Source organism: Heptranchias perlo, chromosome 17 (assembly GCF_035084215.1).
Source record: "Heptranchias perlo isolate sHepPer1 chromosome 17, sHepPer1.hap1, whole genome shotgun sequence".
In the NCBI taxonomy this organism is placed as follows: Eukaryota; Metazoa; Chordata; class Chondrichthyes; order Hexanchiformes; family Hexanchidae; genus Heptranchias; species Heptranchias perlo.
In genome coordinates this window covers 57,427,070-58,003,785 of record NC_090341.1, presented here as the reverse complement: position 1 = coordinate 58,003,785, position 576,716 = coordinate 57,427,070, and the positions used below count along the sequence as shown (strand labels likewise).

General features: G+C 45.1%; 2 protein-coding genes across 2 annotated transcripts in view; both read left to right on the top strand.

Annotated features, from left to right (window-relative positions):
* The window catches only part of LOC137334329 (NCK-interacting protein with SH3 domain-like), a 222,808-nt gene extending 79,953 nt beyond the window's left edge, over nt 1-142,855 (top strand). Inside the window, exons 2-13 of the mRNA XM_067999025.1 lie at nt 35,318-35,430; nt 42,174-42,369; nt 47,405-47,495; nt 61,650-62,200; nt 67,477-67,647; nt 78,506-78,592; nt 88,511-88,649; nt 91,833-91,913; nt 105,504-105,632; nt 130,648-130,740; nt 134,428-134,600; nt 140,758-142,855. Of these exons, the coding sequence (XP_067855126.1) occupies nt 35,318-35,430; nt 42,174-42,369; nt 47,405-47,495; nt 61,650-62,200; nt 67,477-67,647; nt 78,506-78,592; nt 88,511-88,649; nt 91,833-91,913; nt 105,504-105,632; nt 130,648-130,740; nt 134,428-134,600; nt 140,758-140,958 (2,025 nt within the window). The 3' untranslated portion in view covers nt 140,959-142,855. The remainder of the gene's footprint in view (nt 1-35,317; nt 35,431-42,173; nt 42,370-47,404; nt 47,496-61,649; nt 62,201-67,476; nt 67,648-78,505; nt 78,593-88,510; nt 88,650-91,832; nt 91,914-105,503; nt 105,633-130,647; nt 130,741-134,427; nt 134,601-140,757) is intronic.
* Nucleotides 142,856-219,659: 76,804 nt separating this feature from the next.
* LOC137333943 (FYVE, RhoGEF and PH domain-containing protein 5-like) lies at nt 219,660-549,193 on the top strand. The gene is given in 22 exon segments (XM_067998296.1): nt 219,660-221,448; nt 229,121-232,664; nt 405,902-406,016; nt 425,041-425,099; nt 425,204-425,234; nt 428,165-428,316; nt 452,290-452,449; nt 465,522-465,609; nt 469,747-469,797; nt 478,769-478,827; nt 481,090-481,161; nt 485,495-485,563; nt 503,717-503,800; nt 506,333-506,412; nt 515,294-515,387; nt 521,662-521,802; nt 521,917-521,965; nt 521,968-522,018; nt 523,318-523,451; nt 525,066-525,194; nt 534,886-535,040; nt 547,770-549,193. Coding segments are annotated over 22 exon segments (5,364 nt in total). The 5' UTR covers nt 219,660-221,438; the 3' UTR covers nt 547,807-549,193.
* Nucleotides 549,194-576,716: the final 27,523 nt, after the last annotated feature.

Genomic DNA, 576,716 nt, shown 5'->3' with positions numbered 1-576,716 from the left:
AGAACATATCTCAAGGCATTGATTTAGGATTAGATTCTTGTTCACTTGTTCATCATTGTGATAAAAGTACCCATGAATAGAAATATATTGGGTCAAGAAAATACAAGTGATTTTATTTGAAGCTAATATTAGACTTGCAGCCCACCAGTTGTATTATTATCCTTAAGTGTGTAGAACAGGGATGTTTTCTGTTTTTTATTAATTTCATGGTATTTTGAGGTTTGTCAAGTACAGCAGTGGCACTGAGTACATCCATATTGAATAGAACCAGAAAACAGAATCAAACATAAACCATAATGTAGTCAGCTTCCTTAGGTAGTTCTAAGATTTTTATACTTCATTGGGGAGGGCTGGAATATTTATTTCTGGTATTGTGACATTTCAATTTCTTTTGAACCCAAGTAATTTTATAGCAATATAAAACTTTCAGCACACCAGCTTTCCATGCCTTGGCAACCTCGTCACTGTACTTTGTTCAGCTTTTCTTACCCTTTTGAATAATGCACAACGTTTATTGATCAATTCTGATTGCTCAATGAGGGAAACATATAACTTATAATGCTAAAGCCCTAATGAATTGCCCCTGTTCGAGCTCTCGCCTGTACTTTATTGACATGGCAATGATTACATTTCACTAATAAGCCTTGAGGTTTTCGAGTCTTATGACTAGCAGAACTTGCTACCCTTACAAGTACATGAGCGTTGAACAAAATACACCCATAAAAGCATTGCAGTGTTGAAGGCAAGTGAATGAGTGGTTTTATTCTGGGCCATGTCTTGCATATAGAGTCTGACAAAAATGAAGCATTTTTGTTTTAAGATTTAGCATAGTACATTAGTCGTTCAAAAATCAGCTTCATGAGCAGGGGAAACACGTACTAGTTTATTTTAATGTAGATGTTAACGGAGAATCATAGAATGATTGCAGCACAGAAGGAGGCCATTCGGCCCATCAAGCTCGTGCCGACTCTTTGTAAGAGCAATCCAGTTAGTCCCATTTCCCCGCAGCCCTGCAGATTGATTCCCTTCAAGTATTTATCCAATTCCTTTTTGAAAGCCATGATTGAATCTGCTTCCATCACCCTTTCAGGCAGCGCATTCCAGATCATAACTTTTTTTTTCATTCATGAAATGTGGGCGTCACTGGCAAGGCCAGCATTTATTGCCCATCCCTAATTGCCCTAACTATTCGCAGCGTAAAAAAGATTTTCCTCATGTCGCCTTTGGTTCTTTTGCCAATCACCTTAAATCTATGTCTTCTCGTTCTCGACCCTTCCGCCAATGGGAACAGTTTCTCTTAATTTACTTTATCTAAACCCTTCATGATTTTGAACACTTCTATCAAATCTCCTCTCAACCTTCTCTGCTCTAAGGAGAACAATCCTGACTTCTCCAGTTCTATCCACGTACCTGAAGTCCTTCATCCCTGGAACCATTCTAGTAAACCTCTTCTGCACCCTCTCTAAGGCCTTCACATCCTTCCTTAAGTGCAGTGCCCAGAATTGGACACAGTACTCAAGTTATGGCCGAACCAGTATTTTATAAAGGTTCAACATAACTTCCTTGCTTTTGTACTCTAGGCCTCTATTTATAAAGCCTAGGATCCTGTATGCTTTTTTAACCGCTTTCTCAACCTGCCCTGCTACCTTCAAAGATTTATGCGCACATACCCCCAGGTGTCTCTGTTCCTGCACCCCCTTTAGAATTGTACCGTTTAGTTTATATTGCCTCTCCTCGTTCTTCCTGCCAAAAGGTATCACTTCGCACTTCTCTGCGTTAAAATTCATCTGCCACATGTCCACCCATTCCACCAGCCTATCTATATGTCCTCTTTAAGTCTATCACTATACTCCTCACTGTTTACTACCCATCCAAGTTTTGTGTCATCTGCACATTTTGAAATTGTGCCCTGTACACCCAAGTCCTTAATATATCAAAAAAAGCAGTGGTCCTAGTACCTTCCTCCAGTCCGAAAAACAACCGTTCACCTCTACTCTCTGTTTCCCATCCCTTAGCCAATTTCGTATCCATGCTGCCACTGCCCCTTTTATTCCACGGGCTTCAATTATGCTGACAAGCCTATTAAGCGGCACTTTATCAAAGGCCTTTTGAAAGTCCATATACACCAGACCAACTGCATTGCCCTCATCAACCCTCTCTGTTACCTCATCAAAAAACTCTATCAGGTTAGTTAAACATGATTTGCCTTTAACAAATCCGTGCTGGCTTTCCTTTATTAATTCATACTTGTCCAAGTGACTGTTAATTCTGTCCCAGATTATCGTTTCTAAAAGCTCCCCCACAACCGAGGTTAAACTGACTGGCCTGTAGTTGCTGGGTTTATCCTTACACCCTTTTTTGAACAAGGGTGTAACATTTGTAATTCCCCGGTCCTCTGGCACCATCCCCGTATTTAAGGATATTTGGAAGATTATGGCCAGTACCTCCGCAATTTCCATGCGTACTTCCCTCAGCAACCTAGGATGCATCCCATCCGGACCGGGTGATTTATCTACTTTAAGTACAGCCAGCCTTTCTAGTACCTCCTTTCTCAATTTTTAGCCCATCCAGTATCTCAACTACTTTTTTACTGTGACTTTGGCAGCATCTTCCTTGGTAAAGACAGATGCAAAGTACTCATTTAGTACCTCAGCTATGCCCTCTGCCTCCATGAGTAGATCTCCTTTTTGGTCCCCAATCAGCCCCATCGCTCCTCTTACTACCCGTTTACTATTTATACGCCTATAAGAGACTTTTGGATTCCCTTTTATGTTAGCCGCCAGTCTATTCTTATACTCTATCCTTGCCCCTCTTATTTCCTTTTTCACTTCTCCTCTGCACTTTTATGCAGCCTGGTTCTCATTTGTATTATCAACCTGACACCTGTCATACGCCCCCTTTCTCTGCTTCTTCTTACTCTCTCTCCTTCCTCATCCAGGGAGCTCCGGATTTGGTGGCCATACCTTCCCACCTCATGGGAATATACCTCGACTATACCTGAACCATCTCCTCTTTAAAGGCTGCCCGTTGTTTGATTACAGTTTTGCCTGCCAATCTTTGATTCTGATTTACCCGGGCCAGATCCGTTCTCAACCACTGAAATTGGCCCTCCTCCAATTAAGTATTTTTGCTCTAGATTGCTCCTTGTCCTTTTCCATAACTAATCTAAACTTTATGATACTATGATCACTTCCCTAAATGTTCCCCCAGTGACACTTGCTCCACTTCATTCCCCAGAACCAGATCCAGCAATGCCTCCTTCCTCATTGGACTGGAAACATACTGATCAAGAAAGTTCTCCTGAACACACTTAAGAAATTCTTCCCCCCTCAGCCCTTTGCACTATTGCTATCCCAGTCTATATTAGTATAGTTGAAATCCCCCATTATCTCTACTCTATGGCTTTTGCACCTCTCTGTAATTTCCCTGCAAATTTGCTCCTCTATATCCTTTCCACTAGTTGGTGGCCGACAGAATACACCCAGTAGTGTAATGGCACCTCTATTGTTTCTTAACTCTACTAATACTGTACAATTTCTTACTCTAGTGCTATCTGTCTCTCCCGATCCTTTGTGCACCTTGTTTCTCCTTTCTAATGCTACATCCTGGTGCCCATCCCCCTGCCAAATTAGTTTATCTCCCCCAACAACACTAGTGATCTATCCTGCGAGGATATCGGTCCCAGCTCCGTTGAAGTGCAACCCGTCTGTCTTGAACAGGTCCCTCCTGCCCCAGAACTGGTCCCAATGCCCCAAGAATCTGAAGCCCTCCCTTTTGCCCTGTGTCTCTAACCCGACATTAGCCTGCCTTATCTTCTGTACTCACTAGGACGTGGCACTGGGAATGATCCAGAGATTACTACCTATGAGGTCCTGCTTTTTAACTTCCTCCCTAGCTCCTGAAACTCTAACCGCAGGACCTCATCCCTTTCCTATGTGGTTGGTACCCACATGGACCAGACTTCTGGCTGTTCCTCTTCCCCCTTGAATGTTCTGCGCCCTCTCCGTAGTATCCTTTACCCTGGCTCCAGGGAGGTAACACACTATGCAGGACTTATGTCGACAGTCACAAACGCCTGACTATCGAACCCCCTATGACTACTGCATTTCTCCACTTCACTGTGCCCCCCTGTGCAGTCCTTTGCCCCATGGTGCCATGCTCAGGACTGCCTTCCTTTGAGGTATCGTCACCCTCACTGGTATTCAGTGCTGAATACCGGTTTGAGAGTGCCACACACCCAGAAGATTCCTGCACTGCCAACCTCTTCCTACCCTTTTGGATGGCCACCCACTTGCTATCCTGAACTCTGTGGCTGCAGGGTGACCACCTCCTGGAACTTACGATCCAGGAAACCTTCAGCCTCCTTTAAGCTCTGCAGTGATTCCAGCCACCCCTCAAGCTCAGAAACGCTGAGTTTGAGCTCGAGCAACATGATGGTATTTCCTTCACATGTGCTCTCCGGAACACATGAAGTATCCTGAAGTTCCCACGTGGCGCAAGAATTGCAGGTCTCAGCTGCCATTATATTTAGAAACTTTTTTTCAAAACTTTCTTTAGATACTCTATTATTAATTTACTTACTGTTTACTTACCCCGATTAACCAACCCTTTTATTCCTGGTCTCTGAGATCCCTCCTCTCTGTTCACTGTGATGTCACTCCCTCTGTTCACAGTGAATGGAGAAAGGGCTCCTTCCCTGGTGCTCCGCACCACTCCCCTCCTGTACTGATACCTGGGGCTCCTCCCCTGGTGCTCAGCACCCCTCCCCTCCTGTACTGATACCTGGGGCTCCTTCCCTGGTGCTCCGCACCACTCCCCTCCTGTACTGATACCTGGGGCTCCTCCCCTGGTGCTCAGCACCACTCCCCTCCTGTACTGATACCTGGGGCTCCTCCCCTGGTGCTCAGCTCCACTCCCCTCCTGTACTGATACCTGGGGCTCCTCCCCTGGTGCTCAGCTCCACTCCCCTCCTGTACTGATACCTGGGGCTCCTCCCCTGGTGCTCAGCTCCACTCCCCTCCTGTACTGATACCTGGGGCTCCTCCCCTGGTGCTCAGCTCCACTCCCCTCCTGTACTGATACCTGGGGCTCCTCCCCTGGTGCTCAGCTCCACTCCCCTCTTGTACTGATACCTGGGGCTCCTCCCCTGGTGCTCAGCTCCACTCCCCTCCTGTACTGATACCTGGGGCTCCTCCCCTGGTGCTCAGCTCCACTCCCCTCCCCTCCTATACTGATACCTGGGGCTCCTCCCCTGGTGCTCAGCTCCACTCCCCTCCTGTACAGATACCTGGGGCTCCTCCCCTGGTGCTCAGCTCCACTCCCCTCCTGTACTGATACCTGGGGCTCCTCCCCTGGTGCTCAGCTCCACTCCCCTCCTGTACTGATACCTGGGGCTCCTCCCCTGGTGCTCAGCTCCACTCCCCTCCTGTACAGATACCTGGGGCTCCTCCCCTGGTGCTCAGCTCCACTCCCCTCCTGTACTGATACCTGGGGCTCCTCCCCTGGTGCTCAGCTCCACTCCCCTCCTGTACTGATACCTGGGGCTCCTCCCCTGGTGCTCAGCTCCACTCCTCTCACTAAATAATCTATTTATTCATAGATTATGACTTCTTAGTCTATTTTGGGTTTTTTTTTGCTTTTAATTTAGCACCTACTTCCCACTCTCAACAATTTCTCAAGTTCCTAATCCATTCATGAACCACTCTGTTCACGATACCCTCTGTGCTTCAGCAGATAACCGCCTACTTTATACACCTTTTGAGAACAGCAGTTACAACTGCTCAATCAGCTTCCAGCTCACAGTAATTACCCTCTATTCATGCAATCACTTACAGCTGATTGACTATTGACTGTTAACCGTTAACTAACTTGCAGTTTCTTTTAAAGTGCTATGTTAAATGTTAAACTAAGTTTTAATTTCAATTCATCCGCTACTTCAACAGAGTTCCAGTCACCCAAATTCTCAAGTTCCCCTTGGTTCATGATCCACTCTCTTTGCAATGTGCCCTGTGCTTCAGCTCTCTTGTTATGCCAATGCTACCATTCACTCATTCTTTTACTGTTTACTAAATTTGTTTCAGTTAAATCCAAAAACATAACACGGAATGGGTTACAGCCTTCAGCACACTGTGTTTTAGTTTAGTTTGCTTATATTTGTACAGCATTCCCATTGGCGTTTCAACATCTGAGTTTCTCTTCACTCTTTGCTATTTCAGGGCTGTTGAATTTTTTTTGTGTGGCCACATGACAGATGAAGAAATGGTAGTTTATACCTTTACTGTGGGAACGAGGGCCCAACGGGGTTACTGTGGGAACGAGGGCCCAACGGGGTTACTGTGGGAACGAGGGCCACCCAGAATAATCCAACACTGGTCCTTAGCCTTGTAGGTCACGGCAGTTCAGGTGCACATCCGGGTACTTTTTAAATGAGTTGAGGGTTTCTGCCTCTACCCCCTTTCAGGCAGTGAGTTCCAGACCCCCACCACCCTCTGGGTGAAAACATTTTTCCTCAGCTCCCCTCTAATCCTTCTATCAATCACTTTAACTCTATACTTTCCTGTAATGTGGTGTCCAGAACTGTACACAGTACTCAAGCTGTGGCCTAACCAGAGTTTTATACAATTCCTGCATAACATCCCTGCTCTTACATTCTGTGCCTCGGCTAATAAAGGAAAGTATCCTGTTTGCCTTAACCACTTTATCTATCTATCCTGCTACCTTCAGGGATTTGTGAACATGCACTCCAAGGCCCCTCACTTCCTCTACACTTTTCAGTATCCTCCCATTTATTGTGTATTCCATTGCCTTGTTTGCCCTCCCCAAATACATTATCTCTCACTTCTCCAGATTGAATCCCATTTGCCACTTTTCTGCCCACCTGACCAGTCCATTGATATCTTCCTGCAGTCTGCAGCTTTCCTCCTCACTATCAACCACACAGCCAATTTTTGTATCATCTGCAAACTTCTTAATCATGGGTATAATGGGGTTAATGAGGGAACAAAAGTATAATGGGGTTAATGTGGGAACAACGGTATAATGGGGTTAATGTGGGAACAATGGTATAATGGGGTTAATGGGAGAACAATGGTATAATGGGGTTAATGGGAGAACAATGGTATAATGGGGTTAATGTGAGAATAATGGGGTTAATGTGAGAATAATGGGGTTAATGTGAGAATAATGGGGTTAATGTGAGAATAATGGGGTTAATGTGGGAACGAGGGTATAATGGGGTTCATGTGGGAACGAGGGTATAATGGGGTTCATGTCGGAACGAGGGTGTAATGGGGTTAATGTGGGAACGAGGGTATAATGGGGTTAATGTGGGAACGAGGGTATAATGGTAATGTGGGAACGAGGCTGTAATGGGGTTAATGTGGGAACGAGGGTATAATGGGGGTAATGTGGGAACGAGGGTATAATGGGGTTAATGTGAGAATGAGGCTGTAATGGGGTTAATGTGGGAACGAGGGTATAATGGGTTAGTTCACCAAAGGGATTCAAAGAAATAAACTCCACTTCAGAAAGAGTTAACATTCCTGTTTACTAAAGTGGCACCGTTGTCCTCATGGAGAAGGTAAATAGCGCAGTGAGGAGGATTTAAATTGATGTCGTGGGGGTTCCAGGAAGTCTAGGTTTGTAGAGATGGACAACAAGATTAACAAAGCTGTTACAACAGAAGCAGGCTGCTTAGCTGAAATAAAGTGAGGAAATATTAGCAGAGAGGAAAAGGGAAAATAAGCTTTGCAGTATTGAAATAGCACTAGAAGGGGCAAGAAATACCAGAAAATTCAAAGAGAAAACCAGGGTGAAAAAAAATTCCGGAAATTGGAATCAGCATTTAGCCATATATTTGTGAATGTACAAAGCATTCAAAAAATCCTGAAACGTTAGAAGCATGATCTATGGAGGGATATGATATAGTAACTATAACAGAGATGTGATTAGGCTTGGACAGGATTGGGACCTTCATATTCTTGAGTGTGAAATTTTCAGGAGAGAAAGGAGGGAAACGTGGTTGGGTGACACTATTAATAAAGGCTTCTATCACTGCGCTACAATGTGTGGATGTTCTGGAGGTTGCGTCCCAAACCTAGATTTTTCCCAATATTCTGAGCCCTTCCCTCCTGCTGCAGCCCTGTAGCCTCATGTTGACTTTCCTAATCTTCCTCTCCTTCACCTATCCAGCACCTGGCACAGGAAGCAACCTGGGTAGCAGGCCAGATGGCTAGAGTTGAGGAATGGAAATGGTACAATTGCTATTGTGCATTTCAAGCCATCAAACAGTGGAAATGAGATAGAGGGGGACATTTGCAGATGGTTCAGAGATATGCAAGAACTACAGGATAATATCGGGGTTTTTTAAAACTATCGCAAGGTAGACTGGGATAAATGTATATGGCAAACTTTTTTAATGAAATCAGAACTGTTGGGCAGAAAAGTGAGCAAACTGGTCAATGGATCAACGGTGGAAAATCTTCAAATATGAGATGAATAGAGAATGAAATAGATTTATTCCCATGTGAGAAGGGGATGAATTTAAAAGAGAGATTTCTATGAATAGACAGATAAAAACTAAACACACTAAAAAGGAAGCATAGAATCAAATGAAGGCCAGCAATACTAGAGATAATCATGAGGAATATAGAAAGTGTATGGGGAGGTGGAAAGGAAATATGTAAAAAGGCTCGCAGATAATATAAATGGAAATAGTGAGAGCTTTTATAGCCATATACAAAGTAAAGGTATAGTTAGAGTAGGAATACTCAGGGAGGGTGGATGGAGGTTAAAGATATGATGGAGATGTGTGTCGGCTTTTACAGGTGGTGGAAGTGAGAATGTTGGCGTACTAGAGAAAGATATGAAGCAATTGTCAGAGATAACTGCAGAAAAGCAATTGGTTCTGAAGAAATTAGCAGTGGATAAGTCTCCTCACCCTGATGGCATGCAGTGTATGCTGCTGAAAGAAGTCAGAGAGGTGATAGAGGCTCCAAGTACAATTTCTCAATCCTCAAGAATGCAAATTGTGCCATGGGACACTGAGTTAGAGTAGCCGATGTAATGTTCAAGAAGCGAGAGAAGGATAAACTGCTCACCAGTAGTCTAACATTAGTTGTGACTAAACTTTTCGAACCCATAATTTAAGATAAAATTACAACAACAGCAACAGCTTCCGGTTTTAACATACTAAAACGTCCCAAAGCGCTTCATAGGAGCGTTATCGAACAAAATTGGACACTGAGCCAAATAAGGAGATACTAGGACAGTTGACCAAAAGCTGGGTTAAAGAGATAGCTTTTAGGGAATGTCTTAAAGGAGGTAGAGGGGTTTAGGGACAGAATTCTAGAGCTTAGGGCCTAGGCAACTGAAGGCATGGCCACCAATAGTGGAGAGATTAAAACCGGGGATGCACGAGGCCAGAAATGGACGAGTGCAGAGATCTGGGAGGGTTTTAGGGCTGGAGGAAGTTACAGAGATAGGGAGGAGTGAGGCCACGGAGGGATTTGAAAACAAGGATGAGAAAATTAGTAAGCATTTAGAAGTGAATGTGATATTCAAAGGCAGGAAGCACAGATTTGTTAAAGGTAAATCATGTTTGACAAATTTGAGTTTTTTTGTAAGTGATTGGATAGATTAAGACAATGCAGTAGATGTTGTAGTTCATATTGATGATGTACCTTACAAGAGATTTGTTTTTAAAATTCCAGTGTATGGTACGATGATATGTAGCAGCATGCATAGGAAACTGCTCAACAGACAGGAAACAAAAGGTTAGGGTTAATGGGTGTTGCTTGGATTAAAGAAGGGTTGTAGGTGGTGTACTCCAGAGATCAGTGCTGGGTCCACTTTTGTATTAGTTTCCTCTTCCAGCTGATTGTAAAAGAGTTCGGAACGGCATGGGTTAGCAGAATGGGCAGACAGGTGGCAGATACAATTTGAAGTGGATAAGTTTGAGACAATGCATTTTGGGAAGGAAAACAAGGAATGGAATTATAAACTCAATGGAAAGACACTGAAGGTTGTGGATGACCAGAGACCTTGGGGTTCAAATACCTAATTCCCCGTGAGTGAGAGTACAGGTAGATAAAGCTAGGAAAAAGGGTCAATTCCAGGCTCATAAATAGGGGCATGGAATACAAGAGCTAAGAGTTGACGATAAATTTGTTCAAGGCCACAATTAGAATACTGTGTGCAGTCTTGGATGTTCCCATTAGAGACATAGTGTGTAGATTCACCAGAATGAGGCCAGAAATGAGGATCTACAGTTATGAAAAGACTTCAATTATGAAATAATGAGACAGGGTAGATAAAAGCAGACTCTTTCCAGTAGTTGAGGGGTCTAGAACAAGGGACCATAGATACAAGAATAAATGCAAGACATTGCTGCCCTTACTGTTGTAATGTAGGAAACACAACAGGCAATTTGTGCACAGCAAGCTCCCACAAGCAGCAGTGAGATTAATGACGAATTAAATTGTTGGTTATGAGATGAGTATTGACCAGGACACCGGGGAGAACTCCCCTGCTCTTCTTTGAGTAGTGCCATGGGATCTTTTATGTCACCTGATAAGTCAGAAGGGGCCTTGGTTTAACATCTCATCTGAAAGGCAGCACCTCCGACAGTGCAGCACTCCCATCTTTAATTAAAGATACCACCGATGGTCTGTAATTACCCCGATTAGCTCTGTCTCCCTTTTTGAACTGGGTATTACAATGGCCACTCTTCAGTCCTCCCTCACACATCCAATCTCAACGGAAGCCTGAAATATAATTTCTAGGACCTCTGCTATTTCTTCCCTAATTTCATCATGTACCAGTACTTTGTCCTCCTTTAGCTCTAATACTTTCCTTTTATTTATTTTAATGTCCCTCATCTTGCTTTTAACCAATTCAGGATTTACCACATCCCCAATAACTCTTGCAACACTGAAGCAAAGCACTGGTTAAATATCACTGCAATTTCCATTTATTCGCTACTAATTCACTATTCTCTTCACTTTACATTTAACAATTCTCTTTTCACAACCACTTGCGTGGAGAAATGTAAATTGCATACTGGTGCTACAAGGATTGTTCTGTCATTGCATTTAGTGAGTTCTTAGAATCACTGCAGGTCTACAGAGTGCATGATGTGGTGAGTGGATGTGAAGCTGGGAGATAATGGTGCAGAATGATCACCGTGGTGCATGTAGTAAATTCATTCTAGAGTCGGCTCATATTTTGAACTGTTAATTATTCCCAGTGAGGGCTGCATTGTAAATTTAGTATTGAGGAAATTGTACTATTTGAAGATAGGCATTTTGTAATTGGAGAAACCAATGGATACGAATGGTACACGGTGGAGGAAAGCACCTTTTGAAGAAGGTGCACGTTCCCCTCCAAGTCATACACCATCCCAACTTGGAAATATATCGCCGTCCTTTCATCGTCGCTGGGTCAAAATCCTGGAACTCCCTACCTAACAGCACTGTGGGAGAACCTTCACCACACGGAATGCAGCAGTTCAATAAGGCAGCTCACCACCACCTTCTCAAGGGCAATTAGGGATGGGCAATAAATGCCAGCCTCGCCAGCAATGCCCACATCCCATGAATGAATAAAAAAAAGTACTGCTTGTGTTGGTGTTTTGTATGGGACTGTGTACTAGTACTGCCTGTGTTGGTGTTTTGTATGGGACTGTGTACCAGTACTGCCTGTGTTGGTGTTCTGTGTAGGACTGTGTACCAGTACTGCTTGTGTTGGTGTTCTGTGTACTAGTACTGCCTGTGATGGTGTTCTGTGTAGGACTGTGTACCAGTACTGCTTGTGTTGGTGTTCTTTGTAGGACTGTGTACTAGTACTGCCTGTGTTGGTGTTCTGTGTAGAACTGTGTACCAGTACTGCTTGTGTTGGTGTTCTGTGTAGAACTGTGTACCAGTACTGCCTGTGTTGGTGTTCTGTGTAGAACTGTGTACCAGTACTGCTTGTGTTGGTGTTCTGTGTACTAGTACTGCCTGTGTTGGTGTTCTGTGTAGAACTGTGTACCAGTACTGCCTGTGTTGGTTTCTGTGTAGAACTGTGTACCAGTACTGCTTGTGTTGGTGTTCTGTGTAGAACTGTGTACCAGTACTGCCTGTGTTGGTTTCTGTGTAGAACTGTGTACCAGTACTGCTTGTGTTGGTGTTCTGTGTAGGACTGTGCACAAAAACTCTAGGTATTCACACATTGCAGCAATTGTGTATAAGTCGTCACCTCAGACTCTGAATTTATCTTCGGTATTTTCACTAGTTTAAATTCTGAAGAAGAAACCGTAATGGGTTTCAAGAAGGAACTAGTCAGACTCGTGCCAATGAAGGGGATTCAGGGTTATTAGAAATGCATCATGGGAATACCGTGGATAGGTGGGCTCAATGGACTGAAGGCCTTCTCCTACCTGGAACTTATTACTATGTTAATGACAAACATTCCAAATTAGTATCTTGCAATCTTGCATCCACTATATGTGTCCTGTCTTAACATGCAGTGAATTACCGTGTGACAGAGGAAGTATTACTGAGAATATTTTATCAGATATTCTGCTATATTGTGTTTCATTTAAGAGCGTTCCTATGTTTGGGAAATTCCATGGGAGAACTGGAAAAAGCTATTCTTTTACTGTTTTATTTGTACATTCACATCCCTTCCTCACCCCTTTTGACAAAGGCCCCTGTGATGAGAAATGGCTGATTAATGTTGTGTGGCCTCAAGCACTGGGCTAGATGACTTCTGGGGGATTACTGGAGCCTGCTAGATCAAGGCAGGCAATTATTTTCCCTGTTAGTATTGGTTGCTATTGCAAATTCCATTCTCCTACTTCAATCTATGCAAAATATACAGGAAGAAATCTCTCAATTTACTGGTGTGCGCTTCGATAAATTAGTTTAATCTTCAGAAATTCAATACTCGTAAAAGTGTTTGTGAACCAACAAATACATTGTATATTCTTTTAAAATCATAGACTATTTTAATGATCTGTTGCTCTAAATCTTCTGTAATAAGCAGACGTCAGCCTGCAGAGGCCACTTGTCTCAGTGCCTTTACAGCCATTTAAAAGACAAGTCAGTGTTTTTAAATTTTAGAGGAATGAGACAATCTCTTGTGTTTAACAATAGTACACACACAGCGAACATAACAGTATCCTTTTATTTTATGATCTTTTCAGAATGTTTTCAGGATACAGTATTATAATTACAGCATATTGCAGTTAGTGTGCCCCATGATTAACTCCTAAGAATTAGCTTGGTATTGGCTTCTTTAATCTGCCAGGTTACATAAGACGTTAAAAATCCTGCTTGACTTACAGAAATTGAATCCCAACTGAACTTGATGTAAAAGTTACGGATTTTAGTCGGTTTGTTTGTGCTGATGTCCAAGGGAAAAGCCAAGCCATTCAATTCAAATACAAATCTCCTTTAGGTGGCAGGTTTTTAAAATTTAAGTTACTTAACTCTGCTTGGTCCTAATCATAGAATGCTTACAGCATGGAAGGAGGCAGTTTGGCCCGTCGAGTCCATGCCGGCTCGCTGCAAGATCAATCCAGCTAGTCCCACTCCCCCGCACCTTCCCCGTAGCCCTGCAGATTTTTTCCTTTCAGGTACTTACCCAGTTGCCTTTTGAAGGCCATGATTGAATCTGCCTCCACCACCCCCTCGGGCAGTGCATTCCAGATCATAACCACTCGCTGTGTTTTTAAAAAAAAAGTTTTTTCTCATGTTGCCTTTGGTTCTTTCCAATCACCTTAAATCTGGTTGTTGACCCTACCACCAATGGGAACAGTTTCTCTCTATCTCCTCTGTCTAGACCCTTCATGATTTTGAATACCTCTATCAAATCTCCTCTCAACCTTCTCTGTTCCAAGGAGAACAACCCCAGCTTCTCCAGTCTATCCACATAACAAGTCCCTCATCCCTGGAATCATTCTAGTAAATCTCTTCTGCACTCTCTCTAAGGCCTTCACATCCTTTCTAAAGTGCGGTGCCCAGAACTGGACACAATACTCCAGTTGTGGCCGAACCAGTGTTTTACAAAGGTTCATCATAACCTCCTAGCTTTTGTACTCTATGCTTCCATTTATAAAGCCCAGGATTCCGTATGATTTTTTGACTGCTTTCTCAACCTGCCCTGCCACTTTCAAAGATTTGTGCACATATACCCCCAGATTTCTCTGTTCCTGCACCCCTTTTAGAATTGTACCCTTTAGTTTATATTGCCTCTCCTTGTTCTTCCGACCAAAATGTATCAATTCACATTTTTCTGTGTTAAATTTCATCTGCCACGTGTCCGCCCATTCCACCAGCCTGTCTATGACCTCTTGAACTCTATCACTATCCTCTTCACTGTTTACTACACTTCCAAGTTTTGTTTCATCTGCAAATTTTGAAAATGTACCCAGTGCACCCAAGTCCAAGTCATTAATATATATCAAAAAAGCAATGGTCCTAGTACCGACCCTTGGGGAACACCACTGTACACCTCCCGCCACGCCGAAAAACAACCGTTCACCACCACTTTCAGTTTCCTGTCAATTAGCCAATTCTGTATCCATGCTGCCACTGCCCCTTTTATTCCGTGGGCTTCAACTTTGATGACAAGCCTATTATGCAACACTTTATTGAACGCATTTTGGAAGTCCATGTACACCACATCAACCGCATTGCCCTCATCAACCCCCTCTGTTACCTCATCAAAAAATTGGTTAAACATGATTTGCCTTTAGCAAATCCGTGCTGGCTTTCCTTTATTAATCCACACTTGTCCAAGTGAGTATTAATTTTGTCCCGGATTAACGTTTCTAAAAGTTTCCCCACCACCGAGGTTAAACTGACTGGCCTGTAGTTGCTGGGTTTATCCTTGCACCCTTTTTTGAACTAGGGTGTAACATTTGCAATTCTCCAGTCCTCTGGCACCACTCCCATATCTACGAATGTTTGGAAGATTATGGCCAGTACCTCCTCAATTTCCACCCTTACTTCTTGCAGCAATCTAGGATGCATCCCATCCAGACCGGGTGACTTATCTACTTTAAGTACAGCAAGCCTTTCTAGTACATCCTCTTTATCAATTTTTAGCAGATCCAGTATTCAAGTACCTCTTCATTTACTGAGACTCTGGCAGCATCTTCTTCCTTGGTAAAGATAGATGCAAAGTACTCATTTAGTACCTGGGCAATGCCCACTGTCTCCTTTTTGGTCCCTAATCAGTCCCACCCCTCCTCTTACTACCCGTTTACTGTTTACATGCCTATAGAAGACTTTTGGATTCCCTTTTATGTTGGCCGCCAGTCTATTCTCAGACTCTCTCTTTGCCCCTCTTATTTCCTTTTTCGCTTCCCCTCTGAACTTTCTATATTCAGCCTGGTTCTCACTTGAATTATCAACCTGACATCTGTCATACGCCCCTTTTTTCTGCATCATCTTACTTTCTATCTCTTTTGTCGTCCAGGGAGCTCTGGCTTTAGTTACCCAACTTTCTCCCTCATGGGACTGTACCCGAACCATCTCCTCTTTAAAGACCACCCACTGTTCGATTACAGTTTTCCCTGCCAATCTTTGATTTCCAATTTACCCAGGCCAGATCCGTTCCTATCCCATTGAAATTGGTCCTCCTCCAGTTAAGTATTTTTAGAGTGGTCCATGTCCTTTTCCATCGCTAATCTAAACTATGACCGCTGTTCCGCCACTGACACTTGCTCCACTTGGCCCACCTCATTCCCCAGAACCAGATCCAGCAATGCCTCCTTCCTCATTGAGCTGGAAATGTACTAGTCAAGAAAGTTCTCCTGAACACATTTCAGAAATTCCTCCCCCTCTTTGCCCCTTCCACTATTACTATCCCAGTCTATATTAGGATAGTTGAAGTCCTCCATTATCACTACACCTAGTTCTTGCACCTCTTTGTAATTTCCCTGCAAATTTGCTCCTCTATATCCTTCCCACTAGTTGGTGGCCTGTAGAATACCCCCAGTAGTTAATGGCACCTCTATTGTTTCTTAACTCTAACCAAATAGATTCTGTCCTTGACCCCTCCAGAACATCCTCTCTCTCCAGCACTGCAATATTCTCCTTAATCAATACCGCCACCACCCCACCCCCCCCCCCCCCCCCCTCCTTTCTTTCCTTCCCTATCTCTCCTGAACACCTTATATCCAGGAATATTTAGTACCCAATCCTGCCCTTTTTTGAGCCAGGTCACTGTTATTGCAACTACATCATATTCCCATGTGGCTATTTTTGCCTTCAGCTCACCAACCTTATTTGCCATGCTTCATGCATTTACACACGTGCACCGTAAACCTATCTTAGACCTTCTCGTATTCTCTCTTAGTCTGATTTCACCTAATACCCTACTATTTCTTACTCTGGTGCTATCTGTCGCTCCTAATCCTTTGCGCACCTTGTTTCTTCTTTCCAATGCTACATCCTGGTGTGCAATCTTTTCAAAGTATTTATCAACCTGTCTTTTTCAAATCAGTAAATTTGTAGCCTTTGAAGAGAGTCAGTCAGGTAACTACTGTAGATGGTGAGACAAGAAAAAGACCTGTAAGAATATTATTAATATCATAGTTTAGCATTAGCAGTTGTGAACTACTTATTATTTTCTACTACACGAGGAGCCAGCTAAGCTCACCTGCTGTAAAAATAATAATCTTGTTGCTACTATTGATTCTGTTCCATTACTGTTCAGTAAATTTGTTTCACTGTTAAAGTCAGTATTATTCTGCCAGCATCTGAAGACCAGGAGGATCACGTGATAAACTAACAGAAATAAGCTCTGTTCAATGCCTGGGTGCAGTACAAATTTACCTGGATATCTGGGTGAGTGAAAGCACACTTTCTGAAACATATGGAGCTAGAATTCACCTACAAGAATAACCTGAAACACAAAAGGCAAAAATACAACAGTAACATCTGTCCTATCCTAATATTTAAAAACAATTGTCATAATGTAGAGAATCTAATAAGGCCATAAATAAACCTCATTTATTGGGAGGAAGAAGGAATTTTCAGAATTGGTTTGACAAATTTCACAGTACTGTGATTGATTCATTTCAGTGATTGCCAAATTTTATGCTGTGACAAACTTACTGGATTTTGTCATTATTTTCTCAAAACATTTTGATTACTTGGGAGAGTATTTCTTCAGAAATGCAGTCAGAGAGGGCCATGTGTATTAGAGATAATTAGCAGTGAATCTTCAGCATAACTCAGTGCTCATTGAGCTTCTCATCTTTTGCACCAAGTCTGACAATTTGAGTGGCAATGGTTTGTGTGATGTCGTCTTGCCTAAAATGCTGATTTTAATTTTGGCAGAGGGGTTAATGCCAAGTGTTTTGATACAGTGGAATCTTAGTCCAAGCTTCCTATTACCTAAAACAAACACATGCTGCTCTTCTCTCAAACTCTGTTTGGTCTAAAGAGGGCATTGAAACAAGATACTCCCTCCAAGAAATGTCTGAATTGATTTCATCCTTCTGTGCTATCTCCGAGCTCATCTTGTCCATGAGACCCACTTCCTGCCACCTCGACCCTATTCCCACTAAACTGCTGACCACCCAACATAGGTCCTTCCTGACCCCTATGTTAGCTGATGATATTAACGGTTCCCTCTCCATTTCAAATCTGCCATCATCACCCCCTCCTCAAAAAACTCACCCTTGATCCCTTTGTCCTTGCAAACTACCACCCCCATCTCCAATCTCCCTTTCCTCTCCAATGTCCTTGAACGTGTTGTCGGCTCCCAAATCCCTGTTCATCTTTCCCACAACTCCATGTTCGAATCCCTCCAATCAAGTTTCTGCCCCTACCACAGTACTTAAATGGCCCTAATTAAAGTCACATGACAGTCAATGTGACTGACTGACCGTGGTAAACTATCCCTCCTCATCCTTCCCTACCTGTCTGCAGCCTTTGCTACGGTTGACCTCACCACCTTCCTCCAAAGCCTCTTCTCTGTTGTCGTCCAGCTGGGAGGGACTGCCCTCGTCTGGTTCCAGTCTTACCTATCCAGTCGTAGTCAGAAAATCTCCTGCAATGGCTTCTCTTCCAGCTCCCGCACCGTTACCTCTGTAGTCCCCCAAGGACCTATCCTTGGCCCCCTCCTATTTTTCGTCTACATGCTGCCCTTGGTCACATCATCCAAAGTCATGACTCAAGGTTCCACATGTTCGTTGATGACATCCAGTTCTACCTCACAGTCACCTCTCTTGACTCCTCTACTGCTTCCGTGTTATCAGATTGCTTGTCTGACATACATTCCTAGATGAGCCGAAATTTCCTCCAATTAATCATTGGGGAGACTGAAGCATTGTCTTCGGCCCCCACCACAAACTCCATTCCCTGACCACCGACTCCATCCCTTTCCCTGGCCACTGCCTGAGGCTGAATCAGACTTTTCGCATCCTCAGCGTCCTATTTGACCCCGAGGTGATCTTCCGACCACATATCCGCTCCATCACCAAGACCGCCTACTTCTACCTCCTGTAACATCACCCATCTCCGCCCCTGCCTCAGCTCATCTGCTGTTGAAACCCTCATCGATACTTTTTCACCTCCAGACTGGACTATTCCAATACTCTCCTGGCCAACCTCCCATCTTCAACCCTCCGTAAACCTGAGCTCATCCATAACCCTGCTGCCCCGTGTCCTAACTCGCACCAAGTCCTGTTCTCCCATCACCCCCTGTGCTCGCTGACCTACATTGGCTCCCGGTCCGGCAACACCTCGATTTTAAAATTCTCATCCTTGTTTTCAAAGGGGGAGGGAAAAAAAGATTGGATTAAGAGAAAGCAAAAAAAAGATAAGGAAAAAGTTTTTAAAAATTAATTACATTTTTAAGAAAAATCACCAACAATTAAAAGCTGAAGGAATGAGACTCCACACTTGTAATAATTCATTTTCAGTACCAGAGAGGTTGTTTTGGCAGTAATTAACACATCACGCAGTTATAAAGGGTACATGGACTGAAATGGACAAGCTTTAACTTTCTGTGGTGAGTTTAGTTTGTATCTACCATGCAAGTACAGGAACTTCACACTGTTCACTGCATTTCAATACAACGCACAGCGAGATGCTGTTTGCGCGAAGCTAAAGGTGGTGCAGCACATCTCGGACAGCAACTTCTGGATTTTCACATTCAACCTCTCATCTGCCCTTGCCTGAAGTTGCTGTGCAATTTGCGCATAAATAATGGTGAGCGCCGTTAGCCTCACCGTTATTTGGACAGGAGCACATAGGCTAAGATAAGGCAGGAAAGGAAAGCAGATGTCAGACACTGAGAACTCAACACGACAGAAAGTTTCGGAGTATAAAAAGTGCAGGAGTGAAATTAAAAAGGAAATTAGGAAAGCAAAGAGAGGGCATGAAAATAAAATATTGGCAAGTAAAATCAAGGAAAACCCAAAGATGCTTTATAAATACATTAAGAGCAAGAGGATAACTAAGGAAAGAGTAGGGCCTATTAGAGACCAAAAAGGTAAACTATGTGTGGAGGCGGAAGAGGTGGGTATGGTTCTTAATGAATACTTTGCGTCTGTCCTCACAAAAGAGGGGGACGTTGCAGCGATTGTAATTCATAGAATCATATAGAATCATAGAAGTTACAACATGGAAACAGGCCCTTCGGCCCAACATGTCCATGTCGCCCAGTTTATACCACTAAGCTAGTCCCAATTTCCTGCACTTGGCCCATATCCCTCTATACCCATCTTACCCATGTAACTGTCCAAATGCTTTTTAAAAGACAAAATTGTACCTGCCTCTACTACTGCCTCTGGCAGCTCGTTCCAGACACTCACCACCCTTTGAGTGAAAAAATTGCCCCTCTGGACCCTTTTGTATCTCTCCCCTCTCACCTTAAATCTATGCCCCCTCATTATAGACTCCCCTACCTTTGGGAAAAGATTTTGAATATCTACCTTATCTATGTCCCTCATTATTTTATAGACTTCCATAAGATCACCCCTTAACCTCCTACTCTCCAGGGAAAAAAGTCCCAGTCTGTCTAACCTCTCCCTATAAGTCAAACCATCAAGTCCCGGTAGCATCCGAGTAAATCTTTTCTGCACTCTTTCTAGTTTAATAATATCCTTTCCATAATAGGGTGACCAGAACTGTACACAGTATTCCAAGTGTGGCCTTACTAATGTCTTGTACAACTTCAACAAGACATCCCAACTCCTGCATTCAATGTTCTGACCAATGAAACCAAGCATGCCGAATGCCTTCTTCACCACCCTATCCACCTGTGACTCCACTTTCAAGGAGCTATGAACCTGTACTCCTAGATCTCTTTGTTCTATAACTCTCACCAACGCCCTACCATTAACGGAGTAGGTCCTGGCCCGATTCGATCTACCAAAATGCATCACCTCACATTTATCTAAATTAAACTCCATCTGCCATTCATCGGCCCACTGGCCCAATTTATCAAGATCCCGTTGCAATCCTAGATAACCTTCTTCACTGTCCACAATGCCACCAATCTTGGTGTCATCTGCAAACTTACTAACCATGCCTCCTAAATTCTCATCCAAATCATTAATATAAATAACAAATAACAGCGGACCCAGCACCGATCCCTGAGGCACACCGCTGGACACAGGCATCCAGTTTGAAAAACAACCCTCCACAACCACCCTCTGTCTTCTGTCGTCAAGCCAATTTTGTATCCAATTGGCTACCTCACCTTGGATCCCATGAGATTTAACCTCATGTAACAACCTACCATGCGGTACCTTGTCAAAGGCTTTGCTGAAGTCCATGTAGACCACGTCTACTGCACAGCCCTCATCTATCTTCTTGGTTACCCCTTCAAAAAACTCAATCAAATTCGTGAGACATGATTTTCCTCTCACAAAACCATGCTGACTGTTCCTAATTAGTCCCTGCCTCTCCAAATGCCTGTAGATCCTGTCCCTCAGAATACCCTCTAACAACTTACCCACTACAGATGTCAGGCTCACCGGTCTGTAGTTCCAAGGCTTTTCCCTGCCGCCCTTCTTAAAGGCACAACATTTGCTACCCTCCAATCTTCAGGCACCTCACCTGTAGCGGTGGATGATTCAAATATCTCTGCTAGGGGACCTGCAATTTCCTCCCTAACCTCCCATAACGTCCTGGGATACATTTCATCAGGTCCCGGAGATTTATCTACCTTGATGCGCGTTAAGACTTCCAGCACCTCCCTCTCTGTAATATGTGCACTCCTCAAGACATCACTATTTATTTCCCCAAGTTCCCTAACATCCATGCCTTTCTCAACCGTAAATACCGATGTGAAATATTCATTCAGGATCTCACTCATCTCTTGTGGTTCCGCACATAGATGACCTTGTTGATCCTTAAGAGGCCCTACTCTCTCCCAAGTTACTCTTTTGCCCTTTATGTATTTGTAGAAGCTCTTTGGATTCTCCTTTGCTTTATCTGCCAAAGCAATCTCATGTCCCCTTTTTGCCCTCCTGATTTCTCTCTTAACTCTACTCCGGCAATCTCTATACTCTTCAAGGGATCCACTTGATCCCAGCTGCCTATGCATGTCATATGCCTCCTTTTTTTTGACTAGGGCCTCAATCTCCCGAGTCATCCAAGGTTCCCTACTTCTACCAGCCTTGCCCTTCACTTTATAAGGAATGTGCTTACCCTGAACCCTGGTTAACACACTTTTGAAAGCCTCCCACTTACCAGACGTCCCTTTGCCTGCCAACAGACTCTCCCAATCAACTTCTGAAAGTTCCTGTCTAATACCATCAAAATTGGCCTTTCCCCAATTTAGAATTTTAGGAGGAGGAGTGTGAAATATTGGATGGGATAAACTTAGTGAGAGAGGAAGTATTAAGGGGCTTTAGCATCTTTGAAAGTAGATAAATCGCCAGGCCCAGATGAAATGTATCCCAGGCTGTTAAAAGAAGCAAGGAAGGAAATAGGGGAGACTCTGACCACCATTTTCCAATCCTCACTGGATGCAGTCAAGGTGCCAGAGGTTTGGAGGACTGTTAACGTTGTACTGTTGTTTAAAAAGGGAGAAGGAGATAGACCGAGTAATTACAGGCCAGTCAGTCTAACCTCGGTAGTGGGCAAATTATTAGAATCAATTCTGAGGGACAGGATAAACTATCACTTAGAAAGGCACGGAGTAATCAAGGTCAGCATGGATTTGTTAAGGGAAGGTCGTGTCTGACTAACTTGATTGATTTTTTTTTTGAGGAGGTAACAAGAAGGGTCGATGAGGGTAACGCATTTGATGTAGTCTACATGGATTTTAGCAAGGCTTTTGATAAGGTCCCACATGGCAGACTGGTCAGAAAAGTAAAAGCCCATGGGATCCAAGGGAATGTGGCAAGTTCGATCCAAAATTAGCTCAGTGGCAGGAATCAAGGGTAATGGTCGACGGGTGTTTTTGTGACTGGAAGGCTGTTTCCAGTGGGGTTCCGCAGGGCTCAGTACTAGGTCCCTTGCTTTTTGTGATATATATTAATGATTTAGACTTAAATGTAGGGGGCATGATTAAGAAGTTTGCAGATGATACAAAAATTGTCCGTGTGGTTGGTAGTGAGGAGGAAAGCTGTAGACTGCAGGAAGGTATCAGTGGACTGGTCAGGTGGACAGAAAAGTGGCAAATGGAATTTAGTCCGTAGAAGAGTGAGACAATGCATTTGGGGAGGGAAAACAAAGACAAGGGAATACACAATAAATGGGAGGATACTGAGAGGTGTAGAGGAAGCGAGGAACCTTGGAGTGCATGTCCACACATTCCTGAAGGTAGCAGTACAGGCAGATAAGGTGGTTAAAAAGGCTTAGGGAATACTTTCCTTTATTTGCTGAGGCATAGAATATAAGAGCAGGGAGGTTATGCTGGAACTGTATAAAACACTGGTTAGGCCACAGCTCGAGTACAGTATACAGTTCTGGTCACCGCATTACAGGAATGATGTGATTGCACTAGAGAGGGTGCCGAGGTGATTTCCGAGGATGTTGCCAGGACTGGAGAATTTTAGCTATGAGGAAAGATTGGATAGGCTGGGGTTGTTTTCTTTGGAACAGAGGAGGCTGAGGGGTGATTTAATTGAGGTGTACAAAATTATGAGGGGCCTAGATAGAGTGGATAGGAAGGACCTGTTTCCCTTAACAGAGAGATCAATAATCAGGGGGCATAGATTTAAAGTGATTGGTAGAAGGATTAGAGGGGAGCTGAGGAAAACATTTTTCACTCAGAGGGTTGTGGGGGTCTGGAACTCACTGCCTGAAAGGGTGTAGAGACAGAAACCCTCAACTCATTTAAAAAAGTACCTGGATGTGGACTTTGTCGTGCCACAACGTACAAGGCTATGGACCAAGTGCTGGAAAGTGGGATTAGGCTGGGTGCCTCATTTTCGGCCGGCGCAGACAGAGGGCCAAATGGCCTCCTTCTGTGCTGTAAATTTTCTATGATTCTGAATTCTGGGCCATTAATGACCTGGACTTGAGTATAGGGGGCATAATTTCAAAGTTTGCAGATGACACGAAACTCGGAAATGTAGTAAACAATGTGGAGGATAGTAACAGACGTCAGGAGGACATAGACTGGTGAAATGGACAAAGAGATCCGGGGTGGGATTGTAGGGCTAGAGGAGGTTACTAAGATAGGGAGTGGATTTAAGCATGAGGATCAGAATTGTAAATTTGAGGCATTGGTAGACCAGTCAATGGGAACAGGAGTGATAGGAGAGCGGGATTTGGTGCAGGATAGGATACGAGTTTTAGATTAGCTTAAGTTTATGGAAAGTGGAGGATGGGATGTCTGCTGGGAGAGCATTGGAATATTTTTCAGCTGAAGTAGGGGTGGAGCCAGGCAATGTTACTTCAACATCTTGAACTGGGAAAATACTTGAGTGTGTACTTCTGGTGTCTTCCAGGAATCTATCTTTGGCCCCCTCCTATTTCTCATCTACATGCTGCCCTTCGACAGCGACATCTGAAAATACAATGTTGGGTTCCACATGTACGCTGACGACACCCAGCTCTCCCTCACAACCACCTCCCTCAACCCCTCCACTGTCTCTCATTTGTCGCACTGCTCATCTGATGAGCAAAAATTTCCTTCAACTAAATATTGGGAAGACCGAAGCCATTGTCTTCGGTCCCCACCACAAACTCCATTCCATAGCCACCGACTCCATCCCCCTCCCTGGGCACTGCCTGAGGCTGAACCAGACCATTCGCAACCTTGGCGTCCTATTTAACCCTGAGATGAGCTTCCGACCGCATATCCTCTCCATCACTAAGACTGCCTACTTCCACCTTGGTAACATTGCCCGTCTCTGCCCCTGCCTCAGCTCATCAGCTGCTGAAACCCTCATCCATGCCTTTGTTACCTCCAGACTCGACGATTCCAATGCTCCCATGGCTGGCCTCCCATCTTCCACCCTCCATAAACTTCAGCTCATCCAAAACTCTGCTGCCCGTATCCTAACTCGCACCAAGTTCCATTCACTCATCACCCCTGTGCTCGCTGACCTGCATTGGCTCCTGACCTGGAAATGCCTCGATTTTAAAATGCTCTTGTTTACAAATACCTCACCCCACCCTAGCTCTCTAACCTCCACCAGCCCTACAACCCTCAGATCTCTGCGCTCCTCCATTTCTGGCCTCTTGCACATCTTCAATTTTAATCGCTCCACTATTGGTGGCTGTGCCCTCATCTGCCTAGGCCCTAAGCTCTGGAATTCCCTCCCCAAACCTGTCCGCCTTTCTCTCCTCCTTTAAGACGCTGCTTAAAATCTACCTCTGACCAAGCTTTTGGTCACCTGATCTAATATAACCTTGTGTGGCTCGGTGTCAAATTTTGTTTGGTAATCACTCCTGTGAAGGTACTTGGGACATTTAATACGTTAAAGATGCGATATAAATGCAAATTGTTACGCTGATTTAAAGAGAAATTAGCATGGATTTAGAAACAATAGTTCCTGGTTCAGTAATTTGGAATCCTTTGAGAAGGTAACAAATTAATGGATGAGGGGTATTCTGACAAATATATGCAAAGGAACAGGCGAATACTTAACATCCTTGCCTTTCTCCTCACTAAGCAACCATCTGGGGTTTTACTGCCCAGTTTTAGGTCAAGGACAGAGTGATGCCTGAGTTAGTTTGCTGAACTGTCCTTATATTAACCTTTGGATTAAATTTAAGTTTTAGTTTTCAACCCTCGATGAGGATACCCACGAGCCACTGAGTGCATGAATTAACTCTTTGTTGCCAGATCATCAAAGACAAAGGGCATGATTTTATCTCAGAGCCAGGAATTTTTTTTTATTTTTTATATTAGTTCACGGGATGTGGGCGTCGCTGGCAAGGCCGGCATTTATTGCCCATCCCTAATTGCCCTCGAGAAGGTGGTGGTGAGCCGCCTTCTTGAACCGCTGCAGTCCGTGTGGTGACGGTTCTCCCACAGTGCTGTTAGGAAGGGAGTTCCAGGATTTTGACCCAGCGACAATGAAGGAACGGCGATATATTTCCAAGTCGGGATGGTGTGTGACTTGGAGGGGAACGTGCAGGTGGTGTTGTTCCCATGCGCCTGCTGCCCTTGTCCTTCTAGGTGGTAGAGGTCGCGGGTTTGGGAGGTGCTGTCGAAGAAGCCTTGGCGAGTTGCTGCAGTGCATCCTGTGTTTTCCCCCTGATTCCCATTGACTTCAATTTTACTAGGGCTCCTTGGTGCCACACTCGGTCAAATGCTGCCTTGATGTCAAGGGCAGTCACTCTCACCTCACCTCTGGAATTCAGCTCTTTTGTCCATGTTTGGACCAAGGCTGTAATGAGGTCTGGAGCCGAGTGGTCCTGGCGGAACCCAAACTGAGCATCGGTGAGCAGGTTATTGGTGAGTAAGTGCCGCTTGATAGCACTGTCGACGACACCTTCCATCACTTTGCTGATGATTGAGAGTAGACTGATGGGGCGGTAATTGGCCGGATTGGATTTGTCCTGCTTTTTGTGGACAGGACATACCTGGGCAATTTTCCACATTGTCGGGTGGATGCCAGTGTTGCAGCTGTACTGGAACAGCTTGGCTAGAGGCGCAGCTAGTTCTGGAGCACAAGTCTTCAGCACTACAGCTGGGATGTTGTCGGGGCCCATCGCCTTTGCTGTATCCAGTGCACTCAGCCGTTTCTTGATATCACGTGGAGTGAATCGAATTGGCCGAAGACTGGCTTCCGTGATGGTGGGGGTATCGGGAGGATGCTGAGATGGATTATCCACTCGGCACTTCTGGCTGAAGATGGTTGCAAACGCTTCAGCCTTGTCTTTTGCACTCACGTGCTGGACTCCGCCATCATTGAGAATGGGGATGTTTGCAGAGCCTCCTCCTCCCGTTAGTTGTTTAATTGTCCACCACCATTCACGACTGGATGTGGCAGGACTGCAGAGCTTTGATCTGATCCGTTGGTTGTGGAATCGCTTAGCTCTGTCTATAGCATGTTGCTTCCGCTGTTTAGCATGCATGTAGTCCTGAGTTGTAGCTTCACCAGGTTGGCACCTCATTTTTAGGTACGCCTGGTGCTGCTCCTGGCATGCTCTTCTACACTCCTCATTGAACCAGGGTTGATCCCCTGGCTTGTTGGTAATGGTAGAGTGAGGAATATGCCGGGCCATGAGGTTACAGATTGTGCTGGAATACAATTCTGCTGCTGCTGATGGCCCACAGCGCCTCATGGATGCCCAGTTTTGAGCTGCTAGATCTGTTCTGAATCTATCCCATTTAGCACGGTGGTAGTGCCACACAACACGTTGGATGGTGTCCTCAGTGCGAAGACGGGATTTCATCTCCACGAGGACTGTGCGGTGGTCACTCCTACCAATACTGTCATGGACAGATGCATTTGCGACAGGTAGATTGGTGAGGACGAGGTCAAGTAAGTTTTTCCCTCGTGTTGGTTCGCTCACCACCTGCCGCAGGCCCAGTCTAGCAGCTATGTCCTTCAGGACTCGGCCAGCTCGGTCAGTAGTGGTGCTACCGAGCCACTCTTGGTGATGGATATTGAAGTCCCCCACCCAGAGTACATTTTGTGCCCTTGCTACCCTCAGTGCTTCCTCCAAGTGGTGTTCAACATGGAGGAGGACTGATTCATCAGCTGAGGGAGGACGGTAGGTGGTAATCAGCAGGAGGTTTCCTTGCCCATGTTTGACCTGATGCCATGAGATTTCATGGGGTCCAGAGTCAATGTTGAGGACTCCCAGGGCAACTCCCTCCTGACTATCACTGTACCGCCACCTCTGGTGGGTCTGTCCTGCCGGTGGGACAGGACATACCCAGGGATGGTGATGGAAGAGTCTGGGACGTTGGCTGAAAGGTATGATTCTGTGAGTATGGCTATGTCAGGCTGTTGCTTGACTAGTCTGTGGGACAGCTCTCCCAATTTTGGCACAAGTCCCCAGATGTTAGTAAGGAGGACCTTGCAGGGTCGACTGGGCTTGGTTTGCCGTTGTCGTGTCCGGTGCCTAGTGGTCCGATGCCGGGTGGTCCGTCCGGTTTTATTCTTATTATGACTTTTCGTAGCGAGATTTTACAACTGAGTGCCTTGCTTGGCCATTTCAGAGGGCAATTAAGAATCAACCACACTGCTGTGGGTCTGGAGTCACATATAGGCCAGACCGGGTAAGGGCGGCAGGTTTCCTTCCCTGAAGGACATTAGTGAACCAGATGGGTTTTTACGACAATCCGGTAGTTTCATGGCCATCATTACTGATACTAGTATTTTAATTCCAGATTTTTATTTAATTAATTGAATTTAATTAATTAATTGAATTTAAATTCGTCAGCTGCCGTGGCGGGATTTGAATTCATGACTCTGGATTTTAGTCCAGGCCTCTGGATTACTAGCCCAGTAACATAACCACTATGCTACCGTACCCGAGCACTTCCGCAGATATTCGCGTGGGGAATCCGGAAGCGAATTGAGTGCGTCGCAATCTGCGATCGCAACTCAATCGAAGGTAAGTATTTGTGTTTCCGGGTTTCCCACATGCCAGGTTGACAAGCTGGTGGCCTGTCGGCAGTGAAAGGAGTCGCAAATCAGAGAGGGGACGCGGGAGGGAGAGAGAGATCATGGGCCGTGGAAGAAATTGGAGGGATGACATTGGGTGGGCCTTGAAGATCGGGGGGGTCCAGCATCGGGTGGGGGGGGGTGGGGGGAGGGTGTCGGCCAATCGCGGGGTCCTGTCAGCCTGGTGAGCTTATTGAGCCTGGATGAAGCACTCCTGCTCCTCCGGCCTCACGAGCAGTGCAATAAAGGGCCTCACCTCATGGATCCGGCCCTTCCCGCCTCCTTTCACCTGACGTGAATCGGAAGTGATAGGAAAACCGAACAAGTAAGGTTAAATTTGTTTTACATTTGTAATACACAAAAGATTAAGTGCATCAATTAATCGCAGTGAGGTACATTGCCCCTTTAAGTATCGACCCACCAGCTTTAAGTGGGGGCGGGGCTTCTGGGTTTCTGGTGTGTGTGCGCACCTTAACGTGCCTGGGTCAAACCCAGAAGTGGGCGCGTTGTAGCCGGGATGCAGTCCTGCTCCAAAAATCTACTATTTTTACTGCCTATCCACCCCCAACCCACCCGTTCCTGGGGGTTAAAATTACCCCCAAAGAGTCAGATAACCAGTCATGTACTACCATGGTGTATTGGTTACTAAATCACAACTTAAGGTTAAAGTTGGGTACACAAACATTTAGATGTAGTCAGACTTATCTTGGAGTTTGAATTGCGCATTATTAATGGGCAGAGTTACTTAACAAAGTGCATAGCCGAGGCTACAGAAGCAATTCAGTATATCACTGTAAATCAGCATCAACGATACTGAGTATTGATTTATAGCATTGATCAGAGTCTGATTACTAATTGGTGAGATTACTCTAAGAGTAACTCCTTGGTTAGCTGACAAGTTAACAGCTTAGATAGTCAGTCTATTGGACAGGCAATCGTCTAGATACTGGTGACTAGCAATGTTTTAGAGCTTATTCAGCCTTGAGCGGAATGGTTGAGTCGATCTCTTTTCTTCCCTGGGACACAGACATTTGCTGCTGGAGCATCCAGTCAATAAGCCCCTTTCGGCAGCGGGTTATTTGTTTCACTTGGATCTTCGGTTCTGGCTGAACCCACCTTATGCACAAACAACGATATCTGAGCTGGTTTCACTCACCTTTCTCTATCTCAGACTAGGTTTCAATTAAACTACACTCTTATCTCTGCCTGTAACGGGTTGGTATAGCCATTTAATTTAACTAATAACTCGCTATCTGTCCTGAATATAACTTGTAAAAGTGCCCTTTTTAAATCTGCTAGGTAAAAGTTGCTTAAAGGAGATGAGAGAACACAAAAGATTTTCCTAACTAACAAAGTAAACTACAAAAGATTGGCTCCAACAGTGACAAAGAGCTTTTGCTGTTGCTACTCTGCTGAGTGCAGGGACACAAACCCTTTCCCACATTCCCTGGACCAATCTGAGTGACGTATGCCGGAAGGCTCCCTGTGCCTGCTTCTGCCTGATGGCAGGAACCCCTGATGCCTCTCTGGTTGCAGGCGCTGTCAAGTTTGCTTTTTCTCCTTGATTGTGTTTTCCCCCCACTTGTGCGAGGATCAGCTGTTTTTCATAAGAGCTCGTGAGTTCGGGTACAGGCTTTTAATAGTTTGTGACCAACAGGGTGGTCACAATGCTTGAGCATTTCACATGGCAAGTGAAGGTAACCATACCTCCTTTTCAAGGGTATGACTTACCCGAGAGGTGTTAGGCTTTCGGTTACCAAGACATGGACAGCAGAAGCAAGTGAATTACATGTCTTTCATTAGCACCAGCTGGTTGTGAAAGCAGCAGGCTCTGTTGATGCACAATGAGCCTGACCTTGTGCGCATGTGGCTTGGCTTGTGTTCGCTTATTGAGATATGGACAGCAACAGTGACCGGATGGCACAGGTCTTCCATCAGCACCAGCTGGGTCTGAAAGTGGCAGTAATCGAACTTTACAGTAGTTAGTGGGATCAATGGCTTAAGCTTTGTTTAGACAGAAGAAATGGTTGTAATTTGTTTTAATTTGAAATCATTTTCAGCAATAAACCCCTGATTGCCGGACCCACCGGACTAATCAATTTATAATCACTCGGAGAAAGTGAACACCAGTTCACTGCATTTAAAGGATGAACTGGGGCACCGTCGATGCAAAAGCATTTGCTGGTCTTTGTTTATTTGCTAACCACACATGATTTTTCTTCTCGCTATGCCAACAGTCCTACTTCAAAATCTTCAAAACAACTTGCATTTATATAGCGCCTTTAACACAGTGAAACATCCCAAGGCGCTTCACAGGAGCGTAATCAGACAAAATTTGACACGAGCCGTATAGAGATATTAGGACAGGTGACCAAAAGCTTAGTCAAAGAGGAAGGTTTTAAGGAGCGTCTTAAACGAGGAGAGGTAGAGAGGCGGAGAAGTTTAGGGAGGGAATTCCAGCGCTTAGGGCCAAGACAGCTGAAGGCACGGCCGCCAATGGTGGAGCAAAGGAAATCTGGATGTAAGAGGCCAGAATTGGAGGAATGCTGGGGGCTCAGAGGGCTGGAGGAGGTTATGGAGATAGGAAGCAGTGAGGCCATGAAGGGTGAGAAGCATGAGAATTTTAAATTCAAGGTGTTGGTGGACCGGAAGCCAAGGATATAGGGTATGTGATAAATCATGTAGAATTGTTTTTCCCCATCATGATAATGGCAAACCACAACCCAGTACTGTTGCTGGGCTTATTTAGTGTGTTGGGTTTTTGACGTCTCTGTCCCAACTCATCATCATCTTGTATATATTAGCAAAACATATTCATCAGCTATCTTTTTAAATGAGTGGCTAACTTATGTTTGCATGCATTTTTTATCTCTCAAACCTTACTTCCTGTTACCTTTTCCCATTGTAAATTGTTATATCCACATTTATAATGGAAAAGCCCTGAGTAAACAGGCTTCTGTCACTATAATTATAATGTGGAGATGCCGGTGATGGACTGGGGTTGACAATTGTAAACAATTTTACAACACCAGGTTATAGTCCAACAATTTTATTTGAAATTCACAAGCTTTCGGAGGTTTCCTCCTTCCTCAGGTGAATGTTGTGGAAATGAAATCCTCGAACACTTCGCATTTATAAATCACAGAACAATACCTGGTGATTACAGATAGTCTTTCCAACTGCCCGTTGCCACGGCAATCACAGTGTGCAGACAGAGAGGTGTTACCTAAAAGGCCACCGAATATACAAACCACCAAAAAAAAAGAGAGAGAGAGAGAGAGAGGCAGAAACATAGAAAAGACAGCAAATGACCCGTTATATTAAAAACAGATAACATTTGTTCGCTGGTGGGGTTACGTGTAGCGTGACATCAACCCAAGATCCCGGTTGAGGCCGTCCTCATGGGTGCGGAACGTGGCTATCAATTTCTGCTCGACGATTTTGCGTTGTCGTGTATCTCGAAGGCCGCCTTGGAGTATGCTTACCCGAAGGTCGGTGGCTGAATGTCCCTGACTGCTGAAGTGTTCCCCGACTGGGTGGGAACCCTCCTGTCTGGCGATTGTTGCGCGGTGTCCGTTCATCCGTTGTCGCAGCGTCTGCATGGTCTCGCCAATGTACCATGCTCTGGGGCATCCTTTCCTGCAACGTATGAGGTAGACAACGTTGGCCGAGTCACAGGAGTATGAACCATGCACCTGGTGGGTGGTGTCCTCTCGTGTGATGGTGGTATCTGTGTCGATGATCTGGCATGTCTTGCAGAGGTTGCCGCGGCAGGGTTGTGTGGTGTCATGGACGCTGTTCTCCTGAATGCTGGGTAATTTGCTGCGAACGATGGTCTGTTTGAGGTTGGGTGGCTGTTTGTAGGCGAGTAGTGGAGGTGTGGGGATGGCCATAGCGAGGTGTTCGTCGTCATTGATGACATGTTGAAGGCTGCGGAGAATATGGCGTAGTTTCTCCGCTCCGGGGAAGTACTGGACGACGAAGGGTACTCTGTTGGTTGCGTCCCGTGTTAGTCTTCTGAGGAGGTCTATGCGATTTTTCTCTGTGGCCCGTCGGAACTGTCGATCGACGAGTCGAGCGTCATATCCCATTCTTACTGGGGCATCTTTCAGCGTCTGTAGGTGTCCATCGCGTTCCTCCTCGTCTGAGCAGACCCTGTGTATTCGCAGGGCCTGTCCATAGGGGATGGCCTCTTTGACGTGGTTAGGGTGGAAGCTGGAAAAGAGGAGCATCGTGAGGTTGTCCGTGGGCTTGCGGTAGAGTGAGGTGCTGAGATGCCCGTCTTTGATGGAGATTCGTGTGTCCAAGAAAGAAACTGATTCTGAGGAGTAGTCCATGGTGAGCTTGATGGTGGGATGGAACTTGATGGTGGGATGCCGTTGAATGTCAAGGGGAGGTGGTTAGACTCTCTCCTGTTGGAGATGGTCATTTCCTGGCGCTTGTCTGACGCGAATGTTACTTGCCACTTATCAGCCCAAGCCTGGATGTTATCCAGGTCTTGCTGCATGCGGGCTCGGACTGCTTCATTATCTGAGGGGTTGCGAATGGAACTGAACACTGTGCAGTCATCAGCGAACATTCCAATTTCTGACCTTATGATGGAGGGAAGGTCATTGATGAAGCAGCTGAAGATGGTTGGGCCTCGGACACTGCCCTGAGGAACTCCTGCAGCAGTGCCATGGAGCTGATTGGCCTCCAACAACCACTACCATCTTCCTTTGTGCTCGGTATGACTCCAGCCACTGGAGAGTTTTCCCCCTGATTCCCATTGACTTTAATTTTACTAGGGCTCCTTGGTGCCACACTCGGTCAAATGCTGCCTTACTTGGAGGATAGTGCAGAGTAGAGCGGAGACACTGGGTCTGAGGGCGGGGAATTGGTGGTGTAGGCTTTATTTGGAGGATGGTGTGGAGTGGAGCAGAGGCATTGCTTATTTTAACTGTGTACAGGATGCAATGTAATTTTTCTAAATGAGATGCAGTATGTTTTCTTCGACTGGGGCGCCTAAGTAGCAAATTATTTGTTAATTGGTAAGATTTGGACTGCTAATTGATGTTGACTGAGGTATAATTTGAGTAGGGGCTAGTTTTAACTGCCACCTTTCTAAAGCAGGACATAAAATTGAAATGTTCATTTTCTTTATTCATCTATGGAATGTGGGCGTCGCTGGCAAGGCCAGCACTTACTGCCCATCCCTAGTTTGCCCTTGAGAAGGTGGTGATGGACTGCCTTGAAGCGCTGCAGTCCGTATGGGGAAGGTACTTCCACACTGCTGTTAGGTAGGGAGCTCCAGGATTTTGACCCAGTGATGATGAAGGAACAGTAATATAATTCCATGTCAGAATGGTGTGTGGCTTGGAGGGGAAGGTGCAGGTGATGGTGTTCCCATGCACCTGATGCCCTTGTCCTTCTAGATGTGGAGGCCGCGGGTTTGGGAGTTGCTGTCGAAGAAGCCTTGGCAGTGCATCAGGTGGATGGTACACACTGCAGCCACAGTGTGTCAATGGTGAAGGGAGTGAATGTTTAGGGTGGTGGATGGGCTGCTGATCATGCGGGCTGCTTTGTCCTGGATGGTGTCGAGCTTGAATGTTGTTGGAGCTGCACTCATCTAAGTGGTGGATGTAGGTGGTGGAGAGGCTTTGGGGAGTCAGGAGGTGAGTCACTCGCCGCAGAATACCCAGCCTCTGACCTGCTCTTGCAGCCACAGTATTTATGTGGCTGGTCCAGTTAAGTTTCTGGTCAATGGTGACCCCCAGGATGTTGATGGTGGGGGATTCGGTGATGGTAATGCCGTTGAATGTCAAGGGGAGGTGGTTAGACTCTCTCTTGTTGGAGATGGTCATTGCCTGGCACTTGTCTGGCGCGAATGTTACTTGCCACTTATCAGCCCAAGCCTGGATGTTGTCCAGATCTTGCTGCATGCGGGCATGGACTGCTTTATTATCTGAGGAATTGCAAATGGAGCTGAACACTGTGTAATCGTCAGCGAACATCCCCATTTCTGACCTTATGATGGAGGGAAGGTCATTGATGAAGCAGCTGAAGATGGTTGGCCCTAGGACACTGCCCTGAGGAACTCCTGCAGCAATGAACTGGGGCTGAGATGATTGGCCTTCAACAACCACTACAATCTTCCTTTGTGCAAGGTATGACTCCAGCCACTGGAGAGTTTTCCCCCGATTCCCATTGACTTCAAATTTACCGGGGCTCCTTGGTGCCACACTCGGTCAAATGCTGCCTTAATGTCAAGGGCAGTCACTCTCTTCTCGCCTCTGGAATTCAGCTGTTTTGTCCATGTTTGGACCAAGGTTATAATGAGGTCTGGAGCCGAGTGGTACTGGCGGAACCCAAACTGAGCGACAGTGAGCAGGTTATTGGTGAGTAAGTGCCGCTTGACAGCGCTGTCCAGAACACCTTCCATCACCCAACTGATGATTGGGAATAGGCTGATGGGGGGTAATTGGCCGGGTTGGATTTGGCCTGCTTTTTTGTGAACAGGACATACCTGGCCAATTTGCCATGTTGTCGGGTAGATGCCAGTGCTGTGGCTGTACTGGAGTGGCTTAGCCAGGGGACAGCTGGTTCTGAAGCACAGGTGTTCAGCACTTTTGCCGGGACATTGTCGGGACCCGTCGCCTTTGCTGTGTCTGGTGCACTCAGCCGTTTCTTAATATCATGTGGAGTGAGTCGAATTGGCTGAAGACTGGAATCTGTGATGGTGGGAGCCTCAAGGAGGCTGAGAAGGATCATCCACTCGGCACTTCTGACTAAAGATAGTTGTCAATGCTTCAGACTTGTCTTTTGCACTCACGTGCTGGGCTCCACTAATTTTGAGGATGGGGATGTTCACGGAGCCTCCTTCTTTCATTAGTTGCTTAATTGTCAATCACCGTTCCCGACTGGATGTGGCAGGTCTAAAGTCCTGCCTTGCAAATGAGATGGTCATTTCCTAGATTTCCGTAGTTTGATTAAAGTATCTATCATTTATCACGATCTGACTACAGGCCAGGCCCCTCAGGCGAAGATTCATATTTAGCAGGTGTCAGTATCTATGTGGTGTGAGGAAGGTGCATGTTTTCTCACCATGTCCCTCTAACATTAGCCTTCATTCTTATAACTGGTCCTGGTTTAGTACTGCGCTGAATTCAGAGGCTAGTTACCTTTGCTGGAATCTATAGATTTAATTTCAGTCATGGTCCATCCATTAACCTTATGTCTAACTCCGTTGTAATGTGTATTTGGACTCGATCACCGCATTGACTTGCTACTCTTTCTGTTGTCTCCAAGTCAAATCATCAGGACCTGGTTCTGCAGTCGATCGACCGAGCAATCGAAGCTATTCATAACGCGGCAATGAAAACTGGTGGCAAGTACAACCTGGAGCAGCGCGAAGTTCTACAGTAAGTCTCTGAAAGAGGGGTGTGTGTATGTGTGTGTCACTAACAGCCTGGTCTTTGTGAGCGAGTCACTAACGGCAGAGTGTGGCCGATTTGCTTTTTATGACTGCCTTTTTTACCCTTAAAGATCTCTGTATTTGCCCCCTTGATCTCTATATTCTTTTACTCTCTTAATGACCTCACCATGTAGGGTATGCTTCCTTTCACTATTTTCCCCAAAATTATACGACTTCACATTTCTCCATTGACCTGCATCAACCACCTAGCTGCCCACTCTGCAAATCTGTCTATGTCCTCTTACATTCACCCTCACGGTTTGTCTGTATGTCCAAATCATTAATATAAATTGAAACAAAAGATCCCTGGGCACACCAATATCTACATTCAAAAAAACATCCATTTAACCTGACTGTTACTCTTTCCACTTGGCTACTGCATTCCCTTTAATACCATGTGCCTTCATTTTCGTAACAAGTTCCTTATCAAAATCTGTATGTATAATATCCATTGCATTTCCTTCATTTATACATCCAGTTTTCACAAAAAAATTCTGTTTAGTCAAGCAAGCCTTGCTCTTTACAAACCCATGCCAATTATCCTCCATTAGCCCATGCCTTTGAGTGTTGTCAAGTTCCTTTGGACTGTAGATTTTTACTCACAGCTGAAATAAAACTAATTGGCCTATAACTTCCCAGCTTATCTCATCTCCCATTTCTTGAACACGACTATAAAATTTTCTACCCTCCTGTCCTTTGACACAATTTCCCTTTCCAAACAATGTTGGAAAGTTCTGGTTGTTGCCTCCGTTATCTCCTCCCTGGCTCCCTTCAGTATTCTAGGTTGCATGCAACCTGGGCCTGGGGACTTTTGCACTTTTAGTTCCCATTGAAGTTTTTAATACAGTTTCCGTTCAGTATTTCTCTCCAGTAGTGGCTCTTCCACAGGCTCCTCAGGTAGTCCTGCAGAACCCACTGTCGCCTTTTTCTGTTTAAAAAAATATATTGACAGCGAGGGAACTGAAACATAACTTTCAACAAAGTACTTCTAATTTACGGCAAGTGAGAGAGAAACAAGAAGGGGGTTAAGAGGGAGCTTTATACATGGAAGCTCAATTGTTTGGAATGAGACCCCTATCTCTGATAGGGGATTTAATCTAACGTTCATCCTTGCTCCTCAATTCTCCATATATAGAGTGTAGCAAAGTAGTGAAGGTATTAGTGGCGGGATTCTGAGGCCTTAGTCAGTGATGGTTCACAGGACAGGGAGCCTATCTTTGGTTTTGGGCCTGAGTGCAGGAAATGTGAAGTTGTCTCTGTGGCTCTTGGCACATAAACTAACTGGAACTGGGAGTAGTTTGCCTGAATACTTGGGCGCGTCATCACAGTGAAGGTATTGACTGACCATACTCATTGGATGGGGTACAGTTGCTGCAATGCTGATGTGATACTGTTGCAGACAGGACTCAGTGAACCTGCTAACCTAGCATTTAGCGGGAGTACAGAATGCCTAATGCAGCTATCTAAAGGGGCAGCCCATGAGGGGCCAGGCTGTCCATGTTTGAGGTAGAGAATAACCCGAGAAATGATTAATTGTGGTCCTGACCACTGTAGCTCCCCCATTGTGAAGACCTCCTGGTCCGATTACACTTGGCACAATGACCCATTGGGCACCTCTACATTTGGACAGACTTTGTTTTGAACAGCTGGCCACAAGCTGGTGCTTGGGTAAAGAACTTCACAGAGGGTGCAGAACATTTTGAGGGGGGAAGGGGAACAGACAGAAGTCTGATCCATGTGGGAACCAACGACATAGGAAAGGAAAAGGATTGCAGTCCTACAGTCAGAGTTTCAGGAGCTAGGGAGGAAGTTAAAAAGCAGGACCTCAAAGGTAGTAATCTCTGGGTCACTCCCAGTGCCACACGCTAGTGAGTATGGGAATAGTAGCGTACGACAGGTTAATGCATGGCTGGAGAAATGGTGCAGGAGGAAGGGCCTCAGATTCTTGGGGCATTGGGACCAGTTCTGGAGCAGGAGGGATCTGTTCAAAACGGATGGGTTGCAACGGAGCTGGGACCATTGTCCTCGCAGGGAGGTTAACTAGTGCTGTGTGGGGCGGGTTAAACTAATTTGGCAGGAGGATGGGCACCAGGATGTAGCATTCGAGAGGAGAAACAAGGTGCACAGAGGACTGGGATAGCACTAGAGTCGAGAATAGTTCTGAAATAGGTGGGATCAAACGGGGCAAACGCGAGGCAGACTAAGATGAGTTTGGAATGCGTGTGTGTAAATGCACCAAGCATGGTAAATAGGGCTGGTGAGCTGCAGGCTCAAGTCACCACATGGGACTGTGATACAGTGGCAATAACAGAGACCCCGCTCAAAGAAGGGGAGGATTGGGTACTTAATATTCTGGGCTACAAGGCATTCAGGGAAGGTAGGGAAAGGAGAGAGGAGTGGCAGTATTGATCATATTAATTATTGTAGCACTGGAAAGGGATGATGTAGTTCAGGGGTCAAAGACGGAATCTATTTTGTTTGAATTAAGGAACAGTAGAGCAGCTGTTATGTTACTGGGTGTATACTATAGGCCACCAAATAGCGGGAAGGAGATAGAGGCGCAAATTTGCAAGCAAATTACAGAAAGATGCAAGAACTATAGAGTTGTGAAAATGGGGGACTTCAATTATCCCAATATAGACTGGAACAGTAACAGTGTAAAGGGGAAAGAGGGGGAGGAATTCCTGAAATGTGTGCAAAAGAACTTACTGGAACAGTGTTTCTAGCTAAACCAGGAAGGAAGCAGTGCCGGATCTAGTTCTGGGGAATGAAGTGGGGCAGGTGGAGCACGTTTCAGTGGGGGAGCATTTGGGGAACAGTGATCATAATATCATTATGTTTAGAATAGTTATGGAAAAGGACAAGGAACAATCAAGCCTAAAAATACTTAATTGGCGGAGGGTACATTTCAGTGAGTTAAAAAGGGATCTTGCTTGGGTGGATTGGAATCAAAAATTGGTAGGCAAAACAGAAATTGAACAATAGGAGGCCTTCAAGGAGGAGATGGTTTGGGTAAAGAGTAGACATATCCCTACGATCGGGAATGGAAGGGCATCCAAAGCTAGAGCTCCCTGGATGACTAAAGATATAGAGATAAAAATGAAACGGAAAAAGGAGGCTTATGACAAAGGAAATGTTCATTATAAAGTCGAGAACCAAGCTGAATACAAAAAGTACAGAGGAGATCTAAAATTATAGAGTACAGAGAATAAAAGTACAGAGGTACATAAAATTATGACTCGACTAGATAGAGTTGCTAGGAAGGACCTATTTCCCTTAGCAGAGGGGTTAGTGACCAGGGGGCATAGATTTAAAGTAATTGGTAGATGGATTAGAGGGGAGCTGAGGAGAAATTTTTTTCACCCAGAGGGTGGTGGGGGTCTGGAACTCACTGCCTGAAAGGGTGGTAGAGGCAGAAACGCTCAACTAATTTTAAAAAGTACTTGGATGTGCACCTGAAGTGCCGTAACCTACAGGGCTCCAGACCAAGGGCTGGAAAGTGGGATTAAGCTGGATAGCTCTTTTTTGGCTGGCATGGACACAATGAGCCAAATTGCCTCTTCTGTGCCATAACTTTCTATGATTCTATAAGATTTAAAAAAGGAAATAAATAAGAGGGGCAAAGAGAGAGTATGAGAACAGATTAGCGGGTAGCATAAAAGGGAACCCATAAGTCTTTTATAAACATATAAACAGTAAAAGGGTAGTCAAAGGAAGGGTGGGACCGATTAGGGACAATAAAGATAATCATATGGAGGCAGAGGACATGGGTGAGGTACTAAATGAATACTTTGCATTGGTCTTCACTAGAGAAGAGGATGCTACCAATATAGCAGTAAAGGAGGAGGTAGTAGCGATATTGGATAGGATAAAAATAAATAAAGAGGAGATACTTAAAAGATTGGCAGTACTCAAAGTAGAAAAGTCACCCAGTCCAGATGGGATACATCCTCGGTTACTGAGGGAAGTAAGGGTGGAAATTGTGGAGGCTCTGGCCACAATCTTCCAATCCTCCTTAGATATGGGGACGGTGCCAGAGGACTGAAGGATTGCAAATGTTACACCCCTGTTCAGAAAAGGGGAGGGGGATAAACCTGGCAATTACAGGCCAGTCAGCCTAACGTTAGTGGTGGAGAAACTCTTAGAGTCAATAATAAATGAAAGTCAGCAGTCGGATTTATTAAAGAAAAATCATGTTTGAGTAACTTGATTGAGTTCTTTGATGAAGTAACGGAGAGGGTTGATGAGGGTAGTGAGGTTGATGTGTATATGAACTTTCAAAAGGCATTTGATAAAGTACCACATAATAGACTTGTTCGAAAAATTAAAGGGACAGTGGCAACGTGGATACAAAATTGGCTAAGGGACAGAAAGCAGAGAGCAGTGATGGGTTGTTTTTCAGACTGGAGGGAAGTATACAGCGATGTTCCCCAGGGATCAGTGTTAAGAGCACTGCTCTGGACTTTTTGATATATATTAATGACCTGGACTTGGGTATACAGGGTATAATTTCAATGCTTGCAGATGACATGAAACTCTGATATGTATTAAACAATGTTGAGGATAGTAACAGACGTCAGGAGGACATAGAGAGACTGGTGAAATGGGCAGACACATGGTAGATAAAATTTAATTCAGAAGTGTGAAGTGATGCATTTTGGTAGAAAGAATGAGGAGAGGCAATATAAACTAAATGGTACAATTTTAAATGAGGTGCAGGAACAGAGAGACCTGGGGGTGTATGTCCACAAATCTTTGAAGGTGGCAGGACAAGTTGAGAAGGCTAATAAAGGATATGGGATCCTGGGCTTTATTAATAGAGGCATAGAGTAAAAAAGTAAGGAAGTTATGCCAAACCTTTATAAAATACTAGTTAGGCCTCAGCTGGAGTATTGTGTCCAATTCTGGGCACCACACTTTTGGAAGGATGTTAAGGCCTTAGAGAGGGTGCAGAAGCAATTTACTGGAATGGTACCAGGGATGAGGGACTGCAGTTATGTGGTGATACTGGAGAAGCTGGGGTTGTTCTCCTTGGATCAGAGAAGGTTACGAGGAGATTTGATAGAGGTGTTCAAGATCATGAACGGTTTAGATAGAGTAAAAAAGGAAAAATTGTTTCCAGTGGCAGAAGGGTCAGTAACCAGAGGAGACAGATTTAAGGTGATTGGTAAAAGAACCAGAGGCGACATGAGGAAACATTTTTTTAGGCAGCGAGTTATTATAATCTGGAATGCACTGCCTGAAAGAGTGGTGGAAGCAGAATCAATAGTAACTTTCAAAAGGGAATTGGATAAATACTTGAAAGGAAAAAAATTACAGGGCTGCGGGGAAAGAGCAGGGGAATGGATAGCTCTTTCAAAGAGCCGACACAGGCAGGATGAGCCGAATGGCCTCCTTCTGTGGTCTATCATTCTATGATACTAATAGGCTGTGTTGCAGTAAACGTCTGTATAGATCACAGTCCATGTCATTGTCACCAACCAGTCTTGTTATCGAACCTCATATTCCCCACGAAATGGAGTGATATCTAGCTAAACAATAGGCAGACTCAGGCATTGAGAAGGGAACAGTTTGCTAAGGTGTGCTGGCTTGCTGGAATGTGCCAGGTGCTGCCATATGTCTTTTTATCTTGGGTAGGCAGAATAAATATACTCTCAGACCAAGGCTCAGGCTATAAACCAATTGACAGTTTATTGAACAAAGAACTGGTAAGTGAACAGTACTCTGTAGTTCCAGTAATTACAAACTTTGCTATCCTTCACAATATATCAAAATACTAAATATGGATGTGGATCTTGGGCACGGTAGTGTTGTGATTAGCAACCCAGAGGGTGTGAGTTCAAATCCCACCATGGCAGGTTGTGAAATTCAATTCAATAAATCTGAAAAATGACCATGAAAGCTGTTGGATTGTCGCAAAAACCTAAATAGTTCCTCCTTGCCCTCCAGGGAAGGGAACCTGCCACCTCTACCTCACTTGTAAAAGAAACAATTGTCAGAAGGCAGCCCGACAACTTCTCAGGGCAGTAACGGATGGACAATAAATGCAGCCTTGATTGGGTCTGATCCTGTGAAGATATCAACAAACTAGCTTCTTTAATTGCTCTGAGCAAATAAAAAATAAAGAAACTTTCTCTGAGCTGTCTTTCAACATAACTGGCTCCCTGAAATAGCTGCTCACTTCTACATGATAAACACTACCAACCGGGTCCAACTAGCCCAGACCCTTTGCTGGCTATAAATTGGCCGCCTGGGCTGAAGCAACCACAGATAAGCCTTCAATCAGAGGTCGCTATAATTACAAGTTTACATCTGCAGTTTTTATTAGAAATGGGCATGTAGTGATTTATAATAAAAAGTTAACTGCAATTAAATGTATATATATATTATAAATATTCATCAATGCACTTGAAGGAGAGAAGATATTTTTGCTAAACTTTGAGGTGTTGCTTAGAAATTATAACCATGTTCTATTTTTAAAAAGTGTATGGATTTATGTAACAGGATGAGAAGATCCTAGAGTCAATTTGTTCAGGGGCTGTATATAATCGGTTTAGACATTTGAGGTAAATTTATTGAGTGTTACATCATTTGGGAGGTTAAGTTATTCGGGTACATTATACAGCAGGTTGAGAAGGTTCTGAGGCCTGGTCATTTCCCAAGTTGAGTTTCCGTTCTCTTCATCTCAAGGAAGCTGATCCACCATCGGAAGGACACGGTGGCTCGAAAAGGCCAGATTCCGAGCCAACAGAAAATGATTCTCGCATCTGGCTTCACTGAGCACCACCTGGAGGCAGAACACAAGCCAGACAGAATGAGCAAGATCCCACCTGATCCATCACCGAGTCTGGAAGATGCAATCCCTCCAGAGGGCGATGTTTACCAGGTACCACAGATGTCGAGAAGATAGACTAAGAGGAACATTTCCTAAGAATTTTTTTTCCACTTTCTATTTATATTTGAGACGTTGCAAATTTTGTTTGTGTTTAAGGTTCATTTTGTTACGTTGCATATAAAAGTACAAGTTAACAATAAGACAATGATTGGCCATCCAAAAGGGTAGGAAGGGGCAGGCAGTGCAGGAATCTGATGGGTGTGTGGCACTCTCAAACCAGTATCAGCATTGCATACCAGTGAGGGTGACAACAACTTGAAGGAGTTCAGTCCTGAGCATGGAACCATGGGGCAAAGGACTGCACAGGGGGGCAGAATGAAGTGTAGAAATGCAGTAGTCATAGGGAATTCGATAGTCAGGGGGACAGACAGACAGACAGGCATGGTGTGTTGCCTCCCTGGTGCCAGGGTAAACGTCATCACGGAGAGGGTGTAGAATATTCTGCGGGGGAAAGAGGAACAGCCAGAGGTCGTGGTCCATGTGGGTACCAACGACATAGGAAAGGAAAGGGATGAGGTCCTGCGGTTAGAGTTTCAGGAGCTAGGGAGGAAGTTAAAAAGCAGGACCTCAAAGGTAGTAATCTCTGGATTATCCCAGTGCCACGTCCTAGTGAGTACAGAAATAGGAAGATAAGGCAGGCTAATGCCGGGCTAGAGACACAGGGCAAGAGGGAGGGCTTCAGATTCTTGGGGCATTGGACCAGTTCTGGGGCAGGAGGGACCTGTTCAAGACGGACGGGTTGCACCTCAACAGAGCTTGGGACCAATGTCCTCGCGGGGAGGTTCACTAGTGCTGTTGGGTGGGGGGGGGGGGGGGGGTGGTGGGGAGAGATTTAAACTAATTTGGCAGGGGGCTGGGCACCGGGATGTAGCATTAGACAGGAGAAACAAGGTGCACGAAGGATTGGGAGAGACAGCACTAGAGTAAGAAATAGTGCAATATTAGGTGGGATCAGACTAAGAGGGAATACGAGAAGGTCTAAGATAGATTTACAGTGCATGTGTGTAAACTCATGAAGCATGGCAAATAAGGTTGGTGAGCTGCAGGCACAAGTAGCCACATGGGAATATGATATTGCAGCGATAACGGAGACCTGGCTCAAAAAAGGGCAGGATTGGGTACTAAATATTCCTGGATACAAGGTGTTCAGGAAAGATAGGGAAGGAAAGAAAGGAGGGGGGTAGTTGGCAGTATTGATTAAGGAGAATATTGCAGTGCTGGAGAGAGAGGATGATCTGGAGGGATCAAGGACACAATCTATTTGGTTAGAGTTAAGAAACAATACACTACTGGGTGTATTTTTTGGGCACCAACTGTGGGAAGGATATAGAGGAGCAAATTTTCAGGGAATTTAAAGAGAGGTGCAAGAACTATAGAGTAGTGATAATGGACTTCAACTATCCTAATATAGACTGGGATAGTAATGGTGTAAAGGGCAGAGAGGAATTTCTGAAGTGTGTTCAGGAGAACTTTCTTGATCAGTAAGTTTCTGGCCCAATGAGGAAGGAGGCATTGCTTGATCTGGTTCTGGGGAATGAGGTGGACCAAGTGGAGCAAGTGTCAGTGGGGGAACATTTAGGGAACAGCGATCATAGTATTATAAGGTTTAAATTAGTTATGGAAAAAGACTAGGAGCAATCTAGAATAAAAATACTTAATTGGAGGAGGGCCAATTTCAGTAGGTTGAGAACGGAACTGGCCTGGGTAAATTGGAATCAAAGATTGACAGGCAAAACTGTAATTGAACATGGGCAGCCTTTAAAGAGGAGATGGTTCGGGTACAGTCTAGGCACATTCCCACGAGGGTGAAAGGTAGGGCAACTAGAGCCAGAGCTCCCTGGATGACAAAAGAGATAGAGAGTAAGATGAGGCAGGAAAAAGGGGCGTATGACAGATGTCAGGTTGATAATACAAGTGAGAACCAGGCTGAATATAGAAAGTTCAGAGGGGAAGTGAAAAAGGAAATAAGAGGGGCAAAGAGAGAGTCTGAGAATGGACTGACAGCCAACATAAAAGGGAATCCAAACGTCTTCTATAGGCATGTAAACAGTAAACGGGTAGTAAGAGGAGGGGTGGGGCCGATTGGGGACCATAAAGGAGATCTACTCATGGAGGCAGAGGGGATGGCCGAGGTACTAAATGAGTACTTTGCATCTGTCTTTACCAAAGAAGAGAATGCTGCCAAAGTCACAGTAAAAGAGGAGGTATTGAGATATTGGATGGGCTAAAAATTGATGAAGAGGAGGTAATGGAAAGGCTGGCTGTACTTAAAGTAGATAAGTCACCCGGTCTGGATGGGATGCATCCTAGGTTGTTGAGGGAAGTAAGGGTGGAAATTGCGGAGGTCCTGGCCATAATCTTCCAATCATCCTTAGATATGAGGATGGTGCCAGAGGACTGGAGAATTGCAAATATTACACCCTTGTTCAAAAAAGGGTGTAAGGATAAACCCAGCAACTACAGGCCAGTCAGTTTAACCTCAGTGGTGGGGAAGCTTTTAGAAAAGATAATCTGGGACAGAATTAGCAGTCTCTTGGACAAGTGTGGATTGATCAGGGAAAGCCAGCATGGATTTGTTAAAGGCAAATAGTGTTTAACTAACTTGATTGAGTTTTTTGATGAGGGCAATGCGGTTGATGTAGTGTATATGGACTTCCAAAAGGCCTTTGATAATGTGCCACATAGCAGCTTGTCAGCAAATTGAAGCCCATGGGATAAAAGGGGCAATTGCAGCATGGATACAGAATTGGCTAAGTGACAGGAAACAGAGAGTAGTGGTGAACGGTTGTTTTTCGGACTGGAGGGAGGTGTACAGTGGTGTTCCCCAGGGGTCAGTGCTGGGACCACTGTTTTTCTTGATATATATTAATGACTTGGACTTGGGTGTACAGGGCACAATTTCAAAATTTGCAAATGACACAAAACTTGGAAGAGTAGTGAACAGTGAGGAGGATAGTGATAGACTTCACGAGGATGTAGACAGGCTGGTGGATTAGGCGGACACGTGGCAGGTGAAATATAACGCGCAGAAGTGCGAAATGATACATTTTGGTAGGAAGAATGAGGAGAGGCAATATAAACTAAAGGATACAATTCAAAAGGGGTACAGGAACAGACAGACCTGGGGGTATGTGCACAAATCTTTAAAGGTGGCAGGACAGGTTGAGAAAGCGGTTAAAAAAATCATACCGGATCCTGGGCTTTATAAATAGAGGCATAGAGTACAAAAGCAAGGAAGTTATGATGAACCTTTATAAAACACTGGGTCGGCCGCAACTGGAGTATTGTGTCCAGTTCTGGGCACCGCATTTTAGGAAGGACGTGAAGGCGTTAGAGAGGGAGCAGTTAAGATTTACTAGAATTATTCCAGGGATGAGGGACTTCAGTTACGTGGAAAGACTGGAGAAGCTGGGATTGTTCTCCTTGGAACAGAGACGGTTGAGAGGAGATTTGATAGAGGTATTCAAAATCATGATTGGTTTAGATAAAGTAAATAAAGAGAAACTGTTCCCATTGGCGGAAGGGTCGAGAACCAGAGGACGTAAATTTAAGATGATTGGCAAAAGAACCAAAGGCGACATGAGGAGAAACTTTTTTACACAGTGAGTAGTTAGGGTCTGGAATGTGCTGCCTGAGGGGGTGGTGGAGGCAGATTCAATCATGGCTTTCAAAAAGTAATTGGATAAATACTTGAAGGGAAAAAATTTGCAGGGCTACGGGGAAAGAGCAGGGGAATGGGACTAGCTGGATTGCTCTTACAAAGAGCCGGCACAGGCTCGATGGGCCGAATGGCCTCCAACTGTGCTGTGACGATTCTATGATTTCATTGTCAATATCAGGCAGTGTGTATTAACATCGGTTCAACCTTTGCAAAAAGGCAGGAAAATAAACACCACTTGCTCCATCCAGACAGAAGACAACAGTTGCTAACGGTGGCTGATGGCTGGAGAATGTTCATGTACCACTTGGACTGTCTTAACAGCACTACGCAGGAGTGCATCAAAGCTCAAAACTTCAGATGGAACGTTTCTAACAGTGACACAATATTGAAAGCTCCGATTTTAACTCGGGGCGGGGTATGGGAACAGTCCTGATCTCTGCAGTGTGGGGCCCTGGAAATTTTAACTGCATAGCCTCACTCAGCCTCCTGCCCAAAACTGGAAAATGTTAGCTGGGTGGTGGGCGGGAGCAGAATATCGGGCGGCAGGAGGTCACCGCTAGGAAAATTGCTGGGAGAGGGTCTGAAGGGGTCTTGTGGTCGGGGAGGCCTAAACTTTCTTCCTGCTCTTCTGGCCCTGATTCCTTTTTCTACTCTGTTGGCCTGGTGAGAAAACCACAACAGCATCCCCACACAGGCCTCTGGTTAAAATAGCAGTCTGTATATTTAAAGAAGGACCCCGCCAGTTTCCAGTGGGTCTCTCCTGCCTGCCTGGTGAACAGGTTAATATCACCCCAATAGCTTTAGTTTACAGAAGCAGGAATCTGCATCTTCAAGAACCAAACATGCCCATGGATTAATTTTTTTAGCGGCTATCTCAGTATTTAATGACCTGCCAACTGGGTTTTAAATGAATACCCCATGTGGAACAGACCTGAAAGGTCTAACATCTAAAATCTGATGGTTTTGACTCCTGTCTGCTGAGTTTGCTAATCTCAGGCAGGACACTACAACTGGCCTCATTGCCATTGGTTCGGGGGGTGGGGGAGAGGAGGAGAGATCAGTTACCTTCTGGCTCTCCAGTGACCTGTGTTGGAGAGTGCTGCCTGGATGGGTGAGGACAGACATTGGGCTGACGATGATGCTCCTGCATGTTTAAAAGCTGCAGACACTCACTGTATAGGCTCACGTGTGAATAACGATTGGCTGGGCAGACTATCAGGTGTACGTTCAGCAATAGTTAGTTCCTTCAGAAGGTGAGCAAATGGTTTTATTTTCCTATGTTGTCACCGACCAGTTCAATAAAGGATGAAAGGAAGCGACTCGAGCGTTCGGTGTGTGATATGCGGTGCCCACTTTGTGTTGCAGGTCCCCCCTCAGCCTCGGCGCGCTGCCCCTGTGGCTCCTCCACCACCTGAGAAACTTCGGGACTTACACTCCGGATCCTTGAGCAAGCAAGGTAAGGCTTCAGCAGGCATTGAGTGTGGTGTTTGGCATGTTAATTGGGCACGGTTAGTTTTATGCTGAAAAGCCAACTGTCCTCCATTGTTTCACTTGGGGCCAGTAACTCTTGTAGATAGAGCAGCTTCTGTTTGGGCCAGAGTTTACAAGATAAACCCAGTGCTGATTTTCCTTTTCCAAAAAGATTTTTTTCTCCTTTCCCATTTTCCCTCTGCCCCAGTGATCACTGCACCATTCTCCTGCCCACCTCATGCCATTGACTTTTCTGCCTTCCCAGCACTGGGTTGTAAGTTGAGCACTGAGCTACCCGAATCCCAGAAATGTGGGGGTAGAACTTGGACCTCACTGTAAAACGGATTCAGAATTGGGTCCAATTTCACAGTGCTGTTTCTAACACCCAGAGGACGCCTGAAATATGTCTGACCCCAGTTTGGGGCGTATAATTTTTCAGGCATCCCTGGTGGCCACATAAAGCAGGTATTGGACCCCTTGCGTATGTTAATGAGGGGCCTGTTTTAGGGTCCTCTCAGAACTGGGATACCCTGAATAGAGCCAGCGCCTAGGCCTGCTCCATTCAGGTTTTCCAGCTGTGGAATCAGCCCAGCAAGCAGCCGTCACCAAAAAATGTAACTGCATTTTTTTTAAGGTTAATGTGGAGCCAGGGGGAACATGAGTGTTCCTCCCAGCTCTACAGCAATCCCGAGGGCCACTGCTGGCCCGCCATTGGTAGCCCCTACTCCTGTTGTCCTTTTTCCCCCCCTCGGGACTTAACTGAGGGCTGCTGCTAGCAATGGAAGCGGCCCAAATTCAAATGCTTCAAATAAGCTCATCTAAATTATTGATATGTGACCTAATTTTGGGCCAGCTTCGGACATCCTAGTTGGGGTGAGCACCCTGTCAGTTGCAGAGTGGAAAATGGGCCAGAACCAATTTCCACCCCGTGAACAGCACCATCCACTCAAGGCAAGGATTTCATACAGAAATAGCACTTTTTTTTTTCATTTTAGGGACGTGGGCATCACTGGCAAGGCCAGCTTTTATTGCTGAAAATAAATGACTTGCTAGGCCCCTTCAGAGAGCAGTTAAGAATCAACCATGTTGGTGTGGGATTGGAGTCACAAATAGGCCGGACCGGGTTTCCGTCCCTAAAGGACATTAGTGAACCAGTTGGGTTTTTACGACAATCCCACAGCTTCATGATAACTTTTACTGAGACCAGCTTTTCATTTCCAAATTTTTAAAACTGAATTCAAATTCTCAAACTGCCATGGTGGGATTTGAACTCCTGTTCACTGGATTATTAGCCCAATCCTCTGGATTACTGGTGCAATAACATAATCACTACCCTTGCGCCTGGGCTCTGTTTCCTGTTTTCAGTCATCCATTATCGTCACTCGTCATTCAGTTCTCCATTTCAATTATTATCTAAATGTTCCCTTTCCCACACAATGTTCACCAGAGTTATAAAATCAAAGTATGTTACAGCACGAAGGAGGCCATTCAGCCCATCGTGCCTGTGCCGGCTCTTTGAAAGAGCTATCCAATTAGTCCCACTCCCCTGCTCTTTCGCCATAGCCCTGCAAATTTTTCCCCTTCAACTATTTATCCAATTCCTTTTTGAAAGTTACTGTTGAATCTGCTTCCACCGCCCTTTCAGGCAGTGAATTCCAGATCATTACAACTTGTGCGTAAAAAATGTTTCCTCATGTCGCCTCTGGCTCTTTTGCCAATCACCTTAAATCTGTGTCCTCTGGTTACCGACCCTTCTGCCACTGGAAACAGTTTCTCCTTATTTACTGTCAAAACTGTTCATGATTTTGAACACCTCTATCAAATCTCCCCATAACCTCTGCTGCTGTAAAGAGAACAACCCCAGCTTCTCCAGTCTCTCCACATAACTGAAGTCCCCCATCCCTGGAATCATTCTAGTAAATCATTCTAGTAAATCTCTTCTGCACCCTCTCTAAGGCCTTCACATCCTTCCTAAAGTGTGGAGCCCAGAATTGGACACAATACTCCAGCTGAGGCCTGACGAATGTTTTATAAAGGTTTAGAATAACTTCCTTGCTTTTGTACTGTATGCCTCTATTAATAAAGCCCAGGATCCCGTACGTTTTTTTAACAGCCTTCTCAACTTGACCTGCTACCTTCAAAGATTTGTGTACGTACACCCCAGGTGTTCTTGCACCCCCTTCAAAATTGTACTCTTCAGTTTATATTGCCTCTCCTCATTCTTCCTACCAAAATGTATCACTTCACACTTCTCTGCATTAAGTTTAACCTGCCATGTATGTGTCTCCCCATTTTACCAGTCTGTCTTCTGAAGTCTGTTACTATCCTCGTCGTTTACTACATTCCCGAGTTACATTCCATCTGCAAACTTTGAAAATATACCCAAGACAAGGTCATTGCTATATAAGAGAAAGAGCAGTGGACCTAATAACGACCTCTAGGGAACACCACTGTATACCAGTGAGCTGACCACAATCAAGTTAGTCAAACACATTGTTTCTTATTCCGTATGCCTGACTCACCGGTGCTGGACCTCCCCCCCCCCCCCCCCCCCCCCACTGCTCTCTACAGCCCGCTCTCCATGGACCTCACCGACCCCCACCCCCCACTGCTCTCCCCGTCCCCCCCCCCCACTGCTCTCTACACATCGCTGTCCATGGACCTCCCCACCCCCCCCCCTCCTCCCCCCACCCCCCACCGCTCTCTCCACCCTGCTCTCCATGGACCTCACCCTCCCCCCCCCCCCCCCCCCCCACCTCTCCTCCTCCCCCCTCCACTGCTCTCCATGGACTTCACCCCGCCTCCCCCCCCCCCCCCCCCCCCCCCCACTGCTTTCTACAGCCCGGTCTCCATGGACTTCACCCCCCCCACCCGCCTCCTCCCCCACACTGCTCTCTACACCCCACTCTCCATGGACCTCGGCCCCCCTCCTCCCACTGCTCTCCACACCCCGCTCTCCATGGACTCGCCCCACCTCCCGCCATCCCCTCCACCCGCCATCCCCTCCACTACTCTTTACACCCCACTCTCCATGGACTTCACCCCCCCCCCCCCCAACCCTGCCTCTTCCCCCAACCCTGCCTCCTCCCCCACCCTGCCTCCTCCCCCACCCTGCCTCCTCCCCCACCCTGCCTCCTCCCCCCCACTGCCTCCTCCCCCCCACTGCCTCCTCCCCCCCACTGCCTCCTCCCCCCCACTACTCTCTACACCCCACTCTCCATGGACTTCAACCCCCCCCCCCCCCCCACTGCTTTCTACAGCCCGGTCTCCATGGACTTCACCCCCCCCCCCCCCAACCCTGCCTCCTCCCCCACCCTGCCTCCTCCCCCACCCTGCCTCCTCCCCCACCCTGCCTCCTCCCCCACCCTGCCTCCTCCCCCCCACTGCCTCCTCCCCCCCACTGCCTCCTCCCCCCCACTGCCTCCTCCCCCCCACTGCCTCCTCCCCCCCACTGCCTCCTCCCCCCCACTGCTCTCTACACCCCACTCTCCATGGACCTCAGCCCCCCTCCTCCCACTGCTCTCTACACCCCACTCTCCATGGACCTCAGCCCCCCTCCTCCCACTACTCTTTACACCCCACTCTCCATGGACTTCACCCCCCCCCCCCCAACCCTGCCTCCTCCCCCAACCCTGCCTCCTCCCCCAACCCTGCCTCCTCCCCCAACCCTGCCTCCTCCCCCACCCTGCCTCCTCCCCCACCCTGCCTCCTCCCCCACCCTGCCTCCTCCCCCACCCTGCCTCCTCCCCCACCCTGCCTCCTCCCCCACCCTGCCTCCTCCCCCACCCTGCCTCCTCCCCCCCACTGCCTCCTCCCCCCCACTGCCTCCTCCCCCCCACTGCTCTCTACACCCCACTCTCCATGGACCTCAGCCCCCCTCCTCCCACTGCTCTCTACACCCCTCTCTCCATGGACTCGCCCCACCACCCGCCATCCCCTCCACTACTCTCTACACCCCACTCTCCAAGGACTTCAACCCCCCCCCCCCCCCCACTGCTTTCTACACCCTGCTCTGCATGAACCATTTTCCCTGCTGTGTCTGGGTTGATGTTCCTCACTGGATGTAGATTCTTGCTTCAGAATACTGTCCTCTTGAAGTCACTTCTTCCCACTTTTCACTGCCACTGCCTGGAGAGTCTAGAACTAGGAGTCATAGTCTCCAGATAAGGGGTCGGCCATTTGGGGCTGAGATGAGGAGGAATTTCTTCACTCGAGGGTTGTGAATCTTTGGAATTCCCTACCCAAGAGGGCTGTGGGTGCTCAGTCGTTGAGTATATTCAAGACTCAGATCGATAGATTTTTGGACACTAGGGGAATCTAGAGATATGGGGATAGGGCAGGAAAGTGGAGTTGAGGTAGAAGATCAGCCATGATCTTATTGAATGGCGGAGCAGGCTCGAGGGGTTGTATGGCTTGCTCCTGCTCCTAATTCTTATGTTCTTATGTAATGCCAAAGAATTAGAAGCACACATCCGTCTGGGGAAAAGGGGAATGTGGCAGTAATTGGCTGCACTGGACTGGACTGGGTGCTAAATATACCAGGATATCGAATTTTTAGAAAGGAGGGAAGATGGAAAAGGAGTTAGGTAGCAGTATTAATAAGAGACAAAACTAGTAAAGAGAAGGGATATAAATCAGGAGGCAGAATGACTGTGCATGTAGTTAAAGAACAGAAAAATGCTCCTGGGATTATTTGAGTTCCTGACTGTAATAACTTAACCGAGAAATGGATCTGTATGCAGGTCAGGGAGGCCTGACAGAAGAAAAATGTGATACTAATGGAAGATTTTAAACTGCATATGAATTAGAAGAGAAATAGCAGCACAAGTAGGAGAGGGAATCAATTTATTGAATGTACTTAGGGTAATTTTCTCAAGCTGCAGATATTCAACCCAAGAAGGGATGGCAAACCAGAAATAGCAAGGAAGAGAGCATCTTAGGAATGTGACCATAGTACAGTTAAATTCATTATCAGGCTTGAAGGGAAGAAGTGATGGTTTGGATTTAAAGATTAACCTTTGAAGGGGTGAGGAGGAGATGAGCGTGGGTAATGATGTTGGTGGTAAATCTGTGGATTAACAGTGGAATTTATTCATTGGGTTTTTCTCTGGTTTTTTACCTCTCCCAGGAGATTACATGGTTGGAATGTGCCTGTACACAACTGTGTGGCACAGGCTGGTTGGACCAGTAGCTCTTTTCCTGTACACCATTTTTGAATGTTTGAAAGTAATTGAATTGCAAAACAATTTTTGGCCTAAGAAGCAAAAGGGATTCTTGTGGAGTGATGAGAAGGTGATGAAACTAGAGCTGTGAGGATGGGCATTAAACTAAAGGACAGAGGATAGTGAAAAGAACAAGGAGAGGGAAGAGTACAGAAAACAACAAAAGGAGACCAAGAAAATAACAAGGAAGAGAAAAGGGGGAATGAAAAATACTTGCAGGTGGTTTTAATGGGAATAAGGTTTTAAGGGATCTAGATCCAGGCCCACAGCAATGTGCCCTCTGAAATGGTCTAGCAAGCCACTCAGTTCTACAACCTCGCTTTAAAAAAAAAAGTCATAATAAGATTAAAACCGGACGGACCACCCGGCATCAGATCACGAGGCACCGGACACGGCAAAGGCAAACCAAGCCCAGTCGACACTGCAAAGTCCTCCTCACTAACATCTGGGGACTTGTGCCAAAATTGGGAGAGCTGTCCCACAGACTAGTCAAGCAACAGCCTGACATAGCCATACTCACAGAATCATACCTTTCAGCCAACGTCCCAGACTCTTCCATCACCATCCCTGGGTATGTCCTGTTCCAACGACAGGACAGACAGGCCAGAGATGGCGGTACAGTGATATACAGTCAGGAGGGAGTGGCCCTGGGATCCTCAACATTGACTCTGGACTCCATGAAATCTCATGGCATCAGGTCAAACGTGGGCAAGGAAACCTCCTGCTGATTACCACCTACCATCCTCCCTCAGCTGAAGAATCAGTCCTCCTTCATGTTGAACACCACTTGGAGGAAGCACTGAGGGTAGCAAGGGCACAGAATGTACTCTGGGTGGGGGACTTCAATGTCCATCACCAAGAGTGGCTCGGTAGCACCACTACTGACCATGCTGGCCGAGTCCTCAAGGACATAGCTGCCAAACTGGGCCTGTGGCAGGTGGTATGCAAACCAACACGAGGGAAAAACTTACTTGACCTCGTCCTCACCAATCTACCTGTCGCAAATGCATCTGTCCATGACAGTATTGGTAGGAGTGACCGCTGCACAGTCCTCGTGAAGACGAAGTCCTGTCTTTGCACTGAGGATACCATCAAACGTGTTGTGTGGCACTACCACCGTGCTAAATGGGATAGATACAGAACAGATCTAGCAGCTCAAAACTGGGCATCCATGAGGCGCTGTGGGCCATCAGCAGCAGCAGAATTGTATTCCAGCACAATCTGTAACCTCATGGCCCGGCATATTCCTCACTCTACCATTACCAACAAGCCAGGGGATCAACCCTGGTTCAATGAGGAGTGCAGAAGAGCATGCCAGGAGCAGCACCAGGCATACCTAAAAATGAGGTGCCAACCTGGTGAAGCTACAACTCAGGACCACATGCAAGCTAAACAGTGGAAGCAACATGCTATTGACAGAGCTAAGTGATTCCACAACAAACGGACCAGATCAAAGTTCTGCCACATCCAGTCGTGAATGGTGGTGGACAATTAAACAACTAACGGGAGGAGGAGGCTCTGTAAACATCCCCATCCTCAATGATGGCAGAGACCAGCAGTGAGTGCAAAAGACAAGGCTGAAGCATTTGCAACCATCTTCAGCCAGAAGTGCCGAGTGGATGATCCATCTCAGTCTCCTCCCGATATCCCCACCATCACAGAAGCCAGTCTTCAGCCAATTTGATTCACTCCACGTGATATCAAGAAACGACTGAGTGCATTGGATACAGCAAAGGCTATGGGCCCCGACAACATCCCGGCTGTAGTGCTGAAGAAATGGGGATATTCGCTGATTGCACGGTGTTCAGTTCCATTCACAACCCCTCAGATAATGAAGCAGTCTGAGCCCGCATGCAGCAAGGCCTGGGCTGATGAGTGGTAAGTAACATTCGTGCCAGACAAGTGCCAAGCAATGACCATCTCCAACAGGAAAGAGTCTAACCACCTCCCCTTGACATTCAACGACATTACCATCGCTGAATCCCCCACCATCAACATCCTGGGGGGGTCACCATTGACCAGAAACTTAACTGGACCAACCATATAAATACTGTGGCTACAAGAGCAGGTCAGAGGCTTGGTATTCTGCGGCGACTGACTCACCTCCTGACTCCCCAAAGTCTTTCCACCATCTACAAGGCACAAGTCAGGAGTGTGATGGAATACTCTCCACTTGCCTGGATGAGTGCAGCTCCAACAACACTAAAGAAGCACGACACCATCCAGGACAAAGCAGCCCGCTTGATTGGCACCCCATCCACCACCCTAAACATTTACTCCCTTCACCACTGGCGCACAGTGGCTGCAGTGTGTACCATCCACAGGATGCACTGCAGCAACTCGCCAAGGCTTCTTCAACAGCACCTCCCAAACCTGTGACCTCTACCTCCTAGAAGGACAAGGGCAGCAGGCACATGGGAACAACACCACCTGCACGTTTCCCTCCAAGTCACACACCATCCCGACTTGGAAATATATCCCCGTTCCTTCATCGACTCTGGGTCAAAATCCTGGAACTCCCTTCCTAACAGCACTGTGGGAGAACCTTCACCACATGGACTGCAGCGGTTCAAGAAGGCGGCTCACCACCACCTTCTCTAGGGCAATTAGGGATGGGCAATAAATGCCGGCCTCGCCAGCGACGCCCACATCCCATGAGCGAATAATAAAAGAAAATAAAAGTTTTTATAAATACATCAAGGAATAGATAGTGGGGTAGGAGAAAGCCTAATAAAAGTAGGTTTAACTATGGCAACAGTAAGGAATAATGACATGGTGGAAATGTTCCATGAGTGTTTTGCTACAGTCTTCACAGTTGGGAAGGAGAATTTGGTGTCAGAGGTACAGAAAGACTGGAGATTAGTGAAGGTGAGACATTTACAAGGGTTAATAGAAAGATAGAATAATGGGAGCAAAGCCAGACACATCTTCAGCACCAGACAGTTCCCATCTGAGAGTATAAAAAACGGGCATGGAAGTTGGGGGTGCATTCGTTAGAATCTTCGAGACTTGGTGCTATTATGGGAGGATTAAAGTTAGCAACCTATACTATTATTAAACAACGAGGAAGGAACAAAGCAAGTATCTTCAAACTAGTGAGTTTAACAGCAGTAGTGTGGAAATTGTTAGAAGGGACAGAGTAAGGACGTCCTTAATAAGTTATAAGAAAATTCGGGAGTGCTACCGCGGCTTTCTGAAAGATGGTTTGTATCTAACCAAGCTAATAGCCACTGAGGAGTTGGATAGGTGGGGATCAGTGGGCATTGTTTGGGTTTTCAGAAGGCAGGTGGTGGATGATAGATGGGGATCAGTGGGCGTTGTTTGGGTTTTCAGAAGGCAGGTGGTGGATGATAGATGGGGATCAGTGGGCATTGTTTGGGTTTTCAGAAGGCAGGTGGTGGATGATAGATGGGGATCAGTGGGCATTGTTTGGGTTTTCAGAAGGCAGCTGACTCGGTTCTGTACAAGAAATTGAAGCTAAAACTGAAGCATACGGAATTGGAGATAACCACGTGGCACAGGTAGGAAACTGAAAGCGGGCAGAGACTTAGGATAAATAGGACATTGTCGATTTAGCAGGCAGTGTGAAGTGGTGTCAGATGGATGCAGAATCAGTTAGTGGGCAGAGCGATGGCAGATGCAGTTTAATGTAACAAAGGGCATATAATCAAATGGGGCAGTTTAAGGGAATGGGTAGATGAACAGAGCAATTTATGGGCTCAGGTACCTAAGCCATTAAAAGCTAAGTTGGAGGTGCAAAAAATGACCAAAAAGATTAATGAGATGCAGGGAATCATGACGAGAGGTATAGATTATAAAAGCAAAGAAATAATTCAGTTATACAGAGCACTGGATTGACTGCACTCGGTGTTCAGTTTTGGTTGCCTGGTCATGGAGAAAGTCCTGCAGGTGATTCCTGCGATGGAGGATCTGAGTTATGAAACTGGATCAACTGAGGTTATATTGCCTGTTGATGAGGATGTTAAGGGTGATCTGATTGAGGGGTTTAGAATAATGAAGTTAATGGCCAGAGTAGAACACGGCATGAGGCCTTCCTATAGAAGGGGAATCCAGAACATGGGGCCTAATCTGAGACTTTGATCTAAATTAGTCAAAAGCAAGTCCATAAAAACATCTTCACATGAAGGGCTGTGAGAATGTGGAACGCACTGCCCCACAAGGCCATGGGTACAGAGTCAATTGAGATGTTTGAAAAGAAAATAGGTACTTATTAGGGAGCTATGGGTATGAAGGGATATCGCAAAAGTGCGAGTAATTGGCATTAAAAAGATGGAGCTACCATGGCTGGTGCAGCAAGCTCGGTGGCCTGAATGGCCCAGTCCTCTTCTTGTGTTCCTAGCAACTTGAGTTGGGCGAATGGCTAAAATACACTGTTCTCACCAACACAGCCCATGATTGAGAGCGAGTATTCAGATTATCAAGATTACTGATACCTCCTTTAAGATGCTCCTTAAATCCTACTTCTTTGATCAAGCTTTCAGTCACCCATCCTAATGTCTACTTCTTGGGCACCATGACACCACACTCGCTCTCAATCATGGGCTGTGCTGGTGAGACTGTAGGAGTATCTGAGGGGGGTGTGGAAGTGTCATGACTGGAAATAAATGTTTACGGGAGACAGCATTTAACAGCGAATTAAAGTCACCAGACGCGGATGGGTTGTATCCCAGATTACTGAGGGAGGTTGGGAATACCTAGGAAATCGGGCCAGTTCGTCTCACCTCAATCAATGGCTATTTCTTCGGGACCATAACATGGGATTAAATTAGTGGATAGCTGAAGAGAGGTGGCTGATTTGGGAATAGTCGGGCTGAACCATGGCTGTCATCTATGTTTAATTCAATGCAGTAATATTGAACAAATCTTTCTCAATCCCTGCATTACAACTTCCCCCTCTCATTTTGAAGTGGGTGGTATTTTCTTTCACCTTTGTTTATTCTGGATATGTTCCATCCATCTTGCATTGTATTTCTCTTGGCTTCCCATTACTTTTTCACCTGTCTCGCTTACCTTTAGAATTAACCCAGTCCACCTACCAGCCAGATTCCTTGCATCTTCTGAAACTGTTCTTGTCTGACGCCAAATGCCGACCTGATACTGGTTTGGTTCAAGTTATCTGCAAATCTTGTATTGCTGGGAAGCAAAAGCTAGTACGCGGCTGTACGAAGTTTGTGTAATAACTTGCCGCCTAGATGTTACCTTGTGTTAAAGGATCCCCAATACTGCCCTCTACATCCCTGTTTATATAGTGCCTTTAACGGAGAAAAATGTCCCAAAGCGCTTCACAGGAGTGTAATCAGACAAAAATGGGCACCAAACCAAAGGAGGAGATATTAGGACAGGTGACCAAAAGCTTGGTCAGAGCTGGGTTTTAAGGAGGATTTTGAAGACGGAGAGAGGGCATTCCAGAGCATGGGGCCTAGATGGCTAAAGACACGGCAACCCCTAGTGAGGTGAAGGAAGCGTGGGGTGCACAAAAAGCCAGAGTCAGAGAAATGGAGCATTCTCGGAGGGCTGTAGGGCTGGAGGAGGTTACAGAGATAGGGAGGGGCAAGGCCATGGAGGGATTTGAACACTAAGTTGAGACTTTAATATTTGAAGTGTTGCTGGACCGGGAGCCAATGTAGGTTAGCGCGATCAGGGGTGATGGATGGACGGGACTTGATGCGAGATAGGATACGGGCAGCAGAATTTTGGATGCCGAAGTTTACGGAAGGTGGTATAGTCAAGTTTGATAGCAAAAGATAACTTAGCAGAGGTCAATAACCAGGGGGCATAGATCTAAAGTAATTGGTGGAAGGATTAGACTGGAGCTGAAGAGAAAATTTTTCACCCAGAGGGTGGTGGGGGTCTGGAACTCACTGCCTGAAAGGGTGCTAGAGGCAGAAACCCTCAACTCATTTTTAAAAAATACTTGGATGAGCACTTGAAGTGCCTTAACCTACAGGGCTACGGACAAAGTGCTGGAAAGTGGGATTAGGCTGGGTAGCTATTTTTCGACTGGCACAGACGCGATGGGCTGCATAGCCTCCTTCTGTGCCATAAATTTTCCATGTTTCTGTAACAAAAGCATGATTGAGGATTTCAGCAGCAGATAGGCAGAGGCACAGGGATGGAGGTGGAAGTAGGCGGTCTTGGTGATGGAGCGGGTATGTGATCAGAAGCTCAGCGTCAAATAGGACACCAAGGTTGTGAACAATCTGGTTCAGCCTCAGACAGAGGCCAGGGAAACGATGGAGTCGGTTGCTGGGCACGGAGTTTGTGGCGGGGACCGAAGACAATGGCTTCGGTCTTGCCAATATTTAATTGGAGGGAATTTTGGCTCATCCGGGACTGGATGCCATTCAAGTCGTTTGACAACAGAGGCAGTGGAGGGGTAGAGAGAGGTGGAGGTGAGGTAGAGTTGGGTGTCATCAGCATACGTGTGGAACCTGTCCCCTCGTCTTTGGTTGATGTCACCAGCAGGCAGCATGTAGATATGGAGGAGAAGGGGAGGGCCAAGGATAGATCCTTGGGAGATGCCAGAGGCAACAGTGCAGAGGTGGGAAGAGAAACCATTGCAGGAAATTCTCTGGCTATGATTGGATATGTAAGAGTGGAACCAGGCAAGAGCAGTCCTATGGAGCTTGGACAATGAAGGTGTTGTGTTGGAGAAGGGTGATGTGATCGACCTTGTCCATGGCTGCAGACAGGTTGGTTACTCCTGCACTTGTTAATCTGATTTGATCTGGCTGAAAAATTTCTCTCATTTTCACTTTTCTGCTGTAGATTTCTTGATCATCACTGTATTCCTTTTTGTGATGTTTGTTCTTCTTTTGCATTCCCTCGAGATCCAATACTTTGTTGACCTGTGCTTCTTGCATAGCCTCGTGAGCATCTTGGTTCCAATGATGGTTATCGTTCGGTGCTTTGCAGTTAGTTACTCCCACCCACTGCGAAGAAAGAAAAAAGAAAGCCTTGCATTTCTATAGCACCTTTCACAGCCTCAGGACGTCCCAAAGCGCTTTACAGCCATTGGAGTACTTTTTGAAGTGTGGTCACTGTTATGTTGTAATGTGGAAGGACCACTTCCTATGAATGGAAACGTAGTCTGAGTGTAATCTGGGAACAAACCTACCCAGAGTGAATTCATAAACTGCTTTAATAGCTGATCAGCTCACCGAAAGTAACACAATCTGCCTTGCTCTCCTGATTCTTTTTGATAGATGGATAAATAACTGACAGGCTGTATATCTCAGATTTATTAAGATATGTAAAATTATCAGAAGCAGTAGTCAAATAAGATAAATCATAATGGTTTATGTATCTTACAATTTTTTTTTTTAAAAGTAAAACTTCTCAAAACTTTGGTAATTTCTTGTGACTTGGAATGTGGGACTAAGTAAAAGTTTGTAAATAGTCAGCTGTTCAACCAGTTATTGCCAAAGTCTGGCCAGGATTGAACTGGGAGAGGCTTTGGAAGAGGCTTAGAACAGCAGATTCTGGCCACAAAGCTCTCTTTCAAAAATAGAGTTCAAAGTGGTTGCTAACCCTGCTCAGAAACCTGACTCAAGCTTTTCATCCATTTCCAAGACAATACAGAGCTTTGAGAGCATTGCGTTCATGATCCATGATGTGACAACCAGTCACAGCTAATCAGCTCTGCCTCCTGCAATCAGATAACCAATATTAAGTGAAGGTCAATAAACACATGTTAAAGGGTGATTCAGCTGCAGGTAGTGAGGTGTACCTTCTCCAACATGGAGAAAACAAGTCAGTACAGAGACACACACAGGCTTCTCAGCCTGCTTGCATCATCAAACTTAAGTGACCGCAATGACTATTAGAAATAGTATTTATAAAATATAACAGCATGGAATCCTGTACTGTCACAAGCATCTCCATTCAACTCATCATAGCTTAGTGACATTTGTGACCTCAAACTTGTGTAAATGAAGCCATTTTCTGTGATCAGGTATAGTTCTCTAGTTCAGGTACAGTTTGTGTTCATTTGTTGATGTGTTTTGTGGACTGTGCAGGGCTAGTTTTAAAGGTGCACATTTAAAAACTGATGCGAAATGCAGTGCCTCTGTGGGTACAGGTCCTGGTGGCGTAACCCAATATCTGCTCGAAGAGCAGCACCAGCTACACTGCCTCACTGTGCTATCGGAGGGCAAAGCCTAGCTCTGCACACTGACACTGGTGCTCACACAGACCGCTGCTCAGCCTCACTGACTGCCAGTGAGATTTTTCATGTTACAAGATGGCCAGCTCCACCCTCGGGGTAAATTAAAAGCAGAACACATGGGCTCCTGAATTTTAACCAGTTGATGGTGCTCCAGTTGTGGTTATTAAAAGTGTCGTTTGCCCAGTGCAAAATGTTGAGCTATTGCTTGTTGAGTTACAGTTACCTGTACTACCTGCATCACTGGGAAGCACATACCCCTCACAGCTACACGAGATGTGTGGAGTGACTGGCCTCATCTGTGTCGCTGGCTTCCAGCAGAATCCGAGCCATCGGGAGATTTAATTTTAAACGTTCAGATTAATAACTGTTCCTGTCCATGTGTGATTGATTGTTTTTTACACAAACAGGAGAGCAAGATAGCCTTTGGAACTGTAAAACATTGCTTCATGATAGAGAGGGGTGTATCCAGAGGACAGATTTGTTGCCTGTGTACATTGTATAACAATTTTGAGGAATGTTTGGTCCATATAAAATATTTAACATTGGACTTTTGAAGAGAGCTACAACTTTGATTTGGTTTTATGTAGATGGATTTATTTTCCCAGGGCTGTCACTGACTGGCTTTTAAGGCCCTACTGTATGTAATAACTATTGCAGATGTAATTTTAATTTACTAACAGCCTCTTTCTCTCAGGCTTGTGCCTCATTCATTTCTTACAATTGTTTTCAGAGACTGCAGAAATCTCTCCGAGGACTGTATCAACTGTTTCATCCGTGAGTACAGCCTCTATCGACACTCTGTACACTGGCTCCTCCAACTCACCTGAGCCACAACAGTCCACAGCCACTTCCAGTCCTTCAGAAACCCCTCCACCCCTCCCGACTCGAAGCACTTTTACTGCCCCTAGGTATCCAACCAGCATACCTCTCCACGCTGACACAAGCCCAGCACTTTCGGCTGATGTCCTCAGTCCCAGCTTCCTTCAGCAACCATCTCCCCTCATCGACTTGGATGCTGAAAGTGCGCTCAGTCAAACCCAGAACAAAGAGTCTGCATCATCAGTGTCGCCCTCAGCATCTGCAGTGGATCCAAGCCTGCCCACAGTCTCAGTGCCCAAGACCATTGGAGCTGAGCTCATCGAACTGGTGCGGAAGAATACAAATCTCAGCTATGAGCTGTCGAGGGTGGCGATTGGTGTGATGGTCGGACACATTCAGAGTTCAGTGCCAGCTGTAGTGGACGTCATGGAGCAGATCCTGCTTTCCCTGGTGGAGAGTAAGGTAAGTAACTGGGCACAATCCGCTGTGATGGTTTTCTGTTTCTGTCTGAGCGAATGAGACAAGTCGTTTATTTCGGTACTGGTGTTTAAAAATCTGCCATTCTTTGAAATATGCCTCACGCACTATTCTGTAACACTGCTGCTTTTAACTGGTACTGATACTTTCGCAATATCGTCCCTGATAAAATATTACCTGTATTTTTTATTTCTTACCGATTTCATTGAATTAAAAAAAATACTCTGGTGTCCTGAAGGTTTCACAGCATTAGCGCTCTGCCAGGAGCTGCCTTAAACACACCTTCCGTACTTGTGGACAGTGCTTGTTGGGGATCTGTTACAACCGAGCCCACACGTGGCCGAGCTGTTACAACCGAGCCCACACGTGGCCGAGCTGTTACAACCGAGCCCACACGTGGCCGAGCTGTTACAACCGAGCCCACACGTGGCCGAGCTGTTACAACCGAGCCCACACGTGGCCGAGCTGTTACAACCGAGCCCACACGTGGCCGAGCTGTTACAACCGAGCCCACACGTGGCCGAGCTGTTACAACCGAGCCCACACGTGGCCGAGCTGTTACAACCGAGCCCACACGTGGCCGAGCTGTTACAACCGAGCCCACACGTGGCCGAGCTGTTACAACCGAGCCCACACATTGGAAAGTGGATGCTCAGTCATTGAATATTTTCAAGGCTGAGATCGATTGATTTTTGGACTCTAAGGGAATCAAGGGAAATGGGGATCGGGCGGGAAAGTGGAGTTGAGGTCGAAGATCAGCCATGATCTTATTGAATGGCGGAGCCGTGTGGCCTACTCCTGCTCCTATTTCTTATGTTCTTACATGACCGAGCTGTTACAACCGAGCCTATACATGACCCTACCTGACATCCGCTTTCAGTGACAAGGAACCAGAACCCTAGCTTATTTCTCCACCTCACACATTGTTCATGAAGTTATAGAATCATAGAATGGTTATAGCACGGAAGGAGGCCATCCAGTCCGTTGAGTCCATGCCGGCTGTCTGCAAGAGTAATCCAGCTAGTCATAGAATCATAGAAGTTTATAACATGGAAACAGGCCCTTCGGCCCAACATGTCCATGTCGCCCAGTTTATACCACTAAGCTAGTCCCAATTGCCTGCACTTGGCCCATATCCCTCTATACCCATCTTACCCATGTAACTGTCCAAATTCTTTTTAAAAGACAAAATTGTACCCACCTCTACTACTGCCTCTGCAGCTCGTTCCAGACACTCACCACCCTTTGAGTGAAAAAATTGCCCCTCTGGACCCTTTTGTATCTCTCCCCTCTCACCTTAAATCTATGCCCCCTCGTTATAGACTCCCCTACCTTTGGGAAAAGATTTTGACTATCTACCTTATCTATGCCCCTCATTATTTTATAGACTACTATAAGATCACCCCGAAACCACCTACTCTCCAGGGAAAAAAGTCTCAGTCTATCCAACCTCTCCCTATAAGTCAAACCATCAAGTCCCGGCAGCATCCTAGTAAATCTTTTCTGCACTCTTTCTAGTTTAATAATATCCTTTCTATAATAGGGTGACCAGAACTGTACACAGTATTCCAAGTGTGGCCTTACTAATGTCTTGTACAACTTCAACAAGACATCCCAACTCCTGCATTCAATGTTCTGACCAATGAAACCAAGCATGCTGAATGCCTTCTTCACCACCCTATCCACCTGTGACTCCACTTTCAAGGAGTCCCACTCCCTAAAGCCAATAAATAGGCTGACATTTTCCTGGACAGGGTTGCCCAGTACACAAGCACATACTGACCTCCTGGAGCATCCCCTGCGTAATCTCCAGCTATGCTGTTTATGTACCATGGGCAGATAGAAACACGTGCCCCAGCACGTCAGTCAGCTGGATTGGATGTTGATTGTAGCATTAGCTGCCAGCTGACTCTACCTGCTACACATCCCACTGCCACCACAGCACAGCAACTAAAATCTGCACAACACCCTGACTCGGACCCAGTCTGTTCTACCTGACTGCAACCCCACCCCTGAATGAACACTCTTCTATTCTGTCCTGTGGTGTAGAGGGTACATATGGATTCCTGTGACTGCCCTCTCTTTAGGAAGCTCTCCCTGTGAGGGGGTGCCCCTGTTGATGAGCTCTCCCTGTGAGGGGGTGCCCCTGTTGATGCGCTCTCCCTGTGAGGGGGTGCCCCTGTTGACGAGCTCTCCCTGTGAGGGGGTGCCCCTGTTGATGAGCTCTCCCTGTGAGGGGGTGCCCCTGTTGATGAGCTCTCCCTGTGAGCGGGTGCCCCTGTTCATGTGCTCTCCCTGTGAGGGGGTGCCCCTGTTGATGAGCTCTCCCTGTGAGGGGGTGCCCCTGTTGACGAGCTCTCCCTGTGAGGGGGTGCCCCTGTTGATGTGCTCTCCCTGTGAGGGGGTGCCCCTGTTGATGCGCTCTCCCTGTGAGGGGGTGCCCCTGTTGATGCGCTCTCCCTGTGAGGGGGTGCCCCTGTTGATGCGCTCTCCCTGTGAGGGGGTGCCCCTGTTGATGCGCTCTCCCTGTGAGGGGGTGCCCCTGTTGATGCGCTCTCCCTGTGAGGGGGTGCCCCTGTTGATGCGCTCTCCCTGTGAGGGGGTGCCCCTGTTGATGAGCTCTCCTTGTGAGGAGGTGCCCCTGTTGATGAGCTCTCCCTGTGAGTGGGTGCCCCTGTTGATGTGCTCTCCCTGTGAGGGGGTGCCCCTGTTGATGAGCTCTCCCTGTGAGGGGGTGCCCCTGTTGATGAGCTCTCCCTGTGAGTGGGTGCCCCTGTTGATGTGCTCTCCCTGTGAGGGGGTGCCCCTGTTGATGAGCTCTCCCTGTGAGGGGGTGCCCCTGTTGATGAGCTCTCCCTGTGAGGGGGTGCCCCTGTTGATGAGCTCTCCCTGTGAGGGGGTGCCCCTGTTGATGAGCTCTCCCTGTGAGGGGGTGCCCCTGTTGATGAGCTCTCCCTGTGAGGGGGTGCCCCTGTTGATGAGCTCTCCCTGTGAGGGGGCGCCCCTGTTGATGTGCTCTCCCTGTGAGGGGGTGCCCCTGTTGATGTGCTCTCCCTGTGAGGGGATGCCCCTGTTGACGAGCTCTCCCTGTGAGGGGGTGCCCCTGTTGACGCGCTATCCCTGTGAGGGGGTGCCCCTGTTGATGCGCTCTCCCTATGAGGGGGTGCCCCTGTTGATGAGCTCTCCCTGTGAGGGGGTGCCCCTGTTGATGAGCTCTCCCTGTGAGGGGGTGCCCCTGTTGATGTGCTCTCCCTGTGAGCGGGTGCCCCTGTTGATGAGCTCTCCCTGTGAGCGGGTGCCCCTGTTGATGAGCTCTCCCTGTGAGGGGGTGCCCCTGTTGATGAGCTCTCCCTATGAGGGGGTGCCCCTGTTGATGAGCTCTCCCTGTGAGGGGGTGCCCCTGTTGATGCGCTCTCCCTGTGAGGGGGTGCCCCTGTTGATGTGCTCTCCCTGTGAGGGGGTGCCCCTGTTGACGAGCTCTCCCTGTGAGGGGGTGCCCCTGTTGACGAGCTCTCCCTGTGAGGGGGTGCCCCTGTTGACGAGCTCTCCCTGTGAGGGGGTGCCCCTGCTGATGAGCTCTCCCTGTGAGGGGGTGCCCCTGTTGACGAGCTCTCCCTGTGAGGGGGTGCCCCTGTTGACGAGCTCTCCCTGTGAGGGGGTGCCCCTGTTGACGAGCTCTCCCTGTGAGGGGGTGCCCCTGTTGACGAGCTCTCCCTGTGAGGGGGTGCCCCTGTTGACGAGCTCTCCCTGTGAGGGGGTGCCCCTGTTGACGAGCTCTCCCTGTGAGGGGGTGCCCCTGTTGACGAGCTCTCCCTGTGAGGGGGTGCCCCTGTTGACGAGCTCTCCCTGCGAGGGGGTGCCCCTGTTGACGAGCTCTCCCTGTGAGGGGGTGCCCCTGTTGACGAGCTCTCCCTGTGAGGGGGTGCCCCTGCTGATGAGCTCTCCCTGTGAGGGGGTGCCCCTGTTGACGAGCTCTCCCTGTGAGGGGGTGCCCCTGTTAACGAGCTCTCCCTGTGAGGGGGTGCCCCTGTTGACGAGCTCTCCCTGTGAGGGGGTGCCCCTGTTGACGAGCTCTCCCTGTGAGGGGGTGCCCCTGTTGACGAGCTCTCCCTGTGAGGGGGTTCCCCTGTTGACGAGCTCTCCCTGTGAGGGGGTGCCCCTGTTGACGAGCTCTCCCTGTGAGGGGGTGCCCCTGTTGACGAGCTCTCCCTGTGAGGGGGTGCCCCTGTTGACGAGCTCTCCCTGTGAGGGGGTGCCCCTGTTGACGAGCTCTCCCTGTGAGGGGGTGCCCCTGTTGACGAGCTCTCCCTGTGAGGGGGTGCCCCTGCTGATGAGCTCTCCCTGTGAGGGGGTGCCCCTGTTGACTAGCTCTCCCTGTGAGGGGGTGCCCCTGTTGACGAGCTCTCCCTGTGAGGGGGTGCCCCTGTTGACGAGCTCTCCCTGTGAGGGGGTGCCCCTGTTGACGAGCTCTCCCTGTGAGGGGGTGCCCCTGTTGACGAGCTCTCCCTGTGAGGGGGTGCCCCTGTTGACGAGCTCTCCCTGTGAGGGGGTGCCCCTGTTGACGAGCTCTCCCTGTGAGGGGGTGCCCCTGTTGACGAGCTCTCCCTGTGAGGGGGTGCCCCTGTTGACGAGCTCTCCCTGTGAGGGGGTGCCCCTGTTGACGAGCTCTCCCTGTGAGGGGGTGCCCCTGTTGACGAGCTCTCCCTGTGAGGGGGTGCCCCTGTTGACGAGCTCTCCCTGTGAGGGGGTGCCCCTGTTGACGAGCTCTCCCTGTGAGGGGGTGCCCCTGTTGACGAGCTCTCCCTGTGAGGGGGTGCCCCTGTTGACGAGCTCTCCCTGTGAGGGGGTGCCCCTGTTGACGAGCTCTCCCTGTGAGGGGGTGCCCCTGTTGACGAGCTCTCCCTGTGAGGGGGTGCCCCTGTTGACGAGCTCTCCCTGTGAGGGGGTGCCCCTGTTGACGAGCTCTCCCTGTGAGGGGGTGCCCCTGTTGATGTGCACTCTGATGTACTTTTATAATGTACTTGTCCCCTTGAAGTCACTGAGCTATCATTTCACAGGCTGCCAGTCCTCCATTGCCTGACCGAAATGTCTGGTAAATGTTAACCAGATATTTGAGTATCACAGCTATGCTGACCTGATGTCCACACACTGTAAATGCCTCATCGTCTTATCCTGCTGAGAGGTCACCTTCCCACCCCAGCCCCCATTAATGAACCTGAGCGTAAACAGCCATCATAGTCTGCCCTGTTTCTATTTCCCAGGACCTCAGTTCAGCATTACCCAGGGGACAGGTGTGTCAGGACGAGCAGCGACTTGAAGTAATCTTTGCTGATCTGGCAAGACACAAAAATGATGCACAACAGAGGAGCTGGGCACTGCATGAGGACGAGAGCATCATTTCCTGCTACTTAGAGGAACTACTGGGTATTCTGGTGAGCACAGGATAAGAAAGGTTGCAGGTTATAAACTCTCACTGTTACTGTTTAAATCCCGTGTGTTTGTGTGGGACAGATACCCTGGGAAACAAAACCTTTCTTCTTGCAATCTACACCCCTCAGGATGGTGCCCCTTCTGATGTAATGTCATGTGTCACCCATGTCACCCTTCATCCTCCTGCACAGTATAGAAGGTTTGACTCTTAGTTTGCTGTTCAAGCACTATTTGTCTTGTTTATAAAACAATGTTCATCGACTTCAAGTGCTATCTTGTGTGCAGCAATGCCTTGGGTGCATGTTATCCAAATGCAGCATGAGTACCTTTGAGATCTGTCTCAGTTCCTCAAACTGCATCTCTTGGAAGTACCTTCAGCAGCTTGAAGCAATAATTCACAACAGCATAAGGGTTGGCATGCTGGTCTGAAGCTTCTGCCACTCTCTGGAACATTCTGTTTGGCACTGACTGAGCGATGCGAAGAACTGTTCTCTGGGATACCCGGTGTTTGGGAAAGATGGGGAGTTCAGTTGGAAGGAGGTGTTAATGAGTGGCTGGCATTATGGTGTGAAAGCAACGAAGCTTCCTTCATAAATAACTGGGAACGTTTTCAGAACAAAAAAGACTGGTACAGGAAGGACTGTACTGAGTCGGAACAGGGAAGCTTGAGAAGAACATCGAGGCAGCTGTCGAGAATCATTTAAACTAGACAGGTGGAGGGAGGGTAGCGAGACATTATTGGGGAGAAGGTTGTCAACTGGCGGGTGTGGACACACAAAACCTGAGATGCATATGTGGACTGGAGACCAGGGACAAGCAGGCACCACAGCACTTAAAAGGTGGTCGACCCATATTAAGATATATGAACATGAATGAATGCGAGAGCATTTAAGGGAGAAGAATTTGCAATTATGTAACAACTTTCACAAGCTTAGGACATCCCAAATCGCTTCACAACCAATTAATTAATTTTGAAGTGTAGTCACTGTTGTAATGTAGGAAACGCTGCAGCTAATTTATGCACAGCATGGTCCCACAATCTATTTTAGTGGTATCTGAGGGATAAATGTTGGCCAGGATACCGGGGAGAACAACCTTACTCTTCGAATAGTTCCATGGGATCTTTTACACCCACCTGAGACGGCAGACGGGGCCTCGGTTTAACGTCTCATCTGAAGGATGACACCTCTGACAGTGCAGCACTCCTTCAGTACTGTACTGGAGTGTCAGCTGAGATTTTGTGCTCAAGTCTCTGGAGTGGGAATTGAACCCACAACCTTCTGACTCAGAGGCGAGAGAGTGCTACCACTGAGCCACAGCTGATGCAGTAGTACAAGGAAACATAAATATAAGTCAAGAGGAGAAACTTAATGGATTGAATAAAAGTTTTTAAAATGTAAGTTTAAAAATGCATTGTAAATGTAACGACCAAGAGATTGATAAAGAAAGGGAAAATAGAATGAGAGTAAACGAGCAAGAAACATAAAAACGGACTGTAAAAGCTTCTATAAGTATATAACAAGGAAAAGACTGGTGAAGGCAAATGTGGGTCCCTGACAGACAGAGACAGGAGAATTTATAATGGGGAATAAGGAAACGGCAGAGAAATTAAACAAATACTTTGTGTCTGTCTTCACGGAAGAAGACACAAAAACCGCCCAGAAATACTAGAGAACCAAGGGTCTGGCGAGAATGAGGAACTGAAGGAAATTAGTATTAGTAAAAAAAAAGTACTAGAGTAATTAACTGGAAAGAAAGTCGATAAATCCCAAGGACCTGATGATCCACATCCCAGGGTTTTGAAAGAGGTGGCTATAGAGATAGTGGATGCATTGGTTGTCATCTTCCAAAATTCTATAAATTCTGGAATGGTTCCTGCAGATTGGGGGGTAGTAAATGTAACCCCACTATTTTTGTTTTTGTTATTCGTTCATGGGATGTGGGCGTCGCTGGCAAGGCCAGCATTTATTGCCCTTGAGAAGGTGGTGGTGAGCCGCCTTCTTGAACCGCTGCAGTCCGTGTGGTGAAGGTTCTCCCACAGTGCTGTTAGGAAGGGAGTTCCAGGATTTTGACCCAGTGACGAAGGAACGGCGATATATTTCCAAGTTGGGATGATGTGTGACTTGGAGGGGAACGTGCAGATGGTGATGTTCCCATGTGCCTGCTGCCCTTATCCTCCTAGGTGGTAGAGGTCGCGGGTTTGGGAGGTGCTGTCGAAGAAGCCTTGGTGAGTTGCTGCAGTGCATCCTGTGGATGGTACACACTGCAGCCACAGTGCGCCGGTGGTGAAGGGAGTGAATGTTTAGGGTGGTGGATGGGATGCCAATCAAGCGGACTGCTTTGTCCTGGATAGTGTCGAGCTTCTTGAGTGTTGTTGGAGCTGCACTCATCCAGGCAAGTCAAGAGTATTCCATCACACTCCTGACTTGTGCCTTGTAGATGGTGGAAAGGCTTTGGGGAGTCAGGAGGTGAGTCACTCGCCGCAGCAGACACAGTCTCTGACCTGCTCTTGTAGCCACAGTATTTATGTGGCTGGTCTAGTTAGGTTCCTGGTCAATGGTGACCCCCAGGATGTTGATGGTGGGGGATTCGGCGATGGTAATGCCATTGAATGTCAAGGGGAGGTGGTTAGACTCTCTCTTGTTGGAGATGGTCATTGCCTGGCACTTGTCTGCAGTGAATGTTACTTGCCACTTATCAGTCCAAGTGTGGATGTTATCCAGGTCTTGCTGCATGCGGGCATGGACTGCTTCATTATCTGAGGGGTTGGGAATAGAACTGAACACTGTGCAATCATCAGCGAACATCCCCAATTCTGACCTTATGATGGAGGGAAGGTCATTGATGAATCAGCTGAAGATGGTTGGGCCTAGGACACTGCCCTGAGGAACTCCTGCAGCAATGTCCTGGAGCTGAGATGATTGGCCTCCAACAACCACTACCATCTTCCTTTGTGCTAGGTATGACTCCAGCCACTGGAGAGTTTCCCCCTGATTCCCATTGACTTCAATTTTACTAGGGCTCCTTGGTGCCACACTCGGTCAAATGCTGCCTTAATGTCAAGGGCAGTCACTCTCTTCTCACCTCTGGAATTCAGCTCTTTTGTCCATGTTTGGACCAGGATACGGCTGTAATGAGGTCTGGAGCCGAGCAGTCCTGGCGGAACCCAAACTGAGCATCGGTGAGTAACCGTTTGATAGCACTGTCGACGACACCTTCCATCACTTTGCTGATGATTTAGAGTCGACTGATGGGGCGATAATTGGCAGGATTGGATTTGTCCTGCTTTTTGTGGACAGGACATACCTGGGCAATTTTCCACATTGTCGAATAGATGCCAGTGTTGTAGCTGCAGCAGAACAGTTTGGCTAGAGGCGCGGCTAGTTCTGGAGCACAAGCCTTCAGCACTACAGCCGGGATGTTGTCGGGGCCCATAGCCTTTGCTGTATCCAGTGCACTCAGCCGTTTCTTGATATCACGTGGAGTGAATCGAATTGGCTGAAGACTGGCTTCTGTGATGGTGGGGATATCGGGAGGAGGCCGAGATGGATCGTCCACTCTGCACTTCTGGCTGAAGATGGTTGCAAATGCTTCAGCCTTGTCTTTTCATAGAATCATAGAAAATAGGAGCAAGAGTAGGCCATTCGGCCCTTCAGGCCTGCTCCGCCATTCAAAATGATCACTGCTGATCGTCTAACTCAGTACCCTGTTCCAGCTTTTTCCCCATATCCCTTGATCCCTTTAGCATTAAGAAATATATCTATCTCCTTCTTGAATATATTTAATGACTTGGCCTCCAATGCCTTCTGTGGTAGAGAATTCCACAGGTTCACCACCCTCTGAGTGAAGAAATTTCTCTTCATCTCGGTTCTAAATGGCATACCCCGTATCCTGAGACTGTGACCCCTGGTTATGGATTCCCCATTCATGGGAATATCCTCCCTGCATCTAGTCTGTCTAGTCCTGTTAGAATTTTACGTTTCGATGAGATCACCTCTCATTGATTTTGCACTCACATGCTGGACTCTGCCGTCTTGAGGATGGAGATGTTTGCAGAGCCTCCTCCTCCTGTTAGTTGTTTAACGTTCCACCATCATTCACGACTGGATGTGGCAGGACTGCAGAGTTTTGATCTGATCCGTTGGTTGTGGAATCGCTTAGCTCTGTCTATAGCATGTTGCTTCCACTGTTTAGCATGCATGTAGTCCTGGGTTGTAGCTTCACCAGGGTGGCACCTCATTTTTAGGTGTGCCTGGTGCTGCTCCTGGCATGCTCTTCTACACTCCTCATCGAACCAGAGTTGATCCCCTGGCTTGTTGGTAATGGTAGAGTGAGGAATATGCCGGGCCATGAGATTACAGATTGTGGTGGAATACAATTCCGCTGCTGCTGATGGCCCACAGCGCCTCATGGATGCCCAGTTTTGAGCTGTTAGATCTGTTCTGAATCTATCCCATTTCGCAAGGTGATAGTGCCACACAACACTTTGGATGGTGTCCTCAGTGCGAAGACAGGACTTCGTCTCCACGAAGACTGCGGTGGTCGCTCCTACCAATACGGTCATGGACAAATGCATCTGAGACAGGTAGATTGGTGAGGATGAGGTCAAGTAAGTTTTTCCCTCATGTTGGTTCGCTCACCACCTGCCGCAGGCCCAGTCTGGCAGCTATGTCCTCCAGGACTCGGCCAGCAGTGGTGCTACCGAGCCACTCTTGGTGATGGACATTGAAGTCCCCCACCCAGAGTACATTCTGTGCCCTTGCTATCCTCAGTGCTTCCTCCAAGTTGTGCTCAACATGGAGGAGGACTGATTCATCAGCTGAAGGAGGACGGTAGGTGGTCATCAGCAGGAGGTTTCCTTTCCCGCGTTTGACCTGATGCCATGAGATTTCATGGGGTCCGGAGTCAATGTTGAGGACTCCCAGGGCCACTCCCTCCTGACTGTATATCACTGTACCACCACCTCTGGTTGGTCTGTCCTGCCGGTGGGACAGGACATACCCAGGGATGATGTTGGACGAGTCTGGGACGTTGGCTGAAAGGTATGATTCTGTGAGTATGGCTATGTGAGGCTGTTGCTTGACTAGTCTGTGGGACAGCTCTCCCAATTTTGGCACAAGTCCCCAGATGCTCGTGAGGAGGACTTTCCAGGGTCGACTGAGCTTGATTTGCCTTTGTCGTGTCCGGTGCCTCGTGGTCCGTCTGGTTTTATTCTTATGATTTTTTTTAAGTGAGATTTTACAACTGAGTGGCTTGCTAGGCCATTTCAGAGGGCAATTAAGAATCAACCACATTGCTGTGGGTCTGGAGTCACATATAGGCCAGACCGTGTAAGGACGGCAGGTTTCCTTCCCCAAAGGACATTAGTGAACCAGATGGGTTTTTACAACAATCCGGTAGTTTCATGCCACCATTACTGATGCTCGTTTTTTTTAAATTCCAGCTTTTTTATTTTTAATTAATTGAATTTAAATTCCCCAGCTGCCGTGGCGGGATTTGAGCTTATGACTCCGGGTTATTAGTCCAGGCCTCTGGATTACTAGTTCAGTAACATAACCACTATGCTACCGTACAGTATTTAAGAAAGGAGGGAGAGAGAAAACAGGGAACTACAGACCTGTTAGCCTGACATCAGTAGTAGGGAAAATGCTAGAATCTATTATAAAGGATGTGATAACAGAACACTTAGAAAATAATAATTGGATTTGGCAGAGTCAACATGGATTTATGAAAGGGAAATCCTGTTTGACAAACCTATTGGAGTTCTTTGAGGATGTAACTAGTAGAATAGATAAGGGGGAATGAGTGGATATGGTGTATTTAGATTTTCAGAAGGCTTTTGATAAGATCCCACACAGGAGGTTGGTGTACAAAGTTAGAGCACATGGAATTGGGGGTAATATACTGGCATGGATTGAGAATTGGTTAACAGACAGGAAACAGAGAGTAGGAATAAACGGGTCTTTTTCTGGTTGGCTGACTGTGTCTAGTGGGGTACTGCAGGGATCAGTGCGGTACCCCACTAGACATCTATATCAATGATTTGGATGAGGGGACCAAATGTAATATTTCCAAGTTTGCTGATGACACAAAACTGGGTGGGAATGCGAGTTGTGAGGAGGATGCAAAGAGACTTCAAGGGGATATAGACAGGCTAAGTGAGTGGGCAAGAACATGGCAGATGGAATATAATGTGGAAAAATGTGAAGTTATCCACTTTGGTAGGAAAAACAGAAATGCAGAATATTTTTCATGTGGTAAGATATTGGGAAATGTTGATGTTCAAAGGGACCTGGGTGTCCTTGTACATGAGTCACTGAAAGCTAACATGCAGGTGCAGCAAGCAATTAGGAAGGCAGATGGTATGTTGGCCATTATTACAAGAGGATTTGAATACAGGAATAAAGATGTCTTACTGAAATTATAAAGGGCCTTGGTGAGACCGCACCTGGAGTATTGTGTACAATTTTGATCTCCTTACCTAAGAAAGGATATACTTGCCATAGAGGGAGAGCAACAAAGGTTCACCAGACTGATTCCTGGGATGGCGGGATTGTCATATGAGGAGAGATTGTGAACTTGGCCTGTATTCTCTGGAGTTTAGAAGAATGAGAGGTGATCTCATTGAAACATTCTTACAGGGCTCGATAGGGTAGATGCAAGGAGGATGTTTCCCTGGCTGGGGAGTCTAGAACCAGGGGTCACAGTCTCAGAATAAAGGGTGAGCCATTTAGGACTGAGATGGGGAGAAATTGCTTCTCTGAGCGTGGTGAATCTTTGGAATTCTCTACTCCAGAGGGCTGAGGAGGCTCAGTCATTGAGTGCATTCAAAACAGAGATCGATAGATTTCTGGGTATTAAAGGCATCAAGGGATATGGGGATAGTGCAGGAAAATGGCATTGAGGTAGAAGATCAGGCATGATCTTGTTGAGTGGCGGTGCAGCTTGAGGGGTCGGATGGCCTGCTCCTCCTATTTCTTATGTTCTTCGCTCAGAGGGTAATGAATCTTTGGAATTCTCTACCCCAGAGGGCTAGTCAGCAGGATGCTGAATCAGTGAGTATATTCAAGACTGAGATCGATAGATTTTTGGAATCTAAGGGAATCAAGAAATATTAGGATCGGGTGGGAAAGTGGAGTTGAGGTCGAAGATCAGCCATGATCTGATTGAATGGTGGAGCAGGCTCCAGGGGCCATATGGCCTCCTCCTGCTCCCATTTCTTATGTTCTTAAAATGATAATGGAGAATATAATGGGACTTAAAGTAGACAAATCTCCAGGACCTGATGGTTTCCATCCCAGGTTGTTAAAAGAAACAGGTGAGGAAATTGCACATGCATTAGTCATAATTTTTCAAAGCTCTCTAGATTCGCTTTAGATTTGGATTGGAAAGTTACAGATGTCACTCCATTGTTTAAGAAAGGAGGGAGAGAGAACCCAGGTAATAATGGACCTGTCAGTTTAACATCAATTGTGGGGAAGTTTCCAAAATCTATCATCATGGACAGTGTGATAGGTATGAACTGATCAAAAAGAATCAGCATGGATTTGTAAAGGGTAGGTTATATATGACTAATCTAGTTGAATTTTTTGAGAACATCACTTCAAATAGGGAATAGGGGAGTGTCTATGGATGTTATCTATATGGACTTCCAGAAGGCATTCAATAAGGTTCCGCACAAGAGATTAATGGAATAAATAAAAGTCCACGGAAATGGAGGAAGCCTTGTGACACGGGTCAGTAATTCATTAGAAATTAGGAGACAGAGAAGGGATAATGGTAATGTACTCTGCTTGGTAGGATGTGATAAGTAGTGTCCCCCGGGGATCTGTACTGCGGCCTCAGTTTTCCACTATATATATTAATGACAGATGATGGAACAGAACATTGCATATCCAAATTTGCAGATGATACTAAGGAGGCACAGTAAGTTGTGTAGATGGGAACAGGAAGTTACAAAGAGATGGACAGACTAAGTGAATGTGCAAAACCATGGCGGATGGAGCAATGTGGGAAGTGGGAAGTATGAGGTCATTCACTTTGGAGCCGAGAAAGAAAATCGTAATATTTTCTAAACGGTGAGAAACTAGGAGCAAAGCGATTTGGGTGTCCAAATACATCACTAAAAGCTAGAGCATAGATACAAAAAGAAATCATAGAATCATAGGCTACAGCATGGAAGAAGGCCATTCAGCCCATCGAGTTCATGCCAGCTCTATGCAAGAGCAATCCAGCTAGTCCCACATCCCAGCCCTGTTCCCGTAGCCCTGCAAATTTTTTCCTTTCAAGTCCTTATCCAGTTCCCTTTTGAAGGCCATGATTGAATCTGCCTCCACTACCCCCTCGGGCAGTGCATTCCAGATCATAACCACTCGCTGTGTAAAAACATTTTTGCCAATCACCTTAAATTGATGTGCTCTGGTTCTTGACCCTTCCGCCAATAGAAACAGTTTCTCTCTATCTACTCTATCTAGACCTTTCATGATTTTAAATATCTGTATCAAATCTCCTCGCAACCTTCTCTGTTCCAAAGAGAACAATTCCAGCTTCTCCAGTCTATCCACATAACTGAAGTCCCTCATCCCTGGAATCATTCCAGTAAATCTTTTCTGCACCCTCTCTAAGGCCTTCACATCTTTCCTAAAGTGCGGTGCCAGGAACTGGACGCAATACTCCAGTTGTGGTTGAACCAGTGTTTTATAAAGGTTCATCATGACATCCTTGCTTTTGTACTCTATGCTTCTATTTATGAGGCACAGGGTCCCATATGCTTTCTTAACTGCTTTCTCAACCTGCCCTGGCCCCTTCAACGATTTGTATACATATACCCACAGATCCCTCTGTTCCTGTACCCTTTTTAGAATTGTGCCCTCTAGTTTATATTGCCTCTCCTCGTTCTTCCTACCGAAATGTATCACTTCGCGTTTTTGTGCGTTAAATTTCATCTGCCACGTGTCCACCCATGCCACCAGCCTGTCTATGTCCTCTTGAAGTCTATGCTATCCTCCACACTGTTCACTACACTTCCAAGTTTTGTGTCATCTGCAAATTTGGAAATTGTGCCCTGTACACCCAAGTCCAAGTCATTAATATATATCAAGAAAAGCAGTGGTCCTAGTACTGACCCCTGGGAAACACCACTGTACACCTCCCTCCAGTCCAAAAAACAACCGTTCACCACTACTCTCTGTTTCCTGTTACTTAGTCAATTCTATATCCATGCTGCATTTCCCCCTTTATTCCATGGGCTTCAATCTTGATGACAAACCTATTATGTGGCACTTTATCAAATGCTTTTGAAAGTCCATATACACCACATCAACTGCATTGCCCTCATCTACCCTCTTTGTTACCTCATCAAAAAACTCTATCAAGTTAGTTAAACATGATTTGCCTTTAACAAATCCGTGCTGGCTTTCCCTAATCAATCCACACTTGTCCATGTGACTGCTAATTCTGTCCCAGATTATCTTTTCTAAAAGCTTCCCCACCACTGAGGTTAAACTGACTGGCCTGTAGTTGCTGGGTTTATCCTTACACCCTTTTTTGAACAAGGGTGTAACATTTTCAATTCTCCAGTCCTCTGGCACCACCCCCGTATCTAAAGATGATTGGAAGATTATGGCCAGTACCTCCGCAATTTCCACCCTTACTTCCCTCAGCAACCTAGGATGCATCCCATCCAGACCGGGTGACTTATCTACTTTAAGTACAGCCAGCCTTAATTAAGGCTAATGGAATGTTGGCCTTTATCTCAAAGGGGTTGAAATACAAAAGTGAGGAAGTGATGCTTCAGTTGTACAGAGCCTTGGTCAGACCCCATCTGAAGTATTGTGTGTATTTTAGGGCACTGAATCTCAGTAAAGGTATATTGACCTTGGAGAATGTATAGTGCAGATTTACTAGAATGATACTCAGAGTTAAAATCATTAAATTATGAGGACAGGTCGCATAAATTTGGCTTGTTTGTGTTCCCTTGAGTTTAGAAGGTCTTCAAAATGAGAAAGGGATTCAATAGGGTAAATACATAGAAACTATTTTCTCTGGTGAGGGAATCCAGAACAAGAGGACATAATAAATTTAGAGCTAGGCCATTTAGGAGTGAAATCAGGAAGCATTTCTTCACACAAAGGGAAGTGGAAATCACAAAGACATACCCTCCCCCCCCCCCCCCCCCCACAAAAGGCTGTGGATGCTGGGGGTCAATTGAAATTTTCAAGACTGAGATTGATAGATTTTTGTTGGTTAAGGGTATCAGGGGATATGGCGCTAAGGAGAATAAATGGATTTGCGATGCAGTTCAGCCATGGTCTAATTGAATGATGGATCCAGCTCGAGGGGCAGAATGACGTCCTCCTGTTCCTATGTAGTCTCCCGGCTGCTGCCGGGAACTCCTTTACCTATCAATCAGGGAGAGGGAACATAGCACAAATGATACTGGTGAAGTGACCATGGTGAGATACCAGTTAGGATATGACATTCACTAACAGCAAACTCAGCAGGGAGCCAGTGGTTCTCCAAATGTGATTGGGCCCGGGTGGCTACATGTGTGGAGTGGGTGGGAAGAGAACAGCAGAGTGGGGGGAGGCCATCACAGCACCTGGTGTGAGTTGTGTTCTTCTGGAGCCCCCACACAGTACAGTGATTCTCCTTCGATCCAGTTGCTTGCTTATTTTTCTGTTCTAGCAGACTGCTTTTGCTTTACTTAGCCATGTCTCAGCCTTATTTATTACTGACAAATAAAACAAATAACTTCAGGAGTAAGAGAACTGTGTGTTCCAATCAATATAGGGAGATATTGGGACCTGGCGAGACTCCGTACATCACCAACTACTCACTGCTTCTGCCTTCCTTCCTCAGACTGATGCAGATCCAGAAGTTTGTAAGAGGATGACGAAAAAGAATCGCTTTGAACCAATTCTTTCACTTATTGCTTACTATCAGATGGTAAGAATGCTGAATCCTGGATGTTGGAATGTGGAGAATGTGCATGGTGTGTCATAGGGGGATGTCTTTTGCACTTTCCAATATTTTTTGGATTTACTTCGTAAATCATTTTTCTAATTTCTCTCTTTCCCCTCTTTTAAGTCTACTCAAAGCTTGACCAAGAGTAAATGCAGATGGTGCCCTGCCCTGCCTTTGCCAGTGTTGGTGGTGAGAAAGTTCCTGATAGTGCCTGATGTCTTACCTGACAGCGCAACAGGGATTGGGAATTTACTGTGTGGGGAACCGTGGGCACAGAGCCCTCGTCTCTCCTGTGTTTTAACATTGAAATTTTAGCACATTAGGAGGTCATTCAGCCCTCCTTCCTTGCGTTAAATTTACACAGTCCCATTTCCCCGCTTTCTCCCCTCGCTGACCCCGTTTCCCCGCTTTCTCCCCTCGCTGACCCCGTTTCCCCGCTTTCTCCCCTCGCTGACCCCGTTTCCCCGCTTTCTCCCCTCGCTGACCCCGTTTCCCCGCTTCCTCCCACACCTTCTAATGTTCTTCCTGCAGAAATTACTCAGTACCTTTTTAAATGCTTTCATCGATTTAGCATCGATCACCATTTGTGGCAAAGCACTCCACGTTTCCAGGATGTAGCGTGAAAGTTTATTCTCCCTCTTTCTGTATCTGGTGCTTATCTTGAGATTTGTGTCTTCAATTTATGTACAGATGGAAATAATTTGTGTTAACCTTTTATTATTTTGTCCGTCTCTATCAAATCCTCTATCAGACTTTATTCGGCTGTAGCTACTCTTGCCTTTCATCTTAACTGAGGGCCTGCTTATAGTGGGATGGCCAAAGCTGCACACGGTATTATAGATGTGGCCTAACCATCGTTTTCAGTAATCATCACCTCTTTGCTTCCATATTCAATTCCTCTTTGTCAACCCCAAAATCTCATTTGCCTTCTTAGTCCTAATCATTTATTTGATGTGCGTGTGGCGTGCGGGAGATTGAGAGAGTAAAGAGATGGGAGAGTAGAGGGGCGATGAACCTTGATACTCAACAACTGTCCTGGTTTGAACAACCCTCTTCTGCCACTATGCAATTAGTCAGACACTGGCACCATTTTGGTTTAGGTGTGTAAGAACAATGTGGGCCAATAAACCTTGTAGGAAATGTTGATCAAAGGAATCCTTACCCCTTCACCTTAACTCCTCTTCGAAGAACCATAAGAAAATTCACCTTCCCCTGTCAACGGAAGTACTTGATACCTAAATTTGACTCGCCTGAACTGTCTTACTTGAGCTGGTCTGGATTATGTTCATGCTCAGCCTACCAATCCCCTGTAGTGAATGAGTTAACCTCTTGCCAAAGTCAGCAAAAAAGAAGTCAGACCATGAAATCATGAACTTAACCTTTTCTTTCTTAACACACTTAGGATGATCATGTTAAATGGTAAGAGTATGCAAGATACTGAGGTTGATACTATTAACTGATAGAGTTAACATCTAAAGTTACAAAAGCAGATCCATTGTAAGTCAGCTTTAGCTGGGCTCTATTTATTGTAGATTGATATTATGCTCGGTGACCAAATTAGCATAAAGACAGCAAGGTTAGTTAACACCCTTGAATGATGAGTTTTTTGGATATATTTAGAGCTTAGTTCTTTCAGTTTATTTCTGGTAATTTCCGCAGCTTTCACAGAAGTTTGAGGAGCTTATTCGAACTTGTCCTTCTGACTTGGTGCAGTAGAGTTGGTTGCCTCACCTCACTCGGGAATGCCTAGACTGGGTTGCCTCACCTCACTCGGGAATGCCTAGACTGGGTTGGCTCACCTCACTCGGGAATGCCGAGACTGGTTGCCTGACCTCGCTCTGGAATGCCTAGACTGGGTTGGCTCACCTCGCTCTGGAATGCCTAGACTGGTTGGCTTGATCAATCTCACTCTGGTGTTGTAGTCTTCTTTCTCCTCCTGGTGTCCGTTGTCTCTTGGTAGCCCTTATCTTTATCAAGAACTTAACTCTTATATAAACACAATACTGGCTGAAGGAGTTCTGAAGCTTCTCTGAATTCATGTAATATCTCTCTCTGACATCCTTTTTGACATTTTTTCCTCCTTCTACTTGACTTCTACTCATTTCCAACTGTGCTGTCTCTAATTGTTCTTATCATTTTGTCCTTGGCGTCAAAACACCATATTTTATGCCTCTGATTCATAAAGTAAATTCCTTTCAACTCAATGCAACCAATCTCTATGGCCCACCTATTTTCAAATATCCTCACTAGCCAATCAGAGTGACATATTTTCTGGTAGAGGTTCCCTCATACAGTGACAGATATCTCAGACAGGCCTGTCAAGTGCTTATAAACAACGACTGCCAAGTGCTCGGGCCAGGAATAAGATTAATCCATTAGTTGCAAGTTTGCTTAATTTATCGTCCACAAATACCTATAGTAAATCGACCCAGGTAAGGGCAGTCTTCAGGGCCATCTATGAGATTCATAGAATCATAGAATCATAGAATCATAGAAGTTACAACATGGAAACAGGCCCTTCGGCCCAACATGTCCATGTCGCCCAGTTTATACCACTAAGCTAGTCCCAATTGCCTGCACTTGGCCCATATCCCTCGATACCCATCTTCCCCATGTAACTGTCCAAATGCTTTTTAAAAGACAAAATTGTACCCGCCTCTACTACTGCCTCTGGCAGCTCGTTCCAGACACTCACCATCCTTTGAGTGAAAAAATTGCCCCTCTGGATCCTTTTGTATCTCTCCCCTCTCACCTTAAATCTGTGCCCCCTCGTTATAGACTCCCCTACCTTTGGGAAAAGATTTTGACTATCGACCTTATCTATGCCCCTCATTATTTTATAGACTACTATAAGATCACCCCTTAACCTCCTACTCTCCAGGGAATAAAGTCCCAGTCTGTCTAACCTCTCCCTGTAAGTCAAACCATCAAGTCCCGGTAGCATCCTAGTAAATCTTTTCTGCACTCTTTCTAGTTTAATAATATCCTTTCTATAATAGGGTGACCAGAACTGTACACAGTACTCCAAGTGTGGCCTCACCAATGCCCTGTACAACTTCAACAAGACATCCCAACTCCTGCATTCAATGTTCTGACCAATGAAACCAAGCATGCTGAATGCCTTCTTCACCACCCTATCCACCTGTGACTCCACTTTCAAGGAGCTATGAATCTGTACTCCTAGATCTCTTTGTTCTATAACTCTCCCCAACGCCCTACCATTAACGGAGTAGGTCCTGGCCCGATTCGATCTACCAAAATGCATCACCTCACATTTATCTAAATTAAACTCCATCTGCCATTCATCGGCCCACTGGCCCAATTTATCAAGATCCCGTTGCAATCCTAGATAACCTTCTTCACTGTCCACAATGCCACCAATCTTGGTGTCATCTGCAAACTTACTAACCATGCCTCCTAAATTCTCATCCAAATCATTAATATAAATAACAAATAACAGCGGACCCAGCACCGATCCCTGAGGCACACCGCTGGACACAGGCATCCAGTTTGAAAAACAACCCTCGACAACCACCCTCTGTCTTCTGTCGTCAAGCCAATTTTGTATCCAATTGGCTACCTCACCTTGGATCCCATGAGATTTAACCTTATGTAACAACCTACCATGCGGTACCTTGTCAAAGGCTTTGCTGAAGTCCATGTAGACCACGTCTACTGCACAGCCCTCATCTATCTTCTTGGTTACCCCTTCAAAAAACTCAATCAAATTCGTGAGACATGATTTTCCTCTCACAAAACCATGCTGACTGTTCCTAATTAGTCCCTGCCTCTCCAAATGCCTGTAGATCCTGTCCCTCAGAATACCCTCGAACAACTTACCCACTACAGATGTCAGGCTCACTGGTCTGTAGTTCCCAGGCTTTTCCCTGCCGCCCTTCTTAAACAAAGGCACAACATTTGCTACCCTCCAATCTTCAGGCACCTCACCTGTAGCGGTGGATGATTCAAATATCTCTGCTAGGGGACCCGCAATTTCCTCCCTAACCTCCCATAACGTCCTGGGATACATTTCATCAGGTCCCGGAGATTTATCTACCTTGATGCGCGTTAAGACTTCCAGCACCTCCCTCTCTGTAATATGTACACTCCTCAAGACATCACTATTTATTTCCCCAAGTTCCCTAACATCCATGCCTTTCTCAACCGTAAATACCGATGTGAAATATTCATTCAGGATCTCACCCATCTCTTGTGGTTCCGCACATAGATGACCTTGTTGATCCTTAAGAGGCCCTACTCTCTCCCTAGTTACCCTTTTGCCCTTTATGTATTTGTAGAAGCTCTTTGTATTCACCTTTGCCTGATCTGCCAAAGCAATCTCATATCCCCTTTTTGCCCTCCTGATTTCTCTCTTAACTCTCCTCCGGCAATCTCTATACTCTTCAAGGGATCCACTTGATCCCAGCTGCCTATGCATGTCATATGCCTCCTTCTTCTTTTTGACTAGTGCCTCAATCTCCCGAGTCATCCAAGGTTCCCTACTTCTACCAGCCTTGCCCTTCACTTTATAAGGAATGTGCTTACCCTGAACCCTGGTTAACACACTTTTGAAAGCCTCCCACTTACCAGACGTCCCTTTGCTTGCCAACAGACTCTCCCAATCAACTTCTGAAAGTTCCTGTCTAATACCATCAAAATTGGCCTTTCCCCAATTTAGAATTTTAACTTTTGGGCCAGACCTATCCTTCTCCATAGCTATCTTAAAACTAATGGAATTATGATCACTGGTCCCAAAGTGATCCCTCACTAACACTTCTGTCACCTGCCCTTCCTTATTTCCCAAGAGGAGGTCAAGTTTTGCCCCCTCTCTAGTCGGGCCATCCACATACTGAATGAGAAATTCCTCCTGAATACACTCAACAAATTTCTCTCCATCCAAGCTCCTAATGCTATGGCTGTCCCAGTCAATGTTGGGAAAGTTAAAGTCCCCTACTATTACCACCCTATTTTTCTTGCAGCTGTCTGTAATCTCCTTACATATTTCCTTTCATGTTGTTTTGGCCAATGAGGGGTACAGGGGAAGGTAAAGGTTGACCACTCTTGTGATCATCAGAATGTAATTCTTCATTCCCCCTGATGTTTTTGGTTCTGGTCCCCAGTTAGAACCAGATACTGTCTGAGAGGAATGATTTGGTTCTCTAAGTGTTGTCTTATATCCATTATTCTTAGCATTAATCCTTTCTGTTTTCCCAGATTTCAGCAGGATTGCTTAAAACGCCACTTCAATGACACCTCTGGTCATTTTAGGGTATTTTGCCTACAGATGTACAATATCCCTTTTTAACAACTTCCGCCTTTCCCAGAACTTGCCCCAGAAATCTGAAGCTATAGTTTAGCATCATTTCTTAAGCCACACGTTGATGCCTCCAGCCCTCCTTTTAAATAGCTCAGTGTGTGGCACGGGAGGCCCGAACATAAGTCCCGTTACCTCTGGAGGATCTATCCTTGGCCCCCTCCTATCTCTCATCTACATGCTGCCTCTCAGCGACATCTTCCGAAAACACAATGTCAGGTTTCGCAAGCACGCTGACGACACCAAACTCTACCTCACCACCGCCTCCCTTAACCCCTCCACTGTCTCTGATTTGTCACACTGCTTGTCCAACATCCAGTATTGGATGAGTAAAAATGTCCTCAAATTAAATATTGGGAACATAAGAAATAGGAGCAGGCGTAGGCCGTATGGCCCCTCAAGTCTGCTCCACCATTCAATAAGATTATGGCTAAACATCGACCTCAACTCCACTTTCCCACCCAACCCCCATATCCCTTGATTCCTCTAGAGTCCAAAAATCTATCGATCTCAGCCTTGAATATACTCAGTGACTGAGCATCCACAGCCCTCTGGGATAGAGAATTCCAAAGATTCACAACTCTGAGTGAAGAAATTCCTCCTCATCTCAGTCTTAAATGTCCGACCCCTTATCCTGAGACTATGACCCCTAGTTCTAGACTCTCCAGCCAGGGGAAACAACCTCTCAGCATCTACCCTGTCAAGCCCTCTCAGAATCTTATATGTTTCAATGAGATCACCTCTCATTCTTCTAAACTCTAGAGAATATAGGCCCATTTTACTCAATCTCTCCTCGTAGAACAAACCTCTCATCCCAGGAATCAATCTAGTGAATCTTCATTGCACCCTCTCTAAGGCAAGTATATCCTCCCTTAGATAAGGAGACCAAAACTGTACACAGTACTCCAGGTGTAGTCTCACCAAAGTCCTGTACAATTGCAGCAAGACTTCCTTACTTTTGTACTCCAAGCCCCTTGCAATAAAGGCTAACATGCCATTTGCCTTCCTAATTGCTTGCCGTACCTGCATGCTAATTTTTTGGGTTTCTTGTACAAGGACACCCAAATCCCTCTGAACACCAACATTTAATAGTTTCACATCATTTAAAAAAGATTGTTTTTCTATTCTTCCTACCAAAGTGAATAATCTCACATTTTCCTACATTACACTCCATCTGCCACCTTCTTGTCCGTTCACATAATCTGTCTATATCCCTTTGAAGACACTTTGCATCCTTCTCATAGCTTACTTTCCCACCTAGCTTTGCATCATCAGCAAACTTGAATACATTACACTCGGTCCCTTCATCTAAGTCATTAATATAGATTGTAAATAGCTGAGATTCAAGCACTGATCCCTGCGGCTCCCCACTAGTTACAGCCTGCCAACCTGAGAATTACCCGTTTATCCCTACTCTCTTTGCCCGTTAACCAATCCTCTATCCACGTTAATATATTACCCCCAACCCCATGAGCCTTAATCTTGCGTAACAATCCATTGTCTTCGGTCCCCGCCACAAACTCCGTTGCGTGACCACCGACTCCATCCTCCCTGGCCACTAGCTGAGCCTGAACCAGACCATTTGCAACCTTGCCGTTCTGTTTGACCCTGAGATGAACTTCCGATCACATGCCCTCTCCATCACCAAGACAGCCTACTTCCACCTCTGTAACATCGCCCATCTCCGCCCCTTCCTCAGCTCATCTCCGCCCCTGCCTCAGCTCATCTGCTGCTGAAACCCTCATCCACGCCTTTGTTTACCTCTAGACTTGACGATTCCAATGCTTTCCTGGCCAGCATCCCATCTTCCACCCTCCATAAACTTGAGCTCATCCAAAACTCTGCTGCCCTTATCCTAACCCACACCTAGTCCCATTCTCCCATCCCTGTGCTCGCTGACCTATATTGGCTCCCGGTCCGGGAACGCCTCAATTTCAAAATTCTCATCCTTGTTTTCAAATCCGTCCATGGCGTCGCCCCTTCCTACCTCTGTAACCTCCTCCAGCCTTACAACCCTCCGAGATCTCTGCGCTCCTCCAATTCTGGCCTCTTGCACATCCCCTTCGCTCAACCATTGGCGGCTGTGCCTTCAGCTGCCTAGGCCCTAAGTTCTGGAATTCCCTCCCTAAACCTCTCCATCTCTCCACCTCGCCTCATAGAAGTTTACAACATGGAAACAGGCCCTTCGGCCCAACATGTCCATGTCGCCCAGTTTATACCACTAAGCTAGTCCCAATTGCCTGCACTTGGCCCATATCCCTCTATACCCATCTTACCCATGTAACTGTCCAAATGCTTTTTAAAAGACAAAATTGTACCCGCCTCCACTACTGCCTCTGGCAGCTCGTTCCAGACACTCACCACCCTTTGAGTGAAAAAATTGCCCCTCTGGACCCTTTTGTATCTCTCCCCTCTCACCTTAAATCTATGCCCCCTCGTTATAGACTCCCCTACCTTTGGGAAAAGATTTTGACTATCGACCTTATCTATGCCCCTCATTATTTTATAGACTTCTATAAGATCACCCCTAAACCTCCTACTCTCCAGGGAAAAAAGTCTCAGTCTATCCAACCTCTCCCTATAAGTCAAACCATCAAGTCCCGGTAGCATCCGAGTAAATCTTTTCTGCACTCTTTCTAGTTTAATAATATCCTTTCTATAATAGGGTGACCAGAACTGTACACAGTATTCCAAGTGTGGCCTTACTAATGTCTTGTACAACTTCAACAAGACATCCCAACTCCTGTATTCAATGTTCTGACCAATGAAACCAAGCATGCCGAATGCCGCCTTCACCACCCTATCCACCTGTGACTCCACTTTCAAGGAGCTATGAACCTGTACTCCTAGATCTCTTTGTTCTATAACTCTCCCCAACGCCCTACCATTAACGGAGTAGGTCCTGGCCCGATTCGATCTACCAAAATGCATCACCTCACATTTATCTAAATTAAACTCCATCTGCCATTCATCGGCCCACTGGCCCAATTTATCAAGATCCCGTTGCAATCCTAGATAACCTTCTTTACTGTCCACAATGCCACCAATCTTGGTGTCATCTGCAAACTTACTAACCATGCCTCCTAAATTCTCATCCAAATCATTGATATAAATAACAAATAACAGCAGACCCAGCACCAATCGCTGAGGCACACCGCTGGTCACAGGCCTCCAGTCTGAAAAACAACCCTCCACAACCACCCTCTGTCTTCTGTCGTCAATCCAATTTTGTATCCAATTGGCTACCTCACCTTGGATCCCGTGAGATTTAACCTTACGTAACAACCTACCATGCGGTATCTTGTCAAAGGCTTTGCTAAAGTCCATGTAGACCACGTCTACTGCACAGCCCTCATCTATCTTCTTGGTTACCCCTTCAAAAAAACTCAATCAAATTCGTGAGACATGATTTTCCACTCACAAAACCATGCTGACTGTTCCTAATCAGTCCCTGCCTTTCCAAATGCCTGCATATCCTGTCTCTCAGAATACCCTCTAACAACTTACCCACTACAGATGTCAGGCTCACCGGTCTGTAGTTCCCATGCTTTTCCCTGCCTCCCTTCTTAAACAAAGGCACAACATTTGCTACCCTCCAATCTTCAGGCACCTCACCTGTAGCTGTCGATGATTCAAACATCTCTGCTAGGGGACCCGCAATTTCCTCCCTGACCTCCCATAACGTCTCCTTTAAGACGCTCCTTAAAACCTACCTCTTTGACCAAGCTTTTGGTCACCTGTCCTAATATCTCCTTATATGGCTCGGGGTCAAATTTTGTTTGATGATCACTTCTGCGAAGCACCTTGGGACGTTTTACTACATTAAAGGCTGTGTATAAACGTAAGTTCTTGTCCCTGGGTAAAAGGGCGGTGTGACCGGGAGGACTGTGGAGTCCGGGGAAGCACTCCTACTCCTGGCCCCACAGGAACATTTCTTTTCATTTAAATCTTAAGCTACAGCAATCGCTCAAGAATCCTGCCCAACTCCTGCTCCGCTCAATCGAAACCAATTGCTGCAAAGGGGGCCGAGGTGTTCATGCCCTCATTAACATCATAAGGGGCCTAAAGCCTGTTTTAGGCAGCTGCCCGGGACTCCTGCAAAGCTCTCTTTACCAATATGGTGGCATCCTTAACGCAGGCGCAGATCGGGCCATGCAACTCGAAATTGTTCTTTTTGCCCCTATTTGCTGCCCAGAAAATGAGTGCAACCAGAACCAATTTTCTACCCTTTTGTGTCTTCTGACCTGAATAGTTTTGTGTTGCTTATAATTGTGGATAGCGTCACTTCTTAAAATGTGCTGGATTTATAAGAAGTTGCTCAAATATGTTATCAAATTTAATGTAGTCAATTATTCTGAATTTATATTTAGTAAGTGATAATGAGAAAAAAAATCCATCAGTATTATTTCCCGAAGCATGTACTCTGAGAATTTCAAAAGAGATGATTGTAAAATCAGGACTTGAGCACTAGCTGAAGCTCTGGGCGACACTGTGGGGCTGGGGAAAGGTATTAATACCGCACACAGATGACCAGTGCTAGTGTGCTGTGTGCATTGTGATTTAACATTTGTCTCATTCTGTCCCAGGAACACCGGGTCACGTTGCGCCTGTTCTTACTGAAGTGCTTTGGAGCCATGTGTAACCTGGATGCAGCCATCATTTCCACACTGGCAAACTCTGTACTGCCAATGGAACTGGCTCGAGACATGCAAACCGATACCAAAGGTAGGCAAGTGTGCCAGAAAATCAACGGACTTGTGACTAAAAAGAACTAGTATCATAGCAGGTACAGCACAGGAGGAGGCCATTCGGCCAATCATGCCTGTGCTGGCTCTTTGAAAGAGCCAGCCCCAAATCCCCTGCTCTTTCGCATAGCCCTGTAAATTTTTCCCCTTCAGCTATTCATCCAATTCCCTTTTGAAAGTTACTATTGAATCTGCTTCCGCCACCCTTTCAGGCAGTGCATCACTGAGTGTTTGAAGTGATAATTTGGAGGAGTTGGGGTGGATGGTGACTGCTCTTATGATGCAGTAATTGAGTTGATATAACGAGGCATTAAAATATGTAACATTGTGATTCTTAGACCTCCCTCCTTACAGCACACAACTATACTAAACAGCAACTGTTTCAATTTGTAAAACATACACAAATCCATCCAAAACCATCTGTTATTGGATGTCAAACTCTCAGACTGAAAGATCCCCAAAAGTTCTCTCAGCCCCTCAGCTTCCACCAGGACTGCCTCATGTGATGGCCCAGTTTGGCATCAGTTGGTTTAGTGTCGAAGGGGCATTGTCATATTTGGAGAGCCAACTTAGTGACAACCAGCATTGAGATGGGTACCTGTGGGAATGCCAGTGCTACTTACCATGGTAGACTGAGACTTCACTGTACAGTCTGTGCTTATTTATGTAATGACAACAAGAAAAAGTCATCAGGTCCATACATGTCACCTCCATGTACCAACCCCGCCTTTATCTTCAATACCTGAATCCAATCTCCTCCAAGTCTTCATCTCTCCAGTGAGCACGAGCTCGACATCGCGTCTATCTTTATAGTTCAGTGCTCTCTGACCAGGTACAGTCCTTGTTGCTCCTCTCTGCATCTTTTCAAGCGTTGCAGTGTGCTTCTCAGGTGGGAGGACCAAAACTAGACACAGTACTCCAAATGTGGTTTTACCAAAGTCTTGTTATTAGAGTGGGGTTGATATGTCTTGAATAGTCTGGGCAACACATCGCAGTGCCTTGTTTCCCTGTCTGCAGACTCCTCACACTGCTTTGAAACTTGGACGGAGTGGTCAATGATGACTCCCAAGTCTTTCTCCCTTTCCTACTTTACTTTTACCTGACACCCACTTGTGTTGTATTCTATATCCTTATAATGTGCATCTACATGTATAACTTCACACTGGTCAATATCTAGGACACACTTCCCCAATCTAGTAGCAATCTATTACTCTCTCCTAATATGCTTTTCATAGGGCCAGACGTACCTTTGCTCTTTTCCTCTATTCTTGTTGATCCCAAGTCCTCAAGAGTTGAACAGAAAGGTGGAGGTGGTATTGTAACCTTGTGGCAGCCCTGGGACTAGTGATTCTCAATGCACTGGAGTGAAGCAGTTTCTCTCCAATCTCACTTCTTCCCACAGGGTCCTCCTGCCTCAGATGTTGGGCTAGTTCTTCCACCCACACTCAGAGTACTTCCATTTATAGCCTGACTCTGCAATAGCAAAGATCTCTAAACCTGGAGCTCCTCCTGTCAGTAGTGGAGATCCTCAAGACCTCCAGAAAATAGTAGGAAAGCTCAGATCATTGAGTGAAGGAAGTTTGTGTTTGGTGCCGTACATATTTTGAACTATTATCCTGCACTATTTCTTACATTCTGGAATATCTTCAACACTACAAGGTCTGACTCAGCAGCCCATTCATTTAGAATTCACTTTTCTCCCGCAGTTCAGTTTAGTGAAGCTCATTTTATTGTCCCTTATTTTACTCTTTTTATAAGGAAAGCAGGAACAATAGCACCTATTGTCCTCAGGACATCCCAAAGCGCATCGCAACCGATGAATTATTGTTGTAGTGCAGTCACTGCTGTTATGTAGGAAACGCAGCAGCTAATTTGTGCACAGCAAGGTCCCACAAACAACAAATGAATGAACGACCAATTAATCTGTTTTTGGTGACGTTGGGTTGGACAATTGGGAGACCTCATTGCTCTTCGAATAGAACATTGGTGCTATTTATGTCCACCTGAACAGTGAGACGCGACCTCAATCTAATCACTAATGCAGCACTCCTTCAGTACTGCACTGAGTGTTGATGCACCTAGATTGATGAGAGCAGCCTTATTTAATTTGGCACAGTAACTGAGATGCTGTTCTTCCCTCTCTCTGGTTCCAGTCTATGTTGTTTCTCAGTTTCGTGTGCTGAAGGCACAAGTCATTCCCTCCTTCGACCCTTCCTCACCCATCAGCTGGTGAGTGCATTTCCGAAATGTGGTTGCTGATAAATCCGTATCCATTTCTGTGGATTGTATTAACGTTTCTGCAGACTCACTATTTCTGCTTTATAAATACCTTCCGCCAAGACTGGTTGGGGATTTCCACAGACACACCTCATAGAATGCACTTCCTCTAAGTTGGGAGATTTCCTACAACAGCATAACACAGACGATTGTGTATATTATAAATAGATGGGTAAGGCACTGTGTACATAATAGATACAGGACTTGGAAATATATCGCCGTTCCTTCATTGTCGCTGGGTCAAAATCCTGGAACTCCCTTCCTAACAGCACTGTGGGAGAACCGTCACCACACGGACTGCAGCGGTTCAAGAAGGCGGCTCACCACCACCTTCTCAAGGGCAATTAGGGATGGGCAATAAATGCTGGCCCCGCCAGCGACGCCCACATCCCGTGAACGAATAAAAAAAAGGAATAAAGCCCCTGCGTACGTCATACGCACAGGGATAAAGCCCCTGCGTACGTCTTACGCACGGGGATAAAGCCCCGCGTACGTCATACGCACGGGGATAAAGCCCCGCGTACGTCATACGCACAGGGATAAAGCACCGTGTACATTATACATGGATAAAGCACTGCATGTACACAATGCATATGTAGGGGAGATGCTACGAATGTGTTAATAGTTACACGGAGTGAGTTTGGAAGTATGGATTAGTTAAATAGGCTGACGAGGTCCCCACTTTTAATGACCCCAGCCCGTGCTGGAGCTGTAGGGTTGAGTGAAGCAGTAAGGATCAGTGTAAACCCCCTGAGGGCTGGTTGGCTGAGTTGGGTCACTCATGGTTTGGAGCTCTTACAGATTTGGAATCTGATGCTGCCGAGTGTAATAATTGAATTTGTCCAGAACTGGCTGCAGTATTACATTGTCTTTTGTTCTCCCTCAGAACACCAGAAGCTGTGTTACTCTGCACTACTGCTCACCATGGTGTTTTCCATGGGGGAACCATTGCCCTATCATCATTACGGTATGTATAAACCTTCAGAACGTACCAGCACTGTAGTGTACTGACTGATCGGACTCAGACGTGTAATTGTTTTAAAAATGATTTTATTAATTTTTGTCACACTGCTCACTGTAACCAGCTTCCTCCTCAATATTATCAACCAATAAAGGTGTTTCCCTATAGGATGAAGGAAGTGAAACTGTGCAGGTCGCTCAGAACCACGTTGTAATAAACGTTACCTGTACTGTCAGCTGCTTCTGCTCAGTTTTGGGCTGTATTTTTCCCTTCCCCACTCTTCAGGGGCACTGCCTGTTCCCTGCGTTACCGTTTCACAGGTGCCAAGCAGCTGTGGCACTTTGTGCAGGTGGCCAGCCCAGATGATACGTATCGGCAGCTGTTTCAACCAATGGGGCAGCATAGCTCATCTAACTCCCACACTGTCCACTGCAGCAGTGGATAGCTGAGAGCAGCAGTTACCTGGCTGATTTGTTTTCTTCTTGCCTAGCCAGGGTCTCTGTGGCCAGCCTTAACGTCCCTATCACCATCCTTGTTGAGATCAGCTCACTTAGCAGACTCCATATCGAATGTGGTGCTTTCTCAGATTAGCTGCACACTGCTGTGACCAGCTGGGTCCCTCTGCACCTCTGAAACGCGTGTACATATTCTTTCAATGGTGTCCTGATCAAAGGTAACCAGTGCTCCAGCCGATTTTCACCCGGTGCATCCTGAGCCCTTGTAGACTTAAGTGTTCTGGATTAATGTACCAGCATTCTGTTAGCTGTTTAAACGTTCGCCTGCATCGTCTGGACGGTCAAATGCTGCACTGCAAGTTTATTTTCTGTCCTTTCTAATCATTTAATTGTGTGTGCCGATTATTTTACGACTATTAGGGTATTCATTAATGCTCACTGCCACCTTTTCGAGGGCAACTAGGGATGGGAAACAAATGCCAGCCTTATCAGTGACGCCCACATCCCGAGAAAAATAAACATTCCTGTATGGAGTGTTGCCTGGGGAATATTGAAGCCTCGGCTAAAGTTCCAGCTCCAGTAGGGCAGGAACGTAAGAACAGAATTAGGCCATTTAGCCCCTCGAGCCTTATCCGTCATTCAACGAGATCATGACCTAATTCCATATACCCGCCTTAGCCCCATATCCCTTAATACCTTTGGTTAACAAAAATCCATCAATCTCAGATTTAAAATTAACAACTGAATTAGCATCAATTGCCGTTTGCAGAAGAGAGTTCCAAACTTCTACCACCCTTTGTGTGTAGAAGTGTTTCCTAACTTCACTCCTGAAAGTCCTGGCTCTAATTTTTAGGCTATGTCCCCTAGTCCTAGACCCAACCAGCGGAAATAGTTTCTCTCTATCTACCCTATCAGTTCCCCTTAATATCTTGAAAATTCCGATGGTTCTGGGGAATGAGGTGGGTTAAGTGGAGCAAGTATCAGTTGGGGAACATTTAAGGAACAGTGATCAAGGTTTAGAATAGCTATGGAAAAGAACAAGGAGCAATCTAGAGTAAAAATACTTAATTGGAGGAGGGCCAATTTCAGTGGGATGAGAACCGATCTGGCCCAGGTAAATTGGAATCAAAGATTGTTAGGCAAAACTAATTGAACAGTGGGCGGCCTTTAAAGTGGCGATGGTTCGGGTACAGTCTAGGTACAAAGCCAGAGCTCTCTGGATGACAAAAGAGATAGAGAGTAAGATGAAATGGAAAAAAGGGGCTTATGGCAAATGTCAGATTGATAATACAAGTGAGAACCAGGCTGAATATAGAAAGTTCAGAGAAGAAGTGAAAAAGGAAATAAGAGAGGCACAGAGAGAGTCTGAGAATAGACTGGCGGCCAACATAAAACCGATTCCAAAAGTCTCGTATAGGCATATAAATAGTAAACGGGTAGTAAGAGGAGGGGTGGGGCCGATTAGGGACCATAAAGGAGATCTACTCATGGAGGCAGAGGGCATGGCTGAGATACTAAATGAGTACTTTGCATCGTCTTTACCAAGGAAGAAGATGCTGCCAAAGTCACAGTAAAAGAGGAGGTCGTTGAGATACTGGATGGGGTGAAAATTGATAGAGTTACGAGAAAGGCTAGCTGTACTTAAAGTAGATAAGTCACCCGGTCCGGATGGGATTCATCCTAGGTTGCTGAGGGAAGTAAGGGTGGAAATTGCGGAGGTACTGGCCATAACCTTCCAATCATCCTTAGATGCGGGGTGGTGCCAGAGGACCGGAGAATTGCAAATATTACACCCTTGTTCAAAAAAGGGTGTAAGGATAAACCCAGCAACTACAGGCCAGTCATCTTAACCTCAGTAGTTGGGAAGCTTTTATAAACAATAATCCAGGACAGAATTAACAGTCACTTGGACGAGTGTGGATTGATAAATAAGGAAAGCCAGTATGGATTTGTTAAAGGTAAATCGTGTTTAACTAACGTGATAAGAGTTTTTTGAGGAGGTAACAGAGAGGGTTGATGAGGGCAATGCAGTTGATGTTGTGTATCTGGACTTTCAAAAGGCGTTTGATAAAGTGCCACATAATAGGCTTGTCAGCAAAATTGAAGCCCATGGAATAAAAGGGGCAGTGGCAGCATGGATACAGAATTGGCTAAGTGACAGGAAACAGAGAGTAGTGGTGAACAGTTGTTTTTCGGACTGGAGGGAGGTGTACAGTGGTGTTCCCCAGGGGTCGGTGCTGGGACCACTCCTTTTCTTGTTGTATATTAATGACTTGGACTTGGGTGTACAGGGCACAATTTCCAAATTTGCAGATGACACAAAACTTGAGAGTGTAGTAAACACTGAGGAGGATAGTGATAGACTTCAAAAGGACGTAGACAGGCTGGTGGAATAGGCGGACACGTGACAGATGAAATTTAATGCAGAGAAGTGCGAAGTGATACATTTCGGTAGGAAGAATAAGGAGAGGCAATATAAACTAAATGGTACAATTCTAACAGGGGGTACAGGAACAGAGAGATCTGGGGGTATACGTTCACAAATCTTTGAAGGTGGCAGGATAGGCTGAGAAAGCGGTTTAAAAAGCATACAGGGGATCCTGGGCTTTATAAATAGAGGTATAGAGTACAAAAGCAAGGAAGTTAGGTTGAACTTTTATAATACATTGGTCTGGCCACAACTGGAGTATTGTGTCCAATTCTGGGCACTGCACTTTAGGAAAGATGTGAAGGCCTTAGAGAGGGTGCAGAAAAGATTTACTGAAATGGTTCCAGGGATGAGGAACTTCAGTTGGGTGGATAGACTGGAGAAGCTGGGGTTGTTCTCCTTGGAACAGAGAAGGTTGAGAGGAGATTTGATAGAAGTGTTCAAAATCATGACTGGCTTAGATAAAGTAAATAAAGAGAAACTGTTCCCATTGGCGGAAGGGCCGAGAGCCAGAGGACACAGATTTAAGGTGATTGGCAAAAGAACCAAAGGCGACATGAGGAAAAACTTTTTTATGCTGATCTGTGGTGTTATGATTCTATGAAATCACCCCATAATGTTCTAAATTCCAAGGAATACAACCCTAGTTTGTGGAATCTCTCCTCATAATTTAACCCTTGGAGTCCAGGTATCATTCTAGTAAATCTACATTGCACTCCTTCGAAAGCCAGTATATCCTTCCTAAGGTGCAATGCCAGAACTGAACGCAGTACTCCAGGTGTGGTCTAACCAGGGCTTTGTATAGCTGTAGCATAACTTCTACCCCCTTGTATTTTCGTCCTCTACATATAAGGGCCAGCATTCCATTAGCCTTTTTGATTATTTTCTGTACCTGTCCATGACATTTTAATGATCTATGTACATGGACCCCTAAGTCTCTTTGGACCTCCACTGTTTTGAGCTCTTCACCATTTAGAACGTAAGAACATAAGAAATAGGAGCAGGAGTAGGCCATACGGCCCCTCGAGCCTGCTCTGCCATTCAATCAGATCATGGCTGATCTTCAACCTCAACTCCACTTTTCTACTCAACCTCTCCTTATAGGACAACCCTCTCATTCCAGGAATGAATTTAGTGAACATTTGTTGCACCGTCTCTAAGGCAAGTGTATCCTTAGATAAGGAGACCAAAACTGTAAGCAGTAATCCAGGTGAGGCCTCACCAAAGCCCTGTACAATTGTAGTAAGACTTCCTTACTCTTATATTCCAACCCCCTTGAAATAAAGGTCAACATGCCATTTAGCTTACTGATCTATCCTTTTTAGGTCCAAAGTGGATGACCTCATACTTGCCTACATTGAAATCCATTTGCAACAACTTTGCCCATTCACTTAATCTATTAATATCTCTCTGTAATGTTATGCTTCCATCTACACTGTTTACAATGCTGCCTATCTTTGTGTTATCAGCAAACTTGGATATGTGGCTCTTTATCCCCTCAGCCAAGTGGTTAATAAATACAGTGACTAGTTGAGGCCCCAACTGTGGAAACTGTGCTACCTGCTGTCCATTTGAAGAAACCATAAATTGGAATACCTCGGGCATTGCTGGGGACAAAAGGCTGAGCCTTCACCTCATGTTCGAGCAATCCCTTGGTGACAACACAGCAGCCTCCTCTACATTCCTCACCTGTGTAGCAGGTGACGTGGCTGTTGTGTTGCTGCATTTTGGAAGGGAGAGAGCTCTTTGGCGTCATCTGTATCAGAGATTCATAGAAATTACAGCACAGAAAGAGGACATTTGGCCCATCGAGCTGTGCCCATCCTGGCTTTTCAACTGGAGCTATCTACTCTGATGTTATAGTCTCTGCTTCAGTATCCTCTTCCCTGTTCTAATAACCGTGTGTGTCAAAAGATTTCTTCTCACTCCCCTCCCCTTTATTTTTCTAGTGATAATCCTCAGTCCATGATCCTCTGTTACCAATTCTGCAATCAGTGCAAACAATTCATCACTATTTACCTTCTGTAAACCTTGCGTAATTTTGAAAACATCTGTTATATCTTCCAATTGTTCAACCTTTCTTCAATACTATAACCTCTCATTGCTGATGTTATTCTCATGAACATTTATTGAATCCTGTCTCTATAATGGGGTGTCAAGAATTGCACACTATACTCCAGCTCCAGCCTCACCCATGTCTTGAACAAACTCATCACTTCTTTGCCCTGTGTATCAACCCCAAATCCCATTTACCTTTTTTAAATGGCCTTTTCTACCTGCACCCCCACCTTTAAAGTTCACCTGTTCATTAAAAGACAGCTATTGAATAACCAGAAACCATTACTAAAGCAAACAATCAAATCCCTGAACTGTTGCTTCATTCTTTTAAGGTTCATGTGAAGAATGTGGTCACTAAAGGAGGGGAGTAAAAGGATGAAACGCAGTAGGAATACGGGGTTCAGTAGCCTAAGAATAGACCGGCACTTTTGTAGTCGCAGCCAAGAGTCCTGAATGGTGGGCTGCCTCCCAGGTGCCAGGGTAAGGGATATCGTGGAGTGGGTGTAAAGGATTTGGGAGTGGGAAGGGGAACAGCCAGAAGTTGGAACCAATGACACCACAAGAAATAGAATTTGGGACCTGCAGAGAGAGTTTCAGCAATTAGTAGAGAGAATAAAGAGCAGGACGACAACAACTTGCATTTATATAGCACCTTTAACGTAGTAAAGCATCCCAAGGGGCTTCACAGGAGTGATTATCAAACAAAATTTGACACCGAGCCACATAAGAAGAAATTAGGACAGGTGATCAAAAGCTTGATCAAAGAAGTAGGTTTTCAGGAGCGTCTTAAAGGAGGAGAGAGAGGCGGAGAGGTCTAAGGAGGGAATTCCAGAGCTTAGGCCTAGGCAGCTGATGGCACGGCCGTCAATGGTGGAGCAATGAAAATCGGAGATGCGCAAGAGGCCAGAAGTGGAGAAGTGCAGAGATCTCGGAGGAGGTTACAGAGATAGGAAGGGGCGAGGCCATGAAAGATTTGAATGAGAATTTTAAAATCGAGGCTTTCCGGACCGGGAGCCATTGTAGCTCAGTGAGCACAGAGGTGATGGGAGAACGGGACTTGGTCCAAGTTAGGATACGGGCAGCAGAATTTTGGATGAGGTCAAGTTTATGGAGGGTGGAAGACGAGAGGCCGGCCCAGAGAGCATTGGAATAGTCAAGTCTAGAGGTAATGAAGGCACGGATGAGGGTTTCAGCAGCAGATGAGCTGAGGGAGGGACGGAGATGGGTGATGTTACGGAGGTGGTTCTGGGTGGTCTTGGTGATGGAGCGGATATGTGGTTGGAAGCTCATCTCAGGGTCAAATAGGACGCTGAGGATGTGAACAGTCTGGTTCCTCAAGGGTAGGAATCGCAGGATTACTCCTGGTACTGTGTGTGAGTCAGTATAGGAATAGCAAGGTTAAGGAATTAAATGCCTGGAGAGATGGTGTTAGAGGGAAGTGTTCATATTCCTGGGGCATTGGGACCAGTTCTCGGACAGGAGTGGCCTATATGAAGAAAGACTGACAGGGACATAAAGTAACATAAAATAAATGATTTTATAAAGACACGAAAGATAAAGAAAGGGTGAGGCTGATTAGAGATGATAAAGGAAACTTTAAGGAGGATGAGGGGATACTGGAGATACTCACTGAGCACTTGGCCTCAGTTTTCACCTTGGTGTGCAGTGATGGGGATGAAAGTGTACAGGAGGAGGAGAAACAATTAAAACACCTGGGGGTTGTTTCATCTGCAATTGTTTGCTCATTAATTGCTTATCGTCATCTCAGTTGTACAGTGTGTCCAGATCCCAAAAGGTATACCCAGCCTCACCTCTTTGTAAGCCAGCAGCAGCTGAGAATAATGAAGAAATGTCAGAGTGGGGGGAAAAAGCCTAAGTGTGGTAAATAAGGTTGGTGAGCTGCAGGCACAAATAGCCACATGGGAATATGATGTTGTGGTAATAATGGAGACCTGGCTCAAAAAAGGGCAGGATTGGGTACTAAACATTCCTGGATACAAGGTGTTCAGGAAAGATAGGGAAGGAAAGAAAGGAGGGTGGGGGGGGTGGCAGTATTGATTTACGGACAATATTGCAGTGCTGGAGAGAAAGGATGTCCTGGAGGGGTCAAGGACAGAATCTATTTGGTTAGAGTTAAGAAATAAAAGAGGTGCCATTACACTACTGGGTGTATTCTATAGGCCACCAACTAGTGGGAAGGAGATAGAGGAGCAAATTTGCAGGGTAATTACAGAGAGGTGCAAGAACTATAGAGTAGTGATAACTTGGGGCTTCATTTGGACAGTTACATGGGTAAGATGGGTATTGAGGGATATGGGCCAAGTGCAGGCAATTGGGACTAGCTTAGTGGTATAAACTGGGCGACATGGACATGTTGGGCCGAAGGGCCTGTTTCCATGTTGTAAACTTCTATGATTCTAATATCGACTGGGATAGCAATAATGATATAAGGGGCACAGAGGGGGAGAAATTTTTGAAGTGTGTTCAGGAGAACTTTCTTAACCAGGATGTTTCCGGCCCGATGAGGCAGGAGGCATTGCTGGACTTAGTTCTAGGGAATGAGGTAGGCCAAATGGAGCAAGTGTCAGTGGGGGAACATTTAGGGAACGGCAATCATAGTATCATAAGGTTTAGAATAGCTATGGAAAAGGACATGGACCACCTAAAGTAAAAATACTCTATTGGAGGAGGGTCAATTTCAGTGGGTTAAGAACGGATCTAGCCCGGGTAAATTGGAAACAAAGATTGGCAGGCAAAACTGTAATTGAACAATGGGTGGCCTTTAAAGAGAAGATGGTTCGGTACAGTCTAGGTACATTCCCATGGGGGGGAAAGGTAGGGCAACTAAAGCCAGAGCTCCCTGGATGACAAAAGAGATAGAGAGTAAGATGAAGCAGAAAAAAGGGGCATATGACAGATGTCAGGTTGATAACACAAAGTGAGAACCAGGCAGAATATAGAAAGTTCAGAGGGGAAGTGAAAAAGGAAATAAAAGAGGCAAAGAGAGAGTCTGAGAATAGATTGGCGGCCAACATAAAGAGGAATCCAAAAGTCTTCACAGGGTGTAAACAGTAAACGGGTAATAAGAAGAGGGGTGGGGCCGATTAGGGACCATAAAGGAGATCTACTCATGGAGGCAGAGGGGATGGCTGAGGTACTAAATGAGTACTTTGCATCTGTCTTTATCAAGGAAGCAGATGCTGCCAGAGTCTCAGTAAAAGAAGATATAGTTGAGATACTGGATGGGCTAAAAATAGATAAAGAAGAGGTCCGAGAAAGGCTAGCTGTACTTAAAGTAGATAATTCACCTGGTCCGGATGGGATGCATCCGAGGTTGCTGAGGGAAGTAAGGGTGGAAATTGCAGAGGTACTGGCCATAATCTTCCAAATATCCAGAGGACTGGAGAATTGCAAATGTTTACACCCTTGTTCAAAAAGGGTGTAAGGATAAACCCAGCAATTATAGGACAGTCCGTTTACCCTCAGTGGTGGGGAAACTTTTAGAAATGATAATCCAGGACAGAATTAACAGTCACTTGGATGAATGTGGATTGATTAGGGAAAGCCAGCACGGATTTGTTAAAGGCAAATTGTGTTTAACTAACCTGATAGAGTTTTTTGATGAGGTAACAGAGAGGGTAGATGAGGGCAATGCAGTTGATGTGGTGTATATGGACTTTCAAAAGGTGTTTGATAAAGTGCCGCGTGGTAGGCTTACCATCAAGATTGCAGCCCATAGAATAAAAGGGGCAGTGGCAGCATGGATACAGAATTGGCTAAATGACAGGAAACAGAGAGTAGTGGTGAACGGTTGTTTTTCGGACTGGAGGGAGGTGTACAGTGGTGTTCCCCAGGGGTCAGTGCTGGGACCACTGCTTTTCTTGATATATATTAATGACTTGGACTTGGGTGTACAGGGCATAATTTCAAAATTTGCAGAAGGCACAAAACTTGGAAGGGTGGTAAACAGTGAGGAGGATAGTGATAGACTTTAAGAGGATATAGACAGGCTGGTGGCATGGGCAGACACGTGGCAGATGAAATTTAACGCAGAAAAATGCGAAGTGATATATTTTGGTAGGAAGAACGAGGAGAGGCAGTATAAACTAGAGGGCACAACTCTGAAAGGGGTACAGGAACAGAGAGATCTGGGGGTATATGTGCACAAATCGTTGAAGGTGGCAGGATAGGTTGAGAAAGCGGTTTAAAAAAGCATACGGGATCCTGGGCTTTATAAATAGAGGCAGAGTGCAAAAGCAAGGAAGTCATGATGAACCTTTATAAAACACTGGTTCGGCCACAATTGGAGTATTGTGTCCAGTTCTGGGCACCGCACTTTAGGAAAGATGTGATGGCCTGAGAGAGGGTGCAGAAAAGATTTACTAGAATGGTTCCAGGGATGAGGGACTTTAGTTATGTGGATAGACTGGAGAAGCTGGGGTTGTTCTCCTTGGAACAGAGCAGGTTGAGAGGAGATTTGATAGAGGTGTTCAAAATCATGAAGGGTCTAGACAGAATAGTTAGAGAGAAATTGTTCCCACTGGCAGAAGGGTCAAGAACCAGAGGACTTGGATTTAAGATGATTGGCAAAAGAACCAAAGGTGACATGAGGAAAAACTTTTTTACACAGCGAGTGGTTAGGATCTGGAATGCACTGCCCGAGGGGGTGGTGGAGGCAGATTCAATCATGGCCTTCCAAAGGGAACTGGATAAATACTTGAAAGGAAAGAATTTGCAGTGCTATGGGCATAGGACAGGGGAGTGGGACTAGTTGGATTGCTCTTGCATAGAGCCGGCACAGACTCGATGGGCTGAATGGCCTCCTTCCTTGCTGTAACCTTTCATGATTCTATTCTGTGAATTCAAAAATGAAAGTTCCCCAACAAAGCCAAATAACGGAGCAAAATACGGCCTACGTTCAGAAAATGCAAAACAATCAAGGAGCAGCCTGTAAGAAACCTGCTTCAACAGGTGAGCACCGACACTCCTGTCCACCCAGAGTTTATGGGTGAGACTCAGCTTACGGGTGGAGTAGGTGAATTGGATCCTCGTCGTTGGACAGTTAGGCAAGTTATCGGAGCTTTGTCCGGAACATAGTTTGGTTTGTGGTGGTCATTCTAGGATCGCACAGTAGTTTGTACAAAGGGGAGGGAGATTATACATTCAGAGACTGGTAGGTTAGCTGTGTTTTAATTGGAATCTAACGTGGCATCAATGGAGAAAACTCTGGGGGGACTCGGGCTTTACTTGGTAGGTCTCTATGGTATGCTGTAGCTCATCCCACTGCACCAATTTGCACGTAAAGTAGCCTAGTGGTTCTGGTCCTAGACTCGCAACCCAAAGTTTGTGAATTCAAATCTCACCAGGTCAAGTTGTCAAATTGAATTCAGTAAATCTGGTAATTTGTATGCAGGCGTCAGAAAAATAACCATGAAAGCTGCCGGACTGTGGAGAAAACCCAACTGGTTCACCAGTGTCCTTCAGGGAAGGGAACCTGCCACCCCTACCCGATTTGGCCTACAGGTGACTCCAGTCCTACTCTGTGGTTGACTTACGCCCCCTGAAGTAACCTAGTTGTAACCAATCATTACAGAGTTCAGTATTAAGACTGGACTGAACTATTGGCAACTACCTGGACATCATAACAGGGCAAGACTCAGGCTGTTTCAGCCCTGTCCACCTGCACAATCCTCCCCAACATTAGGGGGCTGGTGCCCACGTTGAGAGAACTGTCCCACAGACTAGATGAGCAACAGCTGACTCAGTCATACTCACTGAATCATATCTCTTAGCCAACATCCCAGACTCCTCCATCACCATCACTGGGTAAGTCCTGTCACACCAATGGGATAGACCTTCCAGAGGTGGGGGCACTGTGATATACAGTTGGAGGGGAATGGCCCTAGGAGTCCTCAATATTGGCTCCTCTGGAGCCTCATCACTTCAGGTCAAACAAGGTCAAAGAAACCTCCAGCTGATCGCCACCTGATGCCGCCCCTCGCCCCCACCCTTTCAGCTGATTAATCAGTACTCCTCCATGTTGAACACCACTTGGAGGAAGCACCGAGGGAAGCAAGGGCACAGAGTGTATACTGGGTGGGGATGTGTAATGTCCATCAACAAGAGTAGCTCAGTATGCCACCACTGGCTGAACTGGTCGAGTCCTGAAGGATGTAGTTGCCTGACTGGGGCAGCATCTAATGGTAAGGGAACCAACACAAGGAACTAACCTACTTGACCTTGTCCTCACCAACCTAGCTATCGGAGACACATCTGTCCATAATAGCTTTAGTAAAAGTGACCACAGCACAGCCCTTATGAAGACATAGTCTTGTCTCCAGAGTGAAGACACCCTCCATCGTGTAGTGTGGGACTATCACTGTGCTGAGTGGGACTAAGGATACATCTAACAGCCCATAACTGGGCATCCATGAGGCACTGTGGGCTATCAGCAGAAGCGGAATTGTCTACCACCACAATCTTTAACATCGTGGCCCAGCACATCACTCACCATGACGTCAGGAGACCAACCCTTGTCCAATGCAGGGTGTGTGCCAGGAACGGTATCAGGCATACCTTAGAATGAGATACGAACTTAGTGAAGCTGCTACACACAGCTACCTGTGGGCTAAATAACAAAAGCGGCAGGCTAGACAAAGAGCTAAGCAGTCCTGCAATCAATGGATCAAGCAAAGGTCTAGCCCAGCCACATCCAGTTAAGGACAATTAGGCAACTAATGGGAGGAGGGGGCTCTGTGAACATTCCCATCCTCACGCACAGTGGAGCTCTGCACCTGTGTGTAAGAGACCAGGCTGAAGTGTTTGCCAGTGCCTTCAGCCAGAAGTGTTGAGCGGATAACTCTATTTGGTCTCCTCCTGAGGTCCCCACCATTGTCGATACCAGTGTCCAACCAATTCAGTTCCTCCACACAGCATTAAGAAATGGCCAAGTGCATTGGACATAGCAAAGACTATGGGCCCCGCCAACATCCCAGCTGTAGTGCTGAAGATCTATGCACCAGAACTAACTGCTCCCCTAGCCAAGCTATTCCAAAACAGTTAAGGCACTGGCAGCTACTGACAATGTGGAAAATTGCTCAGGTCCGTCCTATCCACAAAAAGCCAGATAAATCTAACCCCAAGCCACTTATCACCTATCAATCTCTCCACTATCAGGTGTGTGATGACGGAGCAAATAGTCAATTGCAGTGGTGCACTGGATGAATGTGCTTAGACAAGCTAAAAACCAATTCTGAGCAGTGCACAACTTTATCTTATTTGCACCATGGTCCTTTTTCATTTGCATGATCCCTATTTTGTTAACATTTATACTTTGTTGTATTTAATGCAAGGGAAGAGCTTATTGGGCAACAGTGACCCTAGATGGGTGGGGGATGGAGAGGACAAAGTTGCACGGAGATCATATATGAGAACAAGATAATGGAAGTGACCAGAACAGGGCCAAGAATGTAGCACAATGCAATATTACATTACCCAGACAACAAGAGGACAGACATTTTTACTTAAGTCTTGCCATCTTTTTTAACCTATGATCCTCAGGCACTTGGAATATCATTTCAACACTTAGTTGCTGGAATTAATTTTTCACTGTTATTGCCCGCCATCTGGTAAAGCTCCGTCACTAGTGACCCCGTGGCCACATCCCTAATGAATCTTCACGGAAGGCATCTCCACAGAAAGATCAATGGAGTATTTCACACAGTAGAACTGTCTGGGGCTAGCTGCCATGCACAATCTACAGTTTGGTTAGATCAATACTGGAAGTGTTTCCCCCAGTCCAAGAAAGGCTGTCCTTCCTCACAGACCCTCACCATTTTGGTAACCAGCCATATGAAGAAAGATAAACTGGCAGGATTATCTTCAATCTTTGTGTCTTGAGCATCCTCAATATAACAGGAACCCTCCTTATTATCTCCTCAGATCCAACTGATTTTCAGGGAGGCCCTTTCATTGTGTCTTCTGACCTATCCACCAACTGAGGTGAAAAATGAACTTGTGTTCAGGCAGTGTTTTTTGCACCCACTTGTATTGGGTGTGCAAGAGAAAGGGTTGCATGGATGGCATCCTTAATGCAGTGACATCATCATATTACAACATTTTAAAAAGCGTATCTCTGTTACCTTTCCCCCACATCTAACACATGAGCCTTGGAGCCCATTTCAGAGAGATATCGAGAATGAAGGTGACCCTGTGAATAAAGTAATCTCTTTTCTGCTGAAGTTTTACATCAGTGATAAATTGTCCGTCTTGAGTACTTGCAACAGGCTGCCGCTCTCCCTTTTCCTCTCAGCGCACCCTGCCCGCTACACCAGTGTGACATTTGCACTTTAACCGTTGTTAACCTTATAGTGTCTCACCATAACACTGCACAGTTTGAGAGCTCTTATGATCTTTGGTTGACACTTCGCCAGCTCATTCCACTTAGGACCCTGAACTGGTCAAAGATTGTGACATGAGGGCATCAACTCATCTGTCAGCTAGTGTATGAACCCTAGGTAGCTGCATTGGGAGGGCAACAGATGCACTATCTCCCTCAGCTGCTATCCTTTTCAACAGCTGTGCAGTCCCGTTGATATATTTATCTTGTTTTGTCTAATGACAGATAAACTTTAATGTCTGATTTTATGTTTGCAGAACACTTGAACTTAGACTTTGTGCAATTCCTTCTGGATGTGATTGAGGATGGGCTGTTGTCTGATTCCACTGAACAACTTCCAGACTTGTTTACCAACGTGCTGCTCTCTTTCAATCTCCACATGCTCGGTAAGTTACTCTTAGACATTTCACAGGCACACAGGCAGATTTTCCTCTTCAACATCTAGCCCTGTGAGCTTTGCAGGATGTAAGTACTTATCAGAAGTTCCAGCGCAAGCTGCCCACAACTTTCTGTCCAGTAAGAGCTCCTAATCACAGGCACTGCAGAGCAGACTTTGCCCCAGAGATGATGATTGAAGTTTGTGTAGGAGTGATGGGGTGAAGGCTTATGCCCTCAGTGCTCTGTCAGGTGAGGTTCTGAATCAAGATGTATAGGCAAGAGATCCCACTGTGAGAAGAGAATCAGTCGAGGCTATTTTGCAGTTCCCAGAGGCCGGTTTCAGAAAGGCATTGGTACAGTGCAATAATTTAGACTTCCACACAATGTATAGACCATTTTGTACTTAGCCTGCTTGCACATTTTAGCTGCCGCTCCATACTTAAACTCTCCTCCTTTGTCCACCGTCTGCCAGTCTCGCTCCATCCAGCCCCTGTTTCTCAAGTTTACTTAATTTTCCCCCCTCCCCCCACTCTCTGCCGGCTATTCTCCCTCCCCCTCCCTGCCGGCTACTCTCCCTCCCCCTCCCTGCCGGCTACTCTCCCTCCCCCTCCCTGCCGGCTACTCTCCCTCCCCCATCCTCCTCGATACTCTCCCATTCCACCCACCCTCCCAGCTCACATGCTGCTCACTATATAAGTGTAAATGACTAGGGATGCGTGTGAGGCCCGGGTGTGAGGAACTCTTGATTACTACCTGAGCCACACGCAAATTGGCATAGGGACAAACAGATTAGATGGTTGAATGTGTGGCTGAAAGAGTGGTGTGGGAAACAGGGGATTCAATTCATGGGGCACTGGCACCAGTGCTGGGGAAAGAGGGAGCTGTTCTGTTGCGACAGGCTCCACTTAAACCGGTCTGGGACCAGTGTCCTGGTGAATCAAATCACTATGTAGGTAGATAGGGCTTTAAACTAAAAAGAGGGGGTTGGGGAAGGAGGGTTCAGGTAAGGGTAAATTTATAAGTCTGAAGAGAAAAGTCAAGGCTGTAGAGCAGAGTAGCGATTTGGGTAAAAACAAGCAGAGTGTGACAGGAAGGGACAGAGAGTTTAACAAAGGTAATAGAGCATTAGTGACTAAGGTCACTTAAGGGAAAATAATAAAAAGTTAAAATTAAAGGCGCTGTATCTGAATTCACGAAGCATTCGTAACAAGATAGATGAATTAATGGCACAAATAGAGATAAATGGGTTTGATGTAGTAGCATTACTGAGATATTGTAAGGTGGCCAGGGTTGGGAACTAAATATTCCAGAGTACTTGACTTTTAGAAAAGACAAAATGGAAAAGGAGTTGGGGGGTGTGGTGTAGCCCTGATAATAAAGGGTGAGATTAAGGCAGTAATGGGAAAGGATCTTAGCTCAGAAAATCAGGATGTAGAATCAGTATGGGTGGAACCAAGAAATAACAAGGGGCAGGAAACACTGGTGGGAGGAGTTTACAGCCCCCCCCCCCATCAGTGGTTATAGTGTTGGACAGAGTATAAATCAGGAAATTAGAAGAGCATGCAACAAGGGTAATGCAATAATCGTGGGGGACTTTAATCTTCACATAGACCAAATTGCCAAAAGGATGAGTTCATAGAATGCATTTGAGACAGTTTTCTAGAACAATATGTTGAGGAACCAACTAGAGAACAGGCTATTGTAGATCCAGTATTGTGTAATGAGACAGAGTTAATTAGTAATCTTGTAGTTAAGGATCCTCTGGGGCAGGGTGATCATAAAATAGAATTTCATATTGAGTTTGAGAGTGATGTAGTTAAGTCTGAAACTAGGTCTTAAATTTATACAAAGCCAATTACATAGGTATGAGGGGCAAGATGGCTAAGGTAAATTGGGAAATTAGATTAAAAGATATGACGGTAGATAAGCAATGGCGAACATTTAAAAAAATACTTCATAATTCTCAAAGAATATATATTCCCTTGATTAATAAAAACTCTACGGGAAAAATGATCCAGCCGTGGTTAACTAGAGAAGTTAGGGATAGTATTAGATTAAAAGAGGCGGCCTATAATGTTTCGAAGAATGGTAGTAAGCCTGAGGATTGGGAGAGTTTTAGAAACTAGCAAAGGATGACCAAAAAATTGATAAAAAGGGAGGAAATAGAATGAGAGTAAACTAGCAAGAAATATAAATACAGATCATAGAATCATAGAAAGTTAACAGCACAGAAGGAGGCCATTCGGCCCATCGAGTGTGTGCCGGCTCTATTTAAGAGCAATCCAGCTAGTCCCACTCCGCCGCCCCATCCCCATAGCCCTACAAATGTTTTCCTTTCAAGTACTTATCCAGTTCCCTTTTGAAAGCCACAATTAAATCTGCCTCCACCACCCCCTCGGGCAGTCATTCCGGATCATAACCACTCGTTGTGTGAAAAAAGTATTTCCTCATGTCACCTTTGGTTTTTTTGCCAATCACCTTAAATCTATGTCTTCTGGTTTTTGACCCATCCGCCAATGGAAACAGTTTCTCTCTATTTACTCAGTCTAGACCCTTCATGATTTTGAACACTTCTATCAAATCTCCTCTCAACCTTCTCTGTTCCGAGGAGAACAACCCCAGCTTCTCCAGTCTATCCATGTAACTAAAGTCCCTCATTCTTGGAATCATTCTAGTAAATCTTTTCTGCACCCTCTCTAAGGCCATCACATTTTTCCTAAAGTGCACTGCCCAGAACTGGACACAATACTCCAGCTGTGGCCGAACCAGTGTTTATAAAGGTTCATCATGACTTCCTTGCTTTTGTACTCTGTGCCTCTATTTATAAAGCCCAGGATCCCGTATGCTTTTTTAACCACTTTCTCAACCTATCCTGCCACCTTCAACGATTTGTGCGCATGTACCCCCAGATCTCTCTGTTCCTGCACCCTTTTTAGAATGGTGCCCTCTAGTTTATATTGCCCCTCCTCGTTCTCCCTACCGAAATGTATCACTTTGCATTTTTCTGCGTTTTATTTCACCTGCCACGTGTCTGCCCATTCCACCAGCCTGTCTATATCCTCTTGAAGTCTATCACTATCCTCCTCACTGTTTACTACACTTCCAAGTTTTGTGTCATCTGCAAATTTTGAAGTTGTGCCCTGTACACCCAAGTCGAAGTCATTAATATATATCAAGAAAAGCAGTGGTCCCAGCACCAACCCCTGGGGAACACCACAGTACACCTCCCTCCAGTCCGAAAAACAACCGTTCACCACTACTCTCTGTTTCCTATTACTTAGCCAATTCTGTATCCATGCTGCCACTGCCCCTTTTATTCCATGGGCTTCAATCTTGATAAAGTGCCGCATAATAGGCTTGTCATCAAATGCCTTTTGAAAGTCCATATACACCACATCAACTGCATTGCCCTCATCGACCCTCTCTGTTACCTCATCAAAAAACTCAATCAAGTTAGTTAAGCACGATTTGTCTTTAACAAATCCGTGCTGGCTTTCCCTAATCAATCCACCCTTGCCCAAGTGGCTGCTAATTCGGTCCTGGATTATCGCTTTTAAAAGTTTCCCACCACGGAGGCTAAACTGACTAGTCTGTAGTTGCTGGGTTTATCCTTACACCCTTTTTTTGAACAAGGGTGTAACATCCGGTCCTCTGGCATCACCCCCGTATCTACAGATGTTTGGAAGATTATGGCCAGTTCCTCCGCAATTTCCACCCTTACTTCCCTCAGCAACCTAGGATGCATCCCATCCAGACCGGGTGACTTATCTACTTAACGTACAGCCAGCCTTTCCAGTACCACCTCCGTCAATTTTTAGCCCATCCAGCATCTCAACTATATCTTCCTTTACTGAGACTCTGGTAGCATCTTCTTCCTTGGTAAAGACAGATGCAAAGTACTCATTTAGTACCTCGGCCATCCCCTCTGTAGATCTCCTTTCTCGTCCCTGATCGACCCCACCCCTCCTCTTACTACCCATTTACTGTTTATATGCCTATGGAAGACTTTTGGATTCCCCTTTATGTTGGCCACCCAGTCTATTCTCATACTCTCTTTGCCCCTCTTATTTCCTTTTTCACTTCCCCTCTGAACTTTCTATATTCATCCTGGTTCTCACTTGTGTTATCAACCTGATATCTGTCATACACCCCTTTTTTCTGCTTCATCTTATTCTCTATCTCTCTTGACATCCAGGGAGCTCTGGCTTTAGTTGCCCTACCTTTCACCCTTGTGGGAATGTACCGACACTGTAACTAAACCATCTGCTCCTTAAAGGCTGCCCATCGTTCAGTTACAGTTTTACCTGCCAATCTTTGATTCCAATTTACCCGGGCCAGATCCGTTCTCATCCCATTGAAATTGGCCCTCCTCCAATTGAGTATTTTTACTTTAGAGTGATCCGTATCCTTTTCCATAGCTATTCTAAACCTTATGACACCATGATCACTGTTCCCAAAATGTTCCTCCACTGACACTTGCTTCACTTGGCTCACCTCATTCCCCAAAACGAAATCCAGCAATGACTCCTTCCTCGTTGGGCTGGTCGAGGAAGTTCTCCTGAACACACTTCAAAAATTCCTCCTCCTCTCTTCCCTTTACACTATTACAATCCCAGTCTACATTAGGATAGTTGAAGTCCCCTGTTCTCACTATTCCATGGCTTTTGCATCTCTCTGTAATTTCCCTGCAAATTTGCTCCCCGATATCCTTCCCACCAGTTGGTGGTCTATAGAATACACCCAGTAGTGTAATGGCACCTCTATTGATTCTTAACTCTAACCAAATAGATTGTGTCCTTGACCCCTCCAGGACATCGTCTCTCTCCAGCACTGCAATATTCTCCTTAATCAATACTGCCCCCCCCCCCTCCTTTCTTTCCTTCCCTATCTTTCCTGAGCACCTTGTATCCAGGAATATTTAGTACCCATTCCTGCCCTTTTTTGAGCCAGGCCTCCATTATCGCCACAACATCATATTCCCATGTGGCTTTTTGCGCCTGCAGCTCACCAACCTTATTAACTACGATTCATGCATTTACATACATGCACTGTAAACCAATCTTAGACCTTTTGTACTGTCTCTTAGTCTGACCCCACCTAATACTGTACCATTTCTTATTCTAGTGCTATCTTTCTCTCCCAATCCTTTGTGCACCTTGTTTCACCTTTCCATTGCTATATCCTGGTGCCTATCCCCCTGCCAAATTAGTTCAAACCCCCCACCCCCCCCCCCCCAATCTTCTTCAGCACTAGTGAACCTCCCCACGAGGACATTGGTCCCAGCTCTGTTGAGGTGCAACCCGTCCGGCCTGTACAGGTCCCACCTCCCCCAGAACTGGTCCCAATGCCCCAGGAATCTAAAGCCCTCCCTCCTGCACCATCTCTCCAGCCATGCATTCATCTGCTCTATCCTGCTATTTCTATAGGAGTTGTAAGAGCTTCTACTTCTGTGGGAGAACCTTCACCACACGGACTGCAGCGGTTCAAGAAGGCGGCTCACCTCGAGGGCAATTAGGGATGGGCAATAAATGCTGGCCTTGCCAGCGACGCCCACATCCCATGAATGAATAAAAAAAAGATTAGCGAAAATAAACGTGGGTCCCTTTAGAGGCAGAGACGGGAGGAATTATAATGAGGAATAAGGAAATGGCAGAGACATTAAACAAATGTTTTGTATCTGTCTTCACAGTAGAAGACACAAAAAAATACCAGAAATAGTGGGGAAGCAAGGGGCTAATGAGAGTAAGGAACTTAAAGTAATTAAGGTTAGTAAAGAAAAAGTACTGGAGAAATTAATAGGATTAAAAACCGACAAATCCCCTGGACCTGAGGGCCTAGATTCTAGGATTTTAAAAGAGGTGGATGCAGAGATAGTGGATGCATTGGTTTTGATATTCCAGAATTCGCTAGATTCTAGAATTGCCCCTGTGGACGGTTACAGCACAGAAGGAGGGAGAGAGAGGAAACGGAACTATAGGCCAGTTAGCCTGACATCAGTAATAGGGAAAATGCTAGAATATATTATTAAGGACAAAGTAACAGGGCACTTAGAAAATGATAACATGATTAGGCAGAGTCAACACGATTTTATGAAAGGGGAATCATGTTTGACAAATTTATTGGAGCTTTTGAGGGTGTAACTAGCAGGGTAGATATGGGGGAACCAGTGGATGTCGTATATTTGGATTTTCAAAAGGCATTCAATAAGGTGTCACATGAGGTTGTTACACAAGATTAGGGCTCGTGGGATTGGGGGTAATATATTAGCATGGATTGAGGATTGGTTAACGGATAGAAAACAGAGAGTAGGGATAAACGGGTCATTTTCGGGTTGGCAGGCTGTAACGAGTGGGGTGCCGCAAGGATCAGTGCTTGGGCCTCAGCTATTCACAAATACACTCAGTCCCTTCATCTAAGTATAACGTATCCAAGTTTGCTGCGATATAAAGCTAGGTAGGAAAGTAAGCTGTGAGGAGGACGCAAAGGGATATAGACAGGTTAAGTGAGTGGCTGAGAAGATGGCAGATTGAGTATAATGTGGGGAAATGTGAGGTTATTCACTTTGGTAGGAAGAACAGAAAAGCAGAATATTTTTTAAAAGGCGAGAGAGTAAAACATGTTGGTATTCAGAGGGATTTGGATGTCCTTGTACACGAATCACAAAGTTAACATGCAGGTAGAGCAAACAATTAGGAAGGCAAATTGTATGTTAGCCTTTATTGCAAGGGGGTTGGAATATAAGAGTAAAGAAGTCTTACTACAATTGTACAGGGCTTTGGTGAGACCTCACCTGGAGTACACTGTACAATTTTGGTCTTAGCTAAGGAAGGATATACTTGCCTTAGAGGGGGTGCAATGAAGGTTCACTAGATTGATTCCTGGAATGAGAGGGTTTGAGTAGAATGGGCCTATACTCTCTGGAGTTTAGAAGAATGAGGTGTGATCTCATTGAAACGTATAAAATTCTTAGAGGGGTAGATGCTGAGAGGCTGGCGAATCTCGAACTAGTGGTCATAGTCTCAGATAATGAAAAATTTCTTCACTGAGGGTTGCAAATCTTTGAAATAGGCCGGCAAAGTGGAGTTGAGATCAAAGATCAGCCCTGATCTGATTGAATGATGGAGCAGGCTCGAGGGGCAGAATGGCCTACTCCTGTTCCTATTACTTACGTTCATATGACCTGTGCGTGTCATGTGTGGTGACCCGCGCGTGATCCATTCGTGTAATGTGTGAGGATTCACCATTTTCCCCACAAGATGAATCTATTCCTTGTCCCCAAGAAGGCAGCGAGCAGAGAGAAAGCTGGGTGGGAACATGGGCTTTGGAGGGTCATCTACATCCTCGCTCCTAGTAAGAGTAGCACAGTACTAGTACAGGCTGCCTACTGACCCGCCTACCAGAGGGTGAGAGAGAAAGGGAGGAAATTCATTGACGAAATATTGATTTGCCCTGGAGTACGTAGCTGCTTGTTTTCTACCCTGCTGTATCACTCCCAGGGCCATCTGCAGTTTCATAATTAGCGTTTGAAGAGTGGAATTGTCGAGGAAAAGGCAAAGCCATGCCATCCAAGGGTTAAATGGTCTGAGAGTGAGATGGAGATTGGGACGAGGCTGTTATAGAGATTGATTGTTGGCAGTTTGCCTGCGATGGTCCAGGAAATCACCTTCAACCGATTTTTAAAGAATATGTAAATTGGTGATATTTTCATTTTGTTTTGAACGCTGAAAGTCAGATTGAGCTGGTGCAGTGCTGCTGGGAGCCCTCTGAAATAATAAACCCCAAAACGTGACTGGAATAAGGCTGCACAATCTGATCAAGATTAAGAATTGTGACCAGAATGCAGTATTTGGTGTGTCAGTGCAGATTCACAGTGTGCGGCACAGACTTAAATCAGGTTTAAAACAGAAATTAGTAAAAAGCTTACTCGTTTAAGGATGTTTGCTTCTGATATATGATCTGATCAATTAATGAAACCGATTTTTAGCCCATAGCATTTTTACACAGACATTGAGATAACATGAGTTACTGCACAATGTAAAGCCCTGAGCATTTATTCCCATTGTTTTTTATTGGAGTGATAACCTAATATTGTTTCTTAATATAGAATCATAGAAAATTTATGGCACAGAAGGAGGCCATTCGGCCCATCGTGTCCGTGCTGGCCGAAAATGAGCCACCCAGCCTCATCCCACTTTCCAGCACTTGTTCTTTAGCCCTGTAGGTCACGGCACTTCAGGTGCACATCCAGGTACTTTTCAAATGAGAGTTTCTGCCTCGACCACCCTTTCAGGCAGTGAGTTCCAGACCCCCACCACCCTCTGGGTGAAAAAGTTTCTCCTCAGCTCCCCTCTAATCCTTTTACCAATCACTTTAAATCTCTGTCCCCTGCTTATTGACCTCTCTGCTAAGGGAAATAGGTCCTCCCTATCCACTCTATCTAGTCCCGTCATAATTTTACATACCTCAATTAAATCATCCTTCAGCCTCCTGTTCCAAAGAGAACAACCCCAGCCTATCCAATCTTTCCTCATAGCTAAAATTCTCCAGTCCTGGCAACATCCTTGTAAATCTCCCCTATACCCTCTCTAGTGCAATTACATCCTTCCTGTAATGTGGTGACCAGAACATTGAAACGTAGAAAATGGGAGCAAGAGTAGGCCATTCGGCCCTTCGGGCCTGCTCAGCCATTCAAAATGATCATGGCTGATCGTCTAACTCAGTACCCTGTTCCCGCTTTTTCCCCATATCCCTTGATCCCTTTAGCATTAAGAAATATATCTATATCCTTCTTGAATACATCCAATGACTTGGCCTCCACTGCCTTCTGTGATAGAGAATTCCACAGGTTCACCACCCTCTGAGTGAAGAAATTTCTCCTCATCTCGGTTCTAAATGGCATACCCCGTATCCTGAGACTGTGACCCCTGGTTCTGGACTCCCCAGCCATCGGGAACATCCTCCCTGCATCTAGTCTGTCTAGTCCTGTTAGAATTTTATATGTTTCGATGAGATCACCTCTCTTCTTCGAAACTCTAGTGAATATAGGCCTAGTCGACCCAATCTCTCCTCATACATCAGTCCTGCCATCCCAGGAATCAGTCTGGTAAATCTTTGTTGCACTCCCTCCATGGCAAGGACATCCTTCCTCAGATAAGGAAACCAAAACTGCACATAGTACTCCAGATATGGTCTCACCAAGGCCCTGTATAACTGCAATAAGACATCCCTGCTCCTGTACTCAAATCCTCTTGCAATGAAGGCCAACATACCATACGCCTTCCTAACTGCTTGCTGCACCTGAATGCTCGCTTTGAGCGACTGGTGTACAAGGACACCCAGGTCTCGTTGCACCTCCCCTTTTCCCAATCTATCACCATTCAGATAATAATCTGCTTTTCTGTTTTTACAACCAAAGTGAATAACCTCACATTTATCCACCTTATACTGCATCTGCCATGTTCTTGCCCACTCACCCAACTTGTCTAAATCACATTGGAGCCTCGATGCATCCTCCTCACAGCTCACATTCCACCCCAGCTTTGTGTCATCTGCAAATTTGGAAATGTTACATTTAGTTCCCTCATCCAAATCATTGATATATATTGTGAATAGCTGGGGCCCAAGCACTGATCCCTGTGGTACCCCACTAGTCACTGCCTGCCACCCGGAAAAAGACCCGTTTATTCCTATTCTCTGTTTCCTGTCTGTCAACCAATTCTCAATCCATGCCAGTATATTCCCACCAATCCCATGTGCTTTAATTTTGCACACTAACCTCTTGTGTGGGACCTTATCAAAAGCCTTCTGAAAATCCAAATAAACCACATCCACTGGTTCTCCCCTATCTATTCTACCAGTTACATCCTAAAAAAACTCCAGTAGATTTGTTAAGCATGATTTCCCTTTCATAAACCCATGCTGACTTTGTCCAATCCAAATCATGTCTTCCAAGTGATCTGTTATCACATCTTTTATAATAGACTCTAGCATTTTCCCCACTACTGATGTTAGGCTAACTGATCTGTAATTCCCTGTTTTTTCTCTCCCTTTTTTAAATAGTGGGATTACATTTGCCACCCTCCAATCTGTAGGAACTGTTCCAGAGTCTATAGAATTTTGGAAGATGGTCACCAATGCATCCACTATTTCTAGGGCCACTTCCTTTAGTACTCTGGGATGTAGATTATCAGGCCCTGGGGATTTGTCAGCCTTTAGCCCCATTAATTTCCCTAGCACTTTTTTTTTTACTAATTCTGGTTTCCTTCAGTTCCTCCCTCTCACTAGACCCTCGGTTCCCTAATATTTCTGGGAGGTTATTTGTGTCCTCCTTTGTGAAGACAGAACCAGAGTATGTGTTTAATTGTTCTGCCATTTATTTGTTCCTCATTATAATTTCCCCCATTTCTGACTGTAAGGGACCTACATTTGTCTTCACTAATCTTTTTCTCTTGACATATTTATAGAAGCTTTTACGGTCAGTTTTTATGTTCCCTGCTAGTTTACTCTCATACTCTATTTTTCCCCTCTTAATCCATTTCTTTGTCCTCCTTTGCTAAATTCTAAACTGCTTCCAATCCTCAGGCTTGCTGCTTTTTCTGGCAATTTTATATGTCTCCTTTTTGGATCTAATACTATCCCTAATTTCTTTTGTAAGCCACGGTTGAGCCACCTTGCCTGTTTTATATTTGCGCCAGACAGGAATGAATAATTGTTGTAATTCCTGCACACGTTGTTTAAATATTAGCCACTGCCTATCCACCACCATCCCTTTTAGTAAAGTTCCCCAATCTATCATAGCAAACTCGCACCTCATACTTTCGTAATTTCCTTTATTTAGATTCAGGACCCCAGTTTTGGATTCAACTACTTCACTCTCCATCTTAATGAGGAATTCTATCATGTTATGGTCGCTCTTCCCTAAGGGACCCCGCACAACAAGATTGTTAATTAATCCTTTCTCATTGCACAATACCCAGTCTAGGATCGCCAGTTCTCTAGTTGGTTCCTCAACGTATTGGTCTAGAAAACCATCACGTACACACTCCAGGAATTCCTCCCCCACAGTATTATTGCTAATTTGGTTTGGCCAATCTATATGTAGATTAAAGTCACCCATGATTATAGTTGTACCCTTCTTGCATGCGTCTCTAATTTCCTGTTTAATGCCCTCCCCTACATCTCCACTACTGTTTGGGGGCCTATAGACAATACCCACCAACGTTTTCTGCCCCTTGGTGTTTCTTAGCTCCACCCATACAGATTCCACATCGTGATTTTCCGAGCCAATATCCTTCCTCACTATTGCATTGATTTCCTCCTTTACTAACAACGCTACCCCACCTCCTTTCCCTTTTTGCCTGTCCTTCCTAAATATTGAATACCCCTGGATGTTCAGTTCCCATCCTTGGTCACCCTGCAGCCTTGCGTCCGTAATCGCAACTATATCATAACCTTTAATATCTATCTGCGCTGTTAATTCATCTACCTTATTGCGAATGCTCCGCGCATTAAGACACAATGCCTTTAGACTTGTCTTTTTAAGATTGCTAGTCATCTTAGTTTTATTTTTCACTAGGGCCCTATTTGTTTTTCACCCTTGTTTTCTCTGCCTTCCACTATTGCTTCTTCCCTCCGTCTTTTGTTTCTATCCTTGTTTCCCCCTCCTCTGTCTCCCTGCTCAGGTTCCCATCCCCCTGCCATTCTAGTTTAAACCTTCCCCAACAGCACCAGTAAACACCCCCGCGAGGACATCGGCCCCGGTCCTGCTCGGATGTAACCCGTTCCGCTTGTACTGGTCCCAATGTCCCAGGAATCTAAATCCCTCCCTCCTACATCATCCCTGCAGCCACGCATTCATCCGGTCGATTCTCCTGTTCCTATACTCACTAGCACGTGGCACTGGTAGTAATCCTGAGATCACTACCTTTGAGGTCCTGCTTTTTAATTTATCTCTTAACTCCTTAAATTCATCTTGCAGAACTTCAGCCCTTTTTTTTTTAAACTATGTCATTGGTACCAATATGGACCACGACTACTGGCTGTTCCGTGACATCCTTGACCCTAGCACCAGGGAGGCAACATACCATTCTGGAGTCACGTTTGTGGCCGCAGAAATGCCTGTCTGTTCCCCTTACAATTGAATCCCCTATCACTATAGCCCTGCCACTCTTCTTCCTCCCCTCCTGTGCAGCAGAGCCACCCGTGGTGCCACGAACTTGGCTCTTGCTGCTTTCCCCTGATAAGCCATCTCCCCCAACAGTATCCAAAGCGGTATGTCTGTTTAAGAGGGAGATGGCCCCAGGGGACTCCTGCTCTACCTGCCTAGTCCTTTTACTCTGTCTGGTGGTCACCCATTTCCTTTCTGCTTGCGTAATCTTTACCTGCGGTGTGACCGCCTCACTGAACGTGCTATCCACGATCGTCTCAGCATCGCGGATGCTCCACAGTGAATCCACCCGCAGCTCCAGCTCCGAAATGCAGTTAGCCAGTAGCTGCAGCTGGACACACTTCCTGCACACATGGTCGCCGGGGATACCTGTAGTGTCCATGACTTCCCACATAGTGCAGGAGGAGCATATCACGGGTGCGAGCTCTGCTGCCATGACTTGCCTTAGATTTACACTGCGCTGACCTCTCGGACTCTCCTCCCGCTCTCGGGATTCTCCTTTTACACTGCGCTGACCTCTCGGACTCTCCTCCCGCTCTCGGGATTCTCCTTTTACACTGCGCTGACCTCTCGGACTCTCCTCCCGCTCTCGGGATTCTCCTTTTACACTGCACACACCTCTCGGGACTCTCCTCCTGCTCTCGGACTCTCCTCCTGCTCTCGGGATTCTCCTTTTACACTGCACTCACCTCTCGGGACTCTCCTCCTGCTCTCGGGATTCTCCTTTTACACTGCACACACCTCTCGGGACTCTCCTCCTGCTCTCGGGATTCTCCTTTTACACTGCACTCACCTCTCGGGACTCTCCTCCTGCTCTCGGGATTCTCCTTTTACACTGCACACACCTCTCGGGACTCTCCTCCTGCTCTCGGGATTCTCCTTTTACACTGCACACACCTCTCGGGACTCTCCTCCCGCTCTCGGGACTCTCCTTTTACACTGCACTCACCTCTCGGGACTCTCCTCCCGCTCTCGGGATTCTCCTTTTACACTGCACACACCTCTCGGGACTCTCCTCCCGCTCTCGGGATTCTCCTTTTACACTGCACACACCTCTCGGGACTCTCCTCCTGCTCTCGGGATTCTCCTTTTACACTGCGCTCACGTCTCGGACCTTCTTCCCGCTCTCGGACCACCCTCTTCCCGCTCTCTGGACTCTCCTTTTACACTACGCTCACCTCTCGGACTCTCCGCTTGAGAACTGTACGCAGTACTCAAGCTGTGGCCTAACCAGTGTTTTATTCGGTTCCAGCATAAAATCCCTGCTTTTATATTCGATGCCTCGGTTAATAAAGGAGAGTATTCCATATGCCTTCTTAACCACCTTATCTACCTGTCCTGCTACATTCAGGGATCTGTGGACATGCACTCCAAGGTCCCTCTCTTCATCTGCACCTCTCAGTATCCTCCCATTTATTGTGTACTCCTTGCCTTGTTTGCCCTCCCCAAATGTATTACCTCACACTTCTCCAGATTGAATTCCATTCGCCACTTTTCTGTCCATCTGACCAGTCCATTGATATCTTCCTGCAGTCTACAGCTTTCCTCCTCACTGTCAACAACACGGCCTATTTTTGCATCATCTGCAAACTTCTTAATCATGCCACCTACAAATCATTAATATATATCACGAAAGCAAGGATCCTAGTACTGAGCCCTGCGGAACCCCACTGGAAACAGCCTTCCAGTCACAAAAACACCCGTCGACCATTACCCTTCGCTTCCTTTTTTTTAATTCATCCATGGGATGTGGGCATCTATGGCGAGGCTGGCATTTATTGCCCATCCCTAATTGCCCTAGAGAAGGTGGTGGTGAGCCACCTTCTTGAACTGAGTGGCTTGCTAGGCCATTTCAGAGGGCAGTGAAGAATCAAGCACATTGCTGTGGGTCTGGAGTCACATATAGGCCAGACAGGGTAAGGACAACAGGCTTCCTTCCCTAAAGGACATGAATGAACCAGATGAGTTTCTACGACAATCGGTAGTTTTATGGTCACTATTACTGATAGGAGCTTTTTATTCCATTTATTTAATTAACTGAATTTAAATTCCCCAGCTGCCCTTTTTTTTTTATTCGTTCATGGGATGTGGGCGTCACTGGCGAGGCTGGCATTTATTGCCCATCCCTAATTGCCCTTGAGAAGGTGGTGGTGAGCCGCCTTCTTGAACCGCTGCAGTCCGTGTGGTGACGGTTCTCCCACAGTGCTGTTCGGAAGGGAGTTCCAGGATTTTGACCCAGCGACGATGAAGGAGTGGCGATATATTTCCAAGTCGGGATGGTGTGTGACTTGGAGGGGAACGTGCAGGTGGTGTTGTTCCCATGTACCTGCTGCTCTTGTCCTTCTGGGTGGTAGAGGTCGCGGGTTTGGGAGGTGCTGTCAAAGAAGCCTTGGTGAGTTGCTGCAGTGCATCCTGTGGATGGTACTCACTGCAGCCGGTGGTGAAGGGAGTGAATGTTTAGGGTGGTGGATGGGGTGCCAATCAAGCAGGCTGCTTTGTCCTGGATGGTGTCGAGCTTTTTGAGCTGTTGGAGCTGTACTCATCCAGGCAAGTGGAGAATATTCCATCACACTCCTGACTTGTGCCTTGTAGATGGTGGAAAAGCTTTGGGGAGTCAGGAGGTGAGTCACTTGCTGCAGAATACCCAGCCTCTGACCGGCTCTTGTAGCCACAGTATTTATATGGCTGGTCCAGTTAAGTTTCTTGTCAATAGTGACCCCCAGGATGTTGATGGTGGGGGATTCAACGATGGTAATGCCGTTGAATGTCAAGGGGAGGTGGTCATTTCCTGGCACTTATCTGGCGCGAATGTTACTTGCCACTTATGAGCCCAAGCCTGGATGTTGTCCAGGTCTTGCTGCATGCGGGCTCGGACTGCTTCGTTATTTGAGGGGTTGCAAATGGAACTGAACACTGCAATCATCAGCGAACATCCCCATTTCTGACCATATGATGGAAGGAAGGTCATTGATGAGGCAGCTGAAGATGGTTGGGCCGAGGACACTGCCCTGAGGAATTCCTGCAGCAATGTCCTGGGGCTGAGATGATTGGCCTCCAACAACCACTACCATCTTCCTTTGTGCTAAGTATGACTCCAGCCACTGGAGAGTTTTCCCCCTGATTCCCATTGACTTAAATTTTACTAGGGCTGCTTGGTGCCACACTCGGTCAAATGCTGCCTTGACGTCAAGGGCAGTCACTCTCACCTCACCTCACCTCTGGAATTCAGCTCTTTTGTCCATATTTGGACCAAGGCTGTAGTGAGGTCTGGAGCCGAGTGGTCCTGGCGGAACCCAAACTGAGCATCGGTGAGCAGGTTATTGGTGAGTAAGTGCCGCTTGATAGCACTGTCGACGACACCTTCCATCACTTTGCTGATGATTGAGAGTAGACTGATGGGGCGGTAATTGGCCGGATTGGATTTGTCCTGCTTTTTGTGGACAGGACATACCTGGGCAATTTTCCACATTGTCGGGTAGATGCCAGTGTTGTAGCTGTACTGGAACAGCTTGGCTAGAGGTGCAGCTAGTTCTGGAGCACAAGTCTTCAGCACTACAGCCAGGATGTTGTCGGGGCCCATAGCCTTTGCTGTATCCAGTGCACTCAGCCGTTTCTTGATATCACGTGGAGTGAATCGAATTGGCTAAAGACTGGCTTCTGTGATGGTGGCGATATTGGGAGGAGGTCGAGATGGATCATCCACTCAGCACTTCTGGCTGAAGATGGTTGCAAACGCTTCTGCCTTGTCTTTTGCATTCACATGCTGGACTCCGCCATCATTGAGGATGGGGATGTTTGCTTAATTGTTTAATTGTCCACCACCATTCATGACTTTCGGGATTTGAACTCATGTCTCTGGATTATTAGTCTAAGCCTCTGGATTACTAGAACAGTAACATAACCACTATACTGCCTGCCATTGAGACAGTTTTGGATCCAACTTGCCACTCTCTCTTGGATCCCATGGGCTTGTACTTTTTTGACCAGTCTGCCATGTGGGACCTTATCAAAAGCCTTGCTAAAATCCATGTCCACTACATCAAATGCGCTACCCTTATCAACCCTCCTTGTTACCTCCTCAAAAAATTGAATCAAGTTAGTCAGACACGACCTTCTTTTAACAAATCCATGCTGACTGTCATTGATTACTCCATGCCTTTGTAAGTGACGGTTTGTCCTGTCCCTCAGAATTGATTCCAATAATTTGCCCACCACTGAGGTTAGACTGACTGGCCTGTAATTATTCGGTCTCTCTCTTTCTCCCTTTTTAAACAACAGTACAACGTTAGCAGTCTTCCAATCCTCCGGCATTACGCCTGTATCTAGTGAAGATCGGAAAATGATAGTCAGAGTCTCCGCTATTTCCTCCCTTGCTTCTTTTAACAGCCGGGGATACATTTCATCCGGCCCTGGTGATTTATCTACTTTCAAAATTGCTAATCCCCTTAATACTTCCTCTCTCTCTAAGTTTATCCCATCCAATATTTCACACTCCTCCTCCTCAACTACAATCTCTGCATCGTCACCCTCTTTTGTGAAGACAGACGCGAAGTATTCATTAAGAACCATACCCACATCTCCTGCCTCCACACATAGGTTACCTTTAACATTGAGTTGCTATATTTGTATTGCTGCTCTTATAGAAATTTACACATCTGCTTTCCTGCAGCAAACATTGAACAGATCAGAGCCAGCATATTAACCCTTTCAGAACCACAGCAATATTTCCACACTCAAATCAATTCTATTTATTGCACCTCCTTATTGTGGGGCAATACCCATCATTCACGAGGGAAAATCACCTGGGACAGTTCCTTTAAGATGCTTTGCCTCCTCCTACCTTACAGGTCAGCATGCCTTCCTGCCATACCCTGCCCCCCTCCCCCCCCACTGTGTGGATATAGCCTCATTCACAGACCAACCTCCAATTCTTTCCTCTCCTGCCATCAGCAGTGGCTCTTTACTGTTCTGTCCATTATGAAAGTTTATTTCCACTCACTGCTGTTATGCTGCTGCTTGTGACTCTCCTCCCTACTTTGTTCTGTATTTGGAGTCCAGTTATGCAGCTTGTGAGATTTATGTATTTTGATCTGACACCAACTGGTTATAGTGATGATCTTTTATTTGAACAAAAACAAGGATCAAAACATGCAAGTATTTAAGCAGTAGTTATCAGAGAACGAGGAATCATATTACCCCGTTGTCCTCTGGGTAGAGAGTGTAACTTTTGGTTCTGTTCATTTAACTTCTTTCTTCTCTATAACTTCTAACTTTGTCTTTCTTTCTTCTCTACCTCTCTACTGGATTCAAATCTTTCTTCTCTACAACCTGACTCTCGCAATGGGTCTCTCTTTTATGCCACTTTTGGGGGTGGGCACAGGGGCTGTTACTGACATGGGTGTTACCCTATTGGGGTCTTTCCAAAGGGCGAGGTGACCAGTAAGGTGTCATGTTTTTTTCCAGACAAAGGAAGATTTCGCGGGCAAAGGATGATTGAGTGGCCCTCAAAATGTCACACCCCTCGGTTTGACCAATTGTAGGCCCACAACACTAGAGAGGGGCTGCTTCCCCAACTTATCTCGTTATGCTTCTCTTCACGACCGAAGCTGGCGGCTTTGGGGCCTGTTATCTCTCACTCCCTGACTGTTCCCAAGCCACTAACTGAGGCCCCTTTGTTATGTTAATACTGTTGGTCATTTGGCAGTTGGACAACTGTCTCACCCTGTGGCCGCAACTATTTATGTTAGCAATCACTAGTCTGTTAATTACCTTAGATGCAAAGGCCTCATAAAACTTATATTCCATATACTGTTTGATTAATACAGAAGGGTGATCATATAAAGACAGTAAGAGTTACTTATCAAAAATACCTGAGTGACGGTATATGCAAGGTTACAACAATACCTCTCACCTCGAGGGCAATTAGGGATGGGCAATAGATTCTGGCCTTGCCAGCGACGCCCACATCCCATGAACGAATTTTTTAAAAAGTCATCAGAGATAAGTTTAATAAAAGGGTGATTACATAAAATATACGTGATAGGTTTGACACATGGCGGTGTAGAAAATATATTTCCTTACAGGCTGTCTTTTTCTCCCTGGTTCTGAACATGGAACTCAGTCTGAGGTGTTGATAATGATTCCCTTCGAGCACAATTGCATGGGATTTCTTTCTTGTCAAGTTCCCATTATATTTTACAGTCCTGGCTGGCCCTAGCCCCTCAGTGTTATGGTGAGTTATGGGGTTACAAAGTTTTGTTGCTTTTCACCATCTTGTGACCTTTTAAATGGGGCATGCCTCCCAAATTCAGCAGTAAGTGCAGTGTGACCAACTTATACCTGCTACATGATTCCTGTAGAATCATAGAAATATTACAGCACAGAAGGTGGCCATTCAGCCCATCGCGTCCGCACCAGCTCTATGCAAGAGCAATCCAGCTGGTCCCACTTCCACGCCCTTTCCCCGTAGCCCTGCTAATTTTTTCCTTTCAAGTACTTATCCAGTTCCCTTTTGAAGGCCATGATTGAATCTGCCTCCACCAACCCCTCGGGCAGTGCATTCTAGATCATAACCACTCGCTGTGTTTAAAAAAAAAAAGTTTTTCCTCATGTCACCTTTGGTTCTTTTGCCAATCACCGTAAATCTATGTCCTCTCGTTCTTGACCCTTCCGCCAATGGGAACAGTTTCTCTCTATCTACTCTGTCTAGACCCTTCATGATTTTGAATACCTCTATCAAATCTCCTTGCAACCATCTCTGTTCCAAGGAGAACAACCCCAGCTTCTCCAGTCTATCCACGTAACTAAAGCCCCTCATCCCTGGAATCATTCCAGTAAATCTCTTCTGCGCCCTCTCTAAGGCCTTCACATCTTTCCAGTGCTCAGATCTGGACACAATACTCCAGTTGTGGTCGAACCAGTGTTTTATAAAGGTTCATCATGACTTCCATACTTTTTTACTCTATGCCTCTATTTATAATGCCCAGGATCCCGTATGCTTTTTTAAAACGCTTTCTCAACCTGTGCTGCCACCTTCAAAGATTTGTGCACATATACCCCCAGATCTCTCTGATCCTGTACCTCTTTTAGAATTGTGCCCTCTAGTTTATATTGCCTCCCCTCGTTGTTCCTACCAAAATGTATCACTTCACATTTTTGTGCGTTAAATTTCACCTGTCACGTGTCTGCCTATTCCACCAGCCTGTCCATATCCTCTTGAAGTCTATCACTATCCTCCTCACTGTTTACTACCCTTCCAAGTTTTGTGTCTTCTGCAAATTTTGAAATTGTGCCCTGTACACCCAAGTCCAAGTCATTAATCTATATCAAGAAAAGCAATGGTCCCAGCACTAAGCTTTAATCTTCCCATGTAGGAAGACCTTGAGATTTAGTTTGACATAGAATCCTTATTCATCCCTAGTCTGGAAGAGAATGAAAGGGAACAATGATATGGTTGTTCCCTGAAAAAGACACTGACATAACTGTGTTGCTGGAGTGAAGGTATCAGGAACCCTGAGAGAGTCTCTCCACCTCCTCTGTCATAGGCCATCTGCCAGCCCAGCCTGCAGTTTCAGCCACTGCTGTGGTATCAAGAACCATAAGAACTTAAGAATTAGGAGCAGGAGTAGGCCATAGGGCCTCTGGAGCCTGCTCCACCATTCAATCAGATCATGGCTGATCTTCAACCTCAACTCCACTTTCCCGCCCGATCCCCATATCCCTTGATTCCCTTAGAGTCCAAAAATCTATCAATCTCAGCCTTGAATATACTCAAAGGCAGACTATCCACAGCCCTCTGGGGTAGAGAATTTCAAAGATTCACATCCCTCTGAGTGAAGAAATTCCTCCTCATCTCAGTCTTAAATGGCCGACCCCTTATCCTGCGACTTTGCCCCCTAGTTCTAGACTCTCCAGCCAGGGGAAACAACCTCTCAGCCTCTACCTTATCAAGCTCCCTCATAATCTTATTTGTTTCAATGAGATCACCTCTCATTCTTCTAAGTTCCAGAGATTATGGGCCCATTCTACTCAATCTTTCCTCACAGGACAACCCTCTCATCCCAGGAATCAATCTAGTGAACCTTCGTTGCACCACCTCCAAGGCAAGTATATCCTTCCTCAGATAAGGAGACCAAAACTGTTCACAGTACTCCAGGTGTGGTCTCACCAAAGCCCTGTACAATTGCAGCAAGACTTCCTTACTCTTATACTCCAACCCCTTTGCAATAAAGGCCAACATGCCATTTGCCTTCCTAATTGCCTGCTGTACCTGCATACTAACTTTTTGTGTTTCTTGCATGAGGACACCCAAGTCTCTCTGAACACCAACATTTAATAGTTTCTCACCATTTAAAAAATATTCCATTTTTCTATTCTTCCTACCAAAGTGAATAACCTCACATTTCCCCACATTATACTCTATCTGCCACCTTCTTGCCCACTCACTTAACCTGTCTATATCCCTTTGCAGACTTTTTTGTGTCCTCCTCATAGCTTACTTTCCCACCTAGCTTTGTATCGTCAGCAAACTTGGATACATTACACTCGGTCCCTTCATCTAAGTCATTAATATAGATTGTAAATAGCTCAGGCCCAAGCACTGATCCTTGTGACACCCACTAGTTACAGCCTGCCAACCTGAGAATGACCCGTTTATCCCTACTCTCCGTTTTCTGTCCGTTAACCAATCCTCTATCCATGCTAATATATTACCCCCAACCCCATGAGCCCTTATCTTGTGTAACAACCTTTATGTGGCACCTTATCGATTGCCTTTTGGAAATCCAAATATACTACATCCACTGGTTCCCCTTTATTTACGCTGCTAGTTACGTCCTGAAAAAACTCTCATAAATTTGTCAAACATGATTTCCCTTCCATAAAACCATGTTGACTCTGCCTCATCATATTATGATTTTCTAAGTGTCCTGTTAGCACTTCCTTATAATGGATTCCAGCATTTTCCCAACGACCGATGTCAGGCTAACTGGCCTGTAGTTCCCTGTTTTCTCTCTCCCTCCTTTCTTGAATAGCAGGGTTACATTTGCTACCTTCCAATCCGCTGACTCTAGAGAATTTTGGAAGATCATAACCAATGCATCCACTATCTCTGCATCCACCTCTTTTAGAACCCTCGGATGTGGGCCATCAGGTCCAGGGGATTTAGCAGCTTTTAGACCCATTAGTTTCTCAAGTACTTTTTCTCTACTGATAATTTCTTTAAGTTCCTCACTCTCATTACCCCTTGGTTCCCCACTATTTTTGGTGTGCTTTTTGTGCCTTCTACTGTGAAGACAGATACAAAATATTTCTTTAATGCATCTGCCACTTCCTTATTCCCCATTATAATGTCTCCTGTCTCAGCCTCTAAGGGACCAATGTTTACTTTTGCTACTTTATTCCTTTTTACATACCTGTAGAAGCTCTTACAATCTGTTGTTATATTTCTTGCTAGTTTAATTTCATATTCTATTTTCTCCCTCTTTATCAATTTCTTGGTCATCCTTTGCTGATTTCTAAAACTCTCCCAATCCTCAGGCTTACTACTCTTCTTGGCAACATTATAGGCCTCTTCTTTTAATCTAATACTATCCTTAACTTCTTTAGTTAGCCATGGGTGGATCATATTTCCCGTGGCGTTTTTATTTCTCAATGGAATGTATATTTGTTGAGAATATTGAAATATTGCTTTAAGTGTTTGCCATTGGTTTTCAACCGTCAAACCCTTTAATCTACCTTAACCAACTCGTCCCTCATATCTATGTAATTGGCTTTATTTAAATTTAAGACTCTAGTTTAAGACTTATGTACATCACTCTCAAACTCAATGTGAAATTCATCACATTATGATCACTCTTCCCCAGAGGATCCTTTACTGTGAGATTACTAATTAACCCTGCCTCATTGCACAATACAAGATCTAAAATAACCTGTTCCCTGCTTGGTTCCATGGTGTATTGTTCTAGGAAACCGTCTCGAATGCATTCCATGAACTCGTCCTCCAAACTACCTTTGCCAATTTGATTTGCCCGGTCTATATGAAGATTAAAGTCCACCACGATTACTGCATTACCTTTGTTACAAGCTCCTATTATTTCATGATTAATACTCTGTCCAACAGTATAGCTACTATTAGGGGGCCTTTACACTACTCAGACCAGTCTTTTCTCCCCTTGTTATTTCTTATTTTCACCCAGACTGATTCTACTTCCTGATCTTTGAGCCAAGATCCTTTCTCACCACTGTCCTTATGTCATCCTTTATTATCAGGGCCACACCTCCTCATTTTCCATTCTGCCTGTCTTCTCTAAATGTCATGTACCCTGGAATATTTAGTTCCCAAACTTGGTCACTTTGCAACCATGTCTCTGTAATGTCTATTAAATCAAACCCATTTATCTCTTATATTTGTGCAGAAATATCTGTTCTATTTGGACAGTCAGAGAATCTCAGTCCCTGACCGATATACAGGCCTTTCTTTACCACCACTGATTCCATCAGAGATTAGCCAAAGCATCTCTGCTCAGGAATGAAGATTGACTTGTGAACTTTGAAAATATTCTTCTAAAACCTCCAACTCACTGTGAGCAACGCCATCGGCCATTTGCTAGTAATATATTGCAGTGCTGGGTCCGGGTGCACTTCCTGTTAGTCCAGTTTATTTCCTGTGCCATGCTTTGTGTCACCCCAATCCTGTAATGCCAGTTTATAATTCCAGGTTATAAGCTAAACTGTCCATACTTACCATTGTACTGACCTGTTGGTTCTCCCACCACAGAGGGCACTGCTACTTTTGAAAATTGAATTTCCAAAGCTATAGTTTGCTTCCTTGGCTGCCTGTTTTAATTTATATTTGATTTCCCTAACCATGTCTTGTTGCTGGGTTCCACCCAGGGGCCAGACCTCTGCTTTGCAAACTTGATTGAGTCCTTGCCTGATTCCTTCAAAGGCCTGTTTGTCAAGTTCTGGTCCAGGAGATCTCCCATGGCAACTCAGTCAGTTGGTGGATGAACTGCTTTATGACAATAGAGGTGTTTATATAAGAGGATAACATTAGAGCCACTCATATACAGCTAGTCAATAAATCAAATTCCATTTTTATTAAATGTTCTGTCATTTTTATGGAAATTACAGTGTTAAATAACAACACTGACCTGTAACAATTTCCTGCTATGCCACTAGGTGATGCTGTTATACTTTCCCCACAACTCACTCAAAATGCTTTCTGGGGGGATAGAATTATTTCCATTTTATCTCAGCCAAAATTTCAAATATCCAGAATATAATTTTAAATACATTTTAAAACCAATAATTACAAATTGCACAATAACATTATTATATTTAGAACCATAGAAAAGATACAGCTTAGAAGGGAGCCATTCGGCCCATCGTGTCCACGCCGGTTCGAAGAACAACCAGGTGCCCATTCTAATCCCACCATCCAGCACCCGGTCCGTAGCCCTGCAACTTACAGCACTTTAGGTGCAGGTCCAGGTACTTTTTAAAAGAGTTGAGGGTCCCTGCCTCTACCACCAATTCGGGCAGTGAATTCCATACACCCACCACCCTCTGGGTAAAAATGTTTGTCCTCATGTCCCCTCTATTTATCCATTAAATTATTGTTTGTGTATTTTAATATCTTCATTCCAGCTTTTATTTGGGCCTCAGCTTCATCCAGAGGCCTTGACCTATGATTCTGTTAGCTGAAGGCAGTTGGGCACTCTGAGCATATGCAGTAACCTAATTTCCCAGAATGTATCATTACCATTCCATCATCTGAACTGGTGGGATATCTTTCTTCAACTTCTAGCAGGTTCTGCTCTCTTGTTTTTCATATTTAATTGAAGAAAAGCTGGAAGTAGAATAGATTGAGTGATTTTTATAACCAGAGAAGTCAGTGTGTGTGTGAGAAAAGAGACAGACTATTGATGACACACCTGTTGTAGCTTTTCTTTCTGTAAACATGTCAAGCTGATGGAGAGTATCTTTTCACGTCTTAATTTGGATTCCCCCCAAAATGGGAAAAAAAAGTTGAATTTTGAAAGGAGACTGAAAGCCTCTAATCATCTGTGTTTTGTTAAATTAGAAAATGTAAACATTCTAACTGCTAGCATCTGTCAGAAGAGTGCCTATCCTCATCTTAAATTGAGCTTGTTTTTCAAATGAAAAACAAATGAGTTGAACTTTGAAAACAAACAGAAAAGCTCTGATTATCACCTGTTTTGATAATTAATTAGAATGTCTACATTTTCTTACAGCTATAAGACAAAGGGGAAGGGAGAGAGAGAAAGATAATCACAAAACATTGATTTCAATGTTTACAGAGATCCCTCAAATTCATTGTTGTTAGACATGGAATCCTATCCACCCAGTGCTATGAGATCCTTCAGTGCTGCTAAACACCAGGAATCGACCAGTGAGTTAAACCTCCCATTCCCAGTTCTGCCAAATTCCCAATTGGCTGCCCTCAGTGATGTAGGACTTTTCAGCTTTGGTGTTTACAGCCCAGGAATGAATAAAAACAAGACATGATGTTTTGAGTATCCAACCACTGCAGAGCAGTAATCAATAAAGGCAATAAAAGGCTGACCTGCACAGTCAGAAGAACAGTCCCCACACCCAGCGTTGGGTCAGTGAGGATCATAAGAACAGTCCCCACACCCAGCGTTGGGTCAGTGAGGATCATAAGAACAGTCCCCACACCCAGCGTTGGGTCAGTGAGGAGCTCTTAACTGCAAATGGGGCTGAAGTTAATCGGAACTGAGCCAATCCAATCCAATCCTGTACCCTGTTGTAAATCAGGTGATGGAGTGAAGGGAGCTGCACATTATGCTAACTAAATCATTTACTGCTTACAGTGCCATCCAGCAACGTCATCATGAAAACACTGGCCAAGCGGGAGAATGTGAAGGTGTTCACAGAGAAATTATTGCTGCTGTTAAACCGAGCAGGTGAGGATCAAATGGGGAGGTGTTACTTGTTTTCATTTGGTCTGTTACGACCAGCGGTTCACCAAGGCCGATCCACGCAGTGCTGTTTCTGTGGGACTGCTGTTCTGGTGTGAGCAAGTACAAGTTACACAATCATAATTAAAAACAATTTTACAACACCAAGTTATAGTCCAGCAATTTTATTTTAAATTTAATCATAATTAAAGCTGAGCCTGTCAGTGGTGGCAAGAGCTTGTTCTATTGCTGCAGCCCTGTCAACTCCGGGTGCAGCCAGCGGCAGCACCACAACAATTCACAAGGTTCATTGAGTCAGCAAACCCAGCTACGGCATCGAATGCTCTGGGGGTAGGGCCGATGGGGGGGGTCTCTGGGTGAGGGGGTGCAGTAGTGTCGGGATAGGGCCGACGGGGGTCTCTGGGTGAGGGGGCGGAGTAGTGTCGGGATAGGGCCGACGGGGGTCTCTGGGTGAGGGGGCGGAGTAGTGTCGGGATAGGGCCGGTGAGGGGGTGCAGTAGTGTCGGGATAGGGCCGATGGGGGGGTCTCTGGGTGAGGGGGTGCAGTAGTGTCGGGATAGGGCCGACGGGGGTCTCTGGGTGAGGGGGCGGAGTAGTGTCGGGATAGGGCCGACGGGGGTCTCTGGGTGAGGGGGCGGAGTAGTGTCGGGATAGGGCCGATGGGGGGGTCTCTGGGTGAGGGGGTGGAGTAGTGTCGGGATAGGGCCGACGGGGGTCTCTGGGTGAGGGGGTGGAGTAGTGTCGGGATAGGGCCGACGGGGGTCTCTGGGTGAGGGGGCGGAGTAGTGTCGGGATAGGGCCGATGTGGGGGGTCTCTGGGTGAGGGGGCGGAGTAGTGTCAGGATAGGGCCGATGGGGGTCTCTGGGTGAGGGGGTGGAGTAGTGTCGGGATAGGGCCGACGGGGGTCTCTGGGTGAGGGGGCGGAGTAGTGTCAGGATAGGGCCGACGGGGGTCTCTGGGTGAGGGGGTGGAGTAGTGTCGGGATAGGGCCGACGGGGGGTCTCTGGGTGAGGGGGTGGAGTAGTGTCAGGATAGGGCCGACGGGGGGGGGTCTCTGGGTGAGGGGGTGGAGTAGTGTCGTGATAGGGCCGACGGGGGGGGGTCCCTGGGTGTTGGACATCGATTTAATTGCCCTTCACTGCACCCTGTCTCCCATTTCTTCAGCGCCATGTTCCCAATCACTGAAACAGTGGCCTAACCTACAGCCAACTTGGCTACAATTCCTATTGCCTCCCCTGCATCGCAACAAACATGTCATACAGTCATGACCCTGATACAGGTACCAGTGGAGCTAATACACGGACAGTTTTGCCACTTTGCAAAAATAGAGAAAAACAAAGGAAAATTCGGGAAGGAGAAAAGACCATCCAACCTCATGAGCCACTTCACTCTGGTACATTAACCCTCCCATCGAAGCCCCTCCCTCTGGTACATTAACCCTCCCATCGAAGCCCCTCCCTCTGGTACATTAACCCTCCCATCGAAGCCCCTCCCATCGAAGCCCCTCCCTCTGGTACATTAACCCTCCCATCGAAGCCCCTCCCTCTAGCATGTTAACTCTCCATTAGAAGCCACTTCCCCTGGTTGATGGGTCTGTGTCTGTGATTCCCCCACAGTGATGGGATGTGGGTCTGTGTCTGTGATTCCCCCACAGTGATGGGATGTGGGTCTGTGTCTGTGATTCCCCCACAGTGATGGGATGTGGGTCTGTGTCTGTGATTTCCCTCACAGTGATGGGATGTGGGTCTGTGTCTGTAATTCCCCCCACAGTGATGGGATGTGGGTCTGTGTCTGTGATTCCCCCACAGTGATGAGATGTGGGTCTGTGTCTGTGATTCCCTCACAGTGATGAGATGTGGGTCTGTGTCTGTGATTCCCTCACAGTGATGGGATGTGGGTCTGTGTCTGTGATTTCCCTCACAGTGATGGGATGTGGGTCTGTGTCTGTGATTCCCCCCACAGTGATGGGATGTGGGTCTGTGTCTGTGATTCCCCCACAGTGATGAGATGTGGGTCTGTGTCTGTGATTCCCTCACAGTGATGGGATGTGGGTCTGTGTCTGTGATTCCCCCACAGTGATGAGATGTGGGTCTGTGTCTGTGATTCCCTCACAGTGATGGGATGTGGGTCTGTGTCTGTGATTCCCCCCACAGTGATGGGATGTGGGTCTGTGTCTGTGATTCCCCCACAGTGATGAGATGTGGGTCTGTGTCTGTGATTCCCCCACAGTGATGGGATGTGGGTCTGTGTCTGTGATTCCCCCACAGTGATGGGATGTGGGTCTGTGTCTGTGATTCCCTCACAGTGATGGGATGTGGGTCTGTGTCTGTGATTCCCCCACAGTGATGGGATGTGGGTCTGTGTCTGTGATTCCCTCACAGTGATGGGATGTGGGTCTGTGTCTGTGATTCCCCCACAGTGATGGGATGTGGGTCTGTGTCTGTGATTCCCTCACAGTGATGGGATGTGGGTCTGTGTCTGTGATTCCCCCACAGTGATGGGATGTGGGTCTGTGTCTGTGATTCCCTCACAGTGATGGGATGTGGGTCTGTGTCTGTGATTCCCCCCACAGTGATGAGATGTGGGTCTGTGTCTGTGATTCCCCCCACAGTGATGAGATGTGGGTCTGTGTCTGTGATTCCCCCCACAGTGATGAGATGTGGGTCTGTGTCTGTGATTCCCCCACAGTGATGAGATGTGGGTCTGTGTCTGTGATTCCCCCCACAGTGATGGGATGTGGGTCTGTGTCTGTGATTCCCCCCACAGTGATGGGATGTGGGTCTGTGTCTGTGATTCCCCCCACAGTGATGGGATGTGGGTCTGTGTCTGTGATTCCCCCACAGTGATGAGATGTGGGTCTGTGTCTGTGATTCCCTCACAGTGATGGGATGTGGGTCTGTGTCTGTGATTCCCCCACAGTGATGGGATGTGGGTCTGTGTCTGTGATTCCCCCACAGTGATGAGATGTGGGTCTGTGTCTGTGATTCCCCCCACAGTGATGAGATGTGGGTCTGTGTCTGTGATTCCCCCCACAGTGATGAGATGTGGGTCTGTGTCTGTGATTCCCCCCACAGTGATGAGATGTGGGTCTGTGTCTGTGATTCCCCCCACAGTGATGAGATGTGGGTGTGTCTGTGATTCCCCCACAGTGATGAGATGTGGGTCTGTGTCTGCTTTTTCTTCCCCCAATGCCTCCCTGATTACATTCACTCTGGTGTAGTTGGGAACGGGATCTTCTCAACAGAAAGACAAAAATATGAGTAAATTGGGTGAGGTGGTTGAATTTCTGTGGGGCCCTTTCTCTTCCTGCATTGAGGCTGGGATAAACCTGCCTCCTCATAGCATTCCGTTGTGGTCTTTACTGGAGAAGGAAAAGGAATGCTGCTGAATCCCAGTTCGGTCAGCGTGCTGTAGCTGGGCTGGATGTGAAGAGAGCCCCCGAGAACAGATGAAGGAGGGGGTCTGACAGTCGTGGTTCCTGAGCATTATTATAAATCCCACCCCTATTAATGTTTGGCAGTAAGCTCTGATGAAGGAAACATGACTGTAAAGCAATCACTGTGGACACTCACCTCCTTCTGCAATGCCAGACGAATGTAGGAATGCTTTCCTTTATAAAGCATGTATCATGCACTGAATTAACATTAATCTTTAACCTGTCTTTTCTTCAGATGACCCGGTTAGAATCTTCAAGCACCAACCTCAGCCGCCACACTCGGTGCTCAAGTTCCTGCAGGACGTTTTTGCTGATAAGGACACAGCAAGAATTTTCTACCGCACTGACATGATGGTGATGATCGATATCATTGTGCGTCAGACCTCCGACCTCTCACCAGGAGAAAAGGTCAGGACTCTGCGTTAATAATAATAATGGTTTACTTACCATCGCAATATTAACACTGGCTGGGAATTTCCAGAGCTCTTATACAGTGAAACATGTATGAGGCACTGCTGTCCTGAAGAGTGGGGGGAGAGGATAATGTAAACGAGAGGACCATTTTGTAAACGTAGCACAGCAATAGACCAGAGGGAAATCTCACTGTTAGAATATGGCGAATGGAGGGTCCTATATTTTTTAAATGGTGGGAAACTATTAAATGTTGGTGTTCAGAGAGACTTGGGTGTCCTGGTACAAGAAACACAAAAAGTTAGTGTGCAGGTACAGCAAGCAATTAGGAAAGCAAATGGCATGTTGGCCTTTATTGCAAGGGGGTTGGAGTTCAAGAGTAAGGAAGTCTTGCTACAATTGTTACAGAGCTTTGGTGAGACCTCACCTGGAGTACTGTGTACAGTTTTGGGCTCCTTATCTAAGGAAGAATATACTTGCCTTAGAGACAGTGCAACAAAGGTTCACTAGATTGATTCCTGTGGGTTGTCCAATGGTGGAGCGATTAAAATCGAGGATGCACAGAGGCAAGAATTAGAAGAGCGCAGAGATCTCGGAGGTTTGTAAGGCTGGAGGAGGTTACAGAGATAGGGAGGGGCGAGGCCATGGAGGGATTTGAAAACAAGGATGAGAATTTTAAAATAGAGGCCATCCCGGACCGGGAGCCTCTGGAGGTAACAAAGCCATGGATGATCGTTTCAGCAGCAGATGAGCTGAGGCGGGGCGGAGACGGGTGATGTTACGGAGATAGAAGTAGGCGGTCGCGGTGATGGAGCAGATATGTGGTCGGAAGTTCATCTCGGAGTCGCACAGGACGCCAAGGTTGTGAACGATCTGGTTCGGCCTCAGACGGTAGCCAGGGAGAGGGATGGAATCGGTGGCTAGGGAACGAAGTTTGTGGCGGAGACCAAAGACAATGGCCTCGGTCTTTCCGATATTTAGTTGGAGGAAATATTTGCTCTTCCAATACTGAATGTCAGACAAGCAGCATGACAAATGAGAGAGACGGTGGAGGGGTCAAGAGAGGTGGTGATGAGGTAGAGCTGTGTGTCTTCAGCGTACATGTGGAATCTGACATTGTGTTTTCGGATGATGTTACCGAGGGGTAGCATGTAGATTAGAAATAGGAGAGGGCCAAGGATAGATCCACGGGGGACTCCAGAGGTAACGGTGCGGGAGCAGGAAAAGAAGCCATTGCAGGTGATTCTCAGGCTACGACTGGATAGATAAGAATGGAGCCAGGCGAGGGCAGTCCCTCCCAGCTGGACGACAGAGGAGAGGCGTTGGAGGAGGATGGTGTGGTCAACCGAGTCAAAGGCTGCAGACAGGTCGAGAAGGATGAGGAGGGAGAGTTTACCACGGTCACAGTCACACAGGATGTCATTTGTGACTTTGATAAGGGCCGTTTCAGTACTGTGGCAGGGGTGGAAACCTGATTGGAGAGATTCAAACATGGAGTTGTGGGAAAGATGGGCAGGGATTTGGGAGGTGACAACACGCTCAAGGACTTTGGGGGAAAAGGAGGTTGGAGATGGAGCGGTGGTTTGCAAGGACAGAGGGGTAAGGGTGGGTTTTTGAGGAGGGGGGGGTGATGACAGCAGATTTGAAGAGGAGGAGGCAGTACCTGAGGAGAGAGAACCGTTAAAAAATATCAGCTAACATGGGGGCCAGGAGGGGAAGTTGGGTTGTCAGCAGTCTGGTGGGAATAGGATCGAGGGAGCAGGAGGTGGGTCTCATGGTCAAGGTGAGCTCGGAGAGGGCATCAGGGGAGATAGGACAGAAACTAGAGAAAGATGCGAGTAGAGCTAGGGCAGGGGGGAAATTTGGCTCGGTGGGCTAGAGGAAGGGAGGTTAGCGGCAGAGGCAGCTGAACGGATGGTCTCAATCTTAGTGACAAAGAAGTCCATGAGTCCTCGCACTTTTCGTTGAAGGTGAGGGGTCAAGGGAGAGCGGTTTATGAAGACGGATTGTAGTGGAGAGAAGCCGGGGGTTATCTTTACATCCCAGGGAGAGTCGGAATGTCGAGGAGTGCTGATGGGTTGGGGTAGGGATTTCGGGGAGCAGAGTGGGGAGAGGGGAGAAATGAAAGAAGGGCCTAGGAGGGGTAAAGGGAAAAGAAGAAAAAAGGGGAAATGGAAGTGATGGGTCCGGAGCAGCAGCCAAAACGCGAAATAGCTAGGGGTGTGATTTATAAACCTGTGGTGGTGATGAAGCTGTATCTGGTCTTGGTGAGACTGTACCTGGAGCACTGTGTCTAGTTTTGATCTCCATATTACAGGAAAGATGTTGAGTTATTGGAGGGAGCTGAGTATTGAATGTGGGGGGCTGAGTTAAGAGGACAGATTGTCCACCCTGGGACTATATTCTCTGAAAAGTGGACCTGACGCAGAGATTGAAGATTTTTATGGATAGTGAGTTATTTGGATCCAGGAAAGTTCTGTAACAGAAAACTATGGCATGGTTTAAAAAGGACTGGATGGATTCATAGAAACAAAGAAAATAGGAGCAGGAGTAGGCCATTCGGCCCTTCGAGCCTGCTCCGCCATTCAGTATGATCATGGCTGATCCACGATCTCAATACCATATTCCCGCGCTCTCCCCATACCCCTTGATGCCTTTTGTGTCTAGAAATCTATCTCGCTCCTTCTTAAGTATATTCAGTGACTTGGCCTCCACAGCCTTCTGTGGTAGAGAATTCCACAGGTTCACCACCGTCTGAGTGAAGAAATTTCTCCTCATCTCAGTCCTAAATGTCCTACCCCGTATCCTGAGACTGTGACCCCTCGTTCTGGACCCCCCAGCCAGGGGAAACATCCTCCCTGCATCCAGTCTGTCTAGCCCTGTCAGAATTTTATATGTTTCAATGAGATCCCCTCTCATTCTTCTAAACTCGAGTGAATACAGGCCGAGTCGACCCAACCTCCCATATGACAGTCCTGCCATCCCAGGAATCAGTCTGGTGAATCTTCGCCGCACTCCCTCGATGGCGAGTGTATCCTTTCTTGGGTAAGGAGACCAAAACTGCGCACAATACTCCAGGTGTGGTCTCACCAAGGCCCTGTATAACTGCAGTAAGACATCCTTGCTCCTATACGCAAATCCTCTTGCAATGAAGACCAACATACCATTTGCCTTCCTAACTGCTTGCTGCACCTGTATGTTTACTTTCAATGACTGGTGTACAAGGACACCCAGGTCCCTTTTGTACATCAACATTCCACAATCTATCACCATTTAAATAATACTCTGCCTTTCTGTTTTTCCTCCCGAAGTGGATAACTTCACATTTATCCACATTATACTGCATCTGCCATGTATTTGCCCACTCACTCAACTTGTCTAAATTGCCTTGAAGCCTCTTTGCATCCTCCTCACAACTCACGATCCCTAGTTTTGTGTTGTCTGCAAACTTGGAAATATTACATTTAGTTCCCTCATCCAAATCACTGATATATATTGTGAATAGCTGGGGCCCAAGCACTGATCCCTGCGGTACCCCACTAGTCACTGCCTGCCACCCTGAAAAAGACCCCTTTATTCCTACTCTCTGTTTCCTGTCTGTTAACCAATTTTCAATCCATGCCAGTATATTAACCCCAATCCCATGTGCTTTAATTTTGCACACTAACCTCTTATGTGGGACTTTATCAAATGCCTTCTGAAAATCCAAATACACCACATCCACTGGTTCTCCCTTATCTATTCTACCAGTTACATCCTCAAAAAACTCCAGTAGGTTTTGTCAAACATGATTTCCCTTTCATAAATCCATGTTGACTTTGTCTAATCCCGTTGATATTTTCTAAGTGTCCTGTTATCACATCCTTTATAATAGACTCTAACATTTTCCCCACTACTGATGTTAGGCTAACCGGTCTGTAGTTCCCTGTTTTCTCTCTCCCTCCTTTTTTAAATAGTGGGGTTACATTTGCTATTGGAAAAGCAGATAGAAGGCTATCGATTTCAGAATCAGAGTAAGGGAACTGATGGGATGCTCATTGGACCAATGATCTTCTCCTGTCCCAAACAATATACTGACTGTTCACTGATGGCCAAAAATGTGATAGAATGATAGAAGTTTACAACATGGAAACAGGCCCTTCGGCCCAACATGTCCATGTCGCCCAGTTTATACCACTAAGCTAGTCCCAATTGCCTGCACTTGGCCCATATCCCTCTATACCCATCTTACCCATGTAACTGTCCAAATGCTTTTTAAAAGACAAAATTGTACCCGCCTCTACTACTGCCTCTGGCAGCTCGTTCCAGACACTCACCACCCTTTGAGTGAAAAAATTGCCCCTCTGGACCCTTTTGTATCTCTCCCCTCTCACCTTAAATCTATGCCCCCTCGTTATAGACTCCCCTACCTTTGGGAAAAGATTTTGACTATCGACCTTATCTATGCCCCTCATTATTTTATAGACTTCTATAAGATCACCCCTCAACCTCCTACTCTCCAGGGAAAAAAGTCTCAGTCTATCCAACCTCTCCCTATAAGTCAAACCATCAAGTCCCGGTAGCATCCTAGTAAATCTTTTCTGCACTCTTTCTAGTTTAATAATATCCTTTCTATAATAGGGTGACCAGAACTGTACACAGTATTCCAAGTGTGGCCTTACTAATGCCCTGTACAACTTCAACAAGACATCCCAACTCCTGCATTCAATGTTCTGACCAATGAAACCAAGCATGCCGAATGCCTTCTTCACCACCCTATCCACCTGTGACTCCACTTTCAAGGAGCTATGAATCTGTACTCCTAGATCTCTTTGTTCTATAACTCTCCCCAACGCCCTACCATTAACGGAGTAGGTCCTGGCCCGATTCGATCTACCAAAATGCATCACCTCACATTTATCTAAATTAAACTCCATCTGCCATTCATCGGCCCACTGGCCCAATTTATCAAGATCCCGTTGCAATCCTAGATAACCTTCTTCACTGTCCACAATGCCACCAATCTTGGTGTCATCTGCAAACTTACTAACCATGCCTCCTAAATTCTCATCCAAATCATTAATATAAATAACAAATAACAGCGGACCCAGCACCGATCCCTGAGGCACACCGCTGGTCGCAGGCCTCCAGTCCGAAAAACAACCCTCCACAACCACCCTCTGTCTTCTGTCGTCAATCCAATTTTGTATCCAATTGGCTACCTCACCTTGGACCCCGTGAGATTTAACCTTATGTAACAACCTGCCATGCGGTACCTTGTCAAAGGCTTTGCTAAAGTCCATGTAGACCACGTCTACTGCACAGCCCTCATCTATCTTCTTGGTTACCCCTTCAAAAAACTCAATCAAATTCGTGAAACATGATTTTCCACTCACAAAACCATGCTGACTGTTCCTAATTAGTCCCTGCCTCTCCAAATGCCTGTAGATCCTGTCCCTCAGAATACCCTCTAACAACTTACCCACTACAGATGTAGTTCCCAGACTTTTCCCTGCCGCCCTTCTTAAACAAAGGCACAACATTTGCTACCCTCCAATCTTCAGGCACCTCACCTGCAGCTGACGATGATTCAAATATCTCTGCTAGGGGACCCACAATTTCCTCCCTAACCTCCCATAACGTCCTGGGATACATTTCATCAGGTCTCGGAGATTTATCTACCTTGATGCGCGTTAAGACTTCTAGCACCTCCCTCTCTGTAATATGTACACTCCTCAAGACATCACTATTTATTTCCCCAAGTTCCCTAACATCCATGCCTTTCTCAACCGTAAGAGACTAGTGAGACTTGCCTATTAACAGAGACCCTAGTATAGACATCCAGCGGGCTGTATATAGAGAGTCGTTCCCCACACAGACTCGAGTCTGTATCGTACATTTATTTTCACTTATTGGAAGATCAGTATAGACAAATTGGTCTTAAGATAAGTTCTAGAGTCATCCCAAAGATTGTGATTGTCTGCTTTCATTGTACTCTGCATGAAGCTATGTAAATGCAGTTTTTGAGGTTAGTGCTACAATGCTGCATTAAGCACCGTTCATGGTTCAGTGTAGTTTTGTGTTGAGCAGAGCATTAATCCATGCAGTAATGCTGCATGTGGTGACGATGTTTGGGTTAGACTTCACACACAATCCTTCTCCCTTGTTCCTACAGATTAGAATGGAGTACCTCTCACTGATGCATGCCATCATCCGCTCAACTGATTATATGTGTCACCAACACCGCCTCCCTGACCTGCAGGTAACGTTCCAGCGAATCCTGGTGGAGGAGGAGAATGACCAGCCGTGCCAGATGGACAAGCTGATCATCATTGAGATTTACAAAGAATTTCCAGACTTCACTATTGAGAACTAACTCCAAGGGGAATGTACCAAATGAGTTTAAAGTATGCCATATGCAAATACTTGAAAGATTAGCTGATGTGGTTCTTCTCCTAATCGCTAGTCCCCGTTTGACGATGCGCTTTTATCTGTAACTGAACCCAAAGCCTTTGCAGCCTTACAAAAGTTTCTCTCACTTCTTGTAACACTTTGTATCTTCCACTTGCTACAGAGATGGTGGAGCATTGTGACTGACCATGATTATTCTTGTTGCTACACTGTTGTCTACAGTGGGTTTACGTACATTTTAATCACGTGGTGAAGCTTCAATAACTCTAAAGTAGAAGAGTAGCCTTGCACTAACATGAATACTTAATTGACAGAGCAGAATGTTGGGGAGGGGATTTATTGGGTACGATGTCCTGCTTATTTCAGGGTATTCTCAGTTGATGAGCTGGCCAAGCTAACATGTACCTTTGCTGACTGGTCCGAAACAGACCAGATCTTCTGTGGAACTGTCAGAACGCTATATACAAATAACTATAATCATCGTCTAGACATTTACAGCTGGGTCACAGTGTGTTGTAAAGCTGAAATGAGTTGAGGGGTTTATGTGGTACCTAAACCATGAGGATGAAACTTGAGCAGTTTATGGATGTTATCTGATCCCTGACGTTTGTGACTCCCTCCGCTCCATTTCGTGGATAGGAGTTGGGGGATTGGCAGAGTGTTTAACCATCTGTTAACTTGCTGCGGTTGCAGAACTATCACAAAGACAGCTTTCTGGCAATGGTAGTGGTTGGTAATGAGGGTGCCAGCGCTTGTCAGAGTGCCCAGGTGTCCCACACCGTGACAGGACTGCCAATGTTATAGATGGTTTTTCTTTGTGATATTGATATCGGGAAATGACATAGCCACTATAAATAAATGGATAAATATGGTGGTCAAGGATTTCCGTTAATGTCGTTCTCGTATGTGAGAATGTGTGAAAGATAGTTTTGGATGGAGGTTATACAGCACAAGATGACATTTAACCATCACCTGTAATTGTACAGTTAAAGTCTGATAGGAAATGGATAGGTCACCAACTCCTGTCCCCATCTCACTCGATACATCTCAGATCAGTGTCAGGATGTTTAAAATATTTGCGTGTGTTTAAAAAGCTGCCGCCTATAGTCTGGAGATTGTGTGGCATGAGAGGGCTAAGTGTGCCAATTACTCCATCCCGAGGGAAGCCCATGTCACTAAACTGCCATCTGCTCAGGGGCTGTGACATATTCCTGAGGCAGGAATAACGCTGTCATTCTACCACTTCATGCTGTTAATCTGCTCAATTGGCAAAAACAGAGACTTTGATATGGACAGGCACAAACGTTTGTAGTTTGGGACAGTTGTGCTATTTATTGCAACCAGGGGTCCTGATGCAAGTTGGGTGGTTGAGGTCATCACAACATCCTCCACCAACTCTCTGATAGGGGCCGCTCTAGTATACAGCCACTTTTAATTTCATCGTAACCCCGTGTCTAATCGTTTGGTTCCAGCTGCTGGTATATGTACTGAGGTCAATATTCTCTGCCAGTGTCACTTGCTTCAGACTGCTATTTGCCAGTGTTAATAGAAGTGATTAACATTTGAGTAGCCTTGAGCCAATCTGTTAATAGTGTTAGTTTGGGAGGAGTGGGGGCACAGTATGGTGAGTACTCATTGGCTGCTAACTTTCTCAGGGAAGTAGTATCTTCAGTTGTGGCCTGAAAGAGCAGTGAGAACACAAGCCTATTGTTTGCCCTGTGAGCAACTCGCCAGCATGGCAGTCACTGGGAGAGCACAGGTCCAACAATCGGCTGCTGCAGGCTGTGGTTTCCGGCTCGGAGTATAGCTTGCTCAGTATTTCAGTGCTAATGTTTGTACAATTAAAGCAGCTACAGTATTTATTTTTGTGTTGTGGTCTCTTTCTGATGGCTTGGTGTGCATTGGGACACAGATCACAGGTTTTTTTTGTTGCTTATTTTAATGTGTGGTCGAGCTGTGTAGAACTGCTCTCTGCCCCGTTCTTACACTAGCAGTCCCAGTCCAACGCAAAGCTAACTCTACTTACAACATCGAGTACTTCCCCATCTAACAGTGTACACCCATCCATCGTCGTCTACCTGTATTCCCCATCTAATAAACCTACTGTGCCCACCAATCCCCCATCTAATAAACCAACAAACAGTGTACACCCATTAATCATCTGCTGCCTGTACTCCTTATTTTAAAAAAGTGTACACCAATCCATCATTCAGTGCCTATACTCTATTTAACAAACGTTGTGCAGACATCCATCATTCACTGCCTGTACTCCGCATCTAACAAGTGTACACCCATCCACCATTCGTTGCCAGCACTCCCCATTTAACAGTGTACACACATCCATCATTCACTGCCTGTATTCCCCGAAACAAAAATGTACACCCATTAATCATTTGCTGCCAGTACTTTTTTTAAAAAGTCACTGTCTTTGCCCATCCAGCAAACAGACCAAAAAACAGTGTGCACCCATCCATCGTTCGCTGACGGTACATCCCCATCTAACAAATAAGGTATATACCCATACTTCATTCTCTGCCTGTACTTGCCATCTAAGACAACTACCACAAGACAGTTAGCCTGAGATGCCTAACCCAAGACAAATAACAAGACAGTTAACATGAGACAGCTAACTCAAGACAAATAATCCAAGCTAGTTAGCCTGAGGTAGCTAACCTTAGACAAATAACACAAGACAGTTAATTCAAGACAAATATCAGCTGTCTCAGGCTAGCTGTCATGTGTTATTTGCCTTGAGTTAACTGTCTCAGGCTAACTTTCTTCTAACTGAAGACAAATAACACACGACAGTTAGCCTGAGACAGCTAACTCAAGACAAGACGATATTTAGCCTGAGACAGCTAACCCAAGACAAACAATACAAGACAGTTATCATGAGACAGTTGGCCTGGGACAGTTAACACAAGACAGTTAGCCTGAGACAGATAACTGAAGAAAACTAACACAAGACAGTCAGACTGAGACAAATAACACAACTGACACAGGACAGTTAGCCTGGGCCAGTTAACCCAAGACAAATAACACAAGACAGTTAGACTGAGACCGAAAACTCAAGCGATGGACACAAGTTAGCCTGAGACAACTAACCAAAAACACCTGACAAGACAGTTAGCCTGAGACAGCTAACCCTGGACAAATATCATGGGACAGTTAGCCTTAGACAGCTAATCCAACACAGTTAGGCTGAGACAGCTAACCCAGAACACCTGACAGAAGACAGTTAACACAAGACTAATAACACAAGGCAGCTAACCGAAGACAAATAACACGAGGCAGTTAAGCTGAGACAACTAACACAGGACAAATGAGTCAAGACAGTTAGCCTGATACAGCTAACCCAAGACAAGCACAAGACAGATAGCCTGAGATAGTTAACCCAAAACAAATAACGCTAAACAGTTAGCCTGAGACAGCTAACCCAAAACACCTGAGTTAGCCTGGGTCAGTTAGAATCAAAGAAAGTCGGCCATTCGGCCCATTGAGTCCACGTCGTATTCCTGTAGCCCTGCAAATTTTTTCCTTTCATGTACTTATCCAGTTCCCTTTTGAAGGCCATGATTGAATCTGCCTCCACCACCCCCTCGGGCAGTGCATTCCAGATCCTAACCACTCGCTGTGTAAAAACACATGTCACCTTTGATCCTTTTACCAATCACCTTAAATCTATGTCCTCTGGTTCTTGACCCTTCTTCCAATGGGAACAGTTTCTCTCTATCTACTCTGTCTAGACCCTTCATGATTTTGAATATCTCCACCAAATCTCCCCTCAACCTTCTCTGTTTGAAGAACAACCCCAGTTTCTCCAGTCTATCCACGTAACTAAAGTCCCTCATCCCTGGAATCATTCTAGTAAATCTCTTCTGCACCCTCTCTAAGGCCTTCACATCTTTCCTAAAGTGCAGTGCGCAGAACTGGACACAATACTCCAGTGTTTTATAAAGGTTCTTCATAACTTCCATACTTTTGTACTCTGTGCCTCTATTTATAAAGCCCAGGACCCCGTATGCTTTTTTAACCGCTTTCTCAACCTATCCTGCCACCTTCAACGATTTGTGCACTTATACCCCCAGATCTCTCTGTTCCTGTATCCCTTTTAGAGTTGTGCCCTCTAGTTTATATCGCCTCTCCTCGTTCTTCCTACCGAAATATATCACTCTGCATTTTTCTGCGTTAAATTTCATCTGCCACATGTCTGCCCATTCCACCAGCCTGTCTATATCCTCTTGAAGTCTATCACTATCCTCCTCATTGTTTACTACCCTTTCCAGTTTTGGGTTATCTGCATATTTTGAAATTATGCCCTGTACCCCCAAGTCCAAGTCATTAATATTTAATCAAGAAAAGCAGTGGTCCCAGCACCGGCCCCTGAGGAACACCACTGTACACCTGCCTCTAGTCCGATAAACAACCGTTCACCACTACTCTCTGTTTCCTGTCCCTTAGCCAATTCTGAATCCATGCTGCTACTGCCCCCTTTATTCCATGGGCTTCAATCTTGATGACAAGCCTACCATGCGGCACTTTATCAAACGCCTTTTGAAAGTCCATATTCACCACATCAACTGCATTGCCCTCCTTGTTACCTCATCAAAAAACTCTATCAATTTGGATAAACATGATTTGCCTTTAGGGAAAGCCAGCACGGATTTGTTAATCAATCCACACTCGTCCAAGTGACTGTTAATTCTGTCCCGGATTATCGTTTCTTTAAGTTTCTCCACCACTGAGGTTAAACTGACTGGCCTGTAGTTGCTGGGTTTATCCTTACACCCTTGTTGAAAAAAGGGTGTAACATTTGCAATTCTCCAGTCCTCTGGCTCCACCCCCATATCTACAGATGTTTGGAAGATTATGGCCAGAGCCTCTGCAATTTCCACCCTTACTTCCCTCAGCAACCTAGGATGCATCCCATCCAGACTGGGTGACTTAACTACTTTAAGTACAGCTAGCCTTTCTAGTACCTCCTCTTCATCAATTTTTAGTCCATCCAGTTTCTCAACTATATCTTCCTTTACAGAGACTCTGGCAGTATCTTCTTCCTTGGTAAAGACAGATGCAAAGTACTCATTTAATACCTCGGCCATCCCCTCTGCCTCCATGAGTAGATCTCCTTTATGGTCCCCAATCTGCCCCACCCCTCCTCTTACTACCCGTTTACTATTTATATGCCTGTAGAAGACTTTTGGATTCCCTTTTCTGTTAGCTGTCAGACTATTCTCAGACTCTCTCTTTGCCCCTCATTTCCTTTTTCACTTCCCCTCTGAACTTTCTATACTCTGCCTGGTTCTCACTTGTGTTATCAGCCTGACATCGGTCATATGCCCCTTTTTTCCATTTTATCTTACTCACTATCTGTTTTGTCATCCAGGGAGCTCTGGCTTTAATTGCCCTACCTTTCTCCCCCATGGGAATGTACCTAGACTGTACCCGAACCATCTCCTCTTTAAAGGCTGCCCACTGTTGAGTTGCAGTTTTGCCTGCCAATCTTTGATTCCAATTTACCCGGGCTAGATCTGTTCTCATCCCATTGAAATTGGGCCTCTTCCAATTGAGTATTTTTACTTTAGAGTGGTCCGTGTCCTTTTCCATAGTTATTCCAAACCTTATGATACTATGATCACTGTTCCCTAAATGTTCCTCTGCTGTCACTTGCTCCACTTGGCCCACCTCATTCCATGGAACCAAGTCCAGCAATGCCTCCTTCCTCCTTGAGCCAGAAATGTACTGGTCAAGAAAGTTCTCCTGAACACATTTCAAAAATTCCTCCCCTTCTTTGCCCCTTATTATTATTGTTATCCCAGTCTATATTAGGATAGTTGAAGTCCCCAGTTATCACTACTCTATAGTTCATACCAGATTAATAACACAAGGCAGTTAGCCTGAGACAGCTAACCTAGGACAAATAACACAGGACAATTAGCCTGAGACAGTTAACGCAATACTAATAACACAAGACAGCCTGACACAGCTAACCAAAACACCTGACACAAGACAGTTAGCCTGAGACAGCTATCTTAAGACAAATAACACAAGACACTTAGCCTGAAAGCAAACCTAAAATGCCTGACACAAGACAGTTAGCCTGGGACAATTTATTTCCTAACTCCCTATATTCTCCTTGCAGGACCTCATCCCTTTTTTTTACCAATGTCGTTGGTACCGATATGGACCACGGCCTCTGGCTGTTCACCCTCTCCCTTCAGAATGTCCTGCAGCCGCTCCATGACATCCTTGACCAGGGAGGCAGCATACCATCCTGGAGTCATGTCTGCGGCCGCAGAAACGCCTATCTGTTCCCCTTACGATGGAATCCCCCATCACTATTGCTCTCCCATTCTTTTTCCTCCCCTCCAGTGCAGCTGAGTCACTGGTAGTGCCATGGTCTTGGCTCTTGCTGCATTCCACTGATAAGCCATCTTCCCCAACAATATCCAAAGCGGAATATCTGTTTGGGAGAGAGATGGCCGCAGGGGAATCCTGCTCTAGCTGCCTAGTCCTTTTACTCTGCCTAGCGGTCACCCATTTCCTTTCTGCCTGTGCAGGCTTTACCTGGGGTAAACTGAACGTGCTATCCACGATAATCTCAGCATCGCGGATGCTCCACAGTGAATCCACCCGCAGCTCCAGCTCCAAAATACGGTTAGCCAGTTGCTGCAGCTGGACACACTTCCTGCACACATGGTCGCCAGGGACAGTGTAGTGTCCATGACTTCCCACATAGTGCAGGAGGAGCATATCACGGGTGTGAGCTGTGCTGCCATGACTTGCCTTAGATTAAGCTCGTTAGTTACTCCCTTTAAGGAGTTTACTCCTTTAAATTACTCTTAATTTAGAGAATGTTAACTACACTAGGGACCTTGACTCACTAAAAAATGCTACTTGCTATAACTAAATTAAGTTTAGTTTTTTTTAGCCTCAGACAGCTAACCCAAAACATCTGACACAAGACAGTTAGCCTGGGACAGTTAACACAAGACAAATAACAGAAGACAGTTAGCCAGAGACAGTTTTATCAAGACAGTTAACCTTTGACAGCTAACCCAAGACAGTTTGGCTGAGACAACTAACCCAAAACACCTGACACAAGGCACTTAGACTGGGACAGTTAACACAAGACAAATAACATGAGACAGCCTGAGATTCCGAACCCAATACAACTGATGAAAGACAGTTATCCTGGGACAGTTAACACAAGACTAATTTTTTCTTTTATTCGTTCATGGGATGTGGGCATCGCTGGCGAGGCCGGCATTTATTGCCCATCCCTATTTGCCCTTGAGAAGGTGGTGGTGAGCCGCCTTCTTGAACCGCTGCAGTCCGTGTGGTGAAGGTTCTCCCACAGTGCTGTTAGGAAGGGAGTTCCAGGATTTTGACCCAGCGACGATGAAGGAACGGCGATATATTTCCAAGTCGGGATGGTGTGTGACTTGGAGGGAAACGTGCAGGTGGTGTTGTTCCCATGTGCCTACTGCCCTTGTCTTTCTAGGTGGTAGAGGTCACGGGTTTGGGAGTTGCTGCAGTGCATCCTGTGGATGGTACACACTGCAGCCACAGTGCGCCGGTGATGAAGGGAGTGAATGTTTAGGGTGGTGGATGGGGTACCAATCAAGCGGGCTGCTTTGTCCTGGATGGTGTCGAGTTTCTTGAGTATTGTTGGAGCTGCACTCATCCAGGCAAGTGGAGAATATTCCATCACACTCCTGACTTGTGCCTTGTAGATGGTGGAAAGGCTTTGGGGAGTCAAAAGGTGAGTCACTTGCTGCAGAATACCCAGCCTCTGATCTGCTCTTGTAGCCACAGTATTTATGTGGCTGGTCCAGTTAAGTTTCTGGTCAATGGTGACCCCCAGGATGTTGATGGTGGGGGATTCGGCGATGGTAATGCCGTTGAATGTCAAGGGGAGGTGGTTAGACTCTCTCTTGTTGGAGATGGTCATTGCCTGGCACTTGTCTGGCGCAAATGTTACTTGCCACTTATCAGCCCAAGCCTGGATGTTATCCAGGCCTTGCTGCATGTGGGCTCGGACTGCTTCATTATCTGAGGGGTTGCGAATTACACAAGACAGCTAACCCAACACAAGACAGTAATCCTGGGACAGTTAACACAAGGCTAATAACACAAGACAGTTAGCCTCAGACAGTTAATCCAAAACACCTGTCGCAACACAGTTAGCCTGTGAGAGTTAACTCAAGACAAATAATACAAGATAGTTAGCCTGAGACAGCTAACCCAAGACAAATAAGACAACACAGTTAGCCTGAGACAGCTATGGCAAGTCAAATAACACACGACAGTTAGCCTGAAACAGCTATCCCAAGAAAACTGACAAAGGACAGTTTGCCTGAGACAACTAATCCAACACAGTTACCCTGAGACAGATAACACAACACAGTTTGCTTGAGACAGCTAACTCAAGACAAATAATGCAAGACAGTTAGGCTGAGACAGCTAACTAGGGACAAGGAGCACAAGACAGATGGCCTGAGACAGTTAACCCAAGACAAATAACGCAAGACAGGTAACCTGAGGCAGCCAACCCATAAAACATGGCACAAGACAGTTAGCCTGAGACAGCTAATCGAAAACTCCTGCCACAAGACTTGGGACAGTTAACACAAGACAAATATTACAAGACAGCTAGCTTGATTCAGCTAACCCAAGACAAATAACTCAAGGCAGTTAGCCTGAGACAGCAAACTCAAGACAACTGACACAAGGCAGTTAGCCTGATACAACTAACCCAGGACAAATAACACAGGGCAGTTAGCCTGAGACAGCAAACCCAACACAGCCTGAGACAGTTGAGTCAAGACATAACACAAGACAGTTCGCCTGAGAGAGCTAACCCAAGACATAACACAAGACAGTTAGCCTGAGACATTTAACCCAAGACAAATAACCCAACATAGTTAGCCTGAGACAGCTAACCCGAGACAAATAGCAAAAGACAGTCAGCGTGAGACAGCAAACACAAGACAACTGAGACAAGGCAGTTAACCTGATACAGCTAACCTAGGACAAACAACAGAAGACAGTTAGAAACATAGAAAATAGGAGCAAGAGTAGGCCATTCGGCCCTTCGGGCCTGCTCCGCCATTCAAAATTATCATGGCTGATCATCTAACTCAGTACCCTGTTCCCGCTTTTTCCCCATATCCCTTGATCCCTTTAGCATTAAGAAATATATTGATCTCCTTCTTGAATACATCCAATGACTTGGCCTCCACTGCCTTCTGTGGTAGAGAATTCCACAGGTTCACCACCTTCTGAGTGAAGAAATTTCTCCTCATCTCTGTTCTAAATGGCATACCCCGTATCCTGAGACTGTGACCCCTGGTTCTGGACTCCCCAGCCAGTGGGAACATCCTCCCTGCATCTAGTCTGTCTAGTCCTGTTAGAATTTTATATGTTTCGATGAGATCACCTCTTCTTCTAAACTCTAGTGAATATAGGCCTAGTCAACCCAATCTCTCCTCATATATCAGTCCTGCCATCCCAGGAATCAGTCTGGTAAACCTTTGTTGCACTCCCTCCATGGCAAGGACATCCTTCCTCAGATAAGGAGACCAAAACTGCACACAATACTCCAGATGTAGTGTCAAGGCAGTTAGCCTGAGACAGCAAACTCAAGACAACTGACACAAAATAGTTAGACTGAGACAGCTAACCCAAAACTCCTGACACAATAGTTAGCCTGATACAGTTAATACAAGACTAATAACAGAAGACAGTTCGCCTGATACAGTTAATACAAGACTAATAACAGAAGACAGTTAGCCTGAGGCAGCTAACCCAAGTCAACTAACACGAGACAGTTAGCCTGAGACAGTTAACCCAAAACACCTGACATAAGACAGTTATCCTGGGACAGCTAACCCAAGTCAAATAACACAGGACAGTTAACCTGAGACAGCTAACCCAACACAGTTAGCCTGACACAGCTAACCCAAAACACCTGACACAAGGCAGTTATCCTGAGACGGTTACCACAAGACTAATAACGCAAGACAGTTCATAGAATCATAGAAAGTTACTGCACAGAAGGCGGCCATTCGGCCCATCGTGTCTGTGCCAGCTGAAAAAGAGCTATCCAACTTAATCCCACTTTCCAGCACTTGCTCTGTAGCCCTGTAAGTTACGGCACTCCAAGTGAATATCCAAGTACTTTTTTTGAAATGAGTTGAGAGTTTCTGCCTCTACCATCTTTCTAAGCAGTGAGTTCCAGACCCCCACCACAATCTGGGTGAAAAAATTTCTCCTCAGCTCCCCTCTAATCCTTCTACCAATTACTTTAAATCTATGCCCCCTGGTCACTGGCCCCTCTGCTAAGGGAAATTGGTCCTCCCTATCCACTCTATCCAGGCCTCCCATAATTTTATACACCTCAATTAAATCTCCCCCCAGCCTCCATTGTTCCAAAGAAAACAACCCCAGCCTATCCAATCATTCCTCATAGCTAAAATTCAGGCACAGAGCGGAGCGCGCGGGGCACAGAGCGGAGCGCGCGGGGCACAGAGCGGAGAGGGCGGGGCACAGAGCGGAGCGCGCGGGGCACAGAGCGGAGCGCGCGGGGCACAGAGCGGAGCGCGCGGGGCACAGAGCGGAGCACGCGGGGCGGGGCACAGAGCGGAGCACGCGGGGCGGGGCACAGAGCGGAGCGCGCGGGGCACAGAGCGGAGCGCGCGGGGCACAGAGCGGAGAGGGCGGGGCACAGAGCGGAGAGAGCGGGGCGGGGCACAGAGCGGAGAGGGCGGGGCGGGGCACAGAGCGGAGAGGGCGGGGCGGGGCACAGAGCGGAGAGAGCGGGGCACAGAGCGGAGAGGGCGGGGCGGGGCACAGAGCGGAGAGAGCGGGGCGGGGCACAGAGCGGAGAGAGCGGGGCACAGAGCGGAGCGCGCGGGGCACAGAGCGGAGAGAGCGGGGCGGGGCACAGAGCGGAGAGAGCGGGGCACAGAGCGGAGCGCGCGGGGCACAGAGCGGAGAGGGCGGGGCACAGAGCGGAGCGGGCGGGGCACAGAGCGGAGCGCGCGGGGCGGGGCACAGAGCGGAGAGGGCGGGGCACAGAGCGGAGAGGGCGGGGCGGGGCACAGAGCGGAGCACGCGGGGCGGGGCACAGAGCGGAGCACGCGGGGCGGGGCACAGAGCGGAGCGCGCGGGGCACAGAGCGGAGCGCGCGGGGCGGGGCACAGAGCGGAGAGGGCGGGGCACAGAGCGGAGAGGGCGGGGCACAGAGCGGAGAGAGCGGGGCGGGGCACAGAGCGGAGAGCGCAGGGCGGGGCACAGAGCGGAGAGGGCGGGGCGGGGCACAGAGCGGAGAGGGCGGGGCACAGAGCGGAGAGAGCGGGGCGGGGCACAGAGCGGAGAGCGCAGGGCGGGGCACAGAGCGGAGAGGGCGGGGCACAGAGCGGAGAGGGCGGGGCACAGAGCGGAGAGCGCAGGGCGGGGCACAGAGCGGACGGGGCGGGGCGCAGAGCGGAGAGGGCAGGGCGGGGCACAAAGAAAACAACCCCAGCCTATCCAATCTTTCCTCATAGCTAAAATTCAGTCCTGGCAACATCCTCGTAAATCTCCTCTGTACCCTCTCTAGTGCAATCACATCTTTCCTATAATGTGATGACCAGAACTGTATACTGTACTCAAGCTGTGACCTAACTAGTGTTTTATACAGTTCTAGCATAACCTCCCTGCTCTTATATTCTATGCCTTGGCTAATAAAGGAAAGTATCCTGTATACCTTCTTAACCACCTTATCTTCCTGTCCTGGAAGGAGGAAGCCTCCGAAAGCTTGTGAAGTTAAAATAAAATTGCTGGACTATAACTTGGTGTTGTAAAATTGTTTACAATTGTCAACCCCAGTCCATCACCGGCATCGCCACATCATGTCCTGCTACCTTCAGGGATCTGTGGACATGCACTCCAAGGTCCCTTTGTTCCTCTACACCTCTCAGTATCCTCCCATTTATTGTGTATTCCCTTGCCTTGTTTGCCCTCCCCAAATGTATTACCTCACACTTCTCCAGATTGAATTCCATTTGCCACTTTTCTGCCCACCTGACCAGTCCATTGATATCTTCCTGCAGTCTACAGCTTTCCTCCTCACTATCAATCACACGGACAATTTTTGTATCATCTGCAAACTTCTTAATCATGCCCCCTACATTTAAGTCCAAATCATTAACATATACCACAAAAAGCAAGGATCCTAGTACTGAGCCCTGCGGAACCCCACTGGAAACAGCCTTCCAGTCACAAAAACACCCGTCGACCATTACCCTTTGCTTCCTGCCACTGAGCCAATTTTGGATCCAACTTGCCACTTTCCCTTGGATCCCATGGGCTTGTACTTTTTTGACCAGTCTGCCATGTGGGACCTTGTCAGAAGCCTTGCTAAAATCCATGTAGACTGCATCAAACTCACTACCCCCATCAACCTTCCTTGTTAACTCCTCAAAAAATTCAATCAAGTTAGTCAGACACGAACTTCCCTTTCCAAATCCATGTTGACTGTCCTTGATTAATCCGTGCCTTTCTTAGTGACAATTTATTCTGTCCCTCAGAATTGTTTCCAATAATTTGTCCACCACCGAGGTTAGACTGATTGGCCTGTAATTACTTGGTCTATCTTTTTCTCAGCCTAATCCAAGACAAATAACACAACACAGTTAGCCTGAGACAGCTAACCCAAGACAAATAACACAAGACAGTTAGCCTGAGACAGCTAAACCCAAAACACCTGACACAAGACAGGTAGTCTGAGGCAGCTAACCCAGGACAAATAACACAGGACAGGTAGCCTGAGACAGCTAACCCAGGACAAATAACCCAACACAGTTAGCCTGAGATAGCTAAACCAAGACAGTTAGCCTAAGGCAGCTAACTCAACACAACTGACAAAAGATAATTAGCCTGAGACAGCTAAATCAAACATCTGTCGCAACACTGTTAGCCTGAGAGAGTTAACTCAAGACAACTGGCACAAGGCAGTTAGCCCGAGACAGCTTATCTTTGATTATTAATCTGAGACAATTAACCCTCGGTTATCTAACGATATCAAACCATGGGCAGCTAGTCCAGGACAACAAACCTAGAGGTAGCTGGTCTGACACAGATAGGTCAAGACAACTAATCTGCGTCACCTAGCCTGAGACAACCAACCCAAGACATTTAGCGAGGAACAAACAATTCAGGTCGAGCAAACCTGAGTCAGTTAGCCCGAGGCAGCCAAAGCTGGACAGCAGGAGAAAAGAGTAAAAGCACATTTCAGAATTTCAGGACATCCCAAAATGTTTTACATCCAATCAAGTACTTTAGTCACTGTTATAATGTAACTAGCTATTGATAGTTAAACTTTGACAGCGAGCCCGAGGACAGCTAATCTTGGAGAACTAGCCCAAGAGACTACTACCGCAGTTCAGGTGGGGAGAGCGCAGGGCACAGAGCGGAGAGTGCAGGGCGCAGAGCAGAGAGCGCAGGGCAGGGCACAGAGCGGAGAGCGCAGGGCGGGGCACAGAGCGGAGAGCGCAGGGCGGGGCACAGAGCGGAGAGCGCAGGGCGGGGCACAGAGCAGAGAGCGCAGGGCAGGGCACAGAGCGGAGAGCGCAGGGCGGGGCACAGAGCGGAGAGCGCAGGGCGGGGCACAGAGCGGAGAGTGCAGGGCGCAGAGCAGAGAGCGCAGGGCAGGGCACAGAGCGGAGAGCGCAGGGCGGGGCACAGAGCGGAGAGGGCAGAGCGCAGGGCACAGAGCGCAGGGCGGGGCACAGAGCGGAGAGCGCAGGGTGGGGCACAGAGCGGAGAGGGCAGGGCGGGGCACAGAGCGGAGAGCGCAGGGCACAGAGCGGAGAGGGCAGGGCGGGGCACAGAGCGGAGAGCGCAGGGCACAGATCGGAGAGTGCAGGGCGGGGCACAGAGTGGAGAGCGCAGGGCAGGGCACAGAGTGGAGAGCGCAGGGCAGGGCACAGAGTGGAGAGCGCAGGGCAGGGCTCAGAGCGGAAAGCGCTGGGCACAGATCGGAGAGTGCAGGGCGAGGCACAGAGCGGAGAGCACAGGGCACAGAGCGGAGAGTGCAGGGCAGGGCACAGAGTGGAGAGCGCAGGGCAGGGCACAGAGCAGAAAGCGCTGGGCACAGAGGGGAGAGCGCAGGGCAGGGCTCAGAGCGGAGAGCGCTGGGCAGAGCACAGAGCGGAAAGAGCTGGGCAGAGCACAGAGCGGACAGTGCAGGGCACAGAGCGGAGAGCACAGGGCAGAGCAGAGACCGCAGTGCACAGAGCAGAGAGCAGATCACATAGCGGAGTGTGGAGAGCAGAGCAGAGAGAGGAGAGCACAGATCACAGAGCAGAGGGAACAGAGTGGACAGAGAAAAGCACAGTGTGGAGAGCGCAGGGCAGAGCGGAGAGCACAGTGCAGAGCAGAGAGCGGAGAGCACAGGGCAGAGCAGAGAGCGGAGAGAACAGGGCAGAGCAAAGAGTGGAGAGAGTAGAGCATAGAGCCGAGAGTAGAGCACAGAGAACTGAGCGGAGAGCGCAGGGCACAGAGTGGAGATCAGAGAGAGCTCAGGGCAGAGTGGAGACCGCAGCACACAGTGTGGAGTGCACTGAGTGGAGAGCGCAGAGAGGAGAGAGCAGAGCGCAGAGCAGGGAGGGAAGAGTGAAGTGCGCAGGGCAGAGCAGAGAGCGGTGAGCATAGAGCATAGGGCAGAGTGGAGTGCGCAGGGCAGAGCAGAGAGCGGAGAGCGCAGGGCAGAGCAGAGAGCGCAGGGCAGAGCGGAGAGTGCAGGGCAAGAGCGGAGAGCGCAGGGCAGAGTGGAGAGTGGAGGGCGCAGGGCAGAGCGGAGGGTGGGGAGCAGAGAGCGCAGGGCAGAGCAGAGAGCGGAGAGCGCAGGGCAGAGCAGAGAACGGAGAGCACAGGGCAGAGCGGAGAGCGAAGGGCAGAGCGGAGAACGGAGAGCACAGGGCAGAGCGGAGAGCGCAGGGCAGAGCGGAGAGTGCAGCGGAGAGCGCAGGGCAGAGCACGGAGGGAAGAGTGAAGTGCGCAGGGCAGAGCAGAGAGCGGTGAGCATAGAGAGGAGAGCAGAGGGAACAGAGTGGACAGAGAAGAGCACAGTGTGGAGAGCGTAGGGCAGAGCAGAGAGCACAGGGCAGAGCAGAGAGCGCAGGGCAGAGCGGAGAGCACAGGGCAGAGCAGAGAGCGGAGAACGCAGAGCAGAGAGCGGAGAGCACAGGGCAGAGCGGAGAGCACAGGGCAGAGCAGAGAGCGGAGAGCACAGGGCAGAGCAGAGAGCGGAGAGCACAGGGCACAGATCAGAGAGTAGAGCACAGAGAACTGAGCGGAGAGCGCAGGGCACAGAGCGGAGATCAGAGAGAGCTCAGGGCAGAGTGGAGACCGCAGCGCACAGTGTGGAGTGCACTGAGTGGAGAGCGCAGAGAGGAGAGCGCAGAGCAGGGAGGGAAGAGTGAAGTGCACAGGGCAGAGCAGAGAGCGGTGAGCATAGAGCATAGGGCAGAGTGGAGTGCGCAGGGCAGAGCAGAGAGTGGAGAGCGCAGGGCAGAGCAGAGAGCGGAGAGCACAGAGCAGAGAGTGCAGGGCAGAGCAGAGAGCGGAGAGTGCAGGAGAGAGCAGAGAGCACAGGGCAGAGCAGAGAGCGGAGAGCACAGGGCAGAGCAGAGAGCGGAGAGTGCAGGGCAGAGCAAAGAGCGGAGAGTGCAGGGCAGAGCAAAGAGCGGACAGCGGAGAGCGCAGGGCAGAGCGGAGAGCGCAGGGCAGATCAGAGAGTGGAGTGTGGAGGGCGCAGGGCAGAGCGGAGAGTGGGGAGTGGAGAGGGCAGGGCAGAGCAGAGAATGGAGAGTGCAGGGCAGAGCAGAGAGCGGAGAGCGCAGGGCAGAGCACAGAGTGGAGAGAGGAGAGCACAGAACGAGAGCACAGGGCACAGAACGGAGAGCGCAGGGCACAGAACGGAGCGGAGAGAGGAGAGCACTGAGTGGAGAGAGCAGTGCACAGAACGGAGAGCGCAGGGCACAGAGTGGAGAGCGCAGGGCAGAGCACAGAGCGGAGAGCACAGGGCAGAGCAAAGAGTGGAGAGAGTAGAGCATAGAGCCGAGAGCACAGGGCAGAGCACAGAGCGAAGAGCACGGAGCAGAGACAGTAGAGAGCAGAGTGGGGAGAGCAGATCACAGAGCAGAGGGGACAGAGCTGAGAGAGAAGAGCGCAGAGTGGAGAGCAGAGAGCAGAGAGCGTGGGGCAGAGCAGAGAGCAGAGAGCGGAGAGCCCAGCACCTAGAGCAGAGAGCCCAGCGCATAGAGCAGAGAGCCCAGGGCAGAGCAGAGAGCCCAGCGCATAGAGCGGAGAGCACAGGGCAGAGCAGAGAGCCCAGCGCATAGAGCGGAGAGCACAGGGCAGAGCAGAGAGCCCAGCGCATAGAGCGGAGAGCACAGGGCAGAGCAGAGAGCCCAGCGCATAGAGCAGAGAGCCCAGGGCACAGATCAGCGAGGAGAGCGGAGAGAGCAGATCAGCGAGGAAAGCACAGAGCGGAGAGAGGAGAGCACAGAGCAGAGACCGCAGATCAGAGAGCGGAGAGTCCAGCACATAACAGAGAGTGGAGAGCCCAGGCCACAGAATGGAGGGGCTGTGGTTATTATTGATTATTTACTGGGATGCCCCTGGTTATTTATTATATCGAGTTACAACAAAACTACTGCACAGAAACAGGCCATTCGGGCAACTGCCCTTTGCCAGCGTTTATGTTCCACACGAGCCTCCTCCCTCTACTTCATCTCACCCTATCAGATACCCCTCTATTCCTTTCTCCCTCATGTGTTTATCCAGCTTCCCCTTAAATGTATCTATGTTATTCACCTCAACTACTCCTTGTGGTAGTGAGTTCCACATTCTCACCACTCTCTGGGTAAAGAGGTTTCTCCTGAATTCCCTATTGGATTTATAAGTGACTATCTTATATTTATGGCCCCTAGTTTTGGTCTCCCCCACAAGTGCATCTTCTCTACGTCTTTTTTTTATTCGTTCATGGGATGTGGGCGTCGCTGGCGAGGCCGGCATTTATTGTCCATCCCTAATTGCCCTTGAGAAGGTGGTGGTGAGCCGCCTTCTTGAACCGCTGCAGTCCGTGTGGTGACGGTTCTCCCACAGTGCTGTTAGGAAGGGAGTTCCAGGATTTTGACCCAGCGACGATGAAGGAACGGCGATATATTTCCAAGTCGGGATGGTGTGTGACTTGGAGGGGAACGTGCAGGTGGTGTTGTTCCCATGTACCTGCTGCCCTTGTCCTTCTAGGTGGTAGAGGTCGTGGGTATGGGAGGTGCTGTCGAAGAAGCCTTGGCGAGTTGCTGCAGTGCATCCTGTGGATGGTACACACTGTAGCCACCGTGCACCGGTGATGAAGGGAGTGAATGTTTAGGGTGGTGGATGGGGTGCCAATCAAGCAGGCTGCTTTGTCCTGGATGGTGTCAAGCTTCTTGAGTGTTGTTGGAGCTGCACTCATCCAGGCAAGTGGAGAATATTCCATCACACTCCTGACTTGTGCCTTGTAGATGGTGGAAAGGCTTTGGGGAGTCAGGAGGTGAGTCACTCGCCACAGAATACCCAGCCTCTGACCTGCTCTTGTAGCCACAGTATTTATGTGGCTGGTTCAATTAAGTTTCTGGTCAATGGTGACCCCCAGGACATTGATGGTGGATTCGGTGACGGTAATGCCGTTGAATGTCAAGGGGAGGTGGTTAGACTCTCTCTTGTTGGAGATGGTCATTGCCTGGCACTTGTCTGGCGCGAATGTTACTTGCCACTTATGAGCCCAAGCCTGGATGTTGTCCAGGTCTTGCTGTATGCGGGCACAGACTGCTTCATTATCTGAGGGGTTGCGAATGGGACTGGACACTGTGCAATCATCAGCGAACATCCCCATTTCTGACCTTATGATGGAGGGAAGGTCATTGATGAAGCAGCTGAATATGGTTGGGCCTAAGACGCTGCCCTGAGGAACTCCTGCAGCAATGTCCTGGGGCTGAGATGATTGGCCTCCAACAACCACTACCATCTTCCTTTGTGCCAGGTATGACTCCAGCCACTGGAGAGTTTTCCCCCTGATTCCCATTGACTTCAATTTTACGAGGGCTCCTTGGTGCCACACTCGGTCAAATGCTGCCTTGATGTCAAGGGCAGTTACTCTCACCTCACCTCTGGAATTCAGCTCTTTTGTCCACGTTTGGACCAAGGCTGTAATGAGGTCTGGAGCCGAGTGGCCCTGGCGGAACCCAAACTGAGCATCGGTGAGCAGGTTATTGATGAGTAAGTGCTGCTTGATAGCACTGTCGACGACACCTTCCATCACTTTGCTGATGATTGAGAGTAGACTGATGGGGCGGTAATTGGCCGGATTGGATTTGTCCTGCTTTTTGTGGACAGGACATATCTGGGCAATTTTCCACATTGTCGGGTAGATGCCAGTGTTGTAGCTGTACTGGAACAAGCTACCCTTACTCTCTGTCCTTAAAACCTACTCTCTACCCATTAAATCCATACTCTCTGCACCTTGAACCCCTAATCTCTGCGCCTTAAACTCCTAATCTCTGCGCCTTAAACCCCCACTCTCTGCCCATTTAACCCCTACGCTCTGCCCATTTAACTCTTACTCTCTGTCCTTAGCCACCTACTCTCTATCCTTAACCTTTAATCTCAGCGCAGATACACACACCTCAGTGGGTCCCCATCCTCAGTTAGTTGGATTGGCATCTGGTGAGTCACCACACACGTGAGCATGAGCAGACACTGGTGGCAGGGGCAGCTGTGGAGAGTCCACGTCGGTAGGAGCACTCTTCTCCAGGCTCTGCTCAGCTGGACACAGATGCTGAACCCTGGGGGCCATTCTTTAAAAGGAGAATGATCGAGGGGCAGCAGCACATTTGCGAGGTGCTGGAACAGGTGCCACACGCACTCTCCACAACCACGCAGAGGATGGAGGAGTCCAACTCCTGCATGAGTGGAATGGTGGCACAGGTACAGGAGGGAATCTCTGAGATACTGTTACAGGGACGTGAGAGCATCTCTGAGATAGTGTCGTGGGTAAGTGCGGGAATGTCTGTGATGGAGGGAAGGCTAGCCTCCATCGAGCTTCAAGCACAGCTCACAAATGAGCCCATTCAGGCCCTGACAACAGCCCTTCGGACTCAGGGTGAGCAACATTTCTGCCGCCTTAAACAGGCAGGCAGATACACTAGCACTGGCCTTACAAGGCTTCACACATGTCCTCCAAACTGGCGTCCAGCAGGGTGGTAGGAGTGATGTGGGCCTGGCCCAGGAGAGGGATGATGGCGAAAGGGGACATGGAAGTGGGGACGCCACTCAAAGCGCTCCCACGTCTCACCCGTTGCCCACCTCTCAACAAGTACCCGCAATGCTGCCTCCTCTCCAGGTGGCCGAGTCTGCCCCTGCACAGGTGCAGGTGGATCAGTCTTTGGAGGGGCCCTTACGGGCACCAAAACCCAGAGGGCGTAGGCCCAAAGCATCTAATCATAAGACCATAAGAGATAGGAGCAGGAGTAGGCCATTCGGCCCTTCGAGTCTGCTCCGCCATTTAATGAGATCATGACTGATCTGATTTTTATCTCAACTCCACTTTCCCGCCCTTTCCCATATCCTTTGACTCCCTTACTGATCAAAAATTTGTCCAACTCAGCCTTGAATGTATTCAATGACTCAGCCTCCACAGCTTTTCGGGGTAAAGAATTCCAAAGATTCACGACCCTCTGGGAGAAGAAATTCCTCCTCATTTCCATCTTAAACTGGCGACCCCTTATTCTGAGACTATGTCCCCTAGTTTTAGATTCCCCCATGAGGGGTAACATCCTCTCAGCATCGACCCTATCAAGTCCCCTCAGAATCTTGTATGTTTCAATAAGATCTCCTCTCATTCTTCTAAACTCCAATGAGTATAGACCCAACCTGTTCAATCTTTCCTCATAAGACAACCCTTCCATACCCGGAATCAACCTAGTGAACCTTCTCTGAACTGCCTCCAATCGAAGTATGTCCTTCCTTAAATAAGGGCACCAGAACTGTACGCAGTACTCCAGGTGTGGTCTCACCAGCACCCTGTACAGTTGTAGCATGACTTCTCTGCTTTTATACTCCATCCCCCTGGAAATAAAGACCAATATTCCGTTTGCCTTCCGGATTACCTGCTGCACCTGTATGTTGACTTTTTGTGTTTCATGTACGAGGGCACCCAGATCCCTCTGTACTGCAGCATTTTGAAGTATTTCTCCATTCAAATAATATTTTGCTTTTTTATTTTTCCTCCCAAAGTGGATGACTTCACATTTTCCCACATTATATTCCATCTGCCAAATTTTTGCCCATTCGCTTAACCTGTCAATATCTCTTTGCAGACTCTTTGTGTCCTCATCGCAACTTGCTTTTCCACCTATCTTTGTATCATCAGCAAATTTGGCCACAAGTCGCTCTGTTCCTTCATCCAAGTCACTGATATATATTGTAAGTAGTTGAGGCCCCAGCACTGATCCCTGTGGCACCCCACTAGTTACAGATTGCCATTTTGAAAATGACCCTTTTATCCCGACTCTTTGTTTTCTGTTAGTTAGCCAATCCTCTATCCATGCCAGTATATTACCCCCAACACCATGAGCTCTTATCTTGTGCAGTAATCTTTTATGTGGCACCTTATCGAATGCCTTTTGGAAATCCAAATATACTGCATCCATTGGTTCCCCTTTATCCACCCTGCCTGTTACTTCCTCAAAGAACTCTAATAAATTTGTCAGACATGATTTCCCCTTCATAAAACCATGTTGACTCTCTTTGATTGTATTATGAGTCTCCAAATGTCCTGCTACTACTTCTTTAATAATGGATTCTAGCATTTTCCCAATGACAGATGTTAGGCTAACTGGTCCATAGTTACTTGGTTTCAGTCTCACTCCCTTCTTGAATAGGGGTGTTACGTTTGCGGTTTTCCAATCCGCTGGGACCTTTCCAGAATCTAGTGAATTCTGGAAGATTACAACCAATGAATCCACTATCTCTGTAGCCACTTCCTTTAAGACCCTCGGATGCAAGCCATCAGGTCCAGGGGACTTGTCAGCCTTTAGACCCATTAGTTTACCTGGTACTTTTTCTCCAGTGATAGTGATTGTTTTTAGTTCCTCCCTCCCCTTTGCCCCTTGATTTTCTACTATTATTGGTATATTATTAGTGTCTTCTACTGTGAAGACAGATACAAAATATCTGTTCAATTCCTCTGCCATTTTCTTGTTTTCCATTATTATTTCCTCAGTCTCATCCTCTAAGGGACCAATCCTGGGTCAAAATCCTGGAACTCCCTCCCTAACAGCACTGTGGGAGAACCTTCACCACACGGACTGCAGCGGTTCAAGAAGGCGGCTCACCACCACCTTCTCAAGGGCAATTAGGGATGGGCAATAAATGCCGGCCTCGCCAGCGACGCCCACATCCCATGAACGAATAAAAAAAATGTTTACTTTAGCTACCCTCTTCCTTTTTATGTACTTGTAGAAGCTTTTACTATCAGTTTTTATATTTCTTGCTAGTTTACTCTCATAATTTATTTTCTCCCTCTTTATTATTCTTTTAGTCATCCTTTGCTGGTTTTTAAAGTTTTCCCAATCTTCTGGCTTACCAGTGATCTTTGCCATGTTATATGCTTTTTCTTTTAACCTGATACCATCCTTGACTTCCTTAGTTCGCCATGGTTGGTTCACCCTTTTTGTGGAGTCTTTCCTCCTCACAGGGATATATTTTTGTTGCGAGTAATGAAATATCTTTTTAAATGTTTGTCACTGCTTATCCACCATCATACCATCTAATCTGTTTACCCAGTCCACTTTAGCTAATTCCGCCCTCATTCCTTTATAATTGCCCTTATTTAAGTTTAATACAGTAGTTTCAGACCCAAGATCCTCGCTCTCAAACTGGATGTGAAATTCTATCATGTTATGATCACTGCTTCCCAAGGGATCCTTTACTTTGGATCATTAATTAATCCTGTTTCGTTACCCATTACCAGATCCAAAATGGCCTGTTCCCTGGTTGGTTCCCCGACGTATTGGTCTAAGAAACAGTCCCTAATACACTCTATGAACTCCTCCTCAGCGCTATTTTTGCCAATTTGATTTGTCCAATCTGTGTGAAAGTTAAAATCGCCCATGATTTTGCATTACCTTTTTTACAAGCCCCCCCTTATTTCCTGATTTATATTTTGCCCAACAGTGTAGCTACTGTTAGGGGGCCTATATACTACTCCCACCAGTGATTTCTTTCCCTTGCTATTTCTTACCTCCACCCAAATTGATTCGACATCTTGATTTTCTGAGCCAAGATCATTTCTCACTATTATACCAATTTCATCCTTTATTAACAGAGCTACCCCACCATCTTTACGTTTTTTCCTATCCTTCCGAAATGTTAAATAACCCTGAATATTTAGCTCCCAACCTTGGTCACCTTGCAACCATGTCCCTGTAATGGCCACGAGATCATACCCATTTGTTTCTATTTGTGCTGTCAATTCATCTATCTTATTACGAATGCTGCGCGCATTCAGATAAAGAACCTTTAATTTTGCCTTTTTACCATTCTTTCTACCCTAGCCCCATTTGCTGGTGCACTCTTATGTTTGTACGCTCTGTCCCTTCCTGACACACTCTGATTATCATTACCCCATCACTTTCCTGTACTACTTCCTTGTCTTTTCTCTTTATCAATCTAAACTTCACTTCACCTGAGCCCTCCCCACCTCTATTTAGTTTAAAGCCTTCTCTACCGCCCTAGTTATTCGGTTTGCCAGAACACTGGTCCCAGCATGGTTCAGGTGAAGCCCGACCCAACGGAACAGCTCCCTATTTCCCCCGTACTGGTGCCAGTGTCCCATGAATCGAAACCCACTTCTCCCACACCAATCTTTGAGCCACGCATTCATCTCTCTGATCTGATTTATCCTGTGCCAATTTGCTCGTGGCTCAGGTAATAATCCAGAGATTATCACCTTTGTGGTTCTGCTTTTTAATTTAGTCCCTAGCTGCTCAAACTCCCTCAGCAGAACCTCTTTCGTAGTCCTACCTATGTCGTTGGTACCTACATGGACCACGACAACTGGATCCTCCCCCTCCCACTCCAAGTTTCTCTCCAGCCCTGAGGAGATGTCCTTAACCCTGGCACCGGGTAGGCAACACAGCCTTCGGGACTCTCGCTCCTGGCTGCAGAGAACAGCATCTATCCCTCTAACTATACTGTCGCCTACTACAACCACATTCCTTTTTACTCCCCCCACTTGAATGGCCCCCTGAACCACAGTGCCGTGGCCAGTTTGCTCGTCCTCCCCACAGTCCCCGCACTCGTCCACAAGGGCTGCAAGAACCTCGTATCTGTTGGACAAGTGCAGAGGCTGAGGCTCCTGTAATACTACCTCCTGGATCCCCGTACCTGCCTCACTCGCAGTCACACCCTCCTGTCCCTGACCACATGCCAATTCTACAGTATTTAGTCTAAGGGGTGTGACTGCCTCCTGGATCAAAGTGTCCAGGTAACTTTCTCCCTGATGCCTCGCAATGTTTGCAGCTCGGACTCCAGCTCCTCAACTCGGAGCTGAAGTTCCTCGAGCTGCAGACACTTATCGCAGATGTAGTCGCCCTGGACAAAACTGTCCAGTAGCTCCCACATATTGCAGCTGCAACACATCTCCTGCCCTGTCATAACTATTTTATTTATTGAATTGATTACTACAGTGCCAATCAAATTATTTTTAGGTTGAACCAAGTACTGGCCTTGTTTAATTTATTAAATTAAGTTTAATTTTTTTTTAAATGTCGTTTTATGCTCCAGGTTACTGAGCCCACAGTCCTCAGAAAGAAGAAAACAGAAGAGATTCTCACCACCAACCACCGACCTGCCTTACCCGTGACGTCACACTGCAGTTTGGTTTTGTTGTTGCTGTGACCCAACCTCGGTCCGCCCCCCTCCCCCCTCGGTCCGCCCCTCTCCCCTCTCGGTCCGCCCCTCTCCCCTCTCGGTCCGCCCCTCTCCCCCCTCGGTCCGCTCCTCTCCCCTCTCGGTCCGTCCCTCTCCCCCCTCGGTCCGCCCCTCTCCCCCCTCGGTCCGCCCCTCTCCGCCCTCGGTCCGCCCCTCTCCGCCCTCGGTCCGCCCCTCTCCCCCCTCGGTCCGCCCCTCTCCGCCCTCGGTCCGCCCCTCTCCGCCCTCGGTCCGCCCCTCTCCGCCCTCGGTCCGTCCCTCTCCCCCCTCGGTCCGCCCCTCTCCGCCCTCGGTCCGTCCCTCTCCGCCCTCGGTCCGTCCCTCTCCCCCCTCGGTCCGTCCCTCTCCCCCCTCGGTCCGCCCCTCTCCGCCCTCGGTCCGTCCCTCTCCGCCCTCGGTCCGTCCCTCTCCCCCCTCGGTCCGTCCCTCTCCCCCCTCGGTCCGCCCCTCTCCACCCTCGGTCCGTCCCTCCCCTCTCGGTCCGCCCCTCTCCGCCCTCGGTCCGCCCCTCTCCCCCCTCGGTCCGCCCCTCTCCACCCTCGGTCCGTCCCTCCCCTCTCGGTCCGCCCCTCTCCTCTCTCGGTCCGCCCCTCTCCCCCCTCGGTCCGTCCCTCTCCCCCCTCGGTCCGCCCCTCTCCACCCTCGGTCCGTCCCTCCCCTCTCGGTCCGCCCCTCTCCCCTCTCGGTCCGCCCCTCTCCGCCCTCGGTCCGTCCCTCTCCACCCTCGGTCCGTCCCTCCCCTCTCGGTCCGCCCCTCTCCGCCCTCGGTCCGCCCCTCTCCGCTCTCGGTCCGCCCCTCTCCGCCCTCGGTCCGCCCCTCTCCCCTCTCGGTCCGCCCCTCTCCGCCCTCGGTCCGTCCCTCTCCACCCTCGGTCCGTCCCTCCCCTCTCGGTCCGCCCCTCTCCGCCCTCGGTCCGCCCCTCTCCACCCTCGGTCCGCCCCTCTCCACTCTCGGTCCGTCCCTCTCCACCCTCGGTCCGTCCCTCCCCTCTCGGTCCGCCCCTCTCCGCCCTCGGTCCGCCCCTCTCCGCCCTCGGTCCGCCCCTCTCCGCCCTCGGTCCGCCCCTCTCCCGTCTCCCCTCTCGGTCCGCCCCTCTCCACCCTCGGTCCGCCCCTCTCCCCTCTCGGTCCGCCCCTCTCCGCCCTCGGTCCGCCCCTCTCCGCTCTCGGTCCGCCCCTCTCCCCTCTCGGTCCGCCCCTCTCCGCCCTCGGTCCGCCCCTCTCCGCTCTCGGTCCGCCCCTCTCCCCTCTCGGTCCTCCCCTCTCCCCTCTCGGTCCGCCCCTCTCCACCCTCGGTCCGCCCCTCCCCTCTCGGTCCGCCCCTCTCCCCTCTCGGTCCGCCCCTCTCCGCCCTCGGTCCGCCCCTCTCCGCCCTCGGTCCGCCCCTCTCCCCTCTCGGTCCGCCCCTCTCCGCCCTCGGTCCGCCCCTCTCCCCTCTCGGTCCTCCCCTCTCCCCTCTCGGTCCGCCCCTCTCCACCCTCGGTCCGCCCCTCCCCTCTCGGTCCGCCCCTCTCCCCTCTCGGTCCGCCCCTCTCCGCCCTCGGTCCGCCCCTCCCCTCTCGGTCCGCCCCTCTCCCCTCTCGGTCCGCCCCTCTCCGCTCTCGGTCCGCCCCTCTCCCCTCTCGGTCCTCCCCTCTCCCCTCTCGGTCCGCCCCTCTCCACCCTCGGTCCGCCCCTCCCCTCTCGGTCCGCCCCTCTCCCCTCTCGGTCCGCCCCTCTCCCCTCTCGGTCCGCCCCTCTCCGCTCTCGGTCCGCCCCTCTCCCCTCTCGGTCCGCCCCTCTCCGCCCTCGGTCCGCCCCTCTCCCCTCTCGGTCCGCCCCTCTCCCCTCTCGGTCCGCCCCTCTCCGCCCTCGGTCCGCCCCCCTCCCCCCTCGGTCCGCCCCTCTCCGCCCTCGGTCCGCCCCTCTCCACCCTCGGTCCGCCCCTCTCCGCCCTCGGTCCGCCCCTCTCCGCCCTCGGTCCGCCCCTCTCCGCCCTCGGTCCGCCCCTCTCCCCTCTCGGTCCGCCCCTCTCCCCTCTCGGTCCGCCCCTCTCCGCCCTCGGTCCGTCCCTCTCCCCTCTCGGTCCGCCCCTCTCCGCCCTCGGTCCGTCCCTCTCCTCTCTCGGTCCGTCCCTCTCCCCTCTCGGTCCGCCCCTCTCCGCCCTCGGTCCGGCCCTCTCCCCTCTCGGTCCGTCCCTCTCCCCTCTCGGTCCGCCCCTCTCCGCCCTCGGTCCGGCCCTCTCCGCTCTCGGTCCGCCCCTCTCCCCTCTCGGTCCGCCCCTCTCCCCTCTCGGTCTGTCCCTCTCCGCCCTCGGTCCGCCCCTCTCCCCTCTCGGTCCGCCCCTCTCCCCTCTCGGTCCGCCCCCCTCCGCCCTCGGTCCGCCCCTCTCCGCCCTCGGTCCGCCCCTCTCCCCTCTCGGTCCGCCCCTCTCCGCCCTCGGTCCGCCCCTCTCCGCTCTCGGTCCGCCCCTCTCCGCCCTCGGTCCGCCCCTCTCCGCTCTCGGTCCGCCCCTCTCCCCTCTCGGTCCGTCCCTCTCCCCTCTCGGTCCGCCCCTCTCCCCTCTCGGTCCGCCCCTCTCCCCTCTCGGTCCGCCCCTCTCCGCCCTCGGTCCGCCCCTCTCCGCTCTCGGTCCGCCCCTCTCCGCCCTCGGTCCGCCCCTCTCCACCCTCGGTCCGCCCCTCTCCCCTCTCGGTCCGCCCCTCTCCCCTCTCGGTCCGCCCCTCTCCCGTCTCCCCTCTCGGTCCGCCCCTCTCCCCTCTCGGTCCGCCCCTCTCCCGTCTCCCCTCTCGGTCCGCCCCTCTCCCCTCTCGGTCCGCCCCTCTCCCCTCTCGGTCCGCCCCTCTCCGCCCTCGGTCCGCCCCTCTCCCCTCTCGGTCCGCCCCTCTCCGCCCTCGGTCCGCCCCTCTCCGCTCTCGGTCCGCCCCTCTCCGCCCTCGGTCCGCCCCTCTCCCCTCTCGGTCCGCCCCTCTCCGCCCTCGGTCCGCCCCTCTCCCCTCTCGGTCCGCCCCTCTCCCCTCTCGGTCCGCCCCTCTCCGCCCTCGGTCCGCCCCTCTCCGCCCTCGGTCCGCCCCTCTCCGCTCTCGGTCCGCCCCTCTCCGCCCTCGGTCCGCCCCTCTCCGCCCTCGGTCCGCCCCTCTCCCCTCTCGGTCCGCCCCTCTCCGCCCTCGGTCCGCCCCTCTCCCCTCTCGGTCCGCCCCTCTCCGCCCTCGGTCCGCCCCTCTCCGCCCTCGGTCCGCCCCTCTCCCCCCTCGGTCCGCCCCTCTCCACCCTCGGTCCGCCCCTCTCCCCTCTCGGTCCGCCCCTCTCCCCCCTCGGTCCGCCCCTCTCCCCTCTCGGTCCGCCCCTCTCCCCTCTCGGTCCGCCCCTCTCCCCTCTCGGTCCGCCCCTCTCCACTCTCGGTCCGCCCCTCTCCCCTCTCGGTCCGCTCCTCTCCCCTCTCGGTCCGCCCCTCTCCCCTCTCGGTCCGCCCCTCTCCACCCTCGGTCCGCCCCTCTCCCCTCTCGGTCCTCCCCTCTCCCCTCTCGGTCCGCCCCTCTCCCCTCTCGGTCCGCCCCTCTCCCCTCTCGGTCCGCCCCTCTCCCCTCTCGGTCCGCCCCTCCCCTCTCTCGGTCCGCCCCTCTCCGCCCTCGGTCCGCCCCTCTCCCCCCTCGGTCCGCCCCTCTCCGCCCTCGGTCCGCCCCTCTCCGCCCTCGGTCCGCCCCTCTCCGCCCTCGGTCCGCCCCTCTCCGCCCTCGGTCCGCCCCTCTCCGCCCTCGGTCCGCCCCTCTCCCCTCTCGGTCCGCCCCTCTCCCCTCTCGGTCCGCCCCTCTCCCCTCTCGGTCCGCCCCTCTCCGCCCTCGGTCCGCCCCTCTCCCCTCTCGGTCCGCCCCTCTCCCCCCTCGGTCCGCCCCTCTCCGCCCTCGGTCCGCCCCTCTCCGCCCTCGGTCCGCCCCTCTCCCCTCTCGGTCCGCCCCTCTCCCCTCTCGGTCCGCCCCTCTCCGCCCTCGGTCCGCCCCTCTCCCCTCTCGGTCCGCCCCTCTCCCCTCTCGGTCCGCCCCTCTCCGCCCTCGGTCCGCCCCTCTCCGCCCTCGGTCCGCCCCTCTCCGCCCTCGGTCCGTCCCTCTCCCCTCTCGGTCCGCCCCTCTCCGCCCTCGGTCCGCCCCTCTCCGCCCTCGGTCCGCCCCTCTCCGCCCTCGGTCCGCCCCTCTCCCCTCTCGGTCCGCTCCTCTCCCCTCTCGGTCCGCCCCCCTCCCCTCTCGGTCCGCCCCTCTCCGCCCTCGGTCCGCCCCTCTCCGCTCTCGGTCCGCCCCTCTCCCCTCTCGGTCCGCCCCTCTCCCCCCTCGGTCCGCCCCTCTCCGCTCTCGGTCCGCCCCTCTCCCCTCTCGGTCCGTCCCTCTCCCCTCTCGGTCCGCCCCTCTCCCCTCTCGGTCCGCCCCTCTCCGCCCTCGGTCCGCCCCTCTCCGCCCTCGGTCCGCCCCTCTCCGCCCTCGGTCCGCCCCTCTCCCCTCTCGGTCCGCCCCTCTCCGCCCTCGGTCCGCCCCTCTCCCCTCTCGGTCCGCTCCTCTCCCCTCTCGGTCCGCCCCCCTCCCCTCTCGGTCCGCCCCTCTCCGCCCTCGGTCCGCCCCTCTCCGCTCTCGGTCCGCCCCTCTCCCCTCTCGGTCCGCCCCTCTCCCCCCTCGGTCCGCCCCTCTCCGCTCTCGGTCCGTCCCTCTCCCCTCTCGGTCCGCCCCTCTCCCCTCTCGGTCCGCCCCTCTCCGCCCTCGGTCCGCCCCTCTCCGCTCTCGGTCCGCCCCTCTCCGCCCTCGGTCCGCCCCTCTCCCCTCTCGGTCCGCCCCTCTCCGCCCTCGGTCCGCCCCTCTCCGCCCTCGGTCCGCCCCTCTCCCCTCTCGGTCCGCCCCTCTCCGCCCTCGGTCCGCCCCTCTCCGCCCTCGGTCCGCCCCTCTCCCCCCTCGGTCCGCCCCTCTCGGCTCTCGGTCCGCCCCTCTCCGCCCTCGGGACCCTCCTCTCCGCTCTCGGGACCCTCCTCTCCGCCCTCGGGACCCTCCTCTCTGCCCTCGGTCCGCTCCTCTCCACCCTCGGGACCCTCCTCTCCGCCCTCGGTCTGCTCCTCTCCGCCCTCGGGACCCTCCTCTCCGCCCTCGGTCCGCTCCTCTCCGCCCTCGGGACCCTCCTCTCCGCTCTCGGGACCCTCCTCTCCGCCCTCGGTCCGCTCCTCTCCACCCTCGGGACCCTCCTCTCCGCTCTCGGGACCCTCCTCTCCGCCCTCGGTCCGCTCCTCTCCACCCTCGGGACCCTCCTCTCCGCTCTCGGGACCCTCCTCTCCGCCCTCGGTCCGCTCCTCTCCGCCCTCGGGACCCTCCTCTCCGCCCTCGGTCTGCTCCTCTCCGCCCTCGGTCCGCTCCTCTCCACCCTCGGGACCCTCCTCTCCGCTCTCGGGACCCTCCTCTCCGCCCTCGGGACCCTCCTCTCCACCCTCGGGACCCTCCTCTCCGCTCTCGGTCCGCCCCCCTCCATTCTCGGGACCCACCTCTCCGCCCTCGGGACCCTCCCCTCCGCCCTCGGGACCCTCCCCTCTGCCCTCGGGACCCTCCTCTCCGCTCTCGGTCCGCCCCCCTCCATTCTCGGGACCCACCTCTCCGCCCTCGGGACCCTCCCCTCTGCCCTCGGGACCCTCCCCTCTGCCCTCGGGACCCTCCTCTCCGCTCTCGGTCCGCCCCCCTCTGCCCTCGGGACCCTCCTCTCCGCCCTCGGGACCCTCCTCTCCGCCCTCGGGACCCTCCCCTCTGCCCTCGGGACCCTCCTCTCCGCTCTCGGTCCGCCCCCCTCCGCCCTCGGGACCCTCCTCTCCGCCCTCAGTCCGCCCCCCTCCGCCCTCAGGACCCTCCTCTCCGCCCTCGGTCCGCTCCTCTCCGCCCTCGGGACCCTCCCCTCTGCCCTCGGGACCCTCCCCTCTGCCCTCGGGACCCTCCTCTCCGCCCTCAGTCCGCCCCCCTCCGCCCTCAGGACCCTCCTCTCCGCCCTCAGTCCGCCCCCCTCCGCCCTCGGGACCCTCCTCTCCGCTCTCGGTCCGCCCCCCCTCCGCCCTCGGGACCCTCCTCTCCGCCCTCAGTCCGCCCCCCTCCGCCCTCGGGACTCTCCTCTCCGCCCTTGGGACCCTCCTCTCCGCCCTCAGTCCGCCCCCCTCCGCCCTCGGGACTCTCCTCTCCGCTCTCGGGACCCTCCTCTCCGCCCTCGGTCCGCCCCCCTCCGCTATCGGGACTCTCCTCTCCGCTCTCGGGACCCTCCTCTCCGCTCTCGGGACCCTCCTCTCCGCCCTCGGTCCGCTCCTCTCCGCCCTCGGGACCCTCCTCTCCGCCCTCGGGACCCTCCTCTCCGCTCTCGGTCCGCCCCCCTCCGCCCTCGGGACCCTCCTCTCCGCCCTCAGTCCGCCCCCCTCCGCCCTCGGTCCGCTCCTCTCCGCTCTCGGGACCCTCCTCTCCGCCCTCGGTCCGCCCCCCTCCGCTATCGGGACCCTCCTCTCCGCCCTCGGGACCCTCCTCTCCGTTCTCGGGACCCTCCTCTCCGCTCTCGGGACCCTCCTCTCCGCTCTCGGGACCCTCCTCTCCCCTCTCGGTCCGCCCCCCTCCGCCCTCGGTCCGCCCCCCTCCGCCCTCGGTCCGCCCCCCCTCCTCTCTCGGTCCGCCCCCCTCCGCCCTCGGTCCGCCCCTCTCCCCTCTCGGTCCGCCCCCCTCCCCTCTCGGTCCGTCCCTCTCCCCTCTCGGTCCGCCCCCCTCCCCTCTCGGTCCGCCCCCCTCCTCTCTCGGTCCGCCCCTCTCCCCTCTCGGTCCGCCCCTCTCCCCTCTCGGTCCGCCCCCCTCCCCTCTCGGTCCGCCCCCCTCCTCTCTCGGTCCGCCCCTCTCCCCTCTCGGTCCGCCCCTCTCCCCTCTCGGTCCGCCCCCCTCCCCTCTCGGTCCGCCCCCCTCCTCTCTCGGTCCGCCCCTCTCCACCCTCGGTCCGCCCCTCTCCGCCCTCGGTCCGCCCCTCTCCCCTCTCGGTCCGCCCCTCTCCCCTCTCGGTCCGCCCCTCTCCCCTCTCGGTCCGCCCCTCTCCCCTCTCGGTCCGCCCCTCTCCGCTCTCGGTCCGCCCCTCTCCCCTCTCGGTCTGCCCCCCTCCCCTCTCGGTCCGCCCCCCTCCCCTCTCGGTCCGCCCCTCTCCCCTCTCGGTCCGCCCCTCTCCGCTCTCGGTCCGCCCCCCTCCCCTCTCGGTCCGCCCCTCTCCCCTCTCGGTCCGCCCCTCTCCGCTCTCGGTCCGCCCCTCTCCCCTCTCGGTCTGCCCCCCTCCCCTCTCGGTCCGCCCCCCTCCCCTCTCGGTCCGCCCCTCTCCCCTCTCGGTCCGCCCCCCTCCCCTCTCGGTCCGCCCCCCTCCTCTCTCGGTCCGCCCCTCTCCCCTCTCGGTCTGCCCCCCTCCCCTCTCGGTCCGCCCCTCTCCCCTCTCGGTCTGCCCCCCTCCCCTCTCGGTCCGCCCCCCTCCCCTCTCGGTCCGCCCCCCTCCCCTCTCGGTCCGCCCCTCTCCCCTCTCGGTCCGCCCCTCTCCCCTCTCGGTCCGCCCCTCTCCCCTCTCGGTCCGCTCCTCTCCCCTCTCGGTCCGCCCCCCTCCCCTCTCGGTCCGTCCCTCTCCCCTCTCGGTCTGCCCCCCTCTCCCCTCTCGGTCCGCTCCTCTCCCCTCTCGGTCCGCTCCTCTCCCCTCTCGGTCCGCCCCCCTCCCCTCTCGGTCCGCCCCTCTCCCCTCTCGGTCCGCTCCTCTCCCCTCTCGGTCTGCCCCCCTCTCCCCTCTCGGTCTGCCCCCCTCCTCTCTCGGTCTGCCCCCCTCCCCTCTCGGTCTGCCCCCCTCCCCTCTCGGTACACTCCGCTCTGCTAACTAATCAAATTCACCTCACCCCTGACTGCACCTAATCCCCTCACTCACCAAATTCCCAATTAAAGACTCTGTCAAAACCAGACTCCATTGATAGCTGCTACTTCGTGCTTCCTCACTCTGTCAGGTCAGGATATGAACAGGAGCAACCTGCCACTACCTCTGCTGCAGCCACAGGGGATGCTCCACGTAGGAGTAGTCAGAAGTGAAAGGCAAAGGTTTTGTGATCACGAAGGAGATGCACAAGGGTGTTTGATGGTTGGTCATGTTTTTTATTTATATTTGCCTTTTGTTAAACTCACATTAAATATTATTATTGTCACCACTACTGCCACGTCTTGGCCATTCTTGACTGGCTTCTGTAATAAGACACTTTCATGAGGTTCACCATGAACGCGGACACTTGATGCCACCCATTGGGTCACTCTACAGTGGGTCTAGGTGTAGTTTCAGGACTGTTCTGTGCAGGGCCGGGGGAGGGGGCTGGTGTGGGCGCTGCTCTGTCCAGGTTGTATGGGGACTGGACTCTTCACACTGTCTGATGTTAGGAGAACCGTTCACATATCAGTGACTCCCTGGCCTCATGAGCAGCCAGGTGAGCCGCTGCTCTGCCCATGGGTTGCTCCTCCTCCTCCTCCTCCTCCTCCTCCTCCTCAATGTGAGTGGCAGATGTGGATGGGGCCTCCTCCAGCGGAACCCTCTCTGTTGTGCCATGTTATACAGGGCACAACACTCGACTATAATGCGTCCCACTCTGTCTGGTGCGTATTGAAGCTCTCCCCCAGAACAATCAAAGCACCTGAAGCGAATCTTGAGCAGCCTATGACATGCTCAATTGTAGACCTGGTAGCGATGTGGCTGTCGTTATATCGACTCTGTTGCTTGGTGATCCTCAGCGATATCATGAGCCACGTGTGCAGGGGGTAACCGTTGTCCCCGAGGAGCCAGCCCTTACGAGTTTTCGATGCGTGGAAGAGGGGCGGGATGTTGGACTCCCGGAGGATGAAGGAATCGTGGGAGCTGCCAGGGAATCTGGCGCACCCGTGAAGGAATCTCTTGCGGTGGTCACAGATGAGCTGAGTGTTGATGGAGTGATAGCCCTTCCTGTTGATGAACAGTCCTGGCTCGTGTGGAGGTGCTCGTATTGCTATATGGGTGCAATCGATTACACCCTGCACCCATGGGAAGCCAGCCACAGCATGGATTCCCACTGCCCTCTCCGTCTGGCTGAGGTCGTCCATGGGGAAGTTGACGTAGTGCGAGGCCCTGTGAAACAAGCCGTCAGTGACCTGCCTTATGCACTTGTGTGCAGACGACTGAGACCCCGGTGGCACCCTAGAATGTTCCGGAGGCAAAGAAGTTGAGGGCAGTAATGACTTTGAGAGCGACAGGTAAGGAGATACTGCTCGGCCCAGCCAGGAGCAGCTCGGCATGAAGGAGGCTGCAGGTGTCTGCGACTACCTGGCGACTGACCCTGAGCCTCCGTATGCACTGCTCCTCAGTGTTGCAGCCAAAACGTTGTCTGAAGTGACAGAGTGCCCTGCTGCAATAAATGGGGTTTTCCCCCAACTGTCAAATAATCCTTTGCATCTCCCACTGGCTGCTGACTGAAACACGTCTGCTCCAACAGGGAGTGTTTCCCACAGCACGGGAAACACGCTGAGGATCCTTCAAAATCACACCCCTGCCAAAATGTCGAGACAATCAAGTATTTCAAGTACTTTAACTATCTGTCAAACTATAGAAATGATCATCCCGCCGGCTTTAATTGCCGGTGGGAGTCCCGCATTTGGGAGGCGCGCGTGCACCTGGACACGTCACTGGGGAGCCTTGAAGTCAGTGGGTTGGAGCCGGGCTCTGAACCCGCTCCAGATTTCAGTGATTTTCAGAGCTCCCCTGCCCCCAATGCATCCACTCCGTCACCCGAAAATCGGCCCCCACTAGTCACATCCTGTCAATTTGAGTACCTGCCCATTATCCCTACTCTCTCCCTCCTGTCGCTCAGCCAATTTCCGAACCAGGTCAATAATTTGCCCTCAATTCCATGAGCTTCAACTTTAGCTAACAGTCTCTTATGAGGGACTTTATCGAATGCCTTCTGGAAGTCCATATAAACAACATCCATAGACATTCCCCTGACCACTACTTTAGCCACCTCTTCAAAAAATCAAATTAGTTCCATCAGGCATGACCTCCCCTTTACAAGTCCATGCTGGCTCTCTCTGATCAGCTGAAAATTTTCAAGGTGTTCAGTCACTCTATCCTTAATTATAGACTCTAGTAATTTCCTGACAACAGATGTTAGGCTAACTGGTCTATAATTCCCTGGTTTCCCTCTCTCCCTTTCTTATATAGCAGAGTGACATGTGCAATTTTCCAATCTAAAGGAACGGTTTCTGAATCGAGAGAACTTTGGAAGATTATAGTTAGGGCATCTGCAATGTTCTCACTTACTTCCTTTAAAACCCTGGGCTGGAAACCATCTGGTCCTGGGGGTTTGTCACTCTTTAGTGCCATTATTTTCTTCATTACTGTTAATTTGCTTACGATAATTATGGTGAGACATAAGAAACATAAGAAATAGAGCAGGAGTCGTCCCTGATTCAAAATTAGTTTCCTTGGGCTGTCCGGCAGGCTATCCTCTTCCTCTACTGTAAATACTGACACACAGTAATTATTTAACATGTCCGCCATTTCCTTATTTTCATTTACAATCTCACCATTATCAGTTTTTAAGGGGCCCACATTGCTCTTGACCACCCTCTTTTTCCTAATATAATTGTAAACATTTTTTCTGTTGATTTTGATATCCCTTGCAATTCTTTTCATACTCCCTTTTTGTAGCTCTTACTATCTGTTTTGTCACCCTTTGCTGGTTAGTTATTGGGCTGTGGGTGTTACTGGTTAGTTATTGGGCTATGGGTGTTACTGGTTAGTTACTGGGCTGTGGGTGTTACTGGTTAGTTACTGGTCAGTGGGTGTTACTGGTTAGTTACTGGTCTGTTGGTGTTACTGGTTAGTTACTGGTCTGTGGGTATTACTGGTTGTTACTGGTCTGTAGGTATTACTGGTTATTTAGATATCTTACTGCTGCACCAAGATCACACTCTGCAATGAGAGGAGATGAATGGAGTTGAACAGCAGAGGGAGCTCCCATCACACATCGCATCACCCACACTACATTGGGAAATCTGATTACAGTCACAATATTCACCATACTGGATACCCGGGAGTGAGTTACAGGCTGGAATCTAATCGAGGGGTTCGGGGGGTTTATATATAGAATAACAGATACCCAGGAGTGAGTGACAGGCTGGAATCTAATCGAGGGGTTCGGGGGGTTTATATATAGAATAACAGATACCCGGGAGTGAGTTACAGGCTGGAATCTAATCGAGGGGTTCAGGGGGTTTATATATAGAATAACAGATACCCAGGAGTGAGTGACAGGCTGGAATCTAATCGAGGGGTTCGGGGGGTTTATATATAGAATAACAGATACCCGGGAGTGAGTTACAGGCTGGAATCTAATCGAGGGGTTCAGGGGGTTTATATATAGAATAACAGATACCCGGGAGTGAGTTACAGACTGGAATCTAATCGAGGGGTTTATATATAGAATAACAGATACCCGGGAGTGAGTTACAGACTGGAATCTAATCGAGGGGTTTATATATAGAATAACAGATACCCGGGAGTGAGTTACAGGCTGGAATCTAATCGAGGGGTTCGGGGGGTTTATATATAGAATAACAGATACCCGGGAGTGAGTTACAGACTGGAATCTAATCGAGGGGTTCGGGGGGTTTATATATAGAATAACAGATACCCGGGAGTGAGTTACAGACTGGAATCTAATCGAGAGGTTCGGGGGGGATTATGTTTAGTATTGGACACAGCTTGCATTACTATAGAGCCTTTCACGACTTCAGGACGTCCCAAAGCGCTTTGCAGCCAATTAAGTATATTTTAGCGTGTAGGCACTGTTGTAATGTGGAAAATGCAGCAGCTAATTTGTGCACAGCAAGATCCCACAAACAGCAATGGGATAAATGACCAGATCATCTGGTTTTGTGATGCTGGTTGAGGGAGAAATATTGGCCCAGGACACCGGGAGAAATCCCCTGCTTATCTTCGAATAGTGCCTTGGGATCGTTTATGTCCACCTGAGAGGGCAGACAGGGCCTCTGTTTAACGTCTCATCCAAAAGACGGAGCCTCCGACAGTGCAGCACTCCCTCAGTACTGCACTGCAGTGTCAGCCTGGATTTTGTGCTCAAGTCTCTGGAGTGGGGCTTGAACCCAGAACCACTCTGACTCAGAAGAGAGAGCGAGAGAGAGAGAGCGAGCTACCACTGGGCTACCACTGAGACCTGCCCCTATGATGATCTGAGATGTTTTCACATGATGAGGATACTCTCTCGGATTCCCTGCTGGCTCAGTGTTTGCTCAGTCTCTGGTCTCTCTCGGATTCCCTGCTGGCTCAGTGTTTGCTCAGTCTCTGGCCTCTCTCGGATTCCCTGCTGGCTCAGTGTTTGCTCAATCTCTGACCTCTCTCGGATTCCCTGCTGGCTCAGAGTTTGCTCAATCTCTGACCTCTCTCGGATTCCCTGCTGGCTCAGTGTTTGCTCAATCTCTGGTCTCTCTAGGATTCCCTGCTGGCTCAGTGTTTGCTCAGTCTCTGGTCTCTCTCGGATTCCCTGCTGGCTCAGTGTTTGCTCAGTCTCTGGTCTCTCTCGGATTCCCTGCTGGCTCAGTGTTTGCTCAGCCTCTGGTCTCTCTCGGATTCCCTGCTGGCTCAGTGTTGCTGCTCTTGTTACTTCTTTCCTGGTTTTGGAGTGGATCTTTTGTTTAACCAATTGTGTACTTTCACCACCCTGTGTTGTGCTGTGATCCTGTTACTGCTGTACTGCACTTTAACTAACCCCAAACCGAACCGTCGTTGCCTGTACTGTTACACCGTGTTAGGTAACTTTCAAGCTCTAATTCTGTTACAGTTTAGATTAATAGGCCTCTCCCATCCTGTAATTCTCTGAGCCGGTACATTATATTTCAGATAACCTCCTCACTTTGTAATTCTGTGTTGCTATTACACTGTACTTTGTACCACACTCAGCTACACAAACACGCTCGCACAGACAGTCACACACACACACACAGTTACACACACACAGTTACGCTCGCACAGTTACGCTCGCACAGACAGTCACACACACACACAGTTACACACACACACAGTTACACACACACACACACACGCACAGTTACGCTCGCACAGACAGTCACACACACACACAGTTACACACACACACAGTTACACACACACACACACACACACAGTTACGCTCGCACAGACAGTCACACACACACACACACACACACAGTTACACACACACAAACACGCTCGCACAGACAGTCACACACACACACACACACAGTTACACACACACAAACACGCTCGCACAGACAGTCACACTCGCACACACAGTTACACACACACAAACACGCTCGCACAGACAGTCACACACACACACACACACAGTTACACACACACAAACACGCTCGCACAGACAGTCACACACACACACACAGTTACACACACACAGTTACGCTCGCACAGTTACGCTCGCACAGACAGTCACACACACACACAGTTACACACACACACACAGTTACACACACACACACACACACACAGTTACGCTCGCACAGACAGTCACACACACACACACACACACACAGTTACACACACACAAACACGCTCGCACAGACAGTCACACACACACACACACACAGTTACACACACACAAACACGCTCGCACAGACAGTCACACTCGCACACACAGTTACACACACACAAACACGCTCGCACAGACAGTCACACTCGCACACACAGTTACACACACACAAACACGCTCGCACAGACAGTCACACACACACACACACACAGTTACACACACACAAACACGCTCGCACAGACAGTCACACTCGCACACACAGTTACACACACACAAACACGCTCGCACAGACAGTCACACTCGCACAGTCACACACACACACACAGACACAGACAGTTACACACACACACACAGTTACACACACACAAACACGCTCGCACAGACAGTCACACACACACAGACACAGACAGTTACACACACACAGACTCACACAGACAGTCACACACACAGTTACACACACACACAAACACGCTCACACAGACAGTTACACACACACACAAACACGCTCACACAGACAGTTACACACACAGACAGTTACACACACAGACAAGCTCACACAGACAGTTACACACACAGACACACGCTCACACAGACAGTTACACACACAGACACACGCTCACACAGACAGTTACACACACAGACACACGCTCACACAGACAGTTACACACACAGACACACGCTCACACAGACAGTTACACACACAGACACACGCTCACACAGACAGTTACACACACAGACACACGCTCACACAGACAGTTACACACACAAACAGTTACACACACAAACAAGCACACACAGACAGTTACACACACACACACGCACACACAGACAGTTACACACACAAACAAGCACACACAGACAGTTACACACACAAACAAGCACACACAGACAGTTACACACACAGACAGTTACACACACAGACACGCTCACACAGACACGCTCACACAGACAGTTACACACACAGACATGCTCACACAGACAGTTACACACACAAACAAGCACACACAGACAGTTACACACACAGACAGTTACACACACAGACAGTTACACACACAGACAGTTACACACACAGACAGTTACACACACAGACACGCTCACACAGACACGCTCACACAGACAGTTACACACACAAACACGCTCACACAGACAGTTACACACACACAAACAAGCTCACAGACAGTTACACACACACAAACAAGCTCACACAGACAGTTACACACACAGACACGCTCACACAGACAGTTACACACACAGACACGCTCACACAGACAGTTACACACACACAGACAAGCTCACACAGACAGTTACACACACACAGACACGCTCACACAGACAGTTACACACACACAGACACGCTCACACAGACAGTTACACACACAGACACGCTCACACAGACAGTTACACACACAGACACGCTCACACAGACAGTTACACACACACAAACAAGCTCACACAGACAGTTACACACACAGACACGCTCACACAGACAGTTACACACACACACACGCTCACACAGACAGTTACACACACACACACGCTCACACAGACAGTTACACACACACAAACAAGCTCACAAAGGTAGTTACACACACACAAACACACTCACATAGACAGCTAAACACAACAAACACACTCACAGACAGTTACACACTTTAGGGAAGAGTGACCATAACATGATCAAATTCTTTATTAAGATGGAAAGTGAAGTAGCCCAATCTGAAACTAGGGTCCTAAATGTAAACAAAGGAAACTATGAAGGTATGAGGAGTGAGTTGACTATGATAGATTGGGAAGCTTCATTAAAAGGCATGACGGTGGATAGGCAATGGCTAACATTTAAGGAATGAATGCATGAATTGCAACAATTATACATTCCTTTCTGGCACAAAAACACAAAAGGAAAAGCGGCCCAACCATGGATAACAAAAGAAATGAAGGATAGTGTTAGATCCAAAGAGAAGTCATATAAAGTTGCCAGAAAAAGTAGCAAGCCTGAGGATTGGGAGCAGTTTAGAATTCAGCAAAAAAGGACCAAGAGATTGATTAAGAAAAATAGAGTATGAGAGTAAACTTGCAAAGAACATAAAAGTGGACTGTAAAAGCTTCTACAAGTATGTAAAAAGAAAAAGATTAGTGAAGACAAATGTAGGTCCCTTACAGTCAGAAACGGGAGAATTTATAATGGGGAACAGGGAAATGGCAGAGCAATTAAACAAATACTTTGGATCTGTCTTCACGGAAGAGGACACAAATAACTTCCCAGAAATGCTAGGGAACCAAGGGACTAGTGAGAAGGAGGAATTAAAGGAAATTAGTATTGGTAAAAAAAATAGTGCTGGAGAAATTAATGGGACTGAAAGCTGATAAATCCCCAGGACCTGATAATCTACATCCCAGAATACTAAAAGAGGTAGCCATGGAAATAGTAGATGCGTTAATTGTCATCTTCCAAAATTTTATAGATTATGGAACAGTTCCTGCAGATTGGAGGGTGGCAAATGTAACCCCACTATTTAAAAAAGGAGGGAGAGAGAAAACAGGGAACTACAGACCGGTTAGCCTAACATCAATAGTAGGGAAAATGTTAGAGTCTATTATAAAGGATGTGATAACAGGACACTTAGAAAATATCAACGGGATTAGACAAAGTCAACATGGATTTATGAAAGGGAAATCATGTTTGACAAACCTACTGGAGTTTTTTTGAGGATATAACTGGTAGAATAGATAAGGGAGAACCAGTGGATGTGGTTTATTTGGATTTTCAGAAGGCCTTTAATAAAGTCCCACCTAAGAGGTTAGTGTGCAAAATTAAAGCACATGGGATTGGGGGGAATATACTGGCATGGATTGAGAATTGGTTAACAGACAGGAAACAGAGAGTAGGAATAAATGGGTCTTTTTCGGGGTGGCAGGCAGTGACTAGTGGGGTACCGCAGGGATCAGTGCTTGGGCCCCAGCTATTCACAATATATATCAGTGATTTGGATGAGGGAACCAAATGTAATATTTCCAAGTTTGCTGATGACACAAAACTAGGTGGGATTGTGAGTTGTGAGGAGGATGCAAAGAGGCTTCAAGGCGATTTAGACAAGTTGAGTGAGTGGGCAAATATATGGCAGATGCTGTATAATGTGGATAAATGTGAAGTTATCCATTTCGGAAGGAAAAACAGAAAGGCAGAGTATTATTTAAATGGTGATAGATTGGGGAATGTTGATGTACAAAAGGGACCTGGGTGTCCTTGTACACCAGTCACTGAAAGTAAACATGCAGCAAGCAGTTCTTTTTTTATTCGTTCATCTGATGTGGGCATTTATTGCCCATCCCTAATTGCCCTTGAGAAGGTGGTGGTGAGCCGCCGCCTTGAACCGCTGCAGTCCGTGTGGTGACGGTTCTCCCACAGTGCTGTTAGGAAGGGAGTTCCAGGATTTTGACCCAGCGACGATGAAGGAACGGCGATATATTTCCATGATGGTGTGTGACTTGGAGGGGAACGTGCAGTTGGTCTTGTTCCCATGTGCCTGCTGCTCTTGTCCTTCTAGGTAGTAGAGGTTGCGGGTTTGGGAGGTGCTGTCGAAGAAGATTTGCTGCAGGGCATCCTGTCGATGGTACACACTGCAGCCACAGTGCATCATTACTCTCTTTCACCCCGGTCATTCCCCCTGGTATGGCCATCATCTCCACTCCCTTAAGTCCAAAGGATGCAGACTTGAACGTTTGTGGCAGACAACTGGTTTAGCCATTCATCGCCAGATCTGGCTGGACCACATAAAGCATCATCGGGTCCTGCTCTCCTCTGCCAAAACTGCTCACTATTCTAAGATCATCCTGGAATGCAAAGATAACCCCCGGCTTCTCTTCACCACAAATCGTCTTCTTAATCCCCTCTCCCCTACCTCCTCCACCCTCACCTCCAACAACAAGTGCGAGGAGTTCATGGACTTCTTTATCACTAAGATTGAGACCATCCGTTCAGCTGCCTCTCCGTTTCCCTCCATTCCCCTAGCCCACCAAGTCAAATTTCCCCCCACAATTCCCCTTGCCCTAGCTCCAGTCACATCTTTCTCTAGTTTCTGTCCTATCTCCCCTCATGCCCTCTCTGAGCTCATGTTGACCATGAGACCCACCTCCTGCTCCCTCGATCCTATTCCCACCAAACTGCTGACAACCCAACTTCTCCTCCTGGCCTCCATGTTAGCTGATATAATTAACGGTTCCCTCTCCTCAGGTACTGTCCCCCTCCCCTTCAAGTCTGTCGTCATCACCCCCCCCCCCACCTCAAAAACCCACCCTTGACCCCCCTGTCCTTGCAAACCACCGCTCCATCTCCAACCTCCCTTTTCTCCCTAACTTCCTGGAGGGTGTTGTTGCCTCCAAAATCGCTCCCCATCTTTCCCACAACTCCATGTTTGAATTTCTCCAATCAGGTTTCCACCCCTGCCACAGTACTGAAACGGCCCTTATCAAAGTCACAAATTATATCCTGTGTGACTGTGACCGTGGTAAACTCTCCCTCCTCATCCTTCTCGACCTGTCTGCAGCCTTTGACACGGTTGACCACACCATCCTCCTCCAACGCCTCTTCGCCTCCTTCCAGCTGGGTGAGACTGCGCTCACCTGGTTCCATTCTTATCTATCCAGTCATAGCCAGAGAATCACCTGCAATGGTGATATTAGAATGATTCCAGGGATGAGGGACTTCAGTTACGTGGATAGACTGGAGAAGCTGGGGTTGTTCTCCTTAGAGCAGAGAGGATTTGATCGAGGTATTCAAAATCATGAGGGGACTAAACAGAGTAGATAGAGAGAAACTGTTCCCATTGGCAGAAGGGTTAAGAACCAGAGGACATGGATTTAAGGTGATTGGCAAAAGAACCAAAGGTGACATGAGGAAAAACGTTTTTACACATCGAGTGGTTATGATCTGGAATGCACTGCCCGAGGGGGTGGTGGAGGCAGATTCAATCATGGCCTTCAAAAGGGAACTGGATAACTACTTGAAAGAAAAAAATTTGCTGGGCTACGGGGATAGGAGACATTTTTTTTATTATTCATTCATGGGATGCGAGCATCGCTGCCAAGACCAGCATTTGTTGCCCATACCTAAGAGAAGGTGGTGGTGAGCTGCCTTCTTGAACCACTGCCGTCTGTGTGGTGTCTGTCTTTTTGTAGTGGGATTGTACAACTGAGTGCCTTGCTCGGCCATTTCAGAGGGCAATTGAGAATCAACCACATTGCTGTGGGTCTGGAGTCACATAGAGGCCAGACCTGGTAAGGACGGCAGGTTTCCTTCCCTAAAGGATATTAGTGAACCGGATGGGTTTTTATGACAATCTGGTAGTTTCACGTCACCATTACTGATACTAGCTTTTTATTCCAGATTTTATTAATTAACTGAATTTAAATTCCCTTGCTACTATGATTGGGATTTGAACTCACATCTCCAGATTACTAGTCCAGTAACATAACCACTATGCTACCATACCAGGACTAGCTGGATTGCTCTTGCAGACAGCTGGCACGGGCTCGAAGGGCAGAATGGCCTTCTCTATGCTGTAACCTTTCTATGATTCTATGAATGGCTTCTCTTCCTGCACCGTTACCTCTGGAGTCCCCCGTGGATCTATCCTTGTCCCCTCCTATTTCTCATCTTCATGCTGCCCCTCGGCGACATCATCCAAAAACACAACGTCAGATTCCACATGAACGGTGATGACACCCAGCTCTACCTCACAACCACCTCTCTCAACCCCTCCACTGTCTCTCATTTGTCACACTGCTTGTCCGACATCCAGTATTGGATGAGCAAAAATTTCTTCCAACTAAATATTGGGAAGAACAAAGCCATTCGGTCCCTGCCACAAACTCCGTTCCCCAGTCCCCAACTCCATCCCTCTCCCTGGCCACAGTCTGAGGCTGAACCAGACCACTCGCAACCTTGGAGTCCTGTGTGACCCTGAGATGAGCTTCCGACCCCACATCTCCTCTCCATCACCAAGACCGCCTACTTCTACCTCCATAACATCACCCGTCTCCGCCCCTACTTCAGCTCATCAGCTGCTGAAACCCTCATCCATGCCTTTGTTACCTCCAGACTCGACGATTCCAATGCTCCCATGGCCGGCCTCCCATCTTCCACCCTCCGTAAACTTCAGCTCATCCAAAACTCTGCTGCCCGTATCCTAACTCGCACCAAGTCCCGTTCACCCATCACCCCTGTGCTCACTGACCTACATTGGCTCCCGATCCGGGAAGCCTCGATTTTAAAATTCTCATCCTTGTTTTCAAATCCCTCCATGGCCTCTCCCCTCCCTATCTCTTAACCTCCTCCAGCCCTACAACCCTCCGAGATCTCTGCACTCCTCCAATTCTGGCCTCTTCCACATCCCCGATTTTAATCGCACCACTACCGCCTGGGCCCTAAGCTCTGGAATTCCCTCCCTAGACCTCTCTGTCTCTCTACCTCTCTCCCATCCTTTAAGATGCTCCTTAAAACCTACCTCTTTGACCAAGCTTTTGGTCACCTGTCCTAATATCTCCTTATGTGGTTCGGTGTCAAATTTTGGTAAATAATCGCTCCTGTGAAGCGCCTTGGGACATTTTACTACCAAATAAATGCAAGTTATTGCTGTTGTGACTGATGCCTGCCCAGTTTAAGTGCTGTCAGAGACCCTGTCACCTGAAGCATCCATTAAAAGCAGCATTTAATTTACAGACCTGTGCTTAATCCAAGGAGCCCTGTAGAAACACGCCCATAAATACAAGGGGCCACTAACATTGCCATAATCTGCAACAGTTACACGCACATTGACTGAAACAAAAGGCTGGCTATGAGAAGATGAATGAACAGATGTCTGATCTTCAGTGCTCTCTCAGCATAAAGCTTACCCTTCACCCTAAACATTAACACAAGCTTCTGGTTGTGAACAAAGCTGTTAATGTGGACACTGTAAATGAAATGTCATCGATTCATTTCTTTCAGTAACAACCCATCAGGAAACTGAGGTCCTCTCTGAGGGCCATCACCATGGAAACATTGAGATATCCTGACTCATTAATCCAATCTCCCTCACAGATGGAGGAAAAATCAGATTTATTTTGGCCAACTTTTCTCTGCACATTAGTGTTAGCTGTGACGTGATGGTAGCAATCTCTCTCTCTCGCCTCTGTGTCAGAAGGTCATGGGTTTAAGGCCCACTCCAGAGACTTGAGCACATTATCCAGGCTGACACTCCCAATGCCAGTACTGAGGGAGTGCTGCACCGTCGGAGGTGCCGTCTTTCAGATGAGACGTTAAACCGAGGCCCGTCTGTTCTCTCAGGTTGATGTAAAAGACCCCAAGGCACTATTCGAAAAAGAGCAGGGGAGTTCTCCCTGGTGTCCTGGCTAATATTTATCCCTCAACCAACAATACTAAAACAGATTATCTGGTCATTATCACATTGCTGTTTGTGGGATCTTGCTGTGCACAAATTGGCTGCCATGGTTCCCACATTACAACAATGACTATACTTCAAAAATACTTCATTGGCTGTGACACACTTTGGGACATCCTGAGGTCACACAATCCTGTTCAGTAAAGGGGAGTGTGATAAACCCGGTAATTACAGGCCAGTCAGCCTAACATCAGTGGCAGGGAAACGTTTAGAGACAGTAATCCAGGACAAAATTAATTGGCTCTTGGAAAAGTATGGGCTAATAAATGAAAGTCAGCACGGATTTGTTAAAGGAAAATCGTGTTTGAGTAACTTGATTGAGTTCTTTGATGAAATAATGGAGAGGGTTGATGAGGGTAGTGTGGTTGATGTTGTGTATATGGACTTTCAAAAGGTGTTTGATGAAGTACCACATAATAGATTTGTAAGCAAAATTAAAGCCCATGGGATTAAAGGGACAGTGGCAGCATAGGTACGGAATTGGCTAAGGGGCAGAAAGCAGAGAGTAGTGGTGAACGGTTGTTTTTAGACTGGAGGGAAGTATACAGTGGTGTCCCCCAGGGGTCAGTATTAGGACCACTGCTCTTTTTGATATATATTAATGACCTGGACTTGGGTATAGAGGGTATAATTTCAAAGTGCTGATGACACGAAAAACGGAAATGTAGTAAACAATGTGGAGGATACTAACAGACTTCAGGAGGACATAGACAGACTGGTGAAATGGGCAGACACATGGCAGATACAATTTAATGCAGAGAAGTGTGAAGTGATACATTTTGGTAGGAAGAATGAGGAGAGGCAATATAAACTAAATGGTATAATTTTAAAGGGGGTGCCGGAGCAGAGAGACCTGGGGGTGTTTGTACACAAATCTTTGAAGGTGGCAGGACAAGCTGAGAAAACTGTTAAAAAAGCATATGGGATCCTGGGCTTTATTAATAGAGGCATAGAGTACAAAACCTTTATAAAACTCTGATTAGGCCTCAGCTGGAATACTGTGTTCAATTCTGGGCTCCACACTTTAGGAAGGATGTGAAGGCCTTAGAGAGGGTGCAGAAGAGATTTACTAGAATGGTACCAGGGATGAGGGACTTCAATTATGTGGAGAGACTGGAGAAGCTGGGGTTGTTCTCCTTAGAGCAGAGAAGGTTAAATGGAGATTTGATAGAGGTGTTCAAAATCATGAACAGTTTTGACAGAGTAAATAAGGAGAAACTGTTTCCAGTGGCAGAAGGGTCGGTAACCAGAGGACACAGATTTAAGATGATTGGCAAAAGAACCGGAGGCGACATGAGGAAACATTTTTTTACACAGTGAGTTGTAATGATCTGGAATTCACTGCCTGAAAGGGAGGTGGAAGCAGATTCAATAGTAACTTTCAAAAAGGAATTGGATAAATACTTGAAGGGAAAAAATTTACAGGGTTACGGGGAAAGAGCAGGGGAATGGGACTAATTGGATAGCTCTTTCAAAGAGCCGACACAGGCAGGATGGGCCATGTGGCCTCCTTCTGTGCCGTACCTACTATGATGTTACCATAGAATGATAAAAGGCGCTTTTCACTTCCTGTCCTGATTCAGGCTGTACAAACTGTCCAACCATCATTAATACATTCAGACGGGTAGGTTTGGTGAGCTATTCTCACATAGAATGCTTCACAGTGGTGACTGATTCAGACCTCAAAAACAGATGCCAAAAAAAATGGACTTTCCAGCAGGAGTCACTGATGAGCGAAAAAAGCAGGAACTCAGGCAGAGATAACCAATCCCAGACCAGCGGCATTCCAGTCAATTGTAGCAGGAAAAGGATTGGTCCATTGGAATTGTGTACAGGAGGGGTGAATGGGAAGGGGATTGGTCCATTGGAATTGTGTACAGGAGGGGGGAATGGGAAGGGATTGGTCCATTGGGAATGTGTACATGAGGGGTGAATGGGAGATGATTGGTCCATTGGGAATGTGTACATGAGGGGTGAATGGGAGATGATTGGTCCATTGGGATTTTGTACTGGAGGGGTGAATGGGAGGTGATTGGTCCATTGGGATTTTGTACAAGAGGGGTGACTGTGAAGAGGTTTGGTCCTTTTGGATTATGTACAGGAGAGGTGACTGTGAAGAAATAGGAACAGGAGTAGGCCTTACAGCCCCTTGACCCTACTCCGCCATTCAATCAGATCATGGCCGATCTTCTACCTCAACTCTATTTTCCTGCACCATCCCCATATCCCTTGATTCCCTTAGTGTCCAAAAATCCATCGATCTCAGTCTTGAATATACTCAACAACTGAGCATCCACAGCCCTCTGGGGTAGAGAATTCCAAAGATTCACCACCCTCTGAGTGAAGAATGTTTTCCTCATCTCATGTCCTAAATGACCGACTCCTTATCTTGAGACTATGACCACTAGTACAAGACTTTCCAGATAGGAGAAACAGCATCTCAGTATCTACCCTGTCAAGCCTCTTGGAATCTTATATGTTTCAATGAGATCATAGAACCACAGAATCATAGAAAGTTATGGCACAGAAGGAGGCCATTTGACCCATCTTGTCCGTGCCGGCTGAAAAAGAGCTATCCAGCTTAATCCCCACTTTCCAGCACTTGGTCCATTGCCCTGTAGGTTACGGCACTTCAGGTGCATATCCAAGTACTTTTAAATGAGTTGAGGGTTTCTGCCTCTACCACCCTTTCAGGCAGTGAGTTCCAGACCCCCACCACCCTCTGGGTGAAAAAAAATCTCCACAGCTCCCCTCTAATCCTTCTCCCAATTACTTTAAATCTATGCCCCCTGGTTATTGACCTCTCTGCTAAGGGAAATAGGTCCTTCCTATCCACTCTATCTAGGCCCCTCATAATTTTGTACACCTCAATTAAGTCACCCCTCAGCCTCCTTTATTCCAAAGAAAACAACCCCAGCCTATCCAATCTTTTCTCATAGCTAAAATTCTCCAGTCCTGGCAACATCCTCGTAAATCTCCTCTGTACCCTCTCCAGTGCAATCACATCTTTCCTATAATGTGGTGACCAGAACTGTACACAGTACTGAAGCTGTGGCCTAACCAATGTTTTATACAGTTCGACATAACCTCCCTGCTCTTATATTCTATGCCTCGGCTAATAAAGGAAAATATCCCATCTGCCTTCTTAACCACCTTATCTACCTGTCCTGCTACCTTCAGGGACCTGTGGACATGCACTCCAAGGTCCCTCTCTTCCTCTACACCTCTCAGTATCCTCCCATTTATTGTGTATTCCCTTGCCTTGTTTGCCCTCCCCAAATGCATTACCTCACACTTCTTCAGATTGAATTCTATTTGCCACTTTTCTGCCCACCTGACCAGTCCATTGATCACCTCTCATTGTTTTAAACTCCAGAGAGTATAGGTCCATCCTACTCAATCTCTCCTCATGGGACAACCCTCCCATCCCAGGAATCAAATCTAGTGAACCTTTGTTGCAGTGCCTCTAAGGCAAGTATAGAATCATAGAAGTTTACAACATGGAAACAGGCCCTTCGGCCCAACATGTCCATGTCGCCCAGTTTATACCACTAAGCTAGTCCCAATTGCCTGCACTTGGCCCATATCCCTCTATACCCATCTTACCCATGTAACTGTCCAAATTCTTTTTAAAAGACAAAATTGTACCCACCTCTACTACTGCCTCTGGCAGCTCGTTCCAGACACTCACCACCCTTTGAGTGAAAAAATTGCCCCTCTGGACCCTTTTGTATCTCTCCCCTCTCACCTTAAATCTATGCCCCCTCGTTATAGACTCCCCTACCTTTGGGAAAAGATTTTGACTATCTACCTTATCTATGCCCCTCATTATTTTATAGACTTCTATAAGATCACCCCTAAACCTCCTACTCTCCACGGAAAAAAGTCTCAGTCTATCCAACCTCTCCCTAGAAGTCAAACCATCAAGTCCTGGTAGCATCCTAGTAAATCTTTTCTGCACTCTTTCTAGTTTAATAATATCCTTTCTATAGTAGGGTGACCAGAACTGTACACAGTATTCCAAGTGTGGCCTTACTAATGTCTTGTACAACTTCAACAAGACATCCCAACTCCTGTATTCAATGTTCTGACCAATGAAACCAAGCATCCTTCCTTAGGTAAGGAGACCAAAACTGTACACATTAGTCCAGGTGAGGTCTCACCAGAGCCCTGCAAAATTGTAGTAAGACTTCCTTACTCTTGTACTCCAACCCCCTTGCAATAAAGGCCAACATTCCACTTACCTTCCTAATTGCTGCATGTTAGCTTTCTGTGCTTCTTGTACCAGGACACCCAAATCTCTCTGAATACCAACATTTCTTAGTCTCTCATCATTTAAAAAAAATTCTGCTTTTCTATTCTTCCTACCAAAGTGAATAACCTCACATTTCCCCACATTATACTCTATCTGCCGCCTTCTCACCCACTCACTTAACCTGTCTATATCCCTTTGCAGACTCTTTGTGTCCTCCCCACAGCTTACTTTCCCCCCTAGCTTTGTATCGTCAGCAAACTTGGTTACCTCGTGTAAGTGAATGGGATGGGATTGGTCCATTGGGATTGTGTACAGGAGGGGGGAATGGGAGGAGGTTTGTTCCTTGGGATTGTGTACATGAAAGGTGAATGGGAGAAGTTTGTTCCATTGTGATTGTGTCCTTGAGGGATCAATGGGAAGGGGATTGGTCCATGGGAATTGCAGGAGGAGTGAATGGGAAGGGATTGGACCATTAGGATGGTGCATAGGAGGGGTGTATGGGAAGGGGATTGGTCCATTGGAATTGCAGGAAGGGTGAATGGGAAGGGATTGGTCCATTGTGATTCTGTACAGGAGGGGTGATTGGGAAGGGTTTGGTCCTTTTGATTGTTTGAACAGAAGAAACAAGAGCAGGAGTAGGCCATACGGCCCCTCGGGCCTGCTCCACCATTCAGTAAGATCATGGCTGATCTTCTACCCCAACTGCACTTTCCCGCCCTATCCCCATATCCCTTGATTCCCCGAGAGTCCAAAAATCTATCGATCTCAGCCTTGAATACACAATGACTCAGCATCCTCTGGGGTAGAGAATTCCAAAGATTCACAACCCTCTGAGTGAAGAAAGTTTTCCTCATCTCGGTCCTAAATGGCCGATCCCTTATCTTGAGACTATGACCCCTAGTTCTAGACTCTCCGGGCAGGAAAAACAGCCTCTCCGCATCTACCCTGTCAAGGCCTCTAAGAATATTATACAATTCAGTGAGATCACCTCTCATTCTTTTAAACTCCAGAGAGTATGGGCCCATTCTACTCAATCTCTCCTCATAGGACAACCCTCTCATCCCAGGAATCAATCTAGTGAACCTTCATTACACCGTCTCTAAGGCAAGTATATCCTTCCTTGGATAAGGAAATCAAAACTGTACGCAGTACTCCAGGTGTGGTCTCTAGAGCCCTATATAGTTGCAGCAAGACTTCCTTACTCTTATACTCCAACCCCCTTGCAATAAAAGTTAACATACCATTTACCTTCCTAATTGCTTGCTGTACCTGCATGTTAACTTCCTGTGATTCGTGTACAAGGACACCCAAATCCCTCTGAACACCAACATTTCTTAATCTCTCACCTATTAAAAAATATTCTGCATTTCTGTGTAATGGGAGTGAGGGGGAGGGGTTCACCTATTGGGATTCTGTGTAATGGGAGTGAGGGGGAGGGGTTCACCTATTGGGATTCTGTGTAATGGGAGTGAGGGGGAGGGGTTCACCTATTGGGATTCTGTGTAATGGGAGTGAGGGGGAGGGGTTCACCTATTGGGATTCTGTGTAATGGGAGTGAGGAGGAGGGGTTCACCTATTGGGATTCTGTGTAATGGGAGTGAGGGGGAGGGGTTCACCTATTGGGATTCTGTGTAATGGGACTGAGGGGGAGGGGTTCACCTATTGGGATTCTGTGTAATGGGAGTGAGGGGGAGGGGTTCACCTATTGGGATTCTGTGTAATGGGAGTGAGGGGGAGGGGTTCACCTATTGGGATTCTGTGTAATGGGAGTGAGGGGGAGGGGTTCACCTATTGGGATTCTGTGTAATGGGAGTGAGGGGGAGGGGTTCACCTATTGGGATTCTGCGTTGATCGCGGACATGCCTATGCTGTTTCCTTGGGTGCACAAGACTCAGGTGTTAGACACTGGGGGGGTTCAATTGTGTCACGCATCACCCGTTTTCAGGTGTAATACATCCACCGAAGGTTCCAAAATGGCGTCCAAGATCTGCGCACATACTCCCAACCAGGAGTGCGCAGGACGCCATCTTGGCAAAGTAGTTTGCGGGTCTGTCATCCGCCAGCAACATGCAGAGCAGGGAGATCACGACATGGATCAGTGTCCAACACTGATTTGAAGCCCCTACTGCCATTTTTGGACTCAACAGTCAAACCAATGCCCTGTCCTTCCCTCATTCAGCAGAACATCTCGTTAAAAGGCAGGAGCGACCCCCACCCAGTGCTATTTAAAGGGATCGTGCAATACTTACAGGTTAGTTGCTGGTTTATTATTTGTCGCTGCTGGTTGATTTGCTGGCATTTTTGGAGTATTTATCGAGTTGTTGCAAGTTACAGGGAGTGGTCTGGCTGGTCGTGCAGGCCTGTGGCTCTTACATTCTGCACAAAGAAGTTGTCTCCAGACATGGGGGCCTGGTAGTGCTTCTATCTCAGGATAGAACGTGACTGGGAGAATGAAGGGCAAGCTGCCAGAAGAGGGAGGAAGAGGAGGGCACTCAGCAGGAGGCCATAACCACACAGGGTCTTCAGGGAACACTTCTCCAACCTCAACAACAGTGTATGAGACGCCATCACTTTACCAAGGAGTTTGTCACTGAGATATGTCAACTGCTGCAGCCACAAAGCAGGACTTGGACAACACTGCCTGTGACTGACGAGGTCACCGCTGCTTTAAACTTCAATGCGATGGGCTCATTTCAGGCTGCAACAGGAGATATTGGTGTGCATTGCTATATCAGGGAGTTCACTGATATCTTTATGCCACGAGAAATACCTGTATCTCCTTTCCAATTGCCACAGTGAAGCAGGACGAGAGAACACTAGGTTTCCCCCGCATGGCTTCCCCATAGTGCGAGGTGCCATTGACTACACGCACATTGCCTTGGGTGCTCCGCATGAGTACGCTGCAATCTTCAACAACAGAAAGGGATTCCACTCCCTCAACGTACAGCTGGTTTGTGACCACAGGCAGCTCATCATGCAGTCTGTGCCCACTAACCTGGCAGCAGTCACCACTCCTTCACTCTGTGGCAATCCTCTCTTTCCCCTATATTCTAACTAGCCCTCCAAGTTAAAGGCTGGCAATTGGGCGACAAGGGTTCTCCCGTCCTGACATGGCTCATAACTCCAGTTAGGAACCCATGCACATCTGCACAACCGGACAATGAGAGACATCATCGAGCAAACAATCGGCATCCTCAAACAACGCTTCCACTACCCGGACGGTTCAGGAGGAGCTCTGCAGTACGTCGCTGAGCGGACATCCAGATGTGTGGTGACCTGCTGTATACTACATAACCTGACCATCATGAGGACCAGCCCTTACCACCACCTGCCAGCCGACAAACTGAGGAGGAGGAGCATGAAGCGGAGGAAGTTAGGCAGGAAGCTAGGTTGCCCCTTTCTGCCAGGGCTCTACGAGATCAGTTTATTGAGGAGCGCTTCCATTAATCTCAACTGTACCTCCCCATTCACCAGTAGTCCCACAATCCTTACCTTCCCTCTTTCAATAATCATCACATCGTTCTCTTTCTGTCAACACTATTGGTACCTCCCTCACTCGATTCCAAACAAAAACTAAAACCAAGTGCAAAATCAAATCAAAATTTATCAAAGTAATCATTGCATCAAGCTAACAAAATGGAACAAATCACCTTGTGCATTCCCTTAGTGCCTGTCTTTCATGTTCCTTTACCTATCCTGGTGATCCTACGAGGTGCTGCCCCAATGGTTGGACCTAGGGAGATGGGAGGCTGCTGGCCTTCAATGGAGAGACTGCAGATGGCCTTGGAGGATGACCTTGAGCAGCTCTGGGCCAGAAGGGCTTGGCTTCAGACTGCACCATCTCGGCCTGGGCTGCAGCAGTCTGGGCTGGCTGGCTGACAGGCAACAGCAAGGGCACTGGCGGAGTGGCAGGAATGTTGTCAACCTGAGAGAGGAGAGCAGTGGTCTACCCATGGAGCCACTGCCACTGTCCCAGGGTGGGGCCTCAGCAATCCTGGTGATCTGCTGGAGAACAGATTGCTGGAGTGCTGTGACGCCCTGGAAGCCCCGTTCCACTGTGGTCTCTGGATCCATGATAGCAGCAGTCTGAGCTTCCCTGGAAGCAGTTTGTGTTGTGATGGAAGCCATCAGATTGGTCATCAGACGTTGCACCATGGTGGGTTCCACCAGTGTACTGATGGAGGTGACCATCTGCCCCATATTGGAAGGAATAGGCTCCAAGCTCTGCGCAAAACCATGCACCAAGTTGCAGCTGGACTCCTCCATACCCCTTGACGATTGTGTGCAAGCTAACCGGCAGGCTTCCCAGTGCACCAAGCATTTAGTTTTGTACATCCATCAACTGGCTTCTGTAGCATGGCCCATCAAAATCATCATCTGAGTACTCGGCAGCAGAACTAGTGTGTGACCTCACCCTCCGGCGAGCTGGCACCTTTCCCCACTTGTGCCCGGTGACTCATCACGTGCAGACCCCTCCTCTATCCGAGCCTTGATATTCCACGCAGTGTCAGTCTCTGAGTTGGTGGCTGCGAGAGTGAGATCAAGTATCTTCATCATCCCTCTCTTCCTCCACTGACTGAGGAGCTTCCACTTCTGTTAATTGTATCCATGTGATTTATATCAATTAATGTTAATTGTATTCAGGTGATGGGTATCAATTGGGGACTCTCTTGTATTCATTTATAAGACCGCTGATCTAGGGTGTGGTGTGGGTGAATAAAGGCTTGGAAGCAGCTAAAGATGTGGCCACATGGCTGGCTATTTGTAACATGGTAGCAGAGGCTGGTTTCCTAAAGATGGAGGTTGAAACTTTGGGGTTTTTTTTTTGGACATAAATCAAAACTTGAAAGCTTTGTGGCCTTGTGGAAATTGGAAGAAAGCAAGTTTAAATGGTTGAGGTATGATTTCCCTCCAATGTTCTGAGTTTGAACTGTATGACCAGTGGAAGAATGAGGTTGATATGTGGACATGGGTTACTACCCTAACAGAGGAAACAAGACATGGCCTTGGCACTGTTGCTTGCTGAATGAAGTAAAATCAGAAGTAAGGTATTTTCTGAGATGGATGCAGAACTTTTGGATAATGAAGGTTTTACCTTTCTAATAGAATTTCTGGATTAAATCCATAAGAAAGGTGATCTGTTAAGTGCCTATGAGGCCTGGTCAGCATCTGATAGATTTCAGAAAATGGGCAGTTGTTCAATGGAAGAGTATATCATGGACTTTAACAAATTGTACAAAAGGTTGACAAAGTTCAAATTGGGAATCCCTGGATCAGTACTAGCCTTTAAATTACTAGATTGTGCTAAGGTGTCTCATATGGACAGGCAACTGGTCCTAACTGGCATCCAGTTCTCGGAAAAGGAGACTCTGTTGGATCAAATGTCTGCTGCCTTAAAGAAATTCTGGGGGAAACAATCATTCCCTTCAGCCTTCATGGAACAAATGGAGTCTTCTGCTGTGACACAAAGAATAGAAGATTCGATGGTTACCAGGTTTTGAAATGTTCCAGAAACTAAACGCAGGCAGCAGTCCAGGTTTCAACATTTTCAAGAGTCTGGATGTAGGAGTTGATATGACGGAAGGATTAAAGACACTCAGATTGGTGATGAAACCAGTACAGCAAATCCAGTTATATCCACAGAAGACAAAATTGGGACAGTAATAACAGGTGAATGCATCCCAGGAATGCCTGAGGAAAAATCAGGATGCTTTAGATGTGACTCTAAGTATCATCATGAGGTGAATTGCCCAGAGTGAAGATGCAGGGTCTTTGAAATGACTTGTGAAGAAAATAGTTCTGAGGAAGAGGATGAAGATAATGATGAAATGGAACAGATAATACTGGTCACAAGGAGTTTTAATCCTGTGATGAATGTGTTAGTTGTGGATTTCTTTGTGTGGTGTTAGTGCATGTACTTCAACTGTATGTGGGGTAGATTGATTAAAATGTTATCTTGATTCACTGAATAGTGAGGATCGAAGCAAGGTTAAGGAATATAAAAGTTCTACATGGTTTAGGTTTGGAGATGACAACACCTTGCGGTCAGTCAAGAGAGTGGTAATTCCATGTAAGATAGCTGGAGTAAGCCATTTTATAAGTATGGATGAAGTGTCTCGTGAGATACCAATGCTTTTGGGTAAATCTTCCATGAAAAAGGCAAATGAAACTTGACATGGAACACGATGAGACAATCATTTTTGGGAAATTGGTTAGTTTACAGTTTACCCAGTCAGGATATTATTGTATCCCCTTAATAAAACCTGATGTTTCTCATCAGTATGTTAGACAAGTATTAATGGCATCTGGTGATGAGGATAAGAGGGTAAAAAACAGATTGTCTTAAAGTTACATAGACAATTTACCCAACCTACTTGTCAACATTTAAAGATCCTGCTCAAAGATGCAGGTGTATTTGATGAAGAATATACAAGGCTAATAGAAAAGATTAGTGAGAACTGTGAAATCTGTAAGAAGTATGGATGGATGCTCCAAGGTCCTATTGTAAGTGTTCCATTAGCATGTGACATAATGAGGTAGTTGCCATTGAACTAAAGGTATGGGAGAAAGACAGAAATGTTTTCATCTTACACTTTACACTGGCTACAAGATTCAGTATTTCTACACTAATATCTAGTATGGAGAAGAAGATTATTCTAGATAAAATTCTGGAAAAATGGATAGGGACTGGACTTGGGACTCCAGCAAAGTTTTTGACTGATAATGGAGGTGAATTTGCAAATGTGGAGTTCACAGATGTGAGAATATGAATATAATTGTCATGAATACAGCAGCTGAGAACCCTTTCAGCAATGGTCTCTGTGAAAGGAATCATGCTGTGATTGATAACATGGTGCATAAAATTTTGGCTGATTGAACAGTGTAAATTATCACCTGCCCTAGCATAGGCAGTTCATGCAAAGAATTCTCTTCAGATGGTTGGAGGATATAGTCCTTACTGACTAGTCTATGGGCCCAATCCCAAATTACCTTCTGCTCTTTGTGATCATCCTCCTGCTCTAGAACGCACTATGAATAGTACCATTTTTTCTGTGCATTTAAATGCAATGCATGCAGGGAGACAGGCTTTTATCAAGACTGAGACATCAGAGAAAATTCAAAGAGCACTGAGGCATTGTATTAGATGATCTGAAGACCATTCAGGAGATTTGGTATACTATAAAAGAGGGTCATAGGGAATGGAAAGGCCCAGGTGAGGAAATAGGTCGTGATGGTAAGACAGTAATTGTCCAACATGGCAATCAAACTGTTAAGGTTCATTCCTCACGATTAATTGGAATTAATTATAAAACCTTGGACTCTGAGCAGTTGATAGAAGTAAACGAGGCATCTTGTGCCTCAGATGTTCATGATTTTTTTGATGAGGTTCCTGAGGAACAGACTGAGGTAGATCAAGGGCTGGACAGTGGTAATGTCAGTGATCAAGAAACACATGACCGAGCTAACACATCCACAGAACAATTACCCAAAGTGAGTACATGGGTGATATATGTTCCAGAAGGGACTAATGAATGGAGGGATGGAACAATTTTGGGACTTGCAGGCAAAGCTACTGGTAGGTTTAAATATTGGTTGAATGTTCAGGATGATGGCCATGAAGGTCCGTAGACTGACAGAATGGGGTAAAAGAGTGGAGATTATGAAAGCGGAGTACAAGTAGTAACAGGGAGTCAGGAAGTGAGTCTCACGTCAGAAAACAATCACGAACTAGAGATGAAAGAGGGAGATCTTACAGTAGTGGTCTCTACAGATTTAAAAGTGGAAATAGAGGAGGTAGCTTGACTAGGTCAGACAATGAAACAAAGACCACAGAACAGTCACGTAACAGAACTAGGAGCAGAAGTCCTCATGATCGTGAGGTTTTGGTGGCTGCCAATAAACTTATGGATAAACGAGTAAGAGAGGCAAAACAAAGGGAGTTAGATAGTTGGAAAGAATTTGGAGTTTATTCTGAGGTAACAGATAAGGGTCAACCAGCTTTGTCACATAGACGGGTTTATACTGAAAAAGTCCTTGTAGATGGGACTAATAAGAGTAAAGCAAGGCTGGTAGCCAGGGGTTTTGAAAAGAAACTGGGTGATCCAGATGTTTGAGTGGGTTCTCCCACCGCTGGAAGGGTAATCTTAAAAAATCTTTTTGGCTCTTTTGGCAACATATTGAGTGTTACTCCCATCCCAGTGAATCGGACTCAGTCATCACAGGAAGGTGATCTTATATCTACAGAAGAGACAGAGCAATTACGAAGCTTGATTGGTCAGTTGAACTGGCTGTGCACTCAGATTAGACCAGATGTTAGTTTTGATGTGTTGGAGTGAAATACTTTAATGAAACACCCCGTGATAGAGAATGTTTTAAGGGCAAATAAAACATTACAAAAGTTAAATATAGATAAGTATGTACTTAAGTTCCATCCTTAAGTGACCCAAAGAAAATGAAGCCAGTTATCTTTAGCGATGTGTCACTTGCTAATCTTCCTGATGGGGATTCTAGTGGAGCTGGTTTCAGTGTTTCTTATGGGTGAGAATGGGAATTGTTGTCCTTTAGTTTAGGAAGCTAAGAAAATAAAAAGGGTTGTTAAAAGTTCTCTGGCTGCTGAAACACCGGCTCTTGTAGATGCAGTGGATATGGATTCTATTTGGCAAATATTTTGAGTGGCATCCTGTACAATGGGAGTACTGAAGATAGTATACCCAGTGAATGTTATGTAGACAATCGTTCATTGTAGGATAATATTCACTCTACAAAAAATGTGAGTGAGCAGATTACGGATTGACCTCGCTGCTTGAAAAAAAAATATAGGAGAGAAAGGAAATCTCTAAAATTAAATGGGTGGATTCAAGCCATCAACTGTTGGATTTCTTTTCGTAAAACAATTCATGTACGAAGGAATCATTAGGGGTCCTGGAGGAGGGTCACCTCACAATGTAATGCTCGGAATAGTAAAAGTTGTACACAGAATGGAAGTTTTTGATTTTTTTGACATTTTTTGTCTTTTTTATTCGTTCATGGGATGTGGGCGTCGCTGGCGAGGCCAGCATTTATTACCCATCCCTAATTGCCCTTGAGAAGGTGGTGGTGAGCCGCCGCCTTGAACCGCTGCAGTCCGTGTGGTGAAGGTTCTCCCACAGTGCTGTTAGGAAGGGAGTTCCAGGATTTTGACCCAGCGACGATGAAGGAACGGCGATATATTTCCAAGTCAGGATGGTGTGTGACTTGGAGGGGAACGTGCAGGTGATGGTGTTCCGATGTGCCTGCTGCCCTTGTCCTTCTAGGTGGTAGAGGTCGCGGGTTTGAGAGGTGCTGTCGAAGAAGCCTTGGCGAGTTGCTGCAGTGCATCCTATGGATGGTACACACTGCAGCCACGGTGTGCCGGTGGTGAAGGGTGTGAATGTTTAGGGTGGTGGATGGGGTGCCAATCAAGTGCGCTGCTTTGTCCTGGATGGTGTTGAGCTTCTTGAGTGTTGTTGGAGCTGCACTCATCCAGGCAAGTGGAGAGTATTCCATCACACTCCTGACTTGTGCCTTGTCAGGCACAAGTCAGGAGTGTGCCTGACAAGGCACAAGTCAGGAGTCACTCGCTTTTTGTGGACAGGACATACCTGGGCCATTTTCCACATTGTCGGGTAGGTGCCAGTGTTGTAGCTGTACTGTAACAGCTTGGCTAGAGGCGCGGCTAGTTCTGGAGTACAAGTCTTCAGCACTACAGCCGGGATGTTGTCGGGGCCCATAGCCTTTGCTGTATCCAGGGCACTCAGCCGTTTCTTGATATCACGTGGAGTGAAGAGTTACAGTGAACCTTCTGTGGGGCACAGAATGAAAATCAGTTACTGTGAAACTTCCTTCCCTCCATCTGCTCCCTCCATCCCTTTCCCCGCTCCCCTCCCTCCAAGTCAAGCTGTTAATCTTTCTCTAAGTGGTTTTCAGACTTTTCCAGCCAGTAATTGATGTCACTGAAGCAAAGCAACAGGATGAATAAATTATCATAGATAATGAGGCAACACAGGGATGAAGACAGATTAGTTTCATTGGAGGAACAGTGGAATTTGAAGTACCTCTAATATCTGGACCCTTGGTCTGTTATCTCCAACAATACAATGCAGTCCATTTAGTGTCTGCTAAAACTGCTTCATTATATAACTTCTGGAGGAATCTGACTGCAGCCAGACTCCATGCATTTTCCCCCTCAGACTCTCCGTGTTTAACATTGAATGTACAGCAGAGAAACAGGCCATTCAGCCCAACAGGTCTATGCCGGTGTTTATGCTCCACACGAGCCTCCTCTCTCCCTACTTCATCTCATCCTATCAGCATATCCTTCTATTCCTTCCACCCTCTGAGAATCCCTACGTGGTCAGTTTTCGGTAAAATATTAAGATGCCTACGTGGCAAAGAAGCAGAATGCAAAATGATTAGAAAGGGTTAATTAGTTAGTAACTGAGATTGGTACAGGTGGCCTGGCCTCCTGCTGGGCCATATGTTTGTGTAGTCAGCAGGTTTGCATGGTCTTAGCAATGTAGAGTCTTTGTGATTCAAGGACTGGTCTGAATGTCTCCATGTTTATGGCAGATCAATATAGGTAACGAGCTTAGCCAAAGTTGAAAGACAATCCAGGTTGGGAGATAAGGGACAGGGAAGAACATTCCAAGTTGGAAGGTGAGGAAGTATCCCCTTTGATGTCTAACAGCAACATGATCAGCACATGGACGATTTATGATTGGCCGGAAATAATGTAACCTTGCATGGCAACCTATGCCCGGCTTATGATTGGTGTTGACCCTCGTTAAGTATGTTCCAACCCCTATTGATTTGTATAAAAACGTGTGGATTTCTGTATGTTTTTGTTCTTGCTCTGCCAGCATAGAGGGACTCTATCAGGAGTCCAAATCAATGCTGCAGACTAAGAACCCTGCTATTAAAGATGTGTTGAATTTTAAAATGTATTCGACTTCAGTTTTTACTGAACCAGACTGAGGGGAAAGAATCCGGATCGTCACCTCTTGTTTATCCAGCTTCCCCTTAAATGTATCTTCACCTCAACTGCTCCATGTGGTAGTGAGTTCCACATTCTCACCACCCTCTGGGTAAAGAAGTTTCTCCTGAATTCCCTATTGGATTGATTAGTGACTATCTTATATTTATGGCCCCTAGTTCTGGTCTTCCCCACAAGTGGAAACATCATCTCTACGTCTACCCTTTCAAACCCTTTAATTATCTTAAAGACCTCTATCAGGTCACCCCTCAGCCTTCTCTTTTCTACAGAAAGGAGCCTCAGCCTCTACAGTCTTTCCTGATAAATATATCCTCAGTTCTGGTATCATCCTAGTAAATCTTTTTTGCACTTTCTCCAGTGCTTCTATATCTTTTTATAATTTGGAGACCGGAACTGTTCACAATACTCCAAGTGTGGTCTAACCAAGGTTCTATACAAGTTTAACATAACTTCCCTGCTTTTCAATTCTGTCCCTCTAGAAATGAACCCCAGTGCTTGGTTTGCTTTTTTAAGGCCTCATTCACCTGAGTCGCTACTTTTAGTGATTTGTGTATCTGCACCCCCAGATCCCTCTGCTCCTAGGGGACATAGCCTAAAAATTAGAGCCAGGAATTCAGGAGTGAAGTTAGGAAACACTTCTACACGCAAAGGGTGGTAGAAGTTTGGAACTCTCTTCCACAAACGTTAGCTAGCTCAATTGTTAATTTTAAATCTGAGATTGGTTAACAAAAATCTATCAAAGGTATTAAGGGCTATGGGGCTAAGGCGGGTATATGGAATTAGGTCACAGATTAGCCATGATCTCACTGAATGGCGGAACAGGCTCGAGAGGCTAAATGGCCTAATCCTGATACTATGTTCCTATGTATGGTGTAGCAGTGCCAGGAGTAGTAATTTATGAAGTGGTACTGTAAGGAGTAATAGTGCAAGGAGTAGTAATAATGTAAGGTGTGGTAGTGCAAGGAGCAGTAACTTATGGAGTGGTACTATAAGGAGTAATAATGCAAGGAGTAATAATTTATACAGTGGTGCTGTAAGGTGTAATAATGCAAGGTGTAATTTATTGAGTGCTATTGTAAGGTGTATTAACAGTAGTAATTTATGGAGTGGTACTGTAAGAAGTAGTAGTGCAAGGAGCCAAGCCACAGTAGGAAAGATTAGGAGTGATGACCAAAAGCTTGGTCAAAGAAGTGCGTCTTATCGAGGTTCTTAAAGGACACCAGCGAGATGGAGAGGATTATGGAGGGAACCCCGGGGAGGGATTGAAACACAGCCGGTGGAGAGGCAGAGCTGGGTGCTGTCAGTGTACATGTGGAAGTTGACCCGATGGCTTCAGATGGAAGAGCTGGGGGCTGAGGATGTATCTTTGGGGGTTCCTGAGTTGACAGAGTGGGCACAGGAGGAGAAGCCATTGCTGCAGATACTCTGGTGATGATTGGATAGGTTTGAGTGAACAAAGTGAGCACAGTCCCACTGACCTGGACCATGGAGGAGGGGCATTGGAGGAGGATGTTGTGGTCGACTGTGTCAGAGGCTGCAGATAGATCAAAAGGGACAGTTCACCACGGCCGTGGTCACAGAGAATATCACTCAATACTTTGGTTAGGGCCGTTGGAGAGGCAAAACCCTGATTAAAGGGGTTCAAACAGGTGGTTGCAGGAGAGGTGGAAATAGATTTAAAAGGGAACAACAAGTTCAAGGACTTTGGCGAAGAAAGAAAAGGTTGAGGTGGTGGTTAAGAATGGCAGAGGGCCGAGGGTGGGGTTTGTGAGGGACAGGGCTGGAGGTGATGACTAGTTTTGAACTGGAGGAGGTCGGGGGAGTGAATCATTTATAATATCAACTAACATGGGGGCCAGGATGGGAAGTTGGGTGGTCAGCAGTTTGGTGGGAATAAGGTCCAGGGAGCAGTAAGTGGGTCTCATGGTCAAGTTGAGCTCGGAGAGGGCATGAGGGAAGATAGGAGACAAACTAGAGCAAGACGTGGGCTCTGGGCTAGTTGGGACAAATGTCCTGTTTCTGAGCATGTGAGCAGGCCGGGCTAGACGGAGTTGAGGGGGGTGGGGGGGCTGTTGAGCAGGCCGGGCTAGAGAGTCGGGGTTAAAGGTGGTTACTCAGACTGGTAAAATGTGGGAAGTGGTGCTCCACAGGGATCAGTGCTGGGACCACTGTTGTTCACCATTTATATTAACGATTTGGACTCAGGAATTGGAAATACAATTTCAAAATTTGCAGATCATAACAAATTGGGGGTTTAGTTAATACTGAGGAGGACTGCGATAAAATACAGGAAAACATTAATAAACTTGCAGAATGGGCATTTAATTGGCAAATGAATTTCAATATAGATCAGGTTGGCAGGCTGTAACTAGTGGGTACTGCAAGGATCAGTGCTTGGGCCTCAGCTATTTACAATCTATATTAATGACTTAGATGAAGGGACCGAGTGTAATGTATCCAAGTTTGCTGACGATACAAAGCTAGGTGGGAAAGTAAGTTGTGAGGAGGACACAGAGTCTGCAAAGGGATATAGACAGGTTAAGTGAGTGGGCAAGAAGGTGGCAGATAGAGTATAATGTGGGGAAATGTGAGGTTATTCACTTTGGTAGGAAGAATAGAAAAACAGAATATTTTTTAAATGGTGTGAAACTATTAAATGTTGGTGTTCAGAGAGATTTGTGTGTCCTCGTACAAGAAACACAAAAAGTTAGCATGCAGGTACAGCAAGCAATTAAGAAAGCAAATGGTTTTTATTACAAGGGAGTTGGAGTACAAGAGTAAGGAAGGACTCTGGTGAGACCTCACCTGAAGTACTGCGTATAGTTTTGGTCACCTTATCTAAGGAAGGATATACTTGCCTTGGAGGTGGTGCAAGAAAGGTTCACCAGATTGATTCCTGGGATGAGAGGGTTGTCCTATGAGGAGAGATTGAGTAGAATGGGCCCATACTCTCTGGAGTTTAGAAGAATGAGAGGTGATCTCATTGAAACGTATAAAATTCTTAGAGGGCTTGACAGGGTAGAGGCTGAGAGGTTGTTTCCCCTCACTGGAGAGTCTAGAACTAGGGGATATAGTCTCAGGATAAGGGTTCAGACATTTAGGACTGAGATGAGGAGGAATTTTTTCACTCAGGATTGTGAATCTTTGGAATTCTCTACCCCAGAGGGCTGTGGATGCTCAGTCATTGAGTGTATTCAAAACTGAGATCGATAGATTTTTGGACTCTTGGGGAAATCAAGGGATATGGGGATTGGGGGGGAAAGTGGAGTTGAGGTCAAAGATCAGCCATGATCTGATTGAACGGTGGAGCAGGCTCGAGGGGCCGTATGGCCTACTCCTGCTCCTATTTCTTATGTTCGTGTGGGCGGGCGCGGGTGGGCAGTGTGTGTGCATGCGCGAGGGGGCGGGGACCAGCGCTGCGCGGCGACGTGCTCCTCATGGTCATGGATCCCGTTGATTGCGGAGGATGCGCGAGTGCCAGCGAGTGGACTCTGCCACGTCCTCCACAAGGATCAACCGGGATAAATGTTGCGGACTCCTGGTGGGTCAGTGACGGGCGGACTCCCTGCCGGAGGAGCTACGGCCTTTTGTCTGGAGCACCACGCACCTCCGGTACCTGGGAGTCTACCTCGGGGGGCCGGCAAACTGGCAAGAGCTGGAGGCCAAAGTCATCGCTGGCCTCGGGCGCTGGACAGGACTGCTCCGAGTGTTATCCTACAGGGGTCGAGTGCTGGTCATAAACCAGCTGGTGGCCGCCATGTTGTGGTACCGGTTGGTCACTTTGACCCCCCCCCCCCTCCCGAGTTTGTCGCCAAGATTCAGTAGAAGCTCGTTGACTTCTTCTGGGCCAAAAGGATGCACTGGGTCGCTGCTGCGGTCCTGAGTCTCCCGCTTAGGGAGAGCGGTCAGGGGCTGGTGTGCGTCCGCACTCAGTAGCGACTTTCCACCTTCGGACCCTGTGGCGATACCTGTACGTTGAGGATGCTCCTAGATTGTGTGCGCTGGTGATGGATTTCTTCCGCCAGCTGCATGGCCGGAATTACGACACCCTGCTCCTGTTTATCACGTTGCCAGGCGGCCGGGGTCCTTGGGGGAGCTGCTTGTCTTTAACATGATCTGATCAGGGTCGGGAATATGGTCGCCTCCAGCCGGTGCTCTCCCCTGTCGGGGGTGGCGGCCGTCCCGCAGGAGCAGTTGCTCAGGAATCCGCTCCTCCGCGGTGTTGGCCTCGGCGGCACGTGGCTGACGGGGTGGAGGGCCCTGGCTGATAGGTGACCAGACTCGGGGACGTCCTGGATGGCGGAGGGGCTGAAAGGTGACCAGACTCGGGGACGTCCTGGATGGCGGAGGGGCTGAAAGGTGACCAGACTCGGGGACGTCCTGGATGGCGGAGGGGCTGAAAGGTGACCAGACTCGGGGACGTCCTGGATGGCGGAGGGGCTGAAAGGTGACCAGACTCGGGGACGTCCTGGATGGCGGAGGGGCTGAAAGGTGACCAGACTCGGGGACGTCCTGGATGGCGGAGGGGCTGAAAGGTGACCAGACTCGGGGACGTCCTGGATGGCGGAGGGGCTGAAAGGTGACCAGACTCGGGGACGTCCTGGATGGCGGAGGGGCTGAAAGGTGACCAGACTCGGGGACGTCCTGGATGGCGGAGGGGCTGAAAGGTGACCAGACTCGGGGACGTCCTGGATGGCGGAGGGGCTGAAAGGTGACCAGACTCGGGGACGTCCTGGATGGCGGAGGGGCTGAAAGGTGACCAGACTCGGGGACGTCCTGGATGGCGGAGGGGCTGAAAGGTGACCAGACTCGGGGACGTCCTGGATGGCGGAGGGGCTGAAAGGTGACCAGACTCGGGGACGTCCTGGATGGCGGAGGGGCTGAAAGGTGACCAGACTCGGGGACGTCCTGGATGGCGGAGGGGCTGAAAGGTGACCAGACTCGGGGACGTCCTGGATGGCGGAGGGGCTGAAAGGTGACCAGACTCGGGGACGTCCTGGATGGCGGAGGGGCTGAAAGGTGACCAGACTCGGGGACGTCCTGGATGGCGGAGGGGCTGAAAGGTGACCAGACTCGGGGACGTCCTGGATGGCGGAGGGGCTGAAAGGTGACCAGACTCGGGGACGTCCTGGATGGCGGAGGGGCTGAAAGGTGACCAGACTCGGGGACGTCCTGGATGGCGGAGGGGCTGAAAGGTGACCAGACTCGGGGACGTCCTGGATGGCGGAGGGGCTGAAAGGTGACCAGACTCGGGGACGTCCTGGATGGCGGAGGGGCTGAAAGGTGACCAGACTCGGGGACGTCCTGGATGGCGGAGGGGCTGAAAGGTGACCAGACTCGGGGACGTCCTGGATGGCGGAGGGGCTGAAAGGTGACCAGACTCGGGGACGTCCTGGATGGCGGAGGGGCTGAAAGGTGACCAGACTCGGGGACGTCCTGGATGGCGGAGGGGCTGAAAGGTGACCAGACTCGGGGACGTCCTGGATGGCGGAGGGGCTGAAAGGTGACCAGACTCAGGGACGTCCTGGCGCTACATCTGGACCACAGCAGTCACCATCCGGGCGTTGAAAGTGGCACTCTGCCTTGACTCCACCGGGTGTGTCGAGGAGGCGTGAGCGCGTGGAGCCATTCCATCCGATCTGACCCCCGTTCGGACAGAATTTCTCATCGGCGCCAGGCTTCTAAGACCCCCTGGTGGGGTGGGGAGGGGATGTGGCTCACAATTTGAGCCCTCTCTCAGGAAACCCCTCCATGCCATTTCACTCTGCACGGAGGGGTTTCCTGTACGGGCTGCTTCTGCACACTCTCCATCCTCGCCCTCGTCTCCCCTCTGCTCACGCCCTGGTGCACAATCTCGCCCTCTGCTCACGCCCTGGTGCACAATCTCGCCCTCTGCTCACGCCCTGGTGCACAATCTCGCCCTCTGCTCACGCCCTGGTGCACAATCTCGCCCTCTGCTCACGCCCTGGTGCACAATCTCGCCCTCTGCTCACGCCCTGGTGCACTTCTCTGCACCACTGGGCATCTGGGGTGGAGATTGTTGCACGGAGTGTTTGCGTTTAATGAGTTTCCAAATAGCAGAGAACATTTCAATGGTTTGTCAGTTAGCTGATTCTGGGTACCATTCCACTCTGCCCTACTGTTAGAATATCTGGGTAATCTATTAGTGCTACCAACCCCAGTAAAACTACCAGCTGGTTTATCTATTCTAACCCTTGGCTCAACGAGTTTAAAGGCTACCTCAAAATTCTCGACCAATATCTGTACACCCAGAAAGTTAAGGTGAAACTATCCCTCCTAAAACCTTGCCACTGAATAATTCCCCAGTTGTCAATAAAATAAGTCTCTTCCTCTTACGCAGATCCTCGAGCCACAGGTTGAGTCCGATGACACTGCTGGTCCTTTCTGCAGTAGCCCGCGACCCTCCTTTTCTCCTTGTTCTTTAGTGCATAAATCAACCTCCTGTAGTTGTCCTGCAAGAAAAAGGACTTATTATCCATCACATCATTTGTCCCCACATGCAATGCCTCAATGGTTCCATATTTCTCACCTTTCATGAGATCATTCACACTGTCGTGAATTAACTTTGGCTCCTGGAAAACAGAAAACTGCCCGGGACCTCTGCATGATGTGGCGCGGGGGGGCCAGACAATAGAGCCCTCTGTCTTGCCTGTCTCTTTCTTTGACTACTCCTTGCACTACTACAACTTACAGTATCGCATCATAACTTAGAGCAGAGAAGGTTAAGGGGAAATTTGATAGAGGTTCAAAATCATGAACCGTTTTGACAGAGTAAATAAGGAGAAACTGTTTCCAGTGGCAGAAGGGTCGGTAACCAGAGGACACAGATTTAAGGTGATCGGCAAAGAAACCAGAGGCGACATGAGGAAAATTTTTTTTATGCAACGAGTTGTAATGATCTGGAATGCACTGCCTGAAAGGGCGGTGGAAGCAGATTCAATAATAACTTTCAAAAGGGAATTGGATAAATACTTGAAGGGAAAAAAATTACAGGGCTATGGGGAAAGAGCAGGGGAGTGGAACTAATTGGATAGCTCTTTCAATGAGCCAGCACAGGCACAATGGGCCGAATAGCCTCCTCCTGGGTTGTACCTACTTTATTATATTATTACAGGACAAATCCAATCCGGCCAATTATCGCTGATGATTGCACAGTGGTCAGAGGGCTCTATTGTCTGGCCCCCCCCCCGCCCTGCACCACATCATGCAGAGGTCCCGGGCAGTTTTCTGTTTTCCAGGAGCCAAAGTTAATTCACGACAGTGTGAATGATCTTATGAAAGGTGAGAAATATGGAACCATTACCGCCCCATCAGTCTACTCTCAATCATCAGCAAAGTGATGGAAGGTGTCGTTGACAGTGCTATCAAGCGGCACTTACTCACCAATAACCTGCTCACTGATGCTCAGTTTGGGTTCCGCCAGGACCACTCGGCTCCAGACCTCATTACAGCCTTGGTCCAAACATGGACAAAAGAGCTGAATTCCAGAGGTGAGGTGAGAGTGACTGCCCTTGACATCAAGGCAGCATTTGACCGAGTGTGGCACCAAGGACCCCGAGTAAAATTGAAGTCAATGGGAATCAGGGGGAAAACTCTTCAGTGGCTGGAGTCATACCTAGCACAAAGGAAGATGGTAGTGGTTGTTGGAGGCCAATCATCTCAGCCCCAGGACGTTGCTGCAGGAGTTCCTCAGGGCAGTGTCCTAGGCCCAACCATCTTCAGCTGCTTCATCAATGACCTTTCCTCCATCATAAGGTCAGAAATGGGGATGTTCGCTGATGATTGCACAGTGTTCAGTCCCATTCGCAACCCCTCAGATAATGAAGCAGTCCGAGCCCGCATGCAGCAAGACCTGGACAACATCCAGGCTTGGGCTGATAAGTGGCAAGTAACATTCACGCCAGATAAGTGCCAGACAATGACCATCTCCAACAAGAGAGAGTCTAACCACCTCCCCTTGACATTCAATGGCATTACCATTGCCAAATCCCCCACCATCAACATCCTGGGGGTCACCATTGACCAGAAACTTAACTGGACCAACCATATAAATACTGTGGCTACAAGAGCAGGTCAGAGGCTGGGTATTCTGTGGCGAGTGACTCACCTCCTGACTCCCCAAAGCCTTTTCACCATCTACAAGGCACAAGTCAGGAGTGTGATGGAATATTCTCCACTTGCCTGGATGAGTGCAGCTCCAACAACACTCAAGAAGCTCAACATCATCGAGGACAAAGCAGCCCGCTTGATTGGCACCCCATCCACCACCCTAAACATTCACTCCCTTCACCACCGGCGCACTGTGGCTGCAGTGTGTACCATCCACAGGATGCACTGCAGCAACTCGCCAAGGCTTCTTCGACAGCACCTCCCAAACTCGTGACCTCTACCACCTAGAAGGACAAGGGCAGTAGGCACATGGGAACAACACCACCTGCACGTTCCCCTCCAAGTCACACACTATCCTGACTTGGAAATATATCGCCGTTCCTTCATCGTCACTGGGTCAAAATCCTGGAACTCCCTTCCTAACAGCACTGTGGGAGAACCGTCACCACACGGACTGCAGCGGTTCAAGAAGGCGGCTCACCACCACCTTCTCAAGGACAATTAGGGATGGGCAATAAATGCCGGCCTCGCCAGCGACGCCCACATCCCATGAACAAATTTTAAAAAACTCTACATTGGCTTGGATCAGTGAAATGGCACAGCCAGGGGAAAGATCCCATCTCTGATCTCCTGCCGCACAGACCAGTCCCACGCGCTGAGGTGAGATCACCATCTGGTGATAAATGGGTGAGCCGGTTATTGGACTGTCGAGACCCTTGCCTCTCATTAAGTCAGTTGCCTTGACAACCTTTTCATTTCTGAGAGCAGATTGACTCCACTCAGCATTAGAAACAAGATGATAATCAAATGGAGGGGAAGTTATTTCAGAATCACTGATCATTTCACACATTCTGCCCCAGGTTCGACCTCTTCCTGTGATTCCCCACTCCCTCGATCCCCTTCCTGTGATTCCCCACTCCCCCGATCCCCTTCCTGTGATCCCCACTCCCTCGATCCCCTTCCTGTGATTCCCCACTCCCTCGATCCCCTTCCTGTGATTCCCCACTCCCCCGATCCCCTTCCTGTGATCCCCACTCCCTCGATCCCCTTCCTGCGATTCCCCACTCCCCCGATCCCCTTCCTGCGATTCCCCAATCCCCTTCCTGTAATTCCCCTTCCTGCGATCCCCCTCTTCCCCGATCCCCTTCCTGCGATTCCCTACTCCCCCGATCCCCTTCCTGCGATTCCCTACTCCCCCGATCCCCTTCCTGCGATTCCCTACTCCCCCGCTCCCCTTCCTGCGATCCCCCTCTTCCCCGATCCCCTTCCTGTGATTCCCTACTCCCCCGATCCCCTTCCTGCGATCCCCCAATCCCCTCCCTGCGATACCCCACTCCCCCGATCCCCTCACTCCTGATCCCCACTCCTCCGATCCCCTTCCTGCGATCCCCCTCTTCCCCGATCCCCTTCCTGCGATCCCCCTCTCCCCCGATCCCCTCTCTCCTGATCCCCACTCCCCCGATCCCCTTCCTGTGATCCCCCGATCCCCTCTTTCCTGATCCCCACTCGCCCGATCCCCTTCCTGTGGATCCCCACTCGCCCGATCCCCTTCCTGTGGATCCCCACTCGCCCGATCCCCTTCCTGTGATTCCCCACTCCCCCGATCCCCTTCCTGTGATTCCCCACTCCCCTTCCTGTGATTCCCCACTCCCCCGATCCCCTTCCTGCGATCCCCCAATCCCCTTCCTGTAATTCCCCACTCCCCTGATCCCCTTCCTGCGATCCCCCTCTTCCCCGATCCCCTTCCTGCGATCCCCCTCTTCCCCGATCCCCTTCCTGTGATTCCCTACTCCCCCGATCCCCTTCCTGTGATTCCCTACTCCCCCGATCCCCTTCCTGCGATCCCCTTCCTGCGATCCCCCGATCCCCTCCCTGCGATCCCCCGATCCCCTCCCTGCGATCCCCCGATCCCCTCCCTGCGATCCCCCTCTCTCCTGATCCCCTTCCTGCGATACCCCACTCCCCCGATCCCCTCTCTCCTGATCCCCACTCCTCCGATCCCCTTCCTGCGATCCCCCTCTTCCCCGATCCCCTTCCTGCGATCCCCCTCTTCCCCGATCCCCTTCCTGTGATCCCTTTCCTGCGATCCCCCTCTCCCCCGATCCCCTCTCTCCTGATCCCCACTCCCCTGATCCCCTTCCTGCGATTCCCCACTCCCCCGATCCCCTTCCTGCGATTCCCCACTCCCCCGATCCCCTTCCTGCGATCCCCCTCTCCCCCGATATGTAAATGAGGCCCAGGTTTGCCGATTTCCACTCCCTGAACACTCGGGGTGTCAGACTGAGAGAGTTGTGGCGCAGTTACTGTCAGAATCAGCAGAGACGGGCGGAGGGAGGAGTCTCCGAACCCGGAGAGTTTGAGGAGCCATTTCTGAGCTGGGACCCACGTTGGGGGAAGTTTTATTTTTATATTCGGCTGAGACACTTTGGACTTCCTTCTGGCGGCCTGTGGAAGGGCAAGACCCCCAGGACATTTTCACTCCCCCACCCCTCAGGGAGGGGGGTCCCAGGAACAGGTCTGTCATTCCCTGTGGGGACAATATGTCATTGTCACAGGCTGGAGCAAAGGAGAGTCGGGCAGCATTGAAGGGCGATGGACCCCACTGGGTGTCATCCCCATATACAGGCAGCATGGGTCCTATGAGGATTAGAGAGTGGGCTTCACCAAAGAGGCAACAGGGCAGGCCTGCCGCCTACTGCAAGGGAACCGAGAGCCACAGTCATCTGCCAGCACTGGCCCGTCTATGGCTATGAAGGTGATGACTGCACAGGCTAACTGAGGGAACCGCAGGCGGTGGGGAGGGGATGCGGGTGTCTGTCCCCGCAGCTGGGGGGCGGGGTGGGGGGTGGTGTCTGTCCCTGCAACGGGGGAGGGGTGGGGAGGGGAGGGGGAGGGGCTGGTGTCTGTACTATCGGCACGGGTCCACTCTCATCAGGTGACTGACACCCTTTTCTGGAGAGCTCGGGATTTCATCGACTTTGGCACCGTGATAGCAGGATAGAGGGTTCCCACTCCCTGAATGTGGAGATGGGGACAAGAGGATCCGACACTTTATCACGACACGGGCTGGAAGTTCCCACAATCCCTCAACACTCAGATCCCTGTGACCTCTTCAACAAAGAAAATCAGGTCAACAGAGGTCTTGAGTGACAAAACTGACCCCTGACCCCTGGATAATGGCCCTGACCCCCTGATCCCTGGATAATTTTGTGGTAGATAGCAATGATTTAGACATAAATGTAGGGGGCATGATTAAAAATGTAGATGATACAAAAGCCATGTGGTTGATAGTGAGGAGGAAAGCTGTAGACTGCAGGAAGATATCAGTGGACTGGTCAAGTGGGCAGAAAAGTGGCAAATGGAATTCAATCGGAGAAATGTGAGATAATGCATTTGTCGATGGCAAACAAGGGAAGGGAATACACAATAAATGGGAGGATACTGAGAGATGTAGAGTAAGAAAGGGGCCTTGGAGTTCATGTCCACAGATCCCTGAAGGTAGCAGGACAGATAGATAATGTGGTTAAGAAAGTATACGGGATACTTTCCATTATTAGCCGAGGCATAGAATGTAGGAGCAGGGAGGTTATGCTAGAACTGTATAAAACACTAGTTAGGCCACAGCTTGAGTACAGTTCTGGTCACCACATTACAGGAAAGATGTGATTGCACTGGAGAGGGTACAGAGGAGATTTACGAGGATGTTGCCAGGGCTGGAGAATTTTAGCTATGAGGAATGATTGGATAGGCTGGGGTTGTTTTCTTTGGAATGGAGGCTGAGGGGAAATTTAATTGATATATGTAAAATTATGACGGGAATAGATAGGATGTAGGATGGATAGGAAGGACCTATTTCCCTTAGCAGGGGGGTCAGTGATCAGGGGGCATAGATTTAAAGTAATTGGTAGAAGGATTACAGTGGAGCTGAGGAGAATTTTTTTCACCCAGAGGGTGGTGGGGGTCTGGAACTCACTGCCTGAAAGGGTGGGAGAGGCAGAAACCCTCAACTCATTTAAAAAATACTTGGATGTGCACTTGAAGTGCTGTAACTTACAGGGCAATGGACCAAGTGCTGGAAAGTGGGATTAAGCTGGATGGCTCTTTTTTGGCCGGCACGGACACGATGGGCCGAATGGCCTCCTTCTGTGCCATAGCTTTCTATGATTCTATGAATGACCCCTGACCCCGACTTCCTGATCCAAGGACACTCCGCCCGACTCCCCGGGCCCGGACTCCGCCCGACTCCCCGGGCCCGGACTCCGCCCGACTCCCCGGGCCCGGACTCCGCCCGACTCCCCGGGCCCGGACTCCGCCCGACTCCCCGGGCCCGGACTCCGCCCGACTCCCCGGGCCCGGACTCCGCCATTATGGTCCCACAGCAAAAGCCGTCCCCTTTCTGCAATCAATCGGAGTTGGGTTTGGGGGTTTGGGGGAGTTGGAGTTCTCAGTGAAGGTTGGATATCAGTGATTCGAAATATGAAGGAAGGGGTTCAAAATATTCTCGGGAGCCTGGAATGAGGGAATGGAGTGGGCTGCCTCTTCAGGTCCTCACTCACACTGCCCCGAAGTGCTGGGGGAAGCTGTGAGTCCAGTTTATTTTGGGTGTAAAGTTACACCGATTGCAGGAACGACGTAAACCCAGGAAACTTCCATGTATTTGAACAGTGCAGCAATGCAAATGAGGGGCTTTGACAGTAATAAGATTTGTTTTGTTAAAAAGATCGAGGAAACTTGCTTTTAAAGCGGACCTGCGTGATTGCATCGCGGACGCAAATTTCCTCACTGTTTTCCACTAGATAACGTGTAACAATGGCGGACGTGCTGAAGATAACGAGGAAATTCAGGGCCCTGGTTATTTGAAGGTTACTAGCTGAGGCGATGTGTATCGTCCGTTTCAGTTAGTGTGCGAGAGAGGATTTATTCTCCACAATTTGCCGGAATCTTCTCTTAAAGAACAAAGCCCTGCCTCCCACACTGACTGCAGGATTTAAATATAGAAACTGAGCCTGAGCAGGGAAGTGAGACTGGGAGCTGTTCACTGCCCTCCTCTAAAACAATCAGGAGCAGGAAAAGTGAATCAGGAGGGAGGGTGACTGACTGAGCGGCTATTGTTTGTGGTTCTGAGCAGGGAAGCAGTCCTCCAGCCCTGTCCTGCCTCACCGTCTGACCCAGTTTCACTCTTCAGCAGCAAGATATTTGCTTGAAATATATGAAGAAAGCAGTTCTGGCTGAACACATGGAGAGCAAGGAGCCGAGGGCAGAATAGAGATCAGGACCCTGGTCACCTGCTCCGGACCACGACGAGTGGGCACAGACCCGCCTGGCACTGACCCCACCCCCGGCACTGACCCCCCCACCACCCCAACCCACCCCTGCACTGTCCCACCCCCCCACCCCGGCACTGACCCCACCCCCGGCACTGACCCCACCCCACCACCCCAACCCACCCCTGCACTGACCCCCCCCCCAACCCACCCCTGCACTGTCCCACCCCCCCACCCCAACCCACCCCTGCACTGACCCCCCCCCCAACCCACCCCTGCACTGTCCCACCCCCCCACCCCTGCACTGTCCCACCCCCCCACCCCTGCACTGTCCCACCCCCCCACCCCTGCACTGTCCCACCCCCCCACCCCTGCACTGTCCCACCCCCCCCCCACCCCTGCACTGTCCCACCCCCCCCCCCACCCCTGCACTGTCCCACCCCCCCCCCACCCCTGCACTGTCCCACCCCCCCCCACCCCTGCACTGTCCCACCCCCCCCCACCCCTGCACTGTCCCACCCCCCCCCCCACCCCTGCACTGTCCCACCCCCCCCCCACCCCTGCACTGTCCCACCCCCCCCCCCACCCCTGCACTGTCCCACCCCCCCCCCACCCCTGCACTGTCCCACCCCCCCCCCACCCCGGCACTGTCCCACCCCCCCACCCCAACCCACCCCGGCACTGACCCCCAACACCCCACCCCGGCACTGACCCCCCCACCAACCGGCACTGACACCCCCCCACCCCACATCCCCACCCCCACCCCAGCTGCATCTCCGAGGATCCCCAGGTGTGAATTGCCCACTTGAATCGGAAACTATAAATTAAAAGCTACATTGGGGGGGGGTGGGGGAGGGGGTACAGCTCTAGAGAGATGTTGTTTTACAAGGTGCATGTGAAGCTATTTGGGTTCTGGTGGATTAAACTATTGGCCCAAACCTGATCATTGTCACCTACTGTAGACCTCGAGGACAGGGGCTCATCAAGGTGAGGCACTCTGGGCACAAACGACAAGGGTTGTAACTATTTTGAATCTGGGCCAATCCAGTGACAACAGGCATAGGCCCAACACCAAGAGGACAAATCAGCTCTTGATGAGGCACCACGGGTGCAGAACAAGTGGCCCAGTCAAAATAAAGATGCAATGTGGAGTATTAGATAATGATTCAGTTTTCACCAATGAGTCAGATAATGCCCTGTGGTGCTCACCAATCCCAGAAGTGTGTGATCTCACTGCAAAGTCAGGCTAACAACTGTGGCAAGCAACTGAGTTGGGAAACGTAGTGTACCAGAGGATTTTAATTTCCTAGGTATTCAACGGACTGACTGTGATCCAGTGAATACTGAGGCCAGGACAGCAGAAGAATTTGTAGATTTAAGAAAGACCAAAGGAAGCTGCAAAAGGATATTGATAAGATGACTGAATAGGTTAAAGTGATGGGACAGGTAAAGGCTGATCCCAAGGGTGATCCTGGGAGGAGAGGGTCTCCCAGCAAACAGGAAATCACAGGCTCCCCATTTCCTGAGCTGGGGTCACTGGGAGCCCCTCTTCCCTGGGAGCATCCAGTCATGGAATCAGCCTGGTGGCTCTGGCTTGTACCCAGCTGCCCACTGGTGGGGGGAGACAGAAGTGGGTTGGCATCTCGTATTCTACAGTGAGCAATTGACTGTGATCTGCGATTGTTAAATCAGGTGCATTAATCCATTCATAGCACAGAGCTCAGACACAAGTCTCTGGTCAGAAATAAACCTCATCTTCTTCTGGAAAATGGAGTGGCATGAGAGAGGCTGTGGGAAAGAACCAGAACGCTAACAGTTACAGTGGAATTGAGACTCCCAACTGCCCTGTGGAGTGGCCCATCAAACCGCTGTGTCATATCAAACCACTAGAAAGGAAACCCCACGTGGACTGCAGCGGTTTGACGAGAAAGCCCATCACCACAGTCTCAGGAACTAGGGCTGGCCAATAGATGAATAAAAGAAATAGTGGAAACCCCAGAGATTGGAGGGAGGGGGAGGGGAGATCAATTCAGTGATCCTCTCTTGTGTATCTCCCCTCTCTTTGTCCCATGCTCTGGAATTCCCTCCCTAAGCCCCTCTGCCTCTCCACCTCACCTTGTCCTGCGCAGCAATGCCAGATACTCAGGAAGCTGTCATACTACTTCCATCTTGCAACAATCCACCAAACCAGTCCTTGTGGCTCAGAGTATCAGGGTGGTTGATTGGTGATCAGGGCAATTACTGCAGTCATGGCTGATGATGCCAGTGAGGCTTCCACTGACAGAGGGGGACAACAGATAGAGTGAGGCTTCCACTTACAGGAAGTGCCAAAGAGCAGACAATAGGAATTCTGAAGTTTAGTTTTTGGTACCTGGATAAACCTGGTGAAGCCCTTCAATACAGCCCAGGGATCGTCTCCAGAACTTCCTGCGTCCTACGTAATATCGCAATGAGAAACAGCTTGCTGCTTCCCGAAGCTGAAGGCAATGATGATAAAGATAGGGGCAGGACCTCCGTCTCCAGGAAGGGGAGAACGAGGGACAGGGGCAGGACCGTACAGACAGAGAAAGGAGGACTCAACCGATAGCCCAGTGTTTCCAATCAGTACAGGTTGATTCTCCAAATAAAGTCACTTCCTGTTCTCCCTGCAGCTTCACAAAGTTCCTCACTGTCAAAGTCTTGCCTATTTCCTCATAAAATAGAAGATTGCAGTTCCTCTGCCATCATGCAACTGCCAAAGGTTTACAAGCAGACACATGAACCTAGAACTCTCTGTGGTCAAGTCATGTTTACGTTGCTGAACAACATTGCCTGAAAATCCTTCCATCCCTTTCTACAACTATTTGATAGCACTGTGTCTGTCCATTGTGCCAGCTAATTGCTCAGTACTTGCTCATTCTCCAAGACTGCTCTTCCTACCAGGCGCTCCCTGAGTGAGATGAGGTTAAATGGTGAGTGGCTGAGGTGTTTCCCCAGAGCCTTGGGGCCTCAGGTGACTCCCGTCTCGGGGAGGGAGCTATGTCAGTGGGACCAGCTTCCGGCAGGCTTTCTCTTGTGGGTCAAAGTGGGTCCAGTCCATGTCTGAAGCTCTCATGTGCAGGAATTGGAGAGGGGAGTGTTAGGCTGCGGGCTCACTGCCAGTCTCTGGAGAGACTATCATACTTGCACCCACTCCTGTTGCCCACTGGCACAGGGCAGAGGCTCAGAGCAGCTACTGGTTGGTGTCATCAAAGATCAAATCGTCCCAACCAGGTCTTGGAAACCATGTAAGTGTAGTGTTCAGACTGACCCTCAAGGCATCTATTGAAGCAGTGAGCGCATTCCAGTCTGGACACCACCGATGTCCTCAGTACCTCCTCCAGACGGTCGGTGTGTCCAGGGCGTTCTACAGGTTGTGGGAAACTTCCTGCATGTGTTGCAGGTGAGTGTAGAGGACTCCTCCCATTTCTCCATCATCTCAACCACTTGCGCGGAAACTGCCTGCTCTCCTTGCCCACGAAATCAATGCTCCCTATCAAAGCTCTTTCCAAAACTGAAACCCTCGGCACCTCAGCCAAGGGCAGCCGTTCCTCCGCCTTCACTCTTCTCCCCCCCCCCACTCCAATCTCAGGTCCTCATTTTCCCCTTCACCAACCTCACTATCTCCCACCACCTCTCCTGACTGCCTGGTACCTGCAGAGTCTCCTGTTTGTGCGCTCTCTGGGTTCACAGTAATGATGTCACTCCCCCAGCTGTAGTTCTCTGGGGATCGGGCGGGAAAGTGGAGTTGAGGCCAAAGATCAGCCACGATCTGATTGAACGGCAGAACAGGGTCGAGGGGCCGAATGGCCTACTCCTGCTCCTAATTCTTATGTTCCCCCAGCTGTAGTTTTCTGGTATTGATTGTGCACCACTTTCCCCTTTGTCAATGTTAAGAGCATGTGAGCGGCAATGAGATCTGCCCCATATGTCTGCACACATCCGGTGATAATGAGAGATGCTGTGCATTGTCCCTTTAAATCAAGTTTCCTGAAGGTTAGCCTTGTGGCAGGCTGTGAGTTCAGATGGTGCTTGACTGTTTGCTGAGTTGGTCTTTGTGGAGTGAGTTTCCCTGAGCTTGTCCTTTGTGTCGGGAGTTTCCCTGATACAGAGGTGCTGACAGAGAAGCAGGGAGAGGTAAGGAGATAAGTGAAGGCAGGGTGTGAAACAGTAACAGCAGGTGCATCAGAGAATCTGGGAGCACTTCCTGCAGTTGACCTGAGCGGAGTTTTTTTTTATTCATTCATGGGAGGCCAGCATTTATTACCCATCCCTAATTGCCCTTGAGAAGGTGGTGGTGAGCCGCCTTCTTGAACCGCTGCAGTCCGTGTGGTGACGGTTCTCCCACAATGCTGTTAGGAAGGGAGTTCCAGGATTTTGACCCAGCGACGATGAAGGAACGGTGATATATTTCCAAGTCGGGATGGTGTGTGACTTGGAGGGGAACGTGCAGGTGGTGCTGTTCCCATGTGCCTGCTGCTCTTGTCCTTCTAGGTGGTAGAGGTCGTGGGTTTGGGAGGTGCTGTCGAAGAAGCCTTGGCGAGTTGCTGCAGTGCATCCTGTGGATGGATGGAGTGACCAGGATTCAGTGTCAGACTGGGGGAGGGGGCTGGGCAGAGTGAGAAACTGGGGTCACATGGGGGAGAGGGAGAGGCTGAGGTCAAGGAGGGAGAGGCTGGGTTCACGGGGGAGAGGCTGTGGTCACGGTGGGGGGGGGTTGGGACGAGGTAGAGACACCATCACACACCTCCCACTGACTGTGCTGGGACCCTGGCACTGTGTCTAAGGGCGGTGACACAGCCAGGAACAGTCACATCCTGTTATGAAGGTTTGGAGTCCAGTCTCTTCCAATCACAGAACAGCTGTACGTACAGGAAACTCAGCACCGACTGCCTGACCGAGCTTTCCTACAGTCACACAGACCTCAATAATCCTGTGTGTGTCTCTCTGTGGTCTGTGTGTGTCTCTGTGTGTGTGTGTCTCTGTGTGTGTGTGTCTCTGTGGTGTGTGTGTGTGTCTCTGTGGTGTGTGTGTGTGTCTCTGTGGTGTGTGTGTGTGTCTCTGTGGTGTGTGTGTGTGTGTCTCTGTGGTGTGTGTGTGTGTGTCTCTGTGGTGTGTGTGTGTGTCTCTGTGGTGTGTGTGTGTCTCTCTGTCTCTGTGGTCTGTGTGTGTCTCTCTGTCTCTGTGGTCTGTGTGTGTCTCTCTGTCTCTGTGGTCTGTGTGTGTCTCTCTGTCTCTGTGGTGTGTGTGTGTGTCTCTGTCTCTGTGGTGTGTGTGTGTGTCTCTGTCTCTGTGGTGTGTGTGTGTGTCTCTGTCTCTGTGGTCTGTGTGTGTGTCTCTGTCTCTGTGGTGTGTGTGTGTGTCTCTGTCTCTGTGGTCTGTGTGTGTGTGTCTCTGTCTCTGTGGTCTGTGTGTGTGTCTCTGTCTCTGTGGTCTGTGTGTGTGTCTCTGTCTCTGTGGTCTGTGTGTGTGTCTCTGTCTCTGTGGTCTGTGTGTGTGTCTCTGTCTCTGTGGTCTGTGTGTGTGTCTCTGTCTCTGTGTGTGTGTCTCTGTCTCTGTGGTGTGTGTGTGTGCCTCTGTCTCTGTGGTCTGTGTGTGTGTCTCTGTCTCTGTGGTCTGTGTGTCTCTCTGTCTGTGTGTGTGTCTCTGTGTCAGAATATTTCCCAAATTTCAGACTGACCCCACACACTTGCTGTTCCTGGTACCGTACATTCCCCACCCCCGCACTATTAATGGTGTCAGATTTGTTTGGCTTGTGTTGAGGTACTTCCACAGGCACTGGACCCTAACCCTAACCCTAACCCGATTTAGCCAGGGGAAGCAGCAGAACACAGCCTGGCCGTGCCCTTACCCAACTCCCGCACCCCTAATTCCCACCCTAAGCTCAGTCCCGTACCCCTAACCCCACTCCCGCACTCCGAACACCACTATCGCACCCCATAATCCCTAATTCTAATCCACTCCCGTACCCCTAAACACACTTCCACACCCTTAAACCCTAACCCCACTCCCGCACCCACAAAACCCCTCACCCCACTCCCACACCCCTAAACCCCACTCCCACACCCACAAAACCCCTCACCCCACTCCCACACCCCTCACCCCACTCCCACACCCCACTCCCACACCCACAAAACCCCTCACCCCACTCCCACACCCCTAAACCCACTCCCGCATCCCTAAACCCCTAACCCCACTCCTCTAAACCTCTAACCCCATTCCAGTACCCTTAAACCCTAACCCCACTCCCACACCTACAAAACCCCTAACCCCACTCCTGCACCCCTAACCCTAACCCCACTCCCGCGCCCCTAGCCCCTATCCCCGGGGGGAGGGGGCAGTCTCTCCCTCTCTCTCTCTGCGGTGCGGTCCCCCCGGAGCGGGGGCTTTGGGCGGATGTTTTTGGAGCGGTGCCCGGTGCCGCTGACCTTGGGCTCGGAGCGCTGTGACTTTAAGGGGCGGAGCGGGCCGGATCCGGAGGCGAGTCCGAGAGTCCGAGTCCCCGAGTCCACACCGAGCCCGGCGCTCAACACAAGAGCTTCCTCCGCAGGACCCCCGACCCCCGCCCGGGGGACCGGCCGACCCACCCACCGACCCGTGTCCGCAGTAACAGGAGGAGAGGACGGGGCAGCGGGAGAGCCGAGGGAGGGACATCGACCCGGGGATGAGCTGAGAAGTTGGACCGGGAATCGCAGGATCTTCAGCCCAGGATGGAGCCGGGTGAGTGGGAGAGAGAGTGAGGGGAGGGGAGTGAGGGAGGGGGAGTGGAGAGGGGAGGAGAGGGAGTGAGGGGGGAGCTCCACTTGCAGGTTCCACCTTACATCGGCTCCCTGGACCCCTGACCCCCCCCAGACTCCTCCAACTCCCCGGACCCCTCTCCTCCGACTCCCCGGACCCCTCTCCTCCGCCACCCCGGACCCCTCTCCTCCGACTCCCCGGACCCCTCTCCTCCGACTCCCCGGACCCCTCTCCTCCGCCACCCCGGACCCCTCTCCTCCGCCACCCCGGACCCCTCTCCTCCGCCACCCCGGACCCCTCTCCTCCGCCTCCCCGGACCCCTCTCCTCCGCCTCCCCGGACCCCTCTCCTCCGCCTCCCCGGACCCCTCTCCTCCGCCTCCCCGGACCCCTCTCCTCCGCCACCCCGGACCCCTCTCCTCCGCCACCCCGGACCCCTCTCCTCCGCCACCCCGGACCCCTCTCCTCCGCCACCCCGGACCCCTCTCCTCCGCCTCCCCGGACCCCTCTCCTCCGCCTCCCCGGACCCCTCTCCTCCGCCTCCCCGGACCCCTCTCCTCCGCCTCCCCCGACCCCTCTCCTCCGCCTCCCCCGACCCCTCTCCTCCGCCTCCCCCGACCCCTCTCCTCCGCCTCCCCCGACCCCTCTCCTCCGCCTCCCCCGACCCCTCTCCTCCGCCTCCCCCGACCCCTCTCCTCCGCCTCCCCCGACCCCTCTCCTCCGCCTCCCCCGACCCCTCTCCTCCGCCTCCCCCGACCCCTCTCCTCCGCCTCCCCGGACCCCTCTCCTCCGCCTCCCCGGACCCCTCTCCTCCGCCTCCCCGGACCCCTCTCCTCCGCCTCCCCGGACCCCTCTCCTCCGCCTCCCCGGACCCCTCTCCTCCGCCTCCCCGGACCCCTCTCCTCCGCCTCCCCGGACCCCTCTCCTCCGCCTCCCCGGACCCCTCTCCTCCGCCTCCCCGGACCCCTCTCCTCCGCCTCCCCGGACCCCTCTCCTCCGCCTCCCCGGACCCCTCTCCTCCGCCTCCCCGGACCCCTCTCCTCCGCCTCCCCGGACCCCTCTCCTCCGCCTCCCCGGACCCCTCTCCTCCGCCTCCCCGGACCCCTCTCCTCCGCCTCCCCGGACCCCTCTCCTCCGCCTCCCCCGACCCCTCTCCTCCGCCTCCCCCGACCCCTCTCCTCCGCCTCCCCCGACCCCTCTCCTCCGCCTCCTTGGACCCCTCTCCTCCGACTCCCCCCACCCCTCTCGCCTCCCTGGACCCCTCTCCGACTTTCCCCTTCCTCCCTCCCCCGACCCCTCTCCTCCGACTCCCCCGACCCCTCTCCTCCAACTCCCCGCCTCCCTCCCCAGACCCCTCTCGCCTCCCCGGACCCCTCTCCGACTTCCCCCCTCCCTCTCTGACTCCCCCCCCAGGATCCCTATCCTCTGACCCCTCTCCCAGACCCCCAGACCCCCCTCCTCTGATACCCGCTCCCGCCTCCCCGGACCCCTCTCCTCCGCCTCCCCGGACCCCTCTCCTCCGCCTCCCCGGACCCCTCTCCTCCGCCTCCCCGGACCCCTCTCCTCCGCCTCCCCGGACCCCTGTTGACTCTCTCTGATTGGCCCCGTGCTGATGCTCTCCGATTGGCCACATGCTGATGACCAATAAGGCAATAACATGGCATTGGTTTAATATTGAGCAAAGAACCTCTTTAATATTCAGTGGGGGGAGGAGTGGGGGGGTTGTGTTGACATTCCAGCTCCATTAGGTGAATTGAGATCAGAAACACAATGCTGGTTAGCCAGTACTGGGGAGACGGGGACCTGTGTGGCGTTGAGATTAGTGCTGAAAGCCCCATCTTTTGGTCATTTATAAGGGACTGTAACTATAGAGGTTGCTCCCGTGAACAGCTGATTGGGCTGAAGCTGTGGGTCACTTGCTGTGGGTGTTTGATTCCAGTGTGCAGTAATGGCCTTGTGTGTGGGAGTGCAGGAAAGCAGTATGTTCCTGAAATGCGCAATAGGAAACTGCTCCCAGTGCTGTGTTGGCAGTGGCAGTGTGTTCTGCACTATATCGGACATCGACTATCCAGGGCAGGAGCTAAGCAGAACAGTTTAAATTATTCTTACTTTACCGATGGGCAGTCTGGACAAAGACAAAGCTCAGTGAGGATAAAAGGGGATCTGGCCCGAATTAACTGGGCAGAAACGTTAGCAAACAGGTCAGTGTGACACCCAGGGTTGATCCAGGCTTTGGGTTTGCTTTAGATGGTCCCTCGGGGACAGTGGTTCTGGTCACTCCCATAGATGGGCTGAGGGTTTTGCATCAGGAGTGTGGCCATACTGTTCAATGCCTAACCACATTAAGGCCTCGGCTGTGGCTCAGTGGGAGCACTCTCTCACCTCTGAGTCAGAAGCTTCTGGGTTCAAGCCCCATTCCAGAGACGTGACACGTAATCCAGGCTGAAACGTCAGTGCATTACTGAGGGAGCGCTGCACTGACGGAGCTGCTGTCTTTCTGATGAGACATTAAACCGAGGCCCCATCTGCCCTCTCAGGTGAACTTAAACGATCCCATGGCACTATTCGAAGATGAGGCGGGGAGTTCTCCTGGTGTCCTGGCAAATATTTATCCCTCAACCAACATCACTAAAACAGATTATCTGGTCATTTATCTCATTGCTGTTAATGGGATCTTGCTGTGCACAAATTGGCTGCCGCGTTTCCTACATTAAACAGTGACTGCACTTCAAAAAGTACTTGATTGGCTGAAAAGTGCTTTGGGACATCTTGTGGTTGTGAAAGGTGCTATATAAATGCAAGTCTTTCTTTTACATAATAACACAACCCAGGGATATAACATGAAGTCCCTCTTGCGATCACCTTGTCCCCTTTTGCGGGCTGAATTCCTTGTCTTCGGAATAATCTTTTTTTCTAGACAACGAGCTGCAAAATCTGACCTGTGTTTTTATGTCCAGCTCAGGGTCCAAGACAGTCTCGAAATACTTTGTACCAAACCAATTGACTACATGCCCCCTTTCTCTGTTTGTGAAATGTGATATTGTACAAATTGGCCCATTTGACTCCAGTGCTAACCCCCAAAGCCTGCAGCCTGGGACTGCTGTTCAAGGAAGTCAGAGCGGAGAGAGCAGAGGGTCTGGCCCCAATTTACAATCCTCAAATATGCAAATTGTTCCATGTGACTGGGTAGAAACCAAGAATGGAGAAAAGAACAAACAAAGTAACTTTAGACCAGTTAGTGTAACGTTAGTTGTGAGCAAACTCTTAGAATCCATAAATGAAGATAAAATCGCTCCCCCCCGCGCTCCCCCCCGCGCTCCCCCCCGCGCTCCCCCCCGCGCTCCCCCCCGCGCGCTCGCCCGCGCTCCCCCCCGCGCTCCCCCCCGCGCTCCCCCCCGCGCTCCCCCCCGCGCTCCCCCCCGCGCTCCCCCCCGCGCTCCCCCCCGCGCGCTCGCCCGCGCTCCCCCCCGCGCTCCCCCCCGCGCTCCCCCCCGCGCTCCCCCCCGCGCTCCCCCCCGCGCTCCCCCCCGCGCTCCCCCCCGCGCTCCCCCCCGCGCTCCCCCCCGCGCTCCCCCCCGCGCTCCCCCCCCGCGCTCCCCCCCCGCGCTCCCCCCCCGCGCTCCCCCCCCGCGCTCCCCCCCCGCGCTCCCCCCCGCGCGCTCGCCCGCACTCCCCCCCGCGCTCCCCCCCGCGCTCCCCCCCGCGCTCCCCCCCGCGCTCCCCCCCCGCGCTCCCCCCCCGCGCTCCCCCCCCGCGCTCCCCCCCCGCGCTCCCCCCCCGCGCTCCCCCCCCGCGCTCCCCCCCGCGCTCCCCCCCGCGCGCTCGCCCGCGCTCCCCCCCCGCGCGCTCGCCCGCGCTCCCCCCCGCGCGCTCGCCCGCGCTCCCCCCCGCGCGCTCGCCCGCGCTCCCCCCCGCGCGCTCGCCCGCGCTCCCCCCCGCGCGCTCCCCCCGCGCGCTCGCCCGCGCTCCCCCCCGCGCGCTCGCCCGCGCTCCCCCCCGCGCGCTCGCCCGCGCTCCCCCCCGCGCGCTCGCCCGCGCTCCCCCCCGCCCGCTCGCCCGCGCTCCCCCCCCGCCCGCTCGCCCGCGCTCCCCCCCCGCCCGCTCGCCCGCGCTCCCCCCCCCGCCCGCTCGCCCGCGCTCCCCCCCGCCCGCTCGCCCGCGCTCCCCCCCCGCCCGCTCGCCCTCGCACCCCCCCCGCCCGCTCGCCCTCGCACCCCCCCCGCCCGCTCGCCCCCGCACCCCCCCCGCCCGCTCGCCCCCGCACCCCCCCCGCCCGCTCGCCCCCGCACCCCCCCCGCCCGCTCGCCCTCGCACCCCCCCCGCCCGCTCGCCCTCGCACCCCCCCCGCCCGCTCGCCCTCGCACCCCCCCCGCCCGCTCGCCCTCGCACCCCCCCCGCCCGCTCGCCCTCGCACCCCCCCCGCCCGCTCGCCCTCGCACCCCCCCCGCCCGCTCGCCCGCGCTCCCCCCCCGTTCGCTCGCCCGCTCTCTTTCCCCCCCCCCAAGCCCGCCCGCTCGCTCGCCCGCGCTCTTAGCTTTAAGTTTTTAGAAAGCAAAACAAAAGCTACAACAGCTGTGTAATCAGTAGTTATTTTTTCTCACGCTCTTGCACATCACACCATCTTTATTTTTTTTTAAATTCCATAAACTTTGTGTGAACAAAGCTTTTGACATTTCAAGTAATTTTGATACACAATGAACAGACACTGCTCGAAGTGAAGGGAAGATATTCTGCCAGTACAGCTAACTGGCCCTGATATTCCTCAGACTGCACCATCCCAAATTCAGCTCACAGATTCCGAGCCAAGGCAAAGAAGTTCAACCCCAACCCAGGCTGCCTTCAAGTAAAATCTTAAATGAGGGTATTATAATACAACTTCATGCATGCATCACGTTGTGAAATATGTAATTAAAAAAAAAATTGTTGGACATGATAAATTTCATAATTGAGAAAAAATGTTAGATATAGAAGAATTCAGAAAGCAGTTTGTGTATAATGCTGTTCCATCTGGGTCAAAATCCTGGAATTCCCTTCCTAACAGCACTGTGGGAGAACCGTCACCACACGGACTGCAGCGGTTCAAGAAGGCGGCTCACCACCACCTTCTCAAGGGCAATTAGGGATGGGCAATAAATGCCGGCCTCGCCAGCGACGCCCACATCCCATGAATTAATATTAAAAAAATCTGGTAGCTAGATTGTTCAGTCAAAGGGTGACAAGTTTACATAATGGTTAACATACTCTTTCCCCACCCCGCCATCCCCAGCTAAAAACAAACCAAGCATTGGGGTTCATTTCTAGAGGGTTAGAATTGAAAAGCTACATTATGTTAAACTTGTACAGAACCTTGGTTAGATCACACTTGGAGTGTTGTGTACAGTTCCGGTCTCCATATTAGAGAAAGGATATAGAGGCATTGGAGAGGGTGCGAAAAAGATTCACAAGGATGATACCAGAACTGAGAGGTTATACCCATCAGGAAAGGCTGAACAGGCTGGGACTCTTTTCTCTAGAAAAGAGAAGGCTGAGGGGTGACCTGATAGAGGTCTATAAGATTATGAACGTAGAGAAGACCTTTCCACTTGTGGGAGAGACCAGAACCAGGGGCCATAAATATAAGAGCGTCATTAATCAATCCAATAGGGAATTCAGGAGAAACTTCTTTACCCAGAGAGTGGTGAGAATGTGGAACTCGCTACGACAAGGAGTTGAGTCAACGAGCAAGGGGAAGCTAGATAAACACATGAGGGCGAAAGGAATAGAAGGGTATGCTGATAGGATGAGATGAATAAGGGTGGGAGGCTCATTTGGAGCATAAACGCCAGCATAGAGGCTATGGGCCCCGACAACATCCCGGCTGTAGTGCTGAAGACTTGTGCTCCAGAACTAGCCGTGCCTCTAGCCAAACTGTTCCAGTACAGCTACAACACTGGCATCTACCCGACAATGTGGAAAATTGCCCAGGTATGTCCTGTCCACAAAAAGCAGGACAAATCCAATCTGGCCAATTACCACCCCATCAGTCTACTCTCAATCATCAGCAAAGTGATGGAAGGTGTCGTTGACAGTGCTATCAAGCGGCACTTACTCACCAATAACCTGCTCACCAATGTTCAGTTTGGGTTCCGCCAGGACCACTCGGCTCCAGACCTCATTACAGCCTTGGTCCAAATGTGGACAAAAGAGCTGAATTCCAGAGGTGAGGTGAGAGTGACTGCCCTTGACATCAAGGCAGCATTTGACCAAGTGTGGCACCAAGCAGCCCAAGTAAAATTGAAGTCAATGGGAATCAGGGGGAAAACTCTCCAGTGGCTGGAGTCATACCTAGCACAAAGGAAGATGGTAGTGGTTGTTGGAGGCCAATCATCTCAGCCCTAGGGCATTACTGCAGGAGTTCCTCAGGGCAGTGTCCTAGGCCCAACCATCTTCAGCCGCTTCATCAATGACCTTCCCTCCATCATAAAGTCAGAAATGGGGATGTTCGCTGATGATTGCACAGTGTTCACTTCCATTCGCAACCCCTCAGATAATGAAGCAGTCCGAGCCTGCATGCAGCAAGACCTGGACAACATCCAGGCTTGGGCTCATAAGTGGCAAGTAACATTCGCGCCAGATAAGTGCCAGGCAATGACCATGTCCAACAAGAGAGAATCTAACCACCTCCTCTTGACATTCAACGGCATTACCATCGCCGAATCCCCTACCATCAACATCCTGGGGGTCACCATTGACCAGAAACTTAACTGGACCAGCCATATAAATACTGTGGCTACAAGAGCAGGTCAGAGGCTGGGCGTTCTGCGGCGGGTGACTCACCTCCTGACTCCCCAAAGCCTTTCCACCATCTACAAGGCACAAGTCAGGTGTGTGATGGAATACTCTCCACTTGCCTGGATGAGTGCAGCTCCAACAACACTCAAGAAGCTCAACACCATCCAGGACAAAGCAGCCCGCTTGATTGGCACCCCATCCACCACCCTAAACATTCACTCCCTTCACCACCGGCGCACTGTGGCTGCAGTGTGTACCATCTACAGGATGCACTGCAGCAACTCGCCAAGGCTTCTTCGACAGCACCTCCCAAACCCGCGACCTCTACCACCTAGAAGGACAAGAGCAGCAGGCACATGGGAACACCACCACCTGCACGTTCCCCTCCAAGTCACACACCATCCTGACTTGGAAATATAACGCCGTTCCTTCATCGTCGCTGGGTCAAAATCCTGGAACTCCCTTCCTAACAGCACTGTGGGAGAACCGTCACCACACGGACTGCAGCGGTTCAAGAAGGCAGCTCACCACCATCTTCTCAAGGGCAATTAGGGATGGGCAATAAATGCCGGCCTCGCCAGCGACGCCCACATCCCATGATCGAATTAAAAAAAGAACAGTTGGGCTGAATGGCCTGTTTCTGTGCTGTACATTCCAAGTAATTCTATGTACTTTATCCCCTCGCTAATGCAGACCTGTCTCTTATTTGCTTCTTATTTTAACACTACAGTGAAAGAATTGGAGAGGTTCCAGAGGGTTATGGCAGTTTTTTCTTGCTTTATGTTGTAGGGAGTCATGTATTCACACACTGGGGGGGGGGGGTTAGTGACACTGCATAACCATTACAGCAGTGCTCAATTCTAATTTCTGTTTCTCTTGTTCTAGAATTTAAGAAGCCAGCCTTGGCACCAAAACCCAAGCTCCAAGATCGTCCACTGTCAGTGGCTGTTCCAAAAGTGAGCCCTTTCCAGACGCCAAAGTCAGGTGGTCTTCCTTATCCATCCTCTGTTTCTAAGGGCCGGAAACCACCAATTGCCCCAAAACCAAACTTGTCCCATAAAATGCCAGTGGCTGAGGTCACGCTGACTCTACACAATGATAACTTAAACAGGTGCACAAATGGGCAAGTGTCAGTTGCACATCAGTTGGTAGCTCTGGAAGTTGAAGATCTTGCAATTTCCGAGGCACTGGATGAGACTGAAAATATGGCAGCCAATGCAGAAATAGAGTTTGCCTCAACTGTTGAAGAAGATGAGCGTAAGACTCTGAGAGAAGGTGAAACTGAGGAGTGTGGAGAAAATAGAACTCAAATAATTCCACAGGAAGATGACCGATTTGTGCAGTCAGAAGAACAAACATTTGAAGACAGTGGGTTATCAAATAGAGATACTTATACATTGTGCAGCAATGCAGAAGAGGTGGACTTGCCATCCTTCGAAAGTGAGGCCATTTTGGTGGTTATGGACTGTGATGCAGCTGATAATATTCACCTTACTGGTGGTGCTTGGAATGAATGCATTTTGCAAGAAACATCTCAAACAAAGTTGCATGCAGCACGTAATATTAATGATAAAAACTGCAGTGAAGAAAAGTTAAGTACTATAGAAGAGAGAGAGAGTTTTTATGAAGAAGGTCCTATAGAATCAGCAGACAGGTGTAGATGTGAAGCCGACAGTGAAGTTCATGAGGAGCCAACAAAATCATCATGTGTCCCTAGACCTGAGGAACCAGACGGGCTGGTCGGAGCGCCAGAGGGGGAGGTCGGAGCGCCAGAGGGGGAGGTCGGAGCGCCAGAGGGGGAGGTCGGAGCGCCAGAGGGGGAGGTCGGAGCGCCAGAGGGGGAGGTCGGAGCGCCAGAGGGGGAGGTCGGAGCGCCAGAGGGGGAGGTCGGAGCGCCAGAGGGGGAGGTCGGAGCGCCAGAGGGGGAGGTCGGAGCGCCAGAGGGGGAGGTCGGAGCGCCAGAGGGGGAGGTCGGAGCGCCAGAGGGGGAGGTCGGAGCGCCAGAGGGGGAGGTCGGAGCGCCAGAGGGGGAGGTCGGAGCGCCAGAGGGGGAGGTCGGAGGGCCAGAGGGGGAGGTCGGAGGGCCAGAGGGGGAGGTCGGAGGGCCAGAGGGGGAGGTCGGAGGGCCAGAGGGGGAGGTCGGAGGGCCAGAGGGGGAGGTCGGAGGGCCAGAGGGGGAGGTCGGAGGGCCAGAGGGGCTGGATGGAGGGCCAGTGGGGGAGGCTGGAGGGCCAGTGGGGGAGGCTGGAGCGCCAGACGGGGAGGTTGGAGCGCCAGACGGGCTGGATGGAGGGCCGGACGGGCTGGATGGAGGGCCGGAGGGGGAGGCTGGAGGGCCGGAGGGGGAGGCTGGAGGGCCGGAGGGGGAGGCTGGAGGGCCGGAGGGGGAGGCTGGAGGGCCGGAGGGGGAGGCTGGAGGGCCGGAGGGGGAGGCTGGAGGGCCAGACGGGCTGGATGGAGGGCCAGAGGGGGAGGCTGGAGCGCCAGAGGGGGAGGTTGAAGTGCCAGACGGGCTGGATGGAGCGCCAGAGGGGGAGGCTGAAGTGCCAGACGGGCTGGATGGAGGGCCAGAGGGGGAGGTTGGAGGGCCAGAGGGGGAGGTTGGAGGGCCAGAGGGGGAGGTTGGAGGGCCAGAGGGGGAGGCTGAAGTGCCAGACGGGCTGGATGGAGCGCCAGAGGGGGAGGCTGGAGGGCCGGAGGGGGAGGCTGGAGGGCCGGAGGGGGAGGCTGGAGGGCCGGAGGGGGAGGCTGGAGGGCCGGAGGGGGAGGCTGGAGGGCCGGAGGGGGAGGCTGGAGGGCCGGAGGGGGAGGCTGGAGGGCCGGAGGGGGAGGCTGGAGGGCTGGAGGGGGAGGCTGGAGGGCCGGAGGGGGAGGTTGGAGCGCCACAATCATCGCGTGTCCCTACACCTGAGGAGTTTGTTGAAGAACAGTTAACAGGATCATTAAAGATGTTGATTTTTGAAGGAAACGCCGGGTGTGATGAACAGGACGGGTGTGGAGACTCATCGGACATTGGTGGCCATGAAGTAAAGGAAGAATTTGGTCCAAATGAAGGACTCGTGGATTGGTCATACACCTCTACAATTGAAGAAATAGAGCAGCTTGCTGGAAGGGAAGATCGCACAACTCTCTGTAATGAAAATGGTTCAGGACAGGACCGACTCGCTGTCTCTAACTGTGCTCTGGAGCACCCAGCAGAAGCTGAAGATGGGCTACAATTGGAGCAAGAAACTGGCCACTCGAGTGAAATAGATGGACTGCCAAGTGCGTACTTTGCAAGCGATGGCTTGGGACCAGTGGACGAAACAGGTGATGAGGCAGAAGCTGATGAAGCTGTTACTGCCGACTGGAAAAATACCAGAGGGAGAACATGGTCTCTCAGTGCGAAAGTACCTGAGGCTGTCCCAGAAGAGGCTGTCCCTGAATCTCAACTTCAAGAACCTGGTGGATCAGCTGCAGAAGATCACGTCCAAGAGAAAATGGAAGGTAAAGTATCTGAAAACACAAGGACGTTTCCTGCAAACCACAAGCATTACACTTTCTATCCCCGCTCATATTCTGTCGAAGGCAGGGATCTGCCTGTTTCTGTTTACGGAGAAACTGAGGGGTCACTTTTAGAAGACAGCAGAATGAAGAGAAAGGGAGATAATCTCTCCCTGCCGTGTGTTGTTGCATCATCAGGTAGTTTGTCAAAACAGAATCACCTTCCATTGTCTGGTGCTTCCACTCCCTCGTCAGTGGTGGACATACCCCCTCCATTTGAACTGGCAAGCATCACCAAAAAACCCATCACCAAAAGTTCACCATCACTCTCGGTAGAAAATGAATCTCCTGATAAATACTTAAAGCAGAGCGCAAAGAAAAAGTCATCTTTTAAACGCTTTTTACCAATTAAACTGTCACTCAAGAAGAAGATTGAAAATAAGATTGCGGTCGAGGTGAATGTGGGCAAGACACCCTCGGATAAATCGAGAGCCCTGGATTTTGACCGGAGAAGTTTGGGTAACTCGCCCCAGTTAAAGACTCGATCTGGAAAGATGCGCATATCAGATTCTTCGTCCACCTTCTTATTTTACAAGGACGGCAAGAGAAAAGGAACGACAAAACCCTTCAGCAGAAGTGTGTCCAGGGTAGAGTCCTTCGAGGACAGGTCTCGGCATTCTTACACATCACTTCCTTTAACCAAACCCAGATCCATTTCCTTCCCCAACACAGACTCTTCTGATTATGAGAACATTCCGGCCGTGAGCTCGGACTATGAAAATATACAAATCCCTCCCAGAAGGAGTGGCCGTTCAGGGACCTTCACCGAATTCTTTGAAGATCCCAGCAGAGCTTTCTCTTCAGCCTGTGAAAATGATGGTTACGTGGACATGAGCAGCTTCACTCCATTCGAGAGCAGGCGGAGCACGGAGCAGGAGCTGGAAAGGTGATCGTCCTTTTGTAGTTTGTGGTTTCAGCTTGTTTTCCTCCTGACGCCCAAGCCCTCCAGAGAGCCACCACTCGGGTGCAATGGCGACGACCTGCTAACATGGTCGAGGTGTAGTGAGGACAAACAGCGAAAAAATACCAGTCTGAACTTGGCCACTGTTATTTAGCTTGTTCAAACCTGCTGCTGAGCAGAGAGCCTGCTTGTGACGGGCAGTGTGGTACCATTCTAAGCCGGGGGGCAGAGTGCAGGAGTGCAGAGGGTGCTGGGGAACACAGTGCAGAGGGTGCTGGGGAACACAGTGCGGAGGGTGCTGGGGAACACAGTGCGGAGGGTGCTGGGGAACACAGTGCTGAGGGTGCTGGGGAACACAGTGCGGAGGGTGCTGGGGAACACAGTGCGGAGGGTGCTGGGGATCACAGTGCGGAGGGTGCTGGGGATCACAGTGCGGAGGGTGCTGGGGAACACAGTGCGGAGGGTGCTGGGGAACACAGTGCGGAGGGTGCTGGGGAACACAGTGCGGAGGGTGCTGGGGAACACAGTGCGGAGGGTGCTGGGGAACACAGTGCGGAGGGTGCTGGGGAACACAGTGCGGAGGGTGCTGGGGAACACAGTGCGGAGGGTGCTGGGGAACACAGTGCGGAGGGTGCTGGGGAACACAGTGCGGAGGGTGCTGGGGAACACAGTGCGGAGGGTGCTGGGGAACACAGTGCGGAGGGTGCTGGGGAACACAGTGCGGAGGGTGCTGGGGAACACAGTGCGGAGGGTGCTGGGGAACACAGTGCGGAGGGTGCTGGGGAACACAGTGCGGAGGGTGCTGGGGAACACAGTGCGGAGGGTGCTGGGGAACACAGTGCGGAGGGTGCTGGGGAACACAGTGCGGAGGGTGCTGGGGAACACAGTGCGGAGGGTGCTGGGGAACACAGTGCGGAGGGTGCTGGGGAACACAGTGCGGAGGGTGCTGGGGAACACAGTGCGGAGGGTGCTGGGGAACACAGTGCGGAGGGTGCTGGGGAACACAGTGCGGAGGGTGCTGGGGAACACAGTGCAGAGGGTGCTGGGGAACGGGACACAGTGCAGAGGGTGCTGGGGAACGGGACACAGTGCAGATGGTGCTGGGGAACGGGACACAGTGCAGATGGTGCTGGGGAACGGGACACAGTGCAGAGGGTGCTGGGGAACACAGTGCGGAGGGTGCTGGGGAACACAGTGCAGAGGGTGCTGGGCAATGGGACACAGTGCAGAGGGTGCTGGGGAACACAGTGCAGAGGGTGCTGGGGAACGGGACACAGTGCAGAGGGTGCTGGGGAACACAGTGCAGAGGGTGCTGGGGAACACAGTGCGGAGGGTGCTGGGGAACACAGTGCGGAGGGTGCTGGGGAACACAGTGCGGAGGGTGCTGGGGAACACAGTGCGGAGGGTGCTGGGGAACACAGTGCAGAGGGTGCTGGGGAATGGGACACAGTGCGGAGGGTGCTGGGGAACACAGTGCGGAGGGTGCTGGGGAACACAGTGCGGAGGGTGCTGGGGAACACAGTGCGGAGGGTGCTGGGGAACACAGTGCGGAGGGTGCTGGGGAACACAGTGCGGAGGGTGCTGGGGAACACAGTGCGGAGGGTGCTGGGGAACACAGTGCGGAGGGTGCTGGGGAACACAGTGCGGAGGGTGCTGGGGAACACAGTGCGGAGGGTGCTGGGGAACACAGTGCGGAGGGTGCTGGGGAACACAGTGCAGAGGGTGCTGGGGAACACAGTGCAGAGGGTGCTGGGGAACACAGTGCAGAGGGTGCTGGGGAATGGGACACAGTGCAGAGGGTGCTGGGGAACGGGACACAGTGCAGAGGGTGCTGGGGAACGGGACACAGTGCAGAGAGCAGGTACAGATTTGTAAAATTGATACCACAGGACCTGTTGTTTGGTGATTGGAATGTGACAAACTCATGGCATCGATTCCCAGAAAAGTTTTTGTTCTTGGGTCTGATTTACAATCACTAAGCCATTTGAGCAAGAAAACCGAGGAGGGGTTTCGCAGTCTGTATAAAGAGACCATACTACAGAGGCAGAGGCGGAGGGAGAGGGAGGCGGAGGGGCAGTGACAGAGTCAGACAGACAGAGACAGACGGACACGGGGTGGGGGGGCGGGGAGAGAGAGAGAGAGAGGGATGGGGAGTGGGGGAGGGAGAGAGAGGGATGGGGAGTGGGGGAGGGAGAGGGAGAGAGAGGGATGGGGAGTGGGGGAGGGAGAGAGAGGGATGGGGAGTGGGGGAGGGAGAGAGAGGGATGGGGAGTGGGGGACGGAGAGAGAGAGAGAGAGAGACGGATGGACGGGGGGGAGAAAGAGAGAGAGGGACGGTCGGACGGAGTGGGGGGAGAGAGAGAGAGAGACGGACGGACGGAGGGGGGGAGAGAGAGTGAGGGACTGACGAACGGACGGAGGGGGTGGGGGGAGAGAGAGAGAGAGAGGGACGGACGGATGGTGAGGGGGGGAAGAGAGAGAGAGAGAGAGAGGGACGGACGGACGGAGGTGGGGGGGGGGAGAGGGAGCGAGAGAGAGAGAGACAGACAGACAGCGGGTATTAGTCTCTGATGTCACGTTCATTAGTATCTGAAGATTCGTTCCGAGTGGGTACGGTAGTATAGTGGTTATGTAACTGGACGAGCAAGCCACGGCAGCTGTTGAATTAAAATTCAATGAATTAAATTCAATTAATTAAATAAAACCTGGAATTAAAATACTAGTATCAGTAATGGTGGCCATGAAACTACCGGATTGTCGTAAAAACCCATCTGGTTCACAAATGTCCTTTAGGGAAGGAAACCTGCCGTCCTTACCCGGTCTGGCCTATATGTGACTCCAGACCCACAGCAATGTGGTTGATTCTTAATTGCCCTCTGAAATGGCCAAGCAAGGCACTCAGTTGTAAAATCTCGCTAAAAAAAGTCACAATAAGAATAAAACCGGACGGACCACCCGGCATTGGACCACTAGGCACCGGACACGACAACGGCAAAACACCAAGCCCAGTCGACCCTGCAAGGTCCTCCTTACTAACATCTGGGGACTTGTGCCAAAATTGGGAGAGCTGTCCCACAGACTGGTCAAGCAACAGCCTGACGTAGCCATACTCACAGAATCATACCTTTCAGCCAGCGTCCCAGACTCTTCCATCACCATCTCTGGGTATGTCCTGTCCCACCGGCAGGACAGACCCACCAGAGGTGGCGGTACAGTGATATACAGTCAGGAGGGAGTGGCCCTGGGAGTCCTCAACATTGACTCTGGACCCCATGAAATCTCATGGCATCAGGTCAAACATGGGCAAGGAAACCTCCTGCTGATTACCACCTACCGCCCTCCCTCAGCTGATGAATCAGTCCTCCTCCATGTTGAACACCACTTGGAGGAAGCGCTGAGGGTAGCAAGGGCACAAAATGTACTCTGGATGGGGGACTTCAATGTTCATCACCAAGAGTGGCTCAGTAGCACCACTACTGACCGAGCTGGCCGAGTCCTGAAGGGCATAGCTGCCAGACTGGGCCTGCGGCAGGTGGTGAGCGAACCAACACGAGGGAAAAACTTACTTCACTTCGTCCTCACCAATCTACCTGTCGCAAATGCATCTGTCCATGACAGTATTGGTAGGAGTGACCGCCGCAGTCCTCGTGGAGATGAAGACCTGTCTTCGCACTGAGGACACCATCCAACGTGTTGTGTGGCACTACCACCGTGCTAAATGGGATAGATTCAGAACAGATCTAGCAGCTCAAAACTGGGCATCCATGAGGCGCTGTGGGCCATCAGCAGCAGCAGAATTGTATTCCAGCACAATCTGTAACCTCATGGCCCGGCATATTCCTCACTCTACCGTTACCAACAAGCCAGGGGATCAACCCTGGTTCAATGAGTAGTGTAGAAGAGCATGCCAGGAGCAGCACCAAGCATACCTAAAAATGAGGTGCCAACCTGGTGAAGCTACAACTCAGGACTACATGCATGCTAAACAGTGGAAGCAACATGCTGTAGACAGAGCTAAGCGATTCCACAACCAACGGATCAGATCAAAGCTCTGCAGTCCTGCCACATCCAGTCGTGAATGGTGGTGGACAATTAAACAACTAATGGGAGGAGGAGGCTCTGTAAACATCCCCATCCTCAATGACGGCGGAGTCCAGCACGTGAGTGCAAAAGACAAGGCTGAAGCGTTTGCAACCATCTTCAGCCAAAAGTGCTGTGTGGATGATCCATCTCGGCCTCCTCCCGATATCCCCACCATCACAGAAGCCAGTCTTCAGCCAATTCGATTCACTCCACGTGATATCAAGAAATGGCTGAGTGCACTGGATCCAGCAAAGGCTATGGGCCCCGACAACATCCCGGCTGTAGTGCTGAAGACTTGTGCTCCAGAACTAGCTGCGCCTCTAGCCAAGCTGTTCCAGTACTGCTACAACACTGGCATCTACCTGACAATGTGGAAAATTGCCCAGGTATGTCCTGTTCACAAAAAGCAGGACAAATCCAATCTGGCCAATTACCGCCCCATCAGTCTACTCTCAATCATCAGCAAAGTGATGGAAGGTATCGTCAACAGTGCTATCAAGCGGCACTTACTCACCAATAACCTGCTCACTGATGCTCAGTTTGGGTTCCGCCAGGACCACTCGGCTCCAGACCTCATTTCAGCCTTGGTCCAAACATGGACAAAAGAGCTGAATTCCAGAGGTGAGGTGAGAGTGACTGCCTTTGACATCAAGGCAGCATTTGACCGAGTGTGGCACCAAGGAGCCCGAGTAAAATTGAAGTCAATGTGATTCAGGGGGAAAACTCTCCAGTGGCTGGAGTCATACCCAGCACAAAGGAAGATGGTAGTGGTTGTTGGAGGCCAATCATCTCAGCCCCAGGACATTGCTGCAGGAGTTCCTCAAGGCAGTGTCCTCGGCCCAACCATCTTCAGCTGCTTCATCAATGACCTTCCCTCCATCATAAGGTCAGAAATGGGGATGTTCGCTGATGATTGCACAGTGTTCAGTTCCATTTGCAACCCCTCAGATAATGAAGCAGCCCGTGCCCGCATGCAGCAAGACGTGGACAAGTGGCAAGTAACATTCGCGACAGATAAGTGCCAAGCAATGACCATCTCCAATAAGAGAGAGTCTAACCACTCCCCTTGATATTCAATGGCATTACCATCGCCGAATCCCCCACCATCAACATCCTGGGGCTTACCATTGACCAGAAACTTAATTGGACCAGCCATATAAATACTGTGGCTACAAGAGCAGGTCAGAGGCTGGGTATTCTGCGGCAAATAACTCACCTCCTGACTCCCCAAAGCCTTCCCACCATCTACAAGGCACAAGTCAGGAATGTGATGGAATACTCTCCACTTGCCTGGATGAGTGCAGCTCCAACAACACTCAAAAAGCTCGACACCATCCAAGATAAAGCAGCCCGCTTGATTGGCACCCCATCCACCACCCTAAACATTCACTCCCTCCACCACCGGCGCACAGTGGCTGCAGTGTGTACCATCCACAGGATGCACTGCAGCAACTCGCCAAGGCTTCTTCGACAGCACCTCCCAAACCCGCGACCTCTACCACCTAGAAGGACAAGAGCAGCAGGTACATGGGAACAACACCACCTGCACGTTCCCCTTCAAGTCACACACCATCCCGACTTGGAAATATATCGCAGTTCCTTCATTGTCGCTCACCACCACCTTCTCAAGGGCAATTAGGGATGGGCAATAAATGCTGGCCTCGCCAGCGACGCCCACATCCCATGAACGAATTTTTAAAAAGTATCTGATTTCACGTTCATTGGTCTCTGATGTCACGTTCATTATTATCTGAGGATTCATTCGTTAGTATCTGATTCGTTCATTCCTATCTGATGATTCGTTCATTCCTATCTGATGATTCGTTCATTCCTATCTGATGATTCGTTCATTAGTATCTGATGATTCGTTGATTTGTATCTGATGTCACGTTCATTAGTATCTGATTCGTTCATTAGTGTCTGATGTCACATTCATTCCTATCTGATGATTCGTTCATTCCTATCTGATGTCACGGTGATTAGTATCTGATGTCATGTTCATTCGGATCTGATAATTTGTTCATTAGTATCTGATGATTCATTCATCCACACCTGATGTCATGTTCACTGGTATCTAGTGATCCGTTCATTATTATCTGATGTCACATTCATTCGGATTTGACGTCACATTTATTAGAATCTGATCATTTGTTCATTCGTATCTGATGTCACGTTCACTAGTATCCGATGATTTTCGTTCATTAGTGTCTCATGATTGTTCATTAGTGTCTCATGATTCGTTCATTTGTATCTGATTAGTTCATTTCGTGTCTGATGTCACATTCATTCGGATTTGACGTCACATTTATTATTATCTGATCATTTGTTCATTAGTATCTGATGTCACGTTCATTAGTATCCGATGATTTTCGTTCATTAGTGTCTCATGATCGTTCATTAGTGTCTGATGATTCGTTCATTTCGTGTCTGATGTCACGTTCATTATTCTCTGATTCGTTCATTCGTGTCGGATGATTCATTCCCCGTTCATTAGTATCTGATGATTCGTTCATTAGGATCTGATGTCACGTTCATTCCTATCTGATTATTCATTTCTTAGTATTTGATGATTCATTCATCCATACCTGATGTCATGTTCACTGGTATCTGGTGATTCGTTCATGAGTTTCTGATGTCACATTCATTAGAATCTGATTCGTTAATTGGTATCTGGTGATTCATTCATTAGTGTCTCATGATTCATTCAGTCGTATCTGATGTCACGTTCATTCAGATTTGATGTCACGTTCATTAGTATCTGATGATTCATTCATTTGTGTCTCATGATTCGTTCATTATTATCTGATGAATCATTCATTGGTATCTATTGATTTGTTCATTGGTATCTGATTCCTTCATTGGTATCTATTGATTTGTTCATTGGTATCTGATTCCTTCATTGGTATCTGAGGATTCATTCATTGGTATCTGATGATTCGTTCATTGGTATCTGATTCGTTCATTAGTATCTCATGATTCGTTCATTAGTATCTCATGATTCGTTCGTTGGTATCTGATTCGTTCATTAGTGTCTGATGTCATGTTTATTACTATCTGATGATTTGTTCATTCATATCTGATGTCACATTCATTCGGATTTGACGTCACATTTATTAGTATCTGATGTCACGTTCATTAGTATCTGATGATTCATTCATTTGTGTCTCATGATTCGTTCATTATTATCTGATGAATCATTCATTGGTATCTATTGATTTGTTCATTGGTATCTGATTCCTTCATTGGTATCTATTGATTTGTTCATTGGTATCTGATTCCTTCATTGGTATCTGAGGATTCATTCATTGGTATCTGATGATTCGTTCATTGGTATCTGATTCGTTCATTAGTATCTCATGATTCGTTCATTAGTATCTCATGATTCGTTCGTTGGTATCTGATTCGTTTATTAGCATCTGATGTCACGATCATTGGTGTCTGATGTCACATTCATTCGGATTTGATGATTCATTCAATCGTGTCTCATGATTCGTTCATTGGTATCTGATGAATCGTTCATTGGTATCTGATGATTCATTCATTGGTATCTGATTCATTCATTGGTATCTGATGATTCGTTCATTGGTATCTGATGATTCGTTCATTAGTATCTGATGAATTGTTCATTGGTATCTGATGATTCATTCATTGGTATCTGATGATTCGTTCATTGGTATCTGATGATTCATTCATTGGTATCTGATTCATTCATTGGTATCTGATGATTCGTTCATTAGTATCTGATGAATCGTTCGTTGGTATCTGATGATACATTCATTAGTATCTGATGTCATGTTCATTAGTATCTCATGATTCGTTCATTCGTATCTGATGTCACGTTCATTAGTAGCTGATGTCACATTCATTAGTATCTGATGTCACATTCATTAGTATCTGATGATTCGTTCATTGGTATCTGATTCGTTCATTGGTATCTGATGTCACGTTCATTATTCTCTGATGATGCGTTCATTCGTGTTGCATGATTCATTCCCTGTTCATTAGGATCTGGTGATTCGTTACCTGTTCATTAGATTCAGATGATTCATTCATTAGTAGCTGATGATTCGTTCATTACTATCTGATGATTTGTTCATTCGTACCTGATGTCACGTTCATTCGGATTTGACATCACATTTATTAGAATCTGATCATTCATTCATTAGTATCTGATGATTTGTTCATTGGTATCTAATTCATTCATTAGTATCTGATTCATTCATTGGTATCTGATTTCACGTTCATTGGTATCTGATGATTCGTTCAGTGGTATCTGATAATTCGTTCATTGGTATCTGATTCGTTCATTGGTATCTGATGTCATGTTCATAAGTATCTGATGTCACGTTCATTAGTATCCGATGATTCGTTCATTAGTATCTGAGGATTCATTCATTAGCATCTCAAGATTAGTTCATTAGTATCTGATTCATTCATTCGTGTCTGATGTCACGTTCATTATTCTCTGATGATGCGTTCACTCGTGTCGGATGATTCGTTCCCTGTTCATTAGGATCTGATGATTCATTCATTAATATCTGATGATTCGTTCATTAGTATCTGATTCATTCATTCGTGTCTGATGTCACGTTCATTATTCTCTGATGATGCGTTCATTCGTGTCGGATGATTCGTTCCCTGTTCATTAGGATCTGATGATTCATTCATTAGTATCTGATGATTCGTTCATTCGTGTTTGATGTCACGTTCATTATTATCTGATGATTCGTTCATTAGTATCTGATGATTCGTTCATTAGTATCTGATGATTCGTTCATTGATATCTGATTCGTTCATGGGTATCTGATGTCACGTTCATTAGTATCTAATGATTCGTTCATTGGTATCTGATGTCATGTTCATTAGTATCTCATGATTTGTTCGTTGGTATCTGATTCATTCATTCGTGTCTGATGTCACGTTCATTATTCTCTGATGATGCGTTCATTCGTGTCGGATGATTCGTTCCCTGTTCATTAGGATCTGATGATTCATTCATTAGTATCTGATGATTCGTTCATTCGTGTTTGATGTCACGTTCATTATTATCTGATGATTCGTTCATTAGTATCTGATGATTCATTCATTAGTATCTGATGATTCGTTCATTGATATCTGATTCGTTCATGGGTATCTGATGTCACGTTCATTAGTATCTAATGATTCGTTCATTGGTATCTGATGTCATGTTCATTAGTATCTCATGATTTGTTCGTTGGTATCTGATTCATTCATTCGTGTCTGATGTCACGTTCATTATTCTCTGATGATGCGTTCATTCGTGTCGGATGATTCGTTCCCTGTTCATTAGGATCTGATGATTCATTCATTAGTATCTGATGATTCGTTCATTGGTATCTGATGTCATGTTCATTAGTATCTGATGATTCGTTCATTGGTATCTGATGTCATGTTCATTAGTATCTGATGATTCGTTCGTTGGTATCTGATGATACATTCATTAGTATCTGATGTCATGTTCATTAGTATCTCATGATTCGTTCATTCGTATCTGATGTCACGTTCATTAGTAGCTGATGTCACATTCATTAGTATCTGATGATTCGTTCATTGGTATCTGATTCGTTCATTGGTATCTGATTCGTTCATTGGTATCTGATGATTCGTTCATTCGTATCTGATGTCACGTTCATTATTCTCTGATGATGCGTTCATTCGTGTTGGATGATTCATTCCCTGTTCATTAGGATCTGATGATTCGTTACCTGTTCATTAGATTCAGATGATTCATTCATTAGTAGCTGATGATTCGTTCATTACTATCTGATGATTTGTTCATTCGTACCTGATGTCACGTTCATTCGGATTTGACATCACATTTATTAGAATCTGATCATTCATTCATTAGTATCTGATTCGTTCATTGGTATCTGATGTCATGTTCATAAGTATCTGATGTCACGTTCATTAGTATCCGATGATTCGTTCATTAGTATCTGAGGATTCATTCATTAGCATCTCATGATTCGTTCATTAGTATCTGATTCATTCATTCGTGTCTGATGTCACGTTCATTATTCTCTGATGATGCGTTCATTCGTGTCGGATGATTCGTTCCCTGTTCATTAGGATCTGATGATTCATTCATTAGTTTCTGATGATTCGTTCATTCGTGTTTGATGTCACGTTCATTATTATCTGATGATTCATTCATTAGTATCTGATGATTCGTTCATTAGTATCTGATGATTCGTTCATTGATATCTGATTCGTTCATGGGATCTGATGTCACGTTCATTAGTATCTAATGATTCGTTCATTGTTATCTGATGTCATGTTCATTAGTATCTCATGATTCGTTCCTTGGTATCTGATTTGTTCATTCGTATCTGATGTCATGTTCATTCGGATTTGACGTCACATTCATTAGAATCTGATCATTCGTTCATTTGTATCTGATCATTCGTTAATTGGTAACTGAGGATTCATTCATTCGTGTCTCATGATTCGTTCATTAGTCTCTGATGATTCGTTCATTAGTATCTGATTCGTTCATTGGTATCTGATGATTTGTTCATTATTATCTGATGATTCGTTCATTCTTGTCTGATGTCACGTTCATTATTGTCTGATGACACGTTCACTAGTATCTGATGATTCGTTCATTAGTATCTGATGTCACGTTCATTAGTATCTGATGATTCGTTCATTAGTATCTGATGTCATGCTCATTAGTATCCAATGTCAGCTTCATTAGCATCTAATGATTTGTTCTTTATTATCTGATGTCACCTTCATTAGTATCTGATGATTCGTTCATTAGTATCTGATTTCACGTTTTTTAGTATCGGATGTCACGTTCATTATTATCTGATTTCATGTTCATTATTATCCGATTTCACCTTCATTAGTATCTAATGATTCATTCTTTAGTATCTGATGTCACGTTCATTATTATCTGATGATTCGTTCATTAGTGTCTGATGTCACATTCTTTAGTATCTGATGTCACGTTCATTCATGTCTGATGATTCATTCATTAGTATCTGATGTCACGTTCATTAGTGTTTGATGTCACGTTAATTATTATCCGATGTCACCTTCATTATTATCTGATGATTCATTCATTGGTATCTGATTCCTTCATTGGTATCTGATGATTCGTTCATTCGTGTCTCATGATTCGTTCATTAGTATCTGATGATTCGTTCATTAGTATCTGATGATTCGTTCATTGGTATCTGATGATTCGTTCATTAGTATCTGATTCATTCATTGGTATCTGATGATTCGTTCATTGGTATCTGATTCATTCATTGGTATCTGATGATTCGTTCATTGGTATCTGATTCATTCATTGGTATCTGATGATTCGTTCGTTGGTATCTGATTCATTCATTGGTATCTGATGATTCGTTCATTGGTATCTGATTCATTCATTGGTATCTGATGATTTGTTCATTAGTTTCTGATGATTCGTTCATTCGTGTCTGATGTCACGTTCATTATTCTCTGATTTGTTCATTCGTGTCGGATGATTCGTTCCCCGTTCATTAGTAACTGATGATTCGTTCATTGGTATCTGATATCATGTTCATTAGTATCTGATGATTCGTTCATTGGTATCTGATGATTCGTTCGTTGGTATCTGATGATACATTCATTAGTATCTGATGTCATGTTCATTAGTATCTCATGATTCGTTCATTCGTATCTGATGTCACGTTCATTAGTAGCTGATGTCACATTCATTAGTATCTGATGATTCGTTCATTGGTATCTGATTCGTTCATTGGTATCTGATGTCACATTCATTAGTATCTGATGATTTGTTCATTAGTATCTGATGTTTCGTTCATTAGTATCTGATGATTCGTTCATTCGTGTCTGATGTCACGTGCATTATTGTCTGATGATTCGTTCATTATTTTCTGATGATTCTTTCATTAGTATCTGATGTCACGTTCATTATTCTCTGATGATGCGTTCATTCGTGTTGGATGATTCATTCCCTGTTCATTAGGATCTGATGATTCGTTACCTGTTCATTAGATTCAGATGATTCATTCATTAGTAGCTGATGATTCGTTCATTACTATCTGATGATTTGTTCATTCGTACCTGATGTCACGTTCATTCGGATTTGACATCACATTTATTAGAATCTGATCATTCATTCATTAGTATCTGATGATTCGTTCATTGGTATCTAATTCATTCATTATTATCTGATTCGTTCATTGGTATCTGATTTCACGTTCATTGGTATCTGATGATTCGTTCAGTGGTATCTGATGATTCGTTCAGTGGTATCTGATAGTTCGTTCATTGGTATCTGATTCGTTCATTGGTATCTGATGTCATGTTCATAAGTATCCGATGTCACGTTCATTAGTATCCGATGATTCGTTCATTAGTATCTGAGGATTCATTCATTAGCATCTCATGATTCGTTCATTAGTATCTGATTCATTCATTCGTGTCTGATGTCACGTTCATTATTCTCTGATGATGCGTTCATTCGTGTCGGATGATTCGTTCCCTGTTCATTAGGATCTGATGATTCATTCATTAGTATCTGATGATTCGTTCATTCGTGTTTGATGTCACGTTCATTATTATCTGATGATTCGTTCATTAGTATCTGATGATTCGTTCATTAGTATCTGATGATTCGTTCATTGATATCTGATTCGTTCATGGGTATCTGATGTCACGTTCATTAGTATCTAATGATTCGTTCATTGGTATCTGATGTCATGTTCATTAGTATCTCATGATTTGTTCGTTGGTATCTGATTCGTTTATTAGCATCTGATGTCACGATCATTGGTGTCCGATTCATTCATTGATATCTGATGTCACGTTCATTAGTATCTGATATCATGTTCATTAGTATCTGATGATTCGTTCATTGGTATCTGATGTCATGTTCATTAGTATCTGATGAATCGTTCATTTGTATCTGATGATTCATTCATTGGTATCTGATGATTCGTTCATTGGTATCTGATTCATTCATTGGTATCTGATGATTCGTTCATTCGTGTCTCATGATTCGTTCATTGGTATCTGATGATTCGTTCATTGGTATCTGATTCATTCATTGGTATCTGATGATTCGTTCGTTGGTATCTGATTCATTCATTGGTATCTGATGATTCGTTCATTGGTATCTGATTCATTCATTGGTATCTGATGATTCGTTCATTGGTATCTGATTCATTCATTGGTATCTGATGATTCGTTCGTTGGTATCTGATTCATTCATTGGTATCTGATGATTCATTCATTTGTGTCTCATGATTCGTTCATTATTATCTGATGAATCATTCATTGGTATCTATTGATTTGTTCATTGGTATCTGATTCCTTCATTGGTATCTATTGATTTGTTCATTGGTATCTGATTCCTTCATTGGTATCTATTGATTCGTTCATTGGTATCTGATTTGTTCATTGCTTTCTGATGATTCGTTCATTAGTATCTGATGTCATGTTCATTAGTAGCTCATGACTTGTTCGTTGGTATCTGATTCGTTCATTGGTATCTGAGGATTCATTCATTGTTATCTGATGATTCGTTCATTGGTATCTGATTCGTTCATTAGTATCTCATAATTCGTTCATTAGTATCTCATGATTCGTTCGTTGGTATCTGATTCGTTCATTAGTGTCTGATGTCATGTTTATTACTATCTGATGATTTGTTCATTCATATCTGATGTCCCATTCATTCGGATTTGACGTCACATTTATTAGTATCTGATGTCACGTTCATTAGTATCTGATGATTCATTCATTTGTGTCTCATGATTCGTTCATTATTATCTGATGAATCATTCATTGGTATCTATTGATTTGTTCATTGGTAGCTGATTCGTTCATTGGTATCTATTGATTGGTTCATTGATATCTGATTCGTTCATTAGTATCTGATTCGTTCATTAGTATCTGATTCGTTCATTGGTATCTGATGATTCGTTCATTGGTATCTGATGTCATGTACATTAGTATCTCATGATTTGTTCGTTGGTATCTGATTCGTTTATTAGCATCTGATGTCACGATCATTGGTGTCTGATGTCACATTCATTCGGATTTGATGATTCATTCATTCGTGTCTCATGATTCGTTCATTGGTATCTGATGAATCGTTCATTGGTATCTGATGATTCATTCATTGGTATCTGATTCATTCATTGGTATCTGATGATTCGTTCATTGGTATCTGATGATTCGTTCATTGGTATCTGATTCATTCATTGGTATCTGATGATTCGTTCATTGGTATCTGATGATTCATTCATTGGTATCTGATTCATTCATTGGTATCTGATGAATCGTTCGTTGGTATCTGATGATACATTCATTAGTATCTGATGTCATGTTCATTAGTATCTCATGATTCGTTCATTCGTATCTGATGTCACGTTCATTAGTAGCTGATGTCACATTCATTAGTATCTGATGATTCGTTCATTGGTATCTGATTCGTTCATTGGTATCTGATGTCACGTTCATTAGTATCTGATGATTCGTTCATTGGTATCTGATGTCACGTTCATTATTCTCTGATGATGCGTTCATTCGTGTTGCATGATTCATTCCCTGTTCATTAGGATCTGGTGATTCGTTACCTGTTCATTAGATTCAGATGATTCATTCATTAGTAGCTGATGATTCGTTCATTACTATCTGATGATTTGTTCATTCGTACCTGATGTCACGTTCATTCGGATTTGACATCACATTTATTAGAATCTGATCATTCATTCATTAGTATCTGATGATTTGTTCATTGGTATCTAATTCATTCATTAGTATCTGATTCATTCATTGGTATCTGATTTCACGTTCATTGGTATCTGATGATTCGTTCAGTGGTATCTGATAATTCGTTCATTGGTATCTGATTCGTTCATTGGTATCTGATGTCATGTTCATAAGTATCTGATGTCACGTTCATTAGTATCTGATGATTCGTTCATTAGTATCTGAGGATTCATTCATTAGCATCTCAAGATTCGTTCATTAGTATCTGATTCATTCATTCGTGTCTGATGTCACGTTCATTATTCTCTGATGATGCGTTCATTCGTGTCGGATGATTCGTTCCCTGTTCATTAGGATCTGATGATTCATTCATTAGTATCTGATGATTCGTTCATTAGTATCTGATGATTCGTTCATTGATATCTGATTCGTTCATGGGTATCTGATGTCACGTTCATTAGTATCTAATGATTCGTTCATTGGTATCTGATGTCATGTTCATTAGTATCTCATGATTTGTTCGTTGGTATCTGATTCATTCATTCGTGTCTGATGTCACGTTCATTATTCTCTGATGATGCGTTCATTCGTGTCGGATGATTCGTTCCCTGTTCATTAGGATCTGATGATTCATTCATTAGTATCTGATGATTCGTTCATTCGTGTTTGATGTCACGTTCATTATTATCTGATGATTCATTCATTAGTATCTGATGATTCGTTCATTAGTATCTGATGATTCGTTCATTGATATCTGATTCGTTCATGGGATCTGATGTCACGTTCATTAGTATCTAATGATTCGTTCATTGTTATCTGATGTCATGTTCATTAGTATCTCATGATTCGTTCCTTGGTATCTGATTTGTTCATTCGTATCTGATGTCATGTTCATTCGGATTTGACGTCACATTCATTAGAATCTGATCATTCGTTCATTTGTATCTGATCATTCGTTAATTGGTAACTGAGGATTCATTCATTCGTGTCTCATGATTCGTTCATTAGTCTCTGATGATTCGTTCATTAGTATCTGATTCGTTCATTGGTATCTGATGATTTGTTCATTATTATCTGATGATTCGTTCATTCTTGTCTGATGTCACGTTCATTATTGTCTGATGACACGTTCACTAGTATCTGATGATTCGTTCATTAGTATCTGATGTCACGTTCATTAGTATCTGATGATTCGTTCATTAGTATCTGATGTCACGCTCATTAGTATCCAATGTCAGCTTCATTAGCATCTAATGATTTGTTCTTTATTATCTGATGTCACCTTCATTAGTATCTGATGATTCGTTCATTAGTATCTGATTTCACGTTTTTTAGTATCGGATGTCACGTTCATTCATGTCTGATGATTCATTCATTAGTATCTGATGTCACGTTCATTAGTGTTTGATGTCACGTTAATTATTATCCGATGTCACCTTCATTATTATCTGATGATTCATTCATTGGTATCTGATTCCTTCATTGGTATCTGATGATTCGTTCATTCGTGTCTCATGATTCGTTCATTAGTATCTGATGATTCGTTCATTGGTATCTGATGATTCGTTCATTGGTATCTGATTCATTCATTGGTATCTGATGATTCGTTCATTGGTATCTGATTCATTCATTGGTATCTGATGATTCGTTCATTGGTATCTGATTCATTCATTGGTATCTGATGATTCGTTCGTTGGTATCTGATTCATTCATTGGTATTTGATGATTCGTTCATTGGTATCTGATTCATTCATTGGTATCTGATGATTCGTTCATTAGTTTCTGATGATTCGTTCATTCGTGTCTGATGTCACGTTCATTATTCTCTGATTTGTTCATTCGTGTCGGATGATTCGTTCCCCGTTCATTAGTAACTGATGATTCGTTCATTGGTATCTGATATCATGTTCATTAGTATCTGATGATTCGTTCATTGGTATCTGATGATTCGTTCGTTGGTATCTGATGATACATTCATTAGTATCTGATGTCATGTTCATTAGTATCTCATGATTCGTTCATTCGTATCTGATGTCACGTTCATTAGTAGCTGATGTCACATTCATTAGTATCTGTTGATTCGTTCATTGGTATCTGATTCGTTCATTGGTATCTGATGTCACATTCATTAGTATCTGATGATTTGTTCATTAGTATCTGATGTTTCGTTCATTAGTATCTGATGATTCGTTCATTCGTGTCTGATGTCACGTGCATTATTGTCTGATGATTCGTTCATTATTTTCTGATGATTCTTTCATTAGTATCTGATGTCACGTTCATTATTCTCTGATGATGCGTTCATTCGTGTTGGATGATTCATTCCCTGTTCATTAGGATCTGATGATTCGTTACCTGTTCATTAGATTCAGATGATTCATTCATTAGTAGCTGATGATTCGTTCATTACTATCTGATGATTTGTTCATTCGTACCTGATGTCACGTTCATTCGGATTTGACATCACATTTATTAGAATCTGATCATTTATTCATTAGTATCTGATGATTCGTTCATTGGTATCTAATTCATTCATTAGTATCTGATTCGTTCATTGGTATCTGATTTCACGTTCATTAGTATCTGATGATTCGTTCAGTGGTATCTGATAATTCGTTCATTGGTATCTAATTCGTTCATTGGTATCTGATGTCATGTTCATAAGTATCTGATGTCACGTTCATTAGTATCCGATGATTCGTTCATTAGTATCTGAGGATTCATTCATTAGCATCTCATGATTCGTTCATTAGTATCTGATTCATTCATTCGTGTCTGATGTCACGTTCATTATTCTCTGATGATGCGTTCATTCGTGTCGGATGATTCGTTCCCTGTTCATTAGGATCTGATGATTCGTTCATTCGTGTTTGATGTCACGTTCATTATTATCTGATGATTCGTTCGTTGGTATCTGATTCATTCATTGGTATCTGATGATTCATTCATTTGTGTCTCATGATTCGTTCATTATTATCTGATGAATCATTCATTGGTATCTATTGATTTGTTCATTGGTATCTGATTCCTTCATTGGTATCTATTGATTCGTTCATTGGTATCTGATTCGTTCATTGGTATCTGATGATTCGTTCATTAGTATCTGATGTCATGTTCATTAGTATCTCATGACTTGTTCGTTGGTATCTGATTCGTTCATTGGTATCTGAGGATTCATTCATTGGTATCTGATGATTCGTTCATTGGTATCTGATTCGTTCATTAGTATCTCATGATTCGTTCATTAGTATCTCATGATTCGTTCGTTGGTATCTGATTCGTTCATTAGTGTCTGATGTCATGTTTATTACTATCTGATGATTTGTTCATTCATATCTGATGTCACGTTCATTCGGATTTGACGTCACGTTTATTAGAATCTGATCATTCGTTCATTAGTATCTGATGTCACGTTCATTAGTATCTGATGATTCATTCATTTGTGTCTCATGATTCGTTCATTATTATCTGATGAATCATTCATTGGTATCTATTGATTTGTTCATTGGTAGCTGATTCGTTCATTGGTATCTATTGATTGGTTCATTGATATCTGATTCGTTCATTAGTATCTGATTCGTTCATTGGTATCTGATGATTCGTTCATTGGTATCTGATGTCATGTACATTAGTATCTCATGATTTGTTCGTTGGTATCTGATTCGTTTATTAGCATCTGATGTCACGATCATTGGTGTCTGATGTCACATTCATTCTGATTTGATGATTCATTCAATCGTGTCTCATGATTCGTTCATTGGTATCTGATGAATCGTTCATTGGTATCTGATGATTCATTCATTGGTATCTGATTCATTCATTGGTATCTGATGATTCGTTCATTGGTATCTGATGATTCGTTCATTAGTATCTGATGAATCGTTCATTGGTATCTGATGAATCGTTCATTGGTATCTGATTCATTCATTGGTATCTGATGATTCGTTCATTGGTATCTGATGATTCATTCATTGGTATCTGATTCATTCATTGGTATCTGATGATTCGTTCATTAGTATCTGATGAATCGTTCGTTGGTATCTGATGATACATTCATTAGTATCTGATGTCATGTTCATTAGTATCTCATGATTCGTTCATTCGTATCTGATGTCACATTCATTAGTATCTGATGATTCGTTCATTGGTATCTGATTCGTTCATTGGTATCTGATGTCACGTTCATTAGTATCTGATGATTCGTTCATTGGTATCTGATGTCACGTTCATTATTCTCTGATGATGCGTTCATTCGTGTTGGATGATTCATTCCCTGTTCATTAGGATCTGGTGATTCGTTACCTGTTCATTAGATTCAGATGTTTCATTCATTAGTAGCTGATGATTCGTTCATTACTATCTGATGATTTGTTCATTTGTACCTGATGTCACGTTCATTCGGATTTGACATCACATTTATTAGAATCTGATCATTCATTCATTAGTATCTGATGATTCGTTCATTGGTATCTAATTCATTCATTAGTATCTGATTCGTTCATTGGTATCTGATTTCACGTTCATTAGTATCCGATGATTCGTTCATTAGTATCTGAGGATTCATTCATTAGCATCTCATGATTCGTTCATTAGTATCTGATTCATTCATTCGTGTCTGATGTCACGTTCATTATTCTCTGATGATGCGTTCATTGGTATCTGATGTCATGTTCATTAGTATCTCATGATTTGTTCGTTGGTATCTGATTCATTCATTCGTGTCTGATGTCACGTTCATTATTCTCTGATGATGCGTTCATTCGTGTCGGATGATTCGTTCCCTGTTCATTAGGATCTGATGATTCATTCATTAGTATCTGATGATTCGTTCATTCGTGTTTGATGTCACGTTCATTATTATCTGATGATTCATTCATTAGTATCTGATGATTCGTTCATTAGTATCTGATGATTCGTTCATTGATATCTGATTCGTTCATGGGATCTGATGTCACGTTCATTAGTATCTAATGATTCGTTCATTGTTATCTGATGTCATGTTCATTAGTATCTCATGATTCGTTCCTTGGTATCTGATTTGTTCATTCGTATCTGATGTCATGTTCATTCGGATTTGACGTCACATTCATTAGAATCTGATCATTCGTTCATTTGTATCTGATCATTCGTTAATTGGTAACTGAGGATTCATTCATTCGTGTCTCATGATTCGTTCATTAGTCTCTGATGATTCGTTCATTAGTATCTGATTCGTTCATTGGTATCTGATGATTTGTTCATTATTATCTGATGATTCGTTCATTCTTGTCTGATGTCACGTTCATTATTGTCTGATGACACGTTCACTAGTATCTGATGATTCGTTCATTAGTATCTGATGTCACGTTCATTAGTATCTGATGATTCGTTCATTAGTATCTGATGTCACGCTCATTAGTATCCAATGTCAGCTTCATTAGCATCTAATGATTTGTTCTTTATTATCTGATGTCACCTTCATTAGTATCTGATGATTCGTTCATTAGTATCTGATTTCACGTTTTTTAGTATCGGATGTCACGTTCATTCATGTCTGATGATTCATTCATTAGTATCTGATGTCACGTTCATTAGTGTTTGATGTCACGTTAATTATTATCCGATGTCACCTTCATTATTATCTGATGATTCATTCATTGGTATCTGATTCCTTCATTGGTATCTGATGATTCGTTCATTCGTGTCTCATGATTCGTTCATTAGTATCTGATGATTCGTTCATTGGTATCTGATGATTCGTTCATTGGTATCTGATTCATTCATTGGTATCTGATGATTCGTTCATTGGTATCTGATTCATTCATTGGTATCTGATGATTCGTTCATTGGTATCTGATTCATTCATTGGTATCTGATGATTCGTTCGTTGGTATCTGATTCATTCATTGGTATTTGATGATTCGTTCATTGGTATCTGATTCATTCATTGGTATCTGATGATTCGTTCATTAGTTTCTGATGATTCGTTCATTCGTGTCTGATGTCACGTTCATTATTCTCTGATTTGTTCATTCGTGTCGGATGATTCGTTCCCCGTTCATTAGTAACTGATGATTCGTTCATTGGTATCTGATATCATGTTCATTAGTATCTGATGATTCGTTCATTGGTATCTGATGATTCGTTCGTTGGTATCTGATGATACATTCATTAGTATCTGATGTCATGTTCATTAGTATCTCATGATTCGTTCATTCGTATCTGATGTCACGTTCATTAGTAGCTGATGTCACATTCATTAGTATCTGTTGATTCGTTCATTGGTATCTGATTCGTTCATTGGTATCTGATGTCACATTCATTAGTATCTGATGATTTGTTCATTAGTATCTGATGTTTCGTTCATTAGTATCTGATGATTCGTTCATTCGTGTCTGATGTCACGTGCATTATTGTCTGATGATTCGTTCATTATTTTCTGATGATTCTTTCATTAGTATCTGATGTCACGTTCATTATTCTCTGATGATGCGTTCATTCGTGTTGGATGATTCATTCCCTGTTCATTAGGATCTGATGATTCGTTACCTGTTCATTAGATTCAGATGATTCATTCATTAGTAGCTGATGATTCGTTCATTACTATCTGATGATTTGTTCATTCGTACCTGATGTCACGTTCATTCGGATTTGACATCACATTTATTAGAATCTGATCATTTATTCATTAGTATCTGATGATTCGTTCATTGGTATCTAATTCATTCATTAGTATCTGATTCGTTCATTGGTATCTGATTTCACGTTCATTAGTATCTGATGATTCGTTCAGTGGTATCTGATAATTCGTTCATTGGTATCTAATTCGTTCATTGGTATCTGATGTCATGTTCATAAGTATCTGATGTCACGTTCATTAGTATCCGATGATTCGTTCATTAGTATCTGAGGATTCATTCATTAGCATCTCATGATTCGTTCATTAGTATCTGATTCATTCATTCGTGTCTGATGTCACGTTCATTATTCTCTGATGATGCGTTCATTCGTGTCGGATGATTCGTTCCCTGTTCATTAGGATCTGATGATTCGTTCATTCGTGTTTGATGTCACGTTCATTATTATCTGATGATTCGTTCGTTGGTATCTGATTCATTCATTGGTATCTGATGATTCATTCATTTGTGTCTCATGATTCGTTCATTATTATCTGATGAATCATTCATTGGTATCTATTGATTTGTTCATTGGTATCTGATTCCTTCATTGGTATCTATTGATTCGTTCATTGGTATCTGATTCGTTCATTGGTATCTGATGATTCGTTCATTAGTATCTGATGTCATGTTCATTAGTATCTCATGACTTGTTCGTTGGTATCTGATTCGTTCATTGGTATCTGAGGATTCATTCATTGGTATCTGATGATTCGTTCATTGGTATCTGATTCGTTCATTAGTATCTCATGATTCGTTCATTAGTATCTCATGATTCGTTCGTTGGTATCTGATTCGTTCATTAGTGTCTGATGTCATGTTTATTACTATCTGATGATTTGTTCATTCATATCTGATGTCACGTTCATTCGGATTTGACGTCACGTTTATTAGAATCTGATCATTCGTTCATTAGTATCTGATGTCACGTTCATTAGTATCTGATGATTCATTCATTTGTGTCTCATGATTCGTTCATTATTATCTGATGAATCATTCATTGGTATCTATTGATTTGTTCATTGGTAGCTGATTCGTTCATTGGTATCTATTGATTGGTTCATTGATATCTGATTCGTTCATTAGTATCTGATTCGTTCATTGGTATCTGATGATTCGTTCATTGGTATCTGATGTCATGTACATTAGTATCTCATGATTTGTTCGTTGGTATCTGATTCGTTTATTAGCATCTGATGTCACGATCATTGGTGTCTGATGTCACATTCATTCTGATTTGATGATTCATTCAATCGTGTCTCATGATTCGTTCATTGGTATCTGATGAATCGTTCATTGGTATCTGATGATTCATTCATTGGTATCTGATTCATTCATTGGTATCTGATGATTCGTTCATTGGTATCTGATGATTCGTTCATTAGTATCTGATGAATCGTTCATTGGTATCTGATGAATCGTTCATTGGTATCTGATTCATTCATTGGTATCTGATGATTCGTTCATTGGTATCTGATGATTCATTCATTGGTATCTGATTCATTCATTGGTATCTGATGATTCGTTCATTAGTATCTGATGAATCGTTCGTTGGTATCTGATGATACATTCATTAGTATCTGATGTCATGTTCATTAGTATCTCATGATTCGTTCATTCGTATCTGATGTCACATTCATTAGTATCTGATGATTCGTTCATTGGTATCTGATTCGTTCATTGGTATCTGATGTCACGTTCATTAGTATCTGATGATTCGTTCATTGGTATCTGATGTCACGTTCATTATTCTCTGATGATGCGTTCATTCGTGTTGGATGATTCATTCCCTGTTCATTAGGATCTGGTGATTCGTTACCTGTTCATTAGATTCAGATGTTTCATTCATTAGTAGCTGATGATTTGTTCATTACTATCTGATGATTTGTTCATTTGTACCTGATGTCACGTTCATTCGGATTTGACATCACATTTATTAGAATCTGATCATTCATTCATTAGTATCTGATGATTCGTTCATTGGTATCTAATTCATTCATTAGTATCTGATTCGTTCATTGGTATCTGATTTCACGTTCATTAGTATCCGATGATTCGTTCATTAGTATCTGAGGATTCATTCATTAGCATCTCATGATTCGTTCATTAGTATCTGATTCATTCATTCGTGTCTGATGTCACGTTCATTATTCTCTGATGATGCGTTCATTCGTGTCGGATGATTCGTTCCCTGTTCATTAGGATCTGATGATTCATTCATTAGTATCTGATGATTCGTTCATTCGTGTTTGATGTCACGTTCATTATTATCTGATGATTCGTTCATTAGTATCTGATGATTCGTTCATTAGTATCTGATGATTCGTTCATTGATATCTGATTCGTTCATGGGTATCTGATGTCACGTTCATTAGTATCTAATGATTCGTTCATTGGTATCTGATGTCATGTTCATTAGTATCTCATGATTTGTTCGTTGGTATCTGATTCATTTATTAGCATCAGATGTCACGATCATTGGTGTCTGATGTCACGTTCATTATTATCTGATGAATCGTTCATTAGTATCTGATGATTCATTCATTAGTATCTGATGATTCGTTCATTCGTGTTTGATGTCACGTTCATTATTATCTGATGATTCGTTCATTAGTATCTGATGATTCGTTCATTAGTATCTGATGATTCGTTCATTGATATCTGATTCGTTCATGGGTATCTGATGTCACGTTCATTGGTATCTGATGATTCATTCATTGGTATCTGATTCATTCATTGGTATCTGATGATTCGTTCATTCGTGTCTCATGATTCGTTCATTGGTATCTGATGATTCGTTCATTGGTATCTGATGATTCGTTCATTGGTATCTGATGATTCGTTCATTGGTATCTGATGATTCGTTCATTCGTGTCTGATGTCACGTTCATTATTCTCTGATTTGTCATTCGTGTCGGATGATTCGTTCCCCGTTCATTAGTAACTGATGATTCGTTCATTGGTATCTGATGTCATGTTCATTAGTATCTGATGATTCGTTCATTGGTATCTGATGTCATGTTCATTAGTATCTGATGATTCGTTCATTGGTATCTGATGTCATGTTCATTAGCAACTGATGATTCGTTCATTGATATCTGATATCATGTTCATTGGTATCTGATGATTCGTTCGTTGGTATCTGATGATACATTCATTAGTATCTGATGTCATGTTCATTAGTATCTCATGATTCGTTCATTCGTATCTGATGTCACGTTCATTAGTAGCTGATGTCACATTGATTAGTATCTGATGATTCGTTCATTGGTATCTGATTCGTTCATTGGTATCTGATTCGTTCATTGGTATCTGATGTCACGTTCATTAGTATCTGATGATTCGTTCATTAGTATCTGATGTCACGTTCATTATTCTCTGATGATGCGTTCATTCGTGTTGGATGATTCATTCCCTGTTCATTAGGATCTGATGATTCGTTACCTGTTCATTAGATTCAGATGATTCATTCATTAGTATCTGATGATTCGTTCATTGGTATCTAATTCATTCATTAGTATCTGATTCGTTCATTGGTATCTGATGATTCGTTCATTCGTGTCTGATGTCACGTTCATTATTCTCTGATGATGCGTTCATTAGTATCTGAGGATTCATTCATTAGCATCTCATGATTCGTTCATTTGTATCTGATTCATTCATTCGTGTCTGATGTCACGTTCATTATTCTCTGATGATGCGTTCATTCGTGTCGGATGATTCGTTCCCTGTTCATTATGATCTGATGATTCATTCATTAGTATCTGATGATTCGTTCATTCGTGTTTGATGTCACGTTCATTATTATCTGATGATTCGTTCATTAGTATCTGATGATTCGTTCATTAGTATCTGATGATTCGTTCATTGATATCTGATTCGTTCATGGGTATCTGATGTCACGTTCATTAGTATCTAATGATTCGTTCATTGGTATCTGATGTCATGTTCATTAGTATCTCATGATTTGTTCGTTGGTATCTGATTCATTTATTAGCATCTGATGTCACGATCATTGGTGTCTGATGTCACATTCATTCGGATTTGATGATTCATTCATTCGTGTCTCATGATTCATTCATTGGTATCTGATGATTCGTTCATTAGTATCTGATGAATCGTTCATTGGTATCTGATGATTCATTCATTGGTATCTGATTCATTCATTGGTATCTGATGATTCGTTCATTCGTGTCTCATGATTCGTTCATTGGTATCTGATGATTCGTTCATTAGTATCTGATGATTCGTTCATTGGTATCTGATGATTCGTTCATTGGTATCTGATGATTTGTTCATTGGTATCTGATGATTCGTTCATTCGTGTCTGATGTCACGTTCATTATTCTCTGATTTGTCATTCGTGTCGGATGATTCGTTCCCCGTTCATTAGTAACTGACGATTCGTTCATTGGTATCTGATGTCATGTTCATTAGTATCTGATGATTCGTTCATTGGTATCTTATATCATGTTCATTAGCAACTGATGATTCGTTCATTGGTATCTGATATCATGTTCATTGGTATCTGATGATTCGTTCGTTAGTATCTGATGTCATGTTCATTCGTATCTCATGATTCATTCATTCGTATCTGATGTCACGTTCATTAGTAGCTGATGTCACATTCATTAGTATCTGATGATTCGTTCATTGGTATCTGATTCGTTCATTGGTATCTGATTCGTTCATTGGTATCTGATGTCACGTTCATTAGTATCTGATGATTCGTTCATTAGTATCTGATGTCACGTTCATTATTCTCTGATGATGCGTTCATTCGTGTCGGATGATTCGTTCCCTGTTCATTAGGATCTGATGATTCATTCATTCGTATCTGATGATTCGTTCATTCGTGTTTGATGTCACGTTCATTATTATCTGATGATTCATTCATTAGTATCTGATGATTCGTTCATTCGTGTTTGATGTCACGTTCATTATTATCTGATGATTCATTCATTAGTATCTGATGATTCGTTCATTAGTATCTGATGATTCGTTCATTGATATCTGATTCGTTCATGGGATCTGATGTCACGTTCATTAGTATCTAATGATTCGTTCATTGTTATCTGATGTCATGTACATTAGTATCTCATGATTCGTTCCTTGGTATCTGATTTGTTCATTCGTATCTGATGTCATGTTCATTCGGATTTGACGTCACATTCATTAGAATCTGATCATTCGTTCATATGTATCTGATCATTCGTTAATTGGTAACTGAGGATTCATTCATTCGTGTCTCATGATTCGTTCATTAGTCTCTGATGATTCGTTCATTAGTATCTGATTCGTTCATTGGTATCTGATGATTTGTTCATTATTATCTGATGATTCGTTCATTCTTGTCTGATGTCACGTTCATTATTGTCTGATGACACGTTCACTAGTATCTGATGATTCGTTCATTAGTATCTGATGTCACGTTCATTAGTATCTGATGATTCGTTCATTAGTATCTGATGTCACGTTCATTAGTATCTGATGATTCGTTCATTAGTATCTGATGTCACGCTCATTAGTATCCAATGTCAGCTTCATTAGCATCTAATGATTTGTTCTTTATTATCTGATGTCACCTTCATTAGTATCTGATGATTCGTTCATTAGTATCTGATTTCACGTTTTTTAGTATCGGATGTCACGTTCATTATTATCTGATTTCATGTTCATTATTATCCGATTTCACCTTCATTAGTATCTAATGATTCATTCTTTAGTATCTGATGTCACGTTCATTATTATCTGATGATTCGTTCATTAGTGTCTGATGTCACATTCTTTAGTATCTGATGTCACGTTCATTCATGTCTGATGATTCATTCATTAGTATCTGATGTCACGTTCATTAGTGTTTGATGTCACGTTAATTATTATCCGATGTCACCTTCATTATTATCTGATGATTTGTTCATTAGTATCTGATATCACGTTTTTTAGTATCTGATATCATGTTCTAAAGTATCTGATGATTCGTTCATTAGTATCTGATGTTTCGTTCATTAGGATCTGATGACTCATTCATTAGTATCTGATGTTTCGTTCATTAGGATCTGATGACTCATTGATTTGTATCTGATGTCTCGTTCATTCATATCTGATACCACGTTTTTTAGTTTCTGACGTCACGTTCTTTAGTTTCTGACGTCACGTTCTTTAGTATCGGATGTCACGTTTTTTAGTTTCTGACATCACGTTCTTTAGTATCTGATGTCACGTTCTTTAGTATCGGATGTCACGTTCATTAATAACTGATGATTTTTTCATTAGTACCTGAGGATTCGTTCATTAGTATCTGATGTCACGTTCATTCGTACCTGATGATTCATTCATTAGTATCTGATGATTCGTTCAGTAGTTTCTGATGCCATGTTGATTTGTATATGGTGATTCGTTCATTAGTATCTGATTTGTTCATTATTATCTGATGTGACGTTCATTAGTCTCTGATGATTCATTCATTCATATGTGATGTCACGTTCATTATTATCTGGTGATTCATTCATTAGTATTTGATGTCACGTTAATTGGTTTCTGATGTCATGTTCATTAGTATCTGATGACTCGTTCATTAGTATCTGATGTCACGTTCATTAGTTTCTGATGATTCGTTCATGATTATTTGATGTCACGTTCATTACTATCTGATGATTCGTTCATAAGTATCTGATGATTTGTTCATTAGTATCTGATGATTTGTTCATTCATATCTAATTATGCGTTCATTATTATCTGATGTCACGTTCATTAGTATATGATGATACGTTCATTAGTATCTGATGTTTCATTCATTAGTATCTGATGATTCGTTCATTAGTATCTGATGATTTGTTCATTCATATCTAATTATGCGTTCATTAGTATCTGATATCACCTTCATTAGTATCTGATATTACCTCCATTGGTATCTGATGTCACCTTCATTAGTATCTGATGTCACGTTCATGGGTATCTGATGATTTGTTCATGGGTTTCTGATGAATCGTTCATGGGTATCTGATGACTCGTTCATTGGTATCTGATTCATTCAGTGATGTGCGATGATTTGTTCATTAGTATCTGATGTAACGTTCATTAGTATCTGATGTCACGTTCATTAATATCTGATGATTCCTTCATTAGTATCTGATGATTCGTTAATTGGTATCTGAGGATTCATTCATTAGTGTCTCATGATTCATTCATTATTTGGTGATTCGATCATTCGTTTCTGATGATTCGTTCATTCGTGTCTGATGTCATGTTCATTAGTATCTGATGTCACGTTCATTATTCTCTGATGATTCGTTCATTCGTATCAGATGATTCATTCCCCATTCATTAGGATCTGTTGATTCGTTCATTAGTATCTGATGTAACGTTCATTAGTATCTGATGTCACGTTCATTAATATCTGATGATTCGTTCATTAGTATCTGATGATTCATTAATTAGTATCTGATGTCACATTCATTAGTATCTGATGTCACGTTCATTATTTTCTGATGATTCATTCATTCGTGTCTGATGTCACGTTCATTAGTATCTGATATCACGTTAATTAGTATCTGATGCTTCGTTCATTAGTATCTGATATCACCTTCATTAATACCTGTTGATTCGTTCATTACTATCTGATTCGATCATTAGTATCTCATAAATCGTTCATTAGTATCTGATGATTCGTTGATTGGTGTCTGATGATTCGTTGATTGGTGTCTGATGTCACCTTCATTAATATCTGATGATTCGTTTATTAGTATCTGATGTCACCTTCATTAGTATCTGATGATTTGTTCATTAGTATCTGATATCACGTTTTTTGTATCTGATATCATGTTCTAAAGTATCTGATTATTTGTTCATTAGTATCTGATGTCACGTTCATTAGTATCTAATGATTCATTCTTTAGTATCTGATGTCACGTTTATTATTATCTGATGTCACGTTCATTTGTGTCTGATGATTCATTCATTAGTATCTGATATCACGTTCATTCGTGTATGATGTCACGTTAATTATTATCTGATGTCACGTTCATTATTATCTGATGATTTGTTCATTAGTATCTGATATCACGTTTTTTATTATCTGATGTCACGTTCATTATTATCTGATGTCATGTTCATTAGTATCTAATGATTTGTTCATTAGTATCTGATATCACGTTTTTTATTATCTGATGTCACGTTCATTATTATCTGATGATTTGTTCATTAGTATCTGATGTCACGTTAATTATTATCTGATGTCACGTTCATTAGTATCTGAGGATTCGCTCATTCGAATCTGATGTCATGTTCATTAGTATCTGATGATTCGTTCATTAGTATCTGATGTCACGCTCATTAGTATCGAATGTCAGCTTCATCAGTATCTAATGATTTGTTCATTAGTATCTGATGTCACGTTCTTTATTATCTGCTGTCACGTTCATTAGTATCTAATGATTTGTTCATTAGTATCTGATATCACGTTTTTTAGTATCTGAAGTCACGTTCATTCGTGTCTGATGTCACATTCATTAGTGTATGATGTCACGTTAATTATTATCTGATGTCACGTTAATTATTATCTGATGTCACGTTCATTAGTATCTGAGGATTCGTTCGTTGGTATCTGAGGATTCGCTCATTCGAATCTGATGTCACGTTCATTATTATGTGATGATTCGTTCCTTAGCATCTGATGTCATGTTCATTAGTATCTGATGTCACATTCATTAGTATCTAGTGATTCGTTCATTAGTATCTGATACCACGTTTTTTAGTATCTGATGTCACGTTCTTCAGTATCTGATCATTCGTTCATTAGTATCAGATGATTCGTTCATTAGTATCTGATGATTCGTTCATGGGTATCTGATTCATTCATTGGTGTATGATGATTTGTTCATTAGTATCTGATATCACCTTCATTAGTATCTGATATCACCTTCATTAGTATCTGATGATTTGTTTATTATTATCTGAAGTCACATTCATTGTTATCTGATTATTCATTCATTGTTATCTGATGATTCGTTCATTGGTATCTGATGTCACGTTCATTATTATCTGCTGATTTGTTCATCAGTATCTGATGTCACGTTCTTTATTATCTGATGATTCGTTCATTAGTATCTGATGTCACGTTCTTTATTATCCGATGATTCGTTCATTAGTATCTGGTGACACATTCATTCAAATCTGATAATTTGTTCGTCAGTATCTGATGTTACGTTCATTAGTATCTGATGTCACATTGATTAGTGTCTGATATCACTTTCATTAGTATCTGATGACACGTTCAATAGTATCTGATGTCACGTTCTTTAGTTATCTGATGATTTGTTCGTTAGTATCTGATGATTCATTCATTATTATCATTATTATCTGATGTCACATTCAGTATGATCTGATGTCGGGTTCATTATTATCTGATATGTTCATTAGTGCCTGATGTTTCATTCATTCGTAAATGATGATTCGTTCATTCGTATCTGGTGTCACTTTCTTTATTATCTGATGATTCGTTCATTAGTATCTGATGATTCGTTCATTAGTATCTGATGTCACCTTCATTATTATCTGATGTCATGTTTATTATTGAGTGATGATTCATTCATTAACATCTGATGACACGTTCATTAGTATCGGATGATTTGTTCATTAGTTTCTGATCTCACGTTCATTAGCGTCTGATACTGATACTGATAAATGAAACATGAGTTTCTGATGTCACATTCATTAGTATCTGATGATTCGTTCATTAGTTTCTGACCTCACGCTCATTGGTATCTGATGATTCGTTCATCCGAATCTGATTTCATGTTCATTCGTATCTAATGATTCGTTCATTTGTATCTGATGATTTGTTCATTCGTATTTGATGTCCCGTTTATTAATTTCTAATGTCACCTTCATTATTATCTGATGATTAGTTGATTAGTTTCTGATGTCACGTTCAGTAGTATCTGATGTCACATTCATTAGTATCTGATGATTCGTTCATTTGTATTTGATGTCACATTCATTAGTTTCTAATGTCACCTTCATTATTATCTGATGAATCGTTCATTAGTTTCTGACCTCACGCTCATTTGTATCTGATGATTTGTTCATTCGTATTTGATGTCCCGTTTATTAATTTCTAATGTCACCCTCATTATTATCTGATGAATCGTTCATTAGTATCTGATGTCATGTTCATTATTATCTGATGATTCATTGATTAGTATCTGATGTCACGTTCATTATTATCTGATGATTCATTGATTAGTATCTGATGTCACGTTCATTAGTATCTGATGATTCGTTCATTAGTATCAGATGTCACTTTCATTAGTATCTGATGATTCGTTCATTAGTATCAGATGTCAGGTTAATTAGTATCTGATGTCACGTTCATTAGTATCTGATGTCACGTTCAGTAGTATCTGATGTCACGTTCATTAACATCAGATGTCAGGTTAATTAGTATCTGATGATTCGTTCATTAGTATCAGATGTCACCTTCATTAGTATTTGATGTCACGTTCATTAGTATCTGATGATTCGTTCATTAGTATCTGATGTCACGTTCAGTAGTATCTGATGTCACGTTCATTAACATCTGATGTCAGGTTAATTAGTATCTGATGATTCGTTCATTAGTATCTGATGTCACGTTCATTAGTATTTGATGTCACGTTCATTAGTGTCTGATGATTCGTTCATTGGTATCTGATGTCACGTTATTTATTATCTGATGTCACGTTCATTAGTGTCTGGTGATTCATTCATTAGTATCTGATGTCACGTTCCTTAGTATCTGATGATTTGTTCATTCGTACCTGATGATTCGTTCATTCGTACCTGATGATTCGTTCATTCGTATCTGATGTCACGTTCATGAGTCTCTGGTGTCACCTTCATTAGTATCTGATGATTCGTTCATTAGTTTCTGATGTCACGTTCATTATATCTGATGATTCGTTCATTATATCTGATGATTCGTTCATTAGTATCTGGTGATTCATTTATTAGTATCTGATGATTCGTTCATTATATCTGATGATTCGTTCATTAGTTTCTGATGTCACATTCATTAGTATCTGATGATTCGTTCATTAGTATCAGATGTCACATTCATCAGTATCTGATGATTCGTTTATTTGAATCTGATGTCACGTTATTTATTATCTGATGTCACGTTCATTAGTGTCTGGTGATTCATTCATTAGTATCTGATGTCACGTTCCTTAGTATCTGATGATTTGTTCATTCGTACCTGATGATTCGTTCATTCGTACCTGATGATTCGTTCATTCGTATCTGATGTCACGTTCATGAGTCTCTGGTGTCACCTTCATTAGTATCTGATGATTCGTTCATTAGTTTCTGATGTCACGTTCATTATATCTGATGATTCGTTCATTATATCTGATGATTCGTTCATTAGTATCTTATGTCATGTTCTTTAGTATCTGATGATTCGTTCATTTGTATTTGATGTCACGTTCATTAGTTTCTAATGTCACCTTCAATATTATCTGATGATTCGTTCATTAGTATCAGATGTCACATTCATCAGTATCTGATGATTCGTTTATTTGAATCTGATGTCACGTTCATTATTATCTGATGATTCGTTGATTAGTATCTGAAGATTCGTTCATTTGTATCAGATGATTCGTTCATTAGTCTCTGGTGTCACGTTCATTAGTATCTGATGATTCGTTCATTCGTATCTGATGTCACGTTCATTATATCTGATGATTCGTTCATTATATCTGATGATTCGTTCATTAGTATCTGATGTCACGTTCATTATATCTGGTGATTTGTTCATTAGTATCTGGTGATTCGTTCATTAGTATCTGATGATTCGTTCATTAGTATCTGGTGATTTGTTCATTAGTATCTGGTGATTCGTTCATTAGTATCTGATGTTTCGTTCATTAGTATCTGATGATTCGTTCATTAGTTTCTGATGTCACGTTCATTATATCTGATGATTCGTTCATTATATCTGATGATTTGTTCATTAGTATCTGGTGATTCGTTCATTAGTATCTGATGTTTCGTTCATTAGTATCTGATGTTTCGTTCATTAGTATCTGGTGATTCGTTCATTATATCTGATGTCTCGTTCATTAGTATCTGGTGATTCGTTCATTAGTTTCTGATGTCATGTTCATTAGTTTACGATGTCACATTCATTAGTATCTGGTGATTCGTTCATTAGTTTCTGATGTCTCGTTCATTTGTATCTGGTGATTCGTTCATTAGTTTCCGATGTCATGTTCATTAGTTTCCGATGTCACGTTCATTAGTATCTGATGATTCGTTCATTAGTTTCGGATATCACGTTCATTACTATCTTATGATTCGTTCATTAGTATCTGATGTCACGTTCAATAGTTTCTGATATCATGTTCATTCATATCTGATGTCACGTTCATTCATATCTGATGTCACGTTCATTAGTATCTGATGATTCGTTCATTAGTATCTGACCACTCCATGTCCCATCACCCATGCCCTGTCTGCCCACTGTTTGATCCATGTTCCCTTCCCGCTCAAATGGGAGATAGTGTGATTTTCTGAGCGTGACCCAGTTTGACCATCTCTCCTGGAGGTGTGATATGTCGGGCTCAGATCAGTAATGGGTGACCCAAGTGTGGCTCTAGGAAGGTCACATGGGCATAGTGTTCACGTGGGGGTTTATTTTCATAGTATACATCAAGCAGAGTTGTGATATGTTGCTTTGGGCCTGATTTGAACGTGCGTTGATGCAGGTCTAAGATGGCAATGTGTATTGTTCCCCAATATACATCGTCTGTAGAAAGCAGCCTCCATGCATTTCCCTAACCTCACTGTCCTGCATAGAATACTGCAATCATAGAATCGTACAATGGTTGCAGCATGGAAGGAGGCCATTCGGCCCGCTGAGACCATGCTGGGTCTCTGCAAGAGCAATCCAGTACGTCCCACTCCCCCACCCTATCCCCGTAGCCTTGCAAATTTTTTCTTTTCAAGTACTTATCCAGTTCCCTTTTGAAGGCCATGATTGAATCTGCCTCCACCACCCCCTCGGGCAGTGCATTCCAGATCACAACCACTCGCTGTCTCAAAAAGTATTTCCTCATATCACCTTTGGTTCTTTTGCCAATCACCTGAAATCTATGTTCTTGACCCTTCCACCAATGGGAACAGCTTCTCTCTATCTACTCTGTCTAGACCCTTCATGATTTTGAACACCTCTATCAAATCTCCTCTCAACCTTCTCTGCTCTAAGGAGGAAAACCCCAGCTTCTCCAGTCTCTCCACATAACTGAAGTCCTTCATCCCTGGAATCATTGTCGTAAATCTTTTCTGCACCCTCTCTGAGGCCTTCACATCCTTCCTAAAGTGCGGTGCCCAGAACTGGACACAATATTCCAGTTGTGGCCAAATCAGTGTTTTATAAAGGTTCATCATGACTTCCATACTTTTGTACTCTGTGCCTCTATTTATAAAGCCCAGGATCCCGTATGTTTTTTAACCACTTTCTCAACCTGCCCTGTCACCTTCAACGATTTGTATACATATACCCCCAGATCTCTCTGATCCTGTACCCCTTTTAGAATTGTGCCCTCTAGTTTATATTGCCTCTCCTCGTTCTTCCGACTGAAACGTATCACTTCACGCTTTTCTGTGTTGAATTTCATCTGTCACGTGTCCGCCCATTCCACCAGCCTGTTTATATCCTCTTGAAAACAATTTTACAACACCAAGTTATAGTCCAACAAATTTATTTTTAATTGTTTACAATTGTCAACCCCAGTCCATCACCGGCATCTCCACATCACATATATCCTCTTGAAGTCTATCACTATCCTCCTCACTGTTCAATACACTTACAAGTTTTGTGTCATCTGAAAATTTTGAAGTTGTGCCCTGTACACCTAAATCCAAGTCATCAATAAACATCAAGAAAAGCAGTGGTCCCAGCACTGACCCCTCGGGAACACCACTGTACACCTCCCTCCAGTCCGAAAAACAACAGTTCACACTGTTGCCTGTCGCTTCGGCATTTCTGTATCCATGCTGCCACTGCCCCTTTTATTCCATGGGTTTCAACTTTGATGACAAGCCTATTATGCGGCACTTTATCAAACGCCTTTTGAAAGTCCATATACACCACATCAACCGCACTGCTCTCCTCTCATCGACCCTCTCTGTTACCTCATCAAAAAACTCTATCAAGTTAGTTAAACACGATTTGCCTTTAACAAATCCGTGCTGGCTTTCCCGAATCAATCCACACTCGTCCAAGTGACTGTTAATTCTGTCCCAGATTATCTTTTCTAAAAGTTTTCCCACCACCGAGGTTAAACTGACTGGCCTTTTTTGAACAAGGGTGTAATATTTGCATTTCTCCAGTCCTCTGGCACCACCTCCATATCTACAGATGTTTGGAAGATTATAGCCAGTACCTCTGCAATTTCCACCCTTACTTCCCTCAGCAACCTAGGATGCATCCCATCCAGAGCGGGTGACTTATCTGCTTTAAGTACAGCCAGCCTTTCTAGTACCTCCTCTTCATCAATTTTTAGCCCATCCAGTATCTCAACTATATCTTCCTTTACTGAGACTTTGGCAGCATCTTCTTCCTTGGTAAAGATCGATGCAAAGTACTCATTTAGTACCTCGGCCATCCCCTCTGCCTCCATGAGTAGATCTCCTTTATGGTCCCTAATCGGCCCCACCCCTCCTCTTACTACCCGTTTACTATTTACATGCCTGCAGAAGACTTTTGGATTCCCTTTTATGTTGGCCGCCAGTCTATTCTCAGATTCTCTCTTTGCCCCTCTTATTTCCTTTTTCACTTCTCCTCTGAACTTTCTATATTCTGCCTGGTTCTCACTTGTGTTATCAGCCTGACATCTGTCATACACCCCTTTTTTCCATTTCATCTTACTCTCTATCTCTTTTGGCATCCAGGGAGCTGCGGCTTTAGTTGCCCTACCTTTCCCCCCATGGGAATGTGCCTAGACTGTACCCGAACCATCTCCTCTTTAAAGGCTGCCCACTGTTCAGTTACAGTTTTGCCTGTCAATCTTTGATTCTGATCAAAGTTTACAGGAAATGCTGGACAAGGGCCTTCCTGGAGAGCTGAAACTAACAGAGATTCAGAGAATTACTGAGCAATTTGGGCTCAGGGACTGCGCTCGTTCTTCAAGACATTCCAAAGGTTTGTTATTGGAGGATTTTAGCTGAGAGAGGGGGTATCTCCAGATAGACCACCCTGTTGTAGCTTTGCCATTCCTAGTCTGGTGCTATTGTGTTATCACTGCTTGAAAAAGACTGCTAGCTTCTGTCTCAATGCAGCTCAGTCTCGGTTTTGGTCTCCGTCTCCTTTCCTTCCTCACCCTCCCCCACCCCATTGCCTCCCCCGCTCACCTCCCCCCTCCCCCCTCGGCCTCCTCCTCCCTCTCCCTCTCTTCCCCTCCCCTCCCCATCCCCCTCCTCTCCGCTGCCCTCACCCTTCCCCCTCTCCTCTGTCAATTCTAATGATGCAGAATTTTAATTGTAACGAAGGCTCCTTCTATTTTTTTCCTCCACCCTTTCAAACAACAGACTGTGTCTGATTGCTGCACAACAGGTTGCTGTCCACTGTCAGAGTTTAGACCCCTGGTTTGGGCAGCCTTTAATCTTTGTCTGGCTGGGCTCGGGCTGTATTGGAGCTGTGAGTCTCAGTGCTGTCACTAAGTCAAGAAGAATGTTGCACTCCCAGAACAATGATGATTGTGATAAATCCAGGGTCATAGTTCACAGCCATTCAACAGATGTAAACAGGATTTACACATCCGTACAGGAGGAGTGCATTCATTGGATGGGCCTGGCCCAGCGCAACAGTGCAATGAGTAAACATGTCAGTCACGTTTGGAGGGTTAATGACCTTTGGAAAGTGCAAGATTGTGGCGGGGCCGTTGATCACAAATAAACTCCTGACTTTCCACTATATTTCTGGGGAGTGTGACCGTTCTGATAAATAAGGGCTGCTCCACGTCCTGTGAGCTCATCTACCTGAGAACCTGGCTGCTGTTTGTTTTGGGTGCTCCCAATAACATCCCCAGAAACTTCAGCTCTCCCCCCACCCTACAGGGATTATTGATTCCATTGGAGTCCAAAAACAAGGTTCACCTTCCAGAGAGAGTTCCATCACCAGACTCCCTTTCGAAGATTAAAGCAAAAATGTCCAAATTAAACTGAAATCTCCTTTGGTGTCCTTATGGTGGAATTCCTTCTCGATATCTTGTTTCACATCAGTTTGCTGATTGCAGAAGGCTAAATCTTCTTTACATTATTAACAAAGGATTCATCTCCTTATCCACAGATTCACAAGGTTCCAGAAAAACATTCCCATAATCTGGAATCACCCTGGAGCCTTGTTCATTCTGTTCCCATATTCTCTAATTCTGTGCTCGCCGAGCCTCTTAAATAAATACATTCTACCATTATTTAATGCGAAATGGGCATCACGGTGATTTTGGCTTTTGCGTTGAGACTTACTTGGAATTTGGTATTAATCTTCAATTAAGATATTGATCAATAATTTATATTTGATATTGACCCCCAGTTTATATTTGATATTGACCCCGAGATTAGATTTGATATTGACTCCTTGTTTAGATTTAATATTGACCCTGGTTTCAATTTGATATTGATCCCAAGATTAGATTTGATATTGATCCCAAGTTTAGATTTGATATTGACCCTTGGTTTAGATTTGATATTGATCCCTAGATTAGATTTGATATTGACCCCTGGTTTAGATTTGATATTGATCCCTAGATTAGATTTGATATTGATCCCCGGTTTAGATTTGATATTGATCCCTAGATTAGATTTGATATTGACCCCTGGTTTATATTTGATATTGACCCCTGGTTTATATTTGATATTGACCCCTGGTTTATATTTGATATTGACCCCTGGTTTATATTTGATATTGACCCCTGGTTTATATTTGATATTGACCCCTGGTTTCGATTTGATCTTGACCCTGAGTTTATATTTTTTATTATTTGTTCATGGGATGTGGGCATCGTTGGCAAGGCCGGCATTTATTGCCCATCCCTAATTGCCCCTTGAGAAGGTGGTGGTGAGCCGCCTTCTTGAACCGCTGCAGTCCGTGTGGTGACGGTTCTCCCACAGTGCTGTTAGGAAGGGAGTTCCAGGATTTTGACCCAGCGACGATGAAGGAACGGCGATATATTTCCAAGTCGGGATGGTGTGTGACTTGGAGGGGAACGTGCAGGTGGTGTTGTTCTCATGTGTCTGCTGCTCTTGTCCTTCCAGGTGGTAGAGGTCGTGGGTTTGGGAGGTGCTGTCGAAGAAGCCTTGGCGAGTTGCTGCAGTGCATCCTGTGGATGGTACACACTGCAGCCACGGTGCGCCGCTGGTGAAGGGAGTGAATGTTTAGGGTGGTGGATGGGGTGCCAATCAAGCGGGCTGCTTTGTCCTGGATGGTGTCGAGCTTCTTGAGTGTTGTTGGAGCTGCACTCATCCAGGCAAGTGGAGAGTATTCCATCACACTCCTGACTTGTGCCTTGTAGATGGTGGAAAGGCTTTGGGGAGTAAGGAGGTGAGTTACTCGCCGCAGAATACCCAGCCTCTGACCTGCTCTTGTAGCCACAGTATTTATGTGGCTGTTCCAGTTAAGTTTTTGGTCAATGGTGACCCCCAGGATGATGATGGTGGGGGATTCGGTGATGGTAATGCCGTTGAATGTCAAGGGGAGGTGGTTAGGCTCTCTCTTGTTGGAGATGGTCATTTCCTGGCACTTGTCTGGCGCAAATGTTACTTGCCACTTTTCAGCCCAAACCTGGATGTTGTCCTGGTCTTGCTGCATGCGGGCACGGACTGCTTCATTATTTGAGGGGTTGCGAATGGAACTGAACACTGTGCAATCGTCAGCGAACATCCCCATTTCTGACCTTATGATGGAGGGAAGGTCATTGATGAAGCAGCTGAAGATGGTTGGGCCGAGGACACTGCCCTGAGGAACTCCTGCTTCAATGTCCTGGGACTGAGATGATTGGCATCCAACAACCACTGCCATCTTCCTTTGTGCTAGGTATGACTCCAGCCACTGGAGAGTTTTCCCCCTGATTCCCATTGACTTCAATTTTACTAGGGCTCCTTGGTGCCAGACTCGGTCAAATGCTGCCTTGATGTCAAGGGCAGTCACTCTCACCTAACCTCTGGAATTCAGCTCTTTTGTCCATGTTCGGACCAAGGCTGTAATGAGGTCTGGAGCTGAGTGGTCCTGGCGGAACCCAAACTGAGCATCGGTGAGCAGGTTATTGGTGAGCAAGTGCTGCTTGATAGCACTGTCGACGACACCTTCCATCACTTTGCTGATGATTGAGAGTAGACTGATGGGGCGGTAATTGGCCGGACAGGATTTGTCCTGCTTTTTGTGGACAGGATATACCTGGACAATTTTCCACATTGTCGGGTAGATGCCAGTGTTGTAGCTGCACTGGAACAGTTTGGCTAGAGGTGCTGCTCGTTCTGGAGCACAAGACTTCAGCACTACAGCAGGGATGTTGTCGGGGCCCATAGCCTTTGCTGTATCCAGTGCACTCAGCCGTTTCTTGATGTCACGTGGAGTGAATCAAATTGGCTGAAGACTGGCTTCTGTGATGGTGGGGATATCAGGAGGAGGCCGAGATGGATCATCCACTCGGCACTTCTGGCTGAAGATGGTTGCAAACGCTTCAGCCTTGTCTTTTGCACTCACGTGCTGGACTCTGTATTCATTGATATTGACCCCCTGTTTATATTTGAAATTGCTCCCTAGTTTAGAGTTGATATTGACCTCTAGTTTATATTTGATATTGACCCCAAGATTAGATTTGATATTGACCCCAAGTTTAGATTTGATATTGACCCCAGTTTATATTTGATATTGACCCCTAGTTTAGATTTGATATTGACCCCTGGTTTAGATTTGATATTGACCGAAGTTTAGAGTTGATATTGACCCCGAGTTTAGATTTGATATTGATCCCTAGATTAGATTTGATATTGACCCCCGGTTTATATTTGATATTGACTCCTGCTTTAGATTTGATATTGGCTCCGAGATTAGATTTGATGTTGATCCCCAGATTAGATTTGATATTGATCCCGAGATTAGATTTGATATTGACCCCGAGTTTATATTTGATCTTGACCCCGTTTTAGATTTGATCTTGACCCCTGGTTTAGATTTGATATTGACACCGGTTTAGATTTGCAAACGCTTCAGCCTTGTCTTTTGCACTCATGTGCTGGACTCTGTATTCATTGATATTGACCCCCTGTTTATATTTGAAATTGATCCCGAGTTTAGAGTTGATATTGACCCCTAGTTTATATTTGATATTGACCCCAAGATTAGATTTGATATTGACCCCAAGTTTAGATTTGATATTGACCCCAGTTTATATTTGATATTGACCCCTAGTTTAGATTTGATATTGACCCCTGGTTTAGATTTGATATTGACCGAAGTTTAGAGTTGATATTGACCCCGAGTTTAGATTTGATATTGATCCCGAGATTAGATTTGATATTGACCCCCGGTTTATATTTGATATTGACTCCTGCTTTAGATTTGATATTGGCTCCGAGATTAGATTTGATGTTGATCCCCAGATTAGATTTCATATTGATCCCGAGATTAGATTTGATATTGACCCCGAGTTTATATTTGATCTTGACCCCGGTTTAGATTTGATCTTGACCCCTGGTTTAGATTTGATATTGACACCGGTTTAGATTTGATATTGACCCCGGTTCATATTTGATATTGACCACTAGTTTAGATGTGATTTTGACCCCTATTTTATATTGATATTGACCCCTTGTTTAGATTTGATATTGACCCCTGGTTTAGATTTGATATTGACCCCTTGTTTAGATTTGATATTGACCCCTGGTTTAGATTTGATATTGACCCCTAGATTACATTTGATATTGACCGCAGTTTAGATTTGATATTGACCCCTAGTTTAGATGTGATATTAACCCCAAGGTTAGATTTGATATTGACCCCTGGTTGAGATTTGATATTGACCCCTGGTTTAGATGTGATTTTGACCCCTTTTATATTTGATATTGACCCCTTGTTTAGATTTGATACTGACCCCTCGATTAGATTTGATGTTGATCTCTGGTTTAGATTTGATATTGACCCCTGGTTTAGATTTGATATTGACCCCTGGTTGAGATTTCATATTGACCTCGGTTTAGATTTGATGTTGATCCCCACCTTAGATTTGATATTGATCCCTAGATTAGATTTGATATTGACCCCTGGTTTAGATTTGATATTGACCCCTGTTTCATATTTGATATTGACCACTAGTTCAGATGTGATTTTGACCCCTATTTTATATTTGATATTGACCACTAGTTTAGATTTGATATTGACCCCTGGTTTAGATTTGATATTGACCCCTGGTTTAGATTTGATATTGACCTCTGGTTTAGATTTTTATATTGACCCCTGGTTCACATTTGATATTGACCCCTGGTTTAGTTTTGATACAGACCTCTGGTTGAGATTTGATATTGATCCCTAGTTTAGATTTGATACTGACCCTTCGATTAGATTTGATATTGACCCCTGGTTGAGATTTCATATTGACCCCGGTTTAGATTTCATGTTGATCCCCACCTTAGATTTGATATTGATCCCTAGATTAGATTTGATATTGACCCCTGGTTCAGATTTGATATTGACCCTTGGTTAATATTTGATATTGACCCCTGGTTCACATTTGATATTGACCCCTTGTTTAGATTTGAAATTGACCCCTGGTTTAGATTTGATATTGACCCCTAATTTAGATTTGATATTGACCCCTCGTTTAGATGTGATGTTGACCACTATTTTATATTTGATATTGATCCCAAGTCTATATTTGATATGGATCCCTTGTTTAGATTTGATATCGATCCCTTGTTTAGATTTGATACTGACCACTCGATTAGATTTGATATTAACTTCAGTTTAGATTTGATATTGACCCCAAGATTAGATTTGATATTGACCCCTGGTTTATCTTTGATATTGACCCCTGGTTCACATTTGATATTGACGCCTGGTTTAGATTTGATGTTGACCCTGGTTTAGATTTGATATTGACCTCTGGTTTAGATTTGATATTGACTCCTGGTTCACATTTGATATTGACCCCTGGTTTAGTTTTGATACAGACCTCTGGTTTAGATTTGATATTGACCCCTAATCTAGATTAGATATTGACACCTGGTTTCGATTTGATGTTGACCCTGGTTTAGATTTGATATTGACCCCTGGTTCACATTTGATATTGACCCCTGGTTCACATTTGATATTGACCCCTGGTTCACATTTGGTATTGACCCCTGGTTTACATTTGATATTGACTCCTGGTTTAGATTTGATATTGACCATTGTTTAGATTTGATATTGACCCCTAATCTAGATTCGATATTGACCCCTGGTTCACATTTGATATTGACCGCTGGTTTCGATTTGATATTGACCCCTGGTTTAGATTTGATATTGATCCCGAGTTTAGATTTGATATTGTCCCTGGTTTCTATTTGATATTGACCCCTGGTTCACATTTGATATTGACCCCTGTTTTAGATTTGATATTGACCGCTGGTTTCGATTTGATATTGACCCCTGGTTTAGATTTGATATTGACCCTGGTTTGGATTTGATATTGACCCCTGGTTTAGATTTGATATTGACCCCGGTTTAGATTTGACATTGACCCCTTGTTTTGATCTGATATTGACCCCTGGTTTAGATTTGATATTGACCCCTGGTTTAGATTTGATATTGTCCCTTGTTTGGATTTGATATTGACCCCTGGTTCACATTTGATATTGACCCCTGGTTCACATTTGATATTGACCCCTGGTTTAGATTTGATATTGACCCCGGTTTAGGTTTGATATTGACCCCTGGTTTTGATCTGATATTGACCCCTGGTTTCGATTTGATATTGAACCCGATTTAGATTTGATATTGACCCCCGGTTTAGATTTGATATTGACCGAAGTTTAGAGTTGATATTGACCCCGAGTTTAGATTTGATATTGATCCCTAGATTAGATTTGATATTGACCCCCGGTTTATATTTGATATTGACTCCTGCTTTAGATTTGATATTGGCTCCGAGATTAGATTTGATGTTGATCCCCAGATTAGATTTGATATTGATCCCGAGATTAGATTTGATATTGACCCCGAGTTTATATTTGATCATGACCCCGTTTTAGATTTGATCTTGACCCCTGGTTTAGATTTGATATTGACACCGGTTTAGATTTGATATTGACCCCGGTTCATATTTGATATTGACCACTAGTTTAGATGTGATTTTGACCCCTATTTTATATTGATATTGACCCCTTGTTTAGATTTGATACTGACCCCTCGATTCGATTTGATGTTGATCTCTGGTTTAGATTTGATATTGACCCCTGGTTTAGATTTGATATTGACCCCTGGTTGAGATTTCATATTGACCTCGGTTTAGATTTGATGTTGATCCCCACCTTAGATTTGATATTGATCCCTAGATTAGATTTGATATTGACCCCTGGTTTAGATTTGATATTGACCCCTGTTTCATATTTGATATTGACCACTAGTTCAGATGTGATTTTGACCCCTATTTTATATTGATATTGACCCCTTGTTTAGATTTGATATTGACCCCTGGTTTAGATTTGATATTGACCCCTTGTTTAGATTTGATATTGACCCCTGGTTTAGATTTGATATTGACCCCTAGATTACATTTGATATTGACCGCAGTTTAGATTTGATATTGACCCCTAGTTTAGATGTGATATTAACCCCAAGGTTAGATTTGATATTGACCCCTGGTTGAGATTTGATATTGACCCCTGGTTTAGATGTGATTTTGACCACTTTTATATTTGATATTGACCCCTTGTTTAGATTTGATACTGACCCCTCGATTAGATTTGATGTTGATCTCTGGTTTAGATTTGATATTGACCCCTGGTTTAGATTTGATATTGACCCCTGGTTGAGATTTCATATTGACCTCGGTTTAGATTTGATGTTGATCCCCACCTTAGATTTGATATTGATCCCTAGATTAGATTTGATATTGACCCCTGGTTTAGATTTGATATTGACCCCTGTTTCATATTTGGTATTGACCACTAGTTCAGATGTGATTTTGACCCCTATTTTATATTTGATATTGACCACTAGTTTAGATTTGATATTGACCCCTGGTTTAGATTTGATATTGACCCCTGGTTTAGATTTGATATTGACCCCTGGTTTAGATTTGATATTGAACTCTGGTTGAGATTTGATATTGATCCCTAGTTTAGATTTGATATTGACCCCTGGTTTAGATGTGATTTTGATCCCAAGTTTAGATTTGATATTGACCCCTGGTTTAGATGTGATTTTGACCACTTTTATATTTGATATTGACCCCTTGTTTAGATTTGATACTGACCCTTCGATTAGATTTGATGTTGATCTCTGGTTTAGATTTGATTTTGACCCCTGGTTTAGATTTGATATTGACCCCTGGTTGAGATTTCATATTGACCCCTGTTTCATATTTGATATTGACCACTAGTTCAGATGTGATTTTGACCCCTATTTTATATTGATATTGACCCCTTGTTTAGATTTGATATTGACCCCTGGTTTAGATTTGATATTGACCCCTTGTTTAGATTTGATATTGACCCCTGGTTTAGATTTGATATTGACCCCTAGATTACATTTGATATTGACCGCAGTTTAGATTTGATATTGACCCCTAGTTTAGATGTGATATTAACCCCAAGGTTAGATTTGATATTGACCCCTGGTTGAGATTTGATATTGACCCCTGGTTTAGATGTGATTTTGACCACTTTTATATTTGATATTGACCCCTTGTTTAGATTTGATACTGACCCCTCGATTAGATTTGATGTTGATCTCTGGTTTAGATTTGATATTGACCCCTGGTTTAGATTTGATATTGACCCCTGGTTGAGATTTCATATTGACCTCGGTTTAGATTTGATGTTGATCCCCACCTTAGATTTGATATTGATCCCTAGATTAGATTTGATATTGACCCCTGGTTTAGATTTGATATTGACCCCTGTTTCATATTTGGTATTGACCACTAGTTCAGATGTGATTTTGACCCCGATTTTATATTTGATATTGACCACTAGTTTAGATTTGATATTGACCCCTGGTTTAGATTTGATATTGACCCCTGGTTTAGATTTGATATTGACCCCTGGTTTAGATTTGATATTGAACTCTGGTTGAGATTTGATATTGATCCCTAGTTTAGATTTGATATTGACCCCTGGTTTAGATGTGATTTTGATCCCAAGTTTAGATTTGATATTGACCCCTGGTTTAGATGTGATTTTGACCACTTTTATATTTGATATTGACCCCTTGTTTAGATTTGATACTGACCCTTCGATTAGATTTGATGTTGATCTCTGGTTTAGATTTGATTTTGACCCCTGGTTTAGATTTGATATTGACCCCTGGTTGAGATTTCATATTGACCCCGGTTTAGATTTCATGTTGATCCCCACCTTAGATTTGATATTGATCCCTAGATTAGATTTGATATTGACCCCTGGTTCAGATTTGATATTGACCCTTGGTTAATATTTGATATTGACCCCTGGTTCACATTTGATATTGACCCCTTGTATAGATTTGATATTGACCCCTGGTTTAGATTTGATATTGACCCCTAATTTAGATTTGATATTGACCCCTCGTTTAGATGTGATGTTGACCACTATTTTATATTTGATATTGATCCCAAGTCTATATTTGATATGGATCCCTTGTTTAGATTTGATATCGATCCCTTGTTTAGATTTGATACTGACCACTCAATTAGATTTGATATTAACTTCAGTTTAGATTTGATATTGACCCCAAGATTAGATTTGATATTGACCCCTGGTTTATATTTGATATTGACCCCTGGTTCACATTTGATATTGACGCCTGGTTTAGATTTGATGTTGACCCTGGTTTAGATTTGATATTGACCTCTGGTTTAGATTTGATATTGACTCCTGGTTCACATTTGATATTGACCCCTGGTTTAGTTTTGATACAGACCTCTGGTTTAGATTTGATATTGACCCCTAATCTAGATTTGATATTGACACCTGGTTTCGATTTGATGTTGACCCTGGTTTCGATTTGATATTGACCTCTGGTTTAGATTTGATATTGACCCCTGGTTCACATTTGATATTGACCCCTGGTTCACATTTGATATTGACCCCTGGTTCACATTTGGTATTGACCCCTGGTTTACATTTGATATTGACTCCTGGTTTAGATTTGATATTGACCATTGTTTAGATTTGATATTGACCCCTAATCTAGATTCGATATTGACCCCTAGTTCACATTTGATATTGACCCCTGGTTCACATTTGATATTGACCCCTGTTTTAGATTTGATATTGACCGCTGGTTTCGATTTGATATTGACCCCTGGTTTAGATTTGATATTGATCCCGAGTTTAGATTTGATATTGTCCCTGGTTTCTATTTGATATTGACCCCTGGTTCACATTTGATATTGACCCCTGTTTTAGATTTGATATTGACCGCTGGTTTCGATTTGATATTGACCCCTGGTTTAGATTTGATATTGACCCTGGTTTGGATTTGATATTGACCCCTGGTTTAGATTTGATATTGACCCCGGTTTAGATTTGACATTGACCCCTTGTTTTGATCTGATGTTGACCCCTGGTTTAGATTTGATATTGACCCCTGGTTTAGATTTGATATTGTCCCTTGTTTGGATTTGATATTGACCCCTGGTTCACATTTGATATTGACCCCTGGTTTAGATTTGATATTGACCCCGGTTTAGATTTGATATTGACCCCTGGTTTTGATCTGATATTGACCCCTGGTTTCGATTTGATATTGAACCCGATTTAGATTTGATATTGACCCCCGGTTTAGATTTGATATTGACCGAAGTTTAGAGTTGATATTGACCCCGAGTTTAGATTTGATATTGATCCCTAGATTAGATTTGATATTGACCCCCGGTTTATATTTGATATTGACTCCTGCTTTAGATTTGATATTGGCTCCGAGATTAGATTTGATGTTGATCCCCAGATTAGATTTGATATTGATCCCGAGATTAGATTTGATATTGACCCCGAGTTTATATTTGATCTTGACCCCGGTTTCGATTTGATCTTGACCCCTGGTTTAGATTTGATATTGACACCGGTTTAGATTTGATATTGACCCCGGTTCATATTTGATATTGACCACTAGTTTAGATGTGATTTTGACCCCTATTTTATATTGATATTGACCCCTTGTTTAGATTTGATACTGACCCCTCGATTCGATTTGATGTTGATCTCTGGTTTAGATTTGATATTGACCCCTGGTTTAGATTTGATATTGACCCCTGGTTGAGATTTCATATTGACCTCGGTTTAGATTTGATGTTGATCCCCACCTTAGATTTGATATTGATCCCTAGATTAGATTTGATATTGACCCCTGGTTTAGATTTGATATTGACCCCTGTTTCATATTTGATATTGACCACTAGTTCAGATGTGATTTTGACCCCTATTTTATATTGATATTGACCCCTTGTTTAGATTTGATATTGACCCCTGGTTTAGATTTGATATTGACCCCTTGTTTAGATTTGATATTGACCCCTGGTTTAGATTTGATATTGACCCCTAGATAACAATTGATATTGACCGCAGTTTAGATTTGATATTGACCCCTAGTTTAGATGTGATATTAACCCCAAGGTTAGATTTGATATTGACCCCTGGTTGAGATTTGATATTGACCCCTGGTTTAGATGTGATTTTGACCACTTTTATATTTGATATTGACCCCTTGTTTAGATTTGATACTGACCCCTCGATTAGATTTGATGTTGATCTCTGGTTTAGATTTGATATTGACCCCTGGTTTAGATTTGATATTGACCCCTGGTTGAGATTTCATATTGACCTCGGTTTAGATTTGATGTTGATCCCCACCTTAGATTTGATATTGATCCCTAGATTAGATTTGATATTGACCTCTGGTTTAGATTTGATATTGACCCCTGGTTCACATTTGATATTGACCCCTGGTTTAGTTTTGATACAGACCTCTGGTTGAGATTTGATATTGATCCCTAGTTTAGATTTGATATTGACCCCTGGTTTAGATGTGATTTTGACCACTTTTATATTTGATATTGACCCCTTGTTTAGATTTGATACTGACCCTTCGATTAGATTTGATGTTGATCTCTGGTTTAGATTTGATTTTGACCCCTGGTTTAGATTTGATATTGACCCCTGGTTGAGATTTCATATTGACCCCGGTTTAGATTTCATGTTGATCCCCACCTTAGATTTGATATTGATCCCTAGATTAGATTTGATATTGACCCCTGGTTCAGATTTGATATTGACCCTTGGTTAATATTTGATATTGACCCCTGGTTCACATTTGATATTGACCCCTTGTATAGATTTGATATTGACCCCTGGTTTAGATTTGATATTGACCCCTAATTTAGATTTGATATTGACCCCTCGTTTAGATGTGATGTTGACCACTATTTTATATTTGATATTGATCCCAAGTCTATATTTGATATGGATCCATTGTTTAGATTTGATATCGATCCCTTGTTTAGATTTGATACTGACCACTCAATTAGATTTGATATTAACTTCAGTTTAGATTTGATATTGACCCCAAGATTAGATTTGATATTGACCCCTGGTTTATATTTGATATTGACCCCTGGTTCACATTTGATATTGACCCCTGGTTTAGATTTGATATTGACCTCTGGTTCAGATTTGATATTGACTCCTGGTTCACATTTGATATTGACCCCTGGTTTAGTTTTGATACAGACCTCTGGTTTAGATTTGATATTGACCCCTAATCTAGATTTGATATTGACACCTGGTTTCGATTTGATGTTGACCCTGGTTTAGATTTGATATTGACCCCTGGTTCACATTTGATATTGACCCCTGGTTCACATTTGATATTGACCCCTGGTTCACATTTGGTATTGACCCCTGGTTCACATTTGATATTGACTCCTGGTTTAGATTTGATATTGACCATTGTTTAGATTTGATATTGACCCCTAATCTAGATTCGATATTGACCCCTGGTTCACATTTGATATTGACCCCTGGTTCACATTTGATATTGACCCCTGTTTTAGATTTGACATTGACCGCTGGTTTCGATTTGATATTGACCCCTGGTTTAGATTTGATATTGACCCTGGTTTGGATTTGATATTGACCCCTGGTTCATATTTGATATTGACCCCTGGTTTAGATTTGATATTGACCCCGGTTTAGATTTGATATTGACCCCTGGTTTTGATCTGATATTGACCCCTGGTTTAGATTTGATATTGACCCCGGTTTAGATTTGACATTGACCCCTTGTTTTGATCTGATATTGACCCCTGGTTTAGATTTGATATTGTCCCTTGTTTGGATTTGATATTGACCCCTGGTTCACATTTGATATTGACCCCTGGTTTCGATTTGATATTGAACCCGATTTAGATTTGATATTTAACCCTGGTTTAGATTTGATATTGATCCCTAGTTTAGATGTAAGGAGTCGTACAACACCAGGTTATAGTCCAACAGCTTTATTTGAGATCACAAACTTTCGGAGCTTTGCTCCTTCGTCAGGTGAAGTGAGGTGGAGTTGCATATAGGCACAGCATATATAGTCAGAGAACCAGGCATTGCTCTCTGATTATATATGCTGTGCCGTTATGCAACTCCACCTCACTTCACCTGACGAAGGAGCAAAGCTTTGAAAGTTTGTGATTTCAAATAAAGCTGTTGGACGACAACCTGGTGTTGTACGACTCCTTACATTTGTCCACCCCAGTCCATCACCGGCATCTCCACATCATAGTTTGGATTTGATATTGACTCCAAGTTTATATTTGATATTGACCCAGGTTTAGATTTGATATTGACCCTGGTTTGGATTTTATATTGACCCTAAGATTAGATTTGATATTGACCCCTGGTTTATATTTGATATTGACCCCTCGATTAGATTTGATATTGACACCTGGTTTAGATTTGATATTGACCCCTAGTTTAGAATTGATATTGACCGCAGTTTAGATTTGATATTGACCCCTAGATTAGATTTGATATTGACCCCTGGTATAGATTTGATATTGACCGCAGTTTAGATTTGATATTGACCCCCAGATTAGATTTGATATTGACCCCTGGTATAGATTTGATATTGACCGCTGGTTTAGATTTGATATGGACCCCTCGATTCGATTTGATATTGACCCCTAGTTTAGATTTGATATTGATCCATAGATTAGATTTGATATTGACCCTGGTTTAGATTTGATTTTGACCCCTGGTTTAGATTTGTTATTGACCCCTGGTTTAGATTTGATATTGACCCCTGTTTTAGATTTGATATTTACCCCTTGGTTAGATTTGATATTGACCCATGATTTCGGTTTGATATTGATCCCTAGTTTATATTTGATATTGACCCCTCGTTTAGATTTGATATTGACCCCCTAGTTTCGGTTTGATATCGAACCCTAGTTTCGATTTGATATTGACCCCGAGTTTATATTTGATATTGACTCCGACATTAGATTTGATATCAATCCCTGGTTTTGATTTGATATTGACCCTGGTTTAGATTTGATCTTGATCCCTGTTTCAGATTTCATATTGACCCTGGTTTAGATTTGATATTGAACCCGAGTTTAGATTTGATATTGACCCCTCGATCAGATTTGATATTGAACCCTAGTTTAGATTTGATATTGTCCCTGGTTTAGATTTGATATTGATCCCGACATTCGATTTGATATTGACCCCTGGTTTAGATTTGATATTGACCCCAAGTTTAGATTTGATATTGATCCCTAGATTAGATTTGATATTGACCACTGGTTTAGATTTGATATTGATCCCTTGATTAGATTTGATATTGACCCCTTGTTTAGATTTGATATTGACCTCTGGTTTAGATTTGATATTGACCTCTGGTTTAGATTTGATATTGACCCCTGGTTTAGATTTGATATTGAACCCTGGTTTCGGATTGATATTTATCTCTGGTTTAGATTTGATCTTGACCCCTGGTTTAGATTTGATATTGACCCCAAGTTTAGATTTGATATTGACCCCTAGTTTCGGTTTGATATTGACCCCAAGATTAAATTTGATATTGACCCCTAGTTTAGATTTGATATTGACCCCAAGACTGGATTTGATATTAATCCCTGATTTTGATTTGATATTGACCCCTGGTTTAGATTTGATATTGACCACTGGTTCAGATTTGATATTGACCACTGGTTTAGATTTGATATTGACAGCTTTTTCAGATTTGATATTGACCCTTGTTTAGATTTGATATTGACACCTGGTTTAGATTTGATATTGACCCCTGGTTTAGATTTGATATTGACCCCTGGTTTCGATTTGATCTTGACTCCCAGTTTCGGTTTGATATTGACCCCGAGATTAGATTTGATATTGACCCCGAGTTTATATTTGATATTGACCACAGGTTTCGATTTGATATTGTCCCCTGGTTTAGATTTGATGTTGACCGTGGTTGAGATTTGATATTGAACCCGAGTTTAGATTTGATATTGACCCCTAGTTTGGATTTGGTATTGACCCCTAGTTTAGATTTGATATTGTCCCTGGTTTAGATTTGATATTGACCCCTGGTTCACATTTGATATTGACCCCTGGTTTAGATTTGATATTGAACCTGAGTTTAGATTTGATATTGACCCCTGGTTTAGATTTGATATGGACCCCTAGCTTATATTTGATATTGACCCCTCAATTAGATTTGATATTGACCCCAGGTTTCGATTTGATATTGACCCCTGGTTTATATTTGATATTCACCCCTAGTTTATATTTGATATTGACCCCTCGATTAGATTTGATATTGACCCCTGGTTTAGATTAGATATTGACCCCTAGTTTAGAATTGATATTGACCGCAGTTTAGATTTGATATTGACCCATAGATTAGATTTGATATTGACCCCGAGATTAGATTTGATATTGACCCCTGGTATAGATTTGATATTGACCCCTGATTTAGATTTGATATGGACCCCTCGATTAGATTTGATATTGACCGCTGGTTTAGATTTGATATTGACCCCTAGTTTAGAATTGATATTGACCGCAGTTTAGATTTGATATTGACCCACAGATTAGATTTGATATTGACCCCTAGATTAGATTTGATATTGACCCCTGGTTCACATTTGATATTGACCCCTGGTTCACATTTGATATTGACCCCTGGTTCACATTTGGTATTGACCCCTGGTTCACATTTGATATTGACTCCTGGTTTAGATTTGATATTGACCATTGTTTAGATTTGATATTGACCCCTAATCTAGATTCGATATTGACCCCTGGTTCACATTTGATATTGACCCCTGGTTCACATTTGATATTGACCCCTGTTTTAGATTTGACATTGACCGCTGGTTTCGATTTGATATTGACCCCTGGTTTAGATTTGATATTGACCCTGGTTTGGATTTGATATTGACCCCTGGTTCATATTTGATATTGACCCCTGGTTTAGATTTGATATTGACCCCGGTTTAGATTTGATATTGACCCCTGGTTTTGATCTGATATTGACCCCTGGTTTAGATTTGATATTGACCCCGGTTTAGATTTGACATTGACCCCTTGTTTTGATCTGATATTGACCCCTGGTTTAGATTTGATATTGTCCCTTGTTTGGATTTGATATTGACCCCTGGTTCACATTTGATATTGACCCCTGGTTTCGATTTGATATTGAACCCGATTTAGATTTGATATTTAACCCTGGTTTAGATTTGATATTGATCCCTAGTTTAGATGTAAGGAGTCGTACAACACCAGGTTATAGTCCAACAGCTTTATTTGAGATCACAAACTTTCGGAGCTTTGCTCCTTCGTCAGGTGAAGTGAGGTGGAGTTGCATATAGGCACAGCATATATAGTCAGAGAACCAGGCATTGCTCTCTGATTATATATGCTGTGCCGTTATGCAACTCCACCTCACTTCACCTGACGAAGGAGCAAAGCTTTGAAAGTTTGTGATTTCAAATAAAGCTGTTGGACGACAACCTGGTGTTGTACGACTCCTTACATTTGTCCACCCCAGTCCATCACCGGCATCTCCACATCATAGTTTGGATTTGATATTGACTCCAAGTTTATATTTGATATTGACCCAGGTTTAGATTTGATATTGACCCTGGTTTGGATTTTATATTGACCCTAAGATTAGATTTGATATTGACCCCTGGTTTATATTTGATATTGACCCCTCGATTAGATTTGATATTGACACCTGGTTTAGATTTGATATTGACCCCTAGTTTAGAATTGATATTGACCGCAGTTTAGATTTGATATTGACCCCTAGATTAGATTTGATATTGACCCCTGGTATAGATTTGATATTGACCGCAGTTTAGATTTGATATTGACCCCCAGATTAGATTTGATATTGACCCCTGGTATAGATTTGATATTGACCGCTGGTTTAGATTTGATATGGACCCCTCGATTCGATTTGATATTGACCCCTAGTTTAGTTTTGATATTGATCCATAGATTAGATTTGATATTGACCCTGGTTTAGATTTGATTTTGACCCCTGGTTTAGATTTGTTATTGACCCCTGGTTTAGATTTGATATTGACCCTTGTTTTAGATTTGATATTTACCCCTTGGTTAGATTTGATATTGACCCATGATTTCGGTTTGATATTGATCCCTAGTTTATATTTGATATTGACCCCTCGTTTAGATTTGATATTGACCCCCTAGTTTCGGTTTGATATCGAACCCTAGTTTCGATTTGATATTGACCCCGAGTTTATATTTGATATTGACTCCGACATTAGATTTGATATCAATCCCTGGTTTTGATTTGATATTGACCCTGGTTTAGATTTGATCTTGATCCCTGTTTCAGATTTCATATTGACCCTGGTTTAGATTTGATATTGAACCCGAGTTTAGATTTGATATTGACCCCTCGATCAGATTTGATATTGAACCCTAGTTTAGATTTGATATTGTCCCTGGTTTAGATTTGATATTGATCCCGACATTCGATTTGATATTGACCCCTGGTTTAGATTTGATATTGACCCCAAGTTTAGATTTGATATTGATCCCTAGATTAGATTTGATATTGACCACTGGTTTAGATTTGATATTGATCCCTTGATTAGATTTGATATTGACCCCTTGTTTAGATTTGATATTGACCTCTGGTTTAGATTTGATATTGACCTCTGGTTTAGATTTGATATTGACCCCTGGTTTAGATTTGATATTGAACCCTGGTTTCGGATTGATATTTATCTCTGGTTTAGATTTGATCTTGACCCCTGGTTTAGATTTGATATTGACCCCAAGTTTAGATTTGATATTGACCCCTAGTTTCGGTTTGATATTGACCCCAAGATTAAATTTGATATTGACCCCTAGTTTAGATTTGATATTGACCCCAAGACTGGATTTGATATTAATCCCTGATTTTGATTTGATATTGACCCCTGGTTTAGATTTGATATTGACCACTGGTTCAGATTTGATATTGACCACTGGTTTAGATTTGATATTGACAGCTTTTTCAGATTTGATATTGACCCTTGTTTAGATTTGATATTGACACCTGGTTTAGATTTGATATTGACCCCTGGTTTAGATTTGATATTGACCCCTGGTTTCGATTTGATCTTGACTCCCAGTTTCGGTTTGATATTGACCCCGAGATTAGATTTGATATTGACCCCGAGTTTATATTTGATATTGACCACAGGTTTCGATTTGATATTGTCCCCTGGTTTAGATTTGATGTTGACCGTGGTTGAGATTTGATATTGAACCCGAGTTTAGATTTGATATTGACCCCTAGTTTGGATTTGGTATTGACCCCTAGTTTAGATTTGATATTGTCCCTGGTTTAGATTTGATATTGACCCCTGGTTCACATTTGATATTGACCCCTGGTTTAGATTTGATATTGAACCTGAGTTTAGATTTGATATTGACCCCTGGTTTAGATTTGATATGGACCCCTAGCTTATATTTGATATTGACCCCTCAATTAGATTTGATATTGACCCCTGGTTTCGATTTGATATTGACCCCTGGTTTATATTTGATATTCACCCCTAGTTTATATTTGATATTGACCCCTCGATTAGATTTGATATTGACCCCTGGTTTAGATTAGATATTGACCCCTAGTTTAGAATTGATATTGACCGCAGTTTAGATTTGATATTGACCCATAGATTAGATTTGATATTGACCCCGAGATTAGATTTGATATTGACCCCTGGTATAGATTTGATATTGACCCCTGATTTAGATTTGATATGGACCCCTCGATTAGATTTGATATTGACCGCTGGTTTAGATTTGATATTGACCCCTAGTTTAGAATTGATATTGACCGCAGTTTAGATTTGATATTGACCCACAGATTAGATTTGATATTGACCCCTAGATTAGATTTGATATTGACCCCTGGTTCACATTTGATATTGACCCCTGGTTCACATTTGATATTGACCCCTGGTTCACATTTGGTATTGACCCCTGGTTCACATTTGATATTGACTCCTGGTTTAGATTTGATATTGACCATTGTTTAGATTTGATATTGACCCCTAATCTAGATTCGATATTGACCCCTGGTTCACATTTGATATTGACCCCTGGTTCACATTTGATATTGACCCCTGTTTTAGATTTGATATTGACCGCTGGTTTCGATTTGATATTGACCCCTGGTTTAGATTTGATATTGACCCTGGTTTGGATTTGATATTGACCCCTGGTTCACATTTGATATTGACCCCTTGTTTAGATTTGATATTGACCCCGGTTTAGATTTGACATTGACCCCTTGTTTTGATCTGATATTGACCCCTGGTTTAGATTTGATATTGTCCCTTGTTTGGATTTGATATTGACCCCTGGTTCACATTTGATATTGACCCCTGGTTTAGATTTGATATTGACCCCGGTTTAGATTTGTTATTGACCCCTGGTTTTGATCTGATATTGACCCCTGGTTTAGATTTGATATTGACCCCGGTTTAGATTTGACATTGACCCCTTGTTTTGATCTGATATTGACCCCTGGTTTAGATTTGATATTGTCCCTTGTTTGGATTTGATATTGACCCCTGGTTCACATTTGATATTGACCCCTGGTTTCGATTTGATATTGAACCCGATTTAGATTTGATATTGAACTCTGGTTTAGATTTGATATTGATCCCTAGTTTAGATGTAAGTATTCGTACAACACCAGGTTATAGTCCAACAGCTTTATTTGAGATCACAAACTTTCGGAGCTTTGCTCCTTCGTCAGGTAAAGTGAGGTGGAGTTGCATATAGGCACAGCATATATAATCAGAGAACCAGGCATTGTTCTCTGATTATATATGCTGTGCCGTTATGCAACTCCACCTCACTTCACCTGACGAAGGAGCAAAGCTTTGAAAGTTTGTGATTTCAAATAAAGCTGTTGGACGACAACCTGGTGTTGTACGACTCCTGACATTTGTCCACCCCAGTCCATCACCGGCATCTCCACATCATAGTTTGGATTTGATATTGACTCCAAGTTTATATTTGATATTGACCCAGGTTTAGATTTGATATTGACCCTGGTTTGGATTTTATATTGACCCTAAGATTAGATTTGATATTGACCCCTGGTTTATATTTGATATGGACCCCGAGCTTATATTTGATATTGACCCCTCGATTAGATTTGATATTGACACCTGGTTTAGATTTGATATTGATCGCAGTTTAGATTTGATATTGACCCCTGGTATAGATTTGATATTGACCGCTGGTTTAGATTTGATTTGGACCCCTCGATTAGATTTGATATTGACCCCTAGTTTAGATTTGATATTGATCCATAGATTAGATTTGATATTGACCCTGGTTTAGATTTGATTTTGACCCCTGGTTTTGATCTGATATTGACCCCTGGTTTAGATTTGATATTGACCCATGATTTCGGTTTGATATTGATCCCTAGTTGATATTTGATATTGACCCCTCGTTTAGATTTGATATTGATCCCTGGTTTAGATTTGATATTGACCCCTCGTTCAAATTTGATATTGACCCCAAGATTAGATTTGATATTGACCACTGGTTTAGATTTGATATTGACCACTGGTTTAGATTTGATATTGACCACAAGTTTAGATTTGATCTTGACCCCTAGATTAGATTTGATATTGACACCTAGATTAGATTTGATATTGATCCCTGGTTTTGATTTGATATTGACCCCTCGTTCATATTTGATATTGACCCCAAGATTAGATTTGATATTGACCCCTGGTTTAGATTTGATATTGACCACTGGTTTAGATTTGATATTGACCACTAGTTTAGATTTGATCTTGACCCCTGGTTTAGATTTGATATTGACCCCGGTTTTATATTTGATCTTGACCCCTAGTTTCGGTTTGATATCGAACCCTAGTTTAGATTTGATATTGACCCATTTTTCATATTTGATATTGACCCCAAGATTAGATTTGATATTGACCCCTAGTTTCGATTTGATATTAACCCCTCGATTAGGTTTGATATTGACCCCGGTTTATATATGATATTGATTCCACGTTTATATTTGATATTGACCCCGGTTTATATTTGATTTTGATCCCTGGTTTTGATTTGATATTGACCCCTGGTTTAGATTTGATATTGACCCCTAGTTTCGGTTTGATATTGACCCCTAGATTAAATTTGATATTGACCCCTAGTTTAGATTTGATATTGACCCCAAGACTGGATTTGATATTAATCCCTGATTTTGATTTGATATTGACCCCTGGTTTAGATTTGATATTGACCACTGGTTTAGATTTGATATTGACCCCCGTTTTAGATTTGATATTGACACCTTTTTCAGATTTGATATTGACCCTTGTTTAGATTTGATATTGACCCCTGGTTTAGATTTGATATTGACCCATAGATTAGATTTGATATTGACCCCTAGATTAGATTTGATATTGACCCCTGGTATAGATTTGATATTGACCCCTGATTTAGATATGATATGGACCCCTCGATTAGATTTGATATTGACCCCTAGTTTCGGTTTGATATTGAACCTGGTGTTGTGCGACTCCTTACATTTGTCCACCCCAGTCCATCACCGGCATCTCCACATCATAGTTTGGATTTGATATTGACTCCAAGTTTATATTTGATATTGACCCCTGGTTTATATTTGATATGGACCCCGAGCTTATATTTGATATTGACCCCTCGATTAGATTTGATATTGACCCCTAGTTTAGATTTGATATTGATCCATAGATTAGATTTGATATTGACCCTGGTTTAGATTTGATTTTGACCCCTGGTTTTGATCTGATATTGACCCCTGGTTTAGATTTGATATTGACCCATGATTTCGGTTTGATATTGATCCCTAGTTGATATTTGATATTGACCCCTCGTTTAGATTTGATATTGATCCCTGGTTTTGATTTGATATTGACCCCTCGTTCAAATTTGATATTGACCCCAAGATTAGATTTGATATTGACCACTGGTTTAGATTTGATATTGACCACTGGTTTAGATTTGATATTGACCACAAGTTTAGATTTGATCTTGACCCCTAGATTAGATTTGATATTGACACCTAGATTAGATTTGATATTGATCCCTGGTTTTGATTTGATATTGACCCCTCGTTCATATTTGATATTGACCCCAAGATTAGATTTGATATTGACCCCTGGTTTAGATTTGATATTGACCACTGGTTTAGATTTGATATTGACCACTAGTTTAGATTTGATCTTGACCCCTGGTTTAGATTTGATATTGACCCCGGTTTTATATTTGATCTTGACCCCTAGTTTCGGTTTGATATCGAACCCTAGTTTAGATTTGATATTGACCCATTTTTCATATTTGATATTGACCCCAAGATTAGATTTGATATTGACCCCTAGTTTCGATTTGATATTAACCCCTCGATTAGATTTGATATTGACCCCGGTTTATATATGATATTGATTCCACGTTTATATTTGATATTGACCCCGGTTTATATTTGATATTGACCCCTGGTTCAGATTTGATATTGACCCCGGTTTTATATTTGATCTTGACCCCTAGTTTCGGTTTGATATCGAACCCTAGTTTAGATTTGATATTGACCCCAAGATTAGATTTGATATTGACCCCTAGTTTCGATTTGATATTAACCCCTCGATTGGATTTGATATTGACCCCGGTTTATATATGATATTGATTCCACGTTTATATTTGATATTGACCCCGGTTCACATTTGATATTGACCCCTGGTTTAGATTTGATATTGACCCCGGTTTAGATTTGTTATTGACCCCTGGTTTTGATCTGATATTGACCCCTGGTTTAGATTTGATATTGACCCCGGTTTAGATTTGACATTGACCCCTTGTTTTGATCTGATATTGACCCCTGGTTTAGATTTGATATTGTCCCTTGTTTGGATTTGATATTGACCCCTGGTTCACATTTGATATTGACCCCTGGTTTCGATTTGATATTGAACCCGATTTAGATTTGATATTGAACTCTGGTTTAGATTTGATATTGATCCCTAGTTTAGATGTAAGTATTCGTACAACACCAGGTTATAGTCCAACAGCTTTATTTGAGATCACAAACTTTCGGAGCTTTGCTCCTTCGTCAGGTAAAGTGAGGTGGAGTTGCATATAGGCACAGCATATATAATCAGAGAACCAGGCATTGTTCTCTGATTATATATGCTGTGCCGTTATGCAACTCCACCTCACTTCACCTGACGAAGGAGCAAAGCTTTGAAAGTTTGTGATTTCAAATAAAGCTGTTGGACGACAACCTGGTGTTGTACGACTCCTGACATTTGTCCACCCCAGTCCATCACCGGCATCTCCACATCATAGTTTGGATTTGATATTGACTCCAAGTTTATATTTGATATTGACCCAGGTTTAGATTTGATATTGACCCTGGTTTGGATTTTATATTGACCCTAAGATTAGATTTGATATTGACCCCTGGTTTATATTTGATATGGACCCCGAGCTTATATTTGATATTGACCCCTCGATTAGATTTGATATTGACACCTGGTTTAGATTTGATATTGATCGCAGTTTAGATTTGATATTGACCCCTGGTATAGATTTGATATTGACCGCTGGTTTAGATTTGATTTGGACCCCTCGATTAGATTTGATATTGACCCCTAGTTTAGATTTGATATTGATCCATAGATTAGATTTGATATTGACCCTGGTTTAGATTTGATTTTGACCCCTGGTTTTGATCTGATATTGACCCCTGGTTTAGATTTGATATTGACCCATGATTTCGGTTTGATATTGATCCCTAGTTGATATTTGATATTGACCCCTCGTTTAGATTTGATATTGATCCCTGGTTTAGATTTGATATTGACCCCTCGTTCAAATTTGATATTGACCCCAAGATTAGATTTGATATTGACCACTGGTTTAGATTTGATATTGACCACTGGTTTAGATTTGATATTGACCACAAGTTTAGATTTGATCTTGACCCCTAGATTAGATTTGATATTGACACCTAGATTAGATTTGATATTGATCCCTGGTTTTGATTTGATATTGACCCCTCGTTCATATTTGATATTGACCCCAAGATTAGATTTGATATTGACCCCTGGTTTAGATTTGATATTGACCACTGGTTTAGATTTGATATTGACCACTAGTTTAGATTTGATCTTGACCCCTGGTTTAGATTTGATATTGACCCCGGTTTTATATTTGATCTTGACCCCTAGTTTCGGTTTGATATCGAACCCTAGTTTAGATTTGATATTGACCCATTTTTCATATTTGATATTGACCCCAAGATTAGATTTGATATTGACCCCTAGTTTCGATTTGATATTAACCCCTCGATTAGATTTGATATTGACCCCGGTTTATATATGATATTGATTCCACGTTTATATTTGATATTGACCCCGGTTTATATTTGATTTTGATCCCTGGTTTTGATTTGATATTGACCCCTGGTTTAGATTTGATATTGACCCCTAGTTTCGGTTTGATATTGACCCCTAGATTAAATTTGATATTGACCCCTAGTTTAGATTTGATATTGACCCCAAGACTGGATTTGATATTAATCCCTGATTTTGATTTGATATTGACCCCTGGTTTAGATTTGATATTGACCACTGGTTTAGATTTGATATTGACCCCCGTTTTAGATTTGATATTGACACCTTTTTCAGATTTGATATTGACCCTTGTTTAGATTTGATATTGACCCCTGGTTTAGATTTGATATTGACCCATAGATTAGATTTGATATTGACCCCTAGATTAGATTTGATATTGACCCCTGGTATAGATTTGATATTGACCCCTGATTTAGATATGATATGGACCCCTCGATTAGATTTGATATTGACCCCTAGTTTCGGTTTGATATTGAACCTGGTGTTGTGCGACTCCTTACATTTGTCCACCCCAGTCCATCACCGGCATCTCCACATCATAGTTTGGATTTGATATTGACTCCAAGTTTATATTTGATATTGACCCCTGGTTTATATTTGATATGGACCCCGAGCTTATATTTGATATTGACCCCTCGATTAGATTTGATATTGACCCCTAGTTTAGATTTGATATTGATCCATAGATTAGATTTGATATTGACCCTGGTTTAGATTTGATTTTGACCCCTGGTTTTGATCTGATATTGACCCCTGGTTTAGATTTGATATTGACCCATGATTTCGGTTTGATATTGATCCCTAGTTGATATTTGATATTGACCCCTCGTTTAGATTTGATATTGATCCCTGGTTTTGATTTGATATTGACCCCTCGTTCAAATTTGATATTGACCCCAAGATTAGATTTGATATTGACCACTGGTTTAGATTTGATATTGACCACTGGTTTAGATTTGATATTGACCACAAGTTTAGATTTGATCTTGACCCCTAGATTAGATTTGATATTGACACCTAGATTAGATTTGATATTGATCCCTGGTTTTGATTTGATATTGACCCCTCGTTCATATTTGATATTGACCCCAAGATTAGATTTGATATTGACCCCTGGTTTAGATTTGATATTGACCCCGGTTTTATATTTGATCTTGACCCCTAGTTTCGGTTTGATATCGAACCCTAGTTTAGATTTGATATTGACCCATTTTTCATATTTGATATTGACCCCAAGATTAGATTTGATATTGACCCCTAGTTTCGATTTGATATTAACCCCTCGATTAGATTTGATATTGACCCCGGTTTATATATGATATTGATTCCACGTTTATATTTGATATTGACCCCGGTTTATATTTGATATTGACCCCTGGTTCAGATTTGATATTGACCCCGGTTTTATATTTGATCTTGACCCCTAGTTTCGGTTTGATATCGAACCCTAGTTTAGATTTGATATTGACCCCAAGATTAGATTTGATATTGACCCCTAGTTTCGATTTGATATTAACCCCTCGATTGGATTTGATATTGACCCCGGTTTATATATGATATTGATTCCACGTTTATATTTGATATTGACCCCGGTTTATATTTGATTTTGATCCCTGGTTTTGATTTGATATTGACCCCTGGTTTAGATTTGATATTGACCCCTAGTTTCGGTTTGATATTGACCCCTAGATTAAATTTGATATTGACCCCTAGTTTAGATTTGATATTGACCCCAAGACTGGATTTGATATTAATCCCTGATTTTGATTTGATATTGACCCCTGGTTTAGATTTGATATTGACCACTGGTTTAGATTTGATATTGACCCCCGTTTTAGATTTGATATTGACACCTTTTTCAGATTTGATATTGACCCTTGTTTAGATTTGATATTGACCCCTGGTTTAGATTTGATATTGAACCCTGGTTTAGATTTGATATTGACCCCGGTTTAGATTTGATATTGACCCCGAGTTTATATTTGATATTGACCCCAACATTAGATTTGATATCAATCCCTGGTTTTGATTTGATATTGACCCCTGGTTTAGATTTGATATTGTCCCCTGGTTGAGATTTGATCTTGATCCCTGTTTCAGATTTGATATTGACCGTGGTTTAGATTTGATATTGAACCCGAGTTTAGATTTGATATTGACCCCTAGTTTGGATTTGTTATTGACCCCTGGTTCACATTTGATATTGACCCCTGGTTTAGATTTGATATTGTCCCTGGTTTAGATTCGATATTGACCCCTGGTTCACATTTGATATTGACCCCTGGTTTAGATTTGATATTGAACCCGAGTTTAGATTTGATATTGACCCCTGGTTTAGATTTGATATGGACCCCTAGCTTATATTTGATATTGACCCCTCAATTAGATTTGATATTGACCCCTGGTTTCGATTTGATATTGACCCCTGGTTTATATTTGATATTGACCCCTAGTTTATATTTGATATTGACCCCTCGATTAGATTTGATATTGACCCCTGGTTTAGATTTGATATTGACCCCTAGTTTAGAATTGATATTGACCGCAGTTTAGATTTGATATTGACCCATAGATTAGATTTGATATTGACCCCTAGATTAGATTTGATATTGACCCCTGGTATAGATTTGATATTGACCCCTGATTTAGATATGATATGGACCCCTCGATTAGATTTGATATTGACCCCTAGTTTCGGTTTGATATTGAACCTGGTGTTGTGCGACTCCTTACATTTGTCCACCCCAGTCCATCACCGGCATCTCCACATCATAGTTTGGATTTGATATTGACTCCAAGTTTATATTTGATATTGACCCCTGGTTTATATTTGATATGGACCCCGAGCTTATATTTGATATTGACCCCTCGATTAGATTTGATATTGACACCTGGTTTAGATTTGATATTGACCCCTAGTTTAGAATTGATATTGACCACTGGTTTCGATTTGATATTGACCCCTGGTTTCGATTTGATATTGACCACTCGTTTAGATTTGATATTGACCCCTGTTTTAGATTTGATATTGACCCCTTTTTCAGATTTGATATTGACCCTTGTTTCGATTTGATATTGCCCCCTAGTTTAGATTTGATCTTGAACCCTAGTTTCGGTTTGATATTGACCCCTAGTTTAGATTTGATATTGACCCCTCGTTCATATTTGATATTGACCCCAAGATTAGATTTGATATCGACCCCTGGTTTAGATTTGATATTGATCTCTGGTTTCGATTTGATATTGACCCCTGTTTTAGATTTGATCTTGACCCCGGTTTCGGTTTGATATTGATCCCTCGTTTATATTTGATATTGACCACTGGTTTAGATTTGATATTGACCACTGGTTTAGATTTGATATTGACCCCGAGTTTATATTTGATATTGACCCCTACATTAGATTTGATATCAATCCCTGGTTTTGATTTGATATTGACCCCTGGTTTAGATTTGATATTGACCCTGGCTTAGATTTGATATTGATCTCTGGTTTAGATTTGATACAGATGCTTGGTTTAGATTTGATATTGAAACCTAGTTTAGATTTGATATTGACCCCTGGTTTAGATTTGATATTGACCCTGGCTTAGATTTGATATTGATCTCTGGTTTAGATTTGATACAGACGTTTCGTTTAGATTTGATATTGAACCCTAGTTTAGATTTGATATTGACCCATGGTTTAGATTTCATCTTGACCCCAAGTTTAGATTTGATATTGACCCCTAGATTAGTTTTGATATTGACCCCTAGTTTAGATTTGATATTGACCCCAGGTTCAGATTTGATATTGACCCCTTGTTTAGATTTGATATTGACCCCTGGTTTAGATTTCATCTTGACCCCAAGTTTAGATTTGATATTGACCCCTCGATTAGTTTTGATATTGACCTCTGGTTTAGATTTGATATTGACCCCTGGTTCAGATTTGATATTGACCCCTGGTTTAGATTTGATATTGAACCCTGGTTTAAGATTGATATTTATCTCTGGTTTAGATTTGATCTTGACTCCCAGTTTAGATTTGATATTGACCCCAAGTTTAGATTTGATATTGATCCCAAGATTATATTTGATATTGACCCCTGGTTTAGATTTGATATTGATCCCGAGATTCGATTTGATATTGACCGCTGGTTTCGATTTGATATTGACCCCTGGTTTAGATTTGATATTGACCCTGGTTTAGATTTGATATTGATCCCTGTTTCGGATTTGATATTGACCCTGGTTTAGATTTGATATTGACCCCTGGTTTAGATTTGATATTGACCCCTAGTTTAGATTTGATATTGTCCCTTGTTTGGATTTTATATTGACCCCTGGTTCACATTTGATATTGACCCCTGGTTTAGATTTGATATTGACCCCGGTTTAGATTTGACATTGACCCCTGGTTTTGATCTGATATTGACCCCTAGTTTAGATTTGATATTGTCCCTGGTTTAGATTTGATATTGACCCCTGGTTCACATTTGATATTGACCCCTGGTTTAGATTTGATATTGAACCTGAGTTTAGATTTGATATTGACCCCTGGTTTAGATTTGATATGGACCCCTAGCTTATATTTGATATTGACCCCTCAATTAGATTTGATATTGACCCTGGTTTAGATTTGATATTGACCCCTGGTTCACATTTGATATTGACCCCTGGTTTAGATTTGATATTGAACCCGAGTTTATATTTGATATTGACCCCTCGATTAGATTTGATATTGACCCCTGGTTTAGAATTGATATTGACCGCAGTTTAGATTTGATATTGACCCATAAATTAGATTTGATATTGACCCCGAGATTAGATTTGATATTGACCCCTGGTATAGATTTGATATTAACCCCTGATTTAGATTTGATATGGACCCCTCGATTAGATTTGATTTTGACCGCTGGTTTAGATTTGATATTGACCCCTAGTTTAGAATTGATATTGACCGCAGTTTAGATTTGATATTGACCCACAGATTAGATTTGATATTGACCCCTAGATTAGATTTGATATTGACCCCTGGTTCACATTTGATATTGACCCCTGGTTCACATTTGATATTGACCCCTGGTTCACATTTGGTATTGACCCCTGGTTCACATTTGATATTGACTCCTGGTTTAGATTTGATATTGACCATTGTTTAGATTTGATATTGACCCCTAATCTAGATTCGATATTGACCCCTGGTTCACATTTGATATTGACCCCTGGTTCACATTTGATATTGACCCCTGTTTTAGATTTGATATTGACCGCTGGTTTTGATTTGATATTGACCCCTGGTTTAGATTTGATATTGACCCTGGTTTGGATTTGATATTGACCCCTGGTTCACATTTGATATTGACCCCTTGTTTAGATTTGATATTGACCCCGGTTTAGATTTGACATTGACCCCTTGTTTTGATCTGATATTGACCCCTGGTTTAGATTTGATATTGTCCCTTGTTTGGATTTGATATTGACCCCTGGTTCACATTTGATATTGACCCCTGGTTTAGATTTGATATTGACCCCGGTTTAGATTTTTTATTGACCCCTGGTTTTGATCTGATATTGACCCCTGGTTTAGATTTGATATTGACCCCGGTTTAGATTTGACATTGACCCCTTGTTTTGATCTGATATTGACCCCTGGTTTAGATTTGATATTGTCCCTTGTTTGGATTTGATATTGACCCCTGGTTCACATTTGATATTGACCCCTGGTTTCGATTTGATATTGAACCCGATTTAGATTTGATATTGAACCCTGGTTTAGATTTGATATTGATCCCTAGTTTAGATGTAAGTATTCGTACAACACCAGGTTATAGTCCAACAGCTTTATTTGAGATCACAAACTTTCGGAGCTTTGCTCCTTCGTCAGGTAAAGTGAGGTGGAGTTGCATATAGGCACAGCATATATAATCAGAGAACCAGGCATTGTTCTCTGATTATATATGCTGTGCCGTTATGCAACTCCACCTCACTTCACCTGACGAAGGAGCAAAGCTTTGAAAGTTTGTGATTTCAAATAAAGCTGTTGGACGACAACCTGGTGTTGTACGACTCCTGACATTTGTCCACCCCAGTCCATCACCGGCATCTCCACATCATAGTTTGGATTTGATATTGACTCCAAGTTTATATTTGATATTGACCCAGGTTTAGATTTGATATTGACCCTGGTTTGGATTTTATATTGACCCTAAGATTAGATTTGATATTTACCCCTGGTTTATATTTGATATGGACCCCGAGCTTATATTTGATATTGACCCCTCGATTAGATTTGATATTGACACCTGGTTTAGATTTGATATTGATCGCAGTTTAGATTTGATATTGACCCCTAGATTAGATTTGATATTGACCCCTGGTATAGACTTGATATTGACCGCAGTTTAGATTTGATATTGACCCCCAGATTAGATTTGATATTGACCCCTGGTATAGATTTGATATTGACCGCTGGTTTAGATTTGATTTGGACCCCTCGATTAGATTTGATATTGACCCCTAGTTTAGATTTGATATTGATCCATAGATTAGATTTGATATTGACCCTGGTTTAGATTTGATTTTGACCCCTGGTTTTGATCTGATATTGACCCCTGGTTTAGATTTGATATTGACCCATGATTTCGGTTTGATATTGATCCCTAGTTGATATTTGATATTGACCCCTCGTTTAGATTTGATATTGACCCCTGGTTTAGATTTGATATTGATCCCTAGATGTGATTTGATATTGACCCCTGGTTTAGTTTTGATATTGATCCCTGGTTTAGGTTTGATATTTATCTCTGCTTTAGATTTGATATTGACCCCTGGTTTAGATTTGATATTGAACCCTGGTTTCGATTTGATATTGACCCCTCGATTAGATTTGATATTGACCACTAGTTCAGATTTGATCTTGACCCCCTGGTTTAGATTTGATATTGACCCCTGTTTTAGATTTGATATTGACCCCTGTTTTAGATTTGATCTTGACCCATGGTTTAGATTTGATATTGACCCCTGGTTTGTTTTGATGTTGCCCCCTGGTTTAGTTTTGATATTGACCCCTGGTTTAGGTTTGATATTTATCTCTGGTTTAGATTTGATATTGACCCCTGGTTTAGATTTGATATTGAACCCTGGTTTCGATTTGATATTGACCCCTCGATTAGATTTGATATTGATCCCGGTTTATATTTGATATTGATCCCTGGTTTTGATTTGATATTGATCTCTTGTTTAGATTTGATCTTGACCCCTGGTTTCGATTTGATATTGATCCCTGGTTTCGGATTGATATTTATCTCTGGTTTAGATTTGATATTGACCCCTGGTTTAGATTTGATATTGACCCCTGGTTTAGATTTGATATTGACCCCAAATTTAGATTTGATATTGATCCCTTGATCAGATTTGATATTGACCCCTGGTTTAGATTTGATATTGATCCCGACATTTGATTTGATATTGACCCCTGGTTTAGATTTGATATTGATCCCTAGATTAGATTTGACATTGACCCCTGGTTTAGATTTGATATTGATCTCTGGTTCAGATTTGATATTGACCCCTGGTTTGTTTTGATGTTGACCCTTGGTTTAGATTTGATATTGATCCCTAGATTAGATTTGATATTGACCCCTGGTTTAGATTTGATATTGATCCCTAGATGTGATTTGATATTGACCCCTGGTTTAGATTTGATGTTGACCCCTGGTTGAGATTTGATATTGAACCCTGGTTTCGATTTGATATTGACCCCTCAATTAGATTTGTTATTGATCCCGGTTTATATTTGATGTTGATCCTTGGTTTTGATTTGATATTGACCCCTGGTTTTGATTTGATATGGATCCCTGGTTTTGATTTGATATTGACCCCTGGTTTATATTTGATATTGGTCTCTGGTTTAGATTTGATCTTGACCCTTGGTTTAGATTTGATATTGACCCCAAGTTTAGATTTGATATTGACCCCTAGATTAATTTTGATATTGACCTCTGGTTTAGATTTGATATTGACCCCTGGTTCAGATTTGATAATGACCGCTGGTTTCGATTTGATATTGACCCCTGGTTTCGATTTGATATTGACCCTGGTTTAGATTTGATATTGATCACTGTTTCGGATTTGATATTGACCCTGGTTCAGATTTGATATTGACCCCTGGTTTAGATTTGATATTGACCCCTAGATTAGATTTGATATTAACCCCTAGATTAGATTTGATATTGACCCTTAGTTTAGATTTGATATTGTCCCTTGTTTGGATTTGATATTGACCCCTGGTTTAGATTTGATATTGACCCCGGTTTAGATTTGACATTGACCCCTGGTTTTGATCTGATATTGACCCCTGGTTTCGATTTGATATTGAACCCGATTTAGATTTGATATTTAACCCTGGTTTAGATTTGATATTGATCCCGAGTTTAGATGGAATTATTCGTACAACACCAGGTTATAGTCCAACAGCTTTATTTGAGATCACAAACTTTCGGAGCTTTGCTCCTTCGTCAGGTGAAGTGAGGTGGAGTTGCATATAGGCACAGCATATATAGTCAGAGAACCAGGCATTGTTCTCTGATTATATATGCTGTGCCGTTATGCAACTCCACCTCACTTCACCTGACGAAGGAGCAAAGCTTTGAAAGTTTGTGATTTCAAATAAAGCTGTTGGACGACAACCTGGTGTTGTGCGACTGCTTACATTTGTCCACCCCAGTCCATCACCGGCATCTCCACATCATAGTTTGGATTTGATATTGACTCCAAGTTTATATTTGATATTGACCCAGGTTTAGATTTGATATCGACCCTGGTTTGGATTTTATATTGACCCTAAGATTAGATTTGATATTGACCCCTGGTTTATATTTGAGATGGACCCCAAGCTTATATTTGATATTGACCCCTCGAATAGATTTGATATTGTCACCTGGTTTAGATTTGATATTGACCCCTGTTTTAGATTTGATATTTACCCTTGTTTAGATTTGATATTGACCCATGATTTCGGTTTGATATTGACCCCTAGATTAGATTTGATATTGACCCCTCGATTAGATTTGATATTGATCCCTGGTTTTGATTTGATATTGACCCCTCATTCATATTTGATATTGACTCCAAGATTAGATTTGATATTGACCCCTGGTTTAGATTTGATATTGACCCCTAGTTTAGAATTGATATTGACCGCAGTTTAGATTTGATATTGATCCCTAGATTAGATTTGATATTGACCCCCAGATTAGATTTGATATTGACCCCAAGATTAGATTTGATATTGACCCCTGGTTTAGATTTGATATTGACCACTGGTTTAGATTTGATATTGACCACTAGTTCAGATTTGATCTTGACCCCCTGGTTTAGATTTGATATTGACCCCTGTTTTAGATTTGATCTTGACCCATGGTTTAGATTTGATCTTGACCCATGGTTTAGATTTGATATTGACCCCTGGTTTAGATTTCATCTTGACCCCAAGTTTAGATTTGATATTGACCCCTGGTTTCGATTTGATATTGATCTCTGGTTCAGATTTGATATTGACCCCTGGTTTAGGATTGATATTTATCTCTGGTTTAGATTTGATATTGACCCCTGGTTTAGATTTGATATTGACCCCAAGTTTAGATTTGATATTGATCCCTTGATTAGATTTGATATTGACCCCTGGTTTAGATTTGATATTGACCCCTGGTTTAGATTTGATATTGATCCCGACATTAGATTTGATATTGACCCCTGGTTTAGATTTGATATTGATCCCTCGATTAGATTTGACATTGACCCCTGGTTTAGATTTGATATTGATCTCTGGTTCAGATTTGATATTGACCCCTGGTTTGTTTTGATGTTGACCCTTGGTTTAGATTTGATATTGATCGCGAGTTTCGATTTGATATTGATCCCGAGATGTGATTTGATATTGACCCCTGGTTTAGATTTGATATTGACCCCTGGTTTAGATTTGATATTGAACCCTGGTTTCGATTTGATATTGACCCCTCAATTAGATTTGATATTGATCCCGGTTTATATTTGATATTGATCCTTGGTTTTGATTTGATATTGACCCCTGGTTTTGATTTGATATTGATCCCTGGTTTTGATTTGATATTGACCCCTGGTTTATATTTGATATTGGTCTCTGGTTTGGATTTGATCTTGACCCTTGGTTTAGATTTGATATTGACCCCTGGCTTAGATTTGATATTGATCCCTGGTTTTGATTTGATATTGACCCCTCATTCATATTTGATATTGACTCCAAGATTAGATTTGATATTGACCCCTGGTTTAGATTTGATATTGACCCCTGTTTTAGATTTGATCTTGACCCCAAGTTTAGATTTGATATTGATCCCTTGATTAGATTTGATATTGACCCCTGGTTTAGATTTGATATTGACCCCTGGTTTATATTTGATATTGGTCTCTGGTTTGGATTTGATCTTGACCCTTGGTTTAGATTTGATATTGACCCCTGGCTTAGATTTGATATTGACCCCAAGTTTAGATTTGATATTGACCCCTAGATTAGTTTTGATATTGACCTCTGGTTTAGATTTGATATTGACCCCTGGTTCAGATTTGATATTGAACCCTGGTTGAGGATTGATATTTATCTCTGGTTTAGTTTTGATATTGACCCCTCGATTAGATTTGATCTTGACCCCTGGTTTCGATTTGATTTTGATCCCTGGTTTAGATTTTATATTGACCCCAGGTTTAGATTTGATATTGACCTCTTGTTTAGATTTGATATTGATCCCTGGTTTCGAATTGATATTGACCCCTGGTTTAGATTTGATATTGACCCCTGGTTTAGATTTGATATTGACCCCTGGTTTAGATTTGATAATGATCCCGACATTAGATTTGATATTGACCCCTGGTTTAGATTTGATATTGATCCCTAGATTAGATTTGACATTGACCCCTGGTTTAGATTTGATATTGATCTCTGGTTCAGATTTGATATTGACCCCAGGTTCAGATTTGATATTGAACCCTGGTTTAGGATTGATATTTATCTCTGGTTTAGATTTGATATTGACCCCTGGTTTAGATTTGATATTGACCCCAAGTTTAGATTTGATATTGATCCCTTGATTAGATTTGATATTGACCCCTGGTTTAGATTTGATATTGACCCCTGGTTTAGATTTGATATTGATCCCGACATTAGATTTGATATTGACCCCTGGTTTAGATTTGATATTGATCCCTCGATTAGATTTGACATTGACCCCTGGTTTAGATTTGATATTGATCTCTGGTTCAGATTTGATATTGACCCCTGGTTTGTTTTGATGTTGACCCTTGGTTTAGATTTGATATTGATCCCGAGATTAGATTTGATATTGATCCCGAGATGTGATTTGATATTGACCCCTGGTTTAGATTTGATATTGACCCCTGGTTTAGATTTGATATTGAACCCTGGTTTCGATTTGATATTGACCCCTCAATTAGATTTGATATTGATCCCGGTTTATATTTGATATTGATCCTTGGTTTTGATTTGATATTGACCCCTGGTTTTGATTTGATATTGATCCCTGGTTTTGATTTGATATTGACCCCTGGTTTATATTTGATATTGGTCTCTGGTTTGGATTTGATCTTGACCCTTGGTTTAGATTTGATATTGACCCCTGGCTTAGATTTGATATTGATCCCTGGTTTTGATTTGATATTGACCCCTCATTCATATTTGATATTGACTCCAAGATTAGATTTGATATTGACCCCTGGTTTAGATTTGATATTGACCCCTGTTTTAGATTTGATCTTGACCCCAAGTTTAGATTTGATATTGATCCCTTGATTAGATTTGATATTGACCCCTGGTTTAGATTTGATATTGACCCCTGGTTTAGATTTGATAATGATCCCGACATTAGATTTGATATTGACCCCTGGTTTAGATTTGATATTGATCCCTAGATTAGATTTGACATTGACCCCTGGTTTAGATTTGATATTGATCTCTGGTTCAGATTTGATATTGACCCCAGGTTCAGATTTGATATTGAACCCTGGTTTAGGATTGATATTTATCTCTGGTTTAGATTTGATATTGACCCCTGGTTTAGATTTGATATTGACCCCAAGTTTAGATTTGATATTGATCCCTTGATTAGATTTGATATTGACCCCTGGTTTAGATTTGATATTGACCCCTGGTTTAGATTTGATATTGATCCCGACATTAGATTTGATATTGACCCCTGGTTTAGATTTGATATTGATCCCTCGATTAGATTTGACATTGACCCCTGGTTTAGATTTGATATTGATCTCTGGTTCAGATTTGATATTGACCCCTGGTTTGTTTTGATGTTGACCCTTGGTTTAGATTTGATATTGATCCCGAGATTAGATTTGATATTGATCCCGAGATGTGATTTGATATTGACCCCTGGTTTAGATTTGATATTGACCCCTGGTTTAGATTTGATATTGAACCCTGGTTTCGATTTGATATTGACCCCTCAATTAGATTTGATATTGATCCCGGTTTATATTTGATATTGATCCTTGGTTTTGATTTGATATTGACCCCTGGTTTTGATTTGATATTGATCCCTGGTTTTGATTTGATATTGACCCCTGGTTTATATTTGATATTGGTCTCTGGTTTGGATTTGATCTTGACCCTTGGTTTAGATTTGATATTGACCCCTGGCTTAGATTTGATATTGACCCCAAGTTTAGATTTGATATTGACCCCTAGATTAGTTTTGATATTGACCTCTGGTTTAGATTTGATATTGACCCCTGGTTCAGATTTGATATTGAACCCTGGTTGAGGATTGATATTTATCTCTGGTTTAGTTTTGATATTGACCCCTCGATTAGATTTGATCTTGACCCCTGGTTTCGATTTGATTTTGATCCCTGGTTTAGATTTTATATTGACCCCAGGTTTAGATTTGATATTGACCTCTTGTTTAGATTTGATATTGATCCCTGGTTTCGAATTGATATTGACCCCTGGTTTAGATTTGATGTTGATCCCGAGATTCGATTTGATATTGACCCCTGGTTTAGATTTGATATTGACCCCTTGTTTCGATTTGATCTTGACCCCCAGATTAGATTTGATATTAACCCCTAGATTAGATTTGATATTGACCCCAAGTTTAGATTTGATATTGATCCCTTGATTAGATTTGATATTGACCCCTGGTTTCGATTTGATATTGACCCCTGGTTTTGATTTGATATTGATCCCCCGTTTCGATTTGATATTGACCCTGATTTAGATTTGATATTGATCCCGACATTAGATTTGATATTGACCCCTGGTTTAGATTTGATATTGATCCCTAGATTAGATTTGACATTGACCCCTGGTTTAGATTTGATATTGATCTCTGGTTCAGATTTGATGTTGACCCCTGGTTTGTTTTGATGTTGACCCCTGGTTTAGATTTGATATTGATCTCTGGTTCAGATTTGATATTGACCCCTGGTTTGTTTTGATGTTGACCCTTGGTTTAGATTTGATATTGATCCCTAGATTAGATTTGATATTGACCCCAGGTTTAGATTTGATATTGATCCCTAGATTAGATTTGATATTGACCCCAGGTTTAGATTTGATATTGATCCCGAGATGTGATTTGATATTGACCCCTGGTTTAGATTTGATGTTGACCCCTGGTTTCGATTTGATATTGAACCCTGGTTTCGATTTGATCTTGACCCCTCAATTAGATTTGATATTGATCCCTGGTTTAGATTTGATATTGACCCCTGGTTTAGATTTGATCTTGACCCCTAGTTTCGGTTTGATATCGAACACTAGTTTAGATTTGATATTGACCCATTTTTCATATTTGATATTGACCCCAAGATTAGATTTGATATTGATCCCTCGTTGAGTTTGATATTGACCCCAAGCTTCGATTTGATATTGACCCCTCGATTAGATTTGATATTGACCCCTACATTAGATTTGATATCAATCCCTGGTTTTGATTTGATATTGACCCCTGGTTTAGATTTAATATTGACCACTGGTTTAGATTTGATATTGTCCCCTGGTTTAGATTTGATATTGATCCTGGTTTAGATTTGATCTTGATCCCTGTTTCAGATTTCATATTGACCCTGGTTCAGATTTGATATTGAACCCGAGTTTCGATTTGATGTTGACCCCTAGTTTAGATTTGATATTGACCCCGAGATTAGATTTGATATTGACCCCTAGTTTAGATTTGATATTGTCCCTGGTTTAGATTTGATATTGAACTCCTGGTTTAGATTTGATATTGACCCCTGGTTTAGATTTGACATTGATCCCCCGTTTAGATTTGATGTTGACCCTGGTTTAGATTTGATGTTGACCCCAGGTTTAGATTTGATATTGACCCCAAGTTTAGATTTGATATTGATCCCTAGATTAGATTTGATATTGACCCCTGGTTTAGATTTGATATTGACCCCTGGTTTAGGTTTGTCATTGATACCCCGTTTAGATTTGATGTTGACCCTGGTTGAGATTTGATGTTGACCCCAAGTTTAGATTTGATATTGACCTCTGGTTTAGATTTGATATTGACCCCTGGTTTAGATTTGATATTGAACCCTGGTTTAGGATTGATATTTATCTCTGGTTTAGATTTGATATTGATCCCTGGTTTAGATTTGATATTGACCCCAAGTTTAGATTTGATATTGATCCCTAGATTAGATTTGATATTGACCCTGGTTTATATATGATATTGATTCCACGTTTATATTTGATATTGACCCCTGGTTTAGATTTGATTTTGATCCCTGGTTTTGATTTGATTTTGATCCCTGGTTTTGATTTGATGTTGACCCCTGGTTTAGATTTGATGTTGACCCCTGGTTTAGATTTGATATTGATCCCTAGATTAGATTTGATATTGATCTCATGTTTAGATTTGATATTGACCCCTGGTTTCGATTTGATATTGATCCCTGGATGAGATTTGATATTGACCCCTGGTTTAGATTTGATATTGACCCCTGGTTTAGATTTGATATTGACCCTTGGTTTAGATTTGATATTGATCCCTCGTTTCGATGTGATATTGATCTCTGGTTTAGATTTGATATTGATCCCTCGTTTCAATGTGATATTGATCTCTGGTTTAGATTTGATCTTGACCCTTGGTTTAGATTTGATATTGACCCCTGCCTTAGATTTGATATTGATCTCTGGTTTAGATTTGATACAGACGCTTGGTTTAGATTTGATATTGATCCCTAGATTAGATTTGATGTTGACCCCTGGTTTAGATTTGATGTTGACCCCTGGTTTAGATTTGATATTGATCCCTAGATTAGATTTGATATTGATCTCTTGTTTAGATTTGATATTGACCCCTGGTTACGATTTGATATTGACCCCTGGTTTAGATTTGATATTGAACCCTAGATTAGATTTGATATTGACCCCTGGTTTAGATTTGATATTGACCCCTGGTTTAGATTTGATATTGACCCTTGGTTTAGATTTGATATTGATCCCTCGTTTTGATGTGATATTGATCTCTGGTTTAGATTTGATATTGACCCCAAGTTTAGATTTGATATTGATCCCTAGATTAGATTTGATATTGACCCCTTGTTCAGATTTGATATTGACCTCTGGTTCAGATTTGATATTGACCCCTGGTTTAGATTTGATATTGACCCCTGGTTTAGATTTGAAATTGACTCCAAGTTTAGATTTGATATTGACCCCTGGTTTAGATTTGATATTGATCCCTAGATGAGATTTGATATTGACCCCGGTTTGTATATGATATTGATTCCACGTTTATATTTGATATTGACCCCGCTTTATATTTGATATTGACCCCTGGTTTAGATTTGATGTTGACCCCGGTTTAGATTTGATATTGATCCCTAGATTAGATTTGATATTGATCTCTTGTTTAGATTTGATATTCACCCCTGGTTTCGATTTGATATTGAACCCTGGTTTAGATTTGATATTGATCCCTCGATTAGATTTGATATTGACCCCTGGTTTAGATTTGATATTAACCCCTGGTTTAGATTTGATATTGATCCCTGATTCATATTTGATATTGACCCCTGGTTTAGGTTTGATGTTTATCTCTGGTTTAGATTTGATATTGACCCCTGCTTTAGATTTGATGTTGACCCCTCGATTAGTTTTGATATTGATCCCGGTTTATATTTGTTATTGATCCCTGGTTTTGATTTGATATTGATCTCTTGTTTAGATTTGATGTTGACCCCTGGTTTCGATTTGATATTGACCCCTGGTTTAGACTTTATATTGACCCCTGGTTTAGATTTGATATTGATCCCTGCATTTCGATTTGATATTGACCCCTGGTTTAGATTTGATATTGATCCCTGCATTTCGATTTGATATTGACCCCTGGTTTAGATTTGATATTGATCCCGAGATTCGATTTGATATTGACCCCTGGTTTAGATTTGATATTGACCCCAAATTTAGATTTGATATTGATCCCAAGATTAGATTTGATGTTGACCCCTGGTTTAGATTTGATAATGACCCCTGGTTTAGATTTGACATTGATCCCGAGTTTAGGATTGATATTGATCTCTGGATTAGATTTGATTCTGTTCTCTGGTTTAGATTTGATATTGATCCTGAGTTTAGATTTGATATTTATCTCCGGTTTAGATTTGATATTGACCCCTGGTTTAGATTTGATATTGATCCCGAGATTCGATTTGATATTGACCCCTGGTTTAGATTTGATATTGACCCCAAGTTTAGATATGATATTGATCCCTTGATTAGATTTGATATTGACCCCTGGTTTAGATTTGATATTGACCCCTGGTTTAGATTTGACATTGATCCCGAGTTTAGGATTGATATTGATCTCTGGATTAGATTTCATTCTGTTCTCTGGTTTAGATTTGATATTGATCCTGAGTTTAGATTTGATATTTATCTCTGGTTTAGATTTGATATTGACCCCTGGTCTAGGTTTGATATTGATCCCAAGTTTAGATTTGATAATGACCTCTGGTTCAGATTTCATCTTGACCCCAAGTTTAGATTTAATATTGACCCCTCCTTTAGATTTGATACTGACCCCTGGTTTAAATTTGATATTGATCCCGAGTTTAGATTTGATATTGACCCCTGGTTTAGATTTGATATTGACCCCTTGTTTAGATTTGATATTGATCCCTGGTTTAGATTTGATATTGACCCCTGGTTTAGATTTGATATTGACCCCTGGTTCAGATTTGATATTGACCCCTAGTTTAGATTTGATATTGACCCCTGGTTTATATTTGATATTGACCCCTGGTTTAAATTTGATATTGACCCCTTTTTTAGATTTGATATTGACCCCTGGTTTAGATTTGATATTGACCCCTGGTTTAAATTTGATATTGACCCCTTTTTTAGATTTGATATTGACCCCTGGTTTAAATTTGATATTGACCCCTGGTTCAGATTTGATATTGACCCCTGGTTTAGATTTGATATTGACCCCGGTTCAGATTTGATATTGACCCCTAGTTTAGATTTGATATTGACCCCTGGTTTATATTTGATATTGACCCCTGGTTTAAATTTGATATTGACCCCTTTTTTAGATTTGATATTGACCCCTGGTTTCGATTTGATATTGACCCCTGGTTTAAATTTGATATTTACCCCATTTTTAGATTTGATATTGACCCCTGGTTTAGATTTGATATTGACCCCTGGTTTAAATTTGATATTGACCCCTTTTTTAGATTTGATATTGACCCCTGGTTTAAATTTGATATTGACCCCTAGTTTAGATTTGATAATGACTCCTGGTTTAGATTTGATATTGACCCCTCGTTTAGATTTGATATTTACCCCTGGTTTAGATTTGATATTTACCCCTGGTTTAGATTTGATATTGATCCCTAGTTTAGGTTTGATATTTATCTCTGGTTTAGATTTGATATTGATCCCTAGTTTTGGTTTGATATTTATCTCAGGTTTAGATTTGATATTGACCCCTGGTTTCAATTTGATATTTACCCCTGGTTTCGATTTGATATTGATCCCTCGTTTCGATTTGATATTGATCACTGGTTCAGATATGATATTGATCTCTGGTTTAGATTTGATATTGATCCCTAGTTTAGGTTTGATATTTATCTCTGGTTTAGATTTGATATTGATCCTTGGTTTAGATTTGATATTGAACCCTGGTTTTGGTTTGATATTTATCTCTGGATTATATTTGATATTGATCCCTAGTTTAGGTTTGATATTGATCTCTGGTTTAGATTTGATATTGATCCCAAGATTAGATTTGATATTGACCCCTGGTTTAGATTTGATATTGACCCTCGGTTTAGATTTGATATTGATCCCTCGTTTCGATGTGATACTGATCTCTGGTTTAGATTTGATATTGGTCTCTGGTTTAGATTTGATCTTGACCCTTGGTTTAGATTTCATGTTGACCCCTTGTTTAGGATTGATATTGACCCCTTGATTAGTTTTGATATTGACCCCTCGTTTAGATTTGATATTGACCCCAGGTTCAGATTTGATATTGACCCCTTGTTTCGACTTGATATTGACCTCTGGATTAGATTTGATATTGACCCCTGGTTTAAATTTGATATTGACCCCTGGTTTAGATTTGATATTGAACCTTGGTTTAGGATTGATATTTATCTCTGGTTTAGATTTGATATTGACACCTGGTTTAGATTTGATATTGACCCCAAGTTTAGATTTGATATTGATCCCTAGATCAGATTTCATATTGACCCCTGGTTTAGATTTGATATTGATCCCAGGTTCAGATTTGATATTGACCCCTTGTTTAGATTTGATATTGATCCCTAGATTAGATTTAATATTGACCCCTGGTTTAGATTTGATATTGATCCCCAGATTAGATTTGACATTGACCCCTGGTTTAGATTTGATATTGATCCCCAGATTAGATTTGACATTGACCCCTGGTTTAGATTTGATATTGATCTCTGGTTTAGATTTGACATTGAACCCTGGTTTTGGTTTGATATTTATCTCTGGATTATATTTGAAATTGATCCCTAGTTTAGGTTTGATATTGATCTCTGGTTTAGATTTGATATTGATCCCGAGATTTGATTTGATATTGACCCCTGGTTTAGATTTCATCTTGACCCCAATTTAGATTTGATATTGACCCCTCGTTTAGATTTGATATTGACCCCAGGTTCAGATTTGATATTGACCCCTTGTTTCGATTTGATATTGACCTCTGGTTTAGATTTGATATTGACCCCTGGTTTAGATTTTATATTGAACCCTGGTTTAGGATTGATATTTATCTCTGGTTTAGATTTGATATTGACCCCTGGTTCGTTTTGATGTTGACCCTTGGTTTAGATTTCATATTGATCCCGAGATTAGATTTGATATTGACCCCTGGTTTAGATTTGATATTGATCCCTAGATTCGATTTGATATTGACCACTGGTTTAGATTTGATATTGATCTCTGGTTTAGATTTGATATTGACCCCTGGTTCATATTTGATATTGACACCTGGCTTAGATTTGATATTGATCTCTGGTTTAGATTTGATATTGATCCCTGGTTTAGATTTGATATTGACCCGTGGCTTAGATTTGATATAGACGCCTGGTTTAGATTTGATATTCATCCCTAGTTCAGATTTGATATTGACCCCTGGTTGAGATTTCATCTTGACCCGAAGTTTAGATTTGATCTCGACCCCTAGTTTAGATTTGATATAGACCCCTGGTTTAGATTTGATATTGACCCCTGGTTTAGATTTGATATTGACCCCTGATTTAGATTTGATATTGACCCCTGGTTTAAATTTGATATTGACCCCTGGTTTAGATTTGATGTTGACCCCTGGTTTCGATTTGATCTTGACCCCTAGTTTAGATTTGATATTTACCCCTGGTTTAGATTTGATATTGATCCCTAGTTTAGATTTGATATTGATCTCTGGTTTAGATTTGATATTGATCTCTGGTTTAGATTTGATATTTATCTCAGGTTTAGATTTGATATTGACCCCTGGTTTCAATTTGATATTGACCCCTGGTTTAGATTTGATTTTGATCCCCCGTTTAGATTTGATATTGACCCTGGTTTAGATTTGATATTGATCCCAAGATTAGATTTGGTATTGAACCCTGGTTTAGATTTGATATTGATCCCTAGATTAGATTTGATATTGACCCCTGGTTTAGATTTGATTTTGATCTCTGGTTTAGATTTGATATTGACCCCTGGTTCGTTTTGATGTTGACCCTTGGTTTAGATTTGATATTGATCCCTTGATTAGATTTGATATTGACCCCTCGTTTAGATTTGATATTGATCTCTGGTTTAGATTTGATATTGGTCTCTGGTTCAGATTTGATCTTGACTCCTGGTTTAGATTTGATATTGACCCCTGGTTTAGATTTGATATTGATCCCTGGTTCAGATTTGATATTGACACCTGGCTTAGATTTGATATTGATCTCTGGTTTAGATTTCATATTGATCCCTGGTTTAGATTTGATCTCGACCCCTAGTTTAGATTTGATCTCGACCCCTGGTTTAGATTTGATATTGACCCCTGGTTTAGATTTGATTTTGATCTCTGGTTTAGATTTGATATTGACCCCAGGTTTAGATTTGATGTTGACCCCTGGTTTAAATTTGCTATTGACTCCTGGTTTGGATTTGATATTGACCCCTAGTTTAGATTTGAGATTGACCCCTGGTTTAGATTTGATATTGACCCCTGGTTTAAATTTGATATTGACCCCTGGTTTAGATTTGATATTGACCCCTGGTTTAGATTTGATATTGATCCCTGGTTTAGATTTGATATTGACCCCAGGTTTAGATTTGATGTTGACCACTGGTTTAAATTTGCTATTGACTCCTGGTTTAGATTTGATATTGACCCCGAGTTTAGATTTCAGATTGACCCCTGGTTTAGATTTGATATTGACCCCAGGTTTAAATTTGATATTGACCCCTGCTTTCGATTTGATATTGACCCTTTGTTCAGATTTGATATTGACCCCTGGTTTTGATTTGATATTGACCCCTCGATTAGATTTGATATTGAACCCTAGTTTAGAATTGATATTGATCCTTAGATTCGATTTGATGTTGACCCCTGGTTTAGATTTGATATTGACCTCTGGTTTAGATTTGATATTGATCCCTGGTTTAGATTTGATATTGACCCCTTGTTTAGATTTGAAATTGACCTCTGGTTTAGATTTGATATTGATCCCTGGTTTAGATTTGATATTGAACCCTGGTTTAGAATTGATATTGATCCTTAGATTCGATTTGATATTGACCCCTGGTTTCGATTTGATATTGACCCCAAGTTTAGATTTGATATTGACCCCTGGTTTAGATTTGATATTGACCCCTGGTTTAAATTTGATATTGACCCCTGGTTTAGATTTGATGTTGACCCCTGGTTTCGATTTGATCTTGACCCCGAGTTTAGATTTGATATTGACACCTGGTTTATATTTGATATTGATCCCTAGTTTCGATTTGATATTGATCCCTGGTTGAGATTTGATATTGACCCCTGGTTTAGATTTGATATTGATCCCTGGTTCAGATTTGATATTGATCCCTGGTTCAGATTTGATATTGACCCCTGGTTTAGATTTGATGTTGACCCCTGGTTTAAATTTGCTATTGAACCCTGGTTTAGATTTGATATTGACCCCGAGTTTAGATTTGATATTGACCCCTGGTTTAGATATAATATTGACCGCTGGTTTAAATTTGATATTGACCCCTGGTTTAGATTTGATTTTGACCCCTGGTTTAAATTTGCCATTGACCCCTGATTTAGATTTGATATTGACCCCTGGTTGAGATTTCATCTTGACCCGAAGTTTAGATTTGATCTCGACCCCTAGTTTAGATTTGATATAGACCCCTGGTTTAGATTTGATATTGACCCCTGGTTTAGATTTGATATTGACCCCTGATTTAGATTTGATATTGACCCCTGGTTTAAATTTGATATTGACCCCTGGTTTAGATTTGATGTTGACCCCTGTTTTCGATTTGATCTTGACCCCTAGTTTAGATTTGATATTTACCCATGGTTTAGATTTGATTTTGATCCCCCGTTTAGATTTGATATTGACCCTGGTTTAGATTTGATATTGATCCCAAGATTAGATTTGGTATTGAACCCTGGTTTAGATTTGATATTGATCCCTAGATTAGATTTGATATTGACCCCTGGTTTAGATTTGATTTTGATCTCTGGTTTAGATTTGATATTGACCCCTGGTTCGTTTTGATGTTGACCCTTGGTTTAGATTTGATATTGATCCCTTGATTAGATTTGATATTGACCCCTCGTTTAGATTTGATATTGATCTCTGGTTTAGATTTGATATTGGTCTCTGGTTTAGATTTGATCTTGACTCCTGGTTTAGATTTGATATTGACCCCTGGTTTAGATTTGATATTGATCCCTGGTTCAGATTTGATATTGACACCTGGTTTAGATTTGATATTGACCCCAGGTTTAGATTTGATGTTGACCCCTGGTTTAAATTTGCTATTGACTCCTGGTTTAGATTTGATATTGACCCCTCGTTTAGATTTGAGATTGACCCCTGGTTTAGATTTGATATTGACCCCTGGTTTAAATTTGATATTGACCCCTGGTTTAGATTTGATATTGACCCCTGATTTAGATTTGATATTGATCCCTGGTTTAGATTTGATATTGACCCCAGGTTTAGATTTGATGTTGACCCCTGGTTTAAATTTGCTATTGACTCCTGGTTTAGATTTGATATTGACCCCTAGTTTAGATTTGAGATTGACCCCTGGTTTAGATTTGATATTGACCCCAGGTTTAAATTTGATATTGACCCCTGCTTTCGATTTGATATTGATCCCTGGTTTAGATTTGATATTGACCCCAGGTTTAGATTTGATGTTGACCCCTGGTTTAAATTTGCTGTTGACTCCTGGTTTAGATTTGATATTGACCCCTACTTTAGATTTGTGATTGACCCCTGGTTTAGATTTGATATTGACCCCAGGTTTAAATTTGATATTGACCCCTGCTTTCGATTTGATATTGACCCTTTGTTCAGATTTGATATTGACCCCTGGTTTAGATTTGATATTGACCCCTCGATTAGATTTGATATTGAACCCTGGTTTAGAATTGATATTGATCCTTAGATTCGATTTGATGTTGACCCCTGGTTTAGATTTGATATTGACCCCTCGATTAGATTTGATAGTGATTCCTCGTTTATATTTGAAATGGACCCTGTTTTATATTTGATATTGATCCCTGGTTTCGATTTGATATTGACCCCTTGTTTAGATTTGAAATTGACCTCTGGTTTAGATTTGATATTGATCCCTGGTTTAGATTTGATATTGAACCCTGGTTTAGAATTGATATTGATCCTTCGATTCGATTTGATATTGACCCCTGGTTTCGATTTGATATTGACCCCAAGTTTAGATTTGATATTGACCCCTGGTTTAAATTTGATATTGACCCCTGGTTTAGATTTGATGTTGACCCCTGGTTTCGATTTGATCTTGACCCCGAGTTTAGATTTGATATTGACACCTGGTTTATATTTGATATTGATCCCTAGTTTCGATTTGATATTGATCCCTGGTTGAGATTTGATATTGACTCCTGGTTTAGATTTGATATTGATCCCTGGTTTAGATTTGATATTGATCCCTGGTTCAGATTTGATATTGACCCCTGGTTTAGATTTGATGTTGACCCCTAGTTTAAATTTGCTATTGAACCCTGGTTTAGATTTGATATTGACCCCGAGTTTAGATTTGATATTGACCCCTGGTTTAGATATAATATTGACCGCTGGTTTAAATTTGATTTTGATCCCTGGTTTAGATTTGATGTTGATCCCTGGTTTAGATTTGATATTGATCTCTGGTTTAGATTTGATATTGATCCCTCGTTCAGGTTTGATCTTTATCTCTGGTTTAGATTTAATATTGATCCCGAGTTTAGGTTTGATATTGATCTCTGGTTTAGATTTGATATTGAACCCTGGTTTTGGTTTGATATTTATCTCTGGATTATATTTGATATTGATCCCTAGTTTAGGTTTGATATTGATCTCTGGTTTAGATTTGATATTGATCCCGAGATTTGATTTGATATTGACCCCTGGTTCAGATTTGATATTGACCCTTGGTTTAGATTTGATATTGATCCCTCGTTTCGATGTGATATTGATCTCAGGTTTAGTTTTGATATTGGTCTCTGGTGTAGATCTGATCTTGACCCTTGCTTTCGATTTGATATTGACCCCTGGCCTAGATTTGACATCGACGCCTGGTTTCGATTTGATATTGATCTCTGGTTTAGATTTGATATAGAGGCTTGGTTTAGATTTGATATTGACCCCTAGTTTACATTTGATATTGAGCCCTGGTTTAGATTTCATCTTGACCCCAATTTAGATTTGATATTGACCCCTAGATTAGTTTTGATATTGACCCCTCGTTTAGATTTGAAATTGACCCCAGGTTCAGATTTGATATTGACCCCTTGTTTCGATTTGATATTGACCTCTGGTTTAGATTTGATATTGACCCCTGGTTTAGATTTGATATTGAACCCTGGTTTAGGATTGATATTTATCTCTGGTTTAGATTTGATATTGACCCCTGGTTTAGATTTGATTTTGATCCCCCGTTCAGATTTTATATTGACCCTGGTTTAGATTTGATATTGATCCCGAGATTAGATTTGATATTGAACCCTGGTTTAGATTTGACATTGATCCCTGGATTAGATTTGACATTGACCCCTGGTTTACATTTGATGTTGATCTCTGGTTTTGATTTGATATTGACCCCTGGTTTAGATTTGATATTGAACCCTGGTTTAGGATTGATATTTATCTCTGGTTTAGATTTGATATTGACCCCTGGTTTCGATTTGAAATTGAACCCTGGTTTAGGATTGATATTTATCTCTGGTTTAGATTTGATATTGACCCCTGGTTTAGATTTGATTTTGATCCCCCGTTCATATTTGATATTGACCCTGGTTTAGATTTGATATTGATCCCCCGTTCACATTTGATATTGACCCTGGTTTAGATTTGATATTGATCCCTGGTTTCGATTTGATATTGACCCCTGGTTTAGATTTGATATTGACCCTGGTTTAGATTTGATATTGATCCCTGGTTTCGATTTGATATTGACCCCTAGTTTAGATTTGATATTGACCCCTGGTTTATATTTGATATTGACCCCTGGTTTATATTTGATATTGACCCCTGGTTTAAATTTGATATTGTCCCCTTTTTTAGATTTGATATTGACCCCTGGTTTAAATTTGATATTGACCCCTTTTTTAGATTTGATATTGACCCCTGGTTTAAATTTGATATTGACCCCTGGTTTAGATTTGATGTTGACCCCTTGTTTAAATTTGCTATTGACCCCTGGTTTAGATTTGATATTGACCCCTGGTTTGGATTTGATATTGACCCCTCGTTTAGATTTGATATTGATCCCGAGTTTAGATTTGATATTGATCTATGGTTCAGATTTGATATTGATCTCTGGTTTCGATTTGATATTGATCCCTAGTTTAGGTTTGATATTTATCTCTAGTTTAGATTTGATATTGATCCTTGGTTTAGATTTGATATTGAACCCTGGTTTTGGTTTGATATTTATCTCTGGATTATATTTGATATTGATCCCTAGTTTAGGTTTGATATTGATCCCTTGTTTCGATGTGATACTGATCTCTGGTTTAGATTTGATATTAGTCTCTGGTTTCGATTTGATCTTGACCCTTGGTTTAGATTTCATCTTGACCCCTGGTTTAGGATTGATATTGACCCCTCGTTTCGATTTGATATTGACCCCAGGTTCAGATTTGATATTGAACCCTTGTTTCGATTTGATATTGACCTCTGGTTTAGATTTGATATTGACCCCTGGTTTAGATTTGATATTGAACCTTGGTTTAGGATTGATATTTATCTCTGGTTTAGATTTGATATTGACCCCAAGTTTAGATTTGATATTGATCCCTAGATTAGATTTGATATTGACCCCTGGTTTAGATTTGATATTGATCCCCAGATTAGATTTGACATTGACCCCTGGTTTAGATTTGATATTGATCTCTGGTTTAGATTTGATATTGACCCCTGGTTTGTTTTGATGTTGACCCTTGGTTTAGATTTGATATTGATCCCGAGATTAGATTTGATATTGACCCCAGGTTTAGATTTGATATTGATCCCTGGATTAGATTTGATATTGGTCTCTGGTTGAGATTAGAACTTGACTCCTGGTTTAGATTTGATATTGATCCCTAGATTAGATTTGATATTGACCCCTGGTTTAGATTTGATATTGATCCTTGGTTTAGATTTGATATTGATCTTTGGTTTTGATTTGATATTGATCCCTAGTTCAGGTTTGATATTTATCTCTGGTTTAGATTTAATATTGATCCCGAGTTTAAGTTTGATATTGATCTCTGGTTTAGATTTGATATTGATCCTTGGTTTAGATTTGATGTTGAACCCTGCTTTTGGTTTGATATTTATCTCTGGATTATATTTGATATTGATCCCTAGTTCAGGTTTGATATTGATCTCTGGTTTAGATTTGATATTGATCCCGAGATTTGATTTGATATTGACCCCTGGTTTAGATTTCATCTTGACCCCAATTTAGATTTGATATTGACCCCGAGATTAGTTTTGATATTGACCCCTCGTTTAGATTTGATATTGACCCCAGGTTCAGATTTGATATTGAACCCTTGTTTCGATTTGATATTGACCCCTCGTTTCGATTTGATATTGACCCCAGGTTCAGATTTGATATTGAACCCTAGATTAGATTTGATGTTGATCTCTGGTTTTGATTTGATATTGACCCCTGGTTTAGATTTGATATTGAACCCTGGTTTAGGATTGATATTTATCTCTGGTTTAGATTTGATATTGACCCCTGGTTTCGATTTGATATTGAACCCTGGTTTAGGATTGATATTTATCTCTGGTTTAGATTTGATATTGACCCCTGGTTTAGATTTGATTTTGATCCCCCGTTCATATTTGATATTGACCCTGGTTTAGATTTGATATTGATCCCTGGTTTCCATTTGATATTGACCCCTGGTTTAGATTTGATATTGACCCTGGTTTAGATTTGATATTGATCCCTGGTTTAGATTTGATATTGACCCCTTGTTTAGATTTGATATTGACCCCTGGTTTAAATTTGATATTGTCCCCTTTTTTAGATTTGATATTGACCCCTGGTTTAGATTTGATATTGACCCCTGGTTTAAATTTGACATTGACCCCTTTTTTAGATTTGATATTGACCCCTGGTTTAAATTTGATCTTGACCCCTGGTTTAGATTTGATGTTGACCCCTTGTTTAAATTTGCTATTGACCCCTGGTTTAGATTTGATATTGACCCCTGGTTTAAATTTGATATTGACCCCTGGTTTAGATTTGATGTTGACCCCTGGTTTAAATTTGATATTGATCCCTGGTTTAGATTTGATATTGATCCCTGGTTTAGATTTGATATTGATCCCTGGTTTAGATTTGATCTCGACCCCTAGTTTAGATTTGATCTCGACCCCTGGTTTAGATTTGATATTGATCCCTGGTTTAGATTTGATATTGATCCCTGGTTTAGATTTGATATTGACCCCAGGTTTAGATTTGATGTTGACCCCTGGTTTAAATTTGCTATTGACTCCTGGTTTAGATTTGATATTGACCCCTCGTTTAGATTTGAGATTGACCCCTGGTTTAGATTTGATATTGACCCCTGGTTTAAATTTGATATTGACCCCTGGTTTAGATTTGATATTGACCCCTGATTTAGATTTGATATTGATCCCTGGTTTAGATTTGATATTGACCCCAGGTTTAGATTTGATGTTGACCCCTGGTTTAAATTTGCTATTGACTCCTGGTTTAGATTTGATATTGACCCCTAGTTTAGATTTGAGATTGACCCCTGGTTTAGATTTGATATTGACCCCAGGTTTAAATTTGATATTGACCCCTGCTTTCGATTTGATATTGATCCCTGGTTTAGATTTGATATTGACCCCAGGTTTAGATTTGATGTTGACCCCTGGTTTAAATTTGCTGTTGACTCCTGGTTTAGATTTGATATTGACCCCTACTTTAGATTTGTGATTGACCCCTGGTTTAGATTTGATATTGACCCCAGGTTTAAATTTGATATTGACCCCTGCTTTCGATTTGATATTGACCCTTTGTTCAGATTTGATATTGACCCCTGGTTTAGATTTGATATTGACCCCTCGATTAGATTTGGTATTGAACCCTGGTTTAGAATTGATATTGATCCTTAGATTCGATTTGATGTTGACCCCTGGTTTAGATTTGATATTGACCCCTCGATTAGATTTGATAGTGATTCCTCGTTTATATTTGAAATGGACCCTGTTTTATATTTGATATTGATCCCTGGTTTCGATTTGATATTGACCCCTTGTTTAGATTTGAAATTGACCTCTGGTTTAGATTTGATATTGATCCCTGGTTTAGATTTGATATTGAACCCTGGTTTAGAATTGATATTGATCCTTCGATTCGATTTGATATTGACCCCTGGTTTCGATTTGATATTGACCCCAAGTTTAGATTTGATATTGACCCCTGGTTTAAATTTGATATTGACCCCTGGTTTAGATTTGATGTTGACCCCTGGTTTCGATTTGATCTTGACCCCGAGTTTAGATTTGATATTGACACCTGGTTTATATTTGATATTGATCCCTAGTTTCGATTTGATATTGATCCCTGGTTGAGATTTGATATTGACTCCTGGTTTAGATTTGATATTGATCCCTGGTTTAGATTTGATATTGATCCCTGGTTCAGATTTGATATTGACCCCTGGTTTAGATTTGATGTTGACCCCTAGTTTAAATTTGCTATTGAACCCTGGTTTAGATTTGATATTGACCCCGAGTTTAGATTTGATATTGACCCCTGGTTTAGATATAATATTGACCGCTGGTTTAAATTTGATTTTGATCCCTGGTTTAGATTTGATGTTGATCCCTGGTTTAGATTTGATATTGATCTCTGGTTTAGATTTGATATTGATCCCTCGTTCAGGTTTGATCTTTATCTCTGGTTTAGATTTAATATTGATCCCGAGTTTAGGTTTGATATTGATCTCTGGTTTAGATTTGATATTGAACCCTGGTTTTGGTTTGATATTTATCTCTGGATTATATTTGATATTGATCCCTAGTTTAGGTTTGATATTGATCTCTGGTTTAGATTTGATATTGATCCCGAGATTTGATTTGATATTGACCCCTGGTTCAGATTTGATATTGACCCTTGGTTTAGATTTGATATTGATCCCTCGTTTCGATGTGATATTGATCTCAGGTTTAGTTTTGATATTGGTCTCTGGTGTAGATCTGATCTTGACCCTTGCTTTCGATTTGATATTGACCCCTGGCCTAGATTTGACATCGACGCCTGGTTTCGATTTGATATTGATCTCTGGTTTAGATTTGATATAGAGGCTTGGTTTAGATTTGATATTGACCCCTAGTTTACATTTGATATTGAGCCCTGGTTTAGATTTCATCTTGACCCCAATTTAGATTTGATATTGACCCCTAGATTAGTTTTGATATTGACCCCTCGTTTAGATTTGAAATTGACCCCAGGTTCAGATTTGATATTGACCCCTTGTTTCGATTTGATATTGACCTCTGGTTTAGATTTGATATTGACCCCTGGTTTAGATTTGATATTGAACCCTGGTTTAGGATTGATATTTATCTCTGGTTTAGATTTGATATTGACCCCTGGTTTAGATTTGATTTTGATCCCCCGTTCAGATTTTATATTGACCCTGGTTTAGATTTGATATTGATCCCGAGATTAGATTTGATATTGAACCCTGGTTTAGATTTGACATTGATCCCTGGATTAGATTTGACATTGACCCCTGGTTTACATTTGATGTTGATCTCTGGTTTTGATTTGATATTGACCCCTGGTTTAGATTTGATATTGAACCCTGGTTTAGGATTGATATTTATCTCTGGTTTAGATTTGATATTGACCCCTGGTTTCGATTTGAAATTGAACCCTGGTTTAGGATTGATATTTATCTCTGGTTTAGATTTGATATTGACCCCTGGTTTAGATTTGATTTTGATCCCCCGTTCATATTTGATATTGACCCTGGTTTAGATTTGATATTGATCCCCCGTTCACATTTGATATTGACCCTGGTTTAGATTTGATATTGATCCCTGGTTTCGATTTGATATTGACCCCTGGTTTAGATTTGATATTGACCCTGGTTTAGATTTGATATTGATCCCTGGTTTCGATTTGATATTGACCCCTAGTTTAGATTTGATATTGACCCCTGGTTTATATTTGATATTGACCCCTGGTTTATATTTGATATTGACCCCTGGTTTAAATTTGATATTGTCCCCTTTTTTAGATTTGATATTGACCCCTGGTTTAAATTTGATATTGACCCCTTTTTTAGATTTGATATTGACCCCTGGTTTAAATTTGATATTGACCCCTGGTTTAGATTTGATGTTGACCCCTTGTTTAAATTTGCTATTGACCCCTGGTTTAGATTTGATATTGACCCCTGGTTTGGATTTGATATTGACCCCTCGTTTAGATTTGATATTGATCCCGAGTTTAGATTTGATATTGATCTATGGTTCAGATTTGATATTGATCTCTGGTTTCGATTTGATATTGATCCCTAGTTTAGGTTTGATATTTATCTCTAGTTTAGATTTGATATTGATCCTTGGTTTAGATTTGATATTGAACCCTGGTTTTGGTTTGATATTTATCTCTGGATTATATTTGATATTGATCCCTAGTTTAGGTTTGATATTGATCCCTTGTTTCGATGTGATACTGATCTCTGGTTTAGATTTGATATTAGTCTCTGGTTTAGATTTGATCTTGACCCTTGGTTTAGATTTCATCTTGACCCCTGGTTTAGGATTGATATTGACCCCTCGTTTCGATTTGATATTGACCCCAGGTTCAGATTTGATATTGAACCCTTGTTTCGATTTGATATTGACCTCTGGTTTAGATTTGATATTGACCCCTGGTTTAGATTTGATATTGAACCTTGGTTTAGGATTGATATTTATCTCTGGTTTAGATTTGATATTGACCCCAAGTTTAGATTTGATATTGATCCCTAGATTAGATTTGATATTGACCCCTGGTTTAGATTTGATATTGATCCCCAGATTAGATTTGACATTGACCCCTGGTTTAGATTTGATATTGATCTCTGGTTTAGATTTGATATTGACCCCTGGTTTGTTTTGATGTTGACCCTTGGTTTAGATTTGATATTGATCCCGAGATTAGATTTGATATTGACCCCAGGTTTAGATTTGATATTGATCCCTGGATTAGATTTGATATTGGTCTCTGGTTGAGATTAGAACTTGACTCCTGGTTTAGATTTGATATTGATCCCTAGATTAGATTTGATATTGACCCCTGGTTTAGATTTGATATTGATCCCTGGTTTAGATTTGATATTGATCTTTGGTTTTGATTTGATATTGATCCCTAGTTCAGGTTTGATATTTATCTCTGGTTTAGATTTAATATTGATCCCGAGTTTAAGTTTGATATTGATCTCTGGTTTAGATTTGATATTGATCCTTGGTTTAGATTTGATGTTGAACCCTGCTTTTGGTTTGATATTTATCTCTGGATTATATTTGATATTGATCCCTAGTTCAGGTTTGATATTGATCTCTGGTTTAGATTTGATATTGATCCCGAGATTTGATTTGATATTGACCCCTGGTTTAGATTTCATCTTGACCCCAATTTAGATTTGATATTGACCCCGAGATTAGTTTTGATATTGACCCCTCGTTTAGATTTGATATTGACCCCAGGTTCAGATTTGATATTGAACCCTTGTTTCGATTTGATATTGACCCCTCGTTTCGATTTGATATTGACCCCAGGTTCAGATTTGATATTGAACCCTAGATTAGATTTGATGTTGATCTCTGGTTTTGATTTGATATTGACCCCTGGTTTAGATTTGATATTGAACCCTGGTTTAGGATTGATATTTATCTCTGGTTTAGATTTGATATTGACCCCTGGTTTCGATTTGATATTGAACCCTGGTTTAGGATTGATATTTATCTCTGGTTTAGATTTGATATTGACCCCTGGTTTAGATTTGATTTTGATCCCCCGTTCATATTTGATATTGACCCTGGTTTAGATTTGATATTGATCCCTGGTTTCCATTTGATATTGACCCCTGGTTTAGATTTGATATTGACCCTGGTTTAGATTTGATATTGATCCCTGGTTTAGATTTGATATTGACCCCTTGTTTAGATTTGATATTGACCCCTGGTTTAAATTTGATATTGTCCCCTTTTTTAGATTTGATATTGACCCCTGGTTTAGATTTGATATTGACCCCTGGTTTAAATTTGACATTGACCCCTTTTTTAGATTTGATATTGACCCCTGGTTTAAATTTGATCTTGACCCCTGGTTTAGATTTGATGTTGACCCCTTGTTTAAATTTGCTATTGACCCCTGGTTTAGATTTGATATTGACCCCTGGTTTGGATTTGATATTGACCCCTCGTTTAGATTTGATATTGATCCCGAGTTTAGATTTGATATTGATCTCTGGTTCAGATTTGATATTGATCTCTGGTTTCGATTTGATATTGATCCCTAGTTTAGGTTTGATATTTATCTCTAGTTTAGATTTGATATTGATCCTTGGTTTAGATTTGATATTGAACCCTGGTTTTGGTTTGATATTTATCTCTGGATTATATTTGATATTGATCCCTAGTTTAGGTTTGATATTGATCCCTCGTTTCGATGTGATACTGATCTCTGGTTTAGATTTGATATTAGTCTCTGGTTTAGATTTGATCTTGACCCTTGGTTTAGATTTCATCTTGACCCCTGGTTTAGGATTGATATTGACCCCTTGATTAGTTTTGATATTGACCCCTCGTTTCGATTTGATATTGACCCCAGGTTCAGATTTGATATTGAACCCTTGTTTCGATTTGATATTGACCTCTGGTTTAGATTTGATATTGACCCCTGGTTTAGATTTGATATTGAACCTTGGTTTAGGATTGATATTTATCTCTGGTTTAGATTTGATATTGACACCTGGTTTAGATTTGATATTGACCCCAAGTTTAGATTTGATATTGATCCCTAGATTAGATTTGATATTGACCCCTGGTTTAGATTTGATATTGATCCCCAGATTAGATTTGACATTGACCCCTGGTTTAGATTTGATATTGATCTCTGGTTTAGATTTGATTTTGACCCCTGGTTTGTTTTGATGTTGACCCTTGGTTTAGATTTGATATTGATCCCGAGATTAGATTTGATATTGACCCCAGGTTTAGATTTGATATTGATCCCTGGATTAGATTTGATATTGGTCTCTGGTTGAGATTAGAACTTGACTCCTGGTTTAGATTTGATATTGATCCCTAGATTAGATTTGATATTGACCCCTGGTTTAGATTTGATATTGATCCCTGGTTTAGATTTGATATTGATCTTTGGTTTTGATTTGATATTGATCCCTAGTTCAGGTTTGATATTTATCTCTGGTTTAGATTTAATATTGATCCTGAGTTTAGGTTTGATATTGATCTCTGGTTTAGATTTGATATTGATCCTTGGTTTAGATTTGATGTTGAACCCTGGTTTTGGTTTGATATTTATCTCTGGATTATATTTGATATTGATCCTTAGTTCAGGTTGGATATTGATCTCTGGTTTAGATTTGATATTGATCCCGAGATTTGATTTGATATTGACCCCTGGTTTAGATTTCATCTTGACCCCAATTTAGATTTGATATTGACCCCGAGATTAGTTTTGATATTGACCCCTCGTTTAGATTTGATATTGACCCCAGGTTCAGATTTGATATTGATCCCTTGTTTAGATTTGATATTGACCTCTGGTTTAGATTTGATATTGACCCCTGGTTTCGATTTGATATTGACCCCTGGTTTAGATTTGGTTTTGATCCCCCGTTTAGATTTGATGTTGACCCTGGTTTAGATTTGATATTGATCCCTAGATTATATTTGATATTGAACCCTGGTTTAGATTTGACATTGATCCCTGGTTTAGATTTGATATTGAACCCTGGTTTAGGGTTGATATTTATCTCTGGTTAAGATTTGATATTGACCCCTGGTTTCGATTTGATATTGAACCCTGGTTTCGGATTGATATTTATCTCTGGTTTAGATTTGATATTGACCCCTGGTTTAGATTTGATTTTGATCCCCCGTTCATATTTGATATTGACACCTGGCTTAGATTTGATATTGATCTCTGGTTTCGATTTGATATTGACCCCTGGTTTAGATTTGATATTGACCCCTGGCTTAGATTTGATATTGACCCCTGGCTTAGATTTAATATAGACGCCTGGTTTCGATTTGATATTCACCCCCAGTTCAGATTTGATATTGACCCCTGGTTTAGATTTCATCTTGACCCGAAGTTTAGATTTGATCTCGACCCCTGGTTTAGATTTGATATTGACCCCTGGTTTAGATTTGATATTGACCCCTGGTTTAGATTTGACATTGACCCCTGGTTTAAATTTGATACTGACCCCTGGTTTAGATTTGATATTGACCCCTGGTTTAGATTTGATATTGACCCCTGGTTTAGATTTGATATTGACCCCTGGTTTAAATTTGATATTGACCCCTGGTTTCGATTTGATGTTGACCCCTGGTTTAAATTTTCTATTGACCCCTGGTTTAGATTTGATATTGACCCCTGGTTTCGATTTGATCTTGACCCCTTGTTTAGATTTGATATTTACCCCTGGTTTAGATTTGATATTGATCCCTAGTTTAGATTTGATATTGATCTCTGGTTTAGATTTGATATTGATCTCTGGTTTCGATTTGATATTGATCCCTAGTTTCGGTTTGATATTTATCTCTGGTTTAGATTTGATATTGATCCCTAGTTTAGGTTTGATATTGATCTCTGGTTTAGATTTGATATTGATCCTTGGTTTAGATTTGATATTGAACCCTGGTTTTGGTTTGATATTGATCTTTGGTTTTGATTTGATATTGATCCCTAGTTCAGGTTTGATATTTATCTCTGGTTTAGTTTTAATATTGATCCCGAGTTTAGGTTTGATATTGATCTCTGGTTTAGATTTGATATTGATCCTTGGTTTAGATTTGATGTTGAACCCTGGTTTTGGTTTGATATTTATCTCTGGATTATATTTGATATTGATCCCTAGATTAGATTTGATATTGACCCCTGGTTTCGATTTGATATTGACCCTTTGTTCAGATTTGATATTGACCCCTGGTTTAGATTTGATATTGACCCTCGATTAGATTTGATAGTGATTCCTCGTTTATATTTGAAATGGACCCTGTTTTATATTTGATATTGATCCCTGGTTACGATTTGATATTGACCCCTTGTTTAGATTTGATATTGACCTCTGGTTTAGATTTGATATTGATCCCTGGTTTAGATTTGATATTGAACCCTGGTTTAGAATTGATATTGATCCTTAGATTCGATTTGATATTGACCCCTGGTTTCGATTTGATATTGACCCCAAGTTTAGATTTGATATTGATCCCAGAGTGGATTTAATATTGACCCCTGGTTTCGATTTGATATTGAACCCTGGTTCAGATTTGATATTGATGAACCTGGGTTAGATTTGATATTGATCCCTGGATTAGATTTGATATTGACCCCTGGTTTAGATTTGATATTGATCCCGAGATTTGATTTGATATTGACCCCTGGTTTAGATTTCATCTTGACCCCAATTTAGATTTGATATTGACCCCGAGATTAGTTTTGATATTGACCCCTCGTTTAGATTTGATATTGACCCCAGGTTCAGATTTGATATTGATCCCTTGTTTAGATTTGATATTGACCTCTGGTTTAGATTTGATATTGACCCCTGGTTTCGATTTGATATTGACCCCTGGTTTAGATTTGATATTGATCCCTAGATTAGATTTGATGTTGATCTCTGGTTTTGATTTGATATTGACCCCTGGTTTAGATTTGATATTGAACCCTGGTTTAGGATTGATATTTATCTCTGGTTTAGATTTGATATTGACCCCTGGTTTCGATTTGATATTGAACCCTGGTTTAGGATTGATATTTATCTCTGGTTTAGATTTGATATTGACCCCTGGTTTAGATTTGATTTTGATCCCCCGTTCATATTTGATATTGACCCTGGTTTAGATTTGATATTGATCCCCCGTTCATATTTGATATTGACCCTGGTTTAGATTTGATATTGATCCCTGGTTTCCATTTGATATTGACCCCTGGTTTAGATTTGATATTGACCCTGGTTTAGATTTGATATTGATCCCTGGTTTAGATTTGATATTGACCCCTTGTTTAGATTTGATATTGACCCCTGGTTTAAATTTGATATTGTCCCCTTTTTTAGATTTGATATTGACCCCTGGTTTAGATTTGATATTGATCCCTAGATTAGATTTGATGTTGATCTCTGGTTTTGATTTGATATTGACCCCTGGTTTAGATTTGATATTGAACCCTGGTTTAGGATTGATATTTATCTCTGGTTTAGATTTGATATTGACCCCTGGTTTCGATTTGATATTGAACCCTGGTTTAGGATTGATATTTATCTCTGGTTTAGATTTGATATTGACCCCTGGTTTAGATTTGATTTTGATCCCCCGTTCATATTTGATATTGACCCTGGTTTAGATTTGATATTGATCCCCCGTTCATATTTGATATTGACCCTGGTTTAGATTTGATATTGATCCCTGGTTTCCATTTGATATTGACCCCTGGTTTAGATTTGATATTGACCCTGGTTTAGATTTGATATTGATCCCTGGTTTAGATTTGATATTGACCCCTTGTTTAGATTTGATATTGACCCCTGGTTTAAATTTGATATTGTCCCCTTTTTTAGATTTGATATTGACCCCTGGTTTAGATTTGATATTGACCCCTGGTTTAAATTTGACATTGACCCCTTTTTTAGATTTGATATTGACCCCTGGTTTAAATTTGATCTTGACCCCTGGTTTAGATTTGATGTTGACCCCTTGTTTAAATTTGCTATTGACCCCTGGTTTAGATTTGATATTGACCCCTGGTTTGGATTTGATATTGACCCCCTCGTTTAGATTTGATATTGATCCCGAGTTTAGATTTGATATTGATCTCTGGTTCAGATTTGATATTGATCTCTGGTTTCGATTTGATATTGATCCCTAGTTTAGGTTTGATATTTATCTCTAGTTTAGATTTGATATTGATCCTTGGTTTAGATTTGATATTGAACCCTGGTTTTGGTTTGATATTTATCTCTGGATTATATTTGATATTGATCCCTAGTTTAGGTTTGATATTGATCCCTCGTTTCGATGTGATACTGATCTCTGGTTTAGATTTGATATTAGTCTCTGGTTTAGATTTGATCTTGACCCTTGGTTTAGATTTCATCTTGACCCCTGGTTTAGGATTGATATTGACTCCTTGATTAGTTTTGATATTGACCCCTCGTTTCGATTTGATATTGACCCCAGGTTCAGATTTGATATTGAACCCTTGTTTCGATTTGATATTGACCTCTGGTTTAGATTTGATATTGACCCCTGGTTTAGATTTGATATTGAACCTTGGTTTAGGATTGATATTTATCTCTGGTTTAGATTTGATATTGACACCTGGTTTAGATTTGATATTGACCCCAAGTTTAGATTTGATATTGATCCCTAGATTAGATTTGATATTGACCCCTGGTTTAGATTTGATATTGATCCCCAGATTAGATTTGACATTGACCCCTGGTTTAGATTTGATATTGATCTCTGGTTTAGATTTGATATTGACCCCTGGTTTGTTTTGATGTTGACCCTTGGTTTAGATTTGATATTGATCCCGAGATTAGATTTGATATTGACCCCAGGTTTAGATTTGATATTGATCCCTGGATTAGATTTGATGTTGGTCTCTGGTTGAGATTAGAACTTGACTCCTGGTTTAGATTTGATATTGATCCCTAGATTAGATTTGATATTGACCCCTGGTTTAGATTTGATATTGATCCCTGGTTTAGATTTGATATTGATCTTTGGTTTTGATTTGATATTGATCCCTAGTTCAGGTTTGATATTTCTCTCTGGTTTAGATTTAATATTGATCCTGAGTTTAGGTTTGATATTGATCTCTGGTTTAGATTTGATTTGATCCTTGGTTTAGATTTGATGTTGAACCCTGGTTTTGGTTTGATATTTATCTCTGGATTATATTTGATATTGATCCCTAGTTCAGGTTGGATATTGATCTCTGGTTTAGATTTGATATTGATCCCGAGATTTGATTTGATATTGACCCCTGGTTTAGATTTCATCTTGACCCCAGGTTCAGATTTGATATTGATCCCTTGTTTAGATTTGATATTGACCTCTGGTTTAGATTTGATATTGACCCCTGGTTTCGATTTGATATTGACCCCTGGTTTAGATTTGATTTTGATCCCCCGTTTAGATTTGATGTTGACCCTGGTTTAGATTTGATATTGATCCCTAGATTAGATTTGATATTGAACCCTGGTTTAGATTTGACATTGATCCCTGGTTTAGATTTGATATTGAACCCTGGTTTAGGGTTGATATTTATCTCTGGTTAAGATTTGATATTGACCCCTGGTTTCGATTTGATATTGAACCCTGGTTTCGGATTGATATTTATCTCTGGTTTAGATTTGATATTGACCCCTGGTTTAGATTTGATTTTGATCCCCCGTTCATATTTGATATTGACACCTGGCTTAGATTTGATATTGATCTCTGGTTTCGATTTGATATTGACCCCTGGTTTAGATTTGATATTGACCCCTGGCTTAGATTTGATATTGACCCCTGGCTTAGATTTAATATAGACGCCTGGTTTCGATTTGATATTCACCCCCAGTTCAGATTTGATATTGACCCCTGGTTTAGATTTCATCTTGACCCGAAGTTTAGATTTGATCTCGACCCCTGGTTTAGATTTGATATTGACCCCTGGTTTAGATTTGATATTGACCCCTGGTTTAGATTTGACATTGACCCCTGGTTTAAATTTGATACTGACCCCTGGTTTAGATTTGATATTGACCCCTGGTTTAGATTTGATATTGACCCCTGGTTTAGATTTGATATTGACCCCTGGTTTAAATTTGATATTGACCCCTGGTTTAGATTTGATGTTGACCCCTGGTTTAAATTTTCTATTGACCCCTGGTTTAGATTTGATATTGACCCCTGGTTTCGATTTGATCTTGACCCCTTGTTTCGATTTGATATTTACCCCTGGTTTAGATTTGATATTGATCCCTAGTTTAGATTTGATATTGATCTCTGGTTTAGATTTGATATTGATCTCTGGTTTCGATTTGATATTGATCCCTAGTTTAGGTTTGATATTTATCTCTGGTTTAGATTTGATATTGATCCCTAGTTTAGGTTTGATATTGATCTCTGGTTTAGATTTGATATTGATCCTTGGTTTAGATTTGATATTGAACCCTGGTTTTGGTTTGATATTGATCTTTGGTTTTGATTTGATATTGATCCCTAGTTCAGGTTTGATATTTATCTCTGGTTTAGATTTGATATTGATCCTTGGTTTAGATTTGATGTTGAACCCTGGTTTTGGTTTGATATTTATCTCTGGATTATATTTGATATTGATCCCTAGATTAGATTTGATATTGACCCCTGGTTTCGATTTGATATTGACCCTTTGTTCAGATTTGATATTGACCCCTGGTTTAGATTTGATATTGACCCTCGATTAGATTTGATAGTGATTCCTCGTTTATATTTGAAATGGACCCTGTTTTATATTTGATATTGATCCCTGGTTACGATTTGATATTGACCCCTTGTTTAGATTTGAAATTGACCTCTGGTTTAGATTTGATATTGATCCCTGGTTTAGATTTGATATTGAACCCTGGTTTAGAATTGATATTGATCCTTAGATTCGATTTGATATTGACCCCTGGTTTCGATTTGATATTGACCCCAAGTTTAGATTTGATATTGATCCCAGAGTGGATTTAATATTGACCCCTGGTTTCGATTTGATATTGAACCCTGGTTCAGATTTGATATTGATGAACCTGGGTTAGATTTGATATTGATCCCTGGATTAGATTTGATATTGACCCCTGGTTTAGATTTGATATTGACCCCTGGTTCGTTTTGATGTTGACCCTTGGTTTAGATTTCATATTGATCCCTAGATTAGATTTGATATTGACCCCTGGTTTAGATTTGATATTGATCCCTAGATTAGATTTGATATTGACCCCTCATTTAGATTTGATATTGATCTCTGGTTTAGATTTGATATTGGTCTCTGGTTTAGATTTGATCTTGACTCCTGGTTTAGATTTGATATTGACCCCTGGTTTAGATTTGATATTGACCCCTGGTTTAGATTTCATCTTGACCCCAAGTTTAGATTTCATCTTGACCCCTAGTTTAGATTTGATATTGACCCCTGGTTTATATTTGATGTTGATCCCTAGTTTCGATTTGATATTGACCCCTGGTTTAGATTTGATGTTGACCCCTGGTTTAAATTTGCTATTGAACCCTGGTTTAGATTTGATATTGACCCCGAGTTTAGATTTGATATTGACCCCTGGTTTCGATTTGATATTGACCCCTTGTTTAGATTTGATATTGACCCCTGGTTTAGATTTGATATTGACCCCTGGTTTAAATTTGATATTGATCCCTGGTTTAGATTTGATATTGACCCCTGGTTTAGATTTGATATTGATCCCTGGTTCAGATTTGATATTGACCCCTGGTTTAGATTTGATATTGACCGCTGGTTTAAATTTGATATTGACCCCTGGTTTAGATTTGATTTTGACCCCTGGTTTCAATTTGTCATTGACCCCTGGTTTAGATTTGATATTGAACCCTGATTTCGATTTAATATTGACCCCTCGTTTAGATTTGATATTTACCCCTGGTTTCGATTTGATATTGATACCAAGTTTACATTTGGTATTGATCTCTGGTTTAGATTTTATATAGATCTTTGGTTTAGATTTGATATTGATCTCTGGTTTAGATTTGATATTGATCTCTGGTTTAGATTTGATATTGATCCTTGGTTTAGATTTGATATTGACCCCTGCTTTCGATTTGATATTGACCCTTTGTTTAGATTTGATATTGACCCCTGGTTTAGATTTGATATTGACCCCTCGATTCGATTTGATAGTGATTCCTCGTTTATATTTGAAATTGACCCCGGTTTATATTTGATATTGACCCCCGGTTTAGATTTGATATTGACCCCTGGTTTAGGTTTGATATTGACCCCTGGTTTAGATTTCATCTTGACCCCAAGTTTAGATTTCATCTTGACCCCTAGTTGAGATTTGATATTGACCCCTGGTTAAAATTTGACGTTGATCCCTAGTTTCGATTTGATATTGATCCCTGGTTTAGATTTGATATTGACCCCTGATTTAGATTTGATATTGATCCCAGGTTTAGATTTGATATTGATCCCTGGTTCAGATTTGATATTGACCCCTGGTTTAGATTTGATGTTGACCCCTGGTTTAAATTTGCTATTGAACCCTGGTTTAGATTTGATATTGACCCCGAGTTTAGATTTGATATTGACCCCTGGTTTCGATTTGATATTGACCCCTTGTTTAGATTTGATATTGACCCCTGGTTTAGATTTGATATTGACCCCTGGTTTAAATTTGATATTGATCCCTGGTTTAGATTTGATATTGACCCCTGGTTTAGATTTGATATTGATCCCTGGTTCAGATTTGATATTGACCCCTGGTTTAGATTTGATATTGACCGCTGGTTTAAATTTGATATTGACCCCTGGTTTAGATTTGATTTTGACCCCTGGTTTCAATTTGTCATTGACCCCTGGTTTAGATTTGATATTGAACCCTGATTTAGATTTAATATTGGCCCCTCGTTTAGATTTGATATTGACCCCTGGTTTCGATTTGATATTGATACCAAGTTTACATTTGGTATTGATCTCTGGTTTAGATTTTATATAGATCTTTGGTTTAGATTTGATATTGATCTCTGGTTTAGATTTGATATTGATCTCTGGTTTAGATTTGATATTGATCCTTGGTTTAGATTTGATATTGACCCCTGCTTTCGATTTGATATTGACCCTTTGTTTAGATTTGATATTGACCCCTGGTTTAGATTTGATATTGACCCCTCGATTCGATTTGATAGTGATTCCTCGTTTATATTTGAAATTGACCCCGCTTTATATTTGATTTGATCCCTGGTTTAGATTTGATATTGATCCCTGGTTTCGATTTGATACTGACCCCTGGTTTAGAATTGATATTGATCCCGAGATTCAATTTGATATTGAACCCTGATTTTGATTTGATATTGACCCCAAGTTTAGATTTGATATTGATCCCTTGATTAGATTTGAAATTGACCCCCGGTTTAGATTTGATATTGACCCCTGGTTCAGGTTTGATATTGATCCCCTGTTTAGATTTGATATTGACCCTGGTTTAGATTTGATATTGATCCCTAGATTAGATTTGATATTGACCCCTGGTTTAAATTTGATGTTGACCCCTGGTTTAAAATTGCAATTGACCCCTGGCTTAGATTTGATATTGACCCCTGGTTTAAATTTGATGTTGACCCCTGGTTTAAAATTGCTTTTGACTCCTGGTTTAGATTTGATATTGATCTCTGGTTTAGATTTGATATTGATCTCTGGTTTAGATTTGATATTGATCCCTCGATTAGATTTGAAATTGACCCCCGGTTCAGATTTGATATTGACCCCAGGTTTCGATTTGATATTGACCCCTGGTTTAGATTTGATGTTGACCCCTGGTTTAAATTTGCTCTTCACCCCTGGTTCAGATTTGATATTGACCCCTGGTTTCGATTTGATATTGATCTCTGGTTTCGATTTGATATTGATCCCGAGTTCAGGTTTGATATTGAACCCTGGTTTTGGTTTGATATTTATCTCTGGTTTATATTTGATGTTGACCCCTAGTTTCGATTTGATGTTGACCCCTGGTGTAAATTTGATATTAACCCCTGGTTTAGATTTGATATTGACCCCTGCTGTAAATTTGATATTGGCCCCTGTTTTAGATTTGATATTGACCCCTGGTTTAAATTTGATATTGACCCCTTGTTTCGATTTGATATTGACCCCTGGTTTAAATTTGCTATTGACCCCTGGTTTAAATTCGATATTGACCCCTGGTTTAGATTTGATATTGATCCCTAGATTAGAATTGATATTGACCTCTGGTTGAGATTTGATATTGACCCCTGGTTTAGATTTGATATTGACCCCTGGTTTAAATATGATATTGATACCGAGATTAGAATTGATATTGACCCCTGGTTTAGATTAGATATTGATTCCTGGTTTAGATTTTATATTGATCCTTAGATTCGATTTGATATTGACCCCTGGTTTCGATTTGATATTGACCCCTGGTTTAGCTATGATATTGATCCCGAGATTAGATTTGATATTGACCCCAGGTTTAGATTTGATATTGACCCCTGGTTCAGATTTGATATTGACCCCTGGTTTAGATTTGATGTTGACCCCTGGTTTAAATTTGATATTGACCCCTGGTTTAGATTTGATATTGACCCCTGGTTTAGATTTGATATTGACCCCTGGTTTAGATTGATATTGACCCCTTGTTTCGATTTGATATTGACCCCTGGTTTAGATTTGATATTGATCTCTGGTTTAGATTTGATATTGATCCCTGGTTTAGATTTGATATTGATCCCGAGTTTCGGCTTGATATTGATCTCTGGTTTAGATTTGATATTGATCCCTGGTTTAGATTTGATATTGACCCCAGGTTGAGATTTAATATTGACCCCTGGTTCAGATTTGATATTGACCCCTGGTTTAGATTTGATGTTGACCCCTGGTTTAAATTTGATATTGACCCCTGGTTTAGATTTGATATTGACCCCTGGTTTAGATTTGATATTGACCCCTGGTTTCGATTTGATATTGACCCCTGGTTTAGATTTGATATTGATCCCTGGTTTAGATTTGATATTGATCCCTAGTTTAGGCTTGATATTGATCTCTGGTTTAGATTTGATATTGATCCTTGGATTAGATTTGATATTGACCCCTGCTTTCTATTTGATATTGACCCTTTGTTTAGATTTGATATTGACCCCTGGTTTAGATTTGATATTGACCCCTCGATTGGATTGGATAGTGATTCCTCGTTAATATTTGAAATTGACCCCGGCTTATATTTGATATTGATCCCTGGTTTTGATTTGATATTGACCCCTGGTTTAGATTTGATATTGACCCCTGGTTTAGATTTGATATTGACCCCTGGTTTCGATTTGATATTGACCCCTGGTTTAGATTTGATATTGATCCCTGGTTTAGATTTGATATTGATCCCTAGTTTAGGCTTGATATTGATCTCCGGTTTAGATTTGATATTGATCCTTGGATTAGATTTGATATTGACCCCTGCTTTCTATTTGATATTGACCCTTTGTTTAGATTTGATATTGACCCCTGGTTTAGATTTGATATTGACCCCTCGATTGGATTGGATAGTGATTCCTCGTTAATATTTGAAATTGACCCCGGCTTATATTTGATATTGATCCCTGGTTTTGATTTGATATTGACCCCTGGTTTAGATTTGATATTGATCCCTGGTTTAGATTACATATTGATCCCTGGTTTAGATTTGATATTGACCCCTGGTTTAGAATTGATATTGATCCCTCGATTCAATTTGATATTGACCCCTGGTTTAGATTTCATATTGACCCCAAGTTGGGCTTTGATATTGATCCCTCGATTCGATTTGATATTGACCCCTGGTTTAGATTTGATATTGACCCCTGGTTTAGATTTGATATTGACCCCTGGTTTAGATTTGATATTGATCCACCGTTTAGATTTGATATTGACCCTGGTTTAGAATTGATATTGATCCCTCGATTAGATTTGATATTGACCCCTGGTTTAGATTTCATATTGATCCCTGGTTTAGATTTGATATTGACCCCTGGTTTAGAATTGATATTGATCCCTCGATTCAATTTGATATTGACCCCTGGTTTAGATTTCATATTGACCCCAAGTTGGGATTTGATATTGATCCCTCGATTCGATTTGATATTGACCCCTGGTTCAGATTTGATATTGATCCCTGGTTTAGATTTCATATTGATCCCTGGTTTAGATTTGATATTGACCCCTGGTTTAGAATTGATATTGATCCCTCGATTCAATTTGATATTGACCCCTGGTTTAGATTTCATATTGACCCCAAGTTGGGATTTGATATTGATCCCTCGATTCGATTTGATATTGACCCCTGGTTTAGATTTGATATTGACCCCTGGTTTAGATTTGATATTGACCCCTGGTTTAGATTTGATATTGACCCTGGTTTAGAATTGATATTGATCCCTCGATTAGATTTGATATTGACCCCTGGTTCAGATTTGATGTTGACCCCTGGTTTAAATTTGCTATTGACCCCTGCTTTAGATTTGATATTGACCCCTAGTTTAGATTTGATATTGACCACTGGTTTAGATTTGATATTGACCCCTGGTTTCGATTTGATATTGACCCCTTGTTTAGATTTGATATTGACCCCTGGTTTAGATTTGATATTGACCCCTGGTTTAAATTTGATATTGACCCCTGGTTTAGATTTGATGTTGACCCCTGGTTTAAATTTGCTATTGACCCGTGGTTTAGATTTGATCTTGACCCCTGGTTTAGATTTGATATTGACCCCTAGTTTAGATTTGATATTTGCCCCTGGTTTAGATTTGATATTGACCCCTTGTTTAGATTTGATATTGACCCCTGGTTGAGATTTGATATTGACGCCTGGTTTAGATTTGATATTGACCCCTAGTTTAGATTTGATGTTGAACCCTGGTTTAAATTTGACATTGACCCCTGGTTCAGATTTGATATTGACCCCTGTTTTAGATTTGATATTGACCCCTGGTTTAAATTTGATGTTGACCCCTTGTTTCGATTTGATATTGACCCCTGGTTTAAATTTGATATTGACCCCTGGTTTAGATTTGATGTTGACCCCTGGTTTAAATTTGCTATTGACCCCGAGTTTAGATTTGATATTTACCCCTCGTTTAGATTTTATATTTTCCCCTGGTTTAGATTTGATCTTGATCTCTGGTTTAGATTTGATATTGATCCCTCGATCAGATTTGAATTTGATCACTTGTTTCGATTTGATACTGACCCCTGGTTTCGATTTGATATTGACCCGTGGTTTAGATTTGATATTGACCCCTGGTTCAGATTTGATATTGACCCCTGGTTTAGATTTGATGTTGACCCCTGGTTTAAATTTGATATTGACCCCTGGTTTAGATTTGATATTGACCCCTGGTTTAGATTTGATATTGACCCCTGGTTTTAAATTGATATTGACCCCTTGTTTCGATTTGATATTGACCCCTGGTTTAGATTTGATAATGACCCCTTGTTTCGATTTGATATTGACCCGTGGTTTAGATTTGATATTGATCCCTGGTTTAGATTTGATATTGACCCCTGGTTCAGATTTGATATTGACCCCTGGTTTAGATTTGATGTTGACCCCTGGTTTAAATTTGATATTGACCCCTGGTTAAGATTTGATATTGACCCCTGGTTTAGATTTGATATTGACCCCTGGTTTTAAATTGATATTGACCCCTTGTTTCGATTTGATATTGACCCCTGGTTTAGATTTGATAATGACCCCTAGTTTAGATTTGATATTGATCTCTGGTTTAGATTTGATATTGATCCCTAGTTTAGGTTTGATATTGATCTCTGGTTTAGATTTGATGTTGATCCTTGGTTTCGATTTGATATTGACCCCTGCTTTCGATTTGATATTGACCCCTCGATTGGATTTGATAGTGATTCCTCGTTAATATTTGAAATTGACCCCGGCTTATATTTGATATTGATCCCTGGTTTTGATTTGATATTGACCCCTGGTTTAGATTTGATATTGATCCCTGGTTTAGATTTGATATTGATCCCTGGTTTTGATTTGATATTGACCCCTGGTTTAGAATTGATATTGACCCCAAGTTGAGATTTGATATTGATCCCTCGATTCGATTTGATATTGACCCCTGGTTTAGATTTGATATTGACCCCTGGTTTCGATTTGATATTGACCCCTGGTTTAGATTTGCTATTGACCCCTGGTTGAGATTTGATATTGATCCACCGTTTAGATTTGATGTTGACCCTGGTTTAGATTTGATATTGATCCCTCGATTAGATTTGATATTGACCCCTGGTTCAGATTTGATATTGACCCCTGGGTTAGATTTGATGTTGACCCCTGGTTTAAATTTGCTATTGACCCCTGGTTTATATTTGATATTTACCCCTAGTTTAGATTTGATATTGACCCCTGGTTTCGATTTGATATTGACCCCTTGTTTAGATTTGATATTGACCCCTGGTTTCGATTTGATATTGACCCCTGGTTTAAATTTGATATTGACCCATGGTTTAGATTTGATGTTGACCCCTTGTTTAGATTTGATATTGACCCCTGTTTTCGATTTGATATTGACCCCTGTTTTAAATTTGATATTGACCCCTGGTTTAGATTTGATGTTGACCCCTGGTTTGAATTTGCTATTAACCCGTGGTTTAGATTTGATCTTGACCCCTGGTTTAGATTTGATATTGACCCCTGGTTTAGATTTGATATTGACCCCTGGTTTAGATTTGATGTTGACCCCTGGTTTAAATTTGCTATTGACCCGTGGTTTCGATTTGATATTTACCCCTGGTTTAGATTTGATATTGACCCCTGGTTTAGATTTGATATTGACCCCTAGTTTAGATTTGATGTTGAACCCTGGTTTAAATTTGATATTGACCCCTGGTTCAGATTTGATATTGACCCCTGGTTTAGATTTGATATTGACCCCTAGTTTAGATTTGATGTTGAACCCTGGTTTAAATTTGATATTGACCCCTGGTTCAGATTTGATATTGACCCCTGTTTTAGATTTGATATTGATCCCTGGTTTAAATTTGATGTTGACCCCTTGTTTCGATTTGATGTTGACCCCTGGTTTAAATTTGCTATTGACCCCTGGTTTAGATTTGATATTGACCCCGGGTTTAGATTTGATATTGACCCCGAGTTTGGATTTGATCTTTACCCCTCGTTTAGATTTTATATTTTCCCCTGGTTTAGATTTGATCTTGATCTCTGGTTTAGCTTTGATCTTGATCTCTGGTTTAGATTTGATATTGACCCCTGGTTTAGATTTGATATTGACCCCTGGTTTTAAATTGATATTGACCCCTTGTTTCGATTTGATATTGACCCCTGGTTTAGATTTGATAATGACCCCTAGTTTAGATTTGATATTGATCTCTGGTTTAGATTTGATATTGATCTCTGGTTTAGATTTGATATTGATCCCTAGTTTAGGTTTGATATTGATCTCTGGTTTAGATTTGATGTTGATCCTTGGTTTCGATTTGATATTGACCCCTGCTTTCGATTTGATATTGACCCTTTGTTTGGATTTGATATTGACCCCTGGTTTCGATTTGATATTGACCCCTCGATTGGATTTGATAGTGATTCCTCGTTAATATTTGAAATTGACCCCGGCTTATATTTGATATTGATCCCTGGTTTTGATTTGATATTGACCCCTGGTTTAGATTTGATATTGATCCCTGGTTTAGATTTGATATTGATCCCTGGTTTAGATTTTATATTGACCCCTGATTTAGAATTGATATTGATCCCTCGATTCAATTTGATATTGACCCCTGGTTTAGATTTGATATTGACCCCAAGTTGAGATTTGATATTGATCCCTCGATTCGATTTGATATTGACCCCTGGTTTAGATTTGATATTGACCCCTGGTTTAGATTTTATATTGATCCCCCGTTTAGATTTGATATTGACCCTGGTTTAGATTTGATATTGATCCCTATATTAGATTTGATATTGACCCCTGGTTTCGATTTGATATTGACCCCTGGTTTAGATTTGATATTGATCCCCCGTTTAGATTTGATGTTGACCCTGGTTTAGATTTGATATTGATCCCTCGATTAGATTTGATATTGACCCCTGGTTCAGATTTGATATTGACCCCTGCGTTAGATTTGATGTTGACCCCTGGTTTAAATTTGCCTTTGACCCCTGGTTTAGATTTGATATTGACCCCTAGTTTAGATTTGATATTGACCCCTGGTTTCGATTTGATATTGACCCCTTGTTTAGATTTGATATTGACCCCTGGTTTTAATTTGATGTTGACCCCTGGTTTCGATTTGATATTCACCCCTGGTTTAAATTTGATATTGACCCCTGGTTTAGATTTGATGTTGACCCCTTGTTTAGATTTGATATTGACCCCTGGTTTCGATTTGATATTGACCCCTGGTTTAAATTTGATATTGACCCCTGGTTTAGATTTGATGTTGACCCCTGGTTTGAATTTGCTCTTGACCCGTGGTTTAGATTTGATCTTGACCCCTGGTTTTGATTTGATATTGACCCCTGATTTAGATTTGATGTTGACCCCTGGTTTAAATTTGCTATTGACCCGTGGTTTCGATTTGATATTTACCCCTGGTTTAGATTTGATATTGACCCCTTGTTTCCATTTGATATTGACCCCTGGTTGAGATTTGATATTGACCCCTGGTTTAGGTTTGATATTGACCCCTAGTTTAGATTTGATGTTGAACCCTGGTTTTAATTTGATGTTGACCCCTTGTTTCGATTTGATGTTGACCCCTGGTTTAAATTTGCTATTGACCCCTGGTTTAGATTTGATATTGACCCCGGGTTTAGATTTGATATTGACCCCGAGTTTAGATTTGCTATTGACCCCTGGTTTAGATTTTATATTTTCCCCTGGTTTAGATTTGATCTTGATCTCTGGTTTAGATTTGATCTTGATCTCTGGTTTAGATTTGATATTGATCCCTCGATCAGATTTGAATTTGACCCCTGGTTTAGATTTGATGTTGACCCCTGGTTTAGATTTGATATTGACCCCTGGTTTAGATTTGATATTGACCCCTGGTTTAGATTTGATATTGACCCCTGGTTTTAAATTGATATTGACCCCTTGTTTCGATTTGATATTGACCCCTGGTTTAGATTTGATAATGACCCCTAGTTTAGATTTGATATTGATCTCTGGTTTAGATTTGATATTGATCTCTGGTTTTGATTTGATATTGATCCCTAGTTTAGGTTTGATATTGATCTCTGGTTTAGATTTGATGTTGATCCTTGGTTTCGATTTGATATTGACCCCTGCTTTCGATTTGATATTGACCCTTTGTTTGGATTTGATATTGACCCTTTGTTTGGATTTGATATTGACCCCTGGTTTCGATTTGATATTGAACCCTCGATTGGATTTGATCGTGATTCCTCGTTAATATTTGAAATTGACCCCGGCTTATATTTGATATTGATCCCTGGTTTTGATTTGATATTGACCCCTGGTTTAGATTTGATATTGATCCCTGGTTAAGATTTGATATTGATCCCTGGTTTAGATTTGATATTGACCCCTGGTTTAGAATTGATATTGATCCCTCGATTCAATTTGATATTGACCCCTGGTTTAGATTTGATATTGACCCCAAGTTGAGATTTGATATTGATCCATCGATTCGATTTGATATTGACCCCTGGTTTAGATTTGATATTGACCCCTGGTTTAGATTTGATATTGATCCCCCGTTTAGATTTGATATTGACCCTGGTTTAGATTTGATATTGATCCCTATATTAGATTTGATATTGACCCCTGGTTTCGATTTGATATTGACCCCTGGTTTAGATTTGCTATTGACCCCTGGTTTAGATTTGATATTGATCCCCCGTTTAGATTTGATATTGACCCCTGGTTTAGATTTGATATTGACCCCTGGTTTAAATTTGATATTGACCCCTGGTTTAGATTTGATGTTGACCCCTGGTGTAAATTTGCTATTGACCCGTGGTTTAGATTTGATCTTGACCCCTGGTTTAGATTTGATATTGACCCCTAGTTTAGATTTGATATTGACCCCTGGTTTAGATTTGATATTGACCCCTTGTTTAGATTTGATATTGACCCCTGGTTTAGATTTGATGTTGACCCCTAGTTTAGATTTGATGTTGACCCCTGGTTTAAATTTGATATTGACCCCTGGTTCAGATTTGATATTGACCCCTGTTTTAGATTTGATATTGACCCCTGATTTAAATTTGATGTTGACCCCTTGTTTCGATTTGATGTTGACCCCTGGTTTAAATTTGCTATTGACCCCTGGTTTAGATTTGATATTGACCCCTGGTTTAGATTTGATATTGACCCCTGGTTTAGATTTGATGTTGACCCCTGGTTTAAATTTGCTATTGACCCCTGGTTTAGATTTGATATTGACCCCTGGTTTAGATTTGATATTGACACTGTTTTAGATTTGATCTTGATCTCTGGTATAGATTTGATATTGATCCCTCGATTCGATTTGATATTGACCCCTGGTTTAGATTTGATCTTGATCTCTGGTTTAGATTTGATCTTGATCTCTGGTTTAGATTTGATATTGATCCCTCGATCAGATTTGAATTTGATCTCTTGTTTCGATTTGATACTGACCTCTGGTCTCGATTTGATATTGACCCGTGGTTTAGATTTGATATTGATCCCTGGTTGAGATTTGATATTGACCCCTGGTTCAGATTTGATATTGACCCCTGGTTTAGATTTGATGTTGACCCCTGGTTTAGATTTGATATTGACCCCTGGTTTAGATTTGATATTGACCCCTGGTTTAGATTTGATATTGACCCCTGGTTTTAAATTGATATTGACCCCTTGTTTCGATTTGATATTGACCCCTGGTTCAGATTTGATAATGACCCCGAGTTTAGATTTGATATTGATCTCTGGTTTAGATTTGATATTGATCTCTGGTTTAGATTTGATATTGATCCCTAGTTTAGGTTTGATATTGATCTCTGGTTTAGATTTGATGTTGATCCTTGGTTTCGATTTGATATTGACCCCTGCTTTCGATTTGATATTGACCCCTCGATTGGATTTGATAGTGATTCCTCGTTAATATTTGAAATTGACCCCGACTTATATTTGATATTGATCCCTGGTTTTGATTTGATATTGACCCCTGGTTTAGATTTGATATTGATCCCTGGCTTAGATTTGATATTGATCCCTGGTTTAGATTTGATATTGACCCCTGGTTTAGAATTGATATTGATCCCTCGATTCAATTTGATATTGACCCCTGGTTTAGATTTGATATTGACCCCAAGTTGAGATTTGATATTGATCCCTCGATTCGATTTGATATTGACCCCTGGTTTTGATTTGATATTGACCCCTGGTTTAGATTTGATATTGATCCCCCGTTTAGATTTGATATTGACCCTGGTTTAGATTTGATATTGATCCCTATATTAGATTTGATATTGACCCCTGGTTTCGATTTGATATTGACCCCTGGTTTAGATTTGCTATTGACCCCTGGTTTAGATTTGATATTGATCCCCCGTTTCGATTTGATATTGACCCCTGGTTTAGATTTGATATTGACCCCTGGTTTAAATTTGATATTGACCCCTGGTTTAGATTTGATGTTGACCCCTGGTTTAAATTTGCTATTGACCCGTGGTTTAGATTTGATCTTGACCCCTGGTTCAGATTTGATATTGACCCCTAGTTCAGATTTGATATTGACCCCTGGTTTAGATTTGATATTGACCCCTTGTTTAGATTTGATATTGACCCCTGGTTTAGATTTGATGTTGACCCCTAGTTTAGATTTGATGTTGACCCCTGGTTTAAATTTGATATTGACCCCTGGTTCAGATTTGATATTGACCCCTGTTTTAGATTTGATATTGACCCCTGGTTTAAATTTGATGTTGACCACTTGTTTCGATTTGATGTTGACCCCTGGTTTAAATTTGATATTGACCCCTGGTTTAGATTTGATATTGACCCCTGGTTTAGATTTGATATTGACACTGTTTTAGATTTGATCTTGATCTCTGGTATAGATTTGATATTGATCCCTCGATTCGATTTGATATTGACCCCTGGTTTAGATTTGATATTGACCCCTGGTTTAGATTTGATATTGATCCCCCGTTTAGATTTGATATTGACCCTGGTTTAGATTTGATATTGATCCCCCGTTTAGATTTGATATTGACCCCAAGTTGAGATTTGATATTGATTCCTCGATTCGATTTGATATTGACCCCTGGTTTAGATTTGATATTGACCCCTGGTTTAGATTTGATGTTGATCCCCCGTTCAGATTTGATATTGATCCTGGTTTAGATTTGATATTGATCCCTGCTTTCGATTTGATATTGACCCTTTGTTGAGATTTGATATTGACCCCTGGTTTCGATTTGATATTGACCCCTCGATTGGATTTGATAGTGATTCCTCGTTAATATTTGAAATTGACCCCGGCTTATATTTGATATTGATCCCTGGTTTTGATTTGATATTGACCCCTGGTTTAGATTTGATATTGATCCCTGGTTTAGATTTGATATTGATCCCTGGTTTAGATTTGATATTGACCCCTGGTTTAGATTTGATATTGACCCCAAGTTGAGATTTGATATTGATCCCTCGATTCAATTTGATATTGACCCCTGGTTTAGATTTGATATTGACCCCTGGTTTAGATTTGATATTGATCCCCCGTTTAGATTTGATATTGACCCTGGTTTAGATTTGATATTGATCCCCCGTTTAGATTTGATATTGACCCTGGTTTAGATTTGATATTGATCCCTAGATTAGATTTGATATTGACCCCTGGTTCCAATTTGATATTGACCCCTGGTTTAGATTTGATGTTGACCCCTGGTTTAAATTTGCTATTGACCCCTGGTTTAGATTTGATATTGACCCCCAGTTTAGATTTGATATTGACCCCTTGTTTCGATTTGATATTGACCCCTGGTTTAAATTTGATATTGACCCCTGGTTTAAATTTGATATTGACCCCTGGTTTAAATTTGATATTGACCCGTGGTTTAGATTTGATCTTGACCCAGGGTTTAGATTTGATATTGACCCCTAGTTTAGATTTGATATTTACCCCTGGTTTCGATTTGATATTGACCCCTTGTTTAGATTTGATATTGACCCCTGGTTTAGATTTGATATTGACCCCTAGTTTAGATTTGATATTGATCCCTGGTTTAGATTTGATATTGACCCCTGGTTTAGAATTGATATTGATCCCTCGATTCAATTTGATATTGACCCCTGGTTTAGATTTGATATTGACCCCAAGTTGAGATTTGATATTGATCCCTCGATTCGATTTGATATTGACCCCTGGTTTTGATTTGATATTGACCCCTGGTTTAGATTTGATATTGATCCCCCGTTTAGATTTGATATTGACCCTGGTTTAGATTTGATATTGATCCCTATATTAGATTTGATATTGACCCCTGGTTTCGATTTGATATTGACCCCTGGTTTAGATTTGCTATTGACCCCTGGTTTAGATTTGATATTGATCCCCCGTTTCGATTTGATATTGACCCCTGGTTTAGATTTGATATTGACCCCTGGTTTAAATTTGATATTGACCCCTGGTTTAGATTTGATGTTGACCCCTGGTTTAAATTTGCTATTGACCCGTGGTTTAGATTTGATCTTGACCCCTGGTTTAGATTTGATATTGACCCCTAGTTTAGATTTGATATTGACCCCTGGTTTAGATTTGATATTGACCCCTTGTTTAGATTTGATATTGACCCCTGGTTTAGATTTGATGTTGACCCCTAGTTTAGATTTGATGTTGACCCCTGGTTTAAATTTGATATTGACCCCTGGTTCAGATTTGATATTGACCCCTGTTTTAGATTTGATATTGACCCCTGGTTTAAATTTGATGTTGACCCCTTGTTTCGATTTGATGTTGACCCCTGGTTTAAATTTGATATTGACCCCTGGTTTAGATTTGATATTGACCCCTGGTTTAGATTTGATATTGACACTGTTTTAGATTTGATCTTGATCTCTGGTATAGATTTGATATTGATCCCTCGATTCGATTTGATATTGACCCCTGGTTTAGATTTGATATTGACCCCTGGTTTAGATTTGATATTGATCCCCCGTTTAGATTTGATATTGACCCTGGTTTAGATTTGATATTGATCCCCCGTTTAGATTTGATATTGACCCCAAGTTGAGATTTGATATTGATTCCTCGATTCGATTTGATATTGACCCCTGGTTTAGATTTGATATTGACCCCTGGTTTAGATTTGATGTTGATCCCCCGTTCAGATTTGATATTGATCCTGGTTTAGATTTGATATTGATCCCTGCTTTCGATTTGATATTGACCCTTTGTTGAGATTTGATATTGACCCCTGGTTTCGATTTGATATTGACCCCTCGATTGGATTTGATAGTGATTCCTCGTTAATATTTGAAATTGACCCCGGCTTATATTTGATATTGATCCCTGGTTTTGATTTGATATTGACCCCTGGTTTAGATTTGATATTGATCCCTGGTTTAGATTTGATATTGATCCCTGGTTTAGATTTGATATTGACCCCTGGTTTAGATTTGATATTGACCCCAAGTTGAGATTTGATATTGATCCCTCGATTCGATTTGATATTGACCCCTGGTTTAGATTTGATATTGACCCCTGGTTTAGATTTGATATTGATCCCCCGTTTAGATTTGATATTGACCCTGGTTTAGATTTGATATTGATCCCCCGTTTAGATTTGATATTGACCCTGGTTTAGATTTGATATTGATCCCTAGATTAGATTTGATATTGACCCCTGGTTCCAATTTGATATTGACCCCTGGTTTAGATTTGATGTTGACCCCTGGTTTAAATTTGCTATTGACCCCTGGTTTAGATTTGATATTGACCCCCAGTTTAGATTTGATATTGACCCCTTGTTTCGATTTGATATTGACCCCTGGTTTAAATTTGATATTGACCCCTGGTTTAAATTTGATATTGACCCCTGGTTTAAATTTGATATTGACCCGTGGTTTAGATTTGATCTTGACCCAGGGTTTAGATTTGATATTGACCACTAGTTTAGATTTGATATTTACCCCTGGTTTCGATTTGATATTGACCCCTTGTTTAGATTTGATATTGACCCCTGGTTTAGATTTGATATTGACCCCTAGTTTAGATTTGATGTTGACCCCTGGTTTAAATTTGATATTGACCCCTGGTTCAGATTTGATATTGACCCCTGGTTCAGATTTGATATTGACCCCTGGTTTAGATTTGATATTGACCCCTGGTTTAGAATTGATATTGATCCCTAGTTTAGGTTTGATATTTATCTCTGGTTGAGATTTGATATTGATCCCCAGTTTAGGGTTGATATTGATCTCTGGTTTAGATTTGATATTGATCCTTGGTTTAGATTTGATATTGACCCCTGCTTTCGATTTGATATTGACCCTTGGTTTAGATTTGATATTGACCCCTGGTTTCGATTTGATATTGACCCCTCGATTGGATTTGATAGTGATTCCTCGTTAATATTTGAAATTGACCCCGGCTTATATTTGATATTGATCCCTGGTTTTGATTTGATATTGACCCCTGGTTTAGATTTGATATTGATCCCTGGTTTAGATTTGATATTGATCCCTGGTTTTGATTTGATATTGACCCCTGGTTTAGAATTGATATTGATCCCTCGATTCAATTTGATATTGATCCCTGGTTTAGATTTGATATTGACCCCAAGTTGAGATTTGATATTGACCCCTCGATTCAATTTGATATTGACCCCTGGTTTAGATTTGATATTGACCCCTGGTTTAGATTTGATATTGACCCTGGTTCAGATTTGATATTGATCCCTATATTAGATTTGATATTGACCCCTGGTTTCGATTTGATATTGACCCCTGGTTTAGATTTGCTATTGACCCCTGATTTAGATTTGATATTGATCCCCCGTTTAGATTTGATATTGACCCTGGTTTAGATTTGATATTGATCCCGAGATTAGATTTGATATTGACCCCTGGTTCAGATTTGATATTGACCCCTGGTTCAGATTTGATATTGACCCCTGGTTTAGATTTGATGTTGACCCCTGGTTTAAATTTGCTGTTGACCCCTGGTTTAGATTTGATATTGACCCCTGGTTTAATTTGATATTGACCCCTGGTTTAGATTTGATGTTGACCCCTGGTTTAAATTTGCGATTGACCCGTGGTTTAGATATGATGTTGACCCCTGGTTTAAATTTGCTCTTGACCCCTGGTTTAGATTTGATATTGACCCCTGGTTTCGATTTGATATTGACCCCGAGTTTAGATTTGATATTGAACCCTGGTTTAGATTTGATATTGACACTGGTTTAGATTTGATCTTGATCTCTGGTTTAGATTTGATTTTGATCCCTTGTTTAGGTTTGATATTTATCTCTGGTTTAGATTTGCTATTGATCCCTCGTTTCGGTTTGATATTGATCTCTGGTTTGGATTTGATATTGACCCTTGGTTTAGATTTGATATTGAACACTGGTTTCGGTTTGATATCGATCCCTAGTTTTGGTTTGATATTGACCCCTGGTTTCGATTTGATATTGATCTCTTGTTTCGATTTGATGTTGACCCTTGGTTTAGATTTGATATTGACCCCTGGTTTAGATTTGATATTGACCCCTCGATTAGATTTGATATTGACCCCTGGTTTAGATTTGATATTGATCTCTTGTTTAGATTTGATGTTGACACCTCGTTTAGATTTGATGTTGACCCCTCGTTTAGATTTGATATTGACCCCTGGTTTAGATTTGATATTGACCCCTGGTTCAGATTTCATATTGATCCCTCGATTCGATTTGATATTGACCCCTGGTTTAGATTTGATATTGACCCCTGTCTTTGATTTGATATTGATCCCTGCTTTAGATTTGATATTGACCCCTGGTTTCGATTTGATATTGATCCCCAGATTAGATTTGATGTTGACCCCTGGTTTAAATTCGATATTGACCCCTGGTTTAGATTTGATATTGATCCCTTGATTAGAATTGATATTGACCCCTGGTTGAGATTTGATATTGACCCCTGGTTTAGATATGATATTGATCCATAGATTAGAATTGATATTGACCCCTGGTTTAGATTTGATATTGATCCCTGGTTTAGATTTTATGTTGATCCCTAGATTCGATTTGATATTGACCCCTGGTTTCGATTTGATATTGACCCCTGGTTTAGATATGATATTGATCCCGAGATTAGATTTGATATTGACCCCAGGTTTAGATTTGATATTGATCCCCCGTTTAGATTTGAAACTGCTCTCTTGTATGCATTTGATGTTGACCCCTGGTTTAGATTTGATATTGATCCCTCGATTAGATTTGATATTGACCCCTGGTTTAGATTTGATATTGATCCCTCGATCAGATTTGAATTTGATCTCTTGTTTAGATTTGATACTGACCCCTGGTTTCGATTTGATATTGACCCCTGGTTCAGATTTGATATTGACCCCTGGTTTAGATTTGATGTTGACCCCTGGTTTAAATTTGATATTGACCCCTGGTTTCGATTTGATATTGACCCCTGGTTTAGATTTGATATTGACCCCTGGTTTAGATTTGATATTGACCCTGGTTTCGATTTGATATTGACCCCTGGTTTTAAATTCATATTGACCCCTTGTTTCGATTTGATATTGACCCCTGGTTTAGATTTGATATTGACCCCTCGTTTCGATTTGATATTGATCTCTGGTTTAGATTTGATATTGATCTCTGGTTTAGATTTGATATTTATCTCTGGTTTAGATTTGATATTGATCCCCAGTTTAGGGTTGATATTGATCTCCGGTTTAGATTTGATATTGATCCTTGGATTAGATTTGATATTGACCCCTGCTTTCTATTTGATATTGACCCTTTGTTTAGATTTGATATTGACCCCTGGTTTAGATTTGATATTGACCCCTCGATTAGATTTGATAGTGATTCCTCGTTTTTATTTGAAATTGACCCCTGGTTTAAAATTGATATTGATCCTGAGATTCAATTTGACATTGACCCCTGGTTTAGATTTGATATTGATCCCCCGTTTAGATTTGATATTGACCCTGGTTTTGATTTGATATTGATCCCTATATTAGATTTGATATTGACCCCTGGTTTCGATTTGATATTGACCCCTGGTTTAGATTTGATATTGATCCCTAGATTAGATTTGATATTGACCCCTGGTTCAGATTTGATATTGATCCCTGGTTTAGATTTGATATTGACCCCTGGTTTAAAATTGATATTGATCCCGAGATTCAATTTGATATTGACCCCTGGTTTAGATTTGATATTGATCCCCCGTTTAGATTTTATATTGACCCTGGTTCAGATTTGATATTGACCCCTGGTTTAGATTTGATGTTGACCCCTGGTTTTAAATTGATATTGACCCCTTGTTTCGATTTGATATTGATCTCTGGTTTAGATTTGATATTGATCTCTGGTTTAGATTTGATATTGATCTCTGGTTTAGATTTGATATTTATCTCTGGTTTAGATTTGATATTGATCCCCAGTTTAGGGTTGATATTGATCTCCGGTTTAGATTTGATATTGATCCTTGGATTAGATTTGATATTGACCCCTGCTTTCTATTTGATATTGACCCTTTGTTTAGATTTGATATTGACCCCTGGTTTAGATTTGATATTGACCCCTCGATTAGATTTGATAGTGATTCCTCGTTTATATTTGAAATTGACCCCTGGTTTAAAATTGATATTGATCCTGAGATTCAATTTGACATTGACCCCTGGTTCAGATTTGATATTGATCCCCCGTTTAGATTTGATATTGACCCTGGTTTAGATTTGATATTGATCCCTATATTAGATTTGATATTGACCCCTGGTTTCGATTTGATATTGACCCCTGGTTTAGATTTGCTATTGACCCCTGGTTTAGATTTGATATTGATCCCCCGTTTCGATTTGATATTGACCCCTGGTTTAGATTTGATATTGACCCCTGGTTTAAATTTGATATTGACCCCTGGTTTAGATTTGATGTTGACCCCTGGTTTAAATTTGCTATTGACCCGTGGTTTAGATTTGATCTTGACCCCTGGTTTAGATTTGATATTGACCCCTAGTTTAGATTTGATATTGACCCCTGGTTTAGATTTGATATTGACCCCTTGTTTAGATTTGATATTGACCCCTGGTTTAGATTTGATGTTGACCCCTAGTTTAGATTTGATGTTGACCCCTGGTTTAAATTTGATATTGACCCCTGGTTCAGATTTGATATTGACCCCTGTTTTAGATTTGATATTGACCCCTGGTTTAAATTTGATGTTGACCCCTTGTTTCGATTTGATGTTGACCCCTGGTTTAAATTTGATATTGACCCCTGGTTTAGATTTGATATTGACCCCTGGTTTAGATTTGATATTGACACTGTTTTAGATTTGATCTTGATCTCTGGTATAGATTTGATATTGATCCCTCGATTCGATTTGATATTGACCCCTGGTTTAGATTTGATATTGACCCCTGGTTTAGATTTGATATTGATCCCCCGTTTAGATTTGATATTGACCCTGGTTTAGATTTGATATTGATCCCCCGTTTAGATTTGATATTGACCCCAAGTTGAGATTTGATATTGATTCCTCGATTCGATTTGATATTGACCCCTGGTTTAGATTTGATATTGACCCCTGGTTTAGATTTGATGTTGATCCCCCGTTCAGATTTGATATTGATCCTGGTTTAGATTTGATATTGATCCCTGCTTTCGATTTGATATTGACCCTTTGTTGAGATTTGATATTGACCCCTGGTTTCGATTTGATATTGACCCCTCGATTGGATTTGATAGTGATTCCTCGTTAATATTTGAAATTGACCCCGGCTTATATTTGATATTGATCCCTGGTTTTGATTTGATATTGACCCCTGGTTTAGATTTGATATTGATCCCTGGTTTAGATTTGATATTGATCCCTGGTTTAGATTTGATATTGACCCCTGGTTTAGATTTGATATTGACCCCAAGTTGAGATTTGATATTGATCCCTCGATTCGATTTGATATTGACCCCTGGTTTAGATTTGATATTGACCCCTGGTTTAGATTTGATATTGATCCCCCGTTTAGATTTGATATTGACCCTGGTTTAGATTTGATATTGATCCCCCGTTTAGATTTGATATTGACCCTGGTTTAGATTTGATATTGATCCCTAGATTAGATTTGATATTGACCCCTGGTTCCAATTTGATATTGACCCCTGGTTTAGATTTGATGTTGACCCCTGGTTTAAATTTGCTATTGACCCCTGGTTTAGATTTGATATTGACCCCCAGTTTAGATTTGATATTGACCCCTTGTTTCGATTTGATATTGACCCCTGGTTTAAATTTGATATTGACCCCTGGTTTAAATTTGATATTGACCCCTGGTTTAAATTTGATATTGACCCGTGGTTTAGATTTGATCTTGACCCAGGGTTTAGATTTGATATTGACCACTAGTTTAGATTTGATATTTACCCCTGGTTTCGATTTGATATTGACCCCTTGTTTAGATTTGATATTGACCCCTGGTTTAGATTTGATATTGACCCCTAGTTTAGATTTGATGTTGACCCCTGGTTTAAATTTGATATTGACCCCTGGTTCAGATTTGATATTGACCCCTGGTTCAGATTTGATATTGACCCCTGGTTTAGATTTGATATTGACCCCTGGTTTAGAATTGATATTGATCCCTAGTTTAGGTTTGATATTTATCTCTGGTTGAGATTTGATATTGATCCCCAGTTTAGGGTTGATATTGATCTCTGGTTTAGATTTGATATTGATCCTTGGTTTAGATTTGATATTGACCCCTGCTTTCGATTTGATATTGACCCTTGGTTTAGATTTGATATTGACCCCTGGTTTCGATTTGATATTGACCCCTCGATTGGATTTGATAGTGATTCCTCGTTAATATTTGAAATTGACCCCGGCTTATATTTGATATTGATCCCTGGTTTTGATTTGATATTGACCCCTGGTTTAGATTTGATATTGATCCCTGGTTTAGATTTGATATTGATCCCTGGTTTTGATTTGATATTGACCCCTGGTTTAGAATTGATATTGATCCCTCGATTCAATTTGATATTGATCCCTGGTTTAGATTTGATATTGACCCCAAGTTGAGATTTGATATTGACCCCTCGATTCAATTTGATATTGACCCCTGGTTTAGATTTGATATTGACCCCTGGTTTAGATTTGATATTGACCCTGGTTCAGATTTGATATTGATCCCTATATTAGATTTGATATTGACCCCTGGTTTCGATTTGATATTGACCCCTGGTTTAGATTTGCTATTGACCCCTGATTTAGATTTGATATTGATCCCCCGTTTAGATTTGATATTGACCCTGGTTTAGATTTGATATTGATCCCGAGATTAGATTTGATATTGACCCCTGGTTCAGATTTGATATTGACCCCTGGTTCAGATTTGATATTGACCCCTGGTTTAGATTTGATGTTGACCCCTGGTTTAAATTTGCTGTTGACCCCTGGTTTAGATTTGATATTGACCCCTGGTTTAATTTGATATTGACCCCTGGTTTAGATTTGATGTTGACCCCTGGTTTAAATTTGCGATTGACCCGTGGTTTAGATATGATGTTGACCCCTGGTTTAAATTTGCTCTTGACCCCTGGTTTAGATTTGATATTGACCCCTGGTTTCGATTTGATATTGACCCCGAGTTTAGATTTGATATTGAACCCTGGTTTAGATTTGATATTGACACTGGTTTAGATTTGATCTTGATCTCTGGTTTAGATTTGATTTTGATCCCTTGTTTAGGTTTGATATTTATCTCTGGTTTAGATTTGCTATTGATCCCTCGTTTCGGTTTGATATTGATCTCTGGTTTGGATTTGATATTGACCCTTGGTTTAGATTTGATATTGAACACTGGTTTCGGTTTGATATCGATCCCTAGTTTTGGTTTGATATTGACCCCTGGTTTCGATTTGATATTGATCTCTTGTTTCGATTTGATGTTGACCCTTGGTTTAGATTTGATATTGACCCCTGGTTTAGATTTGATATTGACCCCTCGATTAGATTTGATATTGACCCCTGGTTTAGATTTGATATTGATCTCTTGTTTAGATTTGATGTTGACACCTCGTTTAGATTTGATGTTGACCCCTCGTTTAGATTTGATATTGACCCCTGGTTTAGATTTGATATTGACCCCTGGTTCAGATTTCATATTGATCCCTCGATTCGATTTGATATTGACCCCTGGTTTAGATTTGATATTGACCCCTGTCTTTGATTTGATATTGATCCCTGCTTTAGATTTGATATTGACCCCTGGTTTCGATTTGATATTGATCCCCAGATTAGATTTGATGTTGACCCCTGGTTTAAATTCGATATTGACCCCTGGTTTAGATTTGATATTGATCCCTTGATTAGAATTGATATTGACCCCTGGTTGAGATTTGATATTGACCCCTGGTTTAGATATGATATTGATCCATAGATTAGAATTGATATTGACCCCTGGTTTAGATTTGATATTGATCCCTGGTTTAGATTTTATGTTGATCCCTAGATTCGATTTGATATTGACCCCTGGTTTCGATTTGATATTGACCCCTGGTTTAGATATGATATTGATCCCGAGATTAGATTTGATATTGACCCCAGGTTTAGATTTGATATTGATCCCCCGTTTAGATTTGAAACTGCTCTCTTGTATGCATTTGATGTTGACCCCTGGTTTAGATTTGATATTGATCCCTCGATTAGATTTGATATTGACCCCTGGTTTAGATTTGATATTGATCCCTCGATCAGATTTGAATTTGATCTCTTGTTTAGATTTGATACTGACCCCTGGTTTCGATTTGATATTGACCCCTGGTTCAGATTTGATATTGACCCCTGGTTTAGATTTGATGTTGACCCCTGGTTTAAATTTGATATTGACCCCTGGTTTCGATTTGATATTGACCCCTGGTTTAGATTTGATATTGACCCCTGGTTTAGATTTGATATTGACCCTGGTTTCGATTTGATATTGACCCCTGGTTTTAAATTCATATTGACCCCTTGTTTCGATTTGATATTGACCCCTGGTTTAGATTTGATATTGACCCCTCGTTTCGATTTGATATTGATCTCTGGTTTAGATTTGATATTGATCTCTGGTTTAGATTTGATATTTATCTCTGGTTTAGATTTGATATTGATCCCCAGTTTAGGGTTGATATTGATCTCCGGTTTAGATTTGATATTGATCCTTGGATTAGATTTGATATTGACCCCTGCTTTCTATTTGATATTGACCCTTTGTTTAGATTTGATATTGACCCCTGGTTTAGATTTGATATTGACCCCTCGATTAGATTTGATAGTGATTCCTCGTTTTTATTTGAAATTGACCCCTGGTTTAAAATTGATATTGATCCTGAGATTCAATTTGACATTGACCCCTGGTTTAGATTTGATATTGATCCCCCGTTTAGATTTGATATTGACCCTGGTTTTGATTTGATATTGATCCCTATATTAGATTTGATATTGACCCCTGGTTTCGATTTGATATTGACCCCTGGTTTAGATTTGATATTGATCCCTAGATTAGATTTGATATTGACCCCTGGTTCAGATTTGATATTGATCCCTGGTTTAGATTTGATATTGACCCCTGGTTTAAAATTGATATTGATCCCGAGATTCAATTTGATATTGACCCCTGGTTTAGATTTGATATTGATCCCCCGTTTAGATTTTATATTGACCCTGGTTCAGATTTGATATTGACCCCTGGTTTAGATTTGATGTTGACCCCTGGTTTTAAATTGATATTGACCCCTTGTTTCGATTTGATATTGATCTCTGGTTTAGATTTGATATTGATCTCTGGTTTAGATTTGATATTGATCTCTGGTTTAGATTTGATATTTATCTCTGGTTTAGATTTGATATTGATCCCCAGTTTAGGGTTGATATTGATCTCCGGTTTAGATTTGATATTGATCCTTGGATTAGATTTGATATTGACCCCTGCTTTCTATTTGATATTGACCCTTTGTTTAGATTTGATATTGACCCCTGGTTTAGATTTGATATTGACCCCTCGATTAGATTTGATAGTGATTCCTCGTTTAGATTTGAAATTGACCCCTGGTTTAAAATTGATATTGATCCTGAGATTCAATTTGACATTGACCCCTGGTTCAGATTTGATATTGATCCCCCGTTTAGATTTGATATTGACCCTGGTTTAGATTTGATATTGATCCCTATATTAGATTTGATATTGACCCCTGGTTTCGATTTGATATTGACCCCTGGTTTAGATTTGATATTGACCCCTCGTTTAGATTTGATATTGATCTCTGGTTTAGATTTGATATTGACCCCTCGTTTAGATTTGATATTGATCTCTGGTTTAGATTTGATATTGATCTCTGGTTTTGATTTGATATTGATCTCTGGTTTTGATTTGATATTGGTCTCTGGTTCAGATTTGATCTTGATTCCTGGGTTCGATTTGATATTGATGCCTGGTTTAGATTTGATATTGACCCCGAGTTTAGGTTTGATATTGACCCATGGTTTAAATTTGATATTGACCCCTGGTTTAGATTTGATATTGACCCCAAGTATCGATTTGATATTGTCCCCTGGTTGAGATTTGATATTGACCCCTACTTTAGATTTGATATTTATCTCTGGTTTAGATTTGATATTGATCCCTAATTTATGTTTGATATTGATCTCTGGTTTAGATTTGATATTGATCCTTGGTTTAGATTTGATATTGAACCCTGGTTTTGGTTTGATATTTATCTCTGGTTTAGAATTGATATTTATCTCTGGTTCAGGTTTGATATTTATCTCTGGTTTGGATTTCATATTGATCTCTGGTTTAGATTTGACATTGACCCCTGGTTTAGATTTCATCTTGACCCCTGGTTTAGATTTGATGTTGATCCCTAGTTTAGATTTGATATTGACCCCAGGTTTATAATTGATATTGATCCCTGGTTTAGATTTGATATTGACCCCTGGTTTAGATTTGATATTGACCCCTGGTTTAGATTTGATATTGACACTGGTTTAGATTTGATCTTGATCTCTGGTATAGATTTGATATTGATCCCTAGTTGAGATTTGATATTGATCCCTCGATTCGATTTGATATTGACCCCTGGTTTAGATTTGATATTGACCCCTGGTTTAGATTTGATGTTGATCCCCCGTTCAGATTTGATATTGATCCTGGTTTAGATTTGATATTGATCCCTGCTTTCGATTTGATATTGACCCTTTGTTGAGATTTGATATTGACCCCTGGTTTCGATTTGATATTGACCCCTCGATTGGATTTGATAGTGATTCCTCGTTAATATTTGAAATTGACCCCGGCTTATATTTGATATTGATCCCTGGTTTTGATTTGATATTGACCCCTGGTTTAGATTTGATATTGATCCCTGGTTTAGATTTGATATTGATCCCTGGTTGAGATTTGATATTGACCCCTGGTTTAGATTTGATATTGACCCCAAGTTGAGATTTGATATTGATCCCTCGATTCGATTTGATATTGACCCCTGGTTTAGATTTGATATTGACCCCTGGTTTAGATTTGATATTGATCCCTAGATTAGATTTGATATTGACCCCTGGTTCCGATTTGATATTGACCCCTGGTTTAGATTTGATGTTGATCCCTGGTTTAAATTTGCTATTGACCCCTGGTTTAGATTTGATATTGACCCCCAGTTTAGATTTGATATTGACCCCTTGTTTCGATTTGATATTGACCCCTGGTTTAAATTTGAAATTGACCCCTGGTTTAAATTTGATATTGACCCCTGGTTTAAATTTGATATTGACCCCTGGTTTAGATTTGATGTTGACCCCTGGTTTAAATTTGCTATTGACCCGTGGTTTAGATTTGATCTTGACCCCTGGTTTAGATTTGATATTGACCCCTAGTTTAGATTTGATATTTACCCCTGGTTTCGATTTGATATTGACCCCTTGTTTAGATTTGATATTGACCCCTGGTTTAGATTTGATATTGACCCCTGCTTTAGATTTGATATTGACCCCTCGTTTAGATTTGATGTTGAACCCTGGTTTAAATTTGATATTGACCCCTGGTTCAGATTTGATATTGACCCCTGGTTCAGATTTGATATTGACCCCTGGTTTAGATTTGATATTGACCCCTGGTTTAGAATTGATATTGATCCCTAGTTTAGGTTTGATATTTATCTCTGGTTGAGATTTGATATTGATCCCCAGTTTCGGGTTGATATTGATCTCTGGTTTAGATTTGATATTGATCCTTTGTTTAGATTTGATATTGACCCCTGCTTTCGATTTGATATTGACCCTTTGTTTAGATTTGATATTGACCCCTGGTTTCGATTTGATATTGACCCCTCGATTGGATTTGATAGTGATTCCTCGTTAATATTTGAAATTGACCCCGGCTTATATTTGATATTGATCCCTGGTTTTGATTTGATATTGACCCCTGGTTTAGATTTGATATTGATCCCTGGTTTAGATTTGATATTGATCCCTGGTTTTGATTTGATATTGACCCCTGGTTTAGAATTGATATTGATCCCTCGATTCAATTTGATATTGATCCCTGGTTTAGATTTGATATTGACCCCAAGTTGAGATTTGATATTGACCCCTCGATTCGATTTGATATTGACCCCTGGTTTTGATTTGATATTGACCCCTGGTTTAGATTTGATATTGACCCTGGTTCAGATTTGATATTGATCCCTATATTAGATTTGATATTGACCCCTGGTTTCGATTTGATATTGACCCCTGGTTTAGATTTGCTATTGACCCCTGGTTTAGATTTGATATTGATCCCCCGTTTAGATTTGATATTGACCCTGGTTTAGATTTGATATTGATCCCTAGATTAGATTTGATATTGACCCCTGGTTCAGATTTGATATTGACCCCTGGTTCAGATTTGATATTGACCCCTGGTTTAGATTTGATGTTGACCCCTGGTTTAAATTTGCTGTTGACCCCTGGTTTAGATTTGATATTGACCCCTAGTTTAGATTTGATATTGACCCCTGGTTTCGATTTGATATTGACCCCTGGTTTCGATTTGATATTGACCCCTTGTTTCGATTTGATATTGACCCCTGGTTTAGATTTGATATTGACCCCTGGTTTAAATTTGATATTGACCCCTGGTTTAGATTTGATGTTGACCCCTGGTTTAAATTTGCGATTGACCCGTGGTTTAGATTTGATGTTGACCCCTGGTTTAAATTTGCTCTTGACCCCTGGTTTAGATTTGATATTGACCCCTGGTTTCGATTTGATATTGACCCCGAGTTTAGATTTGATATTGACCCCTGGTTTAGATTTGATATTGACACTGGTTTAGATTTGATCTTGATCTCTGGTTTAGATTTGATTTTGATCCCTTGTTTAGGTTTGATATTTATCTCTGGTTTAGATTTGCTATTGATCCCTAGTTTCGGTTTGATATTGATCTCTGGTTTGGATTTGATATTGACCCTTGGTTTAGATTTGATATTGAACCCTGGTTTCGGTTTGATATCGATCCCTAGTTTTGGTTTGATATTGACCCCTGGTTTCGATTTGATATTGATCTCTTGTTTAGATTTGATGTTGACCCTTGGTTTAGATTTGATATTGACACCTGGTTTAGATTTGATATTGACCCCTCGATTAGATTTGATATTGACCCCTGGTTTAGATTTGATATTGATCTCTTGTTTAGATTTGATGTTTACACCTGGTTTAGATTTGATGTTGACACCTGGTTTAGATTTGATATTGACCCCTGGTTTAGATTTGATGTTGACCCCTCGATTCGATTTGATCGTGATTCCGAGTTTATATTTGATATTGACCCCGGTTTAGATTTGATATTGACCCCTGGTTTAGATTTGATATTGTTCCCTAGATTAGATTTGATATTGACCCCAGGTTTAGATTTGATATTGATCCCTAGATTCGATTTGATATTGACCCCTGGTTTAGATTTGATATTGACCCCCGGTTTAGATTTGATATTGATCCCTGGATTAGATTTGATATTGAGCCAAGGTTTAGATTTGATATTGATCCCCCGTTTCGATTTGATATTGATCTCTTGTTCAGATTTGATGTTGACCCCTGGTTTAGATTTGATATTGATCCCTCGATTAGATTTGATATTGACCCCTGGTTTAGATTTGATATTGATCCCTCGATCAGACTTGAATTTGATCTCTTGTTTAAATTTGATATTGACCCCTGGTTTGGATTTGATGTTGACCCTTGGTTTAGATTTGATATTGATCCCTCGTTTATATGTGATATTGATCTCTGGTTTAGATGTGATATTGATCTCTGGTTTAGTTTTGATATTGACCCCTGTTTTAGATTTCATCTTGACCCCAAGTTCAGATTTGATATTGACCCCTGGTTTAGATTTGATATTAATCTCTGATTTCGATTTGATATTAACCCCTGTATTAGATTTGATATTGATCTCTGGTTTAGATTTGATATTAACCCCTGGTTTAGATTTGATATTGATTCCGAGCTTTGATTTGATATTGACCCCTGGTTTCGCTGTGATATTGACCCCTGGTTTAGATTTGATATTGATCTCTGGTTTAGATTTGATATTAACCCCTGGTTTAGATTTGATATTGATCCCGGTTTAGATTTGATATTGATGTCTGGTTTAGATTTGATATTGATCTCTGGTTTAGATTTGATATTAACCCCTGGTTTAGATTTGATATTGATTCCGAGCTTTGATTTGATATTGACCCCTGGTTTCGCTGTGATATTGACCCCTGGTTTAGATTTGATATTGATCTCTGGTTTAGATTTGATACTGATCTCTGGTTTAGATTTGATATTAACCCCTGGTTTAGATTTGATATTGATCCCGGTTTAGATTTGATATTGATCTCTGGTTTAGATTTGATATTGATCTCTGGTTCAGATTTGATATTAACCCCTGGTTTAGATTTGATATTGATCCCGGTTTAGATTTGATATTGTTCCCTGTTTAGATTTGATATTGATCCCGAGTTTAGATTTGATATTTATCTCTGGTTTAGATTTGATATTGATCCCTCGTTTAGATTTCATATTGATCCCTAGTTTAGATTTGATATTGATCCCTAGTTTAGATTCGATATTTATCTCTGGTTTAGATTTGGTATTAACCCCTGGTTTAGATTTGATCTTGACTCCTGGTTTCGATTTGCTATTGACCCCTGGTTTAGATTTGATATTGACCCCTGGTTTAGGTTTGATATTGATCCCTGGTTTAGATTTGATATTGACCCCTGGTTTCGATTTGATATTGACCCCTGGTTTAGATTTGATTTTGATCCCTCGTTGAGATTTGATATTGACCCCTGGTTTAGATTTGATATTGACCCCTGGTTTTAATTTGATATTGACCCCTTGTTTTGATTTCTTTTGACCCCTGGTTTAGATTTGATGTTGACCCCTGGTTTAAATTTAATATTGAGCACTAGTTTAGATTTGATATTTACCCCTTGTTTCGATTTGATATTGATCCCTAGTTTAGATTTGATATTGATCTCTGGTTTAGATTTGACATTGATCCCGAGTTTAGGTTTGATATTTATCTCTGGTTTAGATTTGATATTGATCCCTCGTTTCGGTTGGATATTGATCTCTGGTTTAGATTTGATATTGACCCCTGGTTTAGATTTGATATTGACCCCTGGTTTTGATTTGATATTGACCCCTGGTTTTAATTTGATATTGACCCCTGGTTTAGGTTTGATATTGACCCCTGGTTTAGATTTGATATTGACACTGGTTTAGATTTGATCTTGATCTCTGGTATAGATTTGATATTGATCCCTAGTTGAGATTTGATATTGATCCCTCGATTCGATTTGATATTGACCCCTGGTTTAGATTTGATATTGACCCCTGGTTTAGATTTGATGTTGATCCCCCGTTCAGATTTGATATTGATCCTGGTTTAGATTTGATATTGATCCCTGCTTTCGATTTGATATTGACCCTTTGTTGAGATTTGATATTGACCCCTGGTTTCGATTTGATATTGACCCCTCGATTGGATTTGATAGTGATTCCTCGTTAATATTTGAAATTGACCCCGGCTTATATTTGATATTGATCCCTGGTTTTGATTTGATATTGACCCCTGGTTTAGATTTGATATTGATCCCTGGTTTAGATTTGATATTGATCCCTGGTTTAGATTTGATATTGACCCCTGGTTTAGATTTGATATTGACCCCAAGTTGAGATTTGATATTGATCCCTCGATTCGATTTGATATTGACCCCTGGTTTAGATTTGATATTGACCCCTGGTTTAGATTTGATATTGATCCCCCGTTTAGATTTGATATTGACCCTGGTTTAGATTTGATATTGATCCCTAGATTAGATTTGATATTGACCCCTGGTTCCGATTTGATATTGACCCCTGGTTTAGATTTGATGTTGATCCCTGGTTTAAATTTGCTATTGACCCCTGGTTTAGATTTGATATTGACCCCCAGTTTAGATTTGATATTGACCCCTTGTTTCGATTTGATATTGACCCCTGGTTTAAATTTGAAATTGACCCCTGGTTTAAATTTGATATTGACCCCTGGTTTAAATTTGATATTGACCCCTGGTTTAGATTTGATGTTGACCCCTGGTTTAAATTTGCTATTGACCCGTGGTTTAGATTTGATCTTGACCCCTGGTTTAGATTTGATATTGACCCCTAGTTTAGATTTGATATTTACCCCTGGTTTCGATTTGATATTGACCCCTTGTTTAGATTTGATATTGACCCCTGGTTTAGATTTGATATTGACCCCTGCTTTAGATTTGATATTGACCCCTCGTTTAGATTTGATGTTGAACCCTGGTTTAAATTTGATATTGACCCCTGGTTCAGATTTGATATTGACCCCTGGTTCAGATTTGATATTGACCCCTGGTTTAGATTTGATATTGACCCCTGGTTTAGAATTGATATTGATCCCTAGTTTAGGTTTGATATTTATCTCTGGTTGAGATTTGATATTGATCCCCAGTTTCGGGTTGATATTGATCTCTGGTTTAGATTTGATATTGATCCTTTGTTTAGATTTGATATTGACCCCTTGTTTAGATTTGATATTGACCCCTGCTTTCGATTTGATATTGACCCTTTGTTTAGATTTGATATTGACCCCTGGTTTCGATTTGATATTGACCCCTCGATTGGATTTGATAGTGATTCCTCGTTAATATTTGAAATTGACCCCGGCTTATATTTGATATTGATCCCTGGTTTTGATTTGATATTGACCCCTGGTTTAGATTTGATATTGATCCCTGGTTTAGATTTGATATTGAACCCTGGTTTTGATTTGATATTGACCCCTGGTTTAGAATTGATATTGATCCCTCGATTCAATTTGATATTGATCCCTGGTTTAGATTTGATATTGACCCCAAGTTGAGATTTGATATTGACCCCTCGATTCGATTTGATATTGACCCCTGGTTTTGATTTGATATTGACCCCTGGTTTAGATTTGATATTGACCCTGGTTCAGATTTGATATTGATCCCTATATTAGATTTGATATTGACCCCTGGTTTCGATTTGATATTGACCCCTGGTTTAGATTTGCTATTGACCCCTGGTTTAGATTTGATATTGATCCCCCGTTTAGATTTGATATTGACCCTGGTTTAGATTTGATATTGATCCCTAGATTAGATTTGATATTGACCCCTGGTTCAGATTTGATATTGACCCCTGGTTCAGATTTGATATTGACCCCTGGTTTAGATTTGATGTTGACCCCTGGTTTAAATTTGCTGTTGACCCCTGGTTTAGATTTGATATTGACCCCTAGTTTAGATTTGATATTGACCCCTGGTTTCGATTTGATATTGACCCCTTGTTTCGATTTGATATTGACCCCTGGTTTAGATTTGATATTGACCCCTGGTTTAAATTTGATATTGACCCCTGGTTTAGATTTGATGTTGACCCCTGGTTTAAATTTGCGATTGACCCGTGGTTTAGATTTGATGTTGACCCCTGGTTTAAATTTGCTCTTGACCCCTGGTTTAGATTTGATATTGACCCCTGGTTTCGATTTGATATTGACCCCGAGTTTAGATTTGATATTGACCCCTGGTTTAGATTTGATATTGACACTGGTTTAGATTTGATCTTGATCTCTGGTTTAGATTTGATTTTGATCCCTTGTTTAGGTTTGATATTTATCTCTGGTTTAGATTTGCTATTGATCCCTAGTTTCGGTTTGATATTGATCTCTGGTTTGGATTTGATATTGACCCTTGGTTTAGATTTGATATTGAACCCTGGTTTCGGTTTGATATCGATCCCTAGTTTTGGTTTGATATTGACCCCTGGTTTCGATTTGATATTGATCTCTTGTTTAGATTTGATGTTGACCCTTGGTTTAGATTTGATATTGACACCTGGTTTAGATTTGATATTGACCCCTCGATTAGATTTGATATTGACCCCTGGTTTAGATTTGATATTGATCTCTTGTTTAGATTTGATGTTTACACCTGGTTTAGATTTGATGTTGACACCTGGTTTAGATTTGATGTTGACCCTTGGTTTAGATTTGATATTGAGCCTTTGTTTAGATTTGATATTGACCCCTGGTTTAGATTTGATGTTGACCCCTCGATTCGATTTGATCGTGATTCCGAGTTTATATTTGATATTGACCCCGGTTTAGATTTGATATTGACCCCTGGTTTAGATTTGATATTGTTCCCTAGATTAGATTTGATATTGACCCCAGGTTTAGATTTGATATTGATCCCTAGATTCGATTTGATATTGACCCCTGGTTTAGATTTGATATTGACCCCCGGTTTAGATTTGATATTGATCCCTGGATTAGATTTGATATTGAGCCAAGGTTTAGATTTGATATTGATCCCCCGTTTCGATTTGATATTGATCTCTTGTTCAGATTTGATGTTGACCCCTGGTTTAGATTTGATATTGATCCCTCGATTAGATTTGATATTGACCCCTGGTTTAGATTTGATATTGATCCCTCGATCAGACTTGAATTTGATCTCTTGTTTAAATTTGATATTGACCCCTGGTTTGGATTTGATGTTGACCCTTGGTTTAGATTTGATATTGATCCCTCGTTTATATGTGATATTGATCTCTGGTTTAGATGTGATATTGATCTCTGGTTTAGTTTTGATATTGACCCCTGTTTTAGATTTCATCTTGACCCCAAGTTCAGATTTGATATTGACCCCTGGTTTAGATTTGATATTAATCTCTGATTTCGATTTGATATTAACCCCTGTATTAGATTTGATATTGATCTCTGGTTTAGATTTGATATTAACCCCTGGTTTAGATTTGATATTGATTCCGAGCTTTGATTTGATATTGACCCCTGGTTTCGCTGTGATATTGACCCCTGGTTTAGATTTGATATTGATCTCTGGTTTAGATTTGATATTAACCCCTGGTTTAGATTTGATATTGATCCCGGTTTAGATTTGATATTGATGTCTGGTTTAGATTTGATATTGATCTCTGGTTTAGATTTGATATTAACCCCTGGTTTAGATTTGATATTGATTCCGAGCTTTGATTTGATATTGACCCCTGGTTTCGCTGTGATATTGACCCCTGGTTTAGATTTGATATTGATCTCTGGTTTAGATTTGATACTGATCTCTGGTTTAGATTTGATATTAACCCCTGGTTTAGATTTGATATTGATCCCGGTTTAGATTTGATATTGATCTCTGGTTTAGATTTGATATTGATCTCTGGTTCAGATTTGATATTAACCCCTGGTTTAGATTTGATATTGATCCCGGTTTAGATTTGATATTGTTCCCTGTTTAGATTTGATATTGATCCCTAGTTTAGATTTGATATTTATCTCTGGTTTAGATTTGATATTGATCCCTCGTTTAGATTTCATATTGATCCCTAGTTTAGATTTGATATTGATCCCTAGTTTAGATTCGATATTTATCTCTGGTTTAGATTTGGTATTAACCCCTGGTTTAGATTTGATCTTGACTCCTGGTTTCGATTTGCTATTGACCCCTGGTTTAGATTTGATATTGACCCCTGGTTTAGGTTTGATATTGATCCCTGGTTTAGATTTGATATTGACCCCTGGTTTCGATTTGATATTGACCCCTGGTTTAGATTTGATTTTGATCCCTCGTTGAGATTTGATATTGACCCCTGGTTTAGATTTGATATTGACCCCTGGTTTTAATTTGATATTGACCCCTTGTTTCGATTTCTTTTGACCCCTGGTTTAGATTTGATGTTGACCCCTGGTTTAAATTTAATATTGAGCACTAGTTTAGATTTGATATTTACCCCTTGTTTCGATTTGATATTGATCCCTAGTTTAGATTTGATATTGATCTCTGGTTTAGATTTGACATTGATCCCGAGTTTAGGTTTGATATTTATCTCTGGTTTAGATTTGATATTGATCCCTCGTTTCGGTTGGATATTGATCTCTGGTTTAGATTTGATATTGACCCCTGGTTTAGATTTGATATTGATCCCTCGATTAGATTTGATATTGACCCCTGGTTTAGATTTGATATTGACCCCTGGTTTTGATTTGATATTGACCCCTGGTTTTAATTTGATATTGACCCCTTGTTTCGATTTTATATTGACCCCTGGTTTAGATTTGATGTTGACACCTGGTTTAAATTTAATATTGACCACTAGTTTAGAGTTGATATTTACCCCTTGTTTCGATTTGATATTGATCCCGAGTTTAGATTTGATGTTGTCCCCTGGTTTAGATTTGATATTGATCCCTAGTTTAGATTTGATATTGATCTCTGGTTTAGATTTGACATTGATCCCGAGTTTAGGTTGGATATTGATCTCTGGTTTAGATTTGATATTGACCCCTGGTTTAGATTTGATATTGATATCTGGTTTAGATTTGACATTGATCCCGAGTTTCGGTTTGATATTTATCTCTGGTTTAGATTTGATATTGATCCCTCGTTTCGGTTGGATATTGATCTCTGGTTTAGATTTGATATTGACCCTTGGTTTAGATTTGAAATTGACCCCTGGTTTAGATTTGATATTGATCCCTCGATTAGATTTGATATTGACCCCTGGTTTAGATTTGATATTGAACCTTGGTTTACATTTGATATTGATCCCTCGATTAGATTTGATATTGACCCCTGGTTTAGATTTGATGTTGACCCTTGGTTTAGGTTTGATATTGATCCGTCATTTAGATGTGATATTGATCTCTGGTTTAGATTTGATATTTTTCTCTGGTTCAGATTTGATCTTGATTCCTGGGTTAGATTTGATATTGATGCCTGGTTTAGATTTGATATTGACCCCGAGTTTCGGTTTGATATTGAACCCTAGTTTAGATTTGATATTTATCTCTGGTTTAGATTTGATATTGATCCCTAGTTTAGATTTCATATTGATCCCTAATTTAGATTTGATATTGATCCCTAGTTTAGATTTGATATTTATCTCTGGTTTAGATTTGGTATTAACCCCTGGTTTAGATTTGATCTTGACTCCTGGTTTCGATTTACTATTGACCCCTGGTTTAGATTTGATATTGACCCCTGATTCAGGTTTGATATTGATCCCTGGTTTAGATTTGATATTGACCCCTGGTTTTAATTTGATATTGACCACTAGTTTAGATTTGATATTTACCCCTTGTTTCGATTTGATATTGATCCCGAGTTTAGATTTGATGTCGATCTCTGGTTTAGATTTGATATTGATCTCTGGTTTAGATTTGATATTGATCTCTGGTTTAGATTTGACATTGATCCCGAGTTTAGGTTTGATATTTATCTCTGGTTTAGATTTGATATTGATCCCTCGTTTCGGTTGGATATTGATCTCTGGTTTAGATTTGATATTGACCCCTGGTTTAGATTTGATATTGACCCCTGGTTTTAATTTGATATTGACCCCTTGTTTCGATTTTATATTGACCCCTGGTTTAGATTTGATGTTGACCCCTGGTTTAAATTTAATATTGACCACTAGTTTAGATTTGATATTTACCCCTTGTTTAGATTTGATATTTACCCCTTGTTTCGATTTGATATTGATCCCTAGTATAGATTTGATATTGATCTCTGGTTTAGATTTGATATTGATCTCTGGTTTAGATTTGATATTTATCTCTGGTTTAGATTTGATATTGATCCCTCGTTTCGGTTGGATATTGATCTCTGGTTTAGATTTGATATTGACCCATGGTTTAGATTTGATATTGATCCCTCGATTAGATTTGATATTGACCCCTGGTTTAGATTTGATATTGACCCCTGGTTTTGATTTGATATTGACCCCTGGTTTTAATTTGATATTGACCCCTTGTTTCGATTTTATATTGACCCCTGGTTTAGATTTGATGTTGACACCTGGTTTAAATTTAATATTGACCACTAGTTTAGAGTTGATATTCACCCCTTGTTTCGATTTGATATTGATCCCTAGTTTCGATTTGATATTGATCTCTGGTTTAGATTTGATATTGATATCTGGTTTAGATTTGACATTGATCCCGAGTTTAGGTTTGATATTTATCTCTGGTTTAGATTTGATATTGATCCCTCGTTTCGGTTGGATATTGATCTCTGGTTTAGATTTGATATTGACCCTTGGTTTAGATTTGAAATTGACCCCTGGTTTAGATTTGATATTGATCCCTCGATTAGATTTGATATTGACCCCTGGTTTAGATTTGATATTGAACCTTGGTTTACATTTGATATTGATCCCTCGATTAGATTTGATATTGACCCCTGGTTTAGATTTGATGTTGACCCTTGGTTTAGGTTTGATATTGATCCGTCATTTAGATGTGATATTGATCTCTGGTTTAGATTTGATATTTTTCTCTGGTTCAGATTTGATCTTGATTCCTGGGTTAGATTTGATATTGATGCCTGGTTTAGATTTGATATTGAACCCTAGTTCAGATTTGATATTTATCTCTGGTTTAGATTTGATATTGATCCCTAGTTTAGATTTCATATTGATCCCTAATTTAGATTTGATATTGATCCCTAGTTTAGATTTGATATTTATCTCTGGTTTAGATTTGGTATTAACCCCTGGTTTAGATTTGATCTTGACTCCTGGTTTCGATTTGCTATTGACCCCTGGTTTAGATTTGATATTGACCCCTGATTCAGGTTTGATATTGATCCCTGGTTTAGATTTGATATTGACCCCTGGTTTCGATTTGATATTGACCCCTGGTTTAGATTTGATATTGACCCCTGGTTTTAATTTGATATTGACCCCTTGTTTCGATTTTATATTGACCCCTGGTTTAGATTTGATGTTGACCCCTGGTTTAGATTTGATATTGATCTCTGGTTTAGATTTGACATTGATCCCGAGTTTAGGTTTGATATTTATCTCTGGTTTAGATTTGATATTGATCCCTCGTTTCGGTTGGATATTGATCTCTGGTTTAGATTTGATATTGACCCCTGGTTTAGATTTGATATTGATCCCTCGATTCGATTTGATATTAACCCCTGGTTTAGATTTGATATTGACCCCTGGTTTTAATTTGATATTGACCCCTTGTTTCGATTTTATATTGACCCCTGGTTTAGATTTGATGTTGCCCCCTGGTTTAAATTTAATATTGACCACTAGTTTAGATTTGATATTTACCCCTTGTTTAGATTTGATATTTACCCCTTGTTTCGATTTGATTTGATCCCTAGTTTAGATTTGATATTTATCTCTGGTTTAGATTTGACATTGATCCCGAGTTTAGGTTTGATATTTATCTCTGGTTTAGATTTGATATTGATCCCTCGTTTCGGTTGGATATTGATCTCTGGTTTCGATTTGATATTGACCCCTGGTTTAGATTTGATATTGATCCCTCGATTAGATTTGATATTGACCCCTGGTTTAGATTTGATATTGACCCCTGGTTTTGATTTGATATTGACCCCTGGTTTAGATTTGATATTGACCCCTGGTTTTAATTTGATATTGACCCCTTGTTTCGATTTTATATTGACCCCTGGTTTAGATTTGATGTTGACCCCTGGTTTCAATTTAATATTGACCACTAGTTTCGAGTTGATATTTACCCCTTGTTTCGATTTGATATTGATCCCGAGTTTAGATTTGATGTTGTCCCCTGGTTTAGATTTGATATTGATCCCTAGTTTAGATTTGATATTGATCTCTGGTTTTGATTTGATATTGATATCTGGTTTAGATTTGACATTGATCCCGAGTTTAGGTTTGATATTTATCTCTGGTTTAGATTTGATATTGATCCCTCGTTTCGGTTGGATATTGATCTCTGGTTTAGATTTGATATTGACCCTTGGTTTAGATTTGAAATTGACCCCTGGTTTAGATTTGATATTGATCCCTCGATTAGATTTGATATTGACCCCTGGTTTAGATTTGATATTGACCCTTGGTTTACATTTGATATTGATCCCTCGATTAGATTTGATATTGACCCCTGGTTTAGATTTGATGTTGACCCTTGGTTTAGGTTTGATGTTGATCCGTCATTTAGATGTGATATTGATCTCTGGTTTAGATTTGATATTGTTCTCTGGTTCAGATTTGATCTTGATTCCTGGGTTAGATTTGATATTGATGCCTGGTTTAGATTTGACATTGATCCCGAGTTTAGGTTTGATATTTATCTCTGGTTTAGATTTGATATTGATCCCTCGTTTCGGTTGGATATTGATCTCTGGTTTAGATTTGATATTGACCCTTGGTTTAGATTTGATATTGACCCCTGGTTTAGATTTGATGTTTCCCCCTGGTTTAAATTTGATATTGATCTCTGGTTTAGATTTGATATTGATCCCTCGTTTATGTTTGATATTGATCTCTGGTTTGGATTTGATATTGACCCTCGGTTTAGATTTTGATATTGACCCCTGCTTTAGGTTTGACATTGACCCCTGGTTTCGATTTGATGTTGACCCCTCGATTAGATTTGATAGTGATTCATAGTTTATATTTGATATTGACCCCGGTTTATATTTGATATTGACCCCTGGTTTAGATTTGATATTGATCCCTAGATTAGATTTGATATTGAGCCAAAGTTTAGATTTGATATTGATCCCCCATTTAGATTTGATATTGATCTCTTGTTCAGATTTGATGTTGACCCCTGGTTTAGATTTGATATTGATCCCTCGATTGGATTTGATATTGACCCCTGGTTTAGATTTGATATTGACCCCTCGATCAGACTTGAATTTGATCTCTTGTTTAGATTTGATATTGACCCCTTGTTTCGATTTGATATTGATCCCTCGATTAGATTTGATTTTGACCCCTGGCTCAGATTTGATATTGACGCCTGGTTTAGATTTGATATTGACCCCTAGTTTCGGTTTGATATTGACCCCTGTTTTAGATTTCATCTTGACCCCAAGTTCAGATTTGATATTGACCCCCAGTTTCGATTTGATATTGACCCCTGGTTTATATTTGATATTGACCCCTGGTTTAGATTTGATATTGACCCCTGGTTTAGATTTGATGTTGACCGTTGGTTTAGGTTTGATATTGATCCGTCATTTAGATGTGATATTGATCTCTGGTTTAGATTTGATATTGTTCTCTGGTTCAGATTTGATCTTGATTCCTGGGTTAGATTTGATATTGATGCCTGGTTTAGATTTGATATTGACCCCGAGTTTAGGTTTGATATTGACCCCTGGTTTAGATTTGATGTTTCCCCCTGGTTTAAATTTGATATTGATCTCTGGTTTAGATTTGATATTGATCCCTCGTTTATGTTTGATATTGATCTCTGGTTTGGATTTGATATTGACCCTCGGTTTAGATTTTGATATTGACCCCTGCTTTAGGTTTGACATTGACCCCTGGTTTCGATTTGATGTTGACCCCTCGATTAGATTTGATAGTGATTCATAGTTTATATTTGATATTGACCCCGGTTTATATTTGATATTGACCCCTGGTTTAGATTTGATATTGATCCCTAGATTAGATTTGATATTGAGCCAAAGTTTAGATTTGATATTGATCCCCCATTTAGATTTGATATTGATCTCTTGTTCAGATTTGATGTTGACCCCTGGTTTAGATTTGATATTGATCCCTCGATTGGATTTGATATTGACCCCTGGTTTAGATTTGATATTGACCCCTCGATCAGACTTGAATTTGATCTCTTGTTTAGATTTGATATTGACCCCTTGTTTCGATTTGATATTGATCCCTCGATTAGATTTGATTTTGACCCCTGGCTCAGATTTGATATTGACGCCTGGTTTAGATTTGATATTGACCCCTAGTTTCGGTTTGATATTGACCCCTGTTTTAGATTTCATCTTGACCCCAAGTTCAGATTTGATATTGACCCCCAGTTTCGATTTGATATTGACCCCTGGTTTATATTTGATATTGACCCCTGGTTTAGATTTGATATTGATCTCTGGTTCAGATTTGATATTGACCCCTGGTTTAGATTTGATACTGATCTCTGGTTTCGATTTGATATTGATCTCTGGTTTAGATTTGATATTGACCCCTGGTTTAGATTTGATCCTGATCTCTGGTTTAGATTTGATATTGACCCCAAGTTTAGATTTGATATTGATCTCTGATTTAGATTTGATCTTAACCCCTGGTTTAGATTTGATATTGACCCCTGGTTTAGATTTGATATTGACCCCTGATTTAGATTTGATATTGACCCCTGTTTCAGATTTGATATTAATCTCTGGTTTAGATTGGATATTGACCCCTGTTTTAGATGTGATATTGACCCCAAGTTTAGATTTGATATTGATCTCTGATTTAGATTTGATCTTAACCCCTGGTTTAGATTTGATATTGATCTCTGGTTTTGATTTGATATTAACCCCTGGTTTAGATTTGATATTGACCCCTGGTTTAGATTTGATACTGATCTCTGGTTTAGATTTGATATTGACCCCTGGTTTGGATTTGATGTTGACCCTTGGTTTAGATTTGATATTGATCCCTAGTTTAGATTTGATATAGACCCCTGGTTTAGATTTGATATTGACCCCTGGTTTTGATTTGATATTGAACCCTGGTTTAGATTTGATATTGACCCCTGGTTTAGATTTGATATTGACCCCTGGTTTAGATTTGATACTGATCTCTGGTTTAGATTTGATATTGACCCCTGGTTTGGATTTGATGTTGACCCTTGGTTTAGATTTGATATTGATCCCTCGTTTATATGTGATATTGATCTCTGGTTTAGATTTGATATTGACCCCTGTTTTAGATTTCATCTTGACCCCAAGTTCAGATTTGATATTGAGTCCTCGTTTAGATTTGATATTAATCTCTGATTTAGATTTGATATTGATCTCTGGTCTAGATTTGATATTAACCCCTGGTTTAGATTTGATATTGATCCCTAGCTTAGATTTGATATTGACCCCTGGTTTAGCTGTGACATTGACCACTGGTTTAGATTTGATATTGATCTCTGGTTTAGATTTGATACTGATCTCTGGTTTAGATTTGATATTAACCCCTGGTTTAGATTTGATATTGATATCTGGTTTAGATTTGATATTAACCCCTGGTTTAGATTTGATATTGATCCCTAGCTTAGATTTGATATTGACCCCTGGTTTAGCTGTGATATTGACCCCGGTTTAGATTTGATATTGATCTCTGGTTTAGATTTGATATTGATCCCTAGTTTAGATTTGATATTGTTCCCTGTTTAGATTTGATATTGATCCCAAGTTTAGATTTGATATTGAACCCTAGTTTAGATTTGATATTGATCCCTAGTTTAGATTTCATATTGATCCCTGGTTTAGATTTGATATTGATCCCTAGTTTAGATTTGATATTTATCTCTGGTTTAGATTTGGTATTAACCCCTGGTTTAGATTTGATCTTGACTCCTGGTTTCGATTTGCTGTTGACCCCTGGTTTAGATTTGATATTGACCCCTGGTTTCGATTTGATATTGATCCCTGGTTTAGATTTGATTTTGATCCCTCGTTTAGATTTGATATTGACCCCTGGTTTCGATTTGATATTGACCCCTGATTTTAATTTGATATTGACCCCTTGTTTCGATTTTATATTGACCCCTGGTTTAGATTTGATGTTGACCCCTGGTTTAAATTTAATATTGACCACTAGTTTAGATTTGATATTTACCCCTTGTTTCGATTTGATATTGATCCCGAGTTTAGATTTGATGTTGTCCCCTGGTTTAGATTTGACATTGATCCCTAGTTTAGATTTGATATTGATCTCTGGTTTAGATTTGATATTGATCCCGAGTTTAGGTTTGATATTTATCTCTGGTTTAGATTTGATATTGATCCCTCGTTTCGGTTTGATATTGATCTCTGGTTTCGATTTGATATTGACCCTTGGTTTAGATTTGATATTGACCCCTGGTTTAGATTTGATATTGATCCCTCGATTAGATTTGATATTGACCCCTGGTTTAGATTTGATATTGACCCCTGGTTTTGATTTGATATTGATCCCTGGTTTAGATTTGATATTGATCCCTAGATTAGATTGGATGTTGACCCCTGGTTTGGATTTGATATTGATCCCTGGATTAGAATTGATATTGATCCCTAGATTCGATTTGATATTGACCCCTGGTTTCGATTTGATATTGATCCCTCGATCAGATTTGAATTTTTCCTCTTGTTCAGATTTGATATTGACCCTTGGTTTTGATTTGATATTGATCCCTCGATTAGATTTGATATTGACCCCTGGTTTAGATTTGATGTTGACCCTTGGTTTAGGTTTGATATTGATCCGTCATTTCGATGTGATATTGATCTCTGGTTTAGATTTGATATTGGTCTCTGGTTCAGATTTGATCTTGATTCCTGGGTTAGATTTGATATTGATGCCTGGTTTAGATTTGATATTGACCCCGAGTTTAGGATTGATGTTTCCCCCTGGTTTAAATTTGATATTGATCTCTGGTTTAGATTTGATATTGATCCCTAGTTTATGTTTGATATTGATCTCTGGTTTAAGAACATAAGAACATAAGAACATAAGAAATTGGAGCAGGAGTCGGCCAATCGGCCCCTCGAGCCTGCTCCGCCATTCAATAAGATCATGGCTGATCTGATCCCAACCACAAATCTAAAGAACACAAGAAGTCGGAGCAGGACCCGGCCACATAGCCCCTGGGCCCTCTCCGCCACCCACAGGGCATTGACCGATCCGAACTCAGCTTCATGTCCAATTTCCTGCCCGCTCCCCATAACCCCTAATTCCCTTTACTTCTCGGAAACTGTCTATTTCTGTTTTAAATTTATTTAATGATGTAGTTTCCACAGCTTCCTGGGGCAGCAAATTCCACAGACCTACCACCCTCTGAGTGAAGAAGTTTCTCCTCATCTAAGTTTTGAAAGAGCAGCCCCTTATTCTAAGATTATGCCCCCTAGTTCTAGTTTCACCCATCTTTGGGAACATCCTTACTGCATCCACCCGATCAAGACCCTTCACAATCTTATATGTTTCAATAAGATCGCCTCTCATTCTTCTGAACTCCAATGAGTAGAGTCCCAATCTACTCAACCTCTCCTCATATGTCCGCCCCCTCATCCCCGGGATTAACCGAGTGAACCTTCTTTGTACTGCCTCGAGAGCAAGTATGTCTTTTCTTAAGTATGGAGACCAAAACTGTATGCAGTATTTCACCAATACCTTATATAACTGCAGCAATACCTCCTTGTTTTTATATTCTATCCCCCTAGCAATAAAAGCCAACATTCCATTGGCTTTCTTGATCACCTGCTGCACCTGCATACCAACTTTTTGATTTTCTTGCACTAGGACCCCCAGATCCCTTTGTACTGCAGTACTTTCCAGTCTCTCGCCATTAAGAAAATAACTTGCTCTCTGATTTTTCCTGCCAAAGTGCATAACCTCACATTTTCCAATATTATATTGCATCTGCCAAATCGCCGCCCACTCACCCAGCCTGTCTATATCCCCTTGCAGGTTTTTTATGTCCTCCTCACTCTCTACTTTCCCTCCCATCTTTGTATCATCTGCAAATTTTGATATGTTGCACTCGGTCCCCTCCTCCAAATCGTTAATATAGATTGTAAAGAGTTGGGGACCCAGCACCGACCCCTGTGGAACACCACTGGTTACTGGTTGCCAGTCCGAAAATGAACCATTTATCCCAACTCTCTGCTTCCTGTTTGATAACCAATCCTCCACCCATGCCAGAATATTACCCCCAATCCCGTGATTTTTTATCTTAAGTAATAATCTTTTATGTGGCACCTTGTCGAATGCCTTCTGGAAGTCTAAATACACTACGTCCACTGGTTCCCCTTTATCCACCCTATACGTTATATCCTCGAAGAACTCAAGCAAATTTGTCAGACATGACTTCCCCTTCATAAAGCCATGCTGACTTTGTCCTATTAAATTATGCTTATCTAAATGTTCCGTTACTGTCTCCTTAATAATAGACTCCAAAATTTTACCCACCACAGATGTTAAGCTAACTGGCCTATAATTTCCAGCCTTCTGCCTACTACCCTTTTTAAATAACGGTGTTACATTAGCAGTTTTCCAATCTGCCGGGACCTCTCCTGAGTCCAGGGAATTTTGGAAAACTATCACCAAAGCATCCACAATCCCTACTGCCACTTCCCTCAAGACCCTGGGATGGAAGCCATCAGGTCCAGGGGATTTATCCGCCTTGAGTCCCATTATTTTACTGAGTACCATCTCTTGAGTGATTTTAATCGTATTTAGCTCCTCCCCCCCGAGAGTCCCCTGTTTGTCCAGTGTTGGGATATTCTTAGTGTCCTCTACTGTAAAGACTGAAACAAAATATTTGTTCAGCATTTTTGCCATCTCCATGTTTCCCACCATTAATTTCCCGGTCTCATCCTCTAAGGGACCTATGTTTGCCTTAGCCACCCTTTTTCTTTTTATATAACTATAGAAACTCTTGCTATCTGTTTTTATATTTTTTGCTAATTTCTTTTCATAATCTAACTTCCCTTTCTTAATCAATCCTTTAGTTACTTTTTGCTGTCTTTTGAAGAATTCCCAATCTTCTATCCTCCCACTAAGTTTGGCTACCTTATATGTCCTTGTTTTTAGTCGGATACTATCCTTGATTTCTTTACTTAGCCACGGGTGGCTGTCATTTCTTTTACACCCTTTTTTCCTCAGTGGAATATATTTATTTTGAAAGTTGTAAAATAACTCCCTAAATGAACACCACTGCTCATGTACCGTCTTACCCTTTAATCTATTTTCCCAGTCCACTTTAATCAATTCCGCTCTCATACCATCATAGTCTCCTTTATTCAAGCTCAGTACGCTTGTTTGAGAATCAACCTTCTCACCCTCTAATTGGATATGGAATTCAACCATGTTGTGGTCGCTCGTTCCAAGGGGATCCTTAACTAGGACATTATTAATTAATCCTGACTCATTACACAGGACCAGGTCCAAGGTTGCCTGCCCCCTTGTAGGATCAGTTACATACTGCTCAAGAAATCCATCCCTGATGCACTCAATGAACTCGTCCTCAAGGCTGCTCTGCCCAATTTGATTTGTCCAGTTAATATGATAATTAAAATCCCCCATAATTATGGCTGTTCCCTTATTACATGCCCCGACTATCTCCTGATTAATACTTCTTCCAGCAGAGTTGCAACTATTAGGAGGCCTATATACTATGCCCACTAATGTTTTTTTTCCCTTATTATTCCTTATCTCCACCCAAACTGTTTCATTATCTTGATGCTTTGTCCCAATATCATTTCTCTGTATTACAGTGATTCCTTCCTTTATTAACATAGCCACCCCACCTCCCCTTCCTTCCTGCCTGTCCTTCCTGATTGTTAAATACCCTGGCATATTTAATTCCCAGTCGTTGTCACCCTGCAGCCATGTTTCTGTAATGGCCACAAGATCATACCCATACGTAGTTATTTGTGCCGTTAACTTGTCCATTTTATTACGAATGCTACGTGCATTCAGATAAAGAACTTTCAAATCTGTTTTGTGACGCTTAGTTCCTGCTTTTTCCTTTTTTAACACTTTACCTATTACTCCATACCTTCTGTCCCTTCCTGTTACGCTTTCCTCTCTCTCCCTGCTCAGGTTCCCAACCCCCTGCCACTTTAGTTTAAACCCTCCCCAACAGCACTAGCAAACACTCCTCCTAGGACAGCGGTCCCGGCCCTGCCCAGGTGCAGACCGTCCGGTTTGTACTGGTCCCACCTCCCCCAGAACCGTTTCCAGTGTCCCAGGAATTTGAATCCCTCCCCCTTGCACCATTCCTCTAGCCACGTATTCATTTGAAATATCCTCCTATTTCTACTCTGACTAGCACGTGGCACCGGCAGCAATCCTGAGATTACTACCTTTGAGGTCCTATTTTTTAATTTACCTCCTAACTCCCTATATTCTGCTTTTAGGACCTCATCCCCTTTTTTACCTATATCGTTGGTGCCTATGTGCACCACGACAGCTGGCTGTTCGCCCTCCCCCTCCAAAATGTTCTGTAGCCGCTCCGAGACATCCTTGATCCTTGCACCAGGGAGGCAACACACCATCCTGGAGTCTCGGTTGCGGCCGCAGAAACGCCTGTCTATTCCCCTTACAATTGAGTCCCCTATCACTATAGCTCTGCCACTCTTTTTCCTCCCAGCCTGTGCAGCAGAGCTACCCGTGGTGCCAGGAAGTTGGCTGCTGCTGCCTTCCCCTGATAAGTCATCCCCCCCAACAGCATCCAAAGTGGCATATCTGTTTGAGAGGGGGATGGACACAGGGGACCCCTGCACTACCTGCCTGCATCTCTTACTCTTCCTGGTGGTCACCCATTCACTTCCTGCCTGTATACCCTTTACCTGCGGTGTGACCAACTCGCTAAACGTGCTATCCACGAGTTTCTCTGCATCGCGGATGCTCCACAGTGAGTCCACCCGCAGCTCCAGCTCCGAGATACGATCGGTCAGTAGCTGCAGGTGGACACACTTCCCGCACACATGGTCGGCAGGGACACTGGTAGTGTCCATGACTTCCCACATCTTGCAGGAGGAGCATATCACGGGTGCGAGGTCTGCTGCCATGACTTGCCTTAGCTGAGTTACCCCTTTTAAATTACGTTGAAATTAGAAAATGTTAACTATACGAGGGACCGAGGTTCACTAAAAAAAAAACACTATCTGCTATAAAACCTGCAGATCTTCCCTTTCTTATTACTTTACTTACAGTAAAATGGTAGAAATACTCACCTGAAGCTACTCACCAATCAGCTGCCTCCCCTGTGCCGCGTCACTTTCTGACTGGTGACGTCACCCCGAACTGCCGCTGGTCTCAGAGTCTCGCTCTCAGAGTAAGCTCTGGTCTCGCTCTCTCCGCGCTGTTTATATCTCCGCTCTGGTCTCGCTCTCTCCCGCCGCTCACCGACTGGACTCTCGCTCTCTCCGCGCTGTTTATATCTCTGCTCTGGTCTCGCTCTCTCCGCGCTGTTTTTATCCCCGCTCTGGTCTCGCTCTCTCCCGCCGCTCACCGCTCTCAGGTCCACTACCGCTCTGCAGGAAAAGCAAGGCAAAGCAGCACCTCCTTCCCCCACTTCACCTAACTCCCACACGTACCGAACTCTCAGCACACTGATATTGACCTTCGGTTTAGATTTTGATATTGACCCCTGCTTTAGGTTTGACATTGACCCCTGGTTTCGATTTGATGTTGACCCCTCGATTAGATTTGATAGTGATTCATAGTTTATATTTGATATTGACCCCGGTTTATATTTGATATTGACCCCTGGTTTAGATTTGATATTGAACCCTAGATTAGATTTGATATTGATCTCTTGTTCAGATTTGATGTTGACCCCTGGTTTAGATTTGATATTGATCCCTCGATTAGATTTGATATTGACCCCTGATTTAGATTTGATATTGACCCCTCGATCAGACTTGAATTTGATCTCTTGTTTAGATTTGATATTGACCCCTTGTTTCGATTTGATATTGATCCCTCGATTAGATTTGATATTGACCCCTGGTTTAGATTTGATGTTGACCCTTGGTTTAGATTTGATATTGATCCCTCGTTTATATGTGATATTGATCTCTGGTTTCGATGTGATCTTGATCCTTGGTTTAGATTTGATTTTGACCCCTGGCTTAGATTTGATATTGACGCCTCGTTTAGATTTGATATTGACCCCTAGTTTTGGTTTGATATTGACCCCTGTTTTAGATTTCATCTTGACCCCAAGTTCAGATTTGATATTGACCCCTAGTTTCGATTTAATATTGACCCCTGGTTTTTTTTGATATTGACCCCTGGTTTAGATTTGATATTGATCTCTGGTTTAGATTTGATACTGATCTCTGGTTTAGATTTGATATTAACCCCTGGTTTAGATTTGATATTGACCCCTGGTTTAGATTTGATATTGACCCCTGTTTCAGATTTGATATTAATCTCTGGTTTAGATTTGATATTTTCCCCTGTTTTAGATGTGATATTGAACCCTAGCGTAGATTTGATATTGATCTATGGTTTTGATTTGATATTGACCCCTGGTTTAGCTGTGATATTGACCCCTGGTTTAGATTTGATATTGATCCCTCGTTTAGATTTGATATTGATCCCTTGTTTAGATTTGATATTGACCCCTGGTTTAGATTTGATAATGATCCCTAGTTTAGATTTGTTATTGACCCCTGGTTTAGATTTGATATTGACCCCTGGTTTTGATTTGATATTGAACCCTGGTTTAGATTTGATATTGACCCCTGGTTTAGATTTGATATTGGTCCATAGTTTAGATTTGATATTGACCCCTGGTTTAGATTTGATACTGATCTCTGGTTTAGATTTGATATTGATCTCTGGTTTAGATTTGATATTGACCCCTGGTTAAATTTGATATTGACCCCTAGTTTAGATTTGATAGTGTCCCTTGGTTTAGATTTGATATTGATCCCTAGTTTAGATTTGATGTAGACCCGTGGTTTAGATTTGATATTGACCCCTGGTTTAGATTTGATATTGACCCCTTGTTTCGATTTGATATTGATCCCTGGTTCAGATTTGATATTGATCTCTGGTTTAGATTTGATATTGACCCCAGGTTTAGATTTGATATTGACCCCTGGTTTAGATTTGATATTGACCCCTGGTTTTGATTTGATATTGACCCCTGGTTTAGATTTGATATTGATCCCTCGATTAGATTTGATATTGACCCCTGGTTTAGATTTGATATTGACCCCTGGTTTCGATTTGATATTGACCCCTGGTTTAGATTTGATATTGACCCCTGGTTAAATTTGATATTGATCCCTAATTTAGATTTGATAGGGTCCCTTGGTTTAGATTTGATATTGACCCCTGGTTTTGATTTGATATTGAACCCTGGTTTAGATTTGATATTGACCCCTGGTTTAGATTTGATATTGGTCCATAGTTTAGATTTGATATTGACCCCTGGTTTAGATTTGATACTGATCTCTGGTTTAGATTTGATATTGATCTCTGGTTTAGATTTGATATTGACCCCTGGTTAAATTTGATATTGACCCCTAGTTTAGATTTGATAGTGTCCCTTGGTTTAGATTTGATATTGATCCCTAGTTTAGATTTGATGTAGACCCGTGGTTTAGATTTGATATTGACCCCTGGTTTAGATTTGATATTGACCCCTTGTTTCGATTTGATATTGATCCCTGGTTCAGATTTGATATTGATCTCTGGTTTAGATTTGATATTAACCCCTGGTTTAGATTTGATATTGACCCCAGGTTTAGATTTGATATTGACCCCTGGTTTAGATTTGATATTGACCCCTGGTTTTGATTTGATATTGACCCCTGGTTTAGATTTGATATTGATCCCTCGATTAGATTGGATGTTGACCCCTGGTTTGGATTTGATATTGATCCCTGGATTAGAATTGATATTGACCCCTGGTTTCGATTTGATATTGATCCCTCGATCAGATTTGATATTGACCCCTGGTTTAGATTTGATATTGACCCCTGGTTTCGATTTGATATTGACCCCTGGTTTAGATTTGATATTGACCCCTGGTTAAATTTGATATTGATCCCTAATTTAGATTTGATAGGGTCCCTTGGTTTAGATTTGATATTGACCCCTGGTTTTGATTTGATATTGAACCCTGGTTTAGATTTGATATTGACCCCTGGTTTAGATTTGATATTGGTCCATAGTTTAGATTTGATATTGACCCCTGGTTTAGATTTGATACTGATCTCTGGTTTAGATTTGATATTGATCTCTGGTTTAGATTTGATATTGACCCCTGGTTAAATTTGATATTGACCCCTAGTTTAGATTTGATAGTGTCCCTTGGTTTAGATTTGATATTGATCCCTAGTTTAGATTTGATGTAGACCCGTGGTTTAGATTTGATATTGACCCCTGGTTTAGATTTGATATTGACCCCTTGTTTCGATTTGATATTGATCCCTGGTTCAGATTTGATATTGATCTCTGGTTTAGATTTGATATTAACCCCTGGTTTAGATTTGATATTGACCCCAGGTTTAGATTTGATATTGACCCCTGGTTTAGATTTGATATTGACCCCTGGTTTTGATTTGATATTGACCCCTGGTTTAGATTTGATATTGATCCCTCGATTAGATTGGATGTTGACCCCTGGTTTGGATTTGATATTGATCCCTGGATTAGAATTGATATTGACCCCTGGTTTCGATTTGATATTGATCCCTCGATCAGATTTGAATTTTTCCTCTTGTTCAGATTTGATATTGACCCTTGGTTTAGATTTGATATTGATCCCTCGATTAGATTTGATATTGACCCCTGGTTTAGATTTGATGTTGACCCTTGGTTTAGGTTTGATATTGATCCGTCATTTAGATGTGATATTGATCTCTGGTTTAGATTTGATATTGGTCTCTGGTTCAGATTTGATCTTGATTCCTGGGTTAGATTTGATATTGATGCCTGGTTTAGATTTGATATTGACCCCGAGTTTAGGTTTGATATTGACCCCTGGTTTAGATTTGATGTTTCCCCCTGGTTTAAATTTGATATTTATCTCTGGTTTAGATTTGATATTGATCCCTAGTTTATGTTTGATATTGATCTCTGGTTTGGATTTGATATTGACCCTCGGTTTAGATTTTGATATTGACCCCTGCTTTAGGTTTGACATTGACCCCTGGTTTCGATTTGATGTTGACCCCTCGATTAGATTTGATAGTGATTCATAGTTTATATTTGATATTGACCCCGGTTTATATTTGATATTGACCCCTGGTTTAGATTTGATATTGAACCCTAGATTAGATTTGATATTGATCTCTTGTTCAGATTTGATGTTGACCCCTGGTTTAGATTTGATATTGATCCCTCGATTCGATTTGATATTGACCCCTGATTTAGATTTGATATTGACCCCTCGATCAGACTTGAATTTGATCTCTTGTTTAGATTTGATATTGACCCCTTGTTTCGATTTGATATTGATCCCTCGATTAGATTTGATATTGACCCCTGGTTTAGATTTGATGTTGACCCTTGGTTTAGATTTGATATTGATCCCTCGTTTATATGTGATATTGATCTCTGGTTTCGATGTGATCTTCATCCTTGGTTTAGATTTGATTTTGACCCCTGGCTTAGATTTGATATTGACGCCTGGTTTAGATTTGATATTGACCCCTAGTTTTGGTTTGATATTGACCCCTGTTTTAGATTTCATCTTGACCCCAAGTTCAGATTTGATATTGACCCCTAGTTTCGATTTAATATTGACCCCTGGTTTATATTTGATATTGATCTCTGGTTTAGATTTGATACTGATCTCTGGTTTAGATTTGATATTAACCCCTGGTTTAGATTTGATATTGACCCCTGGTTTAGATTTGATATTGACCCCTGTTTCAGATTTGATATTAATCTCTGGTTTAGATTTGATATTGTCCCCTGTTTTAGATGTGATATTGAACCCTAGCGTAGATTTGATATTGATCTATGGTTTTGATTTGATATTGACCCCTGGTTTAGCTGTGATATTGACCCCTGGTTTAGATTTGATATTGATCCCTCGTTTAGATTTGATATTGATCCCTTGTTTAGATTTGATATTGACCCCTGGTTTAGATTTGATAATGATCCCTAGTTTAGATTTGTTATTGAACCCAATTTGGATTTGATATTTATCTCTGGCTTAGATTTGATATTGACCCCTGGTTTCGATTTGATATTGACCCCTGGTTTAGATTTGATATTGACCCCTGGTTTAGATTTGATATTGACCCCTGGTTTAGATTTGATATTGACCCCTGGTTTTGATTTGATATTGAACCCTGGTTTAGATTTGATATTGACCCCTGGTTTAGATTTGATATTGGTCCATAGTTTAGATTTGATATTGACCCCTGGTTTAGATTTGATACTGATCTCTGGTTTAGATTTGATATTGATCTCTGGTTTAGATTTGATATTGACCCCTGGTTAAATTTGATATTGACCCCTAGTTTAGATTTGATAGTGTCCCTTGGTTTAGATTTGATATTGATCCCTAGTTTAGATTTGATGTAGACCCGTGGTTTAGATTTGATATTGACCCCTGGTTTAGATTTGATATTGACCCCTTGTTTCGATTTGATATTGATCCCTGGTTCAGATTTGATATTGATCTCTGGTTTAGATTTGATATTAACCCCTGGTTTAGATTTGATATTGACCCCAGGTTTAGATTTGATATTGACCCCTGGTTTAGATTTGATATTGACCCCTGGATTTGATTTGATATTGACCCCTGGTTTAGATTTGATATTGATCCCTCGATTAGATTTGATATTGACCCCTGGTTTAGATTTGATATTGACCCCTGGTTTCGATTTGATATTGACCCCTGGTTTAGATTTGATATTGACCCCTGGTTAAATTTGATATTGATCCCTAATTTAGATTTGATAGTGTCCCTTGGTTTAGATTTGATATTGATCCCTAGTTTAGATTTGATATTGACCCCTGGTTTAGATTTGATATTGACCCCTGGTTTAGATTTGATATTGGTCCATAGTTTAGATTTGATATTGACCCCTGGTTTAGATTTGATACTGATCTCTGGTTTAGATTTGATATTGATCTCTGGTTTAGATTTGATATTGACCCCTGGTTAAATTTGATATTGACCCCTAGTTTAGATTTGATAGTGTCCCTTGGTTTAGATTTGATATTGATCCCTAGTTTAGATTTGATGTAGACCCGTGGTTTAGATTTGATATTGACCCCTGGTTTAGATTTGATATTGACCCCTTGTTTCGATTTGATATTGATCCCTGGTTCAGATTTGATATTGATCTCTGGTTTAGATTTGATATTAACACCTGGTTTAGATTTGATATTGACCCCAGGTTTAGATTTGATATTGACCCCTGGTTTAGATTTGATATTGACCCCTGGTTTTGATTTGATATTGACCCCTGGTTTAGATTTGATATTGATCCCTCGATTAGATTGGATGTTGACCCCTGGTTTGGATTTGATATTGATCCCTGGATTAGAATTGATATTGACCCCTGGTTTCGATTTGATATTGATCCCTCGATCAGATTTGAATTTTTCCTCTTGTTCAGATTTGATATTGACCCTTGGTTTAGATTTGATATTGATCCCTCGATTAGATTTGATATTGACCCCTGGTTTAGATTTGATGTTGACCCTTGGTTTAGGTTTGATATTGATCCTTCATTTAGATGTGATATTGATCTCTGGTTTAGATTTGATATTGGTCTCTGGTTCAGATTTGATCTTGATTCCTGGGTTAGATTTGATATTGATGCCTGGTTTAGATTTGATATTGACCCCGAGTTTAGGTTTGATATTGACCCCTGGTTTAGATTTGATGTTTCCCCCTGGTTTAAATTTGATATTTATCTCTGGTTTCGATTTGATATTGATCCCTAGTTTATGTTTGATATTGATCTCTGGTTTGGATTTGATATTGACCCTCGGTTTAGATTTTGATCTTGACCCCTGCTTTCGGTTTGACATTGACCCCTGGTTTCGATTTGATGTTGACCCCTAGATTAGATTTGATATTGATCCCCCGTTTAGATTTGATATTGACCCCTGGTTTAGATTTGATATTGATCCCTAGATTAGATTTGATATTGAGCCAAAGTTTAGATTTGATATTGATCCCCCGTTTAGATTTGATATTGATCTCTTGTTCAGATTTGATGTTGACCCCTGGTTTAGATTTGATATTGATCCCTCGATTAGATTTGATATTGATCTCTGGTTTCGATTTGATATTGACCCCTGGTTTAGATTTAATATTGATCCCTCGATCAGACTTGAATTTGACCCCTTGTTTCGATTTGATATTGATCTCTGGTTTAGATTTGATCTTGACTCCTGGTTTAGATTTGATATTGATCCTTGGTTTAGATTTGATTTTGACCCCTGGCTTAAATTTGATATTGACGCCTGGTTTAGATTTGATATTGACCCCTAGTTTAGGTTTGATATTGACCCCTGTTTTAGATTTCATCTTGACCCCAAGTTCAGATTTGATATTGACCCCTAGTTTCGATTTGATATTGACCCCAGGTTTATATTTGATATTGACCCCTGGTTTAGATTTGATATTGATCTCTGGTTTAGATTTGATATTGACCCCTGGTTTAGATTTGTTATTGACCCCTGGTTTAGATTTGATATTGACCCCTGGTTTAGATTTGATATTGACCCCTGGTTTAGATTTGATATTGATCCCTGGTTGAGATTTGATATTGATCCCTGGTTCAGATTTGATATAGACCCCTGGTTTAGATTTGATATAGACCCCTGGTTTAGATTTGATATTGATCCCTCGTTTAGATTTGATATAGACCCCTGGTTTAGATTTGATATTGACCCCTGGTTAAATTTGATATTGATCCCTCGTTTAGATTTGATAGTGTCCCTTGGTTTAGATTTGATATTGATCCCTCGTTTAGATTTGATATAGACCCCTGGTTTTGATTTGATATTGACCCCTTGTTTCGATTTGATATTGACCCCTGGTTTAGATTTGATATTGATCTCTGGTTTAGATTTGATACTGATCTCTGGTTTAGATTTGATATTGACCCCTTGTTTCGATTTGATATTGACCCCTGGTTTAGATTTGATATTGATCTCTGGTTTAGATTTGATACTGATCTCTGGTTTAGATTTGATATTAACCCCTGGTTTAGATTTGATATTGACCCCTGGTTTAGATTTGATATTGATCTCTGGTTTAGATTTGATATTGACCCCTTGTTTCGATTTGATATTGACCCCTGGTTTAGATTTGATATTGATCTCTGGTTTAGATTTGATACTGATCTCTGGTTTAGATTTGATATTAACCCCTGGTTTAGATTTGATATTGACCCCTGGTTTAGATTTGATATTAATCTCTGATTTAGATTTGATATTAACCCCTGGTTTAGATTTGATATTGATCTCTGGTTTAGATATGATATTAACCCCTGGTTTAGATTTGATATTGATCCCTGGCTTAGATTTGATATTGACCCCTGGTTTAGATTTGATACTGATCTCTGGTTTAGATTTGATATTCACCCCTGGTTTAGATTTGATATTGACCCCTTGTTTCGATTTGATATTGACCCCTGGTTTAGGTTTGATATTGATCCTTTGTTTAAATTTGATATTGACCCCTTGTTTCGATTTGATATTAACCCCCGGTTTAGATTTGATATTGATCCCGAGTTTAGATTTGATATTGATCCCTAGTTTCGATTTGATATTTATCTCTGGTTTCGATTTTATATTGACCCCTGGTTTAGATTTGATATTGACCCCTGGTTTGGATTTGCTATTGACCCCTGGTTTAGGTTTGATATTGATCCCTAGTTTAGATTTGATATTGACCCCTGGTTTAGATTTGATATTGATCCCCGGTTTAGATTTGACATTGACCCCTGGTTTAGATTGGATGTTGATCCTTGTTTTAGACTTGATATTGATCCCTCGTTTAGATTTGACATTGACCCCTGATTTAGATTTGACATTGACCCCTGGTTTAGATTTGATATTGATCCCTAGTTTAGATTTGATATTGACCCCTGGTTTAGATTTTATATTGACCCCTGGTTTAGATTTGATATTGACCCCTAGTTTGGATTTGCTATTGACCCCTGGTTTAGGTTTGATATTGATCCCTAGTTTAGATTTGATATTGACCCCTGGTTTAGATTTGATATTGACCCCTGGTTTAGATTTGATATTGACCCCTGGTTTAGGTTTGATATTGATCCCTAGTTCGGATTTGATATTGACCCCTGGTGTAGATTTGATATTGATCCCTGGTTTAGATTTGATATTGATCTCTGGTTTCGATTTGATATTGACCCCTGGTTTAGATTTGATATTGATCTCTGGTTTAGATTTGATATTGATCCCTAGTTTCGGTTTGATATTGATCCCCGAGATTGGATTTGATATTGACCCCTTGATTAGATTTGATATTGACCCCGAGATTTGATTTGATATTGATCCCTGGATTAGATTTGATATTGACCCCGAGATTTGATTTGATATTGATCCCTAGATTAGATTTGTTATTGGCTCCTAGTTAACGAATCAATAAAAACTTGAACTAATTGAATAAATAAATCAAGTTTAGATTTGGACGGCAGGGCAGGTGGTGTGCTGTAACTGCAGCATGTGGGAGTTGGTGGAGAGCAGCGTGATCCCCTGCTCCGTGTCTGCAACTCAAGGAACTTCGGCTGAAAGTTGTTGAGCTGGAGTCCGAGCTGCAGACATTGCGATCCATCAGGGAGGGGGAGAGTTACCTGGACACTTTGATCCAGGAGGCAGTCACACTCCTTTGGTTAGGTCGTGGTTTAGATTTGGTCAGTGGTCAGGGACAGGAGGATGTAACTGTGAGTCAGGCGGGTCTGGGGACCCCGATGCAGTGATGGAGGAGCCTCAGTCTTTGACCTTGTCCAACAGGTACGAGGTAATTGCTGCCTGTGTGGATAAGAACAAGACTGAAGGGAGGATGGGCAAACTGACCATAGTACCGTGGTACAGGGGCCATTCAAGTGGGGGAGTGAAAAGGAATGTGGTAGTGGTAGGGGATAGTATAGTCAGGGAGATAGATACTGTTCTCCGCAGCAGCGACTGGGAGTCCTGAAGGCTGTGTTGCCTGCCTGGTGCCAGGGTTAAGGACATCTCCTCGTGGCTGGAGAAGAACTTGGAGCATGAGGGGGAGGATCCAGTTGCCATGGTCCACATCGGGACCAATGACATAGGTAGAACTAGGAATGAGGTTCTGCTGAGACAGTTTGAGGAGCTCGGGTCCAAATTAATCAGCAGAACCTCAAAGGTAATAATCTCTCTGTTACTACCTGAGCCGCACAAAATTAGCATTGGGTCAAACAGATCAGAGAGTTAAATGTGTGGCTCAAAGAGTGGTGTGGGAGACTGGGATTTCAATTCATGGGGCACTGACTCCGGTATTGGGGAAAGAGGGAGCTGTTCCATTGGGACGGGCTCTACTTCAATCGAGCTGGGACCAGTGTCCTGGCGAATCAAATAACTAGGGCTTTAAACTAAAAAGCAGAGGCGGATGTTCAGGTAACGGTAAATTTATAAATCTAGAGAAAAGTCAAGGCCATAGAGCAGTGTCGCGATTTGGGTAAAGATAAGCAGAGTGTGACAGGAAGGGACAGAGTTTAACGGTAATAATGCATCAGTGAATAAGGTCAAATCAGGGAAAAATAGTAAAAAGTTAAAATTAAAGATACTTTATCTCAATGCACGAAGAATTCGTAACAAGATAAATTAATGCACAGATAGAGATAAATGGGTTTGATCCAGCAGCCATTACAAGAAATAACAAGGTGCAGAAAACACTGGTGGGAGTAGTTTATAGCCCCCCTAATAGTAGCTATACTGTTGGACTGAGTACTAATCAAGAAATCAGGGGCGCTTGTAACAAAGGTAATGCAATAGTCATAGGAGACTTTAATCTTCACACAGACTGGGCCATTCAAATTGGCAAAAGTAGTCTGGAGGACGAGTTCATGGAATGCATTTGAGCCAGTTTCCTAGAACAATACGTTGTGGAACCAACCAGGGAACAGGCTATTTTAGATCTTGTCTCATGTAGTGAGACAGGGTTAATTAGTAATCTCTAGTAAGGGATCCTCTGGGGAAGAGTGATCATAATCTGATAGAATTTCATGGAGTTCGAGAGTGACATACTTAAGTCCGAAACTAGAGTCTTAAATTTAAATAAAGCCAATTACATAGGTATGAGGGGCAAGATGGCTAAGGTTGATTGGGAAATCAGATTAAAAGATATGATGGTAGATCAGCAATGGTGAACATTGAAAGAAATAATTCATAATTCTCAACTAATATACATTCCACTGAGGAATAAAAACTCCACGGGAAAAGTGATCCATCCGTGGCTAACAAAAGAAGTTAAGGATAGTATTAGATTAAAAGAAGAGGCTTATAATGTTGCCAAAAAGAGTAGTAAGCCTGAGGATTGGGAGAGTTTTAGAAATCAGCAAAGGACGACCAAAAAATTGATGGAGAGAAAATGGAATATGAAAGTAAACTAGCAAGAAATATAAAAACGGATTGTAAGAGCTTCTGCAAGTATGTAAAAAAGAAGGGAGTTGCAAAAGTAAACGTTGGTCCCTTAGGGACTGAGACATGAGAAATTATAACGGGGAATCAGGAAATGACAGACGTTAAACAAATATTTTGTATCTATCTTCACAGTAGAAGACACAAAAAACATACCAGAAATAGTGGGGAACCAAGGGGTAAATGAGAGTGAGGAACTTAAAACAATTAATAGCACTAGAGAAAAAGTACTGGACAAACTAATGGGACTAAAAGCCAACAAATCCCCTGGACCTGATGGCCTACATCCGAGGGTTCTAAAAGAGGTGGCCGCAGAGATAGTGATGCATTGGTTATGATCTTCCAAAATTCTCTAGATTCTGGAATGATCCCAGTGGATTGGAAGGTAGTAAATGTAACCCCGCTATTCAAGAAGGGAGGGAGAGAGAAAACAGGAAACTACAGCCCAGTTAGTCTGACATCAGTCGTCGGGAAAATGCTGGAATCCATTATTAAGGATGTGGTAACAGGGCACTTAGAAAATCATAATATGATGAAGCAGAGTCAACATGGTTTCATGAAAGAGAAATCGTGTTTGACAAATTTATTGGAGTTTTTTGAGGATGTAACTAGCAGGGTCGATAAAGGGGAACCAGTGGATGTCGTATATTTGGATTTCCAAAAGGCATTTGATAAGGTGCCACATAAAAGGTTGTTACACAAGATTAGGGCTCGTGGCATTGGTGGTAATATATTAGCATGGATAAAGGATTGGCTAACGGACAGAAAAGAGAGTAGGAATAAATGGGTTATTCTCAGGTTGGCAGGCTGTAACTAGTGGGGTACCGCAAGGATCAGTGCTTGGGCCTCAGCTATTTACAATCTATATTAATGACTTAGATGAAGGGACCGAGTGTAATGTATCCAAGTTAGCTGACGATACAAAGCTAGGGTGAGACAGACACAAAGAGTCTGCAAAGGGATATAGACAGGTTAAGTGAGTGGGCAAGAAGGTGGCAGATGGAGTATAATGTGGGGAAATGTGAGGTTATTCACTTTGGTCGGAAGAATAGAAAAACAAATTATTTTTAAATGATGAGAATCTATTAAATGTTGGTGTTCAGAGAGACTGGGTGTCCTCGTACGAGAAATATGGAAAGTTAGCATGCAGGTACAGCAAGGAATTAGGAAGGCAAATGGCATGTTGGCCTTTATTGCAAGAGGGTTGGAGTACAAGAGTAAGGAAGTCTGACTACAATTGTCCAGGGCTTTGGTGAGACCTCACCTGGAGTACCATGTACTATTTTTGTTTCCTTATCTAAGGAAGGATATACTTGTCTTGGAGGCTGTGCAACAAAGGTTCACTAGATTAATTCCTGGGATGAGAGAGTTCTCCTTTGAGGAGAGGTTGAGTAGAATGGGCCTATACTCTTTGGAGTTTAGAAGATTGCAAGGTGATCTCATTGAAACATACAAGATTCTGAGGGAGCTTGACAAGGTAGATGCTAAGAGGTTGTTTCCCCTGGCTGGAGAGTCTAGATGTGGAGATGCTGGTGAAGGACTGGGGTGGACAAATGTAAGGAGTCTTACAACACCAGGTTATAGTCAGAGAACTATATATGCTGACTATATATGCTGTACCTTGATGGAATCCCTCACTCACCTGACAAAGGAGAAAGCCTCCGAAAGCTTGTGATTTCAAATAAAGCTGTTGGACTATAACCTGGTGTTGTAAGACTCCTTACATTGGAGAGTCTAGAACTAGGGGTCATAGTGTCAGGATAAGGGGTTGGACATTTAAGACTGAGATGAGGAGGAACTTCTTCACTCAGAGGGTTGTGAATCTTTGGAATTCTCTATCCTAGGGGGCTGTGGATGCTGAGTCGTTGAGTATATACAAGACTGAGATCGATAGATTTTTGGACTCTAAGGAATCAAGGGATATGGGGATCGGGCAGGAAAATGGAGTTGAGGTTGAAGATCAGCCATGATCTTTTTGAATGGCGGATCATGCTCGAGGGGCCATAGGGCCTACTCCTGCTCCTATTTCTTATGTTCTTCTTACGTTTAAATTTGATATCAATCCCGAGTTTAGATTTAATAAGGATCCCAAGATTAGATTTGAAATTGATCCCTAGTTTATATTTAGTATCGATCCCTAGTTTGATTTAATATTTTTCCCCAGTTAAGATTTGATATTGATCCCCAGTTTATATTTGATATTGGTCCCTAGTTTGGATTTGATATTGATTCAGTTGCCCCCGGTGTATACCCTGCCCCCCCATTATAAAACCTACTCTTGTGGTGGAGACACTGGATGACTTACTCCGAGTGGTCCCTTGCTTTTTGTAGTATGTATTAATGATTTAGAGGGGATGATTAAGAAGTTTGCAGATGATACAAAAGTTGACCGTGTGGTTGATAGTGAGGAGGAAAGCTGTAGACTGCAGGAAGATATCAATGGACTGGTCAGGTGGGCAGAAAAGTGGCAAATGGAATTCAATCCAGAGAAGTGTGAGGTAATGCATTTGGGGAGGGCAAACAAGGCAAGGGAATACACAATAAATGGGAGGATACTGAGAGGTGTAGAGGAACAAAGGGACCTTGGAGTGCATGTCCACTGATCCATGAAGGTAGCAGGACAGGTAGATAAGGTGGTTAAGAAGGCATACGGGGTGCTTTCCATTATTAGCTGAGGCATAGAATATAAGAGCAGGGAGGTTATGCTAGAACTGTATAAAACACTAGTTAGGCCGCAGCTTGAGTACTGCGTACAGTTCCAGTCACCACATTACAGGAAGGATATAATTGCAATAGGGAGGGTGCAGAAGAGGTTTACGAGGATGTTGCCAGGACTGGAGAATTTTAGCTATGAGGAAGGATTGGATAGGGTGGGGTTGTTTTCATTGGAACATAGGAGGCTGGGGGAGATTCAATTGAGGTGTATAAAATTATGAGGGGCCTAGATAGAGTGGATACGAAGAACCCATATCCCTTAGCAGAGAGGTCAGTGACCAGGGGGCATAGATTTAAATTAATTGGTAGAAAGATGAGAGGGGAGCGAAAAACAAATAGGGCCACTGTGCAAAATAAAACTAAGATGACTCGCAATCTTAAAAAGACAAGTCTAAAGGCATTGTGTCTTAACGCACGGAGCATTCGCAATAAGGTAGATGAATTAACAGTGCAGATAGATATTAAAGGTTATGATATAGTTGCGATTACGGAGACATGGCTGCAGGGTGACCAAGGATGGGAACTGAACATCCGGGGTATTCAATATTTAGGAAGGACAGGCAAAAAGGATAGGAGGTGGGGTAGCGTTGTTAGTAAAGGAGGAAATCAATGCAATAGTGAGGAAGGATATTGGCTCGGAAAATCACGATGTGGAATCTGTATGGGTGGTGCTAAGAAACACCAAGGGGCAGAAAACGTTGGTGGGGGTTGTCTATAGGCCCCCAAAAAGTAGTGGAGATGTAGGGGAGGTCATTAAACAGGAAATTAGAGACGCATGCAAGAAGGGTACAACTATAATCATGGGTGACTTTAATTTACATATAGATTGGTCAAACCAAATTAGCAATAATACTGTGGGGGAGGAATTCCTGGAGTGTGTGTATGTGATGGTTTTCTCGACCAATACGTTGAGGAACCAACTGGAGAACAGGCGATCCTAGACTGAGTATTGTGCAATGAGAAAGGATTAATTAACAATCTTGTTGTGCGGGGTCCCTTAGGGAAGAGCGACCATAACATGATAGAATTCCACATTAAGATGGAGAGTGAAGCAGTTGAATCTAAATAAAGGAAATTACGAAAGTATGAGATGCGAGTTGGCTATGATAGATTGGGGAACTTTACTAAAAGGGGTGACGGTGGATAGGCAATGGCTAATATTTAAAGAACGTGTGCAGGAATTACAACAATTATTCATTTCTGTCTGGCGCAAAAATAAAACAGGAAAGGTGGCTCAACCATGGCTTACAAAAGAAATTAGGGATAGTATTAGATCCAAAGAGGAGACATATAAAATTGGCAGAAAAAGGCAAGCCTGAGGATTGGGAGCAGTTTAGAATTCAGCAAAGGAGGACAAAGATTGATTAAGAGGAAAAACAGAGTATGAGGGTAAACTAGCAGGGAACATAAAAACTGACTGTAAAAGCTTCTGTAAATTTGTCAAGAGAAAAAGATTAGTGAAGACAAATGTAGGTCCCTTACAGTCAGAAATGGGGAAAATTATAATGGGGAATAAAGAAATGTCAGAACAATTAAATACATACTTTGGTTCTGTCTTCACAAAGGAGGACACAAATAACCTGCCAGAAATGTTAGGGAACCGAGGGTCTAGTGAGAGGGAGGAACTGAAGGAAATCAGTATCAGTAAAAAAATAGTGCTAGGGAAATTAATGGGGCTAAAGGCTGACAAATCCCCAGGGCCTGATAATCTACATCCCAGAGTACTAAAGGAAGTGGCCCTGGAAATAGTGGATGCATTGGTGACCATCTTCCAAAATTCTATAGACTCTGGAACAGTTCCTACAGATTGGAGGGTGGCAAATGTAACCCCACTATTTAAAAAAGGAGGGAGAGAAAAAACAGGGAATTACAGACCAGTTAGTCTAACATCAGTTGTGGGGAAAATGCTAGAGTCTATTATAAAAGATGTGATAACAGAACACTTGGAAGGCATTAATGGGATTGGACAAAGTCAGTATGGGTTTATGAAAGGGAAATCATGGAGTTTTTTGAGGATGTAACTAGTAGAATAGATAGGGGAGAACCAGTAGATGTGGTGTATTTGGATTTTCAGAAGGCTTTTGATAAGGTTCCACACAAGAGGTTAGTGTGCAAAATTAAAGCACATGGGATTGGGGGGAATATACTGGCATGGATTAAGAATTGGTTGACAGACAGGAAATAGAGAGTTGGAATAAACGGGTCTTTTTCCGGGCGGCAGACAGTGACTAGTGGGGTACCGCAGGGATCAGTGCTTGGGCCCCAGTTATTCACAATATATACCAATGATTTGGATGAGGGAACTAAATGTAACATTTCCAAGTTTGCAGACGACACAAAGCTGGGGTGGAATGTGAGCTGTAAGGAGGATGCAAAGAGGCACCAATGTGATTTAGACAAGTTGGGTGAGTGGGCAAGAACATGACAGATGCAGTATAACATGGATAAATGTGAGGTTATCCACTTTGGTTGTAAAAACAGAAAAGCAGATTATTGTCTGAATGGTGATAGATTGGGAAAAGGGGAGGTTCAACGAGACCTGGGTGTCCTTGTACACCAGTCATTGAAAGCGAGCATTCAGGTGCAGCAAGCAGTTAGGAAGGCGAATGGTATGTTGGCCTTCATTGCAAGAGGATTTGAATCCAGGAGCAGGGATGTCTTACTGCAGTTATACAGGGCCTTGGTGAGACCAGGGCTTCCATTTTAGCACCCGCTATCGGGTGCGTTCCTGGCAGGGGGGGCTCCGAAAATCGGGGAATCCCAGAGCGGGTCCGGAGCCCGGCTCCAACCCGCCCACTTCCGGGTTCCCCACAGACGCGCCGGCGTGCGCGCACAGCCCCCGCATGTGGGAATCCCGCAGGCAATTAAAGCCAGCGGGATGCCACTTGACAATATTTATCTAGGTATTTCAGGTCATTAACAGACCTGATTAAGGGAATATGTCTGGAGGGTTGGGATTTTAGAAACAACTGGGACTGTTTCCCATACTGGGGAAACCACTCCCAGTTGAAATGGACGTGTTGCAGCTGTCAGCCTGTGGCAGCTGCAAAGGTCCATTTGACAGGTTGGTGGGGGAGACCCTCACTCATTGCAGGAGGCCACTCTGTCACTTGGGACAAAGTTTGGCCTTCACCACCCTCCTCCTGACAAGAAAATTCACCAACTTGCACACTTACCCCGGGGTCCAGAGACATGTACCGACCTTGCGGACCCCCTCTGATGTACATCTTCCGGATGGGGGCCGCCGTAGCTGCAGTCATGACCTCCTCAGTCATCACCAGCCTCACCAGCCTCGCCATCCACGCCGTCCACCTCTGACACGTGGAGCTCCACAACAGAGTGCTGTGACACATCCACCTGCACAGCAGGAGGGAGGGCAACTGCAGAGAGAGATGCGTCGCAGGGGGCACTACCCTCGCCACAGGGTCCACAGACCGAGGCTCAGCTTCCTGGACCTCTCTGAGCAGCAGTGCACACGGAGGCTCAGAGTCACTCGACATGTAGTCGTGGACATCTGCAGCCTCCTTCATGCCGAGCTGCTCCCGGTTGGCCCGAGCACCATCTTCTTACCTGTCGCTGTCAAAGTCACCACTGCCCTCAACAACTTCTCCTCCGCATCCTTCCAGGGTGCCACCGGGGACATCGCCGACGTCTCTCAGTCGTCTGCACAAAAGAGCCCTGCAAATACACCTACACCCACTCTGCAGTGACACAATGGGTGGCATCAGTTGTGGGTCTTCATTGTGATCCTCAGGAAAGGGCATTATTGCACAAACCAGACAAGATTCGCAAAGACGTGGCAGTAGTGGTGCCAATATAATATGTGATGTGAGTTGGTCAGAAATTCAATACAAGTAAAAACCATGACAAACCCTCAAACACCCTTGTGCATCCCCTTCATGCTCACGACACGTTTGCCTTACGCTGCCTACTGCACATATGTGATGCATGCCCTGTGGCTGCAGCACAGGTGGTGGCAGGTTGAGTGAGGCTGACTGTGAAAGAGATGCATGAGAGGGTGAGTATGAGATAGAGCCATGAGATTGTATGAGGATTGGGTTGAGTGGTAGTGGCGGGATGAGTACTGGGGAGGTGAGTAAGTGCAGGTAAGATGAGGATGAGGTTTGAGTGGGTGTGAGGGGTGATGTGACAGAGTAGTGTTGGCAGTGCAGAAGGAGATGTGGGGTGGGGGCGGTGATGTGGCAGACGGAGTGCAGGGGAATGAGTAAGTGTACTCACTTTGGCTGACCTACTTAGGTCATTGGAGCGCCTCCTGCACTGTATGCAGGTGGGCGATATGTTGGTGGTGCAGGTGACCTCCTCTGCCACCTCGAGCCAGGCCTTCCTGGTGGCAGAGGCAGGCCGCTTCCTCCCACCCGCCGGGGGGAAGATCTCTGTCCTCCCCCTCCTCCTCACTCCATCTAATGATACCTGGAGTGAGACATCATTAAACTGGGAGCAGCCTTCCCCCTGGGCTGCTCCATGCTGTAATTTTTCCTATTTGTTGCAGCATCTGTCAGTGGAGAACTGCCCCTTTAAATAGAGCTCCTCCAGCTGACAGACCTTACTGCGCATGCGCAGCCCGCCTGACGCGCAGATCAGCAGCAGGGAACCCGGAAGAACAGGTAAGTGGATCCAATTAGGCTGCGATCGCGCGCGGGGCAGACTGATTTCACTGAGCGCGTTACCCACGCGCCCAATAGCCCCCCCGCCGCGAACCCGCAGCCCTGGCAATATCGAGCCCCATATCTGGAGTATTGTGTGCAGTTTTGGTCTCCTTATCTGAGGAAGGATGTTCTTGCCATGGAGGGAGTGCAACGAAGGTTTACCAGACTGATTCCTGGGATGGCAGGACTGATGCATGAGGAGAAATTGGGTCGACTAGGCCTATATTCACTAGAGTTTAGAAGAATGAGAGGTGATCTCATCGAAACATGTAAAATTCTAACAGGACGAGACAGACTAGATTCAGGGAGGATGTTCCCAATGGCTGGGGAGTCCAGAACCAGGGGTCACAGTCTCAGGATACGGGGTATGCCATTTAGAACTGAGATGAGGAGAAATTTCTTCACTCAGAAGGTGGTGAACCTGTGGAATTCTCTACCACAGAAGGCAGTGGAGGCCAAGTCATTAGATGTATTCAAGAAGGATATAGATATATTTCTTAATGCTAAAGGGATCAAGGGATATGGGAAAAAAGCGGGAACAGGGTACTGAGTTAGATGATCAGCCATGATCATTTTGAATGGCGGAGCAGGCCCGAAGGGCCGAATGGCCTACTCTTGCTCCTATTTTCTTTGTTTCATGCAGAGGGTGGTGGGGGTCAGGAACTCACTGCCTGAAAGGGTGGTAGAGGCAGAAACCCTCAACTCATTTAAAAAGTAGTTGGACGTGCACTTGAAATGCCGTAACCTACAGGGCTACAAAGCAAGATCTGGGAAATGGGATTAAGCTGAATCGCTCTTTTTCAGCCGGCACAGACACAATGGGCCTAATGGCCTCCTTCTGTGCCGTAACTTTCTCGGATTCTGTGAGTGCCTACAGCAATCCAGGGTGCATGAGTTAACAAGGTATAAACTGCAGGAGGAAGTTCTTTATTCGTTCATGGGATGTGGGCGTCACTGGCGAGGCCGGCATTTATTGCCCATCCCTAATTGCCCTTGAGAAGGTGGTGGTGAGCCGCCTTCTTGAACCGCTGCAGTCCGTGTGGTGAAGGTTCTCCCACAGTGCTGTTAGGGAGGGAGTTCCAGGATTTTGACCCAGCGACGATAAAGGAACGGCGATATATTTCCAAGTCGGGATGGTGTGTGACTTGGAGGGGAACGTGCAGGTGGTGTTGTTCCCATGTGCCTGCTGCTCTTGTCCTTCTAGGTGGTAGAGGTCGCGGGTTTGGGAGGTGCTGTCGAATAAGCCTTGGCGAGTTGCTGCAGTGCATCCTGTGGATGGTACACACTGCAGCCACTGTGCGCCAGTGGTGAAGGGAGTGAATGTTTAGGGTGGTGGATGGGGTGCCAATCAAGCGGGCTGCTTTGTCCTGGATGGTGTCGAGCTTCTTGAGTGTTGTTGGAGCTGCACTCATCCAGGCAAGTGGAGAGTATTCCATCACACTCCTGACTTGTGCCTTGTCGATGGTGGAAAAGCTTTGGGGAGTCAGGAGGTGAGACACTCACCGCAGAATACCCAGCCTCTGACCTGCTCTTGTAGCCACAGTATTTATATGGCTGGTCCAGTTAAGTTTCTGGTCAATGGTGACCCCCAGGATGTTGATGGTGGGGGATTCGGCGATGTTAATGCCATTGAATGTCAAGGGGAGGTGGTTAGACTCTCTCTTGTTGGAGATGGGCATTGCCTGGCACTTATCTGGCGCGAATGTTACTTGCCACTTATGAGCCCAAGCCTGGATGTTGTCCAGGTCTTGCTGCATGCGGGCTCGAACTGCTTCATTATCTGAGGGGTTGCGAATGGAACTGAACACTGTGCAATCTTCAGTGAACATCCCCATTTCTGATCTTATGATGGAGGGAAGGTCATTGATGAAGCAGCTGAAGAAGGTTGGGCCTAGGACACTGTCCTGAGGAACTCCTGCAGCAATGTCCTGGGGCTGAGATGATTGGCCTCCAACAACCACTACCATCTTCCTTTGTGCTAGGTATGACTCCAGCCACTGGAGAGTTTTCCCCCTGATTCCTATTCACTTCAATTTTACTTGGGCTCCTTGGTGCCACACTCGGTCAAATGCTGCCTTGATGTCAAGGGCAGTCACTCTCACCTCACCTCTGGAATTCAGCTCTTTTGTCCATGTTTGGACCAAGGCTGTAATGAGGTCTGGAGCCGAGTGGTCCTGGCGGAACCCAAACTGAGCATCGGTGAGCAGGTTATTGGTGAGTAAGTGCCGCTTGATAGCACTGTCGACGACACCTTCCATCACTTTGCTGATGATTGAGAGTAGATTGATGGGGCGGTAATTGGCCGGATTGGATTTGTCCTGCTTTTTGTGGACAGGACATACCTGGGCAATTTTCCACATTCTCAGGGAGATGCCAGTGTTGTAGCTGTACTGGAACAGTTTGGCTTGAGGCGCAGCTCGTTCTGGAGCACAAGTCTTCAGCACTACAGCCGGGATGTTGTCAGGGCCCATAGCCTTTGCTGTATCCAGTGCACTGAGGCATTTCTTGATATCATGTGGAGTGAATCGAATTGGCTGAAGACTGGCTTCTGTGATGGTGGGGATATCGGGAGGAGGCCGAGATGGATCATCCACTCGGCACTTCTGGCTGAAGATGGTTGCAAATGCTTCAGCCTTGTCTTTTGCACTCACATGCTGGACTCCGCCATCATTGAGGATGGGGATGTTTGCAGAGCCTCCTCCTCCCGTTAGTTGTTTAATTGTCCACCACCATTCACGACTGGATGTGGCAGGACTGCTCCTGGCATGCTCTTCTACACTCCTCATTGAACCAGGGTTGATCCCCTGGCTTGTTGGCAATGGTAGAGTGAGGAATATGCCGGGCCATGAGGTTACAGATTGTGCTGGAATACAATTCTGCTGCTGCTGATGGCCCACAGCGCCTCATGGATGCCCAATTTTGAGCTGCTCGATCCGTTCTGAATCTATCCCATTTAGCACGGTGATAGTGCCACACAACACATTGGATGGTGTCTTCAGTGCAAAGACGTGACTTCATCTCCACGAGGACTGTGCGGTGGTCACTCCTACCAATACTGTCATGGACAGATGCATTTGCGACAGGTAGATTGATGAGGATGAGGTCAAGTAAGTTTTTCCCTCGTGTTGGTTCACTCATCACCAGCCGCAGGCCCAGTCTGGCAGATATGTCCTTCAGGACTCAGCCAGCTCAGTCAGTCGTGGTGCTACCGAGCCACTCTTGGTGATGGATATTGAAGTCCCCCACCCAGAGTACATTCTGTGCCCTTGCTACCCTCAGTGCTTCCTCCAAGTGGTGTTCAACATGGAGGAGGACTGATTCATCAGCTGAGGGAGGACGGTAGGTGGTAATCAGCAGGAGGTTTCCTTGCCCATGTTTGACCTGATACCGTGAGATTTCATGGGGTCCGGAGTCAATGTTGAGGACTCCCAGGGCCACTCCCTCCTGACTGTATATCACTGTACCGCCACCTCTGGTGGGTCTGTCCTGCCGGTGGGACAGGACATACCCAGGGATGGTGATGGAAGAGTCTAGGATGTTGGCTGAAAGGTATGATTCTGTGAGTATGGCTATGTCAGGCTGTTGCTTGACCAGTCTGTGGGACAGCTCTCCCAATTTTGGCACAAGTCCCCAGATGTTAGTAAGGAGGACCTTGCAGGGTCGACTGGGCTTGGTGTTTTGCCGTTGTCGTGTCCGGTGCCTAGTGGTCTGATGCCGGGTGGTCCGTCCGGTTTTATTCTTATTCTGACTTTTTTTAGCGAGATTTTACAACTGAGTGGCTTGCTCGGCCATTTCAGAGGGCAATTAAGAATCAACCACATTGCTGTGGGACTGGAGTCACATATAGGCCAGACCGGGTAAGGACGGCAGGTTTCCTTCCCGAAAGGACATTAGTGAACCAGATGGGTTTTTATGACAATAAGGTTGTATCATGGCCATCATTACTGATACTAGTATTTTAATTCCAGATTTTATTTCATTAATTGAATTTAATTATTGAATTTAAATTCCCCAGCTGCCGTGGCGGGTGAGGTCAAAATATGTAGCAATTAAAAGCAGTGCTTGTTGTTACAGTGTCGACAGTGAGACTCTGACAGTCTGTCCGCCCAGTGGAGAGGAGGTTGTGTCCGGTGAGGAGACTGGAAACAGCTCAGAGTCTGAGGACATTGACAGCGACCTGGGTCAAAAGGTACAAAAGTTATTACTGGCTGGGAACTGGGTCAGCAGGTCCATCACCTATTACTGGGTCAGCAGGTCCATCACCTTTGTACTGGGTCAGCAGGTCCATCACCTATTACTGGGTCAGCAGGTCCATCATCTATTACTGGGTCAGCAGGTCCATCACCTATTACTGGGTCAGCAGGTCCATCACCTATTACTGGGTCAGCAGGTCCATCACCTATTACTGGGTCAGCAGGTACATCACCTATTACTGGGTCAGCAGGTACATCAACTATTACTGGGTCAGCAGGTCCATCACTTATTACTGGGTCAGCAGGTACATCACCTATTACTGGGTCAGCAGGTCCATCACCTATTACTGGGTCAGCAGGTCCATCACCTATTACTGGGTCAGCAGGTCCATCACCTATTACTGGGTCAGCAGGTCCATCACCTATTACTGGGTCAGCAGGTCCATCACCTATTACTGGGTCAGCAGGTCCATCACCTATTACTGGGTCAGCAGGTACATCACCTATTACTGGGTCAGCAGGTCCATCACCTATTACTGGGTCAGCAGGTACATCACCTATTACCGGGTCAGCAGGTCCATCACCTATTACTGGGTCAGCAGGTCCATCACCTATTACCGGGTCAGCAGGTCCATCACCTATTACTGGGTCAGCAGGTCCATCACCTATTACTGGGTCAGCAGGTACATCACCTATTACTGGGTCAGCAGGTCCATCACCTATTACTGGGTCAGCAGGTCCATCACCTATTACTGGGTCAGCAGGTCCATCACCTATTACTGGGTCAGCAGGTCCATCACCTATTACTGGGTCAGCAGGTCCATCACCTATTACTGGGTCAGCAGGTCCATCACCTATTACTGGGTCAGCAGGTACATCACCTATTACTGGGTCAGCAGGTACATCACCTATTACTGGGTCAGCAGGTACATCACCTATTACTGGGTCAGCAGGTACATCACCTATTACTGGGTCAGCAGGTCCATCACCTATTACTGGGTCAGCAGGTACATCACCTATTACTGGGTCAGCAGGTACATCACCTATTACTGGGTCAGCAGGTACATCACCTATTACTGGGTCAGCAGGTACATCACCTATTACTGGGTCAGCACGTACATCACCTATTACTGGGTCAGCAGGTACATCAACTATTGCCGGGTCAGCAGGTACATCACCTATTACTGGGTCAGCAGGTACATCACCTATTACTGGGTCAGCAGGTCCATCACCTATTACTGGGTCAGCAGGTCCATCACGTATTACTGGGTCAGCAGGTCCATCACCTATTACTGGGTCAGCAGGTCCATTACCTATTACTGGGTCAGCAGGTCCATCACCTATTACTGGGTCAGCAGGTCCATTACCTATTACTGGGTCAGCAGGTCCATCACCTATTACCGGGTCAGCAGGTACATCACCTATTACTGGGTCAGCACGTACATCACCTATTACCGGGTCAGCAGGTACATCACCTATTGCCGGGTCAGCAGGTACATCACCTATTACTGGGTCAGCAGGTACATCACCTATTACTGGGTCAGCAGGTCCATCACCCTTATACTGGGTCAGCAGGTCCATCACCTATTACTGGGTCAGCAGGTCCATCACCTATTACTGGGTCAGCAGGTCCATCACCTATTACTGGGTCAGCAGGTCCATCACGTATTACTGGGTCAGCAGGTCCATCACCTATTACTGGGTCAGCAGGTCCATCACCTATTACCGGGTCAGCAGGTACATCACCTATTACTGGGTCAGCAGGTCCATCACCTATTACTGGGTCAGCAGGTCCATCACCTTTGTACTGGGTCAGCAGGTCCATCACCTATTACTGGGTCAGCAGGTCCATCATCTATTACTGGGTCAGCAGGTCCATCACCTATTACTGGGTCAGCAGGTCCATCACCTATTACTGGGTCAGCAGGTCCATCACCTATTACTGGGTCAGCAGGTACATCACCTATTACTGGGTCAGCAGGTACATCAACTATTACTGGGTCAGCAGGTCCATCACTTATTACTGGGTCAGCAGGTACATCACCTATTACTGGGTCAGCAGGTCCATCACCTATTACTGGGTCAGCAGGTCCATCACCTATTACTGGGTCAGCAGGTCCATCACCTATTACTGGGTCAGCAGGTCCATCACCTATTACTGGGTCAGCAGGTACATCAACTATTACTGGGTCAGCAGGTCCATCACGTATTACTGGGTCAGCAGGTCCATCACCTATTACTGGGTCAGCAGGTCCATTACCTATTACTGGGTCAGCAGGTCCATCACCTATTACTGGGTCAGCAGGTCCATTACCTATTACTGGGTCAGCAGGTCCATCACCTATTACCGGGTCAGCAGGTACATCACCTATTACTGGGTCAGCACGTACATCACCTATTACCGGGTCAGCAGGTACATCACCTATTGCCGGGTCAGCAGGTACATCACCTATTACTGGGTCAGCAGGTACATCACCTATTACTGGGTCAGCAGGTACATCACCCTTATACTGGGTCAGCAGGTCCATCACCTATTACTGGGTCAGCAGGTCCATCACCTATTACTGGGTCAGCAGGTACATCACCTATTACCAGGTCAGCAGGTACATCACCTATTACTGGGTCAGCAGGTACATCACCTATTACCGGGTCAGCAGGTACATCACCTATTACCGGGTCAGCAGGTCCATCACCTATTACTGGGTCAGCAGGTACATCACCTATTACTGGGTCAGCAGGTACATCACCTATTACTGGGTCAGCAGGTACATCACCCATTACCGGGTCAGCAGGTACATCACCTATTACTGGGTCAGCAGGTACATCACCTATTACTGGGTCAGCAGGTACATCACCTATTGCCGGGTCAGCAGGTACATCACCTATTGACCTATTACCGGGTCAGCAGGTACATCACCTATTACCGGGTCAGCAGGTACATCACCTATTACCGGGTCAGCAGGTCCATCACCTATTACTGGGTCAGCAGGTCCATCACCTATTACCGGGTCAGCAGGTCCATCACCTATTACTGGGTCAGCAGGTCCATCACCTATTACTGGGTCAGCAGGTACATCACCTATTACTGGGTCAGCAGGTACATCACCTATTACTGGGTCAGCAGGTACATCACCTATTACTGGGTCAGCAGGTCCATCACCTATTACTGGGTCAGCAGGTAGATCACCTATTACTGGGTCAGCAGGTACATCACCTATTACTGGGTCAGCAGGTACATCACCTATTACTGGGTCAGCAGGTACATCACCTATTACTGGGTCAGCAGGTCCATCACCTATTACTGGGTCAGCAGGTCCATCACCTATTACCGGGTCAGCAGGTACATCACCTATTACTGGGTCAGCAGGTCCATCACCTATTACTGGGTCAGCAGGTCCATCACCTATTACCGGGTCAGCAGGTACATCACCTATTACTGGGTCAGCAGGTCCATCACCTATTACTGGATCAGCAGGTACATCACCTATTACTGGGTCAGCAGGTACATCACCTATTACTGGGTCAGCAGGTACATCACCTATTACTGGGTCAGCAGGTACATCACCTATTACTGGGTCAGCAGGTACATCACCTATTACTGGGTCAGCAGGTCCATCACCTATTACTGGGTCAGCAGGTCCATCACCTATTACTGGGTCAGCAGGTCCATCACCTATTACTGGGTCAGCAGGTACATCACCTATTACTGGGTCAGCAGGTACATCACCTATTACTGGGTCAGCAGGTCCATCACCTATTACCGGGTCAGCAGGTCCATCACCTATTACTGGGTCAGCAGGTACATCACTTATTACTGGGTCAGCAGGTCCATCACCTATTACTGGGTCAGCACGTACATCACCTATTGCTGGTTGGGATTCATCATATCATAGAATCATATAAATTTACAGCACAGAAGGAGGCCATTCGGCCCATCATGCCTGTACCTGCTGAAAATGAGCCACCTAGCCCAATCCCACTTTCACAAATGAGTTGAGCATTTCTGCCTCTACCACCCTTTCAGGCAGTGAGTTCCAGACCCCCACCACCCTCTGGGTGAAAAGATTTCTCCCCAGCTCCACTCTAATCCTTCTACCAATAAAATAAGATTAAAATCTATGCCCCCTGGTCACTGACCCCTCTGCTAAGGGAAATATGTCCTTCCTATCCACTCTATCTCGGCCCCTCATAATTTTGTACACCTCAATTAAATCTCCCCTCAGCCTCCTCTGTTCCAAAGAGAACAACCCCAGCCTATCCAATCATTCCTCATAGCTAAAATTCTCCAGTCCTGGCAACATTCTCGTAAATCTCCTCTGTACCCTCTCCAGTGCAATCACATCTTTCCTGTAATGTGGTGACCAGAACTGTACGCAGTACTCTAGCTGCGGCCTAACTAGTGTTTTATACAGTTCGACATAACCTCCCTGCTCTTATATTCTATGCCTTGGCTAATAAAGGAAAGTATCCCCTATGCCTTTTTAACCACCTTATCTACCTGTCCTGCTACCTTCAGGGATCTGTGGACATGCACTCCAAGGTCCCTTTGTTCCTTTACACCTCTCAGTATCCTCCCATTTATTGTGTACTCCCTTGCTTTGTTTGCCCTCCCCAAATGCATTACCTCACACTTCTCCGGAATGAACTCCATTTGCCACTTTTCTGCCCATCTGACCAGTCCATTGATATCTTCCTGCAGTCTATAGCTTTCCTCCTAACTGTCAACAACACAGCCAAGTTTTGTATCATCTGCAAATTTCATAATCATGCCCCCTACATTTATGTCTAAATCAATGATATATACCACATAAAGCAAGGGACCTTATACTGAGCCCTGCGGAACCCCACTGGAAACAGCCTTCCAGTCACAAAAATACCCGTCGACCATTACCCTTTGTTTCCTGCCATTGAGCTAATTTTGGATCCAATTTGCCACTTTCCCTTGGATCCCATGAGCTTTTACTTTTCCGACCAGTCTGCCACATGGGACCTTGTCAAAAGCCTTGCTAAAATCTATGTTGACTACATCAAACATGATACCTTCAACGACCCTCCTTGCTGCCTCCTCAAAAAATTCAATCAAGTTAGTCAGACACGACCTTCCCTTAACAAATCCATGCTGACTGTCCTTGATTACTCCGTGCCTTTCTGAATGACAATTAATACTGTCCCTCAGAATTGATTCCAATAATTTGCCCACCACCGAGGTTAGACTGACTGGCCTATAATTACTCGGTCTATCCCTTTCTCCCTTCTTAAACAACAGAACAACATTAGCAGTCCTCCAATCCTCCGGCATTACGCCTGTATTCAGTGAGGATTGGAAAATGATGGTCAGAGTCTCCGCTATTTCCGCCCTTGCTTCTCTTTACAGTCGGGGATACATTTCATCCGGACCTGGTGATTTATCTTTCAAAGATGCTAATCCCCTTAATACTCCCTCTCTCACTATGTTTATCCCATTCAATATTTCACAATCCTCCTCCTTAACTACAATGTCTGCATCATCTTCCTGTTTTGTGAAGACAGACTCAAATTATTCATTAAGAACCATCCCCAAATCTCCCGCCTCCACACACAAGTTACCTTTTTGGTCTCTAATAGGCCCTACTCTTTCCTTAGTTATCCTCTTGCTCTTTATATATTTATAAAGCATCTTTGGATTTGCTTTGATTTTACTTGCAAATATTTTTTCATGCCCCCTCTTTGCTTTCCTAATTTCCTTTTTAAGTTCACTCCTGCACTTTCTATACTCATTTGGGCTTATATATTATATTACAGTTTTGGGGAGTGAACTGTAATGGTTACAATTTTAAGGAATGAAGTATAATGGTTACTGTCTTTGGGAATGAAGTGTAATAGTCACTATTGGGAATCAAGTGTAATGGTTACAATTTTTGGGAATGAAGTGTAATAGTTACTGTTTTTGGGAATGTAGTGTAAAGTTAACTGTTTTGGTAGTGAAGTGTAATAGTCACTGTTTTGGGGGTGAAATGTAATGGTTATTGCCCGAAGGGATAGTGGAGGCAGATTCAATGATGGCCTTCAAAAGGGAATTTGGTAAGTACTTGAAAGGAAAACATTTGCAGGGCTTCGGGGATAGGGTGGGGGGAGTGGGACTAGCTGGATTGCTCTTGCATACAGCTGGTGTGGACTCGATGGGCTGAATGGCCTCCTTCCATGCTATAATCTTTCTCTGATTCCATGGTTACTATTGGGAATGAAGTGTAATATCTACTGTTTTCTGAGTGAAGTTTTAATATTTACCGTTTTTTGGTTGAAGTTTAATGGTTATAGTTTTGGGGAGGGAAGTTAATAGTTACAGTTTATTGGAATGAAGTGTAATAGCTGCAGTTATGGGAATGAAGTGTAATAGTTACCATTTTTTGGGAATGAAGCTTAATAGTTACTGTTGGGAATCAAGTGTAATGGTTACTGTTTTTGGGAGTGAAGTGTTATATTTACTGTTTTCTGAGTGAAGTTTACTAGTTACTGTCTTGGGAGCGAAGTGTAATGATTACTGTTTTGGTATTAAAGTGTAATAGTTACTCTTTTGGGGATGAAGTGTAATAGTTACAGTTTTTGGCAAATAATTGTAATAATTACTGTTTTGGGAATGAAGTGTAATAGTTATAGTTTTATGAATGAATTGTATTAGTTACAGTTTTTGGAAATGAAGTGTAATAGTTACTGTTTTTTGGGAATGAAGTGTAATAGGTATTTGGGAAATTAAGAGTAATAGTTACAATTTTTGGAAATGAAGTGCATTGGTTATGGTTTTGGGGATCGAAGTGTAAATAGTTACTGTTTTGGGAGTGAAGTGTAATAATTACAGTTTTTGGGAATGAATTGTAGTAGTTACTGCTTTTGGAAGCAAGGTGTAATAGTTACAGTTTTTGGCAAATAATTGTAATAGTTACTGTTTTGGGAATGAAGTGTAATAGTCACTGTTTTGGTGAGTGAAATGTAATAGTTACAGTTTATTGGGATGAGCTGTAAGGGAAACAGTTTTGGAAATGAATTGTAGGAGATACTGTTTTGGCGAGTGAAATGTAATATTTACATTTTTTGGTATGAAGTGTAATAGTTAAAGTTTTTGAGAACGATGTATAATAGATACAGTTTTGGGGAATGAAGTGTATTAGTTAATGTTTATGGGAATGAAATGTATCAGTTATAGTTTTTGGAAATGAATTGTAATAGTTACTGTTTTGGGGATGAAGTGTAATGGTTACTAGTTTTGCAACTGAAATGTAATAGTTACAATTTTTGGCTATAAATTATAATAAGAACATAAGAAATAGGAGCAGGAGTAGGCCATATGGCCCCTCGAGCCTGCTCCGCCATTCAATAAGATCATGGCTGATCTTCGACCTCAACTCCATTTTCTCGCCCGATCCCCATATCCCTTGCTTCCCCTAGAATCCAAAAATCCATCGATCTCAGTTTTGAATATACTCAACGACTCAGCATCCACAGCCCTCTGGGGTAGAGAATTCCAAAGATTCACAAACCTCTGAGTGAAGAAATTTCTCCTCATCTCATTCTTGAATGGCCGACCCCTTATCCTGAGACTATGACCCCTAGTTCTAGACGCTCCAGCCAGGGAAAACAACCTCTCAGCATCTACTCTGTCGAGCCCCCTCAGAATCTTATATGTTTCAATGAGATCACCTCTCATTCTTCTAAACTCCAGAGAGTATAGGCCCATTCTACTCAATCTCTCCTCATAGGACAACCCTCTCATCCCAGGAATCAATCTAGTAAACCTTTGTTGCACCCCCTCTAAGGCAAGTATATCCTTCCTGAGGTAAGGAGACCAAAACTGTACATAGTACTCCAGGTGAGGTCTCACCAGAGCCCTGTACAATTGCAGCAAGACTTCCTTACTCTTGTACTCCAACCCCCTTGCAATAAAGGCCAACATACCATTTGCCTTCCTAATTGCTTGCTGTACCTGCATGTTAACTTTCTGTGTTTCATGTTCAAGGACACCCAAATCCCTCTGAACACCAACATTTAATAGTTTCTCACCACTTAAAAAATATTCTGTTTTTCTGTTCTTCCTACCAAAGTGAATAATCTCACATTTCCCCACATTATATTCCATCTGCCACCTTCTTGCCCACTCACTTAACCTGTCTATATCCCTTTGCAGACTCTTTGTGTCCTCCTCACAGCTTACTTTCCCACTTAGCTTTGTATCGTCAGCAAACTTGGATACATTACACTCAGTCCCTTCATCTAAGTCATGAATATAGATTTTAAATAGCTTAGACCCAAGCACTGATTACCCCCAATCCCATGAGCCCTTATCTTGTGCAACAACCTTTTGTGGGCACCTTATCGAATGCCTTTTGAAAATCCAAATATACTAAATCCACTTGTTCCCCTTTATTTACGCTGCTAGTTACATCCTCAAAAAACTCTAATAGATTTGTCATACACAATTTCCCTTTCATAAAACCATGTTGACTCTGCCTCATCATATTATGATTTTCTAAGTGCCCTGTTACCACTTCCTTAATAATGGATTCCAGCATTTTCCCGACAACTGATGTCAGACTAACTGGTCTGTAGTTCCCTGTTTTCTCTCTCCCTCCTTTCTTGAATAGCGGGGTTACATTTGCCACCTTCCAATCCACTGGGACTGTTTTAGAGTCTAGGAAATTTTGGAAGATCAAAACCAATGCAGCCACTATCTTTGCAACCACCTCTTTTAGAACCCTCAGATGTAGGCCTTCAGGTCCAGGGGATTTGTCAGCTTTTAGTCCCTTTAATTTCTCCAGTACTTTTTCTTTATTAATATTAATTACTTTAAATTCCTCACTCTCATTAGAGCCTTGGTTCCCCACTATTTCTGGTGTGTTTTTTTGTGTCTTCTTCTGTAAAGACATATACAAAATATCTGTACAACGTCTCTGCCATTTCCTGATTCCCCATTATAATTTCTCCTGTCTCAGTCCCTAAGGGACCAATGTTTACTTTTGCTACTCTCTTCTTTTTTACATACTTGTAGAAGCTCTTACAATCCGTTTTTATATTTCTTGCTAGTTTACTTTCATATTCTATTTTCTCTCCATCAACTTTTTGGTCGTCCTTTGTTGGTTTCTAAAACTCTCCCAATCCTCAGGCTTATTACTCTTCTTGGCAACATTATAAGCCTCTTCTTTCAATCTAATATTCTCCTTAATTTCTTTAGTTAGCCACGGGTGGATCACTTTTCCCGTGGAGTTTTTATTCCTCAATGGAATGTTATTTGTTGAGAATATTGAAATATTTCTTTAAATGTTCACCATTGCTTATCTACCGTCATATCTTTTAATTTAATTTCACAATCAGCCTTTGCCAACTTGCCTATGTAATTGGCTTTGTTTAAGTTGAAGACTCTAGTTTCGGATTTAAGTGCGTCACTCTCAAACTCAACATTAAATTCTATCATATTATGATCACTCTGCCCCAGAGGCTTGCTTATTATGATTACTAATTAACCCTGTCTCATTACACAAGACAAGATCTAAAATAGCCTGATCCCTGGTTGGTTCCATGACATATTGTTCTTGGAAACTGTCTCAAATACATTCCATGAACACATCCTCCAAACTACTTTTGTAATTTGATTTGCCCAGTCTATATGAAGATTAAAGTCCCCCATGATTACTGCATTACCTTTGTTACAAGCTCCTATTATATCTTGATTAATGCTCTGTCCAACAGTATAACTACTGTGAGGGGGCCTATAAACTACTCCCACCAGTGCTTTCTGCCCCTTGTTATTTCTTATCTCCATTCATACTGATTCTACTTCCTGATCTTCCGAGCCAAGATCCTTTCTCACTACTGTCCTTATCTCATCCTTTATTATCAGGGCTACCCCCCACACCCCCCCCCCACCAACTCCTCCTTTTCCATTTTGTCTTTGCGAAAAGTCAAGTACTCTGGAATATTTAGTTCCCAACCTTGGTCACCTTGAAATGTCTCAGTAATGGCTACTAGATCAAACCCACTTACCTCTATTTGTGTAATTTAATTCATCTATCTTGTTACGAATGCTTCGTGCATTGAAATAATGCGGCTTTAATTTTAACTTCTTACTATTTTTCCCTGATTTGACCTTATTCACTGATGCATTATTACCGTTAAACTCTCTGTCTCTTCCTGTCACACTCTGCTTATCTTTACCCAAATCGCTACTCTGCTCTATGGTCTTGACTTTTCTTTTCAGGTTTATAAAAGTCCCCTTACCTGAACCCTCCCCCCACTTCCCCTTTTTAATTTAAAGTTCTATCTACTGCCCTAGTTATTTGATTCGCCAGAACACTTGGCCCAGCCCGGTTTAAGTGGAGCCTGTCCCAACGGAACAGCTCCCTCTTTCCCCAGGACTGGTGCCAGTGCCCCATGAATTGAAACCCCTGTCTCCCACACCACTCTTTGAGCCATGCATTTAACTCTCTGATCTGTTTGACTCTATGCTAATTTTGTGCAGCTCAGGTAGTAATCCAGAGATTATTACCTTTGAGGTTCTGCTTATTAATTTAGACCCTCGCTCCTCAAACTCCCTCAGCAGAACCTCATTCCTAGTTCCACCTATGTCATTGGTTCCTATGTGGACCACGACAACTGGATCCTCCCCCTCATGCTCCAAGTTCTTTTCCAGCCACGAGGAGCCATCCTTAACCCTGGCACTGGGCAACACAGATTTCAGGACTCCCGCTCATGGCTGCTATCTCCCTGACTATACTATCCCCTCCCACTACCACATTCCTTTTCACTCCCCCACTTGAATGGCCCCCTGTACCATGGTACTATGGTCAGTTTGCCCATCCTCCCTACGGTCTTTGTTCTTATCCACACAGGCAGCAAGTACCTCGTACCTGTTGGACAAGGTCAAAGACTGAGGCTCCTCCATCACTGCATCGGGGTCCCCATACCCGCCTGACTCACAGTCACATCCTCCTGTCCCTGACCACTGACCAAATCTAAACCACTACCTAACCTAAGGAGTGCGACTGCCTCCTGGATCAAAGTGTCCAGGTAACTCTCCCCCTCCCTGATGTATCGCAATGTCTGCACCTCGGACTCATCAAATGAGGCCATATGGGTTGAGCTAAAGAGCAAAAAAGGGGCAATCAGACTGCTGGGAGTGTACTATAGACCCCCAAACAGTCAGAGGGAGATAGAAGAGCAAATATGTAGGCAAATTTCAGAGAAGTGCAACAACAATAGGGCAGTAATAGGGGATTTCAACAACCCTAATATTAACTGGGATAAATTCATTCTAAAAAGTTTAGAGGGTGCAGAATTCTTAAATTGCATTCAGGAGAATATTTTTAGCCAGACAAGATAGAACAGGCATAAAAGTTCTCAACTGGGGAAAGGTCAATTTTACTAAGCTAAGAAGTGATTTATCAAAAGTGGACTGGAAACAGCTACTTGAAGGTAAACCAGTGTCAGAGCAGTGGGAGGCATTCGATGGGGAGATAGTGAGGGTTCAGAGTAAACATGTTCCCACAAAGGAAAAGGGTGGGACTGTCAAATCTAGAGCCCCCTGGATGACAAGGAGCACACAGGGTAAGATAAGGCAAAAAAGGGAAGCTTATGTCAGACACCAAGAGCTCAATACTGCAGAAAGCCTAGAGGAGTATAGAAAGTGCAGGGGTGAAATTAAAAAGGAAATTAGGAAAGCAAAGAGAGGGCATGAAAAAATACTGGCAAGTAAAATTAAGAGAAACCCAAAGATGTTTCATAAATACATAAAGAGCAACAGGATAACTAAGGAAAGAGTAGGGCCTATTAGAGACCAAAAAGGTAAACTATGTGTGGAGGTAGAAGATGTGGGGATGGTTCTTAATGAATACTTTGCGTCTGTCTTCACAAAAGAGGGGGACGATGCAGAGATTGTAGTTAAGGAGGAGGAGTGTGAAATATTGGATGGGATAAACTTAGTGAGAGAGGAAATATTAAGGGGATTAGCATCTTTAAAAGTAGATAAATTGCCAGGCCCGGATGAAATGTATCCCAGGCTGTTAAGAGAAGCAAGGGAGGAAATAGCGGAGGCTCTAACCATCATTTTCCAATCCTCTCTGGATACAGGTATGGTGCCGGAGGATTGGATGACTGCTAATGTTGTACCGTTGTTTAAAAAGGGAGAAAGAGATAGACCAAGCATGGATTTATTAAGAGAAGATCGTATCTGACTGACTTGATTGAATTTTTTGAGGAGGTAACAAGGAGGGTCATTGAGGGTAGTGCGTTTGATGTAATCGACATGGATTTTAGCAAGGCTTTTGACAAGGTCCCACATGGCAGACTGGTCAGAAAAATAAAAGCCAATGGGATCCGAGGGAGAGTGGCAAGTTGGATCCAAAATTGGCTCAGTGGCAGGAAGCAAAGGGTAATGGTCGACGGGTGTTTTTGTGACTGGAAGGCTGTTTCCAGTGGAGTTCCGCAAGGCTCAGTACTAGGTACCTTGCTTTTTGTGGTATATATTAATGATTTAGACTTAAATGTAGGGGACATGATTAAGAAGTTTGCAGATGATACAAAAATTGGCCGTGTGGTTGATAGTGAGGAGGAAAGCTGCAGACTGCAGGAAGATATCAATGGACTGGTCAGGTGGGCAGAAAAGTGGCAAATGGAATTCAATCCAGCGAAGTGTGAGATAATGCCTTACCTGGTCTGGCCTATATGTGACTCCAGACCCACAGCAATGTGGTTGATTCTTAATTGCCCTCTGAAATGGCCCAGCAAGCCACTCAGTTGTAAAATCTCGCTAAAAAAAGTCCTAATAAGAATATAACTGGACGGACCACCCAGCATCGGACCACTAGGCACCGGACACGACAAAGGCAAACCAAGCCCAGTCGACCCTGCAAAGTCCTCCTCACTAACATCTGGGGACTTGTGCCAAAATTGGGAGAGCTGTCCCACTGACTAGTCAAGCAACAGCCTGACATAGCCATACTCACAGAATCATACCTTTCAGCCAACGTCCCAGACTCTTCCATCACCATCCCTGGGTATGTCCTGCCCCACCTTCAGGACAGACCGACCAGAGGTGGCGGTACAGTGATATACAGTCAGGAGGGAGTGGCCCTGGGAGTCCTCAACATTGACTCTGGACCCCATGAAATCTCATGGCATCAGGTCAAACATGGGCAAGGAAACCTCCTGCTGATTACTACCTACCGCCCTCCCTCAGCTGATGAATCAGTCCTCCTCCATGTTGAACACCACTTGGAGGAAACACTGAGGGTAGCAAGGGCACAGAATATACTCTGGGTGGGGGACTTCAATGTCCATCATCAAGAGTGGCTCGGTAGCAGCACTACTGACCGAGCTGGCCGAGTCCTGAAGTACATAGCTGCCAGTCTGGGCCTAAGGCAGATGGTGAGCGAACCAACACGAGGGAAAAACATACTTGACCTCGTCCTCACCAATCTACCTGTTGCAAATGCACAGTATTGGTAGAAGTGACCACCGTACAGTCCTCGTGGAGACGAAGTCCCGTCTTCGCACTGAGGATACCATCCAACGTGTTGTGTGGCACAACCACCGTGCTAAATGGGATAGATTCAGAACAGATCTAGCAGCTCAAAACTGGGCATCCATGAGGCGCTGTGGGCCATCAGCAGCAGCAGAATTGTATTCCAGCATAATCTGTAACCTCATGGCCCGGCATATTCCTCACTCTACCAATACCAACAAGCCAGGGGATCAACCCTGGTTCAATGAGGAGTGTAGAAGAGCATGCCAGGAGCAGCACCAGGCGTACCTAAAAATTAGGTGCCAACTTGGTGAAGCTACAACTCAGGACTACATGCATGCTAAACAGCGGAAGCAACATGCTATATACAGAGCCAAGCGATTCCACAACCAATGGATCAGATCAAAGCTCTGCAGTCCTGCCACATCCAGTCGTGAATGGTGGTGGACAATTAAACAACTAATGGGAGGAGGAGGCTCTGTAAACATCCCCATCCTCAATGATGGCGGAGTCCAGCACGTGAGTGCAAAAGACAAGGCTGAAGTGTTTGCAACCATCTTCAGCCAGAAGTGCCGAGTGGATGATCCATCTCGGCCTCCTCCCGATATCCCCACCATCACAGAAGCCAGTCTTCAACCAATTCGATTCACTCCACGTGATATCAAGAAACGGCTGAGTGCACTGGATACAGCAAAGGCTATGGGCCCCGACAACATCCCGGCTGTAGTGCTGAAGACTTGTGCTCCAGAATTAGCTGCGCCTCTAGCCAAACTGTTCAAGTACAGCTACAACACTGGCATCCACCCGACAATGTGGAAAATTGCCCTGGCATGTCCTGTCCACAAAAAGCAGGACAAATCCAATCCGGCCAATTACCGCCCCATCAGTCTGCTCTCAATCATCAGCAAAGTGATGGAAGGTGTCGTCGACAGTGCTATCAAGCGGCACTTACTCACCAATAAACTGCTCACCGATGCTCAGTTTGGGTTCCGCCAGCACCACTCGGCTCCAGACCTCATTACAGCCTTGGTCCAAACATGGACAAAAGAGCTGAATTCCAGAGGTGAGGTGAGAGTGACTGCCCTTGACATCATGGGATGTGGCCGTCGCTGGCAAGACCAGCATTTATTTCCCATCCCTAATTGCCCTTGAGAAGGTGGCGGTGAGCCGCCTTCTTGAACTGCTGCAGTCCGTGTGGTGAAGGTTCTCCCACAGTGCTGTTAGGAAGGGAGTTCCAGGATTTTGACCCAGCGACGATGAAGGAACGGCGATATATTTCCAAGTCGGGATGATGTGTGACTTGGAGGTGTGCAGGTGGTGGTGTTCCCATGTGCCTGCTGCTCTTGTCCTTCTAGGTGGTACAGGTTTCAGGTTTGGGAGGTGCTGTCGAAGAAGCCTTGGCAAATTGCTGCAGTGCATCCTGTGGATGGTACACACTGTAGCCACGGTGCGCCGGTGCTGAAGGGAGTGAATGTTTAGAGTGGTGGATGGGGTGCCAATCAAGCGGGCTGCTTTGTCCTGGATGGTGTTGAGCTTCTTGAGTGTTGTTGGAGCTGCACTCATCCAGGCAAGTGGAGAGTATTCCATCACACTCCTGACTTGTGCCTTGTAGATGGTGGAAATGCTTTGGTGAGTCAGGAGGTGAGTCACTCGCCGCAGAATACCCAGCCTCTGACCTGCTCTTGTAGCCATTATATTTATGTGGCTGGTCTCGTTAAGTTTCTGGTCAATGGTGACCCCCAGGATGTTGATGGTGGGGGATTCGGTGATGGTTGAATGCCGTTGAATGTGAAGGGAGGTGATTAGACTCTTTCCTGTTGGAGATGGTCATTGCCTGGCACTTGTCTGGTATGAATGTTACTTGTCACTTATCAGCCCAAGCCTGGATGTTGTCCAGGTCTTGCTGCATGTGGGCATGGACTGCTTCATTATTTGAGGGGTTGCGAATGGAACTGAACACTGTGCCATCATTAGCGAACATCCCCATTTCTGACCTTATGATGGAGGGAAGGTCATTGATGAAGCAGCTGAAGATGGTTGGGCCTAGGACACTGCCCTGAGGAACTCCTGCAGCAATGTCCTGGGGCTGAGATGATTGGCCTCCAAGAACCACCACCATCTTCCCTTGTGCTCGGTATGACTCCAGCCACTGGAGAGTTTTCACCCTGATTCCCATTGACTTCAATTTACTAGGGCTCCTTGGTGCCACACTCGGTCAAATGCTGCCTTGATTCAAGGGCAGTCACTCTCACCTCACCTCAAGTGTAATAGTGACAGTTTTTGGGAGTGAAATGTAATAGTTACTATTTTGGGGATGAAGTGCAATAGTTACAGTTTGTGGGAATGAAGTGTAATATGTTTTGGGGATGAAGTATATTGGTGTTTTGGAGAATGAATTGTAACAGTTATTGTTTTAGGGGTGAAGTGTAATAGCTACAGCTTTGGGAATGAAGTGCAATAGTTAATGCTTTTGGGAATAAATGTAATAGTTACACTTTTAGGGAATGTATTGTAATAATTACTGTTTTCTTAGTGATGTTTAATATTTACTGTTTTGGGAATGATGTGCATTAGTTACAGTTTTGGGGAATCAAGTGTAATAGTTGCACTCCCATCAAGTGTAATAGTTACACATGATGGGAGTGAAATGTAATAGTTATAGTTTTGGGAATGAAATGTATTAGATACAGTTTTTGGGAATGAATTGTAATGGTTATAGTTTTGGGGATGAAATGTAGTCGTTACTATTTTTGGGAATTAAGTGTAATACCTAATGTGTTTGGGAATGACGTGCGATAGTTAGTTTTTGGAATCAATTGTAATAATTACTGTTCTCTAAGTGAAGTTTAATATTTACTGTTTTGGGGAATGAAGTGCAATAGTCGCTGATTTTGGGAATGAGGTGTAATAGTTACATTTTTGGGGAGTGATGTGTAAATGTTACAGTAGAATATAAGAACATAAGAAATAGGAGTAGGAGCAGGAGTAGGACATACGGCCCCTCGAGCCTGCTCCGCCATTCAATCAGATCATAGCTGATATTAGGCCTCAACTCCACTTTCCCACCCAATCCCCATATCCCTTGAATCCCCTAGTGGCCAAATATCCATTGATCTCAGTCTTCAATATACTCAATACTGAGCATCCTGCCCTCTAGGGTAGAGAATTCCAAAGATTTACAACCCTCTGAGTCAAGAATTTTTTCCTCATCTCAGTCCTAAATGGCTGACCCCTTATCTTGAGGCTATAACCGCTAGTTCTAGACTCTCTAGGCAGGGGAAACAGCCTCTCAGCATCTACCCTGTCAAGCCCTCTAAGAATTTTAGATGTTTCAATGAGATCACCTCTCAGTCTTCTAAACTCTAAACGCCCATTCTACTCAATCTCTCCTCATAGGATAACTCGCTCATTCCAGGAATCAATCCAGTGAACCTTCATTGCACCACCTCTAAGTATATCCTTCCTTAGGTAAGGAGTCCAAAACTGTACACAGTACTCCATGTGTGGTCTCACCAGAGCCCTATATAATTGCAGCAAGACCTCCTTACCCTTATACTCCAACCCCCTTGCAATAAAGGTTAACATACCATTTGCCTTCCTAATTGCTTGCTGTACCTGCATGTTAACTTTTTGTGATTCGTGTACAAGGACACCCAAATCCCTCTGAACACCAACATTTCTTAGTCTCTCACCTTTTAAAAAATATTCTGCTTTTCTATTCTTCCCACCAAAGTGAATAACCTCACATTTCCCCACATTATACTCCATCTGCCACCTTCTCGCCCACTCACTTAACCTGTTTATATCCCTTTGCAGACTCTTTGTGTCCTCCTCACAGCTTACTTTCCTACCTAGCTTTGTACCATCAGCAAACTTGGATACATAACACTCGGTCCCTTCATCTAAATCATTAATATAGACTGTAAACAGCTGAGGCCCAAGCACTGATCCTTGTGGTACCCCATTAGTTACAGCCTGCCAACCTGAAAATGACCTGTTTATTCCTACTCTCTGTTTTCTGTCCGTTAACCAATTCTCTATCCATGTTAATCTATTAACCCCAACCCCATGAGCCCTTATCTTGTGTACCAACCTTTTATGTCTATTGAATAGCTTTTGAAAATCCAAATATACGACATCCACTGGTTCCCCTTTATCTACCCTGCTAGTTACACCCTCAAAAAACTCTAATAAATTTGTCAAACACGATTTCCCTTTCATAAAACGATGTTGACTCTGCCTAATCATATTATGATTTTCTAAGTGCTCTGTTACTCCGTCCTTAGTATTTGATTCCAGCATTTTCCCAACTACTGATGTCAAGCTAACTGGCCTATAGTCCCCTGTTTCTCTCTCCCTCCTTTCTCAAATAGTGGGGTTACATTTGCTACCATCCAATCCGCTGGGACCGTTGTAGAATCTCGGGAATTCTGGAAGATCATAACCAATGTATCCACTGTCTCTGCAGCCACCTCTTTTAAAAACCCTCGGATGTAGGCCATCAGGTCCTGGGGATTTGTCAGCTTTTAGTCCCATTAATTTCTTCAGTACTTTTTCTTTACTAATCTTAATTACTTTAAGTTCCTCCCTTTCGCTAGACCTTTGGTTATCCACTATTTCTGGTATGTTTTTTGTGTCTTCTACTGTGAAGACAGATAGAGGGCATTGGTGAGACCACATCTAGAATACTGTGTGCAGTTTAGGTCTCCTTATTTAAGAAAGGACATAATTGCTTTGGAGGTGGTTCAGAGAAGGTTCACTTGACTGATTCCTGGGATGAGGGGGTTATCTTATGAGGAAAGGTTGGACAAGTTGGGCCTGTATACATTGGAGTTTAGAAGAATGAGAGGTGATCTTATTGAAACATATAAGATCCTGAGGGGACTAGAAGGGGTGGATGCTGAGAGGATGTTTCCCCTTGTGGGAGAGACTTGAACTAGGGACCACAGTTTAAAAATAAGGGGTCTCCCATTTAAGATGGAGATGAGGAGAAATTTTTTCTCTCAGAGGGTCGTGAGTCTGTGGAACTCCCTTCCCCAGAGAGCGGTGGAGGCAGGGTCATTGAATATTTTAAAGGCTGAGTTAGATAGATTCCTGATTAACAAGAGAGTCAAAGGTTATAGTAGGTAGACGGGAAAGTAGGGTTGAGGTCACAATCAGATCAGCCATGATCTTATGAAAGGGCAGAGCAGGCTCGAGGGGCCGAACGGTCTACTCCTGCTCTTAATTCGTATGTTCGTATACAAAATATTTGTTTAATGTCTCTGCCATTTCCTTATTCCCCATTTTAATTTCTCCTCTCAGCCTCCAAGGGACCAATGCCTACTTTCGCCAATCTCTTCATTTTTACATACATACTTTACTGTTTTTGGGAGTGACGTGTAATGGTTACTGTTTTTGGGAGTGACGTGTAATGGTTACTGTTTTTGGGAGTGACATGTAATGGTTACTGTTTTTGGGAATGACGTGTAATGGTTACTGTTTTTGGGAGTGATATGTGCAGTGTAGATCTAAGTTTATTCACTTTCTTGTAGAGTGACAGAGAGTTCGAAGCATATCGCATTGCCAAATTAATGGTGACTTCAGAGAGAGCGTGAGTACAAACCCATATCTGTAATGCTTTTTTGAACTGCGGCTTATGAGACAGTGTTTTGTTACGAGTTTGTCACCTGCTCCTGTTCCTCTCTGCTCCCACAGGTACTTCAATGTCCTGAAGTTTCTACACACGGTGAGTAGTTGCTTGTTTCTGATCAGTTTGCCTTTGGTGCAGCGATGATCCAGTCTCCAGTCCCTGTCCCCAGCCCCCAATCCCCAATCAGAAGGACAAGGGCAGCAGGCACATGGGAACAACACCAACTGCACGTTCCCCTCCAAGTCACACACCATGGTCCAGTGTGGAATGACGAGCTCAGTGCAGAAGGTGCAAGCTGCAGTGACTTGGTGCTTATACAATGGGCAGCTGGTAACTATAGGCCAAGGCTGCTGAGGTTTTAGAATAAACACAAGAAACCTGCTTCAATAGAAAATCTGAATGACAATGAATTGCAGGAGAAAGTACCTTCTGATGAAGTGGCCACATGTGAGAAATCGGCCCCCATTCCTTTCTCCAGACACTGGTGGGCCTGCTGGGAGCCTCCAGCATTTCCCGTGTGAGCTTGTAGAAACCTCATGCAGTGTAAATGGGCCCCTGGTTACTGCTCTCGTAAAGTAACCTCCCTCTCCCTCTCTCTGTCTCCCTCTGCCTCTCTCCCTCTCTCTCCCTCTCTCTGCCCCTCTCTGCCCCTCTCTCCCTCTCTCCGTCTCTGCCTCTCTCGGTCTCTCCCTCTGCCTCACTCTCTCTGCCTCTCTCTGTGTGCCTCTCTCCTTCTCTCTGTCTCTCTCTCTGCCTCTCTCCCTCTCTCTCCCTCTGCCTCTCTCCCTCTCTCGGTCTCCCTCTCTCCCTCTCTCGCTCTGCCTATAGACTCTATTCTATAGGCTCTGGAACAGTTCCTACAGATTGGAGGGTGGCAAATGTAACCCCACTATTTAAAAAAGGAGGGAGAGAAAAAACAGGGAATTACAGACCAGTTAGCCTAACATCAGTAGTGGGGAAAATGCTGGAGTCTATTATAAAAGATGTGATAACAGAACACTTGGAAGGCATTAATGGGATTGGACAAAGTCAGCATGGGTTTATGAAAGGGAAATCATGCTTAACAAATCTACTGGAGTTTTTTTAGGATGTAACTGGTAGAATAGATAGGGGAGAACCAGTGGATGTGGTGTATTTGGATTTTCAGAAGGCTTTTGATAAGGTCCCACACAAGAGGTTAGTGTGCAAAATTAAAGCACATGGGATTGGGGGGAATATACTGGCATGGATTGAGAATTGGTTGACAGAAAGGAAACAGACAGTAGGAATAAACGGGTCTTTTTCCGGGTGGCAGGCAGTGACTAGTGGGGTACCGCAGGGATCAGTGCTTGGGCCCCAGCTATTCACAATATATACCAATGAGTTGGATGAGGGAACTAAATGTAACATTTCCAAGTTTGCAGACGACACAAAGCTGGGGTGGAATGTGAGCTGTGAGGATGATGCATCGAGGCTCCAATGTGATTTAGACAAGTTGGGTGAGTGGGCAAGAACATGGCAGATGCAGTATAATGTGGATAAATGTGAGGTTATCCACTTTGGTTGTAAAAACAGAAAGGCAGATTATTATCTGAATGCTGATAGATTGGGAAAAGGGGAGGTTCAACGAGACCTGGATGTCCTTGTACACCAGTCGCTGAAAGCGAGCATTCAGGTGCAGCAAGCAGTTAGGAAGGCGAATGGTATGTTGGCCTTCATTGCAAGAGGATTTGAGTACAGGAGCATGGTTGTCTTACTGCAGTTATACAGGGCCTTGGTGAGACCACATCTGGAGTACTATGTGCAGTTTTGGTCTCCTTATCTGAGGAAGGATGTCCTTGCCATGGAGGGAGTGCAACAAAGGTTTACCAGACTGATTCCTGGGATGGCAGGACTGACGTATAAGGAGAGATTGGGTTGACTAGGCCTATATTCACTAGAGTTTAGAAGAATGAGAGGTGATCTCATCGAAACATATAAAATTCTAACAAGACTAGACAGACTAGATGCAGGGAGGATGTTCCCGATGGCTGGGGAGTCCAGAACCAGGGGTCACAGTCTCAGGATACGGGGTATGCCATTTAGAACCGAGATGAAGAGAAATTTCTTCACTCAGAGGGTGGTGAACCTGTGGAATTCTCCACCACAGAAGGCTGTGGAGGCCAAGTCATTGGATGTATTCAAGAAGGAGATAGATATATTTCTTAATGCTAAAGGGATCAAGGGATATGGGGGGAAAAGCGGGAACATGGTACTGAGTTAGATGATCAGCCATGATCATTTTGAATGGCGGAGCAGGCCCGAAGGGCCGAATGGCCTACTCTTGCTCCTATTTTCTATGTTTCTATGTTTCTATGCCTCTCTCCCTCTCCCTCTCTGCCTCTCTCTCTCTGCCTCTGCCTATCTTCTCCTCTCTGTCTGCCTCTCTCTGCCTCTTCCACTCTCTCTCCCTCTGTCTCTCTCCATCTCTCTCCCTCCCCCTCGCTCCCTCTGCCTCTCTCCATCTCTCTCTCTCTCTGCCCCTCTCCCTCTTTTTGTCTGCCTCTCTGCCCCTCTCCCTCTGTCTCTCTCCATCTCCCTCTGCCCCTCTCTCCCTCTCTCCCTCTGCCTCTTTCACTTTCAGGGTTTTTTGGTTTTCTCCCCTCCCGTGCTGTGTTTATATATTAGTCCCAGTGTCACCCAGTAACCGAGGTTATGGGATGGCCTGTGCTGTGATTATATATTAGTCCCAGTGTCACCCAGTAACCGAGGTTATGGGATGGCCTGTGCTGCGTTTATATATTAGTCCCAGTGTCACCCAGTAACCGAGGTTATGGGATGGCCTGTGCTGTGTTTATATATTAGTCCCAGTGTCACCCAGTAACCGAGGTTATGGGATGGCCTGTGCTGCGTTTATATATTAGTCCCAGTGTCACCCAGTAACCGAGGTTATGGGATGGCCTGTGCTGTGTTTATATATTAGTCCCAGTGTCACCCAGTAACCGAGGTTATGGGATGGCCTGTGCTGTGTTTACATATTATGACTTAAGCTATTTTTCTTCCAACAGGACTTCAGAGAAGCAGTGACGAGGTCTGTCAGTGGAGAAGCTTGTCCCATGATGGAGCTGGAGGGGGTGACTCGCATCCTGTGCGAACTCTCTGAGCTGTACGAACTCCACCAGGAAATCCTGAGGGAGCTGGAGCAGAGAGTCACCGAATGGTACCTCAATAATCTCCTCAATAATCCTCAATAACTCACTCTAATCCCAGCACAGGCCACTCCATGAGTTGCTGTAAACCAGGGTTTGTGACAGACGAATACTGATCAGTGAAGGCTGTCAGGAACAAACTATTGGGTCTGTATTAGGCACACTTTATTGCAAGCTGTTTGCCAGGGATATCTTCACCCAGTGAGTTTCGTTTTAGGATCAATTAAAGGGACTGGAACAGGCTATACCACTAATCGAAGCCCCTCCCTCTGGTACATTAACCCTCCCATCGAAGCCCCTCCCTCTGGTACATTAACTCCCTCATCGAAGTCCCTCCCTCTGGTACATTAACTCCCTCATCGGAGCCCCTCCCTCTGGTACATTAACCCTCCCATCGAAGCCCCTCCCTCCAGTACATTAACCTCACCACTCACTTAGATTAAGGCCTCCCTTATGTGACTGGCTCCAGACAACCTCGCAGTTTTCGAAATCGCAGTTAACCCTCCTGTGCGATTGCACACTGCACGTTATAAAGAATAAGAACTAATAAAAGCAGCGAATTATGATACGTTCACAACCTCAAGTCCGCTTCATCCTTACAGCAGTGAACCATATCAGCAAAGTAGATGTGGGCAGAAACACCTTCAGTTGCTCCTTGTTGACTGTAACAGAGGCTGGTCTCCTGTCGATGAGTCCAAACCCCACTCCAGTACTTGATGACAGAATCCAGACTCTCACTCCAGTGAGGGGGGTGCAGCAGCGAGGGGGGGGTGCAGCAGTGAGGGGGGTGCAGCAGTGAGGGGAGGGTGCAGCAGTGAGGGGGGTGCAGCAGCGAGGGGGGGGTGCAGCAGTGAGGGGGGTGCAGCAGTGAGGGGGGTGCAGCAGTGAGGGGGGGGTGCAGCAGCGAGGGGGGGGTGCAGCAGTGAGGGGGGTGCAGCAGCGAGGGGGGTGCAGCAGTGAGGGGGGTGCAGCAGTGAGGGGGGTGCAGCAGTGAGGGGGGTGCAGCAGCGAGGGGGGGGTGCAGCAGTGAGGGGGGGTGCAGCAGTGAGGGGGGGTGCAGCAGTGAGGGGGGGGGTGCAGCAGTGAGGGGGGTGCAGCAGCGAGGGGGGTGCAGCAGTGAGGGGAGGGTGCAGCAGTGAGGGGAGGGTGCAGCAGTGAGGGGGGGTGCAGCAGTGAGGGGAGGGTGCAGCAGTGAGGGGGGGTGCAGCAGTGAGGGGGGGTGCAGCAGTGAGGGGGGTGCAGCAGTGAGGGGAGGGTGCAGCAGTGAGGGGGGTGCAGCAGTGAGGGGGGGTGCAGCAGTGAGGGGGGGTGCAGCAGTGAGGGGGGTGCAGCAGTGAGGGGAGGGTGCAGCAGTGAGGGGGGTGCAGCAGTGAGGGGGGGTGCAGCAGTGAGGGGGGTGCGACAGTGAGGGGGGTGCGACAGTGAGGGGGGTGCAGCAGTGAGGGGAGGGTGCAGCAGTGAGGGGGGTGCGACAGTGAGGGGGGTGCGACAGTGAGGGGGGTGCAGCAGTGAGGGGAGGGTGCAGCAGTGAGGGGGGTGCGACAGTGAGGGGGGGTGCAGCAGTGAGGGGAGGGTGCAGCAGCGAGGGGGGTGCAGCAGCGAGGGGGGTGCGACAGTGAGGGGGGTGCAGCAGCGAGGGGGGGTGCAGCAGTGAGGGGGGGTGCGACAGTGAGGGGGGTGCAGCAGTGAGGGGGGTGCGACAGTGAGGGGGGTGCAGCAGCGAGGGGGGGTGCAGCAGTGAGGGGGGGGGTGCAGCAGTGAGGGGGGGTGCAGCAGTGAGGGGGGGTGCAGCAGTGAGGGGGGTGCGACAGTGAGGGGGGTGCAGCAGTGAGGGGAGGGTGCAGCAGTGAGGGGGGTGCGACAGTGAGGGGGGGTGCAGCAGTGAGGGGGGTGCGACAGTGAGGGGGGGTGCAGCAGTGAGGGGGGTGCGACAGTGAGGGGGGGTGCAGCAGTGAGGGGGGTGCGACAGTGAGGGGAGTGCAGCAGTGAGGGGGGTGCAGCAGTGAGGGGGGTGCAGCAGTGAGGGGGGTGCGACAGTGAGGGGAGGGTGCAGCATTGAGGGGAGAGTGCAGCAGCGAGGGGGGTGCAGCAGTGAGGGGGGGTGCAGCAGTGAGGGGGGTGCGACAGTGAGGGGGGGTGCAGCAGTGAGGGGGGTGCGACAGTGAGGGGGGGTGCAGCAGTGAGGGGGGTGCGACAGTGAGGGGGGGTGCAGCAGTGAGGGGGGTGCGACAGTGAGGGGAGTGCAGCAGTGAGGGGGGTGCGGCAGCGAGGGGGGTGCAGCAGTGAGGGGGGTGCAGCAGTGAGGGGGGTGCAGCAGTGAGGGGGGTGCAGCAGTGAGGGGGGGGTGCAGCAGTGAGGGGGGTGCAGCAGTGAGGGGGGTGCAGCAGTGAGGGGGGGGTGCAGCAGCGAGGGGGGGGTGCAGCAGTGAGGGGGGTGCAGCAGCGAGGGGGGTGCAGCAGTGAGGGGGGTGCAGCAGTGAGGGGGGTGCAGCAGTGAGGGGGGTGCAGCAGCGAGGGGGGGGTGCAGCAGTGAGGGGGGGTGCAGCAGTGAGGGGGGGTGCAGCAGTGAGGGGGGGGTGCAGCAGTGAGGGGGGTGCAGCAGCGAGGGGGGTGCAGCAGTGAGGGGAGGGTGCAGCAGTGAGGGGGGGTGCAGCAGTGAGGGGAGGGTGCAGCAGTGAGGGGGGGTGCAGCAGTGAGGGGGGGTGCAGCAGTGAGGGGGGGTGCAGCAGTGAGGGGGGGTGCAGCAGTGAGGGGGGTGCAGCAGTGAGGGGAGGGTGCAGCAGTGAGGGGGGTGCAGCAGTGAGGGGGGGTGCAGCAGTGAGGGGGGGTGCAGCAGTGAGGGGGGTGCAGCAGTGAGGGGAGGGTGCAGCAGTGAGGGGGGTGCAGCAGTGAGGGGGGGTGCAGCAGTGAGGGGGGGTGCAGCAGTGAGGGGGGTGCAGCAGTGAGGGGAGGGTGCAGCAGTGAGGGGGGGTGCAGCAGTGAGGGGGGGTGCAGCAGTGAGGGGGGTGCAGCAGTGAGGGGAGGGTGCAGCAGTGAGGGGGGTGCAGCAGTGAGGGGGGGTGCAGCAGTGAGGGGGGGTGCAGCAGTGAGGGGGGTGCAGCAGTGAGGGGAGGGTGCAGCAGTGAGGGGGGTGCAGCAGTGAGGGGGGGTGCAGCAGTGAGGGGGGGTGCAGCAGTGAGGGGGGTGCAGCATTGAGGGGAGGGTGCAGCAGTGAGGGGAGGGTGCAGCAGTGAGGGGAGGGTGCAGCAGTGAGGGGGGGTGCAGCAGCGAGGGGGGGGTGCAGCAGTGAGGGGAGGGTGCAGCAGCGAGGGGGGTGCAGCAGCGAGGGGGGGGTGCAGCAGTGAGGGGGGGTGCGACAGTGAGGGGGGTGCAGCAGTGAGGGGGGTGCGACAGTGAGGGGGGTGCAGCAGCGAGGGGGGGTGCAGCAGTGAGGGGGGGGGTGCAGCAGTGAGGGGGGGTGCAGCAGTGAGGGGGGTGCGACAGTGAGGGGGGTGCAGCAGTGAGGGGAGGGTGCAGCAGTGAGGGGGGTGCGACAGTGAGGGGGGGTGCAGCAGTGAGGGGGGTGCGACAGTGACGGGGGGTGCAGCAGTGAGGGGGGTGCGACAGTGAGGGGGGGTGCAGCAGTGAGGGGGGTGCAGCAGTGAGGGGGTTGCGACAGTGAGGGGAGGGTGCAGCAGTGAGGGGAGAGTGCAGCAGTGAGGGGGGTGCAGCAGTGAGGGGGGTGCAGCAGTGAGGGGGGTGCAGCAGTGAGGGGGGTGCGGCAGTGAGGGGAGGGTGCAGCAGTGAGGGGGGTGCAGCAGTGAGGGGGGTGCAGCAGTGAGGGGGGTGCAGCAGTGAGGGGGGTGCAGCAGTGAGGGGGGTGCAGCAGTGAGGGGGGTGCGGCAGTGAGGGGGGTGCGACAGTGAGGGGAGGGTGCAGCATTGAGGGGAGAGTGCAGCAGCGAGGGGGGTGCAGCAGTGAGGGGAGTGCAGCAGTGAGGGGGGGTGCAGCAGTGAGGGGAGTGCAGCAGTGAGGGGAGTGCAGCAGCGAGGGGGGTGCAGCAGTGAGGGGGGGTGCAGCAGTGAGGGGGGGTGCAGCAGTGAGGGGGGGGGTGCAGCAGCGAGGGGGGTGCAGCAGTGAGGGGGGGGTGCAGCAGTGAGGGGGGGTGCAGCAGTGAGGGGGGGTGCAGCAGCGAGGGGGGTGCAGCAGCGAGGGGGGGTGCAGCAGTGAGGGGGGGTGCAGCAGTGAGGGGGGGGGTGCAGCAGTGAGGGGGGGGTGCAGCAGTGAGGGGGGTGCAGCAGTGAGGGGGGTGCAGCAGCGAGGGGGGGTGCAGCAGTGAGGGGGGTGCAGCAGTGAGCAGGGTGCAGCAGTGAGGGGGGTGCAGCAGCGAGGGGGGGTGCAGCAGCGAGGGGGGGGTGCAGCAGTGAGGGGGGTGCAGCAGCGAGGGGGGGTGCAGCAGTGAGGGGGGTGCAGCAGTGAGGGGGGGTGCAGCAGCGAGGGGGGGTGCAGCAGTGAGGGGGGTGCAGCAGTGAGGGGGGGTGTCACATTTTCTTTCAGATGAGATATTGCCTGTTGAGGCGAATGGATAAGATTCCATGGCATTATTCACCTGATCTCCTGGCCAATGTTGCTTCCTGAATCAACACCACAAAACACAGGTCATCCATCTTTGCTGTGTGTAAATTGACAGCTGCGTTTAAATGACAATAATGACTGGCCACCGAAAGTAATTCATTGGCTCTGAAGCACTGTCGAATGTCCTAACGATAATATAAGGAGCCGTATTCTTTTTTTTGTTGACCAGTTTCTGGTTGATTCGATGCCTGGACACAATGGTGTGTGTGTAAGAGCACAAGAAAGCAGAGAACCAAACCCTGCCACTCGGGCCATTAAACCAATTCTAACCACCCAATTAATCTCCTCCCACAGCCCAGGGACGCTGTGCCCTATCAGGGATGCTCTACTACAACGACAACAACTTGCATTTAATGTAGTAAAACATCCCACAGGAGCGATTATCAAACAAAATTTGACACCCAGCCACTTAAGGAGATATTAGGACAGGAGACAGGTAGGTTTAAAGGAGCATCTTAAAGGAGGAGAGAGAGGTAGAGAGGTGGAGAGGGAGGGAATTCAGAGCTTTGGGCCGAGGCAGCTGAAGGCACGGCCGCCAATGATGGGGCGAAGGAAATCGGGGATGCGCAAGAGGTCAGAATTGGAGGGGCGCAGAGATCTCGGAGGGTTGTAAGGCTGGTGGAGGTTACAGAGATAGGGAGGGGCGAGGCCATGGAGGGTTTTAAACACAAGGATGAAAATTTGAAATTCGAGGTGTTTCTGGACTGGGAGCCAATGTCGGTCAGCGAGCACAGGGGTGATGCGTGAAAGAGTTCGGATACGACAGCAGAGTTTTGGATGAAATTAAGTTTACGGAGGGTGGAAGATGGGAGGCCGGCCAGGAGAGCATTGGAATAGTCGAGCCTAGAGGTTACAAAAGCATCGTTGAGGGTTTCAGCAGCTGATGAGCTGAAGCAGAGGTGGAGACGGGTGATATTACGGAGGTAGAAGTAGGCGGTCTTGGTGATGGAGAGGATATGTGGTCAGAAGCTCATCTCAGAGTCAAATAGGATTTCAAGGTTGCGAACGGTCTGGTTCAGCCTCAGACAGTGGCCGGGGAGAGGGATGGAGTCAGTGACTATGGAACGGAGTTTGTGGCAGGGACCAAAGGCAATGGCTTCGGTCTTCCCAATAACTAGTTGGAAGAAATATCTGGATGTTGGATAACCAGCGTGACAAATCAGATGCAGAGGAGGGGTCGAGAGAGGTGGTGGTGAGGTAGAGCTGGGTTTTGTCAGCGAACATGTGGAACCTGACGTCGTGTTTTCGGATGATGTCACTGAGGAGCAGCATGTAGATGAGAAACAGGAGGGGGCCAAGGATAGATCCTTGGGGGACTCCAGGGGTAATGTTGCGGGAGTGGGAAGAGAAGCCATTGCAGGTGATTCTCTGGCTACGACTGGAAAGATAAGAATGGAGCCAGGCGAGGGCAGTCCCTCCCAGCTGGACGACGGAGGAGAGGCGTTGGAGGAGGATGGTGTGGTCAACCGTGTCAAAGGCTGCAGACAGGTCGAGAAGGATGAGGAGGGAGAGTTTACCATCGTCACAGTCACACAGGATGTCATTTGTGACTTTGATAAGGGCCGTTTCAGTACTGTGGCAGGAGCGGAAACCTGATTGGAAGGATTCAAACATGGAGTTGTGGGAAAGATGGGCAGGGATTTGAGAGGCGACAACATGCTCAAGGACTTTGGGGAGGAAAGGGAGGTTGGAGATGGGGCGGTGGTTTGCAAGGACAGAGGGGTCAAGGGCGGGTTTTTGAGGAGGGGGGGTGATGATGGCAGATTTGAAGGGGAGGGGGACAGTACCTGAGGAGAGAGCACTACAGATAAAGGGAAAACTAAAAGATGTAAAATAATTAAATCAGGAGAGAGAAATAAGAAACATGTGAGAAAAAAATTAGAGCAGAAGGACAGGTTAGGGTGTGTGGCCCAATTAAGCGTTCTTTATCCAAGCGCACAAAGTATAAGGAACAAATTGAATGAATTGCAGGCATAAATTCAACTTAGAGGGTATGACATGATAGCCATCACTGAGACATGGCTGGCAATTGAATATTCCAGGTTATAAGGTCTATAGGAAGGATAGGGAAACTGGTAGAGGGGGAGGAGTCGCCTTAGTGATTAAGGATGAAATTACTTCAATGATAAGAAAGGATATAATGAGAGGTAAGCAGGCAGTGGAGACTTTATGGGTAGAATTAACAAATAGAAAAGGATTTAAGACTGTGGTGGGAGTTGTGTATCGGCCCCTTGGTAGCAGCTGTGAAGTGGCAGAATGTATAAATGCAGAGATTAGACAAGCATGTCACAAAGGCGGAGTGGTTTTAATGGGGAATTTTAACTTACTATAGATTGGGATAAGCAGACGAGCTCATGTCAGAAAGGTATCGAATTTCTTGTGTGTTCAGGACAGCTTTCTGCAACAATATGTGCAAGAACCAACAAGGGGGCAGGCCATATTAGATTTAATAATGAGTAATGAGCCAGATTTACTGAACAGCCTAACCGTCCGTGAACATTTATCTAATAGCGATCACAATATGATCAAGTTCAGTGTTGTGTTTGAAAGGGAGAAACCCGTAACAGCTGAGATTCTAAATTTAGGTAAGGCCAACTCCAACAGGATTAAACAGAGACTGTCCACAGTAAACTGGGCAAATCTGTTAATGGGTAAAATGACTGATGATCAGTGGGAGGTGTTCAAAAAGAATTTAACGTGATACAGAACCAGTTTATACCCCTAAGGGCCAAGCTCTCCATTTGCCAAATAAAACAGCCAAGGATGACAAAAGAGGTAAGGGACAACATAAAACTAAAAGAAAAAGCATACAAAAATGCAAAAAATAGCACAGATCCTGGTGACTGGGAGAGATACAAAGAACAATAAAGGGTGACAAAACAGATAGTAAGAGCTACAAAAAGGGAGTATGAAAAGAATTGCAAGGGATATCAAAATCAACACAAAACATTTTTACAATTATATTAGGAAAAAGAGGGTGGTCAAGAGCAATGTGGGCCCCTTAAAAACTGATAATGGTGAGATTGTAAATGAAAATAAGGAAATGGCGGACATGTTAAATAATTACTGTGTGTCGGTATTTACAGTAGAGGAAGAGGATAGCCTGCCGGACAGCCCAAGGAAACTAATTTTGAATCAGGGATGGGGACTCCCCATAATTAATGTAAGCAAATTAACAGTAATGAAGAAAATAATGGCACTAAAGAGTGACAAATCCCCAGGACCAGGTGGTTTCCATCCCAGGGTTTTAAATGAAGTAAGTGAGAACATTGCAGAAACCCTAACTGTAATCTTTCAAAGTTCTCTCAATTCAGGAACCGTTCCTTTAGATTGGAAAATTGCACATCACTCCGCTATATAAGAAAGGGAGAGAGGGAAACCAGGGAATTATAGGCCAGTTAGCCTAACATCTGTTGTCAGGAAATTACTAGAGTCTATAATTAAGGATAGAGTGACTGAACACCTTGAAAATTTTCAGCTGATCAGAGAGAGCCAGCATGGACTTGTAAAGGGGAGGTCATGCCTGAGGGAACTGATTTGATTTTTTGAAGAGGTGACTAAAGTAGTGGACAAGGGAATGTCTATGGATGTTGTTTATGTGGACTTCCAGAAGGCATTCGATAAAGTCCCTCATAAGAGACTGTTAGCTAAAGTTGAAGCTCATGGAATTGAGGGCAAATTATTGACCTGGTTCGGAAATTGGCTGAGCGGCAGGAGAGAGAGAGTGGGGATAATGGGCAGGTACTCAAATTGGCAGGATGTGACTAGTGGTGTCCCACAGGGATTGGTGTTCGGGCCTCAATTATTCACTGTATTTATTAACAACTTAGATGATGGTGTAGGGAGCCACATATCCAAGTTTGTCGATGTCTCAAAGATAGGCAGCATTGTAAGCAGTGTAGATGGAAGCATAAAATTACAGAGAGATATTAATAGATTAAGTGAATGGGCAAAACTGTGGCAAATGGATTTCAGTGTAGGCAAGTGTGAGGTCATCCACTTTGGACCTAAAAAGGATAAGATCAGAGTACTTTCTAAATGGTGAAAAGCTTGAACCGGTGGAGGTCCAAAGAGACTTAGGGATCCATGTACATAGATCATTAAAATGTCATGGACAGGTACAGAAAATAATCAAAAAACTCTAATGGAATGCTGACCTTTATATCTAGAGGGCTAGAATACAAGGGGGTAGAAGTTATGCTACAGCTATACAAAGCCCTGGTTAGACCACACCTGGAGCACTGTGTTCAGTTCTGGGCACCGCACCTTCCCTGGTATTTAGGAGATTAAGGGATGATTTGATCGAAGTTTTCAAGATATTAAGGGGATCTGATAGGATAGATAGAGAGAAACTATTTCCGCTGGTTGGGGAGTCTAGGACTAGGGGACATAGCCTAAAAATTATACCCAGCACTTTCAGGAGTAAAGTTGGGGAACACTTCTATACGCAAAGGGTGGTAGAAGTTTGGAACTCTCTTCTGCAAAAGGCAGTTGATGCTAGCTCAATTGTTCATTTTAAATCTGAGATTGATGGCTAACGAAAGGTTTTAAGGAATATGGGGCTAAGGCGGGTATATGGAGTTAGGTCACAGATCAACCATGATCTCATTGAATGGCGGAACAGGCTCGAGGGGCAGAATGGCCTAATCCTTTTCCTATGTTCCTAGTGACATGGAAGACTATGAGTTCCTTACACTTGTTGTTTGAGGTGAGGGTGGAGGAGGTAGGGGAGAGGGGTTTAAGAAGATGATTTGTGGTGAAGAGAAGCTGGGGGTTATCTTTGCATTCCAGGATGATCCTGGAATAGTGAGCAGTTTTGGCAGAGGAGAGCAGGACCCGATGATGCTTTGCGTGGTCCAGCCAGATCTGGCGATGAATGGCGAAACCAATTGTCCGCTATAAACATTCAAGTTTGCATCCCTGGACTTAAGGGAGCGGAGATGAGGGCCGTATCAGGGGGAATGACCAGGGTGAAAGAGAGTAATGGTTTTAATGGGGACAAAGGCATCAAATGTAGAGGTATGGGTATGATTGAGCAGATCGGTAGCTGCAGAAATATTTAATGTCATTCTATATCCGATGTAAAATGCCCTCTATCATGGACTTTACCCATCCATTTAATTACAGCACAGAAGGAAGCCATTTGGCCCATTGAACCCCCCGTAGCCCTTCAGTTTTTTTCTCTTCAAGTTCTTATCCAATTCCCTTTTGAAAGCCACAATTGAATCTGCCTCCACCACCCCCTCGGGCAGTACATTCCAGATCATAACCACTTGTGGTGTAAAAAGTGTGTTTCCTTATGTTGCCTTTGGTTCTTTTGCCAATCACCTTAAATCTATGCCCTCTGGTTCTAGACCCTTCTGCCAACGGGAACAGTTTCTCTCTATCTACTCTGTCTAGACCCTTCATGATTTTGAACACCTCTATTAAATCTTCTCTCAACCTTCTCTGCTCTAAGGAGAACAATCCCAGCTTCTCCAGTCTATTCACGTAATATAAGAACAAGAAGCAGGAGTAGGCCATACGGCCCCTCGAGCCTGCTCTGCCATTCAATAAGATCATGGCTGATCTTCGACCTCAACTCCACTTTCCCGCCCGATCCCCATATCCCTCGATTCCCCAAATATACTCAGCCTTGAATATACTCAACGACTGAGCATCCACAGCCCTTTGGGGTACAGAATTACGAAGATTCACAACTCTCTGAGTGAAGAAATTCCTCCTAATTTCAGTCCCAAATGTCCGACTCCTTATCCTGAGACTATGCCCCTTAGTTCTAGACTCTCCAGCCAGGGAAAACAACCTCTCAGCATCTACCCTGTCAAGCACCCTCATAATCTTATATGTTTCAATGAGATCACCTCTCATTCTTCTAAACTCCAGAGAGAATAGGCCCATTCTACTCAATCTCTCCTCATAGGACAACCCTCTTATCCCAGGAATTAATCTAGTGAACCTTTGTTGCACCGCCTCTAAGGCAAGTATATCCTTCCTTAGATAAGGAGACCAAAACTGCACACGGTACTCCAAGGTGAGGTCCCACTAAAGCCCTGTACAAATGTAGTAAGACTTCCTTACTCTTGTACTCCAACCGCCTTGCAATAAAGGCCAACATGCCATTTGCTTTCCTAATTGCTTGCTGTACCTGCATGCTAACTTTATGTGTCTCTTGACAAGGACACCCAAATCTCTCTGAACACCAACATTTAATAGTTTCTCACCATTTAAAAAATATTCTGTTTTTCTATTCTTCCTACCAAAGTGAATAATCTCACATTTCCCCACATTATACTCCATCTGCCACCTTCTTGCCCACTCACTTAACCTGTCTATATTTCTTTGCAGACTCTTTGTGTCCTCCTCACTGCTTACTTTCCCATCTAGCTTTGTATCGTCAACAAACTTGGATACATTACACTTGGTCTCTTCATCTAAGTCATTAATATAAATTGTAAATAGCTGAGGCCCAAGCACTGATCCTTACGGCACCCCACTAGTTACAGCCTGCCAACCTGAGAATGACCTGTTTATCCCTACTCTCTGTTTTCTGTCCGTTAACGAATCCTCTATCCATGCTAATATATTACCCCCAATCCCATGAGCCCTTACCTTGTGTAATAACCTTTTATGTAGCACCTTATCAAATGCCTTTTGAAAATCCAAATGTACTACATCCACTGGTTCCCCTTTATCTACCCTGCTAGTTACATCCTCAAAAAACTCTAATAAATTTGTCAAACACGATTTCCATTTCATAAAACCGTGTTGACTCTGCCTAATCATATTATGATTTTCTAAGTGCCCTGTTACCACTTCCTTAATAATGGATTCCACCATTTTCCCAACAACCAATGTCAGGCAAACTGGCCTTTAGTTCCCTGCTTTCTCCCTCCCTCCTTTCTTGAATAGCGGGGTAACATTTGCTACCTTCCAGCCCACTGGGACCATTCCAGAATCTAGAGAATTTTGGAAGATCACAACCAATGTATAAATGTTGATTTCAATAACTTCAGATCATAACCATTGCTCCCAGTTTTTCGGTCAGCTGGTGCTGGTAATGGTTCACCTGATGCCATTTACAGCTACTCCTGATCAATCTTTTGTTTCTTTACCTGTCCCATTCCCCCCCTCCGTGTCTTGCACCATCATCCCTATCGTTATTTAATCACTCCTGCTCTCCACCCTCTCAGAGAACCTTCCCTTTTGTTAATTTCCTCCCCTCCCTCCCCCCTTTCCCTGGCTCTGTCTTTGCTTAAAAACTTTAATTCTTTTAACATCATCCAGTTCTGACGAAAGGTCTTCGACCTGAAACATTAACTCTGTTCCTTTCTCCACAGACGCTGCCTCACTTGCTGAGCTTCTCCAGCATTTTCTGTTTTTATTTCAGATTTCCAGCATCCACAATATTTTGCTTTTGAATATAGAAAGTTCAAAGGGGAAGTGAAAAAGGAAATAAGAGGGGCAAAGACTGGCAGCTAACAGAAAAGGGAATTCAAAAGTCTTTGATAGGCACGTAAACAGTAAACGGGCAGTAAGAGGAGGGGTGGGGCCGATTAGGGACCAAAAAGGAGATCTACACATGGAGGCAGAGGGCATGGCTGAGGTACTAAATGAGTACTTTGCATCTGTCTTTACCAAGGAACAAGATGCTGCCAGAGTCTCAGTAAAGGAAGATATAGTTGAGATACTGGATGGGCTAAAAATTGATAAAGAGGAGGTACTAGAAAGGCTGGCTGTACTTAAAGTAGATTACTCACCCAGTCCGGATGGGATGCATCCTAGGTTGCTGAGGGAAGTAAGGGTGGAAATTGCGGAGGTACTGGCCATAATCATCCAATCATCCTTAGATACGGGGATGGTGCCAGAGGACTGGAGAATTGCAAATGTTACACCCTTGTTCAAAAAAGGGTGTAAGGATAAACCCAGCAACTACAGGCCAGTCAGTTTAACCTCGGGGGTGGGGTAACTTTCAGAAACAATAATCCGGGACAGAATTAACAGTCACTTGGACGAGTGTGGATTGATTAGGGAAAGCCAGCACGGATTTGTTAAAAGCAAATCGTGTTTAACTAACCTGATAGGGTTTTTTGATGAAGTAACAGAGAGGGTAGATGAGGGCAATGCGGTTGATGTGGTGTATATGGACTTTCAAAAGTGCCGCATGGTAGGCCAAGATTGTGGCCCATGGAATAAAAAGGGCAGTAGCAACATGGGTACAGAATTGGCTAAGGGACAGGGAACAGAGAGTAGTGGTGAACGGTTGTTTTTCGGACTGGAGGGAGGTGTACAGTGGTGTTCCCAAGGGGTCAGTGCTGGGACCACTGCTTTTCTTGATATATATTAATGACTTGGACTTGGGTGTACAGGGCACAATTTCCAAATTTGCAGATGACACAAAACTTGGAAGTGTAGTAAACAGTGAGGAGGATAGTGATAGACTTCAAGAGGATATAGACAGGCTGGTGGAATGGGTAGACACATGGCAGGTGAAATTTAACGCAGAAAAATGCGAAGTGATACATTTCGGTAGGAAGAATGAGGAGAGGCAATGTAAACAGGAGGGCACAACTCTAAAAGGGGTACAGGAACAGAGAGACCTGGGGGTATATGTGCACAAATCGTTGAAGGTGCCAGGGCAGGTTGAGAAAGTGGTTAAAAAAGCATACGGGATCCTGGGCTTTATAAATAGAGGCATAGAGTACAAAAGCAAGGAAGTCATGATGAACCTTTATAAAACACGGGTTTGACCACAACTGGAGTATTGTGTCCATTTCTGGGCACCGCACTTCAGGAAAGATGTGAAGGCCTTAGAGAAGGTGCAGAAAAGATTTGCTGGAATTTTTTTTTATTCGTTCTTGGGATGTGGGCATCGTTGGCGAGGCCAGCATTTATTGCCCATCCCTAATTACCCTTGAGAAGGTGGTGGTGAGCCGCTGCCTTGAACCGCTGCAGTCCGTGTGGTGAAGGTTCTCCCACAGTGCTGTTAGGAAGGGAGTTCCAGGATTTTGACCCAGCGACGATGAAGGAACGGCGATATATTTCCAAGTCGGGATGGTGTGTGACTTGGAGGGGAACGTGCAGGTGGTGTTGTTCCCATGTACCTGCTGCTCTTGTCCTTCTAGGTGGTAGAGGTCGCGGGTTTGAGAGGTGCTGTCGAAGAAGCCTTGGCGAGTTGCTGCAGTGCATCCTGTGGATGGTACACACTGCAGCCACAGTGTGCCGGTGGTGAATGGAGTGAATGTTTAGGGTGGTGGATGGGGTGCCAATCAAGCGGGCTGCTTTGTCCTGGATGGTGTCGAGCTTCTTGAGTGTTGTTGGAGCTGCACTCATCCAGACAAGTGGAGAGTATTCCATCACACTCCTGACTTGTGCCTTGTAGATGGTGGAAAGGCTTTGCAGAGTCAGGAGGTGAGTCGCTCGCCGCAGAATACCCAGCCTCTGACCTGCTCTCGTAGCCACAGTATTTATGTGGCTGGTCCAATTAAGTTTCTGGTCAGTGGTGACCCCCAGGATGTTGATGGTGGGGGATTCGGCGATGATAATGCCATTGAATGTCATGGGGAGGTGGTTAGACTCTCTCTTGTTGGAGATTGTCATTGCCTGGCACTTATCTGGCACGAATGTTACTTGTCACTTATCAGCCCAAGCCTGGATGTTGTCCAGGTGTTGCTGCTTGCGGGCTCGTACTACTTCATTATTTGAGGGGTTGCGAATGGAACTGAACACTGTGCAATCATCAGCGAACATCCCCATTTCTGTCCTTATGGTGGAGGGAAGGTCATTGATGAAGCAGCTGAAGATGGTTGGGCCTAGGACACTATCCTGAGGAACTCCTGCAGCAATGACCTGGGGCTGAGATGATTGACCTCCAACAACCACCATCATCTTCCTTTGTGCTAAATATGACAGCAGTCACTGGAGAGTTTTCCCCGATTCCCATTGACTTCAATTTTACTAGGGCTCCTTGGTGCCACACTCGGTCAAATACTGGCTTGATGTCAAGGGCAGTCACTCTCACCTCACCTCTGGAATTCAGCTCTTTTGTCCATGTTTGGACCAAGGCTGTAATGAGGTCTGGAGCCGAGTGGTCCTGGCGGAACCCAAACTGAGCATCGGTGAGCAGGTTATTGGTGAGTAAGTGTCGCTTGATAGCACTGTCGACGACACCTTCCATCACTTTGCTGATGATTGAGAGTAGACTGATGGGACGGTAATTGGCCGGATTGGATTTGTCCTGCTTTTTGTGGACAGGACATACCTGGGCAATTTTCCACATTGTCGGGTGGATGCCAGTGTTGTAGCTGTACTTGAACAGTTTGGCTAGAGGCGCAGCTAGTTCTGGAGCACAAGTTTTCAGCACTACAGCTGGGATGTTGTCGGGGCCCATAGCCTTTGTTGTATCCAGTGCACTCAGCCATTTCTTGATATCACGTGGAGTGAATCAAATTGGCTGAAGACTGACTTCTGTGATGGTGGGGATATCGGGAGGAGGCCGAGATGGATCATCCACTCGGCACTTCTGGCTGAAGATGGTTGCAAACGCTTCAGCCTTGTCTTTTGCGCTCACATGCTGGACTCCGCCATCATTGAGGATGGGGATGTTTGCAGAGCCTCCTCCTCCCGTTAGTTGTTTAATTGTCCACCACCATTCATGGCTGGATGTGGCAGGACTGCAGAGCTTTGATCTGATCCGTTGGTTGTGGAATCGCTTAGCTCTGTCTATAGCAAGTTGCTTCCGCTGTTGAGCATGCATGCAGTCCTGTGTTGTAGCTTCACCAGAATGATTCCAGCGATGAGGGATTTCAGTTACGTGGATAGACTGGAGAAGCTGGGCTTGTTCTTCTTTGAACAGAGAAGGTTTTCCTCATGTCACCTTTGGTTCTTTTGCCAATCACCTTAAATTTATGTCCTCTGGTTCTTGACCCTTCCGCCAATGGGAACAGTTTCTCTCTATCTACTCTGTCTCGACCCTTCATGATTTTGAATACCTCGATCAAATCTCCTCGCAACCTCCTCTGTTGCAAGGAGAACAACCCCAGCTTCTCCAGTCTATCCACGTAACTGAAGTCCCTCATCCCTGGAATAATTCCAGTAAATCTCTTCTGCACCCTCTCTGAGGCCATCACATCTTTCCTAAAGTGTGGTGCCCAGAACTGGACACAATACTCCAGTTGTGGCCCAACTAGTGTTTTATAAAGGTTCATCATGACTTCCTTGCTTTTGTACTCTGTGCCTCTATTTATAAAGCCCAGGATCCCATATGCTTTTTTAACCACTTTCTCAACCTGCCCTGCCACCTTCAACGATTTGTGCACATATACCCCCAGATCTCTCTGTTCCTGCACCCAATTTGGAATTGTGCCCTTTAGTTTTATATATTATAAATCATAATATGATTAGGCAGAGTCATCATGATTTTATGAAAGGGAAATCGTGTTTGACAAATTTATTAGAGTTTTTTGAGAATGTAACTAGCAGGGTAGATAAAGGGGAACCAGTGGATGTAGTATATTTGGATTTTCAAAAGGTATTCGATAAGATGCCACGAGAAAGGTTGTTACACAAGATTAGGGCTCATGGGGTTGGGGGTAATATATTAGCATGGATAGAGAATTGGTTAACGGACAGAAAACAGAGGAGAGATAAACGGGTCATTTTCAGGTTGGCAGGCTGTAACTAGTGGGGTGCCGCAGGGATCGGTGCTGGAGCCTCAGCTATTTACAATCTATATTAATGACTTGGATGAAGGGACCGAGTGTCATGCATCCAAGTTTGCTGACGATACAAAGCCAGGCAAGAAAGTAAACTGTGAGAAGGACACAAAGATCTGCAAAGGGATATGGACAGGTTAAGTGAGTGGGCAAGAAGGTGGCAGATGGAGTATAATGTGGGGAAATGTGAGGTTATTCACAACTCTTGGAGGGTTGTCGGGCTGGAGGGGGTTACAGAGATAGGGAGGGGCGAGGCCATGGAGGGACTTGAAAATAAGGATGAAAATTTTTAAATCAAGGTGTTCCCGGATTGGGAGCCAATGTAGGTCAGCGAGCACAGGGGTGATGGGTGAATGTGACTTGGTATGAGTTAGGATATGGGCAGCAGAGTTTTGGGTGAGCTCAGATTGTTGGAGGGTGGAAGATGCGAAGAATACAGAGTAAAGCTCCCTCTACACTGTCCCATCAAACACTCCCAGGGCAGGTACAGCACGGGTTAGATACAGAGTAAAGCTCCCTCTACACTGTCCCATCAAACACTCCCAGGGCAGGTACAGGGTTAGATACAGAGTAAAGCTCCCTCTACACTGTCCCATCAAACACTCCCAGGGCAGGTACAGCACGGGTTAGATACAGAGTAAAGCTCCCTCTACACTGTCCCATCAAACACTCCCAGGGCAGGTACAGCACGGGTTAGATACAGAGTAAAGCTCCCTCTACACTGTCCCATCAAACACTCCCAGGGCAGGTACAGCACGGGTTAGATACAGAGTAAAGCTCCCTCTACACTGTCCCATCAAACACTCCCAGGGCAGGTACAGCACGGGTTAGATACAGAGTAAAGCTCCCTCTACACTGTCCCATCAAACACTCCCAGGGCAGGTACAGCACGGGTTAGATACAGAGTAAAGCTCCCTCTACACTGTCCCATCAAACACTCCCAGGGCAGGTACAGCACGGGTTAGATACAGAGTAAAGCTCCCTCTACACTGTCCCATCAAACACTCCCAGGGCAGGTACAGCACGGGTTAGATACAGAGTAAAGCTCCCTCTACACTGTCCCATCAAACACTCCCAGGGCAGGTACAGCACGGGTTAGATACAGAGTAAAGCTCCCTCTACACTGTCCCATCAAACACTCCCAGGGCAGGTACAGCACGGGTTAGATACAGAGTAAAGCTCCCTCTACACCGTCCCATCAAACACTCCCAGGGCAAGTACAGCACGGGTTAGATACAGAGTAAAGCTCCCTCTGCACTATCCCATCAAACACTCCCAGGGCAAGTACAGCACGGGTTAGATACAGAGTAAAGCTCCCTCTACACTGTCCCATCAAACACTCCCAGGGCAAGTACAGCACGGGTTAGATACAGAGTAAAGCTCCCTCTACACCGTCCCATCAAACACTCCCAGGGCAGGTACAGCACGGGTTAGATACAGAGTAAAGCTCCCTCTACACTGTCCCATCAAACATTCCCAGGGCAGGTACAGCACGGGTTAGATACAGAGTAAAGCTCCCTCTACACTGTCCCATCAAACACTCCCAGGGCAGGTACAGCACGGGTTAGATACAGAGTAAAGCTCCCTCCACACTGTCCCATCAAACACTCCCAGGGCAGGTACAGCACAGGTTAGATACAGAGTAAAGCTCCCTCTACACTGTCCCATCAAACACTCCCAGGGCAGGTACAGCATGGGTTAGATACAGAGTAAAGCTCCCTCTACACTGTCCCATCAAACATTCCCAGGGCAGGTACAGCACGGGTTAGATACAGAGTAAAGCTCCCTCTACACTGTCCCATCAAACACTCCCAGGGCAGGTACAGCACGGGTTAGATACAGAGTAAAGCTCCCTCCACACTGACCCATCAAACATTCCCAGGGCAGGTACAGCACGGGTTAGATACAGAGTAAAGCTCCCTCCACACTGTCCCATCAAACACTCCCAGGGCAGGTACAGCACAGGTTAGATACAGAGTAAAGCTCCCTCTACACTGTCCCATCAAACACTCCCAGGGCAGGTACAGCACGGGTTAGATACAGAGTAAAGCTCCCTCCACACTGTCCCATCAAACACTCCCAGGGCAGGTACAGCACGGGTTAGATACAGAGTAAAGCTCCCTCTACACTGTCCCATCAAACACTCCCAGGGCAGGTACAGCACGGGTTAGATACAGAGTAAAGCTCCCTCTACACTGTCCCATCAAACATTCCCAGGGCAGGTACAGCACAGGTTAGATACAGAGTAAAGCTCCCTCTGCACTGTCCCATCAAACATTCCCAGGGCAGGTACAGCACAGGTTAGATACAGAGTAAAGCTCCCTCTGCACTGTCCCATCAAACACTCCCAGGGCAGGTACAGCACAGGTTAGATACAGAGTAAAGCTCCCTCTGCACTGTCCCATCAAACATTCCCAGGGCAGGTACAGCACGGGTTAGATACAGAGTAAAGCTCCCTCTGCACTGTCCCATCAAACATTCCCAGGGCAGATACAGCACGGGTTAGATACAGAGTAAAGCTCCCTCTACACTGTCCCATCAAACACTCCCAGGGCAGGTACAGCACGGGTTAGATACAGAGTAAAGCTCCCTCTACACTGTCCCATCAAACACTCCCAGGGCAGGTACAGCACGGGTTAGATACAGAGTAAAGCTCCCTCTACACTGTCCCATCAAACACTCCCAGGGCAGGTACAGCACGGGTTAGATACAGAGTAAAGCTCCCTCTACACTGTCCCATCAAACACTCCCAGGGCAGGTACAGCACGGGTTAGATACAGAGTAAAGCTCCTTCTACACCGTCCCATCAAACATTCCCAGGGCAGGTACAGGGTTAGATACAGAGTAAAGCTCCCTCTACACTGTCCCATCAAACACTCCCAGGGCAGGTACAGCATGGGTTAGATACAGAGTAAAGCTCCCTCTACACTGTCCCATCAAACATTCCCAGGGCAGGTACAGGGTTAGATACAGAGTAAAGCTCCCTCTGCACTGTCCCATCAAACACTCCCAGGGCAGGTACAGCACGGGTTAGATACAGAGTAAAGCTCCCTCTACACTGTCCCATCAAACATTCCCAGGGCAGGTACAGCATGGGTTAGATACAGAGTAAAGCTCCCTCTACATCGTCCTGTTTCTCAGCCTCAGAAAACTGTACCAGTCCATTTTCTACACCAGTTGTCTGGTGCCTCTCAGTGAGTTTAGCTCTTTAATGAGCGCTGAACCGAGACCCTTTTGTTCTGTGGGTGCAGGTTTGCCAATGTTTGGATTGGCTCCTCCACTAATGTCGGGAGTAAGGGCAGCAATGGTCGGAGGGAGGGAGGGAAAATTGTAGGTTGCGTAACCCCCTCCCTCCGTCATCATCATCTGAAAATCTCGTCTCACAGCAGCTTGTGGTAGGGTGGTGGGGGTCTGGAACTCACTGCCTGAAAGAATGGTAGAGGCAGAAACCCTCATCACATTTTTAAAAGTACCTGGATGTGCACCTGAAGGCTGTGGGATTAGACTGAGTGGCACATTTTTGGCCAGCGCATACACGATAGGCCGAATGGCCTCCTTCTGTGCCGTAAATTTTCTATGATTCTATTCTATTCTATGTGGTTCCTGGCCTGGTAACCCACAGGGAGGTACACTGGTGATTGTTTGTTGGGCTGGCACCAGGAGAAATGACCGTGAATGCTGCCGGATTATGGTAAAAATCCAACTGGTTCACTGATGTCCTTCAGGGAAGTGAACCTGCCGTCCTCACCCGGTTTGGGCTGACACACGACTCCAGTCCCACCCTCAGTGATTGACTCCTAATGCCCAACTTTACCTTTTGAGGGCAACTATTGGAAGGCAATAAATGTTGTCTTACCAGCATGGCCTCCATCCTGAAAACAGATGAGCAAACATACGAGCTTGAGAAAGAAGAAGCCATGGGATAAGAACATAAGAAATAGGAGCAGGAGTTGGCCATCCGGCCCCTCGAGCCTGCTCCGCCATTCAACAAGATCATGCCTGATCTTCTACCTCAACGCCATTTTCCTGCACCATCCACATATTTCTTGATGCCTTTAATATCTAGAAATCTATCGATCTCTGTTTTGAATGTACTCAATGACCGAGCCTCCTCAGCCCTCTGGGGTAGAGAATTCCAAAGATTCACCACGCTCAGAAGAAATTTCTCCTCATCTCAGTCCTAAATGGCCGACCCCTTATTCCGAGACTGTGACCCCTGGTTCTAGATTCCCCAGCCAAGGGAAACATCCTCCCTGCATCTACCCTGTCGAGCCCTGTAAGAATTTTGTATGTTTCAATGAGATCACCTCTCATTCTTCTAAACTCTAGAGAATACAGGCCTAGTCTACTCAATCTCTCCTCATATGACAATCCTGCCATCTCAGGAATCAGTCTGGTGAATCTTTGTTGCACTCGCTCTATGGCAAGTATATCCTTTCTTAGGTAAGGAGACCAAAATTGTACTCAATACTCCAGGTGAGGTCTCACCAAGGCCCTGTATAATTGCAGTAAGACATCTTTACTCCTGTACTCAAATCCTCTTGTAATAAAGGCCAACATATCATTTGCCTTCCTAATTGCTTGCTGCACCTGCATGTTTGCTTTCAGTGACTCATGTACAAGGACACCCAGGTCCCTTTGGACATCAACATTTCCCAATCTCTCACCATTTAAAAAATACTCTGCATTTCTGTTTTTCCTACCAAAGTGGATAACTTGACATTTTTCAAATTATATTCCATCTGCCATGTTCTTGCCCACTCACTTAGCCTGTCTATATCCCCTCGAAGCCTCTTTGCATCCTCCTCACATCTCACATTCCCACCTAGTTTTGTGACATCAGCAAACTTGGAAATATTACATTTGGTTCCCTCATTCAAATCATTGATATAGATTGTGAATAGCTGGGGCCCAAGCACTGATCCCTGCGGTACCCCACTAGTCTGCCAACCTGAAATTTATTCCTACTCTCTGTTTTCTGTCTGTTAACCAATTCTCAATCCAGGCCATGATCATAGCATCATAGTTGGTGCAGCATTGGAGGAGGCCATTCGGCCCATTGTGCCTGTGCTGGCTCTTTGAAAGAGCTATCCAATTAGTTCCATTCTCCTGCTCTTTCCCCATAGTCCTGTAAATTTTTTCCCTGCAAGTATTTATCCAATTCCCTTTTGAAAGTTATCATTGAATCTGCTTCCACCACCCTTTCAGGCAGCGCATTCCAGATCATCACAACTCACTGTGTAAAAAAATGTTTCCTCATGTCGCCTCTGGTTCTTTTGCCGATCACCTTAAATCTGTGTCCTCTGGTTACCGACCCTTCTGCCACTGGAAATAGTTTCTTCTTATTTACTCTATCAAAATCGTTCTTGATTTTGAACACCTCTATCAAATCTCCCCTTAACCTTCTCTGTTCTAAGGAGAACAACCCCAGCTTCTCCAGTCTCTCCACATAACTGAAGTCCCTCATCCCTGGAACCATTCTAGTAAATCTCCTCTGCACCCTCTCTAAGGCCTTCACATCCTTCCTAAAGTGTGGTGCCCAGAACTGAACACAATACTCCAGCTGAGGCCTAACCAGTATTTTATAAAGGTTTAGAATACATTCCTTGCTTTTGTACTCTATGCCTCTATTAATAAAGCCCAGGATCCCATATGCTTTTTATGCCTTCTCAACTTGTCCTGCCACCTTCAAAGATTTGTGGACATATACCCCCAGGTCTCTCTGTTCCTGCACTCCCTTTAAAATTGTACCATTTAGTTTATATTGCCTCTCCTCATTCTTCCTGCCAAAATGCATCACTTCACATTTCATCTGCCATGTGTCTGCCCATTTCACCAGTCTCTCTATGTCCTCCTGAAGTCTGTTACTATCCTCCACATTGTTTACTACATTTCAGAGTTTGGTGTCATCTGCAAGACCCACAGCAATGTGGTTGATTCTTAATCGCCCCCTGAGATGGCCTAGCAAGCCACTCAGTTGTCACGAGGGCGGCTCACCACCACCTTCTCAAGGGCAATTAGGGATGGGCAATAAATGCCGGCCTTGCCAGCGATGCCCACATCCCATGAACGAATTTTTTAAAAATTTGAAATTATACCCAAGTCCAGGTCATTAATATATATCAAAAGGAGCAGTGGTCTTAATACTGACCCCTGGGGAACACCACTGTATACTTCCCTACTCTCTGCTTTCTGTCCCTTAGCCAATTCCGTATCTACGCTGCCACTGTCCCTTTAATCCCATGGGCTTTAATTTTGCTAACAAGTCTATTATGTGGAACTTTGTCAAAGGCCTTTTGAAAGTCCATCTACACAATATCAACCACACTACCCTCATCAACCCTCTCCGTTACTTCATCAAAGGATGGAGCTGATTTTGACCTCAGAGATGAACAGTGCTGGCTGGGCGAGGAACAGGGAGGGTAGGGTGGGTGGGTGAACGGTGCCGGGTGGGTGAGGTTCGGGGGAGGGGGTGGGTGAACGGTGCCGGGTGGGTGAGGTTCGGGGGAGGGGGTGGGTGAACGGTGCGGGGTGGGTGAGGTTCGGGGGAGGGGGTGGGTGAACGGTGCCGGGTGGGGGAGGTTCGGGGGAGGGGGTGGGTGAACGGTGCGGGGTGGGTGAGGTTCGGGGGAGGGGGTGGGTGAACGGTGCGGGGTGGGTGAGGTTCGGGGGAGGGGGTGGGTGAACGGTGCCGGGTGGGTGAGGTTCGGGGGAGGGGATGGGTGAACGGTGCCGGGTGGGTGAGGTTCGGGGGAGGGGGTGGGTGAACGGTGCCGGGTGGGTGAGGTTCGGGGGAGGGGGTGGGTGAACGGTGCGGGGTGGGTGAGGTTCGGGGGAGGGGTGGGTGAACGGTGCTGGGTGGGTGAGGTTCGGGGGAGGGGGTGGGTGAACGATGCTGTGTGGGTGAGGTTCGGGGGAGGGGGTGGGTGAACGGTGCCGGGTGGGTGAGGTTCGGGGGAGGGGGTGGGTGAACGGTGCCGGGTGGGTGAGGTTCGGGGGAGGGGGTGGGTGAACGGTGCGGGGTGGGTGAGGTTCGGGGGAGGGGGTGGGTGAACGGTGCGGGGTGGGTGAGGTTCGGGGGAGGGGGTGGGTGAACGGTGCCGGGTGGGTGAGGTTCGGGGGAGGGGGTGGGTGAACAGCGCTGTGTGGGTGAGGTTCGGGGGAGGGGGTGGGTGAACGGTGCCGGGTGGGTGAGGTTCGGGGGAGGGGGTGGGTGAACAGTGCTGTGTGGGTGAGGTTCGGGGGAGGGGGTGGGTGAACGGTGCTGGGTGGGTGAGGTTCGGGGGAGGGGGTGGGTGAGGTTCGGGGGAGGGTGAACGGTGCTGGGTGGATGAGGTTCGGGGGAGGGGGTGGGTGAACGGTGCGGGGTGGGTGAGGTTCGGGGGAGGGGGTGGGTGAGGTTCGGGGGAGGGTGAACGGTGCTGGGTGGATGAGGTTCGGGGGAGGGGGTGGGTGAACGGTGCGGGGTGGGTGAGGTTCGGGGGAGGGGGTGGGTGAACAGTGCTGTGTGGTGAGGTTCGGGGGAGGGAGTGGGTGAACGGTGCTGGGTGGGTGAGGTTCGGGGGAGGGGGTGGGTGAGGTTCGGGGGAGGCGGGATGGTCGGTGAATGAACAGTGATTGTTGCTCCATTTAAACTGACTCCATTCCTTTCTGTCAGCAGGCAACAGGCGAGTCCACGGTTGGCCGATGTGATCTTAGCGAGAGGGCCCAGGCTGACTGTGTACTCCAGGTATATCGAGCAATTTGAGAGTAACCTGGCACTCCTGGATCAATACTGCTGCAAGTCGCCAGAGTTTTCCGCAGCACTCCAGGAGTTTGAGGTAACCCTCTGTGAATTGTACCCGCAGTGTTTGGGGCGGGGGAGGTTATGATTCAATCAAATCATCAAAAACGTTAGCTGTTTTAACAGCATTTTCAACCTTACTCACCAATAACCTGCTCACCGATGCTCAGTTTGGGTTCCGCCAGGACCACTCGGCTCCAGACCTCATTACAGCGTTGGTCCAAACATGGCCAAAAGAGTTGAATTCCAGAGGTGAGGTGAGAGTGACTGCCCTTGACATCAAGACAGCATTTGACCGAGTGTGGGATCAAGGAGCCCTAGTAAAATTGAAGTCAATGGGAATCAGGGGGAAAACTCTCCAGTGGCTGGAGTCATACCGAGCACAAAGGAAGATGGTAGTGGTTGTTGGAGGCCAATCATCTCAGCCCCAGGACATTGCTGCAGGAGTTCCTCAGGGTTGTGTCCCAGGCCCAACCATCTTCTGCTGCTTCATCAATGACCTTCCCTCCATCATAAGGTCAGAAATGGGCATGTTCGCTGATGATTGCACAGTGTTCAGTTCCATTCGCAACCCCTCAGATAATGAAGCAGTCCGAGCCCGCGTGCAGCAAGACCTGGACAACATCCAGGCTTGGGCTCATAAGTGGCAAGTAACATTCACGCCAGACAAGTGCCAGGCAATGACCATCTCCAACAAGAGAGAGTCTAACCACCTCCCCTTGACATTCAACGGCATTATCATCGCCGAATCCCCACCATCAACAACATGGGGGTCACCATTGACCAGAAACTTAACCGGACCAGCCATATAAACACTGTGGCTACGAGAGCAGGTCAGAGGCTGGGTATTCTGCGGCGAGTGACTCACCTCCTGACTCCCCAAAGCCTTTCCACCATCTACAAGGCACAAGTCAGGAGTGTGATGGAATATTCTCCACTTGCCTGGATGAGTGCAGCTCCAACAACACTCAAGAAACTCGACACCATCCAGGACAAAGCAGCCCGCTTGATTAGCACCCCATCCACCATCCTAAACATTCACTCCCTTCACCACCGGCGCACCGTGGCTGCAGTGTGTACCATCCACAGGATGCACTGCAGCAACTCGCCAAGGCTTCTTCGACAGCACCTCCCAAACTCATGACCTCTACCACCTAGAAGGACAAGAGCAGCAGACACATGGGAACACCACCACCTGCACATTCCCCTCCAAGTCACACACCATCCCGACTTGGAAATATATCGCCGTTCCTTCATTGTCGCTGGGTCAAAATCCTGGAGCTCCCTTCCTAACAGCACTGTGGGAGAACCTTCACCACATGGACTGCAGCAGTTCAAGAAGGCGGCTCATCACCACCTTCTCAAGGGCAATTAGGGATGGGCAATAAATGCCGGCCTCGCCAGTGACGCCCACATCCCATGAATGAATAATAAAAAACTGAAATAGGATCCTTGCAGACTAAGGAATTCTGTAGTAGAATCCTTATTGAATAACAGGAAGATTGTAACACAGACCAACAGGAATATTGTAATCAAATTCTTACAAACAAGAATACTGTAATGGAATCGTTGCAGATGAACTGGAATATTGTCATAGGATCCTTGCAGACTAACAGGAATACTGTAATATAATCCCCAGATGTTAGTGAGGAGGACTTTGCAGGGTCAAATGGGCTTGGTTTGCCTTTGTCGTGTCCAGTGCCAGGTGGTCCGTCCGGTTTTATTCTTATGACTTTTTGTAGCGAGATAGTACAACTGAGTGTCTTGCTAGGCCATTTCAGAGGGCGATTCAGAATCAACCACATTACTGTGTGTCTGGAGTCACATATAGGCCAGACCGGGTAAGGACGGCAGGTTTCCTTCCCTGGAGGACATTAGTGAACCAGATGGGTTTTTACGACAATCCGGTAGTTTAGTGGCCACCATTACTGATACTAGTATTTTAATTCCAGATTTTATTTAATTAATTGAATTTAAATTCCCCAGCTGCAGTGGCGTGATTTGAGCTCATGACTCCAGATTATTAGTCCAGTCCAGTCCAGTATTCCCGTTCATCTGTAAGGATTCTATTACCATATTCCTGCTAATCTGCATGCATTCTATTCCTGTATTCCAGTTAGATTGAATGGATTTGATTACAGTATTCCTGTTAGTCTGGAGTTAATGTATAAAGATTCTATTATAGCATTCCTCTTGGTTTGTAAGGATTCTATTACAATATTCCTGTTAACCTGTAAGGATACCATTACAGTAAGGGTTTTATTACAGTATTCCTGTTTGTAAGGATTCTATTACAATATTCCTATTGCTCTGTAAGGATTCTATAACAGTATTCCTGTTAATCTGCATGGATACTATTACAATATTCTTGCTAATCTGAAAGGATTGTGTTACATTATTCACATTAGCCAGTGTGGATTCTATTACAGTATTCCTGTTTATAAGGATTCTATTACAGTATTCCTGTTTATAAGGATTATATTACAGTATTCCTGTTGGTCTTTAAGGATTCTATTAAAGTTGTTAATCTGCAAGGATTCTATTACAGTATCAAAAGCAAGATACTGCAGATGTTGGAAATCTGAAATATAAACAGAAAATGCTGGAAACACTCAGCAAGTGAGGCAGCGTCTGTTGAGAAAGAAACAGAGTTAACGTTTCAGGTCGAAGACCTTTCGTCAGAACTGGAAGATGTTAAAAATTAAACAATTTTTAAGGAAGTACAGAGCCAGGGAAACGGGGGGAAGGAAGGGAGGGTAGGAAAAAACATCAAGCAGCTCTTACTCACCAATAACCTGCTCACCGATGCTCAGTTTGGGTTCCGCCAGGACCACTCGGCTCCAGACCTCATTACAGCCTTGGTCCAAACATGGACAAAAGAGCTGAATTCCAGAGGTGAGATGAGAGTGACTGTCCTTGACATCAAGGCAGCATTTGACCGAGTGTGGCACCAAGGAGCCCTAGTAAAACTGAAGTCAATGGGAATCAGGGGGAAAACTCTCCAGTGGCTGGAGTCATACCTAGCACAAAGGAAGATGGTAGTGGTTGTTGGAGGCCAATCATCTCAGTCCCAGGACACTGCTGCAGGAGATCCACAGAGCAGTGTCCTAGGCCCAACCATCTTCAGCTGCTTCATCAATGACCTTCCCTCCACCTCATGGTTAGAAGTGGGGCTGTTCGCTGATGATTGGCTGCAGTGTGTACCATCCACAGGATGCACTGCAGCAACTCGCCAAGGCTTCTTTGACAGCACCTCCCAAACCCGCGACCTCTACCACCTAAAAGGACAAGAGCAGCAGGCACATGGGAACAACACCACCTGCACGTTCCCCTCCAAGTCACACACCATCCCGACTTGGAAATACATCACCGTTCCTTCATCGTCGCTGGGTCAAAATCCTGGAACTCCCTTCCTAATAGCACTGTGGGAGAAGCTTCACCACATGGACTGCAGTGGTTCAAGAAGGCGGCTCACCACCACCTTCTCAAGGGCAATTAGGGATGGGCAATAAATGCTGTAAAAAAAAATTGTACAGATAATCTTCAAGTTTGCATCTCATAATTGCATCCCATTTTGCGTGGGATAGAGGTGAGAGCGATGGGTCTGAGGTTGCCTGCTTCTGATTCATCCCCCTTTTTGAATCTGGGCTGCTCTGTGGTATGTTTCCACTCTGCTGTACCTCCCCTCCAGTGACTTCTCCATGATGATTATCATTGACTCACAAATCTCCTCCCGAGTCTCCTTTAGTCCATTTGTCTCCTGGGACGTTTTGTTTTTGTAGCCTATCTGGGATTTTCATCACATTCATATCAAAGTCTTCAGTTTGTGTGGGTCCACTCTGTCTGGGGAGGGCGTGATGCTTCTGCCTTCACTTGTAAATACTTGGAGGAAATAGTCATTCGGAATGTTTGCTGTCTTGTGCTCATCCTCTGTTTTGATCTCATTTCTGTTTTAAGGCTCTCTCCTCTTCTCTGGCCTTAGTTGCATGGAAAGACCTTCTTAGTGTTATGTTTTTCATCTGCTGCTGTGCTTTTCTCGAGGTCTTTTCTGTGGTTCTTTGTCGTCAGATTAGTTTTAGATTGCTCTAATCAAGAGCTGGCACGGACAAGATGGGTCGAATGGCCTCCTGTGCATTAAATTTCTGTGAATTTATAGCCTCCCTTTACTCCTCTGATCACTCTTTTATCATGTTTTGCCTCATTCTTATATTTATCCTGGTGAACCACATCCATTTTCTTCCTGCAGCATCTTAGAGATAATTTTTCATCCTTATTTTACTTTTGATTTATTTAATTCATTTAGGGTCACATCTTTTCAGTCTGAGCTTACTGCTTTTGGAATGTATTTGTCCTGCCTGCTCAACATTATATCTTTACAATGTTCCACCTGCTCTCTACTGAAGTGCTGTTGAATGACCTCCCTCAATTAATTTATTGAAGTTATTACTTAATTCCTATGAAATTAGCCCTTTTAAAGTTATACCCTCTGCTTTTGGATTTTGCTAAATCCTAGTTCATGTTGAACTTGAGGGTTCTGTGGTTGCTATCCCCAAGGAGCCATGATATCCATTTTCTGAATTATGTTAAGGTCGTTTACAAATATCAGTAATACCTCTTATGGACTCTGATGCATTGGGTTAAGAAGCAGCCATGCATTACAGTTAGCAACTCTGACTTCAATCCACTTATGTTTTCCCAAATTAATATCAGGTTGATTGAAGTCTCCCTGTAAAATAACCTGCTTGTTCTCACACACCCTTACTATCTCTTCCTTCTTGTGCCCTCCTGTTAGTTTGATTTTTTTTCAAGTGAGTGGTTCATTTTCTATCTTTCTACCTCGCACAGGAACGACTTTTACCTTCCAGGTGTCCCTGACACATGGCTTCAACACCCCTTTCCTGTCCATTGTCCCCGTGTTGGCCTTGTCCTTGTCTCTAGTTTGAGGGTGTGCCTCTGAGTTTCTGTGTCCATTCCCACCTACTGACTACCTTCTCCCTGACATTCAGTCTTGTCTGGCATCCTATTCTCTCATGCCCTTTGCCCCACCTGTCTCCACCTGCTTAGTTTAACAGATTTATTACGGGGAGCGGGCAGGAAATTGGACATGAATTTAGATTTGAGGTTAGGATCAGATCAGCCATGATCTTATTGAATGGCGGAGCAGGCTCGAGGGGCCGATTGGCCTACTCCTGCTCCTATTTCTTATGCTCTTATTCTTCATTGCTGCCTCAAGGTTCCTCACAATCCCTCTGTCTCTACTTGGTTTAGGTGTGGCCCGTCTTTCCTCTCTCAGTCCTTTACAACAGTGACTACACTTAAAAATAATTCATTGGCTGTGAAATGCTTTCTGACGTCCTGAGGTCGTGAAAGGTGCTCTATGATTGCAGTGTCTCTCTTTCTTTCTCTCTCTCTCTCTCTCTCTTTCTTTAACCCCAGTCATTTATAAAGGCAATATTATTGTATTTACATTATGTCACCAGCCACTCATATATACTCTCAGTTTTCTTGCTGAATTCTGCTTTCTGCAAATTGCTCGAAGTGCAATTGATAAGATCAAGGAGGCATCTGGGACCTTGGCGAATGACAGGACCAACAGTCTATCTCCTTCACCATTGATATTTAAGCATAGAAAAAGGAACAGAGGAATGACAGAGAAGGAAATAGGGCAAATTAGAGTCAAATTAGATACAGAAAGAGAAATAAAGAGAGGGAAAGAAAGATTGGATTAGGAGAGAGTAAGAAAAAAAATTAAATTGAAGAAAACCTCTGGGAACAATTTACTCGCTGCAGGAATGAGACTCTCCACAGTTTAAATTGTTCCCTTTCTGGGCCTGAGAGGTTGATTGGCACTGCAGGAATATAAATCTCCTCATTAAAAAGGTACTTACACTGTTAAGTTTCAGCCCTAACATTGTGCGGCGAGTTTAATTTGTTTTAACAGCGCAAGTGAAACTCACGGGGAAGTTGAGGGCGAGATCCCGTTTGCACGAGTACAATGGCGGAGGGGAGCGAGTCATCCAGCGATTCGCAACTCACTGTGTATCTCATCCTCGCCACAAACTGCTGGGTTATTTACACACGAACAACGGACAGCACGTTAAACTCGCTGTTAATTTCCCAGCAAATTCTGGGTCGGTGTTCTTCCAACACATGTGGCTATCCATCGTACAGGGCAAACATCCTCCCTGCTCAGGAATGCTGTGTAAAGGAAACCTGTCCCATGAACACCAAACCCAGACTTTTGGAAGAGGCTGAGGCCTTTAAGCAGCAGTAAAGGTGTTAAAAGACAATTTTGGTGGATAAAATTAATCATGTTCTTGTAAAATATACACTTTTTAATTTCCTTCAAAGCTATACTTTGGACATTAGAAATTAGTGACTGAGAAAAGAAAATGTCAGATGAATTTGCGGAGGAAAGCTAATACATCACCACCTAGTGGTGTGACAACTGATAGTGACAGGAATTGTAGACATTTTAACATCAGAATTGCCGTTAGATATGTTTACGTTGAAGGTTTCATTGGGGCAAGCTCCTTTGCAAGACATTTGTTAATATATAAATAGATTATTAGCACCACTTAATCATATGCCTGCCTTTAAATATCAATTTAGTTTTAATCTTTACTTATTTATAAATCTCTATTCTTTGAAGCAGCGCTTTGTGCCTCAATCTTGTTGCTCTGTATTAATTGTATTACAGTATCCTGCTGGTTTGTAATGATTGTGTTCCTGGTGGTCTGTACTGATTGTGTTCCTGCTGGTTTGTAATGATTGTGTTCCTGGTGGTCTGTACTGATTGTGTTCCTGCTGGTCTGTATTGATTGAGTTCCTGCTGGTCTGTATTGATTGAGTTCCTGCTGGTCTGTATTGATTGAGTTCCTGCTGGTCTGTATTGATTGAGTTCCTGCTGGTCTGTATTGATTGAGTTCCTGCTGGTCTGTATTGATTGAGTTCCTGCTGGTCTGTATTGATTGAGTTCCTGCTGGTCTGTATTGATTGTGTTCCTGCTGGTCTGTATTGATTGTGTTCCTGCTGGTCTGTATTGATTGAGTTCCTGCTGGTCTGTATTGATTGTGTTCCTGCTGGTCTGTATTGATTGAGTTCCTGCTGGTCTGTATTGATTGTGTTCCTGCTGGTCTGTATTGATTGTGTTCCTGCTGGTCTGTATTGATTGTGTTCCTGCTGGTCTGTATTGATTGAGTTCCTGCTGGTCTGTATTGATTGAGTTCCTGCTGGTCTGTACTGATTGTGTTTCTGCTGGTCTGTACTGATTGAGTTCCTGCTGGTCTGTACTGATTGTGTTCCTGCTGGTCTGTATTGATTGAGTTCCTGCTGGTCTGTATTGATTGAGTTCCTGCTGGTCTGTATTGATTGAGTTCCTGCTGGTCTGTATTGATTGAGTTCCTGCTGGTCTGTATTGATTGAGTTCCTGCTGGTCTGTATTGATTGTGTTCCTGCTGGTCTGTATTGATTGTGTTCCTGCTGGTCTGTATTGATTGTGTTCCTGCTGGTCTGTATTGATTGTGTTCCTGCTGGTCTGTATTGATTGTGTTCCTGCTGGTCTGTACTGATTGTGTTCCTGCTGGTCTGTACTGATTGTGTTCCTGCTGGTCTGTACTGATTGTGTTCCTGCTGGTCTGTACTGATTGTGTTCCTGCTGGTCTGTATTGATTGTGTTCCTGCTGGTCTGTAATGAATGTGTTCCTGCTGGTCTGTAATGAATGTGTTCCTGCTGGTCTGTAATGAATGTGTTCCTGCTGGTCTGTAATGATTGTGTTCCTGCTGGTCTGTAATGAATGGGTTACGAAGATACGAAAAGGACGGGGCAGGAAAAGACCAGCTTGTCCATCAAGCCTCCCCACACCTCATGATGGCCGGTGCATCCTGACTAAACACTAACTACCCCTTCCCCCAACCTCTCTGCAGCCTAATAATCCCCTGGGAGAGGCCTAAAAACCAGGTAAAAAAGCAGGACCAATGAGAAAAATACTCTGGAAAATTCCTCTCCAATCCCCTCACATGATGGAAACCAGTCCAGGAGATCACACGGACCCAGTGTTATCTGTAAAGACACTGACCTTCTCTATGATACGATCTCTGCCCCTATCGGGAACTGGTCCAGCTCCCTCTCGAAGGCAGAGACTCAGCACCCACCACACCAGCCAGCAACACATTCCAGAGTCTCACTACTCTCTGGGAAAAGAAGAACCGCCCAAAGTCCAGTCTATTCCTACTCTTCCAAAGTTTAAACTCATGTTCCCTGGTCCTCCCAACCTGTTAAACTGGAATAATCTATCAATAGGGACACTATCCAGCCCTCTAATTATTTTATAGCCCTCTATCAGGTCACCTCCAAATCTACGCTGCTCTAAAGTAAATAGACCAAGGTCCTTGAGCCTATCGGAGTATCTGAGGTTCTTTAAGTGAGGAATCATTTTTGTAGCTCTCCTCTGGACCTTTTCCAAGGCCAGTATATCACCCACCATGTGAGGGGACCAAAATTGGGCACAGTACTCCAGATGTAGTCTGACCAATGACTTGTACAATAATAGTGTTCCTGCTGGTCAGTATAGATTGTGTTGCAGTGTTTCCACTGGTCTGTGTCCACTGGTCTAACTAAGGAAAGAGTAGGGCCTATTAGAGACCAAAAAGGTAACCTGTGTGTGGAGGCAGAAGATTTGGGTGTGGTTCTTAATGAATACTTTGCATCTGTCTTCACAAACAAGGGGGACGATGCAGAGGTTGTAGTTAACGAGGGGGAGTGTGAAATATTGGATGGGATAAACTTAGTGAAGGAGGAAATATTAAGGGGTCTAATATCTTTGAAAGTAGATAAATCGCCAGGCCCAGATGAAATTTATCCCCGGCTGTTAAGAGAAGCAAGGGAGGAAATAGCGGAGGCTCTGACCGTCATTTTCCAATCCTCACTGGATACAGACATGGTGCCGGAGGATTGGAGGACTGCTAACATTGTACTGTTGTTTAAAAAGGGAGAAAGGGAGAGACTCGGTGATGGGCAAATTATTGGAAACAATTCTGAGGGACAGCATAAATCGTCACTTAGAAAGGCATGGAGTAATCAAGGACAGTCAACGTGGATTTGTTAAGGGAAGGTCACTTCTGACTAACTTGATTGAATTTTTTGAGGAAGTAACAAGGAGGGTCGTTGAGGGTAGCGAGTTTAATGTAGTCTACATGGATTTTAGCAAGGCTTTTGACAAGGCCCCACATGGCAGATTGGTCAGAAAAGTAAAGGCCCATGGGATCCAAGGGAAAGTGGCAAATTGGATCCAAAATTGGCTCAGTGGCAGGAAGCAAAGGGTAATGGTCGACGGGTGTTTTAGTGACTGGAAGGCTGTTTCCAGTGGGGCTCCGCAGGGCTCAGTACTAGATCCCTTGCTTTTTGTGGTGTATATGAATGATTTGGACTTAAATATAGGGAGCTTGGTTAAGGAGTTTGCAGATGATACAAAAATTGGCCGTGTGGTTGATAGTGAGGAAGAAAGCTGTAGACTGCAGGAAGATATCAATGGATTGGTCAGGTGGGCAGAAAAGTGGCGAATGGAATTCAATCTGGAGAAGTGTGAGGTAATGTATTTGGGGAGGGCAAACAAGGCAACGGAGTACACAATAAATGGGAGGATACTGAGAGGTGTAGAGGAAGTGAGGGACCTTGGAGTGCATGTCCACAGATCCCTGAAGGTAGTAGGACAGGTAGATAAGGTGGTTAAGAGGGCATATGGGATACTTTCCTTTTTTAGCTGAGGTATAAAATATAAGAGCAGGGAGGTTATGCTCTAACTATACAGTTATAGTTATAGTTATAGTTAAACCTAGTTAGGCCACAACTTGAGTACCGTGTACAGTTCTGGTCACCACATTACAGGAAAGGTGTGATTGCACTAGGGAGGGTACAGAGGAGAATTTTAGCTACGAGGAAAGATTGGATAGGCTGGGGTTGTTCTCTTTGGAGAACTCTTTTTGGAGATTTAATTGAGGTGTATAAAATGATGAGGGGCCTGGATAGAGTGGATAGGGAGGGTCTATTTCCCATAGCAGAGAGGTCAATAAGCAGGGGGCATAGATTTAAAGTAATTGGTAGAAGGATTAGAGAGGACCTGAGGAGAAATGTTTTCACCCAGAGGGTGGTGGGGGTCTGGAACTCACTGCCTTAAAGGGTGGTAGAGGCAGAAACCCTCAACTCATTTAAAAAGTACTTGGATGTGCACTTGAAGTGCCGTAACCTACAGGGCTACGGACCAAGTGCTGGAAAGTGGGATTAACTGGAGAGCTCTTTTTCGACTGGCACAAACATGATGGGCCATAAAAACATGGAAAATAGGAGCAAGAGTAGGCCATTGGGCCCACCGGGCCTGCTCCGCCATTCAAAATGACCATGGCTGAACATCTAACTCAGTACCCTGTTCCCGCTTTTTCCCCATATCCCTTAATCCCTTTAGCATTAAGAAATATATCGATCTCGTTCTTGAATACATCCAATGACTTGGCCTCCACAGCCTTCTGTGGTTGAGAATTCGACAGGTTCACCACCCTCTGAGTGAAGAAATTTCTCCTCATCTCGGTTCTAAATGGCATACCCCGTATCCTGAGACTGTGACCCTGGTTCTGGACTCCCCAGCCATCAGGAACATCCTCCCTGCATCTAGTCTGTCTAGTCCTGTTAGAATTTTATATGTTTCGATGAGATCACCTCTCATTCTTCTAAACTCTAGTGAATATAGGCCTAGTCGACCCAATCTCTCCTCATATGTCAGTCCTGCCATCCCAGGAATCAGTCTGGTAAACCTTCTTTGCACTCCCTCCATGGCAAGGACATCCTTCCTCAGATAAGGAGACCAAAATTGCACACAATACTCCAGATGTGGTCTCACCAAGGCCCTGTATAACTGCAGTAAGACATCCCTGCTCCTGTACTCAAATCCTCTTGCAATGAAGGCCAACATACCATTCGCCTTCCTAACTGCTTGCTGCACCTGAATGCTCGCTTTCAGCGACTGGTGTACAAGGACACCCAGGTCTCGTTGCACCTCCCCTTTTCCCAATCTATCACCATTCAGATAATAATCTGCCTTTCTGTTTTTACAACCAAAGTGGATAACCTCACATTTATCCACATTATACTGCATCTGCCATGTTCTTGCCCACTCACCCAACTTGTCTAAATCACATTGGAGCCTCTTTGCATCCTCCTCACAGCTCACATTCCACCCCAGCTTTGTGTCGTCTGCAAACTTGGAAATGTTACATTTAGTTTCCTCATCCAAATCATTGATATATATTGTGACTAGCTGGGGCTAGTGGATAACCTCACATTTATCCATGTTATACTGCATCTGCCATGTTCTTGCCCACTCACCCAACTTGTCTAAATCACATTGAAATGGCTTTCTTCTGTGCCGCTATTTCCTCCCTTGCTTCTCTTAACAGCTGGGGATAAATTTCATCCGGGTCTGGCAATGTGTTACAGTGTTCCTGCTGGTCTGTGTTGATTGTGTTACAGTGTTCCTGCTGGTCTGTGTTGATTGTGTTACAGTGTTCCTGCTGGTCTGTGTTGATTGTGTTACAGTGTTCCTGCTGGTCTGTGTTGATTGTGTTACAGTGTTCCTGCTGGTCTGTGTTGATTGTGTTACAGTGATCCTGCTGGTCTGTGTTGATTGTGTTACAGTGTTCCTGCTGGTCTGTGTTGATTGTGTTACAGTGTTCCTGCTGGTCTGTATTGATTGTGTTACAGTGATCCTGCTGGTCTGTGTTGATTGTGTTACAGTGTTCCTGCTGGTCTGTGTTGATTGTGTTACAGTGTTCCTGCTGGTCTGTATTGATTGTGTTACAGTGATCCTGCTGGTCTGTGTTGATTGTGTTACAGTGATCCTGCTGGTCTGTGTTGATTGTGTTACAGTGTTCCTGCTGGTCTGTGTTGATTGTGTTACAGTGTTCCTGCTGGTCTGTGTTGATTGTGCTACAGTGTTCCTGCTGGTCTGTGTTGATTGTGTTACAGTGTTCCTGCTGGTCTGTGTTGATTGTGTTACAGTGTTCCTGCTGGTCTGTGTTGATTGTGTTACAGTGTTCCTGCTGGTCTGTGTTGATTGTGTTACAGTGTTCCTGCTGGTCTGTGTTGATTGTGTTACAGTGTTCCTGCTGGTCTGTGTTGATTGTGTTACAGTGTTCCTGCTGGTCTGTGTTGATTGTGTTACAGTGTTCCTGCTGGTCTGTGTTGATTGTGTTACAGTGTTCCTGCTGGTCTGTGTTGATTGTGTTACTGTGTTCCTGCTGGTCTGTGTTGATTGTGTTACAGTGTTCCTGCTGGTCTGTGTTGATTGTGTTACAGTGATCCTGCTGGTCTGTGTTGATTGTGTTACAGTGTTCCTGCTGGTCTGTGTTGATTGTGTTACAGTGATCCTGCTGGTCTGTGTTGATTGTGTTACAGTGTTCCTGCTGGTCTGTATTGATTGTGTTACAGTGTTCCTGCTGGTCTGTGTTGATTGTGTTACAGTGATCCTGCTGGTCTGTGTTGATTGTGTTACTGTGTTCCTGCTGGTCTGTGTTGATTGTGTTACAGTGATCCTGCTGGTCTGTGTTGATTGTGTTACAGTGTTCCTGCTGGTCTGTGCTGATTGTGTTACAGTGTTCCTGCTGGTCTGTGTTGATTGTGTTACAGTGTTCCTGCTGGTCTGTGTTGATTGTGTTACAGTGTTCCTGCTGGTCTGTGTTGATTGTGTTACAGTGTTCCTGCTGGTCTGTGTTGATTGTGTTACAGTGTTCCTGCTGGTCTGTGTTGATTGTGTTACTGTGTTCCTGCTGGTCTGTGTTGATTGTGTTACAGTGATCCTGCTGGTCTGTGTTGATTGTGTTACTGTGTTCCTGCTGGTCTGTGTTGATTGTGTTACAGTGTTCCTGCTGGTCTGTGTTGATTGTGTTACAGTGTTCCTGCTGGTCTGTGTTGATTGTGTTACAGTGTTCCTGCTGGTCTGTGTTGATTGTGTTACAGTGTTTCTGTTGGTCTCCCTTCATCAGTAGTTTTTAATTAATTGTTTGATTTGTCTCTGAGATAACTTTAATTGGTCTTTCTCCCCCTCTGTGCTGGTGTCTAGGTGAATCCCAGCTCTGAGAGGCTGAGTGTGAAGCAGTGCCTGTTTAAGCTGCTACTGCGAGTCCCTCAGTACCACCTTCACCTCACAGGTAAGTAACATGCTGAATGGACTCCTGCTTCCAATCTATTTATTTCACTCTCCTTCACTTTTCAGTGGAGCCTGTAATATCCCATCCTATAACCGTTAAACAAGAAGTAGCTGGACACCTCGACATTGTCTGGTGAACGCACAGTACAAATTAACATTGAGGCAGCTGTTACAAGTTACTCAGTGAGTAGAACACTGCAGCTCTGGCAGGTACACAGCTCGCAGGGGTGAATGAGATAATAATGGGAATTGCCATGGGCTGTAGGCTGATTTACAACTTCAGTAAATTATTGAGACAGATATAAATAATAGAATATTTTTAATGCAAAAATCATTGATGTAAAGAGGGTAACATCTCATTGCACATTAAATTTTAAATTTAACATCCTCAGTGGCACGACATTTCCACATCATTTTCAGTGTAATTTCAGTGCATAATTGGGGCAAGTGACTATTTGTGGCAGTAAAATGGGTTGGAAACTCTTTACGGCAGTTTTATGCCCCATAATCCCCTGAACTCTACGATCCCTCTCCCCGAACCCCTTCCTACGACCCCTCTCCCCGAACCCCTTCCTACGACCCCTCTCCCCAAACCCCTTCCTACGATCCCTCTCCCCGAACCCCTTCCTACGACCCCTCTCCCCAAACCCCTTCCTACGATCCCTCTCCCCGAACCCCTTCCTACGACCCCTCTCCCCGAACCCCTTCCTACGACCCCTCTCCCCAAACCCCTTCCTACGATCCCTCTCCCCGAACCCCTTCCTACGACCCCTCTCCCCGAACCCCTTCCTACGACCCCTCTCCCCGAACCCCTTCCTACGACCCCTCTCCCCGAACCCCTTCCTACGATCCCTCTCCCCGAACCCCTTCCTACGACCCCTCTCCCCGAACCCCTTCCTACGACCCCTCTCCCCGAACCCCTTCCTACGACCCCTCTCCCCGAACCCCTTCCTACGACCCCTCTCCCCGAACCCCTTCCTACGACCCCTCTCCCCGAACCCCTTCCTACGATCCCTCTCCCCGAACCCCTTCCTACGATCCCTCTCCCCGAACCCCTTCCTACGACCCCTCTCCCCGAACCCCTTCCTACGACCCCTCTCCCCGAACCCCTTCCTACGACCCCTCTCCCCGAACCCCTTCCTACGACCCCTCTCCCCGAACCCCTTCCTACGACCCCTCTCCCCGAACCCCTTCCTACGACCCCTCTCCCCGAACCCCTTCCTACGACCCCTCTCCCCGAACCCCTTCCTACGACCCCTCTCCCCGAACCCCTTCCTACGACCCCTCTCCCCGAACCCCTTCCTACGACTCCTCTCCCCGAACCCCTTCCTACGACCCCTCTCCCCGAACCCCTTCCTACGATCCCTCTCCCCGAACCCCTTCCTACGACCCCTCTCCCCGAACCCCTTCCTACGATCCCTCTCCCCGAACCCCTTCCTACGATCCCTCTCCCCGAACCCCTTCCTACGACCCCTCTCCCCGAACCCCTTCCTACGACCCCTCTCCCCGAACCCCTTCCTACGACCCCTCTCCCCGAACCCCTTCCTACGACCCCTCTCCCCGAACCCCTTCCTACGACCCCTCTCCCCGAACCCCTTCCTACGACCCCTCTCCCCGAACCCCTTCCTACGACCCCTCTCCCCGAACCCCTTCCTACGACCCCTCTCCCCGAACCCCTTCCTACGACCCCTCTCCCCAAACCCCTTCCTACGACCCCTCTCCCCGAACCCCTTCCTACGACCCCTCTCCCCGAACCCCTTCCTACGACGCCTCTCCCCGAACCCCTTCCTACGACCCCTCTCCCCGAACCCCTTCCTACGACCCCTCTCCCCGAACCCCTTCCTACGACCCCTCTCCCTGAACTCCTCCCTCCCACTGCATCCATATTCCCCTCATTTACATATATGTAAATATGGGTGAGGTCAGTGGTGGGGACAGGGGTTGAGGTCAGGGGGTGGAGGTTGAGGTCGGGGGAGATGTCACGGGGTGGGTGTAAGGTCGGGGGTGGAGGCAGGGTGAGGGGTGAGGTCGTGGGGGAGGGTGGGGGTGAGGTCAGGAGCGGTGGTGGGCGTGGGGGGGGGGGGGTTGAGGCCTGGGGTGTGGGGGTGCGGGTGGAGGGTGGGGGTAAGGTCAGGGGTGGGGGCAGGTTGAGGGATAAGGTCGGGGGCGGTGGTGGGCGTTGGTGGGGGGGGCTGAGGCTGGAGGGGGTGAGGTCGGGGGGCGGGGGGTGAGGTCAGGGGGCAGTGCGACAGGAATTATAAAGTGCTGATCTCCCGGACTGCTGGAGGCAGAGCTCGGGAGACCCAATTCCCGTTCCAGGAGACTCCAAAGCATTCTGGGAGGGTTGAGATCCCTAATTGGCAGAAGTGCCTTCAGTCGCCTGGACCCAATGCTCTGGAATTCTCTCCCGAACCCCACCAACTTCTCTTCAAAACCCACCTCTTTGACCAAGCTTTTGGTCACCCCTCCTATGCCTTTTTTTGGCTTTCTCTCCATTTTTCCCTCACAGCTCGGTGAAGTACCTTGGGATGTTGTGTCTGTTATAAGTTGTTCCTGTGTGTGGTGTCCCAATTAACCATTGCTCTTAAATACTCATTGATACACAACAAAACATCAGGTTTCAATCTCCCCAACACATTAAACATTAAACAAACATTTCAAACAGCAATTTTCTCTTACAATCTAAGGTCTTGAGAAGGGAGTGGAGAGGAAGACACAGGGAGTTAGTGGTTGGGAACGAGCAGGGGTATGGGCTGGACACTGGCCTTTCACTTCTGGGATGTCGCTTCTAATCCAATCCGGACAGGTGATCAAATTTACTTTTCTCTTCCTACATTCACAGAATGGTTCATGTGGGAAGAGAATGCATCGCTTTTCTGAAGTTGAATGGGCACGTTTTTCAATGGGACAAATGGAAGCTTTACTCTGTATCTAACCCTATACCTGCCCTGGGAGTGTTTGATGGGACAGTGTAGAGGGAGCTTTATTCTGTATCTAACCCGTGCTGTACCTGCCCTGGGAGTGTTTGATGGGACGGTGTAGAGGGAGCTTTACTCTGTATCTAACCCATGCTGTACCTGCCCTGGGAGTGTTTGATGGGACGGTGTAGAAGGAGCTTTACTCTGTATCTAACCCGTGCTGTACCTGCCCTGGGAGTGTTTGATGGGACAGTGTAGAGGGAGCTTTACTCTGTATCTAACCCGTGCTGTACCTGCCCTGGGAGTGTTTGATGGGACGGTGTAGAAGGAGCTTTACTCTGTATCTAACCCATGCTGTACCTGCCCTGGGAGTGTTTGACGGGACACTGTAGAGGGAGCTTTATTCTGTATCTAACCCGTGCTGTACCTGCCCTGGGAGTGTTTGATGGGACGGTGTAGAAGGAGCTTTACTCTGTATCTAACCCGTGCTGTACCTGCCCTGGGAGTGTTTGATGGGACAGTGTAGAGGGAGCTTTACTCTGTATCTAACCCGTGCTGTACCTGCCCTGGGAGTGTTTGATGGGGCAGTGTAGAGGGAGCTTTACTCTGTATCTAACCCGTGCTGTACCTGCCCTGGGAGTGTTTGATGGGACGGTGTAGAAGGAGCTTTACTCTGTATCTAACCCGTGCTGTACCTGCCCTGGGAGTGTTTGATGGGACAGTGTAGAGGGAGCTTTACTCTGTATCTAACCCGTGCTGTACCTGCCCTGGGAGTGTTTGATGGGACAGTGTAGAGGGAGCTTTACTCTGTATCTAACCCGTGCTGTACCTGCCCTGGGAGTGTTTGATGGGATAGTGCAGAGGGAGCTTTACTCTGTATCTAACCCGTGCTGTACTTGCCCTGGGAGTGTTTGATGGGACAGTGTAGAGGGAGCTTTACTCTGTATCTAACCCGTGCTGTATCTGCCCTGGGAGTGTTTGATGGGGCAGTGTAGAGGGAGCTTTACTCTGTATCTAACCCTGTACCTGCCCTGGGAGAGTTCGATGAATGTTCAGTGTTCAGTATAGAGGGAGATTTGCTGACACTGAGCGATCGAAACCCCATAGAGAGGGTGTGCAAACCTAGAGCTGGCTCACAATGACATTCACTCTGATCTTTGAACCAATCAGGATCCAACTGTGCTCCAATCTCTAGGCTGAAATTATTATTTTTTTTCCAGACTATTTGAATAATTTATGTCCAGACTGCACTGAGTATGAAGATACACAAGGTAATTACACAATTACAAAATATAATTACAAAAAATAGACAAGATTTAAGGTAATTGGCAAAAGAACCAGAGGTGACATGAGGAAGCATTTTTTTACACAGCAAATTGTAATGATCTGGAATTCACTGCCTGAAAGGGCGGTGGAAGCAGATTCAATAATAACTTTCAAAAGGGAATTGGATAAATACTTGAAGGGGAAAAATTTGGAGGTCTATGGGGAAAGGGCAGAGGAATGGGACTGAATGGATAGCTCTTTCAAAGTGCTGGCAAGGCACGATGGGCTGAACAGCCTCCTTCTGTGCTGTATGATTCCATGATTCTATAAGTCCATGAGGAATGGGGGTGGTGGTGGTTGTTAGGTGTTAATGATGTGAACAGCTTGTGAGGTTCTGAGATCTATTCCTTGGGAAGGCACAATTTTCTTGAATATTGAAACAACCATGTGTGAATTTGCTGCTAAATCGAATGGATACTAGGAATCGGGGGAGCAGATACCAGGATCTGGGGGGAGAGAGAGGTAGATACCAGTACCTGGGGGGGTAGATACCAGGATCTGGGGGGGTAGATACCAGGATCTGGTGGGGGGGGAGGTAGATACCAGGATCTGGAGGGAGAGAGAGGTAGATACCAGGATCTGGTGGGGGGGGAGGTAGATACCAGGATCTGGAGGGAGAGAGAGGTAGATACCAGTACCTGGGGGGGTAGATACCAGGATCTGGGGGGAGGGGGGAGGTAGATGCCAGTATCTGGGGGGGTAGATACCAGGATCTGGTGGGGGGGGGGAGGTAGATACCAGGATCTGGAGGAGTGGGGGAGGTAGATACCAGGATCTGGGGGAGGTAGATACCAGGATCTGGGGGAGGGGGGGAGGTAGATACCAGTATCTGGGGGAGTGGGGGAGGTAGATACCAGGATCTGGGGGAGGGGGGGAGGTAGATACCAGTATCTGGGGGAGTGGGGGAGGTAGATACCAGGATCTGGGGGGGTAGATACCAGGATCTGGTGGGGGGGGAGGTAGATACCAGGATCTGGGGGAGTGGGGGAGGTAGATACCAGGATCTGGGGGAGGTAGATACCAGGATCTGGGGGAGGGGGGGAGGTAGATACCAGTATCTGGGGGAGGGGGGGAGGTAGATACCAGGATCTGGGGGAGGGGGGGAGGTAGATACCAGGATCTGGGGGAGGGGGGGAGGTAGATACCAGGATCTGGGGGAGGGGGGGAGGTAGATACCAGGATCTGGGGGAGGGGGGAGGTAGATACCAGGATCTGGGGGAGGGGGGGAGGTAGATACCAGGATCTGGGGGGGTAGATACCAGGATCTGGGGGAGGGGGGGAGGTAGATACCAGGATCTGGGGGAGGGGGGTGGTAGATACCAGGATCTGGGGGGGTGGGGGGAATGGCAGATACCAGGATCTGGGGGTACAGATACCAGAACATGGGGAGCAGGAGTAGTCGGAGCTTCATAGTATCATAGTAGATCCAGCACAGGAGGAGGCCATTCGGCCCATCGTGCCTTTGAAAGAGTTATCCAATTTGTCCCATTACCTGCTCTTTCCCCTTAGCCCTGTGGCTTGTAACTGATCGGTGCTGTATTGGATGAGTAAATAAGGTTTGTAGCTGATTGGTGCTGTGTTGGGTATATATATATCTTTTTGATATATATTAATGACCTGGACTTGGTTATACAGGGTATAATTTCAAAGTTTGCAGTTGACCCGAAACTCAGAAATGTAGTAAACAATGTGGAGGATAGTATCAGACTTCAGGAGGACATAGACAGACTGGTGAAATGGGCAGACGCATGGCAGATCAAATTTAATGCAGAGAAGTGTGAAGTGATACATTTTGGTGGGAAGAATGAGGAGAGGCGATATAAACTAAATGGTATAATTTTAAAGGGGGTGCAGGAACAGAGAGACCTGGGGGTGCATGTACACAAATCTTTGAAGGTGGCAGGACAAGTTGAGAAGGCTGTTAAAAAAGCAAATGGGATCCTGGGCTTTATTAATAGAGGCATAGAGTACAGGGGCAAGGAAGTTCTACTCAACCTTTATAAATTACTGGTTAGGCCTCAGCTGGAGTATTGTGTCCAATTCTGGGCTCCACACTTTAGGAAGGATGTGAAGGCCTTAGAGAGGGTGCAGGAGAGATTTACTGGAATGGTTCCAGGGATGAGGGACTTCAGTTATGTGGAGAGACTGGAGAAGCTGGGGTTGTTCTCCTTAGAACAGAGAAGGTTAAGTGGAGATTTGATAGAGGTGTTCAAAATCATGAACGGTTTTGCTAGAGTAAATAAGGAGAAACTGTTTCCAGTGACAGAAGGGTCGGTAACCAGAGGACACAGATTTAAGGTGATTGGCAAAAGAGCCAGAGGTGACATGAGGAAACATTTTTTTACACAGTGAGTTGTAATGATCTGGAATGCACTGCCTGAAAGAGTGGTGGAAGCAGATTCAATAATAACTTTCAAAAGGGAATTGGATAAATACTTCAAGAGATTAAATTTACCAGGCTGTGGGGAAAGAGCAGGGGAATGGGACTAATTGGATAGTTCTTTCAAAGAGCTGGCACAGGCACGATGGGCCGAATGGCCTCCTGTGCTCTACCTACTATGATCGGTGGGTTTTTAGCTGCTTGGCACTGTGCTAGATAAGGTTTGTGTCTGATTGGTGCAATGTTGGATCAGTAGGTGGGGAACATAAGAACATAAAAAATAGGAGCAGGAGGAGGCCATTCAGCGCCTGGAGCCTGCTCCGCCATTCAATCAGATCATGGCTAATCTTTGACCTCAACTCCACCTCCCCGCCCATATCCCTTAGTCTTCCTAATTGCTTGCTGTACCTGCATGTTAACTTTTAGTGTTTTGTCAACAAGGAATAAGTCCCTCTGAACACCAACATTGAATAGTTTTTCACCATTTAAAAAATATTCTGTTTTTCTATTCTTCCGACCAAAGTGAATAACCTCACATTTCCCCACATTATACTCCATCTGCCACCTTCTTGCCCACTCACTTAACCTGACTATATCCCTTTGCAGACCCTTTGTGTCCTCCTCACAGCTTACTTTCCCACCTAGCTTTGTATCATCAGCAAACTTAGATACATTACACTCGGTCCCTTCATCTAAGTCATTAATATAGATTGTAATTAGCTGAGGCCCAAGCACTGATCCTTGCGGCACCCCACTAGTTACAGCCTGTCAACCCGAAAATTACCCGTTTATTCCTACTCTCTGTTTTCTGTCCGTTAACCAATTCTCTATCCATGCTAATATATTACCCCAATCCCATGAGCCCTAATCTTGTGTAACAACTTTTTATGAGGCACCTTATCAAATGCCTTTTGAAAATCCAAATATACTACATCCACTGGTTCCCCTTTATCTACCCTGCTAGTTACATCCTCAAAAAACTCTAATAAATTTGTCAAACACGATTTCTATTTCATAAAACCATGTTGACTCTGCCCAATCATATGATTTTCTAAGTGCCCTGTTACCACATCCTTAATAATGAATTCCAGCATTTTCCCAATGACTGATGTCAGGCTAACTGGCCTGTAGTTCCCTGTTTTCTCTCTCCCTCCCTTCTTGAATAGCGGGGTTACATTTACTACCTTCCAATCCACTAGGACCATTCTGGAATCTAAGGAATTTTGGAAGATCATAGCCAATGCATCCACTGTCTCTGCAGCCACCTCTTTTAGAACCCTCGGATGTAGGTCATCGGGTCCAGGGGATTTGTCGGCTTTTAGTCCCATTAGTTTGTCCAGTACTTTTTCTTCACTAATCTTAATTACTTTAAATTACTTTAAATTCCTCACTCTCATTAGCCCCTTGGTTCCCTACTATTTCTGATATGCGTTTTGTGTCTTTTACTGTGAAGACATATACAAAATACTTGTTTTATGTCTCTGACCTTATTCCCCATTATAATTTCTCCTGTCTCAGCCTCTAAGGGACCCATGTTTACTTTCGCTAATCTCTTCCTTTTTACATACTTGTAGAAGCTCTTACAATATGTTTTTATATTTCTTGCTAGTTTAATTTCGTATTCTATTTTCTCCCTCTTTATCAATTTCTTGGTCATCCTTTGCTGATTTCTAAAACTCTCCCAATCCTCAGGCTTATTACTCTTCTTGGCAACATTATAAGCCTCTTCTTTTAATCTAATACTATCCTTAACGACTTTAGTTCGCCACGGATGGATCACTTTTCCCGTGGAGTTTTTATTTTTCAATGAAATGTATGTTCGTTGAGAATTAAGAAATATTTCTTTAAATGTTTACCATTGCTTATCTATTGTCATACCTTTTAATCTAATATCCCAATCTACCTCAGCCAGCTTGCCCCTCATAGAATCATAGAAACGTTACAGCATAGAAGGAAGCCATTCGGCCCATCGAGTCCGCGCTGGCTCTCTGCAAGAGCAATCCAGCTAGTCCCACTCCCCCACCCTATCCCCGTAGCCCTGCAAATGTTTTCCCTTCAAGTTCTTACTGAAAGCCATGATTGAATCTGCCTCCACCACTCCCTCGGGCAGTGCATTCCAGATCCTAACCACTCGATGTGTAAAGAAGATTTTCCTCATGTCACCTTTGGTTCTTTTGCCAATCACCTTAAATCTATGTCCTCTGGTTCTTGACTCTTCTGCCAATGGGAACAGTTTCTCTCTATCTACTCTGTCCAGACCCTTCATGATTTTGAATACCTCTATCAAATCTCCTCGCAACCGTCTCTGTTCCAAGGAGAACAATCCCAGCTTCCCCAGTCTATCCACGTAACTAAAGTCCCTCATCCCCGGAATCATTCTAGTAAATCTCTTCTGCACCCTCTCGAAGGCCTCTTCACATCGTTCCTAAAATGCGGTGCCCAGAACTGGACACAATACTCCAGTTGTGGCCGAACCAGTGTTTTATAAAGGTTCATCATGACTTCCATACTTTTGTACTCCATGCCTCTATTTATAAAGCCCAGGATCCCGTATGCTTTTCTAACCGCTTTCTCAACCTGCCCTGCCACCTTCAACGATTTGTGCACATATACCCCCAGATCCCTCTGTTCCTGTATCCTTTTTAGAATTGTGCCCTCTAGTTTATATTGCCTCTCCCCGTTGTTCCTACCGAAATGTATCACTTCGCATTAACTGCGTTAAATTTCATCTGCCACGTGTCCGCCCATTCCACTAGTCTGTCTTTATCCTCTTGAAGTCTATCACTATCCTCCTCTCTGTTTACTACCCTTCCAAGCTTTGTGTCATCTGCAAATTTTGAAATTGTGCCCTGTACACCCAAGTCCAAGTCATTAATATATGTCAAGAAAAGCAGTGGTCCCAGCACCGACCCCCTGGGAACACCACTGTACACCTCCCTCCAGTCCGAAAAACAACCGTTCACCGCTACTCTCTGTTTCCTGTCCCTTAGTCAATTCTGTATCCATGTTGCTACTGCCCCCTTTATTCCATGGGCTGCAATCTTGATGATAAGCCTACCGTGCGGCACTTTATCAAACGCCTTTTGAAAGTCCATATACATCACATCACCCGCATTGCCCTCATCTGCTCTCTCTGTTACCTCATCAAAAAACTCCAACAGGTTTGTTAAACACGATTTGCTTTTAACAAATCCGTGCTGGCTTTCCCTAATCAATCCACACTCGTCCAAGTGACTGTTAATTCTGTCCCGGATTATCGTTTCTAAAAGTTTCCCCACCACTGAGGTTAAACTGACTGGCCTGTAGTTGCTGGGTTTATCCTTACACCCCTTTTTTGAACAAGGGTGTAACACTTGTAATTCCCCGGTCCTCTGGCACCAATCCCGTATCTAAGGATGTTTGGAAGATTATGGCCAGTACCTCTGCAATTTCCACCCTTACTTCCCTCAGCAACCTAGGATGAATCCCATCCGGACCGGGTGACTTATCTACTTTAAGTACAGCTAGCCTTTCAAGTACCTCTTTTTTTATCAATTTTTAGCCCATCCAGTATCTCAACTATATCTTCCTTTACTGAGACTCTGGCAGCATGTCTTCCTTGGTAAAGAAAGATGCAAAGTACTCATTTAGTACCTCGGCCATCCCCTCTGCCTCCATGAGTAGATCTTCTTTATGGTCCCTAATCGGCCCCACCCCTCCTCTTACTACCCATTTACTGTTTACATGCCTGTAGAAGACTTTTGGATTCCCTTTTATGTTGGCCGCCAGTCTATTCTCAGACTCTCTCTTTGCCCCTCTTATTTCCTTTTTCACTTCCCCTCTGAACTTTCTATATTCTGCCTGGTTCTCACTTGTATTATCAGCCTGACATCTGTCATGAGCCCCTTTTTTCCATTTCATCTTACTCACTATCTTTTTTGTCATCCAGGGAGCTCTGGCTTTAGTTGCCCTACCTTTCACCCTTGTGGGAATGTACTAGACTGTACCCGAACCATCTCCTCTTTAAAGGCCACCCATTGTTCAATTACAGTTTTGCCTGCCAATCTTTGATTCCAATTTACCCGGGCTAGATCCGTTCTCATCCCATTGAAATTGGCCCTCCTCCAATTGAATATTTTTACTTTAGGGTGGTCAATGTCCTTTTCCATAGCTATTTTAAACCTTATGATACTATGATCACTGCTCCCTAAATGCTCCCCCACTGACACTTGCTCCACTTGGCCCACCTCATTCCCTGGAACTAAGTCCAGCAATGCCTCCCCCTCTGTGCCCCTTACATTATTATTGTTATCCCAGTCGATATTAGGATAGTTGAAGTCCCCAGTTATCACCACTCTATAGCTATTGCATCTCTCTGTAATTTCCCTGCAAATTTGCTCCCCTATCTCCTTCCCACTAGTTGGTGGCCTATAGAATACACCCAGTAGTGTAATGGCATCTCTTTTATTTCTTATCTCTAACCAAATAGATTCTGTCCTTGACCCTGCCAGGACCTCCTCTTTCTCCAGTACTACAATATTCATACCTATGTAATTGGCTTTATTTAAGTTTAAGGCTCTAAGTTACGTACTTCAGTACGTCACTCTCAAACTGAATGTGAAGTTCTATCAGATTATGATCACTCTTCCCCAGGATCCCTTACTAGAGATTACTAATTAACCCTGTCTCATTACACAATACAAGATCTAAAATAACCTGTTCCCCGGTTGGTTCCATGCCGTATTGTTCTAGGAAACTGTCTCGAATACATTCCATGAATTCGCCCTCCAAACTTCCTTTGCCAATTTGGTTTGCCCAGTCTATATGAAGATTAAAGTCTCCCACAATTACTGCATTACCTTTGTTACAAGCTCCTATTATTTCTTGATTAATACTCTGTCCAACAGTATGGCTACTGTGAGGGGGCCTATAAACTACTCCCACCAGTGTTTTCTGCCCCTTGTTATTTCTTATCTCCATTCATACTGATTCTACTTCCTGATCTTCCGAGCCAAGATCCTTTCTCACTACTGTCCTTATCTCATCCTTTATTATCGGGGCTACCCACCCCCCCCACCCACTTTTTCCATTTTGTCTTTTCGAATAGTCAAGTACCCTGGAATATTTAGTTCCCAACCTTGGTCACCTTGCAACTAGGTCTCGGTAATGGCGACTAGATCAAACCCATTTATCTCTATTTCTGCCATTAATTCATCTATCTTGTTACGAATGCTTCGTGCATTGAGATAAAGCACCTTTAATTTTAACTTTTTACCATTTTTCCCTGAATTGACCTTATTCACTGATGCACCATTACCATTAAACTCTGTCCCTTCTTGTCATACTCTGCTTATCTTTACCCATATCACTACTCTGTTCAAATCATAGAATCATAGAAAGTTTCGGCACAGAAGGAGGCCATTCGGCCCATTGTGTCCGTGCCAGCCGAAAAAGAGCTATCCAGCTTAATTTCACTTTCCAGTTCTTGGTCCGTAGCCCTGTAGGTTACGGCACTTCAAGTGCACATCCAAGTACTTTTTAAACATGATGAGGGTCTCTGCCTCTACCACCCTTTCAGGCAGTGAGTTCCAGACCCCCCACCACCCTCTGGGTGAAAACATTTCTCCTCAGCTCCCCTCTATGCCTTGACTGTTCTCTTTAGATTTCTAAATTTCCCCTCACCTGACCCCCTCCCTCCCCTTTTTTTTAGTTTAAAGCCCTATCTACAATTTAGTTATTCGATTCACCAGGACACTGGTCCCAACAGAACAGCTCCCTCTCTCCCCAGTAATTGAAACCCCTGTCTCCCAAACCACTCTTTGAGCCAGGCATTTAACTCTCTGGTCTGTTTGACTCTATGCTAAGTTTGTGCAGCTCAGGTAGTAATCCAAAGATTATCACCTTTGAGGTTCAGCTTATTAATTTGGACCCGAGCTCCTCAAACTGTCTCAGCAGAACCTCATTCCTAGTTCTACCTATGTCGTTGGTTCCTATGTGGACCACAACAACTGGATCCTCCCCCTCATGCTCTAAGTTCTTCTCCAGCCACGAGGAGATGTCCCTAACCCTGGCACCAGGCAGGCAACACAGCCTTCGGGACTCCCAGTCGCTGCTGCGGAGAACAGTATCTATCTCCCTGACTATACTATCCCCTCCCACTACCACATTCCTTTTCACTCCCCCACTTGAATGGCCCCCTGTACCATGGTACTATGGTCAGTTTGCCCATCCTCCCTACGGTCTTAGTTCTTATCCACACAGGCAGCAATTACCTCATACCTGTTGGACAAGGTCAAAGACTGAGGCTCCTCCATCACTGCATCGGGGTCCCCAGACCCGCCTGACTCACAGTCACATCCTCCTGTCCCTGACCACTGAATGAATCTAAACTGCGACTGCCTCCTGGGTCAGAGTGTCTCTCCCCACCCCGCCCGCCCGCTCTCCTATATACTCGGCCGCTGGGGGGGATTGTACCTAATTGGCTGTGTTAGATGAGTAGGTGGGTTTGTATCTGATTGGCTGTCTTGCTAACCCCTGTGTTTCCATTTCCTGTCCAGCTGCTTTAGTTGTTGTGAGTGAAGTTTGTGACCGGGCCGGGCAGTGTGTGACGCAAGGGGTGAGTCCAGTCCTGCACTTTGTGGGGTTTTCTCGGTGTTGCTTTGAATCCAGAAGTGGATTGCTGATTGGGTTGTAAATGCCAGGGCTCCTTGTCAGCCATGGATCAATGGTTGGGTTATTGGGCCCCCCTGAATCACAGCCCAGGCTTTGGGTTACTGGGTCCAGTGTCTGGGTTACTGGGTCCAGTGTCTGGGTTACTGGGTCCAGTGTCTGGGTTACTGGGTCCAGTGTCTGGGTTACTGGGTCCAGTGTCTGGGTTACTGGGTCCAGTGTCTGGGTTACTGGGTCCAGTGTCTGGGTTACTGGGTCATGTTTGAGTTCATTCTCAGTCTCCCAACACACACACGTGACCACACTCTCAGTCTCCCAACACGCACACGTGACCACACTCTCAGTCTCCCAACACACACACGTGACCACACTCTCAGTCTCCCAACACACACGTGACCACACTCTCAGTCTCCCAACACACACACGTGACCACACTCTCAGTCTCCCAACACGCACACGTGACCACACTCTCAGTCTCCCAACACGCACACGTGACCACACTCTCCATCTCCCAACACACACACGTGACCACACTCTCAGTCTCCCAACACACACGTGACCACACTCTCAGTCTCCCAACACACACACGTGACCACACTCTCAGTCTCCCAACACACACGTGACCACACTCTCAGTCTCCCAACACACACACGTGACCACACTCTCAGTCTCCCAACACACACACGTGACCACACTCTCAGTCTCCCAACACGCACATGTGACCACACTCTCAGTCTCCCAACACGCACACGTGACCACACTCTCAGTCTCCCAACACACACACGTGACCACACTCTCAGTCTCCCAACACACACACGTGACCACACTCTCAGTCTCCCAACACGCACACGTGACCACACTCTCAGTCTCCCAACACACACACGTGACCACACTCTCAGTCTCCCAACACACACGTGACCACACTCTCAGTCTCCCAACACACACACGTGACCACACTCTCAGTCTCCCAACACACACACGTGACCACACTCTCAGTCTCCCAACACACACACGTGACCACACTCTCAGTCTCCCAACACACACACGTGACCACACTCTCAGTCTCCCAACACACACACGTGACCACACTCTCAGTCTCCCAACACACACACGTGACCACACTCTCAGTCTCCCAACACACACGTGACCACACTCTCAGTCTCCCAACACACACACATGACCACACTCTCAGTCTCCCAACACACACACGTGACCACACTCTCAGTCTCCCAACACGCACACGTGACCACACTCTCAGTCTCCCAACACGCACACGTGACCACACTCTCAGTCTCCCAACACGCACACGTGACCACACTCTCAGTCTCCCAACACACACGTGTGACCACACTCTCCATCTCCCAACACACACGTGAGCACACAGACCACAAGTATTCTCTCACGAGTGCACTCACACACATGAACACATACATTCTCCACACTCGCTCGCCAGGAGAGCACAGTGATGAGGAGGAACCCTGCTTCCTTATTCTCTCCCAATCCCAGGGCCACTGAGGCCAATTGTAACTCTGCTTGCCCAGTCTCCTGTTATAGGAACATAGGAACAGGAGTAGGCCATTCAGCCCCTCGTGCCTGCTCCGCCATTTGATAAGATCATGGCTGATCTGTGATCTAACTCCATATACCTGCCTTTGGCCCATATCCCTTAATACCGTTGGTTGCCAAAAAGCTATCTATCTCAGATTTAAATTTAGCAATTGAGCTCGTATCAATTGCCGTTTGCGGATGAGAGTTCCAAACTTCTACCACCCTTTGTGTGTAGAAATGTTTTTTAATCTCACTCCTGAAAGGTCTGGCTCTAATTTTTAGATTGTGCCCCCTACTCCTAAAATCCCCAACCAGTGGAAATAGTTTCTCTCTATCCACCCTATCTGTTCCTCTTAATATCTTATAAACTTCGATCAGATCACCCCTTAACCTTCGAAACTCTAGAGAATACAATCCCAATTTGTGTAATAAATTGTGTGGACTGCACATTGTCGCAGACTATAAAGGAGCTCCTGATCCTGATACACGGCCTGTGGTTCTGGATCAGACAGGTCACTACTTCAATGGACATTTAACTGGAGTGAGCAGAGTCAGTGTGACCGGAAACTCTGGATGTGCTGTGTGTGTTTGGTTTGTAACGGTCGGCCACATCAGTAGGAGCTGTCGTCACCTCTTTCTCATTTTCAACTTACACTAATAGGTGAATCTTCAGAAGCTGCTGGGAGTTGAGCACAGAGTGAGGGGCCTGCGCCAGGCAGTGAAGCCTGGGAGGGTGAGTATTGCTCCATCCACCTCCGAGTACCTGTTGTTTCAGTGTTGGTTATTTCTGTTCTCCCCGACTCTGCCCTTTTATTATCTGCACTGCGCTTAGCTCGACCTGAGAATGAGTCAGGGTGTACCAGATCCACACCAACACTCAGTGTGGACCAGGACAGGTCGGCTCCTGTACTGTATTCAAAGGGTTAACAGGCAGAACTGTATAAACACCATTACTCAGAGGGCTCAGTGTGTTAATATATCACCCAGTGTGGGACTGAGGCCCACGGATCAGGAGATCACCGCCCGGTGTGGGACTGAGGCCCACGGATCAGGAGAGCACCGCCCAGTGTGGGACTGAGGCCCATGGATCAGGAGAGCATCGCCCAGTGTGGGACTGAGGGTCAGGGAGCAGGAGATCACCGCCCAGTGTGGGACTGAGGGTCAGGGAGCAGGAGAGCACCGTCCGGTGTGGGACTGAGGGTCAGGGAGCAGGAGAGCACCGTCTGGTGTAGGACTGAGGCCCATGGATCAGGAGAGCACCGCCCAGTGTGGGACTGAGGGTCAGGGAGCAGGAGAGCACCGTCTGGTGTAGGACTGAGGCCCATGGATCAGGAGAGCATCGCCCGGTGTGGGACTGAGGCCCATGGATCAGGAGAGCATCGCCCGGTGTGGGACTGAGGCCCATGGATCAGGAGAGCATCGCCCGGTGTGGGACTGAGGCCCATGGATCAGGAGAGCATCGCCCGGTGTGGGACTGAGGCCCATGGATCAGGAGAGCATCGCCCGGTGTGGGACTGAGGCCCATGGATCAGGAGAGCATCGCCCGGTGTGGGACTGAGGCCCATGGATCAGGAGAGCATCGCCCGGTGTGGGACTGAGGCCCATGGATCAGGAGAGCATCGCCCGGTGTGGGACTGAGGCCCATGGATCAGGAGAGCATCGCCCGGTGTGGGACTGAGGCCCATGGATCAGGAGAGCATCGCCCAGTGTGGGACTGAGGGTCACGGATCAGGAGGTCACCGCCCGGTGTGGGACTGAGGCCCACAGAGACCAAGAAGGTCCCAGGTTTTATCCCTGGTGTATGTTGAATTAACTGATCTCAGCTAAGGCACCAATTGGCCTCAGTCCCTCTGGTTTAAGGAGTGAAAAGATCAGACAGGATTCCAGCTCTTTATCTCGATCCGGTGAGTGTGTGTGTGAACAACAGCCGCGAGCAGGACCACATTGTTCTGTGATGCCCTCTATGTTGAATAGCCTGCTGGCCCTCCCTGTCTCGACTCACACGAAGAATGCTGAAGTGGTGAGACACCAGAGAGCACATGTGGGATCCAGAGGCTACAAGGTATCGATGTCTTCAGGAAATAGTGGGAGCCATCGAAGGAAGGGTTCCACTAAATGGATACATGTAATTGTATCTTCGAATCACCAAATCATTGAATTACTGTATCACCGAACCATTGAATCACCAAATCATTGAATTACTATACACCAAATCATTGAATAACCAAATCATTGAATTACTATATCACCAAATCATTGAATCACCAAATAATTGAATTACTCTCACCAAATCATTGAATTACTATATCACCAAATCATTGAATAACCAAATCATTGAATTACTATCTCACCAAATCATTGAATTACCATATCACCAAATCATTGAATAACCAAATCATTGAATTACTATCTCACCAAATCATTGAATTACTATATCACCAAATCATTGAATTACTATATCACTGAACCATTGAATCACCAAATCATTGAATTACTGTATCACCAAATCTTCAAATCACCAAATCATTGAATTACTGTATCAACAAATCATTGAATTACTGTATCACCAAATCATTGAATTACTATATCACTGAACCATTGAATCACCAAATCATTGAATTACTGTATCAACAAATCATTGAATTACTGTATCACCAAATCATTGAATTACTGTATCACTGAACCATTGAATCACCAAATCATTGAATTACTGTATCACCAAATCTTCAAATCACCAAATGATTGAATTACTGTATCACCAAATCTTCAAATCACCAAATCATTGAATTACTGTATCACCAAATCATTGAATTACTGTATCACTGAACCATTGAATCACCAAATCATTGAATTACTGTCTCACCAAATCTTCAAATCACCAAATCATTGAATTACTGTATCACTGAACCATTGAATCACCAAATCATTGAATTACTGTATCACCAAATCTTCAAATCACCAAATCATTGAATTACTGTATCACCAAATCATTGAATTACTGTAACACCAAATCTTCAAATCACCAAATCATTGAATTACTGTATCACCAAATCTTCAAATCACCAAATCATTGAATTACTGTATCAGTGAATCTTCAAATAATCAAATCATTGAATTACTGCGATAACACTTAAGAAACTCGATATCATCGAGGACAAAGCAGCCCGCTTGATTGGCACCCCATCCACCACCTTAAACATTCACTCCCTTCACCACCGGCGCACCGTGGCTGCAGTGTGAACCATCCACAGGATGCACTGCAGCAACTCGCCAAGGCTTCTTCAACAGCAGTTACTGAGGTTGAGAGCGCCTGTAGCCTGAGTCCATTACCCTTTTTTTCTTCAGTTAGATGAACAAAGAATTGAGCCAGGTGGCCGTGGCCAGTGAACGGGATGAGGTGTGGTCTTTTCATACAGTATGTGGAACGACACTCTCTACACCTGAGGCTGTAATTAAGATTAGTAAAGAAAAAGTACTGGAGAAATTAATGGGACTAAAAGCCGACAAATCCCCTGGACCTGATGGCCTACATCCGAGGGTTCTAAAAGCGGTGGCTGCAGAGATAGTGGATGCATTGGTTGTAATCTTCCAAATTTCCGTAGATTCTAGAACGGTCCCTGTGGATTGGAAGGTAGCAAATGTAACCCTGCTATTCAAGAAAGGAGGGAGAGAGAAAACGGAACTATAGGCCATCAGGTTGCTAGGAAAATGCTAGGATTTATTATTAAGGACATAGTAACAGAGCACTTAGAAAATCATAGTATGATTAGGCAGAATCAATGAAAGGGAAATCGTGTTTGACACATCCACTAGATTTTTTTGAGGGTGTAACTAGCAGGGTAGATAAAGGGGAACCAGTGGATGTCGTATATTTGGATTTTCAAAAGGCATTTGATAAGGTGCCTCGTAAAAGGTTGTTACACAAGATAAGGGCTCATGGGGTTGGGGATAATATATTAGCATGGATAAAGAATTGGTTAATGGACAGAGATTGGGAATAAACGGGTCATTTTCGGGTTGGCAGGCTGTAACTAGTGGGGTGCCGCAAGGATCAGTGCTTGGGCCTCAGCTATTTACAATCTATATTAATGATTTAGATGAAGGGACCGAGTGTAATGTATCCAAGTTTGCTGATGATACAAAGCTAGGTGGGAAAGAAAGTTGTGAGGAGGATGCAAAGGGATATAGACAGATTAAGTGAGTGGGCAAGAAGGTGCCAGATGGAATAAATAGAGGGAATTGTGAATTATCCACTTTGGTAGGAAGACTAGAAAAACAGAATATTTTTTAAAAGGTGAGAGATTAAGAAATGTTGGTAGTCAGAGGGATTTGGGTGTCCTTGTACACGAATCACAGCAAGCAATTAGGAAGGCAAATGGTATGTTAGCCTTTATTGCAAGGGGGTTGGAGTTTAAGAGTAAGGAAGTCTTGCTGCAATTGTACAGGGCTTTGGTGAGACCACACCTGGAGTACTGTGTACAGTTTTGATCTCCTTATCTAAGGAAGGATATACTTACCTTGGAGGGGGTGCAACAAAGGTTCACTAGATTTGATTCCTGGGATAAGCGGGTTTTCCTATGAGGAGACATCAAGTAGAATGGGCCTATACTCTCTGGAGTTTAGGAGAATGAGAGGTGATCTCATTGAAACATATAAGATTCTGAGAGGGTTTGACAAGGTAGATGCTGAGACACTGTTTCCCCTGGCTGGAGAGTCTAGACCTAGGGGGCATAGTCGCAGGATAAGGAGTCGGCCATTTAAGACTGAGATGACGAAAAATTTCTTCACTCAGAGGGTTGTGAATCTTTGGAATTCTCTACCCCAGAGGGCTGTGGATGCTCAGTCATTGAATATATTCAAGGCTGAGATGAATAGATTTTTGGACTCTGGGGAATCAAGGGATATGGGGAAAGGGCGGGAAAGTGGAGTTGAGGTCGAAGATCAGCCATGATCTGATTGAATGGCGCAGCAGGCTCGAGGGGCCGAATGGCCCACTCCTGCTCCTATTTCTTATGTTCTTATGTTAAACCTGCAGGATCCATTCACTAATCTCTTTGTCCCAATAGATGCTAATCAAGGAAGGAGCTCTGCTGAGGGTGACTGAGGGAACACTGCAGCCTCGATACTGTTTCTTGGTAATTCAGTTTTGGATTATTTTTATCTGGTTGACTGGCCTGAATCGCTTGCAGGGTGTTAACTTTATTCCAGTTTGAGGTGAATATTCACACCATTCTGTGTAGTGAGCTGATGGTGCCTGTCCAGGCCAGGAGCCCCTGGTTGTGAGAGAAGCATTAATGAAGCTCTTTAGATAGCAGTGTTAGAGAGATCCCGCACAGCTTCCCGAGGTTAGCAGCAGGAACCTCGGCCCCCCCAGTCCCCCTGGCCCTGCCTCCCCTGATCCCCCAGTCCCCCTGGCCCTGCCTCCCCTGATCCCCCAGTCCCCCTGGCCCTGCCTCCCCTGATCCCCCAGTCCCCCTGGCCCTGCCTCCCCTGATCCCCCAGTCCCCCTGGCCCTGCCTCCCCTGATCCCCCAGTCCCCCTGGCCCTGCCTCCCCTGATCCCCCAGTCCCCCTGGCCCTGCCTCCCCTGATCCCCCCAGTCCCCCTGGCCCTGCCCCCTGATCCCCCCAGTCCCCCTGGCCCTGCCTCCCCTGATCCCCCAGGCCCTGCCTCCCCTGATCCCCCAGTCCCCCTGGCCCTGTTTTCCCTGATCCCCCCAGGTCCCCTGGCCCTGCCCCCCCTGATCCCCTCAGTCCCCCTGGCCCTGCCTCCCCTGATCCCCCCAGTCCCCCTGGCCCTGCCTCCCCTGATCCCCCCAGTGATCCTTAGTGATTAAGGATGAAATTACTTCAATGATAAGAGAGGATATAATGAGAGGTAAGCAGGCAGTGGAGACTTTATGGGTAGAATTAACAAATAGAAAAGGATTTAAGACTGTGGTGGGAGTTGTGTATAGGCCCCCTGGAGCAGCTGTGAAGTGGCAGAATGTATAAATGCAGAGATTAGACAAGCATGTCACAAAGGCGGAGTGGTTTTAATGGGGAATTTTAACTTACTATAGATTGGGATAAGCAGACGAGCTCATATCAGAAAGGTATCGAATTTCTTGTGTGTTCAGGACAGTTTTCTGCAACAATATGTGCAAGAACCAACAAGGGGGCAGGCCATATTAGATTTAATAATGAGTAATGAGCCAGATTTAGTTAACAGCCTAACGGTGTGTGAACATTTATCTAATAGTGATCATAATATGATCAAGTTCAACGTTATGTTTGAAAGAGAGAAACCCGTAACAGCTGAGATTCTAAATTTAGGTAAGGCCGACTCCAACAGGATTAAACAGAGACTGTCCACAGTAAACTGGGCAAATCTGTTAATGGGTAAAATGACAGAAGATCAGTGGGAGGTGTTCAAAAAGAATTTAACGTGATACAGAACCAGTTTATACTCCTAGGAAGAAAGAGCTCCATTTTCCAAATAAAACAGCCAAGGACGACAAAAGAGGTAAGGGACAACATAAAACTAAAAGAAAAAGCATACAAAAATGCAAAAAATAACACAGATCCTGGCGACTGGGAGAGATACAAAGAACAGCAAAGGGTGACAAAACAGATAGTAAGAGCTACAAAAAGGGAGTATGAAAAGAATTGCAAGGGATATCAAAATCAACAGAAAAAATGTTTACAATTATATTAGGAAAAAGAGGGTGGTCAAGAGCAATGTGGGCCCCTTAAAAACTGATAATGGTGAGATTGTAAATGAAAATAAGGAAATGGCGGACATGTTAAATAATTACTGTGTGTCAGTATTTACAGTAGAGGAAGAGGATAGCCTGCCGGACAGCCCAAGGAAACTAATGTTGCATTGGGGATGGGGACTCACCATAATTAACAAAAGCAAATTAACAGTAATGAAAATAATGGCACTAAAGAGTGACAAATCCCCAGGACCAGATGGTTTCCATCCCAGGGTTTTAAAGGAAGTAAGTGAGAACATTGCAGATGCCCTAACTATAATCTTCCAAAGTTCTCTCGATTCAGAAACCATTCCTTTAGATTGGAAAATTGCACATGTCACTCCGCTATTTAAAAAAGGGAGAGAGGGAAACAAGGGAATTATAGACCAATTAGCCTAACATCTGTTGTCGGGAAATTACTAGAGTCTATAATTAAGGATAGAGTGACTGAACACCTTGAACATTTTCAGCTGATCAGAGAGAGCCAGCGTGGGTTTGTAAAGGGGAGGTCATGCCTGAGGGAACTGATTTGATTTTTTGAAGAGGTGACTAAAGTAGTGGGAAGGGGAATGTCTATAGATGTTGTTTATGTGGACTTCCAGAAGGTATTTGATAAAGAGACTGTTAGCTTTGTAGGTTGCTGAGGGAAGTATGGGTGGAAATTGCAGAGGTACTGGTCATAATCTTCTAATCCTCCTTAGATACAGAGCTGGTGCCAGAGGACTGGAGAATTGCAAATGTTACACCCTTGTTCAAAAAAGGTTTAAGGATAAACCCAGCAACTATGGGCCAGTCAGTTTATCCTTGGTGGTGGGGAAAGCTTTTAGAAATGATAATCCGGGACAGAATCAATAATCACTTGGAAGAGTGTAGATTGAATAGGGAAAGCCAGCATGGATTTGTTAAAGGCAAATCATGTTTAACGAACTTGATTGAGTTTTTTGATGAGGTAACAGAGGGGGTTGATGAGGGCAATGTGGTTGATGTGGTGTCTATGGATTATCAAAAGGCGTTTGATGAAATGCCACGTAACAGGCTTGTCATCAAAATTTAAGCCCATGGAATAAAAGAGGCAGTGACAGCATGGATACAAAATTGGCTAAGTGACAGGAAAAAGAGAGTAGTGGTGAACGGTTGTTTTTCGGACTGGAGGGAGGTGTACAGTGGTGTTCCCCAGGGGTCGGTGCTGGGACCACTGCTTTTCTTGATATATATTAATGACTTGGACTTGGGTGTACAGGGCACAATTTCTAAATTTGCAGATGACACAAAACTTGGAAGTGTAGTAAACAGTGAGGAGGATAGTGATAGACTTCAAGAGGATATAGACAGGCTGGTGGCATGGGCGGACACCTGGCAGATGAAATTTAACGCAGAGAAGTGCGAAGTGATATGTTTTGGTAGGAAGAATGAGGAGAGGCAATATAAACTAGAGGGCACAATTCTAAAGGGATGCAGGAACAGAGAGATCTGGGGGTATAAGTGCATATATCTTTGAAGGTGGCAGGACAGGTTGAGAAAGCGGTTTAAAAAAAAGATATGAGATCCTGGGCTTTATAAATAGAGGCATGGAGTACAAAAGCAAGGAAGTTACGTTGAACCTTTATAAAACACTGGTTCGACCACAACTGGAGTATTGTGTCCAGTTCTGGGGCACCGCACTTTAGGAAGGATGTGAACGCCTTAGAGAGGGTGCAGAATGGATTTACTAGAATGATTCCAGGGATGAGGGACTTTAGTTACGTGGATAGACTGGAGAAGCTGGGATTTTTCTGCATGGAGCAGAGAACATTGAGAGGAGATTTGATAGAGGTATTCAAAATCATGAAGGTTTAGATAAAGTAAATAAAGAGAAACTGTTCCCATTGGCGGAAGGGTCGAGAACCAGAGGACACAGGTTTAAGGTGATTGGCAAAAGAACCAAAGGTGACATGAGGTGAAACTTTTTTATGCAGCGAGTGATTAGGCACTGCCTGAAAGGATGGAGGAGGCAGATTCAATCATGGCTTTCAAAAGGGAATTGGATAAATATTTGAAGAGAAAAAATTTGCAGGGCTATGGCGAAAGAGTGGGGGAATGGGACTAACTGGATTGCTCTTACAAAGAGCCGAACAAGCTCGATGGGCCGAATGGCCTCCTTCTCTGCTGTAACCTTTCTATGATTCTAGCTAAAGTTGAAGCAAATTATTGACCTGATTGGCTGAGCGGCAGGAGACAGAGAGTCGGGATAATGGGCAGGTACTCACATTGGCAGGATGTGACTAGTGGTGTCTTGCAGGGATCTGTGTTGGGGCCTCAATTATGCACTGTATTTATTAATGATTTAGATGATGGGATAGAGAGCCATATATCCAAGTCTGCCAATGACACAAAGATAGGCAGCGTTGTAAGCTGTGTAGATGGAAGCATAAAATTACAGAGAGATATTAATAGATTAGGTGAATGGGCAAAACGGTGACAAATGGATTTCAATGTAGACAAGTGTGAGGTCATCCACTTTGGACCTAAAAAGGATAAGATCAGAGTACTTTCTAAATGGTGAAAAGCTTGAAACAGTGAAGGTCCAAAGGGACTTAGAGGTCCATGTACATAGATCATTAAAATGTCATGGACAGGTACAGAAAATAATCAGAAAAGCTGATGGAATGCTGTCCTTTATATCTAGAGGACTAGAATACAAGGGGGCAGAAGTTATGCTGCAGCTAAACAAAACCCTGGTTAGACCACACCTGAAGTCTGTGAGCAGTTCTGGGCACCGCACCTTAGGAAGGATATACTGGCCTTCGAGGGAGTGTAATGTAGATTTATTAGAATGATACCTGGACTCCAAGGGTTAAATTATGAGGAGAGATTACACAAACTAGGGTTGTATTCCCTGGAATTTAGAAAATTAAGGGATGATTTGATCGAAGTTTTCAAGATATTGAGGGGAACTGATAGGGTAGATAGAGAGAAACTATTTCCGCTGGTTGGGTCTAGGACTAGGGGACATAGCCTAAAAATTAGAGCCAGGACTTTCAGGAGTGAAGTTAAGAAATACTTCTACACACAAAGGGTGGTAGAAGTTTGGAACTCTCTTCTGCAAATGGCAGTTGATACTAGCTCAATTGTTAATTTTAAATCTGAGATTGATAGATTTTTGTTCACCAAAGGTATTAAGGGATATGGGGCTAAGGCGGGTATATGGAGTGAGGTCACAGATTAGCCATGATCTCATTGAATGGCGGAACAGGCTCGAGAGGCCAAATGGCCTAATCCTGATACTATGTTTCCGATGCCCCTCCTGCCCACCCTGCCCCCCCTGCACTTCCTCCCAAGGTGGAATCGACCCTGGCAGTTTACTGATATTGTCCGATAAACCTGAATCATAGGAGCAGGGTCAGAATTGCACATCTTCAAGCAGTTGTCGGGAGCTCCATCCAGGTTACGTCAAATGGAAAGGTATATAGGTACAAAGGAAACATCTGGGGACTTGTGCCAAATTGGGAGAGCTGTCCCACAGACTAGACAAGCAACAGCCTGACATAGCCATACTCACAGAATCATACCTGTCAGACCAACATACCAGCATAGTGGTTATGTTACTAGACTAGTAATCCAGAGACCTGGACCAATAATCCAGCGACATGAGTTCAAATCCCACCACGGCAGCTGGGGAATTTAAATTCAGTTAAATAAAAATCTGGAATCAAAAACTAGTATCAGTAATGGTGACCATGAAACTACCAGATTGTCATAAAAACCCATCTGGTTCACTAATGCCCTTTAGGGAAGGAAACCTGCTGTCCTTACCCAGTCCAGCCTATATGTGACTCCAGACCCACAGCAATGTGGTTGATTCTTAATCGCCCTCTGAAATGGCCTAGCAAGACACTCAGTCATACAATCTCGCGACAGAAAGTCACAATAAGGACCACCCGGCATCAGACCACTAGGCACCAGACATGACAATGGCAAACCAAGTCCAGTCGACCCTGCAAAGTCCTCCTCACTAACATCTGGGGACTTGTGCCAAAATTGGGAGAGCTGTCCCACAGACTAGTCAAGCAACAGCCTGACATAGCCATACTCACAGAATCATACCTTTCAGCCAACGTCCCAGACTCTTCCATCACCATCCCTGGGTATGTTCAGACCCACCAGAGGTGGCAGTACAGTGATATACAGTCAGGAGGGAGTGGCCCTGGGAGTCCTCAACATTGACTCTGGACCCCATGAAGTCTCATGGCATCAGGTCAAACATGGGCAAGGAAACCTCCTGCTGATTACCAACTACCGCCCTCCCTCAGCTGATGGATCAGTCCTCCTCCATGTTAAACACCACGTGGAGGAAGCACTGAGGGTAACAAGGGCACAAAATGTACTCTGGGTGGGGGACTTCAATGTCCATCACCAAGAGTGCCACACAACACGTTGGATGGTGTCCTCAGTGCGAAGACGGGACTTCATCTCCACGAGGACTGTGCGGTGGTCACTCCTATCAATACTGCCATGGACAGATGCATCTGCAACAGGTAGATTGGTGAGGACGAGGTCAAGTAGATTTTTCCCTCGTGTTGGTTCGCTCACCACCTGTCACGGGCCCAGTCTGGCAGCTATGTCCTTCAGGACTCGGCCAGCTTTGTCAGTATTGCTGCTACTGAGCCACTCTTGGTGATGGACGTTGAAGTCCCCCACCCAGAGTACATTCTGTGCCCTTGCTACCCTCAGTGCTTCCTCCAAGTGGTGTTCAACATGGAGGAGGACTGATTCATCAGCTGTGGGAGGGCGGTAGGTGGTTATCAGCAGGAGGTTTCCTTGCCCATGTTTGACCTGATGCCATGAGATTTCATGGGGTCCAGAGTCAATGTTGAGGACTCCCAGGGCCACTCCCTCCTGACTGTATATCACTGTACCGCCACCTCTGGTGGGTCCGTTCTGCCAGTGGGACAGGTCATACCCAGGGATGGTGATGGAAGAGTCTGGCACGTTGGCTGAAAGATATGATTCTGTGAGTATGGCTATGTCAGGCTGTTGCTTGACTAGTCTGTGGGACAGCTCTCCCAATTTTGGCACAAGTCCCTAGGTGTTAGTGAGAAGGACTTTGCAGGGTCGACTGGGCTTAGTTTACCTTTGACGTGTCCGGTGCCTAGTGGTCCGATGCCGGGTGGTCCGTCCGGTTTTATTCTTATTGTGACTTTTTTTAGCGAGATTTTACAACTGAGTGGCTTGCTAGGCCATTTCAGAGGGCAATTAAGAATCAACCACATTGCTGTGGGTCTGGAGTCACATATAGGCCAGACCGGGTAAGGACGGCAGGCTTCCTTCCCTAAAGGACATTTGTGAACCAGATGGGTTTTTACGACAATCAATATGACAGATTGCAGTTTTGTGGCCATCATTAGTAATACTAGTTTTTTTATTCCAGATTTTATTTGATTGAATTTAAATTCCCCAGTTGCCGTGGAGGGATTTGAACTCATGTCTATGGATTATTAGTCGATGCCTCTGGATTACTAGTCCAGTAACATAACCACTATGCGACCGTACCCATTAGCGGGTAACATAAAAGGGAACCCAAAAATCTTTTATAAACATATAAAAAGTAAAAGGACAATTAAAGTAATGGTGGGGCCAATTAGGGACAAAGAAGGAAATCTTGTGGAGGCAGAGGACACGGCTGAGGTACTGAATGAGGACTTTGCATCTGTCTTCACAAAAGAAGAGGATGAAATTAATGTCGCAGTCGAGGAGGAGGGAATAGAGATATTGGATAGGATCAAAATAGATAGAAAGGAGGTGCTAAAAAGGTTGGCATCACTCAAAGTTAACAAGTCACCTGGTAGAGATGGGATGCATCCTCGGTTACTGAGGGAAGCTGGGGTGGAGACAGCAGAAGCTCTGACCACAATCTTTCAATCCTCCTTGGATATGAGAGTGGTGCCAGAGGACTGGAGGATTGCAAATGTTACATCCCTGTTCAAGGACAAAATTAATTCTCACTTGGAGAAGCATGGGTTAATAAGGGACGGCCAGCAAGGATTTGTTAAAGGAAATAATGTCTGACTAACCTGACTGAGTTCTTTTATGCAGTAACGGAGAGGGTTGATGAGGGTCGTGCAGATTTTGTGTATATGGACTTTCAAAAAGCATCCGATAAAGTACCACATAATAGACTTATTCGGAGACTAGAAGCACATGGGATGGTGGTAACTAAGGTATATAATTGGCTAAGAGATAGGAGGTGGAGAGTAATGGTGAACAGATGTTTTTCTGATTGGAGAGAAGTATGCAGTGGGGTCTCTGAGGGGTCAGTATTAGGACCATTGCTTTTCTTATTGTATTTAAATGACCTGGACTTGGGTATAGGGAGTACAATTTCAAAGTTTTTGGATGATACAAAACTTGGCAAGGTAGTAAGTAGTGAGAAGGACAGTAATAGACTTCAGGAGGACAGAGACAGACACATGTTAGATGCGATTTAATGCAGATAAGTGTGAAGTGATGCACTTTGGGAGGAACACGGAGAGGCAGTATAATCTAAACGGTACTATTTTGAAGGGGTGCACGAGCAGAGGGACCTGGGCGAGCATATTTACAAATCTTTGAAGGTGGCAGGGAATGTTAATAAGACAGTTTAGAAAGTGTATGGGATACTTAGCTTTGTAAATAGGGGCACTGAATACAAAAGAAGGAAATCGTGCTAAACCTTTACAAATCACTGGATAGGCCTCAGTTGTGTTCAATTCTGGACTCCACACTTTAGGAAGGATATCAAGGCCTTAGAGAGGGTACAGAGGAGATTTACCAAGGATGAGGGACTTCAGTTATGTGGAGATTGGAGAAGCTGGGATTGTTCTCCTCAGAGCAGAGAAGGTTAAGGGGAGATTTGATAGAGGCATTCAGAATAATGAAGGGTTTTGATAGGACAAATAGGGAGAAACTGTTTCCTCTGCCAAGTGGGTCGGTAACCAGAGGTCATAGATTTAAAATAATTGGCAAAAGAACTAGAGGGGAAATGAGGAGAAATTTTTTCACACGAGGCATTGTTAAGATCTGGAACGCACCAGCTGACAGGTTGATGGACGCAGATTCCATTGGAACTTTCAAAAGGCAATTTGACATGTACTTGAAGAGGATTAATTTGCAGGGTTTTGGGGAAAAGCTGGGGTGTGGGACTAAATTGGACAACTCTTTCAAAGGGCCAAATGGCCTCTTTCTGTGCTGTAAGATTCTATGATTCTATGGTCTCCCTCTCCTGGACAATGTTCCCACTCCCTGGTTCCCAGTCCCTGGTCCACTCTCCTGGACAATATTCACACTCTTTGGTTCCCAGTCCCTGGTCCACTCTCTGGTTTCATAGAATCGTTACAGCACAGAAGGAGGCCATTCAGCCCATTCAGCCCGTACCGGCACTTTGTAAGAGAAATCCAGTTAGTCCATTCCCCCGGCTCTTTCCCTGTAGCCCTCCAATTTTTTTCCCTTCAAGTATTTATCCAATTCCTCTTTGAAAGCCATGATTGAATCTGCCTCCACCACCCTTTCAGGCAGCGCATTCCAGATCCCAACCACTCACTGTGTAAAAAAAGGTTTTCCTCATGTCGCCTTTGGTTCTTTTGCCAATCACCTTAAACCTGTGTCCTCTGGTACTCGACCCTTCCACCAATGGGAACAGTTTCCCTTTATTTACTTTATCTAAACCTTTCATGATTTTATCAAATCTCCTCTCAACCTTCTCTGCTCTAAGGAGAACAACTCCAGCTTCTCCAGTCTATCCACATAACTGAAGTCCCTCATCCCTGGAACCATTCTAGTAAGTTAAGGAGAGTATTAGATTGAAAGAAGAGGCCTATAATGTTGCCAAGAAGATAATAAGCCTGGGGATTGGGAGAGTTTTAGAAACCAGCAAAGGACGACCAAAAAATTGATAAAAAGGGAGAAAATAGAATATGAAAGTAAACTAGCAAGAAATATAAAAACGGATTGTAAGAGCTTCTACAAGTATGTAAAAAGGAAGAGAGTAGCAAAAGTAAACATTGGTCCCTTAGAGGCTGAGACATGAGAAATTATAATGGGGAATCAGGAAATGATAGAAACGTTAAACAAATATTTTGTATCTGTCTTCACAGGAGAAGACACAAAAAGCACACCAAAAATAGTGGGGAACCAAGGGGTAAATAAGAGTGAGGAACTTAAAACAATTGATATCATTAGAGAAAAAGTACTGGACAAACTAATGGGACGAAAAGCCACCAAATCCCCAGGACCTGATCGCCCACATCCTAGGGTTCTAAAAGAGGTGGCTGCAGAGACAGTGGATGCATTGGTTGTGATCTTCCAAAATTCTCTAGATTCTAGAACGGTCCGAGCGGATTGGAAGGTGGCAAATGTAACCCCGCTATTCAAGAAAGGAGGGAGAGAGAAAACAGGAAACTACAGACCGGTTAGCCTGACATCGGTCGTCGGGAAAATGCTGGAATCCATTGTTAAGGAAGTGGTAACAGGGTACTTAGAAAATCATAATATGATTAGGCAGAGTCAACATGGTTTTATGAAAGGGAAATCGTGTTTGACAAATCTATTAGAGTTTTTTGAGGATGTAACTAGCAGGGTAGATAAAGGGGAACCAGTGGATGTAGTATATTTGGAATTTGAAAAGGCATTCGATAAGGTGCCACATAAAAAGTTGTTACACAAGGTAAGGGCTCATGGGGTTGGGGGTAATATATTAGCATGGACAGAAGATTGGTTAACGGACAGAAAACAGAGAGTGGGGATAAACGGGTCATTTTCAGGTTGGCAGGCTGTAACTAGCGGGGTGCCGCAAGGATCGGTGCTTGGGCCTCAGCTATTTACAATCTATATTAATGACTTAGATGAAGGGACTGAGTGTAATGTATCCAAGTTTGCTGATGATACTAAGCCAGGTGGGAAAGTAAGCAGTGAGGAGGACACAAAGAGTCTGCAAAGGGATATAGACAGGTTAATTGAGTGGACAAGAAGGTGGCAGATGGGGTATAATGTGGGGAAATGTGAGGTTATTCACTTTGGTAGGAAGAATAGAAAAATGGAATATTTTTTAAATGGTGAGAAACTATTAAATGTTGGTGTCCAGAGAGACTTGGGTGTCCTCATGCAAGAAACACAAAGTTAGCATGCAGGTACAGCAAGCAATTAGGAAGGCAAATGGCATGTTGGCCTTTATTGCAAGAGGGTTGGAGCACAAGAGTAAGGAAGTCTTGCTACAATTGTACACGGCTTTAGTGAGACCTCTCTTGGAGTACTGCGTACAGTTTTGGTCTCCTTATATAAGGAAGGATATACTTGCCTTAGAGGCGGTGCAGCAAAGGTTCACTAGATTGATTCCTACAATGAGAGGATTGTCCTATGATGAGAGATTGAGTAGAATGGGCCTATACTCTCTGGAGTTTAGAAGAATGTGAGGTGATCTCATTGAAACATATAAGATTCTGAGGTGGCTTGACAGGGTAAATGCTGAGAAGTTGTTTCCCCGGCTAGAGAGTCTAGAACTAGGGGGCATAGTCGCACGATAAGGGGCCGGCCATTTAAGACCGAGATGATGAGGAATTTCTTCACTCAGAGGGTTGTGAATCTTTGGAATTCTCTACCCCAGAGGGCTGTGGATGCTGAGTCATTGAATATATTCAAGGCTGAAATAGACAGATTTTTGGAATCAAGGGATATGGGGATCGGGCGGGAAAGTGGAGCTGAGGTCGAAGGTCAGTCATGATCTGATTGAATGGCGGAGCAGGCTCGAGAGGCTGTATGGCCTACTCCTGCTCCTATTTCTTAAGTTCTTAAATCTTTTCTGCACCCTCTCTAAGGCTTTCACATTCTTCCTAAAGTGCGGCGCCCAGAATACTCAAGTTGTGGCAGAACCAGTGTTTTATAAAGGCTCATCATGACTTCCTTGCTTTTGTACTCTAGGCCTCTATTTATAAAGCCCAGGATCCCGTATGCTTTTTTAACCACTTTCTCAACCTACCCTGCCACCTTCAATGATTTGTGCACATATACCCCCAGGTCTCTCTGTTCCTGTACCCCCTTTAGAATTATATCCTTTAGTTTATATTGCCTCCCCTCGTTCTTCCTGCCAAAATGTATCACTTTGCACTTCTCTGCGTTAAATTTCATCTGCCACATGTCCACCCATTCCATCAGCCTGTCTATGTCCTCTTGAAGTCTATCACTATCCTCCTCAGTGTTCACTACACTCCCAAGTTTTGCATCATCTGCAAATTTTGAAATTGTGCCCTGCACACCCGAGTCCAAGTCATGGGAAACACCACTGTACACCTCCCTCTAGTCCGAAAAACAACCGTTCACCACAACTCTGTTTCCTGTCACTTAGCCAATTTAGTATCCATGCTGCCACTGCCCCTTTTATTCCATGGGCTTCAATTTTGCTGACAAGCCTATTATATGGCACTTTATCAAACGCCTTTTGAAAGTCCATACACACCACATCAACTGCATTGCCCTCATCTACCCTCTCTGTTACCTCATCAAAAAACTCAATCAAGTTAGTTAAATTCGATTTGCCTTGAACAAATCCGTGCTGGTTTTCCTTTATTAATCCACACTTGTCCAAGTGACTGATAATTCTGTCCCAGATTATCTTTTCCAAAAGTTTCCCCACCACCGAGGTTAAACTGACTGGCCTGTAGTTGCTGGGTTTATCCTTACACCCTTTTTTGAACAAGGGTGTAACATTTGCAATTCTCCAGTCCTCTGACACCGCCCCCATATCTACGGATGAGTGGAAGATTATGGCCAGGACCTCCGCAATTTCCACCCTTACTTCCCTCAGCAACCTAGGATGAATCCCATCCAGACCGGGTGACTTATCTACTTTGAGTACAGCCAGCCTTTCTAGTACCTCTTTATCAATTTTTATCCCATCCAGTATCTCAACTACCTCCTCTTTTACTGTGACCCTGGCAGCATCTTGTTCCTTGGTAAAGACATGCAAAGTACTCATTTAGTACCTCGGCCATCCCCTCTGCCTCCATGTGTAGATCTCCTTTTTGGTCCCTAATCGGCCCCACCCCTCCTCTTACTACCCGTTTACTATTTAAATGCCTATAGAAGACATTTAGATTCCCTTTTATGTTTGCTGCCAGTCTATTCTCATACTCTCTCTTTGCCCCTCTTATTTCATAGAAATATAGAAAATAGGAGCAAGAGTAGGCCATTCGGCCCTTCGGGCCTGCTTCGCCATTCAAAGTGATCATGGCTGATCATCTAACTCAGTACCCTGTTCCCGCTTTTTCCCCATATCCCTTGATCCCTTTAGCATTAAGAAATATATCGATCTCCTTCTTGAATACATCTAATGACTTGGCCTCCACTGCCTTCTGTGATAGAGAATTCCACAGGTTCACCACCCTCTGAGTGAAGAAATTTCTCCTCATCTCGGTTCTAAATGGCATACCCCGTATCCTGAGACTGTGACCCCTGGTTCTGGACTCTCCAGCCATCGGGAACATCCTCCCTGCATCTAGTCTGTCTAGTCCTGTTAGAATTTTACATGTTTCGATGAGATCACCTCTCATTCTTCTAAACTCTAGTGAATATAGGCCTAGTCAACCCAATCTCTCCTCATACATCAGTCCTGCCATCCCAGGAATCAGTCTGGTAAACCTTCATTGCACTCCCTCCATGGCAAGGACATCCTTCCTCAGATTAGGAGACCAAAACTGCACACAATATTCCAGATGTGGTCTCACCAAGGCCCTGTATAACTGCAGTAAGACATCCCTGCTCCTGTACTCAAATCCTCTTGCAATGAAGGCCAACAAAACATTCGCCTTCCTAAATGCTTTTTGCACCTGAATGCTCGCTTTCAGCGACTGGTGTACAAGGACACCCAGGTCTCGTTGCACCTCCCCTTTTCCCAATCTATCACCATTCAAATAATAATCTGCCTCTCTGTTTTTACAACCAAAGTGGATAACCTCACATTTATCCACGTTATACTGCATCTGCCATGTTCTTGCTCACTCACCCAACTTGTCTAAATCACATTGGAGCCTCTTTGCATCCTCCTCACAGCTCACATGTGCTTTAATTTTGCACACTAACCTCTTGTGTGGGACCTTATCAAAAGCCTTCTGAAAATCCAAATACACCACATCCACTGGTTTTCCCCTATCTATTCTACTAGTTACAGCCAAAACTCCAGTAGATTTGTTAAACATGATTTCCCTTTCATAAACCCATGCTGACTTTGTCCAATCCCATTAATGCCCTCCAAGTGTTCTGTTATCACATCTGTTATAATAGACTCTAGCATTTTCCCCACTACTGATGTTAGGCTAACTGGTCTGTAATTCCCTGTTTTTTCTCTCCATCCTTTTTTAAATAGTGGGGTTACATTTGCCACCCTCCAATCTGTAGGAACTGTTCCAGAGTCTATGGAATTTTGGAAGATGATCACCAATGCATCCACTATTTCCAGGGCCACTTCCTTTAGTACTCTGGGATGTAGATTATCAGGCCCTGGGGATTTGTCAGCCTTTAGCCCCATTAATTTCCCTAGCACTATTTTTTTTAACTAATACATGTTTCCTTCGGTTCCTCCTTCTCACTAGACCCTTGGTTCCCCGACATTCCCGGGAGGTTATTTGTGTCCTCCTTTGTGAAGACAGAACCAAAGTATGTATTTAATTGTTCTGCCATTTCTTTGTTCCCCATTATAATTTCCCCCATTTCTGACTGTAAGGGACCTACATTTGTCTTCACTAATCTTTTTCTCTTGACATATTTATAGAAGCTTTTACAGTCAGTTTTTATGTTCCCTGCTAGTTTACTCTCATACTCTATTTTTCCCCTCTTAATCAATCTCTTTGTCCTCCTTTGTTGAATTCTAAACTGCTCCCAATCCTCAGGCTTGCTGCTGTTTCTGGCAATTTTATATGTCTCCTCTTTGGATCCAATACTATCCCTAATTTCTTTTGTAAGCCACGGTTGAGCAACCTTTCCTGTTTTATTTTTGCGCCAGACAGGAATGAATAATTGTTGTAATTCCTGCACACGTTCTTTAAATATTAGCCATTGCCTATCCACCGTCATCCCTTTTAGTAAAGTTCCCAATCTATCATAGCCAACTCGCACCTCATACTTTCGTGATTTCCTTTATTTAAATTCAGGACCCCAGTTTCAGATTCAACTACTTCACTCTCCATCTTAATGAGGAATTTCCTTTTTTCACTTCCCCTCTGCACTTTCTATATTCTGCCTGGTTCTCACTTGTATTATCAGCCTGACATCTGTCATACGCCCCTTTTTTTCTGTTTCATCTTACTCTCCATCTCTTTTGTCATCCAGGGAGCTCTGGCTTTAGTTGCCCTACCTTTCCCCCCCATGGGAATGTACCTAGACTGTACCCGAACCATCTCCTCTTTAAAGGCCACCCATTGTTCAATTACAGTTTTGCCTGTCAATCTTTGATTCCAATTTACCCGGGCCAGATCCGTTCTCAACCCATTGAAATTGGCCCTCCTCCAATTAAGTATTTTTACTCTAGATTGCTCCTTGTCCTTTTCCATAACTAATCTAAACCTTATAATACTATGATAACTGTTCCCTAAATATTCCCACACTTGCTCCACTTGGCCCACCTCATTTCCCAGAACCAGATCCAGCAATGCCTTCTTCCTCGTTGGACCGGAAACATACTGATCAAGAAAGTTCTCCTGAACACACTTCAAAAATTCGTCCCCCTTTTTGCCCTTTACACTATTACTGCTCCCTGACAATGTTCACACTTTCTGGTTTCCAGTCCATGGTCCCCTCTGTAGAGATAGGGTTCCTGTTTTGTGGGCACTCAGCCCTAGGTTACCCTTCCAATAATTCACTTGGCAGTCCCAATTGGATATAACAAGCCTTTATTATAACACCAGCAGAATCATCAATACACACAGTATTTAAGCGACAATAACAGAATACAAGGTTGGTATTACCCGGTTACAAGTCCCCAGGTCAGCGCCGCAGGACAGTGGATCTTGTTCTCTGCTGTGATTAGATTTTTTTTGCTTATCCATTTATACTTTTGTTGGATACGCCTACTTTTTGGATTTGCTGAAATTCGTCCAATATGCACAGATTGAGTAAGGTCGATTTTGCAATGGTGGGGGGTTGGCAGCGAGGGGGGGGGGGGTGAAGGTGCGCGTGGCAAACCCGCATAAACAAAACTTACCATTTGTGACCCGATCCCCATGTTGATTAATGATGATTAACGTCCTCTCCGGGTTTTGCGCCTGGCAGCTAACCTGATTGACAGGCTGTCGTCAGGAGCTGCAACGTGAGGGTTGGGGGAGAGAAGGGGAGAGAGCATGACGTCATCCGGCGCTGGACTGGGAGATCGGGGGGGAGAGGGGAAGATCGGGGGGGAAGAGGGGGGCATCGGGGGGGGGAGAGTGGAAGATTAGGGGTGAAGGGGGGAGATCGGAGAGGGAGATTGGAAGATCGGGGAGGTGAGGAGGACATTGGGGGGGGTGAAGAGTAAGACATCAGGAGGATATTGGGAGGTGAAGAGGGGGAGATCGGAGAGGGAGACTGGAAGATCGGGTGGTGAAGAGGGGAAGATCAGAGAGGGAGACATCGGACATCAGAGCAGGGTGCAAAGGTAGGTTAATTTTGTGTTTTAACTTCCTTCCAAGGTGTTTTATGTAATTTATTTCCCTGTAATCTTGTTCCCTGATCCGGTCCTTCTCGCCTGGCTTCTCCAGGCATAAATCAGAAGCGGTGGGCAAGCCGCCCAGGTAAGTTATAAATCACTACAATTACTTCATCTGTCACAGGTGAAGTGCCTTCAGTACCTCAATGAGGTACATTTGACTCTTTAACTGTCATCCCGCTGGCTTTAATTGCCAGCAGGACTTCCGTTCTCGGGTCACCCGCACGCACACAGGTGGGTCCCTGGGAAACTCGGAAGTTGGCTGGTTGGAGCCGGCTTCCGAACCCAAATGGGATTTCCGCGATTTTCGGAGCACACCTGCCCCCAATGCACCCGCAATTGCCCCCTAAAATTGAGCCCGGTGTCTTTGCTCGATTTGGCTTCAAGTGGCTTGTTTCTTACAAAGATTACTGTGTCTTTGTTTGCCTCAACGAGGTGTGAATTTCCTCCCATCCACTTATCTTAACGCAGATTACTGTGTCCTTGTTTAGAGTGAAGTGTGACTTCCCTGCATTTTTTTGATCTTTCCCAGACTGACTGTCTTTGTTTGTTGTTTATCAAGTAACAAGGTCAAAGGCCCTTAAAGTAATTCAACAGTTAATGGGATTATCTGGGCTTCTTTTGTTTGATGTGGAGATGCCGGTGATGGACTGGGGTTGACAATTGTAAACAATTTTACAACACCAAGTTATAGTCCAGCAATTTTATTTTAAATTCACAAGCTTTCGGAGGCTTCCTCCTTCCTCAGGTGAACGGTGTTGGAAAATTTTGTTTGATATCCCCTTCGTCAGGTGAAGGGGATAATCTCCGAAAGCTTGTGATTTTAAAATAAATTTGTTGGACGATAACCTGGTGTTGTAAGATTCCTTACATTTGTCAACCCCAGACCATCACCGGCATCTCCACGTTTTGTTTGATAAAACAGAGCTGGTCAAACTTCTAATCTTATACTTTCCCAGGCAAATGTGTGGTCTACACAATAGACTTCCAGTCTCTCTCTCTTCATTCCCGAAATTCCACTCTCCCCACCCCCCTCTCCCCCACCTCCCCCCCCGATGCTCCCCTCTTCACCCTTGATCTTCCCCTCTCTCCCCCCACCCCGATCTTCCCCTCTCTCCCCACCCCCCCGATTTTCCATTCTCTCCCCCTCCACCCTCGATCTTCCCCTCTCTCCCCCCCACCGTGATCTTCCCCCCTCTCCCCCCCCCCCTGCCGAGTCTTCGAGTCCAGCGCTGGATGACGTCTTGCATCTACACAATAGAACGTCAATTGCACGCCAAGGACATGTTTTAACCTCTTTGATTTGACAATGATCTTGTACTGGACATACATTGCTGACAGTTGCTCCGTACAGACTGACCGTCTCGGTGATATCTGTCCCCTGATCGATTGAGATCTCTCAGCGGCAGAACTGCCACCTCTTGTGTTTTACATTCCAGTCTTCTATTTGACCCTTTGTGTGCTGAGCACTTTTTAGTATCAGCTAGCTAATTTTTATTCTTTTACATTTTTATCTTACACCTCTCACTGAAAATATTCACACACTCTGGTTTCCAGTCCATAGTCTCCCTCTCACTGACAGGATGACCATTTCAGGACCGGAGAACAGCCCACAAACCAAATTCATGTCCAGGTTGCTGAGCAGAACAGTTGTGCTCAGAAACGGTTGGAAGAATGTGGGGATGAGCTTCATTCAGGCTCCAGCCTGTCCTGGGTCTAGGCCACACTGGCCGGCTTCCAGTCGCTGAGCCAGCCCCAAGACTGAGCCATTCACTGACTGGGTCTCACCCTTTCCCCACGTTGGACTCCGAGTGATGAGCCCTGCGGGTGACTGGACCTACAGGGCCAGTAATATCTGATCCTCCTCTTACAGATGAGTGACATGTTCCTGTACACTGCACCCCAACACAATGGGAGATATAAACTCAGCAAGACACTGCCACTGACGAGCATGAAGGTAAGTGATAGACACCGACTGTCAGGGATCAAGAGACAGACTGAAAGGGCACAGAGGGACACGGGGTGTAGGTGTTGGGAGAGGGGTGTGGGTGCTGGGTGGGGGTTGTGTGGTTGGAAGGTGTGGGTGCTGGGAGGAGGAGAATGGGTGTTGGGAGGTGGGGTGGGTGTGGGGGTGGGGGGCGGTTGTGTGGGTGTCATACGAGCCTACGAATTAAGAGCAGGAGGTGGCCATTCGGCCCCTCGAGCCTGCTCTCCCATTTGATAAGATCACGGCTGATCTGATTGTGACCTCAACCCTACTTTCCCGTCTACCTCCTATAACCTTTGACTCTCTTGTTAATCAGGAATCTATCTAACTCAGCCTTAAAAATATTCAATGACCCTGCCTTTACCACTCTCTGGTGGAGGGAGTTCCACAGACTCACGACCCTCTGAGAGAAAACATTTCTCCTCATCTCCGTCTTAAATGGGAGACCCCTTATTTTTAAACTGTGGCCCCTCGTTCTAGGCTCTCCCACAAGGGGAAACATCCTCTCAGCATCTATCCCTTCTAGTCCCCTCAGGATCTTATATGTTTCAATAAGATCACCTCTCATTCTTCTAAACTCCAGTGTATACAGGCCCAACTTGTCCAACCTTTCCTCATAAGATAACCCCCTCATCCCAGGAATCAGTCGAGTGAACCTTTTCTGAACCACCTCCAAAGCAATTATGTCCTTTCTTAAATAAGGAGACCAAAACTGCACACAGTATTCTAGATGTGGTCTCACCAATGTCCTGTCCAACTGTAGCAAAACATCTCTACTTTTATATTCCATTCCCCTTGCAATAAATGACAACATTCCATTTGCCTTCCTAATCACTTCCTGTACCTGCATACTAACTTTTTGTGATTCATGTGCTAGGACACCCAGATCCCTCTGTACCTCAGAGTCCTGCAATCTCTCTCTATTTAAATAATATATTGCTTTTCTATTCCTCCTGCCAAAGTGGACAAGTTCACATTTTCCCACATTATACTCCATCTGCCAAATTTTTGCCCACTCACTTAACCTATCTATATCCCTTTGCAGACTCCTTACATCCTCTTCACAACTTACTTTCCCACCTACCTTTGTGTCATCAGCAAATTTAGCAACCATACATTCAGTCCCTTCATCCAAGTCATTGATATAGATTGTAAATAGTTGAGGCCCCAGCACTGATCCCTGTGGCACTCCACTCGTTACATCTTGCCAACCTGAAAATGACCCATTTATGCCTGCTCCCTGATTCCTGTCAGCTAACCAATCCTTTATCCATGCTAATATGTTACCCGTACACCATGAGCTCTTATTTTGTGTAGTAGCCTTTGATGTGGCACCTTCTCAAAAGCCTTCTGGAAATCCAAGTACACCACATCCACAGGATCCCCTTTATCCACATTGCTTGTTACTTCCTCAAAGAACCTCAATGTGTCGGGAGGGAGGTGTGGGTGTCGGGAGGGGGGGGTGGGTGTCGGGAGGGGGTGTGTGGGTGTCGGGAGGGGGGGGTGGGTGTCGGGAGGGGGTGTGTGGGTGTCGGGAGGGGGGGTGTGGGTGTCGGGAGGGGGGGGTGTGAGTGTCGGGAGGGGGGGAGTGTGGGTGTCGGGAGGGGGGGGTGTGGGTGTCGGGAGGGGGGGGTGTGAGTGTCGGGAGGGGGGGGTGTGGGTGTCGGGAGGGGGGGGTGGGTGTCGGAAAGGGGGGGTGTGGGTGTCGGAAGGGGGGGGTGTGGGTGTCGGGAGGGGGGGATGTGGGTGTCGGGAGGGGGTGTGTGGGTGTCGGAAGGGGGGGGTGGGTGTCGGGAGGCGGGGGTGTGGGTGTCGGGAGGGGGGGGTGGGTGTCGGAAGGGGGGGGTGTGGGTGTCGGAAGGGGGGGGTGTGGGTGTCGGGAGGGGGGGATGTGGGTGTCGGGAGGGGGTGTGTGGGTGTCGGAAGGGGGGGGTGTGGGTGTCGGGAGGGGGGGTGTGGGAGTCGGGAGGGGGGTGTGTGGGTGTCGGAAGGGGGGGGTGGGTGTCGGAAGGGGGGGGTGTGGGTGTCGGGAGGGGGGGTGTGGGTGTCGGGTGGGGGTGTGTGGGTGTCGGGAGGGGGTGTGTGGGTGTCGGGAGGGGGGTGTGTGGGTGTCGGGAGTGGGGGGTGTGGGTGTCGGGAGGGAGGGGGTGTGGGTGTCGGGAGGGGGAGTGTGGGTGTCGGGAGGGGGGGTGTGTGGGTGTCGGGAGGGAGGGGGTGTGGGTGTCGGGAGGGGGGGGTGGGTGTCGGGAGGCGGGGGTGTGGGTGTCGGGAGGCGGGGGTGGGTGTCGGGAGGCGGGGGTGTGGGTGTCGGGAGTGGGGGGTGGGTGTCGGGAGGCGGGGGTGTGGGTGTCGGGAGTGGGGGGTGTGGGTGTGGGGTAGAGGGAGTGCCTTGTCCTCTGTATTTCTGATTGAGGTGTTGGTGATGAGACACTGGGATCTTGCTCTGTATGAGTGGGTGTGCAGCATTCAACCTTCCTAAATGGTCCTTTGTTGTGTTGTCAGGTGAGCAGAGTGTCTGTGGGGGAGACTGAGAAGGTATTGTTGATGCGGAGTGTCGAGGGCTCGATCACTCTCTCTGCCAGGTATGATTCTCCTCTCCTTCCCGCTCGAGTTGCACCTGATCCATTTCCTGTCCATGAAGTGGTTCAATTTACACAGCTGGCCTGGGAGACTTGCCTGGGTTCAGGGATTTGCTCAGTGCTGCTCTGGCTCCATTGCTGGAACTTCACCATGTTCACACTTTGATGGGAATAACACGATTAAATTCATCCATTTAATTGTCTCTTTAAATACATTCGTTAGTTTCACTAAAAGTTCTCGACCTTTCCCTAAAGACAGAGCGAGGTCTTTATATTGTTGCCCAGAGGTCTGACTCAATTCTCTGGAAAAGAAAACGAGGCCAGTGTAAAGTGGACTCTGATAATTCACTGTTGCCCCTTTTGAACTATTGCCCAAAACCAATTTCACACCTTGTGAGTTTAGTTTGGGCTTGTGCAGCCTGAGACGGTGCAGTGTCCATCATCCTGAGGATGGAGCTGGACTGCTGGGAAACTTCTCGACAGCTTCTACCACTTTCTGCTAAATTTAAGATTATTTGAAGAAAAGCTGGAGATCAATTTTAAAGCATTAATTGAGATCAAGTTTATATCGAGTGCTTTTTAATCAGAGTAGGTTGGACGAGAGTTAGAAATCACAGGGTACTGAACACACACCTGTTGTAATCTATAAACTTCAGAAAGTGTATTAAACTGGGAGAAAGAGAGAAGGGGGGTGCAGAGAGGGGGGGGCGGTGAGAGAGGGGGGGGGCGGTGAGAGAGGGGGGGTGGTGAGAGAGGGGGGGGCGGTGAGAGAGGGGGGGGCGGTGAGAGAGGGGGGGGCGGTGAGAGAGGGGGGTGGTGAGAGGGGGGGGCGGTGAGAGAGGGGGGGCGGTGAGAGAGGGGAGCGGTGAGAGAGGGGGGGGGCGGTGAGAGAGTGGGGCGTGTGAGAGGGGGGGTGGTGAGAGGGGGGGGCGGTGAGAGAGGGGGGCGGTGAGAGAGGGGGGCGGTGAGAGAGGGGGAGCGGTGAGAGGGGGGGGCGGTGAGAGAGGGGAGCGGTGAGAGAGGGGGGGTGCGGTGAGAGAGGGGGGGGGCGGTGAGAGAGGGGGGGGGCGGTGAGAGAGGGGGGAGCGGTGAGAGGGGGGGCGGTGAGAGAGGGGGGGGGGCGGTGAGAGAGTGGGGCGGTGAGAGAGGGGGGAGCGGTGAGAGGGGGGGCGGTGAGAGGGGGGGGCGGTGAGAGAGGGGGGCGGTGAGAGAGGGGGGCGGTGAGAGAGGGGGGGCGGTGAGAGAGGGGGGCGGTGAGAGGGGGGGGCGGTGAGAGAGGGGGGCGGTGAGAGAGGGGGGGCGGTGAGAGAGGGGAGCGGTGAGAGGGGGGGGCGGTGAGAGAGGGGGGCGGTGAGAGAGGGGGGCGGTGAGAGGGGGGGCGGTGAGAGAGGGGGGCGGTGAGAGGGGGGGCGGTGAGAGAGGGGGGCGGTGAGAGGGGGGGGGCGGTGAGAGGGGGGCGGTGAGAGGGGGGGGCGGTGAGAGAGGGGGGCGGTGAGAGGGGGGGGCGGTGAGAGAGGGGGGCGGTGAGAGGGGGGGGCGGTGAGAGGGGGGGGCGGTGAGAGAGGGGGGCGGTGAGAGAGGGGGGGGGCGGTGAGAGGGGGGGCGGTGAGAGGGGGGGGCGGTGAGAGAGGGGGTTGCGGTGAGAGAGGGGGGGGCGGTGAGAGAGGGGGGGTGCGGTGAGAGAGGGGGTTGCGGTGAGAGAGGGGGGGGCGGTGAGAGAGGGGGGGTGCGGTGAGAGGGGGGTGCGGTGAGAGGGGGGGAGCGGTGAGAGAGGGGGGAGCGGTGAGAGAGGGGGGAGCGGTGAGAGAGGGGGGCGGTGAGAGAGGGGGGCGGTGAGAGGGGGGGGCGGTGAGAGAGGGGGTTGCGGTGAGAGAGGGGGGGCGGTGAGAGAGGGGGGGTGCGGTGAGAGGGGGGTGCGGTGAGAGGGGGGGGCGGTGAGAGAGGGGGGCGGTGAGAGAGGGGGGGGGCGGTGAGAGAGGGGGGAGCGGTGAGAGAGGGGGGGTGCGGTGAGAGAGGGGGGGTGCGGTGAGAGAGGGGGGGTGCGGTGAGAGAGGGGGGGGGCGGTGAGAGAGGGGGGGTGCGGTGAGAGAGGGGGGGTGCGGTGAGAGAGGGGGGGGGTGATGAGAGAGGGGGGGGGCGGTGAGAGAGGGGGGGGCGGTGAGAGAGGGGGGGTGCGGTGAGAGAGGGGGGGTGCGGTGAGAGAGGGGGGGGTGCGGTGAGAGAGGGGGGGGCGGTGAGAGAGGGGGGGGTGCGGTGAGAGAGGGGGGGGTGATGAGAGAGGGGGGGGGCGGGTGAGAGAGGGGGGGGGCGGTGAGAGAGGGGGGGTGCGGTGAGAGAGGGGGGGTGCGGTGAGAGAGGGGGGGGTGCGGTGAGAGAGGGGGGGGCGGTGAGAGAGGGGGGGGTGCGGTGAGAGAGGGGGGTGCGGTGAGAGAGGGGGGGCGGTGAGAGAGGGGGGGTGCGGTGAGAGAGGGGGGGGGTGGTGAGAGAGGGGGGGGGCGGTGAGAGAGGGGGGGCGGTGAGAGAGGGGGTTGTGGCGAGAGCGTGGGGGGTGGTGCAGTCGGGTGGGGGGTGCAATGAGAACGCGGGGGGCGGTGAGGGAGGGGTGCGGTCACCTTAAATCTGTGTCCTCTGGTTACCGACCCTTCTGCTACTATTTACTCCATCAAAACCCTTCATGATTTTGAACACCTCGATCAAATCTCCTCTTAACCTTCTCTGTTCTAAAGAGAACAACCCCAGCTTCTCCAGTCTATCCACATAACTGAAGTCCCTCATCCCTGGAACCATTCTAGTAAATCTCTCCTGCACCCTCTCTAAAGCCTTCACATCCTTCCTAAAGTGTGGAGCCCAGAACTGGACACAATACTCCAGCTGGGGCCTAACAAATGTTTTATAAGGTTTAGAATACATTCCTTGTTTTTGTCCTCTAACCTCTATTAATAAAGCCCTTATGCTTTTTAACAGCCTTCTCAACTTGTCCTGCCACCTTCAAAGATTTGTGGACATACACCCCCAGGTCTCTCTGTTCCTGCACCCTCTTTAAAATTGTACCATTGAGTTTATTTTGCCTCTCCTCATTCTTCCTTCCAAAAAGCATCACTTCACACTGATATGATGTGGAGATGCCGGTGATGGACTGGGGTTGACAATTGTAAACAATTTTACAACACCAAGTTATAGTCCAACAATTTTATTTTAAATTCACAATCTTTCGGAGGCTTCCTCCTTCCTCAGGTAAATGTTCAGGAGCTCCTCGAAGCCTACGCATTTATACATATAGAACAATACATGGTGTTTACAGAATGCCCCTGCAACTGCCCGTTGCCAAGGCAATCACCGCCCCCCCCCCTCTCTCACCAAGGCAATCACCGTGTCTGAACACGGTGATTGCCTTGGCAAGGAGGAAGCCTCCGAAAGCTTGTGAATTTAAAATAAAATTGCTGGACTATAACTTGGTGTTGTAAAATTGTTTACAATTCACACTGATAATCATAGAATCAATGAAAGGTTACAGCAAGGAAGGAGGACATTCGGCCCATCAAGTCTGTGCCAGCTCTATGCAAGAGCAATCCTGCTAATCCCACTCCCCGCCCTATCCCCAAAGCACTGCAAATTTTTTCCTTTCAAGTATTTATCCAGTTCCCTTTTGAAGGCTATCTGGAATGCACTGCCTCCACCACCCCCTCAGGCAGTGCATTCCAGATCCTAACCACTCGCTATGTAGTCATAATAAGAATAAAACCGGACGGACCACCCGGCACTGGACACGACAAAGGCAAGCCAAGCCCAGTCGACCCCTGCAAGGTCCTCCTCACTAACATCTGGGGACTTGTGCCAAAATTGGGAGAGCTGTCCCACGGACTAGTCAAGCAATAGCCTAACATAGCCATACTCACAGAATCATATCTTTCAGCCAACATCCCAGACTCTTCCATCACCATCCCTGGGTATGTCCTATCCCACCGGCAGGACAGACCCACCAGAGGTGGCGGTACAGTGATATACAGTCAGGAGGGAGTGGCCCTGGGAGTCCTCAACATTGACTCTGGACCCCATGAAATCTCATGGCATCAGGTGAAACATGGGCAAGGAAACCTCCTGCTGATTATTACCTACCGCCCTCCCTCAGCTGATAAATCAGTCCTCCTCCATGTTGAGCACCACTTGGAGGAAGCACTGAGGGTAGCAAGGGCACAGAATGTACTCTGGGTGGGGGACTTCAATATCCATCACCAAGAGTGGCTCGGTAGCACCACTACTGACCAAGCTGGCCGAGTCCTGAAGGACATAGCTGCTAGACTGGGCCTGCGGCAGGTGGTGAGAGAACCAACACGGGGGAAAAACCTACTTGACCTCGTCCTCACCAGTCTACCTGTTGCAGATGCATCTGTCCATGACAGTATTGGTAGGAGTGACCACCGCACAGTCCTCGTGGAGAGGAAGTCTCGTCTTCACACTGAGGACACCATCCAACGTGTTGTGTGGCACTATCACCGTGCTAAATGGGATAGATTCAGAACAGATCTAACAGCTCAAAACTGGGCATCCATGAGGCGCTGTGGGCCATCAGCAGCAGCAGAATTGTATTCCAGCACAATCTGTAACCTCATGGCCCAGCAAATTCCTCACTCTATCATTACCAAAAAGGCAGCGGATCAACTCTGGTTCAATGAGGAGTATAGAAGAGCATGCCAGGAGCAGCACCAGGCGTACCTAAAAATGAAGTGCCAACCTGGTGAAGCTACAACTCAGGATGACATGCATGCTAAACAGCAGAAGCAACATGCTATAGACAAAGCTAAGCGATTCCACAACCAACGGATCAGATCAAAGCTCTGCAGTCCTGCCACATCCAGTCGTGAATAGTGGTGGACAATTAAACAACTAACAGGAGGAGGAGGCTCTGTAAACATCCCCATCCTCAATGATGGCAGAGTCCAGCATGTGAGTGCAAAAGACAAGGCAGAAGTGTTTGCAACCATCTTCAGCCAGAAGTGCCGAGTGGATGATCCATCTCGGCCGCCTCCCGATATCCCCACCATCACAGAAGCCAGTCTTCAGCCAATTCGATTCACTCCACGTGATATCAAGAAACGGCTGAGTGCATTGGATACAGCAAAGGCTATGGGCCCCGACAACATCCCGGCTATAGTGCTGAAGACTCGTGCTCCAGAACTAGCCGCGCCTCTAGCCAAAATGATCCAGTACAGCTACAACACTGGCATCTCCCTGAGAATGTGGAAAATTGCCCAGGTATGTACTGTCCACAAAAAGCAGGACAAATCCAATACGGCCAATTACCGCCCCATCAGTCTACTCTCAATCACCAGCAAAGTGATGGAAGGTATCGTCGACAGTGCTATCAAGCGGCACTTACTCACCAAGTCACACTTGGTGACACCTTTGGTTGGTGTGATGGTGTCCCAGGCTAATATAAGATATGCGATTTGAGAACCTCTCATTCACACACTCAACTGACAAAGGAGATAATCTCCGAAAGCTTGTGATTTTCAAATAAAACTGTTGGACTATAACCTGGTGTTGGAAGATTCCTTACATTTTTCCACCCCAGTCCATCACCGGCATCTCCACATCACCTCAGATAATGAAACAGTCTGTGCCGCCTGCAGCAAGACCTGGACAATATCCAGGCTTGGGCTGATAAGTGGCAAGTAACATTCGCGCCAGACAAGTGCCAGGCAATGACCATCTCCAACAAGAGAGAGTCTAACCACCTCCCCTTGACATTCAATGGCATTACTATCGCCGAATCCCCCACCATCAACGTCCTGGGGGTCACCATTGACCAGAATCTTAACTGGACCAACCATATAAATACTGTGGCTACAAGAGCAGGTCAGAGGCTGCGTATTCTGCGGCGAGTGACTCACCTCCTGACTCCCCAAAGCCTTTCCATCATCTACAAGGCACAAGTCAGGAGTGTGATGGAATACTCTCCACTTGCCTGGATGAGTGAAGCTCCAACAACACTCAAGAAGCTTGACACCATCCAGGACAAAGCAGCCCGCTTGATCAGCACCCCATCCACCACCCTAAACATTCACTCCCTTCACCACCAGTGCACCATGGTTGCAATGTGTACCATCCACAGGATGCACTGCAGCAACTCACCAAGGCTTCTTCGACAGCACCTCCCAAACCCGCGACCTCTACCGCCTAGAAGGACAAGGGCAGCAGGCACATGGGAACAGCACCAACTGCACTTTCCCCTCCAAGTCACACACCATCCCGACTTGGAAATATATCGCCGTTCCTTCATCGTCGCTGGGTCAAAATCCTGGAACTCCCTTCCTAACAGCACTGTGGGAGAACCGTCACCACACGGACTGCAGCGGTTCAAGAAGGCAGCTCACCGCCACCTTCTCAAGGGCAATTAGGGATGGGCAATAAATGCCGGCCTCGCCAGCGACGCCCACATCCCATGAACGAATTTTAAAAAACTTTTTTCTCATAACACCTTTGGTTCTTTTGCCAATAACCTTAAATCTATGTCCTCTGGTGCTTGACCCTTGCACCAATGGGAACTATTTAGAATCATAGAATCATAGAAGTTTACAACATGGAAACAGGCCCTTCGGCCCAACATGTCCATGTCGCCCAGTTTATACCACTAAGCTAGTCCCAATTGCCTGCACTTGGCCCATATCCCTCTATACCCATCTTACCCATGTAACTGTCCAAATGCTTTTTAAAAGACAAAATTGTACCCACCTCTACTACTGCCTCTGGCAGCTCGTTCCAGACACTCACCACCCTTTGAGTGAAAAAATTGCCCCTCTGGACCCTTTTGTATCTCTCCCCTCTCACCTTAAATCTATGCCCCCTCGTTATAGACTCCCCTACCTTTGGGAAAAGATTTTGACTATCGACCTTATCCATGCCCCTCATTATTTTATAGACTTCTATAAGATCACCCCTAAACCTCCTACTCTCCAGGGAAAAAAGTCTCAGTCTATCCAACCTCTCCCTATAAGTCAAACCATCAAGTCCCGGTAGCATCCTAGTAAATCTTTTCTGCACTCTTTCTAGTTTAATAATATCCTTTCTATAATAGGGTGACCAGAACTGTACACAGTATTCCAAGTGTGGCCTTACTAATGTCTTGTACAACTTCAACAAGACATCCCAACTCCTGTATTCAATGTTCTGACCAATGAAACCAAGCAATGTTCTGACTCAACCCTTCGTGATTTTGAATACCTCTATCAAATCTCCTCTCAACCGTCTCTGTTCCAAGGAGAACAACCCCAGCTTCTCCAGTCTATCCACGTAACTAAAGTCCCTCATCCCTGGAACCATTCTAGTAAATCTTTTCTGCACCCTCTAAGGCCTTCACATCTTTCCTAAAGTGCGGTGCCCAGAACTGGACATAATACTCCAGTTGTGGCCGAACCAGTGTTTTATAAATGTTCATCACGTGTCCCATACTCTATGCCTCTATTTATAAAGCCCATTCCCTGTGTTAAATTTCATCTGCCATGTGTCTGCCCATTTCACCAGTCTGTCTATGTCCTCTTGAAGTCTGTTACTATCCTCCAGATTGTTTACTATATTTCCGAGTTTCGTGTCATCAGCAAACTCTGAAATTATATCCTCTATACCCAAGTCCAGATTATTAATATATATCGAAAGGAGCAGTGGTCCTAATACTGACCCCTGGGGAACACCACTGTATACTTCCCTCCAGTCTAAAAAACAACCGTTCACCACTACTCTCTGCTTTCTGTCCTTTAGCCAATTTTGTATCCACACTGCCACTGTCCCTTTAATCCCATGGGCTTTAATTTTGCTAACAAGTCTATTATGTGGTACTTTATCAAATGCCTTTTCAAAGTCCATATACACAACATCAACCACACTACCCTCATTAACCCTCTCCGTTACTTCATCAAAGAACTCAATCAAGTTAGTCAAACACGATTTTCCTTTAACAAATCCGTGCTGACTTTCATTTATTAGCTCATACTTTTCCAAGGGCCAATTAATTTTGTCCTGGATTATTGTCTCTAAAAGTTTCCCCACCACTGACGTTGGGCTGATTGGCTGTAATTGCCAGGTTTATCCCCTCCCCTTTTTTTGAACAGGGGTGAAACATTTGCAATCCTCCAGTCCCCTGGCACCATCCCATATCTAAAGAGGGTTGGAAGATTGTGGCCAGAGCCTCTGCAATTTCCACCTTTACTTCCCTCAGTAACGTAGGATGCATCTCATCTTGACTTTGAGTACTGCCAATCTTTTAAGTACCTCCTCTTTGTCTATTTTGATCCTATCCGGTATCGCTACTACCTCCTCCTTTACTGCTATATTGGCAGCTTCCTCTTCTCCAGTGAAGACCAATGTGAAGTATTCATTTAGTACCTCAGCCATGTTCTCTGCCTCCACAAGAAGATCTTTTTTGTCCCTAATCGGTCCCACCCTTCCTTTGACTACCCTTTTACTATTTATGTTTATAGAAGACTTTTACGGTCCCTTTTATATTAGCTGCTAATCTGTTCACATACTCTATTTTTAACTCATTGAAATTTGCCGTACTGCAGTTAAGTATTTTTACATTTGATTGTTCCTTGTCCTTTTCCATAATTATTCTAAACCTAATGATATTATGATCACTATTCCCCAGATGCTCCCCCACTGAAACTTGATGGTGTTCCCTGAGCTAACCACAGTGAGGCAAGTCTCTACATTGTGTGAAGGATTTTACCATTCTCGGAGTGAAAGAGTGGCAAATATAATCTGTACATTTACAAAGATTGTTACTTGGAAATGTCGGAAGGACATCTCACCATGAATTAGAGGTGCAGCAACTGCTCTTATTTAGACAAGGTGAATAATCTAACATTATCCCTTTTCCATTCCTTGTCAGCTCGTCCACAGATCGAGACGAGTGGCTGGCTGCCATTAGCAGAGCAGTGGAAGATTATCAGAGGACACAGAGATTCCTGCGAGGGAGTGCTGAGGTCAGTGTTACAGTACAGAGCTCCCTTCCTGACACTGCGATGCTTCACTCAGTGAGACAGACCATAGCTCCACCAAAGACTTGTACACCTCACCTTCTCAGTGAGGACTGAGGCACTGCTTACTTCCGGGAAAGCCTGTGAGATACCCTGGAGGGCTTGGGAGCCTCGGCTAGTCCTGCACTGCTGGACGAGAGATCTCCAGAGGTGTTTGGGCACAATCGTATATCTTCCCCCATTCAGCGCTGTGGTCAGTAGTCACTCAAATCTCACCCACTCTCATGGTGCTGGTCCCTGATTTTGGAGCAAGAGGTGTAAGATTGGAGCTGGGCCCAGTGTGATTTGTGTCTGGTTTATAGCAGCACCACCCTGCACTGCTGCAGTGAGTGACAGTGTGACTCCTGCTCGATGGAGGATTGGTGTGTCCAGCCTTTTCTCAGAGGGCAGTGTAATAACAGCAGGAAATGCACTAAATATAACGTAAAAACAGACAGCTGACAGGTGAAAAGGCATCCCGTCAGTAAACTGTTACTCGCACCTTTAAAACTACTGAAGACTTGAGCAGCAAATCCCACAGGCCCCGTTTTAAACCGCGAGCAGCAAGAAAAGAGCAAAAGGCTAAAAAGATCCTGGCCCAGAATTTGCTGTGACAGCGTAATGAATGGCATCTGCATTAGTTCGACTTGCCCTTGCCCATTTAATCTCAATTTTTCTGCGTGGCTGAAAGTGTGAGCTGGTAACGTCGCAGTGAGGGAACAGTGTATCTGCTTAACCTTATTTGCGGAGGTACTGGCCATAATCTTCCAATCGTCCTTAGATACGGGGTGGTGCCAGAAGACTGGAGAATTGCAAATGTTACACCCTTGTTCAAAAAAGGGTGTAAGGATAAACCCAGCAACTACAGGCCAGTCAGTTTAATCTCAGTGGTGGGAAACTCTTAGAAATGATAATCGGGACAGAATTAACAGTCATTTGGACAAGTGTGGACAAGTAGGCAGGTAGAGCAGGAGTCCCCTGGGGCCATCTCCCTCTCAAACAGATATTCTGCTTTAGATACTGTTGGGGGAGATGGCTTATCAGGGGAATGCAGCAAGAGCCAGGTTCGGGGCACCACGGGTGGCTCTGCTGCACAGGAGGGGAGGAAGAAGAGTGTCAGGGATATAGTGATAGGGGATTCAATTGTAAGGGGAACAGATAGGCGTTTCTGCGGCCGCAAACGTGACTCCAGGATGGTATGTTGCCTCCCTGGTGCTAGGGTCAAGGATGTCACGGAGCGGCTGCAGGGCATTCTGGAGGGGGAGGTAAAAAAAGGGATGAGGTCCTGCAAGGTGAATTTAAGGAGTTAGGAGATAAATTAAAAAGCAGGACTTCAAAGGTAGTGATCTCAGGATTACTACCAGTGCCACGTGCTAGTGAGTATAGGAACAGGAGAATAGACCGGATGAATGTGTGGCTGCAGGGATGATGTAGGAGGGAGGGATTTAGATTCCTGGGACATTGGGACCGGTTCTGGGGAAGGTGGGACCTGTACAAGCAGGACGGGTTATACCCGAGCAGGACTGGGCCCAATATCCTCGCGGGGGTGTTTGCTAGTGCTGTTGGGGAAGGTTTAAACTAGAGTGGCAGGGGGATGGGAACCTGAGCGGGGAGTCAGAAGGGAATAAAATTGAGAGCAGCAAGAGAGGGGAAGACCCAGGGGAAATCTACAATACATGTAGTACAAACAGTTGTTCAAGAACAAGTGAGAGGGAAAAGCGTAGAGCAGCGGAAATAAAGTGTACTTTAGGCACGACAGATAAAATAAAAACTAGAAGGTGCAAGGCGATTAACCCAGCATCAAAGCTGTGGCAGGGGGTTGGGAACCTGAGCAGGGAGACAGAGGAAAGCGTGTCAGGAAGGGACAGAAGGTATGGAGTAAAAGGTAAAGTGTTAAAAAAGGAAAAAGCAGGAACTAAGTGTCACAAAACATATTTGAAAGTTCTTTATCTGAATGCACGTAGCATTCGTAACAAAATGGACGAGTTAACGGCACAAATAACTACGTATGGGTATGATCTTGTGGCCATTACAGAAACATGGCTGCAGGGTGACAATGACTGGGAGTTAAAAATGCCAGGTTATTTAACAATCAGGAAGGACAGGCAGGAAGGAAGTGGAGGTGGGGTGGCTATGTTAATAAGGGAAGGAATCACTGTAATACAGAGAAATGATATTGGGACAAAGGATCAGGATAATGAAACAGTTTGGGTAGAGATAAGGAATAATAAGGGGAAAAAAACACTCGTGGGCGTAGTATATAGGCCTCCTAATAGTTGCAACTCTGCTGGAAGAAGTATTAATCAGGAAATAGTCGGGGCATGTAATAAGGGAACAGCGATAATTATGGGGGATTTTAACGATCATATTAACTGGACAAATCAAATTGGGCAGGGCAGCCTTGAGGAAGAGTTTATTGAGTGTATTAGGGATGGATTTCTTGAGCAGTATGTAACTGATCCTACAAGGGGGAAAGCAACCTTGGACCTGGTCCTGTGTAATGAGCCAGGATTAATTAATAATGTCCTCGTCAAGGATCCCCTTGGAATGAGTGACCATAACATGGTTACATTCCATATCCAATTAGAGGGTGAGAAGGTTGGTTCTCAAACAAGCGTACTGAGCTTGAATAAAGGAGACTATGATGGTATGAGGGCGGAATTGATTAAAGTGGACTGGGAAAATAGATTAAAGGGTAAGACGGTACATGAGCAGTGGTGTTCGTTTAAGGAGTTATTTTACAACTTTCAAAAAATATATATTCCACTGAGGAAAAAAGGGTGTAAAAGAAATGACAGCCATCCGTGGCTAAGTGAAGAAATTAAGGATAGTATCCGACTAAAAACAAGGACATATAAGGTTGCCAAACTTAGTGGGAGGATAGAAGATTGGGAAGTCTTCAAAAGACAGCAAAAAGTAACTAAAGGATTGATTAAGAAAGGGAAGATAGATTATGAAAATAAATTAGCAAAAAATATAAAAACAGATAGCAAGAGTTTCTACAATTATATGAAAAGAAAAAGGGTGGCTAAGGCAAACGTAGGTCCCTTAGAGGATGAGACCGGGAAATTAATGGTGGGAAACATGGAGATGGCAAAAATGCTGAACAAATATTTTGTTTCAGTCTTTACGGTAGAGGACACTAAGAATATCCCAACACTGGACAAACGGGGGGCTCTAGGGGGGGAGGAGCTTAATACGATTAAAATCACTAAGGAATTGGTACTCAGTAAATTAATGGGACTCAAGGCGGATAAATCCCCTGGACCTGATGGCTTACATCCCAGGGTCTTGAGGGAAGTGGCAGTAGGGATTGTGGATGCTTTGGTAATAATTTTCCAAAATTCTCTGGACTTGGCAAAGGTCCCGGCAGATTGGAAAACTGCTAATGTAACACCCTTATTTAAAAAGGGTAGTAGGCAGAAGGCTGGAAATTATGGACCAGTTAGCCTAACATCTGTGGTGGGTAAAATTTTGGAGTCTATTATTAAGGAGACAGTAACAGAACATTTGGATAAACATAATTTAATGGGACAAAGTCAGCATGGCTTTACGAAGGGGAAGTCACGTCTGACAAATTTGCTTGAGTTCTTTGAGGACATAACGTACAGGGTGGATAAAGGGGAACCAGTGGACGTAGTGTATTTAGACTTCCAGAAGGCATTCGACAAGGTGCCATATAAAAGATTATTGCTCAAGATAAAGAATCACTGGATTGGGGGTAATATTCTGGCATGGGTGGAGGATTGGTTATCTAACAGGAAGCAGAGAGTTGGGATAAATGGTTCATTCTCGGACTGGCAACCAGTAGCCAGTGGTGTTCCACAGGGGTCGGTGCTGGGTCCCCAACTCTTTACAATCTATATTGCCGATTTGGAGGAGGGGACCGAGTGTAACGTATCAAAGTTTGCAGATGATACAAAGATGGGAGGGAAAGTGGAGATTGATGAGGACATAAAAAACCTACAGGGAGATTTAGACAGGCTGGGTGAGTGGGCGGAGATTTGGCAGATGCAATACAATATTAGAAAATGTGAGGTTATGCACTTTGGCAGGAAAAATCAGAGAGCAAGTTATTATCTTAATGGCGAGAAACTGGAAAGTACTGCAGTACAAAGGGATCTGGGGGTCCTAGTGCAAGAAAATCAAAAAGTTAGTATGCAGGTGCAGCAGGTGATCAAGAAGGCCAACGGAATGTTGGCTTTTATTGCTAGGGGGATAGAATATAAAAACAGGGAGGTATTGCTGCAGTTATATAAGGTATTGGTGAGACCGCACCTGGAATACTGCATACAGTTTTGGTGTCCATACTTAAGAAAAGACATACTTGCTCTCGAGGCAGTACAAAGAAGGTTCACTCGGTTCATCCCGGGGATGAGGGGGCGGACATATGAGGAGAGGTTGAGTAGATTGGGACTCTACTCATTGGAGTTCAGAAGAATGAGAGGCGATCTTATTGAAACATATAAGATTGTGAAGGGGCTTGATCGGGTGGATGCGGTCAGGATGTTCCCAAGGATGGGTGAAACTAGAACTAGGGGGCATAATCTTAGAATAAGGGGCTGCTCTTTCAAAACTGAGATGAGGAGAAACTTCTTCACTCAGAGGGTAGTAGGTCTGTGGAATTTGCTGCCCCAGGAAGCTGTGGAAACTACATCATTAAATAAATTTAAAACAGAAATAGACAGTTTCCTCGAAGTAAAGGGAATTAGGGGTTACGGGGAGCGGGCAGGAAATTGGACATGAATTTAGATTTGAGATTAGGATCAGATCAGCCATGATCTTATTGAATGGCGGAGCAGGCTCGAGGGGCCGATTGCCTACTCCTGCTCCTATTTCTTATGTTCCTATGTTCTTATAATTAGGGAAAGCCAGCACGGATTTATTAAAGGCAAATCGCGTTTAACAAAATTGACTAAGTGACAGGAAACAGAGAGTAGTGGTGAACGGTTGTTTCTCGGACTGGAGGGAGGTGTACAGTGGTGTTCCCCAGGGGTCAGTGCTGGGACCACTGCTTTTCTTGATATATATTAATGACTTGGACTTGGGTGTACAGGGCACAATTTCAAAATTTGCAGATGACACAAAACTTGGAAGGGTAGTAAACAGTGAGGAGGATAGTGATAGACTTCAAGAGGATATAGACAGGTTGGTGGAATGGGCGGACACGTGGCAGATAGGGCCAGGGGAGTGGGACTAGCTGGATTGCTCTTGCATAGAACTGGCACAGACTTGACGGGCCGAATGGCCTCCTTCCGTGCTGTCACCATTCAATGATTCTATGAACCAATCAGATTGAAGGATTGTGAAATTAAGACCGAAGGAATTGGAGGGATGAATTCAATGCAGGTACAGAAAGAGAAATAAAGAAGGGAAAAAAAGATTGGATTAAGAGAGAAAGAAAAGGCAGAAAGGAAAAGTAAGAAAAAATCATAATTTAAAAATGTTTTTTTAAATCTCCAACAACAATTAAAAGCTGAAGGAATGAGACTCCACTCTTGTAATAGTTAATTTTCAGAGAGTTTGTTTGACAGTAATTAATACAGATCACGGGGTTAAAAGGGGACTTGGACTAAAATGGGCAAGAATTAACTTTCTGTGGCGAGTTTAGTTTATATCTACTGCACAAACACAGCAACTCCACCCCATTCGATGCAGGTCAATGGTGCGGTAGACAGCGAGATGCCGCTTTCGTGAAGCTAATGGCGGAACAGCGCAACTCGGACAGCAACTTCTGGATATTTGAGTTTAATCTCGCATCTGCCCCTCGCCTGAAGTTGCTGTACCATTTGTGCATAAATAACAGTGAGCACCATTCTGCCATTCGCCTGACTCTTAGACAGCAAACTCCGGGCCATGGGATTGATGTGTGGGACCAATTTACATCAGAGTGCCTGAAATACTCAAACTGAGGCTCACACCACCAGAGGAAGAGTAAAACATGCAAGACCCCGAGGCGCGCAGAGACCCCTGAGGCGCGCAGAGACCCCCAAGGCACGCAGAGACCCCGAGACTTGGTAGAGAGGCACAGAGAGGTCTGGTCATGGAATTGAGGGGAGGCCTACACTCTCGAGTCAGTCAGAGATAATTAGATGTCATGGCCTGCCTCCTCCCATTGATATCTGTAGTTTCTGTATCTAACTGCAATCTGCTTTTCCTCAGTACCATCTCTGAGTTTGGAACTAAAAGTCTTAGGACCTCTGAATTAATTGAAGTCTGTGTCTCATTTCTTCTCCCTCAGGTCTCCCCTGAGAAGGTGGACAGTGGCCTGGGTGCCAAGCCACCAATGCTGATCCCCGACTCCCGTGTGGTGATGTGTATGATCTGTACGGGTGACTTCTCCCTGACATCGAGGCGCCAACATTGTAACGCGTGTGGGAAGGTAGGTCGACCAGTGTCACTGCTCCATCAGCACCCAATTAGAAAACTGTGTGGGACAGTGAGAGGTTACAGACGGGCACAGTCCCATTCACTCACTCCTGTCTTCATCTCACAGGTTGTATGTCGGACATGCTCCAGGAACAAGTATCCGCTCAAGTACCTCAAAGCAGGTCGGCCAGAGTGTGTGACCAGTGCCACAGGGAGTTGAAGAGGAAAGGTAATCGTGACGTCGATGGGGGAGCGCCCCGTAACGGCGATGGGGGAGAGCCCCGTAACGGCGATGGGGGGAGCGCCCCGTAACCGCGTTGGGGGAGCGCCCCGTAACGGCGATGGGGGAGCGCCCCGTAACGGCGATGGGGGTGCGCCCAATACACACTGATGAACTTGTAGCTATACTTATGGGTATATACATATCTATGGATACCTATACGGATACACCAATAGATCGTCATATACTACACCTACACGTACACATTAAGAAAGTGAAGGATGGGAAAAGGCCATTTGGCCTGTAGAAACTCATCTTTCCAGTCCCCTAACTTTTTAAGTTGGTTTGGTGTGGCCCAATCTATTTGTCTCTTTCTGTGCTTAGCAGATTGTTCCAACTATTTGTCACTTTGAGTGAAGATACCTTCGACATTTACATCTGATTAATCTCAATCTTTGCTGCTAAGCTACTGACATTATTTTCCAGTTTATTTTCATGTCAGTATTGGTGAGGGGGGTGAGGGGGTTGAGATATAACCCAAGGCAAAACAGTTGGGGGACATGTCCTTTCACTCTCTCCAGTGGCCGTGAGGACATTGGTTCAGTTCGAACTTGCGCATTGTGTTGTGTTCCTATAATCACACCGAATCTACTGTAACCAAACCTGGACCCCGGACCTGCCGAGGATTGGTCAGTGTCCCAGATTTAACACTCAGCTCCAAATTGTGCTGCACAGGTCACATGGAGTGACCACCACATTCACCTGTGTCTCCGGACGGTGGAATAGGCCATGCCAATGGGACAATGGTACAGGCTAAAATGTTCAGTCAGATTTATTTACCAGTAAATTATTCAGAAGCCAGGTGATACAGCAAAATTTAGAATCAGCACAATGCCTAATAACAATAAAATTTGAACTAGACCAGATCTTAGATACCAATTTTTAGAACTTATTTCTTAAAAATCTGTTAAGTGACAAGACCTTGAATGACACTCAGGACTGCATCGACCCATTCAAAGGTATCTGACCTCAGAACAGTCAATCATGCAGAATAAATGCTACAGTCCTGCAGAAAATGCAGCCCAAATGTCTACAGAGAGATGCACCTCATACACTTGAGAAGATTTTACTTATGGGGATCACGGAGTATTCAAAGAAATGATCTCCGCAGAAAGATGGGTTGAGTAGAGTCCATGATGGATGAATTATATATGGACTGTTTAACTAGGCCTTGGGCCCAGGCTCTCTTTAACTCTGATTTCCACTCTTGGTACTTTCACTGACCCACTTTCTGATGCTTTTACGCAGAGTTGATGACAGCGATCCAAAGCTCTCCATCATCACCAGCCCGGTCAGCAGGCAGTGCCTTATCTTCAGTGTTCCATAGTCTCCACACGCCCTCCATCCGCAAACAGAAGAGGATACCTGCTGCTCTGAAGGAGGTAGGCAGGAGTTGGCAGAGTTCTGAAGGAGGTAGGCCTGGTCACTGTCTGAGGCTGAACCAGACTGTTCGTAACCTCAGCGTCCTATTTGACCCTGAGCTGAGCTTCCGACCCCATATCCGCTCCATCACCAAGACCGCCTACACCTACCTCCGTAATGTCGCCCGCCTCCACCCACTCCAGTGCTGTACTGAGGGAGTGCTGTACTGTCGGAGGTGCCGTCTTTAGATGGGGTGTTAAACCAAGGCTCTGTCTGCCCTCTCAGGTGGACATAAAAGATCCCATGGCCACTATTTCAAAGAAGGGCAGGGGAGTTCTCCCCGTAATCCTGGCCCCAAACACTTAAACAGATGATCTGGTCATTTATCACATTGCTGTTTGTGGGACCTTGCTGCCATAAATTGGCTGCCACGTTTCCTACATTACAACAGTGACTACATTTCATTAATACCTTATTGGTTGTAAAGTGATTTGGGACGGCCTGAGGCCTTTGTCTTTCTGCAAGTTGTTAATGTTGTTGATTATCCAAACGTCGGAGATATTACAGAGAAGAGCAATGAGGCTGATGCCTATTGGAGGGGCCTGAGTTACAGATAAGCCCCGTGAATAAGACACACTGACCCTCGGAGACATCTCTCCCTGTGACACTGACCCTCGGAGACACCTCTCCCTGTGACACTGACCCCTGGGGACACCTCTCCCTGTGACACTGACCCTCGGAGACACCTCTCCCTGTGACACTGACCCTCGGAGACATCTCTCCCTGTGACACTGACCCTCGGAGACACCTCTCCCTGTGACACTGACCCCTGGGGACACCTCTCCCTGTGACACTGACCCTCGGAGACACCTCTCCCTGTGACACTGACCCTCGGGGACACCTCTCCCTGTGACACTGACCCTCGGGGACACCTCTCCCTGTGACACTGACCCCTGGGGACACCTCTCCCTGTGACACTGACCCCTGGGGACACCTCTCCCTGTGACACTGACCCCTGCGGACACCTCTCCCTGTGACACTGACCCCTGGGGACACCTCTCCCTGTGACACTGACCCCTGGGGACACCTCTCCCTGTGACACTGACCCTCGGAGACACCTCTCCCTGTGACACTGACCCTCGGAGACACCTCTCCCTGTGACAGTGACCCCTGGGGACACCTCTCCCTGTGACACTGACCCTCGGAGACACCTCTCCCTGTGACACTGACCCTCGGGGACACCTCTCCCTGTGACACTGACCCTCGGAGACACCTCTCCCTGTGACACTGACCCTCGGGGACACCTCTCCCTGTGACACTGACCCTCGGGGACACCTCTCCCTTTGACAGTGACCCCTGGGGACACCTCTCCCTGTGACACTGACCCTCGGAGACACCTCTCCCTATGACACTGACCCCTGGGGACACCTTCCCTGTGACACTGACCCTCGGGGACACCTCTCCCTATGACACTGACCCCTGGGGACACCTCTCCCTGTGACACTGACCCTCGGGGACACCTCTCCCTATGACACTGACCCTCGGGGACACCTCTCCCTATGACACTGACCCTCGGGGACACCTCTCCCTGTGCAGTGTTTTATTTTATGATGGGATGTCTGCTCGGTTTCCAGGTATCAGCGTCAGCCGAGGGAGTCTCAATGAGTGGATATCTGCAGAGGTGTAAGAGGAACAAGAAACACTTCAAGAAGCTGTGGTTCGTTATCAATGAGAAAGTGCTGTACACGTACGGAGCAAGAGGGGTAAGATTCTGCAGCATGATCTCTCCCGTCCCCCTCTGTACTCTCTCCCCCTCCCCCCCTCTGTACTCTCTCCCCGTCCCCCCTCTGTACTCTCTCCCCGTCCCCCCTCTGTACTCTCTCCCCCTCCCCCCTCTGTACTCTCTCCCCCTCCCCCCCTCTGTACTCTCTCCCCGTCCCCCCTCTGTACTCTCTCCCCCTCCCCCCTCTGTACTCTCTCCCCCTCCCCCCCTCTGTACTCTCTCCCCGTCCCCCCTCTGTACTCTCTCCCCGTCCCCCCTCTGTACTCTCTCCCCGTCCCCCCCTCTGTACTCTCTCCCCGTCCCCCCTCTGTACTCTCTCCCCGTCCCCCCTCTGTACTCTCTCCCCGTCCCCCCTCTGTACTCTCTCTCCCCGTCCCCCCCTCTGTACTCTCCCCGTCCCCCTCTGTACTCTCTCCCCCTCCCCCCCTCTGTACTCTCTCCCCCTCCCCCCTCTGTACTCTCTCCCCGTCCCCCCCTCTGTACTCTCCCCGTCCCCCCTCTGTACTCTCTCCCCGTCCCCCCCTCTGTACTCTCTCCCCGTCCCCCCTCTGTACTCTCTCCCCGTCCCCCCTCTGTACTCTCTCCCCGTCCCCCCTCTGTACTCTCTCCCCATCCCCCCTCTGTACTCTCCCCGTCCCCCCTCTGTACTCTCTCCCCGTCCCCCCTCTGTACTCTCTCCCCGTCCCCACTCTGTACTCTCTCCCCATCCCCCCTCTGTACTCTCTCCCTGTCCCCCCCTCTGTACTCTCTCCTGTCCCCCCCTCTGTACTCTCTCCCTGTCCCCCTCTGTACTCTCTCCCCCTCCCCCTCTGTACTCTCTCCCCCTCCCCCTCTGTACTCTCTCCCCCTCCCCCCCCTCTTTACTCTCTCCCGTCCCCCCTCTGTACTCTCTCCCCATCCCCCCTCTGTACTCTCCCCGTCCCCCCTCTGTACTCTCTCCCCGTCCCCCCTCTGTACTCTCTCCCCGTCCCCCCTCTGTACTCTCTCCCCGTCCCCCCTCTGTACTCTCTCCCCATCCCCCCTCTGTACTCTCTCCTGTCCCCCCCTCTGTACTCTCTCCCTGTCCCCCTCTGTACTCTCTCCCCCTCCCCCTCTGTACTCTCTCCCCCTCCCCCTCTGTACTCTCTCCCCGTCCCCCCCTCTGTACTCTCTCCCCCTCCCCCTCTGTACTCTCTCCCCGTCCCCCCCTCTGTACTCTCTCCCCCTCCCCCCTCTGTACTCTCTCCCCGTCCCCCCCTCTGTACTCTCTCCCCCTCCCCCCTCTGTACTCTCTCCCCGTCCCCCCCTCTGTACTCTCTCCCCCTCCCCCCTCTGTACTCTCTCCCCGTCCCCCCTCTGTACTCTCTCCCTGTCCCCCCTCTGTACTCTCTCCCTGTCCCCCCTCTGTACTCTCTCCCCGTCCCCCCTCTGTACTCTCTCCCCGTCCCCCCTCTGTACTCTCTCCCCGTCCCCCCTCTGTACTCTCTCCCTGTCCCCCCCTCTGTACTCTCTCCCCATCCCCCCCTCTGTACTCTCTCCCTGTCCCCCCTCTGTACTCTCTCCCTGTCCCCCCTCTGTACTCTCTCCCCGTCCCCCCCTCTGTACTCTCTCCCCGTCCCGCCTCTGTACTCTCTCCCTGTCCCCCCCTCTGTACTCTCTCCCCGTCCCCCCCTCTGTACTCTCTCCCCGTCCCGCCTCTGTACTCTCTCCCTGTCCCCCCCTCTGTACTCTCTCCCTGTCCCCCCCTCTGTACTCTCTCCCCGTCCCCCCCTCTGTACTCTCTCCCCGTCCCCCCCTCTGTACTCTCTCCCTGTCCCCCCTCTGTACTCTCTCCCTGTCCCCCCTCTGTACTCTCTCCCCCTCCCCCCCTCTGTACTCTCTCCCCGTCCCCCCTCTGTACTCTCTCCCCGTCCCCCCTCTGTCCTCTCTCCCCGTCCCCCCTCTGTCCTCTCTCCCCGTCCCCCCTCTGTACTCTCTCCCATCCCCCCTCTGTACTCTCTCCCCGTGCCCCCTCTGTACTCTCTTCCATCCCCCCTCTGTACTCTCTCCCCGTCCCCCCTCTGTACTCTCTCCCATCCCCCCTCTGTACTCTCTCCCCGTCCCCCCTCTGTACTCTCTCCCCGTCCCCCCCTCTGTACTCTCTCCCTGTCCCCCCTCTGTACTCTCTCCCCGTCCCCCCTCTGTACTCTCTCCCTGTCACCCCTCTGTACTCTCTCCCATCCCCCCTCTGTACTCTCTCCCCGTCCCCCCTCTGTACTCTCTCCCTGTCCCCCCCTCTGTACTCTCTCCCGTCCCCCCTCTGTACTCTCTCCCCCTCCCCCCTCTGTACTCTCTCCCTGTCCCCCCTCTGTACTCTCTCCCCGTCCCCCCTCTGTACTCTCTCCCTGTCCCCCCTCTGTACTCTCTCCCCGTCCCCCCTCTGTACTCTCTCCCCATCCCCCCTCTGTCCTCTCTCCCCGTCCCCCCTCTGTACTCTCTCCCATCCCCCCTCTGTACTCTCTCCCCGTCCCCCCTCTGTACTCTCTCCCCGTCCCCTCTCTGTACTCACTCCCCGTCCCCTCTCTGTACTCACTCCCCGTCCCCTCTCTGTACTCACTCCCCGTCCCCTCTCTGTACTCACTCCCCGTCCCCTCTCTGTACTCACTCCCCGTCCCCTCTCTGTACTCACTCCCCGTCCCCTCTCTGTACTCACTCCCCTTCCCCTCTCTGTACTCACTCCCCGTCCCCTCTCTGTACTCACTCCCCGTCCCCTCTCTGTACTCACTCCCCGTCCCCCCTCTGTACTCTCTCCCCATCCCCCCTCTGTACTCTCTCCCCGTCCCCTCTCTGTACTCACTCCCCGTCCCCTCTCTGTACTCACTCCCCGTCCCCTCTCTGTACTCACTCCCCTTCCCCTCTCTGTACTCACTCCCCGTCCCCTCTCTGTACTCACTCCCCGTCCCCTCTCTGTACTCACTCCCCGTCCCCTCTCTGTACTCACTCCCCGTCCCCTCTCTGTACTCTCTCCCTGTCCCCCCTCTGTGCTCTCTCCCATCCCCCTCCCATCAGTCAGATATTATCACACACCTCCTTACATTCAGTGTGTATGGGATATCGGTAACAAACTCACATACCAGGGGCTCCTTCAGGAGACTACAATCATGTTGTCTTGGCTGCTTTCACTGGCCTCAACAAGACTTGATCAAAAGTGCCCCTGAGCTTCAGTGAGTTGTATTTTTATAGAGTACAGTGTGTCATCACTACCTCTGTGTGTATTCTGTTGATGTGTGCACTCATTTCGTGGTAAGTTTAGCTGCTACCATTTGTACTTTGATGTCTTAGGTTGTTTATTGCACTCTGGACATTCAATATTTAACTGCCCATTCATTCTCTGCAGCATTCGAAGCCTTATCTCGTTGCAGTACATTCACTACACAACCCCTATTCATACGAGGTTATCCCTACAGTCTCCTTGACTTATTTACTATTTACCTATTATATTTCTTAACTCTTCTCATGGACGGTTATTGAGGTAATGTCTCCTATATTCCAGGCCTAACCTTGTATATCCATTACAACCACTGCAGAATGAGTCTGTAATATGTGGATATATATTTTATATTAACAAAAGCTTACTATAGCTAATCCCACCTGGTAGACCTATCCCAACAGTGACACCCGGTCACATTCGGGCTGTAGGTGTTTAGATTCACATTACAGGATGTGATCACTCTAAAGGGAGAGTGAGTTTGTGAGGGAGGGAAGTGAGTGACAATCCATTGGAGAAGGAGGAGCCAGGAGGCAGTGAGAGATACTCCAAAAGTGTTGAATTGGTAAAGAGATATTCAGTACTGAATACCTGTAACAATGGACAGTATCCAGTCTACAGAACCATGGAGCAAGTGGTCACTAAAGGAGGGGAGTAAAAGGATGAAACGCAGTAGGAATACGGGGCTCAGTAGCCTAAGAATAGACGGGCACTTTTGTAGTCGCAGCCAAGAGTCCTGAATGGTGGGCTGCCTCCCAGGTGCCAGGGTAAGGGATATCGTGGAGTGGGTGTAAAGGATTTGGGAGTGGGAAGGGGAACAGCCAGAAGTTGGAACCAATGACACCACAAGAAATAGAATTTGGGACCTGCAGAGAGATTAAAGTACATAAATGTACAAAGTATTGTGAATAAAATTGGTGAACTTGTGGCAGCAGTTGCTATGGGGTCTGATATAACAACATTAACAGAGGCATGGTTTAAACTAGGGCGGGACTGGGAGCTGAACATTCCTGGTTACAAAGTGTTGAGGAGAGGGATAGAGGGAGGAAGGGTGGAAGAGTTAATCCAAGATTCCATTACAGCACTGGAACAGGGGATGGGGCAAACGCTGCAGCTGTCTGGTTAGAGTGGAGAGGAGATAGAGGAAGAGATATGGAAACACATTGGAGAGAAACAAGGAACTACAGAGCCAACATGATGGATGAGTTCAATTATCCAAAGACAGGCTCGGGTAAGAGTAATTTAAGTGGCAAAGAAGGGGAGGGGTTTCTAGTGTATTCAGTGATGCTTTCTGGATCAGTGTCTTTAGTCCAATAAAGGAATGAGATAGCTCGGGGTCTAGCTGTAGGAAATGGTGAGGTAAGTAAGTGTTGTAAAGGTCAGGGAAATTCTAGGAAACAGCGAGCAGAGCATGATTAGGGTCAAAAGAAAACCTGAAAAGGTGAATGAACAAAGATAAAGGTTCTTTAATTGAGAAAAGGTGATTTCAGTGAGGTTAGCCCAGATAAACTGGCCACATAAGACCGCACACAACGGGAGTTGTTCAAACAGGAGATAATCAGGGTACAGAAGAGACATATTCTCACAAGAAAGAAAGAGGTGCAGTAAGAGCAGGGGTTCCTTGGACCAGCAGAGAAACTCAGATTAGGATTTTACAAAATGAGACACATGACCAATCTAGGACTAATAACACTGAGCAGAATGTACAAAATATAGAGGGGGAGCAAAGAAGATTAAAAAGTCTACAAGGATAGACTGAAGATAGACTAATGTAAGGAATCTTACAACACCAGGTTATAGTCCAACTGTTTTATTTGAAAATCACAAGCTTTCGGAGGCTTTCTCCTTCGTCAGGTGAGCGAGACACTCGCCTGACGAAGGAGAAAGCCTCTGAAAGCTTGTGATTTTCAAATAAAACAGTTGGACTATAACCTGGTGTTGTAAGATTCCTTACATTTGTCCACCCCAGTCCATCACCGGCATCTCCACATCATGAAGATAGACTGGCAGGGGACAGAATGGGAATTAGTAAACACACAGAGTAAAAGACTAGCTAAAGGATAGAGCCCATCAGAGATAAGAAAGGAAATCTTATGGAGTTAATGAAATGGTTGAGATACTAAACAATTACTTTGCCTTGGTTTTTACATAACATAAAATTACATAGAACGTGCAGCAGAGGAACAGGCCATTCGGCCCAACTGGTCCATGCCGGTGTTTATGCTCCAAACGAGCCTCCTCCCTCCCTACTTCATCTCACCCTATCAGCATATCCTTCTATTCCTTTCTCCCTCATGTGTTTATCTAGCTTCCCCTTAAATGTATCTATGTTATTCACCTCAACTACTCCTTTTGGTAGCAAGTTCCACATTCTCACCACTCTCTGGGTAAAGAAGTTTCTCCTGAATTCCCTATTGGGTTTATTAGTGACTATCTTATATTTATGGCCCCTAGTTCTGGCCTCCCCTGCAAGTGGAAACATTTTCTCTACGTCTACCCTATTAAACCTTTCATTGTCTTAAAGACCTCTATCAGGTCACCCCTCAGCCTCCTCTTTTCTAGAGAAAACAGCCCCAGCCTGTTCAATCTTTCCTGATAGGTTTAACTTCTCAGTTCTGGTATCATCCTAGTAAATCTCTAGAGTGTGGTGGTGAGAACGAACAAGTACAAAAGGGAGAGGTGGGCTGGATAGAGAGGAAAGCTACAGATAAGGAAGGAGTACTGAGGACACACAGCCCAGAACACTGAGGGAAGTCAGAGAGGAAACAGCAGAGGCTCTAACCTCTATGTTTCAGACATCCTGGGATATGGAAGTTGTGCCAGAGGACTGGAAGGTTGTTAGTGTAACATCTCTGTACAAGAAGGGAGAAAGGGATGAACCAGGTAACTATAGACCAGGCAGCTTAACTCAGTAATGAGTAAGCTTCTAGAGGCCATAATACAGGATAAAATTAATTCTCACTTAGAAAGACATGGATCAATTAAGGACAGCCAGCATAGATCTGTAAAAGACAAGTTGTGTCTAGTAAATTTATTAGAGTTGATGGAGTGTAATGATGAAGGAAATGTAGTGGATGTTGTGTATATCGATTTTCAAAAGGCATTCCATAAGGTGCTTAACTCTGACTGACTTCAGGATCTACTGAAGATCAGTCTGTAATTGGTCTAGGAAGTGTCAGCTGTGGTTCAGTGGGTAGCACTCTCGCCTCTGAGTCAAAAGTTCATGTGATCAAGCCCCACTCCAGAGACTTGAGTACATAATCCAGGCTGACACTCCAGTGCAGTACTGAGGGAGTGCTTTTAGATGAGACATTTAACCGAGGCCTTGTCTGCCCACTCTGGTGGATGTAAAAGATCCCATGGCACTATTTTAAAGAACATATGAACAAGGATGGATAGGAAAAGACTCTCTGGCCCATCCAGCCTGTCCCACACAATTGTGATTCCATAATATCTACACTCCCCACCCCACCAGAAACCATGAAATCTCCTAGGAGGTGAAAGAGCAAATAAAAACTCAAACCAACTGGGGAAGAAAATCTAGGAAATTCCTCTCCGACTCCCTTAGGCAATCGAAACTAGCCTTCTGCAAGAGCTGATCTCCACCCCAGCCAGAAACAGGTCCAGCTCTCACTTGAAGGAATTCAGTCTATCGGCATCCACCGCACGAGCCAGCAGTCTGTTCCAGAGATTCACTATTCTCTGGGGAAAGAACCATCTCCTGACATCTAACCTAGATCTGGCCTCGTACAACTTAAAATTGTGACCCTGGTCTTCCCTAATCTATTTAATTGGAACAAACTGTCAACTGGAACTCAATCTGTTCCTTTCACCATCTTATAAACTTCGATCAGATCACCCCAAACTCACTAAAGTGCAGAGTTCCAGCTCTTTGAGCCTATCTTGGTAACTAAGATGCTTCAAACTGTTAATTAATCTAGTGACCCTCCTCTGCACCCTTTCCAAATCCTCAATATCACCCACCATGTGAGGAGACCAAAACTGGACACAGTATCCCAACTGGCGCCTGACCAAGGACTTGTACAAGGACAAAACAGTATGCTTTGTCTTATAGTCAATTGTCCCATAAATGTACCCCAACACCCTATTTGTTCTAGCTATTGCTTCATGGCATTGCTCTCGAGATCTATGCTCTAGAATGCCCACATCTCTTTCTTTCTCCACCTGCTTTAATGCTTTTCCCTGAAGGGTGTATGAATGTTCAGCATTCACCCTGCGCACATGCATAACACTGCGCTGTTCCAAGCTGAACACCATTTACCAGTCACGAGCCCAATCCCCCGAACATCAAGATCCACCTGAAGCCTTCGAGCATCGTCTAAGTCCTGACACTCGCTCAGATCTTACCCCCAACACCTACATCTAGATCATTAATAACAATAGTAAAGAGCAATGGTCCCAACACCGATCCCTGCGGGGGACACCACTGGTCTCCAAACAGATCCAAATCCATCTATAACTACCTGCTGCCTACAGCCTACCAGCCATTCAAAATCCAGCTCCATATTTTACCACTAATACCAAAGACTCGGATCTTGTAGGGAAGCCTCTTGTGCAGTACCTTGACAAACGCTTTTTGGAAGCCTAAGTGGCCAATGTTTACTGGACTTCCCTCATCCACCAACTCGGTGACTTCTTCAAAACATACAATCAAATTTGAAAGACATGGCCTTTTTTTGAAGCCATGTTGGGTGTCCCTGAGTAGAGCTGGGGAGTTCTCCTAGTGTCCTGGCCAACATTTATCCCTCAAACAACACCATCAAAACATCAGTTATTTATCTTGTGCTGTTTGTGGGACCTTGCTGACAACAAATTGGCTGCCATGTTTACCAATAAAACAACAGTGACTACACTTCAAAAGTACTTCATTGGCTTTGAAGCACTTTGGACGTCCTGAGGTTGTTGAAGGTGCTGAACAAATGCAGGTTCTTTCTTGGGAGGAACAGCAATTACACCTTTGAAGAGACCGGCCAAGTTACACATAGCTGCATTTTAGTCGCAGAATAATACATTGTGTGTTTCTGGGTATAGTGTTCATCCTAAGTAACAAGACACCTCCAGTCCTGAGCAGCGATGCTGGGGAGGTGCTCAGATATGTAGATATTTCGAGATTATTAAAAAAATTTTTAAAATAGTCACACTATATTTTCAGGGCATAAACATTAATCATAAAATACTACGGCAGTGCTGGTTATTTGGAATTTTGTGTTCCCTGGATGGCCACTGATTTGGGGAAGAGGGAAGGACAGTCAAATGAATTATCTCAGAACACCCCACACACAGAGGTGCAGCAGTATTGTAAGGTTGGCCATGTACTATGCTTGGGATAAACAAGGGTCGGGAGAGAGAAGGAACATTCAAAATGGAGCAGCAACAATGACTTGCATTTATATAGCGCTTTAATGTAGAAAAACGAGATTAAAATAAGGAGATATCAGGAGGGGTGATTAAAAGGAGATATCAGGAGGGGTGATTAAAAGGAGATATCAGGAGGGGTGATCAAAAGGAGATATCAGGAGGGGTGATTAAAAGGAGATATCAGGAGGGGTGATCAAAAGGAGATATCAGGAGGGGTGATTAAAAGGAGATATCAGGAGGGGTGATTAAAAGAAGGAGATATCAGGAGGGGTGATCAAAAGGAGATATCAGGAGGGGTGATTAAAAACTTGGTCAAGATGTGGGTTTTAAGAAAAGTTAAGACTTTTAGAGGAGAGGGAATAGGAGAGGCAGAAGTTTAGAGAGGGAATTCCAGAGCGTGGGGCCTAGGCACGGCCGCCAGTGGTGGGGCGAAGGAAGTGGGCAATGCACAAGAGGCCAGAATTGGAGGAGCGCAGAGATCTCATAAGAACATAAGAACATAAGAAATAGGAGCAGGAGTAGGCCAATCGGCCCCTCGAGCCTGCTCCGCCATTCAATAAGATCATGGCTGATCTGATCCTAACCTCAAATCTAAATTCATGTCCAATTTCCTGCCCGCTCCCCGTAACCCCTAATTCCCTTTACTTCTAGGAAACTGTCTATTTCTGTTTTAAATTTATTTAATGATGTAGCTTCCACAGCTTCCTGGGGCAGCAAATTCCACAGACCTACTACCCTCTGAGTGAAGAAGTTTCTCCTCATCTCAGTTTTGAAAGAGCAGCCCCTTATTCTAAGATTATGCCCCCTAGTTCTAGTTTCACCCATCCTTGGGAACATCCTGACCGCATCCACCCGATCAAGCCCCTTCACCCCACCCTATCTTGGAGGGTTGTAGGGCTGGAGGAGGTTACAGAGATAGGGAGGGGGGAGAGGCCATGGAGGAATTTGAAAACAAGGATGAGAATTTTCAAGTTTAGGTGTTGGGGGACAGGGAGCCAATGTAGATCACGTTAACAAGCCTGAATAAAGGTCTAATATTTGGGTGTTTCATGTTTTTTTGTGACAGGACAAAGTTGCTGCAGAGAGCTTGCCTCTATTGGGCTTCACCATCAGGGGATCAAAGAACGACGAACCCCCTGGACCCAGCGCGCTGTTCCAGCTCTACCACAAAAACATCCTTTACTACTCCTTCAAAGCTGAGGACACCCACACAGCACAGAGGTAAGAGCTGCTCTCGCCACCACACCCAGTGAGGTCTCTTACCCTGGAATCATTGAAAGGTTACAGCACGGAAGGAGGCCATTCGGCCCATCGAGTCCACACCTGCTCTCTGCAAGAGCAATCCAGCTAGTCCCACTCCCCGCCCTTTCCCCGTAGCCCTGCAAATTTTTCCTTTCAAGTACTCATCCAATTCCCTTTTGAAGGCCATGATTGAATCTGCCTCCACCACCCCCTCGGGCAGTGCATTCCAGATCCTAATCACTCGCTGTGTAAAAAAGTTTTTCCTCGTGTCACCTTTGTTTCTTTTGCCAATTGCCTTAAATCTATGTCTTCTGGTTTTTGACCCTTCCACCAATGGGAACAGTTTCTCTCTATCTACTCTGTCTGGACCCTTCATGATTTTGAATATCTCGATCAAATCTCCTCTCAATCCTCTCTGTTCCAAGGAGAAAAACCCCAGCTTCTCCAGTCTATTCACATAACTCAAATCCCTCATCCCTGGTATCATTCTAGTAAATCTCTTCTGCACCCTCTCTAAGGCCTTCACATCTTTCCTAAAGTGCGATGCCCAGAACTGGGCACAATACTCCAGTTGTGGCCGAACCAGTGTTTTATAAAGGTTCATCATGACTTCCTTGCTTTTGTACTCCGTGCCTCTATTTATAAAGCCCAGGATCCCGTATGCTTTTTTAACCACTTTCTCAACCTGTCCTTCCACCTTCAAAGATTTGTGCACATATACCCCCAGATCTCTCTGTTCCTGGACTCTTTTTAGAATTGTACCCTTTAGTTTATATTGCCTATCCCCGTTCTTCCTTCCAAAATGTATCACTTCGCATTTTTCTGCGTTAAATTTCATCTGCCACGTGTCCGCCCATTCCACCAGCCTGTCTATATCCTCTTGAAGTCTATCACTATCCTCCTCACTGTTCACTACCCTTCCAAGCTTTGTGTCATCTGTTAATATGGAAATTGTGCCCTGTACACCCAAGTCCAAGTCATTAATAGATATCAAGAAAAGCAGTGGTCCCAGCACTGACCCCTGGGGAATACCACTGTACACCTCCCTCTGGTCCAAAAAATAACTGTTCACCATTACTCTCTGCTTCCTGTCAATTGGCCATTTTTGTATCCATGTTGCTACTGCCCCCTTTATTCCATGGGCCGCAATCTTGATGATAAACCAACCATGCGGCACTTTATCAAACGCCTTTTGAAAGTCCATACACACCACATCAACCGCATTGCCCTCATCTACCCTCTCTGTTACCCCATCAAAAAACTCTTTCAGGTTAGTTAAACACGATTTGCCTTTAACAAATCCGTGCTGGCTTTCCCTAATTAATCCACACTCATCCAAGTGACTGTTAATTCTGTCCCGGATTATCGTTTCTAAAAGTTTCCCCACTCTCGAGGTTAAACTGACTGGCCTGTAGTTGCTGGGTTTATCCTTACACCCTTTATTGAACAAGGGTGTAACATTTGCAATTCTCAAGTCATAGAATCATAGAAAATTTACGGCACAGAAGGAGGCCATTCGGCCCATCGTGTCCGTGCCGGCTGAGAAACGAGGCACGCAGCCTAATCCCACTTTCCCGCATTTGGTCCGTAACCCTGCAGGTCATGGCTCTTCAGGTGCACACCCAGGTATTTTTGAAATGAGTTGAGCGTTTCTGCCTCTACCACCCTTTCAGGCAGTGAGTTCCAGACCCCCACCATCCTCTGGGTGAAAAAAATTTTCCCCAGTTCCCCTCTAATCCTTCTACCAATCACTTTAAATCTATGCCCCCTGCTTATTGACCCCTCCGCTAAGGGAAATAGGTCCTTCCTATCCACTCTATCTCGGCCCCTCATAATTTTATACACCTCAATTAAATCACCCCTCAGCCTCCTCTGTTGCAAGGAAAACAACCCCAGCCTATCCAATCTTTCCTCATAGCTAAAATTCTCCAGTCCTGGCAACATCCTTGTAAATCTCCTCTGCACCCTCTCCAGTGCAATCACATCTTTCCTATAATGTGGTGACCAGAACTGTACACAGTACTTAAGCTGTGGCTTAACCAGTGTTTTATACAGTTCCAGCATAACCTCCCTGTTTTTATATTCCACGCCTCGGCTAATAAAGGAAAGTACTCCGTATGCCTTCTTGACCACCTTATCTACCTATCCTGCTACCTTCAGGGATCTGTGGACATGCACTCCAAGATCTCTCTGTTCCTCTACACCTCTCAGTATCCTCCCATTTATTATGTATTTCCTTGCCTTGTTTGCTCTCCCCAAATGCATTACCTCACACTTCTCTGGGTTGAAGCCCATTTGCCACTTTTCTGTCCACCTGACCAGTTCATTGATATCTTCCTGCAGTCTACAGCTTTCCTCCTCACTATCAACCACACGGCCTATCTTTGTGTCATCCGCAAATTTCTTAATCATGCCTCCTATGTTTAAGTACAAATCATTCATATAAACCACAAAAAGCAAGGGACCTAGTACTGAGCCCTGCGGATCCCCACTGGAAACAGCCTTCCAGTCGCAAAAACACCCGTCGACCATTACCCTTTGATTCCTGCCACTGAGCCAATTTTGGATCCAATTTGCCACTTTCCCTTGGATTCCATGGGCCTTTACTTTTTTGACCAATCTGCCATGTTGGACCTTGTCAAAAGCCTTGCTAAAATCCATGTAGACTACATCAATTGCACTACCCTCATCGACCCTCCTTGTCACCTCCTCGAAAAATTCAATCAAGTCCTCTGGCACCACCCTATGGATGTTTGGAAGATTATGGCCAGTACCTCCACAATTTCCACCCTTACTTCCCTCAGCAACCTAGGATGCATCCCATCCAGACCGGGTGACTTATCTACTTTAAGTACAGCTAGCCTTTCTAATACCTCCTCTTTATCAATTTTTAGCCCATCCAATATCTCAACTACCTCCTCTTTTACTGTGACTTTGGCAGCATCTTCTTCCTTGGTAAAGACAGATGCAAAGTACTCATTTAGTACCTCAGCCATGCGCTCTGCCTCCATGCACAGATCTCCTTTTTGGTCCGTAATCGGCCCCACCCCTCCTCTTACCACCCGTTTACTGTTTACATGCCTATAGAAGACTTTTGGATTCCCTTTTATGTTGGCCGTCAGTCTATTCTCAGACTCTCTCTTTGCCCCTCTTATTTCCTTTTTCACTTCTCCTCTGAACTTTCTATATTCTGCCTGGTTCTCACTTGTGTTAGCAACCTGACATCTGTCATACGCCCCTTTTTGGTATGTTGCCTCCCTGGTGCCAGGTTCATGGATGTCACTGTGCGGCTGCATAACATGGTGGGAGGGGAGGGTGAACAGCCAGAGGTCGTGGTCCATATTGGTACCAATGGCATAGGCAGAAAGAGGGATGAGGTCCTGCAGGGAGATTTTAAGGAGTTAGGAAAGAGATTAAGCAACACGACCTTAAAGGTAGTAATCTCCGGATTACTCCCGGTGCCATGCGCTAGTGAGTATAGAAATAGGAGGATAGAGCAGATGAATGCGTGGTTGTAGAGATGGTGCAGGAGGGAGGGCTTTAGATTCCTGGGGCATTGGGACCAGTTCTGGGGGAGGTGGGACCTGTACAGACCGGATGGGTTGCACCTCAACGGAGCTGGGACCAATGTCCACGCGGGGAGGTTTGCTCGTGCTGTTGGGGGGAGGGCGTTTAAACTAATTTGGCAGGGGGATGGGCACCAGGATGTAGCATTGGGAAGTAGAAACCAGGTGCACAAAGGATTGAGAGAGAAAGATAGCACTAGAGTAAGAAATAGTAGGGTATTAGATGGGACCAGACTGAGAGAGAGTACAAGAGGGTCTAAGATAGGTTTGCAGTGCATATGTGTAAATGCACGAAGCATGTTAAATAAGGTTGGTGAGCTGCAGGTGCAATTAGCCACATGGGAATACGATGTCATGGTGATAACAGAGACCTGGCTCAAAAAAGGGCAGGATTGGGTACTAAATATTCCTGAATACAAGGTGTTCAGGAAAGATAGGGAAGGGAAGAAAGGAGGGGGGTGGGTGTTAGTATTGATTAAGGAGAATATTGCAGTGCTGGAGAGAGAGGATGTCCTGGAGGGGTCAAGGACAGAATCTATTTGGTTAGAGTTAAGAAACAACAGAGGTGCCATTACACTACTGGGTGTATTCTATAGGCCAACAATTAGTGGGAAGGACATAGAGAAGCAAATTTGCAGGGAAATTACAGAGAGGTGCAAAAGCCATAGAGTGGAGATAATGGGGGACTTCAACTATCCTCATATAGACTGGGATAGCAATAATAATATAAGGGGCACAGAGGGGGATGATTTTTGAAATGTGTTCAGGCAAACTTTCTTAACCAGTACATTTCCAGCCCAATGAGGAAGGAGGCATTGCTGGACTTGGTTCTGGGGAATGAGGTGGGCCAAGTGGAGCAAGTGTCAGTGGGGGAACATTTAGGGAGCAGCGATCATAGTATCATAACTATGGAAAAGGACATGGACCACTCTAAAGTAAAAATACTCAATTGGAGGAGCGCCAATTTCAATGGGATGAGAACGGATCTGGCCCGGGTAAATTGGAATCAAAGATTGGCAGGGAAAACTGTAATTGAACAATGGGTGGCCTTTAAAGAGGAGATGGTTCAGGTACAGTCTAGGTACATTCCCACAAGACAGAAAGGTAGAGCAACTAAAACCAGAGCTCCCTGGATGACAAAAGAGATAGAGAGTAAGATGAAATGGAATAAAGGGGCGTATGACAGATGTCAGGTTGATAATACAAGTGAGAACCAGGCTGAATATAGAAAGTTCAGAGGGGAAGTGAAAAAGGAAATAAGAGGGGCAAAGAGAGAGTCTGAGAATAGACTGGCGGCCAACTTAAAAGGGAATCCAAAAGTCTGGATACTTGATGGGCTAATAATTGATAAAGAAGAAAGGCTGGTTGTACTTTAAGTAGATAAGTCACCCGGTCCGGATGGGCTGCATCCTAGGTTTCTGAGGGAAGTAAGGGTGGAAATTGTGGAGGTACTGGCCATAATCTTCCAAACATCCATAGATACTGGGGTGGTGCCAGAGGACTGGAGAATTGCGAATGTTACACCCTTGTTCAAAAAAAAGGGTGTAAGGATAAACCCAGCAACTATAGGCCAGTCAGTTTAACCTCAGTGGTGGGGAAATTATTATAAACGATAATCTGGGACAGAATTAACAGTCACTTGGCCGAGTGTGGATTGATTACGGAAAGCCAGCACGGATTTATTAAAGGCAAACAGAGAGTAGTGGTGAACGGTTGTTTTTCAGACTGGAGGGAGGTGTACAGTGGTCAGTGCTGGGACCACTGCTTTTCTTGATATATATTAATGACTTGGACTTGGGTGTACAGGGCACAATTTCAAAATTTGCAGATGACACAAAACTTGGAAGGGTAGTGAACAATGAGGAGGATAGTGATAGACTTCAAGAGGATATAGACAGGCTGGTGGAATGGGCGGACGTGTGGCAGATGAAATTTAACGCAGAAAAATGCGAAGTGGTACAGTTTGGTAGGAAGAACGAGGAAAGGCAATATAAACTAGAGGGCACAACTCTAAAAGGGGTACAGAAACAAAGATCTGGGGGTATATGTGCACAAATCGATGAAGGTGGCAGGGCAGGTTGAGAAAGTGGTTAAAAAAGCATACGGGATCCTGGGCTTTATAAAAAGAGACATAGAGTACAAAAGTATGGAAGTTATGATGAACCTGTATAAAACACTGGTTCGGTCACATCTGGAGTATTGTGTCCAGTTCTGGGCACCGCACTTTAGGAAGGATGTGAAGGCCTTAGAGAGGGTGCAGAAGAGATTTACTAGAATGATTCCAGGGACTTTAGTTACGTGGATAGACTGGAGAAGCTGGGGTTGTTCTCCTTGGAACAGAGAGGGTTACGAGGAGATTTGATCGAGATATTCAAAATCATGAAGGGTCTAGACAGAGTAGATAGAGAGAAACTGTTCCCATTGGTGGAACAACATAAGAACATAAGAAATAGGAGCAGGAGTAGGCCAATCGGCCCCTCGAGCCTGCTCCGCCATTCAATAAGATCATGGCTGATCTGATCCTAACCTCAAATCTAAATTCGTGTCCAATTTCCTGCCCACTCCCTGTAACCCCTAATTCCCTTTACTTCTAGGAAACTGTCTATTTCTGTTTTAAATTTATTTAATGATGTAGTTTCCACAGCTTCCTGGGGCAGCAAATTCCACAGACCTACTACCCTCTGAGTGAAGAAGTTTCTCCTCATCTCAGTTTTGAAAGAGCAGCCCCTTATTCTAAGATTATGCCCCCTAGTTCTAGTTTCACCCATCCTTGGGAACATCCTGACCGCATCCACCCGATCAAGCCCCTTCACAATCTTATATGTTTCAATAAGATCGCCTCTCATTCTTCTGAACTCCAATGAGTAGAGTCCCAATCTACTCAACCTCTCCTCATATGTCCGCCCCCTCATCCCCGGGATTAACCGAGTGAACCTTCTTTGTACTGCCTCGAGAGCAAGTATGTCTTTTCTTAAGTATGGACACCAAAACTGTATGCAGTATTCCAGGTGCGGTCTCACCAATACCTTATATAACTGCAGCAATACCTCCCTGTTTTTATATTCTATCCCTCTAGCAATAAAAGCTAACATTCCGTTGTCCTTCTTGATCACCTGCTGCACCTGCATACTAACTTTTTGATTTTCTTGCACTAGGACCCCCAGATCCCTTTGTACTGCAGTTCTTTCCAGTTTCTCGCCATTAAGATAATAACTTGCTCTCTGATTTCTCCCGCCAAAGTGCATAACCTCACATTTTCTAATATTGTATTGCATCTGCCAAATCTCCGCCCACTCACCCAGCCTATCTATATCCCCTTGTAGGTTTTTTATGTCCTCCTCACTCTCTACTTTCCCTCCCATCTTTGTATCATCTGCAAACTTTGATATGTTACACTCGGTCCCCTCCTCCAAATCGGCAATATAGATTGTAAAGAGTTAGGGACCCAGCACCGACCCCTGTGGAACACCACTGGCTACTGGTTGCCAGTCCGAGAATGAACCATTTATCCCAACTCTCTGCTTCCTGTTAGATAACCAATCCTCCACCCATGCCAGAATATTACCCCAGTCCAGTGATTCTTTATCTTGAGCAATAATCTTTTATGTGGCACCTTGTCGAATGCCTTCTGGAAGTCTAAATACACTACGTCCACTGGTTCCCCTTTATCCACCCTGTACGTTATGCCCTCAAAGAACTCAAGCAAATTTGTCAGACATGACTTCCCCTTCGTAAAGCCATGCTGACTTGGTCCTATTAAATTATGTTTATCCAAATGTTCCGTTACTGTCTCCTTAATAATAGACTCCAAAATTTTACCCACCACAGATGTTAGGCTAACTGGTCTATAATTTCCAGCCTTCTGCCTACTACCCTTTTTAAATAAGGGTGTTACATTAGCAGTTTTCCAATCTGCCGGGACCTTTGCCGAGCCCAGAGAATTTTGGAAAATTATTACCAAAGCATCCACAATCCCTACTGCCACTTCCCTCAAGACCCTCGGATGTAAGCCATCAGGTCCAGGGGATTTATCCGCCTTGAGTCCCATTAATTTACTGAGTACCAATTCCTTAGTGATTTTAATCGTATTTAGCTCCTCCCCCCCTAGAGCCCCCTGTTTGTCCAGTGTTGGGATATTCTTAGTGTCCTCTACCGTAAAGACTGAAACAAAATATTTGTTCAGCATTTTTGCCATCTCCATGTTTCCCACCATTAATTTCCCGGTCTCATCCTCTAAGGGACCTACGTTTGCCTTAGCCACCCTTTATCTTTTTATATAACTGTAGAAACTCTTGCTATCTGTTTTTATATTTTTTGCTAATTTATTTTCATAATCTATCTTCCCTTTCTTAATCAATCCTTTAGTTACTTTTTGCTGTCTTTTGAAGACTTCCCAATCTTCTATCCTCCCACTAAGTTTGGCTACCTTATATGTCCTTGTTTTTAGTCGGATACTATCCTTAATTTCTTTACTTAGCCACGGATGGCAGAAGGGTCAAGAACCAGAGGACATAGATTTAAGGTGATTGGTAAAGGATCCAAAGGTGACATGAGGAAATACTTTTTTACACAGCGAGTGGTTAGGATCTGGAATGCACTGCCCGAGGGGGTGGTGGAGGCAGATTCAATCATGGCCTTCAAAAGGGAACTGGATAAGTACATGAAAGGAAAAAATTTGCAGGATTACGGGGTTAGGGTGGGGGAGTGGGAATAGCTGGATTGCTCTTAGAGCTGATGCGGACTCGATGGGTCGAATGGCCTCCTTCCGTGCTGTAACCTTTCTACGATTCTATGATTCTCTTCCTTATCCTCATGCTCCTCTTTGGTAATCTCAGCCACAGACATGGGGTCAGCTTCTCTATGTACTGACAACACCCAACTCTACCTCTCCACCAGCCCTCTCGATTGCTCCACTGACTCTGTGTTCTCAGACTGCTTGTCCGATATCCAGTCTCACATTTTTAAAATTAATTTTTAGAGTGTGAGTGTTGCTGGAGGCCGGCATTCATTGCCCATTGTAATTCAGAGCAGTTAAGAGGCAACCACGTTGGTGAGGGACTGGAGTCACATATAGGCCCAGACGGGTAAGGACGGCAGGTTTCCTTCCCTAAAGGACATTAGTGAACCAGATGGGTTTTTACAACAATCCCACAGCTTCGTGTTCACTTTTATTCACCAGCTTTTTATTACCAGATTTTTTTTTAACTGAATTCAAATTCCCAAACTGTCATGGCGGGAGTTGAACACACTTGCTCTGGATTATTAGACCAGTAGATTGATCACTACACGAGCTTACATTTTCTCCAACTAAACATTCGGAAAACCGAAGCCATTGCCTTCGGTACCCATCACAATCTCCGTTCCCTCGCCACCGACTCCATCCCCCTCCCTGGCCACTCTCCCAGGCTGAACCAGTCTTTCACAGTGTCCTGTTTGACCCTGAGACAAACACACATCTGCTCCATCGCCAAGACCGCCTACTTCCACCTCTGTAATATCACCCGTCTCCGTCTCCGTCTCTGCCTCAGCTCATCTGCTGCTGAAACCCTCATCCATGCCTTTGTCACCTCTAGGCTCGACTATTCCACTGCTCCCCTGATCAGCCTCCCATCTTCCACCCTCCATAAACTGGAGCTCATGTAAATCTCTGCTGGCTCTGGTTCAATCTGACATTAATGGGCTTGTTCCCCTTTCACCCCAGGGAAATTGGCCAATTTCCAGCACAGCCCCTTTATCTCAAACTCCTCTGTTTCTTTATTTGATTTCAACATGACCCTAATTAGGTTCTGGTCTCCATTTGCCAAGTGTTCTTCCTCCAGGTCACTCACATGTCCTGCTTCATTACCCAGGACCAGATCTAGTACTGCATCTTTGTTCAATGTGAATGTACTGATTGAGGAAAGTCTTAGACATTCTAAGAACCCTCCCCATTTTGACCCCAATTATTTGTCTTATTCCAGTTTGTCTTAGTATAGGTAAAACCTCCTCCCATTATTATAATTCCCTTCCAACTGCAGACCTCTCTAAATCGCTTCCAAATCTCACATTCCATTTCGATCCCACTATTCAGTGTTCTGATATGATCAGATCCCCACAGTCTCCTGTTGTGCTGGGTTAATGTGTGTGTGGAGAGGGCTGATGAAGAGACAGCTCCAGGGCTCACGAAGACAACAGGCCTTAGGAACTGTGGATCCTAGTTTCCTGACAGGCCGGGCTCTTAACAGGAGCATGATATTTGCAATGACAAAACTTGCACTTATATAGTGGGTTTTTTAGTGGATTATGTAGTGGGTATTATAGAGGATCATATAGTGGATTGTATACCAGATCGTATAGAGGATCATATAGAGGATCGTATAGCAGATTATATAGTGTCTTTAATGTAGTAAAATGTCCCAAGATGCTTCACAGAGGTGACCAAACACTCAGACAAGCAAATCTATTTTAAGATGCTGCTTAAAACCTGAGAAAGACTATATGAAGCACAATCTAGGACACTTCATGATCCTAGATTTAGTGGATAGGTTAAACAGGAATCCTCGGTACAGACAATTATCGTCAAACAAGGACTGGTCCTCACTTCACTGGTTGCTGATTGTATCTGTTCTCAATTTCTTCGGTCTTGACTATCTGCTCTCCCTGCTCACTGTACTCGTTCTCCCTGCTGACTGTACCTGCTCTCCCTGCGGACTGTACCTGCTCTCCCTGCGGACTGTACCTGCTCTCCCTGCTCACTGTACCTGCTCTCCCTGCGGACTGTATCTGCTCTCCCTGCTCACTGTACCTGCTCTCCCTGCTCACTGTACCTGCTCTCCCTGCTCACTGTACCTGCTCTCCCTGCTCACTGTACTAGTTCACCCTGCTCACTGTACCTGCTCTCCCTGCGGACTGTATCTGCTCTCCCTGCTCACTGTACCTGCACTCCCTGCTCACTGTACCTGCTCTCACTGCGGACTGTACCTGCTCTCCCTGCTCACTGTACCTGCTCTCCCTGCTCACTGTACCTGCTCTCCCTGCGGACTGTACCTGCTCTCCCTGCTCACTGTACCTGCTCTCCCTGCTCACTGTACCTGCTCTCCCTGCTCACTGTACCTGCTCTCCCTGCTCACTGTACTAGTTCACCCTGCTCACTGTACCTGCTCTCCCTGCGGACTGTATCTGCTCTCCCTGCTCACTGTACCTGCACTCCCTGCTCACTGTACCTGCTCTCACTGCGGACTGTACCTGCTCTCCCTGCTCACTGTACCTGCTCTCCCTGCTCACTGTACCTGCTCTCCCTGCGGACTGTACCTGCTCTCCCTGCTCACTGTACTAGTTCTCCCTGCTCACTGTATCTGCTCTCCCTGCTCACTGTACCTGCACTCCCTGCTCACTGTACTAGTTCTCCCTGCTCACTGTACCTGCACTCACTGCTCACTGTACCTGCTCTCCCTGCTCACTGTACCTGCTCTCCCTGCTCACTGTACCTGCTCTCCCTGCTCACTGTACCTGCTCTCCCTGCTCACTGTACCTGCTCTCCCTGCTCACTGTACCTGCTCTCCCTGCTCACTGTACTAGTTCACCCTGCTCACTGTACCTGCTCTCCCTGCTCACTGTACCTGCTCTCACTGCTCACTGTACCTGCTCTCCCTGCTCACTGTACCTGCTCTCACTGCTCACTGTACCTGCTCTCACTGCTCACTGTACCTGCTCTCCCTGCTCACTGTACCTGCTCTCCCTGCTCACTGTACCTGCTCTCCCTGCTCACTGTACCTGCTCTCCCTGCTCACTGTACCTGCTCTCCCTGCTCACTGTACCTGCTCTCCCTGCTCACTGTACTAGTTCACCCTGCTCACTGTACCTGCTCTCCCTGCTGACTGTACCTGCTCTCCCTGCTCACTGTACCTGCTCTCACTGCTCACTGTACTAGTTCTCCCTGCTCACTGTACCTGCTCTCCCTGCTCACTGTACCTGCTCTCCCTGCTCACTGTACCTGCTCTCCCTGCTCACTGTACCTGCTCTCCCTGCTCACTGTACCTGCTCTCCCTGCTCACTGTACCTGCTCTCCCTGCTCACTGTACCTGCTCTCCCTGCTCACTGTACCTGCTCTCCCTGCTCACTGTACCTGCTCTCACTGCTCACTGTACTAGTTCACCCTGCTCACTGTACCTGCTCTCCCTGCTCACTGTACCTGCTCTCCCTGCTCACTGTACCTGCTCTCCCTGCTCACTGTACCTGCTCTCCCTGCTCACTGTACCTGCTCTCCCTGCTCACTGTACCTGCTCTCCCTGCTCACTGTACCTGCTCTCCCTGCTCACTGTACCTGCTCTCCCTGCTCACTGTACCTGCTCTCACTGCTCACTGTACTAGTTCACCCTGCTCACTGTACCTGCTCTCCCTGCTCACTGTACCTGCTCTCCCTGCTCACTGTACCTGCTCTCCCTGCTCACTGTACCTGCTCTCCCTGCTCACTGTACCTGCTCTCCCTGCTCACTGTACCTGCTCTCCCTGCTCACTGTACTAGTTCACCCTGCTCACTGTATCTGCTCTCCCTGCTCACTGTACTAGTTCTCCCTGCTCACTGTACTAGTTCTCCCTGCTCACTGTACTAGTTCTCCCTGCTCACTGTACTAGTTCTCCCTGCTCACTGTATCTGCTCTCCCTGCTCACTGTACTAGTTCTCCCTGCTCACTGTACCTGCTCTCCCTGCGGACTGTACCTGCTCTCCCTGCTCACTGTACCTGCTCTCCCTGCTCACTGTACCTGCTCTCCCTGCTCACTGTACCTGCTCTCCCTGCTCACTATACTAGTTCTCCCTGCTCACTGTACTAGTTCTCCCTGCTCACTGTACCTGCTCTCCCTGCTCACTGTACCTGCTCTCCCTGCTCACTGTACCTGCTCTCCCTGCTCACTGTACTAGTTCTCCCTGCTCACTGTACCTGCTCTCCCTGCTCACTGTACTAGTTCTCCCTGCTCACTGTACTAGTTCTCCCTGCTCACTGTACCTGCTCTCCCTGCTCACTGTACCTGCTCTCACTGCTCACTGTACTAGTTCTCCCTGCTCACTGTACCTGCTCTCCCTGCTCACTGTACCTGCTCTCACTGCTCACTGTACTAGTTCTCCCTGCTCACTGTAACTGTTGTGCTCACGCTTATTTTACAGCTGGATTGAAGCTATGCTTGAAGCCTCAGTATTATAGCATCTGTGGGCCCCGTTCACCATGAGGTATTCCTTATTTGCTGTCTGCTTGACCGAGTGTGTGAGGCATTATCGTGATTCGCTGCCATCACAAGGAATGCCTCGCAGCATCAGACATTCTTAAAGGAACATTTCTGTCTGCACTTGCTCCAGGATTCCTCACTCACTCCGCTCCAGGGCTCCTCACTCACTCCGCTCCAGGACTCCTCACTCACTCCGCTCCAGGACTCCTCACTCACTCCGCTCCAGGATTCCTCACTCACTCTGCTCCAGGGCTCCTCACTCACTCCGCTCCAGGATTCCTCACTCACTCCGCTCCAGGATTCCTCACTCACTCTGCTCCAGGATTCCTCACTCACTCCGCTCCAGGGCTCCTCACTCACTCCGCTCCAGGATTCCTCACTCACTCCGCTCCAGGATTCCTCACTCACTCCGCTCCAGGGCTCCTCACTCACTCCGCTCCAGGATTCCTCACTCACTCCGCTCCAGGACTCCTCACTCACTCCGCTCCAGGACTCCGCACTCACTCCGCTCCAGGACTCCTCACTCACTCCGCTCCAGGACTCCTCACTCACTCCGCTCTGGTGGGCTCCTCACTCACTCCGCTCCAGGACTCCGCACTCACTCCGCTCCAGGATTCCTCACTCACTCCGCTCCAGGACTCCTCACTCACTCCGCTCCAGGATTCCGCACTCACTCTGCTCCAGGATTCCTCACTCACTCCGCTCCAGGGCTCCTCACTCACTCCGCTCCAGGATTCCTCACTCACTCCGCTCCAGGGCTCCTCACTCACTCCGCTCCAGGACTCCGCACTCACTCCGCTCCAGGATTCCTCACTCACTCCGCTCCAGGACTCCGCACTCACTCCGCTCCAGGATTCCTCACTCACTCCGCTCCAGGACTCCTCACTCACTCCGCTCTGGTGGGCTCCTCACTCACTCCGCTCCAGGACTCCGCACTCACTCCGCTCCAGGACTCCTCACTCACTCCGCTCTGGTGGGCTCCTCACTCACTCCGCTCCAGGACTCCTCACTCACTCCGCTCCAGGACTCCTCACTCACTCCGCTCTGGTGGGCTCGGGCTCGGGGAGGAGATGAAGTTGGGATGTGCTGCTTTTTCATGATTTGTGAGTGTTTGTAAAATTACAGAGTGCCTGAGATTAGAACTAGTGTCACTGAACCCTACAGAAACCTGGAGTCTATGTCCTAGAAATGGCTGAACAGGAATTGTATATGTATAATAATATATTATAAGTTGTGATAGAGGCACTGGCTGCGGGAGGCTGGAGCCCGTGTCTGCCAAGGCCCAATCCAATACAGACAATATAAGGAAAAGCAAGAAAGTCTGAATGGAAAATGATAGGAGCCAATAAACAGTCTGAAAACCTGTGTGTCCTTTATTCATTGGCTATCGTCCCAGTGCTCGTCTCATCTTGTTGAAACATGCTGGGACGTCCCTGTCTGCCTTTTCTCCTGGGGCCGATCTCCCACCATCCAGCATCACTCAGAGAGATCACAGGGAGGGGGGGAGATCGGGGGGGGGGGGAGATGGGGGGAGGGGGGGAGATGGGGGGAGGGGGGGAGATGGGAGATGAGGTGAGGGGAGGGGGGAGGGGGGGAGATGAGGGGAGGGGAGGGGGGAGGGGGGGGAAGATGGGAGATGAGGGGAGGGGAGGGGGGAGGGGGGGAGATGGGAGATGAGGGGAGGGGTGGGGGGGGAGATGGGGGGAGGGGGGGAGATGGGAGATGAGGGGTGGGGGGGGAGATGGGAGATGAGGGGGGGGAGGGGGTAGGGGAGATGAGGGGGGGAGGGGGGTAGGGGAGATGAGGGGGGGAGGGGGTAGGGGAGATGAGGGGAGGGTGGGGGAGTGGTGGGGGAGGGGGAGGGGGTGGGGGAGGGGGGATAGAGAGAGATCATGGGGCGGGGGGGGGAATAGAGAGAGATCGGTGGGGGGGGGTTAGAGCGTGGGGGGGGATAGATCACGATCGCAGTGGGGGGAGTAGGGAGGGATCGTGGGGGATGAGTGTGGGGTAGTGAGAGAGATCGTGGAGGGGAAAGAGAAAAGAGGGATCGTGAGGTGGAGGGGAAAAGAGATCGAGAGGGGGAGAGATCGCGAGGGGAGGAAGGAAGAGGTCATGGCTGAAGATGTGCTTGAGGGCCCGAGGGAGGCACTCCTGCTCCTCCTGGCTTTTACCGACTGGATCCGGCCGTTCTCTCCTCCCATCAGCTGCCGGGATTCCCAAGCCCTGGGAAATCCCGCCCGCAGCTATTAAATTCAAATATCAGGAACGAATCCTCATTTACATATAAGAACCACTGCTCCCCACCCCCCCACCCCAGAGCAGCCCCCCAGAGCACGTTACTCGGCTGCCCCCAAAGCTGCTGTGGTTAAACCAGAAGTAGACATGATCGCGGAGGTTTGAAGCAGTGTTTCCCATTTTTAACAGATTAAAACCACCCCCCACCCCCAATCCTCTGCCGCCTGTCATGGGGGGTTAAAATTCCCCCCACAGTCTCCACCAGAGACACCCAGTATCTCCCAGAGGCGCATTGTATCACCCAGAGACACCCAGTATCTTCCAGACACATAGTCTATCCCAGAGACACCCACTATCTCACCAAGATGCCCAGTATCTCCCAGAGACACATAGTATTTCCCAGAGGCACCCAGTATCACCCAGACACATATCTCCCCGAGACACCCGGTATTTCCAAGACACCCAGTCCTTTCCAGAGATACCCAATATCTCCCAGACATACCCATGTAACTCCCAGAGACACCCAGTATCTTCCAGAGACAATAGTCTCCACCAGAGACACCCAGTATCTTCCAGAGACACCCAGTATCTTCCAGAGACAACAGTCACCACCAGAGACACCCAGTATCTTCCAGAGACAATAGTCTCCACCAGAGACACCCAGTATCTTCCAGAGACACACAGTCTCCACCAGAGACACCCAGTATCTTCCAGAGACAACAGTCACCACCAGAGACACCCAGTATCTTCCAGAGACACACAGTCTCCACCAGAGACACCCAGTATCTTCCAGAGACAACAGTCACCACCAGAGACACCCAGTATCTTCCAGAGACACACAGTCTCCACCAGAGACACCCAGTATCTTCCAGAGACAATAGTCTCCACCAGAGACACCCAGTATCTTCCAGAGACACACAGTCTCCACCAGAGACACCCAGTATCTTCCAGAGACAACAGTCACCACCAGAGACACCCAGTATCTTCCAGAGACACACAGTCTCCACCAGAGACACCCAGTATCTTCCAGAGACAACAGTCACCACCAGAGACACCCAGTATCTTCCAGAGACATACAGTCTCCACCAGAGACACCCAGTATCTTCCAGAGACAATAGTCTCCACCAGAGACACCCAGTATCTTCCAGAGACAATAGTCTCCACCAGAGACACCCAGTATCTCACTGAGACGCCCAGTATCACCCAGAAACATGCAGTATCTCCCAGAGACACCCAGTATCACCCAAAGGTATGCAGTATCTCCCAGAGATACTCAGTATCTCCCAGAAGCACTGAGTAGCTGCCAGAGACAAGTATTTCCCAGAGACGCCCAGTTTCCTCCAGAGATACCCAGGGCTCGATTTTCAATGTAAATTTTGGGGGGTGGGTGGGCTGCAAAAATTGCAGAAATGCAGAGCGAGTTCGGAAGCCGGTTCCAACCCCCCGACTTCCGAGATCCCCACGGACGGGTCTGGGTGTGCACACCTCCCGAATGCGGATGTCCCCCCGACTTCCGAGATCCCCACGGACGCACCTGTGTGCGCGCGGACATCCCGAATCTGGAAGTCCCACCGGCAATTAAAGCTGGCGAGATGTTAGTTAAAGAACCAAATGTACTTCATTGAGGTACTTAAGGCAATTTACTTGTGACATATTAGGTAGTTAGAACGAATTTTAACTTACCTGGGCAGTTTTCCCACGCCTGGTGAAACCAGACGTGAAGGGCCGGATGAGGCAAAAAGAAATGAAATAAATTAAATAAAAAAACCATTGCACAAAGTTAAAACCCCAAATCAACCCACCTTTCCACCCTGCTCCGACGTCCGATGTCTCCCTCTCCAATGTCCCCATTTTCACCCCTCCCGATCTCACCCTCTTCATCCCCCTGATCTTCCACTCTCCCTCTCCGCCCGTCCCCCCCCACCCCCCCTCGGTCTTCCATTCCAGCGCCGGATGACGTCTCTCTCTCTCTCTCTCTCTCCACGCCCCCCCCCACCCGGGCGTTCCAGCTCCTGTCGGCAGTCAGCCTGTCAATCAGGGGCTGCCAGGCCTGAAACCCGGAAACGACTTTAATCACCGTCAATCACATTGTGATCGCGTCGGAAACGGTAAGTTTTGATTATTCGGGTTTGCCTTCAACCCCTCCCCCCCGCCGCTGCCAACCCCCCACCATTTCAAAATTGAGCCCACGGTATCTCCCAGAGATGCACAATATCTCCCAGCCCTCCAGTATCTCACCCAGAGACACCCAGCACCTCACACACAGAAACCCAGTATCTTCCAGAGACACATAGGGCTCAATTTTCCCGGGAAATTGCGGGGGCAGGGGGCTCCGAAAATCAGGGAAATCCCGCAGATTTCTGGTTCCCCACTGACAGGTCTGGGTGTATGCACACCTCCCGAATGTGGAAGTCCCACCGGCAATTAAAGCCAGCGGGATGATACTTTACATCGTTGTTTAGATAATTGAAGTACTTGAGGTAATTAATTTTCTCCACATTGAGGCAGGAGTGCGATTTTGAAGCCTCCTCAGCGTGTTTCCCGTGCTGTGGGAAACACTCCCTGTTGCAAGAGACGTGTTTCAGCCAGCAGCCAGTGGGACATTCAGATGCTTATTTGACAGATGGGGAGAAAAGGTCACTTATTGCAGCAGGGCACTCAGTTCTTTCAAAGTTTTGGCTGTGAGATCTTTGTGTTTTCACTGAAAGTCCTTACTTTCCACTCAAAATTCTTCTGTTCACACATATTTAACTACTTTACGGACCCCCTCGAACTCAAACCGTCAGGATGAGTGGCGCCATGGCTGCATTCACCACTACATCCGAGGACGAGCAACATCACCAGCCTCGCCAGGCACGCCATCCACCTCCACCACTTGCAGCTCCACAACACAATGCTGCGCCACAGGTACCTGCACAAGAGCACAGAGGGCAACAACAGAGAGAGGCACCGCTACCACCCACATGGAGGAGGAGGAGGAGGAGGAACCCATGGGCAGAGCAGCGGCTCACCTGGCTGCTCGTGAGGCCAGGGAGTCACTGATATTTGAACGGCTCTCAAAACATCAGACAGTGTGAAGAGTCCAGTCCTTACACCACCTGGAAAGAGCAGTGCCCACACCAGCCTCACCCCCCACTACCACCCCTCCCTGCACAGAACAGTCCTGCAACTGCACATACACGCACTGTAGAGTGACCCAATGAGTGGCATCAAGTGTCGCCGTTCATGATGAACCTCATGAAAGGGCCTTATCACAAAAGCCAGTCAAGAATGGGCAAGACGTGGCAGCAGTGGTGACAATCATAAAATTTAATGTCACTTTAACAAAAACTAAATATAAATGAAAAACACGAGTCTGTCAAACACCCTTGTGCATCCCCTTCGTGCTCACAAAACCTTTGCCTTTCTCTCCCGACTACTTCTACGTGGTGCATTCCCTGTGGCTGCAGCAGAGGTAGTGGCAGGTCACTCATGTTCATGCCCTGACTGCTTAGATGCTTTGGGCCTATGCCCTCTGGGTTTTGGAGCCCATGAGGGCCCCGCCAAAGACTGCTCCACCTGCACCTGTGCAGGGGCAGACTCGGCCACCTGGTGAGGAGGCAGCATTGCGGGTACTGATTGAGAGGGGGGCAACGGGTGAGACGTGGGAGCACTTTGAGTGGCGTCCCCACTTCCATGTCCCCTATCGCCATCATCCCTCTCCTGGGCCAGGCCCACATCACTCCGCTGGACAACAATTTGGAGGACATGTGTGATGCCTTGTAAGGCCAATGCTAGTGTATCTGTCTGCCTGTTTAAGACGGCAGAATATTGTTCACTCTGAGTCCAAACGGCTGTTGTCAGGGCCTGAATGGGCTCATTTGTGAGCCGTGCTTGAAGCTTAATGGAGGCTCGCCTTCCCTCCATCACAGACATTCCCGCACTTACCCACGACACTATCTCAGAGTTGCCCTCACGTCCCTGTGACAGTATCTCAGAGATTCCCTCCTGTACCTGTTCCCCCCCTTCCACTCATGCAGGAGTTGGACTCCTCCATCCTCTGCGCGATTGTGGAGAGTGTGTGTGGCACCTGTTCCAGCACCTCGCAAACGTGCTGCTGCCCCTCGATCATTCTCCTTTTAAAGGATTGCCCCCAGGATTCAGCATCTGTGTCCAGCTGAGCAGAGCCTGGAGAGGAGTGCTCCCACCGACGCCACTGCCCCTGCCACCCGTGTCTGCTTCTGCTCACGTGTGTGGTGACTCACCATGTGCGACCCCAACTAACTGTAGACTAGGACCCACCACGGTGTGTGTATCTGCGCTGGTGGATGGCTCACTAAGATGTGACGGTGCGCCCCCAGAGGCCGGCAGGTCCTCTGAGGAATCGCCCTCTGCCGTCACAGCGGTGGCTGAAGGCCCTGTTTTTTATTATTTGTTCATGGGATGTGGGCATCGCTGGCGAGGCCGGCATTTATTGCCCATCCCTAATTGCCCTTGAGAAGGTGGTGAATCGCCTTCTTGAACCGCTGCAGTCCATGTGGTGAAGGTTCTCCCACAGTGCTGTTAGGAAGCGAGTTCCAGGATTTTGACCCAGCGACGATGAAGGAACGGCGATATATTTCCAAGTTGGGATGGTGTGTGACTTGGAGGGGAACGTGCAGGTGGTGTTGTTCCCATGTGCCTGCTGCTCTTGTCTTTCTAGGTGGTAGTGGTCGCAGGTTTGGGAGGTGCTGTCGAAGAAGCCTTGGCGAGTTGCTGCAGTGCATCCTGTGGATGGTACACACTGCAGCCACTGTGCGCTGGTGGTGAAGGGAATGAATGTTTAGGGTGGTGGAAGGGGTGCCAATCAAGCGGGCTGCTTTGTCCTGGATGGTGTCGAGCTTCTTGAGTGTTGTTGGAGCTGCACTCATCCAGGCAAGTGGAGAGTATTCCATCACACTCGTGACTTGTGCCTTGTAGATGGTGGAAAGGCTTTGGAGAGTCAGGAGGTGAGTCACTCGTCGCAGAATACCCAGCCTCTGACCTGCTATTGTAGCCACAGTATTTATGTGGCTGGTCCAGTTAAGTTTCTGGTCAACGGTGACCCCCAGGATGTTGATGGTGGGGGATTCGGCGATGGTAATGCCGTTGAATGTCAAGGGGAGGTGGTTAGACTCTCTCTTGTTGGAGATGGTCATTGCCTGGCACTTATCTGGCGCAAATGTTACTTGCCACTTATGAGCCCAAGCCTGGATGTTGTCCAGGTCTTGCTGCATGCGGGCTCGGACTGCTTCATTATTTGAGGGGTTGCGAATGGAACTGAACACTGTAAGAGAACAGAAGGCAATATTAAGCATCATCACAGATGTGTCATGTTGCGATGAGCATACTGAGGTGCTGAAGATGGCGAGGCATGTTAACATCAATTCATATTGTGAGTGCTGAATGCTAACGTTCTGTCACCAGATGTTTGTCGGGTGGCAGTCTCGGCATCCCCGATGGACAGGCACTCAAGGGTGCGGCTCAGCTCCAGCGCCTCCTGCTCTGCATCTGTAAGGATGATGATTTGTTGTGGCCCCCTCCGGTCCTCGCCCTCTCCCGTGCATTCTGGGCTCTCTTCTCCTGTAAGGGGAGAAAGTACAGACGTGTGAGTGAGGGTTGGTGACGTGGCCAACCGCTGAATGCATTGCTTTGGGTGAGGCTGACCGTGAAAGAGATGCATCAGAGGGTGAGTATGAGACAGAGCCATGACATTGTATGAGGATTGGGGTGAGTGGTAGTGGTGGGGTGAGTACTGGGGAGGTGAGGAAGTGCAGGTAAGTTGAGGATGAGGTTTGAGTGGGTGTGAGGAGTGATGTGATAGAGTAGTGTGGGCAGTGCAGAAGGAGTTGTGGGGTGGGGGCGGTGATGTGGGAGACAGAGTGTAGGAGAATCAGTAAGTGTCCTCACTTTGACTGACCTAGTTAGGTCATTGAAGTGCTTCCTGCACTGGATCCATGTGCGGGAGATGTTGCTGCTGCTGGTGACCTCCTCTGCCACCTCGAGCCAGGCCTTCTTGGTGGCAGAGGCAGGCCATTTCCTCCTGTCCACCAGATAGAAGACACCTCTCCTCCTCCTCACCCCATCCAGTAGCACCTGGAGTGAGGCATCACTAAACCTTGGAGCAGCCTTTCCCCTGCGCTGCTCCATTGTTCTATTTGGTTGTTTGCTCCAGGAGCAGCCATTGGAGGACTGCCCCTTTAAGTAGAGCTCCTCCAGCTGACAGCCTGTGATGCGGGTGCGGAGTCCGCCCACTGCGCGGCTTTCCGACGGCAAACCTGGGAGCCACGTTATGTGGCTCCAACTGAATCGCGATCGCGTGGGAAACGGACATTTTTTATTGGTCGGGTTACCCGTGCGCCCATTCACCCTCCCCCCGCTGCCATCCACGCTGATACCGGGGTCAAAGTATCGTCAAGAGACACCCAGTATCTCACCGAGACATCCAGCATTTCCCAGATGCACCTGTGGTCTCCCAGGGACTACCAGTAGTACCAAGACACCCAGTATCTCCCAGAAACTCCCAGCATCTGATAGAGACACCAAGTATCTCCCAGAGAGAGGTAGTATCTCCCAGAGAGACATCGTATCACTCAGAAACACCCAGTATCTCTCAGAGACATCCACTGTCTCCCAGAGACACCCAGTATCACCCAGATACACTCAGTGTCTCCCAGAGACATATAAAAACTGCCACAGAAACCCAGTATATTCCAGAGATACCCAGTATCTCTCAGAGACGCCCACAAACTCCCAGAGACACATAGTGCCTCCCAGAGGCACCCAGTACTTCGGAGACACATACTGTCCCCCATTAACATACAGTATCTCGCAAACACCCGTATCTCCAAGAGGCATCCAGTATCTCTCAGAGGCACACAGCATCTCCCAGAGACACTCAGTATCACCCAGAGACACTCAGTATCACCCAGAGACACTCAGTATCACCCAGCGACACTCAGTATCTCCCAGCGACACATAGTAACTGCCACAGAAACCCAGTATCTCCCAGAGACACATGGATTCTCCCAGAGACAGCCAGTATCTCACTGAGACATCCAGTATCTCACCGGGATGCCCAGTATCACCTGGAGACTCCTCGGGCTCAATTTTAAAAGTGAAAAATGGGTGGGTTGGGTGCGGGGGGGATTTGAAAATTGCCACCATTTCAGACCTGCCACCAATCCGCCCATTTCCGGTTTTCACCGGGCCGGGAAGAGGGGCGGGCGACCAACCCGCTCCCAGGAGGCGGCTCGGGCCTTGAAACCTTTCAAGGAGGCTTCGGACCTCCATTTTTCTTGAATTCCCGATTTCAACCCTGGGGGGCCAGGATTCCCAGGCCTTCTGTTTCACGCCGCGTGAAAGGAGGTGAGAAGGTCCGAGACTAACAGGTAGGTGCCTAGAAAGGCACAGCTTGCGGGCCCGAAGGAGCAGGAGTGCCTTCCCCAGGCCCAACAAGCCTACCTGCACCGACCCCACAATGATTGCAGACACCCGACCCCTGATCGCAGATCTCCCCCCTCCCCCGATCGTGGACCCCCGACCCCGATCCCCGAGTCCGATCCTCCCCGCTGACTCTTGACCCCGATCCTCCCCCCAAACTCCGATCCTCCCTCTCTCGACCCTGATCCTCCCACCCTCGACACCTGATACTCCCCCTCAACAATCGCAGACCCCTGTAATGACCCCCGATCCCTCCCCTATGACACATGACCCCCTCCCCAACCCCTGCCCACCCATGCCACCCCCCCCCCACCCATCCATACAAACAAAGATTTACCTGCAGACGTACGTGAACACACCCTCTCCCTGGCTGGTCTCCCGTCCGACTGAGAGCAGCCTGTCAATCAGGCCGGTCAGTCCGACGTGAAACCGACAAAAAAAAAGACCTCCTTACATCAAAATCGTAAGGATGTCCGGGAAACCCGTACTAGTGGGTTTCCCGACCTCAAATTGACCCCCCCACCCCCTTCCCGGCTCAATTTTAATATCGAGCCCATAGTGTCTCCCAGAGACACCCAGTATTTCCGAGACACACAGTATCACCCAGAGACATCCAGTGCCTCGAGGAGACATCATGTGTCTCCCAGAAACCCAGTGACTTCCAGAGACACATAACATCTCCCACAAACACGCAGTATCTTCCAGATACACCCAGCATCTCGCAATGGGGAATGTGTAATTGGTGAATGTGTAATTGGTGGATGTGTAATTAGTTAATGTGTAATTGCGGAATGTGTAATTGGGGAATGTATAATTGGTTAACGTGTAATTGGTGAATGTGTAAATGTTGCATATGTAATTGGTGAATGTAAAATTTTTGAATGTGTAATTGGGGAATATGCAATTGGTGAATGTGGAATTCGTGAATGTAATACGTGGAAGTGTATTGGTGAATGTGCACTTGGTGAATGTCCAATTGGTGAATTTGTAATTGGTGGATGTGTAATTGGTGAATGTGCAATTGTTGAAAGTCCAAACGGTGAATGTCCAATTGATGAATGTTCAAATGGTGAATGTGTAATTGGTGAATGAGCAACTGGTGAATGTCTAATTTATGAATGTGTAATTGGTGAATGAGCAACTGGTGAATGTCTAATTTATGAATGTGCAATTGGTGAATGTGCAATTGGTGAATGTGTAATTGGTGGATGTCCAATTGATGATTGTGTAATTGGTGAATGTGTAATTGGCGAATGAGGAATTGGTAAATTCCCAGTGGATGAATGTCCAATTGGTGAATGAGTAATTCGTGAATGTCCAAATAGTGAATGTGTAATTGGTAAACGTGCAATTGGGAAACATCCAATTGGTGAAAGTGTAACTGGTGAATGTGCAGTGGTGAATAAGCAATTTGTAAGTGTCCAATTGGTGAATATGTAATTGGTGAATGTGCAATTGGTGAATGTGTAATTGGTGAATGTGCAAATGGCAAATGTGTATTAGGTGAATGTGTAATTGCTAAATGTGCAATTGGGGAATAGCCAATTGGTGAAAGTATAATTTATGAATGTTCAATTGGAGAATGTGTAAATGGTGAATGTGCAATTGTTGAATGTCCAATTGTTGAATGTCCAATTGGTGAATATGCAATTTGGGAATGTGTAATTGGTGACGGTGCAAATAGTGACTGTCCATTTGGTAAGTATGTAATTGGTGAATGCGCAATTGGAAAATGTCCATTTGGTAAATGTGCAATTGGAGAATGAGCAATTGGTGGATGTCCAATTGGTGAATGTGCAATTGTTGACTTTCTAATTGGTGAATGTGTAATTGGTGAATGTCCAATTGACGAATGTGGAAGTGGCAATGTCCCATTGGTGAATGTGTAATTGGGGAATGTGTAATTGTTGAATATGTAATTGGTGAATGCTGAATTGGAGAATGAGCAATTGGTGGATGTCCAATTGGTGAATGTGCAATTGTTGACTTTCTAATTGGTGAATGTGTAATTGGTGAATGTCCAATTGACGAATGTGGAAGTGGCAATGTCCCATTGGTGAATGTGTAATTGGGGAATGTGTAATTGTTGAATATGTAATTGGTGAATGCTGAATTGGAGAATGAGCAATTGGTGGATGTCCAATTGGTGAATGTGCAATTGTTGACTTTCTAATTGGTGAATGTGTAATTGGTGAATGTCCAATTGACGAATGTGGAAGTGGCAATGTCCCATTGGTGAATGTGTAATTGGGGAATGTGTAATTGTTGAATATGTAATTGGTGAATGCTGAATTGGTGAATGTCCAATTGGTAAATATCCAAAAGGTGAATGTGTAATTGGTGAACGTCCAATGAGTGAATGTGCAGTTAGTGAATGTCCAATTGGTGAATGTGTAATTGGTGAAGGTGTAATTCATGAAAGTGTAATTGGTGAACGTGCAATTGGTAAATGTCCAATTGGTGAATGTGCAATTGTTGACTTTGTAATTGGTGAATGTGGAATTGGTGAATGTCCAATTGATGAATGTGGAAGTGGTGTGTGTCCCATTGGTGAATGTGGAATTGGGGAATTTGTAATTGTGAATGAGAAATTGGTGAATGTCCAATTGGTAAATGTCCAAATGGTGAATGTGTAATTGATGAATATCCAATAAGTGAATGTGCAATTAGTGGATGTCCAACTGGTGAATGTCCGATTGGTGAATGTCCAATTGGTGAATGTGCAATTGGTGAACGTGCAATTGGTGAATTTCCAATTGGTGAATGTGCAATTGGTGAACGTGCAATTGGTGAACGTGCAATTGGTAAATGTCCAAATGGTGAATGTGTAATTGGTGAATGTCAAATGGCTGAAAGTCCAGGTGGTGAATGTGCAAATGGTGAATGTCCAATTGGTGAATTTGTAATTGGTAAACGTGCAATTGGGGAATGTCCAATTAGGGAATGTCCAATTGGGGAATGTCCAATTGCTGAATGTACAATTGTTGAATGTACATTTAGTGAATGTCCAATTGGTGAATGTACAATTGGTGAATGTTCAATTGGAGAATGTGTAATTGGCGAATGTACAATTGTTGAATGTGCAATTGGCGAATGTACAATTGTTGAATGTGCAATTCGGGAATGTGCAATTGGTGAATGTGCAAATAGTGAATGTCCAATTGGTAAATGTGCAATTTTTCAATGTCCAATTGGTGAATGTGTAATTTTACAACGTCCAATTAATGAATGTGTAATTGGTGAATCAGCAATTGGTGAAATGCAATTGGAGAACATGCTAGTCGTGAATATGTAATTGGGGAATGTGCAATTGGGGAATGTCCAATTGGTGAAAGTGCAATTGTTGAAACTCCAATTGGTGAATGTGGAATAGGTGAATGTCCAAATGATGAATGTGCAATTGGTGAATGTGCAAGTGGAGATAGTGCAATTGGTGAAAGTCCAACCGGTGAATGTCCAATTGGTGAATTTCCAATTTGTGTATGTGCTATTGGCAAAGATGCAATTGGTGAATTTTCAATTGATGAATGTGTAATTGGTGGATGTGCAATTGGTGAATGTGCAATTAGTGAACAGCCAATTGGTGAATGTGCAATTGGAGAATGTCCAATTGGAGAATGTGTAATTGGGGAATTTGTAATTGTTGAATGTGTAATTGGTGAATGAGGAATTGGTGAATGTCCTATTGGGGAATGTGTAATTGGTGAATGTCCAATTTGTGAAAGTGTTATTGGTGAACGTGCAAGTGGTGAATGACCAATTGGTAAATGTCCAAATGGTGAATGTGCAATTGGTGAATGTATAATTAGTGAATGTCCAAATAGTAAATGTGTAATTAGTGTATGTGTAATTGGAAAGCATGCAATTGGGGAATATCCAATTGGTGAAAGTATAATTGGTGAATGCATAATTGGTGAATTTGTAATTGGTGAATGTGCAATTGGTGAATAAGCAATTGGTAAGTGTCCAACTGGTGAATATATAATTGGTGAATGTGCAATTGGTGAATGTGTATTTGGTGAATGTGAATTGGTGAATGTGAATTGTTGAATGTGCAATTGGTGTATGTACAATCTGGGAATGTGCAATTTGGTGAATGTACAAAAATGAATGTCCATTTGGTAAATATGTAATTGGTGATTGTGCAATTGGTGAATGTGCAATTGGTGAATGTCCAATTGGCGAATGTCCAATTGGAGAATGTGCAATTGGTGTATGTGCAATCTGGGAATGTGCAATTTGGTGAATGTACAAAAATGAATGTCCATTTGGTAAATATGTAATTGGTGATTGTGCAATTGGTGAATGTGCAATTGGTGAATGTGTATTTGGCGAATGTCCAATTGGAGAATGTGCAATTGGTGTATGTGCAATCTGGGAATGTGCAATTTGGTGAATGTACAAAAATGAATGTCCATTTGGTAAATATGTAATTGGTGATTGTGCAATTGGTGAATGTCCAATTGGCGAATGTCCAATTGGAGAATGTGCAATTGGTGTATGTGCAATCTGGGAATGTGCAATTTGGTGAATGTACAAAAATGAATGTCCATTTGGTAAATATGTAATTGGTGATTGTGCAATTGGTGAATGTGCAATTGGTGAATGTGTATTTGGCGAATGTCCAATTGGAGAATGTGCAATTGGTGTGCAATCTGGGAATGTGCAATTTGGTGAATGTACAAAAATGAATGTCCATTTGGTAAATATGTAATTGGTGATTGTGCAATTGGTGAATGTGCAATTGGTGAATGTCCAATTGGCGAATGTCCAATTGGAGAATGTGCAATTGGTGTATGTGCAATCTGGGAATGTGCAATTTGGTGAATGTACAAAAATGAATGTCCATTTGGTAAATATGTAATTGGTGATTGTGCAATTGGTGAATGTGCAATTGGTGAATGTCCAATTGGCGAATGTCCAATTGGAGAATGTGCAATTGGTGTATGTGCAATCTGGGAATGTGCAATTTGGTGAATGTACAAAAATGAATGTCCATTTGGTAAATATGTAATTGGTGATTGTGCAATTGGTGAATGTGCAATTGGTGAATGTGTATTTGGCGAATGTCCAATTGGAGAATGTGCAATTGGTGTATGTGCAATCTGGGAATGTGCAATTTGGTGAATGTACAAAAATGAATGTCCATTTGGTAAATATGTAATTGGTGAATGTGCAATTGGTGAATGTCCAATTGGCGAATGTCCAATTGGAGAATGTGCAATTGGTGTATCTGCAATTGGTGAATGTGCAAATAGTGAATGTCCAATTGGTAAATGTGTAATTGATGAATGTGCAATTGGTGAATGTGCAATTGGTGAATGTTGAATTGGTGAATGTCCAAGTGGTAAACGTCCAATTGGTGAATTTCCAATTGGTAAATGTCCAATTGGCGAATGTGTAATTGGTGAATGTGCAATTGGTGAATGTGTGATTGGTGAATGTGTGATTGGTGAATGTGTGATTGGCGAATGTGCAATTGGTGAATGTGCAATTTTTCAATGCCCAATTGGTGAATGTGTAGTTGGTGAACCAGCAATTGGAGAACATGCTAGTCATGAATATGTAATTGGGAAATGTGCAATTGGGGAATGTCCAATTGGTGAAAGTGCAATTGTTGAATGTATAATTGGTGAATGAGCAGCATGTTGAATGTCCAATTGGTGAATGTCCAATTGATAAATGTGTTATTGGTGAATGTGCAATTGGTGGATGTCCAATTGGTGAAAGTGTTATTGGTGAATGTCCATTTGATAAATGTCCAAATGGTGAATGCGTAATTGGTGAATGTGCAATTGGTGAATGTGTAATTGATGAATTTGTAATTGGCAAATGAGGAATTGGTAAATTCCAATTGGTGAATGTGTAATTCGTGAATGTCCAAATAGCGAATGTGTAATTGTTGTATGTGTAATTGGTAAACACGCAATTGGCGAATGTCCAATTGGTGAACGTATAATTGGTGAATGTATAATTGGTGAATTAGAAATTAGTAAGTGTCCAATTGGTGAACGTGCAATTGGTGAACGTGCAATTGGTGAACGTGCAATTGTTGAATTTCCAATTGCTGAATGTCCAATTGTTGAATGTGCAATTGGTGAATGTGCAATTAGTGAATGTGCAATTAGTGAATGTGCAATTAGTGAATGTCCAATTGGTGAATGTGCAATTAGTGAATGTGCAATTGGTGAATGTGCAATTAGTGAATGTCCAATTGGTGAATGTGCAATTAGTGAATGTCCAATTAGTGAATGTCCAGTTAGTGAATGTGCAATAAGAGAATGTCCAATTGGTGAATGTCCAATTGGTGAATGTGTAATTGGTGAACGAGCAATTCGTGAAAGTGTAATTGGTGAACGTGCAATTATTAAATGTCCCTTTGGTGAATGTATAATTGGAGAATTTGTAATTGTTGAATGAGGAATTGGTGAATGTCCTATTGGGGACTGTGTAATTGGTGAATGTCCAATTTGTGAAAGTGTTATTGGTGAACGTGCAATTGGTGAATGTCCAATTGGTGAATGTCCAATTGGTGAATGTGTAATTGGTGAATGTGTAATTGGCGAATGAGGAATTGGTAAATTCCCAATTGGTGAATGTGTAATTCATGAATGTCCAAATAGCGAATAGCGAGTAATTAGTGTATGTGTAATTGGTAAACATGCAATTGGGGAATGTTCAATTGGTGAAAGTATAATTGTTGAATGTATAATTGGTGCATTTGTAATTTGTGAATGTGCAATTGGTGAATAAGCAATTAGTAAGTTTCCAATTGGGGAATATGTAATTGGTGAATGTGCAATTGGCGAATGTACAATTGGTGAATGTGTAATTTGAGATAGTGCAATTGGTGAAAGTCCAATAGGTGAATGTCCAATTGGTGAATGGGCAATTTGTGTATGTGCTATTGGTGAAGATACAATTGGTGAATGTTCAATTGATGAATGTGTGACTGGTGATTGTGCAATTGATGAATGTGTAATTGGTGGATGTGCAATTGACGAATGTCCAATTGGAGAATATGTAATTGGCAAATTTACAATTGGTGAAACTGCAATTGGTGAATGTGCTATTGGCGAATGTCCAATTGGAGAATGTGCAATTGGTGAATGAGCAAATGGTGAATGTTGAATTGGTGAATGTCCAATTGGCAAATGTGCAATTGGCGAATGTCCAATTGGTGAACGTCCAATTGGTGAACGTCCAATTGGTGAACGTCCAATTGGTGAACGTCCAATTGGTGAATGTCCAATTGGTGAATGTCCAATTGGTGAATGTGAAATAAGAGAATGTCCAATTGGTGACTGTCCAATTGGTGACTGTAATTGGTGAATGAGTAATTTGTGAAAGTGTAATTGGTGAATGTGCAATTGGTAAATGTCTCATTGGTGAATGTGTAATTGGTGAATATGTAATTGGTGAACGAGTAATTCGTGAAAGTGTAATTGGTAAACGTGAAATTGGTAAATGTCCCATTGGTGAATGTGTAATTGGTGAATGTGCAATTGTTGAATGTCCAATTGGTGTATGTGCAATTTGGGAATGTGCAATTCGGTGAATGTGCAAATATGAATGTCCATTTGGTAAATATGTAATCGGTGAATGTGCAATTGGTAAATGTGCAATTGGTAAATGTGCAATTGGAGAATGTGCAATTGGTGGATGTCCAATTGGTGAAAGTGTTATTGGTGAATGTGCAATTGGTGAATGTCCATTTGGTGAATTTCCAAATGGTGAATGCGTAATTGGTGAATGTGCAATTGGTGAATGTGTAATTGATGAATTTGTAATTGGCGAATGAGGAATTGGTAAATTCCAATTGGTGATTGTCCAATTGGTGAATGTGTAATTCGTGAATGTCCAAATAGCAAATGTGTAATTGTTGTATGTGTAATTGGTAAACACGCAATTGGCGAATGTCCAATTGGTGAACGTATAATTGGTGAATGTATAATTGGTGAATAAGAAAGTAGTAAGTGTCCAATTGGTGAATGTGCAATTGGTGAACGTGCAATTGGTGAATGTGCAATTGGTGAACGTCCAATTGGTGAATTTCCAATTGCTGAATGTCCAATTGGTGAATGTGCAATTAGTGAATGTGCAATTGGTGAATGTGCAATTAGTGAATGTCCAATTGGTGAATATGTAATTGGTGAATGTCCAGTTAGTGAATGTGCAATGTGAGAATGTCCAATTGGTGAATGTGTAATTGGTGAATGTGTAATTGGTGAACGAGCAATTCGTGAAAGTGTAATTGGTGAACGTGCAATTATTAAATGTCCCATTGGTGAATGTATAATTGGAGAATTTGTAATTGTTGAATGTGTAATTGTTGAATGAGGAATTGGTGAATGTCCTATTGGGGACTGTGTAATTGGTGAATGTCCAATTTGTGAAAGTGTTATTGGTGAACGTGCAATTGGTGAATGTCCAATTGGTAAATGTCCAATTGGTGAATGTGTAATTGGTGAATGTGTAATTGGCGAATGAGGAATTGGTAAATTCCCAATTGGTGAATGTCCAATTGGTGAATGAGTAATTCGTGAATAAGCAATTCGTAAGTGTCCAATTGGGGAATATGTAATTGGTGAATGTGCAATTGGCAAATGTACAATTGGTAAGTGTCCAATTGGAGAATATGTAATTGGTGAATGTGCAATTGGCGAATGTGTAATTGGTGAATGTACAATTGGTGAATGTGTAATTGGTGAATGTGCAAATGGCAAATGTGTATTAGGTGAATGTGTAATTGCTAAATGTGTAATTGGGGAATGTCCAATTGGTGAAAGTATAATTTGTGAATGTTCAATTGGTGAATGTGCAATTGTTGAATGTCCAATTTGGGAATGTGCAATTGGGGAATGTGCAAATAGTGACTGTCCATCTGGTAAATATGTAATTGGTGAATGTGCAATTGGTAAATGTCCAATTGGTGATTGCGCAATTGGTAAATGTGCAATTGGAGAATGAGCAATTGGTGGATGCCCAATTGGTGAATGTGCAACTGTTGACTTTCTAATTGGTGAATGTGGAATTGGTGAACATGCAATTGGTGACTGTCCAAATGTTGAACGTGTAATTGGTGAATGTCCAATTGGTGAAAGTGTAATTGGTGAATGTGCAATTTGTGAATGTCCAAATGGTGAATGTGTACTTGGTGAAAGTGTAATTGGTGAATGTGCAATTGGTAAATGTTCAAACAGTTAATATGTAATTGGTGAATGTCCAATTAGTGAAAGTGTAATTCATGAATGTCCAATTGGTGAATGCCCAATTGGTGAAAGTGTAATTGGTGAATGTGCAATGAGTGAATGTGCAATTAGTGAATGTTCAATTGGTGAAGGTCAAATTGGTGAATGTCCAATTGGTGAAAATATAATTGGTGAATGTCCAATTGAAGAATGTGTAATTGGTGAAAGTCAAATGGGTGAACGTGCAATTGGTGAACGTGCAATTGGTGAATGTGTAATTGGTGAATGTGTAATTGGTGAACGTGCAAGTGGTGAATGTGCAATTGGTGAATGTGTAATTGGTGAACGTGCAAGTGGTGAATGTGCAATTGTTGAATGTGCAATTGGTGAATGTCCGATTGGTGAATGTGTAATTCGTAAAAGTGTAATTGGTGAATGTGTAATTGGTAAATGTCCAAATGGTGAATGTGTAATTAGTGAATGTGCAATTGGTGAATGTGTAATTGGTGAATGTCCAGTTAGTGAATGTGAAATAAGAGAATGTCCAATTGGTGAATGTCCAATTGGTGACTGTAATTGGTGAACGAGTAATTTGTGAAAGTGTAATTGGTGAATGTGCAATTGGTGAATGTCTCATTGGTGAATGCGTAATTGGTGAATATGTAGTTGGTGAACGAGTAATTCGTGAAAGTGTAATTGGCAAATGTGCAACTGGTAAATGTTATATTGGTGAATGTGTAATTGGTGAATGTGCAATTGTTGAATGTCGAATTGGTGTATGTGCAATTTGGGACTGTGCAATTTGGTGAATGTGCAAATATGAATGTCTATTAGGTAAATATGTAATCGGTGAATGTGCAATTGGTAAATGTGCAATTGGAGAATGTGCAATTGGTGGATGTCCAATTGGTGAATGCGTAATTGGTGAATGTGCAATTGGTGAATGTGTAATTGATGAAGTTGTAATTGGCGAATGAGGAATTGGTAAATTCCAATTGGTGAAAGTGTAATTCGTGAATGTCTAAATAGCGAATGTGTAATTATTGTATGTGTAATTGGTAAACACGCAATTGGTGAATGTCCAATTGGTGAATGTGCAATTGGTGAACGTGCAATTGGTGAACGTCCAATTGGTGAATGTGCAATTAGTGAATGTGCGATTGGTGAACGTCCAATTGTTGAATTTCCAATTGCTGAATTTCCAATTGGTGAATGTGCAATTAGTGAATGTCCAATTGGTGAATATGTAATTGGTGAATGTCCAGTTAGTGAATGTGCAATAAGAGAATGTCCAATTGGTGAATGTCCAATTGGTGAATGTGTAATTGGTGAACGAGCAATTCATGAAAGTGTAATTGGTGAACATGCAATTATTAAATGTCCCATTGGTGAATGTATAATTGGAGAATTTGTAATTGTTGAATGTGTAATTGGTGAATGAGGAATTGGTGAATGTCCTATTGGGGACTGTGTAATTGGTGAATGTCCAATTTGTGAAAGTGTTATTGGTGAATGTGCAATTGGTGAATGTCCAATTGGTGAATGTGTAATTCGTGAATGTCCAAATAGCGAATAGCGAGTAATTAGTGCATGTGTAATTGGTAAACATGCAATTGGGAAATGTCCAATTGGTGAAAGTATAATTGTTGAATGTATAATTGGTGCATTTGTAATTTGTGAATGTCCAATTGGTGAATAAGCAATTGGTAAGTGTCCAATTGGGGAATATGTAATTGGTGAATGTCCGATTGGTGAATGTGTAATTCGTAAAAGTGTAATTGGTGAATGTGCAATTGGTGAATGTCCAAATGGTGAATGTGTAATTAGTGAATGTGTAATTGGTGAATGTGCAATTGTTGAATGTCCAATTGGTGTATGTGCAATTTGGGAATGTGCAATATAATTGGTGCATTTGTAATTTGTGAATGTGCAATTGGTGAATAAGCAATTGGTAAGTGTCCAATTGGGGAATATGTAATTGGTGAATGTGCAATTGGCGAATGTGCAAATGGCAAATGTGTATTAGGTGAATGTGTAATTGCTAAATGTGCAATTGGGGAATGTCCAATTGGTGAAAGTATAATTTGTGAATGTTCAATTGGAGAATGTGTAATTGGTGAATGTGCAATTGGTGAATGTGCAATTGGTGAATGTGCAAATAGTGAATGTCCATCTGGTGAATGTGCAAATAGTGAATGTCCATCTGGTAAATATGTAATTGGTGAATGTGCAATTGGTGAATGTCCAGAACTAGCTGCGCCTCTAGCCAAGCTGTTCCAGTACAGCTACAACACTGGCATCTACCCGACAATGTGGAAAATTGCCCAGGTATGTCCTGTCCACAAAAGCAGGACAAATCCAATCCGGCCAATTACCGCCCCATCAGTCTACTCTCAATCATCAGCGAAGTGATGGAAGGTGTCGTCGACAGTGCTAGCAAGCGGCACTTACTCACCAATAACCTGCTCACCGATGCTCAGTTTGGGTTCCGCCAGGACCACTCGGCTCCAGACCTCATTACAGCCTTGGTCCAAACATGGACAAAAGAGCTGAATTCCAGAGGTGAGGTGAGAGTGACTGCCTTTGACATCAAGGCAGCATTTGACCGAGTGTGGCGCCAAGGAGCCCTAGTAAAATTGAAGTCAATGGGAATCAGGGGGAAAACTCTCCAGTGGCTGGAGTCATACCTCGCACAAAGGAAGATGGTAGTGGTTGTTGGAGGCTAATCATCTCAGCCCCAGGGCATTGCTGCAGGAGTTCCTCAGGGCAGTGTCCTAGGCCCAACCATCTTCAGCTGCTTCATCAATGACCTTCCCTCCATCATAAGGTCAGAAATGGGGATGTTCGCTGATGACTGCACAGTGTTCAGTTCCATTCGCAACCCCTCAGATAATGAAGCAGTCCGAGCCTGCATGCAGCAAGACCTGGACAACATCCAGGCTTGGGCTCATAAGTGGCAAGTAACATTTGCGCCAGATAAGTGCCAGGCAATGACCATCTCCAACAAGAGAGAGTCTAACCACCTCCCCTTGACATTCAACGGCATTACCATCGCCGAATCCCCCACCATCAACATCCTGGGGGTCACCATTGACCAGAAACTTAACTGGACCAGCCATATAAATACTGTGGCTACAAGAGCAGGTCAGAGGCTGGGTATTCTGCGGCGAGTGACTCACCTCCTGACTCCCCAAAGCCATTCCACCATCTACAAAGCACAAGTCAGGAGTGTGATGGAATACTCTCCACTTGCCTGGATGAGTGCAGCTCCAACAACACTCAAGAAGCTCGACACCATCCAAGATAAAGCAGCCCGCTTGATTGGCACCCCATCCACCACCCTAAACATTCACTCCCTTCACCACCGGCGCACTGTGGCTGCAGTGTGCACCATCCACAGGATGCACTGCAGCAACTCGCCAAGGCTTCTTCGACAGCAACTCCCAAACCCGCGACCTCTACCACCTAGAAGGACAAGAGCGGCAGGCGCATGGGAACAACACCACCTGCACGTTCCCCTCCAAGTCACACACCATCCCGACTTGGAAATATATCGCCGTTCCTTCATTGTCGCTGGGTCAAAATCCTGGAACTCCCTTCCTAACAGCACTGTGGGAGAACCATCACCACACGGACTGCAGCGGTTCAAGAAGGCGGCTCATCACCACCTTCTCAAGGGCAATTAGGGATGGGCAATGAATGCCGGCCTTGCCAGCGACGCCCACATCCCATGAACGAATAAAAAAAAATGTCCAATTGTTGAATGTGTAATTGGTGAATGTGCAATTGGGGAATGTGCAATTGGGGAATGTGCATGATGAGAGGTGGCACACATGTCAGAATCTCGCACCCATGCAGAAAGAAATGTAAGGATCTAACCAGGACTATCAGGGTAAGACTTCCCTTCACATGCCTCATACTCTCTGCAGGTCCCTACCTTTGCTCAGCACCATCGATCCTTCCTCTTCCTGCTTCCCATGGCTCTCCTTAAATCAGCAGGAAACACTTCACTTGCATTCACTACTGCCCTTCTCTCTCTTGATCCTTCTTCCCGTAGTCAGGCACACAATGGTAAGCTGTCTCATACATGGCAATGGGTTAAAGGCCCTTGCCCATGGCAATTATTAACCCACTGCCACTCGACTTGCAGGTGATGCTGGCACACAACAGGTGAAGGTCCTGTCACACTGTGAGACCCTTGTCTCACTCCCCCTTTTCAAGATTCAGTCACTACTGCCAGACAGATTGCCTATGAAAAGTATAAACTAAAGGGCACAACTCTGAAAGGGGTACAGGAACAGAGAGATCTGGGGGTATATGTGTACAAATCATTAAAGGTGGCAGGGCAGGTTGAGAAAGCGGTTAAAAAAGCATACGGGATCCTGGGCTTTATAAATAAAGGCTTTGGGCGCTAAATTGGGCCGTGGAGCGCCTGTTGTTTCGGCGTTACACGGCCTTTCCAACATCCAAGATGGCGTCTTGGATGCGCATACATGCTTCCAGCAAGACGTGCCCCGGACGCCATCTTGATATAGGAGTTAACGCAGGTGCAGATAACGAACAAAGTAGGGAGAAAATGGCTTCAATCAGTGTGCAACGCTGATTTAAAGTGATCGACACCATTTTGGGTCTTAACGTTCAACTCAACGCAGTCTTAACCCCGACCATCTGAATGTAAGAGTGCCTGGAGGACCCCCCCCCCACCAGCGCTATTTAAAAGGACCATGCAGGATTTATAGGTTAGTTGCTGGATTATTGCTTCTGGCTGCGGTGACATTTGTAACTGTTTTTGGAGGTCTCCTACACTTGAATACTAGGACGCGGGGACATAGCCTAACATTTAGAGCCAGGACATGCAGGAGTGAAGTTAAGAAATGCAAAGGGTGGGAGACGTTTAGAACACTCTTCTGCAGACGGCAGTTGATGCTAGCTCACTTGTGAAAGTTAAAGCTGAGATTGATAGAATTCTGTGAACCAAGGGTATTAAGGGATATGGGGCTAAGGCGGGTATATGGAGTGAGGTCACAGGTCCACCATGATCTCATTGAATGGTGGAACAGCCACTGCCACTTGCTGCCTCTTGATATGCGCCACCTTCTCCTGCAAGAAAGCGGGAGGTGTGTCTGGGTGATGTGCCTGTCATGGTTGAATAGCTGCCAGTGTGTGTGGCCTGTGAGTTGTGGGTGGGCGGCTTGCAACAGTGGTAATATGTCAGGCTGAGAGGAAGAGTTGAGTACTGATGGAAAGAGTGAGTTTATTGGTATGTGGGTGATGGGTGATGGGGGGGTGTAGGGAGTGGTGCAGTTGGTAGGAGACGCCACTTGACAATTGACCTCACTCACCTTGACCACTCATGTCAAAGCATTGAACTTCTTCCTGCACTGCATCCATGTTCATGATGCTGTGCTCCTGGCATTAACTTCGTCCCCCGCTGCCTCCCACTGCCTTTTGGATATATGTCTGCAGGGCCTCTTGCACCCTCTCCCCCCACTGCCGATATAAGCTGTCCCTCCTTCTGTCCACCTTTTGCACCAAGGCCTCTGGTGCATCAGCAGAGAACCTTGGCGCATGCACTCTCACAGGCCTGGTACAAACTCGGATAGGCAGATTGGTGAGGTCTGGTGTGCAGATTGGAGGATGTGGAATTTAGTAATGCGTAACCTTTATTCAATGTTTTAACATAAGTCATCAGTGTGTAAATATAGGGATGGGACCTGCATCTGTGTTTTACGTGTGCGATGTCTGATCTCCATTCAGACTCCATGCAGACAGTCGACTGTTATTTTCAGCAAATAACAGGTACCAGCTACCTTTAAGAGATTTCTAAGAAATCTCAAAGGTAGCCTCCCAAAGATACACAAATCCAACACACCCGGACGTCCTATCGTATCACGCAACGGAACCCTGTGTGAGAACCTCTCTGGATATGTCGAGGGCATCCTGAAACCCATCGTACAGGGAACCCCCAGCTTCTGTCGTGACACTACAGACTTCCTACAAAAACTCAGCACCCACAGACCAGTTGAACCAGGAACACTTCTCACCACGATGGACGTCTCGGCACTCTACACCAGTATCCCCCACAATGACGGCATCGCTGCGACAGCATCAATACTCAACACCAACAACAGCCAATCTCCAGATGCCATCCTACAACTCATCCGCTTCATCCTGGATCACAATGTCTTCACCTTCGATAACCAGTTCTTTACCCAAACACACGAAACAGCCATGGGGACCAAATTCGCACCCCAATACGCCAACATTTTCATGCACAAGTTCGAGCACGACTTCTTCACTGCACAGGACCTCCAACCAACGATATACACCAGATACATCAACGACATTTTCTTCCTATGGACCCACGGCGAAGAATCACTGAAGAGACTACACGATAACATCAACAAGTTCCATCCCAACATCAAACTCACCATGGACTACTCCTCAGAATCGGTTTCATTCTTGGACACACGAATCTCCAAGCCCACGGACAACCTCACAATGCTCCACTTTTCCAGCTTCCACCCTAACCACGTCAAAGAGGCCATCCACTATGGATGAATACACAGGATTTGCTCAGACGAGGAGGAACGCGATGGACACCTACAGACGCTGAAAGACGCTCTCATAAGAACGGGATATGACGCTCGACTCGTCGATCGACAGTTCAGACGAGCCACAGCGAAAAATCGCATAGACCTCCTCAGAAGACTAACACGGGACACAACCAACAGAGTACCCTTCGTCGTCCAGTACTTCCCCGGAGCGGAGAAACTACGCCATGTTCTCCGCAGCCTTCAACATGTCATCAATGACGACGAACACCTCGCTAAGGCCATCCCCACGACTCGCCTTCAAACAGCCACCCAACCTCAAACAGACCATCGTTCGCAGCAAATTACCCAGCTTTCAGGAGAACAGCGTCCACGACACCACACAACCCTGCCACGGCAACCTCTGCAAGACGTGCCAGATCATCGACACAGATACCACCATCACACGAGAGGACACCACCCACCAGGTGCATGGTTCATACTCCTGTGACTCGGCCAACGTTGTCTACCTCATACGTTGCAGGAAAGGATGCCCCGGAGCATGGTACATCGGTGAGACTATGCAGACACTGCGACAACGGATGAACGAACACCGTGCAGCAATCGCCAGACAGGAGGGTTCCCTCCCAGTCGGGGAACACTTCAGCAGTCAAGGACATTCAGCCTCTGATCTTCGGGTAAGCGTTCTCCAAGGCGGCCTTCGAGACACACGACAACGCAAAATCATCGAGCAGAAATTGATAGCCAAGTTCCACACCCATGAGGACGGCCTCAATTGGGATCTTGGGTTCATGTCGCGCTACACGTAACCCCACTAGCGAAAAAAAGTTATCTGTTTTTAATACAACGGGTCATTCTCTCTCTTTCTCTGCCTTTCGGATGTTTCTCTCTCTCTCTCTCTCTCTCTGTCTTTGTGTTCTGACCGTTTGTGTATTCAGTAGTCTTGTATGTAATGTCTCTCTGTCTGAACACTATTCAACTCCTTTGATTGCCTTGATAACGGGCAGTTGGAAAGATTATCTGTAATCCCCAGGCATTGTTCTCTGACTATATATGCTGTACCTTTATGGAATCCCACACTCACCTGACGAAGGAGGAAGCCTCCGAAAGCTTGTGATTTTCAAATAAAGCTGTTAGACTATAACCTGGTGTTGTAAGACTCCTTACATTTGTCCACCCCAGTCCATCACCGGCATCTCCACATCATCGCCTCCCTTTAAGAGATTGAGCTCCCTCTGGTGGTGGAAAGTGCGAATTGCACTGATTCCACGTGCAAGGCTGGGACTGGAACGCTGATTGCAGGCAAGTCCTTGGGTGCGTCCAAATTTGCGTCCTGCCTGAGTCGGGTCATTAGCGCATCGTGCTACCCCCGCCCGAAATGGACCCTTATCCAATTTTTCCACCATAGAGAACAAAAGCAAGGAAGTCATGATGAACCTTTGTAAAACACTGGAGTATTGTGTCCAGTTCTGGGCACCGCACTTTAGGAAAGATGTGAAGGCCTTAGAGAGGTTGCAGAACAGATTTACTAGAATGATTCCAGGGATGAGGGATTTTAGTTACGTGGATAGACTGGAGAAGCTGGGGTTGTTCTCCTTGGAACAGAGAAGGTTGAGAGGAGAATTGATAGAGGTATTCAAAATCATGAAGGGTCTAGACAGAGCAGATAGAGAGAAACTGTTCCCATTGGCGGAAGGGTCAAGAACCAGAGGACATAGATTTACGGTGATTGGCAAAAGAACCAAAGGTGACATGAGGAAAAACTGTTTTACACAGCGAGTGAATAGGATCTGGAATGCACTGCCCGGGGGGGTGGTGGAAGCAGATTCAATCATGGCCTTCAAAAGGGAACTGGATAAGTATTTGAAAGGAAAAAGTTTGCAGAGCTACGGGGAAAGGACAGGGGAGTGGGACTAGCTGGATTGCTCTTGCAGAGAGCCGGTGTGGACTCGATGGGCTGAATGGCCTCCTTCTGTGCTGTATCTTTCTATGATTTTATGAAAATCCTGATAATGCACCGTTGCTCATTCCTACCCTATCAAGCAACAGCACAGAAATCAGCATCCTGCGTGAATGAGATGAAGAGTTTGTGGGGCGCACTGGGTGATTCACTGAGCACAAGTAAGCAGGAGCAGGTGGAGGTGGCATTCTAGCTCTACTGTGGTGACAGGGATGCAGATTTCACTTGGCTCAGTGGTAGCATTCGTGTCTGAATCAGAAGGCCAGGAGTTTAAGTCCCACTCCAGTGACTTGAGCACATAATCCAGGCTGACACTCAAGTGCAGTACTGAGGGAGTGCTGCACTACTGAAGTCTTTTGGATGAGGTGTTAAACCAAGGCCTTGTCTGCTCTCTCATGTGAACGTAAAAGATCCCATGGCACAGTTCAAAGAGCAAGGGCGTTCTCCCCAGTGTCCTGGTCAATACTTATTCCTCAACCTGGGAGGGTTTATGGGACCTTGCTGTGTACAAATTGGCTGTCGCGTTTCCTACATTGCAACAACGATTACACTTCAAAACTATTTCATTGGCTGTAAAGCGCTTTGGGACGTCCTGAGGTCATGAAAAGTACTATAGAAATGCAAGTCATTCCTGGGATGAGAGGGTTGTCCTATGAGGAGGGGTTGAGTCGAATGGGCCTATACTCTCTGGAGTTTAGAAGAATGAGAGGTGATCTCATTGAAACATAAAAGATTCTGAGGAGGCTCGACAGGGTAGATGCTGAGAGGTTCCCCCGGCTGCAGATTCTAGAACCAGGGGGCATAGTCGCAGGGTAAGGGGTCGGCCATTTAGGACTGAGATGAGGAGGAATTTCTTCTCTCAGAGGGTTGTGAATCTTTGGAATTCTGTACCCCAGAGGGCTGTGGATGCTCAGTCGTTGAGTGTATTCAAGGCCGAGATAGATGGATTTTTGGACTTATGGGGAATCAAGGGATATGGGGATCGGGCAGGAAAGTGGAGTTGACGTTGAAGATCAGCCATGATCTGATTGAATGGCGGAGCAGGCTCGAGGGGCAATATGGCCTACTCCTGCTCGTATTTCTTATGTTCTTATGTAACCAACACCAATAAAAGATTATCTAGTTATTTATTTCATTGCTGTTTATGGGACCTCGCTGTGTATAACTTGGCTGCCGCATTTCCTACATGACAACAGTGACTACATGTCAAAAGTATTTCACTGGCTGTAAAGCGCTTTGAGATATCCTGAGGCCATGAAAAGTGCTATAGAAATGCAATTCTTTCTTCCCTTTCAGATTTTAGGTGCCCAGCATTTTAAAAAAATGATTTCTGTGCACCAGCAATCGTGAAGGTATTGGAGTGCCTGCCAGGGAGTGTCCAGATTACCACCTACCGTCCTCCCTCAGCTCATAAATCAGTCCTCCTCCTTGTTGAACACCACTTGGAGGAAGCACTGAAGGTAGCAAGGGCACAGAATGTACTCTGGGTGGGGGACTTCAATGTCCAT